The following is a 432,447-nucleotide window of genomic DNA, read 5'->3' as shown; positions in this document are numbered from 1 at the left end:
GCAACGTAGACAAAACAGTCTCTTGTAACCTTTTAGCGCTGCCGAGAGCTTTGCCTGTAAGAGCTCTTGAGCCCCTGCCAAAAATTCTTGCTGTTTTCATAAGAGTAGGTGTTTTCGTCTAAGGTGCAGTCTGAGTGCTGTGACCTTTGTCATGTCTGCTACTGAAATTTCCTGCTTCTCTGTTATTCTCTTCTTTGGTAAGACGATATGAAACCCAAAACTTTTATTGCCCCTTTTAAAGCGTCTTTATAGCTCCCCGTCTACTTCATATACTGTCTTATTCTTGAACACTGGGATATTACTTATGGGATCCGAGCTTGATGCTGCAAAAGGCATTTGGGTTTCACGGAGCCGAAACCGCCCGGGCTTTTTTAGCATCGGCATGAGGGGGGGGAGGAGGAAAGAAAGGAAAGAAAAGGAAAAAAAAAAGGAATGAGAGGGGAGGGACTGGGCTTTCTGCTCCAGAGCAGCGACATCTGCTACCAGCACCGAGGCAGAGCGCCTTCCTGCGAGGGAGAAGTGGGCACCAACCTGCAGCAGGGTTTGGGACTGGCCCCTTGAAGCCCCTCTCAGCACCTATGGTTGAAGTGTCCCTGTCCCTGTCCCCTCCAGGTGACACCCGCTGCCCTGAGCTTGCCTGCCACGGGGCCGGGACGAGAGGGGAGTTAGGACCCGCTGCTGCTCGAGGGGAGGCTTCCAGAGATGTCTAGTGGGGCTCAGTGCCAGCTAATCTTCCAAGCAAACCTTATCCAGATCCCTTTGGCTGCATAAAGTGTAAAACTGGCCAGACCGAAACATAAAAGCTTGGTTTCTGCTGCCAGCTGCATGGGGCACTCCAGAAAACGCCTTATCACCATGTGATTTTGCAGTGCGGCTTTCGGCTTTTTCCACGCGCCGCTCACCCTCTCCCTGCCGCTTCTCCGTGCACGTTCCAGTTGTGAGCCACCCCAGCCAGACCTGCCAGGTTAACTGGGTCCTGACTCCATCTTCTAGCCATGTTAATAGCCATCTAGCTTCATAGCCATCGTCGGGCCACGGCGATGCTACTCCTCTTCAGAAAGCAGCATGGCTCCAGCCTGAGCGCACAAAGCTTCTGGGTGGCGGTGACGGGCAGCCCCAGGAGAGACATCCACCAGGACCTCCAGAGAAGTCCTGTCCCATCCAGGGGAGGGACAGAGGAATCTGATATGCCTGGGAGGTTGGGAGTGGTAATTTTTTGCGCAGGTAGAGCCAGGAGCACTGCGGGCAGCCCAGGAGAGCTCTTGCTCTGGGCTCCCCCATCCAGTTCTGACGTCCAGGAGATGTCTGCACCCTGTAACAAGGCACAGCTCGGGGATAAACCAGGTCTGCAGGGGCAAAGGGGAGCCACCACCATTGTCCTACAGAGCACCAGGGCTCCATGGCCCTGGGACACGGCACAGATGCACTATACAACACCAGGCCCATCCATCAGCCTGGAAAAAAGGGGAGGTGAAGCAATCGCAGCCCCCATCCAGACCCACTCGATACCTCCCAGCCATCCCAGCCCCAGTGTATATTTCCTTGCGGAGTACAAAGCGGGTCTGCTGTGCTGCAGGAGCCTCAGGGTGCACCCAGGAGGAGCAGGGTAGGATTCGCTATGGGTCTGCAGGAATAACCCCTCTCTGCAGCAGCGCACGACGGAGTTAGAGCAGATGTAACACGCAGCTCAGCGAGGGGGTACAGTCCCGGGACACCCCATCTCAAAACTCTACATCCTGGAAGGGAAGACCCTGGCTGCAAGCCCCTCGCACACCCGCAGGTGTCCGGCCCACCGAGAAGAGCTGGGGATGGACGTGGGCTGTGGGCACAGCCCCAAATCCCAAATCCAAGCCCCTCGGCCCTTGGAGGGGCAGACGGGGAGCAGCAGGGCTCGCCTGGCTCCTGCCGCGACGCTCTCGCAGCTGCAAGAAGCTCGCTCCAAACCCAGGTCCGGTGCCTCAAGCCTCCCTGCTCCTGCGGCAGAGCGGTCCCAGGGAGCGGCGGTCCAAGGTTTTGGTTTAGGCCAATCTCCCAGAAATTCTGTCATCATGCAGAGCATCACGCACACTCCCGGATCCGCATTACAGAGAGGATGGCCCCAGTCCAGCGCCTCTTAAAGTCAGTGGAAAAAACCCTCCCTCGCTACAATGGGAGCTGGCTCAGGCCTTATATGATCTGACAGATACCAAGGAGCAAGAGGAGCTGTTTTAATCTGGGAATATCTTGTGGCCCCAGAGCTTCTCCTGCAGGCTGACAGGGCAGCATGTCTGCGGAGCATGTGCTGCTAAAAAAAGGGCCCAGGCTCGCAACAGCCTTTCAATAAGCGCTTAACTGATCGTCTTTATCTGATCCATGTGCTCCAAACGCGAGGGAACCGGCCGGGTTTCCAACTGTACACATCATCTGATGCTCATAAAAAGTGCTGATGTGTCTGGAAGCCCCAGACCCGAAGAAGCATTATTTTAAATGGGGGAAAAAAGTCAATGCTGCCTTAAAAACAGCCTCGTGCACAGGCAGGGCAGGTGGCTGCTTTCCCCCGGTTACCTGTATTTTTCCAGCAAAGCAAATGTTTAGTGATAAAACTCATGATCTCATTATAAAGGAAGGATCTGTTCTGCCTGCGAAAAGGGAAGGTCTGGGGGAAGCTTTACACGCGCCTTTTCTCCCTCTCGTTACGTGCCTGTATTTGCATTTTCATTTTCACAGTAGTGGAGCTAATCGGAACTGAGCAGGAGCAAGGGCCCAGGTTATAACCACAGTATCGGGTAGCACCTCCACATCTGGAAGGGATTTTGACACAAGTTCTCCCAGACTGTTACAGACAGTTTAAAAGCAAAATCTGATAAATAGCAAATGTTTAACAAGTCAATAGGAAGCTGCGTTTGCTAGAACATGTGGCTCTAACAGTTCTAGCATCGCCGCACTGCCAAGGCCTTCCCGAGCGCATGCACACGCGTACATGCGGCACGGAGCGCGAGCTTGTCATGGCTCTGGCCGGACCTGGCCTTCAGAGGGAAGTATTAAAGACAGATGTGTCTTTATACGTCCAGACGTGTCCAACAGCCTGGCTGCTGCCTCCCTGCTTTGGTGGTAAGGGGGTTTCTTCTTCCCGCAGAAAAGCGCCGCTGCGAGCAACCCACCCCAACGCAACAGCGCCTGCGGTGTTGCAACCCTGCCTGGTTTGGGGAGGCTTCATGGCAATAAACAAATGACTACCCGAAATGTGGAACCAAGCATTAAAATAGACAGAATTATGCAAGGAGGGGGGAGCGGAGGGGGAGATGGAAGAATAAGAAGTGACCAGAAAAACCACCAGAAACCCTCCGGGATGCCTGCCTATATTTAAAGATAATGTGTCCAGCCGTCTTGCCAAGTCCCACTCATTTGGAGCCGGGCTCATGTTTTGGATTAATTTTAAGGCAGTTCCTAAAGCATCTCACTCACACAAGGAAGAATTTTTGCCTCCTTGGCCAAGGTGACCTTTTAAAAAATCTCACTCACTATTTTTCAGCCTCTCACTCATTTCAAATTGTCATCACCCGGGAGACCCGGGGCAGCCTGCAGAGGGAATTGTTTCACTGGGGCTCCCCAGGCGCACGGCCCCGAGCCTGCTTGTGCGGAGATGGGGCTGGGTGCTGAGGGCTGGGGGGGCATTTCTCTGCATATTTGGGGTCTTCCCCTCTCCTGTGAGCATCACCCGATCACAGGCTGAGAGCAGAAATCACCCCTTCTGGATACCTGAGCCCCCGCAGGCACCCATTATGGGCTGGTTGAAAGTTTTCCATGGAAATTGTTCTTCCACAGAAAGCTTTTTTTAAACCAAGCCATTGTGTGGACACATGCATGTGCTCTCCAAGGTTGCTTTTTTTTTTTTTTTAGTTGAAATGCCCAACACCTGAATGCAAACTCTTCTGCTTTGTCCTGACTGGCATCTTTGTTTGAAGAAAGGAAAAGTAAATCGCAAATATTGCCCCCAAATGTGAGTGCCCCGCTGAACATCGCTCACTGCTCAGCCCTAGGCTCAGCGCTGCCCCAGGAGGAGCCACCTCAAGTCGTGCCCCAGTCTCTTTGTGGAGGAGGCGTTCGAAAGCTGCCACCCCTCATGTCCCAGCCTCAGTACCGGAATCATTTTGGAGCAGAAACGTGGGAGCAATTGCTGGTGACCCGCTCCCTGCCTCCAGCACCCGAGCAGCTTGCACGCAGCAGCTCATGCCCCTGTAAGCACCACCCAGCCCACCTTACTACGAGGCATCTGCAGCATCCCAATCGCTCTGGAATCCAAAGCACGTCCACGGCACAACCCCCAGATGCTTCCCATTTAGCTCACACGTTTGCAAGATGCTCAGCCACTGACTCAGCGCCGGGCCCTGGGCGAGGCCGCACTGGCGGTGTGGGATCACCTCAGCAAGGCATCTGGCACTAAAAGGGGATTCCTGCCAAAGTGAAGCATCCCTCCATACCTTGCACCTCTCTCAGCACACCCAAAGTGCTACCAGTGAGTGAACAGGATGGGACCTCAAAGCGGAGTTCTTGTGCCGAACAGCCCAGGTGCCACGCTTTAGTCCGAGCAATTGGACAAACAGAGGGGAGAAGCACCATCTGAGGGGGGCTGGATGGGGCTGGAGGCATCAGACAGCTGGCAGCAAGGCAGAAGGCTAGGGAGCCTCAGCTCTGGAGGCACAGCAGAGAGAATCCCGGGGGTGAGGGTGGTACAGCTGCAGCACGGCCAGCCAGAGCTGCGGGCAGCTGTGCCTATGCTCGAGCCTTTGGGACCATACCAGGTAGGGTCGGAGGCTGTTTCTTTCCCTCACACCTCAAGCCTTAAAGATCCAGTGGAAACACCAAGCGAGAGCAATGATCAGAAATTGGCCCTTTGGCTGGAAAAAAAAAAAAAAAAAAAAAAAAAAGAAAATACATCACAAGGTCTCCCTGCTGCAGAGGTGCAGAGGTGCCAGAGGCAGCACAAGGAAATCCGCCCTGCAGCAGCGCTGGCACGTTTGCATCCCTCCCCGGTGGAACCGAGGCACGCAGAGGCTGCCACGAAAATGAGACAGACATTTGGGGTTTCAGTTAAGCAAATTTCCTCCAACCAGCGAGAAAAGTTCAGCTTAGGTTTGGCTGGATTTGGATGATGAAGTTTCTGGGCAGCTCCGTGGTTTTATTTAAACCAGTCCAACCAGCCATCGCACAACCTCATCCCACCAGGGAAATGCAGGAGCTGAAGGTGCCTCCTGTGCAAGAGATGAAGCTCTCTACCTAGGCAGGTCTGGGATAGTGCTCAGAGTTTTGCTCCATCTCTGTCCAGGCTAAAGGAAAGACCACACACAAAATGGTTTCAGGATGCCAGCAGCTGTGCACAAAGCATTTGGTTTACATTAATTATGTCTGGACCAAAAGAAAAAAAAAAAAGAGAGAGAAGGAGAGAAAGGCGAGAAGGCAGGAGGGATGGAGGGAGGCTTTTGCATCATCCTGATAAGATCTGCTCAGATCCCAAATGCAGATTACGGCGCATGCCTTGTGTCTTAACACCTCCTGCCCTGAGCAGCTCCTGGTGTCCCGAGCGGCGCGCCCCAGCCCCGCACGGCTCCTGTAAACGCCTTCGTGAGACACAGGCCCAGGCACATCCCGAAACGTGTCGAAGGCTCCAGCGGGATCTTTCCTCCAAGCTTTACTCCCTGCTTTGTCACAAGAAAGGCTGGGAAAGGTAACGCAAGTGCTGCTGCTGGCAGGGGACAGATGCTGGTGCTTTGTGGCAATGGAAGCAGCAAACAAGAAGGGAGAGTAAATGAACCATGGAGGAGGTAAATTCATTAAAATATTGTAATGAATCCATGGTAGTGGATTCACTGAAAACGTAAAAATCGCCTTTGCCCCCCACTGGTGCAGAAACCCCAGCGGTGGGCGACGAAAGCCCTTCGTGGTCTCCCCTCTGGGCAGCACCAGGAGCAGCGGGGACTACTCTGAGCCCCAGCGGGGTCGAGGATGTCACCCTGCAAGGGTGGGACATGCAACATGGGCACCGACCTGCAGCACCCAGCCTCTCCCCAAGGGAAAGAAGAGTCTGGAGAGGTGCAGGCTCAGCCTGCCTGGCCTTGAGCAAGAAGAGCGACCAGAACAGATCCCTGCAAACCAACACCACCGTGGTGGGTCCGTGATGCCACCCGTCGTGGTGGGGGAAGCGCAGCTCCCACCTTGGTCTGCACCAGCATCACCCCACCAGCCCAGCTCTGGGCTCTCTGGCAAGCACAGAGCTGGGACACCCAGGCCCGAGCCCCCATTCGCAGGGATAGGGCTGAACGGCCACAAGAAGCTGCCCACAGCCCCCAGCAGCTGCACCCTGTGCACTTCCATCCCACGAAGCCTTCCCCAGGCTCGGCACGCTCCCAGGAGCTGCACAAATCCCAAACACGTCCCCATCTCCCATGGACCAAAGGCACGCAGCAGCCTGGGCAGGGAATGACGGAGCCCAGCCGCAGGGAGCTACCCCAGGACGGTGTCCGAAGGGCCCTGCTCTGCAAATGGCCACATCAGGGGCAGGTGGGGGCATGGCCGAAGCCCCCTCCCCGTGCCTCGCCACCCCCAGCGCCTCACGATGAACTCCTGCAGCGCAGCAGCCCCGTCTCCACTCAGTGGCTCGGGGGGCCCAGCCTGCGCACGCCAGAAGCTGGACTGACCCATGTCCGAGGTGATTAATTTATCAGGCTTTTGGCACCCACCGCTCCCCGCCAGAAAAACAATATCCCAAATTCCAGGCCCTCCCGCCCAGCAGATGTGTCTGCGGCGAGGGCGACCGTTCCAGCCCGTCTCGCAGGAGCCGCTGCCTGTCACTGCAGGTCCGGCCTCATGTCCCTCAGAGCCCTGCGTGCCACCAGGCCATCAACGAGGCCCGGGCTGGACGGGGAGCCACCAGGGCCCCGGGTATCACCGTGCCCCCGGGGAGGAGCGGCACCATCCTGTCCCGGCACCCACTGCCCCACTGAGTCCACAGCCCCAGCAGCCTGTTTGTGTCTGAACCCAGCAGGCAGTGATTAAGGCCTCATTAAATTTGTATTAATCTGTATAATCAGGGAAATGTGCCAGGCCTTGAAGGGGCACGTTACCCAAGTCATTCTGGTTGGCAGCGGGGGGCAGTGGCAGGGCTCACACACAGCGGCGCAGCAAATTTGGGCTCAGCTCAGAGGCAGCCCCGAGCCCCGCAGCTCACTCTCCCCTCCTCTCAAGGAGGTTTAAGGCGAGACACAAAGAGCCCGGTGATATCATTCAGAGGCCGCGAGGAGCTCGGACATCAGACAGCCAAGAAACAGGGGAGCTTTTTCTGCCTCCCACCAGTTTGGGAAGAGGAGGGATGCGAGCCCACGGGAGAGGCACCAGCAGCCCCCCGCACCCCCTGTCCAGCATGGGGACACCTCCTGCCCAGCCACGGCCTGAGTTCGCCCTGACGTCAAGGGCAAGGGGGGAGGACAGGCAAACAGCCTCCTCTTTATCTGAAAAGGTCACCCGCGCCTTGGAAGAGGCTGGAGCTGGATCCCCGCGGTCTGGCGGAGGCCAGCGTCTCCTCGAAGGAGAGGTTTCACAATTCATCTCATTTGTTCGCTGTGGCATTTTCATCACAGTAGTTCGACTTATGCAATTACATAAAAAACATCTAATGAAATCTCGGTGACACAAAACATGAACGTTTATATTGGCCTCCCCGTGCCGCGGAGTTGATCTTGGCCGGGGCATCCAGACAGACATTCTGCATTCTTCAGAGATTAAGCACTGAAATGCTCCGGAGAAACCCAGCTGCCTTCTCCCCCTGCAACCGCGGCGCTAATTCCAAACACATGGTAGCTGTCCGGGGAAAGGAGAACACATACATTACACACACAGAAATATCGCTGTGTCTGCGCGGGGCGCACGCGGCCACGCACACCCGCGCCGCGTCCCCGTCGCCTGCACGCGGGAGATGCTCGGGGGTCCGGCCCCGACAGCTCAGCAGGTAAAATAGGTGTAAATAGGTGTTGCAGCAAAAGTAAGGGACTAGGAGGGATGGGTAAGGGTGGCACGGTGCTGGGGATCCGGACCTGGAGTCGTGGCTGGAGCCCCCCGGCCGTGATGCTATCGCTGCCAGCGGCCGTGTGGCACCTCTCCGTCACTCCTGGTTTTTCAGCCCACGAGATGTCAGGCCCCAGTCAAAATAAACACGCCTGGGAGGCTCTGGGCAATGAAAACCCAGTCCTGGTTTGGTTCCCATCTCCCCCCTTTTAAAAATTCTTCTGTCTCCCATTAAAAATCAAGCTGATCTTTAACAAAAAGGAAAAAAAAAAAAGGAAGAAGGAGAGAAAGAGGAGCGGAGGGAAGGGACTTTGGTTTTCCAAGCACCAAAGCCCGCAGCTCTCATGTGGAGCATTGTAGGTGGGGAAGGGCTGGATGTTGGAGTTGCCATCCCCCCCATGACTGCCCCCACACCCGGGTGCCACGGACCAACACTGCTCAGGCATTGCAGCATCGTCCCCGCTCCTGCTGCAGCTGTTCCTGTGTTTTCAGACCCAGGGCAGTGGCTCCTGCAATCCTGCACCCTAGCGCCAAGCAGCACCCTCTGCCTGCCACATTTTATCAAAGAAAAGCCCCCATGGAGAAGCACACTGCGCGGAAAGGTGTCTGTCCTGCCCCCAAACACATCGCATCCACCCCCAGCAGCTGCCATCCCGCTGGGTGACACCGAGGTGGTGCCACCGCCAGCAAACCCAGCCCGAGGCTGAGTTCCTTGTGGGCAGCACAGGGCGAAGAGGGGCGAATCCTGCCCAAAGCTGGCTGAGATTTCTCAAAACAGGGGTCGGGCTGGGGAGAGGGACCTCCGCTGGTTAACAGGGCTGGATGTGGCCACCGGGTTCCCACACGACATCACCAGCTGCGGCCAGAGCTCTTGAAAAACCCCAAAACCTCCTCGTTTGCACAGATGGGGTGTCCGAAGCATGAGAGCCACCGGGGGAACCGCTGACACCAGGGACACCGCACGGTCCCCTTGGGCAAGTGCCGGGAGCATGGCCGCAGCCCCGGCCTCCCGCTGGTGCCCCCGTTTTAAGGGCGGAACATTTCTGACATCCCACGAGCCATCAGCAAAACAAGATGTCAGGGCTGCAGCCGCTGCTGGCCGGGGCCCTGCTGGGTGCTGGAAGGGATCCAAGCATTAAAAACCAGCAGCCCCCGACCCTCACCTCGCAGCTAGAGTCGGGCATTTTGTGGGTCTCCAGCCCTGCCAGGGCACAGGAGGAGGAGGAACGACGGGATGGGGGGGGAGAAAGAGAAGGAGAGGGAGGAAAAATAGCCCCTTATTCCACTTTCATCAAGGAAGCATCCAGCCGTCCAAAAAATTTAATGTCATATTTTAGCAAGAAAAACAGCTGTTGTGGTACTTTAAGGCCCAGCATATTTTGGCCAGGGCTGCATGTTGTGGATATTGGCTGAGTCAAGGTTAGCTGTTAAAAGGCAGAAATTCTAGACCCATACAAAGAAACATAGCGTTCCTTCATATCCAGATAATATTTACTCCCAGGCCGGCTTTGTTTTGTTTTGTCCTCCCCCCTGGAGCGGGGCCAGGCGGCGGGGCAGGGGACGGCACAGGGAGCGTGGCAGGGGAACAAAAGCACCGGGGAAAGGGGGGGAGCCCCCGCCTGCCACCCAGAGCTCGGGCTTTGCCCCTCGGTTTTAGGCACTGCCTGGCTTAGAGAGGTTATAGCTGGGTATGGTGGGTCCGTCCTGGACCCAGCTGGGTATATAGGGTCCATCCCAGCACTGGGGGTTCGGTGGCACAGAGGGGGGACCACCAGATGCCCACGGCTTCATGTGAGCGAAACAGCTCCTGCTTTGAGGAGGGTGCACGGGGAGAAGCATCCGCATCACATGGAAATGAAACTCCCCAAAATGGATATTGTGAGATTGAAAAAACCTTACGTGGTTTTCAGCTGCTAAAAGCATTTCTACGAGGAACCCGGATCCTCAGAGGTGCGGTTGGTTGCCTTTTTGTTTTTAGCCCACTTCCCCTCTCCCAAAGAAAAATAATTCAAAGGAAAGCATCAATATAACGCTTTCATCAGCCACCGCGGCAGGGCTTGTCTCATCCTCCAGCAGACGGCCCCGCAGGGCAGGGCCAGCCCTCCCAAAAGTCCCATTTCCCATCAGAGCCGAGCCTTGCGTGATGGCCTTGCCATCAGTGCCGGGGATGTGGGTGCGTGGGGCACAACCCCCGTCCTGGGCACAAGTGACCCCCATAACCACCCAAGCGACCCCCGCAGCCACCCGAGCGCGATGCCACACAGGCTGTAAGTGACTCAGCTTTCCATCGATCCGGCTTTAAGGAATAAAGCAGAGCCCTCACCCCGAAACAATTCCTCTGTGCCTGCCAAGGTCTGTGGGAGCAATCGGCGCTGCGCCCCCACTACCGGCGTCCCCCCGCCACGGGACCACCGCCCGCGGCACAGCCGGGCACGCCGGGGTTTTCCTCCTGCCTCCGTCCCAAACGCGAGCCACCAAACCCGATCCCGCATACTTCGCTAACCTCAGACGCTTGGATAGCAGAGGCTGTGGGTGAAAAGAAAAAAAAAAATAAAAGAGGAGAAAAAAAAAGTCCAAGGTGGAACCGCAATGTTTATAAAATGGGTCACTGAATTATACATAAAAATATTTTCCTTGTGGATGCAATTACTTCCTGGACTTGTTATTCCACAGATGCTTAAGTTCGCCTCAAGCAACTCCAATAAATGCTTTACAGTCTGCTAGATCAACAGTAGCAATGCTGGAGTGAATTGAATAGCACTGTTTCAAATTTGTCAGAAAACCACACAGTGTTTTCATGCGCACGTTTTAGAAACCCAAACAAAATGATTCCCAACCGTCGTGCTCCCTTTCCTTACGCTTTTAATGCGTTTCACATGAGCTCCTGCGGGGCGGGCAGGGCACCGAGGGCTCCCCAAAACGCACGGCCCCGGCAGCAGGGCTGCACCTCCCGTCCTTCTCCCGTACGGACCCTGCTCCCTCTCTCGCCCAAATTTCCCTGTCTCAACTTGCGAGGCCTGGCTTGCGTGACATGCGTTTGGGGCGTGTAGGTGGCTTAGGAGGCTTTCCCAGAGGAAATGAATTTCGGGAGCCCCCGAGCCACCCCTAACCGCTGCACGTCACCTCCCCAAGCCTCGGAGGTGAAGATGTTTCAGTGCACACGGGGCTTGGCCCAAAGGCCCTGAGTAAAATCCTGATGCATCTCGGTCATCAAAAACTCAGAGCTACTTTTGTTGAAATTCATTTGTGCTGCTTCCAATGACCCTGAATAATAAAGCATCCACAGGGCATGCCAGGATTACGGGGCAGAGTGCTGTTATGCCAATAAAATAAGTGAATATATGCCCAGGAATATTCTAGATGCACTCAAGGCCGAGCAGGTGGCTGTAACAAGATTACCCTAGTAACAGACGGCCAGCAGAGCAGAAACGTGTCTTCAGATTTCTGCTTTCACTCCAGATTTCATCGACAAGATTTTCTGACTGAAGGATAAATGGGTTAAAAGGTTCCTGCAAAAACAGGCTTATAAAAAGCTCTTTATTCCCCTGCTTCGAGGACACAGACGTCTCCCATCCCCTGTATATAGGAATCCCTTCGACTGCCATGGTGCACAGTCCCCAGACCCCCAGGATGGGCTGCTGGCAGCCAAACGAGGGACAGAAATTCCCCGTGCCACATCAGCCCATAGGAAAATCCCCAAAGTCCCAAATCCAGAAGAGTAAAAAAAAAAAAAAAAAAAGAAAAAAAAAGAAAAAAAAGTAGGAAATAAGGAAGCCTCGGGGCCAGGGTGCCTGCCTGGCAAATCGTTTATGTGCAATCCCCACCCTGCCACAGGTGGAAAGCGCTCTGGCAGGGCAGGGAGCTGCTTTTCCTCGGCCCCGCCATGGGGACGGCGTCCCGGGGGCCGAGGCGCGCGCGGGGCCGCACGCTGCCCGCCTCGGAGGTTAACCCAAGGGCCCCGCAGGGAGCGCGCTGGCATTTTTATTTGGGATTAGGTCCCAGCACATCTTAATTTTCAATTCAACCGCTGCTGAAAAAGAAACGTAAAATAAAAACAAGCGCCAGCCGCCGGGGCCTGCCCACGGCCCCGAATTAGCTGCAGAAAAAAAAAAAAAAAAAAATTAACATTCCTGCGCTGGCCCCCGGCCAAGAGACGGAGCACTTCAGGAGACGGCTGCGCAGCCACGGGCTCGGCGCTGCTGGTGCCTGCAAAGCCCCCGTGCAAACGGCGGTGGCCTCGGGTGCAGGATGGCCCTGGGCACCCTGCCTGTGGGCTCAGCCCCCCACTGCTTTGAGTGCCACAAAGAGTTTTTTCATCCTAAGGTGACTGGGGTGGGAAGTGCCACGCGAGAGGTGATGTGTCCCACGCGGGGTTTCTCCCTGGGTGGATGCCATCGGGAACCCACATCGGCGGTGCCTGGGTCGGAGGGGTCTGATCCTGCCCACAGAGTGATCTGGGTGCGATGGGCAGGGCAACAGAGCACCAAGGACGCCCATGGGGGGAGCCGAGCATCCAGCACCCCTTGAAGCATCCCCAACACCCCGCACCAGCCCTCACCTCATCAACCCAATGCCAGCAGCCCCCCAAAAACCCACCACAGACCCCAGCACCCCTTCGTCAGCCACCCCTGGATGCCGCCAGAGCTCGAGGCCGCTGGCACGCGCCCTGGCACCTACGGTCCCTCCGCCCCAGCCCTCCTGATTTCGCCATTTGCCGCGCGCTGGAGGCGATGTGCCGTGCTCGCGAGGGCTGCCATCTGCTCCTCGTTAGGAGGGGCAGACAGCCCAGCGCAGGAGTCTGAGCGCTAATCTCCTTTCCAGTTGGTATCCGTCAGCAGATGTACAACAAGTGGTCGGATATTTCAGAGGGCATGTGTGCGACGGAGGAGGCTTTAGCTTTTTTCCACCCGCGGGGCCGAGGCTTCGCCAGGCGCACGCGGAGCCCGGCAGCAGGTCCTGGCGCAGCGTCGAGGCTGCCAGCTCCGCTCCGCCGCCGCGCTGGTTTGTTTTACCAAGGTCTTTCTTGGAAGAAGCGGTGATGAAGTTAACAGCCTGTGAGCCGTAATTGGCTCGTATTAAATCAAGGAAACGATATGTTTTGTTTTGCCCTTTTTTTAAACAAAAAGAAGGAAAAAAAAAAAAAAAGTCATATTAAACGGGAAAAAAATGCCCGTGGCCAAGGAAGGAGCAGGCGGCAGCTCTCAGGAATTTAGGGGGAGATTTGTGTCCCTAGGAATAAAGAAATCCAGCCCTTGCCATCAAAAAAAAAAAGCAGCCTCGTTTCAAAATACTCAGCACAGATGCCCATGGGCAAGGGAAGGGGTCTCCAAAAACCCCAGACAGTGGCCCCACAACAGGCACCGCTTCAGAGCCTGACAGAGTGGCTCAGGGAGTTAAGCTATATTAAGTTATATATATATTTAAACAAAATTCTTCTTAAATGTTGTTTTATTTTTATATTTATCTTATTTATTACCTCTTTACCAACACAAGGTATCAAAAAATTTTACCTGTATATCCGGAGCCATGTTAAGGCTCTTATATTCAGAAAATAAAATTTCTTGTGCTTGTTCTTTCTTACCTTTATTTTTAGCCCCCGTGAACACGAGCCGAGCTGAATGAAGGCAGAACATCCTCCCAAGGCTGCAGATAAACTAAGCCATCAGGTCTGGGGAGGAGAAAGGCCCAGCCCCTACAGCCTGCCCTGAGACACCCCTGCAGCCCAGCAAGGCCCTGCTTTGTCCCCGAGCACGCTGCTGTAGGGCGCAGCCCTGCGCTCACCGAGGTTCCTGCAACACCAAGTGGGAGCTGCGTCCATCCGAAAGCACAGCATCTGCCTGAAGAGATGCATCCAGGACACTGCACATGTGCTCAGCACCACTGCAAACCACAGGCCCTGGGTAGGTTTGTGGCACCAGGACCGCATGCCCTGCCCACACTGCGCACCAGGACCACCAGCACGCACACGTCTCCTTCTGCCAGCACTGCTGAGGGCAGAGGCACAGGAGAAGGTGACATTTTGTAGCCACAACACAGCATCCTTGGGGATGCTCAGCCACTGCTTTCATGCTGCTGCTTCACAGATGTGCCTGCACGAAGCTCAACCACGAGCTTTGCCCAAGCAAGGCCAGACACCGATCTGTGCGGTGCAGGGACCACGGGGGGCACTGCCGGGTGCTTCTCTCCCTCCAGTCCCTGCTGTCCCGGAGCCACCACGGCCCCAGGGAAGCTCAGTCTGGGACATGTGGCACCTCAGCACTGCTCACCCTCCATCCCAGGCCAGCAGCCACCCAAAAAGCTGCAGCAGGAGATGCAAAGAGTGACCACGGCATGGAGAAGGCTACAAACTGCGATCCAGCCCGCGTCCCCTTTCGCTCCACAATTCTCCGGGCTCACCTCCACCTGTTCAGGGGCACTGGAAGTTGTGCTGGGACTCAAGGCTTCCTGCGCCCTGAAGAAAAGCCTGGCAAGCAGGGAAAAACATCCTGCTTTTGGTAAGAATTTGGACAAAAGGTAGATCCCACGGGCAGCTGAAGATCACCCACATCTTCCAGCACAGCCCTGCTTTAACCAGGGTGAAAATGGGACACCAAAACCCCTTGTTAAAGAAAAAAAAAGGGGGGGGGGGGGGATGGAGGTGCTAGCAAGTTTTTCCTTTGTGTATCAACCAGGAAAACCCCCAAACTCAACACTTTTGGAACTTAGCATGCAAACAAACAAGAACATTCAATAGGAAACTCTAATTTTTTTTGGAAATGTCATTTCCAAATCGCACATGAGAAATCACGCTTCGACTCAGCCCTGCTGACAGGCAAATATTTATCCCCACAAAATTTCCACATAAACCCGTCCCTGTTGTCAGTAGGTCTGGGCGCCGGCAGCAGAACAGCCACGGGATGGGAGGAGGCGGCGCAGGGACACGCAGCCCTGCCCGGCGGGGTCACAGCAGAGCCCTGCGAACGCCATCCGCCTCCTCGAGCCCCGCTGTGAGGCAAGATTCAAGGCTTTTTCGACACATTCGTAGCGAGTATCTAACGTTTTTCGAAACTCCTGGTACCATTTTTTCCAAGACATTAAACGCAGGGCCCTGCTCCTGAGCCCCGCAGCACTCCATCATCCAGCCCCGCAGCTCTCGGCCGCGGCAGCGCGGATCCCTCCCAGCAAACATTTCTCAGTCTGCCAGGCGGAGTCGTTCCTTTGCTCTGTGTTTGGATACTTACAAAGCCATTACCATCGCTCGCATGCACATCCATCATCAAGGCTTCGAACTCCAGAAAAGTCCCAAAAAAACGATTTTCCACTCACCATGCAGCCTGCCAGGCTCTGTTCTTCTACTCTGCCTCCCTTCATCCATCGAAATACATTTCAGCAAGTTCCGAGGCCAAAAAAATAAACAGATGGCAGCCTGAAGAGGTGGTGATTTTTTTTCGGGGGGGGGGGGGGGGGGGGGCGGGGAGCATGGTGAGGGATGCAGCAGAGAAGAGCTGGCTTCCTTCTGGCTGTTTGGAAAAGCCAGGCTGGGGCTGCAGGCACCAGTGCCCCTTCGGAGCACGACGCACAGACCCCGTTCTGCAAAGCCCTCGAGCCTCGGCGGGCTGGGGGGGAGCAGAGAGACGGAGCTCTGCGCTGACCCCCACCTCTGCAAGCCTCCCCCCCCGTCCTCAGAACTGCCCTAGAGCCCATGCGTGCTGTTTGCCCACGTTTTGCAAGGACCTTGCTCACCAGAAGAGCCCCGCATCGCACCGATGGCTCCTGGTGGGGACCACGGGCTCCCCAAAAGCACCCACAGAGCAGCTGCAGGTGTGAGACGCCAAATTTGCTGCGGCCACACGAGGTGAGGGGGATGCAGACCATCAACCATGCCCCAGCACAGGGCACAGCACCCCTGGGGCAGGCAGCAAGCGTCCGTGCGTCTCGCTGCAGCCGTCAGCAGGTCAGACGCACGGGGAGGATTTATGAAGGGATGCGGCCAGATGAGCAATGGAGACAAACGGCCTTGAGGAGTGAACGATTTCTCCCTTACAACGGGGACAGAAATTAATTTATGAATTGGCTTAGTCGGGCTGCCAAGCGGCTTTGATGCACTTTGTTTTTTTTGCATGTGCTGGTGAGCGATTGCACAGCTGTCAGAGGGGGAGGAAGATCCCACAGAGCCGGAGCGATGCTCCATGCCGGCCGAGGCAGCCAGCAGCTCACAGCAGGACCAGACTGCCTGTCCACCAGGCTGCTGCCTGCACAACACGGGTGTCTTGTCCCCCCCGTGTCACCCACGGGAGCCCAGAGCCATGTCCCACACTGCAGGAGCAGGCAGGAGCCCCATCCCGTGCCCATGACCCAGCGCAGATGCAGAGCTTCTTCTTTCACCCCTTGTATATTTTGGTAGGACCTACAGAAAGTCAGTAAGAGCTGCTGGGAGGCATGGAGCAGAGGCAGGGTGGTGGGGACATAGGATGGGACCTGCCCAGAGGCCCAGCCCCAGCTCGCCGAGCGCAGACCCGCAGACGCGGCTCCCCCGCGCTCCCAGCGTTACAGGTGCTTGGAGGGTTTTCAAGACACGCAGCAATTTCCTGCCCGAAGCAGTTGACAAATCTGCGCAGAAACTGGATAAGGCTTCGTGTTTCAGAGATCCGACAGCTCAGGGCTCCTCTCCAACGCACTGCTTTGCCCCAAATAGGAGAGGAAGAGCTTGGCTTAAGCATTCCTCTCTTTCCTATGTCCAAGTGGCTTCGGGTTTAGGACAAATGCTGCATCCTCCCATGAGGTCTGCAGCAAGCTTATGCAGCTGCCACGTGCCCAGGAGGTGCCTCGGGCTCCCCCAGCCCGGGAGGTCCCATCCCCATCCCACCAGTGCTCCCAGTCCCCCCTACCCTGCACCGCCCCAGGGGCTCCCAAAGCAGGAGGTGGTGGTGCACGCAGACGGCCGTTTTGTGGTAGCTAGCTCGCAGCCATCCTCTCCCCATCCAACCGCCCCGACTGGGTCAGTGCCCAGCACTGCCAGCAGTGCCCCGCACGCCATCAGGACCCATCATCTGCTCCTGCTTCAGCTTCTACCCGTGCAAGGGAAAGCTCCCAGCCCCTGGGAGACACGCAAGTCCAACCGATGCACAGACAACAGAGCAACAAACCCACGAACACAGCACAAAAGCCTTTCTTCCAACCATCCCCAAGCACACCACGGACAAGCAATGCATGTTTTGCACCCTTGCTGTCAGCAGCATTGGTCCCAGCAGGGTCCACAGCCAGGCACAGAAACCCCCCTGGGAGCACAGAGCTGGAGTGACCCCGCACGGGGCCGCACGCTCAGCCCCAAAAAGCAGCCACCAAGCAGCTCCTCCAGCAACAAGACAACCATGCAAGAAGCCAAAAATAGCTAATTCAGCCCACAGCTGGGATCTTCGTAGCACACACGAGGATCAAGAGTAAAAAAAGAAAAAAAGAGAAAAGCCTTACCTTGTATCAGCCTCAGACCCCAGAGACCTTGCAGCAGCCACCCCTGGGCTCAGCACCTGCAGGCAATCTTCATCCAGAAAGGCTCACGGAGGGGATTTTACTCCTCACAGGGCTGACAGACAGCTGCTTTGGGGTGGAACGTGGTAAATATTGCATTGCAGAGACTCGGTATTACTGATCTGGGGAAAAGGCCGAGGCCTGGGAGGGGCAGAGGGGACAAAAAGTAATTGTCTCCAAGAGCAGCCTCAGGGAATTTGAAGAGGAAGGATGCTACAAATTCACACAGCAGTGAATTCGCAGCATCCTTCCCCCTCAAATTCCTTCTGTATCTGCTGCCCTTTCAGATTTCCCACAGTCTGCAAGATACACCCAGCACCAACGCCTCCTGGTCCCCAGCACCCCACACAGGACCACGACCTGGCACAGAGCAGTGCCACCATGGGCCCAGACACGCGGCACAAAGCGCATGCCGTGGAGGTGACCGGTGGTGTCTGCCAACAGAGGGGACACCCAGGGTGCGGGTACCAGCTCCAGGGGAGGCAGCAGCTCCCTGCACCGGGCTGGAGGCTGTTGTGACACCTCCACTCGGACCAACTCAGCTCTGGGAATTTTTTGGATGAGCTGGCCTGCTGCCGCCTTGGACATCCCCTTGCTCCGCGACCTTTCTTCCCACAGAGAAATCCCAGCCCCGAGCGGCTGAGTCAGCTGTAAATCCCCAGCATCGATCAGGCACTGAACGCGGAGCGGGGCGGCTGCGGAAGGGGAAGCAGGCTGCTCGAGGCTCTGCACGGAGGGAAGGCGCTGCGAGCCACGGCAGCACCAAAGCATTGCTGGGGCTCCCACACGGACTTGGGGTGCAGAAACCACCCAGGTGGTTTCCAAAAGCACCGCGGATTGAGGCGAATCATGGGAACAAGTGAATTAGGGAAAGGCACCTTTTAGCTAATTAGAGCTGAATGCAAAGCCAGCGGTCCCCCCTCTTCCCTACAGTGAGCTCGGACCACGCAGCCCCCAGGAGCTGCAGATGCCCAGCACAACGCTGCCGGCAGGGTGGGGGCAAAGCCAGCCCCCAGCAGCTCCCAACGTGGCAGCAATGCCACCCTCCCCTCACCCATCCTCATCAGTGCTCATCGTTGCCCCCACCTGCTCCCTCGTGCCCCCTCTGTGCTCGCCCCTCTCTCATTTCCTTCCCTTCCTCTTCCTCCGCTCTGCTCTGCATTGAAAAACCTTCCCTGCGGTGGGCCACAACAATGTAATTTACCCCAGTGGAAAAAAAAAACCAGCCCTTTTTCAGCCTAGCTGCTTCTAGTTCCCCAAGGGGAGAGACGTGACCTTAGCGAAAGGACTTTTCTGCTGGGGTAGAAGGGTTTCGGTGAGGATCAGCCCCGTAAGTGCCGCTGTGGTGGTGTTGGGGGGGGTCAGCAGGGCTGGCCGGGCGCACGGGGAGGGCTCGCAGAGCGCCCTCATCTCCCCGTGGCTCCCCATCTGCTGACTTTCCGGCCCCACCAGTTTCCTCTCCAGAAGCCGGCCACGCGCGAGCCCACAAGGCGCAGATTTCTCCGATTAAGCAACGCCAGACGGCCTCTCCCCTTTCATTTTCAGCTGCCTCTTCCTCCCAGGCCCCAGAACCTGCCTTGAGCATCCGGCACCGGCCGTGCCACCGCCATGGAGCCGAGCGCACGGGAGCCCCTGGTGAGGAAGCCGAGCTCCTCGTACCGAACCTTCCCCGAGGGCGTCAGCAAGAGGCTGGACAAGGAGTACCTGCGGTGAGAGGCGGGCTGGTGGCGGGGTGGCTCTGTGCCCCATTTTGGGGCTGGGGAGCAGGTGGGAGAGCTGCTGCCCTCCGCTGCTGCTCCCTGGTTGTGTTGAGAGGGGGGGCCTCATCCTGCCTTGGGCTTACGGTGCTGTGTGTGCCTGCTGTGGGTGGGTGGGCTTTGGGGTGTCTGATACTCATGGGGTCCTGCTGTGGTACGGGGGGCCCTGGGAGAAGCCCCCGTCGCTCTGTTGTGAGCTTCTGCTTTTCTCACTTTGTTTCTTGGCTGACAACCGCCCAGCCACCTGGAAAGCATCGGTGGCACCCGTGGAGCTGGGTCCTGCTCTCACCCGCCCCGGGAGCCGTACAGCCCTGGCACGATGGGCAGACCCAGCACGGCAGAAGCGGCTGCTCCTCGGCTCAGAAAAACCCCACCAGCCGGGGCCCTTCCCCAGGAAAACCCCTCCGTGGCTGGCTGGGAGCCTCGGCGAAGGGAGGGCTGGGCTGCACGGGGGGAAAGCTGCAAAAAGGGTGAGCTAAACTTCCCATCGGGTGCCGTTGCAGTGTCCGACACGTCCTTGCTCTGTCCCCTTCAGAAGCCTCCACAACAAGCGGCTCTACCTGGCCGTGTTCGCCGCCGTCCTCGGGAATTTCAGCTTCGGCTTCGCCCTGGTTTACACCTCGCCCGTGATCCCCGCCCTGGAGGCTCACCCCAACCCTGCGCTGAGGCTGGACAGGCACAAAGCGTCCTGGTTTGGGGTGAGGAGCGGGATCGTCCCTGCTGTGGGGTGCACGCAGGGACAATGGGGACCCACCAAAGCCCCTCTCTCTATGTCCCCGCAGTCGGTGTTCACGCTGGGGGCGGCGGCGGGGGGGCTCAGCGCCATGCTCCTCAACGACCGCCTGGGCCGCAAGCTGAGCATCATGTTCTCGGCCGTGCCCTCCGCCGTGGGATACGCGCTGCTGGCCGGAGCCCAGGGCGTCGAGATGCTGCTGCTGGGCCGCGTGCTGACGGGCTACGCCGGCGGCGTGACGTCCGCCTCCATCCCGGTAATGCGCCCCGGGAAGGAGTTTGTCAAGGGGGTGGCAGGATGGGAGGTGAGGGGGGTGCAGGAGCTGAGCCTGGGGTCTCCTGCTCCTTTGGAGGCATCAGCAGAGCTTCGGGGCTGCGGTTGGGCTATAGGGGATGGGAAGGATGCACCAGGTTAGTGGCTCCCCGCACGGCCAGCCTGAGCTGCCCCCATGCTGCTGGGGTTTTTCTGCCCACAGAAAGTGGAAAGCAGGTCCTTGTTCCCTGCCCTGTTCCGCCCCAGCGCTGTTTCCTCGATTTATCAAATGACACGCAGAGGAAGGCGAGGATTGAGCAACCCTCGGGCACATCTTTACAGTAACTGGAGTCTGAGTGTACACTTCTCCTGCACCAGGCAAGGGTGGGTGCGGGAGGGATGGGTGCCACAAGGCTCTCCTGCCCTGCTGCAGGACCAGCTTCTGCACGTTCCCCCTCCCGGAGGACAGATTTCCCAGCACTTTGGGCTTCCCTGGCTGTGAGGCATGGCAGGATGGGTTTTGTTGGTGCTGGCTGCGTGCTGCAGCTCCGCTGTGTGCGCTGTCCTGCTGCAGGTCTACATCTCGGAGATCTCCCACCCCGGCGTCCGAGGCATGCTGGGCGCTTGTCCTCAGATCATGGCAGTGCTGGGCTCCCTCATCCTCTATGCGCTGGGCAAGTATCTCGGTGTTTGGCGGGCAGGAAAGCCCCTGGGGACCCTAGGGAAGGCGGGTTTATTTTAAACAGCTTTCCTAGAGAGCTGATGGAGCTGTTCCCCTCGCAGCCACCACCACGGGCGTGCAAGGGGCTCGGCCGAGGTTTTGTCAGGGCTGAAGAGCAGCACACCATGAACTGTTGTTCTGGTTTTTCCCTCTCTTGCTTTGTTAAATCTCTGCTGTTGGGGTGCCGGCACTGCAGCAAGGCCAGGACGCCTTTCCCTGTGCTTTCCCTTCCTAACCTGGCTGCCTCCCGCAGGGCTGATCCTGGACTGGCGCTGGCTGGCCGTGGCAGGGGAGGTGCCGGTGCTGGCCATGATCCTCCTGCTCTGCTTCATGCCCAACTCGCCCCGGTTCCTGCTCTCCCAGGGGAAGGAGGACGAGGCCCTGCAGTCGCTGTGCTGGCTGCGGGGCAAGGACACGGACTATGCCCGGGAGTACGAGCAGATTAAGGACAGCGTGAGGAAGCAGGTGAGGAGAACACGGGGCTCACCTCCAGCACATGGGAGATGTAAGATGAAAATCATCAAGTCCAGCATCCTCTGGGCATCTCCCAAGCTGCTTCCTGGGTGCTGTGGTTGTGCCCAAGGGACTAATATACTGTCTTTCTTGCTTTGTCCCCCCCAGAGCCAGCGGGTTTCCTGTGCTGAGATCAAGGACCCCTTCATCTACAAGCCCATCCTGATTGCCGTGGGGATGAGGTTCCTGCAGCAGCTCTCCGGGGTCACCTGTGTCCTCGTGTACCTGCAGTCGATATTCAAGAAAACGGCTGTCATCCTGGTGAGCTCGGGTTGCCCTGTCATCAGGGATGTCTGCCCTGTCCTGGGTCTCCCCTCTCAGCTTCCCCACGGCTCTTGCTGTTGCAGAAACCAGAGTACGACGCAGCTCTTGTCGGCCTGGTGCGTCTGTTCTCGGTGGCGATTGCTGCTGTGTCGATGGATAAAGCTGGCAGGAAGATTCTTCTCTTTGTGTCGGGTAAGTCTCTCTGCCATGATGTGCAGGGGAAATTTTTCCTTAACTATTTCCAGGAGCTCTGCAAATGTGCAGGAGTGGGAATTTAACCACACGGGGCTCAGGAGGTGGCTCTGGTGGTGGCTCAGCTCCTGAGCAGAGGTGACCCTAGGGGCTTGGACAAAGCCACAGAAGGGATTGCTCACCCCTCAGTCCCATGGTGCTGTTGCATCTCTCCACAGCCGGTGTCATGTTAGCCTCCAACCTGACCATGGGGCTCTACATCCACTTCATTCCCTCTTCTCAGAACGGCACCATCGCCAACAGGACCCTGGCGAGCTCTGCCAGTCCTCCTGCTGAGTCCATCAACTACATCACCCTCATCCCCCTCCTGGCTACCATGTTCTTCATAATGGGTAGGTGCAGGGGGCGAGAGCCCAGGACCACAGCACGGAGCAGGGAACCAGCCTGGGGGATATTTCTCCTCCAGGGCAGGGTGATATGGGGCGAGGGGTTTGGGATTGGGAGGCTGAGAAAAATGGCATTTGAAGTCGCTCTTCAGGACTGAGAGTGTACATGGGGAGAAAATAATGACTGACTGACACAGGGGAGCAGGGCAGGATTGTGCCAGGCTCTCCTGTGCTCCCCTAAGGGGCTCTGAAACCTCAGCAGCCTCACCTTACCCACTCCTATCCCTGCAGGCTATGCCATGGGCTGGGGCCCCATCACCTGGCTGCTGATGTCGGAGATCCTCCCTCTGAAAGCCCGGGGGGTGGCCTCAGGCCTCTGCGTCGTCGTGAGCTGGCTGACAGCCTTCACCCTCACCCAGTTCTTCCTCCGGGTCGTGGTGGGTACTGTCCCAGGGGGTGTCCAAGAGCTCTTCCTCAGAGCCCCCGGTGCTGGCTCACATCTGCTTTCTGCCCCGCTTCCCAGGAAGCCTTCGGCCTCGAGGTGCCGTTCCTGTTCTTCGCTGTCATCTGCGCTGGGAACGTCTTATTTACAGGCTGCTGCGTCCCAGAAACCAAAGGCAGGTCCCTGGAACAGATCGAGGCCTTCTTCAGGACCGGGCGGAGGTCGTTCATGAGGTAGGAGCTGCTGGCTGCACCGGGCCGCCAGCCCACACGCTCAAGGGCTAGAGAGAAAATGGCTGTGGTGCTGGAGGTGGAAGCTGGAGGTCTCCGAAGATGGTGCTTCCCCCCCAGGGGAGAGGAACAGGTGACAATGACTGTATTGCTTTGGACATGGATATTGCCAACCCAAACTCTACCTTCTCTCCCAAGTCACTCAGCACTACCCGGTGCTCTCGGGGCAGCATGTCAGCCCGAGGCATGGGACCATGTAACCGGCGCCAGGCTGGGACTAAAAGCATTCTGGAAACTAAAATGTGTGGCTGTGGACAAGAGACCTCGCACGTCCTTAGCGCAGCAGCCACCCAAGCAGCCCCAGAGCCCCCAGGCTTTGGCTGGAGCAGAGTTAACAGCTGTAGCTGTGCTGGCACCCATTCAGCATGTAGTTGCAAGAATAAAGCAGTTTTGCCTCCAAGTGCAAGATGTTGCCTTGGTTTGCAGAGAAGAAAGCTGAAGGGGGGTGGGAGGGGAGAGGCAGGCAGGGGCTGTGACTTGGGGATCGCAGCACCCTGCAGCTTCCCATGTGAGTCTCCTGTACTTGAAGACTTCAAAAAAAGGCGGAGCCAGATATTTTTGTATAAAAAAGCTGCCACATTTTATTGCTCTAAAAACACACATTACACTAGGAGCCTAATGAACACAACCAACTACAGTTCACAAAGAAAATTCAAGACACAACACACAGCATGGGAACAGACAGACATTCAGCTGTAGTGCAAGTGATCCCCTGGAGGAAAGACACAGTAGGTACAGACTACGTCGTAGTGGGGCAGGTCCTTCCCACCCCAGGGTTTTACACACCCAGGAAGGTGGATGTGCCCCATCACAGCTGTGTGTAGAGCTTCCACCTCCATCACTGAGATTTCAGCTGCATAGTTAGTAGCAAATTGCTCTCACCCCTTTCCTGATGTCCTGCAAGATTAAGGTCTTTATTTTTATTTTTATTTTTTTAAGAACCTAACCCTGGGTAAAGCACAGCTGCAGGAGGAGGTGGTTATGGCTGCAAGGAATGACTGGCCTTGCTGAGTATTGCATCCAACCTAACTCTTCCCAAAGGGGCAGAACAGCACAGGCTGAACTTGGAGATGATTTGCCTGAGCATTTGCCAGCCTGCTGAAATGCACTTGGCAACCTGAGGGCCTGTGGCTATGCTTGTGTCCTCCCATTCCTGATACACTTCAGCCTGCTGTGACAAGGAACTGGGGGGCAACACAGCATATTTGACCTGAATCTCAGGAAACACTAACTGCTATTTAGATCCCCTGCAGTAGAAGGTGCACCTCACCTCGGAGATGTGCTTTATCAGAGGATTAATTTAAAGCAGCCTAGGACAGAGGAAGAGAGATGGGCCAAAATCAAAACCACAGAGAAATTTCAGTATTAGACCAAACCTCTGCAGCCGAGACCTGCTTCCAGAAAGATGTCCAGCCCTGGCTGGAATATGACTGTTTCTAAGCATGGCCAGATTACAAGAGCTCTCAAGAGCCTCTGCTTTCCACTGACCTCCAGAAGATCAGGATCTCTGGCAGCCCTGTCCTAGAGCATTCTCTTTCTCACATGGCTATGTACCAGGTCTTGATATCTTCACTTCAGTGAAACCCTTCCCTGCAGACAGTCGATGTTTTTTCCTGAGAAAACAAAATGACAAAGATGAATAGAGCTTCCCAGGGCTTGGCCTAAGGAGCAAATGCCCGAACCACATTGGAGAATTATTTTCTGAGTGATCTCCTTTATTCCACAGAGAAAGCGTGAGGGTTTTTGCTACAACATTTAGAGTCTGAGAAATCACAGTGGCTCTTTCCAGAGGTAGAATGGTCTTTTTATTCACTGCACACACAGAAAATCAATTGGTGTTACAAAACCAGCTCCTGCTTAGAGCAGCAAGGTCTGGGTACGCAGCAGAAAGAGAGCTTCTGCCCTTCTCTGCGTGCCCAGGGGAGAACCCCAGGGGAACAGGGAGCTTATACGCACAAGTGCAGTAATTTCTGAGATTGAGTGGAACACGGAGGAGATGTGTGTTGTATAAATGCACTTGGGTAAGAGAAGTGCACAGCTCAGACAGTGAATGGTGTAACAGTCCACTCCCAAGTGCACACTTACTGCTGGTTCCCAGCCATCTTTCCATACTCGCTGTAGTCAATGCACCACCTGCAACTGAGGTCTCACATAACAAAATTTCTGCCCCCTTCTCTCCCAAGAGGCCTCCAGAACCTCCTCCACGGAGACTCCTTAGATTAGCCCTCCAGCCTGCACACCGCCAGCTGGGACTGGGCTGACCCTGTAAAATCACTAGAGCAGGACTTCAACTTCATTATTCTTGCACAGCTCCTAGCACCCTTCCTCTAAACACAACTAATAACCACCATGCACTGTGAATGGGCACCTTAACTACTGTGATACTACTACTCTAAAGGTCTTTTCTATCTCCACAAAAATAACCTCACACTGAGGTGAGACCAGCCACTAACTCAGCACCACTCCTGAAAGCCATCGATGTTGCAGGCCCCGCACACAGACTTCACCAGACCAGCAACAGCCGCATCTGGCTTGGGTCCTGCTGCATCACAGCCAGCCAACGTTCCCCAGAGCACCCGCTCCAGATGTGCTCACCCCAATATTGCAGCATCTGTAGAGTCAGCGCTCTCGGAGCACGGATCCCAGACACCTCCTGTTCAGGCAGGCATGGAGACGCTGAGCAGAACCAGAGGCGTTAGCGTTGTGGCCACAGGAGAGCTCAGCTCTTGCAGAAGAGACCCTGAGGCTCATTTTCAACAAAAGCATACCCACAGCTCGGAGCTGGGCTTTGCATCCTGCTAATGGTGGCAGAGCAACACAAGTTATTAGCTTGCCTGGTCAAAGTTGGCTGCTGTGATACGCAGCGTGATGGCACTGCTGGCACCCCAGGGACTTCTGCCGCTGGAGCAAACGGAGCAGAGGTGAGCCAGCAGGCAGACGAAGCCAGCAAGGGCCCTGCCATTCTCCTGGTTCATCCCTGTGGGTGTAGATCAGACTACAAGGGTTACCCTATTGCCTCTGCTTCGCCTTCCACCTGCGGAACTACTCGCAGAGCAAAGCAGTCACTACCAAAGACATGTGCGTCGCTACGTGCCTCAGTCCTCTACTAAACACTACTTAACTCCCCAACCCCTTGAAATCAACTCAGATGTCCTGCTCGCCAGGCAGGACTCTGCAACGCAGCCACCCGAGGAAGGTGCTGGGGACAGGAGGAGCAGAGAGGCTATGATCACTGAGGCTTCACTCGGAGGTGTCCTGGGGTGCATCCCCCTGCGCCACCCCACTGCTGCGGGCTGGGGTCCCTGCGCACGCACGCACAAGGAAAGCCAATGCCCCACATATTGCACGCAGCCACAGGACCAGCCCAGAGCTGGGGGCTCCAAAACGGCAGAGGCTTTATTGAAACAAGCTGCATCTGGGCTGGCGGTGCCTATTCTGCGCCCCAGACAAGCTGGTGTCAGAGCAATTACAGCTCAGAGGCCCGGGGGAAAAGGGGCTTAGCACGAAGCGGCTGCCCAGCATCCAGCTGCGAGGGCCTGCGTGTGCAAATAAAGCCAGGCCACATTCCTGCCTGCTGCAAATCTTCACACCTCCCTGAACGCCACGGAAGAAACAAGAAATGCCATTAGCTGGCAGCTTAGCCCCCCGGCCCCCAGGGGCTGCGCTGCTCCTGCTGCAGTGCCCACGTGCACCAGTACCTTGCCATCCTCTCCTGCAGCTTCTGATGATGAACAGCACCCAGTCACCAGCAGCACGACCCCTCTGGCACCCTGGTAATTTGAACGGGACCATGAAGGGTCAGGATGCAGCAGGAGCCCAGCTCCCAGCACAGGACGGTGACAAGAGGCTGCCACTGCTCGCCAGAGCTGCCCCCTGCCTTCACCGAGCACAAACCCTCCAGCCCAGCAGGGAAAAGCAACTCCGGCCACATCGGCACCCATAAGACAAAGGGATCGAAGGGCAGCACACTTTACAAAAGTCTGAGAAACACTCTGAAGGCTGAAATGGGATTTTACAGTACCCCAGTTACAGCAGCCAGGGTTCTCCCTGGGTCCAGAGAGAGACCCCCGAAATGAGACGATGCTTTCCTTCGAATGACAAGGAACGGAGCGCTCCTTTCTCCTACGTTCAGAGAAAGCAAGGCCCATCAAAACACATAAATATGTAGAAATAAGTTATTCTCCCTTTTCCTAAGTAAAACAAAAAACAAATAAATTAACCCCCCCAGAAGAAACTGTGACGAGAAGCATGGGACCTGGACCTAGTGAGCACTTCTGTTCTGCCTGACACAAAGCAAACAGAGAACATGGCAGGAGCACCGCTGACAGAGCTTGGAATAAAGCAGCAAAACGCCCAGGACAATAACCTGCTATCCCCACCAAACTGGTACAGACTTCTCTGTTTGCAAAGGAAGGATATGCCACCTCCCCATACAAAACCAGCCCAGGACTGATGTAAAAAAGCATGAGCCCGATGAGAACGACTGTGCCAGACAGAAGCAAAAAGCAGGTCCCACACGCAGAAGAACAGGCTGCAGGAGCAGACACGGGAAGGGAGAGAGAACAGAGCGCAGTCCTGGGCACACGAGAGAAGGATGCTCACGCACATCAGCAGCCATTACGCCAGCAAAAAAAAAAAACAGTTGGCTCAAGCAATACTATCCTTTTTCAGCTGAGGTAAAGCAAACCTCCCTTCCCTTCCTCCCCAGTAAAAAGGTGAAGCTTAAGACAAGTACCCTTGTTCAGACTAAGCAATTAATGCATATAATTCAAGTAAATTGTAGAAACTGCCTGAAGCTGTATCCAGAGGAAGGGGAGACTGTACTTTACAGTTCCCAGGATCTGCCCCAGCATCTCTCGCAGCTTCTCTGCAGAGTGGCCGTTGTCTTCACGTGGGTTTTTGCTGCAAGTCCTTTACCGCGCAGTGATGTCTGATGCCCAGCCTAACTGGACCCGTACTAAAACCTGCTCAATGGAAGAAAACCAAGCGTGAGCATCACCAGGTTTTGCTAAATGCTGGATTAGTGTTTTGTGCCTGGGAAGTGCCACACCAGAGTGCATTACTTTAAAACGTGTAACATGACCAGTGGAGCCAGGCAGCTCCACGAGCAGTTCCCAGTGAGCATGTTGCCCACACTCAGTGTCCAGCAAAACAAGGCAGGCTCATTATCCAGGCATCAAAACAGAGAAAGGCTACATGTTTAGGCTTGTACAGCAGCACTCAAAGGGCCAGCACCTCTGCAGGGAAAAAAAAAAAAAAAGAAAAAAAAAAAAAAGAAGGGGACTGTGAGATATTTGGTTCAGTGTTAAACCTCTGAGAGGGCGAGGAGAGAGCGGCCAACACGCTGAGGTCTGGCTGCTGGTGTGGGAGGAGGGCACAGCCCGCCCCAGCCCCTGAGATTTCCAGTTGCTGCAGTGTCCGGGGAAATAGTGGAGTAACAGAGAAGGGAGCAGGCAGAGGGAAGGGCAGAGTGGATTTCCGTATCTTCACCAACACCTCAGTGTCCAAGTGAGGTTCCCCTGAGCTCAGGCGCTTCAGAGGGCCTGTCCCTCCAGGGACCCCGTGAGCTTCTCTTCATCCATTTGCTTCTGCTGCTGGTGGATGCGGGCATAGGAAATGGCATCTCCTCTGCAGAGAGAAGGGACAGCGCAGGAATGTGAGCTGGGAATGGACGGGGTGCGGGCTGGAGGTCCACCTTCCCCTTCCCTCCCCTCCACCAGCAGGCAGATCTCTTACTTCTTGCCGAGCGCTGACAGGCCGTAAAGCACCCCGGTTGCAAATGCGATGGCATTTCCAAAGAGCGTGGTCAGCGTCAGGCTGAGCATGACGGGGAACACTGCCATCCTGAAAGAGAGAGAGGCAGCCCCGCGCTGGTTTCGGGAACACAGCACCCAAAATGCCCAGTGCCCGGCCCTGGGAGCATCCTCACCCGCAGTAGAAAGCAGCTTTCTGCCAGGGCCGCAGCTTGTCCGCCCTCGCAGACACGGCGTTGGCGAACTCGATGAACTGGCAGCAGAAGGGGGCTTCGCACAGGAACAGGACGAAGGCGTTGAGCCTCCAGGTAGAGCACACGAGAGTTAACACTGCCCCAGAGCGAGGGTCAGCCGTGCCCCCGGCCGCACCAAAGCGGAAGCACACAGCAGGGCTGGACCCCGCTTCCCTCTCCCCCCTTCTTGATAATTCCCAACCCCAGGCCCCAGATTTATTTTGGGTAAGGTTACTGCAGTATTTACTTAAAAAGGGGTGGGGAGGGGGGTAAGGAGAGAAGAGGAATATAAATGGGGATATAAATAGGATAAAGCCCGTGTCTCCACCGGTCTGACTGAGCAAGACCTGGCAATTCACGCCCGCCCGCAGGACCAGGCAGACATTTCACCTCAGCTCTGCCCCTCGCTCCGTGGTGCCTAATGGACAGAATCACGGGGTACCCTGAGCTGGAAGGGACCCCCAAGGATCACATCTCCATCCCAGGAGAAAAAAAAAAAAAGAACAGAAACTCCACTCACATCATCCACACGCCAGCTGCTATGTTCAGGGGGTTGATGGTGACGCAGTTCCACAGACCAGCAAAGGCACAGGCTGGAAGGCAAGAAGAGGCTTTCGGTGACCACAAAGACCCACGGGACAGCAGGGCCAGAGGCTGGCCAGCAGGGCTGGCTTCTCCCAGCTCCAGCCTGCCCTGCAGCCACACCAGCAGGGTTGCGCCCTCCTGTGCTTTGGGCTCATCTGTCCGGACAGACAGCGCTGGAGCTGCCCAGAAGGGTCCTTGCCTTGGCTGGCACCTCCGGGCACTGCAGAGCAGCGTGCGCAGAGCAGCACAGAAGGGCTGATGGCCCGAGGAGAGCAGGATGCAGGTGGAAGGTTTGTTCCCATCCTACCTGGCCCACCATCCAGGTATCCTTCTGCTCTGAACGCTTGGTGCCTCAGTGTGACGCTTGCTCACAACAGTGTTTGCTTTTATGTGCGGTCACATAAGTGGCACCCTGGGTTTTATTTGCAAAGGAACCACTGGTTTGTCCCAGGACTGAACAAAGACGACCCTGCAGGCACCCATCTCAGAGCAGCATGGGGAAAAGTTCAGCAAAAAAATTACTTACAGCCCTTTCAGGCTGAAAATAAAGGAGAGCTGAACCCGGTCTTGGTCACACACTGTTAGTTCTGTGCAACTTTTAGAGATGGGCAGAAAAGAGCCAGTTTTGGGTCTCTGCTAATACAAATGGAAGTGGATGCTGGCTAAAGCAAGGTCCAGAATAGCTCCTGCTCTCCTGAATTCGTAATGCCAGGAGAGGAAGCAGCCAGCAGCCAGGCTGCAGGCACCCACCTCCTGCCTCATTAAACTTGCAAAGAGCTCCCTGCACTCGATACGGCCCCTTTCCCCCGCTGACACCGAGAGGCTGCTGCTGCTCACCTGGGAACCCGAGCCCACGGGAGGGAGGGCGGCGAGGCAGGGGCTGCATCCCCAGTAAAAAACAACACAGTGCAAAACCGCATCTGAAATTATACAGCCCTTAAAGGCTGGCCTGGGATGCGCAGCTGAATAATGAAGAGAGCGGTGTGAATCTGAGAATCAGCCTGGATCCAGGTATTTCTGAAGTCTGCTCATGTTTTGCTAAGGGAATCCCTGAGCAGGGCTGCTGTGAGCAGTCCCGACCTTCAAAAGCTTGGCACGAGTTTGCAAGGTTTCCTTCAGGCATCCACTGCTGAATCCTCAAGGTTTCCTCAAGAATATTTACCCTTATTTACCAGACTGGGAAACAGAGCTGCAGGCCTATGATAGGACCAGGCTAAGGTCACCCCACAAGCAAGTGGCCCCCCGATTTTAGAAAACAACCAAACAGGTTTATTTTTAGAGGCTTCCTAGGACTGTCCCCTAGGACCCAAAATCTCCTGGAGATTCCTGCTAGAACAAGGTCCCAACAGAGCAGAAATGCCACAGGACATGCTACCAGCCACGCTCCAAGGGCACTTCTCATCCTCCCATCGCAAAGGGATCAGTGTCAGTGTCCCTGCACTGCAGGGGGAAACTGAGGCACCAGGGTGGGATGATGCACACATGCAAACAGACGGAGAGCTGGCAAAGCACCAGCGAGCAGGATTGTAAGGAGCAGCAGGCAGGGACGTTTCTAACTCTGTGACCAAAAAACGCTTGGATGCGCGCGGAAGAGGAACTCAGGGGACTTGTGACACAAGTCCGCACCGTGGACTTCTAACACTTTTTCTTCACAGAAGAGCACACTTCTGAAAATAACCTTAAATGACTTTCAAGCATTTTATTATTAGCAGAACAGCAAAACCCAGCAGCACCTTGACTACCACTGAAAGGGCAAGGGCAGAGCCCTGCCCTGGTTAACAGCACAGTGGAGCAGAGCAGTGCAAGAGGTTCAGAGAGCTACAAAATCAGCCTCAACCACAGAGCAAACCTAGGGAGGCAGAATGTTATTTTCCAAGCAGGACTTTGGCCCTACTATTTTTTTATTTTTTTTTACTCTAGTCAATCAGGGTTTCGCTTTGTCAGGGCTTTGGTTCAGTTTTTCAAGTTTTGTTTTCATCCCAAAACAACCCTTGAGCACTAAACGTCCTCACAGGAGCCTCAGTGAAGCGATCGCCCTGGTTGCCAATGGACTAATGACCCAGCAGGCCTGAGCTGAGCGAGTCCCTACGTCAGCACGAGCACCAACCAGCAGGAAAGGAGTCAAAGGTTTATAATCGCAGGAGCACTGCACTCAGTGGTGGTTGCCAACAGCCACAGAGATAATGATTTGGTGACCTTCAGTCTCCTTTCCAGTGTAATGCATCCTGCGGCAGCCTGGCACATCCTGGTCCCGCTGGGGCAGGATCGGCTCCTGCCTCTGTAGCCAAAAGGGACACGGAGCCAACCCAGAGGCTTCTTTTTGCACAACAAAGCCTCACAAGAGGCTTCAAATTCAGATAATGCTCGATGGCATGTAAGCTATGGAAGACAGTCCTGCCATTTGTTTAACTGCTGTCCCATCCTGAGGCCCTGGGGAAGCACAAATAACTGGGAGCTAAAACAAGGAAGTAAAAAAAAAAAAAAAAACACCACCCCCCACAAAGCCTCTATTCATTCCAAGCAGCTGGTCACTGTCCTCAATGCAACCCTATTTTTGCTCCTAGAGCATTTTACAAAAGCCACAGACTCCCATCGTCCTTTTACAAATGGGAACACAAGGGGGAGAGGGGACTCGGCCGAGGTCACCAAGCCAGGCTGTGCAGGAGCCAGAAACAGATCCCGAGCCGTGTTTGTCTCACTTGTGCTCCACCTCCCAGCCCTTTCTGACTTGATCTTGCTGGTTACAGGTGTTGGCACGTGGTAGGTGTCACCTCCCAGCCTCACCTCCACTGACAAAGTTTCTCATCCATCCTACAGGAAATTCTTCCTCCTGCACAAAATAACCCAGCCCTGTAGCAGCCACAACCCAGATGTCCAAAATCCTTATAAATGAGTTCTGTTCCTTCGTAGCAAGCTCTGAAATTAGAGGCACGCTCCAGCCTTGCCCAGTTATCAGTCAGCCCTTGTCCTAACAGGCCACCTTCAACAAGGCAATGCTGAACAAGGAGCGTTTTGAGGAGGCCTGTCACCAGCACGGAGGATTGCCTCCTTCCATGGCCTCCCGGGTCCCTGCTCCTACCAGGAGCCTGTGACCCCGGCTGCCTTGTTTTCTGCCCCACAGACCCCACAAAGTGAGACTGCCCAGGCCACAGAGCAAGCTGTCTGACTACCCGAGCCATTGGCAATCCTCCTGCCTGTTTCTTCTCCCACATTCACCCAAACACGTAAAGCTCTCAGCTTTCCTTTAAAAACAAGTCATGAGTTCTCCAAGCTGTGAAGAAAAGACTGAGAAAAGAATCCAAGTACAACTCAGCTGCTTTGAAAGCTAAAGACAGAGGGGAAAAATCTGCTTTCAAAGACTCGTGCTGCTTCCAAGCCCCTCACGAGCTGCTCTGGCACGCGAGGTGGGCAGCGCAGCCACCTCCAGCTCTTCGCCCTCCATCCACATCCCACGAGCCGTGCGTGGGCCAAAGCCACGTGAAGGGTGCCAAGGCCAGAGCCCTTGGGACCGACATCACCCCACGGCCCCCTCATGGGAGCTGCCCTGGGGACACGGCCCTGCCAGCCTCCAGGCCTCCCGCCTCCACCAGAGGCCTCTGGTACGTGTTGCCCCATAAGAGCAGCCCTGTGGAAACTTTTCACACCTCTGGAATTTCGGCACCTAAGATGCAAAAGCGAGAGCAGCGTTACGTTTTGCCAGCATAGCCAAAAAGAGTTTTAAAGGGGCTGCCCAGTGATTCCACAGCGCACGAGGTGGGCTGCAGAAACGCCGTGGCCTTGTACAGTCAAGTCCTGAGGCAGGAACAGGCATGGAAAGGGGGCAGGAAGAGAGAGGGATCAGACGAAACACTACAGCAGAGGGAATAAATCAGGGCTGACTGTACTGGCTGAGAAACACTCTTGTTTTACTAGAAGTCGTGGACCTGAAGCAGAAGGAATTCTCCATCCTGTGCTCTGCAGGAGATCAGACTAAGCGGTCATAACAGTCCCTCCTGCTTTTAAGAGCTATTAATCTCCCCACAGAATGTAGCAAAACAGCACTACGGGACAAGCTGATTTCTGGCAAAGGTGCAAAGACTCTTTCCCTGGGAAAATTTTTTTCGGCAGCAGGTAATTCACAGCGCAGCCAACTCACTTCGCTGTACGCTGTCTCCCATCTTCTGTGCGTCCAAGACTAAACCCTTTAAAAAACACACAACACTAACCAAGGTCGTTATTCGCCTTAAAAAAACACAGCCAGGCCCTCTGTGATAAACGGCAGGAGTAAGAGGAAACATGCTCTGATATTCAGAACAGGAAAGTTGCAGGAACACAAACACCTGACGGTCAGATAGGATGGAAGAATCAAACCCCAGGGCCCCTGTTCACACCCTGCACCTGACCCCGCTGAACGTCCTGAGCCTGGTGCTCGCAATAAAACCATTGTCTAGTTTATCTGCCCACGGCCTTCCTGCAGGACCGGGGGCTTGGCTGCTGCTCCCACCACTCCCAGAGATGGGAGATGAGCTTCATCCAAGAAGAAACTCGAGGATTTGCAGATCCCCCCCGAGACATCCCTTCTCCCAGGTGCCAAAGTTCAGCGAGTTCAGCAACCACGCAGCACACCTCTCACGTGCAAGCTAAAATCACCCCGCTTCGGGCTCGTCGTGGCTCTTCCTCCTGCCCAAAACGCAGCCAACTACACATGTAGAAGAGACACAAACCTGCAACCCCAAACTATTGTTCCGAGGCCCGCCTCCCCGTACACAAACACGACCCAGGGACGGGCAGGCACGACCCCTGCCACACGCTTTTGCATGCACGATCAGAGCCGATGGGGAACCCTTGGCTGCGAGGGAGGGGATACTTACAAACGCCCCCGATGACCCCGGCAATCCTGCAGAGCCACCTGTACCACCAGGTCATGCCATCATCGGCGGAAGGAGCCGCTGGCTCAGGGGCTGCTGCTTGGAACTGGTCATCCTGAGAACTCATGGCCCCCCTGCTCCTGGGGGGTCAGGGGGCAGCTCCCCGCTCCCCACCTGAGCCCCAGCAGTGCGGGATGCCCCTCCAGGTGACACTCCCCCCCCTCTCCAGCAAGGCCAGGAGACAGCCCCTAAACCCAGCCCTGCTGCTGGTGGGCCTCTCCCCGCACCCCCATGCACAGCCGGGCCCCCCAGGGCTGACAATGGAGGGGCTCTGCCTGCAGCAGCGATGCCAGCGGCCGGGGGGGAGCAGCCTCCACAGTCTCCCTGCCTATTGCATTGTGGGTCCCCTCCTCCAGCAGGGAGGGCTTTGATGTCACGCTCATTAAAAAGCCAGTGGGCAGAGCCGTGTGTGCATATTCATAGGCGGCAGCAGGCTGGGAGGCATGCAGACCATGGCGGGCCCTAGGGTGCACAGGGCGGTTGGCTCCGCTCGGGGCGAGGGCACGCGTCTGCCCCGAAAGGCACCCGTCATGTCACAGGGACTGGGACTGAGCCCCAGCTTCTCCTCCCAGCTGAGCTCTGGACGCACAAACCTCAACGTTCGGAAGTTTTGGCCAGGCTGATAACACAGCTTCTTGCCTCAAATCGCAGGGGGAGGCGTTGTGGGTGCCTCAGTTCTTAAAGCCATCTGTGTCCATAGCCCCCGTGCCTCAGTTGTACCAACAACGCAAGCACACAGCGGGCTGCACTCTGCTCTTACCCCCGTCTTCACTCCCTTTACCTCTCAGAGGACTGAGCTTTTGCTTCAGCAGAAGGTGAAGTGATTTGTCTAATGTTAGGCAGTAAAGTCAGAAGTAGAGCAGGAGCCCTGGGTTCTGCTTCCCCTAACCACTACCTGCTGCTATCCCTGTGTATGCTAAGAGGAAAGAGAAATTAATTTTTGAATGGATGAGAGTTGAATGTGAAAATTGTTACAAAAATTGTGCCCTCAAGAAAAAGCAAACCACTCCCCTTAATCTGAATGGAATCAGGTTTTTAGAAAACGGGAGTTGAAGTAGGACTTCGCATATCAGAGATGTCCCAGTTGGCAACCTGTTGGTATCCGAACAACTGGTACAGTGAAACACCCCTAATTCTTTGAAATTATAAAGGCAGCAGCTGCACATTTTGCAAATGAACATGAAGCATACAGTCAGTAATCAGAGCCCATCTCTGCAGACCAGAGACTCCGCATAGCTGATCTGGAACAAAAAATAGCAGTGAGACTTGGGATCCAGAGCTGAGTGGGAAGACAGATCCCATCTGCTAAAAGGTTACAAAAAAAGAATTAAGAAAAGGATTTTTTTTTTCATTACTGTTACGTCTCCTGTTAGACAGGAAATGAAGGCCCAGTGCCTGTATCACCCACGCACTGCAGTGGGACAGCTGATATATTCAGTTCCTCAAGGATCTTGCTTCAAGAATCTACTTTCTAGCTCTTCCAGGAACGGAACGTAAATCTGGAGGCTGGCAAGCAAAAAAATCCAGGCGGAACCAGCAAAAACCATTACTAAGAAGACTGAAGAAAATAAGATTTTGTGGTTGCAAAAAGATGTCAGGGAATTCAGCTGAAAAAAAGCAGAGGTAGGATTAAAACTGCCCAGGCAGAACCATTTATTGTATCCAGCGTGAAGGGTAGGGGCAGCCGTGTCCAGCCAGGCTTCAGGTCTGGAAAAGATCCCTTCAGCAGAACACTGAGATTTTGATGAGGACTTGTACCGAAGGAGGAGAATCCTTCAAAATGTTCAAGACATTAAATAAAACAAACAAACCACACAACAACTTTAGAAATATATTTAGGTCAAACTTGAGTGAATATTTGTCACTGTTCTAAAATACCTCTTCCTGCTACAACTTGTATCACGCAGTCTCAACAATCTCTCAGCGCACAGTTCCTTTGAGATGCAGATACAAGCAGATTATTAGCACAGCTACTATTATCTGAGTAAATATCCCTTGGCACCAAACCCATCATTAAGAGACAGAACTCTTTTATTTTTCCCATAGAAAAGAAGTACTGGTGTTACCATCAGACATGCAGTAACAGAACCGCAGCTGTGACGGCTGGGGAGGGACCTCGGGAAGTCATTTATTCCTCCCTACAAAGCCAACTGTCACCAGTGCTTGACCAGGCCGGCCACGCATTGGTCTAGCAAAGTCCTGAAGACATTTGAGGGTGGCAATTCCATCAGCATTCCAGGTGACCTGTCCTAGTGTTGCACCACCCTTCTGGGCCAAGAAACCGACTTGCCCTCATACATTTGTCTAGTCCTCTTGTTCTTAAAGCCCGCTGCCCTACACATCTTTGCTTTCTTTATAATTTCCCAGAATTTCAACGGGCCTCATTTTAACGGGCTTTTCCACTGCAGGGGCGTGAATTTAATTGTTAAACCATAATCTTAGCTACTTGTGCTATACAGAGGTTTCTAAGGGGACACTGAGAAATAAAATGATCATCCTAAAAGGTCACAGCATATAACAGAAGAAGGACCCTGAGACCTCAATGTCCAAGACACTAATTGCAGACACTGCATTAATACCAGTCAACACAGATAGGTCTGTATGAGGACTATTTGCTAAATATTTGGTAGTTGCGTGTCTTTTGCATAAACTCTGTATGTGTTAACTGAGATCCCAGCAGAGTCAGTAGATATTACTGTTCTCACTCAGTAGACGGGGAAGCAATTGCAAAAAGGTTAAATGACTTGTGTGACCTCTAGCAGTGAGCAGGCAGCAGTGACTAACTCGAGCACAGCCTTTCTTCCCCTTTTATTTGGGTTCAGCAGCATGATATTCAGCCCAGAAACTGGTTCGGTGTTCCTTAACGTTTCCGTGAAATTCAATTTCAGCTTGGCTTCCTGTTGATTGCCAGAAGAATTGCTGTCTCCCATGAAACACCATTGTCTTCATGGTGCTTACGTCACGGATCTGAATAAAGAAAGACCAAACCATTATATTATAATAGCCTACAAGTCAAGCATCCACAAAATACTGGGGTCTTGCCAATTGGTCACTCAGGGGAAAAGCTATCCTATATAAATGTTAGAAGAAATATGATAGACATAAGTAGTGCTCACTCACATCTACATTTACATAACAGTCTGACCTCTCAGATCTTGACTGAGCTTTGCGTCTGGATGTAAATCTCTTATGAGCAGATGGGTCCTTGCCCATCTAAACCACCCCCTCTGGGCTTCTGACTCACCAGGATGTAATTAAACTGGGTTTGGTTGTTCTCACTGCCCAGGTCAATATACAGGGCTCGGATAGCTATGCGATGCTGAGGAGCCACATTAATGAAGGTCCGACACACTGCTTCATGCCTTTGACCAGGTGACTGCACAGGATTCACTATTTCACCTCGGGGACCAAACAGCTGCTTGTCACAGTCTGAGAGGGGGAAGGGGAGCAGAAGAGAAAATGATTTAGAGATGTGTCCGGTATCTCCAAGAAAAAAAATGGTTTAAATTAAACACAGACAGAAAAGTTTCTCTGAGGATTTTCATCTGGGAACCTCCAAGCATAAGCAAACACCTGCAGGGGGCTTGCCTTTAAAACAGAGGGGCAGTCCACAGATAGTATCCATTCTGACACTCCTTGAAAAGGGGCTTATTAGCTCGTAGAGATGGAGCAAGGTTTCCATAGATTCCCATAGACACCACGACCTATGGAACTCTGCAGGCCTTGCCATGGGTCCCCTAATTTAAAGCAATAGCGAAGCTTTCAGTGAGGTACCTTGGTAATATTTTTTAGTTGCATTTCTGCTGTTGTACTGAAGAACAACACCATTTCCTGGCAGCAAAACACGCTGTTTCACAATCAATGTATTTGTTCTGGAATTTATCAGTGACAAAGGGAGCTTCCTGCAGCCTGTCCGCCACATCATTCGCCCAGAAAACAACACGACTTCACCTGGAATGGATGAGCACAGGGACTAGAAACACTTTTACTTTACGTGAGGTAGGTATGAATGCAGTTCAGTTTCCTACATTACATAGGTCAGAAATCAAGTAATTTGTGCTTCTTGCCCCTATCTTATCGAAATCTTTCATGAAACAGTCCAGTTAACTAATCTAACCATATTGATTCCAACAAGAGGGTACATTACATAGTTTTTAACAGGCCGAAGTAGGAAGCTTCTTTAACCCCATAAGTTCCTTTAACCCCGTATCTATCAAAATCATAATAATAATAACAAATACGAAATCATCATGTAGGGGGAGGAAAGGCATCATCTTAGTTTAGTCCCATCTAGCAAAGACTTGGTGGAACAGAAAAACTTATAAAATGGTTTCAGAGATTACACAAGGCAGCAAAAACCATTGAGGGCACCAAAGCATGCAGGCAAACGATGTGCAGGTTTCCCAAAGGGCCAGGCTAGTTCCCAGTTAGCCCTGGGCAGTACCTGCACTGCAGTTCAGGGAGCTCTCCAGAACACTGAGTGTTATCTCCTCCCCTAGAGGACGTCCAATGGCCACAGTGCACTCACTTCTGTCTACACCTGTCATGTTGATGACCCCAGTGGCATTAAGAAAGAGCTTTCCACAGACACCTGTGAAACAGAGACAGACAAGAAACACATCCAGCTGCTGATAACAGCACTCAGTCCTTTCACGGCACAGTAAACAGACAAGCGCCAACAGTGTGCCCACCTTCCAGGTAAAGCACAGGAAGAGCCAGTTGCTGCCCCACAGAGTCTCAACTCTGAAGAGCTTTGGGAAGTCGAGGGAAGGAAGTAATTGTTCCTGGCTCAGACAGCATGGACAGCTCATGGCATACGGTCCCTCCTAAGCAGGCGCATTCCCTCCCGTGCTCCTGTCTGTGTATGGCAGTAGGGTCACTGGAACCCAGCCACACACAGTAAGTAGCTATCTCGACCCTTTGGTCATGCCCTCCTCACCTCCACTGGTCTCCGTCTGCTCCTGAGGGACAGCTGGCACGGCAGAAGGAGGAAGATCCAGGTCCTTATATCTCTCCCTTTCAGCGGTTGCAGCTGTCGTAGGATGCATGGCTGGTGTCACTGTCTGCAGCTCTGCTCCATGGGACCTGGTCCCCACCACCTGCTCAGGACAGGGCCCTGCGAAGCAGCCACGTAGCACGATGGCCTTGGGGAAGTGCCTGCAGAAGATGGGGTTCACGTGCTTACGGGTTAGCGGGTTGAGGCAGAAATCCTGCCGTGTCTGAACACCATTCCCACATGAAGTTGAACACTGCAGAGGAAGAAACCCACAGGCCTTTATACATATATTTCAATTGGTATTCAGAAATAAATACATTTATTTGCTCAGGCACTATCTAGGGCTCTGATCTGTTGTTCACTGATGCTGTTCTGCCACTTGGCCTTTTAGTTCTCTAGTTTCACCAGCTATAAGATGGGAATAGCAAAGCCGGCCCACCTCCCAGGGGATCCTCTAAACTGTATCTTTGAACTACAGAACCACTTCCTCAAGAGATCCAAGATCTGCATTCCAGAAGAATGCATGCCAAAGATCATTATTAAACAGCAGCCGAAACCTGAGCTGAAAAATGCAGGAAGCACACCTACAGCTGCTAAATAAAGGACACGGGAATGGGTGGAAAACAAAAAAAAAGAAAAAACTAGAAACAGTTTAGCATTTCTGTGGGAAGTAAATACACAAGGCAGAAGTGGTATTTCTCTCCTGTTTCCTTTATGAAAGTGAATGGCTATAAAACTGCTGCACTTAGAAACCAAGGACTGCATCTGAACTGGAGCTGATACCTCTGTCCATTCACTGAAGCTCCATTCGTAAGAGCACCTTCGGATGACACAGGGGATGCTGGTAAGGGGCTTCTCTGACACAGGACATGAATGTTCCTCCAGCAAAATCTCTTTGCCTTGGTGAACCTGCACACAGGTGACCAGCTGAACAGCTAAGCCAAGCCCACAGCTGGAGGAACACGGGCCAGCTGGGATTGTCTTCCATCTAACAGAGGACAAGGAGAAAAATGAAGTTAGGGATGAATCCCTACCCTCTATTATTTCTCACCATAGAGACCATAATGTAGCTCCCTCATCCTTCCCCCCTTTCTGCTTCTCAGCAGCTTCCTTCACCCCTCCAGCTCACACACTTTGCTGCATGCAGTGCTTACAGCAGCCTCTGAAACAAGGTTAGGCATTCCAGAACAGGTTTGGTGTTGGACCCAAAGAAAGGGCATTCACATTTTACAGGAAGCACACAGACTCCAAGTATACATCGAGTCTTGCTCTATGTCCATTACAGTTCTCCTCAGGGTGACATAGAGAGGCTTAACAACAAAAGCAATTGGATCTCCCTCCAAAATGCACAACGCTCTGAGCAGTCAGATTAAAAAAACAACCCAGGGTTATTTGGTCCTGGGAGTGGCATCCTGTAGCACGTAAAAAAAGTTCAGATCCCAGTATAGTCCAGTCACACAACAAACAGGCCAAGGCAAGCTCTGCCCCATTTCTCAACCCTAAGCCATACCCTAGATCACACCACACACATTTACAAACAACCACTCGTGTGGTCCATTTCGACCTTGGGGGGCACGGCTCCAAATTACATGGCTCCTGCTCCTTTGGGCGAGGCAAACCATCACACTGGGTGTCTGCCATGATCTCTTCTGCCTTCTGCCCGATTTCCCTTGCACAGTAGAGGACCTTGTGCATCACACCTCCTCCACAGCTTGCACTGCATGAGCCCATTTTGTAATGCCACCTGGGAACAATGCAGCCGTCAATGAGTACCCCCAGCTGCTACCCATCCGCCCTGGATTTTAAACCCAGCCAGTCTATGGAAGTACACCCAGAATTCTGTTAATGCACACATACACACTTACTAATATTGGAGAGATCACCACTCACCTCACTGAGTGTGGCTTGAAATCCTAAGAAAGCGCAATCAATTTCCTCTAGTTCTCAGAGCAGCTACCCCAGATTCTTAGAGCATTTAATACTAGCTACGTTCTTTGATGCCACGTGGCTGGCAAACATGTCACCACATTTTGCAGTCATGGATTATTTGTTCCCACTTCCTCAGAGATTCAGTTTTCCCCTGGACTTAAACTCCAAAGACTTCACTTAGTTCTGCTTGAGAATATACCAGCCCAGGAAAGACTCCGTTAGTTTGGTGAGAATGGACCACTGCTACTGTTTTTGCAGCTGGCTAGCCAGGGCATTCTCTTGCTTTCAAAGCTGAGGAGAGGAAGATAACATCTCCAGAGTAGCTCAACCCTTACTTGCTATGTCACTGGACATACAAATAGGAAGGAAAAACCTCTAACTGGCTCATGGTCCCTCGGTAACTGCTTTACCTTGGTGGGCAGGGACCGAGATTGCAGACTTCCACCCTGCTCTCTGGCTTTGGCACTGGATGACAATTTTCTTCTTGGATTTTTTCTTTGGTGTCAAAAGCTACACATACATACTGTATCTGAGTCTCACCTAGAAAAGGAACCAAGTTTACTCCATGGCATGCATGCAAGGTTTGAAAATAAGCCCAGAGTAACAAAAGCAGTGCCAACCACGTCTGTGTGTACAAAACAAGCAAACTGCTCAAGCCCCAGGCATGCTCATTCCACTCATTTTCCCCAACTCTGGAACACAGCAACAGCCAGACAGCCCTCTAAACTATTCCATGTCTTGCGCCAGACCCCCTTGTCTCTTCCAGACTCAAGAAATTTGTGACCACAGCTACACATGCACTTTGATCTGTAGAGGAGAAATGACCAGGTCCCTGAGGTTCCTAGGTCTGAGCTCACACGTACAGCCAAGTAACATTTTTCTGCAGCATTGAAAGATCTCACCTCTACCACAGGACACTGAACACTCTCCAGCTAGAGGGCTCCAGACATACACAGTCTGATTTTCCAGTTGGATATGTCCAAGTGACTCCAGAGTCTGAAGCAAGTGTGTGTCTTCCTCCTCAGAAGAGAACAAAAAGAACCAAACCAACACTGGCACCTGCTTTGCCATGGGTCCTGATGTAATGAAGCCAGGGGATACCTCCAGATCAAACCCACAACATATTCACAGGCACATTTAAGCAGTTTTTCCATTTTTGCAGAGCATACAAGTTTAAGTCCCAGGAATAAAGACTTCCAACAGCCAAGAGCCATCCTAATTAACACTACTTGAGGCTGAACAGAGATGCCTAAAGCGGTCTCTTCCTCACTGGTAAACATAAACCTGGCAGTGGCTCCCCAGTATGGGTTTGGACCAGGCGTCCAGTGCTGAGAAGTCCTCTTCCCTGTTAGTATTCTTCCCTCCCATGTCAGAACCTCTCTGTTTGACAGTGAAGTATTTATCAGAGCAACAACAGTTATTTCTGTTTCTGACTTTTTTTTGGGCTCTGAGGAGAAACAAAGAAGGAATCAAGTTAACAGCTGCCATAAACAAACCACCACTAATAATTGTTGAATCCAGCAGCATAAATTAAAAGGGACAGAGCTTTCTAAAGACACAAGTTGAACCTTTAATTGGACGGACATCCTCGCTATAAACCACCATCCCAGCCTACTGTAGTAATGCGGTGCTTTCCAACTGGTAGCCTCCTGCGGGTTACAAGCCTCAACGTCTCAGTAAAACTCCTGAAAGCCAAGCCAATAAACTCACTTTGTCCCAGCCCAAAGGGCAGACGTTAACCACACACGGCACAACGGAGAGGGGTTTTTCTTCTGCTGGACATAAGCTGTCATCCACAACAGTCTCCATCCCATTATGAAGCTGAACACAGGTCAGATTCTGCTGTGCAATGCCGGTTCCACAGACAGCAGAGCATTCATTTGTCTGAGATATCTTCCACCTAAATGGGAAGTAATCGTATCACCCTATTTCTCATCTGAATCACGGAGGTTTATTACTCATGCCACTGATTGCAGAAATGGGTCATACAAAGTACTCAGCTTCTCTATTTCAAGGGCCTATTCTGGACATGATTGAGAGAATGACTGCCAGAAATTTAAGTCCTTGCACAGACATCTCTCTAGGGCTAAAAGCACCTAAGCCAAAGAACTATAGTTCACAGTGTAATCCCCTTTTATTAAACATTAAAATGTCCGTGAGATCAATGTCTGTGCAGGCTTGGCTCTTGGTTCTCTTTTGAGTCTAATTAACACAAGGATGTACTCCACAATAAGATAAAACCTTTGTTTGCACAGTCTTGGAAAGGATGTGATCAGACATCTTCCACTGGCCATGCCCCCAAAGTATACGAGCATTATTTTTACTTAGTGGACTTACTGTAAAAAATAAATTAAAAATGGAAGGGCTATTTCTCATTCCTTCAATTGGCATCTCAGTTACTTCATGGGACCAGGGAAGACAGAACATGGTTTGGAATCAGCTATGTCTTTATAATTAGGAAGAAACTACCTCTACACCTCTCCTTTTTTTCACCTTGTGCAATGCAAAAGAAACTGCAGAGACAGGATTAACTTGCAGAGAAAGGACAAACAAAGTGAGAATTCAGATTAGCTTTCAGAAACACCAACCTGTACAGGCATGGTTCCATGGCACAGGGTTCGTGCCTTGAAAGGGGTTGTGGGAATTCCAGGCACAACTGATCCTCTGTTGCTTCATTCTTTGTCTGGTCAAAACACACGTGATTCACTGGTCGTGTCCCTGGGATACAAAAGGAAAAGGAAAGGAAGTTATAAACAAAGTGAACAGTTCACCTCTATGATTTTAGGAAGATCCTGTAATTTTGCTTTATCTAAATCATCTGTGTAGGAAAAAATGGTATATTTGGGAATGCAGACCTTCTGAAAACACACAAAATTCGTATTTCTGATGTAACTTTTCCTCAAGAGTTTTAAAGTGACTTTCCAGGATGAACACGCCAGAAGACGAAAAATTTGATGGATAATCCACTGTCAAAATGGAAAGATCACTCTAAACTGGCCATTTGCAAGAGCAAGGATATCAATCATAATTTGGTCCAAATTACTTCAAACGATCTTGATGTCTGACTGATGAGACAGGTTGCTGAAAATAAGCCCTAACAGTCAGCCATTTGACTTCCTGTAGAACTTATCATGTAATATCGTCACACAGCGCCTGTACCCAGACAACACCGTGCCAATGTCCTCAGAGTGATCATCAATATTCAGAACCAGATTAGGGGTAGCAGGAGAGAAATCGCAGACTTGCAGTTCCTGTGCCATGCAAGACATGGAATATTCATAAATTACAGCTATAAACAAGATTTTTAACATTACTGAACTTAACAAGGTGCCCAGTTCAAAATAAACTTGCTCCAGATTTGTGGAAAGACATTACAGAAAGGAGCTCAACAGGTAAACTGGGTGAAGATCCAAACTCGAAAAAAGTTATAAGCAAAGCTGTAGAGAGCCTCCTTTGCAGTGAATGAGTTACCAACAAGGCATTCCTGCATCCCAAGGAGCATGACCCCGAGAAGCAAAATGTCAAGAATAAGTCAGCAATGTTATCTTTTCACTACCCATCTTGTTTTCAAATAACGTTTGTTGATAAGGAGGATCTGACCACAACTTTCAGCTCTCAAGACACAATTTCATCTTGGATTCTCAGCCTTCCCTGTTATTTTAAGAACCAGCTTTCTCAATTTTCTCTTAGTGACTGTATTAGCTGGGAGGCTTTACAGCATTTTGAGTTCTCTACCTCAGGGTTTCAGCAAACAGTTCACCTACAGAATCTACCGGAGAAAAGCTCTCCAGACATAACTAGTCCTAAAGATTGACTTGTAATGTATTTACTAAATCTTTGTCGTAGAAGTCTCAAAAAGCTTGCCAGAGTCATCTGTACTATCTGGTAAACAAGATGTCAAACCATCTACCAGAGTGTTCTGTTACAATCTGCACTATGATTTCCACAGGGAGACAGAAAGGATTAGCCACAACACAGGAATAGAATTCTAAGAAGGAATCTTTATAATTAGCTCCAAGGCTTTAGTTAGACACTGGATACTTTGGTCTCAGATTTTTGATGTTTAACCAACTTCAAATTACAGTCTTCAATAACTTTGAAAAATCTGAGGAAATTGAGTCTTAAAGCCAGAAGGTAGGCTAAAAACAATTTAAAAATCCTCTTCAGGATAAAACATTTTCAATATCATTTTGATGATTCGGCTCATTCACTGATTTGCTAGTTTAATTCAAAAGCTGTACTGCCCTTTTCCTTAGTTCAGCTTAGCACTGGCAACTGGAGCTCACTTCCAGCATTTACTTTTAAATTAATTTCAGTTGTTTAATAACTTCTAACCAAGTATCTACCACTGATAAGTCACACTTATTTCTGAAGATCTGGGTGAATATCAGCCAGCCAAATTAAGTCTGTCCAGACCTCCATAAGAAGTAAGGACTGAGTATTCCTGCCTCACCTTCCCCACAAGTCACTGAACATGACCCCTGTTGAGGAATCCACATATATGTCTGATTCTCTTTTGGCACAAAGTAGCTGTAGGTGATGTCTGGGTTGGTGGCATTGCCATATTCTTTCCCATACCTTCTATAAACCTAATGAAAGAAAAGGTTGTGGTCAATACGTAGATCGGTTCAGGGTCATTTCTCAGGACAGACAAGAGAATATAGTCCCCCTTTCCATCCAGTCCTGAGCCTTAATGCTATGGCAATCAGTTCTTGCCAGACACAGTGAGAGTACCTAGACTGTGAGTTCTGCGCACAGGGCAGTGGAAAAAAAAAAAAAAAGAAAAAAAAAAGATTAAGCCAAGCAAAAGGTTTAACTCAGTATGCCTTTTCCCCACACACCCATCCCCCAGGCCTGCAGAAAGCCTGTAGGCAGTACACCCTCAGCACTTCCCAAAAAGAGGAAGGCCATCACGCTTAGAGAACACCAGTTGCAGCAGCTTTGGGCACAAAGCCCAACACACCTGGGCTCTGCACTGCAGCCGAGCCACACAAATTCAGCCTGGTAAGTTCTGACTGGCCCCTTTCCAACTCTATGCTTATTTACCTGTATTTCAATCTCTTCTTGGGTTGGCCCATCCACATGGACTTCCTCCAGGCTTGGCAGGTTGTTCTCGGTGAGAAACACTTTGTATTTGATCTGTCTGTCCTCCAGAACCGATGGATAGGTGACATTCAATGAGATTTTTCCCTTTCCAGCAACCACATACTCACCTTTAACCTTCACAGCTAGAGGAGCAAAAGTAGCAGTGAGGTTAAGTGATATGATGCAGACACAGAATCCCCTGGTGCTGGCAGCTACACACTGCCCATTTGTTAGAAACCAGTTTGATCTAAATCAGACATCTCAAAGGGCATGGCTTCTACCACTTCCCACCGGAGAGCATCCCACAAAAAGTGCATCATCAAGAACTTTCCTCCCAGATTGTGTTGCTTGTTTTTACAAGCTTGTTTGAGCCCTGCCTGTATTCCCTCTTCTCCTTTTCATTCAACTCACCCAAATGTGTGAAGAGTGGTCTCTGATTGATAATATGGACCAAGGTGGTGTTATAAGGCAGGGACAAAAATGTAACATAGTCTGAAAGGATGGGAAAAAAAAAGAACATAAGGTCACCTTTCCCCACTGTACCTGTTTTAAGAAGTCAAGGGATTACAACCCCACTTCACCTTATTAGCTTAATATCTATTGCAGGATGAGCCTTGCAGGCAGCAACAGATCTTATTGCAGACGGAGGTTATATAGCTAATACTAAAAAAATAAAGATACAACAGTGATGGCCAACAGGCTTAAATTCACACTGACCTTAGCTCTATCAGCTTGGCTTGAACACAGTAACGATGAATACAGACAACAAAACAACTGAATTCTGTGTTCTGTTCTCATTTTTCATTTGCTCTTTTTACGTATATCTGTGTGTGATACTGCAAGAGCCAGATCAGTTCCCAAATGGATGTTTAACATCTCAAGCAGCATCTGACACAGCTCTCAGATCCCATGAATTTGCATGAATTCCCAAATGGCTACATTTCTCATCCATGTCCAGAGAAGAACTGTGAAAAGAAGTCACTGTGCCCACACAACGCCTACATGACTGCCACAGATCTTAGCTCCCTTCTCTTGACTACTCATACTCCAAAACCATATCCTCCATAAAAAAAAGAACAAGCAGAAGCAGAAACAAGAAGTCACATAAAGAAAATTAAGAACACTTAATATGCTGTGCATCTCCTACAAACAGTACCATAACGTTGAGGCTGAGGACTACACACCTTTAGCTTTTCCTTCTGTGTAAGATCCGCTCACTTTGGTGCAAGTGGAGTTATCGCCCCCACAGACCCTGCAAGAGTCCATCATCTTCTTGGAGTCCATCTGGCCATCACACCCGAATGCCTGAGCAAAGAGGAGAGTCTGTCAAGATTGGCCTATTCTGTGAAGAAAACAAGCAAGCGAAAGCAACATTGCCCGAGTTCCTCAAACTGCCTTTTTCATCTGTAATTTGAATTTAAGAAGACAAACAGACAAAGGTGTATTCATACCTAGGTATGCTGTGCAGCAGCTTACAAAGCTAGGGATTGGAAAGTCTTAGCTGAGAGCACAAAGTTGCATTAATTGTGTGAATTCATTTTTCCCATAAAAAGCAGACCAGAAAGATTTCTCCTGAATTATTTAAATTATTATTATTATTATTATTATTTAGATTATTATTATTTAGATTTAGACCTAAATCTAAAGCTCTTTACTCTCTCTTCTATGGTCTTTTTCTGGAGGCAAAAAAAAAAAAAAAAAAAAAAAGAAAAGCACCCAGGAAAACATTAAACATGAACGTTAGGTTCTAAAGGAACATTTAGCTCCCCAAATACACACCCAGCTCACATCTTTCAGCCTGTCCCTCAGTCCCATGGAGCTCAGAACAGGGATTCTATCCTCATTCCTATGAGCAAGACAAATTTACACAAAGCTACAGGAGGATCTCAGCAGGCTTAGCAGCAAAACATGTGCAACTGCTGAATTTATGCTAGAGGCACTGATACCAGGCTTTGGCTGCTGCTGTAACATACATATTTATCACTATTGCCAACAGAACGGCAGAAATCAGAATAGGTTATGCCTATGCCCTCTGCTGTTCACTAGCTGGAAATGCATTACAAAGCATTCTGAACACCAGGGGAATCAGAAAAACATAAAATTTACAAAGTATGTATTTGAAACCACAGACAACAAAACAACAGGGCCAACAGTGGGCACAGTTACTAACATCCACACATTGAGGGGGAGAAAGAACGCCTTTCTCACTTCCAATCCAGAAAAAAAAAAGTTATACTTCAATTTTAATTACTGTTGATGCAACAATCAATTTGCAGAGCTATGATTCCTAGGTTTTCCTCCTCACTTTTCCACTGACCAGATACGTTCAAATCATGTAACATCTCTCCAGAGTCAGCATTTTCTAGGGCTATTTATAACATGTAAACCAAACAACTAACAACGTGTCTTCAAAGAGGGCATAAACCAATTGCTGCATGGATTAGGGATGAATAGCCTTATCTAATTAATGCATAATTAGCAAAATGTCTTATCTAGAGGGCAGGGGATGCACAGACAACACTAGATTAGTTGGAATACATCCAGTAAGCTTACAGCAAAACTCTCTTCTTTTGAGAAGGACTCCCTCTGTTGTTTGGGACACAGTGTGTTTCTTCCCCTGGTTCCTACTCAAGTGACTTAGCACAGATTACATGTCAGAGGTTCACCTGGATTCTCATCACTTACTCTGCAGCTTCCCATTACACACAGACTGAAAGCTCCATTGTGTTCAGAGTTTTCCTGCTCGCATCTGGTTCCATCTATGAAACTGTCTTCACGGCTTACCATGAATTCATTTTCAATGGCCCTGCACATGTGCTTGCACTGCACGTCCCCTGGAGGAGGCAGACAGGAGGACCAAGGAGTTACTCTTTCAGAAAAACACACAACTGGCCATCAAACAATGGGAAGAAGTCAAAAGAATCTGATAGAAACAGCACCCAGGTTTCACCTGGAAACTAAAACCATCAGTGAAATGGCCTTTAGGTTTGGAAGTAGAGTTAAGCCCATCAGAACTCCCGTTCACAAAGAAACCATGGTTTCTCAGCCTTTCCTTACCTTTGGCAAAGCCAACAGCAGAAGTCCAAGTATAAAAGGATGGCACTTCTTTGGTGAGATACAGCGGCTTTAAATTTGTTGCTGCACACTGCTCAGCCATAAAGTCCTGCTGGGTCATCAAACAGGCCTGCATCCCAGAGAGAATTGTACAGGTAATGAAAAGAAGTTATTGAGCACAGAATCCCAAGCAGCATTTCACTCACTAGCCATAGGCAGAAAACAGTGGCTGGTAAGTGAAAACATCAGAACAACTACAAGTAAAGAATACCACTTTAAAGTGAGGCTACAGGATACGCAGAGAATTGTGTTCAGAAGCTGATCTTTGCTGTTTATACAAAGAAAAAAAAAAAGAGGGGGGGAGAGGTAATAAGTAAAATAGGAACAATATAAGAATGTCCCTCTGAAGAAAACTAGCATTACATGAGTCACTATTTTCTTGGTATCTGTCCTGCTATAAAGGTGTAGAGAAAATACCTCGTTACATATGAACAATGCTATTAAATAACACGGTTGTCTTCAGACACAGTGGAACAAACACCTCACCTGTTGTCAAACAGATGGAGACAATATGTCAGATCTTTAGTTTCTCTTCCCACAGCAATCAGCTTTGAGAAGTTCCAAACCATACAGCTTTCAAAGGGTTAAACAGCATTAAGAAAAAAAGCTCCTAAGATGCAATCAGCTGCATTACCTGAGTATTGCACATCTCCATTTGGATGCTGCTGCCCTGGCACTCCTGTCCCCCAAAAGCAGGCCTGAAAATGACAGAAAAATAGCTCCTCTACAGAGGCAGGTTCATCCCAAGCAAAAAGCAAAATGCAGACATCTTGGCCCTGAAAAGGCCAAGAGACCTTGCAAACTCCCCAGACCCACACCTCTTACCTGGGGTTGTTACAGAACCTCTGCCTTATCACAACTCCACCTCCACAGCTGCGGGAGCAGGAGGAAAAGGGGCTCCAGCTGGACCACTGCCCATGGACTACAGCCATGGGGTTCAGTTCTTCCAGAGAGCTGCACCGTCCCTTGAAGCACCACTGAGACCAAGAATACACAAAATTGGCAGAAGCACCACAGTGAACCCAGCGGAGCTAGCTTCTGCAAGGGTGGCAATAAATCCCTCTTTTGGCAAGCTAGACTGTCACAGAGAATCCCAAGATGAACAAGGCACCTTCTCACAAGAGGTTAGAAAAGAAAAGTCCCCTTCCTAATTATAGGATAACATGAGATTGAGATTTAAATAAAGAGCTTATGCCATTTCGAGTAGAAAGCAAAGCCTTGGAGAAGAGCTTAGACATGGGCTATAGGACTGCAAAGCAACTCCAGAGATAAAGACAACATGGAACACCAAGATCAGCTTGTACCAGTTTGTGACTTGAGTGTGTGGCCTTAGCTCCCTGTCCAAGAGGCAGTGAGTCCCATGTAACATCCAGCCACAGACAGTGTCTTGCTATCTAACAAGCTCCATAGCACCCACTCTTTTCATCATCTGAGCATCAGCAGCCTCCTCACCTTACTGATTCCACACTCGGTACCATCCAAGAGGGGAACAAGAAGCCGAGTACAACTGGATTTGTCTCCTGGTTGTACATGGCATGAGAGAACTTTACATATGTCCTGGTGTGACAAAAAAAACAAGGAGTTCAATTAATCACTTAGGCTCATCAACACTGCCATCACAAAAGCTGCTCAGTTTAAATGGTGCATGTCCCAGATGTCCCCACAGCTACCCAACAAGGACGAAGGCCAGCAACAGAAATAATAAAAGCATTTTAAAACCCTTTTAAGGTTTGCTCTTTGCCAAGAAATCTGAGGCAGAAAAGTACCTTCAGTCCCTTTGTAATAACAAAGTCTCTAGCTCCCTTTCCCTGAATCTCAGCTCCAGAACATTTCCCTGTTGTCCCCAACAAGACAGAAACTTTCTACCTACAACATTGCTGTCAGCAAAGGTGCATGCGGTTGCAACACTCCCAAAGGCTATTTTACATTGCTCATCTGCTCCATAGTATAAGCCAGGCTTCCATCCAGGGATGCTGCCGTCCATGTCCGGCAGGTCATTTAAGCAGTTTGTTTGGCCTGTGCTGATACAGACATAAGAAATATCACTTTCCCAGCTGCGGGTAGTAAGGACAATGACATGTTTGCAAACTTCTGCTGAGTTTCATTCTGAGAGTTGGCTGTTGCTTTCCCAGACAACACATGCTTACTGTGGGCTGTGATGGATTTAGCTGCAGCAGCTGCCTGGAGACACTCACAGCTTTCCACTGCTGAGGTTAAAACAAAAACCCAAGCCTGTTCCTCACCCAGCCAGTTCACAGCCCACAGTGTATGTTTAGACCTAGGCGCTCTGACATTTTAAATAAAATTTCCAGGGTGAGCTAGTGTCTGAGGAGTCCAATGCAGCCCGGGCATGTTAGTCGCTAACCAAAGCAATTTCCAGCTACTTGAAGCGATGACTGGGTTTAACCTCAGCAACAGACTCAAGGGATAAAAAATAAAACAAACCCCACATACATCACAGTTCCTCATTTTCTAAGAAAGTCCTACTTTATTCCTTGACTCTTCCCCACAGGGCTGTGCTCCCACAACATGCACACAAAACTCAACCACTCCCTTACCTGACGAAGGCCAGGAATTCTTCTCGGCTACACTGGGACCAGGCAAGGTCAATGCTGCTGTGGTTTCCTGCTGAACCCATGATGTAACCATTGCTGCTGCACTGATTCCCCTCACCATCATGGGGGATTCCAAGGCTGTAACAGAAAAAGCACCGAGCCCTGAGAAGAAACCCGGAGGTTTCATTCCCTTAGCACCTCTATTCTCTCTGATCTCTAAGCAAGGGCTGAGCTCCTTCTGCAGCCTTTCCTCCTACAGTTGTCAAAAAAGATTTCTCTCTGCAGCTTTTAAGTGTTGCAGAACTTGCAGGAATGCAAGAAATGCAAGGAACTCTTTCCAAAAATTTTGAATAATCTATAGGAAACCCCCTGTTATGACAAGAGATCCTTTACTTTCTCCTGAATCCTTTAAACCAGGGAGTGTTTTCCCCAACTGTGCTGCTCGCTGACTTTCCTCACTGACCTGTGCCCAATCTCATGGGCTATGGTGACTCCCAGGTCAAAACCGGTGTCCTGAGTAATAATGCAACTCCAGGAGGAGGAGCAGACTCCCCCTAACTGAGTCACTCCACGTAGCTCCTTGTTCCCGTCAGGTAACTCCAGATCAAACCTAAAGTAAGGGAGAGGAAAGAGCAAAGAAACATTTTCCAGAGGAAAGAGCAAAGAAACATTGCAACTAACAAAGTCAGGACTAGATATTCATACAAATTTATTTGCACCTTCCTGATCTAACTTAGACAGCTAGCTAACATTTCTTTTGTCATATGAAGCTCCACAGGGCAAGATGGTAGTAGAAGGGTCCCACAAATCCCTATTGTTCGAAATTCTTGGTGATTCTACATTTAAAAAATCCTCACATCCCCAGACAGGCAGAACAGAATGAAACCACCTAACCTATTTGCCAAAGACAGAGCAGTATCATCCTCTTTTTGAAGAAAGAGCACCAAACCAAAGCCATGACATTCAAGAAAAGCTTGTCTTCAGCACGTTTAGTCAAGGAAATTTAGAACAAGGAGTCTGAAAGTCAGACAAAATGTCTGATTCCGAGAAAATCTGTGTAGCACTAGAAAACTTCTATAAACACCTGTGGGTTTTCCTTTCCAGCTACCGTTCAACATTTCTGCCCACAAAAAGCTGCAGTGGATTTGACTGTGCTGCACTGGAAGTACACAATGTTCACTGAGTCTGCCTGGTCAGTGTTTGGGAAATATTCCAGTTTCTTCCAGAAAATGAGGAAACAGCACCTCTGACAAACCACACCAAGAGCTGGAGAATCAATCCATCTTCAAAGGTTCTGTGCAAACCAGTGTCACTGTGCTGGTAGCTGGACACCAACAGACTGATTTCCAGTCTCCTGCCAGGACAGTGGAGCTCCAGTACCTGGTCACATACAGCACAATGTCAGCGTGCCGGGGATCAGAGTCATTCTGGGGGTTGACCTTCTTGCTCCACTCGCAAACACTGATTAGTGAAGAGGTGATATTTGTTGTGATGTTTACATCCACCTGAAGTAAGATCACACATTTGCACATTTCATGCAGCTTTTAGCAAAGCCCCAGACAACATCTGAACAGAGTCCTCCCTGCTTACCTCCGGTTCTCTCAAAACAAGCACTTGCATCAAATGAACCCTGAAATGACCACCCAGTGAGGCATCTCGCAGCAGCTCTGCCCCCTGTTAAGATACAGAAAAGATTCAGTAAAGAAGTCATCTCGGTGACTTTCAGTATCTATTCCAAATTACAGGGGTGCACTCATTACAAAGCTAACACACCTGGTAACTATAAGGGCAAATATAAAATCACCAGGAAGTACAATCAAGTAAGCAACATAAATGTAAAAAAAAATAAATCTGTCAATTGACGATAACTTGTTAGATTCATCAGCTACTCTGAAACAGAGAGAAAAATCTGCACAGAAAACAAATTTCATAGGGTAGGAGAGTAAATTCAATGGATCTGGCTTAACCTCACTGAAATCGAGAGGGACTGGAGGGACTGAATCAAGTCTCTGGTGATAAAACTCTTGCTACTGTATCTTATATTATCTGTGTAATTAGATTACTAATGAAATTAAGAGCTTTTAACATTCACTTTTGCTTGTGAAGCTCTTTCAACAAGGGTAAGCTTGATGTGCAGTCCCAATGAAACACAAAGAAACACCCTGCACTTAAGCAGTGCTCTGTAATAGGAGCAGGTAACCACAAACACCTCTGGAAGTGCATCCACAGAGCTAAATCTACCTGCAACACTGTGAGCTCTTACACTGGAACGGCAGTCCAAACAGAAAACTACTCACAATGTTCAGGTTTGCAAGAATATATCGCTCCGTGTCCTCTTTGTGGTGCAAGTAAACGTCGGGACCTGCTACGACCATCAGCTCCAGATGTTTGACAGCTCCCTCAGCCCTCTTCTGCAGGCGAGAAGGAAACTGCCCTGCTGAACAACAAAAAGGGATGCAGGGAGTTTAAAATGCAAGACAGCATACAAGATCCTACAGACCCACTCCCTCTTGCAGAAAGACTAAAGTACTGATAGACGACTACTTTCACAGTCACTTGCCCAAATTTCACACTTTTGTTGGTTTTCTTCACCTGTCCGCACCCTTGGTAACATATTTATATTATCCAAATAACAAGTACCTAAATGAAAAACATTGTTTACATCTCAATGAGGTCAGAGCCATTTATCAAGTATAATCATATACTTGCAGATACAAATCTTTCCCCTCAGCTCATTCAAGCAGCCCTGCTACCAGAAGACAGTTTTTCAGAGCAGAACAACCAGGGCTTCCTTTCCAAATATGTTACCTCTTGCTGTATTTGATTCTACTCTGGCACTTCTGAAGAGAATGTGGGGACTGGAGAAGCCAAGATCCTTCAGCAGGGCCATATCTTTGTTTCTGACAGGCCTGATGTGAATCTTTTCTTCATCTGTAATGACGACTCCTTGCTAAAGGAAAGGAAATGAAATTCCATCTCTGAGTTATTCCAGACATTTACTACAATGGAGAACTGTATCATATCCTTCCTGCTTCTCATTTGTAATGCTCAGATTTATTAAATGGATGGTTCACACATGTGTGGGGCGTCAAGCTGCAAACCTGCAAAGGCTGTAAATACTTGTTTAAAAAGCTGGTAAGTTCAGTGCATACTCACCAGCTGCCCTTCACAGTAAGTGACTCTACACTCAGCCCCAGGAGGTAGCGATGGTTTTCCACCTGCAAAGCAGTTGCCTGAGAATTGCTTCAGTACGCTAAAAGAAGAGTTCACCATTTGATTGATCACAAAGGAAGAAGAAACGAGGGCATGGTCCTCTAGAAATTCAAAGGCATAGACTTCTCCCCAAGCCTTAATGGAGCAATGTTGAATTCGACATGTCAGCCCAATGTGCTCTTCTTTACAAGGGCAAGTTGGCTGAGCAACCACAAACTCGGGTACTGAAAGAAATGAAACAAAACCAGAACAAGGGGAATGGTTATAAGAAATGATGATACATGGAAAACAAATATAATAATTTGTATCCTTGCAAAAAATTATTCTCCAACTGACATCTGTGCCTTTTGAGGTCACTTTGCCAATAGTCAAAGAACTTCTGTGCGTTCAACTATTCCAAAGCAGGGTACTCTGACTGGGAACAGACAACAGCTCTGAAACTAGCTCCTGACTTATCTGTGCTTCTGCTCCCTTGTTAAGGAGAATGGCTCATTTGACAAAGGCTGAGACAGTTTTACTTCCTCAGATGTTAAGCGTTACGGAGTGAGAATAATCATAACCCAAACAGAGACACTGGAAAGTGCGCTAGATGAACTCACAAGTCAACAACATCCTTGCTTCAAGAATTTGGGAGTTCAAAACGTATCTTTATTCTGAACTACCACCAATCCAGACCTAGAGTGCTAGTCTCTCCATCTGTTTATTTAAAAAAAATAACAAGTGCATTTAAAGCTATTCTTAGTTTATAGCTTCCCATTCAGATGACTTGGATGCGTTAATCTCATAGAAATATACCAATACAGAGAATGAGGACTGTAGCAGAAATGCATAAAAAGATTTATCATATCTCCTTTAGGAGATTTTAAATACTGACCCAGTTCTTCAACACACTGAGACACAGATTACCTCACTGAGTAATGCAACTCAGAAATGCTAAATGCTTGTCAGAACAGAGTTAGTTAATAAGTGTTCTTAGCATTATCAAATGTACGGGATTAGAAATAAACTGACAAATGTGTTCCAACATCAAGAAGGAAGGAGCTCTGCATACCATCAGACACTGAGCTGGTTCCAAAATAAGAGAAAATATCTTCCGGATCCAAAGCTCTGAGAAATTTCTGCAAGAAGAAGAATGGCTTGACTTTATTATTTATTTTTTTAAAGAAAAACAAATGGATACAAGACTATTATTTAACTGAACCTAACCGAGAAGGAACATCAGCAAACAATTCAACAAGTATCGATGCCAAGTTCTAATGGTTTTATTTTGCACTAAGCATATGCTGCACAATGGCCACCCAGAGGAAATAACTTTATCTTCTTGATTAGTGAGGTTTGATACATTTTGGCTTAGAACACATTGTGTTTTCTCTCCTTTTTTTTTTCCTAGAAATAAAAAAGGCTTCCTGGAAACTGCATTTTCTGGAGGTCAAACTTACCTCTTGGAGAATGGACGGCCAACAAAATCCCAGAGGGAACATCATGAGAGCTCGGATCATCAAGCTGATGATCATGCTGGAAGAATTGCAACCAGTGCTGCAGAGTAAACTCTGGCCCAAGGGTGATTAAAATGTTTAGCCCAAGGCATCACGTGGAACGGAAGTGAAGAATACACAGTTTAAACAAACAGGCGAGTTGATCTTCTGCAGAGAGGGACAGTCGAGGGGGAATTGAACTGCTGCGGGAGGTTTTACAGGAACAGCTGTAGGGGCAGAGCTTTTGCGCAACGTTTGCAGCTTTATTACAGCCAAAGAGCACAGCCATAACAGGAGCTTTGGGCCAGTTTTAGCAGCCAAATAAACAAGGCACAATTTGCAGGGTGGGGGGCGGAACTGGGCTCCAATTTGTTCAACCTGTGCATTGCTGCTCCCTGCACCTCGACCATGCTGGAGCCTCACAGGTGGACTCGGACAGACTGCGAGGCATGGCAAGACCCAGCACCTCAAAACCACGAGCCAGGCCCTGATGGTGGCCACACAGGGCACACACAGTGGGGTCTACCACCCGCTTCTAAAGCAGGATCTCGGGTCAGCCCTCGGGGTGCCACCAGCCCGCGGGACCTGCCCCCCAAGCACACAGACAACACCCTCGTGAAAGCCCCAGTTTTACTGAAACCCCAGCTTTATTGAAACCCCAGCTTTATTCAAACCCCAGCCCCAGACTCCCCCCTCTTCAGGGCTCGCCCCACGGGCGGCTCAGCACCGGACGCTCCTGCAGCCGCCAGGGGCCGCCAGCGCAGGCCCGGCCCCGGCGCCCGGAACCGCAGCGCGGGGCCGCGTTCCCCGCCGGGCCGTTGCTGCGAGGCGCTGAGGAAACGGCGGCCGCGGCCCTTTCGATTCCCGTTCCCCATCCCCACATGGCAAAACGGGGCCCTGCGAAGCCCGGGCCGGCGGGGCCGAGCCCCGGGGCCCGCGGGAAGGGTAGGAGGAAGAAATTCTGGCGGCGCCCCGCGCAGCCTGCCGCCCCGCAGGGCCCTAAGATGGCGGCGGCCCTGCCCCGCAGCCCGCAGGAGTTCTCCGCCAACTGGAAGGCGCTGCAGGAGGTGAGGGCGAACCGCCGGGCCGGGGATGCCGTCGTTTTCCTTGCTAGTGCAGTTCCACACCGCGTATAGTAATTAAAAAACATGTTTTTGTGTTAAAATAACGCGCAGGGGTCTGGGAGATGCCGTTGCAGTAATGCCCCTTCACCCAGATAGAGAGCCCTCATCAGCTTCACACTGAGGCATTGTGTGGAGTACTCTAACAAATGACAGCAGGGTAGAATTGAAGGGAGATAATCTTTTTTTCTTTTTTTTTTTTTTCTTTTGGTCATTTTAGCTATTGAAACAAAAGGCAAATAACTCGGATGAGTCCCACTCTGCATGTCAAACACACACCAAAAAGAAGCATCCGCTCAAAGAGGGGACCAGCCAACAAGTTCCAGCTAGCAATGGGAATGAGAAAGTGATAAAGCCCAAATCCGCGAACAAAAAGGAAAATAGTCCTGCTAAAGACGGTCCTCCTTTGGATAAGAAAAAATCCAAGGCGGTTGCAGTGGACAAGAATTTAAAGCCCAAATCCACAAATAAAATGGACAACAGTTCTGCAAAAGACAATCCTCCTTTGGCTAAGCCAAAATCCAAGAAGGTTGCAACGGACAAGAATTTAAATGGCACCAAAAGCACTGGAAAAAGCTGCAAGGAAAAAAGGAAGAATGGCAATATTGAAAAGGAGAAGGGTGATGTAAAACATAAGAAGAGGAAAGCTGAAGCTGTGGAGCAGCAGCCCAAAGAGTGAGTACTTCAGGCATCATGCATGTATTTGAATGTTTATTTTAGGAGGTGTATGTAAGGAGTACAGAGTATTACATTTGAAATAGCTGCACTCTACCAGACTATATTTTGGGAGAAATAAGATGAACAGTGCCCCTCCTTGGATAAGGCAACAAACTTGCATAGATGACAGTACTAGACTACTTTTCAGAGCTTGATTTAAAAAAAAAAAATCTGCTTTTCCTACACTATAAAGATGCAAAACCACTTTAAAGCTATTTAGTGGAATTAAATTTGTACTTACCAGGGCTGACATCTGGTTTGATGATGTTGATCCAAAAGATATTGAAGCAGCCATAGGACCTGAAGCAGCAGAAGTTGCTAGAAGAAAACTGGGACTTGAAACAGGCCGATCCGAACAGTCCGTGGAGCGGGTGCTGGTTAAAGAAAAATCTTCTGATGGGTGAGTGGCATCCCAGTGGGAAGCATGACAGCAGAAGCATCAAGATTCTTCTGATAACTCTGATTTGTAGATGCAACGTGTAAGCTGACATCCCCCTGGGTCTGCTGACAGTCATACTGCTGAGTTCTCCCCGTGAAAATGCGTGCACCTTGTGAACTTCACTGTGCGGTCCTTGTAACAGGTGTGTCACCAAGCTGTCCTTTTTCTTTCAGTCTGACAAGAACTGTAGCTATGGACTGTGAGATGGTGGGAGTGGGACCAAAGGGTGAAGACAGTATTGTGGCTCGAGTGTCCATTGTCAACCAGTTTGGAAAGTGCGTTTATGACAAGTATGTCAAACCTACAGAAGAGGTGACGGATTACAGAACTGCTGTTAGTGGCATACGTCCTGAGAATGTAAAGACAGGTAGGAGTTTTTTCCCAAAAATGTTCTTCAAGCAAGGCAATTTTAATAGGCTACCACAAAAGCCTCATTGGTTGAGCTTGAAAAAGTTTTAGACTTACGTTAAAAAAATTGTAAATAAAATCTAGTCTGAATGCTAGGAAAAAATGTGGGAAGAAGTACTTGTTTACAGAATGGTCACGGATATCCCAGATGAAATTCCCTTGTTAATTATGGTGTGGGAATAATATGTAAGTTGATTTCCTTTTAGTGTTGTGCTCTTCATGGCAAGAAGATTCAGTGTCAAATACAAATTCATATAACTACAGTCCCAAAGATACAATTGCCTTCACAAAAAAAGACTCAGTGTTTTAAGTGTAGCTTGCTTAGTGTCTTAGGTGTCTAACAGAAGGTGGTTTAATTGTGTGGTGTTTTTAGGTGAAGATTTTAAAACAGTTCAGAAGGAGGTTGCTGATATCTTGAATGGAAGGATTTTAGTTGGGCATGCTTTACACAATGACCTAAAGGTACGTGGCTGCAAATTTCTTACTTTGAAGACAAGGCTACAAACATTGAAAATTGATTAACTTTCTAATATATCTTCCTAGATTAGTCAGATGAACACACCTGAACTCCTAGAAACGACAGCTTTATAGTTGTTAGCTCAGTTTCATGTCCTTATACACTGCACCAAGTATAGCCCTATTCACTTACACTATTGACTTCAACTTCCACGCTGACTTAATAGCACTGATTTGGCTACTAAAGAGCCAGAGAAGAAACACCATAATGAAAGAAACCTTTGCATGCTTTGCTTAGCCTCCAAAGCTCAACAGTTTGGTTACTTTCCATATAACAGCACTCATTAGCCCAGAAATACAATTTCTTTCAGGTCCTATTTCTTGATCATCCTAAGAAGAAAATGCGCGACACACAAAAATATAAACCTTTCAGGCAGAGAGTCAAGGTAAGAAACTGACGTGAAGGAACACCTTGATTAACTGACTCCTGGGCTGCTGAATCCCAGCTTCTAGGTTGCCCCACTTGCTTCTGTTTCTCTTTACTACCTGAAACAAGTCTAATTGAATGCTTACTTAGTGTTTGAAATACGGCAATGTCACTTAGTTCATTACAGACATTACCAGTAATACCTGTAGACAAAATTCAGTGGTTCTCCCATTCTTTACCACTTGCATGGTCTTCATAACACTTCTCTGGATAGCAACATAAGATGGTACAGTTCTAATTACAGGAAGGCTTATGTGATCCCTCTTAATAGTATAATTTGTACAAGGATATAAAAAAATACAGATGGTTTCAAATGTCTACTGAGACTGCAGGAGTAAAGGTTCAGATTATAGGGCGATATTTTAAGTTTCATAACTATATACTTAGTTTGTTTCTCACAATAAAACACCCCAAACATAAGTCTTAGGGTTATGGTAATACATAGAAAACCCTCTTAGCAGTGCATGCAAATGTGCATAATCCTTGTAATTTGTAAATTCTCCTTGCTAGTTCATGAACAGAAGCTGTATGTATACGCACATCTATATATTTCAAGCAGTGTGAGACAGCATGATTCAATCTTTTTTATTTCCAGTCTGCACGGCCATCATTGAAGCTGCTCTGTGAAAGACTGCTAAATGTTCAAGTGCAGACATCAGAGCACAGCTCGGTATGTATCTCATCAGAACGTATATTTTTGGGTAGATCAGTAAGATAGTACACATTAGCTCTAGGATCAGGATTCAGCTGAGAATCCTGCGGCTTCATTCTGTCCTCTCGATGAAAGTTAGCAAGCTCTGCTTGGACACCATCACAGACTAAGATTGCCATCTAAGCTTGCGTACTGTTATGTGCCTCACACCATTTGAATTATTTCCTTACTTTCATAAACTTATTGTGCATAAGTCAACTATATTTTGTTTAAATATTAATTATTACTATTTTAAGATCCTTAGTTAAAAAAAAAAAAAGTAAAATCCCAAGTATGAACTGCTTACTTTAAAAGCAGCATTCTACGCCTATGGCAGGTTAGATAAAATAGCAAGAGCCTATTCTCAGCAGATACTCTCTTATCCACTGAAAAAATGGAGGTACAACAGAGGAATGAACTGAAAAAGCAGAGCAAATTTTGAAGGTACCTCCAAGATACTACGTCATTTTTTCGTAATGGCTTTCCAAGTCACAGTCAGAGAAAGAAGTGCATAGCCTCGTGGTGGGCCGTACATGTTCGTTCCCCTCCATTAGTCACACTAGGGCTTCTACATCTGGAAGAAGATTATGAAGCGTTACTTGAAAGGATTTATTAATTAAGATGATGGGAGATGTAGCTGTTTATTAACAATAAATGTTCTTCAACCATGTCAGCCATGTTTTGTTAAGCCTTCTGTATGTTCTGTTTTCTTTTAGGTTCAGGATGCGCAAGCAGCCATGAGACTGTACACCTTAGAGAAAAAGCAATGGGAAGCTGCTATTAAGAACAAATCTAAAGACAAACTGTAAAACTTTTGAATGATTCTACGCTGTGTTTTTTATCTGCAGTATTTGCTGTTTTCTTATCAGATTCTGGGCAAATTTAGAGAGAGCAACTCGGAACCAACAGAAGCTATTTCATAAAATAATACAAAAACAAACAAAAAAACAGCAGATGACACTTCCAACATGGTACATGAATGCTGCCATACAAGAATACTGCTGAAGTATCCCTTTCTGGACAGGATATATGCCTAATGCCTACTACTGTGTTTCAACAATACTTGGCTGCACTTGTCAACTACTTCATCAGTTCTATTTCTGCAAAGGAAATACACGCTGAGTTTAAAAAAATAAAGTGTTTTTAAATTATGATAAATGTAGGAAAAAATTGTTACTGCTTTACTGAAATTACCGAGGCTAAAATGTTTATTTCAGATATTTCTGAAGTCTACAAAGTAAGGCAAGTTCTTAATTACTGCTGTTAGTCTCACAGTTGTAACTAAACCAATGGAACATAAACTTGTTTATGTATTATTAATGGCCCAATATTAATCTTTCTGGTGAGAAAAACCTCAAAGTATTTCAGAAGGATCCAGGCTTTTATATCTGAACCAGAAGTCTACAAGATTTGATCTTATATACAAAAAAAAGTTTACTTTACTTTTGCAGTTTCACAAGTGCTGTATCCACAAGGGTCATTATCTCCTGGAGAGAAATATGAGAATTGTCAAATAAGTACCTTGTTGCTTCAATTATTTTTATACTTCTAAATTAATAAAGAGCATTGTGTTTAACATAGCCCTTTAAGACGACTGATGTTTTAAACATACGTAAGGTCTGATTCTGCAAAATCCAAAGCAATTGTAATTATCAGACTGAACACTAATGTTGTGATTTAAATAATCTAAATGGATAGTGGAAGGTAGCAAGGAATGGGTTTCAGAGATTTAGCAGTGGTATGCCACACGCTGTATCACCAGAATGAGAGAGTTCTGGTATTGTCTGTCAACAGGTGGCGTGGGGAACAACAAATTGCATTTACAACAGAAGAGGGAGCTTTCTCCTCATTTGTGATTTTTTTTTTATGTGCACTACTTTATAGATGCACTGTTCATTAAAATGGTGCAGAGACACCAGAGAACAAGTTTGTAGGCCTCTATCTGAGAGGAATTACATAAGCAGGCTAAATGCATAACTAAGAAGAGCAAGGTTATAAGACTAACCAGTTATATTGGCTTGCTGAAAAAAAACACTGCTGATTACTTGACTGTAAGATGTTACAAAGGAAATATTAGCATAGCACATGAAATAGCATGAATAACTTTCCCGTTTCTGGTATTTCAATAGTTATCTTTTTTCAATATAACTATGTGTTGGAATATAAGTTAACCCTTCAGGCAAACTATCACAGTGGTTTTGTTTGTTTGTTTGTTTTTTCCAAGGATGTCTCATAAAGAGAAAGTAACTGGATGCTATATACTTGTTTTATTCCTTTAAACTTTAGCCTGTTTAGTGTGAAAACTGTAGTAAGTTAACGCAGTGCAATGCTGCAAGAGACCAAAACATTGTGTTAAAAATTACAGCACAGAGCATAAAGAAAGTCTTCCAACTAGTTGTTTTCAACATAGAAATATTCTTACAACTCACTCTTCACACCATATACACATAATTCTTCTGTAAATTTCTATACTGTGTAATTCCACCTAAAAATTTAAAATCCATAACCAGAAATAGTGTAGTATATTAAGCACACACCCTTTATTGTCCCAGTATCTTCTACATACCATGCTAGATGGAAAACGGCTTTTTATTTCAGACAGCAGTTCTTCCATTTTCTGGGACACCATGTCCAGCACAATGTCATCTATAATGTAAATGAACAGGATAATTTATAGTTACTGGTACAATTTCCAATGGTTTTAGCAGGGGCTAAAGACAAGTAGAAAGGGGAGGGATCTATGCAAACAGAAGCCAAGGTAAGATGAAGTTATAAAATCAATAAATTGCAGGGACTTTTTATAATTATTCACAGACAAGAAAGTACTGGATAAATACACAATTCCAATTCCTCCTCCTTTCTTAGATATATAGTGAGTCCTTCCTGAGAATAACTTCCATTTGCCTGAGCAGCTGCTTTTTCTTTACTGTCTTTTAGGGGTGGGGGAGGAGACCGGATAAATAACACTACCATCTTACCATACTGAACCATCTCATTAATCAGCATACAGATATTTTCCACCACTTCTGGATCATCACAGTGAAAGTGGTAGGCCTCTTTGATCACGTTTATTCCACTGCCTTTTGAATCCGTTATAAATCGGAAAGCTGATAATTCTGAAAGGGAAACAAATGCATCTGGGCTAATCGGTTGTTGCAGACTGCATTATTTGCTTTCCAGTCCCCTGCCCTTGTTAGCACATGTAGTATTTTTCCAGGAAATCATGTCCATTCTTTTCAGCCTTCCTAAAAGCTATTCTGAAGCATATTTGGCCAAGTAGAAAACCATATATGCAGCAGATGTTGTCATGCATGGCAGACGTAATATTTATTGTTTCTTTGAGCTCCACCCTTTTACATTGTAAATTAAAAATGAAAACACTCTCAAGTTACAAATAAATGAGACTGTGCTGATCTACTACTACTCAGACATGCATGCCAGCTCCATGGGAAGAAAAAATCTGCACTTCCAGGTTCACTATTTCTCTTTCCAGTTCTGCAAGAAAAGATTAACTCGGGAGAGCAGAAGACAATCTCAATCCCACTATGAACTCTTAAACTATGCAGAAGCACCTCTGAGGTGATTTGCAATTAACAAAAATTAATTACTGAATGTTACCAGATAGCCTTAGAAGGCTTGCTAATGCCAGACAGGCATTCTTCACCAGCACAGCTCTTTTCAGGTTCATCCTAAGTGCATCCAGCAGAAGCATTGTTGTGGGCTCATAGTCATTTTCAGTTAAGCAACCTTTAAAAGAAAAAATGAAAATACAAACATTTAAAATACACACCTGCATCACGACTTCTGTTTCTGAAGGTTTTTTTTAACTATGCAGCAAATGTTACAAAGAAAGAATGTGAAAACCTGTATTATAGTAACATAGACCCAGTAAAGCCTTATCGTGAGCTGTATCCATCAGCAGTATCTAGTTATATAATCACTATGGATAATCGAAAATAGCTTCATTACAGTGTCAGAGAGCAAATACAGGGACGGTTTATTAAGAGAATGCAAGTTTCTAACTCTGCTGCCATCTGCAGAGCCTGCTAAGGCCAAGCAGCCTGTATTTCATGAACGTACCGGCAGCGGTGTTTGACGTGCTAGCCTTTTCCATGCACAAGGGACAAGATAAACACCCGGGGAAAACACACCTTGGAGTGACAATGCCCACAGAGCCGAGCAAGCTGATTCCGTAACCGCTCCATTCTGGAGGTGCTCTTGAATGACCGCAGTGGTAATGGGGACAGCACTTTTCAGCAACACTTGGTCCGCGTTATTCTCTGAATTACCACAACAAAAAGGAAATGCATCAGGCAGGGTTATTTAATCAAGTAACAACATCACAAGCTCATTATAAGTCAAATTATATCAGTCAAACACTAATAGGCGATGGCACTGGAGTAAAGCCACATTATTTTAATATGGTCGACAGTGAGGGAAGAAATCCAAAACATGCAAATCAGATTTTACAGGACTACTAAATGGTAGTGTTTATTGCAGAAAGCTGAACTTCTCTGGGAACTAGTTTTCCTCTGCCATTTAAATTACACTTGGGCATCACAGCAGGAAACCAAACAAAACAATATTTTGGACTGAAAATTGTTCACAGGTTGGGTATTTAGCTGGTAACATAAATCAAATAGGTAGATTGTCACACAAAGAAAACAAAACACACCAAGTGCAATTGTGCACACTCTGTGCTTTCAGCCTTCCTTGACCATTAGAACACAACACCTATAAAAGAACACATTGGAGAAACAAATCTCCATAAACTCCCAGTGTGGTCCCATAAAAAGGGGTCGGCTCTTGATCATTTAAAGTTATTCTAGCAGTGCTGTGGAGACATCTCTACAGAATGGGAGAAAAAAAGTAAGAAAAATCCAGTCACAGCAACACAAATGTCTGAACTCAAGCACAATACCTGCTGCATATCAGTCACATGAGTCTAGGCATAATACTTGCTGGGTTCTACTTACCACTCACAGCCAAGCTCCAGAGAACTGCACAGCTAGAGAGGCAGATCTGTTCATTATGAAGAAATTTTTTTAAAATCGACAGAAGGTCTGAAATTAATCCAGCTTTCCTTAGATTCTCTGCTGCAATTCCTGAGGAGCAGAGAAAAAGATATCGTATAAAATCTGGCATTTGTGCCCCTCTCACTCTCCTTGCAACAAACTGCACTACCAACCATATTTAACCAGTGATACCAAACAGGTAACATCATACCATGAGCAGGCCAGAAGAAAGAAAAAGATTGGATTCAGTTAGGAAATAGGGTATAAAATTTGGTCTTAGCTAGTAACTTTATTTGTATAAGTGTAGACATTTCATAACACTTTGTACAAACTAGTCTTTTCAGATTATCCCCTTGTTGTGAAATTCTGTGACCATTTTCCAAACAGTCTTGTGATGACTGCTGAATTGACACTGCAAACAAAAAATACTATAAATATTTAGCAATTACAATCTCAGGAGAAAAAAAAAATAGAGGCAGAATGTAGAAGAGTTTCAGTTCACCACAGCACAGCCGGAAATAGAATCCAGGTTCTATGCCCTCATTTTCCCAAGTACTACTATTTGCACAGCTTTTATTTGTTTCTAAAACAGTCAAATACAGCACAGCTCTGCAATACATACAACTCAGTAAGTGCCTGAAGCCTCAGCAGTGTAACTTACTCATAACATATCTGAAAGTATAAGAAATCTTACCACTATTACCCCATCAAACTAATATCTACGGGCATCCACATCTCAGTGAAGTCATGAGTTCTGCACTGTATCTTGGATTAGATTATCAAAGTGGAAAAATAAGAATATTCCTCCAAAAATGAACAAAGTGACCCACCACTGGCTGAAATCATCATCAGTAACGTGCAGATCAATGAAAGAAGCTCTTCATTTTCAGAGTGTTTTCTCACTATCTCTAATAGAGAAATGGTCACATTCTCATCCAGGGTCATCACCACATCCTGTTCTAGAGCTGTCAAAAGTAAACATTAAAACAGAACAAAAATTTCAGTGGCTTTGAATGAAGTTTGAAGCTCCTGCTCTCTACGTAAGTAAAGCAATCAACTAACAGCTATTCAACTATTTCTTCACATAAACTCCAAAATTACTTCAAATTTTCTTTCTTCCAAAACACATTTCTTACTACTTTCAATCCTGTACCATTATCAGGTGTTATTGGAGTAAAATGCCAAGAAACTGACAGAACGGACAACACAAGAGAACAAAATGTCTTCTGTATTTTTATGCTTTGAAAGTCAAATACCAGAGCACTGAAAAACTCTTATTTGTAACATGAAAACAAACTCGGTAGACAGGTAAGACCAGTAGCCTGGATTTAAAATTTGCACTTTAACATGGAATACACATATGCCAGTCCTAAAGAAAGCCCCCAAGAATCTAGGCTCTTATTAAAGCTGGCTAAATTCCTCTATTACCTTAAATTATCCCCTAAAATTATTACTGAAACCATTTCAAACCTTACCTGCTACATCTAACATTACAAGATACGGGCTGTATTATCCAGCATTGGTTGGAAATGTTGTAACTGTACCTTGAGTAAGAATTTCAAGCAATAAACTGCAACCATCTACTTGTAACTTGAGGGAATCTATATGAGCCTTCATTGCAAAAGTGATCAATTCTGTGAATTTTGGCAGATAGGGCAAGGCTGTAGGGAAGAGAAATGATTTGAAACAACATTCAGTTACGCAGTCGATTGCTCAGTAGATGTTTATGCTTCAAAAACACCAGAGTTCTGGTTTCAAATGAATTTGAGTCCCTGTGAAGGATGGGATACAGTAAAACAACATTCTTGAATGAAAGAACAGTAAAGTTTTCTGCAATAACAGTGCTGAAGAGGTTGGCAAGTCTAAGGAAAAAAAAATAAAAATTACTCTTATTGATTACAGATATTGAACATCCCTGTGTGTTAATAGTATATGCTAATGCCAGTTTTAAAATGCTGTCACAAAAATGCAGCGCTATTTGATAAACTGAGTTAACCCAGTGCTTTAAAAAAATTGATCTGAAAGATCTGAAAAAACGTGCAGATAGTGGGAGAAAATAGTGTTCACCCACACAGCTTTACTAGACACACAGAAACTAGACACATGTAGCTAGCCTTTGCTCTATCAGTCTCACAGCCCTAGCCATTACCCACAACCTATCCCCATGCTGATATGAATTACCTTCTTCAACAAATGTCAGTTTGCCCATTCCCCTTGGTTGCCAATTAAAACATCACCAAGTTTTTTCCAGTACCCATTTTTCTTGTCCAGTAAAACACGTCGCTGTTCAGCAAAAGCATTTACGAACAAGTATCAACACAATCACATCAACTAGCAATCTATTTCAGTGTTCCAAAAATCAAAAATATGAAGACAGCAATTTCATTCTCATTGTTAGGAGACTTTTTTCCTCTTCGCATTATCTCAAAAGGTAAGGAAAGAGCAGAATAAATAAATGAAGAAAGCAGTACCTTACCACTTTCATCTCCTACAAAGCTGGCAAGGTGCTGCATGGCTCTAGCCTGTGCTTCTTCTACATCCCAGAAAGCCTGCATGAATTCTACATTTAAAAAAAAAAAAAAAGATCATTTGATACAAAACAGTTAAAAAAATCACTCAAATTTTATCTATTTTTGTGCAAGATGTGAATCCATGTAAATTAAAACAACAAATTTGTGATTGTTGGATTGTTGAAAGAGAAACCCTTTCTCCCTAAGCATCAGTCATTAAATATTAGAGTATCATGATTCACCTCTATAATCTCTGTATTTTGCACATATGTTGTGGAACTGTTGGAGTATTGAATCAAAGCAGGGCTAAGGGCTTTAAATGCGTTATTCGGACAGCCTTTTCATATTAAGAGATAACCTCATCCTTACAAGAAAAAAGGCAGAGTAGATCTTTTGTTGGCATAAATTGGCAAACACGTTAGAATGCAGACAAAATAAGTGTGGTTCCCAGATTTTCAGAGGAATGATCTCTGACCCCACTGCACAGTAGGTATGGCTGGTAAACTTACAAGGTTCTAGAAAAGGCTATACAGTGATTCTTGCTCCAAAGCGTATCCCATTCCATTTCAAATAAAATGGGAACACAATAATTATTTTTTAACAGACTGGAAAACACATTGGTTTATCTTCTACAAATCAAATTCATCTTTTTTTCCTCATTACCTAGAACATTTTCGATTCCTCCCTCAAGGAGCACATCTATTACACAGGGAGACAAAGACTTTTTCTGTTTTATTAAAAAGGAATCAGCAACGATCAGGCATTCCCCAACAAATGGAACATCAGTCAGATCCCTAGAATTATGAGAGACAAAGGTAGTACCAATAAATTAGAACTGGTAAGTTTCAGAAATATTTCTACAGGCTTCATTTCATTTTGATATAAAAAATTAAACAATGCTTTTTGAAGACTAGATTATTTTTTGACAAAACTTACACAGTTTATTTCAAAACCGCTGATGAAAAAGCTTACTGTAAACAAGCCAGACTTAGGCTTCGATTTAATTGTTTGTAAAATAGATACAATACCAAAATATTACATTGCATCCTGAAGCTGATGCATTCTCAAGATGCAAAAAATTGTTTGCAACACGATTTTATAATGCAACTCTTCAAAAAAGGTCAACTACACAAATCAGAATGCTCGTTTCTAAAAGAAAAACAAGTCTTTGACTTTTTGTAGTAACTCAATTTGTCAAGGCGGTAAGATCAGCAACCTTGATTCAATCCCTTTCAAGCAGTAGCTAACGTTCCCTATCTTTGGAAGGTATGTGGGGTTTAGGACAAGAAATAACAATAAAGGCAAAGCATCTAGAACTCACTTTGCCGTGGGTCTCATGCTGGGCTGAATCTGTAGCATCATAAATAGAATTGGGAATAAAGACAAAGAGCTGTTATCTCCATTTTGCATCAGTGGCAGAACTCCCTCAAGACGGCTGGTATTATGTCTGAGATCCTGCAGCAATGAAGTGATCTCTTCCGTCTGTAAAGAGTATAGTAACCGTAGAGTTTACACACACAAATTTACAGATATCCTGGCGGGCTCATGACATTTTAAATGTATAATGAAACATTATTACATACATTCAGAATGAAGCAGGTGATCATGTCAAGTAGAATACAGCCTAGAGACCAGATGTCTGATTTCTCACTGAAACAAAAATTGAATGTTTCCGGAGCCATCCAAGCCTTGCTATCTGTTGAAATAAGAATCCCATGGTAACATTGCTGACACTGTATTATACACAGTGTTGCTTGCACAGGCATGAACTGCAGGCAATAGTTTTATGTCTAAAAATAGAGATATTCAGCAGAGACTAGAGTCTTTTTTTTGTTTGGTTGGTTTTTTTTGTTGTTTTTTTACTGGCGATATGTTACAAAAGAGTAAGAAACGCTACAACTAATAAATCATTTTTCAAGATGTAACTGCATATACATCAAGCTAAAAAGGATTCCAACTGTATTTATTACAGAGAAGTTTTGAGACTTATAGACAGCTTTCAATTGTGAACACAATTAATGCTCCAGGCAACTCTCTGTGAATATGCTATTCATATTTTAGAAGGATAATGCAGAGAAGGGGGAGGGAGATAACATTTCTCTCTCTGGCTGATTTTTCTCTGGAGATTAAAAAATATGCACCATAAATTAATCTTTTATAAATATAGTAAAAATAAAAGAAATATCTACTTTCTTCCACTCTTATTTTCCATTTCGCTTCATCAGTCATAAGTGTTTCTGTACTGAAGTCACAAAGCATGAAGGATTCTTCACCAGTCACAAGAATGTTTGATGGCTTGAGATTTCTGCAACACAAATATTTTCTGTCAGCATGTGAAATCAGAATCTAATGATATGTAGCTACAGGTTCCCAGCATCTCTACACATTAGAAAGTTTGGGGTTTGTTTCTTGTTTTGATATACAAGTGGTAATCAACTGAAAATTATTTTCTTCCTTTACTGTGAAATGCTTTTGAAATTGCAATTACAACAAAATTTATCTGAACATGGAATGCAATGACTTACTTTACTTAGTTACACATAGTATACTTTGTCCGTCACAGCCACCAAAATGTAAGCATCGTTGACAGGCAATATTCTAATTTTTATATTAACAATCATACCTCACATTCAAAACAAGAGAGAACACCTCTTCCAAATGGCTAATTCAAGACAAAATTCAAGAAACAGATGACTTCAGGAGTCACAAAAAATTAATCTACACGTGAAACCCAGAATTTCTATCTCCTAGTCCCCCCTTTTTGAATAGTAAAATTCACCGCTTATTAAATGAAGAGCTGCAGTGAATCAGAAGTCACTGCAAAGAGCAATGACCTATCAGACAATGAGAACAGGATTTCTACTCACCTATGCAAAATGTTTTGGTTGTGTATATAAAACAAAGCATCCACCATCTGTCCCAGGAACTTCACCATCACCTGTTGACAGGTACATACGTGAAAATGTAACACAAATACAATAACATGACAGTGAAATTAAACATTTAACAAGAGAGAATGCCTGTAATTGAAGTAAGGTCCAGAGTGGAAGGAAATACTATTCTCCCCAAACAGATAAATATGCTAATCTCTGTGTGTATTAGACAATTGCTATTATCCATACTTTCCATGGATAAAAAAGTAAAACAGGGAAAGATTTAATTGCTTGAGAGCAAGATACACAAAGAGTTAATTGTTGATACAGAAATTTCATAGTGATTCAGGGCAAAGAAGTAGATAACTTCCAAAAGCACCCGTCAGCAAAACTGTGTGCTTTGAAGATTTTGAGGAAAACTTTGAGAAAGAGTGAATACAGAGGAAGAAATATAAAAGCAGCAAGACTCTGTCAGTTCAACTAAATGCCTCTTCTGTACATTTTACCATGTCTGCTATTTTCTCTGACTTCTGCCTTTTTGTCTTGATCAGAGATGAAAGATCTTCTTGGCCTGAGTGCTGCATTACCAGACAAAGGAACAAAGATGATATCTGTAATAAAACATTACACCAAGATTGTCTAATTGTTTGCAGGTAATAACATATCCAGTAAGATAGATAAAAACAAGGACTTGGCCAAACCACTGGGTATGATGTTCACCAACACGCAGGTGTTCTGAGATGTTTAATCTGTCACAGAGCATACAATATTTACTTTCTTATATTAAAAATAGAGCACCTGTGTTTTTTTCCAAAAACATTACCCAAGCATCCCTTATATGAAGCAACGTGGAACAATTCAAGTCGAATATACACCCATAAAAAACAACATTAATTTCACCTGAGTGCTGAATCAAAACTGAAAATAAACAAGACAGGACTTTTGGTTTCCTATAGCCTCCTACGAAAGTCCTGTTTGTTTAAACGCAGGCATGCTGAAGACAGAACAAAAGCAGCTTAAAATTATACATTTTACACAACCAATCCTAGTTAATTCTCACCTCATTATTCCAAGTCACAAACAACTCCTTGTAAGTACAGATGTTTGAATGACGAAGTTTTAGCAAATCCATTGCCTGCATAGAAAAAAAATACTGAGAGAAAGCAGTCTATAGCTACATACTCCTTCCCACTGAAAATGACCCTAAAGAATATCATGAGCCAGTTCCTGACATGTTCATGTCACGTGTCTGATCAAATCCTTTCTGTGTGTAAGCTCTGTTATATATTTGCATGTGCCATTGTAGGAAAATACTTCAGTAAGACTGCTCGGTGTAATGCTGTAACAGCATTGTGAGACTCAAGGTACAAACAGATCCTAAGGGACATGGTATTGGTATCCTCAACTCCTAACATCTGAACCTGACAACATATTTTAGGATGTGAGAGTCAAGATGATTTTTCTAGCGTAGGCGTTATTTCAAATAACCCCTATGCAAGCTCAAACCACAAAAAGTATGATGGCACTAGTGAGATGTTTATCTCCTTTACGTTGGTTTCAGTGTAAGGAACTAACAATTACCAGTTACTTTAACAAATTTGCTGATGATGAAAAAAGTAACAGGAATTCAGCTCACTGTCCTAGTTTTGTTTGTGGCTGTGCAGACATTAAAAAAAAAAAAAAAGTAAGAAGAGCCACGCTTCCAGCTTGCACAGCTACATTTATTTCAATAGATGCATCAGCAGACAATTTGGATCAAACTGTATCAGGAAAGACAGCCTCAGTATATAAAGAAGTTACTTATCCTGAATAGGATGAAGCATTTTTACAGATATATGATTATTTTCCACTGCAGATATCATGCATACTGGACACTGTGAGACTAATTCATCTGATATTATTTCACATATTTTGTTTAAACAATTTTTGGTATTTTAACAGTATTTCTGATGTTCCTTCTTATGCATGGCATTGAAAAAAGTTTGCACAAAAAAAGGTAAAAGAGAGGAAGAAACTAGTCAAATTACTCACATCATGAAATACCCAACTCTGAGAAATGACATGTAATGAAACATGCTTGACAGAAATTAAATTAACAATAATAAATAAAAATATAAACAGGCTATGTTCTCCTTCAGCTTGAAGGCCAAAATGATGAGCTTTGCTCTTTGTCCTCACCACAAAACAAATACAAGCTCTGAAAAATGGAACTATCTTCTGAGAACAGCTGTCCACTTGAATCTACATATTCAAATACAGGAAGAACTAATAAAAAATCCTGGCTTCAACTCAAGCAGAGGGCAGGGATAACACTCTTCAGACAGTCCTACCCAATCTGTATGTTGGCTATTTACACAGCCAATCTTTGTAGATAAAGACTTTGTTCTGTTAAAGTCTTTGGTCTTTGTAAGTGAAGCTAGTAAAGAAAACCTGCACTGATACCTCCTTCAAGGCCGTGTTTGCTTGCATTTCTTCAGTGCATTCAACCTGTACCAAACAAACAGAAGACAAAGATGAGACTGCAATATAGAAACAGCCAAATTTTTAAGGAAGTACAAACTTGCCAAGAGGATTAGAATTGGCAATTGCGTATGAATTGGCATAAATTTTAAATGATAGCTCCAATCTGTAATGCTTGGAACAGTCTTGGTTTTGGGAGATGAACAGAAAGCTTTAAGTGACTCCACAACCGCTAGTCACTGCTCCTGCACTATCAAAGCAGCAGAAAGCTTTGGTGAAAGCACACTGGATGGACCTAAATAGGGCGTTCCCCTTTCCCCAGTTCTATCTCAATATTCTGGTAAACTGATCCAATTCCTCAGATTTCCAAAAGAGCAGCACAATGTAAGATGCAAACCTACTCTTACCCAGCGGCCAAGCTACAGACCGTGTTTGCCTCTTTTACTATCAAAAGGGCCCACAGAAATGACGAACTCTTGTTTTCCTAGCAACCACCTTCTCACCTGCTTTATTACATATTTCTTCTTCTCACTCCTTTTTCCTTTTGATTCAACTACCAGCATTGTGCCCAGCGCCCCGGGCCACAGCTGCTCCACTACCTGGCAGGCAGAGAAGAAATATTAATGCATCTTGCTGCAAGGGGTGACACAACCATGGCAGAGACCCCTTTCAAGCCCTCTTCTCACCGAGACCCTCCACACAGAGCACTCCTCCCGATCCCCGCAGCAGGACAACACGCACCCCCCAGGCCTCCTCTCCCCTCCTCAAATTTCCCCCCTACATCCTGCTGTAAAAGGGCAACACCGCCACCTCCCCAGGGCCTCATAATCCCTTCATCTTACTGTGTTATATATTTTATATTTTATACTCGTTGTTTCAGTACACCCCAGCGCCTCCTTCCCCAAGGGGCCGCTTACACCCACACCACCCACCCCCTACAGGACCCAGACGCCCCCCATTTCCCCCCTGAGCCACCACAGCCTCCCCCGAGGGGCAGAGCCCCCCGGCCCCCCCAGCACCACCTCGTATCCCTCCATGAGCCCCTGAGGGACCGGGCCGGGCTCCCCCAGCCCCCGGGGGCGGCCGGGCAGCCGTTGGCCCCGGTTCCCCTCAGGGAATTTGGGGGACGGGCGCCGAGCCTTCGGGGCTGGCAGGAAGCTTCGTCAGCGCTTATTGAGGGCAGCAGGGCCGCCCCGCCCCGCCCCCACCGTTTTCTGGATGGGGGATTTCGGTTAAAACAGGGGAAAAAAATTTAAAAATACGAAAAAAAATCGGTGCCAGGGAAGCAGCAGCAAGGGTACCACCGGGGGATGCGATGGGACTTGGTACGGCCTCACTACCGGCGGGGCACACACCCCTGAGGCGAGGGCAGACACAGCCCAGACTCATCCGTGCTTTACGACCAAAAAAAAAAAAAAAAAAAAAAAAAAAAAAAAAAAAAAAAAAAAAAATCCCATTTTTAACCCAAACCCAACCCCGAGAGCTCGCCCCTCAGCGCCCGGGCGCGGCCCCTTTAAGCCCGCGCGGCACGGGAAGGGCGGGGCCCCTCCGGCCGCCCTCTCCCATTCGCCCAGCGTGCGCCGGGGCTGCCGCCCGCGCGGCGCCTTTAAGGGCTGGCCTACGTGGCAGCAGCAGCAGCCGAGCGGCGCGGTGCGGCCCGGCCCGGCCCTCAGCTTCCCCCCCCCCCCCCTCAGCCCCGCTTCCCCCCCTCTGCCAGGCCGGGCCCCCAGGCGCGTAGCAACCGGCCCCTGCCCGCCTTCCTCCGCCGCCATGGGCCAGAACGACATCATGAGCACCGCCGAGGACTTCGCGGACCAGGTTGGGGGGGTGGGGGGGGGGCTTTGTGTGCGCCCTCAGGGAGAGGCCGGGCCCGGAGATGGCGGCCGGGGTGGGCCCTGTCCCCTCTGGGTTTCTGAGGCACGGCTGGGCCCTTGGGGGGGGGGCTCCCTGAGGGGCTGGGGGCTTCGTGGTGAGGGGAGAGGGGAAAAAGGGGGTGAGCCCTGCTCGTCTCCTCGCCCACTGGCCGGGGGGCTGTGGTAAGGGGGTGGGGGGGCTGAGGGAGGCCAGGGTGGGGGGCAGAGAGGGGGGGGAAAAGGCCCGGCCCTTCCTGTGGGAAGCCCAGGCCTGAGGTGGAAGAGGCTTGCCAGCCCCGGAGGGGTGTGCTTAAAATCGGGGCAAAAGGAGAGCAAACAAGCTGGGGCTGTTTTAGCCCTCTATGTGGTTATTTTGGTAGAGACCGTTGTGGGTTTTGCTGTGAAACGAAAGCTTATAATGCATTATGGTTACGTATCAGAGCAGGAATATTATGATTATAAGCAGTTCATCCGGTGATGGTGGTGTTAGAAAGATCTTCATTGTCATGGTGACTCATATCGTTGAAAACCGGAGGTAACATCTAATCATACTTTATCAAGTTCTTTAGAAGAACTGTATTCTGCCTGGTTTTGCCATTTCAACTCCTGAAGCAGAGCAAGTGGCGTGATGCACAGCAACACTCGGCTCTGAGGGGGCTGTGCTGCCGCTGCACATTTCACTGGGAAAACCTGTTCGGTGCTTTCTGCCTGCTCCCAGGTGGGCGACTTGTTTTAGAGCCACAGCTTCTTGTGGCATGTGGTAGAAATCAATTGAAGGAGTGTCCTGATCACTTTTGTTGTCCTCTCTCATTTTAAATGAGAAACTAAGCTATCAATACAGTGTTCAAGTCACTTGCCAAAAAATACACTGTTTGTCCTGACCTTTTTATAACTCCCCTCTATTTATTCCTGTGTGACTATTTCTAGATGTCTCTAAAAACCCTTTTTTTCCATAGTAATGAAAGCTCTTTTGTCTAGCAAAATGCAGTTTGCTTCCTCATGAGATGAGTTTTAAGTGCACAAGTTTATTTGTGCTTGGCCACGTACTATTTAAAGATGCGTCTTTACCTTAGTCACAGAATTTGGGGTATTTGCATACACTTATTCATCAGATTGCAAAACAACTTCTATGGCTCTTCAAGCAACTAAGATACTCCTCAGATAATTCTGGCTCCAAATGGCTGCCTCCTTGCTCAATCAGATGCTTTCAGTGCTGTGTCTGTTGCTAAAACTCAGTATCGCACCAGTGTAGGAGTAGAGGGACTTACCAAACAATTACCCTTGGTATATATTGCGAAGTTAACGTTTAGCATCATGAAAATTTGGTTCACATCAGATAAAAAAACACTTAGAACATCTGGACTGAAGTAGAACTGGAACTCCCCTTGATGAAGTTGGAGATGGTGAAGCTGGACAACTACTGTTACGTGACCTGAACGTGTTCTCGTTGGTCACCTTGCCTTCTCCATTCCTTGTGCTAGTATTCAAGACCTGAAAAGCCCTGCTTTCTGTAACATAAAAGCCCTGTGGGGAAATATATTAAGTCTCCCATGAGGTAGTAATGAGTAGGTATTAATCCACAGGTGAACTATCCAGTACAGTGAACTAGTGCACCAGGACCTGGCCTTACAGGGCAGCTAAGCGTGCCTGACAGCTGGCTGTGACTGACGGGTTGTTCTGCTTTTCCCAAAGCTATGTTCCACTCTCCTTCTCTCACACAAGCACTCACCTATCACCAGACTGGGAAGCTGAACTGGTCGAGAGAATGTGAAGGTTAATTTGCTGTTGGTTCACTTCTCTCATTGTTCCGGTCAAATGGGCACCAGCCCTGGTGCAAGGGAATGGTTGGAGTACAGGACTGGGGGTGACACCAAGGTGGTGAGATCACTTGTGGTGAAAACTAGCCAGCTATTTAGCTGGGCTATAGCATCTGTTTGTAGCTTGCAGGTGCGCAGTAGGGCTGGGGAGCTGCTCTGCTCTCTGAGCTGCTGTTGGCAGTTCCTGAGGATTGCAGCGAAGGATGTTGTGGGGTGGTCTTGCAGGTTTGGGGGGAGGCAGCTTATTATATGTTAAAAGGGGTGGAAAAAGCTGCTAAGTTCTTTAAAAATGTGGGTGATGTACAGTGCAAAGAGATAATGATCTTGGTTCAGAATGATGCCCCACTACTTGCTTTGTGTTTGTTTTTAAACACTCTCCCATAATGCCAGCTCAATATTATCAATTAAATATCCTCTATACCTAGAGGTTAGACACGTTATTTAGTGATCCTTGCTAAAATATTACACGTTAAGCTCTTCAGTGCAGTCATGATATCCCGCTGACATTATCGTACTGAAAATAGCTGTATCTAGGGCTGTAGTGGTTGTTTAAGTTAGAGAACTGGTTGTCTCTCTTCTGTAATCCCCATAAGAGGGAGCAAATTTCAAGCAACTTCTCTAATGTCTGTAATCTTTAGGAATGTGGGTGCCTGGTATTTCTGCCATTCTAAAAAAAATGGCCAAAAATGCAATGAGACATTGAGTCTTTGTACTGCAGTGAAAGGATTGTAAGGGAAAAAACCAGACGCTGGGGGTTTTATTTAATTTTTCCAACATAAATGCTGGTGCATGTTGTTAAGCCAATTCTAACATCTCTGTATCCTATTTTGCAGATAACAGAAGGGAGAAGAAAACATTTCATTTCTAGCCTGACCTTTGTGTTTAATATTAAGGAACTGAATTTGGAAACTCTAGCTTAAAGTCATGTCAATACGTGGTCCTGAATCATTATAAACCAAATACAGCTTATTCCTCTTAGGCTGGGAAAGACTCTTACCATGAAGAGTGATAGCGAAATGCAATATGTGACGAAGAAATCCCATTCTAAAGATTTGATTGAATAGTCTTTTGGAAAAGGGAATTTTTGTAAAGCATGATTTAGAAGTGAAAAGTGTTCTTGTGAGAAATCTTATTGCAATTAAAAACCTGATTGGGACTGTCAGAAATGTTCTGGGGGGTCAGAGCTCTCTTTTATTTCTTCTTGAAATAATCAGGAGAGCCTTGTTCTCAGTATTGAGGTTACACAGACAACTTGCAGGCATCAATTAGCGTGGTGCGATGGGTGCTGCTGTCCTTGTGGCCATTAGGTGGGTTCTCCTTAGGTGGAGATATATATATATTTTATATATATATATATATATAGGCTGGCAAAAGTAAAAATTAGCTCTCGGCCAGAGGATTTGAGCATCCTGCTCCACAGAATCACTGGTGTCTGCTAGCGCTCTGCTCTTCCAAGAGCAAAGCAATCCCTTAACCAAATAAAAGCTGGGTACTTCAAACAGAACCTTATCAGAGGCTCTAAACACACAAAGTTCTGCGGAAGAGTTTTCTGTGTATTTTAGCAGACAGGTGTTCATTACTATGATCATAATTTCACTGATTCAGGAACATACACGCATGAGGAAAAAGGCTTCTCTGTATGGACTTCGGCCCAGTCTTAACGACCAGAGAAGCTGTGGATGCCTCATGCCTGGAAGTGTTTAAAGCCAGGTTGGATGGGGCTTCGGGCAACCTGGTCTGGTGGGAGGTGGCCTTGCCCATGGCAGGGGGGTGGAATTAATTTGTAAGGTCCCTTCCGACCCAAAGCATTCTGTGATTCTAATCTTCAGAGTACTTCTAAGTTTGGTAAGATCACGTTCATAAATGAAATCTGGAGGAAAAGGAGCTTGTGCATGCAGCCCTACCTCCCCAGTGCATGTGTTTGTGTCCTGTTTAGAACACACCCAGGTGACAGTGAAACGTCCCAACTTGGGCAGCGTCTGTAGCTGCGCTGTGATGTGCACTTCCATCAAAATGGGCCGAGTTCCTTACAAATTCGGGACTGTTGTAGGTGGGATATTCTAGAAATTGTTAGAGTCAAAACGGGATCACTTCATCCTGTCTCTTTGGGTGGACTTCTTTTCTAGGTTTGAATATTTCAAGACTACTCTTCAAGAAAGATTCTGAGCAGAGGCTATTTAGGAATCCCTGGATCTTCTTGTGCGTCTTTGTTTATTAAACTAAGAGGAGCATTTAAATCTATCTTTGCCCTCCTAATCCCATTAGAGGGGAAGTGGCAACGCAAAGCCCCTCTGGTGCATGTTAATGACTTGACCGCCAGTGCAGAACCAGCTGTTCTTCTTTCAGATAGTTTTACTTTGGTATTTTGTTACCTTTTCCTCTTGCGAGGAGGCGGTATGCGCCAAGAATTGATGCAGAGCCCAGAACAGAATAAGCTGTCTGATTACTTCACGTCATGAGTTTAACGCGGTCACCTCCGTCCATCTCCACACTTCATTTTGGGCTGAAGTGCACCGCGCGTAGCAGAGCGTGCACTTTGAGTCCCATGGATTAGTTGGGTATGTTTACTGGCTGCAGCTACCCGCTGCAGAGTTTCACGTATATGCTGCTTTTACCCCTGTGAATCACAACTGAAGGAAGTAGGCTCAAAGTGCAATGTTTCGAGCCAAACGTTGCTGATGATGTGTAGGGACTGAAGCAGCATTTCTGATCCTATCAGTTCAATCCCACTTCCAGGGACCTCCTGTTTCTTTTTGGTTACTCTGCCCTAAGCCTGAATTATTTGGGTGATTTAGTACCTAAATTCCTTAACCTCAAAAATCGTTTGGTGTCTGTTATGTTCTTGTTATTGTGTAACCGTTTGCTTCCTCTCTTTCTGATCCCTGACCAGTGTCTTTTGGTCTTTTCTTGTTCACGCGGTCAGTTTCTGAAGCTGACTTGCTTTAAGCTCGCTGATGCTTAAAGGTTTTGACTTGTGTGTAGCTAAACAAAGGCAGCCACGTGAGTTACGGATGTCCAGAGACGGTCTGTGTCCCGATAAGGTTGCTGAGCACTGCAGCTGCCGTAGGCCTCGGTCATTCTGACTTGTCGCCAGCTGATTGGATGCTCACGCATGTTTAATAGATGGCATTACATTCCCTCTGTAAGCCCTGAGAACAGGTAAATGTTAAATGCCTTTTTTGGCTCCTCACCTAGACCGTTGGCAGCCCCTTCCTTTCAGGGAAAGGGAAGTGGGTCGTGCAAGCTGATCTCATCTTCAAAAGCCACAGAGATGAGGCTTGGAAGTAGATATCATCTGTAATGCTTGCTGCTTTTTTCTGGCTTTCTGCAGCAGTGTCTTTTTTTTACTTTTCCCTACAGATGCTCAGCCCCTGTCCTCTTGCATTTCCTCTCTGTCCTTCACCTGTCTAGACCAAAGTAGCCTGTTCCACATCTTGGCAGGGCAGACTATTACCTCTTTTACTTTTCTGTACTATTTCCAAGCTATCTGTAGCATTCCTTGCCTCAAGCTGTCCAAACACAGTGAAGTAAGGGAGGAAAGAAAGCTGTAAAACAGGATACGTATCTCCTTCAGTGACAAAGATCACAAATTTTCTTCTGAGTCATTCATCCAACTATTAACATGGTTTTAAAAAGCCTGAAGTGGCAGCCCTGAGTCAGAGTACAGCTGCACTTAATATGCACTTGATTGACTTGAATCTTGACCCTTAGACTCTGCATGCATGCAGTGCAACTGGTGTAGTTTGTTCTGCTATTAACTGTTAAGCATGTTTGCCACGTTTTTTTTCTTGTGATAATCTTCAGTTACACAGTAAGCAAAGCTTTTCATTTGCATAGGATTTGAAACAGCCTTTAGTACTTACTGATTACTGTGACAAGAAAACGCTTTCAGAAATGGCTTTAGTGTCCCTTCCCTATACTCCTATATATAGTGAACACTTTCAGAGCCACAAAAAAAAAAAAGCCCAGAAATAAGCTTGTTAGCTGTATTGTCTAACCCAAAGGACAGAAAGAATGAGTTATGAAAGAAAGTTTGTGGTGTTTCTGATGATTTGTTCTGATGTTGTTCAGCCTTGTCTGGCAAATGCCTGTGCTCAAGTGGCTTCCCCCCCCCCCCTTTACATGTTTAAATATCTAATATCACGAAAACTGTATGAAACTGTGCTTTACAGCACAATGAACTTTGTGTGGGATAGTGGGGTTTTATTAACTGGCTGCAGATATCCCTCCTTTAGAACTAGGAGAAGCGAAGTCGGGCAGTGCTGCATAAAGGCTTGTAACGTGGGCATTTACTTTTACAAGTGTCAGCCTGCCTAAACTGCTGTTGTTGTTAGATGGTAGAACCCTGCTGTTTAACCTTCTAAAGTTTTAGATTAAATTCGTTTGCTGCTTAGTAGATTGCACTTGCCTACGCAGCAGCTCCCACGGGCTCTAAATGTGGCTTCCCGGTGATCTGGCTAAGCCAAAGCAGCGTGCGTGGTGGGCCGCTCTGTGGCAACGCAAATCCTAGAGGGAGGGAGTTCCCGTTAAATAATAACCAGTGCCATTCAGGAGACTGGCGGAGTTGAGCACTTGCTATAATGCAGATCTGGTAGGTCTTCCTGTGCACCCCTCAGTCCTATAGGGTGTGCTAGTCTGGACGCTACTTGGCAATGCTGTATTTGTCCCTTTAGAGTTACTTTAGAGTTACTGCAGAGCGAGCTGACCGGTGAGTGCGGAGTGACGGTGTGGGGCAACCAGATGCAACTTGCATTCCCAAGAACTAAGGCACGGCATTTGTTCTACAATGTAACTCTTTAACTACTGTATTGAATAGAATATGTAAATGCCTAATTTATTTCTGCACGGGAGGCTGTTTTTAATGAAAGTAGGAACTGTGTGTACACAAGGTGCAATTTCGTGTACCAGCTGCGCTGAGCTAATAGCTGTTGCTCAAAAGTGAGGTTCTGCACACAGACACACGCCTTGCACTGGTGCTTTTAGGAGCTGCTGGAAGGAACTAGCTTGTCAGAAAGCTTATTAAAGTTTTTTAATCTTTGTAGAGTTAACCTTCTGTCAGCCTCACTCCCTGAATCAGTTTGTTACAGGGTGTTGAGTGCCTGAGCATGTGGGTGGGAGTAGGATTGCCCTTTCAGCTCCCGGCTATCTGATGGATCAGTTGAGCTGTAACATGAAACTGAGACAAACTAAAACCAAGGTCAGCCTTCATCTAGTAAGAGCTCCATCAAAACACAGTTCCTGTTACACCGAAAGGTGCTGCAGGATTCTGCTTTCCGAGTCCTTGTCCAAAAAGCTCTCCGGGTAGAGCATGAAAACTGGCTTTCCCCACCTCTCCCACGTGTTCTGCAACTGGAATGAAGGAGAACTTCGTTAAATCCTTGTTTCTCTGTAGATGTTGTTGACCCTGCGTGCATGAGAGCTGGTGACCTCAGTCTTTGGAGTGCATGGATCTCTTCTGCCTTGAGTTCCCCCTTGCCCTCTGTCCTGCCTTCCCTGCTAACTGTGCTGCTCTGCCCCTGTAGTTCCTGAGGGTGACGAAGCAGTACCTCCCCCACGTGGCCCGCCTGTGCCTGATCAGCACCTTCCTGGAGGATGGCATCCGCATGTGGTTCCAGTGGAGTGAACAGAGGGATTACATTGATGGGACGTGGAACTGTGGCTATTTCCTGGCCTCCATCTTTGTGTTCATAAATCTCTTCGGACAGCTGAGTAAGTGGCTCTAAGGCTGTTAAGGTGGATGCCAGAGCACTCCAGTGTGTCTGCCACCCCTGGCTCATGTAAGCACTGTGAATCATGTAAGCACGGGATGCCTCACTGATTTCTCAATAGCCATTGATAGCTTCGAACTGATAGCACTATGTGGGCTGAATGAAAAGAACTCCTGATTGACCTGCCTCGGTCTTTCTTGGAAATAGTCCTTGAGAACTTCTGGTGACACCCTGAGTCAGAGATGCCGGGAGTCCATTAGGGCAGTCTGTTTTCAGTTCTGTACATACATACATAAACATACCCACAACCTCTAAGTTCTCTAAATAAAATACTCATATTTTTTTTAAATGGGGCAGAGCTAAGACTTTCTCAGCCTGCTGTTTTTATGGTGATTAATCTCAATGGCAGAGTTTTCCCCTGCAATTGGTACGCTGCAGCCACAAGAGAGGCGTTTGTTTCAGAGCGAGTCAAAGCCCAGGAATCAAAATAATCCCAGTGTAAGTGCTAAGTGAAGTTAGAGTATCAAAAATGGAGAGGTAAAATTGTATTAAGTCCCAAATCTATTGTTCTTGATTGTTCTGCAAACTTTGTATCTTGTGGCTGGGTTTAGCTTTTACTTTTGTATCTCTTGTGTAGAGAGACAGCTTAATTTAATGTAATTACCAGTCCTCATGCCCAAGTGGCAAGGGCGGTCAGTGGTTCTTGATGGAACACTTGAGGAAGGATCTAAAACAAAAGCTTTCAAGGAAAGGGAGTGCAGCATGTTTGCCCTAACAGTTTATCACTAATAAAATATTAAAAAAAAAAAAAACCACCACAAAACATCCCCCCATGATTAGTTGAGTTTCTTTCCAACTTCTTGTAATACGTTAACGCTGACAGCTACTCTACGGTGCTGTGTGCTAGGGACTACATTCAGTGTATGCTTACTCCTTGTGAAATAAGAGATACTTCTGGAATTAAAAACTTTCTCAAACATGTACTAGAACTTCTTGGTTCCCAAACTGATTTGTGCCAGTGTGCCATTAAAATTTCCTGCCTGACTCTCTGTAGCACAGTTGAGAGAAATCTCATTCTGCTCAGTTCAAAACAAGTTACAATTCCTGCAGCATCTCTTCCTGTGCAGGCCAGAAGTGTAACTGTGTTCAATTTCCCCAACTCAGGCGGCTGTATCCTGGTGCTGAGTAGGAACTTTGTGCAATATGCCTGCTTTGGACTGTTTGGAATTATAGCATTACAGGTAGGAGGCTTAAGTCTTCAGACCTTCTAAACCATGTCTTTCAAATCTTCTGTCTTAGCCCCAGTATGACCAGCATATTTAAATACCCAGAATTTCTTTCTGCCCTGGCCTAATGCCAGTCCTCAATGACATTGAGCTATTTTGCTGTTTCTGTTCTTCTGATGTGCCTGATAGATCCTTGGATGTAATTGCAGTTAGTCAGCTGGAGATGTTGAGTCGCTATTTGACCTTGATGAATTTAGCAGAAGTAACTTGCAATTTACCTGTGTGTCAGTAACATGCCAAATGTGGGGCTTATAGCTGCATGCTGGAGGCCAAAGCCTGGGGACTCCTGAAGACCTCTTCCTGTCCCCATCACAAAGAAGCCTGACTAAATAGAATACTTCCTGTCTAAAACAGATGCGTTTTTGTGGGGGCTGATACACAAGGGAAATTCTGGCTTCTGTTCCCTGTTTTACACTGACTCATAGGACCATGCTGGTGTAACTTAGCTCGTTTCTTTCAGTATAATGTGCTTGTAATTGGCTTCTGCTATGGATAGTGAGGTTTGAGATTGTAACATTCTGAACTTCATTACAACTTGCACAGTGTTGATTAACTTCTCCTGTTCTTTGCCTAGACTATTGCATATAGCATTCTATGGGACCTGAAGTTCTTGATGAGGTATGCCTACATAGTTTTTACAAAACAAAAGCTTTTATCTGTCATAGCCCCCCCTTTACAGAGGGAAGTTATCTTTGTACAGAGTATTTACTAGAAAGTTTTGCCAATGATGCACTTATATTAAATATCAGAGCACCTAAAAAAAAAAAGTACAGTGAGTTAAACCACAGACAGCAGGTTCAGTACTGTAGAAGGAAAAGACTAATCCTAACCCACTAAGATCTAAGTGCTTCTGCTACTTCTCTCCTTGATGAGAGCTCAGGAGCAGCTGTCTGGATTGGATCAGTGAGTTGCTGTTATTTCCTAAATGGTTAAAATAGCAACTGTGTTTGTGTGTGACTGAAACCATTTTCTGAGGAAACTGAAACATTTAGATATTGGAATGGTTTCTGGGATTTAAATCTCTATCACCTTTCTGCAGTAGAGGATGGGGCTACTGAAAATGAACTTCCTTGTCAAATCCCAAGTGGCTGTGTTACTTTTTTACCCCTCTCCTCTGAGGGGAGGGCAGGGGGCAGTGCAAGATCTGTACTCTGGGCTTACTACAACCCTGTAAATGTGTAACTTCTTCTAGCAGTACTGCTGGTCTGTTTTCTCAAAGCAACCTCTGGACTACTTTGGCACATATGGCTAAAGCAGAGGTACAGAATAACTTCAGTGCGACAAAATTCATGATGTAACAGATGCTAAGCAACTGTCTGAGCTGCGGGTGCCAGACTGCTCTGGCAGGCTGCATGTGTCTACACAGACTTGTGTAAACCAGCGTTGTGTACAGCGCTGCTGTTTCAGCTGTGAATTCTAATGCAGACAGTGCAAGGTACAGAGGAGGTCACTTCTCGCTAACATGCAGACTCTTACTGAGCTGAAATTGTCAGGTAGGACTAAGTGTGTAGTTTAGTTCAAATGATAGTTTTAAAAAAATCTTCTATTTCTGTCTTTCCATAGGAACCTTGCCCTTGGGGGAGGCTTGCTGCTGCTTTTGGCTGAGTCACGCTCAGAGGGGAAGAGCATGTTCGCTGGTGTCCCCACCATGCGGGAAAGCTCTCCTAAACAGTACATGCAGCTCGGGGGCCGTGTGCTGCTGGTCCTCATGTTCATGACACTGCTGCATTTTGATATGAACTTCTTTTCTGTAAGTATCTTGAGTAGAAAAGCGTGGGTTAAGGAACTGAAATACAGTATCAACTCCCAGGTCGGCTGTAGGGCGTACTCATTGCTGCTCATTTGTCTTTTTTTTCAGTTGAATTGATATCTTAAAAAGTTGTTAAATCATCTGACAACTTGTTCTGATGAACTTAACTGTTTACTGACAATCTGTTGTCTGTGTGTCCATTTAAGAACCACATGTAAGCTTATTTGGTTTGTTGGTGGGGTGTTCTTGGTGTTTTGTTGGTTTTTTACTTTTTTCTTCCTCCCTGCAGATTCTGCAGAACATTGTGGGCACCGCCCTGATTATCTTGGTGGCAATTGGCTTCAAGACTAAGCTGGCTGCCTTGACTCTAGTCATCTGGCTCTTCGGCATAAACATCTACTTCAATGCCTTCTGGACCATTCCAGCCTACAAGCCCATGCACGACTTCCTCAAATATGATTTCTTCCAGACCATGTCTGTAATTGGAGGGCTCCTCCTCGTGGTTGCACTGGGTCCTGGCGGAGTCTCCATGGATGAGAAAAAGAAAGAGTGGTAACAGGAGTAGCAACACTTTTGGGACATAACATATTAAGTCCAGAACTGATTCTCAAAATATGGATTCAAAGTATGGATTCAACAAAAACTGCCAGCATTCTACACATACATGTCCCCTTCCTATTAAAGGCACAGATGTTTTGAATTTGATTTACAGTGGCACCAGTAATACAATAGATAAAACCCTATTTCTTCAAGGAATGTTGCCTAGGCTTATCGTTCTAACCATAGATTTGGAACTAACCCGATGAACCTGCATTTTGCTGAGGCTTCACTGAGTTGCAATAGAACGGTTGCTGTCTTTAATGTCAGCAGTGTTTTAAAATTTGAAGTACTGTGAGCAGATAAACGACACAGCTGTGGTGTGCTGTTGGGTTTTAGCTATAACTGAAAAAGTGGATCCCCTTTCTCACCCTCATCAGAACTCTGTCTTGTGTATAAGGAGTTCCACTGCTGGTTATAGCATTGCTTATCAAGGTGGAAAGCAGCATCAAAAGAACTCACTCACTTTGCTGCTCAGAGGGCCTGTAACTCTCTTTTTATTTTTAAAAAAAAAAGGGGGGGGGGAGGTCTTTCCTGCACCCAAATAGATGGCAAAAAAGAAAACACTGAAAGTAGCTATATCCTCTTCTAGGTAAGGAAAGGGAGAGGGTTTCCTAACTTGTTACGGTTCTGTTCTTGAGGGGAATGAGGTGAAATTCTGTATTGCTTATGATATTTCAAGAAGGAAGGGGCAAGGTACTCCCAAAGAGAGCAAATGTTAGATTCTGATAAAATTCTGTGCCAAAAGAACTTGTTAATTCAGCATTCTTTCCCCAGAGTTGCCCCTTTCTGAATTTCCAAGAAAAGGAACTAAGTTATGCTGCAGGTTCCATAATAAAAGCTCCTTTCTGCTATTAAACCAGCTTCCATCCGTATGTGCTCCAAACTCATATCTGAATTGCAGGTTACTGGTGAAAGTGTCTCTAGAATCACGGAAATTCCCCTTTTCCCTTTTCATGCAAAATGAGAGCAATCTTCTAAACTATAGTCTTTGCTTCCTAGATTCACTTCTGTCAGTCTCAGCTGCAAAAGCCCAAGTTGACTGAACAGTGGAAGAGCTGGGATGTTGAAGTGAGTGAAACTCTTCTCTCTGACATCTTGGACCACACTTGAGATGTGCAGGGAAGGAGTGTGGAAGGCAGCTGTGTGCTGCATACAGTCCCAGTTCTCAGCGCTGTATTACAAACAGTTATAGCTGAAGAATGCAAGCGCAAAGCCTGTGCAGTGAATAAGCAGTCAGGGATGTAACTTGCATATTCAGAGGAAGGAACTCCTCAGCTTAATAGCGAGGAGAGGGGAAGGTCCTGTTTTCACCTCTCAGTGCCACAGCCTCTGTGCCATGAACACGTTTAGTTAGTGCTGCTCAGAGGAGGCATTTTGTCCTCTGCTGTAAACTAGGTGAACCTGTCTCACGAGATCATGAGAGCATTCTAGACTTTTAGCAAGCACGAGCCCTACCAACTTGCTAACGCTACATGGATTTCTTGCACTGTTGTATCCCTTTGAGAAGGCTGCTCAACTATTTGTTCAAAAAGTAATTCAGCTGAAGTTCTCCAGCAGGAACTATTTACCAGGGTTTCCTGGCAAGGACGTTAGCCTGGACAGTTCTGTTAAATGGTTGCTTTTTAGGTGAGAAAACTAGGCTGAGGACTGATGGCAAATAGAAAAGCACCGCCTAATGTTAAACTAGTGATTTCATCTTCAAGGGAAAAGTAGCCCATGTAATAGTGAGATGTGCTGCTGCTGCTGCTGAAAACTGATCAGTATGCAGGGTAGATGAGAGGAAGCCAGCATTTACCTTCTGGTCACTCTGAAGGCTTTCTTCTAAACAGATTTTGCAGGAGAGGTTTTTGCCTCGAGTGTTAATTGTGCCTGTCTCTTCATAGCAAACCAAACTGTTCCTTTCAATTCCTGATGTTCAGCACAGGATGTTCTTGCTCAACTTCACTGCAGGTCCTCTAACTGTCTTAGACATCAAGGCAGCCATTCTCAGATATCTTAACTGCTGTTGATGTTCATAGTATTTATAAATTGAATGGTAGAAAACAATTTCTGTACGTAGCCCTTAGTTAGCTTCCTCAGCTTGTTCTTTGTGTCCCGTCTAACTAAGGAGCTGGCTGATGGACTATCTGAAATATTAACCAGTTTCCTCTGTCTGTGAAAATAAGAGTTCCCTTTCCAACAAAAGACCCCAGAGAAGGGAATTGATACTGTCCCTTGCAGCAGAAATATTTTAGTACTAAGGGGGCACAGTTAGGCGGAGGGCATTATAACGTATTTCTAAGCAGCGCAATATCTGGACTTACTGTGAGTCCTGGTGCAGAAGATTCTGGTTTCTTACATACACTGCTGTATTTGTGCATCTCCCAGAAATACAGTGACCTCCCCCAGTAGCTGAGAAACAGGATGTCAGCTATCAATTGGCTCTGTAAAATGTTCTGGAATTAATTCTGAATATATTTTTGCTTTCTATGTGGAAAAAAAAAGTATAAATTCTCATTTTATGCTGTATTTTGTACCTTAGTTGTGTTTGAAAATGTTTTGATTTTTTTGAAACAATCAAAATAAAAACAATGGCATCTTTGTATCCACTTAGAGTGTATGACTGGTGACACTTAAGCTATCTGAAAATGCTGGTTAGCAGCCTTGCATGCTTTTCTCCCAGCTTTTCTCCCATCTACTGGAAGTTATCCTTTCATAAAGAGGTCCAAGCAGTGGTCTGCTTGCACTCTACTGTAGTAATAATTCTTGGTTTGGTAGCAGGGGATGGCTAGTGATGGTTAGAATGTAATGTAATTCCACCCCACTATTTCTCCCTGTTGTATCGGTTAACTGGAATGGGCAGCAAGGTGTAAGGGCAAACACTTCAGTCTTCTGCACCCTCTGGAATTGTTACACAAGAGGCTTCAGGCCACAGTTTTTATCATTAAAGTTTATTTGCCATTGGCTGCTTTCCTGAAGTTCTTGGGTTTCTGATGACAACGCTTGAATTTTTTCCTTGAAGGGCCTGACTGTTTCTGTAGAGACAAGAAGTTGATCGGTTTTTTTCTAAACATTAAACCCAGACCTCTGCAACATAGCTTAGAGAGAAATCAGGTGTGCTCCTTGAACAAGCACAGTCTGAGTCCCTGTGAACATAGGGCTAGCCAGGATGGTTTCTGGCCACATTCTGCAAGTTAGCATCCCTGACAGGCAAAGTCCATTAAATAAAGTGACACTCTCCCCACAGAAATGAGCCTATCCTTCCCCCAGCCTGAGCTTCCCAGCTTGATACCATTACAAGGGCTCCAGCACCTCTCTCAGGGTTCCCTTAGAGCCTTTATCCATCTTACGTGACTTCTTTCTGCCTCCCACACTGAAGGATCCGGGTATGTTGCCCTGTAAGCACACCCAAAGGCAAGATGTGGCCAGCTCCTCAAAGGAGGCAGAAAAAGTTTTGAAATCACCCTGTGATTTCAAAAGCGTTTAGATAGCACGCGTGTGTGTGGAAAGGAAGATTACAGGACCCGCTTCAGTCTCCCTGTTGCGACTGTGCCACAGGATTCAATCACAGATGAGATATTTATGCAGGCAGTAACATCCCCATTTAGAGCAGGCAGGATAAACATTTCCTGCTAGTAATTCACACCTCAGAACGCAAGCCAGTGGCTGGCACTCGGGGAAAGTATTCTCCCAAATAGCTTTACACCTTCTGCTGGTTCTTAGGAATAGCTCAGACAGACACCTACAGGACAGAATGCCTGTTCACACTCCCCAACTGCGGCACACAGCAAAGTGACTCCCACCTTTCCCCTCTTGCCAGCTGCTCTGTTCACATCCGTTCTTCCACCATCCTCACCATTCACAACACCGTTCTCCCCAGTCAGCTTGGCCTCATCTTCTTCGCTGTCTATTGCAAAGTCATTGCTGGCCTCTGTGTTTTGTGGAGCTGCTGGGCTTTTTTCAGGGAAGAGCTCAGCTAAAATACAAAGATTTAGGTTGGGATCAGTTCCTTGTGCACGTAGGCTCTGCCTACCCCTAGCTTTACTTTCAGCACGTCTCAAAGGTTATTTGACAAGCTGATTCCAGCCTCCAAGGATTAACCCCTATCATTTATGTGTCACTACTGAAATACTTCAGAAATAAACACGCTGATATTTTATTAGGAACGAGCTTAGAGCTCTCACTAGCCTGTTTCTTGAAACTGGGCCACACAGGCAGTTTTGGGGTCTTACAGCTCTGCTCTCCTATGGCAAGGCAGCATCTTCCAGCCATAAGTCAGTGGGACAGCCTTACCAACTCCTGCCAGGCTGCAGGAGACTTGCTGAAAAACATGGCAAGCAGAGAGACCTAAAGCAAAGCCCAGCAGATCTTGTATCCCTCCCCTCGCACCTTGTGTGACCAGCTCTGGTATTACTTGGTGAGAACCACTGTTTCATGTTCAGTGGTGGCAAGCTTTTCCCAAACCTAAGACCCCCAAACTGGATGAAAGTCACGTCTCCAGCAGACAGGAGCAGAATAAAGGTGTGAGAAGATGAGCTGGCAAGCTCCCTTTAGGACATAGGTGGTACCGATGTTCTTACTCACGTGGGTACAGATCACTCATGCTGTCATCCGTCTCCTCTCCATCCTCATCTGTCCCCTCTCCGTCCTCATCTGTCCTGGGAGACTTTGGCTCCCAGAATTCTTCCTCTCTCTGAGGCTGCCTGCTCCCGTTCATTTGGTCGTCAGGGTGCTGCCTCCGTTGCTGCTTCTGTCGCAAGCAGGCAGGGACATATTCCACCCCTTTCTTCTGGCACTCCTCATCTAATGGTGCAAGGGATTGAGCAGCACTTAGCAAGGCTACCCAGCCACCTGCGTCCTGTTTATTTCCAGCTCCACTTTTTGTTATCAAAAACAACTCAAAAGTAAGTTAAGCTCCAGCTCTAAGACACATTCATACAATTGACAGTGATACCATGGAGCATTAAAGATGGGAAAGATGTTAACAGAGTCTCTGCTGGACATGTGCACCCCCACTCCGGGGGAAATTTTTAGAACCACTCCTTTCAAGTAAAGATGTTTCAAAGTATTGGTAAAGAGACCAACTGCTCCCTACAGCTGGGCTCTTCTTTCCCAGCTGAGGAGCGCCTGCAGTAAATTACCGTCAATCTAGAGAAAATTTACACCCTCTCTTCACAGACAGCTACTGGAATCTTACCAGCTCAAGGAAACAAGTAGCTTTTCTGAAGATGGAGTCAGCCAACTTACATGCTTTCAGGGCCCTCTGATAGCGTTTCCCTTGGACGTGACAGAGCACGTGCTCTGGAAACTTGTTGATGTGTCTGAGGGTGAGCTTGCAGAACAGCTGATGTCTGAGAGAAAGAAGCAAGGAACAAAGGAAGGAATACTTTAAAAAGACTTTCCCAGCTTCCCAAAAATTAAAAATGCTCGAGAACTTCCTAAAGCTCAGCCACTTGGTCTGAGACTGAAGAAAGCGCGACGCATAACATGCAAGAAGAAGAATACGCACAGGTTCTTTGTGCTGGGCACTATGTGGGGCTCAAACTTCTCATAGTCAAACTCCCCGGCGGTCCTCGCCAGCCGCCGGTACTTCTTGCCGTCAGTGTACGCCTGCAGCTCCGCCAGCCGGCACGGCAGCTCGTGGCCGGTCAGCCTGCACCTCACCTGGCAGAAAGCAAGGGCTGGTCAGGGCAGCTCCGCAGGGCTGGGGAGAGGAGAAAACTCCAGCTCCTGCCGGTCCTCGCCCCTATACCTCATCTCTCCCCCTCTCACCCCGCGGCAGAAACCCCTGAGGCCGCAGCCAGGCTCCGGGCCAGTCACCCGCCCTGCTGCCCCCTCACGACCCCCTTCTCCTCCTCACCACCACCCCCAGCCCCTCGGGGTCCTGCCCTGCCCACCTTGCCCGGCGCGGCCACGCCGAGCAGCGGGTGCTGCCTCAGGAACAGCCGCACCTCCTCCGGCACCTCCGCCATGGCCGCGCCGCCACAGAGAGGCGCTGCCAAGCGGGAGCCCGCCTCTCTTCCGGGGCCGGCCAAGCCGGGGGAGGAGGTGGCTCCCATTACAGAGCGGGGGGGACGAGGACGGGCCGGGCCGGAGGCGGCGCCGCCATGGCGGCGGGAGGGGTGCTGCTGCGAGCCGGGCGGCGGCTGCTGGGGGAGCGTCGGGCACCGGTGGGCGGCCGGGAGGGTGCTGAGGGGAACGGGGGGAGCGGGGAGGGCCTCCGGGGGCGCTGAGGGGAGTCCTGAGGGCCCGGGGGAGTAATGAGGGGAGCGGGGGGGAGGGGTCGCTGAGGGGAACGGGGAGGATCCGGGGGGCGCTGAGGGGAGCCTGGGGGGGTCGCTGAGGGGAACGGGGAGGGCGCTGAGGGGAGCCGGGGGGAACCGCGAGGGTTGTTGAGAGGAGCCGAGTGGGTGCTGAGAGGAACGGGGAGGGCCCGGGGGGTCTCTGAGGGGAGCCTGGGGGGTCGCTGAGGGGAACGGGGAGGGCGCTGAAGGGAGCCGGGGGGTCTCTGAGGGGAGCCCAGGGGCGCCGAGAGGAGCCGCACCGGGCAAGGCGAGGCCCGGCCCCGGCGGTGCTTGGTGCTGTACGGACCCCGCCGCCCTTCTGGTGGTCGGTGGGTGGGTGGGTGGCCCCCGGTGCGACCCCCGGTGTGGGGACGGGCTCCGCGGCACGGGGCAAAGTGGGGTAAAAGGCTGGAATCGGCTGCAAAACGCTGGGCTGTGAGGCTGTTCTTGTGCCATTTGAGCATGGCAGCATGTATGTAAAAAACAAACCACGACGCCATCTGTGTACGTTTGCTGATGGCACAGATGGGAAGGGAACCATCACTTATTTTGCTCTGTTACTGAAGTATTTATTTTCTTTTTAACATGTAACTGTAGTGTTTCACTGGCTGTTGCTCAAATAGCAAACCAAATCCCGTGCTGTCATTGGGACAACTGGTATCATATAGATATAACATTTCCAAAGTAGAAATGCTACCATGGATCTTTTTTATTTCATGTAGGTATCAAATTGCTTGATCAGAAGAACATTTTTTGGATATACTCTGACTAAAGCGGGTTCCAGTCGGATTCGGCAAACTAAAGGTAAGGAGGGATTTGTTTGGGACTCTGTCATTTTTCAGCCTTATATCAAGAGGTGACATTTCCTCAGGAATTTAGTATCTCTTCTCCTGTACATGTCTAATTCCTCATTCTGGCTTTCTTCAGATGTTTGCTTGAGGTTCACCAGGCCACGTAGTTCTACAACAGCTGCTGATGCATCTGGAGAGGACGTCATACTCAAATGGGGCCTTCTCCTTGTGCCTCTGACTACATTCTGTCTTGGTACATGGCAGGTACAAATAAACGTTTCATTTTTTCAAGAATTAAGCACTTTAGGTCTGTCAGGATTTTCCATCTTTGACTGTTTAATCAAGTTCAAACCATAGACAGGATAAAGATTTGCTGATATTTTACTTTCCTGTTTTCTGAATGTCTACTAGTGAGGTTAATGCAAGTCTTTAAAAGAGCGATTCATGTTTTTCACACTTCCAGTATAAGTATTTCCCCCAAATGAAGAGAGTAGCCTCCATTTTCATATCTCAAATTATGCTGTTTCAGGTCAGGTCTGAGGAGAAAATTATGACAAAGAAACAGATTTGAAAGCTTGCTGGGGTCATTACATTGCTCTGTTCTGCCAATGGGAGTTACTTTTGTATTTGTGTACTTTCAGGTTCAGCGGCGAAAATGGAAATTAGATTTGATTGCACAGCTGGCATCAAGAATTTCATCAGAGCCCATCCCTCTGACATTAGAGTAAGAAAGCCAAGATAGTTTATTATCTACCAAGCACTGACAGCGTGCTGGGGACATCAGATAAGGTCTCTGCACTGATGGGTTCATGCTAAACTAAACTGCATGAAAACGAAGGAATGCAGTGGGAATTGGGATGTGCAAGCAAATGAGAAAGACAGGCAACATGTTCATTCTCTTATTTTAGATAACAGAGTGAGTGAACTCTTCCTTATGGGATACTCTAAAGCCGTGTTAAAAGGTTGAATCACTGGGAGAATGTGGTATGTAATTCAGGCTGAAGAAGGAGGGCTTGGTAGCTGGTGCCTGTGATGTTCCAGAGCAGGGATTAATCCTGCAGGAAGGATTCTTAGATCAATAGCGGGCCCTTCCCCACGGGTGGAGCGGTTATGTTAGACATGAGAGAATTTTTGGGTCACTTGGCCATATAGCATAACAGTCAATTTCATGGCCTGGGATGGGAAAGAAGCTCTCCCTGTTGGCTTGATGTACATGTAGTGTATCCACCTGCTGATCAGCTGTGTGTGTCATTGAAGTGGTATTGGGTTACAGATCCCACGGAAGAGAACTGCTCTTTGGATACTCATGATCATCTTGATTTGATTCACTGTGATAGTAATAAAATAGTCAGCTGCTTATTCCATGAGGCGTCTGTCTTCTAATTGGCAGCTGGTCCTAGGGGTAAAATCCCCAAAATGTGCTTTGCCTATCACAGCTGTGATTTTGTTTTTATCTCGTTCTGCGCAGCCCTATGGAGTTGAAGGAATTAGAGTACAGGCCTGTAAAGGTCCGAGGGCATTTTGACCACTCCAAGGAGCTCTATGTTTTGCCACGATCACTTGTGGACCCTGAGCGAGAAGCCAGAGAAGCCAGGCAGCTGACATCCCACCCAGAAAATGGAGCAAATGTCATCACTCCTTTCTACTGCACAGAACTAGGGTAAGTTAAGCAGTGGTTCTTATGAACAACTCATTTCTGTTTTGAAAAGTTGAATCGTAGAATCATCACCTTTCTTAAATACCTCTGGGGATGGGGACTCCATCACTTCCCTGGGCAGCCTGTTCCAATGCTCGATCACCCTCTCCATGAAGAAATTCTTCCTAACATCCCTCTAAACTTCCCCTGGTGCAATTTGAGACTGTTTTCTTGTGTCTTATCACTTGTCACCTGAGAAAAGAGACTGACACCCTCATTGCTGCAATGTCCTTTCAGGTGGTTGCAGAGAGTGATGTTAGTGACTGGATTTATATAAAGTTCTCCCTCTCCCTTAAAAGGCATGCCTCTCAGTCTGTTAGATGTTTGAGACTCGATTCCAAATTGTATTTAAATTCCCTTGGAATCCCTCAGATGTTTCTTTCTTTGGTACTTAGTTGTAGACAGCAGCAAGAATGAATTTGCTTTAATTCATGAGGTACGTTTGTCCTGTCTGTGTAACTCTAGGGTCACGATTTTAGTCAACCGAGGATTTGTGCCCAAAAAGAAGTTGAAGCCAGAGACCAGGCTGAAGGGACAGGTAAGAGTGATACAGGGAAGTCTTGCATGACACCTTCTACTCCCCACTGTATAGCACAACCTGCTGATTTATGACCAGACCCCAGTCACCAGAAAAGTGACTTTTCTACCAGGACCTAGCATGCTGAATCGTGAAATAACTCTTGAAAGATTCCTTTTTTCTCCCCTGCACTTTTCTTCAGATTGAAGATGAAATTGATCTCACTGGGGTAGTGAGGTTATCAGAAACCCGGAAACCTTTTGTGCCTGAAAATAACATTGAGAAGAACCGCTGGCACTACCGTGACCTGGAGGCTATGGCAAAAGTGACCGGTGCTGAGCCCATCTTTATTGACGCAGATTTCAGTAAGTCACAGAGGAACCCAACCCCATGTCCGATTTACACCAGTCTCCCCCTTTTCGGTTCAGGCAGATATTTCCCCAAGGCATTTCCAGAGGTATTGCACCTTTCTAGGTTACTGTTTTGAAGGTGGTAGCCAGCCAGCACAGGTGAGCAGCAGCACACTCTGAGGAGAAGCGGTTGCAGGCCCCAGTTGAAAGGAGGTGGTGGTTGATGCCCTGAGACAAGCAGCCACGTGCTCGGGGGCCGAGTGCCTCACAGCTCGGGCTTTGCTGGGACCTTGGGAGCACCAGGGCTGGAGGAAGTAGGGTATCCGTGTGATTTACCACTCTGAGTTTCTCGCAGCAAGGGCCGCTCTACGCCACGCAAACTAAAGATCTGACCCGTGCGCTCTTACACCTACAGAAAGCACAGTCCCAGGGGGACCCATTGGAGGCCAGACAAGAGTGAGCCTAAGAAACGAACACATGCAGTACATCGTTACTTGGTAAGTTACTCAGCCAGCAGTTTGACCTTTTCTTAGTGTAAAGCTTTCAACTGCTTTCTGTTGAAAGCAAGGGAGTAATTTTTGTTTGGTGTTCTTGCTTCTGCATCAGTGAAGCTGGGTGAGCCCTTCAGCTGCAAACCTAGATTTAACCTAAGTAATATTTGCAAGGTGGTTTGAAGTGACTGCTCTTTATTGAACTGCAGCTGACTTTTAGGGAGGTGTCATCAATCTCCAAAATAAAGTGTGTGTTTTTTATTTTGTCACAGGTACGGGTTATGTGCTGCAACCTCATTCTTGTGGTACAGAAAATTTATACAAAAAATACCTCTCTGAGGGGAAGGGCTAACTACTACTCCCCTGTACTACAGTCAAAACCAGACTTTTACAGAAGACCGCAGCCTGATCAGTCCTGAAGAAGCCAATCTCAGGACACCATGTTCAGTAAGCTTGTGCAGCTATCAAGCTACAAATAGCCTTTAAGCAGCTGATGCAAGTTCTGTGCTCCTACCACCATGATTCTGGCTGCAGATCAGAAACATTGAACTTCAGCCTTGGAAGTGGCTGTTGAGTCTCCTGCTTGAATCAGCTTTCTAGAAATCTCAAGGATTTATTTTTCTATTGGGGTTGGGCAGTGGTTGGTCACAAGCTACAAAACTTTCTTCTCCACTGCCATATTTGCCATGTTCAGTGCAAACAAATGATGGCAAGGGATTTTATAATTTCTTTGTTTATGCTTTCTTTGCACTGAGTAGTCACGGATGAAGTCAGAACTGATGCACTGCAGCTGCATCAGTATAAATAAAAGGGCCTACAGGTGTTTCTCTTTTGACTTGCATTGTGTACCTTACATCTTAACAGCACCAGGAACGTAAGAGCTAGCAGAAATAACAAGAAGCTCCCTCAGACTGGGCTGGAGCCTTGCCAAGCTTGTTAGCCTCCAAGAAAGCCACAGGACCAGGTCAGTCAGGAAAGAACAGAAATACAAGTTTGTTCAGATGCTTGCCCCCACCGCTTAGGCACGCCTTCACTGACCAGTGTTGCACTGCAAGAGGCATTACAGACCTCCTAAAGAGAAGGTCTTAATGATCTGCTTTGGAAGGTAAAATGCTCTAACTCCCTGCATAAACATGCCCTTACAAAATCCATACAGTAACTCAGTCTAGGCAGTAGTGACGATCTAGATCTATTTCCAGCTGAGATGTTTACATAATTAAACTAGGCTTAAGCCAGAACTAACCCAGCCCAGTTAATTTTTCTGATCACCACAGCACATGCAGCTGAGGGGCTGTTGATACACTGTTTAAAGGAGAGGAATTACTACATGGGACTAGCAGTTAAGGGCAGTAGTTCTAAGCAAATAACCTGCGCCGTACCACTCTGTGCAGTGCTATTCAATCATCTGCTTGAAGGCAAATGGAGAAGTCAGGCAGTGATCATGTGCAACCCAGTCTCGAACCCTCTCATTAACAGAGACCACTGAAACTTCATCTGGGGTTTTATTCTTTTTATGTACAGAAACCATGGTAGCAGTCCAGTACATCTTCAGCCCAGCTTAGTAGCCAGTTCCTTGGCCTTTGCCTTTTCAAGCTTGGCAATGCGAGCCACTGACTTTGGACCCAAGACGTTACCACCCCAGTGACGACGGATCTGCAAAGAAGTGAGAACAAGTTAGATACCTCTTACAGTCTCATACTTCATCACTCAACTGACTTGCTCAATTCCACTCCTTTATGCACAAGGGGAAGAGCTCCCATGATTAGGAACTCTTACAGATCTAAAGCAGTGAACTACACCATGGGGCAGCACAGAGATGTGACAGTTTAAAAATCTTTCCCCACCATCACGTAACTTCTGGACTTCAGGAATGGAATCGAGTCTAGCTGAAGTTGTTGACCTCTTGATACTCCTCACCCTGTGTTAGTTGCACTTGCTTTTAACTTGGTGACAGTGTTCACCTTCTGCCCCACCCTCAAGTAAGAATCTGGATACATCATAAAAAAAATCTAGATACAACACACGCAACAGGCTTTATGCTGATCTCACTCAGAAATAGTCATCCGCATTTCACTGGGAAGCTGTTGGGGATGTTAACAGTATGAACTGAAAGACAAGGCTAGCAACAGAGAATCTTACCTCATCATATCTGTCATTGTAGTTGGTCTTGACAGCTTCAACCAGCTTTGCAAGGGCTCCCTTATCCTCCCTGGTGGTGACAGGTTAAATTCCTATGCAGCATCCATTTAATGTCCTCTCTAAGTCTTTTGTCTCAGAATTAAACAGCTTGGAATACCAACGTTTTTCAGGTTAAGCATAGCATCATTTACAAAAGGTTAATCACTCAAACCATCAAAGCTGTAAGAACTCTCAATGCTTAGATTGTAATTCTGTTTCCAGATCTCAGTTAAGAGTAAGCCATCCGTTTTAGTAAACCAAAGTAACGTACAGCTTCAGCATCTGACAGACTGCTACATACAAGATGTCCTCTATATTAGAGAGGTAGTCCATGCAAGCTGTTTTTTCAGTTTTCCTTCTTTAAACTAGAGAAGCTCAAGTTTGGTATCTATCAGCCCTATAGTCTGTGCTGATGGGCGGTTTCTTTTCTCCACTACAGTGCATCAAGTCAGCACACAGAATACTTACGGGTTAACCTGGGTGAAAGCAACACAGGTACAAGTTTTCCTGTGGACCAGTCGCCCCAGTCTGGCCTTGCTCTTGATTATGCAGTATGGCACTCCCATCTTGCGGCACAGAGCTGGCAAGAAGACCACCAGCTGAAAAGAGACAGCGCTTTATCACTGAGGGGGAACAGTTTTTTATCCTCTCAGTTGGCCTGGGCTGTGGCAATTGCTCAGTGTTAAAAAGCTCGTTTTTGCTCTTCAGCGTTGATTCAGGTGAAGAAATTCATACATCATCGCAAGGGCCAAGCCTCAGCTTAATAAAACAACAACTAAGAACATGCATAAGCACTCCACTTGCGGTAAACAAGTTTTGATGTGTTTAACACAAAGTATGTTTGTCCCAAAATGCACTCTCACCCCAAATCCAGTTCTGACCTCAGCTCAAGTTACACAGGCTCTACCTTGTGCTACTGAGTATGCTTACCTCTATGGGGTCCACATCATGGGCAATCACTACAAGCTGCGCCTTCTTGTTCTCCACCAGAGTTGTGACAGTGTTAACACCTGAAAAACAAGTCAAAAACATTTGGTTTAGGTCGGTCTTTTTTCAGGGCTTTCACATAAGCTTCATACAACCCGCTGTTTCCATAGCACACCATTAAGAAAATTGTGAAAACTTCCACATCCTTTCAGTAACACAGAGAAGCAGTTCCATGGACAATTTGCTAAAGCTCAGGGTTAAAAAGCTCGTCTATTTTGCTCTTCACTTTAAGTTCAGGTGAAGAAATTCACACATCATTGCCATAGCATGTCCAATTCTGTATGGCTGGAGCAGAAGGCACCCCATTCCCACATATGCAAATAGGCAAGTTCGTGTACGCTTACCCGCCCGGAGAACCGGTGGCCTCTTAGTTGGAGTATCTCCCTTTCCTGCAGCTTTCTGCTCAGCACGAGCCAGCAGCCTCTGCTTCTTCTCTTGCTTAGTTTCTGGCCTGTATTTGTGCGCCAGCTTCAGAAGCTGCGTAGCTGGAAGAGAGCATGGATTAGTCAGCTGTGTAACCTGAAAATCTCAGCATTACTTTTTAAGGGACTCAAGTGCATCAGCGATCTTGGTGGTTGTCATCAAGTGTATTTAGACAGCAAGTTAGCATCATTTGCACAATGCGGGGCAGAGCTAGCAGAGCGCCTCCAGAGCCCATATTTACCTCTGTGCACCTTTATTGGCAACGTGAGCTCCTTTAATGCTCGAGTGAGAAAGCGCCTGCAACTCACAGCAACTACAGTTAAAGGTGGTGCACTTTTTCCTCTAAAGCAAGCAACTTGTTTGACAACATCTCCAAGGGTTACTTGTTTAGGTTTAAAATTTCTTACATAGACACCATCACCTGAAAAAGACTATTCACTCATGCACAGAAGCCCCTGAAGTATTTTTTTTTTTTCCCCCCTTATATATATATCAGGGTCAGCTTGCAGGATGTTAGCTTTCCCTCCAAAGCCTGCACTGAGAAAGATTTCTCAACCTATCTGATGCAGTCAAAGAACCCTACATGTTCTCCATCAAGCTAGAAGAATAGTCTCCAATGGAAACACAGTTAGGACAATTCTGAGTTTGCATCCCTAAGTAGGAGCTCCAGTATTTTCTACTCCCTTTTCAAAACACATAGCAGCGACAAAATTTTGGTCAGCAAATTCATAAGACACCTTGTTGTTCCTATTATCACAGTCATTATTAAAGCCTCCCTAAAGTGCTTCCAGCAATACTGCAGCTTACCTTTAAGTCTTATTTTGGTTTCTTTCCTGACACACAACCCCCTGAAGACCCAAGTCAAGAGAATTTTGTGGGGCACACCCTTACCTGTTTGGCGGTCCAAAGCCTGAGTGAACTGGTTAATCGCAGGAGGCACCTTCAAGCGCTTGTACAGAATGGACCTCTGGCGCTGGAGTCTGATGTAGCGGGGCCATTTCACAAAGCGTGTGAGATCACGCTTAGGCTGGATATCCTGTCCTAGAAATAGAGGCTTTAACTCACAGCCATTCCAGACCACACAGCAGCAGTACGGAACAGGCAGGAGTGCATCAGCGATCTTGGTGGTTATGTACGTCAGCACAACCATTCAGATAACAAATACTTTTTTACATCATCTGCACACAGTATGAAAACGGTACTACGTAAACCTGACTTAGATGACTGCATCCCATGTAAAAGGGCAAGATTCACCACAACAGGAAGATGTAATGCATCTTTGCAGCATGGAAAATCTAGCAAGGTATCCATAGACACCTGCAAATATCCAGTAAAAAACAGCTCTACCACTGATAGTAGAGCAACTGCCTGTATTTCCTTCTCCACTCTACAGTTTTATTACAAAACAATTCAGCGTTATTTACATGCCTGTTAATAAACATTTTTTGAAGTAGCCAAAAAATATCCCCTTACTCACCGATGCCAAAGTTCTTGGGCCTCTTCTCAAAGAGGGGATTGACGACCTTCTTGGCCTCCTGCTTCTTGACTACAGCAGGGGCAGGTGCCACCTTCTTACCCTTGGCCTTTTTTCCCTTCGGCTGCAAATAGAAAATAAGCAAGTTCTTTTTTTTTTTTTTTGCCTGAACTACCTGGTGCACTTTAAGAGCTTACAGCCCACCTCAGAAATACCTATTTCCAGGCATTTATCCAGCCAGGCAAGATGCCTCGCTCTTCGCAAGCCCAAACCCTTCGATAAAGCTTAAAAACGTTAACGAGGCTCCCCCCGGCCGGGAGCGGCCTCCTCCGGCCGGGAAACGCTGCGGCCTGCCCGGGCCGCCCCGCTCCGCCGCTCGGCTCCTCGGCTCCGCAGCCCGCCATCCGCCACCACAAGCCCATCCCGAACCCTTTCCACATCCCCCCTGGGCTGCCGAGCACCCGCGGCGCCTCCTCAGCGGGCGGATGGCAGCTGATAACGGCGGCCCCCCCCCGCCATCCCCGCGCCGGCCGCCGCTCACCATCTTGGAGGCAGGAGGAGAGGGGAGGGCGGGGCGCGCCGCGGGATTTCTGCGCCCTGCGAAGTCTCGCGAGAGGACGGGAGGGGCGGGAGGGGGCAGGGGGCAGGGGGCAGGAGCGGGTTTCTGTCATGGCGCAGCAGCGGGTGCTGCCGCAGAGCAAGGAGACCCTGCTGCAGTCGTACAACAAGCGCCTCAAGGACGATGTCAAATCCATCATGGACAACTTCACCGAGATCATCAAGACTGCTAAGGTGGGAGGAGAGAGGGGAGAGCCCGGGGGGTGGCCCCGGGGGACCCCTTTCCCCCCCCCGAGGGAGCAGAGTCCCCTCTCAGGGTGGGTGGCTCTCAGTTCCCCCTCCTGCCCTGGGGCAGCCTAAAGGGGCTGCTGAGTGAGGGCAGCCGCTGAGGGGATGGGGCAGGCTGACAGAGGTGGGCAGTGGGCGACCCAAAGGCAGCCCTAGGGGTTGCAGGTGTAGGCTGAACTGGGCTGAAATGAAATTCGTTCCAGTGTGGCGGTCGTGTCAGGGTTTTGGTGTGTGAAGGTGGAATTGTGTGCTTTTTTTTGCTTAGATTGAGGATGAAACTCAAGTCTCTCGAGCAACGCAGGGTGAACAAGATAACTATGAGATGCATGTCAGAGCTGCAAACATTGTAAGTAGCACTCTCATACTCAAATCGTTGGGCAGCGCGTCCTTCAGGAGTGGTTTGGTTCATTAGTGTATTCAGAGCAGCCTTTATAGCACTTGCAAGGACTGCTGCTGAAAGAGTAACCTGATATTTGGGGTGGCTGTGGGGTAAAGTCCTCCTCTGGGGATAAAGCATGGTTGCCAGCTACAGACTTCTGTCAGAATCCTCACCTACTGCGGGAGCTTCATCTTAATTGGGGCTTGGGCTGCAGGAGCAGCTTGGGAGACCTTGTTCTAGAATTGGAGCAAGCACTTTTTTAATATACTAACGCTACACGATATTTCTCCCTGCTACGAGGTCCGAGCTGGTGAGTCCCTGATGAAACTTGTGTCTGACTTGAAGCAGTTCTTGATCCTCAATGATTTCCCCTCTGTGAATGAAGCTATCAACCAGCGCAACCAGCAGCTGAGGAGCTTGCAGGAGGAATGTGACAAGAAGCTGATTGCACTACGGGATGAGATCTCCATTGACCTGTACGAGCTAGAAGAAGAATATTACTCTTCCAGGTACAAATAGGGCAGTGGACTTCTCCTTAGTGACTCCACCCCTTCTGGGGGAGTTAGTCCAGACAAACAAGTAGTCCTTAGCGTATAGGTCTTGAGAATGTTCCCAGCAAAATTTTATTCCTATTTATAATTCGATCAGACTTTCAGCAACTTAAAACAACTGCCATTTCCTTGCGGATATCCTACAGGGTATAAATGTCTTGGTGAAGGAGATATTCACAGCATCTAGGTGCCTGCTTCACTTGGCTAGATTTGACAGATAATTTGCATAGGATCCTTTGCAATCATTGTAAAAGGAGATGAATTTCCTTGGGGGACATAGGCTTCTGTCTCAATATCCCTCTGTAGGAACTTTTATCTCTCCCTAGAGAGCATAGCTTGCTGAGCTGGGTCCTAATGTTAGATGAGATTAACACGTCCCCCATCCTTGTAGTGAGTTCTTTCACAAGTGACCTGGTAACACAGTGTGCCTTTTCTCTTGTAGTCCACTGCTCCAGTTGCCTGGAGTCCTGTTGAGGTGAACATTTGAAATGAGCAAAAAAGACATGCTCAGTTTCATTGAATTATGAAGTATTGTGATAGGATTTTTTATGAAAGATTTATAACTCATTTGTTTGTGGAATTTTTAAGATTTTAAAAACACTTTTACTTAGAAAACAGGTTTTAGAGAATTTAGGCACTTTATTTTTTTAATTTTTTTTTGTCATGCACTCCAGCACTTGTAAGTGAAAGCAGGAGAAAACAAATGAGAACCTGATTATGTTGGCTGCACTGTCCAAACCAAGTGAAATCAGTGCAATAGTGGTGCGAATTCTAAACAAAAGCTTTTCTAAATCTTACACAAAATTTTCATGACCAGGTTTTCCATTTTTGTCTCTTCCCTCTTTCTAAAATTTCTGAGTGTCTGTAACCCCAGATAAGTTAACTAAAACCATAATTGCTCAGTATCTTTGGAAGTTAGGCCATTGTTTGTGGGTAATATAAATATTTTAACACTAAAATGATGCGACATAGTTTAGAAACTGCTACGATGCTTTAAGAAAACTTGAGGTAAAGTTTGGAGTCGTTTTTTTAAACTTTACTCAGTTTTTGGGAGGGGTGGCAAGGGGTCCTAGAAACGTCTCGGAAAGGAAGAGCGATGATCACAGACCTAAGCACTGCTCCTGGCCCTAATGGGTCAGGGATGTATCCACTACATAGACTGCACGCAGCACAGCGTGGGCTGCACCAGGGTGACCCAGTGGGGGGCGGCAGCGCCTCGTGTGTTGTGCCAGAGGAGCTTCTCTCCCACTGCCACCAGGCTGCCATGGCTTTGTGTCAGTGGTTTTCCCTCTTGGGCTAGGGGGTTCTGACCATGCTGGCGTGGTCTCTTACCTGCCTGGTACAAGATGCCGTGTAAAGCAACCCTTCGTAACAGAGCTAACATCTAAACACAAATGGTTTTCTTTCCTGGTACACTAAATGGATCTGCCTTCACGTTCTTTCTTGTAAGAGTGGTCATGAGGTGAGGAAGCTCAGCTAGGGTACAGAGCTATGATCCCTCCACCGAAACCTCATCTCATATAGCACTTAATCATTGCTTTTAGCACTTAACTCCCTTCTTGCGCTCTTTCCTGCCTTTTTCTGCACCAAAGAAATCGTGTGTGTAAATACAGAAGCAGTGATTTATTCAAAGTCCTTTTATAATTATAATATTAAGATATTTTTAATGAAATTTTATTGTCTAATGTGGGAAAGCATTTCTGTTATGTCACATAGCCTTAGAGCGTTATAATCATGTTTAAATGGCTGTGAATGTAAAAGGTGGCCTGCCCACCAACAGGACGTTCTGTGCTGACCTGGGAGCCCAGCTGGGGTTTCCCGTCTGTACTCCGTTACTTTCTCTTGGGGCTTGATCCCACAGGATTTATAAAGAGGCGCACAGTCCTCTGAGGACAGGACGTGGGTTCCAGACAGCTGTCCTGCCAAACTGTTCTCCAGCGCCCCGGTTACCCTGAAGTTCAGGGGCGAGTTAGTTTTAGGTTGTCCCTCCAGGGAGGCTGTAGAAAAGTGAGCTTCCTGACAGCTGTGAAAAGCCTGTTAGAGGGAGCATGTCCCGCCCAGGAACTGTCGCTGCCGTTATTTTGTGCTAACAGCACTGGGAGGCAGCCCCTTGCACCACAGCCGGTACCCGGTAGGATGTGCCTCGGCTGTAGGGTTGGGCTTCCTTGCGAAGCTTTTCGTGTGCACATAGGGGATTTGATGAGGGGACCTGAAAGCAGGTCGATGAGACTAAAGCTGAGAAGGGAGCTCTGAGGGGGGGCTCTGCTTTCAGTCCCTGTGTTTGGGCAGTTTCCTGGAGCTGTACCTTTGTGCACAGACCTGGCTGTGTGCCCCGGGGGGAGCAGCGAAGTCTCTTTCATGCGCTAAGAAGCCTTCAGCCAAAGGACAGGACAGGACTTTGGGTGGTGCTGCCGTGGGCCGTGCAGCTGCTGCTCATCCACTCGGCCTTTCAGGGAGTGGGACGTGAGAGGTAAACGTTAGGCTTTTGGAACTGTTCTAACTGGGGCAGCAGCAGAAGCAGCTACACGTTGATGCGGCTAACGTTTTCTTAGTAACCACCAGGACAGGTGTGGGGGATGCCGTGGTCAGGTTCCCCTTGGAAACCACGGCTTGAGGTTTAAGACTGACAGAAAAGGGACCGTAGCTCTGGGTCGGTCCCAAAGGTTTTCACTAAGTGAACCCAGAGCTGCTTGGTGTTGGGGACTCGAGGGCAGGGTGATCCTGCTCCAGCAATAGGAATCTGCCGAGGGGTTTAACAAAGGCCCCGGGTATAAAACCTGGATCCACTGCCTTCCCACTCCTTCTGCAACACCAGCTGGGTGATGCTGCCAGAAAAAAGCTCAAATGTTAGGTGCTTGCAACTAGTGCTTTGTGTGCTTATTCTCCAAAGCGGTAACTCCAAGTCCAGCTTGCCTTCTGTCATCCTAAACCCAAAACTTGTGTTTATGTTCCATTGCTCCCTCCGCTGAGATCACAGGAGCTGTCTTGAGTGTGGACTTAGCCCTCAACATGTTTCGTGTTTGTGCAATTTGAAGTGTCTCGTATTTCTGCACTTAAACTATTTCCCAAAGCATCTATTCAAGTCCATACATTAAAAATGTAAATAAAGCTACGACGACAAAATCACTGGACCCACTGGGTTTGTTTTACTCTGATCGCAAGCTGCTTTTTGCTCCAGCACTCACTTTGTCTTGGGTGTCTCTTGTGTGTGCAGCTCCTTCCTCTCTTTGGAATTTTTTCTGTTTTTGTTCCAGTTTTTTCCATCACTTTATTTTTTAGTTTTGCCCTTCCACGTCGTGTTTTCCTTGTAGCACAGGCAAGAATTAGCCGGTTGTTTACTTTCCCATGCTGCTGATTCATCTGACTGTAGCCTAGCAGTTAAATCCAGCAAGCTGCTTTGTAAGAACTGTTAACTCTGGTACTGCCGAAACCTGTAGGAGCTGACAGCACTTTATAGGCTGGGGAGTGTCAAAAGAAGACAGAGACCTTCTGTGGAGCGTTTTACTGAAGGGGCAAGGAGGCAAATAGACTTAAGTTTAGAGCATGGTTGAGATTTTTCTCCCTCACATAGGCTGCAATCAGACTCCAAGAGAAATGGGTATGGATGAGGTCTTTGCCTCGCTCAAGAACTCCCATCTTTGGGGTGTCAGAACTTCTGCCCAGATCTTTCTAGGGACTCGTAGTGTCTGGATGAGAACTGAGCCTCCACTTCAGTTTGTAGCAACAGCTTTGTCTCTGAAATTTCCCTGATCCTTCCCAGGCCCATGAGATTCAACACCAGCCCCTGAGGGGTGTGTTAGGAAAGGCCACTGCCACAAGACTTGTGATGAATTTGTGAACACAGACCTTACATCCATGAACATTTTTTTGCCATTTTCTTAACGCTTTGCTTCTGTCTTGCTTTTCCTCCCTCCCCTTCCCTCCCTCCCCTCCTTTCTTATTGCACCTGCTGCCTCTCCTTACTGGGGTTGTTTGTTCTGGAAAGCTACAGTCTCTGTGACAGCAATGATCTACCGCTGTGCGAAGCCTACTGGAGACAAGATTTTGCCACGCTGTCCCCCGAAAGCCTCTCCATGCCTCTGACAACTGCCACAGCAGAGCAGAGCGTTGCTACCTCTCAGAGCTCGACCCCATCGCACCCTCACGTGAACGGGCATGGGGCGGGCCCGACGGAGCACTCCTGAAGAGGATTCCCTGCTGCTGACCACGTTCTTCCTGGTGGCGCTGAGCTGCTGGAAGTCTTCCACCTGCTGTACTGAGCGAGCATCTCCTGCTGTCAGGAGAATGCACTGGGGCTGTGACTGCAGGATTCTGCGCACTGGACAGCCGCAGTGCTTTCTCCATGCCTGGGACACTGCCACGAGTGTTCCTCGCGCTTAAGAGAAAGTGATAAGTAAATACCAAGCTGATTGTTCTAACAAATTAGAGTTAGGTTTGCTTTTCCGTGACAGTTACGTGTAGAGTTTGTTAGAAATCCAGAATTTATTTCCATGTGAATCTCACAGTAAGTACATGTTAGAGTGCTGGGAGCTGAACTTGTTAGGGCTAGGAAACTCGAGCCAAGCCTGGCAGTAGGGAGTGTTTCGGGGGCTTTACGCTGTTCCCAAGGTTACTGACATTCTGGCTGCTTTAAAGCTTTCTCAGGATGCCATCACACAACTTCTGTTCTACTTAGAACAGAGTCTTAAGAATCTTCTAGTGTTTTTACTCAGCATTCTTCACCGTCAAAATGCTTCACAAACTTGAACTTTTTGCTAGGAATCCTTTAGGAGGAGGCTCTCTAGGAGGCCTGTGTTGACGAGCAGTATTCTGCCTTTTGGAAAGAAAAGGGCAAACTGAGAATGAGACTGAGGTATTAAATGATGTGACTCGCTTGAGGCTGTAGATAGAAGCAGGAGCACGCTCCTGTTAGTCTGATTCCTTGTTCCGCTATTTACACAGCAGCTTTCAATTAATGTAGCGTGAGCTAGCACAAAGCTAGCATTTATGTTGGTGATAGTTTCTTTAATTAAATCTTGAGCCAAGTGAGGCCTGTGGAGCCTAGAGGGTGGGTGACTCCGTTACAGTTTCCTTCCAAAGAAACAGTTTTGGTGCTCTGTTGGGCAGCTGGGCACTTGTGCCCGCTGTGGTTGTTGAGAGGTGGCTCTGACTGCGCGGTCAAGGGGGGACGGAGTTGAACTGGAATACCGCCATGACGGCCGCGGAGCTGGTGCATTCGGAACAGCGTAGCAGAGCTTCCCCAGCATTGCGCTGTACCGTCTTGTTTCTTCGGGTGCGAGTTTTGGTTTACTTCATGTTCTCTTCCTTCCATTCCATTTATTTTTTGTAACTGGGTGGTTTAATAAAATAACTCTTTTGTATAATTTTTTTTCAAGCGTGTGTTTTCAGCCACAACCTTCTGTGACAACATGACACCATTAAGCGCGAGCGTTCTTTAGGACGAGCGTGCCCGGACGCGTTCTGCAGCAAACCCCTCCAGCTGCAGCCCCGTCCCTGACAGAAGCTTGGGCGAGCTAATGGAGGAGCAGCTTTCTGCGGGCGTTGTGCTCTGTGTGCGCCAAAACTCGGCCCCAGAAGGGGCCCAGCGGTGCCCCCCGCGCCCCAGCCACCCCAAGCTCCGTGAGGGGGCCGCCAGCCCTGGGCCTAAGGGGGACCGGGGGGGGGTGGGCTGCGGGTAGGCCCTGAGAGGAAGCCACAACCCGGAAGTGCCGCCGTTGCCATGGCAACCGCTCCTTGCTGCCGGCACTTCCTGCCGTGCGTGGTGGCGTCGCTTCCGGCGGGGCGGCAGCGGGAGGGGCGCGCTGCAGGAGGTGGCATGGCCAGCCTGGCCGCCCAGGACTGCTACCTGCAGGGCCTGGCCAGGAAGGTCGGCGTGCGGCACAGCCCCGAGCCGCGGAAGAGGAAGTTGGGTGAGGGACGGGTGGTTTGGGAGGGACGTGGCGGCGCCGCGGGGCGGGTTGCGGGGAGCGGGGCTCGGCCGTCAGGCGCTGCGCGGGCCGGGGGGGCTGGCTTGGGGCTGGTCCCTGAGCAGGACCCGTGTGGTGGAGCGGGGGGGTTCTGAGCACCTGTGGCGCGCGCTGCTCTGCGAGTCGTTGGTCTCCCTTCACCCTTACGCGTGGTGCTTGGATGTGGGAAAACGGGGTCACTCCTAAAGTGGTCGACGCGGATGGCTCCGTGTAAATAAATCCTAAAATACGCCATTTTTCGTGATTGAGTTACACCATTACAACGTTGGACCCCGGGAATGCAACTACAGTCTTCCTTAATCATAGAATCATTAAGGCTGGAAAAGACCTTCAAGATCATCTGCTCCAACCATCAGTCTTTTCTTTCTTTTTTTCCTTTGCCTTCTAGTATCTAAGCCAGGTCAGGCAGAGAATGGTAGCAGACCGCCCAAAAAAAAGAGAAGGAAGTCCAAGAAGCAACCTGAGAAGACAAATGCTCCTTCAGCTAAACAGGAAGCCTCTAACACCGGTAAACTTGCTACAGGACAGAAAGCAGCCCCTCAAGCCAACAAATCATCTTCACCAGGTGTTACGCAGAACAAAAATGAGAGTTCAGGTACAGGTAAGAATAGCAGAGCTGTCTGTGGTCAGGTTAAAGTTGCCTGAGCTGAAGTGGCTGCATTTCACTTGCTTCACACGTGTATAGCTTGGAAAGCACTTAAGAAATCCAGCTGCCTTGAAAGCGTTTTAGCTTATTCTGTGTGCAGGAACTTGTAATGTGGCCACTGGGTGGCTCTCTAGAATTACAAGCACTTCGTAGGAATTGCAGGGGGGTTTTATATACTTGGTAGCTTCTGGGTATTATCGCATGGATACAGTCTGTATCATCCTATGCTTGCTTCCCATTATGAATCTGAAACAGCTGAATGGAGAGATGCAGTCGGCATCTTTATTTCCACGAGCCTGGTATTTTTATCCCTTCTTGTTTGGGAGCTACAGGGCATGCCAAGCTACTCAGGGCTGGCAGCGTTGAGTGATGATGTAGATGGAAAAAGGAGAATTCTAAATAAACCAATAAGGTGGACACTCTTGTTTTCATTAGACTCTATGAATGGAAGAAAGGAAATTCCAGAGAGTTCGCACAGGTTTTTTCCCTAGCCATAGAAAATAGTTTTGTTTAGCTTGCGTTGTTTTTCCAGTATTTTTATTTTCTGTCTCTTATTTTCAGGTGGCAAAAGTGAACTCGATTCCACTTCTTTTTCTGCAATAAATCTCTTGCGTCAGAGACTACATGAGAAGATTAAAGAAGCTTCTGGACGAGTATGAGAACTCTAATATGTACCCTTATGTGTGTGTGTGCAGTAAGAATTCTCCCTGGGCTACCATGGCACTTGGGGATGAGGTTTAGGGTTTGAGGTAATTCCGTTCCTTAAGGAAGTGCCTGTAAGTGTTGCTGGGAGTCCTGCTTGTATTCTGGGGTCCTGAAAAACACATGAAAAGGTAGCACTTAGCTTGGAGCAGCGCATGCCTCTGGTGATATTTGAAGAAGAAAAGGCACTAAGTCTGCAAGGAACACAGCTATAGGATGCTCAGAGGGAGTAAAGGTTTTGAAATGCATGTACTATGTTTATTATCTCTAAAAGCTGAGCCCACAGCATCTTAAGTACTGCTTTTTTAACAAAAGGTTTGAAATACATCCCACTTCCAGCTTCGTATTGTCCCTGTAAGGCTCCTGATTCATGTCCATCCTTCTTCTTAGGATGATGCCAAAGAATTACCCCCTTCTGTTCTGGAGAAGAGGCGGCGAAGAAAGTATGAGAAGGAGAGAAAGAAGCGCCGAAGAAAGGAGTTGAAGATGAAGGCAAAAATGGAGAAGAAGCAAACTGAGGATGTGCCTGTAGAGCCACAGAGCAAAAAGGAAGAGAGTACAGCTGAGATTGTCTTTAACAGGGTTGAAGTCCATGAAGAGAATGATTTGAACAAGATCCAGAAGAAGAAAGAGAAGAGGAAAGGAGTGAAAGGTAAAATCACTCCCCTGACAGGCAGAAACTATAAGCAGCTGCTGACCAGGCTGGAGGCTAGGAAGAATAAGTTGGAGGAGCTCAAGGATAAGGACCAGAAGAAAGCTCAGGAGCTAGAGAACAAGATGAAATGGACAAACCTTCTCTATAAGGCAGAAGGAGTCAAGATTCGTGACGATGAGGAGCGTCTGAAGGAAGCTCTGAAGCATAAGGAGAAGCGCAAAGCACAACGCCAAAAGCAGTGGGAGAAGCGGACAGAAAAAGTGGTAGAAAGAATGCAACAGCGGCAGGAAAAGCGCCGCAAGAACATTCAGAAGAAGAAGAAAGAGAAGATAGAGCACAAAAAAGCCAAGGCCCGGAAGAAAGGCCGCGTCCTGCCAGAGGACTTGAAAAAAGCCGGCCTGTAGTGGGCGAGAGGCAGCTAGCGCTTGCAGCCTGGCCATGGGAGTTGTGGTGAAGGGCTGCTTGTGGGGTTTTCATAACGAGCTTTTGCAGAATGGTTTCGTTGTGTCTGCCTGACGCTGGTTGCGCTGCGGGTGCCCAAAGCGGAGCTGGGGTCTGGAGGAGGCGGTGTCTGAGGAACCAGCCTGCGTGCCAGTCAGTGCCATGGCTACCCGAGTCAAATAAAAACAAACAAACAAACTCGTCTGTGTCTGTTAATTAGTTGTCCTGTCCTGTGGAGGCACTTTCAGATGGGGTTTGATTTAATTATTTTCCTGAAAAAGCACATCGGCCTCCCTTCCCTCTGGGGAGGGGTGCCCTGTGAGGGGCTGGCGGCCCGCTCCTGACTGGGCTGGCGGCCATGTTGCTGCGCTGCCATGGCAACGGGGCCTGCTGCTCCTTTCCTCCTACTGCCAGCGCACGGAGCAGCCAGGGAAGGAGCAAGGAGCTGCCAGGCTGCTCCATGAGCAGAGGCTGGAGCTGCAGGACAGGCGGGTGGATCTGCTGCCGGGAGCGCTGAGGCCCAGAGGGTCGCTCTCCTCCCCGCTAAATCCGAGCGCTGTCCCCATGCAGCCGGTGGGGGCTGCGCGCCTCGTTCCCCACGGTGAAGTCTACACACAGATCTTTGAAGATCAGGTAAAGAACAGCAAAAGAAAGAGGCAAAATCTGAGTGTTCTCTTGCTCGGTTTGTTGGTTTCTAAAGTGTTGGTGGGGAACCAGAGGTGAATGTCAGCCTTGCTGGTTTTGTTTGCTTTAGCAGAAAATAGTTGTGTTCAGCACGTCCTTCCTGGTGCATCTGAGTGTTCGTGTGTCTCCACTGGATATCAGGACATATTAACTAAAGGCAGAATCATAATCATAGCACAACATTAAAAGACAAGGCCTAGTAAGCCAGACGGGTTTTTCTGACTCTGTTATTGACTTTCCTTTTAACCATTCCCCAGCCATACGATTCAGTTTGCTCCAATTTTCCCCTGAGAGGGACAGGATTTTTTTTTCTCATTTTGAAAATAGTATTGGATGAAAAATTTTATGCATGTGCTAAATAGCATTTATTATTTTAACATTCTAATCTGCCACCTTTGCTCCACTGCTTTTATCAATTATTTTCTTATTATTCTCTGTTCAGTAGGTTTGGAAAGAATTCTAACCGTTTTGATTATGGTTTTTTGAAGGTTCGATTAGTACGCTCTTTGGATGAAGCAAGGAGGAAGTCTGGGGGTTCTATAAAGAGCAAAAGCGTCTCTCTGGTTAGGGATTCAGAAACTTCTGATGCAGGGCCGTTACCGTGTAACCAGCAGAAGGGGGCTGGAGGAGTGCCCTACAAAGACTTCACAGAAAAGCCATCGCCATGCAGGTATAGAACAGAAGCAGACATACCTGACTGTGTGACTGTAGGCATGAAGTTTTAAGATTCGTCCTGGGAACTAGATGCTTCCTAATTCTTGGTCACAGCACTAACTGCTTATAATATCTTTTCTCCTTTTGCCAGTTGTAAAATGAATTTTCTGAGTTGCTGCCTGTTAAAATGCAAATTAGCACGCTAATATTTGTAATGGCCTACATATTGTATGGCTTTTCTTTTTAAAAGCTATTTTACAGGTTTTTTGTTCAAATCAATCTAGATATAAGCCCATATATATTATTATGCTGTATATCTGATACAGCCAATTACATATTATTGAACTCTATTTTTAAGCTATGTTAATGGCGTACATGATTACACTGTAAAGATTATGTAATGATATTCTTACTGTTAAGTAGATTCTTTTCCTGTATGTTTGAATAGTTTTCCTAAATTTAGTTGGCCTGAATCGCACTTTAGTGGAATTCCTACTGCCATTTAATAATGCTCTGCTCTGAGCTGCATTTATAAGCAAAAAAATGAATTAGTGCCTCCTTCCTTTTCACCCTAACTCTTCTGCTGAATAATGACACCTTTATTCCCACTTCTGTCAAGAAGCGCAGTGCCCTAACCGATAGGAAGATTAGTGGGCAGATAAAGTCTGTTTCTACATTTCTTGCTGTTTCTTACATAACAGTTTGTATATATTATACCTTTTAGAGATAACATATATGCCTTAGTAGTTTACAAATCTACCATTTATTGCTTTTATGCCAACATATGAGATCTGATGTTGTGATGAACCGAGGATTAATGATTACTTGGTCCAAATCATTTGAGAAGCAGCAACATTAATTCTTCGAACCGTGTTCTTTGAAGTTTGAATGGAGCTTGGAATGGAGCATTTAGGAATGTTACATTAAGATAATGGAATAGAATATTATACGAATTGCAAATCTGTACTCTTACTTAGTACAACTCCAAGTTTTATTCTCTGTTTCAGGGAAGCTACGACATTTCAAAAGGCTTGGAAAAGTGAAGATGTAACTGCAGCTGAGGAAGTCAGAGCCCTACCTGATTTTGTTGGTAAAATTTATTTTCCTTAATGTCAGATATTTTAATTTGCATTTTTAGGAGCCACTATTCGTATAGTGATTTGAGCTGAATAAGGTAAAAAATCAATCTCAGAAATGACCTGACATCTTTTCAATGATTTGTATGTAATTTTGAAGACAGAGTCTACTCACAGAAGAAAAAAAATAAGTGAAACTGTCAATCAATCACAGTTATGTTTAGAAGGTACATTGTAGTTATGATATAAGCAGATTTATTTCTTGGAAATTGCAATTTTTTGCATCATACCTGAACTTGGTTCATAGCTTCCATGCTTTTATCCTTCTGAAACCCACAAATCAATAAAGTCAAAGGAAACTTAGGAATATGCTATATTACTTTTAACCTAGATTTGCATAGATTTCCCTTCCTATGAAGAGCTTTCAGACATGGTAATTGCTGCACAAACTGTAGAGGTCAAAGTGTTGATTTAGTGATTTATTGTGTATGCATTGAATTTTTTGCAGCAACAGCTTTCAACTTCATCTTCGTAATTTCTTTCTTGACAGTTCCCGAGGAAACCAGGAGCAATATCTTGGAACTCCTGTCAGAACGCAGGCAAGGCCGTCATGATGAAGCAGTAACCTTAATGTATCATGAGCTTGCTTGCATTGCCAGGGTAAGACGAGATTTTGCGATCCAGACTGTCTAGAATACTATACTAAAGTCCAGGGGTAATGTTCAACAGATGAGACTGACTTCCTTACTTTTTTAGGAAATAGAACCCATGATTTTGGAGCCCGGAAAATTGTTTTTGACAAAACTGAGGGAATCTGATAGAAAAATTGAAATTCTGTTTACAAAGATGGAGCTTGACGCTACTGTGGAAGGCTTCCCGATTGAAGTAAGGCAGCTCTTGCCATTATCTCATCTTCAGTTAATTATACCTGTTGTCTGCTGTCTGCTTGGTCAGTGTAACATGCCTTCCTATGTCTTGCTGTAGTTTTAAGAAAAGAAAGCATTTTTTCACATTTAGTTTTTCAGTGAGATTGAGAGTAAATCCTTCTTGCAGGGTTTGGAAGAACTGTGGACTACCATTCAGCAGGAATCCTTGGCCAGAAAGAAGTGCGTAAGGGAATTGGATGAAACCCTAAAAAAGGTTGAATGGAGTCGAACTGACAAAGTGAGGTGTAGTTTTAATAGCTGTGAACTAAGCATAAGATTATTATTTGTTTATAATACTGGACACAAAGCGAAGAGTAGCTTATTTCCACAGGAGTCAAGGATGTCTGCCAGGTTCTGATGTATCGGCGATTACTGCCTTTTTAACAATATGTCATTCTCTCAATATTCAGGAAAAGATCATTCTTTTCCAGTTACAAAGTGTTTTTCTTCCACAAATACCTGCAGTAAAGATGCAAGGAATGTCTGAGTTGCTTTTGTGCTTCTGCAGGGTTATTTAGGTTGAATTGTCATCAGGCTTAATGTTATTTTGCTGGGATTCTATTCTGAAGGTGAGAATGTGCACGTGCCTTAGTTAATTTTAGTTTGGGTAAGCTGGGTTTCAGTAACAGAGATGATAGAGTTAGGTAAGCTTCAGCCTAAGCAATAAAAGTAACTGGACGTTACAGTACACATCTGGATACATTAATGGCTAGTCCATAAGAAAGTCCTTACTGCTTTGTCCTTGTAGGCAAACAAAAGTTGTCTGCTCTACCTTTGTCAGTTTGTCCTCTCTTCTAATGTAGATATGTTGAATAGGTCCAACAGTAACTTTTGTGTTTGATTAGCTGTGAAAAATACTGGAGATGATCAGGTTTCATAAATTTCTTGTCTGCTTAAAATAAGCATTGGTGAATTCACTACAGATGTCAGAAGGGAAGTTGTTTTATTTATTTGTTTCGAATTCAGTTTGCAGCTTATCTGCAGAGCTCTCAAGAATCAGAGATAATAGAGAAATCAGTCAAGTAGTAAAAAAAAAAATGTATTTTTAAAAATTATTTTTATGAATCAGTGTCTAATAAATTAAAATCAATGTTAATATTCACTTCTCAAAATATCAGCCAATTGAAGTTATTTCCAGGAAAAAAATTTCACTGGTATAATTGAAATGTCAGTTCCCTAAGGTAAGCAATTACAGACTGTGTGCGTGTTCTTTATTCTTTCATTGTGCAGATAACAGATGTACTAAGGAAGTACACTGTGATGCTGGAGGAAATTTCCTTCTTCTTATCAGCTGATATTTACAGGTTCATGAACAATGAGGCCATGGTAAGTCTTTTTACATTGAGAGTCAGTTTTACCTGTAAGAAGACAGCAATCTGAAATATACCTGAGTCCTTTTATTTCCTCATTTTCAAACTGAGATTCATCATTTCTACCAATCAATTACTGCCTTATAGGAGAGTGTTTTCTATTTTGCAGGGTATTCTTTGTCATTTGTATTTTTTTCCTTAGTTTGACATTGAGCTGGCAATTTTTTTCCTGTCACATGCTGCTTTTTAATTTTTTTTTTTAATACACAGCTGATTAACAGAGCACTGTTGGCTAACCAGAGGGCAATTTCCAAGCTGTTCTTTAATCTAATGAAATCAGAGATGAAAAGGGAATTATCACTTCGATTGAAATGGCAAGACAGAGTCAAGAACTGGAAGCTCACACAAAAGAACTATATAGTTCTGAGTTTCAGGTATGAAATTTTACAACAGATTATATTTTTTAGTATAAACAACACAAAATAGGTAGTGTTCATTTGTGTTTTCTATAAAAAGTAGTATTTTACTATTTTTCTCTTATAAAAAATAAAAAGAATTTAGTTTTTTTTTTTTTTAATTTTTCCAAACAGATACTTACTTAACTGTGTTCTTCCACCCTACAGAGAATTTATGGTAAATGAAGAAATACAGAATCCCCCAGCTGTGAAAACAGAAATGGAAACTATGATAAATGGACAGATTTTACTTAATGAAAAGAGACTGGAAATTCTGCGGCACCTTGTGTATGACAGAAGAGAGCACAGTAACAAAGAAAAGTAGAGTTCTTGGTAGAGTTAATAAGGGAGCTCCACTACAGAATGAACTTTGCTCCATTTTAGTGCACAATTGTACAACACAGCAGTAAGGCAGGGCTTAAACTTCTGTAAAGCTCTTTTTAATGGAAAAAAATGTATGTTTGGTTTCCAGTGCACCTGTTACAATAATAGAGGGCTATCAAGGGCTTGAAATGCAGAAACACAAGTAAACCTTACTGACACTTGAAACCTAGTAGAAAGTGACAAAGAAGGATGGGTGGATACGTAAAAATTGGTGGCATTGTCACATAATTTCTCAGTGAGAGTTTAGATTGTATAATTATGAAGAAAGGAGCGTTGAAAGAAATCTCACACTGCTACTTTTGAATTCTATCTATTCTGACAAAAATAAGATGGTTTGGGTGCAACACATTGCAATATTACTATTTTCAAACAGTTTTTCTATTATAATGTATGTAGCAACTAGGTACATCCAGTTCCTTGTCAGTAAACAGTGGTCTTGAAAAACAGTAGCCATCTTGTTTTATTTTCATTGCTGATATGGCTGCAAAGGAAATAGAGTAGTCTGGTTACTCTGATTCATAGTTTTAACTGACTAGATTATATTTGAAGAGATCTGATTCTTGTTTCCTCTTTCAATAGCGATTTGTTGCCTCCAGCGTGCACACAAGCTGAAGTTAATGAATGGTACAATTCTTTGGTGAATTTAAACAAAAGTATGGGTAAGTTGGGAAATCACAAATCACAAAAACAGTCTGGAATTCAAGCAGTTCTTTCTTTTTTCTCCAACAGTAATGAGTCAGACTGGTGGTTTGAAAGTATCTTTGGAATATTTTTTGTTCCCTGTTTGCCCATGTACCTAAGTTGCTTTGAGCTAGCAATATGACCCCAGTAAGATGTCTGTTGCATTGCCTCCCTTTTGCCACCACAAGCATGTTTGCTTGGCAAGGTCTCGTAGGAATTGACTTGGTTAGAATAAATCTGTGGAAAAAAAGGAGGTTATTCTAGTCCAGATCAGTACTCAGTCATGGAAAAATACTTCTTATCTCTTGTAGAATAAAAGGTGAAGTATATGAGATTACTCCTTTGTCTTGTAGTATGCCTTCCCTCTGTGTCTACCTTCTGCTTCGCCAGAGCACGTGCCCTCTTAATGTTTGTAATCTGTATTGTAGCAAAGATGTTGGTAGTGGCTATAAATAACTCACTGATTTTAAGCATAATGATAAAAAGATTTGTAGAAATAATGTCTCATTTTACTGACTGATAATATCATACCAGTCTGAAGACACTACTGGGGCACACTGGCTGTGCTGAGGCTCAGCACAGGTCCTCCTTCATGTTTCCATTTCACACTGCACTGAGAAATAATGATATTTTTACAGTGGTTTCTTTTCCATATCCTTCAGATGCCCACAATAGGCAGTGTATGATGAAAATTCGTACCCAGCATGAGACAGTCCAGCAAAAATGTTTGGCAGAAGTGCAGTTATACAAGGTCAGTATCACAGCTTTGTGAATTCTTGGAAGGATTCTTGGTAATAGTATACAATGTGTTGTTGCAGTACTATGGGCTTGAGGATCCAGCAAATGTTGAGATAAGTTAAATTAGTTCTACCCTCTAGAAAACCTATTGTCTGTTTTGTTTCACAGTAGCTTGTGGTATTTGTACTGGACATGTGTAAAAGCAATAACAACTGCCAGTAATGAAAGAAGTGCTGTCCCTCGTTTAGGCAGAGGACTCAGGGTCAGAACCCTCACCCTTTTCCTGAATCTGTCTTATCTTGGAAGAAATTTCTCCTCTCTGCTAAGTTTATCTTTGTCCAAATAAAATTGTACTGCTTACTACCAGAATATGATATCTGAGAGTTGAATCTTTCTCTGTGAAACATTTTGTGAAACCTGGTTAGTGAAGCTACCTGAGGTACAAACAATTTTAGTACGCATTCATTTTCTAAAGCTGATTTAATAAAGTACAATAGGGAACCATCAACCTGCTAACAAGATGAATATAGCAACTCCTCAGATTACACGTGGATAGTATAGGTTCAACTTAAAGTAACGTTATTGGATGCTATTTCTGGAGCTATCTATTCACAAGAAATGAAATACTAAGTTTAACCATACTCTCTAAAAGTCACACAATATTTTATGTTAGATTATATGCATGTCAATAGCTTAACTTTTTTCTCATTCAGAATAAACTGTTGAATCTGAATGTTTGCACACAAAAGGAGGCTGAAGAAACTGTGAATTCTGACTTACTTCAGTGGACTGAGAAACTACAACGTCAGTTTGAAGAAGAACTGAAGAATATGGATGTATGTTTATTACATCTATTTTTATTGCTGTTTGGGAATATTCTGTTCTTCATGTGCTACTGCCTGAAATGCTATGTGCATCTTAGGCTATTGATGTCATACTAGAAAGAGGTCTGTAGTGTGATTGAATACCTATCCCATACATAAAACAAGTTTGATGTGATTCAAGAAGAGTTCGTAAGTGCAACTTCCAGCAAACAGTTTAACAGTAACCAGTTCACTTAAATCTTTTTTTTTTTTTTTTTTTAAGGGAGAGTTTGAGGAGCTGGCTAAACAGAATGAGCAGAACTGTAGAGACCTGTACAGCTATTTTCAAGAGGCCAGTAGTCTCTGGGATGTCCATCAACTCAAACTGTCCAAGCAGGAAGGTGAACTTCAGAAGAAACTAGATGAATGCAGACAGAAACGGAATAAATTAATACAGGTATAAACATAAAATAAGAACGTAGTATGATTTAAGGAAAGGACTTCTTAATGCAGAGAAGCCTTTGGAATTCAAAACACCTGGTATAAAAACATAATCATTAATATTTATGCTGGATTTTCTACGTTAGTTTAATTCTGTCCAGTACATTTTTGGATACATGGTTGAAATTAATTATTTGAATCCTAAATAGTTATGAAGCTTTTTAATAATTACTGAATCATTTCTACTGGGTTCTTTTTATGTGGTCTTAGATGATGGAAAATAATCTGGATATAATTCTGGATAAAATGAGAACAGCGAGCTCTGAAAAAAAGCTGAAGAAATCTTTGGAGAATGCCCTTTCTTCTTTGGATGACATTAGAGCTAGGTATGAATTTTGTAGTGCAAACTTAGCAAGTAAAGCGTATTTGAAATTTGGTTGTATTTAGGTCATATTCATGCTCTAGTGTGAAGGAAAACACTGCTCCTTACTTCTTGTAAGGATGTAAAATAAAATAATTTCTATATTGAACAAGGTTAAGGCAAACAATAACTACGCTTTAGAAGCAGGAGTAAGGAAAACCCAACAAATACTGATACTGTTTTAAAAATATGCTGGATCAGTATTGGTATGTAGTATACCATGTCATTCATGCCAATATGATCATTATTCATTCAGAAGGTAGAAGCAGTAGTTCAGATTCTTGAATTGTGGGGATCACAAAGTTAATCCGTGCCATCAGCTGTGCTTTGGGCTCACAGATTTGACCTCTTTCAAAAGGTAAGGAATAGAAGTTACTAATAATTCTCAGATAGCCGAAGTCTTTTGGTAATCTTTATGTTATCTTTCTTGAATGGTTTCCCATCCAAAATGAAGGTTCTGAAAGACTTTATTGTAAATATTTCTTAACTTTTGCTCATTTATGTATTTATAATGAACTAATCCCTACTAACAAGCCAGGTTGTGATTGTGTTCAGGCTGAATAAATACGGTAGAATAGTTCATTCTAGCCTGAAGGATCGATCATATCAATTAAAAAGTTAGATTTGGATTTAAAGACATAGTAGTCATATTTCATTTTATTTCTATACATGCTCAAGTGTATTAAACAATGACTTTAAATTTCACAGGTATGAGACATTCAACAAAGTTCTGGTGGATAATGTAACAGCTTACCCAGAAGCTATTTTGCAGGAATTGATTTCTTACAGTGTATCTGTCAGCAAATATTTTAATGTAAAAGAAATATTCAAACAGGTAAAAAGAAGACAAACTTCTTTTGGTTTAAAATCTTCCAAGTGTATTAATTTTTCACTTTGGGGAAATTTTACATCAGCTTTAAAATATGTGTTACATAAACTGAAACATTGCTTTGGCCATAGGACCAAACTGCTTTTATATCAATGAAATAGATATATTTTGGGAAGGAATCTGAATTCCTTGCAAGCAAGCAAATCCTTAATGTTTTTCTTTTATTGTTCTCGTTGCTTTTAGAACTTGGAAGGAAAGATAGACTCCACGTTTCAAGGTCAAGGTAATTCCTCGATGGTACAAATAACTCTTTTTTTGGGTTGTTTTTAATCTGTGTTTCTTTGGATTATGACCAGTAAAACTTTGCTTTAACTGGAAATAATTAGTTGAGGTTCTGGAAGCTGAAAGTCTGGTGAAGCAACAAGCTGAGAGTATTGTGCAAGAAAATGAAGAAAATCAGAAGATGGATAGCTCTCAACGACAAAATGAAGAAACAAACATAGCTGAGAATGAGATCTTTGCATGGGAAACTAAAGAAACAGAGAAACAAGAAGATGGGGAGAGTATTTTTCAAGAGAGTGATGAAACTGATGATACAGAACAGGGGGTGATCTTTTCACAGGTAAGGGAACAAGAAAATGAGTACTGTTGAAAGTGATGGAAGTTTTGCACAACATCATGGCAAATAAGAAGTTGTCTAGTTGCTGAGGGAAAAAAAATAAAGTAGAATAGGTTTAGTTTGTACACAGAGCACCCATTAGTCTTTATTGTTTTCATTTATTTCTGGACCATCAGGATTTTAGATCCTACTAATGGGTCTATAAAACAGTTCACAAACATTCCTTATACACCACTTTTATCCTTTTTAAAAAAAAAAATTAACCACATGTTCAGCAGCTTTAGTATATGTGTCTATCTTTGTATCTAAGTATTAGTTCTTCAGGTCTCTAGTTACATGAATGCAATTTATTACCATAACAGAAACCTTTTAAAATACTGATGATTCTGCCTATTGAGACTTGCAAAAATATTCTCTGTATGAGTTTGTCCAAATTTGGAAACAACATTGTTTCTAGTGTCCTTAGGAATCTTACATTAGCTTGAACACTGTGATTATGCACTTATTTTAAAATAGTTGTTTTAGAGGTAACAGTTGATGATTCCCAGTTGTTTCCTAGGATGTGTTCAAGAGCAGCGAGGTGAAAATCTCTGAAATTGCTACTGAGACTTTTTCCACTTCTAGTGGAAACATTTACACAGTTCTTGCAGCTGAAGAAGCAGAAAAGACTGACATCCGAGAGATTTATTTTATGAAGTATGAGGAAAAAGAATCACTTCCTGTATACCTGGAACATGTACTTATCAAAGAAACCATACTTGTAGAGCTGAAGAAACGGTTAGTACAAAACTTGTGTATGTTCTTTCTTTCCCTTTAGGTAGTAAACAAATTTCAGCTGTTTGGAAGAAATGTTAGACTAAACATGCAAAAATTATCTAAATATTTTCATGTCATTCTTTTTTTAACTGATTAAAAATAAAAGACACTTTTGACAATGCTCTTTATACATTGCTCTTAGATATACTGTACAAGTATTTACCTCTTCCAGAACATTCCTATTGTACAGAAATTTATTTAGTGAGTAAACATGGTACAGAAAGGCAGGTAATTTGCCCCAACTCCCTACAGAGCCATGAAGTTCAAATATCTGGCACTCAGTGGTATGATTCCAGCTCAAAAACTCTTCCGTTCTTTTATCCTAGTTCTTCATTTTTATTTTTTTATCTCAGCCTTCATTAATGTAGAATAGGAACAGAACTTCAAAAAACATTACAAGATTTCTGACTCAGTCATATTAATATTATTTACAGTTTCTGTTGACAAAATGAGTAGTACCAGTATTGTGCAAATAGTAACGAAACCATATCTTCCTGTAGCTGGAAGTTAAATTCTTAGAGTTAATATATTTAATGCATTTTTGTTTATTACTCACTGTTCTTCACTGTAATATATATTTTTTAATCATAGGATTTGCCGCTGCTTTTTTGAACACTTGGAGAAATGGTTTGCAGAGTCCCTATCCAACTCCTGTGCCACTGTAGCTGCCAAGAAGGAGGAGCTGAATTCAGAACTTCAGCAGCATCTTCTCTTGCATCAGCAAAGGCAGGAGAATGTAGAGACAAATATCTACAATGTTAGAGCTGGTACCGACTTTTTTACTCTGAGCACTACCTGCCTTCATTCAGAGATGATCATAAGTGGACAAAAATCTGTTTCAGTGTTAGGTGTCTGTAGTAGATGACAATAGGAAACAACTGAGTTTGTACTAATTCTCGGTATCATGTTACTCATTTTTTTAAAAAGATGTTTCTTATCTATAGCTCATGCATATTTGTGCAATTGTGCTATTGTAAATATTCAGCAATAGCTTGATCAATGAATTGATTGTAGTTGTAGAACATTGTTTACATTGTCAATACTTGTGACTGCTCGTTCATTTCATTTAGCAGGTGTTTACACTGTACCAAAAAAAAAAAAAGTGTTACAGAAAACAAATGAAATGCCGAGGTTGGGCTTCTGAATACAGGAGAGGAAAGAATTACCTGTGTGAAATATTGCTGAGCAGGCACAGATTGGCCCCTAATGAGAAATCTGTCTTGTATGAGGATCTGGGGGGAGAATTGATTTAAGGCAGGTTTGTTGGTCTTTAGTATATAAACTATGAAAAATCCTGGCTGTTTTTTTGAGGTTGATTTGCTCACTCTTGGTTTACCCAAATATTTTTCCAGAAGGGAGACCAAAAGTGATTTTTTTTTTTCCCACAAAAATAGTAAGAACAGCAATTTCTATTAAAACCAAACAAACCACCCTTTACCTTTACTTTCGTTACAAGACTGAAAATGGAAAGATAAAGGAGATGTCAGCAGTGACCAAAAGTAAAGGAAGAAGACAAGAGCTTAGAGCAAACAAAAGGCATTTGTGATTTGAATTGAATTGATTAGGAGCTGCCAGGGACATAAGTCAAAAACAGGAGAAAAGTCAAAGAAACAGAATCTGGTCTATTTTACTAGTATTTTTAAGCTGCTTTGAGATCTGGTTCATTTTATTTTACTGCTGCTTCTGATAATAGTGGTTGTGGTACGCCATAGTAAACAGGGAATAATGACCATATTGTAAAATTTCTTTCCTTATCAGCGGAACTATTACTTCATGAAAAGCGTCTAGAGTGCCACTGTGCAGGTGTGGTGGAAGCTCTGAACAAGGAGAGAGCTGAATTCCTCAAACTTTGCGATCAGCAAAATGACATCATCAAAAACTTAAATTCTCAGATCCATGACATGGAATCAGTCTTCCTCAGTGCTCCTATGACTGAGAAGTAAGTGTGCCTCAGGTCTTGCTGGCTGTGAATTTCCAGAGTTAAACACTCCTGATTGCTCTCTGGGATGTTCCCGGTTCCTGGCTTGTGTTCTGAGTCTCTCTTATCTGTGTGATTATTACTCTTCAGCCTCGTGAAACTTCATAAAAATGAAAATAATTTCTGTTTTCTTTCTCTATGAAGAAATTAAAATCGCTGCTGAATGTATGACAATTTTCAAATATTTTCAAGGTGATGGCAGTCTTAAAGTAGAAAATATTTGATCTATTTAGATTTTATCTGTTTTATTGAACTTGTACAGTAATAGTAATTGACTAATTGGTTTTGAAGGGTAGTCTTCAGCTGCTTGCTGTTGTCTGCATGTTCATCAAAACAATCAGCGTTCAGTGAGTTATTTTCAGAATACTAAAATATTCCCGAGTTCTCAGATTTGATTGATGTCTTTGTAACCAGCAGCTTCTGAACCATAACATGCACTCCTTTTTCAATGCATTTTCCCTTTCTTTTATTACTGGCTGTTAGGTTAGTTTCTTTCAGCAACAGTCTGCACTCAGAGCTCCTTAATCATCTGGAAGTCATCCAGGTTTCCCTGAGGAGTTATCGGAACTATTTGGAGGAAGCTTTAGGAAAATTAAGAGATTCAAATGTGGATTTTCTCAAAGCTTGCAGGTATAGAGATTTCACTGGAAGAATGTTTATAAATAGTCATCTATTTCTGGGTATTAGCATTTGTTATATAGGCAGAACAGTAAAATTAATGTTTTTGTTACTCGTCTGTTTTGCTATATGTTTGTATAAAAAAAAAAAAAAACTTAATTGTTAAGCCACAATGATCACACTGTTTTCATCACATTTGTTTCGATATCTAAGTACTGCTCAGCTAAAATACTCTTTAAGTAAAGGAAGACTCATAGTCAATTTTTTTGACCTTGCTGGTTGCTTTCAGATTATTTTGTGAAGGAGGTAATTTTTCTTCTGAGGAGGTACAGTCTTTCAGCAAGCATCTTCAGAAAGAAAGTAAGCGTATTAACTCATTTGAAAGGTTAATCATGGCTGATATGGAGAAAATGGAATCGAGCTGCTTGGAGCAGGTGCGTGCAGAGCTTCACTCTTTCAAGTTATGGATTATATTGGCATATTTAATGTGATTTATAATCTGCCTCATCCCAGACTGGAACTATAAATACTGTTCTAGTTAAATCTGTGACAATTACATGACGGAAAAAATAAGTAGAAATGGTAAGTTCTATTACTTACGTTGAAAAAAGTGAAAACAAATTATCCCATCTCTTGTTTCTGACATTTTTTAAGGCTACTGAACTTATCAACCAGGCTGAAACGAAGTTCCGTTATCTCTTTACGAATCGAGTCTTTATGGAGAAGATCAAGCGGCTTCTGACAAATCTACAGCTACAAATCAAATCAGAGGTACAACCTGAAACATCACAGCTTTGTTCAAATGAAATTTATTTGTTCGTCTTTTATTACTTTTAGGAGATTTTTGGCTGAGTTCAGAGTGGACTTATGTAACTTTTTGTGTCAATTCAAATCCATTTTCTGTCGTTATCATCCTAAACTATGGCTTTACTACAGCTGCAGCTACACTAGCACATTGTGGTCTTGCAGCACATTGAGCATGTATATTTGAATAGACCAGCATTTTTGTGTGGTGCAGTAAAGGACATGAAGTGTTGTTTTTGTGAATTATTGTTTTCAGCTCCTCCTCTGAGTACTAGTGACTGAGTGTTTTTTACTAACAAGTCTAGTGGTTTCAAAGTGGAGGCTCTGAAATTCCCCTGAATGGGATTTTATGTCACCAATGTGTTTCTGGTTTTAGGTAGCAAATTCCAATTTGCAGGCAGTGACATTAAAATCCTACCTGGAGAAACTCCATCAGAAGATAGATATTTGTGCTCACTCTACTGCAGATAAAGAAGTAAGTTCTAAACAGCATGAAATAGTATTAATTTGATTCACCATGCTTTTTTATATATTTTTGGAAGTACTCACCAGAGACCATGTAGTCAAATTGACATGATGTGTTATAATCACAGAACAACTTTGTGACTATCTCCAAACCCCAAATGGTAAAAATGGTACAGAGTCAGAAGTATGTAGAGTTATATACATGCGTGTGTGTTTTAAAAAGTGTTTGTGTGTATACATGTATATAAAATTTAAATCAAAGATAAAATACAATGGCACAGAATTTATGTACCACCTTTTGGTAGCTAACCAAAAACTTTTATAATAGTAGCCGGTCACCTGCATTTAGCAGGCAGTCTTCCTATATGATACTTTAAATAAGCAACTATATTCTTGAGGCAGACTTATGTTTATACGCATCGGGGGGGCTGGGAGGAAAAGAGTACTTTACTGTAGAATTTTTGCTCAGGGAGGTCCTGTACTTACTTTCCTGCTTGCAAAACAAAAGCCTCAGTTTCTATACACTCTCATTGCTTCCACATATGCATAAACAAATTGGTGACAGAACAGATTCAAATGAACTTGTATGCGACTGAGTCAGCATATCTCAAATCTCAGATTTAGTAAATACCACCTGTATTAACATATCTTTCAGGCTTTGACTTCTGAAGAGTTGTATGACTTTACCAAAGTACTGTTGAAGGAACTGAAAAAGAGGAGCCAGTATCTCAATTGCCTGCTAGTCGATACAAGAAGGCCGTATGATAATGTAGGATAGTATTTTAAGTTCTCTACATTTTATTTAACTTTGAGTGATTTTTAATCTGTATATGTTTTAAAGGCTTTTCAGAATCTGTGCTTTGAATTTTCAAATGAAGAAAAGTATAACATTATGTCAGGATGTCTGAGACACAGTAACTTTAGGTCAGTCCTACAGAGCTGATTGGATCAGTCACCACCACTGAGATTACTAAACGTCAAAAACGGCAAAAACAAAGAGTTGGTCAGTCCTTTGCAAGAGTTTATTTTCAAGGTGTAGCACTGTTCATAGCTACATATTTCATGGGTCCAAAAGAAAAAAATTCAAATGTGTCCTAAAAATTTTGATGGAATAGGATGTTTCTGTATCGAATGTTTTTGCTTCTAAATGTCACAGAGTTGCGTAGCTGTAATATTTCTTCTAAAATTATTTTGCCTGTTGAGCAAAATAGCGTCTGTTTGCAGGATCTGCTTTCGTAACCAGCAACTACATGTAATGCTAATACTACTTGCCCGCTACAATCAATAGGCTTTCATTTTCTGCCCATTTCAGGAGCACTTTACCCCTCCTGCAGCAGACGTTACATTACAAGGTCCAATTGCTGTTGCCATTCGAACGGAGTGTCTCAGAGATGAGAAAATATTGACGATGATGGGGCTGGATCCTGTCAAGTTTCCTTTGTTAAATCCAAGCAGAATGGGAAAGTCTGCAGTTGATGATTTAGCAGTAAGCGTTATCCAAAATTTACTGGAGTGAGTATTTGTTTGCCTAATTATATTTTCTTAAATTCCAGTTAAGCAATTAGTTACCCCATGAAGGTACTTATATTTGCACCATTGGTTGTAAATGTAATCCTAGCAGTTGAATATTATCTCTGAAATTTAGCTGCACTTATTACCTGGTGGGAGTAGAGAACTTGTAGCAGGGTATTCAAAAGCCACTTAGCTCTTCGTTTAGTTTCAGAATTAAGTCATCCTGGAGAAAATCTTCAGACCGAAATCAGGACAGAAATATTTTCTCACATTCATTAGGACCAGGTATGCTAGCAGTTCTTTTAATTTATTTACATTAATCTAAACTGTAGTTTCTAACATGTTACTGAGCGGGTCCAGCTTGTTCCAGGCCACTGGCTTACATGCTAGCTGTGGGAGGACTGTGCATCCTAACTTTTATCTTGGCTGTTTTTACTTTGCAATAAGATGATGATTTTTGGATCTTAACCAATGAAAGCTGCAGAAAGAGAGAGTGTTTTTTTTCTTTCTTTTTTTCTTTTTTTTAATGAAGTAGCAAAGTACCCGTATTTGTTATAGCAAAAGTAAAAAGGCAGAGAAAAGAATTAGATGTCATGAAAATATGTAGGGGATCAGGAGTCCTTTCTGTCGTATATTATCATTGACTTAAAGATGGGTGCAGAGGTAACCCCAATTGCTCCTGTCCTAACGTTCCCGTTTCTTCATCTCTCTTCCCCAGAGCTTGATTCCACCAGCTACTTCCAAAAATACTTTCCCATCTGCATTCCAAAATTGCCCTCACAGCCAAGACTATGGATGTAGCCCACTCATTTTCCTTTTTATTCCTTGAATTAGTCTTGTTTTAAGTCCCATCCCACCTGCCACATATTTTATATCACAGTTGTATTGCTCATGCCTCAAAGGACAGTCTTTATCACTATTACAGCTGCTAGGGTACTTCAGTTTTGTCTGTAAGAAATGATTGTTCCTACAGTTGTCCTCTTAATGTTGTGAGGAAGCATTTTAAATGAGAATGCAAACTGCATATCTGTGTAAGAAAGACTTCAGTTGTCATTTATACAACATTCTTCATCTTTTTTTATTAAATATAAAGCAATTCTTCCCACACCGAAGAATTCTCACTTAAACGTACCTGATGGAGGTCCTCAGAACTCTGCTACTTACAGGTATGCAGCTCGTGTCCCCAAGAAGTCATCTATTAGCAAAAGGATGCCAAGAGGAAGGTAAGATGTGAAAAGAAATTTCACTTAAAATTACTCCTGTGCAGAAATTTACCTAAACTTTGTACGCTGCCTGTTCTTTGAGAAATTCTTAATGCTTATTTGTATTGGCCTTCTTTCCACTTGTGATTATAATTTGGAATCTCTTCCCTACTTATGTCCTCGTGATCAGCTCTGCATTTTATTTCAGACTTTGGATGGAAAAACATTTTTCTCCTGTTTCATTGGCTGTCGATTTGTATTGTGAATTTGTTAGAATATAGACTTTTAAATGAATATGGCTTAATTTGGGGGCCCAGTGTCTAAATAGTATATCTTCAGCTTGGTCCACAGATCGATGAAATGAGCCAGTGTAATAGTGAAAACAACAGAAAGCTTTTGAAAAGCCACTGAGGAGAGAATCATGTTTTTCTTTCATCAAAAAATATTTTCATGTAATACTAGTTTTGGAGTTACATTTTCTCACATTTTTCTTCTATTTCTTATCTATCACATGACTGACTCAAAAAATTGTAGAGAGAAGCAAATGACTTGTGGATAGTTTCAAATTAATTTTTTGCCTTCTTAGCATACAGAAATACACTAGACCAGTTCTCAATGATAAGAGATACCAAATATTTGGAGAGAAGCCTCCTGAATCTGAGTAAGTCAAGTATATCTACAGAAAGAAATTCATCACTTGTGCTGGGGAGAGGGGGGAACCAACCAACCCTACCTATCTCTGCCCTTGACAGGGGAGGGGGTGGAACTAGATGATCTTTAAGGTTCCTTCCAACCCAAATGATTCTATGATTCAGAGTATTTGTTTGCATATGCCCCAAAAAATGTACTAAAATGCACCTGAACAAAAGATTCGAAAAACAGTAAATATTGCCAATGTGATCTTTATACACTATGATTGTCTTTTTTTATTATTACTTTTTTATTTTCAGTACTTTTAAGGGGATTATTATGAATATTCTCTGGACAGGTAATAACAACTTGCTCTGTCTTGCTGAGGTAAGAAAAAAAAACAATATTCTTCAGTCATTTTTTGCTGTTGTAGATCTACTGTGTCAGATAAATAACTTATAACTATATTATGATGTTTGGATGGCCATCCAAAAACTTTCTTCACCAGTGCATTTAATTTTTAAATAGTGTTTGACACAGAGTGTTTTTAATTACAGGGTTCTTTATAAACATCAACTAAGCATCCCAGAATCTGGGGCAGTGTAATACACAGGGACAAGCAGAAACACCCATATCTAGTTGCATAGAAGAACAATTGCAAAGGCAAGACAATTCCAATATTATTCATTCTAATGGCATCAAGAGAAAATATCAGACTGAAATAGCATGAAGCTGTGACACATACCCACCTTTCAATAGATTTTCCAAATAGCCATAAGTATACTGAAGCATCATTAAAAGTATCTATAATCAGAACATTCCTTATTAGGACTTGCTAGATTATAATGCCATCTTAATAACTAATATTTGAATACGTATACCCAAGTTAAGAGCAGTACAGTAGTAAGAGGACTGATATCTTTTCAGAATTGGCAATTAAGCTGCACTGCAGTCTCAAAAACCCTACCCATTCAAAGAGCAGATAGGCAATAAAACTAAAGCTCCTGATACAGTGCAGGCAAAGGAAGGCAACTGATCTCAAGAAGCTGGTTGACAGCCTTATGTATCCCTGCTACTGTTATATGTGTAGGTGTGATTTATTTGAATGTGTTATCAACCCCTTTTCTGTTTTACCTTTACCTCCTGAAAGGAGTTCTACCGAAAAGAGAAGCATCAAATGACAATGCCTGAAGATCTTCCAGAGACATTTGAACGCTGTGCAGAAATGTTCAGACAGAAACTATTGTCATACCAAAGTCAGACAGATGATTACTACAACTCCTGTCTTAAAGGTAAATTAATTCAGTTAAGACTTAATTTCACTGAAAATTGCAATGAATCAAGAATTATGTAGCCCAGTGGAAAAACTCCTGTTAAATTCCAGTAAAATACTGGAAATTGGGCCAGTAACCTCTTTAATATATTATTGACTACAAGGAGTGTGGCAAAAGAGCCCTGGACTAAGTTGAAAGATCTATACAGGGTAACATCTTTTGGCAAGTGTGTTTCTGTAATCATGGGACCTAGAAAAAGGGCTGTTAGGGGCAGAAAGAGAAAATTCCAACTTGTTTGATCCTGGCAGTGTACATTCAACTTGGCTGGGTTTTCTTTTCTTACAATGACTGCTTCTGTGTTGCATAAACACCCCTACCTTTTCCAAAAAGAATTTCAGGATCAGTTGAAGTTGTTTGAAGAGGAACTCCCTTACGTCTCTCAGTTGGCGGTTGATAGTCTTTTAAAAGAACATGAGCAGAAGCTCAGCAATTCCACTGGTAACATTCAGCACCTCTTCAATAAGCAACTAGAAGAGTGGGAGTGCATGAAGGTACGTATCCTGGACATACTGGAATGCTTCCAGTGTAAACAATGCTAAACACATCAGAATTATAAAATTTCATTTTATTACTCTCACTGTTTGCTTAATCGCTCACTGCTGACCTCATCACAGATTTTGTTTCTGTGTTTGCAGTTAGTCTGCAGTTCTACTGTAAACTTTGTATTTCTGGTAACTCAGTCCTTTCTCTGACTGCTTCCAACGTTAGGCTTCCTCTCTATAATCTTTTACAACTCTGTGGTTTCACTCTGAGGTCTTAAATTTTTTAAGAGCTGGTAACGTTGTGGTATGGCTATACAGTTCATACAGTATAGGCACTGATGCCTATCTCATTTGTAGGTACTATTGCATATGGACAATGAAATATCATTATTGTATTTTTTAAAAAGGTATATTTTGTTCAGTAATATCAGCTCTGATAACAGAATCATAATGGAGAGCATGCAGAAAACGTTACAAGTTAGTATTTTCAGATTTTGTCCTTCTGAGTATTAAGTTAAATTCAGAAAAAAAATACAGATATCAAGTTATAAAAATTTCATGTTCACCTCTTGGTAAAGGCATTACTAATTGTGATGACTTGAAAATGATAAACAAGGTGAGATCAGGCCCTGTTCTTCAACGGATAGACAATTTGTTATATACTGTACTGCAAGGTTTATTTAGTCAGCCTAGGAATAGACCAAATTTTCTTTCTTTCTGAATGTTGTGACATAAAATGCTTGATCTTACTACTTTTTCATTATGACTCAATTGCACGTTCATTATAGAAAGCATTCTTATGTGTTTACTTAAAGGTGGTGCACAAGAATCAATTATGTCCCTCCCTGGGGCATCCAGACAACTTACTTCAGCTGGAAGTTTTGTGCCAAGAGGAATCAAAAAGGCAAAAAGACCAAGCTGATGCTATTCATCTCAACACAGAGATGCTTAGGGTAACTATAAAGCCATGGCTTAATATGAGCTTGATAGATGTTGCATTTGGAAAGAACAGATTTTGGATAGGTTTTTTCTCTGCATCAAAAGTAAACTGAAAAATGTTTTCAGTTTTAGTGTTCACACGGTATCTTTAAGTTATGTGTCAGCAGCACATGTATATTAAACATAGTTCAATGTATGCATAAATGCATATGTGCATGTACAAGCACATCGATTTGTTGTGGATCTAACTGATCTTTTGTATCACTCATAGAACATACTGAGCAAGTGATGACCTCTTTTACTGGTAGAGTTGTTGGATATGAGTCTACATTTAGAGTAACAGTGACATCCTCTGGTTAGTTATTTTACTTGCAGAAGACAGATGCCTGGAAGGTTTTTTTCTGTGTGCGTTTCATTAGCATAAGTAATTGGCATTTCTCCATATAAGATGAAGAACTCGAATAAGCAAAACTTTACAGGAGAGACTCAAGAATCAAAACACTCCTGCTCCACACACATTTCCTGCTCCATCATCTAGGGTTATTGAAAGTCAGTTTTCCAGCAGTAAACCTCTTTTATTTCTCTCAGGCCACCTACTGAAAATTCTATACTGTCTGCAGATTTTTATTTTTTTTTTAATTCCTAAGTAATACTTCCTCCTCTTAGCTCTGAAACACACACAGAAACAAACATAACCTTTTTCAGAATAATATCTGGTGAAAGCACTTCTGCTCAAACTACCTGAATTCCAAAATGGCCTTTGCTCAGGCAGAAGGGTGCATTTACAGATTGCTGTTTCTATCAGGTTTAAATGCTCAATCCAAATATACAATTACAGGACAACTATACCCAGAACTCTATAACTTTTTATACATTATCTTAGGTAATCAAGTAATGTTGAGAACACTGCAGAAAAACACTTTTAGATCCTTTTATGTGCAATTGAGAGCCTTATGTCTGTGATCTGCAGCTGTTGCAAAGCATCAAGGTTGGAGAGTTGTGTAGTTCTTCTGGAGCTAAACTAAATGGAGATGAGATCAAATTATCAAAGGAATTCCTCTCACTTGTATCCAATGTCCCAACAGGACTGTGCTATTGAGTGTGCTCAGAACTTTGTTTCTGCACTAGCTGCCTTCACAGAAAAGCTGCTTCTGGAATTGGATGAAAGTATCACGACTGATGACATACAAGTACCGAGTAAGTAAAGATGAAATTGCTTGTTGAAAGTACTACTCCATTCTCAAAGACTGCAGAAGACTTTCCCTAGAAAGAGGAGACTTTTATATTCTATAGTTCTTTCAATGGAAAAATTTGCATGAACGCAAATGCAAAGCTATTTCTTGAAAGTGAAGAGCTGTATATAAATACTTCAAAACAATATTATGACTGCCCATGTTTTGTTGCTGCTGAGTGTATCTTATATTATCTCTCAGATAGTGAAACACCAAGGGAAAAGACATCCATGTTAATCCGTCGTAAAGAAGCTGGACTTCCTCTAGAAATCTGCAAAGCTGAACAGTTAATTGAACGTGGGAGCAGGTAATATTTGAAGATGCTGAACAGTGTTGTATTCAATTTTTCTTCCCTAAATTGACATCAGACACTGTCCTTGTAAGTCTTTTGCTCCACTTGTTAAAACTGCTGAATAATATGCTTGTCTTTAGCGAGGTCATTTAGCCAGTAATGGGGCAGGTTGGATGGGTAATGATTTTAAAGAAAGAATAGCAATCGATCCAGATTAATGTGGATTATGTATTATATTGTAAAGCAATTTAATATAAATTTTATTGCTGTGTCACTTTGCTTACCACTATTTACCACTTGACCATTTTCAAACTTGTGGAATATACTGTGTATTTTCACTCAGAAGACATGGATTCTATTTACTGTGCAGAGCTTTGGAGGCTTTAAAAGAAAAAAGTTATCCTAAAAAAAATCTTTTACATTTAAAATATGTTGTATGAACTAATATGATCTGCTCTCTTCTAACGTTCTCTCTCATGGGTTTTTATTTTGGTTTGATCTGTTTTTTTTAAGGACTTGGCCAGGAATACCCATGACCACTCTTACAGACAATTCAGACTATATTATCTGCAAAGAAACTGCATCAGTTACAACAGCAAAGACTACGCTGGGCCACATAGCAGCAGTAGAAGCAAGAGATGCTGTATATAAGGTTGGTCTGTGGGAAAGGACTGTTATGAAGTGCAGGGTAGGGGGGAGGCTGTTACTGTTGTGGGTTTGTTTGTTTTAAGATTAAAATTATAGCTAGGTATGTTTTTAATACACGTAACAGTTTCAGACATTAAAGTCATATTCACCATGTGTAGAAATCCACTCTGTTGTCCGTTTCTTTGTGATGTCAAAAAGCAGACAGTTGGTTTTTCAGGGAGCCCTCTCGTTCAGATACATTACATTGAGGAATTGTTTTAGCAGAGAAGCATGGATAGTGTCAGAAATTTAATGCATTTCACCAGCATCACAATTCAGAAAGTAGTTACTGTCACCATATCTACACAATGCCATTTCAATACAGCTGAGACTCTGATTTGCACTGGCTATAGCTTGTGAAACAGTAGTATCCAGCAATTAGGGGAGTATTCTTATGATAAATCATTTTGGAATAAATTACTGGTGTTTACACATCTGTCCTGGAATTAATCTTATTCCTAGTGAAGAGAATTCATTTTAAAAACATATATTTTTAATAGGGAAACATAAAATACACAGTCAACAAGCGAACACCATTAAAACTATACATTTGCATGAGTGTTTTATGTATATAGTTATGGGTTACAGTACACTTCTGAAGTGAAGGTAGAGTACTGATTGTGTGCATATAGTAAATACATGCCACAGTAATGTTTTCCTGAATATGTAGTGCAGACTCTGTAATAAAGGTACTTTGAGTTTCTTGTGGTAGTTCACAAGTTTTTGTTTAGGTAAAGTACCTTTTTATCAGCTTTGTAATAATTCAGTTCATAATGATGACTTAGAAAGTCCTAGGAAGAGTCAGAGTACATTCTTTTTGAGATGCATGCCTCTTCCTCTCTCTTCTCTAAAGAAGGTACCTCTTTAATCATAGGAGCCTAATGAGATGAAGATCTTGCATTTTATAAAAATTTAAATATTGTAGATAGTGGAATTTCAGAAGTATTTAAAATGAACACAGAAGAAGGCAATGAATAAGTCATTGTTCATATATTTCTATTGTCTAAGGCAGAAAATAAATGTCCTGCATGCAATCATCTGATATTGAATAGGACTTGGAATTAGGCAAAGTAAAATTATGTCTTATTACTACTAATTTTTTCTTTTGTTGTTGTTATTTCTACAGAAATACATACGTAAACTTGAGCAGCACTTTGCCCAGATCAAGAAAGAAAGTACATCTCAGCTGGTGACAGTTCAGCATTGGGAAAACTGGTGGAAACAGTCCATCCAGAAGATTAAGCAGTTCTATATGTGATCAGTCAAATCGTGTTAATGTTCTTATTCGACAAATAAAAGTACTCTTTAACAGAGAAAAAGTTATCATACTGTATCTTTGCTGGAGTAACTGAGGAATGTAAGTTGTTTTCTGAATGGTGAATTACATTATTATCGTTATTCAAGCCCTCCCTATTCTCTTTTTAACTTGTTTTTTGTTTACTAATTTTCTGTTATTGAAGAATACTGGTCTAAACAGATCAAAGTTGTATGTACTTACAGCTGCATTTTACTGTAGTCCTGCAACAGTGTTTCTGGCACGTACGCTTATGTTCAAAGTCATTGTTGGTGTAAACAGACAAGTTTGTTCTAACGTCAGTGATGTTACGGATGTGGTTCAACAGAATTTTGTATCTTTATTATTTCTGTTGTGCTAAGCAAGTGCAGTGGTGAAAGGATTTTTTTTTTTTTTCCCTCCTGAAATAAAAACTGACGAATGTGCTGTAAATGAAACGTAGACTCCGTACAGTCGGTTCTCAGTCGGAGTGAAGTTAACTCATTGTGGTGCTAGCTGGAATGTGAGAACCTGCACAGCTAGAAGCCCAGCAGTGCGTTTGGACTAAAGTTCACGTTCAAGACTCAGGCAAGGTTGATTGGGTCTGTCATGGCACAGCCTAAGGTTATAATTGTTAAAGGCAGCCTGTGTTAAGATGGAATCCAGCAAGGAAACTTTCTTCAGCACAGAAGATGGCCTTCCTGTGGATGCCTTTTCTCCACGTTCTGAATGACACTGTTTTTTACATTCTGTACTCAGAGCTCCTTACTTCATTTCTAGAAATCTGAAGTACAGGTTTAGAAACTTGAGTTGATCTGCAAAGAAAATTTTCCATGGAATGGTCTACAAATGAGGTATTTATCTGCAATTTTTAGTACTTTCTGTAGCAGGGCTTGAAAATAATATACTGCTTTGTTCTGGGAGGTCAAGCAAGTTCATTTATGCATAATATAGTAACTTTCAACTATATTTCTTTTAAAAACTCTTTGAACAGCTTTGAGAAACCTGAGTAACTATTTAAAAAACATTTAGCCATTTTTCTGTTAGGAAATCCTGTTATTAACTGCAGCCCTGTGTATTTCATTTTTGTTTGTATTCATTATGAATCCTAGAGCTGTGGATCAGTTTAGGACAATATGGCAAATGTCACAGATGGTTTTAGATGCAAGGAAATGTTCTGAACTCATCTGGCTCCGGTGTTCCTGAAGATGTGCAGCAGAGAAAATGAAGCAAAAGGAGAATGCATCAGCTGCACTCCTAATGATGCAATATTTCAAAGTATATGCGTTGCATTTCCTGAGCAATTAGATGTCTACTCTGCAAAGGCATATGGACATACACAAAGCCTTTCAAAAATAGCTGTAATCACACTAAAATAATCAGAATGCACATCTTTTTTCTTTTTTTTTTTTCTGTGTTAATCTTACCATTCGGTTTGAGGATAATTTTTTTTCTTCTGTCTGTCCTTTGCCATTACTCAAGTTCTCTGCTCTCAGTCTGTACAATGAGTGCAGGAGGATGGTCAGTCTCCTGAGTATCCTTATTTCCTGAGCCTATCTGCAAAGTGGTTCTGGTTTATATTTTCATTTATGCTTTGGAAGAAAACTTGAGAAGATGTTTATGAAATTTGTTAAGTGGTGTCCAGCTGGGAGGGGCAGCAAGCACCATGGAAAGAAGAATTAATTCAGGGCTTGATGATTTAGAAAAACAAATGGACTACATGGAATTGTGCTCCATTTTCAGGCTATTACAAGGCTTTACATGTCATAAACCTGGCTAGGAGAGATTCCACAGAAAAGATGTGTGGAGTGCATTTGGATACAGGCTGAACATCACCACCGGTGCTGTGCTCTGGCAAAGGAGGCAAGTGTAGAGGAATGGATGAACTGTCACAGTATTTCAGTTAAGTGGGGTAATCCTGCTCTACTCAGTACTGGTGAGGCCTCTGCAGGAATACTCTCACATTTTATGAGAATGGACTGATTCAAGGGAGAGAAGAGGGAAGGAAACATCATAGTCTTCAGATAAGTAAAAGGAGTCCCCAGGTGCATGATCATTGTCTTAAAAAAACACAGACCCAAAATGCAGGAAGGGAGATCCTGAATAGGAAGATGTTAAGAAGCCTGATGGGAAGTGCAGTAAAGTGCTGGCATAGACTGCATACCCATGTCTTGCCAGCTTTTAATGTCAAATTGAAAAACAGCTGTTTGAACTCTGCTCTGCACACTTGTGAGCAGGAAATGGATTAAACTGAGCTTTTAAGGTTAGACAGCTGAGCTGGGGGAAGTTGATTTTTACGGCTGCTGAAAACAGAGGAGTAGTTAGTTTATTTTTTTTCAGTAAGTAAATATCATTACCTAATATGCGTTATTGTCATCTAAAGTTTCTTTGCTGGTATCAGACCTCAGTTTACCTTCCTCCAACATGCAGCTTCCGTAGGACCTGTCTCTGGCAGTGAAAGATGGAGTTTATCAGCTAAAATGACAGCTGTATTAGCTCTGCATATCACCTGATATGATTCAGTCAGGTGAATTTATTAAATTGCAAAGGTGTGTGATTTAGATGAATACATAGAGAACATGTATTCGTAATGTACATACAGAAACTAGAATCAGATCAGAAAGGTTCCCACTTCAGTTATAACTGTGATCGTTTCTCGCTGAAATGAGAGTCCTCTCAAGCATTTTATATGATCCACCTCAGTGACTAAGCAGCACGGCTCTAGCTGTCTAGCTCGTTCCAGCTATCTGATTTCAGAAAGATTGAATTAATTTGAAGCTGTTTGAAGAACTTTATGCTCCTACGAAAGAAAAAAATCAACGTTTCTCTCATTTTGAGGTATTTGTAACTGATTTTCCCTTGTTATTTTGTTCTTTGCAGACTGAAAGCTGCTGGAAGTAAGAAGTTGCCTTTCCTTCTACTCTAGAAGAGATGTTTTCCAGGAAAGTGGTGGGATCTCTTGTCTGTCTATCTGTTGTTATCACACTTATCTGGTAAGCATTTGCTAACAAGCTTTATCATGTTTAAATCATGAGCTTCCTGGCTATACGTATACCGTAGTAAAAAGCATAACAGCGGAATAACAAATACAGGCAGTGCATTTTATGGGAAGTGCCTGTTACAGCTTGTAAGAAAGAGCAATGATTAGTATAACAGATAAAGTAACAGTAGTAGGGGGATAAGCCTCTGAAGGGAGAGAGGAAAAGACTAATTTTGTCCAAATGGGGCAGCTAACACCATGTCTGACTAACAAACAACTGTTCAAGTACAGAATATTCCAGTTACTTTTTACTTCAGACCTTAAGATCTGTCTCTTCAAAAGGTCTAAACTCACTCCAAGGTACCTAGGGATAGCTTGTACCTTTCAAACACGGAAGATGTTTGTAACATGGAGAATATTGACTCCTGAGTATGCGTTGTAAATTCTTCTGAAAAAAATCAAATTAAATTATTATTAATCATACTGTATTTCTGATGTTGCAATTTGTTGTCATTTCACATTGTGGGCACTTGTATTTCACCACTAGCTAAGTGATCCTATGTAAGAAGCCATAGAGGTTGTGATCAAAACTGAAAGTAGAAAAAAGCCTATGTAACCTGTTCGTCTGTTATGTAAATTAAGACAGCATTTAACAGTTTCAGAAAGTGTCTATATGTCACATCAGTATATATTGCATACTTATCCAGTTTGAATATTGCCTTGTGAATCTCCATTTGTGTACAATTTTTGAAAACATATAGTTTTACATTTTGTAGATCACTTGATGTAAATAGTAATATTTAGTCCTGACATTTCAAGCTGGATGCTTCTGGATTCCTTTTAACCTTTTTTTAAAGGAGGCAAGCAGTTAACTAGGGTTACTTCGCAAAATCTACGCCAGATTCTGAAAGTATTTTGGAAAATACCTGAAAGATATATTTCAATGCTGCCTGTCTTAAAATATTTCTTTGTTGTCACTTACAGGATTACAGTTGGCAATGGGAAAGTGCACTATCTCCCCTATTACCTTCCTTGCCCTGAAATCTTGTAAGTCTCACGTTTTATATGTAACGAGTAATATAGATCATTGTTACAAGAGCTGTACTTCTCTGACAGTTATTACCAAGTAGTCACTTGTCCTTTATTTTATGCGAAGATGAATCTATAATTAGTCACTTTCTTCAAATAAAATGGTGACAATTCAACTTGTTTTGCTTTAGTCTGCTTCCCCTTCAGTACAGCTCTCTGTTTGTACAGCTTGGATGAGGTCTTGTTTGTTGTGTGTCACAGACTGTGACTAACAGGTTAATGTTGGGTTCGTTATCAGGGTGTAATCACACACGTACACATGTACACACAGGACCTCACTGTGCTTTGAGATGTGGATTAAGTCTCTCACCTTGCTGGATGGAGAAACTTAAGTAAGAGAGGTGAAGTGAAAGATCCCATAAGGCCATAAGGAGTTCTGGCAGAGTTAGGAATAACGCATTAGTCTCCTAACCATGTTCTTTAGTGTATGATCTGTGCTTTCAATTCCATTTAAGAATTTACTTGTGTTATGGCAGCAGTTGAGACTATGTGGTGAACAAAATGAAAGGGTGGCTGCTTATCCAGAAAACTCTAAGGAGTCAGTTTCACTGCGTAATGCAAACTAATTTAAAGTTAACTGACCTAGCATGAATCCTAACAGCTATCTCAAAGCTGCATAAAAGGAATTTGTACTGTGAAGGAGCAAGATATTTAGGCTGACTTCACTGCCATATTGGACCATAGCCATAACATGCCATTCAGCAGGTTTACCCATCCTTTATAAGGATCTATTGACCTTGTGAACACAACAGAGATCTGCAAATAGAAAATACGATCTTTTATAGAGGTATTTAAATTATTCCAAGCCATTAAAAATACGGTGTCTTGTAAGATGGTTAATTCTCTGAATTCTGTTCAAAGTGTGACATATTTCAGATAGTTCAGCCCTCCAGGTGAACAGGAAAAGGTGTGTGGGGAATGAAACGCATACATGACCATCACTGGCAGTCCCCAGCAAGCATGTGGCTTTTGACCCCTAAACTCTGATTTACTCACAGACTTGGAGAGCTGCCAGCATCTCCCCATCGCTGTTTGGTTCTGCATCAAAGCTGTTACTTGTCTGGCAGCCCTTTAAGGTGTGTGCAGGCAGTGCCTAATTCTCTGCACCGGGCAGAGAAGCGCAGGCAGCAGCTGGAGTGGGAACTTGGTCAGATGTCAGTACACCAGCAGATCCTGAAGCTAAGCCTGGTTTCTGTTTAAAGAAAAAACATTACAATCTCCTTCTTTTCCCACCCCATCATGCAGCTCCATGAAACTCCAATACACAGAAGAGAAGCCAATCCAACTTTTCCCCCCGTAAGTGATGGCTTTTCATTCCCTGACCTTTAAGCTGCTGTTCCTTTCTTCCAGGCATATTAATGTATTATTCAGTGGATATTTCTTCCTTTTTGCAGATTATTTTATCAGCAGCCAAGAGTACTGGCCCCAAAGTAAGTTTCTTTTTTTGAACTTTGCTGTTTGTTTCTTACTCTTGCAAGTTAGAGAGCTGCTGACTTTGGTCTGGGTGCTCTGTAGCACTCAAAATTTCAAAGTTCTGATATACACTGAACAGTACGTTGTTCCATGAGAAGCCTAACTGCATGTATATGTTTACAGCTGTCTATGCTGCTCTAAGATTGAGCACAGTCATTGTATACTTGCTACCATACCTACCGTAAATTCCCAGTTAATACATTAGCACACATTCAGCCTGCCTACACAGCTGCTGCCAAGGACTCTTTCTGAGATTGGAGATGTAGTGGCTGGAAGACAGTAAGAAATAACTTCTGGAACTGTTCTATAGCTTTAACCAGCTGTGGGTGAGCTTTGAATCCATTTCAGGGCAAAATCAAGCAAGTGCCTTGTATGACCTTCAGCAATGGTTTCAGCTAACCTGCTGGATCTTACCCTGGAACAAATTACAGGCACTCATAAAGGCCAGTCTGTCTGAGAGGCAGTCGAACCAGTGATTTTAAACAGACATGGAAGGCTTCAGGCAGCAGCAGCCAAGATGTGCCTTAGGCAAATGTTCCTTGTCAGCTCGTGTTTGTTAGCAGCCTCCTTTGGGCCAGCTCATACGACCCAACTCTTACCTCTAGCAGCTCCCCTTCAACAGCCACCATTCTGACACACATTAATAAACGCTCCCTGTAGCAAGGTTTTTACCTTGTTGTTTTGATGGGATGTGCGAGGCCCGAATATTTCTCTCCCCCACGTTGGAATAATTAATGTGCAAAATCAGCTCGTGTAGGGACTGAAGTAAACGCGGAGAGTATCATGTAGCTGTTAGTGCTGTGTTTTCTGAAGGGAGTTGACCCGTGTGCACTGAGTGGGTGCATACCATGGAAATGAGTCATCGGGAAACCCAGGGCAGCTCTGTAAGATCCGATGAAAAAAGAGCCCTATTTAGAGAAAAAACAACATAGATTTCCTTCTTCCCCCTCTCTTTTCTCTCTCTATGCCGTGTCCTCACCCCCTCCCCAATTAACCCAGAAGGAGAACAGCTGAGTTAATACATTTTATACAAACCAAATTCTTCTCATGTGATTTCATCTTCTAATCGTACGCCTTACTATAGGAGGGAGTGAACTTGTTATTCTCACATTCTCTCAGAATTAAAGTATTAGATGTGGGTTGAAGGCGTACCGCTACCTCAGGCATCAAACTGCTCCGCACAGGTCCCTGGGCTGTTATTGGGAGCGCGCCAGGTGGGAGGCTGCTTTGGCCTCCGAGTGTGGTCCTCCACCACGTGGCCATGACAAATTTCATTAGCAGGGTGATACAGGTCTAGTGGAAATGTGAACAGGCTAGGGTAAAATGGACATTGTAAATAACATCCTGTTTAAAAAATCAAAAAGGTAGGAAACTCTGGAAACAAGGAAGAAAGCCGAAATAGCATTGCATAACTGTAATTGGGCATAGTCGGACTCTGCTGCATGTATATTCAAAATTTCCACCACCCACACACAAAGAATATTAAGGATTTTCTATAATTGTTGCACATTTGAATGATGGCTCACACACAGAATTGTAAATTGTATCTGAATGTATTAAAGCTATATATAAATACTGGAAAAATAGACTGTCATGCCACAAGCTGTGTTTTAATAATACAATGACAATGGGGTATATTTCTATAGTAATTTTTATATTATTACTTCCGCATTAATTCATAAGTAGCTATCTTCATCAGTGATAGCAAACGTGTAGCTTCCCATTCTGTGTGTTTAGTGGTCATTAAACTCTCTTCAGCAGAGAAGTCCTATAAACTTAAATGAGATTTTAGTGTACAATCACTTTTTTTTTCTTTTGCCAATTCTGTAAACAGTGCTGAATTTCATCCCAGGAACTGAAATGTCTATGCTCTATGAAATTAAATAAGAGTGCAGGAAAATACCTGAACAAAATACCATCCATAATAAGTTAATGCTGATACACTCTTCGGTGCTTCTTTCCCATTGACTGGGCTTGAAACCAAAGGGAGCAGCTACATTTCGTTAACATTCCCTTTCTTTTCTTTCAGGCGTCAGGATGTGCTAACAGTCACACCATGGCTGGCCCCCATCATTTGGGACGGTACCTTCAGTCCTGAGATCCTGGACAGTGCCTACCTGCCACTGAATCTCACCATAGGGGTAACAGCCTTTGCTGTTGGGAAGTAAGTGAACCGTTCAGGGGACACAGCTCTGGGGTTGATGTTCTTCGCCTGTGGAAAGCTTGTTTTGGCTTTTCTTGTCCTCAGCAGAGCTGAAGTCTGTTCCAATCTGTAGTAAATTTTAATGCCTGTGTGTTGTGGCCATAATCATACAAGCCTATAAGACGATTCAGCACCCAAGATACCTGAAGTGTGGTCAAGATTTATAAAGAACTGGCAGGTGCCTTGGGAATTAAAGATATGTAGATAGGCGGTTGGTTGTTTAAAGCAGGGATAATCCACTCGTTCCTTGTCCACGGAACTTTACTGCATGTGCAGCGTATGTATCCTTGCAGCAATAGCTAGTCAACACTCTTCATCTCTTGTCTTCACTCATTAAAGTACCCTTTATAATCCACCATGCAGCCCCATGTCTCTGCTGTGCTATTCCTATGTGTCCGTACAGATACACAAGGTTTGTGGGCCGCTTCTTGGAGTCAGCAGAGAAACATTTCATGAAAGGCTACCGGGTGAACTATTATATCTTCACTGACAACGCTGAGACAATCCCCAACGTCCAGCTGCAACCTGGTCGAAGATTTGTCATTGTCCCTGTCAAGAAGTACCCCAGCTGGCAGGAGTTCTCCATGCGCAGGATGGAGGCCATAAATAAGCACATAGCAGAGACGAGCCACCAGGAGGTGGACTACCTCTTCTGCCTGCACATTGACATGGTGTTCTGCAACGCCTGGGGGCCTGAGACCCTGGGTGACATGGTAGCAGCCATACACCCTGGCTATTTCAACGTCCCTCGAAGCCAGTTCCCGTATGAGAGAAGGAGCTCTTCAGCAGCCTACATCCCTGATGGAGAAGGGGACTTCTACTACGGAGGAGCCGTGTTTGGAGGACTGGTCAGGAAGGTCTATGAGTTCACCAAGACTTGCCACATGATGATCCTGACAGACAAAGCCAACGGAATCATGGCGGCCTGGAAGGAAGAAAGCCACCTCAACAGACACTTTCTCTCCCACAAACCCTCCAAAGTACTCTCTCCAGAGTATTTATGGGATGACAGGAAGCCAAAGCCCCCTGAAATTCACCTCATACGCTTTTCCACAGTGGATAAGAACTATAAAGAGATATGAGATCCTTTCACAGATGTTCTCCACATGATCAAACCCACTGAATATTAGCTCCCAGAGAATAGGCCCCACTGTGAATATTTGGTCGCACTGTGAACAAACTGAGAAAGGAACATGTGGATATTTTCTCTGGAGATTGGGAGTCTTAAAGCATTTCAGAAGCAGCAGCCAAAGTGGAGATGAGAATGGAAAGGTTTCTGGGTTCCTAATCTTTGTAAATACAGGTGTTCCACTTGAGGCTGCAGCACACAAAAAGCTATCAAAAAGGCCAGCTATCAAATGTAAGGCTGTCCTTATAGCAGGGCTGCAGATGTCATTGCCTGAGTATTTTTCTTACAGAAACTTAGGCAGGATCAAAACAGTGTTTTACATTGCTGTGGAGAAAGAAAGACATAGTTACATAAAGAACTTTCCACTTAATAAAATAATAACAAAATGTGCAGGGTAATAAATTTTCATGTACCGTGGTTTAAATTCACAATATTTGTCAGGATCAGGAAGAAACTTGCCCTCAGAGCAGGTTACACCTGATTAGTGTGCAGCAGGATTTCTTGGGCCTTCTTAGCAGTGGGCTGGTGCCAGCCATTGCCAGTAAGAATCCTGGCCTGACAGGACAAATCGTGTGGATTCACATAGCAGCCATCTTCCAAATTCCAGTCTGTGTTTTGCAGACCTGAATTTAGACAGAACTGGCACAGTTCAGACCCAGGCTGAACTCCTTTGGGTTTGTTCCAATCACAGATGTGCTCTGAACCTTTTCCCTGGTTCGCATGTCTCTGGGGATTATGTAATCTTTTCCAACACAGAAAATCTGGTATGGGAGGTCCATGTTCTTATCCGTTGCTTCAGTCCTTTCCAACTTTTCTAAGCTCTGCGAAATAAATTGGCTAGAAGTCGTTGGAACCAACAGTAACAGCTGGTGCATTTCCAGCAAGCAGGGTAATTTCATTTCATAATGAAATGAGCTAGTTAAACCGTGGGTTCAGCCTAGAGCTGGAAATAGGCTGGGGTTAACATTTCCTTTGCATGAATACGATGAGAAGTCGAACCAGGTGGTTTGCAGCCTTAAAAGCCTGAGAGCTCACTCAGGTGAAGAGGCGTGGGTGATGACCAAACACAGGGGAACGGCCACCAACAGCTGCATAACTGATTATCAGCTGAGGTCACGGCATGGAGGTTTGTGTGCCGCCTCCCCTGCTGCAGTGCATTGCCTGTAAATATCTCTCCTATTAGCTCCTAGGCATGCTACCGAAGGGTGGTGCACGTCCGTGCTGTGGTCATTTAATGCGAGCAGGCAGCCAGAGCCCAGGGAACAGCCAAGAGGAGCAGAGCTGGGTGTTGCTGCCATGCTGCACAGTACAGGGAGGAGAAGCAGGGGTGAAAGGGCTAGGCTGGCTGTTTCTAAGGGAACAGTTAAAAAAAAAAAAAAAAAGGCTCATTTGGCAGAGAGAGAGGGAAAATGGGGAAGAGGTGCCTGACTGTACTTGCTTCTCTTCACATGAGAAAGTTGTTGTGTGGCAGTGCATCACGTATTGAAAGCTTTAGGACCCCACCATTGATTGCAGATGACTGAACTACCCATTTCAGCCCTATGTGAGCAGGCGGAGAATGGCCCATGTCGCTGCAGGCATTTCCTCTTGCAGAAGGCTCATTAGAAAACCTTTCACAGCACCCACAATAGGGATCAGGTACACAAAGCACCTCCAGCCCCAGACCCCTAGAGGCAGCCTGGTCTGTTGCTTCATGCTTTCTCCATCAGAGGGTCTGCCCTATCGTGTTTTCTGAGCGCTGTGGTGCTGGAGGACGACACCCCTCCGACATAACCAAACCAGAAGGGATTCTGCTGCGAAGATGTCTGTGTTTGGTAACCACGGAACCTCATCTAGACCAAAAGGGTGAAGAAAGATCCTTATCCTAATCTTTCCAAAAAGATGTATTCCTGCCAAACCCACGATTAATACTGAATATTTTCTGTTTGTAAAACAATAGCGTCCAAAGCCCATGACTGAACCTAGGGTTTCATTATGCCAGTTACTATATATATGCATATGGATTCCTTTTCAAGCCAGAAGGAACTGTCTGGTCCGATCTCCTGCACAGGCCAGGCCAGATAATTTTATCTCCTGATGTCAGTATCGAGCTCACGATACGTGGCTGAGCTGTGCTAGATCTCTTAGAAAAGCATTCAGACCCAATAAAAACTTCAAGTGATACAGAAACCACAAGCCCGTAGATCAGCTGTGCCGATGGTTAATTCCTCCTGTGCCTTAATTCTGTTCTAAATTGGTCTGTGTTTTCAGCCACTGAACTTCCTTCTGCCATGCTGGATGATTCGGATTCCTGTAGATATTCATAGTCTATACCAAATCCACCATGAGAGGAAATTCCCCACCACAAAAAATGTGCGATAGAAGGTGTTTCTGGAGTATGTGTTCTGAAAAATCTTTCGTGAAAGGCTTGGTCTCCTGCTCTGCTTCCTATGTGTCCTTTCGGCTGGATTTAAGACCCAGACCTTCCCCCTGTTACTGGCAGAGCAATGGACTCATCTGCGCAGTGCCAAACACGTTCATCTTCTTGGCAGGCCCGCAGCTTCTCCCCAGGGGAAGGTCTTCTGTCGCATGACACAGTTCTGCTCGACAGGGCTGCGATTTGGAGCGCTACCTAGAGAGTGCCTCTGTCTCCAGGGAGCAGAAGAATGTGACAGCAGGAACACGCTCCCCGGTGCAGCGTGGGGGATGTTTCCTGAATCAGCTCATGTCCTCTAATTAATGAAAGTCTGGACTTCTGTCATCATCATCTCCTGCTGATTAATCCCCTTCCCCCAGCACCAGCAGGAAGCTTTCCTTCTCTCAGTTGGGCTGTGCAGCCTGACACGCGTGGCACAAGCAGAGACCTACGTTCTGGTCTGAGTTTCCCACCAACCTCCACTGCTCTGTGGGGAAACTGAGGCACAGAGTAATAAAGCAACAGACTGGTTCTGTGTGTGTGGGATCTGCCTTCACTCACCGCAGGGGACAGTGCCACCTCACACATCCCCATGCCAGGGGAATTTGGACTTAGGCACACACATACGGTACTGCACAGAAATGAATCGGCACATGTAAATAAATCACCAGCTGATTTATGCTGCCCGGGGACCTGGTCATGCTTTCAAGGTATTTCTGACTCAAGCCCTGTTTGTCCGTAACCAAGTCTCCCATCAGAAGCTTGTTGCTTTCCCAAGGGCCCCTTGTTCCGTCGGTCCCTTTCTGTTTGACTGGAACAGACCCATCATTCATTGTCCATCTAATTTAAGAACCCATCTGACAGGCTTTTTCTTTCCTTGCCCTAGCCGATGACTTGCATGGTGCATTCAGCCACAAAGGAAAAACTGCTCTGGGGGGGCAAGAAACAGAAACTTCCAGAAAAGGATCCGAGGTGGGGTCTGGCATCTTGCTCTCCCCCCTAGCAGAACAAGAATCATTTGTACTGAACTCAGACTTGGTTTTCCTTCGCTGTCCCACAGGTGATGTTACCCGGCAGCACTGAGCAGAAATGCCCACTTTGATAGGCAGTTAAAAAAGGACAGATCTGGGCAAACCTCCTCTGGCTGGGGGACAGGGACTGGGATGATCTTTGGCAGACAGGGCCGAGGAAGGCTAAGAACAGCAGGTACAACCCCTGCACAAAACCAGCAGATGCACCCAGCAAGCTTAATGCAGCACCAGCAGCACGGTGGTGGAAAGGAGCTGGAAGGCTGCAAGCTCTGCGACAGTGCCTGGTTTTACTCTGCTACCCTTTGTTTTACCCGTTCCCCTTGTGGCTTTTCCAGGAAGGTACTGTCCCCTGTCCGTGTCCGCACAGGGTCTCGGTCCCTCACTAGCGAATGAGACACCAAGCGAGTTTCCTTCCCTGCGAGGATTTGCTCTGATCTCCCAGGGTAGTTCCAGGCACCGGGGTTGTTAGTTTCTCACTTGAATTCCCCTTGCTCTGCTCCACCTCACTGCCCCAGCGAGTCCCCGTGGGATCCCCAGCACGCAGAGAGCAACGGCTGCCCTGCAGGTGGAGTGACAGGGTCGGTGACGGGCACCCTCGGGGACAGCAGAAACCGGAGCAGAATCTGTGAGTGGGTTGCACTCTGCTCACGCTAAATCCCCAGCCCTGCGGTTCTGATCCGCACCATCACATAATTTAGGAAAACATCGCTAGCAAAATTCATCAGAGTGACTTTTAAAGGTCTGCCTACCCACCCAACTCCCTCCTTTATCTACATGCAAGCGTGCTGCTGTACTCGCTTGACTTTTCTTGGGCTATATTTAGATTAAGCATAGATCCACCAAATGTTGCTGTTTCAAGTAAAGCTGGTATATAGCCATACGAGTAGAAAGGCAGTTTGAACCAGAAATCTCTGTGCGTGTCTGCCCACCTTGTCCCTTTGCTGAACCTTGGGCCAATTTAGAGTAAGCCAGATGAGTACAAATGACTTTCTAAAAGGGCTTTTTTTTTTTTTTTTTTAAGTGAGTTTTGCCTGCGGCAAATTACAGTTATAGGCCTTTTGAAATATGTATTTTCCCCTCCGTTCAGCGCTGACACTGTTACTATAATTAGAGTGATGTTGCTCTGTAGCAGCATCTAGTGCCAGGGAGAGGGCCCTCGCAGCACCTTTTCCTTTCCTGGCTGCACTCCTGGCCCAGAGGCCGGCTCTGCTGGCACGAAGCCACGCAGGAGTGAGACGGTCGGGCGCGATGGGCTGTGCCGCGTCCCCAGCTCCTGCCGTGCCCCTGGCAGTGCTGCTGCCTCCTGCTCGGAGGCTCCAGGCCAGGGGGCTCCTGGAGGCGGTGGCACCCAGCGGGTCCCCAGGAGGGGGTGGCCGGCTCTGCACCCCCAAGCCAGGAGCGACGCCTGGCTCCGTGTCGCCTCCGCACAGCCTTCACCGCCGCTTCTCCTGACATCACCCGGCCATGCCACATGTCATCGGCCTCATAAATACGAGCCATGAGCACTGGAGCCTCTCGAACGCAGCTCTCTGTTTCCAGGGCAACTCCGCTCAGCCTCGCCGGCTCACGCTCCAGCACCCCGGCTGCGCATGGAGCTTTCCAGCACCTTTTTCCTTGGGTTCCTCCGGGCCCCCATTTCGGGCGCCGGGCCGAGCAGAGGCGCAGCAGCCGGGGGTGGCCGTTGCTTGTGCTCCGGCCTGGTGGTCCCAGCACGGTGCTGGGCTCCCCTCCTTGGGGGGATGGAGCTGGGAAGAGCCTGGCAGCGGGTCCCGCTGAGTGCCCCCCTCCCTGCCCTGCGGCTCTCCTATTTATAGGCGCACAGCAGCGCTGCCCCAACCCTCCGCTCGCTCCCCGGAGAGCCCCGAAGGCTCCTTGCTGCCCCCCCCCCCCCAAAAAAAATTTGGGGTCCCCAGGGGAGGAGGGGACACAAGCAGGGCGCTTTTGGGGTCCCCCTCCCGTGCGCGCCTCGGGGCCGCGGGTGCGCGCCCAGCGGGGCCCGTTGCGCGCGGCCGGGCGGAGCCGGGCTCGGCCCCCGCCCCCCCTTCCCCCCCCCCCCCAACCCCCGTTCCGCGCGCCCGCCCCCGCGCTGCGCGCTCCCGGCCGCGCTCCGCGCTCCCGGCGACGGCGGCTCCCGGGGCGGGGGGGGGCCCCCATGGCCGGCGCGGCGCGGCCCCGGCCGCCGGGCAGCGCGGGGGGGGCGCTGAGCCCCCGGCCCCAGCGAGCCCCCCCCGGGGGGGGACCCCAGGCCCCGCGGGGTCCCGGAGCGGAGGCCGGCGGCTCTTCCAGCGCGGCTCCGCGGAGGCTATGGTGTGCGGGGCACGATGATGATCGACAGCCAGGTGAGCGGCGCGCTGCCCCCCTTTGGGGTTTTTTACACCCCCCCCCCCCCCTTTCTGGGGGGGGTCTGTCCCCTTCTGAGCCCTCCTGGGGGGGTTTTGGGGTGAGACGGAGCGCGGGGGGTGGGGGGGGCTGCAGGTGCAGGTGCCTGCCCCGGGTGCCAGCCCTCCGGCACCCCGCAGGGGAGCAGCAGCAGGAACCCCGGGGGGATCCTCCTGGTTCCTCCTGTTCTGGGGGCGCGGGGGCCAAGAGGAGCCCGGAGGAGTGGGGCCGAAGGACGGGAGTGAAAGGCAGCCCGGCTGGGACGGGTCCGGCTGCTGGAGTGGTGCTGTGGGGTGCTGAGGCACGTTGCAGGCTGCTGTGGGGTGCTGCAGGCTGCGCCCACCAGCCAGGGCTGCTGCTCTCTCGGGCAGGTGGCACTAGGAGGGCCCTTGTCCCTGCCCGGAGCATTTATGAGGCTAAACGAAGCTAAATTGGGCCTGGAGGGGCACAAGCTCCTCGCTCACAACCGCTCCTGGTGCTTTTGGGGCAGGGGAGGATGAACCAAAGGAGGAATATCTGGGGGTCTCGACAGAACGCGGCTCTTTGGTCCTGCTGCTTCTCTGACTTTATCCTTTCTGGGGCCCTTCTGACGTCCCGTCCTCTCCAGCCCTGGTGAGGGATGGGGTCGGTGCCCACGGGGGCGGTGGGAAGCAGGCGGGCACCGACGGCCCCGGGAGTGGGGAAGGGAGAGGGCTGATGCCGTGATGGGAAGGTGGTTGGGATCTGGTTTTCGACTGGAAAAATGTGCGCGGCGAGTGGGTCTGTTTGGTCTGGGCCTCGTTTGCATTGACCCTGCGTGCAGACAAAAACTGAACCAGCTCTGTTGGGGGGCAGCGTGTGAGGCAGGAGCTGGCACCGGCATGTGTAGTGCACCTCTGGCAAGGGCGACTGGCAGCCCAAATACCGGGGTTTGCATCCTGAGCCTGCCCAGGGTCAAGAACAAGAGCACTCTGTCACCGTGGCTGCGGGCTGGAGGGGATAATTCTGCTGCGAGACCCAGAAAATTACAGGTGTAAAGTCGTCTAGAAAAAGACGTTGAGAGCTCAGTCCCCTGCTCGTGTTGCAGAATGCAGGCTGCATTCCTACGGAGCACTTTGCACCCAAGTCTGGGCTTCAGCCTTCCCTTCGCTGTTTGTATTTACCCCGTTTTACGTCGGGGTAAACTGAGGCACGCGGAGGTGTTTGTCCCCAGCCTGAGATCCTGTATGGAGGGGGTGGAACGGCGTAGGGCACAGCTGAGCCCTCCTGGCTCCCATTGCATGTCCTGCTCGAGGAGGATGAGCCCTTTTGCTGCGTAAGGGGTGCAGATCATTGAAGCCCCGTCCTTTTTATGACTACCGGTGAGGAGGAATTTCCAGCTGCGCCCGCGGCCGCACCCCGCCAGCTCCGCTGGCTGCACGGCCCCATTGCTCGTGCCTCGTCAACGTTTCTCTGCCGGGTTGCCAAGGGAAAGACCCACACAAACAACGGGGAAAACTCGGTGCTGCAAAGTAAATAAGCTGAGCAAACAGGGAGGGGTTTTCGCCTCTGCTCTAATTGCTGCAGGTGTGCTCGGCGCGTCGTGAAAGCAAAGGTTGGTGTGCAGTGGGGAATTTCAGCCTTTAACGCCGAAACCTGCACGTGAATGGGGTCAGAAGGTGGCTCCCATCCTGGGCCAGGCTCCTGGAGCTGCAGGCTTGTCCCTTCTCTCTCTCGCTGCCTGCTTGGGCCGGAGAAGGGAGCAGACGGCACGCGAGCGGGGCTGGGGCTGGCCGAGCCTCTGCGGGACGCGGAGCCTGAGCGCAGGGAGCGGGGCTGGGGCCGAATTGGCTTCGGTGCCTCCCTCGCTCATCCGACCCGAGGCCGGGCAGGGAGCCGTGCCCGGCCACCTCTGACAGCCAGCAGCTCGCCGGCGGCCGTGCTTTGCTGCGGGCAGGAGGGCGAGCTGGCAACTGGTGACAGCGAGCGGGGGTCCTGCTGGCAGCGGGGCCCGGGGGGCCGCAGGAGGGGAGACGCTGAGTCCCTCCGCAGCGGGGATCCGCGGCTCCATCTGGAGCTCCCACTCATGCGTGTGTGTGTGTGTGCGTGCGTGCGCCTGCAGACAGGGCCGGGCAGCACGAGCGGGGTGTGCAGCGACTGCTGCAGGCTCCAGAAGAAACCCCTGGGCTGGGATGCTCCAGTACCTGATCCGACACCCTGCAGCTCGGTGCAGTTTGCCGTCTTTGGGGTCGGTTTGCTTTGCAAGGGCTGTTGACGTGAGCGGGGGGGGGGGAAAGGTTCAGGACTGTTTATTCTGGGCATTTTGGGGATTCTGTTTCTCCGTTTCTTGCGATGTTTTTGCCGTGCCATCCCCTGTACGGTGCCTGCCTGCTGCACCTTGGGAAGCAGGGGTCCTGAGCTTGCCTGGTGATTTAAAAGCAACCTGCCCTATCCGTCACGGCTGGCTTCGCTTGATACCTTCCCATTGCTATAGCAACGTGCGCCTCTCGGAGGATGCCAGCGTGCTTTCCAGGCAGCAGACGCAGAGAAACTGCTTCACCTGCCCCCAAACTGCGACCACTCAGGAGCAGGGGGGCTGACTGATAGCTGCCCGCAGCTGCTGGGGCCGGAGGTGCAGAGAAGCTGATGCCGGCTCGCTCAGGTTGACCCCGCTCTTCCCACCCCTCCCCAGCCTCCCTGGGACAGCAGGGTGACAAAGCAGGGGCGGGAGGGCACGGTACCCGGTGCCAGGATCTGGGGCTCCTCTCCAGAGGAGCTCGGGATGGTGCCAGCGAGCTCCCAAGGCCGGCTGGGTGTTGGGGGCTGTTTGGGTTTTATCCCTCCTGTACGAGGCCGCCAGATGAGCCTCACCTGCAGCGCCCTAATGGGATGAGGGGGTTGTTTGCCTGTTTTCACCACATGACCTTGCTTCTCGCTCCATCTCCTTGCACGTTCCTCAGTGGATGTGCTCTGGGACACTGTGGTCTGCTCCCCCGTCCCGCTGTCCTTTGCTTTTCCATGCAAGCCAGAGGCTGTCCCCTGTCGTGCAGCTGTGGGTGGCCATCGGGATGGCTTCGGGGCTGCCTTCCCCCTCCTGGGGTGGCTGCTGCTGCCCCCGTGCAGTGCTTGGGGCTGGCTGGGGACGTGTTTTGGGAGCCCTGTGCGGGGCCGGGCAGGAGAGCGGGGCTGTGCAGCAGATGGCACTCTTGTTTTCCCTATGAATTATTGCCTTGGGTTTTGCCTTCGTCAGTGCTGGGAAGGGTCAGCGGTGACAAAGAGGGGGCAGATCTGCTCGGCGGAGCTCGGGGTTTGCGACTCGCTCACCGAGGAGGAGCCGTGTTCAGCTGCTCGGTGGTGAGAACGAGGCAGCTCCATCCGTGGAGGCCCAAAGTCCAACCCAAACCACCCGGGACCTGCCGTGAGACCTCGGCGAGGCCGCGTCAGTCACCGCGTCCCTCCCTCCTGTGAAATGAAAGCCCTGATCCAGAGCTCCCTTTTGTGCCTGCTCCCGCTGCCAGCAGCCAAACTGTCCCCAGCGTTTCCTTGTGCCCAGCGCCGTGTCCTCCCCGTCAGGAGGCCGGCAGAGGTGCCGAATTACATGAATTTCCAGGGCCTTTTGGCTCCCAGGCCACCCGAGCGTGCCTGGGGCTGCTCCCTGCGGGGTGCCGGATATTTGCTTTCCTTACCAATTTTTTTTTTTTTTCCCCCCTGCATTGTCACTTTTGGCCGTGGGTCAAAGACAACACTTTTAGATGGGAGCTGACGTCAAAGGCAGCTCGGCGGTGGCGTGTCAGGGGCTCACAGGCTTCCAGGACAGGGTTCCCGCTCCCCTGGGGCTGCGAGTTCATCCCCTGGGAAATCGGGCTTTAGGTGAGCGCCAGAGCTTGGGGAATTCGGGGTGTCCCAGGGTGTCCCCTTGCAGGTTTTGCAGGATGTCCGGTGCTTGGGAAGCAAACCCCGTGGGAAGCAGACCCCAAAGAGACCTTGGCCAGTGCCGGAGGAGCCCGCCTGGCTCCGCACGCAGCTCGGGGCCCTTTGAAGCCTCCCCCCGGCCCCGCTGCCTCCCTCCCGCAGCGGATTTCCCCCCGCCTGCTTCCTGCCTGTCCCAGCTCTTCGCCTCCCCGTGACACCACCGGCGTGAAAAGGGCTGGGTGGGTGCGTGTGGGGGGAGGACGGCTGGTGTCCCCGGTGTGGGTGGCCGAGGTATGGGGCCGAGCTCAGCCCGTGCTGGGGCGTCCTTTCCTTCCCCAGGAGCCGGGAGCCCCACGTTGGCTGCCTCGTGCCCGGCCGGCCCAGGGGAGCAAGACCCCGTTCCTCCTCCTCCGGGTGCTGGCGGTCGTTTGAGGGCCCTGTTTTGCTTGGCAGAGGATGAAAGTCCCCGCGGGCTCCAGCCCTCCCTTCAGCATTTCCATGGTGACAGGCGGGCGCTTCTGTGCTGTCCCCAGGGCACCGCAGCGATGCTGCGTCTCCGCGGGGTGGGTTTGGAGCCCCCAGCACGGGGACATGGGGCACGCTCCTGCCCCAGGGCTCGTGGGGGGACAGGTTATCCTGTGCCCCGGGGGGTAAGCGCTGAAACAGGGAAGGGTTTTGTTCGGGGCGCCCGTGGCATGGACGGGGGCGCCTGCAGCCTCGTGTCCCCAGACAAAGAGCCCGTCCTGTGCCCCTGCAGTGAAACCCGTGCTGGAAAATATTAGGCCAGCGCTGTGTGAGTAATGGCAGAGAAGGGGTGGGGAGAAGACTGATAAATGCTCCCGCTGCCTGGGGAGGGTGTGTTTCTGCTGGGGGGAAGGCATTTTTCTCCCTTCCGCTGCAGCGCAGACCTTCTTGGGGATAAGTGCGGCAGAAGTCTTGGTTGTGCCATTTGGAGGGGAGCCGGACCCGGAGGGCTTGTGTTTGGATGAAGCATCAGGCAGGCATCTGCATCTCGTGGTGCCCCAAAACCCATCCCTGTGAACGGCTGCCCGTTAAGGGGCTCGCAGGGGCTCCTTGCCCCCCCGGGACTGCAATGCAGCGATATTGCAATATTCCGGGTCTGGGTCCTGCAGTCTGTGTGCCTGGGCACCGTTTTCCTGCACGAGACCTCCCAGCTCCTTTGTAGGAGCCAGCGACGTGCAGCCAGAGCTTGTGGGGTGGCTCCAGGAGGTCTTTGTTGGGACTGGCCCCGCACCCGTGGGTGCCGCGACCCCAATTCTGGGGGCCTCACCCAGCACCCATGGAGCCGGGCGCTGCACCGGGTGGCTCCGGGTGCTTACACAACTCCCCTTCGCGCTGCTCCCACTGCTGCTTGAAAGGGTGTTTAGTTAATAGGATTATAAAGCTTTCCTGTCGTTAGGCAACGGAAATCGATGGAGGGCCTCCAGGGCTGAGCCTCATCCGATTTGCAGCGCGGTCGCTCGATGGCGGTGACGGGTGTGTGGCGAGGGACGGGCGTGGGGCAGGAGGGGGACGTGCCGCCTCCTGTGCCGTGCCCCGCTCCGGGAGGATGCTCTTGGCTGTCAGCACCAGCCGTGTTTTGTCCTGCTGCAGGGGCTCGGGGAGCTGGGCTCGGGCTGCAGCCGGTGCTTTCGGGGGGGGGGGGGGGTCTCCGTGCTTTCTGGCCCACCGAACCTGACAGCGTTCGGGTTTGGTCCGTACCCCCCTGCCGTGTCCTTGTTCACCTGCACGGGGAGCAAACCACGCGCCGGTGTCCGGGCTGAAACACCTCTCCTGCTCTGATCCAGGGCTGGGCTGGCTCCGGAGAGGTCCACAAAGGCCATCGGCTCCTGCATGGCCGAGGAAGCGGTGCCAGACCCCTCGCCTTCGTGCTGGGAGGCTGGGCAGCACCTGAACTGGAGCCCTGAAGGAAACCTCCAGGAAAATCAAGCCGCTCCAGGAACCCACCCGTGCAACAAGTGTTCCCATCCCCCTGGCTGGCACGGGCTGGTGAGGAGGGGACTGCACGTGGCGGAGGCTTCTTCAGAGCCCCTCGGCCATAAAGCGAAGAGGGAGGACTGGGAGAGCCTTGGCTTTGTGCGCGGGGCTGGGAACCGCCGAGCTGCTCCGGTTGTGTCTGTCATCTCCGAGCCTGTTCGCTGTCTGACAAGCGATACGGGGCAGCGATGTGGCTCCGCAGATAACCTCCTGGCCGCGGCTTAGGTCGCGTAAAGCGTGCCCGGGGAGCTGCAGGCTCAGCAGCACGGCGTCCTGAGGGCTGCAGGCCTGGGGGGCAGGACCCTCATCCCCTGGGTGTGTTTGAGCTTCGGTTGGTGACTCGGGGGATGCAGCATCCCCGGCGAGTGCTCCAGGTGCCGTGCGGCACGTCCCCGTGCCCCATTTGCCTGCAGGTCTCGATGGCTGTGGACATATGCCCGCAGAGATGCCCCGGCCTTGCTGCCAGCCTGGTCTCCCTCGGCAGACGGCTGCTGCTCCAGCCTGGCTGCCAGGTGGAATAAACCCTCACCGGGAAATGATAATTGGTGACAGCAGGGGCTGTCGCGGCTTGCCCGTGCCCTCAGCCCTCCGTGCCCCGCGGCACCGTGCTGTTGTGGAGCAGAGATGCTGCTGGCAGCGAGGAGCTCCTGGTCGCGCTGGGCTGGCCGGCGTGGGGCTGGGCGAGCCCTGCCGTGCCCCGTGTGCTGCCCACCCCAATCCCAACGAGGCAGGTGCTGCGGCGGGTGGGTATTTGGCGAGACGCTGGGGGTTTTCCTTAGGTTTGGAGCTGGCTGGGAAGAGCTGCGATGCGCACATGGCAGCTCGTGGCACCTCTGCAGCCCCCAGCTCCCACACCTGCTGTCTGAGCCCAGCACGGGGAGTTGGGTGCCCCTGCACGAATGCAGTCACCCCGGCTATTTGTGCCCAAAGCACGTACGGGCTGCGTGCCGGGGATTTCCCTGCCCGAGAGCTGCGCCCAGGCACCCTCCTGGAGCGGCTCTGCCCGCCCTGCGCCCGGCCACCTCCACCCGGGGGCTGTGGCATGGGTGCCCCCATCCTGGGCTCCGTCCCCATCCCCGAGGGGAGGTCGTGATGGAAACCCCATCACAGCGTTACCATGGCAGCCTCCAGCAGCTCCCTCCTGACGCCGTACCCGCCGCGACAGCTCAGTATTAGCAGCTCCCGTGGGACCCATTCCAAGAGGATAAAGCGCTCTCGGCACGGGACGCGGCAGCTGGGACGCGAGCGGCAGAGCCCCGTCGCGCTGCTGATGCGGGGAAGCGGCCTGGGAAGCAGAAAGGGGGCCTGTGGGCACCTCCGGGCCGTTTTCTACGGGGGAAGTGGTCCTCAGCCTCCTTGGCACCCTCCCCTGGTCCTCGCATCCCCCCAGCCGCGCGTCGCTGCAGTGACCGTCTCCATGGCGGCCGCATCCAGGCACCGCGGCGGGGGGCGATGGGGACGCGTCCCCGTCCCCTCCCCACGGGACCCGGAGGCTCCCGGGGGCGCCTTCCCACCCCCAGGGGAGCGTGGAAGTGGGAATCCCTCAAGTGAGAAATGTGTGGAGGAATCCCGAGAAAACTAATTGCTTCTCCCCCCCCCCCAATGCTCGCTGGCTTTCACTTTGCAGTGGTAATTGCTGCTCCGCACCCATTAAACGGCCGTCTCGTGCTTCACGTGGGCTCGACTGAGAATTAATTTTGCATACGTGTCCCTTCTGGGGAGCTTGGGCATTTATTCAGGCTGGGGCCGCTGTCAGGAGCGTAACTTTGAGGGTGCAAGGGCGGCTTCTTGAAGTAAACGCCTAAAACCGAGGGTGCGGTTAAAAACGAGCGGGGTTTGTTCTCTTAACTCACTTGGGACAAGACAGATTTTGAGTGGGATTTACGGCAGCACCAGGATACCAAAAAAAAAAAAAACAACTTGGTTTTTGCTGAGGATTTGGTGTCCCGCCTGCTCAGGTCCCCTGGAAGTCCCGTGGGACGCCCGCCCGTGGGACACCCACCCACGGGACACCCACCCGCACGTCCGAGCCTGCTCTGCCTCTCGAGGTCTGCCCGTGGGCTTCCTGTAACCGCCCCGTTTCTGCAGAGGGATGCCACCGGGCTGGGATTTCTGTGCTTTCGAAAGCAGGTTTCCTCTTTCTATTACCGATAAGTATCGAAGGGGAAGAGCTGCTGGGATTTTCCATTTGCTCTCCACTTGTCGTGCTGCTCTGTTTCCCCTTTGCCTTTCTGTCAGCCGTGCACGGTGACAATAAACCCGGGGGGTTTGCACCACTTCCCCGAAGCAGGGCGCTCTCCTGCACGCGCAGGGTGCAGCGCTGTTTGGGCTCGGGGACAATACGGGGAGTCGCAATTTCCTTGGCAAAACAAACCTGCCATTGTTACTGCTGTGGGATTTTGTTCGTTTTGTGGAAGCCTTTGATGCTTGACTTCATCAAGCACTGGGGTCAGCCTTCCTCGGATGGCTCTTTGTCCTCAGGAGTGAGTCACTCGTGGTAGAAGTAGCTAATGGGCTGGGAGAGGTCGGGCACTGCTTTCGGAGCAGTCTGGGTGCCTCCACCGTGTGCTGGGCACTGACACCCTCCCGTGCATAAGTTCGTCACCGAAACCTGCATCCACCTACACGGCAACTCGGTCGTGGTCCATCCCAACGAGCCAAAAACGATGGTTTTTGGGTAGCAGAGGCTGTGAGGGATGGATGCACGGCCCCGATCAGGAGCTGGTCTCTCTGGGGGCAGCAGCAGAGCAGCCAGGAGCAGGCTGTAGCTGGTGGAGGCATCGCTGTTTCTCTGTTCCTGCCGAGGCCCTTACTGGAAAAGGGCATTTTCCCAGTTAGAGCCGCGAAGCAGCGAGGTCCCACTGTGGGCTTCCTCTGCTGAATCTGCAGGAAACAACGAAGCCCCAATGCAAAACGAAATGGGGAAGCAGCAGGGGCTGCGCTGGAGCCTCCCTGTCTGCCCGATGCGGGGGTGAGGGGTGCGGGGGAAAGTTTCTCCTCCAGCCCTTGCAGAGCTTCCCCGCTCCGTGGGCTCCGTCCTGTGCTTGGGGATCTGTTACCCCAGCGGGACGGGCACGGGGCGCTGCTGCTGCTGCTGCTGCCGGAGGATTTGGGATTGTAGCTCGCCCAGGGTGGAGGTGGAGTGGGATGGGGCTGTCATTCACGAGCCTGTGCGGGATCGTCCTGTCTGGGCTGGTGCGATGCCGGGGGAACCGTTGCCGTCTGCTTCCGCAGCAGATCTCCCGGGTGGCGAGTGCTTCTCGGGATCGTGCTGCAGTCATTCGGCCCCATCAGAAGGTGCGGTCCCGGCCAGCCAAGCCCAGTTTGTTACTGGAAGGTTGTTACTGGAAAGCCGTGCTCTGCCGAGCTGCCGTGGGGCGGCGAGGAACCCGAGCGGGGGCTCGGCGCAGCTTTGAGTCACCTTTCCTGGGAGCGGGGCTGCGGGTGCTGCCCGTGCTGGGGGCAAGTTGCGTGGCCGGTGACAGCAGCGTGAGGCGCGGGAGCGCGCGGCTCTTTGAGTCACCGGGACGTCGTGTGCATAGCGAGACGGTGACTCCGTGCCGGGGTGTTTCCTGGGCCGAGGCACTGCCTTGGCAGCATGAAAAGGGCCGGGCGGTTCCCATAATATTACCGGGCTGAGAGATGGCCCCGGAGACGGTGCCTGCTCCGTGCAGAGTGGGGCTCGGCTGGGTTCCCCGGTGCAGCCCCAAAACCCGGGCGTGAGCCAGCCTTGCTGTGGGACTCGAGAAAGCAGGGACTGGGCTGCACCATCCCGGGTCTCTGCCCTGTATGCAGCAAGGGGCAGCCCCAAATCAGGGCCTGCTGCTGCCCCCATTCGCCTTGTCTGCACCCCTGGTGCGAGCGTCAGTGCCTCTCCCGTAGCCCCGTGAAAAGGTTGGTGCAAATGCTGCAGGAAGGTGCTCTTTGTAGCTAAAGCACCCCAGTGCGTGCCGCTCTCCCCCCAGCAGAACTCCTTTTTGGAGCTGTGGGCTCCCTGGGGTGGAGAAGGCAGCCGGTGCCGTGCTCCCCTGGGTGAAACTTCCCACGGAGAACTGACCCCTACCAAAATCTCCAGTGCTCACTGCCTTTGTTCGGTGCCGTGCCCTGTTTCCAGTGCCATCGGGCTCCCAGTCTCTCTCTGGGCGTGAATTATTTAAGCCTCGCTGCGGTCCTGGGAGCGCAGGAAGGTGTTGATCTGAAACTGCCTCCGACAATGGGAAGCGGGGATGGAGAAGAGGAGAAGGCAAGAAAAGGGGAGGCTCCCGCCCGGATCAGACATGCTCCCTGCCTCACAGCCTCTCACCCTTCCAGCTCTGCCTGTTTGCCTGCCGCAACAGCCGGAGGGAAAAGCTGTAGCCTCCGCAAACCTGGTTTGATCGCAAGCAGAAATCAACAGCAGGCAGGACCTGTTGTGTCTCGGGGACAATGCGCGGGATCCGCGAGCGCCGCGCATGCAGATGAGGCTTTCAGCCTCGCGCCAGCGCAAGGTGGGAGCCGGCACCGGGATCGCCCTGAGAGCAAGGAGCGGCTGGGGAGGCAGCGTGCCGCGGCATGCTCCCACAGGGCTGCTCCTCCGACCGCGGGAGCATCGCCCGCTGCACACACGCACACGCACACAGGCGCACTCGCTCACACACGCGCGCGCACGGCCTCTCGGTGCGGCTCCTCGCAGCCCTTTGATTTGCGAGGAAGGAAATAAGGGCTCTGGGAGCAGCAGCAGCAGCTGTTGGCAAGATGCGCTGAGAAAATCGAGCAGGGAGAGAGCTCCGGTCTGCTTCCCTGCCCGGGCTGGAGCCCCTCCCGCAAGAGGAGCGGCGGCAGAGAGAGGAGAATGAGCAGCCCCTCCGCGCCCGGGAAGATGGAGGCGAAACCTTTGTTCAACGTGCAGAAGGCTCTGGTGCAGCCCGTGCAGATGTGCATGTTGGATATCCCCCTGAGCGTGCAGGATGACGATGTAAGTGGCAGGCGAGGCAGCCGCCGGCCCCGCGGGGGCTCCGGGGATGGGGTGGGCGTGCAGGGGGCAGAGAGGAGCCGTGACCCCACCCCAGCGCTGGCCGGGGCCGGTGGACTCGTGGCAAAGTTGAAGGTGCCAAGAGGTGGCACCGCCTCCCGGCGCAGCCCTTTCCTCCCCAAGCGCTGCGTTTGGAGCCAGCCTGCGCCTTGCTCTTGCAAAACCCAAGATGAAAGGAGGAGTCGGGGTGGCAGGGGAAGCTCCCCGCAGGGTGGGAGACTCGCGGTGGCGCTCGGTGCAGAAGGGCAGGTTTCTTGCAGGTGTCCTGGCTGGGGATGGCTCGGAGGTGGTGGCAGAGCTCGGGGCTGCCCTGCCCGGTCCCTCTGGCACCGTGGGCACCGCTCCTGCCCGCTCGGCTGCAGCAAAGGGCAGGGCTTGGATGCACAAAGTGGCGCTGGCTGCAGCGCCGGGGCAGATTTCCCCAAGCGTGTGGCTCAGGGTGCCCGTCGTCACCTTAACTCTGCCCCTCGCAGGAACACACCGGGAACCCGACCGCGTGGGGGAGAGCCCTGCCCCAAAGCTGCTGGGGACCCCAGCGTAGGGGCAGTGCTTCCCCCAGCTCGCGGTGGGCGAGCAGGCGGCATCCCGGCTCCGCGAGGGTTTGGGATGCGCTCCAGGTGCTGTCAACATTTTGGGGCAGAGCCGCCTCTGGCTGGGGAGCAGGGGAAGCCCCCGCTCTCGCTGTGCGTGCTCAGCGGTCGTCCTCACCGCAGGGGCCTTAAACCTGCATTTTTCCTGGTGGAGAGCGATTAGAATATAATGGTGAACGTTACCTTCTCTTCTGCATTACCTGCGTGCTTAAAGGGGTAAAATGACACCGAGAGGAGCCCTCGGAGGAGGGAGGGCTCCCCTGCGGGCCCCGTGCCAGATCCTGGCAGGGGTGGGCAGCCCCAGCCCAGCCCAGCTCCTCTGCAGGGATGGGCTCGCAGGGAGCCTCCTATATTTAGAAACACCCCAGGGGTGTTGCCAGCACCCGGGGTGCCGCTGTGCTAATGAGGATACCTGTGACGGTCACTGCAGAGCCAGCAGGGCGTGCCGGGGCTGCGAACGCGCCCCGAAATCGTGGCAGGGAGGGGAGGAGGGAGGCGAGGGCAGCCTGCGGGATGCTGGAGCGCGGGAGGAAGGCGCTGACCTCGCAGCTGGGTGCGTTATTCTCATTTAGCTTGATTTGTCAGCAATTCACACCTCGCCGTAGCCATACCTGGGGCTGGGTTTCCCCGCGGCGTGCGGTGTGCTGTGGGATCCTCAGGATTCACCAGCGCTGGAGACCGGTGTCCGCCTGGGATGGGGCGTGGGGATGCCCTGCCCTGGGTTGCTCGAAATGACCTCTGCCTGCTAATTGTATCCATGGTTTCATTGCAGAATGGAAAAAATAATAATAATTAAGGGGGTTGTGCACCATTGGGGGGATTTTTTTTTTGTTCGGTGTCCCCAGCCCTCCGTCACCACCGGGGCGTTTGCTCCATTGTGCAGGACGGAAGGGGTTAGCGCTTCCCGGTGGAAACCCAAACCACTGGGAGCGCGTTCTCCAGCATCCCCCTTTCCACTCGAACTGGGGCTCCGCCCGTGTGCCTCGCCGTGTTTGCGCGAAGGAAACCCGGGGATGCTCGCTGCCTTCCCTTCTCCCAGAAAGCGGGAGCGAGGCGGCTGCACCCCCGCAGCGCCGGCACCTCTCCGTGCTTGGAGCCCCCGCAGCGGGGAAGCCCCGGGCGAGGAGCGATGGGGAAAGACCTCGCTGGCGGCCAAGGAGCTCCCCCAGCCGCGGGTGTCAGTGCCTCGTGCCCGCCCAGGGCTGTCCCCACGCTGTCACCTCGCCGGGTGGCATCTCCTGCTCTGCTTCAGCACCCGCAGGCTCACGGATTGCTTTTCCTCTTGGAGAAGGCGCAGGGAATTCGGGAGAAGATCAGGGACTGTTACACGGGGACTTCAGATGCACGCACCTGAGCGGAGCTCTAATAAGTGGACAGGGTCCAGGGACTGACTGAAGCAGGGACCATGCTGACAAGTGGCCGAACGCTGCCCAGCAGCACTGCCTCCCGACCCGCTGCGAGCGAGGGAGCACCCGGGCTGGTCCGCAGGAGGCAGGGATGGGAGCGGATAAAACAAATCTGCATCACGGGAAGGGAGTCGGAGCAGCATCCCAGCTGCGTCACCGTGCCCCACTGCTCTTTGGGGCGCCCCCTGCCTCTCCCCACTTGTTTGCCTTTTGCAGCTAAGGGAGGGAAGAAGGGACATGGGCACCTGTGGCCACATCCAGGGGCTGGCACCCCGGCGTGCTGCTGCATGCCAGAGGTTCCTCTCGTTTCCGTCCCCCTCGCTAGCTGTCGCTGGGGCTGCCAGTCCCTCCCTTTCATAACCCAGCCGAGCAGTTGCAAAATTTCTCGGGGCGCTTCTCATGCTATTATGGGTAGGGATTTCCAAACCTTCGCTAATAAAAGAGTAACGGTTTCTGTATCTGGGAAATGGGGAAATCCATGAACGGGCTGTCGCAAGCGATGTAACGGCTTTTGGGGGCACCTCGGCACTTCCCTCGTAGGATGGAGCTGCATGGCAGGCTGCTTGGTCAGCTTCCTTGGCACTATCTGCTCCCTGCGAGTGGTGGGGACGGGGACAGTGTCCTGTGGAGCTGGGGTGCCACTGCCTGGGCACATCCCAGGGGGTCAATCCCATGCCTCGGGCTTTGGGAAGCCATCGGGTGAAGGCACCAGCACCCTGCTCAGCCCCTCCTCGTCCTTGCTCCTCGGTGACGTCCTCGTGAGCGCAGTAGGTTTGACTTCAAAGCAGTTAGCAAATATTTTCCACTCCAGTGGGCTAATTAGTTAAATTACATTTCACATGCTAATTTATTCCTCTAATATTATTTTTTTTCCCAATGTGCTGACGTACAGGAGGAGATAAAAGCTTGGTTTGACCTTAGAGCCAGGCCCGGAGGAGCTGGAGATGGGAGCGAGCGATCCGTTCCCAGGTTTGCTGTAGCCCAGGTTTATTCCCCGCTGCGTTCAGAGATCTCGTTCGGTTGGGCTTTTTGTGTTTTAGCTGACTGCAGCCCGGGTACCTTGGGTGTAATGTCATCTCCTGGCACGTAGAAGAAAAACTTGGAGATCAGCACTAATGAGTTACTGATGCTCCAGTACTCAGGAGCACAGCGGTGTGCAGCACCATAGGACCTCAGAGTGCTGTGTAGATGGCAAGGGACGAATCCTGCCTGGAGGGGCTCGGGGCAGCGCCGTCTCCTGCGCACCAGCGGCACCGGGGCTGCCCTGGGGGCTCAGTCTGCTCCTCCACGGTCTGCCCTGCGCCAGGGCTGATGGAGCTGGTTGTGCAGGGGCTGGAAACGAGCCTTCCTCACCACGCCTGGGAGGATGAGCGCCCCTGGAAGGGAGGCGGACGCTCTCCCCATCCCGAGCCACCAGGGCTCAGCACCCTCCCATGGATGCAGCGGGTGTTTTCGGGTGATGGGATGAGCTGGCGAGGGGGGGGACGCGTGGTGTGAAAACCTTTCGTCCCGCTGGTGAACCCTTGCTGGTGACTGAGCCCTGCCCAGAGACTCAGCACCCACGCCCCCCTGCAGCATCCCTCCTTTGGGTGGCTTTGCCCACCGGGGAGCGGGTGGGCTTCCAGCCGGCAGGACGGGGAGCTGGAGCTCACGGGGGTCACAGGTCGGTCCCAGGCGCTGGGGCGAAGCAGTCGCTGAAAACAGCTCTGCAATGAATCAAACGCTTTGTCGTGTTTATATCAAAGGCTGTTTCTTTTCCACTGCCTGTGCATGGTAGATGTTATCAGGAGGGAGGAGCTGAAAATGAGCGCTGGGACTGTTTCCTGACCACAATTACAGACAAAAACAACAAATCCCTCCATCCTCTCTCTTTTGGCCAAACTCTCCTTTCCCCTCGGGTGAATCATCACTTGGCTTTTTAGAGGAAAACTGGAAACTACGGAAAAAGTCACCAAGGCTGAATCCTCATCCTCAAGGGCAGAATTCCAGGAGAGCGCTGTAAAATCCTGGGACTCGTGGGAAGCAGCAGAAGCCCCCCCACTGCATCCCTGCCTCCCTGGGGACTGGGTTTCACCCCCCTGGCGAGGCTGCCCCAGGGGTTCAGAGCATGCAAACAAGTGTGAGGGGACACGGGTGTGCTTCTTGCTTGCGGTGTCTGTGCAGGTGGCCATCCTGGGAGCTTTGGGGACAGTGGTGGTTCCCAATTCCAGCTGCTGGGGGGGCTGGTTGGTGTGCTGGGCTGAGCTTTCACCCTGGGCTAAAGGGACGGGGGAGAGGGTCGCCGATGGCTGCTGCGTTTGGTTCCCGGGTGCTAACGCGGCTGGAGTCGTCGCCTCCACGTTCGTGCGAGCTCCTCGACCGGATCCACGAGGGGAATGGAGCCGTGGGCGTGCTGGGCTGGTGATACTTTAATGAGCAGTCAGCAGGACCGCAGTGATGCAGCCGGGCGGACGAGGGTTGCCAAACCGAAATGAGAACCCAGACCTCTGGAGCCTTGAGCAGAGTCGGCCCCGTGCCCGGGACTCATCCTGCCCGGCCACTCGTCATCGCAGCCCCAGCGGGTGGCTCGGGGGAGCCCCACATGCGGACTGGGAGGCGGGGGTCACTGGTGTGATTCAAGCAATGCTAATTCTCCCTGTGCTGCAAGTGCAGCAGGAGCTGGTGCTTCCAGGAGAACTGTCGAACTGATCTGCTTTCGGCGGGTTGTTATAAGCGATTGGCTGGGTCTGTGCTTGCCAGTAGCTGCAGAGTAGAAATTGCAAAGAAAATTTGGTAAAACACCTCGTGGTGTGTCCTCTTCTGGTACAAGTCAAGGCAAAACCACTGGTTTGGGTGGCGATACCCCCTAACTCTCGCTTTGGATGTGATTTAATGTTCAAAGAGATGTCCTGGAGTGTTGCCCTGTCGCTGCACTCTTCCTCCTCCCCGTCTTTTAGCCTCAGCTGCTGCCCGAAGTCCGGGGGCAGTGTAAGAGCTTGCCCCTTGCAGCTTTTACTCTGCAGACAAGCATCTCCCAGAGGCGTGGGCTCAGCCTCCTGCACTTTCTCAGGTGAGGTGGGCTCTCTTCTCCCCGCTCTCTCTCCCTCTCCGCTCTCATTTTCCATCCCGACGACACCACGAGGGCCGTCGAGCTCGGCGGAGCACCTCGCACGGCTCCTGGTGCCCGCGTGCTGCTGGCGGTCGCTGGCTCCGTCCCGGCGCCCCGGCTGCAGCTGCCTGCACGAGGTCCCTCTGGGACGGCACGTTGTCACTGTCACTTGGCCCCGGGGCTCGGAGCAGGGCTGCGGGCGCAGCTGCCGTGGCAGCGTGCCATGAGCGTGCCGGCGCCGCTCCGCTGAGCCACGTCGGGTTCGGAGGCTGGTTTGGGGCTGTGGGAAGGGCGCGTTGCAGTGCCCAGCTGGGGCTTTGCAGGGGCACAGGGGTGCTTCTTGCTGACAGCAGTTCCTCTCTCGCAGCGCTCAGTGTCCCTGAAACATTTTGGTATTAATATTTCAGCGAGGGTCGGCTCCGTCCCACCCCGAGGAGATGGCTCGCGGTGGATGCTGCCTGGCGGGGCAGCGGTTCCCTCTGTCATCCGGCCGTGCTGCAACGTGCAGGCAGGCACTGTGATGGTTCGCTTTGGGCAGAACTTGTGATACTTGGTATTTTTAACTCCTGGGGTCACGCGCGTGGGGCACGCAGGCTGCCTGCTGAGGGGAGCCGCAGTCCACGGCCGAGGCTTTCAGGTGTCCCCTCGATACCGATGCTGGCTGAGAGCAGCATCCCCGGTGCTCGCCTTCCCCTGTGCCTACGTGGTAAGGAACTCTCTCTCTTAAGGTGAAGACCCAAAGTTATGAACCATGAAGGCTGTTTACATCCAAAGGCTGGCTTGCCGATTTTTCTTGCGTCCTCTGCTGTGCAGCCTCATGCAGGTGTCTCCTCATCCCAGGTCCTTGCTTCTCTCCCAGCTCCCACTGGGTCGGAGTGCCCTGGCTCTCAGACAGCCTGCGAGTTGGCAGTCCCTGACCCGCTCCCGTTGATGGCTGCCTTTGCTTTTCTAGGCTGGGTGCTGCCAGCTCCTGAGGGCAGCGGGCAGGATCAGGCCCTCGGCTGGGGCACATCGAGGAGCTGTTTGAGGTGAGCGGTGTGATGTGCTTGGTAGTGTCTGGCTGTGATGCTGGCAACAGGGCAGCAAATGCAGAGCAACACCCCCGGTGATGCTGGGGCACTGCTCGCTCTGCTGGGAAATAGCATCCAAAAGAAAAACCCTAAAAATAACCCCTTTCCGCTTGCCCGTTTCTTCTCCCTTTAGGCTTCTATGTGCATTGGTCTGAGAGTTTGGTTTTTTTTCTTTCATCGTAGCAACCCACCCCTCTTCCCCCCAGCCCTTCTACTTCCCATTCTGGAAACTGAGCACAAACCAAGAACTGTGAACAGAGAGGTCGGAGGGGAAACGCGATTTTTAGCAGCAGCCTCCGGGCTGACCGACCCCAGCAGCCGGGGGCACCTCTGGGGCCATGGGGGCGGCGGGCTGGAGCCAGCTGCTGCAGCCCCCCAGGGTCCAGCAGCGTCGCGGTCACGGCTCGGGGAGCTCCTGCCCGGGGGGGTCCCACCTGGGCAGCCCCCGAGCTGCTGGAGCTGGGAAGTGGAGATTAATCCCTACCCGCTGTGTGCGAGGGAGAGGGATCAAAAGAAACTGCGAAAATCCCGGATTTCCCTTCCCGTTTGGCAGAGGGAAGCAGGGGGCAGGAGACGGACGGGCTGCGGGGCACAGCTCCGCCATTTCCCATTGCACGGGGCTTGACACCCTGCACCCGTGGGCCTTCGTCCCTGGTTATTTTGGGGTCAGCACAAGGCTGCATCCTGGCAGCAGACCCCATCCAAGACCTTCAACAAACCTCAAATTCCAGGGGCCCCCTCGCCACGAGGCTGCTCCAGAGAAGAGCTTTGCAAGTGGATGTGGATGTCGGGAAAGGGAAGGGAGGCTCCGAAGGGAAGCTCCATGGGGCTCTGGATTTGGCAAGGAGGTGACTCGGCACACGCCAGCCCGGTGATGCACCTGCGTGCTGCCACGTTGCACGGCTGCGTGTCATGGAAACACTGACACAGCCCCGCACCAGCGTGTCGCAAACTGCAACGGGGTAATTAACCATCAATACGTAATGATCTTCACTGCTGAGATGAAAAAAATCAACACGCAGGCTGCTCGGCAGTGGGTTAATCAGCCCGACCTGTCGGTGCTGTGAGAGCTGACGGTGGGAGAAGCTCGTTGGGGCAGGATGCAGCCGGGCGCTGCGACGTCTTGCCGAAAGTCCTGCCAAAGTTGGATCAGACCCTTTGGGAGCAGCTCGTTGCACTCGTCTCTGCTTCCTGACCCACCTAAAAACGCCTGGGTCACATTTCCTAGCCCTCTTCCCTGCAATGAGGAGGCAGAAAACTCTTAAAATCTGTTTTCCTACCGAAATGAGGTTAATGGCGAGCTGGTGTCTGCCTGTCTGTGCCTCCCTCCCCGAGTGACTTCTCAACCTGCTGGCCTGCTGCATGCAAATTCGGCGGAGGGCTCACAGATAACTAGATCTATGCAAAAATGATGAAAGGAGGTAGCTGAGTGGAGGAAAGGAATCTTGTAAATGCCCCCAGAACAGCTGTAGCGTGAGCTCATGTATTATTAGACACCAGAAAATCCACGTGGGAGACGCTGCTTACAAACGCTTTAACCACAAAAACATTTTCAGTCTCAGTTCGTACATTTTTAGGCACCGAAGGTGGCCTCGAGACACAAAACCATAGGAAACGAGACCCGAGTAGTTCCAGCGCTCACAGGGCGACCTTGTTATTTTAACGAAAACCGAAATTCTTCGGCGCTCGCCGTGATCCCCGGAGCCAAGACTCTGAGGAAGAAGAGCGTAAATCACGACCCGGAGGGCCAGCAGCGCCGTGGCCGGACCCAGTTCTGTGACTCAGCACCGCTGCTGCTGTTTGTGCCACTGAAACCGAGAGAGAAAGCTGGCCCCGTGCCACCGGCGGATGGCATTGTTGGGAAGAGCGCTGCTCCGCCGCGCCAAGCAAGCCCAACAAAAAGCCGTGCTGGCCGTCGGGGGACGCGCCGGAATAACTTCCCCTGCTGAAACAATGCAGAGCGGAAACCTTTTCAAGTGGTTATTACCGAGGGGAAAATAATTTGGCTTTTCTAAACATCCTCTGAGGGTCTGACAATACCTGGGAAGGCTAAAAGACTTTTGCAATTCTTAATTGACTTTTCAGCCATGTGGCCGTGTGTCTCATTGGGGCGATACCCGGCTCGGGCTCTGGACAGTCAGACTTTCCCTTTCCAGCTCTTGCCAGGCTCCTTTCCTGCCTCTCGTGGGGACACCAGAAAGTGTGCAGGATACTTCCATCTCTACTCGCTGCGCTCTGCCCTGACCGAGGGGATTTGGCCCAGGCGCTGTCGGTGTCAGCGAGCACCCGCATGCTGTCCTATCCCATGGCCCTGCCCCGCTCCTGGCCCTGGCTTCTCGCTGCCAGCCACGCCATCGCCACACTCTGCAGCTGCCTCCAGGCTTCTCCCCTCGCTCCAAACCAAGCCAGCTTCCCTGCGGCTTGCACCGCGGCTTCCCGACGTGCCCGGGTTTTGATGTATGCTTTCCCTGACGCTTGTGCGGCTGGAGGAGATGCAGGGCCATTGTTGGAACATCCTTTTCCATATCCCCCATTAAAGGGCTCTGTTCCTGTTTAGCTGGATTTCTTTGTTTTAAGTAACCTCAGTTATTTACTTGTGGCCTTAGCGCTATGTGTGCGGTGCACCTTACTGCTGCTTCGCGTATTTCCAGGATCTGGCATTTAAATCTGTTCCACCTCACTCCTATTCTGGGCTAACTGCGTTAAACCCGGGCTACCCTGAGCCTGTTTGGCCTTGCTGCCAGTAGTTCTGCTCAGCGTGGCTCTGCAGCCTGCGTGGGTCCCATGTTTAGCTTTGGACGTAGTTCAGTCCTGCACGATGCATCAGCTCCGTGCGCTGCTCCTCTGCCTTTGCGCTTTTCTCTTGGGCCTCTCAGCAGCTCCACGGCCCCGTTCCCTCCCCTACGTGTGCCCAGACATGTTTCAGCAACGGGGATGCTCACGGTGCTGGAAAATGTGCCAGGGTAAGGAGCTGGCGATGAGCAAAGTTTCTTCGTTATCCGTCGGGATTTCTCTGTTGGTCCGCTGCCAGGTCCTCGTGCTTCCGAGAGGCTCCTTTTACAAGATTCAGCTGAACGTGTCAGTTCGGCTCCTTACCGGCGCTGGAAAAATGTACTCGCTGCCCTTGAAGGTACCTTGAAAGGTGAGCGGAGCCCGAGCCCCGCTCTGTGTCTGTCCCATCCAGGCGCCCCACCTGGCCGTGGGGAGCCCTTTTTGCCATCCGGGTGATTTTTAGGGGGCTGCACCAGGCTGGAAGGGGGCATGGGGAGAGAGGGAAACACTCAATAATGCCCAGGGAATCCCGTTATGGGTTGAGTTCCCTTTGGGAAGCGGCACAGCAGGGACCCTGCAAGGCTCAGGGGTGCTTTGCCAACGCCTTGCCCCATGTCAGGAGTCGGCAGCTCTGTATTTCTGACACTCATAATGAAATCTCACTGCGCTGTCTTATTTTCCTGGTGGATGAGAGGGCCCGTTTTGATTTCAGAAAGGAATTTATCATATCTTCAGGGGTTACACCCATTCCTGTCTTTCCCTGCCAATTTCTGTGGCTTCGTAACCTTTCTTTTTCCTACCAGTGGTTTGCCTTTTCCCTGCTATCCGACAGAGGAGTGCAAGCAAGGGTGGAAGCTGCAGTAATTCAGAGCACCTGGGAGCCCCGAGCTGGCCGTATGCTGATTGCTAAGCAACGCAGAAAAATGTTTTTCCTGTTTTTCTTTTGGTTACGAGCACCTTAGGTGGTATTTGTTAAAAGAGCTGACTGAAACATTCCGGCAGAAAGGTGATAGGGAGATAAAAGCTGCCTTTAAAGACAAATGGCTCAAGAAATACGTCTCCATGTCTGCAGCGTGTCCGGCTGCAGCAGCCCCGTGCCCGCTGACCTCGGCTCCAGGAGCCCAAAGTTCAGCCGAAGGGGAGAGGCTGCAGCTCCCACTCGACACGGGGATGTCTGGTGCTAAAAGCAGCTGGGGATCCAGCGATCCTCCCCCAAAACCAGCCAGCCCTGGGCAAGCTGCTCTGGTTGTTTCGCTGCATCCCCCTGCTGCTGGCCGCCCTGCGAAGCGCCGTGAGGTCTCTTGGTGCTTTTCCCAAGATGGAGCCTGTTGTCTTTGGCTCTCTGGGCGTGTTTCAATGTTAGCAGTCGTATTTTGCCTCTTATTTTTTTCTGGGTATTTTCTTTTCGCTGTAAGTGGCTGCGTGACTTCTTTGTGGCAATGTCCCCGTGCGCCTTTCCCCAGAAGTGTCCGCACGAGGTGTGCTGTGGTCAGTTGTTTCGCAGAAAGTGGCTTTGATTTCCCCGTGCACCTCGTGCCGGCCTTGTTCTGCTGAATTTTAGAGGTCAGCAGGTCCGAAAACCTGAGGTTTACGTTATCATCTGCTGCCCTAATGGAAGATGCTCAAATATCATGGCAAAGCGGGTGGTGTGAGCGTTAGGATGGAGTGGAAATATTCCTGCAAGCTCGTTAGTCTTCCAGGCCGGTGGCATAATTGTGCTGCCATGGCCGAGCATCAGGCTCCGCAGGAGGCTCCGCAGGAGGTGCTGCGGCCCAGCTGCTGGCGGGGGGCTGCAGGAAACCAAGCCCGGCACAGAGGGATGCAGAGGTTCAGATCCTGATTGCCCGGGGATTTGGTGCGCTTCCTTCGCTGGGCACTGACGATAACTTGGAGCTTGCCTCGCTGCCTGAGATGTTTGGTGTGCTGCTGGAGGCTGCGCTCCTGAGTCAACCCGGTGCCCGATCCTGCTGCCCGTGGTTGCAACAGGGGTGGCAGCAGCACAGGCACCGAGTGCAGGAGAGCCCGGGCAGCCTTCCCCTGCCAGCACAAATTGCTCCTGTGGCAGAGAAAGGGCCCAAGAAACGCCCCAAACCTGGAGGCAGCGCTGGGTCTGAACAGCTGGGCTGAGGGATTCCTAAAACACCCTGGCAAGCGGTGTCTGGCTCGCCCCTAAAATCTGGATAAAAACTGTCATGGATTGTGATCACGAGTGGGAACTGGGGCTGTGAGAGACGGGGCTGGCTGGGATCCATTGGTCCCCAGCTAAATTCTGGGAGCTGCTGCTCTAACCTAACATCGGCGTGCAGGGGGTACTGAGCGCAGCACTGATATCGCTGCCCCTTCTTGCACAAGCTGTGAGGTTTTTTCCCTGGAGTAGAAGAGGAAGTGGTGCTAGTTCTTTGTTTTATAAGAAACGCTAATAATAATAATAGTAATTTTCCAGTTGTGCCTGGGCCTTGGAGAGGCGAGGGCAGTGGAAGTGAAAGTTTCAAATGAAAATCTGAACACCCAGAAAGTTTTGATTCAGGACTCAAAGCAAGCGGTAACAGACAGCCCAACTTCCAGTTAATAATTCTTTTCTATCAACAGCGCTTTTCCTCCCAAGTGCCTTACAAACAAGGATGCAAAGGGCTTCCCCAGCCCCTACGGCCTCCATTTTACAAGCGGCCGGGCACGGAGCGCTGCGGGGACTGACCCGATGTGCTTCGTGAGCTGGTGCCAGCCACGATAATGTCGCAACTCCCATTCCCAAACTCTGATTTTCCAGACTCCCGACTGATGGGGAAAAGCCCCGGTGATGTGGAGTACGGGAACAGGGTCAGCGCGAGTCATGTCCTGCAGGAAGCGTGCTGGGAAGACCTGCCCCGCAGCGGAGGACGGTGAAGGAGGGCAGCTGTCGGCAGGGCTGGTGGAGCTTCAGGATGCTCAGGGGCTGTGGGATGAGCTCGGAGCTCAAACGTGCTGGGGAGAGAACTCGGGGTGTGCGCTGAGCCCTGGTATTGAGGGAGAAGCCAAGGTCTGAGCCTGCAGGTGCTGACCCAAAGCTGCCGGGAACTGGCGTAGCGTTTGCAGAAGGCCCTGGTCGTTACCCGTTCCGCATCGTTAGCCACGTGGGGAAGCCTGGGGGCTGGAGGCTGTGGCAGACGAGCGAGCGCAGGTTTGTGATTTGGAAGTGCATGGGTTTGTGTTTATTCACTCAAAAGCTCATTGCAGGGTGATGGAAAGAAACCAAGTGAGGGATTTCCCGCAGCACCCGGTTCCTGCACCCGTCTCTGCTCCTGCGCCTGCTGAAGTCGCTGGGACATTTATGGCTGACGTCAATGCAAAGTGCTCGGTGTGTTGTGAAAAGCTTTTGCTGAGTTTGCCAAATGTAGAATGATTATTATTTTTTTTTAATGAGTCACTCAATCGTAGATGGTTTCCTTAAATCCCCTGCTCCGGGAGTCACACGTATAAAATCATGGTAACTTTCAAAAATTTCTCGACCTTCAAGGGGGAGAAGCTTGAGGGTGTGATCCAAGTGTTGCCTTTCAGCTCTACGCTTAGAGGCAAAGACGGAGCCCTGAAAAGTTATTTGTTTCAAGTCTCACGGTTTTCAAGAGCTTGGCCCCTGAAGGCTGAGTGTTTGGGGTTAGCTGCGCTGAGCAAACATCCTGAACTTGGGCTCCTGACCCCGCTTTGAGTGTTTTGCTTTTCAGGCCCAGAAGGTTCCCAGGAGAGGAGAAAGGAAACTGGCTGGCTATTTTTAAACCCTCTCAGTTGCCTTCCTGCTTTATATTATTTATTATCCATTATCAAAAGTGTTTCTCCCCTGAAACTATCTTTAGTGGTCAACCGAGGGACCGGTGAAAATTGCCCATCAAACAGAGCTGCAACTTTCCGTAGAGGTCAGACGGAGCTGGAGGGCTTTGCAGGGTTTTGCCAGCTGCAGATGAGTGGTGCTATTATCTGTGATGTGCACGTGAGCAGTGTCAAGTGATTCCCATTGTGGGCTGCAGTTTCACCACCCCGAGAGCCGAGTACCCAAGGAAAGCAGGGTCTCCTCTCCCAAAGACCCCGCAGCCCAGAGGGGCGGCACCAGTTCCCCCGGCTGGGCGCTGCCTGATTTCTGCACGCACCCAGCTAAATGATGTGTGTGTGACCACCACATTTTATTGCACATCTCGCTGTATCACGCGGGTTCCACGTGACACGGCAGCGGTAAAATCAGCATCGCCCCCAGGAAGCATCCCAAAGGCGCGGGGCTGCCTCGGGCAGCGCAAAGCCCTTGCGCAGGGCTCGGTCCCCTTTCCCAGGGTGTCCCTGGAGGTCCCGTTGACCCTCTGTGGCTCCAGATAAGCGGGACAATAGCCCGCATTGTCCTCGCTCATCCTCCTGCCTGGTAAATTTTCAAGTTTGAAGAGTGTTGCAGCCCTGGCAGCTTTGTTAATCCTTTCCTGCCCGGGCAGGAGGTGCAGGTGGTGGTGCCCTGGGCAGAGCTGGCTGTGCAGGCTGTGGCTCCATGTTCTCCTTGGAAATAAAGCCACGGGGCTGGACGGCCTGGGAGGCTGATGTTATTTCAGCTGTGCAGAGAGAGCTGAGGCGTAAAAGTCTGGGTTTTGGTGGTGTCAGCAGCAACTGTGATGCAGTTTATCGGCAGGGCGTGAGGAGGGAAGGGGAAGAGGCAGGGGAGGGTGATAGCACGCCGCGCTCAGCGCGGAGGGGTGGTGAATGACGAGCAGGTTTGCCTGTTTCTCTTTGCCTCTGAAAGTTATGTGCCGTGGTTTCAGCATGGGCTTGGGGGCTCAGAGCCTCCCTAATACGGGATCTGCAGCCCCAGTCTCCCTTTCCCTGTGTCCCTGCTGGGCCGTTTGTTGGTGCCCTGGACCCCAAGCACTGGGAGCTGGCATGGGGATGGGGTCAGACCCTGCTCCCAGCACTGGCTTGCTGTGGGGCCCCACAAATGTCCCTTCATCTCCGTGGGGCCATCACCCCATAATGTCCAGCTGGGGCTGGGCAGTGCTTCCAACACAGACAGCACCGCGGGGGGCTGAGCCCCCGTGATGAGATGCAGCCCGGCTGAGCATTAACACGTGCCCTCAATCTCCACGCAGTCCCAGAATTATCAGGGTAACATTCCGTGCTGGGTTTTGGCTGGGGTGGTCTCGGGACCCCGGCGCTCCCAACCTGGGGGCGTGAAGCCCCCCCCCTCCCAGCACCGCGTCCCCCCAGTGTCACCTCCGTGCCTCGCCCCCCGCGCCCCCTTTTCCCCCCAGCTCCGCGCTCTGCCGTGGGGGGTGGGGGGGGGCGGCCCCCTCCGCAAGCTCCCCCCTCCTCCTTCCTTTCCTGGCTCCGTCCCCGGGGGGGGCCGAGCCGAGCCGTGCCGGGCCAGCCCCCGGGGCGGGCGGAGGCTTTAGGGGAGGAAACCAGCGCTCGGCTCCGCGCTGCCACCGGGCTGCTCCGCCGCTCCCCCGCGTCCCCCAGCCCGGTGGGGTTAGGCTTAGGGCGTTAGGCTTAGGGTTGGGGGGCCCTGTCCCGTCCCCCCCCCCCCCCCCCCCCCCCCGTTTATCCCGGGGCTGGCCGGGGATGCGGTGCCCATGGTGAGCCGCCGGCACCATGCCGCCGCCGCGCCCGCCCCCGAGAAGATGTTCGAGGGCTGCCGGCGGGCGCGGAGCCTTTGGGGCGGCGTGAGGCTGGAGGTGGCCGGCGAGAGCAGCCCCGTGGTGCTGCACAGCTTCACCCAGCTCGACCCCGACCTGCCGCCGCTGGAGGTGAGCAACGAGGCGTTTTTTGTTTTTTTTTTTTTTTCTCTTTTTTTTGGGAGGGGGTGGGCTCAGCCCGCTGGGAGCGGAGCCCTGGTGCTCGTCCCTTTGTGGTTTGGGGCTCGTTTGCAGGATGGGAGAATCCGGGGTTAGGTATGGGGACGGCTGGGGCAGCCTGTTTTATTTCTTTCCATTTATTAAATAACCGGGTGCCCCTGCTCGTCTCTGCGCTCTGTCCCTGGGCCATCGAGGGGCAGGCAGGCAGCCAGACCGGGCTCTGCTGGGGAAAGCAAAGGGCCTCTCCCCTCTCAGAGCAACCAGGGCAAGGGGGCAGATTGCTAAAAGTGGGGGCTCCTAATAACTCGTTTGAGCCCACCAGCTGCTGGAGGTAGGAAACTGCTCGGATCTGAGCTGCCCATAAGGGCTTCAGGCTCATCCAAGCCCCGTAAGTGTCCTCTGGGAAGGTTATGGGCACCAGGAGGACTTTGCTGGAGGATGCAAAATATTTGTGCTCCTTTGGATTCGACCCTGGGCGCTTCAGAGCCGGTCCCCTGGAGGTCTCAGCCCGACCGGTTTGTTGATGGCAGCTGTGCGGGGAGGTGGAGGCAGAGGCACCCAGAATCATCTGAGTCAGAGCTCTGCCTTTTTTCTTCGTAATGGATGATCGTCTTCTGCGCGCCAGGAATGTCATTGATTCTGAGTAAGCGGCGTGTTAGGAGCAGCTCAGCTGGAGGAAGGTTTTGGCGTTCAGAGGTGGTGGTTCCACAGCAGCACCCGAGCCCCGTTGGCTGGCGGCACAGGGGTTAAGTCAGCGAGGGTCAGGAGCCTGGCTTTGCTGGGATTTAGAGCCAGCTGCAGATGTGCTTCGTGGCTCTGGCTGCTTCCCGCTGGAGGGGGGGCGGCTGGGGGGGGGGGATCACCGCTGAAACCTCTGCGTTACTGTGCAGATATCCGGGGAAGGGAGCCAGCGTTTCGGCGGCGATGGCTCCTTCTCCCTGCTCCGAAGGATCCATCCCATAACCTGCACTGCAAAGTCCTGCTCAGCCGGGGACAGGATTAGCGCAGGCTCCGGCCGTACCAGCTCTCCTCCGGCCTGGTGGTCAGCTCTGCCGAGAGTTCACGAAAACACCATCCGGCTTGCTTCCCCCCCCCCCCAGCTCCTTTCTCCTGGGGGTGGGCGTGCTGACATTGTTCGGCGCACATCATCTGGTTCGTGTTATGTCTGGCAGGAAGTCCAGCCTCTCCGGCCCGCCGCGCTCCGGGAGGCTGCAGGGCCGCGCTTTTGGCAGGGGGAGTGAGAGGAGCAGGGAGGGGGCAGAAGGGGGGGGCGATGCGGCTTGTCGTGGTTCTACCCCCCCCGGGAAAGCTGTCCCGTGCACCCCTGGGGATGAGGCCTTGGACCTCGGGAGGGGTTTGGCTGCATCGTGGGGAATGGAGGCTGTGAAAGCAAAGTTTTGGGGGCTGAGAGTGGCTTTTTGCCCCAGCGTGGCAGAGAGAGGTGAGCGTCCTCCAGCCCTCCTCTGCTGTCCTCTCTGCCCAGGTTTCCCCTCTGGGCTGTAACGTGGCTCCGTGCTGCGTAACAGGCAGAGCAGTGCCAGCATCCCAGCGCCTGGGCTTTCCTCCTGGCCCCGAGGAACTTGCTGACAAATTCCTCCTTCCTCTGTGCCATCCGTTCACGAGCGGAGGCAAGAAAATGCACGGCCGGGAGCAGGGTTCGGTGACCCACTGCCTCTCGAGCAGCTCGGAGAGCCTCTAACCTCCTTGTGCTCCCGGGTGAGAGCTCCGTGGTGTTCTCTGGGCCGTGTGGAGTGGGTTTTGCTCACTGTCGTTGCACTGCACAACCGGGAAGGCAGAGAAAACAGAGTTGCTGTGACAACTGTGCTGGCAGCAGCCTGGTGTGGTTGTAATCCTCGGGTAAGGTTTCTCTGTGAGATACGCCCTGGGAGGAGAAGGCGGATTATTTGAATGCCCCCCCATAGACCATCGCTGTTTTGCTGAGCTCCGCTTCTGTCCCTGTGGTGGAAACCCGGGGCTGTGCTCCCCACTCGGCCCTGCACTGGGATGGAGCTGGGCTCGGGGCCGTGCCAGCTGCTGGGGGCCATCGCCTGGTCCCAGGGGAATACAGAGGATCCCTGGAAAGCTGCTGGGCAGGTGGTGGGGAACACGGATCCTGTTTTCCGCTGAGCCCCTGCGGATGGCTGTCAGTGGCAGGGCCCTTGGCCTGTATCCCAAGCAACGGTATCGATCTCCCAGGCACCGCGCCGAGGTGGCCATTCGAGGGCTCGCGGCCACGTGCTGCCAAGCGTTCTCCTGCTGATTTTAACCGTGGGGAATGGAAAGTTTATACCGAGCCTCTCTAGCGAGGGACTGGCCAAGCTGCTTTGCACACCTTTTGCTTTGTCCTTTTCGGTTCTAATCCAGCCCAAATCAGCAGTGAGTGTCACAGTGTGAATTTATTTGGTGGTTCTCCTTGCTGGAGATGCGTGCTGTAAGCACAACTGCAGATGACACAGACTGAAACTTTCATGAGACTGGCATCGCCGAACCTCCAGACAAATGGTGAGGGCTGACGCATATTGAAAAAGCTTGTATTGTTGCTATTTTGGCTCTATTTGTTTTCTGAACAATTAGGAGACTTTCAGTTGCTAAACACATCCTCGAAAACTTGAATTGCTCAGCCCAGATGCCTCGGAGGTCAGTGCTTGTGCTTTATAGCCGAGAAGGAGGGGTGAAGATCTCTCTTAAAAGCCATTTTCTTTTAGCTTCCAGTGGTGCCTGTGGAAGAAGATCCTTTTCTCCCAGCCTCTTCCCCTCCCCGAGGCATAACCTGATATGCCCGGTGCAATTTGCGAGAAGAACATCATCTGCTGGTACTTCTCGCATGGGGACCTGCCTTGTGGCTCCCTTCCAGAAGGGTTTGAAGGCGGCGGCGAGGCTGGGAGCAAGCTGAGATGCTGATTGTTGATGGCTGCTGCAGGAAGGGAAGAAAGGAGGTGGGAGGGAGTTTTGATTATTATTTGATATCGTTAGAAGTTGGGGAGAGGTTCCAAAATGTGTTTGTATAAGGATCATGTTACTCAGGGGCTGCCATGCCCTGTTTCCATAGGGGTAGGAAACCCTCCGGTACGGGGATCTCACTGAGGCTTTAGTGCTGGATTGGCAGCCCTGGCAGAAATCTTGCTGGGCTCCACCTGGCCTCCAGGGTCCTCACTTGACCCTCCAGAGCCCCCCAGATCACACTATTGCTCTGCTACGGCCCTTTATGTCCTAGCTGTGGGTGTGGGATTACCAGACAGGGACAACTAAATGCAAGCTTGGAGAGTTTCTACACTTCCCTGTGCCCAGGTTTGGGGGTGGAATGAGCTCGGATTTTGCAGGAAAAGAGCAAAAGGACTGCTGAGCTGCAGGGATGTCTCACTTACTCAGCTCTTCTGCTGTGGTGCTGGGGTGGTTGGCAGCAACCACCCAACATTTCAGGCCAGAGCACAGCCTGTTTTCAGGGACGTGCGAGTTGGTCCGGCCATAGGGACTGACTTCACCATGAGTGGCTTCTCCATCACCCTTTCTGCCTCTCTAATTGCCGGCCGCTGCATCCCCCGAGGGACATGTAATTGAAGGAGCAGAGAGCTTATTTAGGTCACTGCAGACCACATGTACAGGCTGGGCATCCCCTGCTTGTACTTTCTCTAGCACTCTTATCTCCAGAGCTGCCTGAGTGACTGTTTTTCAAGCAGTTGTGTTCCTTTTATTTGGATGCATACTTGCAGCAGGGCTGTTTCAGTTCTCAAATATTTATCTCCCACGGACCCAGCAAGGGGGGGGAGAAAGCTGTAGCCAAGGAGCAGGATTTGGACACAAGGCTGGTTGTGACGGGCGAGGGAGCGCGCTGCAGCTGGGGGGGGCCTTCCATACATTGCTTTGTTTATCCCGTGCTCTTCCTGTGCACAGTGCCGGGTTAGACACAAGGGCAGCATCCTTGGCCTACCCAAAACGTGTGTTGCTTGTCGAAGGCCTGCGGGACCTGCATTCTGCATCTGTGCGCTGAAAGATGAGCCTGGTGTGAATGCTCGTATGAGGAGGTGCTTGGTGCCCAAGAGAAACTGGTTGAGCATTGCGCTGAAACCGTATCGCAGCCTCATAGCAAGCCTGGAATAGCTGTGGGTGGTGGAAGAACTGAGTAGTTCGGCTCCTTCAATTGTCAGAGTTTCTCGTTCCTGTCCCAGCACAAGGACCGACCACATGGTGCAGCCCTGACCCCCAGAGCCCATCCAGCTCATGCAGCACCCTCTGTAATACCGATGTGCCTGGACTTTGCTCCTGAGCTGTTACGGAGCCCTGAGCTCCGGCACGAGCGAGCCCAGCCGCTCCCCAGGGATCGGCCCAGGGCCCGATAAGCGAGGGCAGGGAGCGGGCGCTGCCCGGCGAGCCGGCTCAGGGTGCCGCGGCTGGCCAACACTGAAGTGGCTGTGCTCACGCGTGTAATGCTGTGTTTGCAGAAGGGCTCTTGTGGAGTGGCCTTTTGTTCCCGTAACACCTGGCAGCAGCTCTCCTGGAGGCAGGAGAGAAGTCCTTCCCAAATCTTGGCAGCGAGCTCACACCATTCTTCCTCAGTGCGATGATGTGGTGGCTGCAGCGCCCAGCACCACCGCTCCTCTCCATGCCTTTGGTTTGGTTCGTGGTTATGACATGCAAACAATCCCTAAAGCTGACAGCTACGTTCCAGGGCTTCCTTGGTACAGGTTCCTACAGGGCACCACATTTTTATTAGATAACCAGCGAGAGTTTAGCGCACCTGATGGCTGGTAGTTATGTGACAGCGAAACACCGGTGGGGATGAAGCACCGCAGAGGCATGCGTGCGGCCCGTTTATCTCGCATAGCTCAGCAGCAGTGAGTTTGCTTTCATTCCACCATCGGTATGTCGACGAGCCCTGCTATGGGATGGGGCGAGGCATCCCCCAGCCCCACACACCGGGTCCCTGGGCACTGTGGAGGCAGGATGGAGGTGGCTCACATTGCCAGACAGCAGGCCGCGTCCTCAGAGCTGGCGGCAGAGGGAAAAAAAAATTCTAAAAAGTTGTTTTGACTTGCAAACAGCACAGATTGGAGAGGAAAGTCATCAGAGGCAACTTAATCTGGAATGCTGAGGCATTATTTTTAGCGTGGCTTTTCTTTCTGCTAACCACACTTTAACAAACAGCAGCTGAGCCGAGGGCCTGTGTGGAGACCTGGCTTTAAAGGGCTTGCTACCCGTCTTACCAGAGCTGCTCTTTATGTCAGGGAGCAAAACCACAGTGTTTCCCTGCTCTTTGCAGTGGTCGTGTCTCCATGGTGACCCAAAGCTGAGAGCCCTCACCTCTGAGGTTAGTGTTTTGGTTGTGAAATGATGTGTGCTGGGCTTGGGTTGCTCTAAGCCTGGCCTCGGCTCAGGAAACCATCCGGCAGCCACGCTGGGCAGGGCACAGCACGCTGCCCGAGGCTGCTGGTGGCCATCTCGCTGGGATTTCTGATTTTTTGGATGGCACAGGCTGCGAGATCCCGTCCCGGAGCCGCAGTGGGAGCTGGCGCTGGGACAGCCAGGGCTGGGCTCCCTGGCAGCTTGTGCTCGGCAGTGACTCAGAGCACAGCCGTGGTGCGCTGTGGGCGTCACAACAAAGCGCTCCTTCGCTCAGCTGCTTCGTTGGGGTAGTACCCCACAAAACCCCTCTCTCCCAGTCCTCGTTTCCACAGATTTCAGCACATTCCCCTGCAAAAGTTGTCTCTAAGAGGAGGGGAATGCTCGAGGCTTGATGACCCATCTTAGTCCAGGCAACATCATGTGAAAGGAGCCGGGGCAGGAAGGCGGGTGCTGCCGCCCGCTTTGCACTGACGCTGTCCCACTGTCATTTTGTGAGTCAACTTGTTGGTTGGATTTGTCCCCCAAACTCCTTTTGAACTCATTTTGAAGCGGAGTGCAAGCCATGGGGATGCTCAGCCCTAGTACCAGGCATCCGTCCAGCCCAGGACAGCAGACGAGCCCAGCTAGGCCCATGCTGGCTCACCTAGTGCTGCGTGCGGCACAGCGAGCCTTCGGTGCAGTTTTGCCACAAAAAAAAGCTTTATGATGTGAGGGAATGACTGCCTGCAGACGGAAGGGTAGATGGGAAAGTAGAATAACCCAGCATGAAGCTGTCTGCTCTCTCCCTGGCACCCCCCACATTTTGGGTAACGCTGGCAGAGGGTTTGCTGCTGCAGGTCCCTCTCTGGCTGATGCTCAGACAGGGTCAGCTGCAGGAGCCACATTTACAGGCATGGGGACAAGGGTCCTAGTAATTGAGGAGGGAATTGGGGCTGGGGGGGACTCATCCCACCCCGGACACCCACCTTTCTTTTGCCACAGCCTCTCTAGATGTGCAGGATCCGGCACACCCAGCTCCCGGGGCAGGGCTCGGGTCCAAGCCTCGCTGCTTGGGCTCCCAGAGTGCATGTTCAGGCACTTGACAACAGCTAGATTTTTTTTCTTTCCAGTTGTTTTCTCTCCAAAGGTGCCAATTAAAATTAAACTCTCAGTTGTTTCAGCTGTGGAAATCAGACCAACTTAGTTGACTTAGCATCCTGACTGCAGGCCCCCCAGGTGTCGGCTTGTTGACTCCTGCCTCTGTACCTGCTTGTATAGCACCTACTGCCTCGTTGACACCTAGTTAAGTAATGCTCTGAAGCTGAGATTTTCTTGATTACAAGGCAAAAGCGCTTGCTCTTCCTTCTTCCAGCTTCCCACAGGTGGCAAAGCCGCCGCAGGGAGGGGAAGAGGTGGCAGGGAGCCATCCAAGGGCAAAATGTCCCCTGCTCAGCCCCATAGCAGCCCTTCCTGGAGCAAAGGGGTGGCCAGAAGCCCACAGCTGGGATGTGGCGGCGGCTGCGGGTGGCAGGAGGAGGCTGGGACCAGCCAGGGTCAGCCCGCAGCTCCGCAGCAAATGGAGGCACCCGACGTCATGCCGGCCGGGGTGGGAGTCGGGTGCGAGGGGCACGGCCGGCGAACAAAGGCTCGCTTTTATTCCTTTCGCCAGCAGCCCCTCGCTGCTGCCTCCCTGCCCTGGATTGTTCGTGCGTTTTCTCTGCTTCAGCTGTTTACTGGGTCACCCTGCTGCGGACGCGCGCACAAAGAGCGAGCCATCCGCCGAGGCCGTCCCTGTGCCACCGGCACCGCAAGCCCCTCTGAGGCCCCAGGAGCACAGTGGTGGCATTGAGCCGGGCTGGGAGAGCACCCGAGCCTGCCCTGCTGGGGGCATTGGGAGCATCCCATCACCTCCCAGGCATCCTCCTCCTCCGGGATTTCGGGGCAGGGGGGTTCTGGGCTCGTCGGTCCCGCCCACGCTTCGATCGCACCAGTTTTGGTGGAGTGAACGTAAGTCGACGTAGGCCAGTGTAAACACATGGGTGGACACATTCACTTCACGAGGGCTTATTTTGGTGCAGCTTATCTACGCTAAGGATGTGTCTGAGCTGAATCAAAATGAACCTCGCTCAAATTGAAGCGAGGGGTTGCAGCGCAGTTACCGCGAGCCAGACGGCAGCCAGACAGCTGTGGGTTTTGGACAGCCTCCAGTTTGTCCACCCCAATCTGTGCACCTTTGAGATGACAGAAAGATAAGACTACTTTTTTTTTTTCCTTCTTTTTTTTACCCCCTTTGCAAGCCACAGCCAATGAGTGCACAGGCAGCTATGTACAGGTTATCCAGGCTGCTCAGGAACGGCGTGGGCAAAACTCCAGCCCCAGGTGTGCTCTTTCTTCGTGCAGGTCACCCACGTGGTGGGGGCAAGGGGAGGTTTGGGCAAAGAAGCTGCTTCTAGGGCAATTGATGCTTCTTAAAATTAAATGTTTGGCTGGTTAGACTGGCACGTAGGCTGCAAGCTGAGAGCAGGAGAATATTTATTGAAGGCTTTGTGTTTCTGGGAATGTAAAGACTTTTGGGAACACACTAGCTTGAAAATGCTGATGCATCCAAGGGACAAAGAGTTTCCCTGGAATTGCAACGACAAACAGATCTCTGTGTCCCGTGCTGGTCCTGAAGTCAGAAATATACTGGTTAACAGGCATTAAGACATAATTGAAAACTCAGCAGTGAGGATCCCAATGAGTTGCAAGGTCTGTCAGCTCCAACGCCGACCCAGGCGCTTCCCCTTCGCTGACACGCTGCGGTTCTTGCTGATGCAGAAGTAGCTCGCTTGGTGTGAAGGGCCCCGTTCCAGCATCGGAATCAACAGGGTAGTACGAAGTCAGGTAGGCTTCACTGTCATCTCTTTGGGACACACACGCTCTGTTTTCTTCACATTTGAACAAGGCGTTACAGGGCTATCATGTTGCATGGCACCTACAGGTGCTGCTGTACACCAAAAAATGCATTTCAGTATTGGAGCTTGTTTCTGTGATGTTCCTTGCAGATTTCTCTGTTCCACCTCGGTGAAACACAGACCTTTGTTCCGAGCCGAAATGACTTACCGTGAACCACTTGATCTTTATTTACTCTTACAGAGCAGTAGGCATTAATTTTTTATACACCAGTTGTCACCAGCCACGTGGTTCTGGTTTCACTTCCAGTAATTACCCTCCGGGCTCCGGGTGAGTTCATAGCAGAGCGGTGGCTCTGCAGGCGCAGGCCAGCTGCGTCCCTCGTAAGCAAGGCTGGCCGGGTAGGCGTTGGCGCTGAGCGGGGATGCTGCAGAAACGCACGCCAAAGTGATCACGAACGCAGAGCAAAGCAATGTGGAGCAAGAGCTGAAATTGCTGTGTCAGCCGGATCCTTTTTCCATGAACTTAGAGAGGAAGCAAAACCTGCTGCACTCAGTTTTCTGCTCCGCTTCAGCAGCCTGCGAAGGGAAGGACCCCTTCCTGGCACGTCCCTGGGTGGGAAGCGCAAGGGGAGTCCTGCTCTGGGGGCAGCCTAGGCTGGGCTTTTGCTTAGGATGCAGCTGCCTGGAGGTGCTGGTGGTCTTCGTGTGCTCCAGGGTGTAAGGAACGCAGGGTCTGGAGTTACACCGTCAGCCACCTGTGGTGTCTCTGGCACCGCCAGTGGCAGATGTAGCTCGCTTTTCTCAGGGGAGTCCCCAGAGCAAGCCCGATGCCCTGCAGCCCTCGGAGGCCGGTGGGGATGCAGTGGGCACGCAGCATTTTTGCAGGTCTGACCCTCGATTTCCAGACCATAAAAAGAGCGAAAAAGTTTCGATGTGTGGGAAGGCTCCCAGTTTTCTTTGAAAGCAAAACAAACGCGAACAGGGGAGGAATCCAGTGTATCTGCTCTGTCTCGTTTCTGGACCCAAGCGCTGAGCTCCTAATCCTCGCTCCAGCCACTGACTCACTGCGTGCGAGTCACAAGACGCCTTTGTACCAGATCCTCCAGCCGCTGCTTTCTCTTCTTCCTAAGCCACGCGGGCGGAGACGGCTGCCTTTGAATATCCTCCCCAACCACGCAGGGTTACGGACGCAGGCACCACCAGCAGGATCAGGCCTGCCCTGTCTCAAACAGTGCCCTCAGGCAGGCCCTGATGGAAGAGGTGCCAAAGCCTCCTGTGAGGCAGATGGGGGGGGGGGGTGACAAGTCCCCACCACCACCCATCCCTGCCTGGCGGTGCCCAGGGGGATTCATGGCTCCTGGCTGCTCCCCGTGGTCGCTGGCTGCAGTTCCCCCTGCTTAAACACCTGAAGCAGAGCTGAGCGTGTCAGGGAGCCCTGGCTGCAGAGCCAAGCAGCTGATGGGTGAGAACAGGCCCTCAGCTGTTGCCACTGTCCTGATATCCTGGCAAAAACACCCCCTTTTCACAGCGGGTTTAAGTTTAGCTTCTGGCCCTTTTTCTATTCTTTTCCTGTTTCCCCCTCTGTCGTTATTTTTTCATGGGCTGTTGGAACCGTTCCTGGTCTGAAGTGGCTCAGAGGAGGCAGGAAGGAAGGCGGAGAGTGTCGAAAACCCGAAGAAGAAAACACGTCCATCTGCTGAGCACCCCAGCGCTGCAGCTCCGCGCAGGGCAGGGGCCAGGATTCGAGCTCCATCAGCAGCGATGTGATACGGCACAGGGGGAGAGGAACGGCCTGAGATCGACCTGGAGTGCTGGCTGGAGACAGCCGTGATGCCCAGCATAGCTTGGTCACTGCTGGGTTGGTGTTTGGGAGCTCCTGGCCTCGATGGGGCTGCTGACCCAAAGCAAAGCACGTGCTGTGGGTAACCGTCAGCACCGGGTGCCTTGCCTTTCCCCAAGCACGGGAAGGTTCAGCAGTGTCTCCGGGCGGTCTCTGCAGCCTTCCCGAGCACGGCCGAGGAAGGGAAACCGCCGGAGAGTGCGAGGAGCAGAAGGGCTGCCCCTGACCAGCAGAGCCCTAGGGGAACATCAGCCCTGGGGGGATTTTGCCTGGAAGTCCCCACGAGGCAGGGTGTTGTAAGCTGTTGTGCTGCGTGCGCTTATTTTGGATGAGCGGGACAGAGGGCACTTCTGCTTCTGCGGTCTGTGTCTGTGGTTCACAGAACTGAAGTTGTTTTCCTTTCACTAGATGAAGGTGGATTTTTTTCTAATTTCCTTTTACATAACGCCATGCATTTTCGTTTACATAAGAGGCCCCAAAGTTACTGCCATGCGTTGCATGGGTTCAGGATCTGCTCCCGAGGGTGAAAGAGAAGTGAACTTGGGGCTTGTGTAAACTGTGGAGGACGTGGTCCTTGGTTTCTTTCGTTTCTGGAAGGGCCAATTTCCCATTACCAGTGGGAAGGAGTTATTGTGAGAAGGGACTGGAGACTGCAGAGCCCAAACCCGTTGTACCGCCTGTAGAACACACATTTTGTGTTGCCCAGCTGGAAGGGAGCAGAGTAACACAAACATCTTGATCTTTAAACCAGCGGTTGTTCAGGGAGCATCAGTAAAAGCACTTTAAGCAGTCTTGTCTCTTCCGTGTGTGCTGAAGTTAATACCTTTTTCCACTAACAGTTCATTATTTTGTGTCTTTGGAGGCCAATGCACTAAGCCAGGGGCACGGGGGAGCAGTGCTCTGAAGACCTGGTAATTGTTGGCTAATTGTGTGTGATGTGCAGGAATGTTGTCGTGCTCACAGTTAATCCTGTGCTGCGCTCCTGTCTTACTAAACCCACCTTTGTGATTTATCTCAATACTTCCTAGAATGCAGTTTCCTAGCCAATATTTTCTTTGCTGTTGGGATTTTGCATTTTTCCCCGTTCGGCTGATGAGAAGGGACACAGGCAGGTTCCCTGCTGCCCTGTGTCTTGTCCCTCACACCGCAGCCCTTCTTCCAGGCTTGCTTACGAACCTTGGCTAAATCCTAAAGCTCGTTATTAAACCTCTGTGTGAAGACGTGGGGTTCAACGCCGTGCTGTGTACCAGAACACGCGCCCGGGAGTGGAAGAGTTGATTGCACGGAGCAGGAATTCCTCCCTGGTGTAGTCACCAAGGCTTTGAACTCAGGTCCGGAGCTCCCTACTGCTCACACAGCCCAGGGCTATCCGCGGCTCCAAGAGGCGGTCTCTGAAACCAGGCAAGCCATCTGGCGCGGCCTCCAGTCTCATATTTCAGGGGATGAACTCCTGCCGAGTTCACTTACGGCTGCTTTTTGCAAAAGCCTCCGGCTCTCGCAGAATTGTGTGTCCGATTCCCCCCAGTTCAACGCGCGTGGGGTTCTCCCGTGCCCCCATCCGAGCAGGAGCAGGGCTGCGTGCTGAGAGGGAGAAACTGGGGGCACGTGCTTGGGTTTGATGTCTTCCCTTTTTTTGATGCCCATTTTCTTGACATGCTTTCTATCCCGTTTTCCGGGATGCTGAGTTCCTTCCGTATGAGTTTGGTGGAGGGTGCAAATGCTGTAATCATCAACGTGCTCAGAGTTGGTGCTGTCACAGAAAAGCTTTGCTGAATTTTGGTGCAGACACTTGAAGTGCTGCCTGGGCCTGTTGGCCACATCTCTGCTACCAACACAATGCAGTGAGTGGAAGGGGCTGTTCGCTCGCACCTCTGCTCGGCTATTTAGGTTAAGATGCTGGTGAAGGAGGCTTTGGTTGTGCCACTGAGGCCTGACTCACGTCTCCTTCTGCTTTCTGAGCTGGAAAACTCCAGCAGACAACCAGTAGCTGCTGCAGCAGCTACTTGTCTGTCAGAGCTCTTTTGAGACCATTCTGGGGACGTTTGTCTTCGGTTGACTTGCTGGAAGTCCTAGAGGGAGCTGGTGTGAATGCCAGGCAGGATTTCAGAGCCGTCGGTGCCCGTCCCATAACTAAGCCGTGGCCAGAGGTTCTGGGCTCTGCCAGCCCTGCCTCCGGTCCCTCATCTCCCCATGTGCAAAGGGAGAGACGTGGGTTTGGAGCAGGTGCTGAGGTGGGGCTTCCCCGGCTGTGTCCTGCCGCTGTTTTTTGCTCCATTAGTTTTTAACAAGCGTGTGCCGAATGCGCAATCAGCATCTCGGAGAAAGAGCAGGAGGAAAGAGGAAGCTCACGCAGAATATAAATAACCAAATTTTAAAATGTACCAGTGTAGCAGCTCGCCTGGCTCTTGGCATGAGCCTAGCTGGAAACCGCTCGGAAGCTGCGTACTGTGCGTGTGGTTTGCAAAGGGGGAACTTCGGGGGACATCGCACGAGTCAGCAAGACAGAAAATGAATGAATCTGACAGTCTCAAATATAGGAAGGAAACGAAATTTGCTTCTACGCACATTAAAAGTAGTTGCACCCTCTGCACGTGACATGAAATACAAGAGTGGAAACCCTTGCAGTTGTGGCAAGAGTTTCCACTGGAGTTGCACAGCAGCTGCCAATGATTCATGCATGGGACATTTTGTCCTCTCCTATGATTTGATTTCTTTATTAATTTAATTGCATCTCAACAAGCATCTGGTTTTGGATGGCTCTCTGTGTCTGGGGTTTATAACTGCCTAGCCAAATCTCTTTTCAGAGTTAGGGGGGTCTGGTCCTGCTGGAGGCGGAGCTTTCCTCCATCCCAAACTGGGACGTTTCCAAAGCTTTTCCTTCTGTATGTTGGAAACCGCTTCCACAGGTGGAAGACAGATGACCTGGTCGGCGTGGGATCGAGTTGGGTTGGCATGGGATCGCTCCAAGTGCCTGATGTGGACGCGGGGCTGCAGCGGTGTTGGCAGCGCTCTCTTGGGGTCATGCCGGTCCCCGTGGTTCTCTGCTAAGACGAATCAGCTTGTGCGGTCGTGAGCAGCTCACCTGGCCCAGGAGCACCTTGCTGCTCTCACCTTGTGGAGGAGGGCACCTGGGCACCCCGGTGGCTTCGTCCCCCTGCACCAGGGCCCAATGTCCGATGGCAAGGGTGGCCGCTCTGGCAGGGCTCTCAGCAGCCCAGGGTCTCACTGAGACAAGAGGGAGATGTGGAGGAAGGCTCAGGGCACACCTTGCTGGTGGGTGAGTGCGTTTCACTCTTGAAATTCAGGCCTGTCTATACCTGAAAGCACGTTTATGCTGTAACTTATCCCAGAGCAAGAGGAAGATGGATGCAGGCGTCCAGGATTTCTGTCTGTCTTTGTGTGGGTGCTGCCAGGGTCGGTTGGATGAGTTCGGGTGTTCACAGCTGCAGTTAGGAGCCTCATGGCACCTCGGAGCTTCAGCAAGCCAAACGCCTTGGCACGAAGTGAGAAGAGCAGGTTCAGTAGCAAGCGAGGAAGAAGTCCAATAACCCTGTCCTGAGGGATTCTCTGTCCTCATTCATTACAGCCGTGAGTAAGAGGCTCTTTAAAGTTTTCCCCTTGCTCTCTGAGCTGGTTGTGATTCTCTGCCTTAATTCCTTGCTAATAACAAGCGTTTGACGTGAGCACAGGGCGGTAATAACACGGCGATCGCTGCTGTGATGATAAAGGACGGTGGTGAGGAGCAGGTTAGAGCAGGCTTGGATCTGTCTGCTCAGGTTTTGTTCGGTGCTTTCAGCTCAGCATCTCCTGAGATGTGCAGCATCGTCTGGAACCGTGGTCCTTGTGTCCACAGGGAGGGGTTTGGGACAGGGGGTTTCATGCCCTGCAGGCTGCAGGGAAAGCTGTGGGCTGGCAGCGTGCCGTGCCCCAGCGTGTGGTCACCTCCTCTTGCTCAGGAGGGAGGGAGATCCCCGCAGTGTACAGAGGGATCTGCAGAAATCCTCTTAGGGAGGTGCTGATTCAGCAGAGCGTGGTAGGGAGAGGGCTGAGCTGAATCTGAGGGGGTCTCCACATCCCCAGAGCAGAAACGAGAGCCTCGTGGCTGGGTCAGGATGTGACCCGGGGGTGCAGCAACCTGTCTGTATGTCCCCGAGGCCACCCCACTGCTGCTCCCTGGAGTTTTCGCCCAGATTTGAGCTTCCCTCTTGAGTTTCTGTACAGTGTGCATGGCCAACGCTGCCTGGAGCTGATGGCTAGTTTGATTTCACGGTCATTATTTGCTATCCAACAAGGCTTGCGAGTGCTTGAGGTGCTCGGGGCAGATTACTGAGATTACATCCCCAAGGCTTGCAAAGATTACATCCAGAGCCAGCAGCAATGTCACCTTATGTCCTGTAAGGCCACAGGGAGGGAAACAGCCAGGACACAGGGACACAGAGACTTGGCTCTGCCTGGGTGCGGGCTCTGGGTTCAGCTGCCCCAAAGGGATGGTACTGCCAGCTTTGGGTTTGTGAGCGGGTGAGCAAAATCCCTTTGGCTTGCCGGGACACCCTGTACGGGCTCACGAGAGCATCTCTGCCACCTGTTACCCTCCTTATCTCATGGTGTATCTTGTCTCGTGCAGAGCTCCACACAGGAGATCGGAGAAGAGCTGGAGGATGGTGTGATCTACAGCATATCGCTCCGGAAGGTGCAGCTCCATCACACGGCCAACAAAGGGCAGCGGTGGCTGGGGGTAAGCGGGGGCTCCGCCAGCATCGCTCCAGGGGATGTTTTCTGATGTTTCCCTGCCAGACATGGTGACCTGATGTGGGGGCTTGGCAGGGTCAATACCAGCCCACATCCTGCCCTCTTCTTGTGTCCCTGGATGCTCCTGGTCTGGGAGCTCCTTCCAAGCCTTATCCCTAAATCAGGTATTTATTTGGGAGAGGGGGCCTGGGAGCACCCGCTGGCCTCTGCCCCATGGGAAAAAGGAGTGAGGGAAACAATGGGAAGCCCCATTTTGCAAAATGGGGCAACCCTGATTTGCATCTGGATTTCAGCAACCCTGAGGCTTCCCTCTTCTCAAACCCCGTCGGGGGGGTCCCAGGCACTGCAGGGGTCCCCGCTCCCAGCCGAGACCCAAAGAGCTCTTGCTGAGCTGGTGGGACCACGTCGTGCTTGCATGTGTCTGCTTCATCCAGCCCACTGACTTGTGGTCCTGTCCCGGCAGTTTGAGAACGAGTCAGCCTTAAACCTCTACGAGACGTGTAAGGTGCGGACGATAAAGGCTGGGACCTTGGAGAAGCTGGTGGAGTACCTGGTCTCGGCCTTCAAGGGCAATGATTCCACCTACGTCACCATCTTCCTGTGCACGTACCGGGCCTTCGCCACCACCAAGCAAGTGCTGGACCTGCTGCTCAACAGGTGAGGCTGCCCTGTGCCCTGAAACGCAGCTGGGGTGGCTGGTGCCCGAGCACCTTCGGCCGGGAGAGCTCCAGCATCTTCTGCCACGCAGTGGAGGTCTGATGGGCTTCTCCCAGCCCCATCTGCACAAAGGTTCTGGGGTGGGCTGGGGAGGGAGATGCTCATCCTGGCCCCCGGCAGAGCTGGGGGTGATGTGGAGGGAGAAGAGGCAGAGCTGAGTCCAGGACCCTCATTGTCTCCTTGCTGTGCCCCACCAGGTATGGCAAGCTCCACGTGCAGGCGAACGGGGACCACACCAGGCACGTTGTGGATGAGAGGATGGAGCTGAAGAAGTAAGTCTGACCATGCTGTGGGTCACCCGGAGACAGGGGGCTCTGCTGATGGCTCTGTGGTTCTTGCATGGAGGCATGTGTTGTCCCCACACGGGTACCTCGTGGCACCCGATTCTCACGTGGGCCTGCCCGCATTCCTCTCCCCACAGCACCATCTCCTCCATCCTGGGCGCCTGGCTGGACCAGTACTCAGAGGACTTCCGCAAGCCCCCGGACTTTGCCTGCCTCAAGCAGCTCATCTCCTACGTGCGCCACAACATCCCTGGCTCAGACCTGGAGCGCCGAGCCCGCATCCTGCTGGCCCAATTCCAGCAGCAGGAGCAGAGCGAGTCCGAAGCGGAAGGTGGGATGGTGGTTCCCTGCTCACGGGGGTGTTTGGGGCTGTAGGGAGAGTGGTACTGGTTAGCATCGAGGGTCTCCAGAGCCTCTGGTCTCGCCACGTGGCTAAACCCCTGTAAACACTGCCTGCGTTTACATGGAGATACACCGGGAAGCTAATCCAGCTGAACTAGAGGTGGTATTTCTAAGGGGATTAGCTAATCTGCTTTTAATCCTTCGTGGACACTTGTATCCAGGTGAAAATGCCTGACTTCTATCTGGGCCTAGTTTCTAGCCTAGTTTACTTGAGCAGACCGAGATTAGAAGTGCTGAGGTGGGATGTGGGTGTCCACAGGGGCTGGCGTGGGATGTGGTGCCGTGCTCAGCTCGTGGCCATGCTGCGGTGCTCAGCTTCGCGCTGTCTCTTGCAGCTGTGGACCACGGTGGCTGCACGTTCCAGCTGGTGGAGGAGAACGGGGTCGGGGACGGGAAGTCGGATTTCCTCTCCTTCTCCCCAGAGATGGTGGCGGAACAGTTCACGCTGATGGATGCTGTGAGTACTCATTCAAAAGGTGCTCTGCCCGCCTGCTGCTCGAGGCACAAGCCTGCCTGCTCCCTTGCTCCTGGCTGCCTCTTTTCCCAAAGAGACCCATCTCCATTCCCTTATCTTCCAGGAGCTGTTTAAGAAAGTGGTGCCTTACCACTGCCTGGGCTGCATCTGGTCGCAGCGAGACAAGAAAGGCAAGGAGCACCTGGCGCCCACCATCCGTGCCACGGTCTCACAGTTCAATAGCGTGGCCAACTGCGTCATCGCCACGTGTCTTGGAGACCGGTCCCTGAAGCCGCAGCAGAGGGCTAAGGTGGTGGAGCGGTGGATCGAAGTGGCTCGGGTAGGACAGCGCCATCCTTGCCTCCTGCCCCAGCCCAGTGCTGGGATTTTGCAGTCCATGAATTGCAGCAGGTCCCTTGGCTGTCTTTTTAACACGGAGTCCCCTTGTCTGTCCCCAGGAGTGCCGCATCCTGAAGAACTTCTCCTCCCTCCGAGCCATCCTCTCAGCTCTGCAGTGCAACGCTGTTCACCGGCTGAAGAAGACCTGGGACGAGGTCCTGCGGTGAGCAGCACCTGCTGGGGTCCTGTGGCTGCTGGGGGGTCTCGAGGGGGAGGTTGTGCTGTTGTTGTGGCTCTTTAAGGCGTAGAGGGGATCACTGCAGCTCTGGCTTTGCCCAAAGCCCAGGGATCTAAGGAGGAAATAAAGCAGCATTGCCTGCTTCTCCTTTCCTTCCAAAACACCCTGGAATAACCTCAGACAGCAAGGCTTGCTGGAGCTGTGAGCTTTGCTGGGGTCATTTGGGTGAGCAGAAGAGAGCCTGAGGAAGCGTGGCACCGTTGCTGACTTCCCCCTGTGTTTCCCCCGAGCAGGGAGAGCTTCCGCACTTTCCACGAGCTCTCAGAGATCTTCTCTGACGAGAACAACCACTCCCTGAGCCGGGAGCTTCTCATTAAGGTACGGGGAAGCGGTCACCCACATCGCTGTATGTCTGACGCGGAGCTTAGGCTGATGCTGGCAGAAATCTGCACGTTGCTCCAGCTGCCAGCCCTGGCAGCACTGCTGGGGCTGCAGGCAGGGGTTTCGGAGCAGGCTGGGCTTTCTGCTTCTCCACCCAAAAGTTGTCATTGCCTAAAGCGCTCAGAGCAATTTAGCCAGCAGAGATAAGCAGTAGGATATGATCTTGTGCACCAGATGATGGCTTCTCCCCAGAGGCAGCTGCATTTGTGAACAGCCTGGTGCAAAGGGCAGAGCTCTCAGGAGGCCTCTTGGTTTAAGGTTTTAAGGGGCTGTGGGGTCTGTGAAAGGCTGCAGCCCCAGCGTCTTTCCCGCAGCTTTCCAGCCTTGCTGCAGGTCGGGGCTGAGATCACACAAAACACAAAAGGGAACAAAACATCCCATTGAGGAGCTGTTTATACAGAGGGCTGGAAATGGGAGCAGCCTTTCCTATTCACTAAGGCTCTCCTCCCTGTTTGCCATGAAAAAGCTCAGCCTTGATTTCCTCCTCTTTCCCTCCACGAGCAAATTTTACCAGTAAAAGTGGGTGTGAACTTTAGCTCCTCTCTTGGCACGGTTTCCCACCCGTGCTGATCCCCACCTCTCCCCACCATCCAGGAGGGCACGTCCAAATTCGCCACCTTGGAGATCAACCCGAAGAGGGCTCAGAAGCGGCAGCAGCAGCAGCGAGAGATGGTGAGTGGGGCACGGCCATTCTCGTGTCCCCTTCCTGGTGGCTGTCTGGGCTGGGCTTGGCTCTCCGCTGACCCCGGCTGTCCCTTGCTGTCCCCCAGGGCGTGATGCAGGGCACCATTCCCTATCTCGGCACCTTCCTCACAGACCTGGTGATGCTCGATACTGCCATGAAGGATTTCCTGGACGTACGTACTTCCATCTCTATCCTCCTCCCCCTCTCCTTCCTCTGCCCAGGCATCCCCACAGCCTGGAGTGAAAAATGGAGGTAGTTCCCCATACATCTCACTCTGCCCCTCTGTGTGTCCTATATCCAGCGCTGCCCTCTGTGTGTCCTATATCCAATGCTTCCCACTGTGCATCCTATATACAATGCTGCCCCCCGTGTGTCCTATGTCCAACGCTGCCCCTTTGTGTCCCATATCCAATGCTTACCCCTGTGTGTCCTATATCCAACGCTGCCCCCTGTGCATCCCATACCCAACGCTCCCCCTGTGCCTCCGTTCCCTGGCAATGGGCCGCTCTCGCACCGCCCCTCGGCGGGCACTGCCCGCACTGCAGCGGCTCCAAGCCGGGCAGGCCGGGAGGGCTGGGAGCAATTCTCCTTCCCCTGCTTCGCACCGACCTCTGGCTCCTTCTTTTCCAGGGAGGGCTGATCAACTTTGAGAAGAGAAGGAAGGTGAGAGCTTCACCGTGGCATGGGCATGGCTGGGTGGAGGGAGGAGGCTGGCTTTGTGCAAGCCCAGTCTCTGCCAGTCTCTTTGGGGTTGATCTCTCTTTTTCTTTGCTGTGGTGTTCTTCATTCTGGGGGGAGATCCCAGTCCTTCCTAGGCATCTCTGTGCATGGGGCTGGGCTTTTTGGGGGTGTGTGTGTTGAGGCTGGCAAACAGCCATTCTGACTGCCTCCGTTGGCTGCAGGAGTTTGAAGTCATTGCTCAGATCAAGCTGCTTCAGTCGGCCTGCAACAACTACAGCTTCACGCAGGAGGACCATTTCGTGGACTGGTTCCACAGCCTGGAGCGGCTCAGCGAGGCCGAGAGGTGAGTATGAGCGGGGCCGAGCTGCTGCTGGTGCATGGGGAAGCCTCTGGCTCATCGCCTCCAGCTCTGCATCCCTCACCTTGCCTTGGCAAGCTAAAACCTTCCTCTCCTTTCCCCTAGTTACGGGCTGTCGTGTGAGATCGAGCCGCTGTCGGAGTCAGCCAGCAACACGCTGAAGGCGAAGAAGAACACGGGCATCATCAAGCGATGGAGCGAGTGAGTCTGCTCGTCCTGGCGGGATGTGGGGTGGAGGCAGGTGCCAAGGCCGTCGTCTCCACGGTGGTGCTGGGCCAGCCTTCCCTTGCCCCGCTCCCTTCTCACCCTGCTCCTGTCCCTCCCGTCAGCCGGCAGCCGCCAAGTACCGAGCCCTGCGCCAGCGGCAGCTCTCACTCCAAGTCCTTCGACCAGCTCAAGTGCGGGCAGTACCTGTGCAGCGGGGACGCCACCGACTCGGTCAGCGTCACCTCTGCCGGCTCCAGCAGCTCGGATGTGGAGGAGATCAACATCAGCTTCATCCCCGAGTCCCCTGACTGCCAGGAGAAGAAGGTAAGGAGCAGCTTGTGGGGAGGCAGGTGTGCCCTTCACATGGGGACAGCCCTCAGCCTGCTCTGGGGCTGGGGGCCTCGACGTGGCGGGGTCTCACGCCTTCGGCGGCTGTACGTCCCCCGCTGGCGCAGGGCAGTGAGATCCCTTTGGCCTCCCTTCCCCAGCACTCGTACACCCCGTCTGTGGCTGATGGAGAAGCTAAAACCACTGTGTCCTCCGCATCCCCTCTCCTCCCTGCCCTCCAGTTCTGGGAATCCACCTCCCTCTCCTCCCTGGACACGTCGGGCATCGGCTCGGGCTCCAGCAGTGCCTCGTCCTCCTCCGTCTCCTCCACGCCGGTGACGGCCTCCCGCACCCACAAGCGCTCTGTCTCCGGCATCTCCAGCTACTCGTCCCTCTCGCTGCCCCTCTACAACCAGCAGGTCGACGACTGCTGCATCATCCGCGTCAGCCTGGCTGTGGACAACGGCAACATGTACAAGAGCATCCTGGTTAGCAGCGGGCACCCACGGGGAATTTGGGTAGGGGGGGCTCGCCACGCTTGGATGCAGGCATGTCCCGCACTGGGAGGAGATGGAGGCGGGAGGTTTTGCAGCATTTTGTCCTCTTTTCAGTTAATAATGCTCTGTGCCTGCAGGTGACGAGCCAGGATAAGACCCCGGTCGTTATTCGCAAGGCCATGGCCAAACACAACTTGGACGGGGACCGGCCTGAAGACTATGAGCTCGTTCAGATCATCTCGGAGGAGAGAGGTGTGTACTGGGGTGTGGGAGGTTTTCCAGGCCCTGGCTGTGTCCCCAGCTGACCACACCTCAGCCTGGGGGGCATGGGTGGGAGCAGGGCTGGGAGGCAGCAGCAGGTGGGTGCCAGCACCCAGGGACTGCTCGCAGCCCCTTTCAGGGGTGCCCAACTGACCCCCGTCCTCGGACGCTTCCAGAGCTGAAAATCCCCGACAACGCCAACGTCTTCTACGCCATGAACTCGGCCGCCAACTATGACTTCGTGCTGAAGAAGCGGGGTTTCTCCAAGGGCGTGAAGATCAAGCACGGCTCCAGCTCCACCCTGCCCAGGATGAAGCAGAAAGGCCTGAAGATCGCCAAAGGCATCTTCTAGCCTCAGCCCCACTGCCACCCCTCACCGACGGGGCCTTGGGGGCAGGCTGCTCTGGGCCCGGCTGCGGCTGGTCCCTGTGCCGCCAGCACGGCGAGGAGCGAGCCTCGCCTGCATCGAGAGCCAGGGCGCTTTGGCAACCGGTGGCCTCCGCCTCTCTCTGCACAAGCTCCCGTTTCAATCAGGTCTTTTTTTTTTTCTACACAGGAAGGCAGCGGGGGGAATCTCTCTGTTTTATTATTTTTATTTTTAAAACCTTCCACGGTGCGCCACTCGTCCAGCCGCCGGCCTGCCCAGAGCAGGAGCCCGCCTCTCTGCCGTAGGTGCCTTGTGTCCGCGCGAGCCGGGGAGCGGAGGCCTGCAGAGGGGCTGTTTGCAAGGAGCGGCAGGCGAGCCGCTGCTACGGGAGCTTCCCGGCGTTGGTTTTTACCTCCACGTCCTTACCCTGGGAGAAGCCGCGGACGAGGAGGCACGCTGGAAGGGATGCAGCCCCGCGCCGGTGCTGGGAGCCCTGAGAAGGGCTGCGTGCGTGCCGCGATGGAGCGGGCGCCTCGTGCTCTCGATGACTGGAAGCCTTCGCGTGGTCTCGCTCCTCTCCCCGATCCAGCTGGACTTCGCCAGCCCGTGTTCAAACCTGCACCAAAGATCAAATGCCAGTGTCTCTTCTGCAGGCGGGGGAAGCTTTGCGCGCCTCCCCGTGCCCCCAGAACTGCCAGCCTAGCGAGGAAGAGGAGAGTGAATTTCTGTCCGAATTTGTGTAAATAGAGACCCTGGGTCTGCGCAGGTGGGCGACGAGGCGAGACAGAGCTTGGGGTGCTCCGAGTACCCCGGTGCCGCCGCCTGCCCCCCAGAAAGTGCCACTCACCTTGGGCTTTAACCAGACTTTTTCAAACACTGACCATGGGAGAAGCAGCAATGAGACTTCTTTTGTATAAAACGAAAATGTTTACTTTTTTTTTTTTCAATATTTATTGGTTGTAAATAGAAGAGATGAACTTGTACATTTTACTAACCCAGCCTCCCCCTGCCCTGCAGCCCAGTCCCTCTCCTCTCCTCCCCCTGGTATTTTCAGCTGCTAGAAGCAGCAGGGTTGCTCTGCCACGCTCTAAGGCACAGAGCGCTCTGGCCTCCCTCTCTCCCTTGTTTCTTTACCACTAGTTGATCGAGCAGGGGCAGAGATGCTTATTTTATTGACTGTAGGAAACACTAACCAAAGGGGGGACTTTTATTCTTTCTTTTTTTATTTTTTTTTACTTTTTCTTTGCTCCTGCACCTGCTGGGCCATCTCATTTAAGCACTTCCTCCCACCCCACCCTCTCTTTCCTGTCTGTCTGTGCTGCCGGGCAGGGGCAATGCGTTCCCTGGCTCCAGGAGAGGGGCCTGGGCTGCAGCGATGCCGCGCTCTCACGCTCGGGGGACCAGGGCTGGTGGCAGGAGGTGGTGGGACCTGTGGCACCGGGCGGGGAGAGGCCGCCCGCTTGTTGACCAGCGGGGCTGGCACCAGCTCTGCCAGCCCCACGTCCCCTTAGGGTGGCATGTCCTGGCCCACCGTGCCCACGCTGCACATGATGGGAGCCCCTGGCACCCTGACGCAGAGGCTGCCTCCTGTTTTCCTCCCCCTGCACGGAGCCTGGTACCAGCACCCTGGGGCCTCCCCTCGGCCCCGCGCCGCTCTGTGCCTGCCAGCTCCTGCCCACCCCGCTGTCACCGTCCCCCTCCCCTCCTGCCGGTGTCCCCTGGCAGCTCAGCATCACCGGAGGGACTGGCTGTACCATATGTATTTTGTACCACTTCAATGAAGGAGCACACTGCCCAGTGTGACTTGTACACAGCAATGTAATTAGTCTTTGCAATAAAATACCGATGCTCAAACGTCCCTGCCCCAAGGCAGGGGTTGTCCTGTCTTCCTTCCCAAAATGCTGGCCCATTCCTGGAGAAAGGGGAAACGGATCTGACTGTGGATGAGGTGGTGACTGAGCCTGTGGTTGTACCGTGCGGTACGTGAGTTGAGCTTTGTTTTGGGCCTGAATGAAGAAACAAGGCTTTTTTGTTTGCAGATCTAGCTCCTGCTTTCAAGTAACCCTGTTTGTTTGAATCTCAGTTGTTGGGCCTGGTACATTTTCTGGTAGCATAAATGTGACATCTAATTTACTGGTTTTACTTCTTTTCATATTAGCAATGGTTTTAAGAGCAAATGCAGCGGTTGGTCCTTATGTTGTGGAGATAGTGGTCTGTTTCGGTTTGAGGCATCATTCCTTTGGTGTTCAAGGGTTCCTTTCCTAGCACGGCCAGCATGTTTATTTTCTATTTTATAATTGCACAGACTGCGGTGGAGATTGCCTGGGTGGTGTAATGGCTCTGAGTGTGGGTATTACAGATACAGCTCCAACGCACAGAATTGCTCTGTGTCTTTTGCTACATAGATTACTTTAAAGCTTGAGTTTTTGAAAACTAAAGGATTGTATTGTGCAGGCAGGGCTGGTAATGTCATTAACTAGTAAGGCAGAATTAAGCATCCATGTAACTGCAGTCTTCTCAGACAGAAGAATTTCAGAAACAGATGGAAAATGAGTAAACTCTGGCCTGTTGTTGATAGAAAGCTTGGCTTTAGGTGTTTTTCCTAGCATTTTATTCTTGGTGCCTGCTAACACCTGAGAACAGGTAGGTATTCTTACCTGGAAGTAGAGTGCCCAGAGCATCTCTCCTTTTTCCCTAGTTCCCTGCTTGCAGTGTACTGAGAAGGATAAATCTGTTGCACAGCCGCTTGTGCCTCTGGCCTTGTGCATTGCCAGCACCTATGCTTTACCACGGCTGGTTCTCCCCAGGCAGAACAATACACAGCCCCCCCTTACAAAGTCATAAAGCTATAAGAAATGCCTCTGTACTTACTGTTGTAGCCCATGCTACAGAGGTAGCAGTGCAAGGCAAAGCACAGGATTTCCCAGCGAGCTATAGTGTGTGCACCCATGAGGGGCCGGTCCTCATATATCTAATGTTAGAATATATATACCTATATGCATTAGAGCACGTTATCAACCACTAACGATAAACCTTCCACTTGTAACACACTGAGGAAAGAACAACACCCAGGAAATGCCAGCAGATCTTTAATTTCTGTGACTGCATGGTAACAATCCAGCCAGTGATAGCAGACTAACGGCCAGAGTGGGCAACCTCTGTGAGCCTGAAGCTCTGCCACATTGCCGCCTTCTTGCAGTCCTTGTTAACTTCTGGCAAAATCAAAATGGAATTGAGAAGTGTGTTAGCTAGTAAGGACAACATACGCTACATCCAACAGAAGGGAATAATTCACTGCCAGGAAGTGTTTTTGTCCTGCTGGCTTTATTTCCAAGTTCACTGGCTAGGCTTGATGCTGAAGTCATTGCACAGAATTTTAATTCACCTTACACGAAGGAAAGAGCAGCACCCTGCCTTTATGGACTCGAGTAACATTGGAGTGCTTTACCTCAGCACCTCCTCAAGCAGGTTTTCTATTTCCCACACGGCCATCAACCCAGACAAGGTGTACTTCTCATACATGGAGAGATTTAGGAATGCAACTTCTCCTGCTTTCAGGTGTCATTTCCAGATGGTTTGGATTCTGGTCTCTCTTCTTGGCAGCCTGTTGAGATGCTACATTAAATGCCATTTGGAGCCCGGCAAGAAATCTATATCCCCTGTCAATGTTTTGAGGGCTTATTATCCAGCAATTATAAAAATGTGGGCAATGGCTCCTGAACATCCAAAACAACAGCCATCAGCAGGTACCACAGTCAGTACAGGTAGGTAGCTGGCAACTTAGTGCAAGTTTTGCTTTCCCACATCCTGTGTATGGTTGCTGAGCCCTCAGCACTCAAGGAACAAGAGCCAAGAATATTCTGTCCAACAGCAGCAAGACTACTCACCGAGTTCACACATAGTCCAGAATTTCTGTTTCCATTTCATTTTCACTCCCGTCAGAAGGCTTGAAGTCCTCTTCCTCTTCCTCTTCATCATCCTCATCCTCTCCAGACTCATATGCAAGCTGCTCTTTGCCATCTTCATTGCTTGTTGTACTTGAGAAAAGAGCTTAATTGGGAAGAAAGAGAGGAAGATACTCTGATGCATCTCTCAGTGCAATGTGGGGGAATATGCAGTATAGTTCATAAAGCAGAGAAAGGCAGAAGCCTGAGGATCACAGCTAAGGTTGCACATCTTAATAGAATTTTTTTTAAAAGAAAAGGAAAAAAAACAATGTTTTCACACCCCTGGAATGATCTTAGAACAGCAGCAGATCTGCAGTGTCATGTCTCATCTCCCACCTGATTCCGAGCTAATTCACTGGGATATTAATTTGGCCCGGCATCATGCAGAAATAATTTCCTCGCTTCTTGTTTGTAAGATATATGCCATCAATAAACAGGAAATAAATCTTAATGTCACTAAGAGATGCATCAGTAAGGATGATATCTTGGCTACTGCTGGGCAAAGACATTTAAAACCTGAAAGCTGTGATACAGGAAAGATCAAAAAGAAATCCTTTACTCCTGGCTATTCCTGCAACCCACATTCACATACAGGACAACAGCTGCAGCTCATGCACTGTGATGCACTAAAGCCCAGGGAGCACCAGGTGTAAACGAGCACTTAATTCTGCACCGAGGCAGCAAATATAGCAACACTGCTTCCCCAGCATTGATGGCAATATCCTGATTCGGTACGCAACATCTCAACGTCATCAGGTAGGTAGTAATACACTGCTCGGCACTCTGAGGTTCAGAAACATCCTTACCAGGTCTAGTGGATCTGATGATCTGCTTTATCATCAGGGACATGGTATCGCGCAGATCATCGCTAGTCTTCGGAAGGCACCACCCATCCCGCTCTGTGCATTCTGTCTCTGTACCATCATTCCGATGGATGATTTTCTGTAGGCTAAAAAGGAGTAACAAGGGGGTGAAATGTTAGCCTTCTACAGTCTGATGCAGGCTTCAAATACGACAGACTGTGGCTTACTTCAGTTTCACTGAGCTGGACTAGCATATTTGGTTATTCACCTAGCTGTCGTATGGGAAAGGAAGTCTGTGTGAAAAGTCTGTTCTATTTTTATTAAGAAGCTAAACCCTTCTTTTGTTGCTGGTCAAGGAGAGCAAGTATAATGGACTGGATATAAACAACGGGCTTTGAAATCTAGTTCTAACAGATGACTCAGCTGAAAGTGTGCCATACCTTTCCACATTCAAGTCACAGAGTTGGTAGAACATCTGCCGATAAGGGGGTAAGGCTCCTTCTCGGAAAATGTAGATGGATTCCTAAGAAGAGCAAAGACAGAAAGGATTTAATGCATGTTTTGTGGTGTAATGGGGCAACCCTGGCACAAGGCATTTCCTACACACCTCTGTTCCAAGGCAATATCCAAGCTGCAGCTCTAGCTGTAGCTTGTTCCTGCATAACAGCGGATCAGAGGTGTTGTTCTAGCAAAAAGGAGGGAAAAAAACAGACTCCTGTTTAAATATTTATTTTGCCTTGCTGGATTCTGCAAGATGATAAACACATGGCAATGTTTTGCACTTTGCTGCCCATAAAGTTCTCCAATTTTATAAACTGAAACAAAACACTTATTATGTTTAAGACTAGGGGTAAGAGTACAATTCCCATCTTGCAGCGTGTAAGAAATATATTCAGTGAACAGCAGATGAAGTTCTGGAGTGACGTGTTCAACTAGCAGCTTCCCAGGTAAACTTGTAACCATCAACTCATTCAGGTCTCAAAGAGAAATCTGTGCCCCTAATGACTTATAAAATAGGAAACGTTCCCTTTTTGCGATACTATTTCAAGATTCTGGTAAAAGAGAGTAATGCTTACCTTCAGTTTATACCTGCTGGAGGCAGACTTTTTTGCACTGGATGTACCAGAAGTACCAAGTCCCTGCTTCAGATCGTGCACACTGACTGTATGACTTACTGAAAAGCAACAGAGGCATGATTAGGGACATATTTCACTGTGGCACTGTACTGTTTCTTCTGTATGTTAGTGCAACTTTGCTGATCAGCAAAAACCAGACCAACCCAGCAACTGAACTGCTGATTCTTCAGAGATGTTACTGGACAGCAAATCAGTCACAGGAAAGGTGGTGAGTTTGGCTGTGTTCCTTCCACAGCACATTTGTTAACAATTTTAATCTTCTCTACTTTTCTTTGACAAAAACAAAAACAAAAAAATCAACTCCCCCCCTAATCTGTGCTGCACAATCACCAAACACAAGTGAATGTTGAGTTCTCACAATGTTGCTTACAGAACTCTCTTCTCTCTGGCTCAGCCAGACATGTATCAAAGACTCTCCCAACACTGCCCAGCAGGAGACTCTTCTATTGGTTTTAACAACAGCACAATATTACAAATAGGGAGGGAGTTCCAATTTTGGCTCAGCTGGAATGCAGGAAGAATTTTTACCACCTGAGACTAAGATGGAGTAAACCAAAGAAAGAGCAGAGCCAGACATTCCTTCTGCTGGCACAGCATACCTGGCTTTTTGACAGTGATGGGCAGACTGTAGTTGTATGTGCTGCGTTTTGCTTTCACTGGCATATCGTTAGGTGCGTAACCTGGAGGTGAAAAAAGAAAACCAATAATGAACTGAAGGCAAGCATTCTGCAGAGTATCACCAGCTCAGTAATAGACGTGCTGGACTAGTGTGTGAAATGATCTTTGGGATATTCTGAATTTGCGAGATGGGGAGAGGAGAGGTGTCACATAAAGAAAAACCCTTTTGGTTGGAAAGAGGGATCTGTAAGATCCGATCATAATGACTGGATGTCGGCTCTCTTGTGGACATATTACATGACCCCAGAAAGTCCTTTCCCTCAACTTGCCCTCTACAAAATCACAGTGAAAGGGAACCTTTGTCCTAAAGCCTAAGACCTGGTGCCCTGCACAAACGTTGAGTTCACTGAGGGAAAGCTACCATGGAAGCAACAGAATCTACTGCTCAGCGTCTCCCTTGAGGAACAGTGAAGATGGGCTGCTGACACACGCTCGGGCTTTGAATGCACATGGAGATGTCAGCCAGCTGTTCCTGGGGTTTGGAATGTGCCAAATGAGGGTAGAAATACCACATGGTATAAAATTAAGTTTTAAAGGAGTTTATGGAAGAACTACTGGAATCAATGAACTTAAAAAGATGCCTTCTTCATCAAAGCAGTTACAGCAAAAAAGTTTGAAAACAAATGAAAAGAACTACAAGGATTAACCAGAAAGCAAAGAGGGTCTGTGAGGGTTGGGCCCTTTTACCGTATTTCATTCCACAGCGAATTCGGAAGTCCAGTACTTGATAAATCTTTGCTTCAGGGTGTTTTCTGGGGTCATACCCAAACCTAACCCATAAGCTCCTCCAGGGACCTGTTAGCTGTGTAAACATACAGGGGTAGATGGTTACAAAAAATAGTTGTGTTGCAGAGACTTTTAGAAAATTCTAGTAGTTTCCTGCATTGTCCAAATATTTCTTTTACTAACTCCTTCCTCACTTTTCACAACCAGTATTTACATACTGAAACATGGGCAATTGATGCACTGAAGGCGAAATATTTCTGTGCCTTTAAAAATCAACTTGCAAGATCACAAGAAAATCTGTTTGGAAAAAATCCGATACCATTGCCAGATGGACAATCAGTTTGAATGTGTGACCAAATTGTAAAGCAGACTAGAATCAATGGAGCTAACAATTATCGAATCATCTACAGTTGTAACTTTTGTTCAGTAGGAAAGTTTGCCTTCCCTTTTTCTCTTTACATGAAGCCCAGGTACTTAGTGGTGGGACCTCAGAACCTGCAGAGAGCCAGGAACATCCAGGTGATCCACCCCTGCACCACCTCCTAGCAGCATCAGCCAGGACCAAGGGCAGATTTCCTCAGACTTACCATGTAATAGGCCAGATACGGCAACAGGAGTTTCAGCTTGTCTGGGTGGATGTTGACATTGGCTTTTACTGCATTCCGGGACCAGACTGGGCGGACTTCAAAGAGCTAAAATAATACATCATCATTTCAGGTACGTGCCCCTCGCTCGCTTTCCTGACATGACATTGTCATGCCTTGACAAATATGTATCGTATCCGTCATTTACAAGGGGAATTGCAGCTGTTCAGGATGCCAAATATTCTGGTATCCCTATCGGAATATGCCAGTACAACCCCACTTGTTTGATAGATTAGATAACAGAAAAAGCAGATGCGTATTTGGCTACGGTCACAAAGGACAGCTGGTGTCCAATGGGAATTGAACCCAAAAGCCTGGCTTCGGAAGCCTGGTGTAATTGGATGGGCCCGTATCTTGAATGAGGTTAAACAGGAAATTTCACGTCACAGAAAACGTTCAGAGAAGCCGACAAGTAGTTGTGATCCCAACAATTTTGCTGGGAAGTCAAAGAAAATGGCTGCATGCAGTCTTTTCAAGCACAGCATGCAACTGTAGAGTGCTCAGCCCAGCTCAGGGATGTGGCACGTACCTTCCTCAGCTCTTCCTCCACCTTTCTATCCACAGCATTGGTGCACACTTTCTTCCAGGTCTGTACAGCAGCATCCAGGGGTTTTGTTGGGACTTCTTCCTCATCAAAGTTCAAAAAGATAGCGTTGTGTGGGCGACGGGCCCTGCTGAGGCCAATGAGGTTCTCACCAGACACCTGGGGGTTGTTGTACCCATCCCTAGGAAGGAAACAAGGCAAAGGACCGTATTTACTTTCTGCCTATGGCACACGCAGACATGGCTTTCAAGGGAACACGTGAAAATGAAGTATGCTTTTTTGATTTTTGATGTGAAGGGATATAGCCATGTAAGGAGTGGGTCTTATTTTGTCCCCAGCTCCCCAGGGAGCATTCTCGTAACTGTAAAGGACTCACCGCTGAGGAAAGGTCATTTCAAGTTTTAAAAACAAGTGGCCAAAATAACTCTAGTTGCCTGTTCAAGGAGATCCCCCGTACTATGTGAGAGAAACCCCTCAAGCAGTTGATCACTAATTTGCAGAAAAGTGTATTTGCTGCACAACAGGCTTCCTGCTCTGCCTCTGCTCTCCTGGAGTTACTGGGTATCAGTAGAGGACATTGACAAAGTAAAATGGAAACACAGGTATTAAGATAAGTTTGCTTTGCTAAGTGTTAATGAAGGACTACAGTGAGAAATCAAAAGATGTTTCTTGTGGGAGACCTTGCAGATTGTTCTCCTGGCAAAAGTAACCAGGGGCCAGCAGGGCACAGGCCCGGTGAATGTGGTCACAGGACACATGGCATTGACTCAACATACTCTGCACTCAGCTGCAGCCCCGTGGAAGCAGGCAGAAAGACACACTCATGCATCCTACGCTGCATGTCGTGTCCTGCGGGGAGCAGTCATCTTCTATTGAAGCATTCAGCAGCTGATATTGATGAAATACATGAACAATATATTTAATGCTGCCGTGATGCTTCAAGAGCACAGTTCCTATAACAACAGTGAAGTCAGAATGCATTGGATGCATCTTCATGTGATGAAAAATGAAACCTGAACTTGAAAACTTGTCTGTTGTAAGCGTGTATCAATCCAACAAAATGTTTCATGTTCCTTTCCTTCCAAGAACCAACACGGACTATTTACTATATCAGGAGAAAAGGCACTAACCGGTGTTGGGTATCTGGTCGATAAAAATAGTCAACAGGAGTGTCTAAACGTGAGAAAATTGGTGGAGGGATGTAGAGAGGTAATTCTCTATTGAAAAATTCTTCCTTCTCTGGTTTGAGCATTAGGACTTTGTCATACATGGAGGTTTGTTTGCCATCAGGACCAGAGTGCATTGCCAGGTACTGGAAATCAGACATTCCTGTGAGAAGGAAACGTTAAAACATTGTGAAATCATTGTGAAGATAATACTTCTCCCAACACTCAGCTTTCAGGAGCAGTTGTCTGATAAGTCCATGCAAAGGTTTATACAGAAAGGAGGCTGTAACAATAGACGACTTGCTTTTCTTTGCAGTCTTAAATTCTTCAAGTGAAACATTTCCCTTTCCCATCAGCCCTTCCCATCAACCTTTAAGCTTTGCGGACCCAAACACAAGTATTACCTTGAAATTTGTAAACAGTGGTGACAATCCCAACAATTTCCATTTCAAACTGGACTTCTGGCTGGACTGGCTCTTCCGTGTCCACCTGCGTCTTATTCCTCCTGGTCCTCCTCCTCACCTTGAGCAGCATGGTGGAGGTGGGGAAGCGATTGGCGCACACGGGGTGGCAGTAAGGGTCCTTGGGGCGGAAACACAGCTCCAGCCTTTTGGCAGGGTCGGCGTAGATCTGCGTCGGAGAGGACAGGGGCAGTCTCTGTTAGCACGGCGCCAGGGCTGGCGGCTCCCTGCAGCACCTCGGGGGCACCCTTGGGTGCTCCAACCCCATTTGACACCTCCCATCCCACCTCCCTCACCCGGCTGCGGCCCAGGCGAGCAGCATCACCCCGAAACCTCGAGAAAAACCATCCCTAAGCCCCAGCAGCCCACAGATGAGGGGATCCCAAGAGGGGGACCCCAACGGGGGGATCCCAACGCGAGCCCCCCACCCCCACCCTACCCACAGCCTGGACCGCGCTCCCCGCTCCCCAGCAGCCCCTCACCCGCGACACCCCTTCCTCTCCTCCCAGCGTCCGCAGCACGGCTCCGACATCCCGCACCAGCCCCGGGTACTCCACGGACACCATGCGCGGCGTGCGGGGCAGCTGCACCACGGCCGAGCCCCGCTCCCCCCAGCACCGCCCGCCCGCCGCCATCGCCCCGGCCCGCCCGGCAGCCGCCCGGCGCCGCCCCGCGGGCTCAGCGCGATGGTTCCGCACCTCCAAGGTTCCCACCCGCCCTGGTCACAGCCCTGGCTGGGTCCCGGGAGCCGAAGGCGGCCGCGAGGCCGTTTGCAGCCCCCCCCGAGAGAGCCCCTGAGAGCCTTCAGGGGTGTAGGCTGCGGGTTGTGGCGCTGTGGTGGTCGTCGTCTTCGATGCTGGTTGATGCTCGCCTGAGCACGAGCCGCAGTGCGCCCAGGTGGCTTGTGTCAGGAATTGTGCGGCCAGCAGGGCCGGGGAGGTGATGTCCCCCTGTGCTCTGCTCTGGTGAGGCCGCACCTCGAGTGCTGGGTTTAGCTTTGGGCCCCTCACGACAAGAAGGACATCCAGAGCAGGGCTGTGAAGCTGGTGAGGGGTCTGGGACACAAGTCCTGTGAGGAGCAGCTGAGGGAACTGGGGGTGTTTGATCTGGAGAGGAGGAAGCATCCTATATCCAGCGCTGCCTGCTGGGCATCCTATATCCAGTACTTCCCCCTGTGCATCCCATACCCAACGCTCCCCCTGTGCCTCCGTTCCCTGGCAATGGGCCGCTCTCGCACCGCCCCTCGGCGGGCACTGCCCGCACTGCAGCGGCTCCAAGCCGGGCAGGCCGGGAGGGCTGGGAGCAATTCTCCTTCCCCTGCTTCGCACCGACCTCTGGGGCCTTCTTTTCCGAGGAAGAATGATCAACACAGGGTAAGCAGGCGGTGAGAAGGTGCTGGTGTGGGGCAGGGTTGGTGTCACCCACAGCGGTGTGAAGTCGGGAATAATTCCAGGCACAAATCCTGGGTGACAAATCCTGATCCTCATCTTCCTTCCTGAGCTGTAGCTCCTAGCCTGGCCTTTGCCAAGCAGCCTTGTGGCCATAAACCCATGCAGGATAAATTCCCCCTTGCTTGTTTGTTTTTTAATAGCGAACTGGGCAACGATTCACTAAGAGGTTTGTGTTGCATATATAACAACTGCAGTTATCCATGAGTTCTTTGTTATTAGTGTGGATGATTGTAAGGTGGCAGCATCCAAAGGCACAGATCAGGATTGGGTCCGTCCTGCTACAAATCACGCAGGCAACCAGGAAAAACAATTCCCGAGCCAAAAAGCTGGCAGAGCAGACCAAGCTATGGCACTGATGCATCAGCAGCTTAACCGAGCTATTGCTGTGTCAGGGGAAAATGCTTTGCCCAGAGGCTTGATGTTGCTCCCTGCCTCACTGTAATGCTAGAGACAAAATCATGTCACGACAAAGACATGGAGAAGCCAAAATCACTCAGTTACAAGCAAGCCTTTAATGAACTAAGTCTGTCTTTACGAGGTGTTTTTCCTTAGTTTCTCAGCAGCTCCACAGTTTACTGGGTGGTGGCAACCTGCGGCAGTTTCAGATAGACGGCGTTCCAGTAGTTCACAAATGGGGCTCTCAGATTCTGCTTCACGGAATCGTAGTTTAAGTTGTTGTTGATATCCAGGTAGTAACCGCCCTCAGTGGTGTAGGGCAGCCAGGTAATGGGCACCTCTGAATACCCTGTGTTGGGATCACTGGGAAAAAAGAAATAGAAATTCTGTTTTATGAGGGCAGCTTGTGGATGTAGCAAGGTTTGTGTTGTCTGGGGATTCTGCCTGTGCTCACAGGAGGCTTTAAGTGAGTGCAAGAAAAGAGTTTGACATTGAGACAAGTGATAGCAATTCTGCCTCCTAGGAGCAAGTTGTCAACATGCATTCTCCTCCTTTGGTCCCCCCAGTATCAGTCTTGGCTGCACACAGCAGCTTAACTACTGTCTGAACTCCAGGGTTCAGAAACAAGCTTCAACATTAAGTTTGAGCAGAGATCACAGGTTCTGAAAATGCCTCTGCTGTTCCCGGGTGTTCTCTGGATGAGGAGAGCTCAGAGCAAACTCCACCACTGGGAGACATAGAACCAGATTTGAGATGGAAGCACAGACAGAGAGCACCCTGCTTTTGAGAATTGCTTCTGAAAAGTTAATGGGCAAAAGCAGGAGGTTGAAGTGCTGTAGCAAGCCCCACGTGTGGAACCAGAATCACTTACCCTGTCCTGGCAAAATTGGTCCAATAAGCGATCATGGCAGCTGAGACAGTCCTGTGCTTGGGCAGGTAGCCTAGAGGGGTGGCAAAGGGTTTCCCAAACACGTACTGCAGGTCATCAGCGTGGTCTGCTCCTACCCAGCTTGGGTAGATGGGCATCCGAGATGGCTGGGAGAACACATAGCTGTATGTCTTGCCACTCCTGGGGAAATAAAATAGAGGGGTGCAGATTCATAACTGTGCTCCAAACATCAGCAGAGCCAGACACTGAGCCTTGTAAGATGCTCATGTGTTTGGAATTGTCTAAGATTTGCTGTCAGGAGAAAACTTTCTATCTAGTAATTTTTAGCTTCCACTTCTGATTGTCACGCTAACCCTCATATCATCCAGCTGGTGTGTCTCATGGATTTGAACAGTGCCAGGATGAAGCTGGGTGTTTTGGAGATGCAAAAACTTGTTTCAATGGTAATTTAAAACTCTTTCTCAGCATGACTGCCTTATAGCATTAGAGAAGTAACGTTTGTATGAGCCACATGTAGGTGGCTCCTTCAATTTCAGCCCTCTTAAACAGCTCCTCAGCCCCTTGTGCCAGGAGTGCAGCATCTCAGGCCCACCCCCCCCCGGGCTTTGGGCTGCTGCCATCACTGAGCTGCTCACCGGGCATTCTGCAGGTGCAGGTTCAGTGTCCACTGCGTGGGAATCAGGAAAATGTAGTCAGTAGCCAGGTCCACCACTGTCCTCTTCATGACTTCCTGATCTGGGTTGTCACCCCACAGCTCTGTGTAGATATTGTACGTGAGGTTGGCTCCTCTTTCCCCCCTGTCCACAGTAAGTCCTTTGACCAAGTCATAGACGTCGCTCCTGAAAAGACAAGATTTCCAACAATTATGGACCAGCAGCTTGAAGCGGGGTGTGGGAACTGGTCCCAGCTCCCTTTGACGTTCACATCCAGCCCTGTGGTCAGCAGCTGTTTGGTGGAATAAAAGCCGGGGATTTCAGTCCAGCTCTTAGATGGGGGGGGGGCACGTGCTCCACAACTTTCTCAGCAGAACAGCTTGAGGCCAAATGGGACACAAGCTCCTTTAGTCCGTAAGCACCCGGAATCTTTTTTTTTGTACCTGCTCTGCACAGAAGAACAGCAGGGCTGCCAAGCCTATTGCTTAATACCACTGAGTTCAGGAGCACATTAGAGATATTTGGGGAGGCTTCCCCACTAACAAATCCTTTCTCTTGAAGACTCTGGACTTGGCAACATATCTGTTAGACACCCAGCTTGGCGAGACATCCTGTTTTGAAGCTAGTGCCTTCTCCAGTCAGGACTAAGTCCTTGGTGTGGGGGGGATAATTAAAGATGAAGTTCCTCTCGGTGAGGGTTTTAAGAAAGTCCTTTTCTTACGCAGTGATTTTCACCAGCGGGCGGTTGATAGCAGGTATATCGATGCCAGCAAAGAAGTGTCCGTCCATGTTGTTGACCCCAGCGATGTAGTCGATGTCAGCAGCGTTGGCAAAGAGTTTCTCTGGTATGTCTGGGAGGAAGTCTCCATCGATGACAGGCGTGATGGCAAGTGTATGAACCAGGGGACCTGCAGCAGGAGACAAAACCAGAATGTGTTAGGAGCACAACAAGGCAGATGTGTGGCCTGGCATATCCCATTGCTTGAGGAATTGTAGAAAGAACAGGCTGAGGGGAAGGAGAGCTTGGGGGGTGACTTCAGCATGGGTAGGATGTCACCGGGGAGCAGGGTGACCGCAGGATCGTGTTCAGTAAACCCCTTCCTGGAGGTGGAGGAGAAAAGCAAGAGATTTGCCTGCCAGGTGTTGGCAGGCAACATCAGCAATTCCTTTCCATCTTCCCCCAGTCCGCACCCCAAAAGCCCAGCCAAAGGTTGGGAAGAGCAGAACTTCTCCTCCCCAGCCCATCTGGCTGGTCTGCCTCACACCCGTGCAGCAGCACAGCAGCGGCTCGGCCACTCTCTGCTCTGAGCAGGGCTGAGTGCTGGGGCTGCTTGCTAGGACCACAAGTAATAGCCCCCAGCAAGCGGAGGGAATTTCTTGGGAAGGAAACTGCCACAGGCAGCAGAAGTGCAAATGTTCTCCACCTGCTGTGAGCCCAGCAGACCCTACACTGCACCCAGTGGCTCAAGGGAAAGTAGGAGGGTGTGCGGTCAATTATTTTGTTGTTTTTAAGCTGTGTTCTGGAATTGCTGCTTTCACAAAACAGAAAGTGCAGACCAGAAGCTACCTGTTTTGGCACCAAGGCATGACCCTCGGACAACTGCTCTGCCACTGCTGCCGCTGCACACCCAACAGCATTCGTTCAGCGCAGCGTGCACCTGCCTGGGGAAGGGTGACTGTGAAATCTGTTATTGTTGTCCCCCTTGAAGGACACAAGCACTGCTTAAATACTCCTGGCAGCGACGCCAGTGCCCCCTCGAAGGCACACGGAGCCTCTTGTGTGCGGAGGACCCAGCGCGGGCTGCGGGACTTACTGGCCAGGTTGACGAGCTGCAGGTGGTAGGCCAGCGTCACAGCTTTGGGGTCGCTGACACGCAGGCAGTTGGCCAGGGCTGTGGTGTTGCTTATGGGGCAGCCCACTTGTTGTCCAACCTGCAGAAGGAGAGAGAGAAGAACCTCATGGCATTACCCTCAGAAGTCAGGCTTCATTCCCAGCTCCCTAGAGAAGAGGTTGGTGTTAATCTCAAAGAATGCATGTTTGGCAGCATGGCTCCTCCGGGTCCCTTGCTTTTTATGCTCTTCTCTATGAAATGCCTTTTTTGTTCCCTCGAGCAAGACTTCAGCTTCAGGATTGCTGCCCAGCGCGGCACAGCTGTGATCCAGCCAGCCCAGGTAGGTGTGTGGGGTCCCCAACTGTCCCATGTGCCAGCTGGGGTCCCAACCCGCACGTTACCCTTTTAGCCCAGTAGAGTGGGTCCTTCTGGATGGCCCAGCTGCACAGGCTGACGCCGCTCTGGCTGATGGCTCTCTTGAACAGGCCTGCATTCTTTGGGGACAGTATCTGCAGCACGAAATAGAAACAGTCGATTTCAGTAATGAATTCCTGAAGAGATGGTTGCCTGCCAGAGCTGGCTGATCCCCCACACAGCTTGTGCACAAGGCCAGGGAAGCTGTCAGCTCTCGTGATACTGAACAGGCTCAGTAGTTAAAAGGTGATATGGTGAAAAGGGGAGAAGAGGAGCAGGGGGACGTGGCAACTAACAGCTGTTTCACCAGAGATCCCCAAAGTGAGGACACATGCCTGCAGTGGGGCAGCTGATTAAAGTGAAGAAGGAGGAGTAGCTACACAACAAGGAGGCTGAGCCCTGCTGTCCCCAGGCAGGAGAGGATGCTGATCAGGTGGAGGAAAGCCACGGAGTGCTGAAGGGACTGGCTTTCCCATTTACAGAAAAGAGAAGTGGCTGCAGTGGAGGCTGACAAGGACAACAGACCTGCAGGGAGACACTGGTGGCACCGGCTGACTCTCCAAAGATGGTGATGTTGTCTGGGTCACCCCCGAAGGCCTTGATATTCCTCTTCACCCAGGCAATAGCCATGTGCTGGTCCTTCAGCCCATAGTTCCCTGAGCAACAGAGGGCACCCGCCGTTGAGTTGGGGCACAGCCAAAGCCGATAAGTTGGGGTCCTGTGGCAGGATCCCCTAAAAGAGAGCAGCTCGGGTACCTGGCATGTTTGAGTCTCCAGTGCTCAGGAAGCCCAGGGGCCCCACGCGGTAGTTCAGGGTCACCACAATCACGTTGCCCCGCACGGCGATCTCCTCGCCATCATAGAGGTAATTGTCGAGGAAATTGGCTCCCTGCCCCCCTCCGACAAGGAAGGCGCCGCCGTAGATCCACACCATCACTGGCAAGTTGGTCGAGACTGGGAGAGGAGGAGGACAAGCAGTGTGAACCACGACGTAGCCAGAGGGTGCTGCCCATCACCATGCCTGTTTGCTAAGCACTGCTCCACTTGGGCATTACAGACCTCCTGGGGCGGGTGCAAATGCCCCTTCCTTCATTGTCACCTCACCCTCACCACAGGCAAAGTATTCCCAGGACAGTAAATATGTGTGGACCACAAAAAGCGACTGAGAATCTCCTCCCCAGGTCTCCGCCAAGCACATACCCTCTTTCTTCCCTTGAGGGATCCAGATGTTCAGGTAGAGGCAGTCCTCTTTCCCTCGGACATCATTTTGCGCAAGTGTCATCTGCATGCAGCGGTTTTTGAACTCTTTTGCCTTCAGCGTTCCTGAGAGGAGAAAGAGAACACACCAGGTCCTAGTTAGAGGTGCCAGCTCTGTCTTTTGGTTGCAAGCTGTCCGTCCATCCTTCCTCCCCTCCGTAAGTCCAGCACAGAGGCAGCAAAGCCTCCCCAGCCACTGTGACTGGCCTGAGGGAGTGACAACGGGGTACCCTTTCCTGTGTGAACTGGCTCTGGACAGCCAGGGCATGAGAAGGAGAGATTCAGGTGCCACGCTTTGGATTTGTTACTTCAGGTGGTCACTTGGGAGCACTTGGTTGCAGACTCCCATACCTGCCCTGAGACTCAGCTTTTTCTTGGCATTGCATAGGGCACTGTTAGTGCAGTACCTTCTACCTATCTATAATGGACTGAAGAGACAAAAGTTGGAAACAAAAGCCCAAAGGCATTCCAAAGCTGGATCTTACCTTCCCATCCAGGATGAGGTTGGGGGTCTTCCAGAGTGTTTGGGGGGGCAGCAAAGGGGATCCCTCTGAAGATGTCGATGTAGTCCCCGAAGAGTCCCAGCTGTTTATTCTCGCCTTCCACGAAACCTCCCTCGGTGTGCACCACACCCAGCTAAATGTGGCACCGTTGAGAAGAGGGGAAAGTAAATCCGTTGCAGTCCTTCGTGGCTCAGGCTCCTCGTGATGCCAGCAACCACAGCGTACCCTGGCTGGAGGGTCCCCCCACGTGGGGCTAACTCGCAGCCTCCCTTCACCAACCATCCCTTTGGTTCCTTGTGGAAAGCCCATGGGTTGCTGCTGCTGGAGACGTGCCCGCGCAGATGTCCAGCACGCTGCCCGTTGGAGCAGACAGGCAGCAGCAATTTCCCTGCTCTTCCATGCACACACCATAGAAGGTGAGAACCTGCAGCCTGAAGATATAAACCAGGCCAAAGCTGCTACAGAACTGTGCGGGGAACTTTTAGAAGAATGTCACTGAGAGCCTTTGCCATGTTTAGGGCAGGAAAATACCGTGCCGTTGCTGTCACTGTTTGGGCTTCAGGGTAGACATAGTGGGATTTTGCTCATTCAGGCAGGAGCAGGCAAAAAGTTTTCCAAGTTATAAGAAATGCCTCTGTACTTACCGTTGCAGCCCATGCTACCCCAAGGTAGCAGCACAAGGCAAGACACAGGATCTCCCAGCGAGCCATGGTGCGTGCACCTGAGGAGCCGGTCCCCAGCCAGAGGCTGACATATGTATATATAGCTACGAGTGCGGCTATGTGTCAATGCCATGACCCGGTTTTTACTCTAAGTTGTGTTGCAGGAACCCCAGCACACTTGTCCTTCAGTAGGCTGAGGCCAAGCCATGGCTGAGGTAGACTGGCGTCACGGTGTGAGAGCCCTGCAGATGTTGCCTTTGTGGGATGAAGGCCAAATGTAAGGAAATATCTCAATCTAACAAAAAACAGGGAACATAATGCTGAAGCCTTGAGAAGCCTCACACAAGTGCAGGAGATTGAAATTATATTAAACCGTGCAGTAGAGCATATTACCAACCACTAATGATAAACCTTCCACTTGTAACACACTGAGGAATGAACAACACCCAGGAAATGCCAGCAGATCTTTAATTTCTGTGACTGCATGGTAACAATCCAGCCAGTGATAGCAGACTAACGGCCAGAGTGGGCAACCTCTGTGAGCCTGAAGCTCTGCCACATTGCCGCCTTCTTGCAGTCCTTGTTAACTTCTGGTGAAGTCAAAATGGAATTGTGAAGCGTGTTAGCTAGTAAGGACAACATACGCTACATCTAACAGAAGGGAATTACTGCCAGGAAGTGTTTTTGTCCTGCTGGCTTTATTTCCAAGATCACCGGCTAGGCTTGATGCTGAAGTCATTGCACAGAATTTTAATTCACCTTGGATAAGGAAAAGCACATTTTTCTGTTTTCCACATGTCCATCAACCCAGACAAGGTGTACTTCTCACAGATGGAGAGATTAGAGAATGCAATTTTGTCTATTTTCAGGTGTGTTTCCAGCTGATTTTGATTCTGGACTCTACTGTGCGTTTGACTGAGCTGCAAAGCAGACAGGAACCGATGGAGCTAACAGTTACTGAACCATCCAGGGTTGTAGCTTCTGTTCAACAGCAAAGTTTGCCTTCCCTTTTTCTCTTTACATGAAGCTCAGGTACTTAGTGGTGGGACCTCAGAACCTGCAGAGAGCCAGGAACATCCAGGTGATCCACCCCTGCACCACCTCCTAGCAGCATCAGCCAGGACCAAGGGCAGATTTCCTCAGACTTACCATGTAATAGGCCAGATACGGCAACAGGAGTTTCAGCTTGTCTGGGTGGATGTTGACATTGGCTTTTACTGCATTCCGGGACCAGACTGGGCGGACTTCAAAGAGCTAAAATAATACATCATCATTTCAGGTACGTGCCCTCCGCTCGCTTTCCTGACATGACATTGTCATGCTTTGACAAATATGTATCGTATCCGCGTCATTTACAAGGGGAATTGCAGCTGTTCAGGATGCCAAATATTCTGGTATCCCAATCAGAATATGCCAGCACTCCTCTTGTTTGATAGGAGGACAGAAAAAGCAGATGCGTATTTGGCTACAGTCACAAAGGACAGCTGGTGTCCAATGGGAATTGAACCCGAAAGCCTGGCTTCGGAATCCTGGTGTAATTGGACAGGCCCCTATCTCACTCTTGAGCAAGGTTAAACAGAGTCAGAAAACCTTCAGGGAAGCCAGCACATAGTTGCGATCCCAACAACACCTGGGGGTTGTTGTACCCATCCCTAGGAAACAAGGCAAAGGACTGAGTTTGCTTTCTGCCTGTGGCACACGCAGACCTGTGGCATTCAAGGGAACACATGAAAATGAAGTTCTCCAGATTTTTGATGAGAAGGGATACAGCCGTGTAAGCAATGGGTCTTACTTTGTCCCCAGCTCCCCAGGGAGCGTACTGGTAACTATAAAGGACACACCGCTGAGGAAAGGAAATTTCAGGTTTTAAAAACAAGCGGCCAAAATACCTCTAGTTGCCTGTTCAAGGAGATCCCCCGTACTATGTGAGAGAAACCCCTCAAGCAGTTGATCACTAATTTGCAGAAAAGTGTATTTGCTGCACAACAGGCTTCCTGCTCTGCCTCTGCTCTCCTGGAGTTACTGGGTATCAGTAGAGGACATTGACAAAGTAAAATGGAAACACAGGTATTAAGATAAGTTTGCTTTGCTAAGTGTTAATGAAGGACTACAGTGAGAAATCGAAAGATGTTTCTTGTGGGAGACCTTGCAGATTGTTCTCCTGGCAAAAGTAACCAGGGGCCAGCAGGGCACAGGCCCGGTGAATGTGGTCACAGGACACATGGCATTGACTCAACATACTCTGCACTCAGCTGCAGCCCCCTGGAAGCAGGCAGAAAGACATGCTCATGCAACCTACACCGCATGTCATGTCCATGGGGATGTAGTATCTTCCCCAGATCACCAGATCCCCTCTCTTGCAATCCCCTTCCCAAGCATGCCTGTCTGTTGTACCAGATCAAGAGGGATAAAGCAGAACAAGGCAGCAGCTTCAGCAGGTGAAGGTCTCCTTCAGCACTGGGCCCTGACAGCACATCTCCCCTGGACTTTGGTGCCAGGCAGCTTCGCACTGTGGGCACCATCCAACACCAGCAGCACATGAGGGGCACGTGCAGCCACCAACCCTTCCCCAGGGCCGGGGCTGCACTCCTGGCCCCACAGAGCCAAACTTCCCCTTGTCCCACTGTGCTCCCCATCCCCGGGTACCCCACGAGCAGCACCTACAGTGTGTGGGGCAGCTCCAGCTGGGGAGTTGGTGGCGTGTGTTTGTGTGCGTTTGTGTCCCAGCTGCTGCTGGTTTTCCTGCTCATCCCAGCAGTGTAGGCGATAGAATTGTTTGTTGCTCTGGTATGGGGCAGAAGCAGAGCTGCTAGACCCAAATGCCCCAGAGTCCTTAGCCAGCCTCCCTCCCAAAAGTGATGGCCTGGCTTAGAAACCATGATCAAAAATAAATAAATAAATAAATAAATAAATGGATGCTCTGTTTTCAGCCTGCAGGGTGCAGTGGCACCACATTTTCAGTTCTCTGCAGTCATCAGGCTTAATAAACATCTAATTCCCTTGACCCTGACAGTCAAGCTTTAAGGAATACACCTGATTATTGTTAGACTTGAGAGGAAACCCCCTAACCCTGTGAGAGCAGGTGGCAGCACTGCAAAGGGAAATGCTTTAAAAGGGGACCAACAGGGTGTCCTTTGTGTATGGCTTTGGTGGTGTTAGTTCTTTGTGTGAGGTTTGGAGGCAGTCAATGTTTATAGAGCCTGAAACATTGGATAGAGTGAGAAAGAAAATGCTGTCCACCAGGAATAAAATACTTTGGGATTGCTATAGCAGTTTTTGTTTTTTTCTTCATGTGTTTTGGTATCTGCAGAAGCCTCCTGGCCTGAGGTTTGCTACCCATTCAGCCTTCCATTTTTCACTAATTTCCTCTGTGTTGTGCTGTGAGTGCTTCCTTCACCTTTCATAGGCAAGAGCAGCTGGGCACTGTAAGTAACTACACTAATGCCCTGTTCCCTCTAGTAGCCCTTGGAAAAGGGGTAAGGAGTGCTTTGTTCTGCTTTCATTCCTACTCTGTGCTTTTCCACATATCTGTTCAAGTCCTCTGGGAAGTGTTGGCAGCCCTGGGTGGGTGACTGGGTCTGAGGCACTCCAGTTCTTCATAGTTACTTTCCTTAAGGTTTCGTGTTGCTCCATCCTTACCTTGCCAGCTGTCGTCCTGGTGAGCCATGGTACAACCCTTTGAAGTAGTATGTATCTGTTACAAATGATGTATTTTTGAAGGTTGCAGGGTAACGTGTGGTTTCAGTAGGCTTTGTGAGCTGTAACTTAACAGTGAGGTGGATATATAAACATACATGAAGAACATAAAAGCCCATAGCAATGTAAGTTAGTCCTCTGTAGTTGTACTTCAGTATTGAAATGTTAATCTCTGTGCTGTTTCAATGTGGTAAATCAGGAAGAGTGTAAAAGCAATTGAAACCGAAGTTTATCCATCTCCAGTACACCTACACGCGGCTCTTGAGCTCCTCTTTCCTTTTATACTTATTGTCGTTGCATTTAATCTAGTGGAAGGATGCATCTCTGTGGTACGGATATTGGAGGACCCACTGGGTTGAAACACTCCCAAAACGTGACATGAGTACCCTGTAAATTGCAAACACTTCTGTTTTCATTAGGATTTCACATCATTTTTGGAATGATGGACTTTTACTGGAGTGTCTGGGTGGAATGCCATTACAGGAGATATTACATCTATCTACCAACCAGCTGAAATTTCTTCGTTTTCTATTGTTCATGCGCTGTACCATGAGCTGTTAAGTTGGTGCTGTGTTCCACCTCAAAAGCTTCTAGCAGGAAATAAAATAATTGTGCAAAAGAGCTATAGCATATAAAATATGGTGGCCAAAACTGTCAGAAGTTTAAAGATTATTTCTAATTGCTTTTTTTCATGCCTTAGATACCACCTGACATATCTTAGAACCCTTTTATTTCAGGAACAGTAACGTTTAAAGTGCCTGCAAATGGGCTTCTGAGCCATTGAAAAAGTTGGTTATGGTGCGCAGAAACTCCTTCTGAAAATAGTCTGCTTGGTGGAACTTTGTTCCAGTATAAACCAGAATGGACTTCTCAGCTCAGTTGTACCAGTAAAAATCCATATCAGCCCCGTGCAATGCCCAGATAACAGAGGGGAGAATATGCTTCATTTCCTTCCACATTATGTACTCTTCAGTCAGCAATGTTTTAAGGTGTAAAGACTCCAAATTACAACTGTATTTTTCAGACTTCTATTGCCACTCTCCGGAAAAAAGTCTTTGCAAGGCCCTTCAGTCCTTGTGTCGTGCAGCTTCACCGGCTTTTATCTCCCTCCTTTGAGCCGCAGCTTTTCCCTGCTCATCTTTGTAATCTGACATTGTGATTTGTTCGCTTCTATGCTTGTTTTTCTCCTCAGAGAAGATTTGCTGAATCATTGGGGAGGAGGCAAGAGTTCTAGAGGCAGCTGGTGGCCAATGATAAAACCACGGCCACATCCAGTCTTAATGGCTTGCAGATGACAACCCTTCAGTTGAAGGCCTGAGTCACATTCCCTTCTGAGCTAAGATTGCTGGGGACTTCAGGACCGAGGAAGTGGGGGCAGGGAGGTAGTGCCAATAACTTATTTTTGGGACACTAAATAAACTGATTCTGACAGCCACAGGGGCTGTGCTGCATCTTCTGTGAAGAAACTTCTAATGATGCTGTGCGAGGGTTTGCAGACCAGGGGGCTAAACCCTGCCAACTGGTGTATGTTGTGCCCACTTCAGTGGGAACACATTTTTTTTAATGTATTAAAAACTAAGAAACGCAGGGATGTGGCTTAAAATAGGTCATGATAGCTAGTGGCTGCTTCTAGGTTTGCATGGTCTAGTGTGAGCAAAGATGGGCCAGGGCTCCAAGATGTTCGTGTACCTGATTATTCATAGAGGGTGTACCAAATTCCACCAGTATAACTGGTGATGTGAATTATGCAGCTGTTTACATCACAACAGGTCTGAATTTTGCCTCCTGCCAATAAAATAAGAGCTGGAGCTAAAATGACTTGGTTTATTTCTTAACTCTTTAGCTCATTCTCTGTATGGCTTTGGGTTAGTCGCTTTATCTCTCCCTAGCTCTTGGTTTCCTTGTCTGTAAAATGAGGATAAGATGTTTCCATCTTTGTGGAGCAATTTGAAATCTTTAGGAAGAATGTGGTATTTAATGTGAACTGTCATAAGTATTTGAGTCTCATAACAACACTGTTATGACATTATGTAGCATAATTGAAGTATAATTTCATGAAACAAGACTGGAAGTCCAGGCAACCTAAGTTCCACTTCTAGTTCTGCATCAAATATACTACTCAAATTTGGGCAAATATTTTTAAAGATGATCACAATGCAAGGACCTTGCTTTGTGCATTTTCTGTGAGATTTCTCATAATGCTGGATCCTGCTCCAGTGTAAGATTATTGTGCATGTGCGGCAATTCTACCTTGCTCTTATCTGTAGATCTCAGTATGTCCGTGTTATCATCGTTTCTCAGATGGGAAACCTGAGACAGAGAGAGGGACAGTGACTGGCTTAGATCAGCTGGTAACAGCAAAGGCAGGAGAACAGTCCTTTTTGTTTGAGTCTCGTATTTAGCTCTCTTCATGATGCTACAATAGCAAAAAATGCACTTCCAGTTTCTGAACTCTCTTCCAGGTGCTCTGGCCCCTGGGTGTCCATTGAGCCTGATTGATTTACAGGCTGGATCTAAATAAGGCGCTGGGGCAGGGATGTCTGAGTGACGCATGGGTTCACCATGTCCACAATCTCAGGATGGGGTCTTCTTAAGAACAGGAATGCTCCATCATCTGACTTCCCCTTCCCCAACTGAAGCAAGAGATAACTTCTATTTTATAAAGAGAAAAACCAGCGGACTTAGCCACTGCTGAAAATCCCACCAAAGTTCCTAATATAGAAGAGCCTGGGATGTAAGATAAAGTCCCATTGCTTTAAAATTATTCAAAGAGAAAGCAGAATCAATGGTAGATGTTTTTTTTTTTTTTTTTTTAAACTCATCTTTCTTGATGAGAAAGCCTCGAGCCTGAGAAGTGCATCGGCTGCTGCTGGGTGTGGATGTTGCACTCAGAGCTTAGTTGGGAGCCCTTGGTGCACAGCGGACTGAAATGGTTTAGAGGTGGCTGATGGCTTGGAGAACAGCAGGTTATGGGCTGGAGCAGAAAGAGCTGTGAGAAACGTGGCCTGAGAGTGGTGCAGAAACCACATGAGTGTGACTCATCTCATGTAACTTCAGATGTCTACATATGCTAGGTTCCCTTTCTGATCGGTGGGAGAAGTAGGTGCATTAAAGACATGACTTCTCCTAAAACATGCATCTAAAATAGGACTGAGACAAATCACCCCCTATAGATCTTACTTGCCAGAAAGGGAGCCTTTGAGTAAACTACCTTGCACAGCGGATGTCCTGGCCTATGCTGCTGCTGCAGAACATTTCCTTGTCTGTCATGGAGGGCTTGGGACAGCACTTGTCGCAGGCAGCCAAGTGTGAACCCATCCTGCAGGCTCAGGGCTTGCACTTGAGCCAGCTCTCAGCACCATTCCCTGCTGTAAGCAGGACCCAAGTCACCTGTCTGAACCCAGTCCGAGACCCCAAGGTGAGCCTGATAGGGGATGACTGCTGTTGTGGGGTCTGTGCTAAGGGAGCAGCGACCTCGCTGCAGTACGGTTGGGCAGACTGGAGGAGTGCAGTGTGTCTAAGCTGACGGTCTTACACCGTTTTTATCCTGCGGGGCACATCTGTAGCAGGAAACCAAGCAGAGGATGTGCTGTTCAGGAATCTTCTTTTACCCTCCCTGTCATGGCTGAGGAGTGCATGCAGGGAGCTTGCACAGGCTGTGCTTGTCCAAGGGAGCTCCTCCAAATGGGGGGAGCCTGTGCTGTGATCTTTGGCTGTGTAGATTTGGTTATTGCTTCCCTGGAGTAAAAGTGAAGGGGGTATTTGCTGGCCCATACTTCTAACACATGGAAGGGGATGGCCAGATTTTTCTTCCATTCACTTGATGCTTTTTAAACTATTTTTCATAAAACAGTAAAGGGTAAAAAAAAGCGTTTATCTGCACACCAAAACTTGGTGTGGTGTTGGTCTGAAGTGCTGGAGTCGTCCTGCTGGGGAAATGCTGTCCGGAGGAGCGGTTTGTTCAGTAAGCATCTGAATTGCTGGCTGTAAATCTGACTTTCCCCTTTGGGCAATGTTTCTAGGAAAACCTTCCCCTGCCCATTCCCTCAGGCCTCTGTGTTCACGTTGGCAATTTCCATGCTGCACTTACCGGTTATTCGCATGGGCCAGGGCTTGTTGTCGGGGTGGCAGAAGCGAAGGGCTGACAGGCCTTTCCTGCCAATCTGTCTGCTGTTCAGATGAAGTGGTTGGAAAGTGCTCGCTCTCCAGTTCCCTCTTTGGCTCAGGCTCTCCGATAAGGCCTGGGCTGTCCTATCTTGCCCTGGGAGCTGTTCCTCCTCCCTAACAGGCCCACTTCGCCGGCTGACAGTTAGCAGCCGGCAGTGCTTGATAAACTTATCAGACCAAAGCTGAGCCCAGTGCATGCTCAACTCCTCCCCGGCCTCAGATTTCCCCATTTCTGGGGACTCTTTGCTCTCTGCTTGTCTTGCTGTCTGGTGAGGTGACCAAAGATCACCCTTGGGCCACCAGGTCACAATCAGCCCAAGGCCAGATTGAAAAAGGCTTGTACTTAGGCGGTGTTGCTAAAGTGTGGGTGTCACGTAGGATGTTCGTAACATTGATATCCAGCTCTGTCTCTCTCCTTGGGATGTTATTCGCTGGTGGAAATGCTACTTGCATCTGATTTATCCTTTCTGTGTCTTTGCTCGCCCCTTTTCTCTGCTCATTTGGGGTTTTAGTGGTTTTAATTTGGGGTTCTTGCTGTGCATGCTTCGATGTTTTCTTTCTAAGCTAGCTACAGAATTGGGTTGCTTTGCCAAATTAAGTTTCTATCATTCGTTATTGGTATCACAGTAGCACTTAGTTTGCAGCTGAGATCAAGGCTCCATTGTGCAAGGCACTGTATGTAAAAGATAAGGAGGGGCAGTCCTGTCCCTGACTATCTTACCGTTGAAATAAACAAGTGAAATAAAAGGGAGAGGAGGAATTATCCAGCTTTCACAGATGGGGTAAAGTTTTCTGTGAGCTTCACAGGGTGCTGAGCAACTTCACAAATCCAGAGCTAATGTCTTGCCCGAGGTCGTGCAGGAAATGTGGGGCAGATCTTGAGTCTCGGTTCAGGGTTGTAACTAAAAGACCAGTGTGTGCCCATGGTGACCGTTAGGTGAAACGTGCTAGTTCAGGAGCTGCTGCACAGATCTGTGTTTTCATAGGTCTCATCCACCACAGAGGCAACTGACTGATTTAACCATCGTTGAATAACTGCTGTGGCTGTTTTCAGTTGTCTCCCCTGTATGGACATGCTACTCTAGGGCAAAAGTGGAAAAACATCTCTGCTTTACAAGCAGAACCGATTTAAAAAAAAAAAAAAAAAGTTCATGGAGTATTTTTCTGTTTTCCTGTAGCAGCTTTGCAGGTCAAGTTCCCTATCCCTTCCCAGGCCAGGCCCTCGAACTGCAGGCAGGAATGTTTGTCCTGTGCGAGGAAACGTGCTTATGCAGCTCCTACTGGAAGACTGTCTGATGCTTTCAGGTTTCCACTTGTGTGCCGTGTTTATGGGTTAGCACAGACCTGCCGCCAGCCGGGTGCGCCCACCGTGTCCCCCTTTCACCTGCCACAGGCTCTGCAGTGCTGGGGAATGGCCTGCTGTGAGGAGTAAGGACTCTGCTTGTTTCTTTCTTTTTCCACTGAAAACACTTTCTTGTGAAGTCTAGGATGGGACACAAGCAGGCTCAGCAAATAATTTCTTATCCAATGCAACCCATACCCAACTGGAGCTAAATTCCTCTGTCCTTCCCCTCAGTTGCTTTTAGACCTGCTAACCATTGCCAGCACACGTGAAACCTTCAGAGTTTTGCCCTCTCTAGGACTTCACTCCTGTGTAGGTTAATACAGCCTGCAGATAAGCTCTGGTATGATGTTGTGCTAGCTAGGAGCACACCTTCACTTCCTGCAGGTGTCCTGTGGCTGGCTTCATCAGGAAAAGACGCATCTTGTGTCCAGACCTCAATCCACCCTTGATCACAGTGCTTCTAGGCTGCTGCTCTCACAGCCTGAAGGCTGTCTGGAAGACAGAGGCACACCTCTCTTTCTGACAGCTGCCTGGGGGGATTGCTTTGCATGTCCTTCATTTGCTAAACAAAACAGCCCAGAGACCAGGATTTTCTTTCCCTGGCAATAAAGGAGTGAAGGTGTGAAGAGGACGAGGGAACTGCAGGGTCTAGGGCGGGCTCGGAGAGAGGCAAAAACAATCAGCTCTTTCTTCAGTCCCAAAGATTAGTTGAGATTTTGCTTTTTGTTATCTGTTTCCTTCATTGACTGACCCGAATGTTTTTTGATGCAAGGCAAGATGGTGGGAAAGGGGTTATTTTCAGAACTGGGCAGAATTTGCATGTTTGGAGAACAAAGCCAGGTGTGTTTGGAGTTGGTGACACCAATGGCCTGATCCTGACTGGTGCTGAGCATCTTCAGGTGTGCCTGTTGTGTGGATTCAGTAGCTCCAAGGGTCAGATGAGGTTTGAGGCAAAGCGAGGCCTTTTGCTGTGCCCTACGCCAGCAGCAGCCTGGCCCCGTGTCTGGCTCTGGTGCTGAGCTCTGGGCTGACCCCATGCTCCTGTGGTATGGCTCGGGTAAGGCCAGATCTGTTTCCTTACTCCTTCACGTGCACTTCCAGAGCTTCAGACAATGCAGATGAAAGCCTGGGGAACTGTGCAGAGCACAGCTGCTGGCTCCAGAACAGGCCTGGGGCCTTCCTTCCCACCCAGGATTGGGGTCCCAAACACCAGGCAGCAGGTTGGGAAGCCCGTTGTGAGCAGGCTGTTGGGGTGCACTGCTGTGCTTGTAGTGCTGGCTTCACCAGGGCTGTTCCTTGGGGTCTCTCACCTGCATCTTCCTGATCTCCCACCGCTGGGCAGGTTGGGACGGGCTCTTTGCAAAGAGCAGCGTGCAGGGAAAACCCAAGCTGGGGTCCCTCCAGCCTCATCCTCATCCAATGGCTCTCCCTGGTCAGGGACTGCAGGCAAACCAGAGCTCCTCAGCCCCTTAGGGTTCTCCTCTGGGCTGTTGGCACCCGTTGTTCCTTTCAGTACATGGTGCTCAGGGAGAAAGGAGGCAGCTGGTGTTAGCTGGTGGCCTCAATGTGGCACCTTGTTACTCTCTGCGAAGAAACTTTTATTGCAAAACTACAAATTAATTCCCTCTTCTCTTTCTCCCTGCTCAAGTCACCTTCTGACTCTTGTTTTTTGTCTCGTGAGTGCCTTTGCCAGCTGGCCCTTTTCCACAGCCTGTGTTTCTGGAGATACACTCGCAGAGCCGGAGGGAGTGGGCCAGCCTGGCCGCCTCTGCCAGCTTCGGCTGCGGGTACGTTTCCCTGAGTGTGGCTCTGCAGCAGCACACTGCCCGTGGTCACCCCCGTGTGCTTCTTTACTCGCTGCCCGGCCAGCTAAAGCAACCCTTGTGTCTCCTGGGGATGTGTAAGGGTAAGGCTGGCACTGCCTCCTCCGCCCTGAGCGCCCCTCGGTGATCTTTGCTCTCAGTAACCAGGAGAGCAGCGAAAGCAGCTGCCTTCCCCGCCTGCCCCAGAGCCCAGGGAAATGAGCGACAGGGCTGGGGTGAGCTGCTCTTTGTTAGGAGGGAGAAGCCAGCTGTAGACACGCAACCTTAGGATATAATATCCCAGACACCGGTTCAAGGCTGCGACTCCTCCGTCTCATGGAAATCAAAGATAGGGATGGAAATGTGATGGATAGAGTAACCCCTGTTCAGCAGGCTCAGAGGAAGCAGCTGTCCGATTTGTTTTTATGAGCGGTGTAACAGGCAATCTCGCCATGGTGCTGATCGGTTTGTGCCAGCACTTCCCTCCAAACCCGAGGAGCTTCCAATGAGTCAGGAACACCTGCTGTCCCCGGGACACAGACAGGGAAGTATGTGCCCGTGTGCCTGCATGTTTTGGGGCTGGAGGGTATTAGCTACCAAGCAGCTCAGATGCTGACACGCTCTTTAAATATTTCTATTTGCAGATTCGAGGAGGATAAGGGAAATAATAAACACAGTTTGTATTATTGGCAGTGGTTTTAATAAGCTGAAATGCCTTTACCTTGTCCAAGGCTTGTGCATATGTACATGTGTGAGTGCTCGTGTGTGTCTGGTGTCAGAGTCAGGACCTGGGACCGGTTCCTCCCTTGGAGTCTGTGCCCTGGCCAGGTTCTGGCACAACCCCGTGCAGGACAGCTCAGCTTTAACAGAGGGGCTCTGATAATACTGTCCCCTGTCACCTGGTGTGGCTGTAGCAGCTCCCTGTTGCTCTGCAGAGCTGCCCTGCTGCCTGTGTGGGGCTCTGCACGTATCCGCCTCTGAGGCGATGTCCTTTGCTCCTGGGCTTTGAGCTGTTCTGCATGTGGGTTTCCATCCTGATTTCCTCTTGTGTCGGAGCCCTGGGGCAGGAACTGACCACGAGGGCAGTGCTGTACTGTGCCCCTTCTTTTCCACTCTACCCCCACTGTCGGCATCCCCAGAGCTGAGTACGAGACTTTCTTGAAATGAATGTTTTTTAACACAAAATACCCCGTGTTAGCTCAGTTACTGAGAAGGAACAGATTTATCAGATAAATCCCAGCAGGCCTGTACGTGTTGTAACTGTCTGGTGTATTGCAATAAAAATATACATTAGAATAAGTATAAATATATATTTACAGTGTGCAAGGACAAGCCAGGAGTACAGACGCTGTTTTGAGTTTCCAGCATGCATATTAATGATGAACAGCTTAGGCACAGCAAAAAACAGGGGCGAGTACATTTTAGATCTTAGGAGAATGGCTTTGGATTTACAGCAGTGTAACTGAGGGCAGGATGAGGCCTTTTTTCTCCTGACAATGAATGACTTTTCCACTTGGACTGTTTCTTCTTCTGCCCACGATGGCAGCCTCCCTTGATAAGCATTTGCAATGAAATAGGTATTTCTCTAGGCCGTTTCCCACAGGTGTCATTGCACGATGCCATGTGTTCAGGGACGTCGTTATGGGGTGGTCTGTGCGCTGCTACAATGCCCCACGTAACTGAAAGCACTTCTTTTTAATGCTGTAATAATACTTTGTCCTTCCTCTCAAGAACTCAAGGGACTTTACAAACCTGAGTGAATGACTCCATCACCAAGAGGGGTGGAGAAGTAAGTCAGAGCAGTGCAGTGACTTACCCTAAGTTATATACTGAGAACGTAGCAGAGGTTAGAGGGGAGCTAGCTCTTTCCCTGTTCCAGTGCTTTACTTCAACCTCTAGACCTGGATGAAGAAGGAAGTACCACTGCTGTTTGTGTAACATTTGTAAGGTATTCAGATTATGCCAATGTGTATGGGCTAGGCTGCTTCCTCCTTTAAGAGGGGCAGGAAAGCATACCTCTCTGGTCCTTGACACCAGTACCCAAGGGTCATTTCCAACCACGCAGTGACACGGGATTGCTCAGGAAAAATCTAATTCAGTAAGTCCAGCATACAGTGAAATATTGTGGGACACACCAGCCTGGATTCCGAGAGCAGCCAGTCTTTCTTGCGTGGTAGTGAGATGCAGGGCTTATTAGTTTATGCCTAGTGCTGTGGCCTGGCTCTTCTCGGAGCTCTCCAGGTTGCCTCTAACCCCTGGATCTTTGCTGTAGGGTGTGGATGTAAGATACATTCAGAGTCCCCTGTTATTAGCTATAAGGATAGGAACAGTTTTTTCATTATTTTCCTCCCACTCCAAGTTAAAAATACAACACAGTTCATTTGTCACTTGATCACAGTAAATGCTCTGCTGAAAGAAAATGATTTTAGATGTCTGTTGCCAAAATTTATGACCTGGGCAAGTCTCTGCAGAAGCCCTGTCCACGTTGAGCACAGCTCACTGAATGCAGTCTATTTGCATGCCCCAGCCTTATCTTGCTAACCATCAGAGCAGAACATGGTTACGGCACCAGCTTGGCACAGATTGTTGCTGCCACTAGTCCAGGAGTTCCCACCTCATTGCTGGTCCAAACTGACTTCTGCTCACGGTGTAAATCCGGAGTAACAGCAACCTTTAAAGAATTCCTCTGGATTTACACTTGAGCAGGTGATGTCAGCTCTGGCCTGGTACCTGCTGTAACTAAAAAGTGAGAGCTCCCACGAGTTCCTTTGTCGCCTACCAGGCTGTACAAGGCCCTGGGGTGCCAGGACACCAAAGCCAACGACGCGACTTCGTTAGTCTCCAGAGCGATGCGGGAAGCTGTACGAGCTTAATGAGGTGGGCAGCCCCATGCTGGATGGAGGTGCTGGGGAGGATCTTCTGCTGTGGAGCAGGCGCTGGCAGCGGGATCTCTAGCAGAGACCTGGAGCCATCCCTCACTTCAGACTGTGCTGGGTCTCCCGGTGCCTCCGTAGGTCCACCTTGCGTTGGAAGCCCTTGGCACAGAGCTCGCAGCTGAAGGGCTTGAAGCCGGTGTGCTTGCGGCTGTGGGTGATAAGGTTCGAGCTCTGGCTGAAGGCTTTGCCACATACCTGGCATTTGTGGGGCTTCTCCCCTGCAGGGCAGAGAAGATGGTAAGAAAGACATTAGCAGACGGTGGAAAGAAATGGCTTTCAGCAGACTCAGGCCTGACTGGCTGTGCTTAGGCACCAGTGCTGTCAGCCTGGCTGTCCCACTAATGTGTCTGCACTCTCCTCCAGCAGCAGAGGGTGAGAAGAACCAGAGGCAGTCCTCCCCAGCTGCGTGGCCCACATCCAGGGCTGCATGTGACCATTCTGTGGACCAGAGGCTGGACAACAGCCACCTCCTTGTCACACAGAGGAGGACGTGCATCTTAGGGATGCTCAGACCTTCATCTGACAGCAAATATCGACTTCCTAGTGCCTCTGGACACACATCCCCAGCACAGCTTCTCTGTGTCTGGGAACTGTGTGTGTGCAGGGACCTGATGGACTCCAGTTTGCATCTGCTTATTGGGAACATTTTGTTTCTCACCGGTGTGGATGTAAGTGTGTTTCTTCATGTCGGACTTCTGGTGGAAGCGCTTGCCGCAGTACTGGCAGGGGTAGGGCCGCGTGTCTGAATGGATCAGCAGGTGCGTGGAGAGGGTAGAGGAACGCTTGAATGTCTTCCCACACATCTTGCATTCAAAACTTCTTTCCTGGTAAGGAAGAAAATCATGGGGTGTCAGTTGGTAACTGCATAACATGTGACAGAGCTTGAGGACTGTTAAATCATTGACTATAGTAGATTTGATAAGCAAATCTCCCCAGCTCACAGACTGATGTGCTAATATGAAGAGGAAGAAAGGAGGGTTACTTATGGAAATGGCTTGCGTCTTGTGATCCAGACTCCTGCACCCTTTAGAGAAGGTGAGGCACCTGAGAAGCAGTAGCAACCATCCTCCCCTCCCAATCTGAGACATTTTCAAGGACAGTCTGAGATTTGCGAGATAAGAGAGCTATGATCTGTGGTTTTCAGAGCTCCTAGCGTTGCCACTGGGTGCTGCAGGAAAGCCATCCCGTTTGTAACCTAGGAAAGTCACTTCCCTGATAATGAAACAACAGCGAAGGTCCCAGCACTCGTGAGCTCTGGAGAGCTGGTTCTCTGGAACCACGCTACCCACCTGGGAGTGAATATTGGTGTGCTGCTCCAGGCTTACAGCGTGCCCGAAGGTTTTGCCACATACTTCGCAAGCAAAGGGCCGGGTCCCACTATGAGACCTTCGTACATGGACCTCCAGGCCATGGGGAGTGGAGAATACCTGAAAAACAAAATGTCAGTGATTTTTCCAGGAGGCAGCTTTGCCTCCATCTTTGATTTCAATTCCTTCTCTTTGATTCTTTCCTTTTGTAGGCCATGTAAACTGCATAATTCCTAGCACCCTCATCCTCAGCCAGGAGAATGAATGGGCACCTATTACAAGCCACATGCATTGCACCTTGAGGCAAGCCACTGAATCTGTGATATATTTGATGAAAACTACTCCCAACCCTCATCATCCCCGAGGTTCCCTCCTCCGTGACGCACCTTGTTGCACTTCACACAGTGGTAGGTCTCCATGTCGGAGGAGTAATGCATGCTGTAATCCAGAGGGGGCTCGGGGCTTGGCAGGAGGTGGCTGCCGTACAGGCTGACTGGGTGCTCCAGGAGGGCTGACTGCATGGTGGAAGACATCTGTCGATAGCTGTATGGCAAATGGAAAGCGTCCCAAGAAAAGCCGGTTTTGTAGAAGGTGGGGGTGCTGGTCGGGGTAGTGCAGTCTTTGATCTGCAGACCTGGGATGGTCATCTCTGAGTTTGTAAAGCAGAGGGAGAAGTGAGTGTCATGTCAATGCCTGCAGCGGGATACCAGTAAAATAAAAAAAAAGCTCCCCAGATACCTTGCCTCTATCCAGTGACCTTGGGAGTTGCAAACTTCTTGTTCTTTGACTCAAACCCTGATCCCCATACAAATTTCATATTTAGACTGATTTCAGTCTGAGGAAATTTTAGGGGAGAGGGGATGCTAAGGCAATATTAACCCCCTTACTAGCCCTACTTCATGTGGCTTTTGAACAGGTATCATATGGACACCAGTCTCGACCATATCACACAGCTACACCAGTCCTTGAGATGCAGAGGCTCGCTCACTGGGAATCGTAGCCTTACGCTTCAGGGAGATGCTGATCTAAACCAGAAGTGTAAGGGGAAATACAGAAAGCTCTCAATGAGCTCTGCCTGGGACAAGTTTGACCAATGGGGTCAAAATAAGAGCTGCCATTTACTGAAAATCTGGACCCAGTCACAGGGGCCTCATAAGCCAACCGATCTAGCCCAGACCTCTTTTGCAATTCTGACCCTGGGGAGCAGACCTTGAGCTGAAGGTCCTGGCAGCATCCTGCTCGGGTGCTGGACGGGGACACTTTCTTCTTTTGGTTCAGAAGGGTCCTTTTCTTGTTTTGGAACCACGCATTCTAGGTCCTGTTTTTTGCCATCCTCTGCTGTCTTGTCTCCTATGGCTGTAATCACAGTAGTGTCACGGTTAGTTTATCCCACCCCGTAAGAGGAGAGCCTGGTAAGGTGGTCTGTGTACTTATCTGTGAACTCACGCTCGGATACGTGAGTCCACGCTCAGTTCCCTGAATCAGTGCAGAGCGGTGCAATCAGCGTGGCAATCAAGGTCTGCCCACTGCCGACAAAGGGAAATTCCAAGCAGCATAAGAGAGGCAAGGCAGAGGAGGACAGGAAGAAATAATAGAGCACTTGATGCCCTATATAACTACAGCAAATTAACCCTAGAAGGCCACATTGTAAGAATAATTTCCTTATTTAAAACCATTCTCATTTATGAGGGTAACTAACAATCACTAACTTATTAACCTCCCCACTGCTCCCATCAGAGAGTTGAGTATTGTTAACCTGAATTTATGGACAGCCAAGCAGGGAAGCAGAGAGGGGAGGTGCCCACGGAGCCCAGTCTCCTCCTGCCCATGCTCACATTTCTCCATGCCTGTCCCAGCCCTTAAGAGACCAACCAGCACTTGTTAGAAGTAGACTTTATAGTAAGAATTTTAAAAAGAGGTCCAATACATGTGCTGCCTTTCTGCTGAAGGTGGGACTGGGCTGCCGAACGACAGCATCCATCTGTTTGTCCAACCCCTCTTGTGCTGCAGATAAACACTACAGATGGCCAAAGGATGATGGAATTGGAACTGGGTTGCCACCTCATTTCTGTAATCAAACTTGTCATAGGGCTGGACTCTAGTTCCATAGCCAGGGCCAGAACAAAGGGTAAGTTGATCCTAGATTTGAATAAAGAAAATTTGAATGGTGCCTGGAGGAAGAAAATAATTGTCCTAGCCCTGCTATTGCACAGTTGGCTCTGGGAGAGCATGAACAGACAGGGGGAGGACAGCAGACACAGGCAGAAACACCGTTGGTTTGTATTGATCTGGTACGTAGCAGCCAGCCTTTCATGGGCAAGCTGTAGGACTTCTTTCACAGTGTTAGGGTATCACTAGTATCTTCTCGCTCTAGCTGCAACCTTCCTTGCAAATCATGAGGAAGAGGTGGTAGCACACTGAGGTAGAGAAGATGTACATAGAGTATGTGGACAGTGAACACAGCAGGTTAGAGATCGAGGTGGCAGAGCTGTGAGTTTGTAGAATGCCAGCCAAGCAGAAGCTCTTTTCCCAACTGCTAATTGCCTGAGGTAGGACATCCTTCCAGATGTGACCAACTCCTCGCAGCAATCTGGTATCTCTGACCTCCCCCCAAGGGAGGTGGGAATCAACAACTGCAGCAAGAACAGAGAGCAAGGCAGGATTCCCAGTGTAATTTCCACGTAGGTGGAGAACTGGCCATCAGAAACCTTGTGCTCATTTAGGGTTTCCAATGCTTGCATCTGCCCAAAGCACGCCAGTGCAGGGGAGTCTCGCTGCACTGTCTCTGGAATCACAAAAGCAGCACCCCGGCAAGAAACAAAGGGAGGATCTAAATTTGTTTTCAGTGCAACAGCGTGGATTTGTCCTAGAGAAAGAGGGCGCACGGTGGGGGATAACCTAGTATTTAGACTGCCATCCCTGTGTGGAAGCCCTTAGTTATTCTTTAGCTCATTCATCCTACTCCCTTAGGTTGCCTACTCAATTATTTATTTGCCCCGGTGTATTCTTATGAGCCCAGTGGCTCTATCGACTCACCAGTGAAGGCAGAGGAGATTGGATCCCATGTGAATATAGGCAGATCATCTTCCACAAAGCGGTGCTGGTGGTAGGTATGAGCCTTTTTGCTCTTCACCAAAAAGGAACGTGGCATTTTCCATTCACTGCCTGGGCAGAAACACGGAATGACAGCAGGTAAATCTCTGGTTTGTGGGGTAGTTTCTTGCCTGTTCCCACAGCACGTCAGCTCAGTACGCAGCAGTGATGAGAATTAAAAACCCTTCTGCTGGGGAGCCAGATAGTTCATCTCCACGGTCCCCCCACCCAGCTGAAGAGAGGGGAGTGGTTGCTTGGGCTTAGGCACTTGACGGGTCTTAACTTTGGGGAAAACACCTAGCTGTGGGGGGGCTGAGCAGAATAACTTACTGCCAGATAAGTTTCTGCTGCTAAGGTAGAGATGGGAGCGCGGATTGAAGGTGGGATTGCAGATCACATTATGCTCTGTAAAAAAATATCCTTCACAATCCACCCCTAGGCTGAGGCAAAGGATTACTGCTGTCTGTGAAGATAGAGGTGAAGAAATGGTGGCATGCTTAAACCGAGTGCTGTGTTACAGACCAAAAACGTTTCTGTGGCAGGGACAGACGAGAACCCAGAATCTCTCTCATGCAGTTCTCTGCTCTGCTTCTCTGAGATTGTCCCCCGTGGTAGGGACTGCTGGTTGGAGACCGCCCGTTTCAGAAAGGGTCCTTGCACCCAGAGCAGTGCAGTCCCACCCGTGACATTGGCTCCTCTGCGAAATTGCCGTCCAAATAATAATTACAGTAAAACCATGGAGAATAGGAAAGATGCAATGGAAAATCCCCACAGCCTTAACGTGTGGTGGGTTTCCTTCTTGTTGGCCATAGCTTGAATGTTTTGTGTTGTGGCTGGCAAACACCAGTCAAGCAGAGGCAGAGCAGAAGTGTTGGGTGCGAGAGGTTACCTTTTGGATCTGACTCAAATATCATAGACCGTTGAAACGACAAGCATAAAATGCTGAAATTTAATCATACAAAATTCTCTTGCAATGTATCTGTTATCTTTACTGCCCAGAACCCAGCCCGCCCTGTGCCCGCTCCCCATGGCTAATAACTGTTCTCGTGCAGCCAGCACGACAACAGGCTCGATGCTGTGCGTGGCAATATCAGCTGGTGCACTATTTGCATATGTATTTGCATTTTCCCTTGTAACTGTTCAAGATAGTAGCACTAAAAGCAAATCTTGCTATATTTCATATGAAAAGTTAGCAGCAAGTCCTTGCTCTCTACTAGTGGGCAAGTGCATTGTTATTTATTTATTTATTTATTTTTCCTGGGATCAGTTGTAATGTTGCGTATTTATTTACTAAAAAAGAACAGCGTTTGCTCCTGTTAAGTAGGAATGATGTGAGGTGTCTACTTAAGTCGGGACAGAGCAGCGTGGGCTCCTGGAATCCCAAACAGCCAGCGATGGAAAAGGTCTGCTCTGGCTGCTCCTTAGGGTTCAGAAGTACCTGCCCTTGCCCCTGTATGCTAAATATAATTACATAGCTCAGTGGTGGTTCACTTCAAGCTTTGAGGGCCAGATTTATGATGGTGCCTGCGGCTACAGGTACGTGTACAGGAGGGGAATTCACACAGCAAAGCCTGCTGTGGACAGGTAGGTTGCTGAGCACATTGCTGTTGGTGGGAGCCAGGTGCTCACCAGCCCCAGCGCCTTCAGAAATCCCATTACAGCTCTAGTTGGCTATATAAATCTAGTCCAGGATTCCCACTTTCATATATGACTTCAGCCATTTTTTCTTCTGCAATGACTCACCTGTTTTTATCTATTTCCAAGAAACGTATGTGTGACTTGAGATGAATATGAGAAAACAGAAGCCAAGAGTGGATGTGTTAATTTAATTTTAGCAAGAGGACAAAGCAGTACTGAGAAGGAACCACAAGCATGCACTAGAGAGAAGGGATGCTGAAGTCCAACGCTGTATTTACTTTCCTGTAACTCTGACAGAGTTCCTCCTAAGTATCATAAAGTGCATCTCTGCCCATCCTGTGCACACAGAAGCGCTCAGCTCGGTGCGAACACAGAAGTGTTCAGTGATGGCCATAGCCCTTGCAGCAACGTGCCCTGCCCAGCCGGTAGCCTCCCATCCTAGCAGAAGTGCTCAGCTCAGAGGGCACGACAGGAGGGGCTCGGTACCAGGTGGGACATCTGTGCGTGGAGCTCCACTTGGCAGCGTAGACGTGCCCCAGATTAAAGTCCTGCCACAAGCCCTTTCTACATGGGATTTCCACTCATGTCAAAGGGATTTTCCCACGCGGTGGGCAGGACTGTGCCCACAATGGAGAGTATTCATACCACCAAGCTTTAGACATCTGATTTGTCTGCCTGACTTAACCAGTTAACTTCCCTGGGCTTCCTACACAGTGGAGGAAGAGGCTCTGGCAGCAGGTAACTGAATGCACGAGGAAAGCACGCACACTACACGGCCTCCTGGAAGAGCTGTTGTCCCTGCCCGCCAGCCGGAGGACCCTGAGGCATTCACCAGATAAATTTGAGGACTGGAGGTGGGTGGCATAAGCAACCTTGCAGTGTTTTACTGTAGTACCCATGGACTAAGTACATGAAGGTGCTAAACACAGCTTCTCTTGTCATGCTAGTTGGAAGTAGCTGCGTAAGAATCAATGGGATTTTTCTGGATGTGTTTGCTCCAGCATATGTAAAAGTCAAATTTGGGCCAGTATCTTGACTGCTGATAAGGGCCTCTGCAGAGCAACATGATCTTTAATGCACTACTGAACGTTGCAAAAGGAAGTTACCTTCCCCCACCCCATTTCACAGAGAAAACAGGAACTGGGTGCCAAAGCATAGTTAATTAACAACTGCATTGGACTCTTTGATTCACACAACCGAGTTAGAAGAAAGCTAGAAGCACAGATTGGGATGGAAAAAAATACTTCGTCCTTGAAACTCAACGGTATCAGTAGCAAGTGATCAGCTGCTACCAGCAGCTAACTGTATTTCACAGGGACAGCAGTGCTATGGACAGCAGCCCCTGCTACGGCTTAAACAATCACCGAAGCTTCCAACAGAATTTAGCTTCAACCTTTTGCTAAAAGTTGCACTTTTTTTTTTTTTTTTTTATGGAATCTGTTCTTGCCAGCCCTTGTGGCACCTGGTCTGGCAACTGCACAATGGAGTTCATTGCCTGGGCAAGAGTGTCGTCCCAAAACACAAGAGCGTGGCATTTCATGGATTCAGTACAGAATATAATATCAATAGCCAGCTGGAACTGACACTCTTATTTCTTTGCCATTCCTGTAGCTGTATAATAATGTTGTAGTAATCTGCTCCGAGGAAAAGATAGCTGAAAGAACCCAGGGGAAAAAAAACCTGCTTCATTATTTTGGGTACCTAACTTGAAGCATCTGAGAAGAGCTTGTTTTTACCAGCTACAGATGCCAGATTACCAGACAGATTTGAAAATGCACCCAGCACCAGTGTATTCCCCTTCTGTGTTCTAATTCAAAGTTTCTTCATCCCCAGTGATGCTCTCTGGTGAGCATCCAAATCAAGAGTGTTTTTTGTTTGTTTGTTTGTTTTTAATGGGGTGGTTTCTGTCTTCAGGATCCTAATGTCATGGTCCTATGTATCTCCTGAAGCCCTGAATCCGGTATCAGAGCATGGCAGCTCACAGAACCCCAAAACACAGGATTGGGCTCTTTGATACAATTTAGAAGAAATCAGTATTCTCTCTATATTAGGTTACGGGGCTGTTCTGTCAGCGGTTCCTTCAGTGAGACAATTCATAATACAAAATACTGTATTTGGGAACAGGTTCTTGCAGGATTGTGCCATGCTGAATCAAGAACCCAATATGCAACACAAGTTCCATTCTAAAGCTGACTCATTTTTCTGTAAGCCCTTCTAAATTCGAGTATTCCAGTTTTCAAATTGACAAGGTTAATTGTAGAGATGAAACCCTTTTCCCCACTGCACTCAGAGGAAATACTTAATTTTTAAATTTAAGTTGATATGTGGCTTCAGGTAAGCTGATGAGTGTACAGAGTTTTAGACTAAAAGAGGCTTATTTCCCTCCTACTGCTTAATTTATTTTTAATCTTTAATATTGTTTTTTCTGCTCTTTCTGGCAAAACTGAAGCTACCAAAAATAAAGAATAGTGTGTCTGTCGGAAGACTATATTTTTGAAGTAAAAAGCACAAAATAAAACATATCCCATGTACGGAATTTTTAAGAGCCCAAATAAAATAAGAGGTTTTGTGGACTCCTTACTCTTTAAATTTAAATCATATTTAAAAATAATTTCAGTTCTTCACAACAAAATGAATCATGTCTCCACTAGTCCATGCTTGTAAAATTCAATGTACTTGGGGCAAGTAATTTGAATGTGGCTTTTTAGTGGAAAAATGCATCGAACATTATTCATTCTTGTGGTAAGACTGGGCAAATGGACATTATGCCAAGGCTTGGAAGTTACGGTGAAAATTTTGTTAAAGAAGTGGAATGGAAATGCTTGTGCATCTTTTATTACCTAGAAAAAATGTTTAGAATACAATTGCAGCATTTGTTCTTTAGAAACCTCCTCTAGCTCCTGGTGATGTTGGGAACGCCGCTAGCTTTAGCAAACTGCCTTAAGCTTCCCTGGATAGAACAACTTGTACAGCACAATTTCCCTTTAATGTATACATGCGCTTACTTTGGGAACTTGTAAACTGTTTGTTTTCCTGCTTAATGTATTGAACCAGCCTGGTAGTATAGGAGGTATGCCTATAAATATCTAATTGCATATGCTAAAATTTTTGTTACGCTAATCAGCATATACTTAGAAAGGATGGAGAGATAACATAAATAAAAGATAGGTTTGAAGCAAAAATCCTCAACAGGAGAGACTGAATTCTCATCTAGGAAAATTGGCATAAATTAATTGATGGCAGCAGAGATGCTCTGTTTTCTGAATTTATAGGTTTGGCTCTGTTCAAGAGCAATTAAAAGGAAAAATACAGCATGTCCTCAATGCTTAGGTACAAAAGTCTACATCTGGAAACTGCCTGCTGCATGTAGCTTGCTGGGATGCAGGTGTCTGAGACCATTGACACATCTTTTCTATTTTATTCTACTATTATCATTTTCGCATGTGGGAAGGTGAAGCAAGTATATGGCATATAATTTTTAAAAGCTTGACCTGTTTGATATACATAAACCATTATCATAAATGCTCAGTACAAGTGACTTACACAGGGAAATATGTTACATATTTGCAAACAGAAGAAAAGAATAAGAAAAAGAGTATAAAACACATCAGAGAAATGAGTTACACATTGAAATTTAAAGCGTTTAAAAGAATAAATAAATCACCTGTTTAGGGGACTTTGCTTTACTGGATTCGCCTCGAAATCTCCCCAGACAAGCCCCCAGCGAAAGGTTGTCTTCTCTCTGGACTCCTTCTTCCACTTTTTCACTTAGTTGCTGTCTGCTGAAATAGATACTTCTCCTTTTTTCTCTCTGTTTTTTTGCCCCTGTTCCCCTCCCTGATTTTTCAATCAGATTATTTGTGTCAAAATCTGGCGGTGAAGAAACAGCCAATAGAGAAGCAGAGCCCAGAAAGTATTTGCTTATCAAAACTTTCCAGGACTTTGAAAACTTGAAGAGAATTCACGATGCCCAGCTCTAAACCCTAGGGGCAGCACCCTTAACTTTCTGGGGCAGCTTTGCTTTCTGCAGGAACACTCTTCTGTCATATTGACAATGAGCATGACACAGGGAAATTATGTATCAAGCAGGCATTTGTTCTTTTTCTTTTCTTTTTTTTTTTTTAAAGCTTTTAAGAAATCTATATTTTTACACATTTATCCACACATCATATCTTTCACAAACAGACACACCATCTGTCTCGCATACACACACTCACGTACTTCAGTCTCATAAACAAAACCATATAGCACATATGCACAAAGTTATTATATACTAGAAAGGATCTTTTCTCTCTCCAATTTCCAAGGAAAAAGGAATAAGAGCTTTCACAGTAAGAACTGAAAAAGATGTGTGTTAATAACCCTTCATTTTCCTGTACGTGTGCGCAATTCATACATTTTTTAAGCACTGCTCTCTATATATACAGCTGTATATAGGATATAAATATAGACTTAAGAAAGCTCATTAAAAAGGATCTTTGCAAAAAGCTCTTCAACTCAAGAGCAATAATAAGAATTTGTTCTTCTATTGCTTGCTTTCAGAAAGGGTTTGAAAATGGGTTTGCAAGTACGAAATAACTGACTGCCAAACTTCCCTGTAAAGGTAGGGTGAAAAAGGGAGAGCAAAGCAGAGGCAGTGTCTTTTCTCATATCACCTGGTAATTCTCCAGTAGAGGTTAGAACAGGAGCTGAAGAGCAGTGATTTTCTTTGGAGAATGCATGGACACAACTCCTGTTTGGAGACAAACAAGGAGAGCTGGTCTTCCCAAAGGCTTGGGGGATAAAATGTAATTCCTTGATTTCACCTATTTTCTGATTTTCAACAGTTTCCCGACTGTGCAAGTGCATACTGACATGCTGTATGTGCCCTTGGTTATCCCCTCCTGCACTGACAGCCCAGTCTGTGCGTGGTTTGAACAGCAAAGATGCCTTCTGAGAGGTTTATATATACAAGCACACACCCAGCTGCCAAGTACTCGGACTTTGCTGTCAGACAATTGCCTTTATGTCATGGGGTTTTTCTGTTCATTGTAAGCCTTCAGATGTATTTCACTGTTTTCCACAATTGGTTGCACTATGCTAGGATTCCGTGTGGTCGTTTTTCCTTCTGTAGCACAGCGTGGTGAAAGCACCAGGAAACAATAACTTTTTTTTTCTGCCGTGCAACAGGATCGGCTGCAGAGTGGCGTTCCCCTGATGGAGCAGATGTGGTCCAGAGACACTTGGGATTCATTGCAGAGGTATTTGGTGTCTGGCTGTGAGCAGGCAGCGGGGGCCTTAGCGCTCTCTGCTGGGACTGCCACAAGTCACAGTTCTTGTCATCGCGCCCTGCGCGGACACCGCATTGCCCCACGGCACCGGACAGGCTGTGCAATGGGTTTTGATGCAACTCGAAGATAGGAGTGTAGATTTCACCCAAATTGAGAAAGATTCAGATTTTAATCTTCACCCATCTGTCATTTACTGAGCATAATTAATTCTTTCTGTTTATGGAACAATCCCTTTTTCCTTTCCCTCTTCCCCTCCTTATTTATCTAGCTGTTTTGCATGAAAGAAACGTTCCCAAAGTATTGTGCTAGCAAGCTGATTTGCATCCTCTTAAACACAGGCATTTGAAGGATTACATTTCCCGCTACAAAAGACAAGCATTGTAACAGAAAACCAAGATGTACATTGCAGCTTCAGGGTTTCATGTGAAGACAGTTACAGGAATTAAACAAAACAGGAAAACGACAAGCTGCTGAAAGGACTGAGATGTTATTTTATGAAATGTTGGAGCTGGCTTCTGCCAGCACCTTGAGCACAGACTTCCCGTTGACATAAAGTACAATTGGCTGCAGAAAGCGTCTCTTAAACAAGAGATGGTAAAACCAAGTCAGCCACCAAAAAATCCTACAAAAGACTAGTTACACACACACACACAAAAAAAATCTAATAGCATATTCAGTAAAACTTCACCAGCTATCTGACTTAAGAGGTGCTCCAAAGAGCACTGGGCACAGTCATTTGGAGAAGGAGGATGGCCACATCTCCTAGTTTCAGTAATCTATGCATAGAACAACTGAAAAACAAACAAATAAAAAAAAAATCTGTACCATATCTGTTTCATACAAATTGATCCCTGAGATAATGGGCACAGATACTCCATGACTATTATCACTACACTAGAATGCCTGAAGAGAGATGGGAACACTGTTATAACTGGTTCAGCAATCATTCATCCTCTCTTCCTTTGTTTTATTTGAGGAGTTCCTATGCACCAAATAGTTACAGGACAGGAACACAGTCAGGGAAGCTGTCACCTTGGTGTGTTGTGATCTTACTCTTCCCTAAATTTCTGTTTGTGGCTCCTGTTAAATTTAACACCTCTCCTCTTCAATAAATCAATAGCAAAAGGTGATTTATACAAGCTGGAAGGAAAAATAAAAGTGTGTTGGGGATGCATTTTAGGCTAGAAGGACCTTTCAGCAGGCCCCATGTGGTCAGTCATATTTTATATTTGTATTGATAGAATTTTTCTTGTATTCTCTTCTTGTTTCAGGGTCAGCAGACAAAGAGGCGAGCCACAGAGGGCTTCCTTGGATTCACAGAAGCTTGTGCTGTTCCTGACCCACATGGGCCATGGTGGATGTACAGCTAGTTCAGCTTGCCACTGAGGACAATTTAATCTTGTGTATTGCTGTGAGTTCTTATTACATGTCCTGTGCTCTAGTGCATCCTAAGTAAATAGATTATTAAATGCATAACTCAGTAAGAGTAAACAGGTTAATTATAACACATCATGCCCATTCTGATGCTGTCGTCCTCCCTTTAAAATCTAGCAGCAATCCCCTCCTGCAGCATCCATGTTTTCTCTGTCAATTTTAATGTTATAGTAATTGTCACACTAAAATAACACGACTAATTGCTTTCAGTTCTTTTCTGAAACTCATCCTAATTTCCAGTCTTTTCTGTGGCAGATTAAATAAACATGTTGTCTGCACAGCAGGAAAAAAATACCATCTCTCAGTCCAGACTGCAATAAATACCAACTGCAATGCACAAGGCAGGACAAGATTAAAAACATGCTATCTCATCCAGAGGCGGGATGACCCCTTCCAGGTGCAACACAAAGGAGCTATCTCGCTCCTGCAGGGATGACAGCGGTGGAAGAGCACAAGTAATGCTGTGAAAGTTAAAATTCAACCGGTAACTTTTGTGATAGGGTTCTAATCTGTGTCTTTTTATAGCTAGTTTCTGCAGTGCAAATCCAGCGCCTGTAATTCCCACTGGCAGCCGAGGACGGTTCCTAGGGATTAAAGAATTGGCTCGAACGCTTCAGAGGGCTGTCAGGGCATCGCCACGGCCCTCCCCTACGTGGGGGACGAGGAGCGCTGAGACCCCACCGGTCTGAGGGCTGAGACAGAGCAGAAAGTTGAGTGGCATACAGGAATGAAGGCTGGAGAACCTTCCCCGAGGTAATTTTCTTTCTCCTGAGCGCTGTTTATTTCTACAGGGATGGACAAAGATCTAAACGGAAAGGAAGGAGGAGGTTTTGTGCGCCATGTAGCTGCTGCATTTCAGGATAAAAACAAAATCCTTGTCTATGCTTTGCGTGAGAACTCAGCCCCGGGGCCTGCTGCCTGGTGGACAATGGGGAAATGGGGCAAAAGGGGGCGGTTTTGGGGCGCTGACAGGGCGCGGGGCGCTGACAGGACCCGGCCCCAATGGCGGCGCCCCCCCGCCCCCCCGGCCTTGTTTACCGGCCGCCGCCCGGCCCCGCCCCCTCGCCCCACGTGACCGCCCCCTCCGAGGCCCCGCCCCCAGAATCACGCGACCCTCTCCGCCGAGCCGCATCGCTCCCGCTCCCAGATCCTTCCGCCGCGGGGATCTCTTCAGCTCTCTCCCCTTTCCCCTCCCCGCCACACACACACGCGCACCCCGGGGGGAAAGCCCCGTGAGAGCGAACACCCCGAGCTGGGCGGCGAGGGGCCGGCGGGGATCACGTAGAGGAGAAGCGGGCTGGGGGCGGCGCGGGACTACTTTATTCCGCGGAGGGATTCGAGCCGCGAGCCTTCGGTGACTGGTTGGGAGGGGGGAGGGGGAGGCAGGGCCAAGATGGCGGCGCCCTGCGGGCCGGAGGAGGCCTGAGGGGGGGAGCGGCGGCGGGCGGCAGGGGCTGAGGTGAGCGCCCGGCCGCCTCCTGCCCCCGCGGTCGGGCGGCGGCGGGGGGCACGGGAACGGGGGCGGAGGAGCGGGGGGGGACGGGAACGGGGGTGGGGGGGGCGAGGGGAGGGAGCCTGGGCAGGGGGCGCGGCGTCCCCCCGTCCCCCCTGCGCCCCCTGTCCGTCCGTCCGTCCGTCCGTCCGTCCCTCGTCCCGTCCCGTCCCTCTGTCCTTCTCCGCCCTCGCCCCCTCAGCCGTGGGCGCTGAGGAGCGGGCTCCGGGATCGCCCCCCCACCCTCATCCCCCCCCGGACCCGCTGAGGGGGGCCGGGTGCTGAGGCGGCCCCAGGGTGCCCCGTCCCGGGCTGGCAGCCCCCGGGCCTCCCGCTGCCCGCCGGGGCTCTTGGGTTTTCCTCGCTTCGTCGGGACCCAGCGTGAAGCCAGGGGGTTGTTTACTTGTGCACGAAGACCTTTTGTCACCGAGAAGTTGGAAGGGTGCAGCTGGGAAGTTTTCGCGCTGTGTCAGGCAGGCAGGCGGTCGTGGTGCTGCCTGTTAGTCCGTGCTTCTCTCCCCCCCCCTCCCTTTTCCTTTAATGAGCCTTTTACAAGGCAGTCAGTGAAAAACACATGCCTTAAAGGAGTATGTGATTCAAAACCCACGGAAACGGGGATCAGCCTTTGTCTGCAGAACTGTTTCCAGAACTGCTTTTTGCGCAGAACCTTCCAGTGGACGGTAACGCAGAAGGTTTTCGTTCTTTGCCTGCTCTGATCGTGTAGTGTCCTAATGCTGCCTTCCTGGCAAGTTGTTAGAAATCCATCATACCTGGAGCCATACTACTGAAGTGATCCCATCAGATAGGAAAAGACCCTCCTTGGTTTATGTGTATGAACCGCAGAGAACTGGCAACTGAATATTTGAAAACTCAAAAGTCCTAATAATCAGTGCAGGCATTGGGAAAACATCTGTCTGAAGTTGATTTTACTTTGCTAAGCAGCAGTAAGGCACCAGATCTGCTTGCTTATCAGAACGAGCTAAGTTACGTTTAAGCTTATAATCAACGATTTAAATCCCCTTACTCTGTTTAAACAAACAAAACAAAAAGCAAACGAACAACAGAAAAAACGCCCCACCTCTTCTGTTTTTTAGTTCACAGCCTCATCAACCCTAGGTTAAATTGTATTTATGTGGGGTGACATCGGCTTACTCAGATGAAAATACAATCAGAATATCTAATGTGTCATGAGATAGGCTTTAATTAAAAATGATTTTATCTTTGGCTGTTTTTCAATCTCAGCTATTTGACTCTGTTACGTGAGAGTTTACTCTTAAGGTGACTAATAAAAAGCAGCATTATTAAAAGGTTCTCAAGTGGGATGTACTGCCCAATTGCAGACGTGCTGGTGTTTGGAACAAACAAGTTCCAGTCAGTAACTTTCTAATTTAATGCTGGCCCCACTTAGAGCTGAACTGCTGGGATGTTGACTTGTACCGATCCCTGACATTCTTGCAACTGTCAGACACCTTGTCACATCTGTAACAAGCTGCTGATGTGATTATTAAAGTCAGTCTCTATAAGAACGTGATAGCCTGCGAGATGCATGCACACACACAGATATCTCTTTGGAAAAGATATCTTTCACAATAAGCAAGTCAAATAAATAGTCAATGCGCTTTTTAATGGTGGAAGCAAGGGAGAGTACCAGATTGTATGGCATGTTGCAGCTAGGTGTTTTTGTAGCCATATTTTTTTTGAGAGAATATTGCAACTTAGGATCTTGGTATAGCATGTAGCTGCTGTATTTTCATGTAGTTTAATAAATGTGCTGAAGACAAGTAATAATGCTTGCTCTGTTAGCATAAGCACGTTTTTGGGTATCACATTAAAACACCAAGCAAACTTCTTGAATCAGTGAGCTGCCATCGCTTCCCTGGGTATTACTCTTTTTTAGTTTTAATTTAAGAAAAGTGACATCATCTGGTTCTGTGTTGTGTGTAATGCCTGCTTTAATTCTTTGGGTTGTTAAAATGACTTGACTGAGTACAGTAGTTAGTTTGCAGGGTTTCAAGGTTTATTGAATTGCAGCATAACTCTTGGAATTTGTTTAAAGGAATCTTTTGGTGGCAAAAAAAACAGTGCTGCAGAGATTTAGGAGCCTCAGTCATTGTTGCTGTGAAATCTAGAGCTCTCCATTCCCCTCTTCACAGTTTTAAAAAGATTCCTTCATTTAATGTATTTTCCTTGTGTACAGTTAATTAAATTGGCATTGAAAAATAGTGCTTGCTCTTATTTGTTATTGATATATATGGTTGTATATAAGGAACAAAAATAATTCCCTTTCAGGTTAGTAACTGAGTTACTAGGATGGCTCCTGCCAAAGGGTTAAGTGTTAAGCTCTGCTGTGTTTGGGCTTTTTTTCAGCATGCATTGCTTTTAAATAATCTTCCCTCTGACAGAAGTCGGATGGGTAGCAATTAGCGTAATGTATTGGCACAGCATAGTTTCAAAAGAATCGTTAAAAATGCTGAATGTGATTCTCTCTCTTTATTTGAGGGTGTTGGTTTTTTTGTGATCTTCCTGCTTCAGTAAAGCACCTGTAACAAAGTACGTGAGAGCGAATGTACTAATTAATTATTTTATGAAATAATTACTGAGTTTAGGTGTGGGATCTTGTATCAGATCTTAAAATAACCGGAAAAATGCAGACTACTAGAAGAAGGCAAACACTCGGATTATTATAAATAAATTAAATTTATTGTATTGCCAGCTGTAATGATCCATCTGATCTGAGGCTTAAATTGATCAGGGCTGTTATTTTTAGGGGGTGAGAAGGGGTGTGATCAGCTGCTTACTGCCCGATTGCCACCATTGCTTTTTGTCCCTGCTGTCGGTTTTCACTCACTGCTCGTTTTCCGCAGGCACTGTCACTTCTGTGGCAGTAGCGTTTAGTTGTGAAGAAATTACAAAATCAGATATTTCTAGGAAACCTAAAACAGGCTTGAATTATGGTGTGTCAGATGGGAGGGAGGGAGGCTTATCCTTCTATGACTGCAGAACGTTTCAAAGTTTTGAACATGAGGGGCTGCTTTCTTATCTGAATTTTTCTTCAAAAATCATGGTCAATGTAAAATACTTGTCATTCGTGGCCTCTGCCAAAGCAATACCTGTGGGCCTTGCTTTGCCTGCAGGGGAAATCAGATGGAAAAAATTAAGTCTTGAGGTCTGGCTTCACTTCAGTGCTGTCAACAGTGGTCTTACGTTGTTAAAATCCCCCTCTTCCCTCGTTGGTGGGGGTAAATAACCCTTTCCTTGCGCGTCCCAAATTCGACGTGTGATTAACGAAGAGGGATGAAATGCTGGTGCTGGCCACATGCATGCTGCTCTTCCCCCCCCCCAAGTGCTTTGGGCGTTATTACAGAAATGCTGAGGACGTTGTGGAGGAATATGTGCGTGTGCTGAGTGTGCCCCCTCCTCCCCACCCCTCACCGAAGCATAACTGGCACTACCAGCTGCTTTTTCGTTTGGCTTGAGATAAAAATACACTGAACTGAAGAACATCTCTTGACAGAAATACTTAGAGAAGTCATAATCTTTTGAAATACTCCGTTATCTCATTCTCTGTGTAGCCTGTTCCAATGAATATTTATACAGTCTTCCACTTTTTCTTCAGTTTGCAGCTTAACTATATTGTGTTGTGGTTAAATTATGCACTGAAAATCTGTTTTTAAAAAAAACAACAACAAATTGGTTATTTGCTTCTTGGTTTCTCCTTCGATTCCTTTAAGCTGGCTCTGAAGTCTTTAAGTATTGGTACTTAAAGTTCATACTTCAGTTAAGTTTGTCTTTATAAAAGGTCTTGAATATAAGAATGAGAAGCTTGCTGTCGATGTTTGTGTCTTCCGGTGAGACCAAAATGTTGCATTTTAAAAGGTAATTAAACGCTGTTGTTTTTTTCAGTCTTTACTACTTAGTGCCTTGGATATTTCATATAAAACTAACAAAAATGTTAGCGAAGAGTTGGTGCCTCAAACTGCATGGAAAAGTTACTTCGTTTTAATCCTGGCAGTTTAAAGCGTGGCTGCGTGGATTTGGAAATTCTTCTAACAGGGGAATGATTGCAAGAGCCTGGGATGGAAGAATTAGAGATTCATCTCGTGTACCATGTGTTTGAGGAGAAAGACGTGGCCGCGATGTGATACTATAAAGGTTTCAGGGCGATCCTGTTCACCACAGGTGTTACAACGATCCCAGATGCAAAATACCCTGGCTTTCAGTGATGATCTCAGTGTTTTACAAGATAGTGGAAGTTCCCTGACTTGGCCTGTCCTGGGTTCCTTATCTACGGGATTTGAAAACCCCATCGCAAATTACTGGGGGGATTATTCATAAATCACAGGTACCACGGCTCCTGGGAACTGCTTCCGTCTTCTGGAGCTCAGTGGTTTCACGTTTAAGTTCAATGCCTGTTACATGTAAACTACTTATTCAGCTGTCTTTGCCTAAAAGAAAAGAAAACGTGTGACAGTTAAACACCGTTGCTGGAATTTCCTGGTTTGTTCATTTGTGTTGGGCATCGTGGTCCCGATGTTAGGTTAGAGGAGCCAGGATTTCAAATCTGTTCCTCACAAATGACAATCTCAAAGGAGATCTTGGATCGGAAAACCGATTTGCCTTTTAAAAACATGACTGCTTGCGTGTAGAGGGGTGACAACATTGCGCTGTTTTTGTGTGATTCCAGCAGATAAACGTTGTGCGTAATGAAAAGACTCTGTAATACTGCCCCATGTTCTGACCTAGGCCAGAATACTTTTAATATTTTGAATGCTGGCTTCTGGAGTGGAGATTGCTTCACTTCACGTGAAGCACATTGAGCACACAATTGACTGATAGACAAGTTCATTTAGATTACGCTGGATTTATTGGCACGAGGTTCCTTGAGCCATCTGGTTGAATTAGTTAGGGAGCTTGGGAAGTTAGTAGTTACCTGCACGTGTAGTTATCATGAACTAAGGTTGCGTTGTCAGCCTCGCTTTTATCTGATCGTGGTGTTTGTGCGGGCCATCAGGCCAATGGTGTAAGGTTTGGAATCCTACTACCTGCTGAGCACTGAAACCTGACTTTTCCCCATCTGACTGCAAGCGTCTTGCTGAAGCTGACAACCAAAACCCAGCTTCTGTTGGCTGCGTAGTTGGGTTCCAATTTCACCACCCGATCGCTCCCCTCTGGCAATAGCAGAATTAGTGAAACCTGCTCTTGAGGTTTTTACCGGTGTCATGAAGATCTGCTCCAAACGTAATAGCAGTCCTAGAGGAAAATAAGGAATAAAAGCATTGGTTGTGGTGAGGAGTCCTTGATTCTGTGCATGGCAGTTGCTTTGGCAGTGGAGTGGGGGAACAAAGGAAACAGTGTTGACAAGGTCTTGATGGGGTAAAACAACAAAAACCAGAGACTGGTGTTTGTGCTGCTTTAATTCTTAAAACAGGTTTTGCTTGCAGCTGATTCGGGGGTGTGGTCGTGCATCTCTTTTGTTAACAAGGCTTTAGACAACTCATTCAGGTTGCTCAGAAGCCGGTGAATCTCTTGCTTAACCATAGCTGAGGCTGTAACCTGATGGAAACTGAGGCACCTTTGTTAGCAAGCCCTGTACGGACTCGAAGGCCGTGTTCTCAGAAATACACAGATTTCTGGTAGGGAACTGTATCCTCATATGGCTCTGCAGTGCTGTTCTGGGACTGTGTGCATTCAGGGTATCTGAATACAACTGGAATTTAATACATTTAATACTAGAGAGGTTTGTAGAAACTAACAAAGCCTTGACTCCTGAAAATGAGTATCAAAGTAGGAGGTTGACTCCTGAGGCTGCACGGATGAGTGACTTTAAACTTTCGAATGGATGGTGTTGCTCTTTGAACATTGTTTCCCCTCTCAACAGCAAGCTCCTTGAGGAAGAAGTTGAAGCTTGGAAGTCTGCACAATATAGAGTCAAAAAAATATCCCACAAAAACAGCAAATCCCACCCCGAATCTTTTTGGAAAGCAGACTGGAGTCTGTTACGCATTTCAGTAAAAAGCGACTCTTCTCCCCACCCCCAAGTTTCCATTTTATTATCTTTAGTTTGAAAGTCTTGCTTATAGTACCAGCCAGTTTTTAAGTCTGTAGTTTTTAAGGTCTTGCCAACACGGGATGCAAAAAGAAATGGCATTCAGCTCTTCCATTAGCAGACTCTGCTGGCTGCTCGGAGGGGAACAGAAATCTTACTTGGACTGCTCAGCTCTGATCGTCGAAAATCGAGGGTGTTTTTGTGTTCTGGCACTGTGATTACTGAAACCCTTTAAGAAAGTTTGTTGCTATAGAAATGCCTGTGGTGTGTGTGGTGCTATATTATCACCTTTGAATTTGCAATCAGTGCCAAATTAAGTAAGCTGGTGGCTTGTGTCCCTAATAAAAGTGACCTTGGGCAGCTTTGCAACTAGGAAGTGATATGTTGCAAATGACGAAGTTTACCGGGAGACGGGTTAACTCCTGCTGTCCAGTAACTCTGTCAAACATGAGCTTTCAGGAAAATAATACATATATAAGTAATTACAGCATTATCTCCTAAAATAGAACACTGATATATGGTCCTTAGCTAATGTGTAACAGTGTTTTGACTAGAGACTGGAGACTTAGGCAGTAATTATTCTGGAGTCAGAATTTGGTATGATAAGAGAAGACGTGTGTGTGCAAGATTTTACTTCCCATAAATAAAACTCTTTACCGGCTTCTTAAGGTTCACAGTGCAAAGCTATAACCTTGTTGCGAAGGCCATCTAGTTTGAGGCCGTTGCACAGCCTAACCTGTGGACAATTCCCGAAAGGACAACTGTGCAACACTTCTTGGGGTTTTTCAAGCTAAAGGCTGACTCTCCTTGTACAGGAGGTGCCTAGCTCTGCTGTTCTTGGTAAAGAATGTAACGTTGTTCTGAATATACATGGTTTGGTAAGGAAGAGGTAATTCGTACCTGTTGTTAATCTATTCCTGCTTTTTTTCTTTATTAGTGATCATGAAAGGTGTGTGGTTGACAGCACTGCAGACAGAAGCTCAACGCATCCACAGAACAGGTGCAGTATATACAGTTGCAGTAAAAAAACCTTGCGTGTAAACTTGGTCACGTGTCAGTCCATATAGGAAATGAAAAATACATGCTAGCTGGAAATAAGAGAGGGAAGAAACCCTTGCTAACAAATTGGTGTGATGTGAAGCCAGATTCTTTCTGCCACTTGAAAAAGTTTAGCATAGGATTCTTACGGGTGGGGGGTAACTTGGTTCATTTTGTGTTAGGTGTGATAACTGTCCTTCCCTCACTGCTACATGGAAGGAAGCCACCTAAAAAGCCCCAAATGGTTTAGATTTACTCCTGCTTAGTGCTCTGAAGGTGACCAGAGTCATTTAATCTGCACGGTGTTGCTTGTAGTAATCTATACAGCTTGTGCACTGTGGGGTTTTTAATATATAATGCACGAATTATACATGTGAAAATGAGGTATGTTGTGCTGCGAAGCTTGTAATTTAGTATGCACGGATGGCCAAGCAACGGCAGCTGTAGTAACCCTAACTGAGTTTCCGAACAGCTGCAACTTGGCCATATTGCAAGTATTAAAGCTCAGATCTATTAGTATGCAATAATGGAAAGCCGAGGGCAGTGAATTTCTCATCTAGCCACAGGAGTGGAAAAGGATCTCGAGCTGCATATTTCTTCCAGAGTGTAGACTACTATGCAGTGCTTGAAAGGTTGGTTGAGGAGGAATTGCTGTAAGAAAATGAGAATGGAGTGAATCCAGGGAGCTATTTGCATTTTATTCAAAACTTTAGTTTTAGTTGACTTACCTGGAGAGCAAATAAAAAAAAATAAACCTCCGGAAACAGAACGGTCCGATAGTCCCCAGTCTGTGTACACTATCCAAGGTCTTCCATATGACAGATTCATGTCTTAAAAACAAACATTTTCTCTCACAGCTTTTATTGCAGGTGTGTAAGTTCTAGCAATCCTTTCAGTGTAAAACTGTTAAATGGGCAGTACTGCAGAAAAGAAATAGGGAAACAACAAATCTAAGAAAGGAAAAAAGGAAAGCTCATTTATCTGTTCTCTCTTCACTCCTAGTCTGGTAGAGGCACCAATGAGGAACTTCCTGAAATTTTAACCTCCACATTCACGTTAGTACATGCATCATGGCACAACAAGGAAATGTTGGTGAGCTCCTCTCAATGCTGGATTCTCCAATTCTGGGTGTCCTGGAAGATATAACAGCTGCGTTCAAAGATAATCTCATTTGTGGTATGTATCCTTAAAAGTAATTGGAGGTAGGGTTTTGCTTTTACACCGACAAAGGTAGAATAATGTGATGATGTTCTCTGTCAAATACACTCTTTTGCAAATGTGACTTGAAGGAAACTCTTAATATTTGGGACTTAAATTGCTTTAAGGGTTGAAGGTTCTCTTCAGTGTGTTTTGCTTAATGGCATGTCTCTTGGAAGGTTTGTTAAATAATTGTTAAAATGCTGTTATAAAATGATTGGATTTTTCTGGGGCATAACCTCAAGTTGTGGGCTGATGACGCTTTCTTTGTCAAGTGTAAAAAGAATTGGGTGTCATGCACATTATGGGAACTAGCGGGATTTTGCTTGTTCAGAACAAACAAACAAAAAAACCTGACCCCAAACAAAACTTCAGACGCAGAAAGCAAAAAATGCTCTCTGCTACTAAGACATCTCTTATGTTGATGGAGCCTTTTCGGAGAATGAGAGCATTGTTAATCTCCTTATCCCTGAGGTTGTTCTTTATGCTGAAGGGAGAGAGTATAAAATTGCTCCTGAACTCTTTGCCTCTGCTGGGTAGAACACTCCTGCAGTTAGCTTCATCTAGGTTTTTAAGGTTAGACAGTGCCGCAGTACTTGTTCTTCATTTAAACAACAAAACAAATCAAAAAACACTGGTTACTTTCCTACTGAGCTAAATGTAACTGCTTGAATGGTCATGAACTAGTGAACGTAGTTGAGAGGTCTCATTTTCTGAAAGGCCTGAAACAGTAGGTACTAGTTTGTTATAAATTGTGCAATAGTTGTCACAAAGTTGAGCAACATTCCTGTAATAAATGCTTCATTTCTAGTATATTGAGAATATATGTTTTTTTCTTGTTGCAAACAAACTGATAGACCGTGGACCTATGCTTGTGAACAACCTGGTAGACTATTACTTGGAAACGAATTCTCAGCAGGCACTGCATATACTGTCCACACTACAAGAGCCTCATGACAAGGTAAAAAAAAATAAATAAAAAAATAAAATACTGCTATTAATTATGGCAAATTTTAGTGTGGTAATTAAAGAAGCATTTAAATGGCATCTGTTAGTATTGTGCTTTTGCATTCTGATATGTAATTACCTTGTTGTAGACATGTAGTATCTCTATATCAAAAGTAGAGTTTTTAGTTTTTTAATCTTAAAAATACTCCATTTCATGGGTTGTTTAAACTGGCCTGGTTACCAAAGAACCTCTACAATTTGAATTTTTTTGGAGAATAATGTTGGTTCTTTGCATAGCTGCGTCTTCTTGTTGAATGTTAGATTTATTAGCCTGAAACAACTGGGGTATTTTTAGAGCAGGTAACCATTTTTAAATAGATTGAGAGAATGGCACTGGAAATTTTTACTTTGGTTGACCAGATTTTTAATATTTGGATCCTGTATATTTGTAAAATGCCCTTAGTTTCCACAACTGACAATAGCAAACTGGTGAATATAGATTTTTTATTTTTTTTAAATATATATATTTAACTAATGTATATTTTCATCAAACAAAACTTCCCTTTTTCTACCAATCTAAAATCCTCTCTCAGCACCTTCTGGACAAAATTAATGAATATATGGGCAAAGCTGCTACCCGTTTACCCATTCTCTCTCTACTGGGACATGTAATAAGACGACAACCATCTTGGAAACATAAGCTTTCTCAAGCACCTCTCCTACTTTCGTTACTTAAATGTCTCAAGGTAAGAACTGTGTCACTGTTGTCCGTTGAAACACTTGTACACTTGAAGTAAGCATACATACTTGTAATGCAAGGTATTTGTTTTCTGTTTTGATGTCATTTAGTTAAGCTGTGAGTAGAGAGGAAATGTTGATTAAAATGCAGAGGCACACTGGAAAAATTGCAACTGAATACTCTTCTGCTCCTTTTATTACTGACAATCCTGTCTCTAAAAGCATCTGGCACTGTATAATTTTGAGTTAGGGATGTTTAAAGTTCACTACAACTTTTCAAAAACAAGTCCAAGACCAAGAGCCATTGGTGAAGCTGATGGATGCCTTGAATGTGAATTTATTGAGAAGTGACTTCCCATTAGTGCGTTCTGAACTGCTTGCGTGTATGGCGATATACTCTGCTCCATCTGCAGTGCAGTTGAGCTATACAGCAGACTATTCCATGGTGAAATTACCTTTGAATTAGTAGACTTTCCCATTTCAGCTGCAGACATGCTGGAGTGTAAAGAGGTGTCTGTCTGGAGTATAAAGAGAATAGAGGAGGCAGAAGAAGAAAATCCGTAACATTGACTGTCCCATCAGCCTGGGTGGCTCTTGGGATATATACCAAGACCAGCTTAGTAGCATCCGGCCGCAGGCTTACCTGTGCTGTTCATGCCCCTCTCCTGGCAAAGCAGAGGAACTACTGAGGGGAACGTACGTTGAATTGGGGAAGCTAGCAGGGACTGCACTGGGAAAGACTTTGAACATAGCCTGTGTCATGTCCTAAAATCTAGTTCTTTATTACTGTTTCATCTAGCTAAAGATTTTTTACCATACCCCTTTCTCTTGGTGTAAGCCGGGGGTTCTGATTGTTTGAGTTACTGCTTTATGAAATATTTAGCAGCTGGAGTCATCAACCAGGCATTGTTTACACTTGCATGCCGTGCCATACAGCAATGCCTCCCTCAAGTCTCAGTGTTCTAACAGTACTAAGGTTTTGGTTTGGTTCACATTTGAAGTCTCTGAAACTGAGAAAAGGTAGCTTTTAATTTAGTGAAGATTCAAAAGACCAAATAGTTTATATAATTTGTCATGTTAATCATCCTGAAAACTTGATGTGACAATGTGACAGGTAACTTGTTCGCAAGATGCGCAAAGGTAAGTTTGTATGATTTAGGTTTAATAGAAAACCTTCTGACCTTTGTGTCGGTAATTGACCAACATCCTTGAATATCCTGATCAGATTTGCATTTTCTTATTCTCTGAATGCCGTGTGCTTGCCTCTGTGGAGTAGGAAATGCAATTCGTAAGATGCTTCACATACCAGTAATATTTTTTTTTCCTACTTAATTGATGGAACTGTGGTGATGTTCCCTTTTTAAGTCAAGTCTTTTTTACAGAAAAGCAGGAGGCAAATGGCAGGACAGGAGCAAGAATCTAAAATCTTTTTCTTAGATTTATTCTGGATGAAAGAGACAGTAACTTTGGTCCATTAAGATATGGTAGGTTTCAGACTGTTTCAAAGTAGAGAACTTTTTCCATGATGATGTTTCCAGTGCTTACTTCATCCTTGGAAAAATTAAGTTTAACTCTATTTTAACTGACTAATGCAAGTTTTTTCCCTTCTTGCAGACTGACACAGATGTAGTAGTACTCACGACAGGTGTCCTAGTGCTAATAACCATGTTGCCAATGATTCCTCAGTCTGGCAAACAATACCTTCATGATTTCTTTGGTATCTTTGGCCGTCTCTCAGCCTGGTGCTTGCAGAATCCAGGTGAGATTTCTACTTTGTTGCATGCAGTTAAGGTGTAGCAGTATCCTTGAGACTTTTAGGCTGCTGATGAGCACCTTCTTTTGTGAGACTCTTAAAGGTCTGAGATTATTTAAATGCAGAAGATTATGTATTAAGATTAAAAGCTATTCTGTTCTTTGATAGTATTGGGCACTGATTCTTTGCTCAAAAGTTAGAAATCTCTTAGATTCTCTAGTGTGGTGCTGCTGTTATCTGAAGTGTTACTGGACAGAAATGCTACCTTGATGGCAGTGAAAAAGCAGAGATTGATGTTAATGGGTAGAAAAAGGAAAAACTGCTAACATTTGAGGCAGATATTTGGGAATTTGAGTTTCCCAGGTGTGAGCGGGGAGGCAGAAGAAGCAACACGTAAGAATTCCTTTCGATATATAATTATCAGTAGTCATGAAAGTGTTGGCAAACCTAGTCTTCTCAGTCACAGCATTGGTTTTGCTGAATTTTATGTAAGCTATCTGAGATCCAACACTATAGTTACTTATGTATGTCTTATGGATATATGAACAAATGTTGTGTTAAGCACATAAAGATCCTATTTACAAGGCAATTTGTTGCTGGCAAGATTGGAATTTATAGAACAGAAGGATGGCTAGTAAGAGTCAAGTCTGTTGTGAATGTTTTCCGTGACAGACAAACTTACAGTTTTTACTTTTGAAGTAAAGCATACCTTTTTTAATCGTTCAGGCAATCTTGCAAACTCTGTATTACTATTTAGAGTGGCTTCAGGTATTTTTGAGTAGAAAATACTGTGCTTTAAAGACTAATTCCAACCGGTATCCAGTCATTCTTAATGGTCTGTATCTAATTTTTGTTTTTGCTGTGAGCTGATGAGAATGGTTGTCTGTTCTCTCAGAAGACTTCATAGCTTTGCTAGGGACTGTTTGTATTTCAGAAGACTTGTTCCAGTTAGCATTTCAAACGTGAAAACAGTTTGCTTGCATTCTTAGAAGTCTTGTTCTTTTCTTCAGTGCAGTTAAAAAGATTCTAACTATTTTTTCCAGGTCACGTGGCAGAGATTTATCTTGTCCATCTTCATGCCAGTGTTTATGCTCTTTTTCATCGTCTTTACGGAATGTATCCTTGCAATTTTGTCTCCTTTCTGCGTTCTCACTACAGTATGAAGGAAAACTTGGAGACCTTTGAAGAGGTAGTGAAGGTAAAATGCTGCTCATCACTGTAGTGTCTGAGACAAGAAATTCATAGCTGTGTAAAGGCAGTTATGTGTCAAGTTAGTACACTGACTTTGATTTAACTGAGAGCTGCTCAACTGCATAGACAGGCTATTGAAGGACTGAAATCTCATTTGGAACAAGATCGTCTCTTGAGGCTGTGATGTTATGTGCTAGCTTTAAACATTTGTTAAATGCAGAATTCTGACCAATTGAGATCAGCAGGTGGTTCATCAGTTTTGTGTGTTTTAGTGCAATCAGAAAAATGTTGTAATAATGTTTTTTTCTCTTGCTCATCCAGCCAATGATGGAACATGTGCGAATTCATCCGGAATTAGTGACTGGATCTAAGGACCATGAACTGGACCCACGAAGGTATATATACGTTCTCTCTGCTATTAAGAAAGTCTATAAGTGACCATATTTTAGCTGAGTTATTTCAGAAGGCTTACAGCAAAAACTTTTCTATCAACAACAGCGTGTGCCAGTGGTGTTTCACCATCCATTTTCATAGGTACACCAGGTAAATGCATAGGATTTCTTCATCCAAGCTTACAGCTGGATGAATAAGCAGTCTTCTCTTGTGAAGGGCCATTAACAATGATGTTGGGTTTTCTAAATTCATTTTATATCTGGGATAGAATCCTTTTTTTACTTAACGATTACTTAACAGATTTACTTAACAGTTTACTTTCTTAATTTTATGACGTAACAATGAAACGTTTTCATAAAATTCTAAAAAACTTTGCTTATAGTAAGTAAAGAGAAACTACCACTGTTGATCTGCTTCACTGGCTTAAGGTTTGGGTCACGGCTTTGGTTTGTTGAAGTACTTGGTGGGATTTGTGTTGAAAACAGCTTCAGTGTGTCTTGTTTTGGTACCTAGATATTGGTTCAGTTAACAGATCAATTCTTTTAACAGGTATGTTTTAACATCAGTTGTATTAGTTTTCTTTAGAAATAGGCTCATTTGCCTGCAGCAGCACCACTTGCTGCTTTTCTCTTGTCTCCACAGGCCCAGCCACTGAAGAGGAGAAATTGACTCTTGTTGCTGCACAGTAGTGCTCTTGCCCTGCTTTTCAGAGCCACTAGGAAAACACTACTAAATGGGAACCTATTGAATATCACAATGCTCAGTTTTGCAGGCTTCTCTCAGACAGGGAGAATGGGTACGGAGGGAGGGTGGCGCCACTAAGGAGTTCAATTGGCACAAAACTAACTGTTTGAAGCCTTCCGATTTGGTATCGTTCACATATCTTACGTTCAGAAGTGACTCAGCCTTTAATAGACAGCCTTCTGTGTTTTTTCTTCTTTACAGTGAACTTCCATCCCCTGAAATATTGGACAGATCTTTATGGCTGCTAACTTTAGTGAGGAAAAAAAAATTCAAAATGAAGGAAGTAGTAATAATAAAGGACATTCCCAAAACTTAGGAGGAAAAACACAAACCTGAAACTGGCATTGCGGATGGTGATTGCTTAAATAATATAATTCCCTCATTGCTGGCATTTCTAAATTTTGACCAACATCTGAGTCTAGCTGAGCTGATTTCTGCAGTTGCTGAAGCTCAGGATCAACCAAGTCTTCACATGCTATTCCTCCTTTCCAGAGTGCTCCATGGCAGACCTTTATGGATCTCTGTGTCAAAGCTGTTTGTCTCCTATATGAGACCCCATTTTATAAGTCATCTGGTTGCAATTTCTGTATGCTGCCTTGTTCCAGTTCTGGCTGGGAGTATGCAGGGCTGTCTGGAACAAACGAGCCATCCTATAAGCCAATTCCTGATATCTCCAGGAACCCTTGTTTGTAACAATAATTGACTAACTTACTCTTTTGGATCCAAAAACTGTCTGCAGGTGGAAAAGACTAGAAACTCATGATGTTGTGATAGAATGTGCCAAAATCTCCCTGGACCCTGCAGAAGCCTCGTATGAAGATGGCTATTACTCTGCATCTCGGAAACCCTGTACAAACTTAAAACATCATCAAACTGACCCCAGTGCCAGCCATTACATTGACACACAGAGCAGCTATGGTAAGATCTGCCTGATGGCTAATGAATACCCATTTCCTGGAAGAAAATGGGCCTTAGAGCAAAGAGGCATCTTATTATCTCACTTGAAGTCCAGTTCTTGGGCACTGCAAACTTTCATTTAAAACACATGTGTATGTATTTACATCTGCATGCATGCTCTGATCATGCAGACATACAGAATGTTGACAAAGCTGCCTTTTCCATGCCTCTGCCTGCCCCTCAAAACAACCAAACCAAACAAAAACAAAAGCTGTAGTATGTAATATGTGCAATAGATACCTTCTGGGGTTGGAAGAAAAGTTTCTTGTTTGCTCGCTATGGCTGTGTACATTGTGTATGTAGAACGGACTTGAAATGTTTTGCTTAAAAGCCTTTACTACTAGCCAGAAGAATCATTGATTTATAATTGATACAGATGATACTTCTAATTTATATTTTTTAAACTTTCAGGGACTTCTACCCCGTATTCCACTCCTCGGCTAACACTATCACAAATGCCAGGGCAGCTACCTCAGATTCTGAGCCCACAGTCAATACAGCTGTCAACTGAGCCACAGCAGGTAAAGCAGAAGGTTACACGCGGCATGCACTTAATGCTTTGCATTTTGCTTGTATTTTCTATTGACAATACCCCAAAATCATGTTTCTGAGAAGTACTGAATTCTTCAGAACTTAGTGTGTATTTCAGATTTATTCCCATCTGGTTTCCTATATCAGAGCGTGGATGTGGATGTTTGACAGTGCACACATTCTTTTTCTGAGCTTCGCTGATTTGTGTTTATTGTGTATTGGCTTTGCATAGGTTACCATCTGGAGTCCTTCTGCAGTTTGTGGTATGACCACTCCACCAACCTCCCCTGGAATTGTCCCATCAGAATCATCCCAGTCTTCATCGCAACCTTACAGCAAAGCTTTTGGCACATCTGGTACGTGCTGCATTTTTGAATTAGGCCTTGAAGATTTATTAAAATAGAAATTCTGGCTGTAAATTTTGCTGTCAGCTTCTTAAACGGGGTTTCAGCACTCTGCTGTTTGATAGGCTTAAGTCATTACTTCTGTGAATGGAGTACCTGGTCATCCAGAGTAATGCAAACACTGAGACAAATTGCAATGAATTCAGTGCCAAAGTCTGAAACAGGCCCATTGGAAACTGTGTGTCTTTATCTTGGTAGATAGTGGAAAGAGATTTAAGAAGTAAATAGCTGAGATACTGTTTAAACATACAATTCTTCACATATAATGCTCAACTGAAAGGAGGAAATGGGAACCTTGCTGAAGGAACTTTTGCTCCCCCTTTTCAGCAGGGGGTAAAGGAACGCCTTTGGGAACGCCAGCCACATCTCCTCCACCCAGCACTTCAGATGACTTTGTGCATGTTTCACTTCCTTCAGCTGCTGCCACACCTCCTAAAAAGGTACAACAAAATTCTTCTGCCAAGTAAATCTGACTTTTCATTGACTTGCTGTACGTGTAATAACTGTAACCAAGGAAAATCAAAGTAACAGACTTAGTGTTGCATTTTATTGTAAAACCTCATTTTCTTCTAAGGTTAGACTACTTTTACCATTTCCAATTATATGTTTTTGTGTAACTGTGTAAATTTTCTTTCTATGAAACTGTCCAAGAGGTTTGTTTCGAACAGATGTCTGATACAAAGAATATGTATGTATGTTTTTTTTCCAGGAGGACAAATCAGATTCTGGGAGGCCTTTATTGTACCGACAACAAAATGTCATAAACAGCGATAAATCATTGGGTAAACTCCACTTTCCTCTCCCTATTTTCAATAACTTATTTTAAACAAATCCTGTTTTTAATGACATATTCCAACTGCCAAACACTTTTCCACAGGTTTTTTTGTTTCTTTTCACTGAGTTCTTCATAGTTCCAGGATCCTGCCTTAAACTGATGCAACTTAAAACCTTCCCATGATGCTTTTGATTTCATTTTAACTATTCACCTTCAGAAGTAGCCTGCAGATTTTTTTTTTTAACTGGCCTATTTGCCTTTTCATGCATATTTAAATTTAAATACGCAGATCAACACTGAAGTCTGGAAAAGGATTTTTTTTAAAAGCTGATGCTTTGAGGGTGAATTCTTTTTAGAAACAACAAGTTGTACTTGAAGTTTTTACTTGAACAAAGTATGTCACATGTGCAGCCTTACAATTTGATCCAGACATGAGGATAGATATGCTTCCTTTAAAGGCTTTTGGAAAAACTTTGCTATCCACAATTGTATTGCTGTACTTGAACTGTTTTTGAAAGTCCTGTGGAATATTGAAAGCAACAGTGGATGGTTGAGGAACTCAACTTCTTATAGGTAACTCTAGATTCCCTTTTCCATTCTCTGACATCTACACCTGTGACAGCTGTAGAAAGGGATTTGGGCACTGTTTGAAACCTCTATACTGTGCATCTTTACTGTCTTCAAGGTGGAAATGATAGTGAAACTCAAGCTGGTTTTCCCTGCTGAAGTGTTATAGCAACACTGGAATCTGAACTTCCTGAATTACAAGATCAGGCTAGGTTTTTCAGTGGGTTCCTAATCTGTTCCGGAGCTGTGAGCATGAGGTTTCTATCCTGCATGCTTTTGTGTGTGTATCCTTGGCGGCTGTCTCAGAGTTTTGATCACTAGTCACAAACTGTCAAGTTTGTACTACATCAGCTTACTACACTTCCTTTTTGGGGTGTAGGGAGATAAGAACTGTGTCCTCAAGTAGCCAAATCAGAAGCTAAGGGAGTTTAAAGCTAATGTAGAAGTATAGTTGTCGCACTACATATTGGCTGCTTTTTATTTATTTAATGGGTTCAGTTGCAGACAACACATCCTTACTTGTAGAGGAGGCCACCTACACTTGTTGTGCAGTAGCAAATGTTAAGTTTACAAAATTACACTTCTGGATTGGGACAAACATGTGACTAATCTCAGAAGTGGTTTCCACAGGAACAGATGCTTCCTCAAAAGAGGAAAGAGGGACACATTTAATCTAAGGCCCTTACAGCAGTATAAGGCTCCTGTTCTGTGCTGTAATAAGGCTGGACAAAACAGCATCTATACAACTAACTTTTATTTTCTTTTCTTTTTTTTCAGACACACCTGGTAGTAAAAGTTCAGTAACCTTAAGTGATCTTCCAGAGTTTTTAGGTGGTTTGTCTTTTGAAGATAGTGCTGAAAAGGACAGAGAGGAAGGTAATTTCTGTTATCTTTAGATACATCTTAGCTAAGGAAATGTAAGATTCATGGCTTGTGCTAGATTGTTTTGCCTTATATCACTGCTGTTCTCAGTATTCTCTAGGGTAACTTTCATATGTTTAAATCCCTTCTCTGTGAGCTTTGCCATTAATTAATTTTAAACGTGTCATTTCTGGGCCTACAGTATGGGAATTCTTGTTGCAACCTGCTTTATTCCTTTGAAAAGTTGCCCAATGCTGAAGACTAGTACCCAAAACTCAGACTTGTTCCCCTAAGTAAAAAATCTCAAATCTTTTTTATTAGAGAGCAGCTGACTGGAATGAGAGAACTTAGTAATGCTGGTATTTATTTTAGGAACAAACAAACAAATCTGTAGGAGAATGAGTAAATCTGTGGTGATGAGGTAGTTTAATAGCATTTGTTCTCACTATAAGGCAACTTCAGTCCTATGTAAAGAATCCCTACAAAACTCTTATTTAAAAAATAAAAATAAACCCTGTTTTGAGAGCTTCAGTGAGATAGTTGTATATTTGTCCTTAAACTCTTAATGTTTTTTTTTCAGGATGTCATTGATTTGTCCTATAGAAATTGGGCACATTTATTCATTTTTTTTCCATGTTTAGAATAGGTCTGTGTTGTCTTTAAATAATAGCATCTTTTCAAATGCAAGTGTTTTTCATAAAGGTTTTCGTAAATAGTCAAAACAGTAAAGTCTGTAAACTTAATCTTCAGAAGACTAAAGTGGGTACGGTCCTGACGTGAAAGAATAATAAAAAGCAAACTCCAGAAGAAGGTATTTTAGCTGCTGTAATTCTATCTTACCTTCAAGGTGAGATTTTTATTTTTTAAGGCGTGCTTACATTGTTAACAGTAGGATTTTAGTCTTTGGGGAAATGCTTCAAGTTGACCAATTTAAGAACTAGAGCTACTTAAAGCAAGTGAATCACTCTTCTGTCATAGAACCATGAGTTAGGTTGCACTCCTGGGTTCTGAAGCATGGTCTGGTTCTAATTTTACTTCAGGACACCTTGCAGGACTTTTTCCCTAGCTACATTGAGACGTTCAAGCGTGTGTAAGGTAAATGGATGCCTAAGGGTGCTACGAGAACTGGTTAGGGTACAGGAAAAAATACACTGTCCAGAAACTTTTGTGTTAAGCTGACTTAACTAATTGGTCGCCCCCTTCCATCCCTCTCAGATGCAATATCTAAAGAGATCTCCGAGATCACAACTGATGCTGAACACATGGTGCCTAGAGGAGGATTTGACTCTCCATTTTACCGCACAAACGAAAGTCTGTCAGGCTCTCAGAAGAAGACCCAATCAGCAGTCTCTAGTGTTCAGGGACATGGTCTGACCTCTGAGCCTTTAACATCTTCTCTGGACAAGCCTGGGCCTGAGAGTGCGCGGGAAACACCCAAACAAACGTTTACTCCCATAGACAAGCCCTGCGGAGGCTCTGGTGAAAGCCCTGCTGGTAACAGGGAAGGAACCTCTGGGGAGACAAGTATTCTCACTCCCAGCCCTTGCAAAGTACCAGCGCAAAGAAGAGTGGTGTTTGGGAGTGGGCAGCCTCCCCTGTACGAGCACCTTTTTGAGGTTGCATTACCAAAGACTGCCTACCTCTTTGTTGGCAAGAAGACTGAGGAGCTGCTAAAGAAAGTCAAGGGAACCCAGGATGAAGACTGCATGGCCTCTACTTCTCCTGTGGAAGTACTGGACAGACTGATACAGCAAGGGGCGGACGCGCACACTAAGGAGCTGAACAAGTAGGTGACTGAAAGCCTTACTTTGCAAACTTTCTTGTTAAGACTTTTGTGCTGGCTTCATTTTAATAACTGTGTCTGGAAAACAAGTGAGTTAGGAAACCTACATGAAAAATGTATTCCGTGAAACATTACTGTTAGGAGGTTTGGGTGGAGAATTTTTATATTTCTGTTGGTAACCATTTTACTATAAAAGTGGGTCTGTGCCCTTAGAACTCTTTCTGACCTTAGTAACAGAGCTTGGCGTGAAGAAGTAGGGCTGCTGGGTGTGTTACCACACCACTGCTGGAGAGATTTGCTTACTTTATCAGGTTTAAGTCCCCCACTAGATGCTCAAAAGCAACTGTAGAGTGCCAGGGGAGACTGACACTTTCTTCTTTCTAATACAGACAATGCGAAGAACTGGAGAACCAGATTTAAAGGCTAGGTGCATCTGCTGCATTCCGTCTTCTCTCATTCCCCTGTACTCCACTTTCTCCTTATGCTGTTTTCTGTACCTGAGAGAATTTTTCTTGCTAACTTCCAAGAAATTCTGTCCTCCTTTACCATCTGCCCTTGCAGCCTGCTTCTTGCACAATTCCTTCTCATTCTCTTCATACCGATTGACCATAATTGTACTTTTATTAGGCTGTAAGATCCTTTGAGGTGGGGTTTCCATTTTAAAGTGACTCGCACAGTGTTTGTGTATTTAAACTTAGTGGTTAATGCTACATTTTCATTTTTCAGATTGTCTCTGCCAAGCAAATCTGCTGACTGGACTCATTTTGGAGGTGAGGATGTTTCTTGTGTTTTGGCAATCTGTTCTTCTATTATTAGACTTGCTTAAACAATGACCTGCTACTGTCATGTGCTTTTTTTTTTCCTTTGCTAATGCTGCAGAAGGATGGTGCCTTCCTTCCATTAAATCATGGCTTATCTGCTTAGCAGATGAGTGCCCGTGTTCCAGTGTGACAAGATTTTTGGTGTGGGTTTTTTTCCCCTCTTTGAAAAGTGAATACTGCCTTCCCCACAATTTTACAGATTTCTGCTTCTGACCATTTAAGATCTGCTAGCCTTCTGAGTGATGCCAAGCTTGGCTTTTTTCTCTTAATAGAGGGAGCAATCCATCTGGAGCATGTATATGTTCAGGAGACAAAAACAACTTTGTTTTCAATGTCTGCCGAAAGCATTTTTTCCTGTGAGGTTTGTGTAATATGGGGGAATAAACACAGGATTAGAAACTTGCCTGTTAAAACTGTAGTCGTCTGCCACTTGTTTGAAGCAGACTTGTGGTTAAACATTATTTTTCTGGTTTCTTTGGGAAAAAATGTTTAAAAAAATTAAGTTTGTGTTTTAATTCAAGTGGAACGGACAAATTTTTAAGCTGTAATTTCAAAGAAATCTATTTTGTGTACTTCAGAAGATATTTCCCAGGTGTGGAACATGGACGGTACAGTTCAGTAACCTCTTGGTCTTCTAACTCCAATCCAGGTTCTCCTCCTTCAGATGAGATTCACACCCTGCGTAACCAATTGCTTTTGCTGCACAACCAGTTACTGTATGAGCGCTTCAAAAGACAGCAACATGCCCTTCGGAACCGGCGGCTCTTGCGAAAAGTGATTAAAGCAACAGCACTGGAGGAACATAATGCTGCCATGGTGAGCAGGGCTACAAATCTAGCAGTCATTTAGACACAGTGGTGCTAACAAGGGTTAACTGTCTTGGCCAGCATCTTTCTGTACTACTTGATCGAAAAAGAAACCTAGTTTCTCACCTTATTCAAGTCAGTGTGTGTGGAATGACCTATGGATGAATTGCATGCGCCGTGATCATTAAACCATTTAACTGTAGGGGACTGAATCCATGGATGCCTCCATGCTTAACTCCTGCTGCCAGTTACCCTTGGGATAATGGTAAAGGTTTCACAATTAGTGGAGTTACTTAGTGCTCCTTGACTGAGCAGTGGAAAAGCAAAAACTTGGTAAACTCAAATGCTCTTTTTGAGTTATTTACTATGATAAAATTCGAAATTGTAAGTGCATTGAAGAATGTCTCAGTACAGATTTAGGCATGTTTCATTCTGTACCTCCGTGTTATAGCTACTTTGATCTACAATTTCACCTTTTAAGATACTAGTACAAGAACCAAAAGTAGCTTTCCATGTTTGTTTTATAAAATGAACTGTAACTTTAGCTGTGAAGCCCAAGTCCCCGACAAAAGCATGAGGTGCTGGGGAAGAACGTGCTATTTCTCACTGTGCCTTTGGGTGTGACTTTGAGTTACCAGCCTGTCCACTCTAGCACCATTTAAACTTTCTTTCAGCCAAAGAAACCCCACAAAACCATTAAGAATGTGCTCTATATGAGATGTTCTATTTATGGAGAAGTGTTGAGCCTGCATGCTGTTTAACTGGTGTTAGTGCTTTACTTAGCTAGTGACTTAGGATAGATGTTCTAACTGATAAAGCAGATGTCTTGCCTGATGCTTCATATGGCGTTCTTAACAGAAAGACCAGCTTAAACTACAGGAAAAAGAAATCCAGGCCTTGAAACTGAGTCTGCAGAAAGAACAGGCCAGGTACCACCAGTTTCAGGAGGAACATGAAAATATAGTGTCTCAGCTTCACAGCCAAATCAGACAGCTGCAACATGACCGGGAGGAATTCTACAACCAGAGCCAGGAATTGCAGGTATGAAGCAGACAGAACACTGAACAAAATTGTGTTGTCTCCTTACTGTGATTTGAAAAATAACCTTCCTGCTGACGTGGCACGGAATATCTAAGAGAAAGCTACATATCTCCATTAGAGAAACTGTCCTAATTCAGAGTAAGACAGTGCGTAATTGGAAATGCCTATCTGGACAGTCATTGTCCTTTTATAGGTCTGTTTTGTTACATTTTTGATTTGGAAATAGGAAAATGCGGTTTCTTAGCTGGCTTTGGGACTTTCACAAGCTCTCAGTATAACTTGATTTACGGTCCTGGTGGTTATGGCCCTCCAGCCATATGCCATTGCTACTCCTTACTAAAGTTTCAGAACCCTGAGTGAGTTTTTTGTTTGAACAGACCAAGCTGGAAGACTGCCGGAACATGATTGCAGATCTGAGGTTAGAATTAAAGAAGGCTAACAACAAGGTGTGTCACACAGAACTGCTGCTTAGCCAAGTTTCTCAAAAGGTAAGAGAAGTCACTGTTCCCAGAGTCCCTTTGAGTCTTTCTGTTTATTTTCTCTGTTGATTGTTATCAGGTGCTTTTTCTTGTTCTGAAAGCCTGTGCTTAGTTCCATAGGATGTGATATTCATTGCACAAAAACAACACACAGAAATGTGTTGTGGTGAAGAAATTCTAAACTCAGATCAAAGGCTTCTGAAACTTCTCGTTTTGGCTGATCTTTGCGCAGTAGGAATTCCCAGATTGAGCAATATGAACTTGTGTTAAAGCTCTGCTAAACCTTGGCATCACAGAAATCATGTTTATATTGGAAGTTAAATGGACTTCTATAATTGGAAACATGGTTGCCTTGAGGGAAACAATGTCTGTATGGTGAAATTCTGTATAGACTGTCACCACCAGCTTTATGAAAATTCATTTCTTCATCACTTAAGATCTGTGGTGCGTTACAGTCTTGTATTTGTCTCCCTTTTTTTATAAAAATACCCTGTGAACACAGTGCCAGTCAACTGTGACTCTCCTGCTGACCTATTCATTTCACTGCTTGAATCTGTTAAATTTCTCTTTAAAGCTTTCCAACAGCGAATCAGTGCAACAGCAGATGGAGTTCTTGAACAGACAACTTCTGGTTCTTGGAGAGGTCAATGAGTTGTACCTGGAGCAGTTGCAGCACAAGCACACAGACACTACAAAGGTACAATTGCAGACAGAGCCTTTGGGAATACTTTGCTTGAAGTCGTCATCAAGTTGTTCTCAGCCTTGTGGTCAGAATAAAGGAAATGCTTCATAACATATTTTGTTAGCCTTTTGTTCAGATATTTTTTGTGCACTGCGTGGTTATTGAATCACTCCAGTGCGCTGTTTTTGAAAGCTAGGAAGGGTATGTTAGGGCACACCTGAAATCAGTTTTAGCCACTTGATATAAATTCTTACTAATTTCTTCATGCCACTGCTGTAAATCAAGTACGTTGCTGTGTTCTTGCTGTAATTGACAGCAGACTGTTGGAGGTAGAGTAACATTGGGCTCTTCTGTTTGTGAAAGTGTATAACGTAGAATAGTATTGCTGGAATTTGTAGACGGTTCTTAACCAGGGTTTTACCAGTTTGTGTGAGATGCTGTTTTAAAACATGCAGTATTCCTCTTCTCACTCAGTTGCTTTCTTATTAAGAGTTGGTACCAACTTTACTAAAACTTCTGTGGTTCATATGGTTTTACTTCCTGACTTCAAAGAGACCTTTTTTTAATTAGAAGCAAATAACTTACACAACAATTGAACTGTTCCTGCGTGAGAGCAAGTAATTGAAAAAGGGGAATAGTAAGCCAAAAAAATATATCTTTTACTGGTATTTAATGAAGGTCATGTTGCAAAAACTGTCTTTAAAATGAAGGTTGTCTAATCTGGTGCAGAACTGGCAAGTTTACTTCGCAGATTTTTTTTTAATAAGGAACATTAATGTGCTAATAAATTCCAATGATGTAGAATTGTTTTCACAGTAACGTAGTGTGCATCCTCAGAGTATCCAGCTTTCTGTATCTGTTTTTAGAAATGCTTTTATTCCATCCTGCTTAAACTGTACCTATTTATAGCATCAGAACCATGTCTAAATATTAATAAAAACAACACACAATCAAATTATACTTTAACACTGTGTTCTTTCCTTTGAGGAGGTTGAAATGTTGCACGCTGCTTATCGGAAAGACCTGGAGAAAGCAAAATTGTGTGTTCAACAGCAAAGCCAAAGGCTTGATGCTTCCCAGAAACGGATAGCTGAACTGGAATCTCAGCTTTCTAAAAAGGACCATCTCTTCGTGGAGCAAAAGAAATACCTGGAAGATGTCAAAATCAAAGCAAGGTAAGGATTTCCTATGTAAAACTTCAGCAGTGCGTTGACAGGTGCAGTGTTACATTTGAGGCAGAATCTGGAGAAACTGGAACTGATGGGCTTTGGTTTATCTTCTCATTCAGAGGTCAGCTGCAAGCAGTAGAAAGCAGATACAAGGCCCAGAAAAGAATAACCCAGGCATTTGAGCTGGAGATCTTGGATCTGTTTGGCCGGTTGGAGAAGAGCAGCTTATTGAAAAAACTTGAAGATGAAAAAAACAGAAGCAGCTGAAGCAGCAGAAGAAAGGTAAGGGCAATGATGTAAATATGCTGGACTCGTGACCAGGTTTTGGAATTTATCACTAGGGAATTCCTAGCACTCGGAGGCATCATCTCAAAATATTTCTGTTATTTCCCACTTACAGACTGAATCTGGTTCAGGACTCTTCCAGGGTTACTGAGAATCACTGTCAAAATTGGCAGTGTTTAGGAAATACTTCTCAGATAGCTGAACATTATTCACGCTTGGAGGCAAATGTCCAGTTTGTCTCATAGATTGGTCTCTTTAGCCTATAAATTGTTATGTGTTTGTTAAGTAGTTGCTTTACATAAGTCTTCCTAAAACACCTGAGTAGTGTTGTACTTTCATTCAGATGATACCTTTTTTTTCTACACCACATTCTACAGCATTAGGATAATTTCTTGCACTGCAAGCGGATTTGTAGGTAACAGCTTATTTTGCGATGGGTAAAAGAAAGATCTGTAACCCAAGGACGATGTATAGATACCTTCCTTTTCCTTAATGGGTCAGGATACACCTCTGTTCTGCTTCGGGATTGTCAGCTTTGGACTGGTGGGTTGTTGCAAGGTGGGATGTTGCAAGGCTCAGTGTGCCACCTGCCCGGTTGCTCTCTGTGGCTTCTGCTTCGCTACAAAACTGCGGAAGGAAAGCTGGTGTAGGCCTGCTGAAGTATATATGCAGTTGCAGAAATGGAAAGTAAGGCTCGTGCTCCCTAGCATTTCCCTTTCCACTGTGAACGGTTGCTACCATTTCCTTGACGCTGTATCCTCTCTTGTTCCAAACCAGGTTGGATTGTGGTAACGAAGGTTGTGCAGATGCTGTGGCAGGATACAGTGAAGAAACAATCGGTAGAAATGGAGAAACCAAACCTCCCGGCGCTCGAGGTAGTAGTAGCAGTAAGGGTGGCAGCAACAGTGAGCTCTCCACCCCAGAGAAAAACCAGAACCAGAGATTCATCAATCGCTGGGAGACATCCATGTTGCTGGAACCCTCAACTACTGTCCCACTGACTGTAGGTTCACTCCCCAGCTCCAAGAGCTTCCTTGGAATGAAGTCACGAGAATTATTTCGCAACAAGAGTGAGAGCCAGTGTGATGAGCAGGGTGGAACCATCAACAGCCTTTCTGATACTCTAAAGACTGAACTATGTAAAGATCCCAACATGGAGACGAAGGCCCCTCCGAGCCCCAATAACAGCCTCTCGCCTAAGATCCCCGAAAGCAGTGTTGGACAGCTTCATATCATGGACTACAATGAAACTCATCATGACCACAGTTAAAAAAGAAGATAGTCAATCAGTGTTATTTTCATATTCTTGGCATAGAACAGGAGGCGTGAATGCAAGTTTAACTAAAAGCTTTTATGTTTCTTTGGTCTGAGCAGCTAGCTCATGCAGCGGAATAGGATCGATGTCCAGTAACGGAAGAAGGCTGCTGAATGAACGCAAAGTGGATTTTGGGGTCTGGAATTGAAATGCCCAGCCTAACTCTTGCTTCTTTCTCAAATTCAGTCTTTAGCAGCGTGTACTAATTTGAAGGGACAACTGTTAGCATTTGCAAGTATTTTTTTTCCCCTTTCTCCCTGTCCCCAGTGAGTGGCTGCATTTATGAACTTGAGTGCAATATGAGGCCAAATTAACATTTGTGAGTCTACTACGAATGCTTTGTATTTCCTTGCAAGCTTCCAATTTAGAGCAGTTCATTGTGCTGCCTGTCTGGGTGACTTCGGTTGTTTTCATCCTGGAAAGGAGCAGCACTAGAATTTCTAGTGCGTTCACCCAAGGGTCTCTATTTTGCCTGTCCACTGTCCCACATCCCTCAGAGCCCAGTCTTCATGCAGTTGGACTCTGAATACCTAAACGTTTAAGGAACGGTGTACCTCTGCAAAACGATTCATTCGCCCTAATTCATAATCATTGTTTATATTGTCCTTAACATTTCTTGGAAAGTTTCTTTTGAACAGACGCTTGGTAAGGAACTGGAGCTTGTAATGCAGAGACCGTATATGCTGAAGACTTGTTAAAACACTAGCTTCTGATCATGTTGGTATTTTAAGTGTTTGCCTGACAGACTGGTACTGACCTCAAACTGGTTCATTTGGGAAAGCTATTGGGGTGGGAGAAGAAGGAAGAGGAAGCTTTATTCGAGTAGGGAGAGCATGCAGAACATGGATGTAGAATGAAGATTTGCAGCTCACAAAGATGTGCAAAGAGCATTTGTTTCTTTAATCAGGGGAATACTTGTCCTGCCTGATGTCCTTCATAATTCTGGTCTTTGTTCCTGGTCTGAGCAAGACCGCTGTGTTCCAAGGCTCAGAAATAGGCCTCTCGCTTCCTGGGAGTATGTTTTCAGGCTTGACTTACAGAATACGGTTTCCTTTGAGTGCTGTTCTGCTCTACCTGCAGCACCCTTTTCAGCTCAGCAGTGTCAGTTTGGCTCTAGGTATGTCCCCTTCACCCCCATCTCCTTAAAGGACAAGACTGAAGAAGCAGCCTGCTTGAAACGAGAGTCTGAATTCTGTCGTGAAGCCTTTCCGTGTTAATCGTGTTTAAGTCAATTATGAGCCTTCTGTGAAGGAGGATGGCAGGATCAGGGCTTGTCAGTGGTCAGATCAATCTCCTTTGTGACAGAACAGAGCCTGCAGTTAGGAAGGCAGTGTGCTTATTTTAAACCTTGGGTATGTCTGGGTCCAGGCATACTTTGACATATCAGGCTTCACAGGTATCCTGCATCACGTCTCTTTTCTTTAATGTTCTGTGGGTGGCAGCTGCTGGTGAAGAATTGTCTCAAATATAAATCAAAGCCAAGTACACTTGCACTTGTAGTTCACTTCCTTCGTCACCTGAACAGCAAAAGGAGTCTGTCACAGGGGCTGGTGGCTTGTGAACGTGTGCCGGACACTACTTTGCCTCCCATTTCCACTTTTTACTTAACACCTAGGGTCTAAATACATTTCTGCCTGTCTAAATTATTCTCAGTGTCCTTTCGGTTGGTCAGTCCTAACTCTGAAAGTAAAAGTGAACTTCAGTGGTTTTGTCAAAGCTTGAATCTGCATGGAATAGAAAATAGAGAGTTGGTTGTAAGTGACAGACTGGTTTTGTCGACATGTCTATAGGTTTTCTAAGACTTAGTGGTAGCAAACGTGGTAGCGTATGTTTTGGTAAGATTTGGAGGTTTCCTGCCTCTCACCCCACCGGATCCCAGCACCAGGAGTTGAACGGTTTGCACATGGCCCTTGAAGGGCTGCCTCAGCTGCTGGGTGGAGTTGTGTTGCAGGAGTTTTAGACCATCCTGCTTTGCCGAGCCCCAGAAGAGTGTCTTGCTTCTGTGATGACCTCACTTGTTCTGAGGAGGGGCGGTTTTTGTTGTGGGTTACAAAAATGCCCTGGCGGTAATGCAAGCTCATTGATGAGGTGGCTTTTTTCTTCTTTTAAAAAGGATTTTAGCACCAGGATAGTAATGGAAACCACTTTAGGTTTGTTTATGGACCACAAAGATTACGGAGGAACAAATTTTGCAATTTTTTTTGTAAGTCAAAAAATCATGTATCTGCTGTATGTAGTTAACTTGCAGTTTGTTTGAAGGGGTCCCATCAGTGAAGTGGAAACAGATTTTTTTTAACTGACTGCTTTTAGTTAAATCTAAAATTGCTGTCTTCGTCAAGTTAATCTGTTCCCTGCCTCGCTCTTTGTAAGCATGTTAAACAATCTACATTAAATGCCATAAATATGAAATACGAGGAAATGGTACAATCCTAAGCTAAAGAGAACTTAAACCAAAAGGAGGTTTTGCTGTCCGTATTAGAATGTTCTAAAATGTCAAGGCAGTTGCTTGTGTTTAACTGTGAACAAATAAAATGTATTGTTTTGCACTACTGTGTTAAATTCCCTGCGAGCCCCTCTCTTTGGGACCAAGGTGTGCTGAGACAAAACACGGAGAAACAAACTCAGCATCGAAGCATCTTCCAAGATCTGTGTGCTGAGTAGTACTGAGCAGATAAGTGGGTCTGCCCCTTTTTGCATGGGGTTCTTTGCTAGAAGTTCACTTTTCAGTGTGGAGCTCATGTTTTTTTAATCTTCTGTGGAAAAACAACCTCAACAATGATGCGACGGTATAATCCATAAAATAACCACAGACACTTCACTAGGGCACATCTGCATATTAGCTTTGTATAGGATTGTTTACATGGTCTAGAGGTTACAGTGATCAGACAAATTAATAGATGAAAATGTCAGACTGCTCTTTGCAAAGCTGGGGACAGAAGCTGGCTGGCTTCCTCTGTCCCTGCATGCATGCTTTCCTCTTCTGTACCCTGCTCAAGAGTCACTGTACGCAGGGCAGTTCCTCAAACCAAGGGGGATTTGGGAGGTGATTTCACTGTAAGCTTGACCTATTAGGTTAAGGTTGTTTTCTTGTTTTGCCTGTCTCTCCTCCCAGCCGCCCCACCTGGCACTCTTACTGAATTTTTTTTCCTCAAAGAAATGAATAGTTGAAAGGTTGCTCAAAGCAGTTTAGAAATTCATACATGAACCTCAGCATTGCAATTATGGAATTAAGTATAATTCTTAAATTTGAACAACCTACACAAGGGCATGGCACAAGTGATGTACAGTCTGTTTGTGAAAACACATTGGCTGAACAACAGCACTTAGTAGAAAATTTTATGTAAAAGTTACCCTGAACCTTATTTTGGGGCTAGGCGATAGGGAAAGCTGGCTTTCAGCCTTCTGCAATGGGGTAAGTTTTACAGCATGGTGTAAATGAAAGGAAAACAAAGCAGAAAGTTGATCTTGCCTCATTTTAAATGCATTTTGCATATCCCTTAAGCTTAAAGGTGAAAAGCTGCACTTACCAGTGTAAGAACAATTAGGTAATATTACCCACAGAAGTACGTCCGCCAGGGTACAAGAAGAAATAAAGTATCTTGCTTACCCAGCTTGGTAGCTCATAAACCCAGCTGTAAATAATAAGCATGCAGTAGACACTAGTGAAGGAAATAACTTTATTTCCTGATTTTTAAACGTCTTTGCTGGTTCATCTTGATTTATTGGAACTATTTAGCTACAGGTGCGATGGCCTGAAATTGAAAAGTAAGTGGTTACAGAGTAGTTCAGAGAAGCAACAGGAGCTGAGTTACTTCATTCGCGCAAGTGACAGCTTGGCAGGTGGAGCTGAGCCAGCGTGCACCTAGACTTTACTTTTCATTCAAAGCTTAACTCCAAATAATTTTGTCTGGTGGTTTTCATGATTTTGGCATCTGTGATATTTACTTGGAGAAACCTTTTTGATGATGCTAAGGACCTCCTCTAATTTTGACCTCGCTGGGTGAAGTTTGGTGCCACACACTACTTCTGGTTTTGTCAGGGCTCTGGACTGGCCATTGGTGACGCGGGGCTCGGTTCTCAGCTGACCAAAAGCTCGGTTTCAATGGGTGCTGTGCCCACCCCCAGCTGAATTCAGAACTCTTACGGAATGTAAGAGCTCATAGCTGTGGGCTATGAGGTGTTCATAGGGCAGGGAGGTGACTGAGCAGGACGGGGCGCAGCCAAGAGCCTGTGAAAGCAGCCGGGAGGGGCCGGCACCTGTGTGCCTGCGAAAGCAACCATTTCGGTGGCGTGTAGCTGGTGTTGCGAAGCCCCTCTGAGGATGTGGGAGCAGAACGGGCTGGTTGAGCGCCTTATAAACAAACGGCCTTTAGGAGGCTTTCACGGAGGCCCCGAGGCCGGGGTGCGTTGGTGAGGCGCTGCGGGGGGCCCGGGCCGCCTTCCCCGAGGCGGCCGCTAGAGGCCCCCCGAGGCCCGCGGCTGCCCTCAGCAGCGGCCCCGATCCCCTCAGGGGGCCGCCGAGGCCCGGCTCGCCCCGGGGAGCTCCCCCCGTGCCCCCGGGAGGCCGCCGCAGCTCCCGAGGCTGTGGTAACCTCTCGGGTGCCGAGCAGGGCCCGGGGGGTTGACCTGCGGCACCTCTCGGTTGCACCTTGGTAAAGGTCGGGTTTGCCCCTCCTGCAAATCAAGGGGCTCACAGAGCCTACAAACGCCGGGATTTTTTGCCACCGTCTCCTCCCAGCCTGTGTCTCTGCTGCCGTGTTTGAAAGAAAAGCAGCGTTTATTTCCTGGACTGGCTGACAGATCCCGGGGTAAGTCAGTCTGGTGCCCTGCCTGGTTTCCCAGCGTCTCTTGTGATTTTATGCTCTCAGAGGCTAAAGTAAAACTTCTGCACTTCTGCTTGGCATTTACATCCTGTTTATGTAAATTCTTCAAACAGCTTGATTTGTAATAGAGAAAAACAATTCTTGCTGTATCTTTTTGTCCTTTGAAGTGTCCATCCACTCTGGAAGAGGAGAACTTGTATGGAAATTAAGTAATTTGTCTAGATGTTTTTGTGAGGTTTAACTTTGCAGTCTTCCAACAGATTCTGGTCATGTCATTACCAAACCTCAGACTCTGAGTTTCACGCACTTATTTTTCTGCTGGTGTCTTAAAATTTTGTCTGCGTAAGACCGATTGAAAGGATGGGGCTGGATTAGAAATAATTATTAAAGTTTGTGAATTGTGTGTTTCACGCATGTGTCACAAACTCTGTCAGGTGTGAACGAGCGTTGAACAGCAGGTGTGGAAGGCAGCCGAGGATTGATAGGACTATTCTGACAGGCAGCTTGTGCTGTCTTGCACTGTGGAAGCTGAAAAGGAACTAAAAACTGGAGGATAATTTTGGTCTGATCAGAGCCTGCATAGTCAAATTTAAACACAATGATAGCTAGGGTTAGGAAGGCCAGGAACAACATCTGAGGAAATTTCCCTTGTGTCCCAACACTTGTCATCCTTCAGTCAACGTAGCACCTACTTGGTTTGGAAAACTTTCCAAAACAGTGTTATCAGACACTTGTCTTTGCATCATGAAACACTAAAGGGCAGCTGTGAGCAACTTTGATTTTTCTTCGTAACGCTACCTCTGCAGCAGGCCTCCCAAATAAAGCCTGAGTTGGCAACAGGCACATTTTGCTGTCTGTGACCCCCGTAGTGCCTACGAATCTGTGTGACCTCAGCAGGCTTCATTACCATTTTTAAGTTCACCATGTTTCAATTCAGTTGGGATGTGATGTCTCCCAAATCCAGGCCCCTTCTCCAGAGTGGATAGATGTATTATATAGTGGCACATGTAGTTAGGGGAAGGAAAGAAAGTACAAAGGAACATGGGGTTATGTGAGGAGTAAAAATGCTTCTGAAAATACTTCCTATTTCATCTGAGCTATCATTCCTTCCTGTGCTCCCACCCCTATATTAATTCTCCCTTCTTTTTTTTTTGCCTGTGTTGCCAAAATCTGGTCATCTTAAGGAAAAAGCTTTCCACAATTTTAGCAAACTGAGAGAGGTATGCAAAGGGCACTTGTTTATTCAGGAGTGTCTTCCAGCAGGAAGCAAAGAACAGGTGTTAATTGGCCTGTGGGAGGGGAAAAGAGCGGTCAGATACAGGGAAGACATTGCGTTATTGAGATCCTAAGTTTGTAGTTAACTGTGCTTGAAGAAAAGCACCACAAAAAGTGCATATCAGCTGCAGGGAGTGGGGGAGAGCCTGCGACTCTGCTTACCCTCCCTAAGCAGGCTGGAAAGCAAGCTGTTTTCAGCACTGTTATCAAGTCATTGTGCTGGAATTGCAAAGTGCTGTTATAAAAGCAGCATGAGACTATTTTAAATGCCTTCCAGTTTTAATTAATTAGGCATCATCACATCCTTGAAAAATAAGCTAGATTCTTTTCTTGAAAAAGGGGAAAGACATTTTAGTTTGCAATTTAAAAAGGAACCATCTGAAAATGGCCACAGCTCAATCTCTCTGCTCCCCCTAGATTCCCCGAATCACATTTAATGGAAAAGACTTTCTGTTAGCTTTGCAGAGGCCTGGGGAGGAAGGGGGCGTTTATTCAGATTGGGATATTGTCAATACACCAAACTAGGTGCAAAATGAAGGCTGTCCTCCCTTATATCTCTAGCTGCTAACAGCAAAGGAGTCAAAGCAGGCATAAGGGAAAATGTTCTGCGTGGTGCGTACTGGTTGGTGATGGTGTGAGAGAACCCGCAAGAATCCAGCAGAGCCCGGTCAGTGTAGCTAAAGCATGCCGGCCTTTTCTGTAGCCAATGGTGTGCAAAGGAGACATCATTGGGGTCCTGTAAACGCTGATTCTTTGGTCCATAGACCAGACAATTTCAATGGGATCAGCTGGGGTGAGGGAACTTTAGTGATAAGCCCGGTGTGAATGTCAGAGACGCTTCTGAGTCCTTATTGAGAGGCTTTTGCTTCTCTGCATCATGTTCTTCAAACATGCTGGTTATTCATACCTCCACCTTCGGAGAGTGAGTGGCTATTTCTCAGAAAGAAGTCTGAGAAAGTCTGTAAAATCCTGTTTTGGGTAGCTTGCCTGAGATTTGTATCTGTGATTAGAACCTGATCACTCCTGATTATTCCCTGCTCTCACCACAATGCTTGTGAAAGCGACCGTGTGGGGTACAGCTCCTGCTGCTGGGATATGACTTTTAGGAGGAGAGAGGAAATTACAGCAAGGGAGAGCAGAACACGTATCTGTCAAAGCCTAGCTGACAGGACTAACTCTTCAGAACTTGGACCTCTAGTATTCATTTCACTGATTTTAATCAGCCACCTGATTAAAGGCGGAAAGCAGGAGATGCATGAACTTCCATCCCTTAAAAGGCATGTCTACCAGGTGGTTTCCAGGGACTTTTCAGTTTCCCATTGTGATTTTCTGTGTCATTCGGGCGCTTCTTTCTGACATGCTTACTCCCCTGCACTTGTACACAATCTTTGTTACTAACTGAGGTCTGAGCTTCAGGGTGGACAGAAGGTGGGTTTTGGGAAACGGCTGCCCTAGACGGTTCATCCTCGGGTGCCCTCTTCTCAGAGAGAGCACTTCTACCACTCACATTACGCAGCACGTGCCGCGGCAGCTTCTCAGTGTGGGACAGCCACTCCTTCATGCAGTCTAGGACGATGGGGATGAGGCTCACCACCCCTCCGTAATGATTCTTGGCCTCATCACAGCTCAGGTGGTTCACAACATCATGGGGATACCTGCGGGACAGGACACAATCAGCAGAGTAGTCCAAGCAGCGCAACCCTGGTGTTCAAGAGCATGAACAAACACTTGCCCCATGGAAATTAACTCTACACAGAGCAGGAACAGGAGGGAGGAAGAGATTGTAGAATATCCCCGGTTGGAAGGGACCCAGAAGGATCAAGCTGCCTAATCATTGCACGTGACCTCAGGGTACTGACCTGCCTGTATATGCCCTTCCATGCACCAGTAAAGTGAGCAAATACACAAACAAATCCCTTTTTGTGAGTGGAGGTTGGCAGTGTTTTCACGACAGCAGGATCTGTAAACTGGGTAGCGCCTTTTATCCTCGCTAAAGCCAGAGAGGTGTTATAAGAGAAACCAACAGAGAAGTCAAGCGGGAATGTTCGTGCTCCCAGTATCGACAATCGCCTCAAGGAGACTAAGCCGATGGCAAGACCTACTTAGCTCGGATGGTGCTCAGATCATTGCTGTGGCTAAGGAGCAGCTTGCATCTTTCCAAAATGCCATTGGTTGTGCTGTTACCAGGATGCACGGCTTCCAGCTTGTGGCAGAGCTTGCTGAGGTCATTACAGATGTTTAGGAACATGTTGAGGATGCGCCTGTCCGTGGAATTGTTACAGTAATGGTCCGTGTAGGACTGTACCTGTAGAGTACAACATGGGGAGAGACGGGGTCACGCACGTTAAATTACATTTTGATATGCTGCGAAGTCGCTCAGGTTAGCAACGAGAAGCTGCTTTCTCTTGTGACTCTCAGGGAGTCCCTCTTTGAAGAAGTGTGGGACTGCTGCAGCCAAAAGCACAGCTCTTCTCCGAGCATTGCAGAGAGAGGCTGGGTGTGAGCAGAGTTTTGTCTCCTCTGCCACAGCTGCTTGCATAGAGTGGGGTGGGAGGTGGGGGCAGTGGCCAAGCTGCAAGTGTTTTGGAGTAATAGCGTGGATGTGCTCGCGTATGTGCGCATTCTCCATGGCTCTTTATTTGGCACCACTAGATGCGAACGCAAAATTAAAGCCATTTAACCTAAATTGTCCTTACTAACCAATTATAGCAATGGTATTCCCTGCTTCCCTGGAATGTTTTTGTTACCCAGAGTGAATGGCATCGTATGATGAGACGTTATGCCAGGAGATTAAGTCCCTTCTCCAAAAGCATTACAGCCACTTCAGGCGTGAGTGGTCGGAATACAAAGCACAGCGCGGCTGGTTGGCAGTCCTGTCTGGGCTCTAACACCTTTAGTGCTTTCTGTAAGATTTCAGGATAAGAACAGAGGAACAGTTCCAGCACTGGAACAGCCTGCGCATACAGAAAAGCCACGCAATGCACTTGGGCAAATTCTCAGCAGGTTTGTAAGAAAAATAAAAAAGGCCCCTAAGGGTCCATTTCCACTACAGATTTCTCCTCCTGCTCTGCTCACGGCGCGTTGCGTCCGTGTGAGCGGCGGGATTTTTTTTATAGTTGCTGTGTGCAGAAACAGTCCTAAAGAGAACAGCATTTTAGCCTGGTTGTTCACCGATAGGATTACGGGACTCCTTTCTGTCAGTATGAAGAGAAGGGAGTTAATGCGCCTGCATACCCAGGATGGGGACCAGGACAACGTGAACAATGGCTGGCAAGGACCGCGCAGGTCTGCATTAGCCGGTTGCTGGCTCCTGAGCTGCAGCCCAGGGAGTTCAGGGAGAGCTCCCGCACAGGACCAGTGCCCCGAGCACAGCCACGCTCTGCAGCACAGGGACCTGCTGGGTCATCTGAGTCTGTGGATGAAGCAAGTGACGGAGGAATTTGTCTCACAAAACCGCTTGGGATTTGACTTCATACCCTATCCCCTGCAGAAGTCTTTAAGGAGCTGTTGCCGTTTCCTGTCTGGTTGCGTCCCTGGTGAAATTTCTCTGGGAGGGGTTCGGTTCCTGCACAAGGGATCACCAGTATGTGCTGCTCCGACTCTTCCCCCTTCTCCCCAGTACCTTGCTCTTTTCCTTTTTCCACGCTCTCCCCAAGGTAGCACGGTTACACCCTTAGGGCTCTCCGTGCAGTATTGCCACCACTAAGCTCACGTTACCGTGTCACAGACGATGCTGCGGATCAGGTAATTGCAGAAGTAGCTACCCGTGAGGTCTCACCCCCACAAAAAGCAGGCCTTCCAGCCCTGCCAAGAAAGAGTCCAAGCCTGCTCCGTCCTTCTGAAATATCGGCACGTTTAAGAACAGAATAATGCAATGTGAAACCTCAGTGCCTATTTTTGGAAAAAAAAGGATCAGTTTGATGTCTGTCTAGATCCTCTTCAATGTTATGAATGAAGCCCATAGGTTAGAACTGAGTCAGCCTCAGAAAAGACAAGCAGCTCACTTCTGTTTCTTCACCCTAATAAGAGCTTGGCTTTTGCTCTGACTTCGGCATGGATCTGGGTTCTGAGCCTGGGTTCTGCTTTCTTACATCCACAATTCTAATTTTATCCGGATATTTCTTCCCCCTTTGTCTTCCAGTGGTCTAAGTTCTCTGCACTACTTAAAACATCCCATGTTATAAAAGTTCCAAGACAATTCACTTACCAGCCCAGAAAACACCTAGCCCACCTGGGAGTTTCAGCCCTCAATCCGTCATCCTACCTCGGTAACACAGCCATTATTTTTAATAAGCACTATAGAAAGATACAGCAGCACCAATACCGGGGGGAAGAGGCGAGCATGCTGCTTACTGCAAGTTAAGGATTACAGATCCCGTGCGTGGCTGGGGGAGGAGGCTTGGTTTGATTGTGTCTTGTACCCTGCATTTCTGGCTACGCCTCGGAACTGAAATGACAGTATTAAACTAAATCCTAAAGTGATGCTGAGCGATGTAATTCCTTCTCTGTAAACGGGAAAGTCTAACGTAGTCATTCCTCTCCCCTACTTAATCTTTTGCCACCGGTTTGCAGAGCTAAACACAAATGTTAGAAGCAAGTTTGGGCGCATCTTCCCTTAGTAAAAACATTTATTCATCACCGAACTAGACCCAAGCGCCTGGCAGCGCTGCCTTGTTCCCCGTGCCCATCAGCAGAGAACTCTGTGCCGAGTGCTTTGTACCTGGCTGATGCTCGCCACGGGTCTGATCGTGTCGTGCGCGTTCTCCCGGGTGTGTTGCAGCGCTGCGATAAACGTGAACTGCTGCTGCAGGAAGAGCTTGTAGCGCTGTTCTACGGTTCTTAGAGCCTCCTTTACCTCGTTCATGTTTCCCCCTCCTGGATTCTGGTAGAGAAGGAGAGAAAAGAAGCTACTTCTCAGAAGTTACGAGATTTTACACGTGTAACTCTATCTTTCGCTTGGGTTGGAATTGTGTAGCTAAGAGGAAAACTTTATTAAAAGAAAAAAACACAGGAAAAGAGAAAATATATCGTGTCAAAGCCCTGCAGTCCCCAGCCAGTCAGTCGGTGAGGTGGTAACGCTGCTGCGAAAAGAGGCAGAGAGCGCAGGGGGCCCCCCGGCAGTCAGACGCCACAAACCCCGGCGGCTCTGCTCCAAACATGAGCCCGGCGCGCTGAGAGGCCTGGGGGGGGGAAATACCTCCCTTATCCCGTGCGAAGCTACCGCCCGGCGCTGAGAACTCGGGGATGGAGACCCCGCCGGGCCCGGCCGGGCCCTCACCGCTTGGGTTCCCCCAGGAGAAGCCCCGGGCCCCGGCACCCCCCCCCCGGGCCCCGACGCCCCCCGGGCCCCGACACCCTCCGGCCGCCGCCGGCCCCGAGCCCTCGGGGGAGCCCCCCGGGGGCCCCTCAGCGGACCGGGGGGGCCTCTCCCCTCGCCCCGGCTCCCTACCGGCCGAGCAGCCCGCCGGGGCCGGGGCCGGGGCCGGGGCCGGGGCCGGGCCTGGATCCGCACCCCCCGAGCTCGGCGGCGCCGCCGTCTCCTTGGCAACCGCCGCGGCCGTCGTCTCCCTGGCAACCGCCGGCGCCGCCCGATGGCGTCACCGCCTGCCGCGCGCGTCGCGGTCTGGTGACGTCACTCCGTAGCAACGCGGCGGCGGTTGCTAAGGGAGGCCATGGACGCCCCCGGCCCGCCGTGGCTGCCGTCGGCGGGAGCCTACGCGGAGGAGCGGGGGCTGTGGCGGCTCCTGCAGGTGAACGGGACCGGGCCCCGGGGCGAGGGGCACCGGGGCCGTGTGAGGAGGCCGGGGGCAGGGTGTCCTGGTGCCCTCTTGCCCCGCTCCGGTTCGTTTGGGGCAGCAAAAGGCACCGGGGAGGGGGGGGGCCGGGGCCTCTCTGTAGGGCCCCCGGGCGGAAGGCAGCCCCCTCGGCTGCCGTGAGGCGACCGGGGGACAGCAAGGAGACTCCCGGCCCCAGAGGAATCTGTGCTGTGTGCCGCAGGGCTGGAGAACGCCCTTTGGCCGAGGGCACGGTCTGGGGCTGCTCCCGGATGAAGCCGAGGGGGGACAGCCCCGGTGGGGCCCGGTGCTGACCCCTCGCCCTTCCAGCTCGGCCTTTGCGAGGCCTTCTTCTTCCAATCTCACTGGAAAACAGAAGCTTATTCTCCCTTCCTTCTCCTCCTCCCTTCTCCTCTCCCTCTCTTTTCTCCCCACGTAATTCCAAGACCATTTACTATGAGCGGCGTGGCTTTATTTTTTTAACTCTTTTTTTTTAACGTGTGTTTTTCACATTGTGAGGCACTGAAAGCAGCAGTGAAAATTAATAAATTAATAATAAATTAATAAATTAAATATTTATTTAAATAAATTTAATACTTAATTTAATATTAATTATTTAAATAATTTTTAATATTTAATAAACCAATTTAAATTAACTAATTAATAATTTTAATAAAAGTGAACAACTGAAAATTGTAGTGCCAAATTCAGATTTTTTGGTTTAAATCAAAGATGCTGGAAAGTAATAATTTTAAAATGAACTTTCAATAAAAATATAAATTTTATACTTTAGGCTATTTGCTACTCAGGCTTGGAAACATCAGAATTTGCATGTGTAACAGTTCATAAACAAAATAGAGTGGTTTAATTATTCTCATGAAGTGAATGAAGCAGAAAGGGAAATTAGACCGCTTCAATAAAGGGCGATCAGTTGCCTAGAGTGTAAAATTTCCTGGAGTATACAGACTTTGCGGAATTTACTTTCAAATATAAAAGTGTTATGACTGATTTTTAGAAAAAAGACGTCCTATTCCAGTGTAAGCAGTTCAGCAGATAATCTAAGCGAGAACATTAGCTGCTGTTTGATGTTTAGTTTTAATTACAGAATTCTTGGCTGTGCTGAAATCTTTTATAAGAAAGTCAATGGAGTTAGTGTTTCTTAGTGTTATTGCTTTCCCTGCCTGTAAAGCTACGGTCACTGCTGAAATCAGCAGAAGGAACGCTGCTGGTATCAGTGGGAGCTGAAGCAAGGCCCCGTATAACCTCAAGCATTTAATAAGAAAAGTGAATCCAAAACAGTCATTCAGAGAAAGGCTTTAAACCCTTCTCCCCGCCTTGTTTTCATGCAGGAGGAAGACCAGCAGGGTTAAAGAAGTGAGATGTGCTGCTTTTGTGGTTTCGATTGGTTGTGGGCTTTGTGTGTTTTCTTCAGGTCTCATCTATCCTGCGGTCCTCTAGGCTGGTTGGAAACTTGTGGGAATGTGCTTGAGAAAGAGGTTTAACTTGCCCCGAAGAGATGCTAATTTAAGCTGGCTGGTTTTGAAACTGCTTGTATGGTTTTTGTCAGTGCTGACTCAACCCTTACCTACACCAGACTGCTCGAGCCAAACCTTTCTGGTGTCTCTATGTATCGTAAATAAGCTGAAGAAAATAGTTGTGTGTTGTTGTTTTTTTCTTGGCATTTTTTAACCATGCTTTACTTAATTTTTTCAGCCTCTGCTAAAGGTCTCATGTTCTCTATTCTGTTTATTGAAAGGGACTTGAGAAAATGAATTAGCATTTATAAACTCGTTAAGATCCTCATCATTACATTGCCTTAAATTGCAATATATCACGACTGCATAACTATGTTAAATTTTCCTCTGACTTTGCCCTATTTATTTTCAGAACATGGTTGAAGAACTCTTGATTCATAAGCCAGATGATCCCATTCAGTTTATGATAGACCATTTAAAGCAAAATAACGATGACGGTAAGTGAAAACTGAGAGACCACAGGCACTTCAACTTATATTTGTAAATAGCTGCTTAGAAACTGCACTTCAGTTGGCAAATGATGGATACAACTTTTCAGACCAAGTCTTGAGGAAAAAAAAAAAGTGAGCATTTTGGAATAGTTATAAGTAAGATGCTTTTTAATTTCCCCTTTTTTTTTTTTTTAGTGGGTAATCTAATAAAAAATGCACTTTAACAGTTATAACAATGAAACCCTCTAAGGGAATAACAAAGAGTTCTGGTGTATCAATTATTAATGCATTCTGTGCCCCATCTGATATTTCCTGTTGTCTTTAAGCTCACTAATTACTCCTTTTGTCAGGTGTAAATTTGGTTTCCCGTCCTACCTGGGCTGGCAGATTCTCTGTTTTTTGATTAGTTAGTTACTAGCTGTTGTTAATGAGTTCCACTGCTCAGTGGCATCTCAGATGAAGGAACAGTGAGCGTGCCTACACGTATGTATAACAAAACCTGGTAAATTGAATAGGAAGTCTCTATTCTGCACAATAAAAGCATGTAGGCTCAATCAAATTATTTGATTTACAAACTGTTCACCCTTAGGCAGATTATATTTGGATATGCACAACTGAACTATAATTTTTGTTCTGCATGAGCTGTCAGGAACAGCTGGTGTCATGTTGCTTTGATGTTTCTTTAAAACCATAGTAAACCATTATGAAAGTTCTGCTGCAGCATCAATGAAATCATTATCACTGGAGGTGCTGTGAGCTCTTTATACATAGCGGTAGTGATCAGATGGATGTAGATTGAAGTGCTGCTAAGTGCCCCCCCCAAAAAAAAAATCAAATTCTGCAAATTATGTCCAGCCCTTTCTGATATGGGCAGCACGTGGAATCAATCTATTCTATAGACCCATGGAAAATTTGCAGAAGAATTTCGGTTTGGTAGAATGCAGATAAAATTTCCTCACGTTAATCTAACATTTGTCCTTAAGCCCCACAGTATCGTTTGCACAGAATTAGGCAGGTTTTGATTTCGTGACTTCAGTACTTGGAGGCTAAAGATAGAACTACAGCAGTTGTTTGTCAAGAGAAAAATGCTGTCTGCTTTTGGTCTGGAAAAAAAACTATTAAGAAAGGGAAGGCACTCCAATTAAAATTAGAGCCTAAATGTTGTTTTAGAAATAAATTATATGGAAAATAATGTAACAGAAATCTGTAACTGAGTTGATTTTACTTTTTGATCATGGCAGAAGGTGCTGACTATTTAGAAGAAAAAAAACCCTTATTAGAGCCATCAGTAAAGCAATGAATTTTCATGATCTTGCCTTGCTAGACAGCTTTAGCCCTAGAGAAAATTTCAAACAGAGATGTGTGGAAAAGAAGTATTGCATCTATCCCAGGTGTGAAGTTAGAAAACCTTTTTAATTAATAATAGGATCTAAAGTACTCTTAAAAATATAAACAACTCTAATGATGATTATAGCTTACAACTGTCTTGAAAAGCTCCTAGGTCAAATGTGTGCCTGAGTGTTTGTACTTAGTGCTCTGTGCTATTGTTCTTTCATGTGATCCTTCTGAAAACCTTAAAGAGCCTATGAAAATTGATAATTCTTTAATATACGAAGATGCTAGTTTTCTACATTTTATCTTGGTTTGTGTTAGCAAAGAGCGCTTTCCAGATCCAGGTGACATTTCTCTGAGGTCTTGCTTTACTCTTATACCTCTGAAGAAATGTAACGAAGTTCTGCAAGAATGTTCATGATGTGCTATGAAGTTTTCCTCTTTGACAAAGGATTTCCCTTACAAGTTAAACTTCTTTTTTTTTTTGCATTAATATTAATCATAGACTCTTTTGGACTTAAATGGAACTCAGTGAGCCCAGCTGTTATTTTACATTATCCCAGGATTAATATATATATTTTTTTTATTATTACTGAAAGCATCCTTGAATGTTAAAACTTAAGAATGCTTGGAAAAGTAAATTCTGTAACATCTCGTCAAGTCTAAGCATGGAATGAAGTATGGTTTGTTAATGAAGAAAAAGTCATTTTGCAGATTTTCCTCACTTCATTTAGCTGCTGGTCCAGACCTCCAGTATTAAATACTGACCATTTGCTGATTGGAGGGGGTTAAACATTACATACAGTGGTGTCCTGGTTGTGCCCTTGTGTCATATGTTTAGGGAGAATGCTTCAGAAGAGTCTTACAAGTGTGCAAATGAGTAAATCAGTGAATTACACTGCCCCATCTGCTGCAAGCCACTAAGCAGAGAGAAAACCAGATTTAGTACAAAGTGAGCATTTACAGTAGCCCTGGGCAATATTAAAGCATGATATGGTGTATATAATGGTATGTTTCGTTTTTTATCAAACGTTTGTCCAAGAAAGCTGTGTATTAAAGCTTCAATACCTAAGGGTTTTCTTGTGAATTTTAAATCATGCTCCTAGTTAAACCTCAAAAGGATCTGTGGATGGAAAGGTTTTTTGATTTTCTTTGAAGTGGTTTGAAGAAGTTGATTAGTGTTGGCACCCGAGCACTCTTTTATGACGCTGTTTATAAATAATTCCTAAGTATCGGGCTGGAGTTTCAAGGTGTTAGATTAGAAAAAAAACTAGGATTTAATCACATTACATTTGAAAGAAATTAGGTGATAAAAACAGCTGATGTATCCTTTTAAAGTATTTTTCTACATTGTGTACTAGTTCTGTTGCACTTCCAAGAACCAATAAGGGGGAGTTTTTCTTAAACCTTCCAAGTCAGATAACTTTGTAAAGATGAATCCGTAATTTGGGTTTCATGTATGTTTAAAAATTGCACCTGCCCAATAACTGTTAAGTGCGTGGAAAGCCTTATAAAAATACATTTCACATCCTTCCCTGTCTGCTGTCGTCAGACACTGTATGTCTCTTGGTTATCAAGAGCTGAAGAGGTTTTGGGGCTAGGAGCTCCCTCCTTTGTTTTGACCTATGTTACTCCCAGTAAATAATCATCAGTCCCCTCTGTATATAGTCTGTTTTATTTTGAGTGTTTGTTTTTTTCCCCAAGTATAATAGTAAAACATCAAAGGTATTAATATAAAATGAGAGCTCAAGGAATTGCAACCCAAGGTGTGTTCATGCAAAAAGTCCCATATACTTTTGTAGGAGTTACTCCATTTTCCCTTGTTTTATCTTGCCTCTTATTCATTCCCAATAAATCTTACAATGGTAAAATTAAGAATTTCTGAGATCTGGGATGCATTTTTCCCCACCTTGCTGCCTTGGGGAAGGGAGAGGGACATGCAGTAGGACGCAGGATACAGAGAGGATGAAAATGACTTTTAATGATGACTTGAGAACATGAAGGTAGCTGTCAGAGGGTAGAGAAAAAGCGCTTAATTTTGCGGTGTCTAAATCTTCTCTAACCCTGACACAGCCTATGTAGTTGAAATTAAAACATAAAGTTTGGGGCTTTTTTTTTTTTTTTTGGTAATGGGAGCCAAAAGCTTTGCCAAAAAGTGTGTTTACTGCCATACTGAGTAAGGAGAATGAGAGAAAAAATTAGATGATGGTCCCATCTAACCTCAACCACTCTATGATTATGATAATTGTCACTTTTAAATAGTTTTGTCCTGCATGTGCAAGCTTTTTTTTTTTTTTCCACAATATATATTTGGTCTGAATTAATCTTTTGGGAATAAAAGCCAAACTGATATAAGAAAATATCCATATCTTGTGCTCTGGTTCACCCAGTAAACTATCTGTTTGAATTGGTAGACAAATATATCTATATGCTTAAATGACATGTTTAGTCAGGGTATCAATCTCATTAACCATGGAGATTAGAGAATGACCCAGCTGGCACTGACTTAGTGTTTGCCTTTTTTTTCTCTCCTCAGTGGAGCCCAATCATGAAGTTTCCATTCAGGCAGATTTACAACTGAAATTCTTTTTTCGTTGTGATTACATTTATATTGTGCAATGGGATAGTGGGAAACTGATTGGATTTTTGCTGTTCTACATCTTAGTTTTCACATATTCTCATTTCATAGCTCCAAGAATTTGTATACTCGGCCCACCTGCTTCTGGGAAAACTACAATTGTAAGTATGCTCTTTCAGTGTTATAATACTGTCCACTTACCTTTTTACTTTCTACCGAGCTCAGCACTTGTGAAGGTTTTATTCTGAGAAAATGATTTTCAGAATTGGTGAAGTGATAGAAGAGCACAAGGGAAGTTGAAGGACGGCATTCATAGGGATATGCCTGTATTTTACAGTACAAGTTAAATGGAAACGTTTCAAGTGAGCTCTGCAAGAACTTGCCCAGGTAATGGTAGTGATGCTGCTGTAATGCAATGGAACTGTGTGCTTTGTTTATCCAGCGTTTTAGCAGGATTAATTAACCTGGGAGGAGTACCATAAGTACGTGTTTGTGGTGTTCCTATATTGCTGATTGCTTCGTTTGCATGGCCAGTTGTCTCTCCTGTCGACTGGTGCCACTTAATTGAAAATCTTGAAGTGGTATTTGAACCACAGAGAAAGCTAACGACAGAAATTTCACAGATGGTGGTGGTGTGTGCATGCTAGGAAGAATGCTTTCTTCTTTAAAATCCATGTTATAGTACAGTAGATGAAAAAAGCCTTACTCAAAGCTGTAGGCTCTTGAACATCTTTGTACGAAACTGTTTAAAGTTACACATATAGTCTGTCTGTTTAAACACTCTGTCTTTCTGTAGTCTTCTGAAAAAAAATGCTTTATTTTCTTTTCAAATATTTCATCCTGTATTATTTTTTTTCTTCCCTCAGGCAATGCGGCTTTGTAAACATTTGGATGCCATACGTATCTCTCAGGAGACTTTGTTATTCGAGGAAACATTAGCGCTGACAAAGGAAGCAAAGGCATATAAAGAAAGAAAACAGGTGTGTAAGAGGCTATAATAATGGTAGTTCTCATGCCACAGAAGAAGAATTATATGGTATTTCCATGATTTCCACTGCTATGAGTTGAGCAGATCAGAGTAAATATTCCTGTATCTGTGGTGGTTTGTACATTGGTTTATGTCTATGTAGGTGCAGGGTCCTTCAGAGAAGGGTAACCTGTGTTAGATAAGAAGATATGAATAAAGATAAAAACGTGGGCACAGAATTAGGGCCCAGGGAGGAAGAAAATGTAGAGTAACATTGCACACGAGTGGTGAAATTGAGGAAAGTCCAGGAATGCACAATACCATTTAAAGAATGTTTCATTATATCATTAAACAAACCATCTTCTGGTTTCCACATATTTGGTAATCTCAATAAAATAAGCATTAATCTCTGAGTCGTCTCTCAGTACAAAAATGCTATGGAAAATATGTACACAAAGAACATTTTTGGATCTGAAAGAGCTACTTAGTTGTGCATATTTGATTTCTCTGTAGCATGACACAAATAACTTGGTGCATTAACTCAAAACTAATTGACAATCCAGTCAGTTATTGAAAACCGTATAAGCTTTCAAGCTGAGGCAATAGCAGCAGACTCAGATCGTTCAGTTCCTGGGTAGAATCAGAAGCATCTTCGATTCTGATTCCTGCCCCTTTAGCTGATTCATTTCTCCAGATGTCAAGGTGTTCCATGGGTAACAGAATGGAAGAAGTTTGGTTTTCTGTGACCATCCGTAGCAAGTCTACTAGTTTGAGTTGATTTATTCCACTTCATGACCTACTTTTGTAAAAATTGAAAGAATTTCTTATCTCTAAGAATTCTACACTCTGCTAAACTTGATTTAAATTGGCCAGATTTGGAATTTGCTGAGATGGTAGATAGTGTAATTTCATGATTTGTTTCTTTAGAAAACTAGGCTGAAAACAGAATAGTGTTTATTACAGTGACTTAATGAGTGAAGTTTGGAGATAGCTCAAGTGATATATTTAAAGATCTGAGAGTTCATTGAACTTACTGAACTTACTGGCAAAAAGGTTTACTTTTGGCTGGGATGATAGAAAACGATTCTTACTGAGAATATGTACTTTGAAATTTTAGTTCTAATTATTAAAGATCGTTTTACTATATTCATAAATTTCAACCTAGAAGGGGGAGAATTTAAAACAAAAATTCCCTTTGGTTTAATTACTCTAATTATTAACATATTTCAGACTATACAGACGTACTTTCATGGGTGTCCTTTTGGGCTCATTTGATTTAAAAAGATGGATGGTGTGGAAGATGAAAGTCAAAAATGTCAAGGCTAATCAGGTAGTAAGGAGTGCCTGAAGAGCAGAATTTGTGGGTGTTTTAGTACTGTGCAGTACTGCGCCTTTGTTTTTGAGATGTTAAATGCCGGAAGAATGTCTTCACTAAATCATTTATTTTGTTCTTTTACATGGGTTTGATTCTTCATATGTAACTCCTAAAACTAGGAGGGAAATCCTCGCTTCCTCTAAATCAATAGAAGTTTTACAGTGACTTAAAATGTAGGCAAAGTATCATCTCAAGAGCTGTATTTTCTCTTGCTGATTCATGTCTGCTGGCTAAATCTGCTTTTGCTGTAACTGACCCCGGCTTCTGCTGAAAAAAGTGGTAAACTTGACTCCTCTAGTGTATATAACATCCATCAGCACTAATAGGTTTTGAATGTCTATTCAGGAACAGAACAATAGCTGTTTATACAGTCTTTGATAGGCAAGACATTAAAAAGTTCCAGTCCTGGCCAAAGCAATTTAATAAATGGAAAGAGGAAAAGCATGAATTAAGACTGTGGTTTTGGAAGTCTGGTGTGAAGATCATGTAACACAATTTAATGTTGTTAGAGGAATGTTTCATGGGTATAAGGTTACTGTGGCTAAATTAACCCCGATGCCAAAGGTCATTCATTTTTAGGTCAGTAGGCCAATATTACTAGATTTAGGCAAATGCTACAAAAAGGTCTGCAAATATTTTTTCTCATATTTTTCTTACTTCTCTTTAGCCATGCTTTCAGCTCTTTTTACTTCTAGCGAAGAGTAGAACATTTGAGTTTTACTGGCACAAGAATTCATGGAAAAAGTATTTAAAATACATTATTATTCTCTGAAGCTCAATTTTTAAATTTGGACTTGCAATCATCCACTAACACACCTGGCTACTTACTAATGAGCGCAGCTGAAGTAGTGAATTTTAAATATTGACTGTTCAAAGCAAAATGTGAATATTCTACGTGTAAAAATATTCCAAAACTAAGTAAAATATTTTTGAATATTCAATAAATTTGAGAAACCATGAGCTACTAATAAATATTCCATGAACAGAAAAAGAGGCTACATTTCTTGATAAATCATTGCAAATTATTCCTTCATCTCTAGTTATTATAATGCTAATAGAAAGCACCTTCAGGTTTTTCCTATAGAGAAGTCTAATGATAAGCTGTTGCATGTTTCACTTCTTCTGTTAGATTTATAAAATAAGAAGTTGAAATAACTTGGGCTTTGCAGGATGAGTGTGCTTTTACTGCTATATTAAATTGCAGTTAAGGTGTGTATATGCTACTTCATGATTTAAAACTACACTACAGCTGCATCGTACCCCCATGATTTTTAAGAAGAAATAGAAGAGAGGAAACCCCAAGGCATCCTTACCTATGCATGTTCAGCGTTCTAGTCTATTCAAGAAGTCACTATAAAGAAACAAGTAGGAACTGTTCCAGTCTTGTGCATACTTTTCTTTTTAAAGACCAGCCTTTTGTGTGTACTCATCTAAACAAGCTAAATGTAAACATTCGTGATTTTCAGAATGCTAAACATATCCAAAATTTCCTATGGAAATGCCTAGGGAAAGTGCTTTCCCTTCTCACACTAAACAAAAAGTGTAGCAGTTTTATGAAAAGATTGCTATAACGTCTTACCTACTTTATAGTAATGTAAGATGGAATGCGATGTCCCTGAAACAACATGGAACATTTAAAATTGATCAGGAATGAGTACAGTTTTTTGGCAGTATGGAAACAGTTGATCAAACTAACGTGTTTTAAAAAGTAGTGTGGACATAAGCAAAATCCTATAGCTTTTGGAAGGTTTAACATTTCAAGCAGCAGATCTTTCATTAACCAAACTGGGTACTGGGACAGTCTCAGTGTGCCTTAGGTAAGATACAACTCTAGAATACGATACCAAATGCATGTGTGTCATTGTCCACTCTTACAGATTTCTGAGAGGAGAAATCCCACCTATCATGATATATTAATGTGTTTATGAGGAAAAAAAAATGTGTAAATGTAGTATATGACACAACAGATTTAATGGTTTCTAGTTGAATAAATAGGCAGTGTACAAGCAACCTACTGAAAGTGATTTTGTAGGCCACGGCTCAGTAGGAAGAAAACTGACCAGGAAATGAGACTGGAATTGAGCCCCAGAGAGCAGAAGTAACTAAAGCACAGAAATACCCACATGCATGTCCTTGATTGTTCTTGTGCAATAAACCCCGCTCAGAAGAGGACTAAGCATACTACTGCACTGAAAGAAGGTAGCACACTTTTGGTTTAAATTGGTTTGGCAGGGCTTAGCAGAGTGGACCCCCGGCAGTTGCTAGCCTGTTTTGACATGACACATCAAAGAAGGAAGGAAGACGCTAGCTGTTTCTGATAGCAGCGTGATGCACCTTTGGAAGGTGACAGACTCAAAGCCACAGACCCAGGCTCCAGCAGTGAGAGGCTGCAGGAGGCTTTGACGCACCACCCTATGGGACCTGCTGACTTTCAAGAAACACAGCAATTTCTTTCCCTTTTTCTCTTTTACCTGCTTGAATGTTGCCTTATGAATGGCTGATATTAGGACAGGCACTGAGAACAGGGGACAGTTGAGATAAATAAAACAAGGTACCCCACCATAGGATTGGGCCACCTTGTCCACTCCACAGCCAGCTGAGGACTGTTATCTTTTGTGTATTCTGGAGAGCTTTGTCCACTCTACTTTAAAGTAGTGACTTGTGTGGTAGCGTTCCCACTGCTCCTGGTGAAATTGTTTCATGATCTAGTGAAGGAGAGTTATGAAATCTTTCAGCATAGACGTCCATGTTTCCACTACATCTATCTACATCTTTTAGTATAATGTAACCCTACAGAAATACTCTTTTTTAGGATAACATCCTTCAGACTATTTGGTTAGAAAACGAGATGGGAGCCCACAATATATGAAACTGCTTGGAACAAAGAGTCAAGTTCACATTGTTAGGTGAAAGATAACTGTATGTATCAGGAGGTAGAGAATCTGACTGCTGATATTTTTATGAGTAATGGCAAAATAAATGAGACCAAGACAGGCATTCTGACTGAACATCTTCTCTGACTGGCATCACCAAAGGTTTAAACTTTATCATGTTAAATTAACAGTTTGTTCAACGGAGTTCAGCATTGAATGAAGGCCCAAGTTAACAAGACAGTGAAGAAAATTTCTTACAAGAAGGAGAAAAGGTTATTGTTAATTTCTTATCAGGAAATCTGAGGTAATAACGGACTAAACATTAGGGGTGGAAAAATGATAAATCTGTAAAGGATCTTTGTTCTTCTGTCTGATAGCAAATAACATCTGTGGATACGGGCAAAGTAAAAGTCACAGAAAGAAACAGCACTTCTGAATATCTCGATACATAAAATGTCAATTCCATTTCACAGTCTCCGGAGTTTAAATTAACTTTAACATTACAATGAGCTTTAACATTAAAATGTATTTTAAATAAACTTTCTAGATGATGAAAGAGTGAGAGTTACTAGAAACTATGAAATAACTTCCTGAAAATTACATTGTGTTCATCTGCTCTGTGTTGGAGATTGTGCTTCTCTCATATGATAGCTGTTAGTATGTCCGTGCACACGGCAGTACTGGTATGAAGTAGTGGGTCAGGTACTTGTGGTAAAGGCACTACTTGTGGATGCGATGTTTTTACGGATGCCTTTGTCAGTTTGATGTCCGGTGTGGTAGTTAGCCTGCAAAACCTGGTGCAACTTCCGTGTTGGTGTGCAAAAAACATGGATGTAGGCTTTGGCAAGTAGAAATGTGTGCAGCTTACCTTTAACACTGATTCTTGTGCCCTTATTAACACTCTGATATATTATGTCAATGACTTGGGACTGATACAGTTTGATTTATTTATTTATTTCAAGAAGACATCTCAGTTCACCTTTAACCGGAATATGCCTGCATGATAAAATTCCTTTTGAACTCAATTGTGAATATGCAGCCTTTTTTTTTTTTTTTTTGTTCTTTCTTTAGCAAATTCCCAACGTGCTTTGGGCCAATCTGATCCAGGAACGTCTGTCAAACGTGGACTGCATCAAACAAGTAAGAATTGCTCCTCAGAGGACTGGTGGATAAGCACTTACACAACTCGTGCATAGTAGTTAGCATTCTGAGTCCTGAGCAGAGGAGGGAATGGGGGCAAATCATTGGGGGCTCTGGAGCGGATTGCTTTCTTGAACATCAGCAGAGGGAGTTTGGAGCTTTATTAACAGGATGAAGGGGAGAATGAGAGTATGCATATGCTAATCTTCTAGCACTGAGATGATCAAAGGCTGAACAAGCATAGCTTTGTTGATTGCCTGGGGCAACTGGCAGAGTTGAAGTGGACAAAACAGATAAACAGAAAATATATAAAAATCAATATGTTAAGATTTTAACACTTATTGAGGAAAGGGGGGAAAGAGTCTAATGTTACTCATTTCAATTTTCTTGCTTTCTTACTGTGTCTTCTTTTTCTACCTGAGTAAACACTGCATTTGAATATATTCTAGGTAATAATTAGTATGTTCACTGTTAGCTTACACAAATAGGCAACTGGATAGGTTTGGCTGCATCCACAGATGTATGGCTTTCCTTCTCCCCTCCCCACTCCCCAGTGTATTTAGTTGTAACGTAAATTGAGACTTTTAACGTAGAACCAAACGAGATCTTAAGTAGATTAATATTGGTTGAAATTAATGTCTGGACTCAAGGAAAGTAAAATCTTTTTTATGTGTTTCCTTTAAAATCTCAGGTCCTATCGTTTACTGAGTCCTCGATCAGACCATTATAAAGGATTATTTGTAAGAGACAAGTTTGTAACGATAAAAACCTCTTCCTAGAGAAGAATCTATGCCAAAATACAGTATGTACATTATTTGATGTAATCTTGAGAGGAAAAAGTCCATAGTCAAAAGAAGTTCATAGTCCAAAGCAGGTGTTGCATCCATGAAGGGCTGAACAACTTCTCTAGATAACTAGTACAAGTTCTCAGAACAGCTACTCTGTCTATTCACCTGCTAGTCAGAGGAGAGCTGATCCTTTCTGACCTCATAGAGATGTTGCAAGGCTCACAGTTTTATTAAAATATGCTGCTACTTGATGTCATCATCTACCTTATTGATTGAATAAAGTGAGGCCAGTAATTAATGTTTCATTGAAGTGTGAAAATTGCTTCTTAAAGCTGTGTCAGCATCAGCCACTGAAAGAAATTGGACATGCTAAAAGCCTTATCCCCTTTGCTTCTCTCTCTGTCTCTAATTTTTGCTGTAGCCTGAAATGATCTGCAGTCTGGATCCTTCCATCCATGTCAAACAAAATGATCTAGGGGGCTAGGCCATTGCCTTGTAGCTCTTAAGATGGCAATTTTGTAGCACAGAGATGTCTATAGGTGTGGAGAAGTAACAACAAAACTAGCGAGAAGAATTCAAAACTTTGTTCTATGCCGGTAAACAGTTGCCAAAGAGGTTGTCTCCTGCTTCAGTGCAAAGCCAGCTATTTTAGCTTAGGCCACTGATGGAAGTGTCTTTCAGTGAACCTGCCTTGTGTAAACTAGATCCGATGGTCATTGACAGTGTATGAACTGTGGAAAAGATAACTTGATCAGGATGGTAATGAATAGCTGGAGGTGTAATCTCTTAAATGGTTCCTGCCTGGTAGGTTTGCTAGAGGACGTGTCTGTGTCATATTTCTGTTGCAAACATAGCTGTAGCAAAATAGACGGTATGCTGCTCTTCTTAAGCAACAGGTTAAAACTAGCAGTAGCTAAACTTTGAGTATCCCGTTAGATATTCCACTGTTTGCATGGGAATTGAAGTTAAGATACTACCCGTTGGTATTTATGTTATGAAATGTAATGAAAGGAGTAAAGAGATGGGCAGAAAACCTATGTGTTTAGAAAAGGATTATCAGTTTTTCTGTACACTGTACTCCATGATTGATCTATCCATTCTGAATTTGCAAACCAGAATTTAACTTTTGCATTGCAAGTCACTGTGCTTGAATTATTTGGGTCTGCCTAGTTTCTCGTGAAGGTCTTTTTAGCTGAGCTATTTTATTTTATTTTGACTCATAATTGTTATTTAGCCCTCCAAACCAAACATCTGGTAGTATTTAATGTATTTGATTATCTGTACTAAATTTAGACTAGACTAATTCTTTTAATTGGCAGAAGGACCTGTTTGTAAGCACGCATATATGCTATACCATCTTGTTCGTTTTTGTAGCCTTTTGAATTGCAGTGTAGCTGAGGAACATTGTTGAGAAACCAATATTGTCAGCTCGGGATATACAAGCAGATGGGCGGCAAAAGACTGAATGTCAACATTTTGTATGTAAGCAATGCAACGAGATGTCATGGATATAGAGCAAGTCAGGTGATACTAAGATTTACTGCCTTGTCTCTTTGTGGCAACATCTTTCTCTAGTGAAACTTCCTCTGTAGTGTGTATGTTTAAAATATCTTTACACTTTAAAGGTAAGTTAGAAAGATGATAAACCCAAGAGGGAAGCTGCCTTTTCTGATCGCTGTCTGCTAGGCTTTAGGCTGGTTTCAGTCCCCAAACACAGAGCCTCGGCTTAACATTAACAGCTACTCTGGTTGTGCTAATAATAATAGTTTAACAATTGCCACATTTTCCCTGTATGATTGGAAATGAAATTAATACTGTGGATTTTGTTCTTCATTGAGCAGATTTATGCCAGCTCTCTCAAAGCATGAGTCAGCGTTTTTTTGCTGAAAATGTTAATAGACTAGGAGCTGCATGTTGGACCACAGTACCACCAGCTGTTTGTTTTATTTCTCCTTGTGGTGTCATTGGGTTGGCATTAATTGCACAGCTTTCATCCCACTGACAGTAGAAATACAGAATTTTTTGTGCCATTGTTTTGCCACTCACAGGTTTATAGATGTCACGGGCATTCTCCAAGGAGAACATTTTTATTGATCAACGGCTCTGCTGAGACTCTGTTGTGTGTTCTTCTAATACAAATGTAGTTAGGACTGTGAGGGATCAGACGGGTAGGTCTTCCAGCACACACAGAAAACTTATTGCAAGCATTATGTTAGATCCTGGGACTTGTGAAGTTGATAGGAAGACTTTTCATCTTTCAGGGTTAGTACATGTTGGTTATAGCACCTCTGGCTGTTGTCTAACTCCCAGTGCTGCTGGTGTTGAGGAGGGAATTCACAGGACTGGGCAAGGCTAGCGAAGATATTGCTACATGATGAATTTGTGAGGGAGTGAGCTGAGCAACCTTAATCCTGCCTTACGACCATTTAGAAACTAAGCTTAGGCCAGTGATTCACGTGAATAGAGGCAGAATTATTTCTGATTGGTATTAAACAATTCAGAAGAGTAGTGGCTGTCATTGAAAGGGAAGAAAGGGAAGGAAAAGAGAGCAATGACTATTGGTTCTTTTGATTTTACCATGACAGATAAAGTTTATCATCTTGTCTCTGTGAAACTCCATACAAAGATAGTGATGTTACATAGATTCATCTGGGGAGAAAATAGGCCTATTCACCATCTTTTTTTTTCTTTTTTTTTTTTTTTTTCCCCCCAGGAAGAGTGTGGCTTTTAGCTTTGTAGCTTACTGAAGCTACAAATACTCTGTATGTGGGAATAAGAGGTTTCTTTCCAGTGGAAAATTTGGTAAAGTTGGAGCTTCTCCATCATCTGTACTGCTAATGTTGACAGACTGCAGGAGCTGGGTTGGCAATATTCGTCCTGCACTCAGTCTGCTGTTTTCTGAAAATGTCAGTTTTGGATCCATGCTGGCAAAGCTATTAGTTATTACTGATTTTAGCAGAGAAAGACATGTAGTACTTTTTCAAAAATACTGAATGGTGTGGAAACACTATTGTGATGACCTGTTTTCCTAAATGCAGAGCTATTTGTGATCTTTGAGCTCCATGCTTGTAGCTGAGATTTCTTTTGGACGTGCCATGTCATTCAGCATTACTTCTTGGTGCTATCCCTTTGCTGTTTTTGTAATTCTAAGGCAGTGTCAGTTTTGTATTTTGTAAAAAAAATTTGAGGCTGTGCTGGTCAGATAACAAGAGAGAACTGAATATCCAAGTCATCATTTTTGGGGTGGAAAGTGTGAAAGTGCATAGGCTTGGGATGTACTTACAGGGGAGAGCAGTGTGCCAGCGAAGGAATGAGATTTACGTTGCAGAATGACCTCAAGGTTTTCCTTTTCTCCAGATTGCTCAAATCTGGAGAGGAAAGTGCTGGCTTTGAATGCAGTTCGTAGTTGCTGATTTCTGTGTGGCATGGGTCTCCCAGGAGCACTTCACCTGGCATTAAGGCACCAGCACAAAGCAATATTTACAGCAGCCTGCACGTAGAAAAGGCTTGTGGCCTCCAGCTGAAAGAGAGGGAACAGTGACCACAGAGTATGGCACCATGGAATTACTCACTTTTAGCCTTTGTTCCACCCTTGATGTGGTAAGGTACAATCCGTGCTTGGATGTAAGGTTACCGCTATCAAGAACAAAAAATAAATGACTTCTTAAAGAAACAAATTTACTATGTGAAGTTACTAATTACACTTTAATGATAGTCAGGAGGGCAAAAAAAGACCAGTGTTTGCATAAAGTATGATAGGCATATTTTAAGTCAGGTCTTGCTCTGCTGTGTGTTGCTTCCTCTTGCTAGTTCCCAAGCCACGCTCCTTTTTACTCTTTTTTTTTTTTTTTATCTGTGACATCTGCTTGGAGCTTGTCCCTCCTGTGATACCATACTACTTGCAGCTGTTCAGACCTCCAGCTCTGAGCTGTGCATGGGGTGCCCTGAGCATACGGCCTTTTTGATGTGTGATAAAACAGAACCAAGCCACTGGGGGTATGGAGAGGGAATGCAGCAGAATATCAATAAACCTGTTCTGAACAAAGCTGCAGCTCTGTGGTGGAATAGACATTTCACTGAAGTGTCAAGTAGATGGATAATGTATTCTAATTAGGGACTGACTGATACCCTGGAACTCAGAGACCTTTGGAAATAAGATCCAAAATGCTAACTATTTTTGTAGTGTGTGTTTATTATGCATTTGCTTAATGCATTGAAATGCAGGCAGGAAGCTATTTATTGAGCTATGTTTTATTATACTGCAAAAACTTTTATTTATAAAATTCCTTATTGCCTGCATTAAGGACCTTTGAAATTTGTGTATGAGCATCTAGAAGCTGACGTTGTTAAAAAGAATCTGTGTTTACTGCCTGTTGCTCAGTATTTGATTTTGGGCAATAAGCTGTAGTGACATCAGAAGCAATGGTTTTGTGGTGTGGTGGTTTTGTGATTTTTTTTTCTTTTGTTTAGTTTCCAAAAGTATTGTGCTTGGAGTGAAGAAAATGAGTCAGATTTGTAGTCTGTGTAAATAGGCATAGATTTATTGGCTTCCAACCTCTGATGCCATTTCTCCGTAGAAAAGGATGTGGGCCTATATATATGTTGTACAAACACAATATATTCAGAACTAGTGCTGAAGTTCCTAGCATACTGCTAAAAATATTGTGCAGCCTTGCCTCCTGCAAGTCCCAAGGGATAAATTGATTTCTTAGCACCTGCGTGACCTTAGACAGCAGTTCATTCTAATTCGATAGAGCAAACACTGGGAGTGGCAAAAATGGCTTGCAGTTTCTTAAGTCTCTTGTATTCTACAGATATCAGCAGGATGACATGTTCCCAAAACCAGGCTAATTAAAGAATTTTAAGTAGTCTACTCTATTTTCTTATATAATTGGAGTGTCCCAATTTCCTCCCACAGAAGGCATGGAGATATGCGGAAATACTTTGAAAACCTTTGGACCCCATACTGACAGAGCTTCAGAAATATGTGGGAGATGATAATGATTGCTAGCTAATGCAATATTCAAGTATCTTATTTATTTCAGTACAAAGATAGTTTTGAGATTTATTGTAGCATCACAAAGTTATTCGGGAAATATTAGGTAGTGACAAGGACACATGTAGTTAAGCGAATAACAGAAAAATTAGAGAAAGTTTAGAAGAGTCAGACTTGAGACTGGGAAGTGGATTAGATCTCAAATACTGCGTCATGCAGAAACTGAGTGAGGCTACAGCTCTTCTCCAGTATTTCACAGATCTGTAAATGTTTTTTTAAAGATGCTCAATCTAACACTTAGCTGGCTATAACAAGGACTTAAGGGAGCAAAAGGCTCTTTTTTCTTTTTCCTTTCCTTTGCTCTGTTGCTTCATTAGCTTTGGGAACGCTGGTTCCATTACTGTGAGTTTTCCTGTATAATTCAAGAAAATAATGAAAGCGTGCATATTTTCCTCAGTGTTCTTGGCATTAAATCTGTCTTTAAAAAAGAGGCTAAACAAATTTATACACAGTGTGGGCTGGTATCCTTTTGAATATTTCAGAACTGTAGAAATTGTTTTGGATTGTTTTTATTCAAAAGAGAAGTTTCTTTTTTAAGATTGAAACATGAAAAAAAAAATCCTTGCTACAATACATAAATGCCCATTGCACTGTGGCAGTGGTGTTACTGCATGCCACTTCGTAAAAATATCAGTGCTCCATGTTTTCTTTCGTCTATTGCAAGCACCCATGACAAACACTGTCATGTTGTGAGACCAGAATGAGGCGTTTTTTGTGCAAATAGCACCAATATTTAGTGCTACGTTTTGTATTTTCTCTTCCAGGACCGATAATATTTTCAGTTTTTGTTCAACAGGGTTGGATTTTGGAAGGCTTCCCTGAAAATCAGGAACAGGCGTGGATGCTGCAATCATCTGGCATCATTCCTAGGCATGTTGGTAAGCAGTGCAAGGTTTATGTGTGATTGTGACCAGAAGGTGAAAGCCTGGAAGTGTTTTTCCCCAAACATCCTCAAAAAATTCAATACCAATATTGAAGACAGAGTCAAGAGACAACAGAATGATATTTCTATATGGTTCAGATTCACTGAAAACCTTGAGTTAATCTGAAAGACTTTAAATCCTGTCTTTTATGCTTAAACTGTTGGTCTTCCTACACAATAGAGTTCTGTAAACTCAGGATAACTCCAGCAAGTACCTCCAAGCAGCTGTATGTAGCTTTGCTTCTGTACTAGGTGTGGGTCCAAATTTTCTATGACTTCAATCTCTAGATCTCTAAATCAATCTCTAAATCTCTTTAGTGATTCTCAGACCAAAACAATTTCCTCATCCCCTAAATACAAACCATTCTTTTGTTGAATTAGAGAATCCAAACTTAGGAAACTCAGTCAAGTGGAGCAGAAACACCATGATTTTAAACTTGACCTTTTAGTATGGATGGATTATAACTTGATTTGTGAGGAACATTTCTTTACTGGCAAAGTGCTGGTAGACAAGACCTTGACAGCTGCCCTTGCCACCTAGAACAGCCAGTTGTCCTAAATTAATATAGAGAACCTACTTAGAATGTAAGAAATGATGACAATTGTGTGGAATACAGGGTGAAGTGAGAAATGTAGAGCTTGCCAGTGGGTAGTGAACTTGCCAGAATGTTAGCGAACTTGATGAATTGTCACTTTGGATTTGATTTGGATGAGATTTGACTGTTAATGAAGAATTCAGAATCACTGCAATAGAGCTAGGCAAAAATGTTTAATGTCTAGTACTTGCATGTATTTTTAATATAGCTAATAACTTTTGAAGTCAAGTTTTGCTCACAATTATATCTGTGCAACCAAGACCTGAATGAAAATCTTAAAGCTCAGTCTGTCTAGTTAATCAAAAAGAAGATTGAGAGGAGATGAGATTTACGGTGTATGAGTACCTTAATAGGGAGAAAAGTGTCTGAAAGTGATATTTGATACAGTGAAGAAAGTCATAAGAAGAACTGGTTTGAAATCTGTAATAAAATGCACTGAAAACAGTACTTAAATTACAGCATCTAACTGTGAGGATGATTAGCCAAAAGCAACCCAGGGAACTGACAGATTCTCCATCTTTTGATGCTTTCTAATCAAGTTTGAACACTTTTCTGGGAGGTTATCCAAAAGTAAGTTTCACCATTTTCATTACCAAAGTAGCTGGGTGAAAAGTAATTGCTTGTGGTATAGAAGAGAATCAGTATCAAGTGATCTATGAGTGCTTCCATCCTTGGTTCCAGATACAGTGTAAGTGAGGGAGAGCCTTGTTAATTGATACGGATGGCTGGGACAGCCAGCAGTTACAGGTACTGGGATATTATTCATGTGTATTTTTTCCCACTGTTCTGTTTAGGAGATGTAGGGAAAACTCTGATTAAAAGTGGAATTAAGTATTTGCAAGTAGAATACTGGTAAAGGAGAATAATGAGACAAATGTGTTTGAAATGCATCCATTCATCTTTAAAACTAGGATACATTAAAATAGCTACAAGAAATATAACAACGAGCTATGCTTTTTTGTGTTTTCTTTTCTTCTTTTTTGGGGGGGGGGTCTAGTTGTGCTCTATGCTGCAGACACTGTGCTGATTGAGCGGAACAGTGGGAAGAGGCTTGATCCCTTCACAGAAGGTGCAGTATTTGTTTCTTCCTGTTCTCCACTAGAAACTAGAGTGTCGCTTGGTCCCAGAAGCATTATAATACCAGCATTATAATACCATTATTGGAAAAACTAGTAGGAATTTATAATTATAAATATAAACTGTTTTGGAAAAAAATATATGCTGACATTGCATTATTTTCTGTGCCAGTAAAATATGGGAAAAGTTAAAGCTCTGTATTGAGCCTGTAAACAGTAGACTATAGCAGTACAGAACACTTAACGGTTAGATCTATCCATATGAACTCATGTTTTGCCATGCATCTTTGCTAGGTCCTGATTTTTTTCCTGCGGTGCAGGCATGCTTTTAGGTGTCTTCCATTAAATGATTGTCACACAGACTTAGCTCCATGTTGTCTGTTGAGTACCATTGCTAATCATCCATCAGGAAATAAAATTTTGACATTGCTTAGTAAAAACTCATGTTGAATGTTTTTGGAGCAGAATGAGGAAGGATGTGCTTAACTAAAGAAATGACTTCTATTTATGATTGAAGAGATCTCATTTAAAAAAAAAAAAAAACAAAAAAAAAAAAACCCACTTTGTTAGGGCTAAGTCTAAGAATTTGGAGAACTGTTCCCAGCTCTTTCTCTGTGGTGTTGGGTAAGTTGTATTGTCACTACTTGTCTTGGTTTACTGGATTGGAAAAGATACCTAACAATGCTATCGTGCCATCTATGAAGTTCTTTAGTGCATATAAAACATTTTTGGATCTCTGAAAAGAACAAGAACCATCATTATTACTGCTTCTTCTCAAAGGCATGATTATACCAACTCTGCAATAGATGTTACAGTGAGGAAATGCACGCTGTCTTGGCTACATGGGAGGGCAGTTACCTGGGCAGTTACACTTCCTATCAGTGCAGCTGCAGAGTAATAGTCAGCTGTCAGTACAGCAAGGGTAGTGCACAGATTATCACTTGTGCCAAAATATGAAGCTTAAACACAGACCTTGATTTTGTTTAGGAAACCTGCTGGAGCTGAGCAAGACCTATTAAATCATCCTCATAGTTCCTAATCGCTGTCTGTCTTCTAGAGGTGTACCATACGACCTTTGACTGGCCAAGTGATCCAGTGATACAACAACGTTTGGTGAAACCGGAAGATCTTTCTGAGCAGGAGATGTCAAAGAAACTGCTGGAATATCACAGAAACTTCCCTGGGGTGTTCCAGATCTATCAAAAAGTTTTGAAATCAGTCAATGCAGATCAGCCTTGCGTGGATGTCATATCACAAGGTAAGTTTGTATGTTTACGGCAAATGGTAGTTGATAAACTCCTATCTGAAAGGTAGCTCCTAGCTGTTAGAGGCAGTTCATAGGATTAGGATTAGCCAACACAGATGGCTCCCAGCTGAGTTATGTTCTCTCTAATACAGAGTTTGGGCTCTTTCTGATAATTATTTTTACAGGACTAGAGTAAGAGCAGATAACTGGAAAGTCTTAGTTCCACTGTCCTGCCAAAGAACAGCTGACTTGGTAGAGAAAATGGCATGGTTACTTCTGCGAGAGTCATTTCTTAACGGTTGCATTGTGGCTCAATTGCTAATCCCCTGAAGGACTAGTACCTTTCACAAGTCTGATAAGAAATAGGAGTAGTTCAAATCTGGTAACATTTCATTATTTAAAAGCTGCTTGCACTCATAGCTTTTCTGTTCAACAATTCTTGTTTGCCTGTGCTTGACTTTAATGCAGTCTGACTTCTAATGTTGATTCTTCAACAAGAAAATAAGAAAACTGCCAGAAAGACCAACTGATAATGTACTGTAGCTGTCAGTCTGTAAATGATCTGTTATATCCCAGTAATTTTGCATCTCAAAAAGGTCTTTTTTTACTGACAAGTGCTGCACTTTTAAAATAAACAAGTAGGAAGTTTATATTATGAATTTACACATTAATTACCTCTAAATTACTTAATTAAATTTAAAAGTTCATATCATCATTCATAAAGAATTCATGCCTTGAATTGTAAATAAAAATGCGAGTGCCTGAATATTAATTATTATTAATTAATAATGTAGTGAGATAAATTGAAAATTGGAATGAAAAAATCCTCTCTAGATCTTTTTTTCTGTAGTGCATCAAGCAGCCAGATATTTTTTTTTAAGAATAATTAGATGTGGAGACTGTCTAGGGGATCATTACTCCTAATTAACTTGGTTATTTACTGCAAATTAAGCATCATTTGTAAGCAGGGTGCTTTGCCTGTAATGTTTCTGCTTTTCAATACACAGGGTTATGGAAAATGTTCAGAATATCTAGAGCACTCCTTGGTTAGCTGATACTTGTTTTTATTCATAAGTTATGCAGCAAATGCACTATTTTCTGTTATGATTTTCCAGGGGTTTTAAATATTTTTACTACAGATAAAGATTTAAAAAACAGTTCTCATCAGTATTGGGATTTTAATGGATTATTTCATACAGCTATAAAATTTTGTAAACTCCTAAATTTTAATGGATTTACTCATAACGTATGCGAGGATATGTGACATCAGATTCATTACCCAGGTGTACTGCTTGTGGTGAAGGAGAAAGAGAAGTGTATGATCCTATATGCTTGCAGTTTGAGTCAGTTTCTCAATACCCTAGATTCTCTACCTAGAAATAGCAGAGCTACAGTTTCCTGGAGCTGCTGCTTTATTAAAGATAGATTTTATATTGATACCAAAGTGTAGCAGAGGGTCCTTAGAAAAAATAGGTGGTATACAGCAATACATTAACCACAGTAGTTAAAATACTTATCCTTATGATGTTCTTCATCAATCCTCTTGTGGTTTTTTGTTTGTTTGTTTTAATATAGGAGTATGATTCATGCAAACATTAATGTCTAAGACCATCCTATTTGTTAGACTAAAATACCATTTTATTACAAGGACTCTTTAGTCTATAGACTCTTTTATTTGAATTGAAGATGTCTGGGCTAACACTTAACTGTATCCACGGCAATTACAGAGGAAATTAAAGTATGTGTAGGTGTGCTTTAGACATGGGTAGCAATGGCAGTCAAGACGCAGCCGCATGGAGTTTAGCCTTTACATTTGAAACTATGATCCCTGGAAAGCTTGAGCTGCTCATTTTACTGGTATTTTTAGCCAGAAAAAGGACACGGGGAGTAAGACTGGCTGTGTCCAGATACAATTCTAATTTGTCCTCACTGTCAAGCCACATTGTCCTGTAGCTTCTTGGTGTCTATCGGGTTTTATTTTGAGACTGCAACAAAGTTCAGGTCTCTATAATGCGGCAATGATGGTTATACTTTACATATCCTGGAGTCTTTCCAAGGCTCTTGTAGTCTGTAGATTGACATTAATGTAATATTTCATATGCAGAACAAAATGTAGAATACTGTCCAGCAAACAGATTCGAATCAGACAGAGCTCAGATAGCCTTTACGCATTATGCAAAAGTGATGGACAAACAAATAAAATCATGTTCAGTTCTGTGTTGTCAATGCCATATCGTGTTGTGACATGATATGCTACAAGTCTGTAATAACGTAATCAGGAGTCCGTTAATCACAAACAATGCTGGATAAATGTCATATTAAGTTAACATCCTGAGTTTTTACAGTTAAATATTTGTTCAGAAACTGCAGAAAATATTAAATGTAATTATCTTCCTCTATAATTTGCATGGTCAAATTGTACCTATCAAGCAAAAATGACTTCTGCTAAAAACGACATGGGAAAAGAGCAATTATTAAGTGAATTTGCTCTTTAAAATGATTTGACATCTACTGATGAAAGAAAGTACAGGAGCATAAGGATAGTAAGATTTCTAAAGTGCCTCTCAGTGTAAGTTGCTGACATGACAGTTTTATCAGAGTCCTGGTTTTGGTTGGATTCTCTAGATGTTTCAGTTGTGATGATAATAATAAAAAATGATGATAATAATTACGACCTTTTAAAAATGAGAGAAAAGTTAATTGATGTTTATATTATTTTTTAAAAAGAAATGGGGTATAAACTGTATTTCTTGCCTTTCTGTCATGTTCTAGCTCTTACCTATGTGCAAACACGGCACCGATCAGCCGCCCCCTTTACACCACGTATTCTCTTTTGTGGACCCCCAGGCAGTGGGAAGAGCCTGCAGGCAGCACTAATAGCTCAGAAATACGGTGTTGTCAACAGTAAGTTCTCAGTAAATATGTACTTTGCTCAATTCCCCCTTTCTCTCTTTTTGATCATTTATCTTTTGCTGTCTGTCTTTCCTACTTGCTCATAAAATTTCTCTGCCCATTGCTATGGATGTCAAATTTTTGAGGGAACTGAAAAATACTTCAATGAAGAACTATAAACCAATAGAGCATGCATTCTGTGACAAACCAGCTCTAACATTTTTTTTAGTCATCATTTTTTATACCCTTTACCTCAGTATTTTTTTTGTGTTAGGTTCTTGTAGTGTCATGAATTCTTCAGTGGATCAGTGGATCATGAGTAATATCATCGCAGTTGCAGCTGTGTGACCAAAATTGGGCCACTTGTTTTAAAATAGAATTTGCTCTGAACTCTGATGAAGATGCAGGTTCTGTGAATCTAAAGTAACGTCTTAGAAAAGGAAGCAATTATCGAACAGTGCATTCTCTTCCTTTTCTTTCAGAAAATTGCATTTGAGGCTTGTTCATGGTTAACTTGCTAGTATTAAAAAGTACTATGATACAAATACATAGCTAGATGATAGGATTAATGCAATATGTGTCCATGTTCTGTAACATCATCTAATATCAGAGTAGCCATAAATCATTTTAAACAAATGTCTGACGTCTCTAAAATTTGCTGTTTAGTCATATCCTCTTTGTTAAATAAATGCAAGTTTGTTTCATTAGTATTATTTCAGTGTATGCCAAATGAGGAAGGAAAAAAACAAACAACAAAACAGAATTAGGTAGGTAGTGTTTTTTTCTGTTGGGGGCATTCTTTAATTAGTGGAACTCAGTTGTCCATAGCAATGTGCCAGTTTGCTAGTGTCTTCCTTGAGCTCCTGGTGAAGTCAAACAAAAGATTTCAGCGACCTTGGACTTGGCTTTCAGTGTAAATATTAACTTCAAGATCAGGGCTGTATTGTTTTCAACTACCAGTTTAGTAGATCTGCTCAAAAAAGAAATAGATTTCTTCAGGTTCAAACTTGAACCTTCAGAAAATGCCATGGGCTTTCCATATTGTTGTTCCAGCTGGTGGCTAGATTGTAGATCTAGATTGTAGATTGTTTCCACTAAACACATGGAAAGAGCTATGAAACTGTCTGCCTATCGGCTGGCAGGTTTAGTCTAGGTTTAGTGTTTTGGTATTTTAAATCACTATTACTATTTTAAAGTTTTTTTAAAACAAAAAAAAACCATAAATATGACTAAACTGCCATCCAGTGAACTTGAAAAAGGTAAATTTACATGATTTTAAAATCTATACGAAAATATTGAGAAGTACAAATAAAATTGATGAAATGTGTATCAGTTATTTTATTATCACTATCAGGTATTTTATTATTGTTGTATCTTATCATTACATATTAAAAATTGAATAATAGATTTATTTGAAGCTGTATTTTTAATAATTATGCAGTTGGCTTAATTAAAATGTGTCTCAGTGCATTGAAAAATTACTGTTCTTTTGTTTCCGAATACTGTTTTCTGAACTTTATTTCTAAAACTGCAAGTTTGATTCAGTGTTTTCAACTAGGTCAAAATTTGCATTTTTTAAATAGCTGCTATATAAGAGAGTTGCAGTTCTTTTTACTAAATACCATTACTACTGCTTCACCCATCTGTTGAATTTTATTGTAAGCACCCTGTAAACCAAATATAAAAATTACTTATTTAAAACAAAGTCGGAAGACCATGAGTTTTCAGAAAAATACTTAGCACATACTTAATTCCCAATTAGGCCACTGGGACTAAAGCACAGGCTTAAAAATTTAATCCTATGTTTAAATATTCTCATAAATTGGGTTGAATTTAAGCATATATGTATTTGTTGTCTTAAACTGTAGCCTGTGCACTGAATTTCTCTTACTTTTTTACACCTTATGCTGTGAATATCAATTTGCTTCTCCAGGACAACTGGTAACTGTTAAAATTTGTGTTCATCTCTTGTCACTTAAAAATAAATTTAATCAACTTTGTCCAAAAACGTCCTTGTATTCTTACTCCTGTTTGCCATAACAGTGTCCTTAGTGGTGATAAAACAGATAAAAAGGCTTGCTTTTTTGCCATTAAGTCAGCGGTGCTGTTGACGTTGGTGCTATTGATTTCAGAAAGGGCAGAATTGACTTAGGATTGTTAGTTGACAGGTCAGGTAATAATATATGGTGACTATTATCTAATATTTACTAAAAATTAGTTGGAATTAGGACATGCTGTGATGTCATGCAATTTCAGCATGCCTTAGTTTCCTCTCTGTAAAATAAGGTAACATGAACTCACAGGGGGCAGCAAGCCTCAATAACTTTGGTCAAAAAGTGTTATACAATCCCAAAGGAGCAGTATTTCGCGTTCTCCAGTCCTGACTAGAACTTTAAATCTGCATCTCCTGGTGTTCTGTGTATTTGATGTCAATGATAATATTGCATTAGCACAGTTTTTTAAATATAATTCTTGCATGATCATTAAATGATCCAGTGAGTCACTTCCTTGAACTGCGTATTATCCTGCACCTCCAGCAGTGCAGTTCAGATGCTGTTCAGCAGGTGTAACTTTATTCAGTAATTATAACTTTATAAAAAGTGAAAAAACACTAGCAATCCCTTGAGTTACTATTTCAGTAACATATTTCATTAGTATCTTCCTTTCTATCTCTGTTTTTAATATGATCTTTGCCAAATGTATTCTTTTTTATTCAGTATTCTCCCCTGCTCAGTCTTTGCTTTTTGCTCTGCTTGGCCAAAAAAAAAACAACAAAACAATCCTAACAACAACCCCAAAAAACCTACAACTTTTATTTTATTCAGTGACCTTATTCCAGTATGCAGCTTCTGTATTTTTTTTCTTTGTTGCTTCCTTTTTAAAATTTAACCTCGTGTCTTTTTGTTCTTCCTTCTTCTTAGTTTGCTGTGGGCTACTGCTAAAGGAAGCTGTTGCAGACAAGACAAAACTTGGAGAACTTGTTAAGCCTTATATTGACAATGGATACCCAGGTAGGGCACGTTGTCGTCTCATTAAACTGTGGTTACAAATTTGTGGGAAAAGATAAATTGAGAGTGAATTTTTCTTGGTCAGATTGTAATATGAATTGCTTCAGAGTAATCTGGAAGTTGTTTAATTCCTTCAATTAGATGTGACTTATTTGCACTGTGTAACAGAATTTAGATTTTTAATCTCTTCAGTATCTTCAAATAGTTCACCGTTCCAGTGAAATTCAGTGGGTTTTGTACACATTCCAAAATTTCAATTCCATGGTTTTTATCTCTAAATCAAAACCAGAATTCTGATATAGACGTATAATTTTAAAATGTTTAAAACTGCTTTTTAAAGCACAGTATCATGTTTCATTTTTATTTCAATTCCAAGAGCTATATATTAAAGACTACCTGCTTTTATATAGAGATTTTGACTTGTAGAATGCTACTGTAGATTCATCCAGTTTCACACAAGCATTTTTAACTCAAAAATAAAGTTTTTGTGTAATTCTTTTCTATCAGCCTTTTTGGTTGTAGGAAGGGAGTACCACAAAGAAGTATATATCTATATATCTATATATCTAAGTATAAGTATATCTAAGTATACCTAAGTATATCTAAGTATATATCTATATATCTAAGTATATTTTGGTTTTGGATGGCTCTGCAAGTGATTTCAGATAAATCATAAATACTGTATGCACCTTAGGACAGCAACTTAAACTTGTTTGTTACTTGTTTTGCACAAAGATAGTTTTCTGTGGTGGATATTAAAATCAAAAAAAAATCTATAGTTCGAAAGGGTAAGTCAAATTTCAGTAGGGTTCAAGCATATTTATTTTGCCAAATTACAGTGGCCCGGAAGAGGAACTTTTATTCCTGTTTCTAGCAACAGGCCACATGGTTACTAATGAGAAAAATAGAGGGAGATGATCTTGCTGAAAATTGAGAAATCTCAGTTAAGCTTCAGTATTAGTAGAATTTTGAGCAAATGCCCTGGACAAAGAGAAATCTTCATTGTCTTTTTATTTTTGGCAAGAAAAGCCATTTGGTGAGGTGAAAGGCTCAAAAGTCCCATTTTTTTTGCATGATAGCTTAATTCTGCAACTGAATTACATAGATCTGAAACATGAGCCTATAAAATTAACTGAGGTTCCCTCGATACCATACCAAGAGATTCAGTACTTTTCTAAGCATTTCAAAAAGACCTTTGGCAGCCTGCAGCTTTGGGTATTCTATCCCTCCGTCAAACCACAAGGTAATAAATTTTATCTCTAAACTTCATCTCTAGAGAATGATTGTAATTATTCTTAATACGGTAACTCAGCTAGTTCAATGCATTAATATTTTGTGGCAGCCACCATATTGCGGGACTAGGAACTGAAGTGGGGACTGTGGGAATGGAAAGCATGAATCTCTGCAGCCTAAAATAGAGGACCTGGGTCCTCTGTAACATAGGCAGAGTCATCAGTGGGTAATCGGCTGTGAGAACTGTCAGTTTCTTTTGCTCATGGCTGCCCTTTCTAGGTGAGAATTTCTGATTTAGAAATCTACTAACCAGCTCAGCTAACCAGAATGTCCATTTAGCTCAAAGGCAAGCAATCTTAGCCTTTGTTAATTGCGATGTATCCTAGGCCTTGGATATGGAAGTATGGAAATAAATATGGAAATATCTTCTGAATGCGTGTAGTCCAATTGATCTGAATGTGGCTACTTTTGTATGCATTCAAACTTGCATATAGAGCATCTTAAGCTCTGGACCCGTGCCTTTTTGATGGTATCCATTAACTTCAGAATCTTATGTGTACTGTGTAATTTCACTTTATTCTCATCCCTATGGAGTAGAGGACTGCCACTGTAAATATCTCCCTCTCTAGATTTCAGTTATGGTCGAAATGGGAGTTTGGATGATCTGCATATTCAAAGATAAGTCTTTTAAGAGCTTTCTTTGCTAAAATGCTCTGTATGTATTTTATGAAGTTCATCTTAACCATTGAAGTTCCTTGAAGGAGATATCAAAAGCATTCCCAGTAGAGTAAAATAATTGCACAGATTGTAATGTTTAGCCAGTCCTAAAAATATGCACATCCTTAGTCCAAGGGAGCTGCTTTTGTTTCAGGAAAATGAAATTGAAGTTGTAATTCCTTTCTTCCTCCAAATTAGAAGTTATTTCAGATTTAGATGAATTTTTTAATGTAACATGCAAGGATAAATCTGTATAGTGCTTTTGCATGTTAATGGGAGTCATAACTATATTTCTGTGCATTGTGCTAAAAAAAGTCTCTCATCATTTTTGTTCTATGCACATATATTTTATTTGGTGAGACATACCACAAAATTAATGGATAAATAAAAATAAATATTCTGTAACAATGCCAGAAATAATAAGTTCTGTCATTTTGCTAATCCTCTTCTCCCAGGAATAACAAAGAATGAATTTACTATAGTAAACACTAACAATTCACTAATATCCTCACAAGAGCCTTGAAGAAAATGAAAGAACATAGTGTACTGAGAAGGAAAGATGGGCAAAGAAACCTTACTGTAGAGTCACAGCCAGATTAATACAGAGGAAAGATTCTCGTGGTATTATTGACTACATTCAGTTTTAAGAAAATCACATTTTAGTAATTAGTTTAGCCAATAACAGTAGTTCAGGACAAATACAGACTTTTGCAGTGTTATAACTGTGAAAGCAATTAGAACTTCAAAATTTTCATTGCTTTTCTAGTTATGTCCCAAGTAACCTTAGTACTTCCTTTGGGCAAGGAATCATGGAAGCGGTAGCATTGCAGAATACCCTTGAAACAAAGATAGACCACAAGAAATGTGGCGCTTAAATCATTGCTAGTCAAAAACAAACTAGTGCCATGAAATCTAGAGGCATGCCTCATATATTCTTAAAACGCTTGCTCTGGGGACTGATCTCAGCGTGGTTTCCTGTCCTGTGGACACAACTGATTGCGTACAATTAGTCATTCAAGATATGCCAACAGGGTATGTCATGGTGTCATAAAAAGGCTCAAAAACTAGCTTATTCAGATCTAACTAATTGCTGAGTTATTGAGGCTGTGCACAGTCTATTCTGTTCTAGTTCTGGTTGACTAACTCGGATCTTTTCTTGTTTTCGGGATTCACAAACATTCTTTGTATTGTTTTCTTCCTGTACTGCTGCTTCATGTATAGTACATGTATTTCAAGAACAGCCCAGACAATTCTATTATTCACCCCAGAAGGCAACTCAGTGCATTCCCATTTTCTGTATTTTCTAGTGTTTGTTTTCTCATGAAGACCTTAGCTCTTGCTTTACAAAATTTCCCATTTTTAGTATGGTGATTTATTTTGCTTAATGAAGGTAGCACAGACGTTTTTGAGCCCATTAAATTTTTAATTCTGAGAACATCCTAGCCTACAGTTGGTGCTCACTAGATATTTTAAAATGTGTTCTCAGTTCAGCAACCCGACTGCTTTCTGTCTATCATAAACACAGATTTCTTCCTTAGACAACTGATCTGAAATGCACTGACTTTCCTTTAATATATTGTGGTTTTCACTGAATACTGGGCAATAATTGCTAAATACACTCTGGGCAGAAAATTACCAGCCCTGGAATCTGACGTCAGTTTTCTGGTCCCTAACTCCTGCTAGTTTAAATCTCGGTCAATAACGCTGAATTTAGCACATACCGTTTGCTTGGGCAGCCCAGGAAGACTAACATTTGGAGTAAGAGGCGACCTCAGTGACCTTTCCCAGGCAGTGACCCTTCCGCAGGCAGCAAGACAACTCACATAAATTAATTCACTCAGTCTGATTCCTACTGAAACGTGGTGAAAAGACTGTTCTGCAGACTGGTCCTCTCCTCCTAGTAATTCAGGACAAATACGGACAAATACTGCATGTGTGGATAGCCCAGACACAGGCCCCACTGGCTTAATGAGGACCTTTATGCAGGATTTGTGTATCTAGATTGCTGTAATTCTGAGGAAGGCTAGCCTGCATTCTGGACCGGTCTCATCTAGAACATGGGCACGTATTAATTTAATGTTCCATCTGCAGTGTCTACATTCACCTTGTTAAAGATGTCTGCCAGAATTTGATATCTGAAAAGAACAAAAAAACTGCAGAAAGCATACCTTTTTTGTTTGTTTGCTTGTTTGTTTTTAAAACGTCCCTGGTGCTTACCCCTTGAGATGCTTGCATTTTATTAATGAAAATAGAAGCAAAAGCATTTTGGTGTTGGTCAGTTGAAAAGAAATTTGCATACCATTCTATCTGTTCAATTTTACGTGTCTTTGTGGTGAAATAGCATGGAGTGATCACTGCTAATTAATATATGTTTGCAAGGCTGCAATAAATGAAGCCAAGAAAAAATGAAATGACAGGAAAACAGCATGAAGTACAGAAAAAAAAAAAAAAAAAAAAAAACAATCCCCGAACAGTAAGATTCTGCTTTTCAGCTGGGAAAACTGCTATTAGTTTGGGTAATGGGTTTTTTTCCCACCAAAATGAACATTCAGGTAGTAAAGAGAGCTGATTCATGGAAGACAGATAATGTTGCACTGTTTGCAGCCTGTTAGAGCTGAACACACACAATCTGTGTTGTTTTTCCCCTTCCTTTTTCCATTTTTTAAGTAGTAATATCTGAAGCTGTCCCCAATGGCAGTCTTCATGTGGAGGGTAAAATCTGGAATTCCATAATTTCTACTATTTTCTAATAAAACCTATTACTGTACAAATGTAGATTTTCCCACTTATTTTAAATTGGAATGGTTTTAAAGGGGTGCTTTTTGGTGTAGCCTCTGAAAGTTGGGGTCCCCTGGTGATTGTGATCACAGTCTCACTGAAAGCACTTGCGGGTGTTTTTTTTGACATCAAATTAATATTCTCATCACTAAGTGTGAAGTAAAGATTTGACAATAGAGCAGCTTCCTCTTTGTTTAAAAACTTGCAAAGAGTCTCAGAGTTGAAAGGCTGAGTAAATCTTTATATCTGAGGAGGTAAGCTTAGTGTTATTTCTTGTTTTTAACAGCGCTGTACTGGCGAGCTGCAAGCTGTCTGAACATTGGAGAGAGACCCTTTGGGAGCTCCATTGGTTTTCAGCAAGTCTTTGCATGCAGTGTGTTTGTACTAGCTGAAGACAGCGCATGGCTCTCTAAATAATTTACAAGTTGATTAATAGACTCACATGGGTATAATTAGAAGAGGGAGAGACAGCAGCTACAGTAACGGGTACAGTGCTTGGGGGAACTAGAGACTTTATTTTTTTTAAAGAAACTTTCTAGGGTGCTGGGCGTTTGAAGATAAGTTGGGAAGAGCTCAGTGCCTCTTCTCTTTTGAAGTGGAAATAGGACAGTTTGAATCCGTCGAGTTTAATTTTTCACAAGCTTTAGGGGCCCTGCAGTGCAACTCCCTTTTTATTATTGAAAAAAACTCTCCATTTTTCTTTCATTTTTCACACACATGCACACACACACGTACGTATGCACACAGAGTCCAAACAGTAGCTAATAAACAAATTGATTTTCTACTTTATTTAAGTTAGTTTTATAATGATAGCAAATGTTCATCTATACATGCACCTCAATCACAAATATACTATGTAAAGTTGCAGACATATTTATGAATATACCATACTTTAATTTATGCATTTTTAAGAAACCTTCACCTCTGTTTGACAATGCTTTTGAAGTAGCTCCGTTTTTCAAGTCAAACTTTTGACTTTTCCTCTGGGACTGCTACAAAGGTTTTTTTTATGGAAAATAGGTAGCAGTCTTTTTTCCTGCTAGGAGAAAATTGGTGGTCAAGAGAACAAAATAAAATTTAAATATATATATTTTTTCTGTTTTAGGTGTCCACATTTTAATAAAAGATGCAAGGTCATAGAATAGAAAGTTTTACATGAAGGCATGTAGACAGTAAGTTGTCATCTTCTTTCCTGAATTTTACTTCTTTTTTCTAATGTGTTGAATCACTACAATATGATAAATTAGAGCCCCCCATTTCCTTTATTTGAAATTCTGGAATATATTTTCTTTACTCTGCACAATATGCAAACAATCAAAATTGCCACTGCTGGTTACCAGATATTCAGGGCTGCAGTGACACTGGGGAGACTCGGTCTACAAAGGTACCTTTAAAGACCATCCCATTTAAGATTAAAAAACAAGCACACACACAAAACAACTTGAATCCAGATCAGAAGATACAGTGTGTGCGATTTTAAGAGGCTAGTGAGGTGGGTTTTGTTTTTGAGCAATTTTGAGGATCACTCAGTCAGTGGATGATATGTATGGTCCTGCCTAGGTAAATTTTGCCAGTCTCCTGGTTTTGCAGCGTTGTTCACCATTGTTATTTTCACTGGAGTATCAACAGGCCAGTATTAGGCATCTTAATTCACATGGGCAGCGATGCTGGAGTCTGGGTTTGCAAGAGGGAGAAAAACAGTCTGTAGGTTACAAAGTACCATGCCCGTGGTCCCCATTTTTTGCCATGGGGGAGCATGGTGCACCACCAAAGTGCCAAAAAGCCCTCGTGGGTTTGAGTGAAGCTGCAGCCCTTTTGTTTATTTTGATCTGTATTGCAGACAGTCATTTGGAAAAAACTTGGAAATGCTTTATTTCCCTCCCTGCTATTCTTCTTGCAGCACTAGCTCCTGAGCAAAAGGCTTTGATTCTGTTTGTTTGGGGTTTTTTTGTTGTTGTTTTTGTTTGGAGCTTGGGATGAGGAAATCACATGAGTTTTTGTGAGATAACTGGAAGGGAAAGCACATTGGCAGCATCCCTTTCTATGGTCTTCAGAGTTTAACATCAAATTCTGGCTTTGGCTCTAATTCACTGGGAGCCATCCATACAGAATCAGGCTCCTGTATGAAATGCTTTTTTATGACAAGCAATACATTTAACGGCTCTTGTATATCACTTTATATTTTTGAAACATTGCATACATTCATTGTTCTCTATGTAACTGTAAAGTGAGCCAGGGTGACACTAGGTTTACTGTGCCCTGCTAATTTGTTTGGGTTAGAGGGCTGAATGTCCCTTTAATGTGGATGGTAGGCACTGGGGGGAGCAGCAAGGGGAGATGCAGGACTGTGACAGATCTGGAGTGCCTGCTGGTACCAGGCATCACTGATAAAGGACAACAAACCCCGTAACGTCCTCTCTTCTCATCACATGGTGAGTCAGTATCTGGTATAGAAAGCCAAGATGTTTTTTCACCAAGGTTGTCAGACTGAATTTCTTCTTTTTCTGAATATTATCAATGTAAAAAGGGTTTTTATAGGCCAAATTCTGTCCTGTCACAAGCCCCGTACTCTTTAGTTACACTGAACTAGTTTAAAAATAAGGAAGAAATAGGGATCTTTGATGATGGAAATGATACATTACCTGGGTTAGAACTGTGCTTGCTGTCTGGTGTTTAGCTGTATTCTCTCTGCAGAAGCAGAAGGACTAAAAGCTAGTAGTGAAAATATATGCTTTGCTGCTACTTTTAGAAACTTTCAGGTTAGAAACATACCTGTGAGGTAATTCAGAGTAGCTTTTGTTTTGCAGGTGGGTAAACTGAGGCAGAAGACCTAATTCAGGTCAAACCTTGCTGCAATCAATGAGCGAGCGTGGATGGGAACCCAGGTGTGTGGATCCTGACCTTAGTGTCAGCCCACTAGATCATCCTGTGCCTCCCGGATAGCCGGGGTCATTAGGCAAATAGAGGTGCTGAAAACCTTGCAAGGACTATTTTTAGAGGGGAAAATGCTTTTATTATTATTATTTATTTATATATATATATATATATATATATATATATAGTATGCTGGATACCGAGTTTGGACTGAATTTCTATTGCTACACTGAAGATGCCACTAACAGGTAAAACAGTGCAGGGGGCTGGATTCTTACCTCGTCACTAAATGGGATCAGACGTAGATTCCTGAATCTCTGCTTTGATAACTGTGAGAAAGAATGATGCGCTCCTTTCACTTCAACATCCATTTCCGAAGGTCTTAATTTATCGTGGATCGTTTGATTGATGCTTTGGGATCATACATACCTGCTTTAGAAATGTTGTTGGCACTTCTTAATACAGCTAATTTTTATTTTAAATGACAACAAACTTGGGGGGGGGGGGGGGGGGGAAGAGGCTTTAGTATATTAGAAGAGACAGAAATATCTAAAATGTGGACGTGAGACATTTTATCATCGTTATCATCGTTATTTTACTGTATTAAAATAATTATTCCAGTTCTTAGGGGAAATCAGCAGTGCTGTACGTACAAAATGAGCACGCGGCGACTATTTCCGTGCACGTTTTCCATCTGATGAGATTATTAAATACGCGTTACAGTGCTATGCACATGCCACGCCGGTTCTTATTTGTTCCATCGCCTCTTTATGTGCCGGCACCGAGAGGAGAAGAGAGGCGGCGGCGTGGAGCTCCGCGCCCGCGGGGGGGCTCCTGCGGTTTCCGCGAATAACCCAGACCGGGCCGCTTGGAAGCTGCTGCCGGGGCCCGGCCGGGCCGTGTCGGTGCCACCGTGTCCGGCAGGTGGCGGCACACAACCAGCGAGAGGCCGGGCCCAGCCGGCCGGGCTCAGGCGATTCCCCCCCCCGGGCCAGGCCCCCGTCGCCGGGCCGGGCCCAGGCGCTTCTGCCCCGGTCAGGCCCAGGCGCTACCCAGGGGCGAAGGCCGGCCTCTCGCCGCCAACACCCCTCGCTCTGGAGGGGCGTTGGGGTTGTCGTTATTTGCAGGAGTCGGAATTTGCTCCGAAATAAAAAATAATAATGATAAAAAGCCCGTTTTCAGGCGTCTGGTGCACTGGCAGGATTCAATTAAAATATTGGTCAGGCTTACACGATGGTGAATCGCTGCGAAATCATTTTCAAACGCGTTAGAAATAAATTGAGGCAATCTGAGGACCATAACGTAGGCAAGAAAACAGAATACTTCTCTGAAAGACCCAAATAAAGTGAGCCAATGTGAATAAAGCAGAGTTCATAGAGCAATAAAATAACCAAATCGCATGCTTTGCTAATTTTAGGATTGACAGGACAACCCAGGAAAGTAGCCTTTGGCAGTAGGTTATACTCAGGGCAAGATGTTAACTGTCAAGTACTGGGATAAAGCCTCAGGCATCTGAATTAGCAGTGAAAGTCTTCAGACCTAGCTTAAAAAAAATCTGCAAGAGAAGTACAAAGGGTGAACGGACAATATTGTCTAAAAGACCTTAAACTTTTTATAGCGCAAAGCTGACAATTTATGCCTGCAAATGCATTTATGCTGTACTTAGAAAGAAGGGTTTATAACATTGGAGAAGTGAGTCAATACCCATCAAAAGTCCGTTTTAAAGGGAAGTGTATGGAGGAGGAATCAATTTAAATATGATAATTGTATAGCTTGGAGCACTGACAGCATTGAAGCTATTGGAGAACAGTGCCCTGTAATCTCTCAAGTACTGTTTTTGCCTTTCAGACTGTGCCTTTAATGTTCTGTTACTTTTGTCTTGAGCAGATGGTATGATTTTGTCAACTGATTGCCTGATAGGGTTTTCTATTAGTCGTGCAGATCTATGGGTTGGGCAAGAGCTAATAGGCCACACTCCCATGAGTTCATGAGGAAGTACTTTTCATGAGAAGTACCTTTTACTTGTGAAAAGCTTTGAAGCTCTGGGAAGTAAATTTATTTTTAAATGGTCTGCTGGAAGGTGCTGACTGACAGTCATGGAAACAGAAAATCTCTAGGTGTCTACGCAGCAGTTCCAGCACGAGCAGCAGTACTTTAAGCTTCTGTTCCCTGTGTCCTGCCTGATCTTACCCTTGAATTGATTAGATCACTATGTAAGTCCACAGCTGCTAATTCAGCTGTGTAGTCTAGCCTATTAACGTGGCCAAGATAGGCTGGAAAATAAAGGAAATATGTCGTGTGGTACTGACATTAGGCAAGAACGTATGCATGAATGAATTGCCTTTCTATATGAAGTTGGTTGTGGCCCAGTTCTGCCCTGTATACTGTTTCTGAGGCTCACCATGAACTTGGTCCACAGCTACATACAGTGCTCTCAGCGTTGGGTATCGTTGTAGCTCAGCTGCTCTGCAGAATTACTTCTGAGGGTGGATTTTACTCCTGTATCTGGATTTTGCTTCTTAATAGAGATGTGCTGCCACATTTCCTAGTCTGGATATCTCTTTGTAGCAAATTGTAATTTTTACGAGAAACTTATCTTTGGACTGCTCTAATGATAAAGTAAAACCTCTCTAGAGCTTCATTCCCCCAACTTTCAGAGTTGGAAACTCACAGAAGCTTATGTTGAAAAGGAATTGATTATTCAAAGCTCTTGTGCTTCATAATCTACTTAAAACATGTAGATTGACTGCCTCATCAGAAAAGCTGTAAATTTTACTTTGCTATATAGTCCTCTGGGTCATGTGCTAAAGGCCAGAAGACCTATGGCTAGTTACTTACAGATTGTGTGTCACTCCAATTATAGGTTATTAATTTCCCTTGCATTCCAGAGACAGTTCCACATGAGTGAAAAGGAATACCATACTGCAGAGTTCTTCATTACCTACTCTGTCTATACCACAGCAAAATACAAATAATACTGATTTCTTTCTTTCCTTTTCCCTCTTATTTTTTTTTCTGGTCTGTGGAAGATGTTTTACAGTTTTAATGCAGCTGTTTTAAGCGTGACTGTTCCTGTTCAAGGGCAGCTGATGTACTTTGTAATGCCATTGAACAGCCAACAAGCTATGTTCCCCTATTGTGTTGAAGTGATAGGTATGTTCGCTAATCAAGAGGAGAGCAGAGCTTGCTGTCTGACTTGTTTATGTTTTATTTCTCACTATCAAGCTTTAGAGGGAGGCACAGAAAATATGTAAGCATCTATATTATTCAGTGATGTATATACATACATGAGCGTACAAACAATCTGAAGTGTACTGCTGATACCTTCTAGTCAGTCATCACTGAAATTAGCAAGATATCAGGGTTACCACGTATCCCCAGTACTACTCAAAAGAACCAACAACCTGATGTGGTGTTAGCTAAATTGTTAATTAATTGTTACATCATCTTGCTAGATTTTTTTCCTCTTCTGGTTGCTTCAGTTTTTTTCAGAAACAGTCACCAAACTGGAAGATTTTGTTCCTCTGGCATCACAGAAGACTAATGGGAAGTGATCAGATGAAGAGATGCTGCCTATTTTCCATAATAATTACTTTTTAATTTCTTGTAGACTGGTATTTCTCCTTGCTGTATGCAGATTGGAAGCAATTTAACTCCTGGAACTGGAGAATCTCCAAAGATGGAGAGCGTGGTGTATCCACTTATTTTTCTGTGCCATTCCTGGGGCTTAAGTGCTTGCCCTGGTTCCCTGTTTATCTGACAGGGAACGTCAGCTCTGGCAGAATCCTGCTTTAGTGCAATTTTACGCGTGGGTTTGTAGGTCTCATTCATCTCCATTGGAGAGGTGGCTATAAGCATTTTGAAAATGTTTTAAAAATCACATAATATGGCATCTTTGTAAATCCGTACTAATGATTCCAATAGGAATCTTGATAAAACAACACACATCAAGATAGGAAGTTTAGTGCTACAGCCAGAAATTCATGAGTACCAGGAAAATTCCGCCAGTCTTTGTAAGGAATACATTTTGGGGAAAGAGCAAGTGAGATTTTTTATTTTTTTTCCTACTGGCATGTCTTGGTTTAGTATTAGTTCTTGTAACCTGGAGGCTGGGGAGAAGAACTGACCTGTAAAGAGCTTGGTAATTCTCCTCTTATCCCCAGTATGCCTGCCTGCAGCTCAGGTCTCATATAACCAGATAGGAAACATCTGTCTAATAATGTTTCTGCCTGCTGCTAATTTTATGAATCCTATTTTTAATGGAATGCCTAGTTTTGCATTGCCATTTTAATCTCTGTCAAGTGACTGGTAATGATTTTATTCAATTCCCTTCTTTCTTTTAGCAGATGGAGAACAGTACTTTCCTTAACTTGGGTTTGATTATTATTTTTTAATAACGTGAAGCGGGTACCCTCAATTAATACACTAATCTGTTTTCTAATTAATTCCCTGTGGTTTTCCTCTGTTTTTGCTGGTACATTGAGTTCTGAGTGCAATTCTGTAAACTCAGTAATTTGATTACTTGAAGGTGAGGAAATGAATTTCACTATAGAGGCATAAGTCTTGAGGAAATGTTAAATTTCAGGAAGCAAATGGATTCTATTATTGTGGTTTAAAACCTGCTTGTATCCAGGGTATAAATGTGCACTGACAATAATATGCTCTACTAAAATACAGGCGCATTCCTGTCAGCTAGTCCTAAAGCGAATTGCATTGTTAGGAATCTGACGCATACACTCTCCTACAAGAACTTGTTGTATTTTTGTATGCAGATGCAATGGCAGGGTGAGTATCAAAACATCAACATCCCGTGATGTGGATTTATGTAGCATTTTTTACTGCTTGTTTCCAGGAGAGGCAACAGTGTATTAGACATACTGTACAAATAAAGAGAAGGGGCTCTCGTTGCTTCTTGCAAATTGTTTTGGCTGCTTCTTTGGGAAGTAGCTTGAGGTGATTTTGCTGACCTTTCTTCAGTTATTTGACAGGAAACCCAACCCATTGCAAGATCTTTGGAAAATATATAGTCACTCTTGTTGAACCAGATTGTTTAATTCTCCTATTAAAAAAAATAATATTAAGAGAGAGATGTAAGTTTAAGTATCTTGGTAAAAATATTTTTACTTCATGAAGACTATAGTGGAAAATATGCAGGATACTTCCTCACTACTGTGTCTGATTAAATACAATTTTAAAGCTGCATAGTAATTGTAAGCCTGATCAGAATCTTGCTGGTGTTACTCTCCTGTCCTAAAGATAAATAATAAGAGGAAAGAGAACTTTTATCTCTAAAATTATGGAGTCATCAGTGTAGTAATTACAGTAGTTGAAATACATTTTAGAAATTTGTTTTCAGTTATAAAAGCTTCAAGCCTTTGGGCAAAATAGAGAAATATCGCTTCTAGCCTGCTATGGCAGAACCATTATGATCTCCTAAGTTAAATACAGAGTGCTACAGACATTTTTTTTCCCTGTTTTAGGATTTCTTTTACACAACTCAGGTCGTTATTTTTGCATTTTTATAAGATTATGTCACACGCTTCATTGTGACATCAGCTGAGGATGGCTGAGAGAAAAAGTACATTGCAAAACTATGGGAGCATCTGTTTTTAGCAAATACTTTACTGTAGTCCTACAGTTCCTTATGATTTTGGGGTTTCAATGATAACACGGTAAATAGGCACAGTCAGCAGTAACTCCTCTTTCCAAAATCTGTCACGTGTAAACATGTTTGTATTTTTTTGTCTTTTAGTTCATGTAGCAGTCTAACCAGAAAAAGGTAGTGTGTAACCTCCTTAATTTCAGTCTCAGCATACAAAATAAACATAATCTTTTTAATCCTTTGCAGTCCCAGACAACATTGTTATGAAGATCCTGGCAGATCGCCTAAATGCACTAGACTGCATGACCAACGGTTGGGTGCTTCGTGGCTTCCCAAGAGACATAGAGCAGGGAGAAGAGCTGCAAAAAGCGCACATTATTCCAAACAGGTAAGATACGTATTTAGCACGTTACATATATGACAAGTCTGTGGAAAGACACAGATCTTTGCTGACATTATATAGGCCACTGCATCTTATTTGTTTATTCCTTACATGTCTAGAAAAGGGCTCTCATCCCTGGAGAGTGGGAAATAGAGCACTGGCCTTACAAATCCACCAGGTGACCAAATTGTAAAAGAGAGAAGTTTGTTCTTCAGGTTGTTTGTCTGAGTTACCTCTAAAGGCAAGCCATAAGAAACGGATTAAAGTTTGGATTATATCAGAAGGTGTATTTTATTTGCAGCAGGAAGGGGATCTACTTCTTACTTTAGCATTGGCATAATATCATGGAAATATATTAGCACTGCGAGGAGCTCATTATGAGACTTTTTGGTTTTGTGAAATAATTAAAAACAACATGAGAATTATATTTTATTTGAGCTATAATGAAGTGTTCGGAAATGTAATATAAGAGAAATGAGCATCAAAAGAGAGCTGTTATGACATCCAGGCAAATAAAATGGGGTTACTCTTCACAGCTAGTCCAAAGGTGGTGAGCATTTGAAATGTTGGCCTGCTCGTCAAAATTGAGAGGCTTTTCCATTCCCCTCCAGGAGTTCTTGGTTTAGTCCATACCACTGGCAGACATAACATCCACTCCAAAGCTGTGCATTGAAATTTATGGTCTTTATGCTTCCAAAATGCTTGTCCTTAGAAGTGTTTAAGTTGGCAAAGGTACTCTTCCTGTGTCTTCTCTGTGGCTGCCTTCAACTTGCCCCCCACTCCCTCAGGCTGCCTGTAGAGGGTACAGTTTACAGTGGAAAGATGTGAAAGGGTAAGGTTGAGTTGTAAAGAGAAAAGAGGAGAGTGAAAAGGGAAGGAGCTAGCAGTTACGATATCAAGGCTTGAAAATTAAATTATGTGAAAACAGCAGTAGCCTTATTTATTGAAATTAATTTAAAGTACATCCTAAATAAGAGTCTACCTCATGAAAAAAGGGAGAAGAAATTTTGACAGTTATGCTAGGTTCAGTTAAATAACATTTCCCATGGATTATTCTTCATATGCACTTAAGAGGGAGGTGCTGAGTCCCTAAACAAGTATCTGAGTACATGAGATCACTGTGAATACTCATGTGTGCTCCTTTGTAGGATCGAGACCTCATCAAGTGAGGAAGAACAACTTGTTATAAGATCCTCCATGTAGAAATTTTGCACTCATCCGTTTGCTCAGCTTCCATTTTCTTTAAAGAGCTATGCACATTCATATCTGAGTTAAGAATTTGGTCCCCTCTATTTTACATAGGGGTTGAAGTAGGGGACAAAAACAGACATCATGCTACCTGATTGATTTTGGAGCTGTTATTTTCCATGCAGCTGAAGTAGTAGGTGTATAAGGGAGAGAGGGTGATTATAAACAAAAGGACATATTGCAGCATAGGATAGCAGGGCAGTAATTCAGTTGCAGTTGTGATGCTAGTTATAAAACACTATCTGCAGAGGTAGTGTTTCTGACATCAGGAGAAAACCCTGATAGAATTATAGCCTTGAAATCAATCTGGGAATAGGATGCAGAAATCTATAAATCAGACATAGAACAATCTACAAAGTCTCATTTTTAGGAGGACTCTGTTGATGAAATTAGATTAAAATAAATTTACATATATATCAAGTTTATTATTAAAATCTAGTCACATCAGTAAACAAAATTATTTGTGAAAGAGTATGTTACTCTGTGTTTTGAACTCAAAGTAGACCTCTTTGGCTGATCAGAACACAGAGTTATTGTCTGGTTGTCAAGTCATAAATCTATTCCTTAGAGCTAATAAATGGTTAGTGTTCAAATACTATGTTTTATCTGACTCCCACCTCATAAAGCTAGTACACATAATACTAAATTATACAGCATTGAGCAGGATCAGTCTCCTGACTCCTCCATCTTATGAAAAGAAAAACAAACCTAGTAATTGATGATAGAAAAGAAGGAAAATAAAGTTATTTGAAAACAAACAAAATGGGCTATAAAGTTTGTTAAAATGTAATAATAAAAAAACTCATACAGCATCAGCCACTGCATCCAAAGAACTGCCCTGGAACAAAAAGGAAAATAATTCATTTTCCAGTGAAAAAGTAAGGTATAATGTTTTCTTTAAATTAGAATTTGCTGAAGAGCAAAGGCTTGCTTACAGAAGGGTGCAGAAAAAACCTGCCTTGTATCAGACAAAACCTGTCTACCAAAGAACTCTTCCTATACTGAGAGGAGAGCCATGTATTGCTTTCTATGTTCCTCCCCATGAAGCAGTTATCGCTTAAGTGGACAGGATCCTAATCGTATTGAACTGTGGCAGCCTTTAGGGCAAATAAGAAGCTGAATCTATTAGTGGTCTCTCAGCTACCTAGTGAAAGAACGTCATTAACCACTTAGTGCCTACGGTAAGTGGGAATCCAAATACAATTACAGGTTGGCATCTGAAGCTCAGAACTTGCAAAGGACTGAATTCAGTTCCTCATCCAAATGAGTGTAAATAGATATTTTAGCTTTTTTTCCATTGTTAATGTTTAAGCAACAAGCATTATATATATGTAACAAGAAATATATAGCATAGTGCTGGATAGTTCTAATGTGCAGAAACCTCTTAGTATTTTGCAAAATCTTTCTTGTCTCCTGTTCTCTCCCAAACATAGTTAAAATCAGATTTAGCAGCAACAGTGTCATCTGTTGTATATCTCTCGTCATTAGCTTCAGCTGGTTCATGACCAGCTGTCTGCTGGTTCCAGGCCAGTTTAAGGCAATCAGCAGTTTACAGATTCCCTGAGCCAGAGGGTCATCTGGACAACTGTGTCTAATAGCCCATTTTCCTTGACTTTATAGTCCCTTTTCCACACATTATACTTTTGGCCCCAACCAAATCATATAGAAAGGAGTTTTACTTTTTAATTGGGTGTCATATGAAAACACTGTGGTTTTGGGGGGTTCCTTTCTTCTATTATGAGAAACATTTATAAGCATTCCCTGTTCATCCTCTCGTAACATTCCTGATTTTATATCCTGTTGTATATTCTGGTTCAGCCGTCTCTTTCCTATGCAAAGAATCTTGATGTGTTTATCCTTTCCTTTCTTGGAAGTCATTTCACTCATCTGATTATGCTGTCTTGCTGTTCTGTACCTTTTCTAGTTATTCTAGCTGTTTCTTTTCTACGATGTGACAACCAGAACTTCACTCAGTTTTCAGGGTAGCACTGCATGCTGGATGTATGTATAGTAGCACAAATATTTTTATTTTATTTATATCTTTATTTTGATCTCCATTAATATCTGCTATTATTAGATGGTACTGTGATAGATTTTGGAGGAATGTCTTGCGTGTGTAGATTACAGCAACTACACAGAGTCCCTTTCATTGAAACGATATTGGAAAACTCAGTGAGAAAGAGCCTAAGGACCCTTTAACTCAAGATCTTTGTAATTAAAATTATAGCGCAGTTTGTGTTAGAGTTCTCTTCAAGCTGATAAAACCACTCCATCCATCTGTTCCAATGGGGTCTACTGCTAAGGGTGTTCTGGGATTCCCAGTTCCTCTGCTACATCACTTGCATTGTTTTTTCCATCTGTTCTGAATCCAGGGTCGATTGTTATATCTCGGTATTGATTAATTGTATTACAATAGTACCTACAAACTTCAAACAGTCTCCCTGTGTTAGGCAAATAACGCTGTCAGTCCCCATCTCAGCAAACACAAAAGAAATATGGCCAACAACACACTAAATGGACAAAATTCAGGAGGGGAGGGATGAGCTTGAGGGTTGACCTAGTGGTACAACAAAATAAGTGTATAATATATTTCAAATACCCATTTTGCCAATGCTAAAGCTTTTTCTTTCCCAGTAGAGAAAATAAACAGCAGTAGCTTCTCCAATACAAGTTTTCCAGCTCTGTTTTATTTGGTCTTCAAAAGGATGTGGCTGTATCCCCAATTACATGATCTTTTTACATATTTTTAAAGCTTCTTTTTCATCACTCTACTAAGAACCTGTATTCAAACAGTTTAGACTAATGAAGTTCATAATTTCTGAGACAGAATCTGTGAATATGCTGAGAACAAAAGGGAAAAATCATAATGGAAAAAAAAAGATTTATATATTTTTTTTAACTATTTGGTCTTTACATGGGGCTTTCATATTTCTGCAGCTGATCCCAGTGTGGATTAGGGATAATAAACAGCCTATTAATGGAGGCCTGAACTAGGAAATGGAGTTTGAATCAGCAGCAAAATTCAATGGCTGGTGAAGGTTAATAACTCCATTACTACCAGCTCTATTTTTTAGCCGTTTGAAGAGCTAGGTGTTAGCCTTATCTTACTCCTCATTAATTGAGCTAATAGAACCCCAGTGACCCTACCATGCTGCCATTATCTGAGAGTTTACCAGACATGGACTGGAATACTTATCACTGAATATGTATTCCTCAGATTCATTTTTTATATCAGAAATATTTTTGTTAAAATAGGCTGTCTTCAGGTTTCTTTTTTTTTTTTTTTCCCCTTTCCTTCCTGCCTTCTGTAACAGCTACGTATTTGGAAATTAAATGTAAATGACTTAATTAAAATCCTATCAAGGAACAAGCTAAGTCCCAAAATAGTTGCATCAAGGAAACATAATAGTGATTGAATTTTTCTGACATGAAAAATCTTACAGGGCATTTTTAAAACTTTGGCCTAATTTAAGTGATAGCTATTGTGTATTTATAATAGAGGTATTTTTAATTGATGGCATAAAAAAAAAGATGAGTAACAAAGAAGAAATTTTATAAAGGGAAAAATACAGAAAAATGACTTGCTAATCAAGGCACTAAATCAGTACAATACATTTTGCCTACACAAGGGACAGGGAGAAACAGTAGGTAAATCCAAATGACCGATGGCTTATTTTTTTAAAGAAAGTAGTAAAAATAATAGATCAATTTACATTTCAATCGTTCTTGATTTTTGTCTCTTCTGATTGGAAACAGCTCCTTCTTACCAGAGCCATTTTCTTTACTGTCTGTTGTCTTCACTAATGCTAATTGTTTTCCTTTTTATTATCACTTTGCACATCAGTGCTCCCACCCTAGCTACTCACATCCTCCTCCTTCAAGTCTTCAATGCCAAGCAGACTGACCGGTCTGGTAAAACCTAATGGGAGAGTCCCTGGGAGCTAGAGGGGGCAGGACAGAGGCAGGATCTTCTGCAGGTCAATGGTACGCTTATGAAATAGAAACAACATTTGGAAAATGTGTCTCAGGTGATTAACTCTCACTTGTCTTCCCCACCCCAGCAGAGGTGCTCACCCTCGTAGCTGTGCTGACTATACATTAACTGCGTAGCTATGCTCTGGGGGAGCAGAACACCCTGGCCTAGAGACAGAAACGACAAGGGTTTTTCCCCACCAAAATCCAATATAGATTGTGCTTATCAGGCAAAATGAATGGGTCTTCCTCTCACCTGGACTGGTGATTGACTCGTCTGCTTGACTGATCCCACTGAGTGAGTGGGATCCTTTTAATCCACGGTTGCTACCCCTGTAGCCTTTTCTGAGCTACAATAATTCAGCCATTGTGTGGTCTCTTGGTGCAAGTCTTTACAGACTTTACAGACTTACAGACTTGTTCATCGACAGGTTTTAATGAAGGCAGTTACCTTTGTTTTCCTGATCCACCTGTACTGCAAGAGGTGTCACTGAACACTCCATAATAGGCAAAATATTTCAGGGAAGCATAACTATCCCATTAACCTTTTGCGTAACAGCTGTGCATAAAAAGGCATACATTTGCTCTGGCATCAAGGCTCTATCAAGCAGTCATGCCCACAGGTTCCTTTATAGTGTCAACTAAATCTTCACATTTAGTGCAAAAAGCAGCACACACACAGCCTTTAGCCCAGCACAAAACTGACAGAAGCAGCTCCTTAAACAGATTCCTAAGGTTTCGTCATCGATGGAGAATCCTTATTCTCCATTTTCCTTCTCTTCTGTAGTAGATTGTGCTCTCTTCCCTCCTAAAATAACACTCATCTGAACAGTAAAATCCTTCTATGGACTTTCTGTGGGATGCTTCATTTGCTGCCACAAACATTACTTCTTGTTTCTTACTCTGCTCCAGCAAAAATAGGAGGTATATTTGACTTCAGTTATGGGAGGCAGGTATTATTTTTAGAAGTCACCTCATACAAGCTCCTTTTGATGGCTGGAGCTTGTTTGGTGAAATCCTGGATATAGCAATTAAGGAGATCTCTGATCTCAGCAAGCTTTCTAAGTCTCCAGGAAGAGAAAGAAGAGAAGCTTCTACTTCTAAGCCAAGATTTTTTTATTATTATCTTTTTAAGGACACAAAACCACACGCAGAATCCTTTCATTCTTTTTGCTGCTGAAAGAAAGGATATTTTTCTGCAGTAGCTACCCCTTACAAATGAAGAGACGTTAGGAAACCTGAAGACTTCTGTCCTGTTTTCCCTTACGTTGAAACCATTTTTCTGTAAAGATGCCACCCGCATAAAGGTTGCCTTTCTGAACTCAACACCTAACTAGAGAGAGAGAGACAGAGAGAGATTTCCTACAAGAAACCGAAGATTACTGAGCTTGGTAGCCAAATTCTGCCATGTTTGCACTGAAAATCTCCTCCCATATTTTTCAGGAAACTGAGAGGAAGGGTGTCCTGTGTTCAGTACCTTGGGAACTTGCACATTTCCATCTTGTGAGGGGAGAGTATGTTGATCTGAGAAGTGCCTGAAAGAAGAACCAGGCTTTTAAAACCCTAATTCACAATGACAACTTCATGGGTCTGATCTCTAAAGTCAACAAAGACAGTTCAGGGCATTCACCTTAGACAACTTTTGTTCAAAGAATGAAATAGTCATGGGAAATCAAAGTGTTATCATTTAAATACCAGTCAGATCATCTAACCTATGCTTTTCCCCTCTGAATTCTCTTTGCTTTGGTGACCAAAACCTGTGAATAAAAATCCTAACAGCATCCCTGAGAGCTTACCAAACTCACAGACCCATTGTCAACTCTAAATATTTCTTCATGGACTCAAGCAGTCATTTTTCAAAAATTTACCTTAATTTCATCAGTAGTTTACATACAAAAAGAACCATATACATGCGAGTCTTATTTTTTGAGAGTTAGGAGCTTTTTGTAAGGGAAATACTCATTTCAAGAACAGACTGGAACCAGAAAAACTTGAAAAATAAAACTGGGGGAGGAAAACTTTAATTATAATGGTGTGGCAGCATTTTAATATAAACTGGGTAAAAGAACACATTGATAAAACTAATGAGTGTTTTGAATGTTTGAGAACAGTGGATAGAGACACTATCTGAGAAAGAACAATAGGAAAAGGAGGGTTGGCCAGTGCTGTCAAGCATCTCAGGTTGTTGATCACTTGCCATTTACTTCAGTGGTGTGATAGCAAAAGTTGGCTGAATATTCTGAGTAAACGTAGAAAGGTCACTGTTACATCTGTGCATGTTAAAGTTTAGTTTATGAAAGTCCATTACTGCATTTTCTGTCTGATTTTTCACCAGGGCAGTTACTTTTAAATACGTTAGAAATGTACCTTACCTTTGAACTCTATGATTACTAAAATTCAGGATTTTTTAATTAAAAACTTAGGACAAGATTGTGCCAGCCGCGCTCTGATTTAGAAGTCTCTTTGGATCTGAGACTAATCCCAAAGTAAGCCGTTACTCAGAGCTAGTGTGGCTGGCAAAATTGGCCCATGCTGAAAACCACAGGCAGAACAGGCATTATGCTGCTTTTGCTTAGATTCTCCATGCTGAAGATCTGGGAAGACAAGTGCATCAGTCTGTAGCAAATATAATACGGCTTGGGTGATTAAAACTGTCAAGTAATATTGCATATTGAATGGAGACTAGTTTGTCATTACCATGAGGATTAGAAAGTGTAATCTTCATTAAAACATCAGTGGATTTACTGCTGTTTGCCTTGGAACAAGGTATTTGCTCAGAATTTTCTAGTAAGTAAATTTAGCAAGTGCAGGGCAATTTAAGAGAGTGGAGCTGAATAGTGTCATAGTTTATTCTGCAGGAAAGATGTTGGAATGATCCCTTGTGTCTGATAGGTGCACTGGATCTAATTCCCTTGGTCTGGATCACCTGCAGTCACATAAATGTATTAATCACTATCACTTATGTTGGCTTCCTTTGGCTCAGGTGTAAGTGGTGACCCAGTGTTTTTGTGCTGTGTAAGGGTTATAATTTCTGTCCCTAAATGCATTGTGTTCATAAAACTATGTATTACAAAACTGTGTCCTGTGTGAGGCTTGAAATACGTTTTGGCTAAGGCTTTCCTCTGTCCCACAGAGGTTTTCATCTTGTCCTTTTCTAACAGGTACTGTATTTCTGAGCTTAGAAAGACACGTATCATGCTTTGCATGTGATCAAAATTTCAGTATATATGTATTTGTCATCTAAGATTGTTCTGATACAAATGCTGATTAGTATCCCACAGGTATGCACTGCAGTGATCCAGAGAGGTCTGATTTTTTGGTGTAACTGTCCTATCCAAAGACCATGGTATAGCAGGTTAAGAAATAAGCATTTCATTTAACCTCCAGGAAATGCTGCTACATTTGTGAACGTGATTTAAACTGATTTTCAGACCAAGTATATAGGAAGAGTTCCTCCTCATGTATTCAGTGAAATCAGAGGATTTGTACTGGCCTTGCATTGGCCCCAAAGTTGAAGGGAACAGAAAGGAAATAGAGAAATCACATCTTCTCAACCCCTTGAGCCTTTGGACTTTTCAGATTGACATATAACTTTCTTAGCTGTGTTTCCAGTAAAACACTGAACTATCAAAGCTAAGTCATGGGTATGGCAAACTTGCTGTATTTAAAAAAAAGCAGTTTCTCCTTTGAAAAGTGCAGGTTCCTCATGGATTGCTGTCTCCGGTTGTACATTTCTAACTGCCACGGATGAGAGCACATAAAGATTACTAGAATAAGAATTTTCATTGGCTTTCATACCACCATTTGAAATGTAATTGCAGCCTGAAAACTTGCTTTTTGTTGTCGTTGTTGTTAAAAATGTTATTGCCAGTCCATTAATACTGAATCCAAGGTTTTATTAACTTTCAGTGAACAATTGCTGAAATGCATTTTGTTCAGTGGTTACTAAAGAATTCCATGTATTCCAGTTCTGGAATTCTTCCAGTAAGTAGCTGTTACTCAGAAAAATCATCCAGCAAAATGCAACAAAACTAGTGATGGCAGAAGAGAAGCTTGGACATAACGGCAAGGGAGATCTAGGACCGGATTCAGTACTTAAGGTCTCACCGAAGTCCTTCTTTACATTTGCCTTACACCGTAGGCAGTTCAATCAGTACAGCTACCAAGTTGTCCTGTCTACAAAAACTTGACAGGAGCTTCTGATCATCTTGTTTTACTGCTAAGCATGGGAGAGCTCCGTATTCAGGCTGAATATTTGTTTTTATTTCCTGACTTGCAGAGAATTTCTCCAGTGGTTCCCAAGTTTCTAATCGTGCTGTCTTCCTCTCCCCCACCCCTACCTGACCCTGCCATAGATCTCAACTGTTGTTTTACCTTGTTGATGTTTTGTCTATATTTGCTTTAACCAGATGCCCCTCTTTGCATGCAGCACTGGGACTCATCCCCTCTTTCCTATCAACAATAATTAGCCTTGTAAGACTAATGGAAGAAATCGTGTCTAATTACCCTGTTGAAGGCCCAATTATGTTATTAACATTTGTGGGCTATAAGCTAATGATGAGGAGAGCCGCTCATTTGCATAGCATTAAGTTAATTGAGCTGGAAGCTATGGGGTGGATAGCAGTGATGATAGCAGGATTCTGTTACAGAATGGATAATGATGACCGGAGCAGGACGATTCACCTGACAGGTTTATTAATTAACAGCTATCTGATTACCTAAAAGAAATGGCAAGTGGCGGTCCTTCTGAAAGAAGCTGCAGTATTTTATTTTTTCTTAATGAAAGATTCTGTATCACCGTTGATTCTAGGGGTGATTTATGGTAATGGCAGCGAAGCTCTTTACTGGAAGCCTGCACATAAGCCTGTTCTGGGTCCAGCCTCCCCACCCTTACAAAAATGCCCTGGGAATGTCTGATAATTTTAAATACATCTAATTCTTACCTGGTGCACTCAGGAGGGCTGCGCCAGTGAATTTGTACGGTTGTATGAACGGCATATTTTGAGAATCCTTAATGGTTATATAACCTTTGAGTTTTGCCCTTGGAAGAACTGGATGGTTTGATTTTTATAAATGTGTTTTGTTCATTATGGTTTTAGGGGGGATTCTCTGTTGTATTAGGGAGAAAATAACTACAAACCTTTAGTATTTCAGGCTTTCCCGCTATGTACACGCTGCAAAGTGAGTGCCCTTAACTTCACTTTATTACCAAGTACAAACAGTTATGCAAAGTTTTTGGGCCTTTTAAGGAACAATTTTTTATTATTCTTTAAATCCGTTAAAAAGAATAAAAATCTATCTTTTCCTGTTTGATTAGATGTCAGCTTCTGCCTGGTTAAATCCAAACACATTGTAATTCACAACAGATTCAGTCAGTCTTGTTTGAGCTGTAGTATCGTGGAGATGAAAAAACGCCACTCTGTTTAAAAGTTGCCTGCACTAATCAGTCCAGCAGAAGGCTGAGAAGCTTGTGACATGGGTGCTCTTTGTTAGAAAACCACAGCGTAATTCTGAACATACTGAAATGTCAAATACAGCTTCCTGTCAGTGGATCTTTTTAGATTTTTTTTTGCTACGTTGAAGAGCCCATTATTAAATCATGTGAACTCCAGACCTCACCTACTGACTAAGATACCCAGTTCATCGCGAACTACCTTTGACCAGACTTGTTCCAGGAAAAAAGAGAACACTACAAATTTTAACCTTGCAGAGAATGACCTTTTATCCAGTTAGATGGTGTTATGATTTGTGTTTCGATAGTAATAGATTTGTGAAGAGTAAAGATCTATGGACAAAATACAATTAGCAATATTTTGCTGTTGGAGATTGTGCATTCAGAAAGTCTCCCTGCCTTCTAGGGCTGGCGTTTGCTGGGTGCAAAAGAAGCTGAGAACATTGCCTTGATCTGATGTAGTTTACTAGATACATGCAAACATTTGCAAAACACCCCAGGCACTTTTGGTCATAAGGAGAAGAGAAGAAGAATGGAAAATCAAAAATGAAAGAAGTAATTTGGGAGAACAGCTCATGGAGCTGGCTAGCAGTCTGATCTGTTTTCTGCGTAAGACCAGCAGCTGCCAGCGAGGATAAAGAGTCCAGCTGTTGATGCTGATTGAGGGAGAGTGACTGTAGCTGTGGACACTTGTGTGATGTGAAGCAAGTTAGGGAGAAGTGTCTGTGTAGCATTTACAAGAAGCATCTTCCAGCACACATGTCAAAATTACCTAAAAAGGTTGCTCAGGAAACCTAGCACGATAAGTAAGTGTCTGTGTGGGAATTTAAACCCTCCATCCTTCTGGTTCTCATTAGCTGTCTGTAATCACTAACCCATACAGTCAGTGGTGGATAGAAATATCTTTACTGTATAAATTAGCTTTTCTGTGAGGTGTTGTGTAGTTCACTGCAATGCCTCGCTGTATAAAATAGACAAACACAGCATTGAGCCTAGATACAATAGATAAGGAATTATGTATTTAATTCAGAGTTCTGTATAGAGTGCTCATAAAAGCTTGATCATGATAGAGAGGCCAATAAACGTTTGGGAACATAAATATTTCTGTAGGAAATGGCTTTGTGAAACATTTAGCTGTTGAGTAATAAGAAGAACAGAGCAAATCAGAGGAGCAGAAATCTCTAGGTACTAATCTGATGGGTTATATATGTTACAATGATGATAATGTTGAGAGAGAATTTTTGAGTAGCAGCAAAATACATTGAGTCCTGCGCTTTCTACTAATGTCTTCATCTTTTTGTGCTTGCCCAACTGACCATCTCAGCTGCTCCAAAACTCAGCTTTAAACCTAGGAGCTCTGAGCTACTGCTGTCTTTGAACATGCCATGTAAGTTCTCTGAATTTGCAGGAGCTGAGTGCTTTGAGCAGGCAGAGCAAAGCCTTGGAACCTCAGACTCGCACAGACCCACCTGTCAGCTCTGCTGTTGGGACAAAAACATCTGTCAGAGGGACATGGAGGGACACGATGTTCTGGCAGATCTGATGGCAGCTTCTACCAAGGGACAACCGGGAGAAAGCTGGGTGCGGACCGGAGGCAGTAACTTCTCCAGGCAACACAACAGCACTAGAAGAGAATACGTGCTGTGTCCTCAGGCACTCTATTACTTGTATGACTGGGTGCCTGATGTTCCCAGTCAGGAAGGGAAGTAGTGGAATTAGTGGAAAAGACAAGGTAAACTGAGTGCATTTGATCTTCTGCTGTATGACTACTTCTCGTGATAAAAAAAAATGTTGGGCAAAACCAGATTCCGATAAATTGGATCATTGTACAATAACATGAGGAGGGGTAGTAGGTAGTGGGTTTTGGTCCGAGCACACAGCCCACAGACTCTGCAGAAGGACGGGCAGCGTTTGTTGTCAGGGATGGACTGCAAGGGAAAATGTAACTGCCTGAGGATTTCAGAGGAAATGATGCTCTGGGTCTCTGTCTTTTGTTTTTCTGGAACATCCATTACTTGAGTATTTAGGCATTGGTCCAGCCAGACAACACAAGGAAATATATTTTAAAAAATCACACATCAAAAAGTATTTTAAATGACCACATTTTAGAACAAACATTCTGGCAACACAGCTGGTGCTCTTGTCAGTCTGTAGGCTCGAAAATACGAGAACCAGTAAGAAAAATAAAAACAACCTAGGAATAGCTAATCAGGTTAGAAGTGATGTTTTGGCTGCAAGGATTTTTGAGTGCTGTAGAGAAAAATAGAGTAAGATTAGAAAATATTTGTCCATCCTGGATGACAGATGTGGGAGAAGATGTTATCATTTGTTACTTCTCTTTTTTTCCTCTGAAAACAGCAGTAGCAATGAGCTGGCAGGCACAGTGAAATGCAGTTAGCAAAAGTAATGGGAGTTGAAAGTTTGACCTTTTGTGATGGAAATTTGATATGAAAAAAGGGGCTTTTGATAATTTCTCTATCCAATCAGATATGGGAGATGTCTTGATCCTGTTTGCTCATTTGCATGCCGACTGATCTCATTTGAAAACCCAATCATTCAGAAATATTGGGACATCAACAGAAATGTTACAAGCAAGGAGCTGTTTTATCTGAAAGGTCTGCAGGATGTCATCTCTTGTTTTTCACTCCAGTGGCCTGATCTCTTCTTCGTGATTCCGTGTTTTTATTGGCAGGATAAGTTGAGCATATTGAAATGCAAATAGCACTTTCCACATTGAACCAAAATATAGAAGTTTTTTCTGTATGATTGATTGTATCCAGGGCACTTCAAAAGCAACAAAGAAAATACTTTTCTGCAGTGCCTCTGATTTCTTGACATTGCCAGGTTTTGACGGTTCCTGTTAGCAGTCATTGGTAGCAAGTGATTCCTGGGTTTCTGTCTCACCTCTGCTTTCTCCCCACGGAAGGCCCACGCTGATGCAGTTCACTGGTTCTGGGACCAGGGTGCAAGATCAAGTTTGTCTGCACGGGCACACATACACTTCCAAGTTATTATCCCAGGTGCTGTCACAAATATATTCAATAGATTTAATGAAATTGCAGAGGTTTTTAATTCAGAGTCTACCAATATCACACTGGCTTTCAGCTGTGTGTATAACTGTCCAGATACTTACCTGGCTAGTCGGATTTCAGATCCTAGGCACTGCCCACTTAGCTGAGTTTAGGATCAACTTTATCTCCAAAGCAATTTAACCTTTCTATTTTCTAGAACAGGCAACCCAGTTTCCGCATGACTCAACCACACAATGGGTTAATTAATGGTAGGTTTTCCTGCTGTGTAACTGGTATCATTATCCTTTATTTCAGGGAGTGCCTATTAAGCCAATATCTTGAGCCAAAGTTTTGCATTTCTTAATCCAGAAGCTAGGAACAAACTAACAATATATAGCACTTCTAAGTAAAGGAGGTAATTTAAAATAATCTCCTTTTTTTGGCATAATACCTTTCTAACATCAGGGTCAAGCTCTATGAAAAATATTTTTTCTTTAGTACTGCAAAATTTTTTCCCCACCTGTTTTTCCACCTTGACAACCCCTACCCTGCTAACGGGAGTGCTGTCCTCGGAAGTGAGACAAAAAAGCACCTTCTTTCAGGGACTTTTTAGGATTATTCTGCTTTGTAGAAAAATGTAAGTATTCACTAAGTGTAAGTTTCTTGCCTCCCTGGTGAACACCTGCGTTGGACTGCAGAGGTTCTCTGCTTTTCTGGTTTGGTGTAATTCTTTACACAAAACAGAACGATTCCGGCAGAAGAGGACAGAGATGGATTTTATTAGTTTAGTGTTGTGGCATTTGGCTGGGAGATGGTTCATAACTGGAATGTCAAAGAGAAGCTGGCACATTTTAAAGAGTTACCCTGAGAACCAGCTGTTGGCTGTCTCTACCTAACAAAACCTCTCTTAAAATTGGTGTATTTGTGTGCAGAGTTTTGCTTTTGGCCCACCCTCTTGGATTCTCTGGAACGGGCAGATTTGGAGAGGGGATTTCATGTCCTGTGCTGTAGGGTGGAGCACATGAGGAGGAGGTGAGCAGGTACCTGGGCTCATGGACCGACAGAGGAGGCAGCAGGGAGGGCGCCCCGCAGGGGCTGCTTGCCACAGCCCTCACCTGGAGGGAATGGATGCGAGGGAGGGGATGAACCAGATTATAAGCTTTACATAATGGGATGTTTTGAAAGTCGTTTAGTTGGTATTTGTACAACACTGTGAAACGTAAAGCTCTGAATTAGACAAGAGATCAAGAATTACCACGGTGTTCCTCAGGTGGGTGACAATATGCCTGACTAGGGACCCACAGAAGTTCACTGTCTTCATCATTGACCTACAGAAATAGTATACTAACTTGGCTTGTTCTTTATTCAATAGATTTTGAGGTCTAACCACAATTTAGTGCATCTATTTGTGATATTCATCTACACCTAATTTCTTCAGTACTAGATGTACTTCTGTGTATGGGTTGGGAATTTCACTGCTAGAAGAATGTGTCTGTTTCTGAGTGAGGACAGGAGTACCTTGACTGATAGGCCTCTTCAAATCCAGAGAATCCGTTTCATCAAATCCTGTGGCCTGTCAGCTAGGGGAGACTGCTTTGTAAAACAGCAGAAATGGTAAATCCCTCCATTCTTTGTGTAATAAACTGAAGTTGTTGGTATGAATAGCTGGTACAACTCAGCAGCTCTCCGAATTAGACACCGAGTGTTTTCCCAGATGGGAAATCAACCCCCTTCATCTCTCGTGTATTTTAGAATATCGAACCATGTAAGTTAAAACATGATGCATTATTCTCGATAACCACAGCAATGTAGCTCCTTCCTGCTGGATTTTTTTAAACATACTTCTCTCTCCCCACCTATTTCTTTTGCTCCTTAGTATTAAAAAAAAACCTGCAGCTTAGTTTACCAATATTTTCTCTGTGCTGAAGTCAGCATAGAATATTAGTGTCCAAAAAGTTGTAAAACAAAAGACTATCATATGTTGCACCTTTTAATCATGTAATTGCTGAGTGACATTTAACTCGGAGGCTTTAAGTTACTCCTTTGTCAGCCAGCCTTCTCCTTCTGCCCTTCGCATTCCTTCCTCCTCTCGAAGCAACCTGCTTTTGCAGAGTAGTGCTTTAACTACACTGAAGTTTGGCTGGGCTTCTACATATTACAGCAGCAACACGAAAGCAAACAATTGAAGTATTTGAGAACAATGAAATATGTATGGCTATCTGTGACAGCCCTATAAAGCAGAGCAATTAGCCGCGTAATCCGAGAAAGCCAAAGCGACCGGCAGCCCACGGTTCCCTATTAGTTAAATGCTTTTTGTACGTCCTCATCCCATCAAATCAACTAACACTTCCTTTAATTGGTTCATGAATTATACAGCTTGGCTGCATTATAATTTAATCACCAGTAAACATTCCTGGGGCCCGCTGTAAAGTGTATAGCGCTCATTAATTCCTTAATTTCAGCAGATGGAAGGGGAGATCGGATGAACGGTGGCAGTACAGAGCGCCTTGGGCAATGGAAGAAGGAAGAAAAGGTGGGGGGCCGTTTAGGTTTTTTAAGGGCTGTCAGAAACTCAATCTGTGAGCTGTCAGCAGCTTGGACCCGTTTCCCCCCGCCTCCCCCTGCCTTCACCCCACCTACTGCTGCAAGTGACTGACGGATTCATATGGAGGCTTGTCAACCCGTCTTTAAACATCAAGCCAGCGGGTAAACCAAGCCCAATGTAAATTAATTCTTGTCTTACGGGCCCCCCTTTCTCTGTCCCCATGAATATTTCATGGCGGGCAGCATAAATATTAATTCTAATAGCTCTGCACAGTGGTTATTATTTCTGTTTTATGACAAATATTCATAAAATATTCAGGACCCTTTTTTAGAACATTTACACACTTGATTGTGAAATTTTCCAGCTTCCTGGGGACACAGTAAACATATTGGGGTTCTCTTGATGGACTTTTTTCTCTCTTAATTAATACTACGCCACATTAATATTTAATCAGATTTAGTTTTCTTTTCCCCAGAAGTGAACCCTATTACATTTGAGGATTTATTTGACAGTATTTAAACAGGGAATTTTTATTCCCTATTATGAAATTGGTTTCCTTTGACACATATATAAAATGACACATTATAATCCATTCTTTTATTCCCTCCCCTTGCCCCCAAATCATACACTTTCTGGTGTCAGGTCTTTAATTTATCTTATATACCAAATATCCTACCAACAGCAAAAGTTAGCCTTTAAATGATGGGAGTGGGGGGACTTTAATGTAGCATTTTATAAGAACGCTTAAGTTTAAGCATAATTTACTATAAATTTGATTCCATTTATTAAAAAGGAAGAAAAGTACAGGTTTCCTTGTTGGAAACAGGAGGTACTAGAGAAAAGCTGCAGATAGATAGCAAAGGCATTCGTTCTGATATGAGTTTGCTAGTGCTTAACCCTGGAGTTCTTGCTCCACTCAAAATTTGCTCTGCAGGATCTCATTAATGCAGGGGAGGGTTGCGGGCATCTAAGGAAACATGTCTGCATTTGGGGGAGCAGATTCAGGTTCCTGACCTCAGGCCTCTGGGGCTGCAGAGGCTTTCGATTATCTGAGACTGAGTTTGATTAACCTTACGGATTGTGGAAATCGTGCCAGCCACATTACTCTAAAGCAGTGCTGGCTGCCATCTTATTCTGTGATTCATAAAGCACCGCTGGAATGAACTCCAGGGGGAATGCAAAGATGCTAGAATAACAGCTGAGAGTAACAAGGAGGCAAAGAATAGAAACGAGGGGAGAAATGTAAAGCAGTTTTGCATGGAGGTAGTAATGCATCCAAGCCACTTATTACGTATGGAAAGAGTTAATATTGCCTTAAAGAAGCGATTCAGAAAAAGCTTTAAAAATGCACCGAAGCCCCTAGTACGAAAACATTTGCTCTGCATATGTGTGCTTCTCGCTGCGCTTATGTAACGTTTACACAGCCGGTAGCTCTTCAGACCGCCGTTGCGTGGAAGGGCTCTCGCTGCCAAAAGGCCTGGGGTTCTTCGCTGCTGTAACCCTGCGTGATGCCAGTGGAGCTACTTTGCTTTACCCCAGCTTGAGACCCAGCCCATTGTTCTGTAAAGCAGACAGGCAGCGCTACCCCGCCAGCCTGCGCCTGGTCCCCGCGTGTAAGGCGTCGTGGCACCCGCGATGCTGCTGAGCCAGCCGGCTGCTGGGCTGGGCTGCGGGAGGGACCCTGTCCCCTGGCTGCAGAGCCCGAGCACATCTAACCACATCTAACCGGTGGGTGGGAAACGTCTAACAGAGTCAGAACTCCGCGCCGCTGCTGAAGGGAACGGCTGCCGCTAAAAAGGATGTTGTTCATCCTCCCCTGGCCAGAAGCCACGTCCTGGGAATAGCGCCCCACTTAACTGCCTTTCGTCGTCACTCGACAGAAATGCAGCCGTTTGAAAAGAAAGATCCCATGCCCGCAAATAGCTTGTCATCAAATGAATCGTTATAGGAACTCAGCGAGCAAAGCGCTCGTGCCGATTAACCTGTTTTAGTCTTTATGCAACATATTTTCCCTTATGGTCAAAACCTAGAGGGTGAAATTACTTCCCAAAATAGAAGCAAGCATCTTTCCTCAGAAGATATCCCAGAACTTGAAAGACATTGGTGAATAAACCTCCCAACAGCTCCTTCCATAAATAAGAGATAAGGATCATTTCATCCATCGCAGAGAGATGCAGAAGCAGCATTTGGGGTAGGAAGTAAACTAAGATCCACGTTCAGTCGGTCGTGCAGCCTTAGAAGATCATTTGTAGTCTGGGTACCCATGGGCAAAATACCGGGTTTATAGCTACATTGAAAGAAAGTGGAACAAGACTGGGGGAAAGGTAGATGGGGTCTGTGTAACCAGTTTAATTTTTAAGAGGGAATTTGGGGATGCAGAATGTAATTATGGAAATACAAGGTGCGCAGAATCCTGTGTCTGGGCCCCTGATTCTTGAGAGGAGGCTTAGCCAAGGTCTCAGGTCCAAGACGTGCCTATTACTACAAGAAAGGGAACATTCATAAGGGGAACTGCTTGATCCGAATCAGGTGTCTGCCTAAATAGTCAATAAAGACAAGATGACCTGGGTTTTAGCTGGGAATAGTCACTTGGATTCAATTCTGAATTCCCTTCTACCCATCAGCTTGAACCAGTACCTTGGTTTGCCATATCCTTGTGATAACTCAATGGTTCTACTCAGGAAAAAGATCCTTTTGCAAAGCAGATTTTTCTTGTATCTTGGCCAAGCCTGCCTTCTTACCTGTACTTGGCTTGCCGTTCTCATGTGATAAAGAGGTTTGTAGTTTTATGCATTTCTGGAAACTTTTAAAACCCCCAAAAATGTGGTCAGTTTTAACAGGGGGTCTTACAGTTTAGACAAATTCAGGTCAGTTGTGAGAGATGCTGCTTGTCTCCCTGCCAGTTCAGGCCGTAATGCCCGCCAAGGCTTTTTCATCCTTTTGTGATAACTGTGGTATTTCCTTCTCCGCCTGCTTTGGCTCTGTTTTATGAGCCAAAAGGAGGAGCATGCATTTGTGCCAATGGTCACACGAGGATTTTACCTGTGGTAGCCTTCCAGAGAGCCGCTGCACCCATGCACTTCTACAGCCTCATTTCTTTTTCAGCTTTATAGCTCATTTACAAAAATTGTAACCACTGCATTGCCTGAGCTAAGTCCTCCAGGAGAGTTATTCTCCACAGGGAACTACACCATGGCATCAGATAAGCCTGTACTGATATCACCAAGCTGTCTAAGATGTGTTGTGCCCTGTCAAAGACTCCATTTTCTAGCCTTGAACTTGACATTTTCTACTTGTCTGCCTAGAAAAGAGGGTAAACTTTGGTTCTTCCCTCTCCTTCCTCTCCTTCTTTTGCTCTCCCTCTCCCTCTCTCTTTCCGTTCTCTTTTGCTCACATTTACGGGGGGTTCTGTCAAAGTCCTGCCAGCAAAGTTTGCCGTAACTTTGAGATCACACAGGCATCTGATCCTTTTTTTTTTTTTTTCTTAAAGCAGGCTGATGTGGTATGTTGTAAACTGCCAGGAGCACTTGCTAATTTAGTAGTTAATGACAGTCACAGAGAGTGTTTTTCTTGCCCCTGGAGAGGCTTTAGACACAGCTGGGGTAGATTTGCCACTATCAATTATGCACAATTTTAAACAAGAATTGGCCAGCAGGGGCCTCTTTTTTTGCAGAGCACAGAGCGTGAAGAATGGGAATATGGCAGCTGGTACCTGCCTACGAGGGGGAAGATATATAGGAGTCAAGAAAATAAGGGAAAGATTAATAGCTTACTATTTTTAAAGTTGCAGTTTCAACTCAAAAGTTTAAATGTTACATTAAAAGTGGCCCAGTGCTGGTATTTGTTGTTTTTGTTTGCTTTTTTGTTGGCTTTTTTTTTTTAATTCAAGCATCCTAACTTTATTGCAAGGCTTGATCTGGCCCTAGTGGAGCCACAAGCAAGTCAGGAATATCTGTGTTTTAAAAGCCAGCTAGGGAGTCAAGGTTCTGCCTCAGATACTACGCCACATTCTCTTTTCATCCCTAAAGGAAAACAAGGTATGAATTCAATTAGATTTAATGGTGTCAGTCAAATTTCCCAGACAATAATTTTACAAAAAGAGCTCGGCTTTGGGCTCCCCTCCACTAATGTCAATCCTGAATAATTCCAGGTGATAGGAAACGCCAAGGATGAGAATCCAACCTAAGTAAATAGCTCAGGTCTAGAACAGTCAACATCTGGATCGTTCATCTGGGTCAGGCTCATAAAGTGGCAAAGTTTAAGTTACAGGACCAAAACCTGTGAAAGGCCACGGCCTGCAGGCACAGCTTTGGATCTCTTGAGATGTGAAGGCAGCTGGCAGGGCAGCGGAGCCGTCCTGGAAGGTGACTCGGTACCTGTCTGGGGAGGGAAGCGTGCCTTAATCCCTAGCTCAGTGATATCAGATTCAGGCACACAACACTTTATTTTTTATGGCAACACATTTTTTCCATTATAGGTGCTTTGAGTCAGTGACATTATATCCGCAAAACAGGAAAACCACCACCAAAAAATTCTCCTGAGGCCAACTCTCAGCACTGACAGTTGTTAATAACTTGGATTAACTAGGTTGTTTGCCATCTGGAACAAATGCGTCGCTCAGGATTAGAGGAGTGCTGCTGTGGAGGTCAGTAAGCTTCCTTCACTTGCTGTAGGGCTGTGACACATTCTTCCAAAAATGTCTCACAATTGTGCTTGAAATAAAACTTACTTTTACCTTCTCCTCTCTCCATTTGCAAAGGGAAGCCACCGTCATGCCCTGGTGACCTCTAAGATGTTAGACAACACAGACTAGTCCAAAGCCAGAAGCAACTGGAATGCTCTTTTGGAACACCAGAAGGCTGGTAGGAGAGCAGCGTTATATTCCAGCGTTTAGACACTCTACGTATTTCATCGTCATCCAAAGGCAGGCTAGTTCTCATAACAGGGCCTTTGACTAGGTACACAGTGACGGTGTCATCAACATTATTAACTTGTTTGAATTGAATCTCTGTAATGTATCTGAAAGCTGTAATAGATTAGATAAGTGATATCAAGTACAGTGGGAAGGAGGCAGGATTCTGACGTGAGATTTTTTTCCCTTCAGTATTTGTGTTCACAGTTTTATTACCTGTGAAAGCTAGCTGGCGGGCTGGACCTTCCCATCCCTCTCCTGGGAGGGCGAACAAAGGAGAGAGGACAGAGCTTTGCTTGTGAGTCGCTTGGCTTCACTCCTGCATCTAGCAGCGATGTTGCCACTCAGTGGTGGCCTGGGGGATGTTTGTCCCCAGAGACCTGGGCTGAGAGGCTCTACCAAGCTACACCCCACAGAAACCAATAAATTGCAACTGGATTCCAGTGATTTTTGGTTGGCATGAGGTAGGAGCTGAGCCCGTGATTCGGGGGTGAGGATTCTTCGTACATCTCTGCCCAGCCTCTCCGGTGAGCACCTCTCGGTGCTGCTGACTGACACCACTCACCTGTTGCAGAGCCGAACGAACGGCTTGCCAACTCTGAAAGAGAAGCTGCTAGATGCTAATCTAGCAGCATAATGTGGTATCCTTTGATATGAGGCTGTGTTTCCTTGCCTCCCTGTCTACCAATTCTGATGACATCTGTTTCATATTTCTCCTTGATAGAAGTTGTGACACATTACAACATACAAAGCCTGGCTGATTCCTAAAGCGAGCTTCACAGATGATGCATTTTTGTGGGGGGAAAAAAAATATATTACACTCTGTATGTGAAAGGGGCCAACCCCTGCTTGAATCCAGTACGTGCAGGGAGTTGTTCCAGTTACTGTGCTAAATGCTGGATCAAGGTCGTGGATGCAGGCCTCTTTCTTAGAGGATTTCCAAGAGAAATCCAGCGAAGGTGTTACCTGGACAGTTTGAGGGTCTGGTTTATGTGATCAGGATCACAGCAGCTGAGAGGTGGACACAGGAAATGTTGCACAGAAATACCTTGAAGCTACCAGAAATAGCAGAAGGCTGGCACTTCACAGAGTGCATGCATGTAAATGGGGTTTACTCATGTGAGTAAGCCTCCTGGGGCTGCATAATAGACTGTGTGTGTTACGCGTCTCCTTCAAAATGATAATAAAGCTTTCTAATTGGAAGTACTTTAAATCTACCTGATAGTTCTGTCTGTGTTTTTCCCCTTCATCTTTTTCCTGCTTCTGAACAATTTTAAACTGACAGCCCCGGGGCGCGATGTTTTCTCTCATCTCCGGGGATGTGCAGTGCGGCGGGGTGAGGCGTCCCACCTCCAGCTGGAAGGACAGTGAGACGAGGAGTTTGTGCTGTATATTGTGCGTGCCTTTTTACAACCCATCTGGGGGAAAAAAAATCCATATTAGCGGGGATGTCTATGCTCTCCCACATCTTCCCCCTACACTTTTCTTTAATGGTGACACCAGACTGGATAATAAGAAGCATCTTGTATAAAAGAGAAGGGAAGCTCAGACAAGGCTTTCAGAGTTCATTTTGTTGGCAGCTTTTTAAGTGGAGTTTTTTAGGCTCTTCTGTTTCAAACACCGTAATACTTTCTGAGTTAGTAACTATGAATTACGACAAGCTTTCTTGATATGCCAGGTTATAATCCTTTAGTGGTTTTGTTTATTTCAGAATATAATAGGGAGCCGTATCAATTATCATGACTGTATAAATGTTGTTCCTCTCTACTAGAATATTCATCTTGAGCTATATCATCAGATGTTACCTGTTCTGACAATCACGTTTTTGTGCCATTGTTGGGCAACAGAAACAAAGAAAAACAAAATGTTAAGAGTGTAAGGGATAAAAGAGTGTTGAAACTGTTGTTCTTTTCCTGTCTTTGGAATCTCCGAGATCTTGAATGTTTTATTCCTGGCTGTTATTTGTTACCACAGTGTGAATAGAAGTCATTATCTGTAAACATTTGAAAAGAGAGATGATTTTCATAACTTTAAATCCTACAAAGGATTCTAGTAATCTGCTATGTGCATGCCAAGGTAAAGCTCAGCCTTTCATCTGGTCTGATCCCACCCAGTCAGTGTAAAATGTTCCTTTGGTGAATGTCTAAAGCATACAGTATCTTTTGTGAGAGGCAGACAAAAACAAAAATCGGGAGTCTGGCCTTGAAGGCAGCAGCAGGAGAGGGAGTATTATAAAGGAAGATGTACTTACAGCCTTCAGGATTTGTGCAGTTGGTGAGAGTTTGTTTTCATAAGTTTTCAAAGGAAGCCTTCTTTTTAATTTTGCTGCAAATGAATCACTAAATGTGATCTTTGTCCTGAGCTGCTCCGTTGCAGTGGTGTCTTCCAATGGCTGTGTCACTCTCTCTAGCCCAGGGGCTCACGTCCTCTCATCCTCAGCAGTTTGTTGAGAATTTTCTGCTGACGAGTTTTTGAACTAGAACATAAAATTAACAGAACTGTTGTAATGAACCGAACTGCCGAGGAGGAGTCACTGTGGGATGGGCACAACAGTTTATACTCAGCAGTGTAATGTGACTGGGGTCAATAGTGACCTCTATTGTTTTCTGATTCTACGTCCTTGATTCAAATCAGGGCTCTTGTGGAACCCGTAGGGAACGAGTAGGCAAGTCCCACCCTGTCCTCTGGTGAGAAGCTGTTCATAGCTTGAAACCCACACCACTGACATTGAGGGTCTGGCTCTTCAAGATGCTGAGCAGCTATGTCTTGTTCAGACTCAGTGGGAATTGCAAATTCTGATCTTAAAATCATGCATTAAGATTTCCTCTAGCCGTCTCAACAGCAAGGCTGATTGTCAAGTGGGTTATACCACCCTGCTGCCTTCCATGCCCCAGCGCTGTTCGCTGTAGATCAGCTCTAACAGAAAGGACACGGGATTGTCAGCAGCATAATGTGACACGTATTAAATCTTAATACTCGTTCTGCTTTAAAGGATGTACGATAGGAGTGTGAGATAGGAGGACTCACTCTGGGGGGCTGTGGGGGGAGAAAAGGGTGAAAGAAGTGAAAGTGGACTAAAACAGCAAGAGAGAAAACATTGTCATTGGCACCGAGTTGTGTTGTGCTGTTATTAGGGAAGGATCCGTAATATTGGCACACAGCTCTTTTTCTGTCCTTGACAGGAACAGTAGCAATTTTTTATTTACCTGTTGCAGAATGTCCTTGTGATTGTATTTTTCAGTTGGATTGAGTAGCTGGATTCAGAGAAAGATCAGAGGTAGCTGCTGGATTGTGAGTGGTCCATGACAGACTCTGATATTGGCTCCGACTGTAATTCAGCCACTGGCGTCCAGCCTGTCTGTTAAGCACTGCCACTGCTCACAGAACCGCTCATGTTGCACATCAAGGAGCTCTGCCTTTAAAACACAACAACTGCTCTCCTCGTTTGAAGACTAAACAAGGTGGGAGAAGAACCAGAGAACTGAGCTCCCGTGCATATGTTAATACCTTCTGATTCACTAAGGCCTAACGGACACTTCCATGTTTCTGTGTCCCGTTCCTTTAGGGTAAGGATGAGCCCGTACTCTGAAGGTCACAAGTGCTGTTCTCAGGATGTTAATGCTCTTACTCGTTATGTTCTCCATAGGGTGTTTTTCTTCAATCTTCCCTATGAATCCATCATGGAACGACTGTCTCAACGGAGGATCGATCCAGTCACTGGGGAAAGGTTAGCACTGATGTCTCATGTATAACATTTTTTAAGACTGCCAGCAAGATGAAAGCACCAGGTAGACTTCATAGAAATCTAAGGAAAGTCAGGAATATTGTACTCGTGTTAAGGGATTCCTTAAAAGAAAGGTTAAAATTTTCATAGCTACTCAAGTACCGACCCACCTACTGACTGCAGCGAGCTCCTTTTCTCAGAATAGGGCATTTTAAAATCCCAGAGAAATCTACAGTAGCAAGTAGCTCAGCTCTTAACACTGTAATGGTAACTAAATTGGCAGGTAAAAATAATGCTGAGGGAAGATGTCTGAAACCTAGCCTAAATGCACATGGTTTTCAGACATTCCCGTGGGAATTTTGTAGGTTTCCCAGCTGGAGAAGAGGGAAATCTTGCTGCATTTTACCTCCCCCACCTCCTGTGTTGGTTCTGTCTAGTGTGAGATATTCATACATTTCTTTCTCAGTAGAGCAAACTTGTTTGAGTCACGGAGTTAGTGTAAAATTTGGTTCTCAAATGTGGCAGTTTGTCTTACTGGCAGTCCCATTGCCTTATTTCACCAGTGAGCTTCAGGTTTACTGTCATCTCCACCCTTGTTTTAGGGGGAACCAGTACCAGTGAAATACCATCCTAAATACCTGCGGGACTTGGGGCAGGAATTCCAACTTTCACTTGTGCTGTTTTTGTGATTAACATCTCGAATAGATAACTCCCCACACTTACACTGTAAAGCACAATTTTATTTTCTTAATGTTTAAATGTATCCTGTTGAATCAAAGACAAATACTGAACCCTCCAAGATTAAGTCCATAAATACTGGATTCGTGCCAAAGTGCTACATGACTATTCAGACATCTCACTCTAGGTGTGACATTAACTGGTGACAGCAGCAGTGGTTTGCTGTAAGTGTTGCCTTTGTTTTAGTAATAAGTGATGCAGTTGTTCAGAAGAAATGAACAGTACGAAGCAAATCATTCACACATCTTTGCATTTCTTATCATTAGGATTAGCCTGTTCAGTATCTGCTCCAGTTAACACGCTTTCTTCTTCCAAAGTCTGGGTTTTATTCCTTCCAAATTCATTGTGAATTGAATTGTTTTAGATGCTGTATCTAATCCTCGGCATTAAACCTGCACCACTGGCTACAGTGCAGTGAAGAGGGTGGCCTTCAGCTGTGCTCTAAATAATCCTAATGTGGAATGAACTCTGTGTCCACATCGTTGTACCAGCTGGGGCTGTATTGCAGCTCTCTGCAGAGACACAGAGACTCTGCTTCTCTCCTTGTTTTTGCATGTATTGGCTTTACAGGACAAGGGATAAACTGGTTTTGTGTCATCAGAGACAAAGGGCACAGAAGACATCCAGTCAGAAGTAGAATTACTACGGCAGGAAATGTAAATATGTGTTTGCAAAAGAGCTTTTAGCGATTGCTGAAAGCCTCTGGCAATACAGGGTTGTCAAAATACTTTCTGGTGTCAGCTGTCTGGGCAGACTGACCCGGACTGCAGCACTGCTGCGGGACTCTGGTGATGAAAATCCTCTGACTTGCTAAAGATTGCTGACGAGATGAGTGAACCCACAAGTGGGAATTCAGGGAAGCCGAATTCTGGCATCTTGGAAATCAGAAGTAACTAAAACCTATCTTAGATCGAGTTAGCCTCTTTTTATCTGCAACTCCTGTAAAAAAAGTGCTAAGAATTACCTTCTACCTGGTGTCCTCCCAGAAACGGAGACCGAGGTAGGGTAATTGTGTCTTCTTAACTTCTTCCAGTGACCTGCCGTGCTGACAGCGTTAACCCTACTGGCCAGTGGCTTATCAAGAGAAAACAGGCCTGTCTTTCACACTCACGCCTGTGGTGATTTGGAGGCAGTGTTACGTGAGGGCTGTGCTTCTGCTGCCCTTCTGCCACTTGCTGGAAACATTCAGCCACATCCCTGCTAATAGGAAATACTTGTAAAGTTTAGTTTTGGTGATACCAGCCCTGTTCTTGCACTTCTGAATCTTGCCAGGAAAGTCCCCAGTGTCTGAGACCCTTACACACATTTTAAGTGCAGGTCCCTCAGCAGTGCCTGGACACAAGGCTATGTTTGGACTCTGCTTCAGTGCAGAGAAAGCACTCAAAGTTCAACAGTTTTTTTTTTCTAATTAATGTCCAGTGTCAGCATAACGGTGCACAGCAAAGATTTTTAACAGATTTTTAAGACTTAAGGTTAGGGGGTTTAGGTGCTATTTTTAGATAAGAATCAAAGATTACAAGTAAAACATGATACCTTGGGATTGGATCTGGAACAGCTCCAGAAATGCTTCATTGGGCACGTGATAGGGATTTCTCTGCACCTTATGTGAAGTATTTAAACACTACCCGCAGTCTGTGTCACCTCAGGAGAAACTCTTGGTTCTTGAGCATCCAGCACTCCAGAGAGCAGGAATGCCAGGTAACTTACCCTGCAATTTCCAATCGTTGTTTTGAAACCCGAACCTAGAGCAGAAGGAGGCGCTTCCAAGGAACTGGGATAAGCAAAACCCGTGGAATATCTCAGGCTTTGGCTGCTGTGCCCTCAGGCTGAGCTGAAGCGGTGACATTTGTGTCTCATCTCCAGATACCACACGATGTTCAGACCAGCACCCACACCGGCGATCCAAGCCCGTCTCCGGCAGAACCCTAAGGACAAGGAAGAAAATATAGAGAAGCGTGTGGAAACCTACTACAGGAATGTCAAGGAACTGGAGGAGTTTTATGAAGATGCCTTTTATGTCAATGCTGACCAAGATCCCCACGTTATCTTCGAGTTTATAGAAAGCTGTATCATTAAGCCCCTTCCATGCAAAAAGTTTACATGCTTATAATTATTTCTTCGATAGCTGGTTTAAAATTTTTCCCTGTAATGTTTGCAGTCCAGTCACTGATGTAGCAAGTTCACAGGTGAACAGGAACTCAGTCAAGCTGTGTTAAATTTGAAGCTTACCAAGGTTAGATGAAGTACAGAGTAAGAAATTGTGCTTTATGGGAATTTTTTGTTGGCTTTTGTTTTGTGATCTAAGGTATGAAGCACTGCAGCTACAAAAGTTCCTGTGTTTAATTAAAAACATCCTTTTCTGAATCTGTGATTGAGTGAATAGTAGTTTTGTCTTAACTGTGTAATACCATGCAGCCAACTTGGATTATTAAAGCTATTAGACGTCTTTCTGTCTTAATGCACTCCGTGGTCTCCACGAGAACTACTTGGGACTGCCTGTCTCTCTCTGACAGTCTGCTGCGAGCAAACACAACAGCAAATAGAAAAATGAAGCTTGCAGCTCTGCAGTGCACTTTTCCCAAAGACAGCTGCAGTGTTTTGAGACCAGGATGCCTTCTTAACTCGACTTGCCTAAAAAGTTCTGACAGAACAGCAGGACAGTCACGCTGTGGGTGCGCCGTCCTTCCCCACCACCCTGTTCTGCAGTTCCCCCACCAGGCAGAAAGACCCAAAGCACCTGAAAATAATATCTAGAGCTATAGGAAACTAGTTGCAGGTTCATCACTTTCAGAGCCCAATTAAGGCCATAACGAGCTGCAGGAGCAGATAGGTTACTAAATTCTGTTTTCCTGGTGGATGGAGGCTCTTAGCCTGTGCCAGAGGCTTTTCTGCAGCAGCCATGCACCCCGTTTTATTTCCTGCTGACTGCAGGCAGCACCTGTGGCTGGTGTAGCTTAGCTGTGGCTGGGGAAATTGGTGCCTGCGTTCTTTTACTCTGGCTGGAACTGGTTGCCCTAAATACTCAGGTAAGTCTTTCTTAAATAGGAAATCCTTGATGAAAAGTACGGTGCTGTTAGCTTGTTCAGACTCTAGCTATGGAAATGTGTGTTTTTAATGCTTCTGAGGAGGGGGTGTCATTTGTTGTGATTCACAGCAGCGCTGAGTTTGATGCCTCTCTTATGTCTCCCTTTATTTCTTCTTTGTGTATGCGAATGTGAATTCGCTTTGACCTGGCGATGGGGAGGTGTCAAAACATTCTTCTTGCAGCCTTCTTATCTGGGAAGATGTAGGAAGCACGTGGGAAGCACGTACCTCCTCCTTTCAGGCGGTACAGGCCTCCAGGAGCCTCTTGGTTTTGTACAACTTCTCTGTTCCCATCTTTTATCGTGTGTGTCTAGGTCTACATGGAGTACTGTAAGGATATACATGCCCAAGTCCTTCCTCCCACCCGTAGAGTAAATTCAGGAGGGAAGACCCTAGTTATCTAGGTGGCTCAGGGGATGTAGTTTTATTTTGGGGTTGGATAATGAGAGTTTAAGGTCAAGGTTTTCAAAACCTTTGGGAGCTTCGATGAATGGGAATTGAACTTTCCAGACTTGAGGATAGCCTTAAAAATCTCAGAATAAATATCTTTGGAATCTAAGAAAGCCAACTCCCCTGGCACCACCAGCACAAGTTGAGTCCTCTGGGCCTCTTGCACTAAGAAACGCCAGGCTCAGGCCATGGCTGCTTCCTCTGCACAGGGCCCAAGCGCACACCCTGGTGTAAAGCTGGGCCAGGGCATTTGTAACGGTTTTACCTGTTACAAATGTGCTGTTTGGTAACCTACTTGGGCAGCTGTTTTTTATGCTATTGCTATAAAGATTTGCTGTAGCATTCACGCATAATTGGGAGCCCTTCTATTAATAATACATGGGAAGCTCATCTTGCTAATATCACCTTCATCTGAATGTTCCTACTAAATATTTTGATAGATGAAATGGATAGAGAGTGTATTTAAATACTGTTTGTACTGCAGCTAGGGTACAAAAGGGACAGTGCATCTTTAATTAGACAGGTACATCTGCTTAATTAATTTAGCTGTAAAGCCCTTTTTCCTCTTCATTCTTTCATCTATATGCGGACGCTATATTAGTTCCGCTCTGCTGGTTCCATAGAAACTGAGAAAAGAGCTTGTCTCATTGAGATGCGCTTGGCATGTCTGGGTACGGAGTCTCAGGTCAATGGTCAACCCCCAAGGGTTTGCAGCAGGCCTGAAGTGCAGAACGTAAGGGTTAGCAGAACATGCTAATACTCATGTAGAACTCTCCCTCGGAAACAACTAAAACAATTGACATTCATTTAATTACTGTAAACGAAACAGCCCCTGCATCACTTTGCATAGTAAAGCCTGTTAATACCAAAAAGGTTCAGTGGATGGGAGGAGGAATTAGGCTTTTATAATTGGAATCCAACACTTAAAAACCAATTTGGTAACTATGCTTGATTTTATTAGCATCTTATTCTGGCAAAACAAATGTTAAGCAATGAGAAAAACAAGGTAAAGAGGAGGTGGTAAGAACACAGCGGGGAGCAGACGTTACTTATTGTACAGCGTGCCCAGTTCTGAAATGGACATCTTTTATCACTGTTTTTCGAAGACACTTTGCCGAGAGGGCTGTTTGGAGGTTGTGCTACACGCAATATGTTACGCTGTTAATTACGCAGTTCGGCACCAAGATGAACGCGTTCGGCTGTTCCACAAACTTTCACGTCCACCTCCTCCAGGCAATGGATCCTTTGTGCGCTGTAGTGGAAGGATGCTGGAGCGCCCCCAGGCAGGAATCCCAGTCCTCCAGCCCTGTCTCTGCAGGGGGCCCTGGAGCTCTTGAAACCTTTCCCCTGCCTCCTTCGGTTTCTCACCTTTCCTCTTAAGGCTTAGATGCATCTTGGGTGATGATGCCAGCACAGAACCCTTAAATGTAACTGGTTTTACAGCCATCTGTTCACGAGGTGTTGTAGGAGCTGTGACTGCAGGGTAGGAAGGGACAGCAAGGTGTTCTCGCCATTCCTTAAGGTTTGTTTTAGGCCAAAGACAAGCTTGGCAGGTTCCTGTGCCTCAGGGTCTGCTGCTTGGAGGTGCAGCCTCTGGTTATGACCCTGTAACTGCCCACATCCAAATCAGAACCTTAAAAGTGACTTTGCCTCATTCTTAATTCACACAGAAAAGCGTCTGTTCCTCTCTACAAGCAGGCTCTCCTGGGTTAGTCTCCTCTTTCTGCACCAAGAACCGTTTGATTCTATGGAAGAAAAGAAAAGGCAGTTGTCAGGCCCCTTTCATCAAAGGAAGTTGGTTCTGCAGTGTAACTGTGGAGCTGCAGTTTGGGAGGCTGGGGAAAGAGAGGCTGAACCTGTGCTGGTGAGGAGAAGGGAATGGTGGTGTGCCTGGAGGGCTCTATCAGGCCCCAGGTCCTCTCCCAGCCTTGGAGAGGACGGTTTGAGGCTGAGGTGTAAGGAACTCTGACCTTCCTCCTCTACTTCTGTCTTGTACAAGCTATCAGATACGCTCAGAGCATTCATTTTCCTCTTAGGAGGGCGGTGTCAAAATTACTAACAGTCAGGTGAGGCTCGATACCTACTGGCAAGGTCCCCAGTTCCACTCAGACTTCAGCCAGGTTTGCTAAGAGCTGCGCTGCAGCGGGAAGGTCTCCTGCAGCATCGGTGACAACTGGCTGTGCTGCCCGCCCTGCCAGATCAGGGCAGAGCAAGCCAATTTGGCACCTAGGAGTCAAAACTGCCAGTGCTACAACTGGGAAGTCACCGTCCAGATCCATGAAAAGCGGCTCTAAAGTGTGGTTACAAACCTCCTGCTTCGCCCTTCCTCCAGGTATAGCCACACGGGAAACTAGTGCTTATCCCCCCCACCCCAGCTACTTGGATAATTACAGACATAATGCTCAGTACTCCTTACTTGCTTTAACCAAGTAGTTTCCATTGCAAATAACTCCTCAGAACTAACAAAATGAGGCACATCCTTTTCATTTATCTAAAAAAACACGTTCTTAAATCTGGAGAACAACTAAAACTTTCAAAACTCTTCTCATATGTTGAAAGATTAAAATCAAGAGCTGATCTTTAATCTGGCTTTGGTCAGCCTAGGCTAAAAATCATTTATCCTTTTATTCTGCAAGTGAGGCCCGGGGTTATCACAGTCTCTGAGGAGCTGTCCATCTGCAGCATGCCACTCCCTTGAAACAAACAGCACCCGACCCTGGCCCTGTGTAGACCTTTCCCACAGCTCCTGCGTTTGAAGTCTTTCAGATACCGTAGCTGAGAAATCTGACTTTCACAAGGAGTAGGGTCTAATTTGCTGCTCTGTGTAGTCCTTATAATAAAAATCTCACTTCCATTATTTTTAAGCACGAAGAAGGACTGAATCCTGTTCACTCTTGCCAGTCTCAGCTCTTGACTCCGTATGTCCCTCCCAGGAAGTCAGTCCCTTAAAATACAGACATTACAAAAGCGTACTTTATTTATTTATTTAGAATAAAAAAGGAGCAGGATTACAATGCTACCGTCGCAGTATACAAAACATTCATCCAGGTTTGCTTCACGTTTACAAAATGTGCCATATACACAGCATCAATATTCACAGCAGCTTTGTCAGACCCTCCATGAACTAAGTCTCAAAGGAAAAATCCAGAAAGTAAAGATTAAAACTCAGCTTTGCTTTTCATTCCGCGTGGTGACCGCACGGTCTGCCAGCTACAACGCTCGCACCCCAGAATGGAATTGAAGTAGCATGAAGAGATCAATTAGATTAGCAGAGCAATTAAACTTTTCTCTGACCAGTTCCATTTGGATGGCTCTTGATTCTTCCCTTTTCAGGACTGGCTTCCTAAGTTTAGTGTTAAATAAGAACGCTGCAGGGCCGGCATGGCCCTGTAACTCCTGCTGTAGGCTCTCAGCAGTGCATGAGTCCTTCTGTGATGAAGATGCTCCAACTCAGATATTCACATTTGGATTGATTCAACTGCAGCCTAAGACAGCACAGGGAATTACTCCACTTTCTGCTCTGAACTGTAGCGTAGTTAATGCTAATAAGTGCCCTGTGTACCTGCTGCGTTGCAACAATGAAAGCAGTCGTGGCAAGTCGTGCAGAGGCAGCTGTGACACTCCTGAGGTCACTACCCAGATCATGCACACAGATGACAGACCAGCAGGAGTTCTAGGTCTTGCAAATACAGAGAGCTAAAAACTGAATCAGCACTAATAAAATTTAGCGGTGGAATAAAATATTCCAACTGACACCAAGGGTCTGGGAACACCTCCAGTGTAAAGTATTAATGTATACCTTGTATGAGTTAGAGCTGAGTATTGCACAGACTAATTTAAGTGACAGTATGTACGTACACAAGGCCCTCCATGAGAAGTGAAAACAAAAGCTCTTAGACATTGCTGTACGTACACGCTAGCCTCTACAAATTGCGGAAAACCATCAAGGCCTGAGACTTCCAAGAGAAGGCAAAAATCTGTCTTGTCCTGATTCCTCCAACTTCAATAGGTAGGGCAGGAATCCAGGTGTACTTGAAGCTCAAGTTGTCCTTGTTTACCCACACAGAGGGGAGGAAAGCAGCTTTGCCAGTGTACCAGTGGAGCAGTAAACTAGCAGACATCTCCACACAGATGGTACCAGCTCTGGTTAAAGGATAAACCCCTGCCCTTGTCAATGTGTGTCTAAAATGCAAGCGTAGTTTGTGCGTTTACAGGCCTGATAGAGAAAGCTCCAAAAGGGAATGCAAAAAGGGGGACGAGAACAAATAGCACTGATAACTACTTTGAGCATTTCACCTTTATTAACTGAGATCCCCTAAGCTTTTTCTTCTGGTTAATTTTGGTACTCACTATAAATCTGCCTTTTGCCATGACTACCAATGCTCTGAGGCTATTGCCCTAATTTCTGGCTGCAAAAATAATACAAGCTAGTGCTCTGCAGCAACGGATTTTGAAGTTTCCTATATTGCTACTATACTGACCTTGCGTGTTTTGCACCCAAAGATGTCATATTGAGCAACAGCTTGAGTGATTACCCCCAACCTGCTCTGTGGTGAGGGCTCTGAGGAGTGGGATGGGTTCTTCTCCTTGTTCTCTCTCTGATGCCATACCCTGAGGTGGCAACTGAGGCTCCAGTAATGGTGCCTGCAAGGCTGCCCGCTGTTTCACAACCTGGGTAAGCAATAAAGGAAGGGCTTTGTATTTGAGAAAAACTTGTAAAAACAAGTCTCCTGTAAATGTTAGTTTAGGGTATAACAGCACAAGTAGGATTCGTTAACCCTTAACTAGGACTATAAATGTTTGCGTTTAGCTCTTTCATGTTGAGAAACCCTTAATGAGGCTAGAATAAATGGTATTATGCTGCATAATCAAACCTAGTAAATTTAAGAAAATCAGGGAAGTATTTATTTGCCTGTATGTATCTAGTAGCAACCATAGTATTTCCTCTAGAAATATACAGTATGGATACTCAAGACACTGTCATAATGACCTCAAATTTTCACCTTAGTTCAAACAATGGGATTTATAGCACCAAGGCACAAAAAAGCTGTCCAAAACCAGCCCAGAGCTGTCCTGCTAATTTGTTGAACAGTTTGGATTTCTTCGTGCCAGGGGAGGCATGACAGGCTTGTTGTCAGCACAAGAAGAAAGTCTTGTGTTCACCACCAAATGGTCAGGCAATGGAGAGCTTTTAACTATTCATTTGTTTATCTCCCAAAACTTAGGGCAAAGACCTAGTGAGTAAATTGGTTTTGTGGGGCTTATTCTTCAAATACTTCACTTGGTGTCTCAGACCAGACCGGGCTGTAACATGGGACAGCTCTACTATGTACCAGTTGGGAAGGCAGCTCTGTTCAGGGCAAAATAGTGCAAGGACCTGGCAGCAGGTGCTCGTACCACCCTCATCCTCTTGCTTTCCCCATACATGGGATGAAAGCAAAGGTTTTGGTTAGGGAAAGCATGAGGGATGACGCGGCAGGGTGCTGCTGTAGCTCTGCAGGCTGTTACAGAACTCTAAGAGGAATGGGACTAAACCCCACTAAACTCCAGAACTGAAGTCAGGAGTCCAAGACAAATTAAAGGTTCCTCAAAGGAAGTCTCAGCTGGTAGCTGGGCAGAGAATTCCGGTAAGATCAACATCAGAAATTATGTGCTCCTGTTCTGAGGTGTGCTGCACTATTCAAGTCTACACTAGTTAAAAATACACTTAGGGACCAATGATTGTTTAAAAAAAAATAAATCACAATACCTCTTTACCTTTTGTGAATGGGTCAGGGTGAGAAGTGAAAGCTTTGTGCTAAAGGATCTCCACTGGCATGCAGAGAAAGCCGGCATCATTGGCTTTAAAATTCCACTCTCCCAGCAGTCATAAATCAGGTTAAATAAACGGGCAATGGTATACTGAGTATCTACTGCCTTGAAAGACAAGGAAAATAAACATTAATGCTGAAACATTAGCGCTAGGTGTACTAGCTTCTACGTGGCTAAAGCATTACAACTCTAGGGAAATTCAAGAGAACTGCTAGAAGTGAACACCAGGATTTCATCTAATGATAGTGTGTTGAACCTTTCGGTCAGCCAGATGTAAACGTTTCAGCAGACCAAGATGTTGTTATGGTCTCTAAACCAGTATCAAAGAAATTAATTTGACTTTTAAAAAAAAATAACTTTTATACATGGCTCTGGAAAGTTCTCTTACCTCCAGAATCAGGTGAATCTCTAAATTGGAACACTTACTCACTGAGAGAACTGGTCAGGACTGTCCGGACAAGGTCTTGGAGCTTCTACTCAGAATGGTTCCCCTACCACCACAAATTAACCCTTCTGTTCAGCTTGTGCTGAAAATATATGTTGTGTTTCCCCCAAGCCTCATTAACACTGGGAAGGAGAACAGAAATGCTGTCTCAGGTACAGTGCCAGCCTCAGACTGCACACAAATTAGGTACCAAGGTTACTCTGACTTTGTTTTACTAGATACTATCACAATCCACATTTTCTTTCCATCCAGACACACCAGTCATTTCAATTTTCAGTGCATGGCAATAAAAAACTAAACATTTCTTTAATACAGTTATGGTATCACTTCCAAGGATATTTACAAACAAGACTAATTATTTTACAGATGAATGTGCTTATGCTGTTCTAGTCTACCATATTAATATTATTCTGAGTAAAGCACTATCGTGCTTAATGCATGAAACACTGGATAGTAAGGACAGCTGACTTGCTTTAATGTTAGCTGAAAAAAAAAATTTGCTCCTGCTAAAGGTTAAGGAACACTGAGAAAATATGCATAGTCATCAAATCAAGGAAACGGAGGCACCAATCCACACATGCACTGCTGGAGACTGATACTGTCAGGACAATTCCTTGATTTTTCCTCAAATAGCTACAGAGGACGTCTCACACAGTCAGAAGTGTCATGAATCACAAACAGGGCAGCACATTTGAGTGTCCAAATTCATATTCTGAGGAATGTAAATACATGAATTTTGTATTATTTGACATGTTTTTTTAAGTCAACAAGACAACTGTACCACATAACCATACATATTTTAGAGGTATTATTCCTCTAACGCTGCATAGGAAGTTGAAAAGGATTCTCCTGCTCCCCATATGAACTAGATGCCAAAGACAGCAAGAATCTTTTTCTGACAGGACGGTTAGAAAGCAGAATAAATTTCTGGGCTCAGCCATGCTACATCATTGGCATATTTATGAATCTCTTGAGAAAAAGTCAGGGTTATACGAGAGAAGCTTTACCAGGCTCCACGACCAGCTGTGGAAACTTTGCCTCTAATATATTAGCCATGTTGGGGTTTTTGTTTTGTTTTGCTTTTACTGCATTATTACGAAACAAGAAACTGCCCACTGGGAGTGATTACCTGTGTGTCCCATTTCTGTAAAACAACATCTCTATCAGGGAGACTCTCAGTTCAATTGCAGATACGGTAAACGGGTAATGGTTGTGGTACCGAGTTGCACTGGAAAAGATGATTCTTGGTGGTAGAGGGTTAACTGAAACAGAAGGCATACTGGCAAAAGCTAGGAAGTGGTTAGAGCTTAGTTCAGAAAAAGAAAGTGGGGCAAGAGACGTGAGCGTTGGAAGTTATATATATATATTAGTGTTTAATCAAATTGCTAATAGTTTAATAATTATTACATTAAAAATTATTCTTACTGATCCGTATTTGACAGAGGCAGCCAATTTGACCCTTGTGACTGCAATACTGTTACAATAGTTGAAAGGCAGTTAGTCTTCTAGACTTTAAGTGAAACTAATGTAATGGCCAATTTCTCTCATATGGCTGTAACTGGCATTTGCTTCACTCTGCAAGAAATTAGAACCACAAATTATTTTGATAGTTTAATGTTCTGCAGCAAGTGCCAGTACTTGTTAAAAAGCAAACAAGCACTACGAGCTGAAGCCTCCTCTACCCACCAAGTCTATTCAAGATCAGATCCGCTGTTCCCATCCTAGCTTTTGGGAAATCACACAGTTGCCAGGCAGAAAGGACAATTCACGCTGCGAGCTTAAGACTTCAGCTTCTTTTCAGTAAAAGGAAGTGTGTCCAGCTGCTGGTACTTCAATGGGGTGCGTTTCCAAATTGCTTTACGAACGCAATCTTCCAGGTGTACTCCTGGTTCTGGAGCATGGAATGGCCTCTGGACCTAAGGAGTTCCTAGAACCTCCAATGTTCTATTTACAGGGTCACAGACATTGTCTTCCCTTTCAGTAAAGTGTTTATTTCTGTGCCCAATATCCTTCTAGACTGAAGGGAGCTTATGTAGTAGTGAAAATATTTTCAGTCTTTACATAGCTCTTCTCTAGAAGACGGGGGAATCACAGAACGTGCAAGGTCCTTGCAGTAACCTCTTGATCCACTCAGGATCTGCAAATAAGAAAACAAGTTGTTTAGAGCTGGAGGCAGAGATGAACACAGAAATGGTGCTGAAATGGACAAACTAAATAGTAAACCTGAAAGTCTGTGTATTCACCACACAGGATTAACTGAGAGTTAATCAGCCTCTCTGTACAGAGCTTTAAGTTCTGCAGTTGATCCTTAGTGATATACTGGAATACCTTAGGGGCAGTGAAAAAGTATCAATAGGATTCCCTCCCTCCACAACTGCATCGGTTTTTGCTGACATATGTTCTGACAACAGCAGATGAGATAATGTCTTCCCAGAGAACACGGCTATTAATTGTTCGTCTCTTTGTGGCTCTTAGTATTCTGCCACCACCTACACTTTAAGACAAACCGTTAGACTACTCCATGATTTATTTCTTTGAATGTACTAGTTAAGAAGAAAACCATTTTCTGGCACAGCTTGTCCTTCCTCAAACTATGAAAACACAGAGTCAAAAGGTTGACTGGCCCCCACAGCCTGCCCTCGTCCCCGGATGATGTTCTTACCACAGGTTTGGAGCCTAAGCCAGCAAGGTGCCAATTTTTTCTTAACCTGTGCTGGAGCAATACAGCACTGAAATTGGATGTCAAAAACATTCAGCATTTGCAGACCTGGAAGCTAATTCATTTATTTAACTTGAATATAAACTAACAGCTGTAGCTCTCCGGCACAGGTTATGTATTTACCAGCTGTCATAAAATACAGTATTTACAAGTTAATTTCTGTAGTCACTATTTTGTAATTAACATATGCCATTAATGCATGGACAGCCGCAGGAGACCATGAAACGCATGGTACTAGTCCCTTCACATAGCTGCCTACAAGAGGAAAGTCAATGAAACAAATTCAAGTCATTACACAGATAAGAATACACAATCCTGCCCTTATAGGAGCAGTTTACCTTCTGGGGTGGGATGCCGTGCAATGCTGTCATGAAGCAAACACCTCCTGTACACCAAACTCTGACAGGACTGGTAGGTTAGAAAGCACCTGTGAAAGGACAAGTTGTTTTATCACGAGGCTCGGGGTTTTACTGTTTTGTGACCTGCTCCCGTGTCCTGACTGGAGGCTGGGTTCTGTTCCCGACAGACCTTACTTTCCGAGAGTAGGGGCAGCTGTGAGCCACGTCAAACACAAAAATTAACAGTTTATTCATGCAGGTAAGTGAAACTTCCCAAGTGTACACGTAAATGAAAAGGCCAAAAACCAAAATACTATGGAAAAGGTTTCATCATTGGCCAAAGAACTTCAGCACACAGTAGAAGAGGTCAAGAGCTCGAGAGCTCCTGTGCAGGGGAGGAACCAAAGCATCATTAACTGAAAGTAATGACTACTTAGCCAAAATAGCACACAGGATTTGGTGGTAAAACTTCTTCTGAAGTGACAGACTACTGACTTGCAAAGTCTCTGTGGACAAACATCATACACCGATACATCGATGCTGAAAGATTTCTTTTTCTAGATGAAGTTCCGGACTTCTCAGTGTAGTTGTTTCTAATCGTTTCCTCTTAAATTACTTTGTTTTCAAATGCTGAAGTAGCTAGAACAAACTCTTTCATGTGCTGTTCTAAACTATGACTGGTGATTGATTTTCTTTTTTTCATCCTCTACTTTTTCACTGTTCTCTCCCTCCCCCAGCTTGGTAAAAAAAAAAAAAAAGATTATCAAAAGCATTTTATTTTGAAAATAGCGTACTGATAAGAGAACCAAGTCCAATCTACAGTCCCTTTTTTCTCAGGGAAGAGCCAGCAGAAAAATGCAGTTAACTGCAGCATGGTAACATGCTTCATGACCTTCTACTCCAACACTAGGAAATATTTTAAGTTAGCTATTTAAACATGTTAAATGTATGCGGAGGGGGCAAAAAACTCTAAGAGCAGATTACCTGAGCCAAATATGTCCATTGGAGCAGACTGCCTGTTTGCGATCAGTGAATGGCAGGATCTCTTTACACAAGCTGCAGTGCTCTGGAAAAGTCTGTTTGTTCATTTTCTTTAAGATATGCCCAATCAGCACCTGGGAATACACAGCAGTCAGCATCGTTTATAGCGAGACAGCTGCCTACTGAAAGGTAGGAAAGTCTCTCAGGGTACTGTGATTTCAGAACGTGTTACAGGATGCAAAGACCTATCCACTTCACCGAAATCATATAAAGAAATATAAACGTAAGGCTGTCACAGAGATGTATTAATTTATTCTTGAAATATGATCACCTGGATTCATCTGTCCCATACTACAGGGATACAGAACTTAAGAGCAATCAGTCTTAGGTTAAGCTAATTGCAAATGTAAAACGAGGCAGAATATTTGATATCATACCACTTAAGGGGTGCCAGTGACGGTTACAGCAGTGTTTTTCAGTTCTTGTATGTATCACAGAAGATGTGCTAAGAAAAAATCCTGTTCAAAAATTAGTGAGATGTATGTCTTCAGCAGTCATCTTAGAGGATACATAATGTTTGTAGTACAACATTTACATGATAGAACTTGTCCTTGACATTTCAGTAGATACAAACCACATCCCAAGAACCTTTAAAATGTGACAGCAAACTGGATAAAATAGTTTGGCAGGCAGCTTTTAATCACTATAAAATGAAGAATCTTCTTCACAAGGTAAGAAAAGCAACGTCCTGGGCCTCCAATTCATAGTAATTGGGCACCAGAAAAACACAGGAGCTCTGCCAGGATACCTTCCTACCAAATTATGAAGGCCACACCGCGTGGCCTGCTGCCTTGCAAGTCCAGCAGAGAACAAACACCATGTTACATCAGTAACGGAAACTGTGCTTGCTTCCTCTGTCTCTCTGAATGTAGTGTAAAGGTTGATAATTAGAGTTCAAGTGATTTAAGGATTTACGTACTGAAAAGAATTGTTCTCTGCTCAAAGAGGTACAGGCACATCTGAGACACTTTTGTCATCAAGTCTTAAGGCCTGGAGGCTGACGGCAGTGTTTCCACTGACGCCTCCTTTGTCTGATGTCTATTGCCCACTGCAGGGCTCACTGATCACGTATTTCGTGCCGCAGACATTTACTCCACACATTGCAAGTCTCCCCGCAGTTATGCTTTTACTTTGGTAGGGAGTACTGCAAGTTTGGGAGGAGGTCCTGTTACGGCCAAGCATTCAGTTATGCTTATTTATTGTACTTTAATAAATGCAAGTGCGCCTGAAGGTTCAGGCCATAAACGTGTTGTATCAAAGATGCTCAGTCAGCTTGGTTAACTGAAAACCCTGCATGAAGTTCTGAATCGCTGGATTTAACTCATAAAACAATTATCTGTAACTGATATTTTCATGGAAGGTTCGTGGAGCACCAACAAGACCAGAGGTACCGCCTGAACACTCACAGTACTTTGAATAATAAATACTTTAAGAAGCGATACTGCAACTCTGGGAAGTTAGAACTTCAGATGTAATTGACTAGAGGAAGAATCGCCGAAGTTTAGGTTTGTGTAGATGCTAAATTAAGTAAGTCTAGCCACACAAACATTCTTCTCGCTTAGTACACTTACAAGAGAATAAACTGTGATCCTCTCCCTTGTTTTGCAAAAACTCAGACATGCTTATTCCTCATGTACCTGATCCAGACTTCAACGTCTGTATTTACGTTCCCTCCTATTCCACAGTTCCAAGGAAGGGCAACCACGGATGCTCTACAGAAGCTGTCTAGCAAGGATTACATGATTACAGTTCTCTTTCCCACCCCTAAAGCTGTGTTTTCCTTTTAGGCTGTGGAGGGGGGTGAAAGAAGTAACACCGAATCCCCAGAGCATAGAGGTGCACTTACTCGTGCTGTTCTGTCCTCATATCCGTCATCGGACATTAAGAAGTCACAGACTCCTCTGGTGGGAATACTGGTGTTTTCTGTAATCCATGTGTGTAGATAAACTTCTCCCAACACCCGTTTCATGTGCTCTCGTGTCAAGTGCATTTCTACTGCCTCAATCTGTGCCTGTACTTCAAGCAGCTTTTCTTCCATTGGCTCGTGGCCTCCTATCTCACTTGACTGAGGAAGAGAATCATCGGCAGTGTCATCTATGTCCATACCTTTGCCTGTGTCACATAGGCTCTGCTTGCTGGCTCGTTTAGAAGTTCCTTCCTCTTGATCATCTTCAGTGCTGCCCATTCCAGGGGAATCAGAGATCAGGATTTTTGTGTCCTCGTGTGACGGTCTCCACATGACCTCTGAGGGAGCTTTCTGCATTGACTGGTACAAAATCCTCAGGAGAAACAGCTTAAATCGCCAGAAGTAAGTAGAACCACAGCTCTCAATCTTTTTATCCAGTGCTTCCTGTAAAAATTGAGGAATATGCTTCTCCTTCAAAATTTTCCAGCGTACGAGATCTGTCAAGTCCACTTGCCGGAAAAGGTTCTGAACAGAAGATTCCAGGAGCTGCGCAGCTGCCTCCTCAAAAGTCTTTAGAGTAACAAACTGAACTTGGTAGTTTTTGTTAACGGGGTGAAGACCGTTAGTCATGCCCTCTGTTGTAATAACTGCTAAGTACGCACCACAGGGGCTAACAGCTATTCCATGAGTCCTCACAGAGCCAAACACTTCTGAGAGCTTAATCAGCTGGTGCTCGAACTTTAAAGCAACATCTGTGAATATAGGAATCAGCTGCCTTACCTTTCCGTCACTGGAGCATGTATACACTGTGCCGTTCTGTTTGTCCGCAGTCATAGACACAATTGGCAACGAATGAAGCCCTGTCACGTGGGAATTATGGACGTTCAGACCTGCCTTGGATATCAACAGAAGACACCAAAACACGTAAGATCCTCTTGCGGCCACCACTAAGCTACAGCTACATTTCTGGTAGGGATGGTAAAGTGGAATACATTTGATACTGTGCACTGGTAACTGGTCCATTTCTTGCCATAAGACTACGGGCTGTCTTAGCGTAAAGTAGCCTTTGACTGCTTTTAGATTGACAGGAAGAATTTTAACTGGCCCAAAAGCACTCCCTACAATAAGTCCACTCATCTTTCGGTTGTTATGTTCATATTCCCACCAAGACAGGACACTCGGAGAACTTATTCCAGACTCTATGGTATTGCAAGAAGTAATTGATTCCTTACCCAGAAACGGAAGCTGAAACTGCCAAACCGCAATGTTACTGTTTTCAAAGAGTACTGCTAAGAGCACGCTACCAACATCCCGGCACTCGTTGTTGTGTTTAACCTGCTGAGTGGTACAGATACCCGACCACTCCATGCGTACTGGAGTCTGCATGCTGTGCCGCCGCTGAAATTCAGCGAAGTCTTCTAGTTCTCCCCTGGGAGTGTCAGCCTTGGAAAGTTTGTAACTGGCTTCGTACAGACGCTCGCCATAGATTTCCGTCAGGTCCACCAGCTGAACCCACTGCAGTCTGTTGAGGTTTGCATGGATGGTCAATCGATTGTCCATGGTTAAAGCTGCAAGCAGGCATCGTCCGTTGGCGTCACAGCCCAGCGGTGACCAGCTGGAGTACTTGAACCCTCGCATTGGTGGCAGCGACTTCCCCTCAGGATTGAACACTCGATCTAGCATAAAAGTTTGGCTAACCGTTGGATCCATAGAACTGGAGAACTTTTCCCTACATTCTGCTACCTCCTTCTTCGGACCAACCTGAAAGATAACAAAAAACATTTAAATACATTTCAGAATGTTATTTTAAGATTTTTTCCAGGATTTAATTCTCACTTGAAATCAAGCACCCTATCACAACCTATGCTATGGTGTTCAAATTAATTGTTAATTAACCTCACTCTTGAAGATTTAAGCCTCAGTGTTGGCCTGAATTTGTATAATTTTGACTTCCTTCTATTGGATGTTTGCTCAACTAAACAATCCGTTTTCATACTTGCACACTGGAACAGGCTCCCCAGGGACATAGTCACGGCACCAAGCCTGTCAGAGTTTAAGAAGCGTTTGGACTGTGCTGTTAGTCATATGGTCTGAATTTTTGGGTAGACCTGTGTGGAGCTGGACTCCATGATCCTTGTGGGTCCCTTCCAACTCGGGATATTCTATCATTCTATGATACTTCTGTTCTCAAATGCGTACATAAAGGTACATATTTAACAAATTGCAAAGTGCTCAGTATTCCAACTCAAGTCACTCCACGTTCTCAACTTCGTTTGGGGGGGGGCGGGAATAGATCTGTGGCAACCAAGTTATAATTTCACAAGACACACAGCCAGACTTGATTCCTGTCTGTGCTGAGGCCTGTGAAATTAAGGCATCCCACAGAAACCCAAAGCTAACACCTTGCTGCTAAAATCTTTCAGCTCCGGTAGTAACCCATGAACGATCTCTACTTAAAATCCTACTGGAATCGTTATCAAAGTAGTGGAACTGAAGCGATTCTTGGAAGAACAGATAACTTTTAGAATCCCCGAGATTCCTTCCCACACAAAACGCCCTCCCTGCCCCTGCAGGGCCTCCTCCGGGCAGGTAACTCCCCTCAGCGCCCCGAGCCCCGGCTCACCTTGAGGTAGCAGGCGGCGGCGGGCGCGGGCACGGCGGTGCGGTGGATCACCATCTCCTGCCCGCCGCCGTGCACGTCGCTGAGCTGCTCCAGCACGGCGATGCTGCGGGCCGTGCTCACCGACACCCGGTGATCCTCCGACCAGGCCAGCGGCTCCAAGCCGCTGACGCCGTGCTGCAGCCTCACCGCCGGCTCCCGCCTCACGGCCGTCAGCCGAAACCCGGCGCTCGCCGCCGCTGCCGCCGCCGCCTCCTCCACGAGCGAGTCGAGGCCCAGCGGCGGCTCCTCCTCCGCCGCCGCCGCCGGGCTGCCCCCGCTCGCCCCGGCCGCCGCCGCCATCTTACCGCCGCCTCACGGCCGCTCCGCCCGCTGCGCGCTTGCGCCGCCGCCGAAGCCCTCGGCCGCCGCCGGCTGGGGCTGCCCCGCCGCTGCCTGAGGGGCACCGGGAAGCGGGGTTCCCCCTTCCTTCGTCCGCTCCTCGCCCTTCAGCGGGGCGCCGGCCGCAGCCCCGTTCCCTCGGGGGTCCCCGGGGACCGCCCCGGAGCCGTGTGGAGGCGGCGGGACATGGCGGCGGGAGGGGCGCTGCTCCTCAACCTGTGCTCCGGCGGGGTAAGCTCGGCTCCAGGCAGAACCTCGCTGCGTGTGCTGTGCCCGTCCGTCCCGCCCGTCGCGGGGCCGGGGCTGAGTTTTAGGGCCGGGGCTGAGTTTTGGGGCGGGGGGGTTGGTGGAGAAGGGGTCGCCTGTCCCCGGGTCCCCTGCTGGCCTGGGAGCCGCTCGGACACGTGTGAGGTGCTGTGACGAGGAGGAGGTGGTGGTAGTGGAGGTGTTTTTGCGAGTTACAGAAAACCCCTGATCGCCGGAGCGCTGCCAGGCGCAGCAGCAGGTGCTCTTCTCCCTACAAGTTTGGGGAAAGAAGAGCCAGGATGGGTTCAAAGCGGCGTTTTTCAGTTGGGAAGCGAGAGTTAAAGCGCCGGGCGGCAGGCAGCGGCAGGGCGGAGTAGGGTAGCGCCGCCGCCAGCTGCCTGGCAGCGAGGGGCGCTGGAGGGAGGTTTGGGGTGAATTGGGGGGGTTTTGGTAAATCAGGATACTATTTTATTGAGAGTGCCCCGCCAACTTCCACACAGCGTGCTTTGGGAGGGCCTGGAGAAGGCTGGGTTGTTTCAAGCAGGGTAAATCGGTATGGGGAGAAAGCACAGAGGGGTAATGAAAATAGCCAAAGGGAGATTGCTGCCAAACCTGCCAAAGTTTGCCCAGTGAACGATGTCAACTAAGGTGCAGGGCCTCTGTTGGGTAAGCTGATGGAATTCTTGTAACTCAGTGGAGCTTAATACGTTTTACAGCAACTGAGAATCACATCTGAGAAGTTCCTGAATGCCGAAAATGTGAAGAAGCAGGTGAAAAAAGTAATAGAGCTTGAGAATGATATGGTTCACAGGAGGACAAAGAAAATTATAGTGTGAAGCTAAGAGTGGGGAAGAGAGGGAAAAAAGTGAGGCGAGATTGTGCAGGGATTTCACATGTTTCAGGAGTTTTGCAAATGTGTCAAGGAAAACAAGTTCATTGAAAAAAGGCTGGGGGATAGAAAGGAGCTTTGGGGACAAAGGAAGCTAAATTAATTTTCTTCTTCAGTGTTCCTGGAGAGAGATGGGGAAAGCAAAAAAATTTCTTCAGGTGATTGGAAGATCAGTAAAAGAAACCAGTTTTGGTAAAAGAAGTAGTGGAGAGCTTAGAAATCCTGAAGCTGGCAGAAGCACAGGCTGGAGTGAAGGACAGGCCATCCTGCTGCCCAGAAAAAGAAAAGGCTATAGAGATGGCTTTAGTATAAGGAGAAGGCTTGCAAAACTTTTGAGAGAGATTTTATTGTTATTATATATTTAAGCATGTTTGCTCAGTTACTAGAGAAGCTAGACAAAATTGTTTTGTGATAAGCACCATATATTCCTTTAGCTTTTTATTTGAATTTTAGTAGCATTCAGAGGTCTCAGGCGTGATATTGAATCTGTTAAACTAGGAACTGCTTAGCTGCAAAAATCAAAATTTCTTTAGTCTAGGGGATTCCAGAACTAGGGGTTCTATTTGGGGCTGATGTTTCTGTTCACCATGAGCAAAATATGGTATCATTTACTTAATTCTCATTCATTAATGCATTCTTGCTGTCTGGTTTGTTTGTTAACATCAAAGCAGTCTAATGGTCTGAAAAGAAAGCTCCAGTCACCGCAGGGAAACCCACCTTTGAAACGTAAGCCACCGATAAATGCCTTCAAGAAATGTGCTACAGAAACCAACATCAGGGAAAAGGGAAGCTTGTCACAAAAATCTCTTCCTAAGAAGCAGTTGACTGACAACCAAAATGAAAGCTGGAAAAGCAAACCTTTCATTAAGACATCAAGCCTGTTTAGAAACAACCCTGATATCCCAAAAATTCACAGGTATTTTACACAAAGGGGAGGGGGGGGGGAAATCAATGCCTTGAAATTCAGTGTCTTGAATTCTAGCCCTTGCTTGGGCAAAGTAATTTCTTGTCTTTTGGTTTCATTGCTGTTTACACAGGCTACTAATGTGTAATTTGTAACCACACCATGTGCTTTGTTTTGTTCTGTTTCCCCTAACTCAGAAAAGCAGTGCAGCAGGTACAAGAAAGTATTTTCACTACAGATTCTTTCAGCCAGTTGGACCTCCATCCACATCTGGTGAGTGGCAGGAAGGCTCTGTGCTTTGGAACATGCTGTTTAAGGGGTGGTGTTTCTTAGAGGGCTGAGAGGTGCACCTTTATTTGTGGTACCTTGAACAGGCTCACCAGTACTTTGATTGTATCACAGTCTCTTAGCTCAGTGTGCTGGCCAGTATCCTCACCCATCCCCAAACACAGAGGCTCAGCACCCTTCACTGTATGCATCTGTAATACCGAAACCACAAAAAGCTATTTGGGGGCGCAGTATTTTAACAAATCTGGTATTTCACAATGTACCAGCAATGGTATAATTCTGATAAGCTATTAGAAGTATTTTGAGGACATCAGAACTTTTCCATCTGGCTGCCCTGGACGAGTAATGTAGAGAATAAATATCAGTCTTCTGGTTTTTGCTCTATCTTGTACTATGAAAGTAACAAAAGAGACAGCTTGACGATGAAACCTGCTTACTCCTGTTAATTCTCTCCCTAGATATCCACAATAACCACTGTCCTGAAGATATGTAGTATGACCAAGTAAGTAAATCCATATAAAAACTTTGCACTTCGCTAACCTTTAAAGCCAATCATCTATGATGGTTTTATTATACTTAATTGGATTGTGAAGACTGCAGTACTTGTTAAGCTATCCCATTTCCCATCAGGTTTATTTCTTTCAAAATCTGGGACAAGAAATAACTCATAAATTACATAGCAAGTCATTGTCATAGCTGGAGATGGAACCTCGGAATCCTAGTTTCTAATTTGGTACTTGAATCATAAAATCACCTTCTTCTGATCTGTCATATCTGATGTGTATCTGCAGACTTACTTCCCTTAAAACTCACCTCTAGTGATGTAGCTATACAGCAGAGGTGAACATGTGGAATTTGGGGTAAACAGTTTTGAAACAGTCAACGTATGTTAAAACCTTAAGTTTCTATGCTGTGTTGCATCTGTATTTCCTAACTTGTTTGTTTGTTACACAGTGTTCAGAAGGAAACAATCCCTGTGCTCCTGCAAGGCAAAGATGCTCTAGTGAGATCTCAGACTGGTTCAGGTCAGCATTTAATTGCCAGTTTCCCTTCCTACAGCATTTTAAACTGGATTCCAAATTAAAGAACCAAAACATCGTGTTCCCAGTTCAGCTCACAAGAGTGACAGGCTCAGAACCCTGGCGTGGGACTGCCGTGGCACAGACAGATGCTGTGCAAACTTCTGTGACAACCCAGTGCTAGGACTGAATGTTGATGTGCAGCTGCCAGCCATTGCACATGGGCCTGTTCCAAGGCTCGTGCTGGGGATGCAGGGCCAGGAGGCCAGGCAGCTAAGCAGCACACGCTCTTGTCATACAAACTTGTGTGCTTGCTCTACAGTAAACTATGTCTTGATGTCTCATTTTCTTGGGTGGGCAGAGCTATTTCTTTAGATGGATCTTAGTTGGGATACCACCACCTCTTCTTTTTAATGTAAACCCTCAGTGAGCAGCCTGTCAGTCTTCCTTTTTGGAAACCTACTTAATTAAGACATTTCCAGACTCTGATTTCAGTTTAAGAATAGCGAGGTGAATGGTACTTTAATTTGCAGGACTACTGCAATTTCCCTTTCTTTCTTTTTTTTTTGATGGAGACTCTTCCAATTTTCTCTCTTTCATGAAGGTAAAACTCTTGCCTATGGGATTCCACTTGTGCAGTCTTTACAGGGAATGAAGACCAAAATAAAGGTAGGTGCAACTAAGTATATTTGCTCTTGATAGTAAGATTAATAAAAAAATAAATTCCAGCTGTTATCTTGTAGTCATCAGTGTCTGTCCTTGTTAAAAAGGTCAAGCAATCTCTTTTGCTGTATTTGTGAATGTGGCTTACATGATCCTCCTGTACCGTTGAGATGAGTTAAGAACGATGCAAATATTCTTATATGTAAAATGTTATACGTTCCCCTTTACATCAGAAAAGAGATGGTGGTGCGGTATTGATACTTGAAAGACTGTTGATTTTTTTAAAAAGGGGTGGGGAGTGCCCCAAACTGTGGTGTACAGGCTTATAGTGAAACCCTTTAGAATTCACTTTGTCAGCTAACAGATCTTAGAAGTAGAAGTGCCCTGTGTATTAGTTCTACGTTCTTCTTAGCAGTCCTCTTGTCTTCTCTGTTTGCAGCGGAGTGATGGGCCTTATGCACTTATATTAGTCCCAACAAGAGAGGTAGGTGGCCCTATTTCTTTCTGTTTCTGTCAGAACCTGAGTGTGTGAACACTGATTTTTAGTAGATGTGGATCTACCAGGGACTGAAGACTGTCCTAGGAAGCATCTTTTTGCCCTGACAGAAAGAGTGTTTGCTCTCTGAATGCATGTTGACATTTTTGTTTGCTGCCATACTGAAATAAGTCAGAAGACTTCTCTTAAGGTTTCCCCATGCAGCAAGATCTCATTTGGGAGGACTGGAGAAACTCTAGCTCAGTGCATGGGGGGAAGAAGCCTAACTAGTTCATACAGAGGGAGTAACTAAAAGCAATGAAATCAGCTTTGTAAATGTGTAGGTTTATACAAATGCTTCACTTATAAAGCCCCTTTTTCAAATCCATAAGTGAATGCTGAAGTTGAGGCTACCAAGAGTTGGTTTCTCCACAGAACTCTCTTCTATTTGGTTTACGTTATTTGCAATTCCAAAAGCAATTTCAGAGGAGAGGGTATCAACCTCTTTTGTGCGTGTGAAATGATATCATCTTCAATGTAGAGAACTGATTGCAGGTATCTAGTTTGGGGCACAGCATTTCATGCAACCTGCAGTGCAACAACATCTCAGCTCGGTTCCATGAAAGGAGAAAGCTCTGAAGCTATTTAAAATTTTTACAGCAGCAAACTCTGTGCCTTTCCAGGATGCTGTGTGAATACTAAGCATGTAGGAAACTGTTCATAAGCTTGTTTAAAGAGCTGCCAATGAGCGCACTAATCAAGATATCTTGTAATTACAGGTGGTATTACTTTTCTTTCTGTTGAAGGTAATAGGCTTTCTTGAGAGCTTGGCTAATAGTATGTAATGTGTAGTCAGAGCAATTAAAATAGTTTTACTCCCATAGCTAAGTCCTGGTCACATACTCGCGTTCCATGAGTCAGGGTGGCACCATTGCCTTTCTCAGCTTTCCTCATTGCCACAGCAGCAATGTCTGTTGGACAGCACATGAAACCCAACAGCTAAACGTTTCCTGCTGACCAGCCATTTAGATTTGCTAACTTTGTGTGTACCACCTCTGGTTTGCTGCCTGGGAAACGGAGAGGTAGAAAGGTCCAGTGGTATGATCACTCCGTGGGTCAGGTGAGGGGATAATGTGGCATGCACCGACTGCCAGAAGACAGTGTTTTAACCGCTGGGCTGCATTTCCTTTTATAGTGTTAGTTGGTTTTTTTTTTTTTCCTCCAGAAATTGTGCAGTTTTCCTTTTACTTTTCTAGTGGAGCAAAATCTTTTGTGGTTTCAGCGTATTTTTTTCCCTGGGGCATTCAAAGAGGCCTGCAGAAGTCTGTATGGTCCTGACAGCTGGCTTGTGGAGTTGAACCAATAGAGGGGTTTTTGAACAGGTCCAAATATAATAAAAGAAGGATTATTTAAGGGACAAAAATAATAGGCAGCTTGTAAAAGAACAGTTAGGGACATATTTAGGATTCTGACAATATATGGAACAGACGTCCAGACATCTTACAGATTTTTGAGGCACAAAGGGGATTGCTGTCCGTTAGTAGGCTTTCTCGTAACTCACTTTCTTGTGTTGAATTCCACAGCTTGCAATCCAGAGTTTTGATACAATTCAGAAACTACTCAAGGTAAGAATTCAATTCAAAAATTTTTTTATTTTATTTTTTTCCCTTTGAGCCTCTTGCTGTAAGATGCTAAGCAACTTCAGTTCCTGTGGGTTCAACTGGGTGCTAAAGGAAATCCAGCATCTGTCAAGATCTATGGTCCTATGAGATAAATCTGTCTTTAAACGCATTTAAGTGTGATTTTCTCTGCGGCATGTTTTAAACTATTAAATGAACAGTGAGCTGATTAATTTTGGCACCTTAGTTACATAAGTTTTCATAAAGAAGTGTAGTTGATCTTCATGTTTTCTTTTTAGAAATAGCTGCCGTCATTTCAGTCTGAGTTATGAATGAAAACTCTCACGATGACAAGTACCATTTTACAGAAACTGTTACTAGACAGATGAATTTCAGATGGGGATTAGAATTTAGGTGAGCTGCTTAGCCAGTTGAATGGGTGGAGAAATTAAAAGGCTTTAAAGATCACTACGTGATAATGTGTTACTTTTATCTGAGGCAGAGTGTCTTAGCATGGGACTAGAAGGTGTCTAAATGGTTTGTCTGATCCATCTTCCCACTCCATCTCCTGTTGTTCTTTGAAATAATAAGGCACTTTCCAAATCTTTTTAGTGCTGGAATTATCAAGTAAAATTTTATTGTGTCGTGGTGAGGTTTAAAGTGCTTGAGTCTTCTTCCACAGTAATTGGAAGTTCTGAGTGGACTCTTGACGTGGAACTCTGATCTGTTAATATTGAGCAGTAGTATTCTGTCAAGACCTCCAGCAATTGAAGGTGATCATCAAAGAATGAAGTCTGGATTGCTCCACACCCTTTAATTTTTCTCTTTGTTACCCGTAAATGTGTAGCAACCATCAACTGTTAACAGTGACCCAAAAGAGACTATTTGGATCATGGTCTGACTGGAGAGTGTAATTTGCTTGTGTAATTACTGAGGGAGAAAAAGGCTAGTTGAGCTCTTCTTGATGCAATTACTCTAATGCTAACTGCTGAGATTATATTGTATGGATCTTGCTTAGACATCTTTCTTATTACAAACCTGACCAAGGAGCACTTTTTGTTAGAAACTGTTTTTTTGGAGTATTTTTGGCAAGCGGTGACCCGTGCAAACTTAAGCCTATTTACCAGTCACGCATTTGTGCAATCCTTACAAGCCGTGCTCTGCGTCTGTCCTGCATTTCTTGTCAAGTGAGGCGATGACAGTCCTGTGCTTTGATTATCTCCCCTGTAAATATCGGGCAATATTGGACTCAGTGAAGAGTCAGGCCTCATTAAAGTAAATGGCAAAAACTCCTGCCAGTATCAGTGAGACTGATATTTAATGTGCACATGGTGGCTGTGTGCCTGTAGATCTGTGTATGTATAAATAAACTTCATAGGTCCAGTGTTGTTTTTTTCAAATCTTTCTTGGCCACAGGAGGATATTGCTTAAAGGCGAGATGAAGGAATAGCATTGTAGCTTGTCTTTGAACATTTAGGTTACATGGGGAGAAGGAAAAGAAATATTATTATGTGAGTGGAAGCGGTGCAAAAGTGATTGCATTTCTATTTTCTAGACAATGTGGGAAGCAAGTTACATGCCTAGAACCAGAGGTGCCATTGATACTTACCTGTGGGTGAGAAAGGGCATGTAGGCTGTATCTGTTAGATCAAATCAGGCACGCACTGCTGTCAGCTCCGGTCTTTTCTGTTTTTGCCCAGAAAAATCATTTGTTGGATTAGGCTCTGTCTATTTATTAAGAAGAATCTATGTTGGTCTTGCTTTTCCTTTCTGTAGCCGTTTACCTGGATTGTGCCTGGAGTGCTAATGGGGGGAGAAAAGAGAAAATCAGAAAAAGCCAGGTATGAAACCAACTTCTTAAATTGTGTTTTGGGTTCTTCTGCTCTACAGCCTTTTTCTCTGCTACTCTTCTTTAGAGTGCTTTTCTTAGTGGGAGAGAGGATTGTGAGTGTGGATCAAGCTGTGATCCCCCTGGATCTTACACAGATACAGTGACTGGGTCAGCAGGAAGTATTCACTTTCCTCTGTTGGATCTATTTCTAAAATGTTGATGAGCCTTCTGAAATGATGATCTCTTGTGTCAGTATTTTTTCTTTTCTGACAAACACCTGTATTTGCTTATCTCCAAGTGCTGTCTACAGTATTTGTTATGGGGGAAATTGCTTTCTGGAGAAGAGATTTCCTGGTGTTAAAAATCTTTCTTTTCCCTTTTCAAAAATTGAATTGTAAGCCAGTAAACCAAAATGGAATTTTCATTTGTCTGTGTATAAGCATACACAAAAAGAAGTTTTCTAATTGAGTACTTTTTACTGCATAGAGTAAAGAAAACCTAGCTTGCATGTTTTCATTTTTTTAATATTATTCATATTTCTTTCCACCTTGTATGTATCGCTGAGTATGCTACTGTGAATATCAGTGACGATTAAGGGTACAATTTGGCTGTGCAAGAAATTTCAGTTTTAATCAATGCTAATTTTACTATGTCCATGATTTTTTTCTCTGTAGGTTCCAGTTCCTCATTCTGGTTTCCTATTCCACAGTCACTTGTAACCTGTGTTTTTTTGTTGTTTTTTTCTTAAATCAGATTACGTAAGGGGATAAATATCCTTATTTCAACTCCTGGTCGACTGGTTGACCACATCAAGTCCACTGAATGTATTCATTTCCGTCGCACTCAGTGGCTGATCATCGATGAAGCAGACAGGTAAACTTCCAGGTGTTCAGATATGGAAAAGAATAAAGATACTCTCTGCATCTGCATTAGATAACGCATTAAAAAAAAAAATGTTCTTAAGCCATTCATACTTAGTGGCCTCAGCTAAGCCACGTATAGATGTCTGAGATTAGGAAGAAATATCCCCTTTGGACAGATTATTCTACAGTTATTCAGTTGCAGAGATTCTCTATGTATTCTGACGTGTCTTAACCTGGCAAAAGTTGAAGGTAGAACGTAAAGCTAGATGGGCCAAAGATCTGATCAGCTTTAGCACTTCTGCTATTATTAATTGGCTTATGTAGCGTTAAGACTTTCTTCTCATTCCTTCCTTACAGCATCTTTCATCATCTCTGTTGTTTTCGTAGGATCCTGGACCTGGGCTTTGAAAAAGATGTGACTGTGATACTTAATGCTTTAAATGCTGAGAAAGAGACACGTCAGAATGTCCTGCTCTCAGCCACGCTCACAGAAGGTAGGTTATAGACGTGTTGTGTCTCTTTTAGCTGAAAAATTCACAGGGAATTGTGAAATAGCTTGTTGAGATTTATTATATTATGTCCCAAAATGAAGCCCTTTGCAGAAGTGGAATAATATATTATGATTTTGCTGGGTTTATGACACTTCTTCATTAATGGAATTTCTGTCAGTGTATGTACTTACGTAGTCCTTACATATGTCACACACAGACCAAAATCACCATGAACCTGGGAAGCACTGTTTTTGTTTGGTGTTTGTTTTTTCCCCTTACAGATGCAGAATTAAGGCAGGACGGGACAGCTGCTGTGGGATTTGCTCAGTGTTGAACAAGAAGCCAATTGCTGAGGCAGGAGTTGAGCCAGGCCTAGTGACTCTTAGACTCTTTACAGAGCGGAGATCTGTTGTGTTTTTCCACACACATCATTAAAAAATGGAACTGCCAAATGCTGTCTGGATGAGACATTTATATAATGTAAAATAACACAATTGGCTGAAGCAGGGCTTGTGATGCTTTTGGTGGAGTCTGCAGCAACTAAGCCTGGCTGAGCCCTGAAAAGTCTGTAGTTTGTGGAAGAGTTCTCTCAGTGTTTGAAGCATGGCTCACGAATTCCTTGTTTTTCACAGGAATTGCATTAGCTGTTCTGTATGTGAATATATCACCACCCCCTCCAGCAGCACCCCAGGTTGGGCCTCATGTGTTTTTCATTTTCTGTGGTTTAGGTGTGACACGGCTGGCTGATATCAGTTTGAATGATCCCATCAGAATTTCCATAGCAGATGAAAACCAGAAGAGTCTCAAACTAGCGTTACAAGCAGATAAAGAAGCCAGTAGTCTGTCAAGCTGTATGGACCAGGAAAACTTTGCTGTTCCAGAGAAGCTCAAGCAGTATGTCATGATGGTCCCCGGCAAATTGAGGCTTGTCACGTTAGCAGCTTTTATCCTTGAGAAATGCAAGGTGAGATCTGCTTGCATTTATATTACTAAGTAGCCCTTTGCACTTTTCCACTCCTACATCTCTTACTCTGTCAAGGATAGCCTGGATTAGATCTAAAGCTTTGAAGTGCATCTAGTGTAGAGGGAGCCACAAGAGAGCTGAGGTGTTCTCGCATCTTTCATGCTGACAGTGAGATAACTGCAGCATGTTCTTGTACTGCTTCTGTGGGCTTAGCATTTGGTGTCAAACTTCTTAATATATCCCATTCCTGGATAATTGTATCTATAGAAGCGGAAGTCACGTAAGTATCATGAGATCAGGGAATTGGGAGAGGCCTGTGGGAAATGGACACATGCAATTTTTTTGTTTCCTTGCAGTTTGAAAAGCGACATAAGATGATCATCTTTTTCTCCAGCTGTGGAACAAGTGGAATTCCACTACGATCTCCTTCTAAATGTCCTTTCAGGAGGGCTAGAGTCTGAACAACCTAAACATTCATCTGTCTCCTCTGTGCACTTAGAGTTTCTGCGACTGCACGGCAACATGGAACAGGAAGTAAGCACTATCAAAATGTCAGGATACCCGGTTTTGTTCCTTATTCCCTATGATTTATTTTGTGGTTATTTTGGGGTGGATGGCAGAAGAGAGGACAGAGAGTCATTTCACCTCTAGGGGCCTCATTCTTCCATCTGCTAATGAGAATAAGAATATTGTCCTACTTCTGGAAAGTACTTTGGTAGCTATATCTGAAAAACACAGCTGAAGAGGCAAGAGGTGTTATTTCAGCAGGCTGAGGCAGCCGTTCAGTATTCCCAGTGGGCACGCTTAAACCATTTATGTATCCGTGGTTCTCTCTCATGCAGTCAAGAAAGGCTTTTAATGCCAGAGGCAAACCTCATCCCAGCCCCAAAATGTTACTACCCGACAAGTTGACCCTATTGGCTTTGGTTTTAAAGAATGGTGTCTTGACAGCCTGCTCTTTTCCCTGGGATGGAATAATAGCAATATAATGGTGATTACCCCGAAGTAAGTCTAGGTTTTAGCAGAGTGGGCTGGGATGGTGAGCTTGGAATCTGCTGCTGGGAGAACAGAGTCGAGTAAGCTGTCACTGCAGCATTTCTCTCAGTAGCTGAGGGAGCTCCCTTGAAAGTTCAGCCCCAGATCCTGCCCTTGGTCTGTGATGGAGAGAGCTGCTGTTTCGCTCTCAAGCTGCACAGCAGAGATGGTAAATGAATAGATCTCTTCTGAGGAAGCAAGAGGTGAAGAGCCATTGTTTTTCTCACTCATTCCCATCCTGTGGAGACCAGAAACATGTGCTTTGCTGTCCCTGCATTCTGGCCTTTCCTCAACCTGCCTGCCTGAGTGAGCGAGCAGGCCTGGTCTGGCCCAACTCTACCCTGACCAGCTGTTAAGGCAACAGAACACCACTAAGTAGCTGGCACCAGGGGAAGGGTTTTGCCTTTTTAGTACCCAGTGTGTAATTAGTGCTTGATGTCTTCAAATTAAGAGCATTAATGGAGCTAAATTGTGGATCCCATATGGTACTGCTGAGCACGGCTGCTGTCATTGTCAACAAGATACAGCGTGCTCTCTTCTTTAATTTTTGTCAGCAGAGGGTTCAGTGTGTCGGCAAGGCCCAAGTTTCCCTTCTTGCCTAGAACAATACGTCTAGCTGGGAGTCAAGTACATCAGGTTTCTCTATCACCGCAGCAGGCTGTTCACTTAACCTCTTGCTAGAACTCTGAGGAGGAAGGCTTGGAACATGGAGACAAGGACATTTTGGCAGGAGGAGGAAAAAGGGCCAGGAAGGAGACGGGGATCACATGTCAGAGGCCACAGACAGTCTGAGCTCTGAAAAGGACAAGAACAAACGGAGTAAAATCAAGGAAGTGTGAGTGTCTGTAGGTGGATGGGTGTTACTGGCGAACACTGAGACCAAATGCTACTGAGGCCTTTGGCTGCTGGTGCTCAGAGGTGATGTAGTGTGATAGCAAATGTGGTTGGATTGCCATGTGGGACCACTTGAATGAGGCATAGCTGTTTAATTGTTACATTAGATACTTTGCTTTAGGGTTGATTGTAATGTGTGTACACACTTCTAATTTTTCTGTTTTAATCCTCTAGGAAAGAACAGAGGTCTTCCAGGAGTTCCTAAAATCCAAGACCGGCATCTTGCTTTGCACTGTAAGTAACTTAGAGTCCCTCTGCAGCTCCGTGATAATGGGCCCGCCTGGTATCTAATGGTAGAACAGAGAACTTGGCACTGAGAATTCCAGCTCGCTGTCTGACCTTGAGGAAAGTCGTCTCCTTTTTCTGCATTTCACGTTAAATAAGGACTGTTGCCATCTTTGCTAGCTATTGTGTGATCTTTTGCTGTAAGGCACAACAAGCAGAAAAAGCGAGTATCATACATAAGAGCCTCTACGTGTTTTGCATGGCCTTATGTTTCTGCAAAAATCTGTTCATTTGAAGCTGGAACCTTGCCCTCTATGTGCAGTCAATAGAAAGCAATCCTAATTTGTAGCATGCCCCGTAACTGCCAGGTAAATTGGATGCAATGTAATATTTCCCATCTTAATGACTACCCCAAGGTTAAAAACAAAAACCTGCGGGGATGGAAAGGAAGCCCAACCAGAGAACGGTGTCATTAGAAGTGCACACGCTCTGCTGCTCTCCATGCTTTGCCCTTCAAGCTTCCTTCAAGGGTGCTGACGGAGAAATTCTTGTCCTCTCCTGAAGTTTGCTGGCACCCTTGTGTTGTGGTGGCACCTTCCACTTCTCGTTTCTGACCTGTCGGTGCCACAGCTAGCCTGCTGCAGTGGTGCAGAAGGCTGCACGATTTGCTCTCTAATAGTGGCAGCTGTTGATCTGAAAATGTGTGAATCTTGGCGATTTCTACCCACCGCAAACTTGTAAATTACAGCGATCGGGAGTAATTAGAGCTGAGAAAACCTCTCTAGCTCTGAAATGACTCCTGTTCTTGCAGCACATTGTCCTTAAAGGAAACTAGTTGCAATTTTTTCCAGAAACCGGGGGCTGAATTTTATCTCAATTTCATGCCCACAGTATGAACTAGGACTGCCATGTATATAGGAGTGTTTGACATAGCATTGCCAATTTTCGTATTGTATCACCTGTAAAATTATACTTCTTACCTTCTTGTCTTGGTCCTGCTTGTGTGTAAGGTCTTTACAATGATTTGATCAAGGTCAAAATGTATCTTTGCAATGCGTAAGTGTAACTATAATTTGGTTTCCCTGTGTATGGAGATAATGCTTCAGTGTCTCAGTCGAGGAGGGTAACAAAGCTTAATCATTCACTGGTGCAGATGAAGTATTTTGAAGATAAAAAGTGTCTGATAAATGTTGAATACTAAACAGGTAAACTGTTATCCTTCACGCACATTCTGTCTATAACTGAGAAATTTCAGGGACATCTCTTGTTACTGAAATTTCACTCAGTATCTTTGTAAACTCATTAAATTGCTCAGTTTTAGACAGATAAAATAGAATCATTGCAATCGCTCCTGTGTCTTTCATTGGGATGCCAGTTCTGGGGTGAGACAATTTGGAGGGGAGATGCAGCCTGTAGCAGGAAAAATATGACAGGGTAGAAAGAAAGAGAAGTTAGATAAAGAAATCCCAGTGGACGGGATTCCCCTCTTGAGACACTGGAGATGTGGCGTGATTTCCTGCCGTGCCACAGACTCCGTACGAGTGGATGTGGAATTGTGATGCCAAGGCAAGTAGTCACATCAGCTGAGCAGCGATAGTTGTGTGTTTGCTCCTGACCTGCCACAAATGGGAGGTAATGTGAATTAGCCTTGATCGCAGTGAGGAGAGTAGTGTAAGGCGATGCATTTATTGTAATCCTACTTCATTGCAGTCTGAGCTATTTTGCATTTATTGCAAGGCGGGGATGCAAATCCCGACAGTTACAGTTGCTGTGGCTCAGCTGGCACGTGGTTAGCATGTCAAGCGCAGTAAGTTGTATGTCTAAGTCCAAAATCTCTCTGCGCTTCAGCTCCCCGTCTGTAAAATGGGGATAGTAGCACTGTTCTACCTTACAGAGATGTTGGGAGGACAAATGCATTGAAAGCAGGAGGTGGCCTGTTACCACAGTAATGGGGACCATATGGACACCTTAATATAGAGATACACTTTGCACTAGTCCCACATTACAGGTGCCTCCCCAACGCAGATGTCCAAAGGGCAGCCAGGCACTGTGACCACCTCCTGCCTCTGAGGGCATTGCTTTTTTCTGACGCTTTTTTTTCATGTCAGCAAAAACCTTCTGCAGTAAGATGGTTCCGTTCTCTTCCGTGCAAAACAGTGTTTAGTGCCCACAAAATTTTGAAACCTGGCTCACAAAAGAGCAACACAAATAATGTTACCGTCCTTTCCTTGTCCCTTATGCCATGTTCTCCACCCATCTTTCCGCTCTAGTAAGCAATGGGACCTGCTGTTCCTTTTATTAATTTGCTCCATGTCATATGTATATTAGTATATTGTATAAAATATTTTTTGCAGGCAAAATAAACTGGCAGACAAGAAATAAAGAAGGGCTGTGTATCTCAGAGGGTCTCATCCAGATTTATTTCTCTCTTCTTCGCTGAAGTTCTTTGTGGCTTCCTTTGGGATGTGCCTTTTAAACAAGTTCATCTCTTCCAGGGAGAGAGGAAAGATCATTTGGAGATTGTTTGCTGTTTACTCAGTCACGCTAACTCATCTTGCCAGTTTTCTGGCGGCCCCAGCCAAGAGCTTTCGCCTCTGACAGCTTCTGTGCTCTCTCCTTCCTCCTCTGATTACGCAGCCCAATCTGTCACCCTGCCGACGGGGGTCTCTACCCTGCTGATGGCTTTCCACACTCGGCAGTAATGACTTTTGGCAGGCCGGGAAGGCGCGAGAGCTTCTTCCCCAGCTTGGAGAGCCGTTAGGCCCTCTCTGCCTGTTAGCTAAAGCACTTTGTGAGGTTCTTTGGTAAATAAATGAGTCATTTTAATCCAACTGACAGCCTGGCACCTGAGCAAGCTGCCTTCCATCTGTACTTCTAGGCCTCATGTAGGCAGCCAATTGTCAAGCTCAGGGCCTTCAAGACCTCACCATCGAGTGTCTTTCAAAAGCAACTTTAGCAATTTCCTTTGCCCTAATTAGATTGTGTGCGAGGCCCTTACAAAAGTTTTGTGGCCGTGTTGGCTCACATATTCTGCAGCAATGTGCCTCACTTTCTGTGTGGTGCTTTTGCCCTCTGTTCCCTCGCACCACCCCCACTCTGTGCCTCACCACCCCCATCCCAGGCCACGAGGACAGGATGGTGACACCAGTTTTTAGGAGCAGAGATTTCAGTGTTTCTGCAAGCCCTCAGGTAGTTCGGGCTGTGATACTGGGCCATTCTGTGACTTGCAGTTGGGGTCAGGCCAGGAACGTGGTTAAGGCATCAGATTATTGTTTGGTTGGCGTCTGGGTTTTCTTTAAATCGCACTGCAGTAGTTTCTTCTTCTTGCTCCTGTGAGAGGGCCACTCAATTCTCCTTCCCACCATCCATTGACAGGAGTCAGCGGCGATGTGCTGAGGTGTCATATTCTTGATTTCCCTTTTATTGAGGAATGGTTATGTAAGGTCACGTGTGGAAGGGGGAATGCTGTCTGGGGCAAAGGAAAAGGAGGGAGGGTAGTAAATTGGAAATCCGTTGGGCTTCCTGAAAGAGTGTTGGCAGCAGGTTGGTGCTTCTGCTTAGGGAATAAATGTAGTGCTAGCAAAACTGGATAATTGTTGCTTGAGCTGTGTTCTGTTTCCCGGCATGGTGACCCAAAAGTATTTTTCTAAAGATCTGAGAAGCAAGAAGCTCTTGGGCTCTGCCAGCAGAGGAAGGCAAATCAGCTCAAACTTTTTATCCTAATTCTACCTTGCTGCTGCCTACCAGGGTCTTTGAGGAAAAGGAGCTACAGGAGACGCAGGTGGACTGATACTGAGGAATCTTTGAGAGTTTGCAAAACACTCCAATTACCAGTAAATCCCAAGATACTTCTGAAAGAAAGCCAAGCTAAACCCCAAGAGAATAGCTGCTGATATATGTCAGTAACAGCTGAATGGAGTTGGTGGCATTGTGAAAGCAGAAGTGAATACAAGGCTGGCGATGGGAGAGCCTCCTCCTGAAATGTTGTCCCTGGCTTTTTATGTTTTTGGTTAACCTTTCAACTTCCCTGCTTCCTTTGGCAAATGTACTTGGAATAGTGCTGTCTGTGGCAGTGGTTTCACAGCCAGGGGTATTAAGAAAAGTTATCTTAGAAGAGGAGGGAAATAGTCCTGATGGGTGAGGGATGGCCCCTTCACTTTCCTGTGCTGGAGGTGCCTGCTCGTGACCGCAGGGACAGCTTGGCTACCTGCATATTTTGGGTAGAATGACCCTGTCCCAAGGTCAGAGCCCTCCGATCAGCTACAGCCCTGCCTAGACTGCTCGCTATGAGAAAGAGCACGGTGTAGGAAAAGACCAAAGGCTTGTCAGCGTGGAAGCACATAACAGAACCAGCAAAAGCAGAATCAGGCGTCAGCACTCCTGTCTGATTGTGCTGTAGAGTTTATAATCTTGTTATCCTGGTAACTGCTGTACACATTCCCCGACTTCTCTAGATTTATTTTCTCCAACCTCCTTTAAATGGCTTTTTGTACATCTGCTCATCTGACTCTGGGAACAAGTCGTTTCTTAATGAGCGTGCTGGAGCTAAAGTGTGTATGATTTCAGAGTGGGCGCTGTGGAAAGTGTCTCCTCTTTTACTGCAGTTGGAGCCACAAAGCAACCTGGCTAGTGCTTATGGGAAGGCCTTTGCTGCCAAAACATCAGCTTCCTAGTCTTTTAACGTGTGTGGGAGTTGCATGAAAACACTTCAGTGGGTGGCTGACACATTTTTAGTACATTAAGCTCCTGCTTACGTTCTTAATATATTCTATTTTGCAACTAGCTAAAAGATACACGTGTTCCAAAACATTTCCTAACAGAGTTAAATCTGCACACCTGCTCTGTTATTGTGCGTGGTGAATGTAAAATCCAAGGAGTATGTGAGGACATTACTAATGAACAGAAAATCAAGAAGGGAGATCGAACCACGTTTGCACTCTCTCTCCATTTTGAACACTATTTAAACTCTCTTTTCTCTTTGAAAGGATATATTTTTTGAGCTGCACTGGCTGTGGATAACTAAAGGGTCTCACTCAAGTCCTTCTGCAAGTTGATGCATTTTCTCACCAGCTGGCACATCAAATAACTTGCCTGAGAGTAGCTTCAGACTGTTTTCTTCAGGGCTGAGTTTTGTTTCTCCAAATCAAAGCCAGACTGGTGAAAATCTAAGGGATAGCTGAAGTCCCCTTCCCTCAAGCTGTCCTTCAGCTTCCTGCAGGTTCCACTAAATTGTTTGTTGGCCTTTTATCACAGGGCCAGGTGACCTGCAAGTCTTCTGCTCCTCAACTTCAGATCATCGCCTAGGAAACAGCTAATTAGTAGTGGTTGGAGATGGGTGTATCTTTGGACATTCTACTCAAGGCCTAGGGTCCTTGATCATTGCTTCGTGGCCATATTCCTCATTAGCAGCCTGGTTGTTCTTAGGCTCGCCGTAGAGAAAGTTATGCTGAGAAGTAATGTTGCCTTACAGGGGTTTGATTCTGCCACTCTCGTTGTTTGGGTAGTAGGTGCTACGAGCAGATCCATTTTCAGCAGTGACACAAACTGAAGAACTAAAGTATCACTATGGTATCACTTAATGGTATCACTGCCATTACGATAGGTGACTGATATAATGCAAAGGGACCGTAGCAGACTGCTGTAATTCAACACCACTCTCCTGAAATTGATGTTTTTATATCCTCCAAGCTTTGGCCCGTAGCAGTGGAACACTTTCTATTGTATTAGCCTGTTAACAATCTCCCTTGCATTTTAAACCCTTAACATTATTTTTGACCTCTGTTCATCTCTCCCCAAACCAGGCACATAAAAATCCTACTTGCATAGCCAGTTGTCCCAGCATAATCCCCACCCCAGAAGAGTTCTTAATTTGCTGATATCTGCAAAGCATTTTTACAGTAATTTCGTTATTAATTTTAAAGGATGTCGCGGCACGTGGGCTGGACCTGCCTCAAGTTACATGGATCGTGCAGGTAGGTTTGCTGTGTTTATGTATGTGTACGTATGTATTAAGCGCAGTCTTGCTCAGATGAAATCCCCTTCCAGTCCACATCCTCTTTCTGCAGTTTTGCTTGTCTTTGTGCTGGTGCCTACAGGTGTGAGAGACCTGCGTGTTCCTGAGTACAGGACCAGGAGTCAAGGCTGACAGTCTGTTTTCCTTCTCAATAACTTGAGTATTGTCAGCGGTGTAATAATGTTCTGCTGGCTGGGAGGAAACACCTCGTGCTTCCCCCCACAGGAAGCTAGATTCTGTGAAGCACTGGCCATCTCTCTCGCAGTTCTGTGTTTCTGATTTTCTGAGATTGGTGGGGAGGCAGTTCCACAAGGAGTTTAAGTGCAGTCCTAATGTTAAACATCGAATAGCCCAGTACTGTCTGTGCAATGACCTGAATGTTTCGAGTTAGGTTTTGCTGGGTTGGGACTGGGACTGGGTAGCTGTAAGCATTCAGCTTTCAGTAGAACTGCATAGTTCAGATTTTTCCCTTTAAAACAAAAACCACCACCAAACAAACAAACAAAAAAACCCACGAACACTGCGTTGCTGCTGACAGAAATACTCTCTTTGGGGAGAAAAAAAAAAATAAGGGAGATGGATTGAACCTTAAAAATAGCAGCCTGTCATTTCAAAGAGGAAGCTGGGGGCATGAAGCAGATTTCATTTTTGTAAAAGATTTATAATTAAAAGAAAGGTTAGTTGAATTCAGGAAAACTGATCTAGAGATTCTCCTCTATCAAGTGACACCTGGGTAAAAAGAACAGTGCACAGAGCCTCAACAAAACAGCCTTTTAATTTCTACCTCATCCCTTCAGGTAACAAATTTTATTTTAATTTTGTGTTTTTAAAAACGAAAGATTTTGTAGCAGCTAGCTAGTCAGAGAAGGCTGGGGAAGTGAAGTCTTTAATTCCCAGCTCTGTATATTAATATAATTTACCAAAGATACAGTTGCCAGTGTTAGAACGCAGTGCAAATTACCTCAAGCCCTGGGAGACTTCTGTGTGTCCAGAAGGCGAAATCTCAGCTGTCCTGAGAGCTGTGTCCAAGAGCAAGGACCTGCAGGGAGCAATTAGATTGCTCACAGCATCTTACTCACACCTCTAGCCAGTAGAAACTTTGCCAGAGGGCACAGGTATAAACACTAGAGTGGGCTTTGGTTGTTGGTTTTTTTTCCAGTTAAACTGCTGAGGGCTCATTTCTAAGCAGTATCTCTGTGCATGTTCATTTTTCCAGGAAAGAGGGGTGGGAGGGAGAATGGGGGGAGGCTAAAGGGAGGGAAATAGGTCACCCTTTATCTGATCTTGCAAATGGCTGGGCATTTTTGATTCCCAGAGAAGTAAACGAGGGGCACCGCTATTTGGGGTGAGATGGAGCTTTAAGCAACGTTTCAATAGCGCCTCGCAGTTATGGGTGGAAAGACAACTGCTGCATGTATCGTACGTTGCTTAAAGGACTGACTTCCCCATCTCTCTTAGGTTTCCTCTATCCAGTAATGTATCCAGTAACCTATGATTTGGTTTAATTCGAACAAAGCAATTTAGCCCAACTCCACGTTTACATTTTTCATGTTTTATTTCACGGCTTTTCTCCCAGATGCAGAGCAGGCAGCTTCTCGCTTCGTACATATGGGCACTGCTGAGGGTTGTTTGGTTTGAGGTTTTTGTGTGTGGTTTTTCCTTTTTTTTTTTTTTTTTTTTTTGAGGGAAGCAAACAGGTTCCTGACGTGCCTGTGCAGAAATAAAATGTAAAAGGCAAAGAGAGACACTGAGATGGGGAAAACTGTCCTATTATCTGAAAGTTGGCCAATGTGTCACATTCACATGTCAAAAAACTGCTGTGGCTGAGGGGGTTGAGTGATGGTTACAGGGATGAGTCCGATGGGCTCTTTCTAAACAGACTGATTCCGAGGCAGGTACAGCGTGTGGGTTTTGCCGAGATCCCCTTGGTTTCAGATGAGCAGGCTGAATGTCTCGTTTATAATTAACACGCTGTGTTCTGTTAATTCCTCCTTTCCCTTCTCGTGTTCCCTTTTTGAAGTATAACGCTCCGGCTTCACCTGCGGAATACATCCACCGGATCGGGAGGACGGCTCGGATTGGCTGTCACGGGAACAGCCTGCTTGTCCTGGCGCCTTCGGAGGCAGAATATGTCAGCTTGCTGGCTTCTCACAAGATTAAGTGAGTCAGAAACGCGAACAAAAGTTTCAGCTCATCCTTGCTAATTAACCTTCCGTGGCACTTTCAGCGGGACTGTAGCTCGCGCAGGTTTTAATAAGAATTTATTAATTCTTGTGATCCAGGACCAGCCCCAGACTAGCAAAAGGAGAGGGGGGAAAGTGTGCGAAAAATCATCAGCCTGACAGATTGTGTGCAAGCGAGTGTGTGTGGCGAGGGGCAGAGAGGAGACGATAGTCGGAGATTCTTTGCACTCGGTTGTTATCTCTGTGGCCCTGGGTTCAAGCCGTGGCTATGCGGAGATCACAAGTCAAATGAGCCTGTCAAATGCTAACTGGCCATCTGCCTGCATAGCACCATATTGTCAGAGATTGTGCTTTCGCTTCAGGAGAGATCCGGCAGAGAAATAGCTAGGGAGCTGTGGGTCATATCTGGCAGGTAATTGGCCCAGATATGTTGTGTAAGTGGCTTGTGACAGAAATAGTAGAGGCTTTTGCAAGTGGTGAGTGCTCAGTGTGGTCCTGGAAGGCGAAGAGGGCAGTGGACTCAGCAGACCAGAACTGGGGTACGTTTCCTGGCTACCTGAGAAAGCCTCTCTTATGCCGGCTGTAGCTAGGACTGGGGAATAGGCAGCAAGGAGAGCGAGCCAGGCTGGTGAAGGGCCAGCCCAAAGCGCAGTCAGCTCTGCTTGCGCCGTGGTCCCTTTGTGGGGGGAAAAAACCCCTCAGCATTGCTATTCAGGAGCACTCTCAGGTCCCAAGCCTCCTCGGCAGTCAGCTGGAGATACGTGACTCCCCTTGCTTCCTGCTTTGCTGTCTCTTGGCATTTCAGAACAGCAGCCGAGCAGAGTCCTTTTAGTGTTGTACTGGTGTTGATGGAGCCCTGTAAACTCGTGCACAAATTAGTTCTCTTTTATTTCTCGTGTTTATGTTGGGCGGAGCTGCTTGGAGCTGTATTTGGTTTTGCATCCTTGAAACCAACAAATGTTGGCAGTAAATACAGGCTTATTCTAGGCTGTGAGCCATTTAGTGGTCTAACAAAGAGCCATCCATCATCCCAGGTAACTATCTATTAAGCAGACACCAGCAAGACATGGAGGGCTAAGCTGACAGGGGTTTTTTTCATGTAACAAACAGCACTGACATTTAAAGGTGAAATCCCACATAATTGTGAATTTTTAGTTCCAACCAGAAAGTTTTATTTTTCTATTTTATAGCATTTGGGCAAGGGTTGGGGAAAGGAGAGGGAAATTTCCCTCTTTTTTTTTTCCCAATTATAAATGTTAATGCTTTTATCTGATTTTTTTTTAACAAGTTTAAGGAGCAGTGTCAGTCACCCACGCTGGTAATTATCTCTGCTAAGGAGACCTGTTGTTGAGCCAGCCGCCGTTCATCAGGCATCTGGAGAAGACTGCTCAGTGTGTGGAGGGAGGTTTATGTGGATGTTTTTCCTCTACTTCTCAAATCACTACAGCCAAACAACTCTGGGGACTGTCTTTTCTTGTTTGTTTGTTTGTTTTATGTTCTTCATAAAAACGCGCTGCCCCGGAGAGAAGGGACTTCCCAAAAAAGGAGTGTAATTTTCCTCCTTTGACCCCTGTCTTCAGATGGAAGGAAATGAGTGTCTAATTGGCATGGGTGGGCGATTCGGCCTGGTTGCAGTCATGTGTCCTCTGCTCTTCCTATATGGTGTGAGAAGGGGCAGCGGAACAGAAGAGAGAGCTGATGAATTACACAGAAGATGCGGGAAGGCAGCTCGAAGCTAAAGGCAGCAAGTGCCATCAGCACAAATTGCCGTTACCCTTCATAAACAGAGCATTACGGTGATAATCCTGACAATTTAATTCAGTGCGGTGGTGAAAGACAGCATGTGTCGGACGCTCTCCGGTCCTCTTAAGCACTGATAATTTTTGTTTCTTTATCCTGAGTCTGTGTGGCTTTTGATTTGGACTGCGCAAGTTACTGGACTTCGCATTTAGTTCTAATTCTTCGCTTCAATTTGCAGTCTGTTGTTTCTTACTGGGGATGAGTGTGTTGTGAATTGTTCTTTAATTTTTTTTTTCTTTAAATGAAATTCCTGCTGGGTTTATTGAAATGTAAATACTTCATAAAATATGTATTTCTAAGAAAACAAAGCATGAGACAGGTCCTCACTGGCTTCGGTTGGTGTAAATGAGTAGTTCCAGTGCCGCGCTGATTTGCAGTGGATGAGGATCAGACCCAGAGTTTTTTCTTAAACCCCTCCACCCACCCCAGCATGCTTGGGAGTAAGTCCAGAAATGTTGAGGGTTGGAAGTAATGAGAGCAGACGTGGCTTTGTTCCTGGATGAAAATCCACTTCGGAATTAGGGATGACTGCCTTTGAAATTGGAAATCGCTCGCAATTAATTTTCACCGGTACCTGAAGCCTCTCCTTGGCTTCCACTGTGGAAAAGCAGCATTAGCCTTTGCCAAAGCGATCTCACTTTGGCTCTGCTGAGATCAGTAATTCCCGATGGGTCTCAAGAAAGCTGCGTGCCTCTCTGTAACTTTCTTTTCAATCTTTGTGTGGCTTGAAGTTGTGGCTCCTCTACCCAACTGTAAACGCGTATGTACACGCACGCTGATGTTTAGTTTGCATTTTCCCACCCCACCCCCCCTTTTTTTTAAAAGGTTAGACTCCAAAATGTTCTGTCTCGCCTCTAAGCATAACTAACAGATTTTCCTTCAAAGGCAGAAGGCGAGAAGCAGTAGAAAGTCAGCGAGATTTACTTTTTTTTTTCTCTTTTTGCTTATGTCTCTTTTAGTTCCTTCAACTGCAATCTAGCAGCGCCTGCCTCGACAGCTATCGGATAATTTCTTTATCTCCTAACGGCGGCCTAACTAATTTATAAAGGCAAACGCATCACCGTGAAGGCACGAGTCATTTCTCTCCCTGCTCCGTGCCGTGCTCTCCCCCCTCCTCGCCCGCTCCCCTCGCCTGACGCTCCCCGCTGTGAACCAGGTTCACAGATCTGTTAGGCTGCGAGCTGGCGGCGCGCCAGGGGAGGGGAGGATCGGCGAGGGGGTGACATTTCAGACAAATCAATGTCAGGGGGTTGACGTTTTCATTCAGCGCCGTGTCAGAGCAACCTTTTGGGGGAAGGGGGAGGTACGCTTCTTCGCTTGCTTAAGCGGTTGCCATTTATGTTTTAATTTACTGTTATACTTCTCAAAAACAGAGAGACCCTCAGTTGTCTTTTTATGCTCCGTTTCCCTTGCTCCCCCATCGCTCCCCCGCCTTTCTCGGCAGCCTCAGTGGAGGAATCTGCTCTGTTGAGTCCCAGCTGCACAAAGATGGGGCTTCTCTCCCACGCAGGGCATCTCCTGGCCACACCGGCCTTTCCCTTCCAGGCTGTGTGACTGTTTCTCTGGACCGTCTCTTCCCTTCCTTATGTTGTGGTGATGAACTGGCTGAGGTTGAAAATGCAGATTGCAGGGAAAAAAGGTATTCGTTGCTTAAACTGGGAAGGGGTGGGGAACAGGCCAGGATCACAGTATCCGGTAATGAAGAGTATGGTAAAGAACTACCTGTTCCTTCTGGTCGGGGGTTTTGTGATCTCTGAGTGAAGAGGAAGGGGAGATCCTTGTTACAATCTTCCTGCGCTTCACAGAAAATCATCAGTGCCTCCTTTCAGAAACCACGTACACCTGTCTGACCGTATGAGAGCTGTTAGGCCCCCAAGATTTACCTCTTCCTTAAACTGTTGCAAACCCAAATGAACGCCTCGGTTTCCATGCATTATTTATAATTCATTCTGGTATAAAAAGGAGAAGAATCTCTTTTCTAGAGATGACCTTTGCCCATTGCTGAAATGCAGCAACTTGAAAATTTGGGCTCACAAACTTTAGCTTTTATTTTCTGAGTAATTCCCTTGGAAATGGGACCCAGTTTGGATGCAGCTGTAATATTAATTGCCTGAAGCTGCACAGCTGTTCCTGTGCTGTGTCACCTGGCGTGTGTGTGCCCCACAAGACAGTGTTAAAGAGGACAAAGAATATCTAGTCTCATGTAAATGCATCTCTAAATGGACCGCTCGCATGCTTTAAAATGAAGCGGGTCCTTAAGCGTTTGTGGTATCTGGGCCATAACAGTACCCAGCAGTGTTCTGCAAGCTGGACTGGAGAATAAATCATCTGGTTGAATCTACAGGAAGAATGTGAGTCGACAGAATGAAAATAAATGCCCAGTGTGAAACCTGGCTAGGACAGCTGACTGAGTCGCCTGTGTTTAAAAAATAAATAAATAAATACAATGTGTTGGGTCCCTAATGGGCAGGGCTTTGGCTTTGCACTTTAGAGGAGAGGGAAGGTGAGTTCTCAGAATGGGGAAGGAAATCAAACCACTTATTTGGCATCAGAGGTGGCTTTTGAAGCTGTAAATGAGTGGGAGATCATGTCCGTCAGGAACTGTGTTTCTGAGCCCTGACCCAGGCAATGTAGCAGAAGGTTGGGCTGATGTAAAATGTTGCGGGAGAGAGGTATGATGTGACCAGCTGGAAGGAAGCTGTGAGAGTTGGCTTCATAGGAAAAGTTCCTTGGGATCCTGTTGTTTCTCTCTGAGTCAGTGTGAGAGGAAGGAACTGCATCTTTACACAGCTTTAGTTCTAGGTCTGTAGCTTTCTGAGCATGGCCACTAACGTGGGTGGAAAATACTGTGTGTAAACGTCAAAACACTCTGTTCCTCTGAATGAGGGTTGAGCAATGTCTCTGATCTTTAAGAGGATCCAGGAGCTAAATCAGGGGAGATGAGATGTAGGAGAAGCAGAAAAGTAAACTTGTTCTGGCAGAGCTGAGAACACAGCAAAGTAAGAGCAGCACATCTTTGTAGCCTATATGTGCATGTCTCATGTCAGGCTCTTTCTCACGCTTGCACAAGCAACAAAATCCAGACATCATCTGCTCCCTGCCCATGGCATCTAATGGACAATGAAATGTTTGACGTCCTTTGGGCTCAAAGTGGAGGTTACACATCTTATTGTTTCTAGCTATAAAGTAAATCTACGTGAAGCATTAGTATTATGAGGTGCTTGAACTCTATACTGAGTTTCTTTTACTGGAAAGCCAGTAAAAGAAAACTAAATGTTTCCTGATTGTCTTGGTGCTTTTCAGTGCAAGGAAAGAAAAATTAAGGAAACAACAGAAATATGATTAAAGGCCTGGAATTTTTCGGTAGTTAGTTATGCTGGTTGAGAACCAAGGAGCCTTTCAGTGGACTGTTTTTATTTGTATGCCACCCTCAGCTATTTTGATGCCCTGTTGGAACCAGATTGTTTATTGGTGACTAGTAATGGTGACAAGGTTGTTGGTAAAATGTTGTCTCAGTTCCAGTGAAAGCACCAGTTCAGCTGGAGTTGAGATTTCCTATTAGTTACGTATTTAGAGTTGCTGGGGGAGTCGCTGAGGTAAGAGCTCATGTATTTCAGGGGTAAATGCTTAAGTTGAACATGTAAATCTCAATCTTCTTGCAATCCATTATCAGCCTGCAGTTTGTTACATGCTATGTTTTAAAATGTAGAAGAAATCATTGACGTTTTTTTTTCTTTGTTGCTTCACAGTGTCTCAGAGATAAAGATGGAGAAGGTATTATCCAGCCTGATGAAAGACGATCGCTTCAAGTTGCCCAGACCAAGAAGCAAGGTGAGTTATTCTGCTGATTTGGAATTGCTGCAATTTTCATTTACCAGTTAAGCATCGTAAATATTCCTCCCTTAGCTACCGTCTTTACGGTATGATGGTTGGTATATCCATCATGTCAGGCAATGCAAATAATCGTGGAACTGCCTTAGATCACAGTAGCCCAGTCTTTAAACTGCTGCCCCCCAAAACCAGTTCCTTCTAACTCTTCAGCAAATATTTTTTAGTAGACAACTAAGCTTTCTAGCTGTAAAAGCTTTATTTTTTTTTCCCCGCAGTGTTTCTGTTCTCCTTGGGTTTTCTGCATTAAAATACTGTTGGAGATTACAAATATCACAAAACTTTTCTGAAGAAACGAGCAAAATGTATTTGGTGTTGTGCTCTGTAGGCTTTTAAATTATTATCTGTGTTTACTTGGAGTCTGAAACAAAGCTCTCTGTGTTGACAGTCACCTTTTCATTGACTTTGGCAAATTTTGGGTCTGCCATCAGTTTGCTAGTTCACAGAATTCAGCCATTTGCAGGTGACATCTTTGGTGTTTCTGCATTCTTGCAAATTAAATCTTCCAAGAACCCTTGTTCTGAATGGAAGTCAAGAGTGCATCAAGCATGATGCAGCAAGTGTTTTGGTTTTTTGTTTGGTTGTTGTTTTGTCTGCTTGTTCTTTGTTTTAACATGTATGAGCCTACAACCTGCCCGGTACCTTCTCAGATGACTGTTAAGAACTGTGGTGGTTTATGTAAAGATGCTTTTAAAGATGTTCACTTTTCCTACATGCCCTATGCTTCACAGAAAGCTGCATCTGTAGCTCATGTGAGATACAGCTGTATATAAAGGTCTTAATTTTTCACTGAAATCAGCCTGTAATGCTTATATTTTAAATGTTTGGAACGTGTTTCGGATACAGGCTCTTAGGTTTTTTAGCAAGTATGTAAAAGTGCAGTTATGCTGTTTTAATGCAGAAGTTATTTTAAATAGCTTTTTTTGTGAATAAATACTTTCCTTTTCTCCTGAGTGTGCTTGTAGGTAAGTAACTGAGTTTCCTTTGGAGAGTTTTTCAACAATTAAATCTATAAAGTTACTGCACTTTAGGTTTGTTACTGACATGGGACAGAATGCTACCTGTTCCAGGCTGGAGGACAAGTGTAATTTCACAGGAAGTGAGCAAAATAGAGAACGTGGTTTGGTATTTTTATTTTTTTTTCTTCTTCTCTGGAAAATGACGGTTTGGTTTTTGAAAGTGGCAGGACAAACTGCATGCTGAATGTTGTTGAATGTCAGAGGTCAATACTTGAGGAGGTACGAAATCATTGATCCACTTCCAAAATTCTCACCTAAACATCTCAATGCCTTTGTATCCTTGCCTTTGGATCAGGAATATAAAGCTAGCAAACCTGTTTGTCACCAGGATCGATCAGATTGGTATTTCTACCATGCTTTCAAATTGTAAGATACTCTGCACATTTAAATGTAGAACATTCTGATTTAAATACTCATATTCTGCCTTTCTCACTTTATTCAACAACAACAAAAAAACATGAGCAAACAAAAAACAACCCCAATTTGAAAAGTAGCTGTTACTCTCATTTCTTTTGCTGGGTAGTGCTGCCTAGGCACGCCCTGCCATGCCAGCTGCTGTACGTGAGCACCTGTACAGAAGGAGCTGGTTCCTTTCACTTGCAGTCAAAGGTGGGATTGAACTCCTGTATTCCCTCTGCCTTCAAAGTGAATGGAATTTTGCTGTTGACTTCATTGGAGCTGAGGTACATCCACTGTGTCTGTAGGATAGTCTGAATCTGCTGCAGGGACTTAGAAATACAAAATTACCTATTTTTATGTGACTCAGAATGTTAAAGAATAGAGGCTAAGAAATAGAGTTTCTCTTTCTGGAAAAAAAAATCTATATAATGGGGATGAAATTACTATAGGCCTGTCAATATCAAATAGATATCTTCAGGAATTACTTGAAAAATATATTAAATGCAATCAAGAATTCATTCAATTTGTTAAGATTTGTATTTTATTGCCATCAGAGGCTCTATAAGTGGTCTGTAATGCTTTCTCAGATGCTGCAGGGACGTGTTGATGAGTTTTAAGGGAGGTTAATCTCTATTAAATTCCCTAAGTTTGCTGTAAAGCCAGTAGAATAAGCGGGGAATGCAACGGACACTGCATAGGTCGGAGTGATTGAGGACTTGTTGTTACGTGGAGCTGAACCCGATCCATATGTGATGTTGCCGTTCGAGAGTGAGTTAGCTTTGCTTATCAGCTCTCGGTGCGTTGAGTCATGTATATATTATGGTGGTGCACACAGGAACCTCATTATAATGCTCTTCGGTTCTCATTGCCTCAACTGAAGTCCATTATAAGTACCCCGTTGGAACATGCATTTTTTGGGCTTCTGTGTGCAGCCAGGGAGCAAGCTGAAGTGCCTGTAAAATGTATATTTTATATTTAGGTGTATAAAATATATATGTGGCTATGTCTGGGTGTGTGAATGTTCACCTGCCTACAAAGAGAATAAATTTGATCTTTCAACTTTTATGGAGGGGGGCAGGGGGACTTGGCGAGTTCTAGAGGAGGTGTGTGGAGGTTAGTAAAAAGTTGTTATTAAAACAAAATCCTTCATTTTGTTTTGAAGTATAATGGAAGCAGGAGATGTTACAGCCTGTGCTTTTGGCTTTTTTTTTTCCCTGCTTTAAGAAAGAACTCCGCTACCTCAGTCTAGTTGTATTGTGTTTCTATCCTTTCTCCCATTAACATGCTCTCTTAATGAAATCAGAGACTTTCAGTACTTATCCCAGCCTCCCAAACCTAAAAGCTGCAGTCTTCGTAATCCCAAGTTTCTTTCTTCTGAACGAGGTAAGTATGGTTTCTCCTAGTGTGGCTGGTGGGAGGTCCCCTGGTGTCTTGAACCAGTGAAGTCACGTTGCAACCAGGCCCGTCTCTTCTTTTAGGTTATTGGTATTGTTATTGATCGCAAATCATACTAGTGGTTAGGGATCTGCCAGAATAGGCTCTTATTTTAAGCAAATATGGGGTAGAAAAAGCTCTTCTATCCCACTGTTTCTCCATAATGGCAGTAATGCTTGTTACCTAACAGATACAGCGTTCATCTGGGTGGAGAGTAGGTCAAGCAAGCCTCTGGGGTAGGCTTTTATCTTTTGGGCCTTGGAAAAATGTGGAAGGGTCTCATATTAATTGTCCTGTTCATCTGAACCAGGCTGCAAGCAGGATTAAAGCTGGCTTGTGTGAGTAAAGCACGCAGGATGGCTTCCAGTACACTTCCAGTAGCACTCTTCTATTTGATCTGCCCAGATACTCGCATGGTGTGCTGGTTTTGTATTCGCAGTTTGGCTCTGAGTCAGTTTTAAATTTAGATTTTATTTTTATTTTTATTTTTTTTTTAAAGATGAACCTCCCTGGAAGGCAGGAATCAAACACAGATTTTTATTTTTTTTTTCATGCCCATTAGGGGGCAATTTTAAAATGAGATCTGTCTCAAGAGGCTGAAGGGGATAAAAGACGAGGTGGAGATGGGAGGAGGGGAGAAGCTGTTTTCTGAGTACATTGTTTCCTGCCATTTGCTTTTTTTCATTTATTTCTCTTGGACTGACCTCACACTTTGGAAATTATGCACCTAGTTTTTTATCCCTCATTTTTGTCTTACTTTTTTTTTTTTCCCCCAGCACCAGGAAGAAGAGACGCCTCATTTTGAAACCTAAAGGGGGGAATAAGAAAAGTCCTTTGTAATATATTGCCATATTATCACTAAATCCCCTGACAGTTGTGACACAGAAGCAAGTCACCTGTCACTTAAGCTTGAGGTCTCTTTAATTTTCTCCTGGAATTCGCACCAGGCTGTCTTTAATTTGAGGCCTTTATTGGAATTCTGAAACCTTTCTGCCTCCCCGGTGCTCAGATCTATTCTGAGTGCTGTTACAGAATGTATACAATAACCAACAGAGGGATTCAGAGGGGGCTGAAGCACTGTTTATTTAACACTCTGGAGGGATTTTCGTGCTTATTCGGTCCTGGCTACCCGGCTTTCAATATCGCTTTGACAACCGTTATGCCCTTCTCATTAATTTTAAACAGTTAAAACACAGGAAAAAGAGAAAAAGTTTTCATTATTAAAGTGCTTTACTTTTTAATAACAGAGGATTCTGTCCGCCAGGGGAAAGGGCAAACCTCACTAATTTCACATTCATATTAAAAAACGCTGGGAAGGTGACACTTTGTGCTGCCAGGAGGCTTAACAAAAGAAAAGTGATGGGGACTAGGAGGAGCGGGCGGGGTGGGAGAAAGTTTTATGTTTCACGTCAATGGAAACTTGTTAGTCGCAACGCCGAGTGTCCACTTCAGGGAGGCAGCACCACTTGTAGTTTATTAAACCTTTACAGAGGCCCCTCGACTGGAGACTGTCTCAGCTGATTAATAGGCGCACACGAAGTCAAACTAAGAGACGGCTCTGGAACGGGTGTGCTGTCAGTCTCTGGAGTGCTCCGGGAGATGGATAGCAGAGCCCGGGAATCTGGGAGATGCCCCGGGTAGCCTTAACACACCAACGTTGTCTTTGCTGGAGATGCAGACAGACAGTCCAGGCAGCGGGTGAGCAGGACCTCGAGTCCCCACGTGTGTTTGCTTCGCTGAAGGATTACGCAGAGGGATCCTGAGTTCCAAAGAGGGCGCTGTGCAGGGACTGCGCCAGCATTTGGGGTCGTGCTGTCGGCAGATTTGCTGTTAGGATGCAGAGGGGCAGATCTAGATCGGCAGAACGTTTTGTGGGGGGTGTCAGCAGCACCGCCTGGCTTCCCCGCTCACTGGGGTTCCCAGTGTCAACGTGCTGTGGTTCCCCTGGACAGCAGCTGGGCAGAGGGGATGCTTGCAGCCGTGAGGGAGGGAGGGTTGTGCAGCGTTAGCATGCAGATCTCCCGGGGAGGAACAACGGGACTGTTGTGGTGGCACAGGCCTAGCTGCAGGGTAGTGGGAGGCGGATGTTTGTTTTCAGTCAGCCCTGGGCAGGAAGACGAGGGGTTGACCAGTAACAAATTGCTGCCTTGGATCTGGCACTCTTTGCCTTGGGTGCTGGTTCCTGTCTGAGTGGCTTTTGAGATCTGTGGTCCTTTCTTGGGAGAGTTTCATATCCATGGATGCTTGGCTTTGCACTTTGCTGTCAACTTGCCATCAGATCTCTTGTTTCCTTGTCCACATTTCCTCTATCTGCCTTGGTACTTCAGAAAGAGAGGCAGCCTCTTTTCTCCTCCCAGTAACAGCTTGCTCCCAGTAACGATTGCCTTCCATTTCCTGCACTGGATCCTACAGTCTGATCATGGAAAAACTTGAGCACATGCAAAATTGCCTTTTCAGCTCAAGGAAATTTCTTCTGTCGTGTCTTTGGTGCAAGGGCTTTGTCTTACTCTGGAGGAACCACCAGCAGTTACAGTTACCTAGGATGTACTGACAGGGAGCAAACTTCATGTAGACATCAGTAGTGAGAGGTTCGTTTCAGTTGGCTCTCTTCACAGGTGCTGAATTTTTGGTCCATTCTCTGGGGTGTGGAGATGAATGCAGATCTCCTGCCCCATGAGTGCCAAGAAGAGTGCCAGGCGCTATGGGGAACTGCTCAGGGGAACCTGCAACGTCAGTCTGACTCCTGATAAAGAACCTGGGCCCAGCGGAGTCCGTGTAGAGTCTGGGGAGAGTAATCCCAAATAACTGCAGGGGAAATAAGCACTGCTATCTGGCCTGTTGAATCTGAGGAGAGAAAAATGAGGGGAAAAAGATACGTGATGGATGTTAGAAAACACAAAATTAAAACTGATTTACTCTCCTCACCATGGAGTGCTTACTGGCTGCTTTGACTTTAACGTCTTTATCTATAATTTTTTTTTTCTCTAGTAATATTGAGAGGATTACCTTTGTTGGCCCCTGGGTGGTTACTGTGTGATTTTACTGTTATTAAATCTATTGTAAACTGCTTCATTATTCCTGACTCAAATTCTCTCTTTCCTCTAATCCTCCCACCGCCCTTGTAGAAATCCTGTGGTACGGACCCTCAGGAAGTCCGGGAGCGGGCCACGGTCTTGCAGACAAAATTTGAAAATTATGTTCACTCCAGTGAGGTGACCGTCCGGTGGGCAAAAAAAGGTCAGTGCGTTTCTTTTCAGCTTATTCCTGAAGGGCTCGTTTATAATCTGCCAATGTTTTCTTCAGGGGAAGGGCTTCAGGGAGAAGGCCTGGAAGAAACATTTTGGGTACATCGGGCTCCGTAGGGGGGTTGAGATGGGCCCAGAAGGCTTTGTGATGATATTAAATGTTAATTTCTTGCATCCCCATATTAAGTGCAAATGAGGTTTAATCTCGACTTTCAGTAGGATTCACATCCAAGGACTCTGACCCAATCACAAGAGCAAATAGATGGCGTGTTACTCTGGGAAGGGCATGCGTGACCTGCCTAACCACAGCCTGGTGCAACACCCACCAGGTGCTTTCGGTTCACACCAGGGATGAATTTGAAGCCTGTGAGGCACGATGTCTTGGGAGCAGCTCTTAAGAGGACAGGCTCTTAGGCTGGAGGTTGTTGTGTGGGATGGGAGAAAAACGAGAGAGAGCACAACTACTCAAAAAGGCAGGCAGGAAGAAGAAAAGCCAGGATGGATTTAATAATAATTGTACCCAGGAACAAATCTGGGACTGTGTATCTGCCCTTGCCAGGCAGGACATACAGCCATTGTCACTGAGCAGTCCAAGAAGCTTTTCCTTTCTGCTTCTCAGTTTGAAAAAGCCAGAAAGGTGGATTTGGGGGAAAAGATGGCGAACTTGGCAGGGATGTGGTAGGAAAATAAACACTAAGCAGTCTCCTGAGAGGAGCCTAAGAGATGGTGCAGTGTAGGCACCCCTCTGCAAAGTACGATTCTGCTGCCCAGTGAGGCTGACCTGGGTGCGCCTGTAACTGAATAGGTGTTGTAAAGCTGGTGCTGGAAGTCAGGCCCCAAAGATCCTTGACAATTAGTTGGAATTTGTTCATTAGATAGTGAGACAAGTCCACAACATGCAAACTCTTTATGCAAGAAGCTGAGCCACACTTGCTCAGAACATACAGGACTAGAGCCTTTCCTTTTTTCCAAGTCTCCACTTGTCATGTGTCTCTCTTCCTGATCATTTTCTTTTTCACCTCTTTTGTGGCTTTGACCTGAGCCAAATCCTGCTGTCGTAGATTGTGTACAAGTCCTGCTGATTTCAGTTCTGCAGTTTCCAATCACGTTTGGATGAGAGAGGTCCTGACAAGATATGAGATATATGTACCTGCTGTATGTGTTTGCATACAGGTGTGGCACAAGCATCCATACATACTACACTGCATAAATCACATATTAAGTGGCCAAAACCAAAACCAAATGGGGAAACTGGCCCTAGAGCTGTACAATGTCATCATATTAACTGGATAAGGGAAGGCTGTTCTCAGGATAGAACTTACATTCAGCATTAGAATTGTTTGAGTCAAGAGAAGTGATTAGATCTGTTAAAGAGGTCAAAGGTGCTTTTTTCCTGAATGCTGTACTGACTTAGGTGGTGACGTTGCAGAAGACTGAAGCTTGTACTATAACTACCTGCCTACCCCAAATTATTCTGCATGCTCTTAATGTTGCGTGGCCATGTTGACAGGAAAGGTTTTTGAAATGCTGTTTCATGCTTTGCCCTACCTCCCCGCGGCATGTCACTGCACTGTTTCTTACTACCACCACCCTACAATGGTCACAGTGTTGATTTTTCCTTGGAGTTTTGAAATACTTTTCTCCTGCAATGAAAGCATTAGAGATTTGCTACTTAAGCAGCTTGCTTGCACCCATTTTCAGGTGTGTTGTGCTACTTGACTGGTGTATTACTTCTACTAGGTGCCCTCGTGAGTCCATGATCTTAAAACATGTTCCTAATACAGTCAAATCCTTGCTTCTGCATGGATGAGCTTCCAGATGCTCCACTGGGATTCCTCATCCCCGTGCGAACTTCTAACCTGAAATGACTGTGACAGGGAGAAGGAACAACTGAATGGCTTGGGTCACTCAGAAAACCTCTGTGGTCTCTTTATACGGCTCACTACGCGAGCTCCATACACACTTGTTGCTGACTTCAGCACTAATAACTTTTTTAGCTGCAAACAAGAAGTCCAGAACATTTGTCAGGAAATTTGCCACGTTGTGCATCCCATTTATCTTGTCCAGGAGTACTCCACCTCTTTCTCCTATTCCACTATCTACATATGCAAATTTTCCACTGCTGAGTGGCTTCCATAAACCCCCTCTTCCTCCCCTCTGCGCCAGGCATCATGAATAATTAACATGGCAGCTGGCTTTTGCTTTCATGGCAGACAATCAATTGGAAACCGTGCCAGCGATGCATTTGTTTCTCTCTCTTTTTCTCTTTTTCCCCGTTTTCTGACCTAGTCAATGTTAATAAGCAATGTTTTGATTGCAGCCCGCTTTGAGAAGGCGAGTGGCTCTCTGCCCACTCATCCCTTCTGCCTCTCGGCCCCGTATTTTCCAAACTCCAATCAAATAGTCCAGGGAAGGTGCTGCCCTTCAAACTTGATTGACTGACCAGCGGTGAGAGAGTGCAGGAGGAGGGCTGGGGCTGAGCCCTGCTGCCTGAAGGACAAATCTCACGATGAGGGGAGCCCCTTTTGGGAACCAGAGGCCTTGCAGCTGAGGGGTTGTGTACGAGTACTCTGTTCTGGAGCTGCAGTGACAGGTAGAGCTCAGGCAGTTGTCTTCTGATTACTTCGTGCCATTGTGGTTACAGAAAGGGGAGGGAAGCAAACCCTGCATTTCTCCTCTGCGTTTCACTATTTTATGGCCAATGCTTGAGCAATTTGCCTCACCCCTAGTGTGGAAAGGGACAGCAGAGTTACAGGAGCCCACTGCTGCAGCAGGATGCTTGTACTGGGGGCCGTTTTGGTGCATTCTTCTTCCCAGTCCCCCGAGCTCTGAACGCTGGCAGACCGCCCCCAGCAGCTTATCTGGCCGTGGGGCTGGGGCTGCGCTGCGGGGCCTGCACTGAGAGCTGACTGCCAGCGTGGTGAACAGGTTATGGCACCTGTCTCGTCCCTCGGTACCCTCCTGTCCCCCATTTCAAAAACCAACAAACCAACCTAACCCACATCAGATGTAGCTCTTTGGTTTTTTTCCTTTGTTTTTCCACAGTTCCCCTAGAAAAGCGGGGCTGCACGTGGGCAGTGGATCGCTCCGAATCCACTCTTACATCAGTGCAGGTCTGAATCTCCCCAGGCCAGCGTTGGTTAGACTCATGTTGGTGTGCAAAAGCTGTAACAGCTCAAGCAGCTTCCCTTGTGGCTTTAAGGTGATGTCCCCTTTATGTGAATTTTGGCCCAACCAGCACTGTTACCAGTCTTTTTGAGTTGTTTTCTTAAAGCTCTATGTCTTTGATCACAAAATTATAGAGGATGTCAACTTCAATTTTTATTTAAAAAAAAAAAAAAAGCTTTTAATATCTGGCCACTATAATTGCACATAAAAGCTGGAAAACGTGGCTCTGACAGCACTGAAAGGTCTAAAAGACCTGAGAGTAAGGATTTAAAAAAAAAAAAAAAAAAAGAATCCCACCCCAAAGGTCTTAATTTAGATTTCCTGAGTGCTGTGATGAACGTCAGCAGCTCTGAACTCCTCAGAGTTAAGACAGTTACATGAGCTGAGGTTTCGACCTGCTGGTACGGCAGGGCTGTTAGTTCAGTTTTGGAATAGTCTCTCGCAGCTCTCCCTGGTGTTGCAGGCTCTGACTCAGGCCTGGATCTGGCAGCTTTCTGTCAGGACTTTGGGAAGGGGGCCCTCTGACACTTTGATTCTCTAACTCTGATCTGGGGAGTTAGTTCCAGCAGCCTTTGCTATCTGAAGAACCGAGGGAGGTGAGCTCAGCCTTCATAATAACAGGATCTTTAGTATCAAACATTTCAAATGCTGCAAGAAAGACAGCTATATTAGCTCCGACGGGACCAGATTTGGAGTGAGAGCAGGTTCATATTGTTCCTTTTGAAGAGTTACACCTTTTCTTAGCAGGTGAATTTGACCAATAACTTTATGCAAAAAAAAAAAAAAAAAGGCAACAGAACGAGGTTGTTGAGTGCATTTGAGCTGGTTTATAAGCCCTCAGAGGATGGCCTTTGGATGAGACAGTGAGACTAGGTGTTTGGAATTTAGCATTCTCTTTTTGGGAAAACACAGGTCTCTCGATGTTCAGATGCCTCTAAAAGAGTAACGTTGTGAAATTGGGAAGAAGGTGCAAAAAACTCAATCTTTTCTTCTCATCGATTGGGAAAAGGAGTTCGCTTTACTCAGTAAACAGAGCTTTGATGGATTCCCTGGGTCCTTCCAGGAGCTGATCTGCTAAAATGACATTTTTATTACTGTTCATAAACTCCAATCTCCTGCTGCTGCCAAGAGATTAGACATAAGCTGTGGGCAAACTTGCTGGTCCGGTGGCTCAACAGGCAAGGGCAGGAGAGGTTAGAGTTTAGAGCTTGCTGCTGTCAGGAGCTGAGACGGAGAGAGGGATGAAGGTGGTGGTTGGAGCGAGGGCTGGGGGGCACGGGAGGTTTAGCGAGCAGAGGAGCAGTCGGGGGATTGAAGGGAGGCGTTTTCTGAGCTGTCAGGTTTCCTTGCTGAAAGTCCCCCCTATTCCCTGTAGCAGGGAGGACAACCTGGGTATAGTTAACGTTACAGGTACGTGGAGGAGCAGTGGTAGCGTTCGTATTAGTGGATGATTGTCTTTAGAGCAATGAGCCCTGAGGGAAGGGCATTACAGGAATATAAAGATGTGAAAGGAAATTTGCACGCTATTCTATTATTTTTCCCTTCTGAGAAGGTGAGCTCTGTTCTCAGTGTGGTGATGAGTCAGGAAATCCATCTGGCTCTCAGATATTTATAAGGGACTATCCAGTAACTGGTGAAAAATGCATGGACTACTGGGATTGTGATATCAGAGGAGCCGTCCTATGCCACTTCCATGCTTCTATTTCCTTCTCTTCATCCCTGTATCCCGCTATTCCCTCTCTCCCCCTTTCTGCTGCCATTTGATGTCAGCAACTCTTCCTGTGAGATGTGCTGCAGACATCACCCTTTCTGGCGGAAGGGGCATCCTTACAAGAGGCAAACCTAATGCAACTTCATGTAGCACTGTTTCAGTTCCTAACCCTTCTCCACCACCTTTCTTCTCCTTACGGGATCGTACCAGTACTGCGTACAACCTTCACAGGTTTTTAACATGCCGACCTTATCCACCAGCTGCTGACCAGAAGGTGTCCCAGAGGACAAGACCAATGTCCTTTCAGCTGGAACAGCTGAATCTTTAAGTGGATATATATAAAGATGCAGTAGCAAACAGAATTCACTTTTTTTCTTTTTTTTTTTCCCAGCACTGCAGTCTTTCCTTTGTGCCTATGCTGCCTATCCCAGAAACCTCAAGCATATCTTCCACATCAAATCTGTCCACCTGGGTCATATGGCCAAGAGCTTTGGCCTGAGAGACGCCCCCCAGAACCTGACTGCTCTTCCAACCACTGGCTCAAAGAAGAAAACCAAACCGAGACCGAAAAGGTAGGCCAGCTTGACATTCTCAAGCCAAGGGATGCCACGTGCCCACCCATGGTACACTTTGCTCCCCAAGGTTCTTGTGGTTGCTCCATGTGATTGTTCCTGAGAGCCTAAATCATGTTGAGCCGGGCTTAGTTTGCATTGTGCTCTGAGCTGTTGTTTAATTCTTCTTTTTTCCTGAACGGCTTTAGAGAGCCTAAAAATTACATTTATTAAACCAATTTGGTTGAAGATTTGAGTGGGAATTCAGTTAAAAAAAAAAAAAAAAAAAAAGAAAAAACAAGTAGCTCACTTTGTAGTTTGACTTCTGATAAGATGCTCTGGTTTTGAAGTAAGCTGTTAAGCGTGGAGAAGCGCCTACATAGACTAGCCTGGGTTTTGCTGCACCTTTACCAATTTCTGTGTACTTGAAACACACCAGTTCCTACAAGCAGAAACAGCCTAATTTTTATTTATTTATACTTCAGAGCTACCTTGAAGGATAAGAAAGGGCACAGGCAGTGTTCCAGAGTGAAGCATGAGACTTCCTGTATATTGGAGTGGTTCTCTGTCTTGCACAGGTCTTGGTGTCTGTAGAGCTTCAGCAGCAGTCCTGTTGTGGCCAAGCACTTCCACAGTAGAAGCTGCCAGGTTTTTCCATTCCCATTTCCAATCGCACAGACCTACACAGCACTGTGATCCCTGTCTCAGGAACAACTGCAGTAGTAACTCTTCGCCCTCATCCCCGCCTAGGGAAAAAGGCTCTCAGATAGGGCTGTGTGCATAATTGCTTGCTGTTGGTATGTGGCATGGGGTGATAAAAGCATCAAGAAAATAGCAGAGAAATGAATATTTCCACTTCTCAAATTTGAATTTGACCATTCTACCTATTATGAGTGAGGTACTGTGGGTGTTATTTTATCTCAATATAGTTTCTTCCTTCCCTCTGGGCCTTGACAAATACCAGTTCTTCTCCCCTCTTTCTTACATCTGTTCCAGTCTCCTGGGTGCTCCTTTCCTGCATCAGGAATCGGAGATTCCCTGACAAATCTGGAGAAGTAGAGCCCCAAATGCTCTCCCCTGCTTGAAATGGAGCTGAAGAGGCTCAATACCTCTGATCCTAGGTGCTCTGAGTTGCTTCCACAAGATAGATAGTCCTCCCTTTTGAGATTACGTCTTCCATAGCACAACAGCAGACTACAAACTTCTGGCTTGCCTGTAAAATCACTGCAATAATTCAAAGAAGGAAAGATCTTTCTTCTTTTCTGGTAGCAGTTGTGACGCTTTCCATGTAATTGTTGCCGCAAGCTCCATTAGCAAATGTTAACCATGCAATTAAAGCACTAATCCACGTAATTGTTCCAGGCTGGTGACATCTCTTGCACATGTATGTATTTGGGGAGGGAAAAAAAAAAAGGCAAGGGGAAGGGGTTTTAAAATAAGAAGTTGGAGACGGCATTGTCCTGCTTTGCGAAGCCACCAGGGACAGAGCACTGATCTGCCTCCTGCTTCAGCTGACCCTCACCAGCAGATGGGCAACAGGATGGGAATGCCCCTGTGAGCGGGGGATTTAACGGAGCTTTATTTCAGGAAGAATAGCCTGATTAGCCGATAAAGAGCATGTAAGATGGTATGGGGTGAGCTTTGATGTCTTGCTGGCCCAGCAGGGTGTCAAGCTATGACTGACAGTAGCGTGTCACAGGATTACTTGGCCTGCAACAATGCCTCTCTCTGTTCCTGTGATGTTGCTACTCTGTTAGAGCTACTTTTTCCCTTGTTATGCACCTCTTTTAGACAGCGTTCCTCCTCCCCGGGTCTTCATCCTATTATAGTACAGACAAGCTCAAGATACAGTAGGGCGTTTATGCACAGGACGCGTGGGGTTGGGGGATGTGGAGGTGTTAGAACAAATGGTCAGAGAGTGATTTGAAAGCTCATTTGCACGTGGATCGGAGAGTCACAGCTCGGGGAAAGTGGGCAGACTTCGCACAGGTTTGTCACGGCTCAGGCACTAGGTTTCAAATCCGGGAGCATCTGGAAAGTTAAGACCCTGCAGAAATAGCCAAAGTTGTGTTCTGTGACAATTGTTCCTGCCTGTGACACTTGTTTCTAATTTACTTCATCTGTGTGTGCTTAAAAAAAAAAAAGAGAACATAGTAGTGTTTATGCGCTAGCTTAGAGAAAAGTGAATATAGATTCAAATTCAGTAACTGCTAGCATAAATTCAAGATAGTGCTGTTAATTTACAGAGAATTGCTTTTGATTTCACAATGACAAAGCAGAGAGCAGAATTTAGCTTGCCATTCAAAGACAAATGGCTTTTAATTGTAAAATGTGAGGCTTGAAATGATAGGAGCATAGTCACAGAGCAATCTTTTTAATTATATTTCTCACGTGATACCATGAGCGTTGGTTGTCGTATTACACATTGTCTCCAAACATCTGATACTTGTTTTTAATCAGGCTGCTCACTAAAGCCTCATCTCTCAGCACCTGCCTAGAGAATAAAGAACAGGCCATCCAGGTTGAAAGCAGGGGTAAAGGTGATCATTAAATGTTTCCTTATGAGGACAAGGAAAACTTTTCATTTCTTTTGAAGTCTCCTTTTGTGCTTAGTGCCTCCTCAGAGAGCCTGCTTGGGGAAGGTGAGGCAGGAAGATGTAGCAGCCAGGTGCGTGGTGATGGGTCCTGAAACGTGGACGCAGCCCTCTCCTTCTGAATGCACACGTACAACTTTCACGTATTTTTTAAGCCTCTTTGTGCAAACCAACTGCCCCCCTAGCTGTAGCGGTTATTGCAAAACCCGATCAGAAGATGGCAAAATCCTGTGCTCACGATTTCCTTGAAAGTTGAAATGCCGTATTTATGTACGAGAGGGGCACATAAACCAGATCCTGTATATTAAATTACACTACATTGGCTTAGTAAGTGCCTGGGCTCATGCTTTTACTGCCGGGTAGATGCAAGGAAGCTGATCCCGCTTCCACTGAGGGATTAGCTGTCTTTCGGTCGCTGCAGAGAAGCAGCATGCCCAGGAAGTAGCTGACACGCCAGATAGACATTTCTTTTGACTCTTTCACAATGCAGACGCCAAAAACCTATTGCCGTTCCACCAAGCCTCCCCGTGCTACTCAATCTTTCGCACTATGGATCAGCAGGGTTTTATGGGATTCTGTGGGGTGCTAATGGTCTGGTTTTTCCTTATTGATCTCTCTGGAAGACTGGTGTGTGTCCCCAAAGGGTTTCACTGTAATGGGGAGTCACAACTTAATTTTCCTTGTTTGTGAACTCATGCTGTTACAAAGAAAGAGAGAAATCCTAAAGTTCAGTGGATCCTGTGGAACTCATTGCTGCAGGATGTCTCTAAAGCCAGGAAGGCTCAGAAAGATGGAGTTTACGTAGGGGTATAAAATACAGTCATTGTTGCTACAGCATGTGCAAAAAATAAGAATAAAAATTAAGGTGAAAATCCTCCCAGCCTTCAGAGGTTAAGTCAAACCTTAACTGATACAGGATCGAGGTAAGGTGGACAGAGTGCTTCTGTTTGAGGGGCTTGATTTACATCATTATTACACCAGCACTGCTCTGAATATGAATATCATTATGCGTTTAAGGCTTTGGCTGCAAGATTATTGTACTGTTGCATTCTTCAGCATTAGTAGTCAGAGAGATCGCTGGGAAATCTACCTTGTAAACCAGGCTCACCCTCTGCGTGGCTAGGTCAGCAGTCCGCTTTGGGTGAAAGCGAGTAGCCTTTCACTTTGTCCCCCTAGCCCACATCCCTGATGGCACTTCTGAACTTCCTGGCATTGACAGTCTCGAAAAGACTGATGCTTCTGCTGACAGGGCTTGCGAACCAAGGTTGCAGCTGGGTCTCCCTGCACAGCAATTGTCTGATCATTAGGAATAGTTTGCCTGCCGGTTTTTGCGTGCTGTTTACAGCTTTCCTAATATCACTTAATTAGTCAAAATACGATTTTGGAATTCTGCCCAATAGGAATTCCACTTGGTTTGGGCAGTCTGCTCTGGAAAGCCAGACTGGAGCTCAGGTAAGAGCATGGATTCCTGCACTGGAATGCAATCAGGCCCAGAAATTAGAGGAAGAAGTATGGCTGCTCTGAAAGGAGAGCTTGCCCTCGCTCGGCATGAAGGCAGTTCACGGACACTGATGAGTCCTGCTTACTACATCACGATGTTACAGAAAGTCCTCTTAAGAAATTAAAGTTTTATGATTGTAAAATCCACGTGATTGTTAGCTGCGTATAGCAATGCCCTTTATTACTGTCCCGTTCTACCATGGCTGCAGCACAGAGCCTTTGCTCCATCTTACAGTGAGCAAATAGGGCTTACACGTGGAGCTGGAAAACCTCGGTGTCCTTCAGTACACACCAAGAAATGAGCAGCTTTCTCTAAGTGAAATATATTCTGGCCTTTAGGCTGGGAAACAGCCTGACAGAAGCAAGAGTCCTGGGAGGTTCCCAGCCTCCCAGTAGTGCTTTGATCCTTATTCCACGGAGTGAAGACCAGGGTATTATAGTGGAAGTGAGGCTGTGGGGTTTTGTCTCTCTGTATAGCTGAAATACAACTGACTTCAGTAGGTGTACAGTGGGCTGTACTCTTTAGCTTGTCTTGGCATGAATGCTTTGCTCTGACTGTACTGGAATAGCACTTGATGCTTGATATTGACTGGGTAATAATTATCCACGTTCTTCTCAACTAGTGTTTACATCAGCTGATAAGAGTACCTAGGCCATCTGTTGACTTGTCGAGTGAAGTATAGGATTGCTGATGAATTTCTTGCCTCCACTCCACAAAAAACAGCAACACAAAAACCAGCCCAAACAGGGTTGCGTTGGCTGCAGATGGTTCATCTAACGCTGTAAGTAGACAAAGCAGGTGTTGCAGCAGCCTTGGCGCCCAGAGGTAACCCAGCTCTGGTGCTGGCACAATTTCAAAGCTGTTGGAGATGCTGTCAGGCAGATTGATAGCGAGATCCATGATGAAATGCTTTCTGATAAATGGAACAACCTACCTCAGTCTCCTCCAAAGACACACCGTGAGTTCTGGGAGCGTGCATCAGAACTTTCTGCTGGCCTCCGCAGCTGGAGCAATTTGAGAACCTTTGGTTGCTGCAGCTGCTGCACGCTGGTTAAAGGTTATCACGCTCGCTGTGCTGCATCGCACCAGCGTTTCACACAGCTCAAGACAAAGAAACAGCCAAGGAGAGAGAAGTCTTGAAGAAAAACTGTGCTCTCTGTTTAGGGAAAAGGAGTAGCAGAGATCTTCTGAGTCGTCATATGACATCTGAGAAACCACATGTGTGTACACTCCTCTGGCACGTAGGAGCTTTGAGCTCGGAGGTCGGCTTGCAGTTCAGCTCTGTAATGAAGCAGAGTGTCAATGTAACACATACTGGAATTTGGGAATGAAAATGAAAAATGGCTTCAGATACCCGTGCCTTTTCTTTGTTACTTGGTCCTTGCACACCTGAGAGAGTCTTCACATCCAGCATCACGGTTTCCTACTGTAACAAAACAATCTATGAAAATTAGCTGGTGAAAGTGATCATTCTTACGATCTTACCAGTAGTGCTTGGGGGATGGCTGGGGTGTTGTATAGAAACAGAACAGCTCGTGCGTGCTTTTCTTCCTCTTCTGTTCATGCCTTGGAGCTTCCACAGCTTCTCAGCTATGCTGAACTTCCTCTAATCTTATTTTAGTTCACTTCTCTTGTTTTTCTTTGGCTGTGTTGTCGTTACTCCACCATTTTGTTGTTAGTGATTGTGGAGTGCAGCGGATGGTGCAAAGCCATTCATCACCCAAAGTGCACGAGAGTCACAGACTGCGTGTGTTGACGGCACGTTGCGTGTGAGCTGGGGGCTTCTGTGGTGGGTTAGTGTCACGTGGCAGAGCAGAAGACAGATACAGAAAGAACAGAGGGGATTTCAGGCTAATCATCTGCATTGCATTCACTTTTTTTTTTTTTGTGATGTGAATGAAGATTGTCTGGATTTTTTTCATGATATTCTTGAGCAAAGCAGTAAGTTGGGAGTTAACGGACCAGTAAAGACCAGTCCAGAAGCATTTGGATTTCCTTTGAGGTGAAGGTTTGGGCGGCACCAGCACCCCTGCTGATCGCTGCATGGGAGGAGGGACGGGGAGCAGTGCTCTGGGAGTGGCTCTGCAGAGGGAGGGAGAAGGAAGCTGAAGCAGATAAAACAGGGAAGAAAGAATGTTATTCTCTTTCCTTTGCTGGACACTTTTTCTCTCTTGTTTGTTCAAGAGGCTTCTCTCCTGCCTTTTCATCTTTCAGTGATGTATTCGGCAAAATTCACGAGTTTCTGGTTGTGCTTAAAGAGCAAATTAAATAATTCCTTTTTTTATTTTTTTGGAGAAGGGCAGAGCTTTTTTGTCTTTAAAAAGTATGGCTCTGGCCTGGTCTTTCCCAGTCTTTGAGGATATAACAAAGTCATCTGAGGACAGTTCCTCTGTTTCCTTGTTTCCTTATTGTCTCTCTGCTGAGGCTCTCGGTACCAGCTTTTCTGAGGTTGCGACTTAATTACAGGTGTGCGCAGGCAACTGTAAGCTTGGGTCTTTCCTTCCTTCCTGTGCCTCCGTGAGGAGGAGGGCAGCTTTCTCAGACCGTACCAAGCAATCTCTAGGTGCTCTGCCTTCCCTCTGTCGCTGTACAATGCACCTTTCTTACCTAGGTAATGAGGTGATCTGAGAGACCTTGGGGTGACCTGGTTTTTGTCCTATACCTGGGGCATAAAGTCCAAAGCAGTGGTTGCCTCTAGGGCTGAGCACTGGCCTTGCAAGTGAAGGGATGATGTCCCCCACTTGATAACTCATCTCAGCCGGCTCTCTGACTGCGTACCAATTCTGCCTTTTATGGGAGTGCAGGTACCCCGTATCCGGTGTAAAAGAGTAGTAGTCCAGTGGCACGTCTGCCTGGCATTCAGTATGTGACAGCACCAAGCTCCCACTGTGCTGGACAGTAACACAGAGAAGTGAAATAACTTGTGTTTGGGGTCAGCTCCCTCCTAACGTGCATTGGAGCTGTTCCATTTTCTGAGTTACGATTCCTCTATTCCTGTCTCGTTTTCCCCTAGCTAATAAAACTGGCTATTTTCTCCTCCATTTGAACATTCCTTTCTCCTTTAGGCCCCGCTGAAGTCCTGGCGCTGTAGCACATCGGGATGGTCAATCATTAATGAATCTTCTTTCCCTGCAAGTTCCCCTTCGTTGCAGTGTTTTGTAGTTCCCCACCAAAACGCCGACTGTTGTGTTTGGAAGGAGGGATTTAAAGGGCTGTGGATTTCTCTGCCCGTTATCAACATGATGTGTTCTCATTAGGGCTCAATACAGCGTGATACCTAGACATGAGATCACAGAAAGAGATGCTGACAATCCAGGTGTTTATCCAGTGATGGGAACATGGGTTCTGTCTAGGCTGCAAATGTCTTATGTTTACAGCCTTCCTGTGAAGCTTTTTGCCACGGTATCCAGTATTGCCACACAGCTCTCTTCAATTAGCATCACAGCAGCCTTCGGCAGCAGGGAAATACAGTCATCCCGGGTCAGGAGGTGGGAGAATGGACACGGAGGACAAAGAGGTTAAATACTTTGCCCAAGGATGCTCACAGTGTGAGTAGCGAGGTCTCAGCTCTCCTGGGGTTTGTCCCATAACCACAGGGCGCCTTTCCTTGTCATTGTTATCTTAGTTCCTCTGGCAGAGCCCTAGAGACTCTCACCAGCTGAGCAAAGAGGGGAATTTACACCTTTACAGCAGCACAGCAAGAAGAATCTGGCCAGGGATCCTGACCTGGCGTGCTGTCCCTACAGGCTGTCGCCGTTGCCTGTGGCTCTTGCACCTTGTGGTTAAGCAGGGCCTCGACAGCTGTTCTTCTTGCCGTGATCAGCACAGGTTTCACAGCACAGCTCCATTGATTTTTGTGGCCCTGGTTAGAGGGAGAAACCTCTCTTTTCCCTCCATCCTTCTTTTCCCGTGTACAGCTGATCACCACGGCAGGGGGTATTGATTTACTAATTGGGCAATGATTTCACCTGATTGATAATAAAGTGTTGGACAACCTCCCTGCTGAGCCGAAGCTCAGCCCGGCAGCTACGGGTGGATTACGGGTCCTTTCCCTGTTGTTAATAAACTGATCTGTTGCTTGGTAACCCTCGAATTACTGTAGTAAATGCTTGGAGACACAAGGAAAGTGTCGAATAGAAACTTAGCCGAGTGACGGAGGGGACTGAGTGGAGAATACAGCTGTAGATCTACACCACAAAGAGCCTGGATCCTAAATTAGTGAGGGAATGGAGACTACACCAAAGGAAGCAGTTTTCTTCCCCGTGTCTTCCAGGCTTAATCTTCTAGGGAAACCATCTTACAGAGGTGATCACTACGCCATTCTTCCCATCCTTCTGAGCCTTCCTTCCAAACCCACTCCAGCCGTGAGACCTACACGGGGATGGAAAGCAAACTATGGAAAAGGGGGCAAGCAAATATTCCAGGGAGCCAAGAGTTTGCTTCCCTTCCTTCTTTGCACATTTGGCCTAAGGAATGACTTAATCTGTGGCTGCAGCCAAGAACGCTTTCTTCTGTGGTCCCCAGCATGGTTCTAGACACCTGAAGGAACTGTGAAAGGCTGTGCAGAAAGGCTGCGACCTCTAGGACTCCTGAGGCCCACGTATTGTCATAAACACATGCTGGAATGGATATGGGGCTTCTGGTGTGCTCCTTCATTGTATTTAGAGGGTCAGATAGATTTCTGATCACCTCTCTGGAAAATCTTGAGGTCTGTTACTGGTCTTTGCAATGAACTGGTGAGGGGGACGTGCAGACACCAGTAGCTGTGGATAATCCCCAGGGCCACGGGGACGCTGTAGGGAACAACAGGTCCTGCACTCAGGAGACTGCAGCTCAACCAGTTCAGAGAGGGTGACAGCAGCAACAAAGATGAGATTTGCCCAAGGTCACGGAGCAGGACAGTGGCAGAACCTGTGGTGGAAAAATGCTGAGCGGGTTTTTATATTTATAGCTGGCAGTTTAGGGCTGCAGGGAGATCCGTGTTGGGGTTCCGTGGCTGGGCAGAATGCAGCTTTGCAAAAGCTGGTCTCTGGAGAGGGGCTGCAAGGTGCATGGGATGTCTGCAGGACAGTGCAAGAAACGAGTCTGCTGGTTTTACACTTGAGAAATATTTTTTTGTTTGGGGTTTTTGTGTTTTCAAGGTCTGGATTTAAGCTCTGTTTATAAAACGTTTCCATTGTTCAATGTCTTAGGGCTCTTAGGCTTTTTTTTATTATTATTATTATAATTTTCAAACTGCTGTGTCACCTAATTCATCAGCCTTCAGCACACCACCTTTCCTCATTCTCCCCACCACCTCTGCAAGAGCATTTGTACAGAACAAAGGCTTGCTTTTAAAAACGGCATGATATTTTGCCACCTTTGCGAAAACCTGTCACAACAATATCTAATTTTGCATGAGACAGAATTTCAAATCAAGCCTCAAGAAAAGGAAGCTGTTCTTCTGCTAATGCGCAAATGTCACTTTCCACAGCTGTAAAATAAGTAACCCACCTAGCAGCGTTTCAGAGAGAAGGAAATCTAATGCCTGTTCTCTTCCCCCTGCCCAGGTCTGACCTTCTCAAGAAGACCCACGGCAAACATCGCCTTGCTGAGATCTTGCGATCTGAATATTCCAGTGGGATGGACACTGGTGTATCCAAGGTCAAGAAGAGGAAGAAAAAACAGAGGAAACCTGGCAACCAGCAGATTCCAACATAAGCCGGGACCTTCCACTCATTTGCTGCAAAACCTGCTTGAGTGCCTCAGCTGGGGGTCAGGGTGACCTGCCAAATCGACTGACGAGTGTTTCAATTTATCAGGCAAATATGGGAGGGATCTTGGGGATCCTGGCCTCCTCCCTCTCACTCCATTCGCCCAAATGGAATGGAATCCAGGCGTGTCCTGTTGCACTGCTGCAATTAAATGTAGCTTCCCGACGATGCGTTGCGTTTCTAAGGTGTTTTTTTGCAAGAAAAATAAAAGAGGTTAAATATGGTTTTCAGAAAAATGCGATGTCTGTGTAACCTTGAAGTGAGACGCCTATGCTTTGCTGTCTAAAAGACCTGCAGAAACACTCTACACTGTGTTTGCTTACTTATTTTTAATCAGCAAAGCAGTGGCAGAGGAGGTGTTCCAGGTGCAGGTTTAAGAGGAGGCTGCTGCTTCCCATGTCGCTGCTCAGGGAGACACTTCTGCTCCTGCTGCAGGTAACAGCCAAGCCGCTGCCACCTTCTCTCCTGTCCTTTGTGTGGCGGGGCAGGATCTGTCCCTGGACACTGATCGTTAGTCAAATGTTGCCAGCTGTAAGGAGTCTCCCTGATTTCAGTGAAGTCGGGAGGACTCTGGAGAACTCCTCAGTGTAGTGACACATGGTCCCTTTGGGACAGAGCTCATGGGCACAAAACTTCATGTCAAAACTCCTCCGAGTTTGGGAACAAACGTTGTCACTGGGGGAAGGAGCCAGAGTGGAATCCAGCAATCTCCAAACTTCTCCTTGCCTGCAGCATATTGTCATGCCTAATTATGAAATGCAGAATATGTATGAAATATCTCACCTCTCTGAACATTAAAGCCTTTGCAGAGCCTTGCTAACGTTTGCCAGTAGTCACCCAGGCTTTCAAGGTTCTCCCTGCGTTAGCTTGGCCTCGCGCAGTGCTTTTTTCAGCACGTCGCGAGCTAATGGATTTCACTTCATGCTTTTCCCCGTTCTTCCTTCTCATCAAAGAATTTCCACCGCTGAGAAAAGGAGGCAGCGTGAGCCCCCGTGTGCCGAGGTGGGCACTCGCCACCACTCCCCAGCATGTGAAGTGAAAGCTGAGCTCGAGTGGAGTTGGTGGCAGAGCTGAGTTAGCAGCACATGGAGCCTGGCAGGGAGAGCAGGTGCCCCGAAGGCCTGTGGGCGGCCTACAGAGTCCCACAGGACCTACGGGTGAGCACCCACCTCCCCGTGCCTCCTCCAGACCCTAAAGGCCCTTTGTCTTCCTCGAGGGAAGGCACAAAGAGCAGCCCACCTGCAGCCCAGCTTGGGCACGTTATTTAATGCAGGACCAGAAAGGACTCAAATCCCATAGAATTGTGAGGTGGTGGAAGGGGAAAAAGCGGAGTGTAAAAAAAAATTAAAAAAAAAGAAGTGGAGGTGAAAACAATATCCACTTTGTGAGTACAGAATTGGGGGCACCTAGTATTGGGCTGTAGTGAGTCATGCTAAGGGCTGTAGGAGGGAAGCAATCAGTCCAAAAGTATTTAATTTCTCAAGTGAATGCAGCTCTTGAGAACCAAAATGATTTTTTTTTTCCTCCCAGGCAATTACCAAACAGAATGCTGATTTTCCTGCAGTACTTTGTTTAAGAAAGAAAGAAGTTAAAAAGGATCCAGTATAAAATTAACCATGTTTTTGCAGAGAGAGTGATGTTAATAACATTTCTTAGATTAAGATTTAAAAACAAAAAGCAAAGCCCACCTGATTTTATGATTGCTGTTTGGAAGAGCAATCAGGTTTAAGGCAAAATGTCAACTTAAAAAAAAAGAAAAAAAAAAGAAACCCCTGAGGATGAAAATGACTCAGAGAGAGCGATGCAGGGAGGGTAAGTTTGGAAGAACTGATCTTGTGCATGAGGGGAAAAAAATTGACCTTCTCTTGGCTGACTGTCACGTACGAATTAATAGGGACTAGTGGTAAATTCATAATAACAGGAATAAAGGGCCAACGGCACATCAGCGAGGCTTCGGGAAATCTCATTGCTGTCTGTATTAATTGGGCATGGAAAGTTACAAGCCTTATGGTGGACAATGTGATTATTAAAAAAAAAAAAAGAAAACTGCCTTTTTCTTTCAGAGCTATCTTTCAGCAGCTATATCATTGAGTGATTAGGGAGAGGAGGAGGAGGAGATCGTTAAACAGGAAAGTATTAAAAGAAGTGCGCACACACCTGAAGCTAATAGTTTGCTTTAATAAACTTTGAAGTGCAAAACGTATTTAAGTTGTAGCTGGCTCAGCAGTAGGCAAATTCTGCCCTTATTTACACCTCTAGAGGTGCTGGGAGCTGGCTTCATCCTTGTTCCTCACCTGGTTCAGGAAGCTAATAATAGGTTTGGAGTTAATTTGGTCTCAATTAGAAGCACCCCTGTAACAAGGTAGGTCACGCGAGTGTTTGGTGTGCCCGTGGGCTCCCCTGGCCCAGCCCTGGCCCAGCGCAAGTGGAAGTAGTGCTGAGCTGTTCCTGAGTTTGTCCCCCCTTACTCTGAGGTACGTGGTGAGCGCTGTGGGGGTCCTGGCTGGGTGGGAGCCGCCTGCGCAGCTCGGAGGGGCAGGGAGCCGGGCTCTGCGGAGCTGGGTGAAGCTGCAGCCTCATTTTGCTGTGCTGGCGTTGCCTTTGGTCAGGTTTGGTTTTTTATTTTGGTTGGGGTGAGTGGCAGGGGCTTTGTTGGCCTGCAGCTTGAAGTCTGGTCCAGAAATAATGGCACCAAGGAGCTTCTGTACAAAGTTCCCATGCAGGCTTGCGTTTGCCTTCCTTGCTGCTCCTCTGCACCTTGTTCTCAGAGCTGGGAGTCCTGGTTCTGCCAGGAATTGCTCTTGTGCTTTGCTCTGCTCTCTCCTGGCTCCGTCTCCTTCCCCGTGTGAGGAGCCCACATCGTTTGGGTGGCCGGGAAGGGCTGAAAGGCTGCGCTGAGCCTCTATGTGTCACTCCCTGTCTGCAGCTGAAACATCTGAGTTCATGCTTTGAGGTTTTGGGGGAGAAAAAAGCAAGGGGGTAACCTGGGTACCAAGGTCACAGCTGGACACCCACTTTTGGAATGTCTTGGTCACACACCTGACACCTTAACCCTAGAGCCCCTGCTGCTGAGCTGCACTGAGAGCCGATCAGGAGAGAGCGCAACCCTGTTCGCATGGGTTTATTTTCCCCATAAGCCTGCAGAGAGGACGGGAGAAGCTCTGGGCTCTCTGACTTGGCCTAACTTTGTGTGGTGTTGAGACAGAAGGGTAAAAAGAGCTAAAACCGTTCTGCTGGTTTTCTTCACCCTGCACCTGTTGGCACGTTTGGGGAAGCAGCTTTCATTCTTCACCCGCTCCCAGCGTGAGGGTCCTGATTAAGGCTGAGCCAGGAGAGGAGGAGGAGGAGGATGGCCTTCGTGTTGGGACAAAGCCCAGATGAGGCCTGGGAGCCAGGAACGCGTTTGGTTCTGGCAGACCCAGCAGCACTGGCTGGGCCGTGCCTCAGACCCAGAGCTCACGGAGGCAGCCGCTTGTATGGAGCCCCTGCCCACAGGCTGGAGGCGAGGCTGGTCCTTCAGCAGCTTCGGAGGCTGCTGAGATCCTCCCACGGAAGACTCTGCCCGTGTGGTGTGGTGCGAGCAGCGCTCTCTGACGAGAGCGTGCGGCGTCCCTCCTAACCCCGTTGATTTGGGGGCTTTGCTGTGCCTTACGCTGCTGCCAGGCCTCTCTGGAGGACCCAGCTCCGGCCTCCTGCCCCTCACAGCCAGCCCCGGCCTGGGTGTTTCCTCGGGCCCTGCCCCGCTGCCTCCTGTTTTTTGGGGACAAACCATCCCCGTATTACCGCGCTGCCTCAGCCCCGCTTGCAGAGCGGAGTGCCAGCTTCTTCCAGATGTGAAATGGCAAATTTAAATATTGCAATTACAAACGTGTAACGAAGCCTTGTACTTCATTAATGTAAGAGGAGGAATCTGCTACGGCTACAAGGACAATTAAATATTAGAGAATGTCTTTGATTCCCGTTCCTGCTGTGTAAATGGGAGGAAGGTTGCTGTCTGCTCCTTGCCTGGGCGCTCATGAAATGAAAAGCACACCCACTGCAAGTTGTCCTTTGATAGATTTTTAATATGATTTTAAAGAGTTTTGTTTGGCCTCATTCTTATTCAATGAGATTAAATTAAAGCACTTATCCCCTGGGTTTAAGTCAATCCATGTAGGATTTGGGACGGGGTTTGTTGCCCCGGGGAGGGGGTTGTTTGCAGGCCTCTCTGAAAGACTCCTTTCCCACTTCATTAACCCGAGCTGGGAGCGACCTCCCCCCCCCCTTCCTCCTCCTCCTCCTCCTCGCCCCGACCGAGGATTTACCCAACTCCCCCATTCACATGCAAAGGACCCAGCGGCAGCCCTACAAAGGCCGGGGGCTCTCCTCGGAGCGGGGCCCCCCCAGGCCTCGCCGTCGGGGCAGGGCCGCGGGCACCGGGGGCGTCGGGCTGGGCCTGGGCCCGCAGCCTCCGTTCCTTTTTTTATTTTTTTATTTTTTTTGGGGGGGGGTCTACAGGGCCGGGGGGTGCCGGGGAAGAGGGAGGCGGCCCGAGGGAAGGGGAGAGCTGGGGGGGGGGAGCCCTTGGGCGGCCCGGGGGTGCCGGGGGAAGGGGAGGGCTGGAGGGGGGAGGCTCTTGGGCAGCCGGGGGGAGGCCGGGGGGGGCGGGCCGGGGGCTCAGCCCGCAGCCCATCTGTCGGCTCCCCGAGCCGGCGAGCCGCTGCCCGGCTGTCCCGGGGACCAGCTGCCGGGCCTCGGCCGAGCCCAGCGCCACTTTTCAAGGCCGGGGGGGGGTGGGGGGGGGACGACAATCCATTTTGCCAAGCGCTCGTTTAAAGCACTTAGGCAATTATACACTTAAGATTAGCGTTAATAATTCACCAGCCCGGCGGCTGGCCTCCCCCCGCCCGCCCCGCGGATGCCGGCGGTGGGGCCGGGCCCTGAGGGGGGGCACGGAGGGGGGGGGGAACCGAGCCCTAGCCCCGGGGACCCCCCCCCCCCCGCCTCCTCCCCTTGCCCTCGGAGGGGAAGAAAGGGCCGGCGGAGGCGAAGCCGTTCAGTTTATAAAGAAGTTTATTTCCACATTTAAAAAAGGGGGAGCGGGGAGCCCGAGAGGCCGCGGCGCCCCGAGCCGCCCCCCCACCCCCCCCACAACCGGACCCCCCCCTCCCTGCCCCGGCCGGGCCGGCCCCGGGATACAGACTGACAAGCATCACTTACACAAATACGCCCTCAGGGTTCACAAATAAATAATTCATATACATTTTGCGCACGGTATTTACAGTTCGCCGCTTTTTGCGGGTGCGGACGGCCCAAAACCCGGTGCCCCCCCCACCCCCACCCCCACCCTTCCGGGGTCCATTCCCGGCTGTGGGGCCGGGGGAGGCGAGGAGGGGGCTCCCGGGAACCGGGGGGGGCTCGGCCCCGGCAATTGCTTAGGAGGGGGCGGAAAGGCAGAGTCCCCCCGGAGCCGGGCGTACCCCCCCGGGTAATCCCTGCCCGTGCTCCCGGTGCGGGGTCGGGGTCGTGGGGGGGAACAGCAGCGCCCCCCCTGCCCTTGGGGGGCACAAGGGGGCAAAGCGGGGCGGGGGCAGCTCTGCCAGCCCCCAGCCCTGCTCCTTGCATTCTTCGCGTATTAAAAAGTGGTGGGGGACGAGGGGGGGGGGGAGTCTCCTTTATATATATATATATTTATATTTGTCGCTTGCTCGCGGCCCCAGGGGTGGGCTGGCCCCCTCCGGCCCCCCCCCCCCAGACCGGGGTGTGTGGGGGGCAGGAGGGGGGGGGTCCCGGGAGGCCGGGGCTCACCGGGGCTGCGCGGCCCGGGGCAGGACGCCGGGCAGGGGGGGCAGGGGCGGGGGGGGCTCGCTGCCGCCCTGCAGTCCGTGGATGAGGATGCGGGGCACCAGGGGTCTCTGGAGGGCCGGGGGCGGCGCGCTGGGTCCGCGGTACAGGTAGAGGGCAGCGCCGGGGTCCAGGTTGGAGACCAGGCTCTGCGGGTAGAAGTAGGGCGAGGGGAACATCCTCTGCAGGGCTGAGTAGTTGCCGGCCTCGGCCAGCAGCTCCAGGCCCACCGCCGTCTGCCTTTTCCACTTGGTTCTGGGGGGGCACAAGCCGAGACAGGGGGGCGCGGGTGGCGGGGGGTGCTCCAAAGAGCGCGCCCGGGGTTTTTGCGCGTCCCCCCCCACCCCCGCCTCCGCCCTTGCACAGCCCCGGTGCGCGCTGCCGGAATTCGGGGGTGGGGTGGGATGGACTGGGATGAGATGGAATGGGGTAGGATGGGACGGGACGGGACGGGACGGGACGGTGGCCGTAGCCCCCATGAGCGGGGCAGCAGGACTTGGCTCCCCGGTGTCCCCACGCAGCCCCAGAGTCACAAAGCCCGGGTTTGGGTTTGCCCAGCGGCCACTCACTGGGGCCCGACCCTTGGGCACCTCCCGAGCCCCTTCCCGGGCCGGGAGCCGCAGGTTGCAAATCCTAAATCCCAAACGCTCCCTCGTGGACGCACAGCTCCGCCGGGCAGCCCCCCCCCGTGCTGGTCCTGCTCCGGGACCCCCGTGTCGGGACCCCCAAGGGCCGGGGCTGCTGCAGGGGGCAGCGCTGGGGGGCTTTCGTTTGCGGCTTATAGGGATGGGGGGGGGGGTCTGTGTCTGTATTTCTCTGTATCTATCTCTATTTCCCTGTATCTGTATTTCCCTCTATCTATATTACTCCGTATCTATATCTCTCTGTATCTGTATTCTTCTGTATCTATATTCCTTGGAATCTGTATTTCCCAGAATCTATATTTCTCTGTATTTCTCTCTATCTATATTTCTCTATATATATATTTCTGTCTATCTGTATTTCTCTGTCTATATATACTTCTCTTTATCTATATTTCTGTCTATATTTCTCTATATCTATACTTCTCTGTATTTCTCCGTGTCTGTGTTTCTCTATATCTTTATTTTCCTGTGTCTATATTTCTCTGTGTCTATGTTTGTGTGCACATTTATACACAGAGCCCCCGCCACCCCTAAACAGCCCCGCAGAGCGCTGGCGGAGCGGCCGGGTTTTGCAGCCCGGGAACGGGGCTGGAAATTGGGGGGGGGGGGGGGGGGGCGAGGGCTCAAACCGGGGGGCGAGGAGAGGACAGGGCCGGGGGGGTGCTGCCGTCTCCTGCCCCCAGTCCGCAGGGGGGCAATGGTCGGCTTTGGGGACCCCCGGCTAAATCAATCGAAGCCACCAAACGGCTCCGGCCCTTTTGCACTTTTGTCGCTGAAGCGCTAAACCTATTTCCCCCAGTAAATTATTCATCATAATAATAATTGTGTAATTACTGTAAAGGCCGTTAATTATTGATGCCCAAAGCAGTAATTGGTATCTATTATTAATGGCCCGATGTGTTATGCTGCTGTGTTTAGCTGGATGCCCGGTGCTCCCCTCGCTCGCTGGGGCTGGGGGGCACCGATTGCCCCCCGGCCCGGCCCCGTGTCCCGTCCCCCCCCCCCCCCCCCGAATTTGGGCTGGGGTCGAAAGGCCCCGGGGAGCTGCAGGTGGCTGGGACCGGGGGGGCTCGCAGCGGTGCTGCGGGAGCAGGATGGGACCGGGCGCTGCGGGCAGGAGGGCAGGGGGAATTTTTACCTTCTGTTCTGGTACCAGGTTTTCACCTGCGTGTCGGTGAGGTTGAGGGAGGCCGCCAGCTCCATCCTGTCCTGCACGCTCAGGTATTTTTGCCTCTCGAAGCTGCGCTCCAGCTGGGCCAGCTGATGGTCGGTGAAGGCGGTGCGGGCTTTGCGCGGCTTTTTCAGCCGCACCGGGGGGCTGTCCCGGGAGCTGGAGATCTCCCGGTCCCCTTCTTCTTTCACTGGGCCGACAGGGAGGAAGAGAGGCCAGGTCAGGGCAGGCAGGGAAGGGGAAAGGCTCAAAAGGGGCTGAGCCCCCGCCGCAATAAACCGGAGGAGAGGGGCTCGGGCACCAAATCGGATTCACGGCGCGGTTGCTCCGCACCCCGATGTGGTTTAAACCCGGGGGGGGCCTCGCAGGGCCCCCGGCTCGGACGCGGCCCTTTCCGCCCCGACGGCCGGAGGGGGGCAGGATCCGGCCCCTGCGCGGCCCCCCTGCGCTCTCCCTGCGCCTCCTGCCCGGCTTTGCCCCCGACACCGCACAGCTTTCTTGGTGCCCGGGCATTTCGTTCAGTTTGGGGGTTGTTTTTCTCTCTTTTTTTTTTTCCTCTTTTTTTTCTTTATTTTTTCTCTCTTTTTTCCCCTCTCTCTCTTTTTTTTTTTTTTTTTTTTATTTTTTAAACCCCAAACAAAACCAACCCCAAATAAAGACGGGGAGGCCGCGTTTTTGGAGAGGAAAGCCGCCGGGCTCGGCGCCTCTTCTTCCCCCGTGCGGAAAAGCCTCCGTCCTCCCGGGCTGCTGCCGGGGCCGGGACCCAGCCTCCCTCCCGATACTTGCAACGAAATCCCGGGGAAGCGGCCCCGACCGGGCCGGGTTTGGGCTTCAAAGCCGGCGGCGGAGCTGGGGGCGGCGGTGCGGAGCCTGCCTGCGCCCTCCGTGCCCACGCACCGGCGGAGCGACGCCGGGATTCACAGCACGAAACATCGGAGGGGTAAAGAGCCGGGAGGAGGAAAAAAAAATAAAGGAAAATATAGAAAACAAAATAAAAATATAGAAAAAAATATACAGAAAAAAAAAAAGAAAAATATAGGGGGAAAAAAAAAAAGAAAAACAACCCCAAACAAACCCAAACAAATCAAAACAAACCAAACCAAAAGCTCAGAAATAAGAAGGAGAAGGAGCCCGGCGGTGCTCGTCTTCCCCACCCTCGTGGAGGAGAGGAGGAGGCAGGAAGGCTCCGGCTCGAGACATTTTCGGCGCTGGGGCTTTGCGGGCTTTATGCTAAATTTCCCGGGGCCGGGTGTTAGCGGGGCCGGGGCCGCGCTGAACGCGAGCTGATTTCTCTCTGTAGGAAGACAATAATCCGGTTAATTGAGCCACCGGGGAGAGAAACCCTTCAACCGGAAAGCCCGGCTCCGGCCGAGGAGGCAGAGCCGAGGCCGGGGGGAGGCCGCCAGCACCGGGACGGCTCCGCCCGGGGGGGGGCAGCAGCGACCCCGGCCTGGGGAGGGAGGGGGCCCGGCCGGCCCCCGAGAGATGCCCGAAAGTTTTGGGGAGCTTTTTGCCCCCGGGGCAGGGGCAAAGCCGGGTTTCGCACCCCGGGAAGAAGCAAAAAATTCCCTCCTCCGAACCTCCCCCCCCCCCCCGGAGGCTCAGCCTCGGCTCCCCCAGAGGTCCCGCTGGCCGCGGGGCTGCGCTCGGGGCGGCGGCGGCTTCCCCGTCCTGCAGCTGTGCTCCGGGCAGCCCTGGCTTAAAACACGAAAACAAAAAAAAAAATCAAAAATCAAAAATCGATATCGCGGGGCTTCGGCATTTCGGCTCGGGCCGAATCCCGCCGGTCAGGCCCAGCCGCGCAGCCCCCGGGCGGTGTAAATCGGGGCCGTTTCGCCCCCAAAAAGGCTCTTCCCAAAGCAGCAAAAAGGGCGCTGCTGGGCGCGGGGACCTGCTTCTGCTCCCCGCTACGCGGGGGTTTTAAAGCCCGTTTGCGCAGTGATTTTTTTTCCCCCTATTAAAATAGGTGTTTTACCCCTATTTACGCAGTGGTTTTCCCCTCCTTTCAGGTGGTGTTTTTTCCTCCCTTAAGCGGTGTTTTTCCCTCCTTTAAGCAATGTTTTCCCCCTCTTTAAGCGGCGTTTTCCCCCGTTTTAGGGAGAATTTCGATGCTGGACGCGGCTGCCCCGAGCGGAGCCGAGCGCTCCCGCTCCGTCCCTGCCTCCTTTCTCCCCTCTCCGGGCGGTTTTGGGAAGGGGACAAAGGCGAGAGAATTCGGGGAGGAGGTTCAGGAACCGAAGACAAAACCCGAAGTGGGGAAGCGCGGCTGTTTTCGATCCCGGCCCTTCCAAGCGGCGGAGCCGAGCCCCGCGGTTCTCCCCGCGGATCCTCCCGCAGAGGCCGGGGCCTCCCGCGGGGCGCGGAGGCTTTTTTGGGGCAGTTCCCCCCCCCCTTCAGCCCGTTCAGCGGCTGCTCCGGGCGGTCCTGGGCGGGGGGGACAATTACCCTATCCCGTCCCCCAGTTCCTGCCAGCCCCCCAAAATCCAGCGGCCCCGCGAGGAGCCACGGCCTCCCCTTTCTCCCCCAGCCTCAGCAGCCTCGCCTCTCCCTGCAAACAGTTTTTTCCCGGGTGAAAGTTATTGTTATTATTATTTTTTCGGGGACGGTCAAGCGGGATGGACGAAAGCTGCCGGGATAACCTGATCCGGGGTCGGGGGGGGAGAGCCCCAAACCCCAAAACCTCCCACGCTGCGCCCCTGCCTCCTCCCGGCCCGGCTGCCCGAGGGGGAGGCCGGGCAGAGGCTGCGAGGGGCCGGGGAGGCCGAAGCCCCGGCCCGGGGCGAGCCGCAGCCGTTTCAGCCCCGTTCCCCGCCGCGGCTGCAGCCCGGGGCTCGAAATAATCCGAAATAATAACCGGGCTAATAACGCTAATACGAACCCAATCAATTCCCGCCGACTTTTCTCTTTCGTTTGATACCGGAGCAGGGGAAATACCCGGTAAAATCCGTGCCGATTTTATTATCGTTTCTATTTTATTTTTCCTCGTGTTTTGCCCAGGCAGAAATCCGCCCCCGGCTCTCGGCTCCGCTTTCCCCGCGGGCAGGCGCGGAGGACCCGCGGGGAGCACCCGGAGCATCCCCCGGGCGTCTTCGGAGAGAGCACGAAGCGCCCCGGTCCCTGCCACCGCACCCAGCCCCTCCGACCTTTTCCTTTCCAAAGTTTTCCCGACTTGGTGCCGACCCCGCGGTCATTTCAGGGGCCACCGGTGCCGCCACCCCCACCGGCCCCGGAGCGCTCCCGGCGCATTTTGAGGTTTCAGGGCCAGGCTGCCCTGAGACATCCCCCCTCCCCGGGGCCAGCGGCTCTTTTTTACCTTTGTACTCGGAATCCGAGGAAGAGCTGCTGGTGGTTTTTTCCATTTTCTCCCTAAAGTCCTCGCCGGGTTTGGTGGGGATCCTGCCCGCCGGCTCCTGCCCGCCGTGAGGTCCATTGGTGCTGGAGTAAGGGGCGCAGGCTGCCAGGGGCTTGCAGTCGGCCAGGATGTCTCTGATGAGGAAGGACGAGGTGACGGTCCGGGACTGGGAAGGAGCCGAGCCCTGGCCGGGCTGCAGATGCGGCCCCGCCGCCTCCAGGCACTCGCGGCCGGGCGAGCGGGGCGAGGGGCACCCGCTGCTGCCCTCCGAGCGGGGGCTCAGCTCCAGCGGGGACCTCCCGTCGCCCCCCAGAGGGTCCCCCTTGGGCCCTGCCGGGCTCCCGGCTCGGTGCGAGAGGATGGAGTCGATCCCGAAGCCGGTGGAGCCCTCCATGGCCCCCGCAGGTGCTGGCGCTCACACGGGCATCGGCGGGGAGGGCGCGGCGGAAGAGGGTTGGTAACGATAATTAACGGCGAGAGCAACAACAACAACAAAAGGGGGGAAAAAAAAAAAAAAAAAGGAAAAAAAAAAAGGAAAAATAAAAAGGTGAAAGAAAAAAAAAAAAAAGCAAAGTTCAGCCTGGGATCCGGGCTCTCCGAGGCGCCGCGCGTTACATCCAGGGCTGCTCCGTCTTCAGCATCGCGCCCAGCTGCACTCAGACAGACAGACAGGAGGGGGAGAGGGAGGCAGAGTCAAACTTTGGCCGCCGAGGGGGTGGTGGAAGTGGGGGGGAGGACGGACCCCAACCTCACCCGGGGGTCCCGGCCCCCGCCCGGCCACCCCAGCGCTGCGCGGAGCCGCGGGGCTGGGGGCAGCCCGGGGGCTGCCAGCCGGAGGAGGGGAGGCAGCGATCGATAGTGAGGCTTCGCAGCGCCCTAAGCGCTTAATGATCCCCAAATCAACTCGGCGGGGAGGGCGAGGGGAGGGCGGAGGGGGTGGGCAGCCGTCGGGCCGCCGAGGCGCCCCCCTTCCCCGCCAGCACCTCGGACAACGCCGGGGGAGGCGACGGTGGCAGCGGGAGGAGGGGGGGGGTGGTGGAAATCGGAGTCAAACCGGAGCCGGCGAGTCAGCACCTCGAACAGCTGCCGGGCGCCGGAGTCACTCCGGAGCCGGCGCCGCTTTCAGCACCTCGGACAGCGGCGGGAGCCCCGCGCTTCCCCGAGGGGGGAAAAAATTAAAAAATAAAATAAAAAATAAAAGGGGGGGGGGGGAGAGAAGAACTTGTGCCGCTCCGGCTCGGGCCCCCCTCCCCGCACCCCAGCCGTGTGAACGCGCCCATTGGCCGCCAGGCGTTTTGGGGGGTGTCACTCCCCGGCGGCGACACCTTGCAGCTTGATTACCGGGAATTAATTGCCGCCCGCAGCCCCGCGCTTTCCGGGCGGTTTCCGCCCCTCTCTGCTGTCATCATCCCGCTGATGGGGCTCGTAATGGGGTGATTAGCCGCGGGGGGGCGGGGGGGCTGCTGCTTGCTGCTCGCCTCCCCCCCCCCAATTAGCCGATCCGAGCGGGGAAAGTTTTGCTGGGCGCTGGGAATTAAAAAAAAAAAAAAAAAAAAAAAAAAAAAAGGAAGGGAAAGCAAAGGCAGAGCACCGGCACCCTCCGCCGAGCCGGCGGCTCCGAGCCCGAGCCGAGCCTCGGGGCTGCGAATTTCGTTGCATCCTCTGGCAATGGGCTGCGGGGGGGGGGCGCAGCGCCTTTCGCAGCGCTCCTTCGGCAAAAAGCAGGGGGAAAGCACCGGGAAACTGCCCGGGCATCGCCTCCGCGGAGCTGCTGGGAAGGGACCGAGCTCGGGGAGGGGGGGGGATTTTTCCTGTCCTCGATTTTGATTTTGATTTTAAAAATAAGGCCGACCTGCGCGCCCTGCCCGCCGCCGGCCCGTTCCCCCCGCAGCCGCCCTTCCCTTCCCTCCCCTCCCGCCCCGTCGGGGCGTTTCGGTGCCGGGGGAGGGCTCACGCCCGGCTCCCACCTTCCTCCCTGGGGGGGCCGGATCCTGCTCCTCCGGGGCTCCCTCGGGGGCTTTTCCTTGGGGGCCGAGCCCTCGCCGCGGAGCTGGGGAGAAAAAAAAAAAAAAAAAAAAAAAAACCCGTCCCCAAGCCGTGGGCGTGCAGCCGCGCCGTGGCTGGTTATTTCTCAAATCCTCGATTTCTTCCCTTTTTCCCCCCCTCGCGGGCCAGGCAGCTGCATCTTGTCCCCCTTCCAAAGCCGCCCTCGGCCGGCAGCTTGGAGGCGGTGGGAGCGGGGAGAGCCCCCCCGGCCGCCCGGCTGCCAGCTGTCGGGCAGCGGCGCGGGCAGGGCCCCAGCACCTCGGCCCCGAAGGGCTCGGGGCTCTCCGGGCTCGGGGCAGGGAACAAAAGGAGCCGCCGGGGGGACGAGCCCCGGGACAAAAATCAGCCTCAGCCCCTGGCCCTGCCTGCCCCCAGCCTGGAGGCGCAGCGCAGCCGGTGTGGGGAGGAATGGGGGGGCTGGGGGAGCACGGGGGGGGCTGCTCGTCCCTCCCTGTCCCGTCTGCTGGGGGCTCTGGGGGCTGTTTCGGGCTGGTTTTGCAGCATCCGCCTCCCCCGGCGGGGCTGGAGCAGAGCAACAGATGCAGGGACTGGTCCCAGTGAGGAATGGGGAAGGGACCCCACTGGGGGTCCCGGCTCTGCAGCGGGACTGGGCTGGCTGCTGGGGTCTGCCCTCCCCCTGCCCCATCCGGGCAGCACAGCCCGTTTGGGATGGAGCTCGGCTCTGGGATCAGGACCGGCACCGCTTTGGGGCTGGGATTTGGATACAGGATTTGGACCAGCCATGCCAAACAACCAGGTTGGGCTGGTGGCTCTGCTGCTCCGCTTCCTTCCCTTGAGCCACGCAGCTGCCTTCAAGCACCAGGGGTTTTACTGGTCGGATCTGCTCTCCGATGCTGTGCAAGGTTTTGGGGTGCAGGGAGGGGAGGGGTCCAATCCTCACCCCGAGCAGACGCTGCGTTGTGCCATCCCTAGCCAGGGCCCTGGGCACAGGGACTCACTGCAGGGCCACGCGTGGAGCACCCAACAGCTACAGGGGCACCCGCACCTCTTGTCCCAGTGCCAGTGTGGCTGACATTAATCAATATGAATTTTTAATATTATTATTAAGCCATTTCAGAACTGGACTCCCCAAGGCAGAAATGTGCCCCATTTTACCCATACACAGAGCCCCCCTCCATCAGTTCAAAACTCATTAATTCCAGCTGTCACTTTGGTGATATGGGTCTACATTGGGCGCAAGTTTCCTGCCTTGGCCGAGTTGAACTCTGCACAAACCCTGGGGTATGTGAGGATGTGTTGGGCCTCACAGGGGTAAAAACCTGTGCAACGCCACACAGTTTCATCCTGGCAGCCCCAGCTTAGGAGCGGTCCTGTGCTTAAGAGCTGGGCTGATGGAGAACTGGGGCAGGCTGCCTCCGTGTCCCACTGGCCGTGTGCCCCGAGTGGTGTGTCTGCTGCTCCCACCCCATCCCAGGCCCTTTCCTCCCACCCCAGCCTCCTCTGGAGCCGTGTCCATGAGGGCTTCCCAGTTTCTGAGCCGGCTCCATCCTGGAGGAGGGGCTGCGTGTCCCTGGGAGGGAACAGAGCCAGCAGCATGAGCAGGGTGGGCTCCACGCTGCCCTGCACGCATGGCCCCGCTGCACCTCGTTGTGCGGGGGGATGTCCCTGGAGGGACGGGGCCTGCTGGCCGTGGTGGTGCCTCGGTGCTGCAGGCAGGGCACGCACCGCCGAAACAGGGCAGGGAACCAGAGGTGTGGTGCTCCACGAATGTGTTTGCAGGATTTGGCTCTTCCAGCTCCAACAACGTCTCATTTTGATACAAAGCAAACGTAGCTGCCCTTAAACCCGTGTCCTAGACTGCTTCTGTTCACAAACACACAAAGGCACCAGGCGAGAGCTCCCTGATGCTGGCCACATTTCTCACCAGGGTCGGCTCTGGGGCGCTGGTGCCTTTAGGGTCAGCTGGACACCCCAGCTTGCTGGGCGCTGCTGGCGGTGGGGTGAGGCTCTGCTGGCACCTGACACGTCCCTGGGTTTGGTTTTGGGGGCTCAGGGTGCAGGCAGAGCCCTGGTGGGACCTTCAGGGGTCGGAGGGAAAGGGCTGCCAGGCTGCGGCCCTGGCTGTGGCAGGGGTGAGCCTGGAAATATCTGGTGGGGTGCAGAGCAGTACCCTGAGAGGGTCTGGTGGAGGAAGGAAAATGCCTGGGGGCTGTGCTGGGCTCTGTTCCGAATTCCCGTCCCAGCCCTGCCGGGGTGCACGGCAAAGGAGGGCGCGGGGAGGGACGCTCGGCAGAGCCCGGCCTCGGTGGGATGCTGCGGGAAGAGAGTGAGCATCCCCGGGGGTGGATGGGGGGAAAAGGGGGGGGGGGGATAAAAGGGGAGGACCGGCGGCCTGAGGCTGTGGCGAGCGGGGCCGGGCGGCGGGGAGGCTGCAGCAGCGCTAAAAGCCCGTTACCAGTGGGTGTCACTGCAGGACAAGGAGCGTCCGGAGCCCGGGGGCGGCGGGGCCGTGCTGGGGCCGAGTCCCGGCGGCCCCAGGACGGGGACAAGGACAGGAACCAGCTTCGGCCCTCAGCGAGGCCACCCAGGCCCGAGGCTGCGAGGCCCGGACCTCCTGGGGCCCCAGCACCGGGTTTTGGGGGCGCTGCGGGGCCGCTCGCCAGCCCCTGTTGCAGTCTGGCTTTCTGGTCTCTTCTTTGCTGCTTTCTTGGACCCACCCTGGAGCAGCAGCTCTGCGTGGGCTTGGTCACAGCGTGCTCGTTTGCCAGCTCAGCCACGGCAAATGGCAACGATAAAATAACCCCCCAAACCCCATCTCGCTGCGATGCTCCCTTCCCTGCGCACAACCCCAGAGACCCGCAGGGCTGCCGCAGGAGGGCTCGGCTGCTGCTGCTGGAGCTGAGCTGGCAGCAAGGGAGACCTCGTGCCTGGGCTGCTCGCCCACTCCTAACCAGTGTCATTTTTAGCAGGACATGGCGTTTAAAGCCCAGCTCTCTCTCCCTGGGGAGGACAGAAAGGTCTCCTGTTATAATCCACTTCTGCCAGCATGGCAAACCCCGCTGTTACCCTCCTAGTTATTTCAGATGGGCTTTATTTAGATGCCTGTGCTAGAAAGAGGGAACCACATAGCAGGGTT

General features: G+C 46.5%; 23 protein-coding genes, 4 long non-coding RNA genes and 4 other non-coding genes across 67 annotated transcripts; 15 read left to right on the top strand and 16 right to left on the bottom strand.

The window, feature by feature from the left end:
- Positions 1–18,138: 18,138 nt before the first annotated feature.
- Positions 18,139–23,570, top strand: SLC2A6 (solute carrier family 2 member 6). 5 transcript variants are annotated; one of them, XM_040531402.1, is made up of 11 exons: positions 18,277–18,874; positions 19,090–19,253; positions 19,837–19,999; positions 20,084–20,290; positions 20,861–20,960; positions 21,261–21,472; positions 21,629–21,781; positions 21,868–21,976; positions 22,195–22,368; positions 22,654–22,799; positions 22,890–23,557. In XM_040531402.1, exons 2-11 carry the CDS (start codon positions 19,153–19,155, stop codon positions 23,034–23,036), a joined length of 1,512 nt encoding a protein of 503 aa, XP_040387336.1. In that variant the 5' UTR covers positions 18,277–18,874; positions 19,090–19,152; the 3' UTR covers positions 23,037–23,557. The 5 variants fall into 5 exon arrangements, with proteins under 5 accessions (XP_040387333.1, XP_040387331.1, XP_040387334.1 ...); XM_040531400.1 differs by having other exon boundaries at positions 18,273–18,874; positions 19,837–20,290; positions 22,886–23,560; XM_040531401.1 differs by lacking the exon at positions 18,277–18,874 and having other exon boundaries at positions 18,903–19,253; positions 22,886–23,556.
- A 79-nt stretch (positions 23,571–23,649) lies between these two features.
- On the bottom strand, positions 23,650–34,924 carry CACFD1 (calcium channel flower domain containing 1). 2 transcript variants are annotated; one of them, XR_005813775.1, is made up of 6 exons: positions 34,516–34,916; positions 29,601–29,673; positions 29,024–29,149; positions 28,831–28,938; positions 24,583–28,722; positions 23,650–23,991 (listed from the first exon to the last, which is right to left on the bottom strand). XR_005813775.1 is itself a non-coding variant. In XM_040531415.1 (5 exons), exons 1-5 carry the CDS (start codon positions 34,637–34,639, stop codon positions 28,629–28,631), a joined length of 525 nt encoding a protein of 174 aa, XP_040387349.1. In that variant the 5' UTR covers positions 34,640–34,924; the 3' UTR covers positions 23,650–28,628. The 2 variants fall into 2 exon arrangements, 1 of the variants encoding a protein (XP_040387349.1); XM_040531415.1 differs by having other exon boundaries at positions 23,650–28,722; positions 34,516–34,924.
- A 1,463-nt stretch (positions 34,925–36,387) lies between these two features.
- ADAMTS13 (ADAM metallopeptidase with thrombospondin type 1 motif 13) lies at positions 36,388–57,699 on the bottom strand. 3 transcript variants are annotated; one of them, XM_040531388.1, is made up of 30 exons: positions 56,904–57,699; positions 56,516–56,582; positions 55,408–55,688; positions 55,060–55,201; positions 54,549–54,685; positions 53,842–53,925; positions 53,632–53,756; positions 52,715–52,861; positions 52,255–52,389; positions 51,567–51,717; positions 51,149–51,253; positions 50,522–50,673; positions 50,331–50,394; positions 49,640–49,766; positions 49,268–49,416; positions 47,767–47,887; positions 46,994–47,074; positions 46,544–46,725; positions 45,951–46,086; positions 44,086–44,215; positions 43,208–43,397; positions 42,400–42,517; positions 41,908–42,037; positions 41,133–41,312; positions 40,352–40,556; positions 39,512–39,821; positions 39,017–39,163; positions 38,347–38,523; positions 37,817–38,001; positions 36,388–37,539 (listed from the first exon to the last, which is right to left on the bottom strand). In XM_040531388.1, exons 1-30 carry the CDS (start codon positions 56,976–56,978, stop codon positions 37,381–37,383), a joined length of 4,392 nt encoding a protein of 1,463 aa, XP_040387322.1. In that variant the 5' UTR covers positions 56,979–57,699; the 3' UTR covers positions 36,388–37,380. The 3 variants fall into 3 exon arrangements, with proteins under 3 accessions (XP_040387322.1, XP_040387321.1, XP_040387324.1); XM_040531387.1 differs by having other exon boundaries at positions 54,549–54,688; positions 56,904–57,607; XM_040531390.1 differs by lacking the exons at positions 45,951–46,086; positions 46,544–46,725 and having other exon boundaries at positions 54,549–54,688; positions 56,904–57,608.
- REXO4 (REX4 homolog, 3'-5' exonuclease) lies at positions 57,692–62,830 on the top strand. The gene is made up of 8 exons (XM_040531403.1): positions 57,692–58,006; positions 58,281–58,735; positions 59,022–59,177; positions 59,390–59,583; positions 59,998–60,086; positions 60,452–60,526; positions 61,163–61,237; positions 61,975–62,830. The coding sequence occupies exons 1-8, from the start codon at positions 57,821–57,823 to the stop codon at positions 62,065–62,067; spliced, it is 1,323 nt and encodes a 440-aa protein (XP_040387337.1). The 5' UTR covers positions 57,692–57,820; the 3' UTR covers positions 62,068–62,830.
- STKLD1 (serine/threonine kinase like domain containing 1) lies at positions 60,454–75,389 on the bottom strand. 6 transcript variants are annotated; one of them, XR_005813774.1, is made up of 21 exons: positions 75,139–75,386; positions 74,620–74,715; positions 74,099–74,143; positions 72,717–72,791; positions 72,163–72,267; positions 71,651–71,721; positions 70,973–71,088; positions 70,367–70,479; positions 70,105–70,265; positions 69,447–69,577; positions 68,750–68,833; positions 67,818–67,934; positions 67,104–67,238; positions 66,235–66,363; positions 65,410–65,538; positions 64,877–65,005; positions 64,237–64,374; positions 63,825–63,904; positions 61,977–62,009; positions 61,163–61,239; positions 60,454–60,526 (listed from the first exon to the last, which is right to left on the bottom strand). XR_005813774.1 is itself a non-coding variant. In XM_040531392.1 (20 exons), exons 1-20 carry the CDS (start codon positions 75,151–75,153, stop codon positions 61,754–61,756), a joined length of 1,992 nt encoding a protein of 663 aa, XP_040387326.1. In that variant the 5' UTR covers positions 75,154–75,387; the 3' UTR covers positions 61,248–61,753. The 6 variants fall into 6 exon arrangements, 5 of the variants coding, with proteins under 5 accessions (XP_040387326.1, XP_040387328.1, XP_040387327.1 ...); XM_040531392.1 differs by lacking the exons at positions 60,454–60,526; positions 61,163–61,239; positions 61,977–62,009 and adding exons at positions 61,248–61,832; positions 62,702–62,745 and having other exon boundaries at positions 75,139–75,387; XM_040531394.1 differs by lacking the exons at positions 60,454–60,526; positions 61,163–61,239 and adding an exon at positions 62,702–62,745 and having other exon boundaries at positions 61,857–62,009; positions 72,163–72,234; positions 75,139–75,389.
- A 218-nt stretch (positions 75,390–75,607) lies between these two features.
- SURF4 (surfeit 4) lies at positions 75,608–89,718 on the top strand. Its single transcript, XM_040531411.1, has 6 exons — positions 75,608–75,934; positions 83,309–83,495; positions 84,659–84,735; positions 85,355–85,398; positions 86,344–86,530; positions 86,820–89,718. Exons 1-6 carry the CDS (start codon positions 75,887–75,889, stop codon positions 87,084–87,086), a joined length of 810 nt encoding a protein of 269 aa, XP_040387345.1. The 5' UTR covers positions 75,608–75,886; the 3' UTR covers positions 87,087–89,718.
- Positions 76,164–78,945, top strand: LOC121057381. The gene is made up of 2 exons (XR_005813776.1): positions 76,164–76,687; positions 78,620–78,945. It is a non-coding gene; the product is annotated as an uncharacterized LOC121057381 (long non-coding RNA).
- A 1,196-nt stretch (positions 89,719–90,914) lies between the features above and the next one.
- On the top strand, positions 90,915–98,073 carry LOC121057373 (surfeit locus protein 1). The gene is made up of 13 exons (XM_040531404.1): positions 90,915–91,085; positions 91,694–91,912; positions 92,357–92,459; positions 92,618–92,770; positions 93,004–93,279; positions 94,116–94,197; positions 94,321–94,448; positions 94,826–94,908; positions 95,653–95,844; positions 96,346–96,418; positions 96,600–96,762; positions 97,163–97,244; positions 97,511–98,073. The coding sequence occupies exons 3-13, from the start codon at positions 92,457–92,459 to the stop codon at positions 97,575–97,577; spliced, it is 1,302 nt and encodes a 433-aa protein (XP_040387338.1). The 5' UTR covers positions 90,915–91,085; positions 91,694–91,912; positions 92,357–92,456; the 3' UTR covers positions 97,578–98,073.
- A 656-nt stretch (positions 98,074–98,729) lies between these two features.
- On the bottom strand, positions 98,730–102,932 carry RPL7A (ribosomal protein L7a). The gene is made up of 8 exons (XM_040531412.1): positions 102,842–102,932; positions 102,304–102,424; positions 101,718–101,867; positions 100,748–100,888; positions 100,347–100,426; positions 99,885–100,015; positions 99,378–99,447; positions 98,730–98,891 (listed from the first exon to the last, which is right to left on the bottom strand). The coding sequence occupies exons 1-8, from the start codon at positions 102,842–102,844 to the stop codon at positions 98,787–98,789; spliced, it is 801 nt and encodes a 266-aa protein (XP_040387346.1). The 5' UTR covers positions 102,845–102,932; the 3' UTR covers positions 98,730–98,786.
- LOC121057628 lies at positions 100,088–100,161 on the bottom strand. Its single transcript, XR_005813864.1, has one exon. It is a non-coding gene; the product is annotated as a small nucleolar RNA SNORD36 (small nucleolar RNA).
- Positions 100,590–100,666, bottom strand: LOC121057635. The gene has a single exon (XR_005813871.1). It is a non-coding gene; the product is annotated as a small nucleolar RNA SNORD36 (small nucleolar RNA).
- Positions 100,959–101,021, bottom strand: LOC121057637. The gene has a single exon (XR_005813873.1). It is a non-coding gene; the product is annotated as a small nucleolar RNA SNORD24 (small nucleolar RNA).
- On the bottom strand, positions 101,935–102,009 carry LOC121057636. The gene has a single exon (XR_005813872.1). It is a non-coding gene; the product is annotated as a small nucleolar RNA SNORD24 (small nucleolar RNA).
- Positions 102,903–109,439, top strand: MED22 (mediator complex subunit 22). 2 transcript variants are annotated; one of them, XM_040531414.1, is made up of 4 exons: positions 102,903–103,092; positions 103,412–103,492; positions 103,826–104,034; positions 108,068–109,439. In XM_040531414.1, exons 1-4 carry the CDS (start codon positions 102,970–102,972, stop codon positions 108,258–108,260), a joined length of 606 nt encoding a protein of 201 aa, XP_040387348.1. In that variant the 5' UTR covers positions 102,903–102,969; the 3' UTR covers positions 108,261–109,439. The 2 variants fall into 2 exon arrangements, with proteins under 2 accessions (XP_040387348.1, XP_040387347.1); XM_040531413.1 differs by having other exon boundaries at positions 102,904–103,092; positions 108,062–109,439.
- Positions 109,440–109,822: 383 nt separating this feature from the next.
- SURF6 (surfeit 6) lies at positions 109,823–112,684 on the top strand. Of its 2 annotated transcripts, none has more exons than XM_040531406.1 (4): positions 109,823–109,985; positions 110,431–110,637; positions 111,250–111,341; positions 111,781–112,684. In XM_040531406.1, exons 1-4 carry the CDS (start codon positions 109,892–109,894, stop codon positions 112,447–112,449), a joined length of 1,062 nt encoding a protein of 353 aa, XP_040387340.1. In that variant the 5' UTR covers positions 109,823–109,891; the 3' UTR covers positions 112,450–112,684. The 2 variants fall into 2 exon arrangements, with proteins under 2 accessions (XP_040387340.1, XP_040387339.1); XM_040531405.1 differs by having other exon boundaries at positions 109,824–109,985; positions 110,431–110,643.
- Positions 112,685–112,752: 68 nt separating this feature from the next.
- On the top strand, positions 112,753–131,692 carry CCDC180 (coiled-coil domain containing 180). The gene is made up of 30 exons (XM_040531391.1): positions 112,753–113,119; positions 113,659–113,840; positions 114,832–114,914; positions 115,451–115,560; positions 115,657–115,785; positions 115,954–116,064; positions 117,057–117,152; positions 117,407–117,570; positions 117,760–117,912; positions 118,555–118,634; positions 119,319–119,407; positions 120,108–120,230; positions 120,481–120,654; positions 120,909–121,024; positions 121,768–121,894; positions 122,132–122,171; positions 122,275–122,510; positions 123,067–123,284; positions 123,915–124,090; positions 125,082–125,262; positions 125,785–125,931; positions 126,209–126,353; positions 126,574–126,690; positions 127,100–127,198; positions 127,844–127,957; positions 128,501–128,700; positions 128,906–128,985; positions 129,794–129,923; positions 130,489–130,563; positions 130,853–131,692. Exons 1-30 carry the CDS (start codon positions 113,051–113,053, stop codon positions 130,992–130,994), a joined length of 3,906 nt encoding a protein of 1,301 aa, XP_040387325.1. The 5' UTR covers positions 112,753–113,050; the 3' UTR covers positions 130,995–131,692.
- On the bottom strand, positions 129,798–143,848 carry LOC121057382. The gene is made up of 3 exons (XR_005813777.1): positions 142,986–143,848; positions 141,837–142,032; positions 129,798–129,895 (listed from the first exon to the last, which is right to left on the bottom strand). It is a non-coding gene; the product is annotated as an uncharacterized LOC121057382 (long non-coding RNA).
- On the top strand, positions 131,617–136,766 carry LOC121057376 (coiled-coil domain-containing protein 180-like). The gene is made up of 7 exons (XM_040531410.1): positions 131,617–131,824; positions 132,197–132,357; positions 133,164–133,301; positions 134,373–134,484; positions 134,721–134,826; positions 135,325–135,463; positions 136,625–136,766. Exons 1-7 carry the CDS (start codon positions 131,710–131,712, stop codon positions 136,754–136,756), a joined length of 903 nt encoding a protein of 300 aa, XP_040387344.1. The 5' UTR covers positions 131,617–131,709; the 3' UTR covers positions 136,757–136,766.
- Positions 139,650–148,571, top strand: LOC121057375 (globoside alpha-1,3-N-acetylgalactosaminyltransferase 1). 2 transcript variants are annotated; one of them, XM_040531408.1, is made up of 6 exons: positions 139,650–139,764; positions 140,736–140,798; positions 142,086–142,136; positions 142,235–142,270; positions 144,343–144,477; positions 144,920–148,571. In XM_040531408.1, exons 1-6 carry the CDS (start codon positions 139,703–139,705, stop codon positions 145,596–145,598), a joined length of 1,026 nt encoding a protein of 341 aa, XP_040387342.1. In that variant the 5' UTR covers positions 139,650–139,702; the 3' UTR covers positions 145,599–148,571. The 2 variants fall into 2 exon arrangements, with proteins under 2 accessions (XP_040387342.1, XP_040387343.1); XM_040531409.1 differs by lacking the exons at positions 139,650–139,764; positions 140,736–140,798 and having other exon boundaries at positions 142,028–142,136; positions 142,212–142,270; positions 144,920–146,043.
- A 2,697-nt stretch (positions 148,572–151,268) lies between these two features.
- RALGDS (ral guanine nucleotide dissociation stimulator) lies at positions 151,269–199,967 on the top strand. 5 transcript variants are annotated; one of them, XM_040531618.1, is made up of 18 exons: positions 151,269–151,410; positions 191,731–191,841; positions 192,319–192,512; positions 192,770–192,844; positions 192,994–193,187; positions 193,594–193,715; positions 193,837–194,052; positions 194,171–194,274; positions 194,583–194,667; positions 195,325–195,402; positions 195,501–195,587; positions 196,046–196,078; positions 196,318–196,439; positions 196,560–196,655; positions 196,784–196,985; positions 197,150–197,476; positions 197,623–197,737; positions 197,923–199,967. In XM_040531618.1, the coding sequence occupies exons 1-18, from the start codon at positions 151,393–151,395 to the stop codon at positions 198,096–198,098; spliced, it is 2,355 nt and encodes a 784-aa protein (XP_040387552.1). In that variant the 5' UTR covers positions 151,269–151,392; the 3' UTR covers positions 198,099–199,967. The 5 variants fall into 5 exon arrangements, with proteins under 5 accessions (XP_040387552.1, XP_040387553.1, XP_040387549.1 ...); XM_040531619.1 differs by lacking the exon at positions 151,269–151,410 and adding an exon at positions 161,828–162,272 and having other exon boundaries at positions 197,231–197,476; XM_040531615.1 differs by lacking the exon at positions 151,269–151,410 and adding an exon at positions 161,828–162,272.
- GTF3C5 (general transcription factor IIIC subunit 5) lies at positions 198,351–209,145 on the bottom strand. 6 transcript variants are annotated; one of them, XM_040531623.1, is made up of 12 exons: positions 208,701–208,900; positions 208,162–208,387; positions 207,722–207,920; positions 206,577–206,772; positions 205,991–206,095; positions 205,365–205,479; positions 204,599–204,679; positions 203,940–204,037; positions 203,304–203,386; positions 202,867–203,009; positions 202,001–202,163; positions 198,351–198,729 (listed from the first exon to the last, which is right to left on the bottom strand). In XM_040531623.1, exons 1-11 carry the CDS (start codon positions 208,851–208,853, stop codon positions 202,006–202,008), a joined length of 1,557 nt encoding a protein of 518 aa, XP_040387557.1. In that variant the 5' UTR covers positions 208,854–208,900; the 3' UTR covers positions 198,351–198,729; positions 202,001–202,005. The 6 variants fall into 6 exon arrangements, with proteins under 6 accessions (XP_040387557.1, XP_040387560.1, XP_040387556.1 ...); XM_040531626.1 differs by lacking the exons at positions 198,351–198,729; positions 208,701–208,900 and adding exons at positions 201,430–201,717; positions 208,917–209,145; XM_040531622.1 differs by lacking the exon at positions 198,351–198,729 and adding an exon at positions 201,430–201,717.
- A 1,020-nt stretch (positions 209,146–210,165) lies between these two features.
- CEL (carboxyl ester lipase) lies at positions 210,166–217,558 on the bottom strand. 2 transcript variants are annotated; one of them, XM_040531620.1, is made up of 12 exons: positions 217,425–217,558; positions 216,258–217,332; positions 215,596–215,746; positions 215,054–215,176; positions 214,610–214,807; positions 214,379–214,509; positions 213,841–213,948; positions 213,422–213,539; positions 212,329–212,515; positions 211,590–211,793; positions 210,937–211,134; positions 210,166–210,428 (listed from the first exon to the last, which is right to left on the bottom strand). In XM_040531620.1, exons 2-12 carry the CDS (start codon positions 216,321–216,323, stop codon positions 210,242–210,244), a joined length of 1,671 nt encoding a protein of 556 aa, XP_040387554.1. In that variant the 5' UTR covers positions 216,324–217,332; positions 217,425–217,558; the 3' UTR covers positions 210,166–210,241. The 2 variants fall into 2 exon arrangements, with proteins under 2 accessions (XP_040387554.1, XP_040387555.1); XM_040531621.1 differs by lacking the exon at positions 216,258–217,332.
- A 665-nt stretch (positions 217,559–218,223) lies between these two features.
- Positions 218,224–224,884, bottom strand: LOC121057434. The gene is made up of 2 exons (XR_005813788.1): positions 224,062–224,884; positions 218,224–219,969 (listed from the first exon to the last, which is right to left on the bottom strand). It is a non-coding gene; the product is annotated as an uncharacterized LOC121057434 (long non-coding RNA).
- Positions 224,885–227,972: 3,088 nt separating this feature from the next.
- On the bottom strand, positions 227,973–240,306 carry GFI1B (growth factor independent 1B transcriptional repressor). 2 transcript variants are annotated; one of them, XM_040531629.1, is made up of 7 exons: positions 239,924–240,306; positions 234,565–234,693; positions 232,738–232,884; positions 231,915–232,177; positions 231,511–231,648; positions 230,880–231,045; positions 227,973–230,439 (listed from the first exon to the last, which is right to left on the bottom strand). In XM_040531629.1, exons 2-7 carry the CDS (start codon positions 234,677–234,679, stop codon positions 230,261–230,263), a joined length of 1,008 nt encoding a protein of 335 aa, XP_040387563.1. In that variant the 5' UTR covers positions 234,680–234,693; positions 239,924–240,306; the 3' UTR covers positions 227,973–230,260. The 2 variants fall into 2 exon arrangements, with proteins under 2 accessions (XP_040387563.1, XP_040387564.1); XM_040531630.1 differs by lacking the exon at positions 239,924–240,306 and having other exon boundaries at positions 234,565–234,916.
- On the top strand, positions 231,140–242,788 carry LOC121057435. Of its 2 annotated transcripts, XR_005813790.1 has the most exons (4): positions 231,140–231,256; positions 231,741–231,935; positions 233,539–233,656; positions 241,429–242,788. It is a non-coding gene; the product is annotated as an uncharacterized LOC121057435 (long non-coding RNA). The 2 variants fall into 2 exon arrangements; XR_005813789.1 differs by lacking the exon at positions 241,429–242,788 and having other exon boundaries at positions 233,539–234,916.
- A 1,373-nt stretch (positions 242,789–244,161) lies between these two features.
- On the top strand, positions 244,162–273,525 carry TSC1 (TSC complex subunit 1). Its single transcript, XM_040531613.1, is given in 24 exon segments — positions 244,162–244,324; positions 251,439–251,501; positions 252,542–252,715; positions 253,594–253,697; positions 254,278–254,430; positions 256,037–256,181; positions 257,219–257,373; positions 257,688–257,761; positions 259,243–259,421; positions 259,872–259,981; positions 260,224–260,347; positions 260,723–260,835; positions 261,105–261,177; positions 262,515–262,613; positions 263,814–264,384; positions 265,108–265,151; positions 265,852–266,018; positions 266,867–267,049; positions 267,427–267,537; positions 268,103–268,225; positions 269,198–269,385; positions 269,499–269,628; positions 269,630–269,661; positions 270,442–273,525. Coding segments are annotated over 22 exon segments (3,477 nt in total). The 5' UTR covers positions 244,162–244,324; positions 251,439–251,501; positions 252,542–252,609; the 3' UTR covers positions 270,935–273,525.
- A 2,005-nt stretch (positions 273,526–275,530) lies between these two features.
- AK8 (adenylate kinase 8) lies at positions 275,531–352,298 on the top strand. 7 transcript variants are annotated; one of them, XR_005813787.1, is made up of 14 exons: positions 282,699–282,827; positions 284,739–284,823; positions 288,839–288,888; positions 289,594–289,707; positions 295,014–295,082; positions 301,723–301,804; positions 303,442–303,513; positions 304,578–304,778; positions 307,539–307,670; positions 310,580–310,669; positions 324,117–324,258; positions 349,039–349,119; positions 350,219–350,854; positions 351,718–351,801. XR_005813787.1 is itself a non-coding variant. In XM_040531606.1 (13 exons), the coding sequence occupies exons 2-13, from the start codon at positions 284,742–284,744 to the stop codon at positions 351,962–351,964; spliced, it is 1,362 nt and encodes a 453-aa protein (XP_040387540.1). In that variant the 5' UTR covers positions 275,531–275,787; positions 284,739–284,741; the 3' UTR covers positions 351,965–352,298. The 7 variants fall into 7 exon arrangements, 6 of the variants coding, with proteins under 6 accessions (XP_040387540.1, XP_040387538.1, XP_040387543.1 ...); XM_040531606.1 differs by lacking the exons at positions 282,699–282,827; positions 350,219–350,854 and adding an exon at positions 275,531–275,787 and having other exon boundaries at positions 351,718–352,298; XM_040531604.1 differs by lacking the exon at positions 350,219–350,854 and having other exon boundaries at positions 351,718–352,298.
- SPACA9 (sperm acrosome associated 9) lies at positions 277,028–282,668 on the bottom strand. Of its 2 annotated transcripts, XM_040531612.1 has the most exons (5): positions 282,527–282,658; positions 281,798–281,959; positions 279,180–279,382; positions 278,585–278,732; positions 277,028–277,091 (listed from the first exon to the last, which is right to left on the bottom strand). In XM_040531612.1, exons 2-5 carry the CDS (start codon positions 281,939–281,941, stop codon positions 277,083–277,085), a joined length of 504 nt encoding a protein of 167 aa, XP_040387546.1. In that variant the 5' UTR covers positions 281,942–281,959; positions 282,527–282,658; the 3' UTR covers positions 277,028–277,082. The 2 variants fall into 2 exon arrangements, with proteins under 2 accessions (XP_040387546.1, XP_040387545.1); XM_040531611.1 differs by having other exon boundaries at positions 277,028–278,732; positions 282,527–282,668.
- Positions 352,299–356,377: 4,079 nt separating the features above from the next.
- Positions 356,378–368,660, bottom strand: GTF3C4 (general transcription factor IIIC subunit 4). Of its 3 annotated transcripts, none has more exons than XR_005813785.1 (6): positions 368,272–368,660; positions 365,589–367,409; positions 363,686–363,816; positions 362,702–362,790; positions 361,331–361,781; positions 356,378–361,219 (listed from the first exon to the last, which is right to left on the bottom strand). XR_005813785.1 is itself a non-coding variant. In XM_040531602.1 (5 exons), exons 1-5 carry the CDS (start codon positions 368,608–368,610, stop codon positions 361,717–361,719), a joined length of 2,445 nt encoding a protein of 814 aa, XP_040387536.1. In that variant the 5' UTR covers positions 368,611–368,660; the 3' UTR covers positions 356,378–361,716. The 3 variants fall into 3 exon arrangements, 1 of the variants encoding a protein (XP_040387536.1); XR_005813786.1 differs by having other exon boundaries at positions 356,378–359,304; XM_040531602.1 differs by having other exon boundaries at positions 356,378–361,781.
- An 88-nt stretch (positions 368,661–368,748) lies between these two features.
- DDX31 (DEAD-box helicase 31) lies at positions 368,749–416,544 on the top strand. Its single transcript, XM_040531603.1, is given in 22 exon segments — positions 368,749–368,880; positions 369,612–369,665; positions 370,453–370,700; positions 370,886–370,961; positions 371,435–371,478; positions 371,931–372,001; positions 372,600–372,664; positions 373,098–373,142; positions 374,717–374,758; positions 376,529–376,593; positions 377,337–377,456; positions 377,834–377,940; positions 378,666–378,901; positions 379,258–379,299; positions 379,301–379,435; positions 381,005–381,064; positions 386,977–387,027; positions 389,089–389,228; positions 394,801–394,882; positions 400,917–401,028; positions 406,307–406,487; positions 416,111–416,544. Coding segments are annotated over 22 exon segments (2,172 nt in total). The 5' UTR covers positions 368,749–368,835; the 3' UTR covers positions 416,262–416,544.
- A 5,553-nt stretch (positions 416,545–422,097) lies between these two features.
- Positions 422,098–428,683, bottom strand: BARHL1 (BarH like homeobox 1). Its single transcript, XM_040531707.1, has 4 exons — positions 428,646–428,683; positions 427,266–427,954; positions 423,920–424,142; positions 422,098–422,392 (listed from the first exon to the last, which is right to left on the bottom strand). Exons 2-4 carry the CDS (start codon positions 427,696–427,698, stop codon positions 422,098–422,100), a joined length of 951 nt encoding a protein of 316 aa, XP_040387641.1. The 5' UTR covers positions 427,699–427,954; positions 428,646–428,683.
- Between the last annotated feature and the right edge of the window lie 3,764 nt (positions 428,684–432,447).

This window comes from Cygnus olor, chromosome 19 (assembly GCF_009769625.2).
Source record: "Cygnus olor isolate bCygOlo1 chromosome 19, bCygOlo1.pri.v2, whole genome shotgun sequence".
Taxonomy (NCBI): Eukaryota; Metazoa; Chordata; class Aves; order Anseriformes; family Anatidae; genus Cygnus; species Cygnus olor.
Note: the sequence above shows the minus strand (reverse complement) of the source record. Positions and strands in the feature narration are given on the sequence as shown.

Bases quoted from the DNA above. Each gene is read 5' to 3' on its own strand.
- SLC2A6 (XM_040531397.1), top strand. From the start codon at position 19,153: ATGGAGCCGAGCGCACGGGAGCCCCTGGTGAGGAAGCCGAGCTCCTCG. The intron at 20,961-21,260 runs GCAAGTATCTCG...TGCCTCCCGCAG, and splicing joins CCTCATCCTCTATGCGCTGG to GGCTGATCCTGGACTGGCGC. The intron at 22,369-22,653 runs GTAGGTGCAGGG...CTATCCCTGCAG, and splicing joins TACCATGTTCTTCATAATGG to GCTATGCCATGGGCTGGGGC.
- CACFD1 (XM_040531415.1), bottom strand. From the start codon at position 34,639: ATGAGTTCTCAGGATGACCAGTTCCAAGCAGCAGCCCCTGAGCCAGCG. The intron at 29,674-34,515 runs GTAAGTATCCCC...CTTGCCTTCCAG, and splicing joins CGGGGTCATCGGGGGCGTTT to CCTGTGCCTTTGCTGGTCTG. The intron at 29,150-29,600 runs GTGAGTGGAGTT...CTCTACCTGGAG, and splicing joins GCAGCTGGCGTGTGGATGAT to GCTCAACGCCTTCGTCCTGT.
- ADAMTS13 (XM_040531387.1), bottom strand. From the start codon at position 56,978: ATGATCATCAGCTTGATGATCCGAGCTCTCATGATGTTCCCTCTGGGA. The intron at 53,926-54,548 runs GTGAGTAGTTTT...GTATCTTAACAG, and splicing joins TTCTTGCAAACCTGAACATT to GGGGCAGAGCTGCTGCGAGA. The intron at 50,674-51,148 runs GTGAGGAGGCTG...TCTTGGTCTCAG, and splicing joins CCGAGTGTGGAATCAGTAAG to TGGTGCTTCAAGGGACGGTG.
- REXO4 (XM_040531403.1), top strand. From the start codon at position 57,821: ATGGCAAAACGGGGCCCTGCGAAGCCCGGGCCGGCGGGGCCGAGCCCC. The intron at 58,736-59,021 runs GTGAGTACTTCA...TGTACTTACCAG, and splicing joins GTGGAGCAGCAGCCCAAAGA to GGCTGACATCTGGTTTGATG. The intron at 59,178-59,389 runs GTGAGTGGCATC...TTTTTCTTTCAG, and splicing joins AAAGAAAAATCTTCTGATGG to TCTGACAAGAACTGTAGCTA.
- STKLD1 (XM_040531392.1), bottom strand. The intron at 68,834-69,446 runs GTAATGAGGAAA...TTTTAAATGTAG, and splicing joins AGGAATCGAAAATGTTCTAG to AATTCATGCAGGCTTTCTGG. The intron at 67,935-68,749 runs GTAAGGTACTGC...TCTTCCCTACAG, and splicing joins CTTTGTAGGAGATGAAAGTG to CCTTGCCCTATCTGCCAAAA.
- SURF4 (XM_040531411.1), top strand. From the start codon at position 75,887: ATGGGCCAGAACGACATCATGAGCACCGCCGAGGACTTCGCGGACCAG. The intron at 75,935-83,308 runs GTTGGGGGGGTG...CTGCCCCTGTAG, and splicing joins CCGAGGACTTCGCGGACCAG to TTCCTGAGGGTGACGAAGCA. The intron at 85,399-86,343 runs GTATGCCTACAT...GTCTTTCCATAG, and splicing joins GACCTGAAGTTCTTGATGAG to GAACCTTGCCCTTGGGGGAG.
- LOC121057373 (XM_040531404.1), top strand. The intron at 94,198-94,320 runs GTAAGGAGGGAT...GGCTTTCTTCAG, and splicing joins TCGGATTCGGCAAACTAAAG to ATGTTTGCTTGAGGTTCACC. The intron at 97,245-97,510 runs GTAAGTTACTCA...ATTTTGTCACAG, and splicing joins ATGCAGTACATCGTTACTTG to GTACGGGTTATGTGCTGCAA.
- RPL7A (XM_040531412.1), bottom strand. The intron at 100,889-101,717 runs GTAAGGGTGTGC...GCTCTCTTCCAG, and splicing joins GGCTTTGGACCGCCAAACAG to CTACGCAGCTTCTGAAGCTG. The intron at 98,892-99,377 runs GTAAGATTCTCT...ACTTCTTTGCAG, and splicing joins ACAATGACAGATATGATGAG to ATCCGTCGTCACTGGGGTGG.
- MED22 (XM_040531413.1), top strand. From the start codon at position 102,970: ATGGCGCAGCAGCGGGTGCTGCCGCAGAGCAAGGAGACCCTGCTGCAG. The intron at 103,093-103,411 runs GTGGGAGGAGAG...TTTTTTGCTTAG, and splicing joins AGATCATCAAGACTGCTAAG to ATTGAGGATGAAACTCAAGT. The intron at 103,493-103,825 runs GTAAGTAGCACT...CCCTGCTACGAG, and splicing joins ATGTCAGAGCTGCAAACATT to GTCCGAGCTGGTGAGTCCCT.
- SURF6 (XM_040531405.1), top strand. From the start codon at position 109,892: ATGGCCAGCCTGGCCGCCCAGGACTGCTACCTGCAGGGCCTGGCCAGG. The intron at 109,986-110,430 runs GTGAGGGACGGG...TTTGCCTTCTAG, and splicing joins GCCGCGGAAGAGGAAGTTGG to TATCTAAGCCAGGTCAGGCA. The intron at 111,342-111,780 runs GTATGAGAACTC...CCTTCTTCTTAG, and splicing joins TTAAAGAAGCTTCTGGACGA to GATGATGCCAAAGAATTACC.
- CCDC180 (XM_040531391.1), top strand. From the start codon at position 113,051: ATGCAGCCGGTGGGGGCTGCGCGCCTCGTTCCCCACGGTGAAGTCTAC. The intron at 121,025-121,767 runs GTATGAATTTTG...TAAATTTCACAG, and splicing joins TTGGATGACATTAGAGCTAG to GTATGAGACATTCAACAAAG. The intron at 122,511-123,066 runs GTAAGGGAACAA...GTTGTTTCCTAG, and splicing joins AGGGGGTGATCTTTTCACAG to GATGTGTTCAAGAGCAGCGA.
- LOC121057376 (XM_040531410.1), top strand. From the start codon at position 131,710: ATGACAATGCCTGAAGATCTTCCAGAGACATTTGAACGCTGTGCAGAA. The intron at 133,302-134,372 runs GTAACTATAAAG...ATGTCCCAACAG, and splicing joins TCAACACAGAGATGCTTAGG to GACTGTGCTATTGAGTGTGC. The intron at 135,464-136,624 runs GTTGGTCTGTGG...TTATTTCTACAG, and splicing joins CAAGAGATGCTGTATATAAG to AAATACATACGTAAACTTGA.
- LOC121057375 (XM_040531408.1), top strand. From the start codon at position 139,703: ATGTTTTCCAGGAAAGTGGTGGGATCTCTTGTCTGTCTATCTGTTGTT. The intron at 139,765-140,735 runs GTAAGCATTTGC...TGTCACTTACAG, and splicing joins GTTGTTATCACACTTATCTG to GATTACAGTTGGCAATGGGA. The intron at 142,137-142,234 runs GTAAGTGATGGC...TCCTTTTTGCAG, and splicing joins CCAATCCAACTTTTCCCCCC to ATTATTTTATCAGCAGCCAA.
- RALGDS (XM_040531614.1), top strand. From the start codon at position 176,832: ATGGTGAGCCGCCGGCACCATGCCGCCGCCGCGCCCGCCCCCGAGAAG. The intron at 193,716-193,836 runs GTGAGTACTCAT...CTTATCTTCCAG, and splicing joins AGTTCACGCTGATGGATGCT to GAGCTGTTTAAGAAAGTGGT. The intron at 195,588-196,045 runs GTACGTACTTCC...CTTCTTTTCCAG, and splicing joins CCATGAAGGATTTCCTGGAC to GGAGGGCTGATCAACTTTGA.
- GTF3C5 (XM_040531623.1), bottom strand. From the start codon at position 208,853: ATGGCGGCGGGCGGGCGGTGCTGGGGGGAGCGGGGCTCGGCCGTGGTG. The intron at 206,096-206,576 runs GTACGTGCCACA...GTATTATTTTAG, and splicing joins TGGAGGAAGAGCTGAGGAAG to CTCTTTGAAGTCCGCCCAGT. The intron at 203,010-203,303 runs GTATGGCACACT...ACTCCTTTTTAG, and splicing joins TGTGACTTGAATGTGGAAAG to CCTACAGAAAATCATCCATC.
- CEL (XM_040531620.1), bottom strand. From the start codon at position 216,323: ATGGCTCGCTGGGAGATCCTGTGTCTTGCCTTGTGCTGCTACCTTGGG. The intron at 214,808-215,053 runs GTATGTGCTTGG...CTCCTCTCCCAG, and splicing joins CCCTCAAGGGAAGAAAGAGG to TCTCGACCAACTTGCCAGTG. The intron at 212,516-213,421 runs GTAAGTCCCGCA...CTCCTGCTGCAG, and splicing joins GCAGCTCGTCAACCTGGCCA to GTCCCCTGGTTCATACACTT.
- GFI1B (XM_040531629.1), bottom strand. From the start codon at position 234,679: ATGCCACGTTCCTTTTTGGTGAAGAGCAAAAAGGCTCATACCTACCAC. The intron at 232,885-234,564 runs GTGAGTCGATAG...CTGTGATTACAG, and splicing joins AATCTCCTCTGCCTTCACTG to CCATAGGAGACAAGACAGCA. The intron at 231,046-231,510 runs GTGGGTAGCGTG...CTTCCTTACCAG, and splicing joins ACACCAATATTCACTCCCAG to GAAAGAAGTTTTGAATGCAA.
- SPACA9 (XM_040531611.1), bottom strand. From the start codon at position 281,941: ATGAACGAGGTAAAGGAGGCTCTAAGAACCGTAGAACAGCGCTACAAG. The intron at 279,383-281,797 runs GTACAAAGCACT...TGTACTCTACAG, and splicing joins CCGTGGCGAGCATCAGCCAG to GTACAGTCCTACACGGACCA. The intron at 278,733-279,179 runs GTAGGTCTTGCC...CCTGTCCCGCAG, and splicing joins CTGAGCACCATCCGAGCTAA to GTATCCCCATGATGTTGTGA.
- AK8 (XM_040531604.1), top strand. From the start codon at position 282,750: ATGGACGCCCCCGGCCCGCCGTGGCTGCCGTCGGCGGGAGCCTACGCG. The intron at 282,828-284,738 runs GTGAACGGGACC...ATTTATTTTCAG, and splicing joins GGCTGTGGCGGCTCCTGCAG to AACATGGTTGAAGAACTCTT. The intron at 303,514-304,577 runs GTGCAGTATTTG...TCTGTCTTCTAG, and splicing joins GCTTGATCCCTTCACAGAAG to AGGTGTACCATACGACCTTT.
- GTF3C4 (XM_040531602.1), bottom strand. From the start codon at position 368,610: ATGGCGGCGGCGGCCGGGGCGAGCGGGGGCAGCCCGGCGGCGGCGGCG. The intron at 367,410-368,271 runs GTGAGCCGGGGC...GTTATCTTTCAG, and splicing joins CCGCCGCCTGCTACCTCAAG to GTTGGTCCGAAGAAGGAGGT. The intron at 361,782-362,701 runs GTAAACTGCTCC...TCTTATTTGCAG, and splicing joins ACGGCATCCCACCCCAGAAG to ATCCTGAGTGGATCAAGAGG.
- BARHL1 (XM_040531707.1), bottom strand. From the start codon at position 427,698: ATGGAGGGCTCCACCGGCTTCGGGATCGACTCCATCCTCTCGCACCGA. The intron at 424,143-427,265 runs GTAAAAAAGAGC...CTGTCGGCCCAG, and splicing joins CTCGGATTCCGAGTACAAAG to TGAAAGAAGAAGGGGACCGG. The intron at 422,393-423,919 runs GTAAAAATTCCC...GTGCCCCCCCAG, and splicing joins ACCTGGTACCAGAACAGAAG to AACCAAGTGGAAAAGGCAGA.